At 41.0% G+C, this 548174-nt stretch overlaps 10 protein-coding genes and 3 long non-coding RNA genes across 20 annotated transcripts; 6 read left to right on the top strand and 7 right to left on the bottom strand.

Annotated features, from left to right (window-relative positions):
* Positions 1 to 20515: 20515 nt before the first annotated feature.
* On the bottom strand, positions 20516 to 29246 carry MYOD1 (myogenic differentiation 1). Its single transcript, XM_081923062.1, has 3 exons — positions 28372 to 29246; positions 25785 to 25863; positions 20516 to 24941 (listed from the first exon to the last, which is right to left on the bottom strand). Exons 1-3 carry the CDS (start codon positions 28912 to 28914, stop codon positions 24682 to 24684), a joined length of 882 nt encoding a protein of 293 aa, XP_081779188.1. The 5' UTR covers positions 28915 to 29246; the 3' UTR covers positions 20516 to 24681.
* Positions 29247 to 36349: 7103 nt separating this feature from the next.
* On the bottom strand, positions 36350 to 43034 carry LOC309366006 (ferritin light chain-like). Its single transcript, XM_081904592.1, has 3 exons — positions 42633 to 43034; positions 38573 to 38719; positions 36350 to 37502 (listed from the first exon to the last, which is right to left on the bottom strand). The coding sequence occupies exons 1-3, from the start codon at positions 42804 to 42806 to the stop codon at positions 37005 to 37007; spliced, it is 819 nt and encodes a 272-aa protein (XP_081760718.1). The 5' UTR covers positions 42807 to 43034; the 3' UTR covers positions 36350 to 37004.
* Positions 43035 to 163332: 120298 nt separating this feature from the next.
* On the bottom strand, positions 163333 to 257641 carry OTOG (otogelin). Its single transcript, XM_081903506.1, has 56 exons — positions 257556 to 257641; positions 257258 to 257321; positions 255733 to 255787; positions 251099 to 251186; positions 248752 to 248844; positions 247737 to 247891; positions 245695 to 245813; positions 244452 to 244657; positions 243662 to 243795; positions 242473 to 242579; positions 241731 to 241840; positions 240657 to 240782; positions 239503 to 239611; positions 238671 to 238717; positions 238256 to 238401; positions 234096 to 234228; positions 233025 to 233202; positions 232342 to 232466; positions 231224 to 231436; positions 229716 to 229881; positions 228777 to 228851; positions 227969 to 228012; positions 227063 to 227213; positions 222770 to 222877; positions 219399 to 219537; positions 218962 to 219096; positions 217794 to 217940; positions 217241 to 217360; positions 216361 to 216477; positions 212745 to 212901; positions 211837 to 211863; positions 208931 to 209098; positions 205170 to 205448; positions 199023 to 199140; positions 197451 to 197530; positions 193450 to 196634; positions 192312 to 192480; positions 190695 to 190840; positions 189789 to 189878; positions 188307 to 188490; positions 185069 to 185289; positions 183665 to 183803; positions 182221 to 182415; positions 180721 to 180933; positions 179667 to 179771; positions 178115 to 178225; positions 177123 to 177224; positions 176653 to 176751; positions 175779 to 175819; positions 173749 to 173824; positions 172781 to 172959; positions 171451 to 171555; positions 170207 to 170326; positions 168948 to 168993; positions 164066 to 164145; positions 163333 to 163934 (listed from the first exon to the last, which is right to left on the bottom strand). Exons 1-56 carry the CDS (start codon positions 257611 to 257613, stop codon positions 163734 to 163736), a joined length of 10104 nt encoding a protein of 3367 aa, XP_081759632.1. The 5' UTR covers positions 257614 to 257641; the 3' UTR covers positions 163333 to 163733.
* Positions 257642 to 261561: 3920 nt separating this feature from the next.
* Positions 261562 to 309432, top strand: USH1C (USH1 protein network component harmonin). Of its 7 annotated transcripts, none has more exons than XM_081926058.1 (21): positions 261562 to 261625; positions 268736 to 268803; positions 272714 to 272857; positions 273649 to 273787; positions 279866 to 279974; positions 280064 to 280088; positions 281450 to 281507; positions 281893 to 281996; positions 282615 to 282699; positions 283241 to 283300; positions 283638 to 283694; positions 285346 to 285488; positions 286720 to 286785; positions 289917 to 290041; positions 291352 to 291425; positions 302262 to 302303; positions 303091 to 303144; positions 303494 to 303593; positions 304029 to 304138; positions 305432 to 305487; positions 308750 to 309432. In XM_081926058.1, the coding sequence occupies exons 1-21, from the start codon at positions 261581 to 261583 to the stop codon at positions 308760 to 308762; spliced, it is 1677 nt and encodes a 558-aa protein (XP_081782184.1). In that variant the 5' UTR covers positions 261562 to 261580; the 3' UTR covers positions 308763 to 309432. The 7 variants fall into 7 exon arrangements, 4 of the variants coding, with proteins under 4 accessions (XP_081782184.1, XP_081782183.1, XP_081782186.1 ...); XM_081926057.1 differs by having other exon boundaries at positions 291349 to 291425; XM_081926059.1 differs by lacking the exon at positions 261562 to 261625 and adding an exon at positions 263507 to 263674 and having other exon boundaries at positions 291349 to 291425.
* Positions 309433 to 314585: 5153 nt separating this feature from the next.
* ABCC8 (ATP binding cassette subfamily C member 8) lies at positions 314586 to 373531 on the top strand. The gene is made up of 39 exons (XM_081926185.1): positions 314586 to 314893; positions 317217 to 317358; positions 319969 to 320090; positions 323490 to 323656; positions 324327 to 324569; positions 325066 to 325257; positions 329679 to 329843; positions 330429 to 330584; positions 332164 to 332298; positions 332726 to 332888; positions 337326 to 337366; positions 338652 to 338797; positions 339523 to 339628; positions 340222 to 340332; positions 342044 to 342119; positions 343070 to 343175; positions 345072 to 345104; positions 346416 to 346451; positions 348250 to 348348; positions 349513 to 349597; positions 350938 to 351018; positions 351452 to 351589; positions 352592 to 352717; positions 354679 to 354778; positions 355979 to 356226; positions 357598 to 357764; positions 360037 to 360106; positions 361534 to 361691; positions 362045 to 362137; positions 364556 to 364658; positions 365416 to 365529; positions 366186 to 366306; positions 366469 to 366599; positions 367882 to 367960; positions 369172 to 369280; positions 370264 to 370367; positions 371707 to 371840; positions 371983 to 372045; positions 373301 to 373531. The coding sequence occupies exons 1-39, from the start codon at positions 314746 to 314748 to the stop codon at positions 373436 to 373438; spliced, it is 4749 nt and encodes a 1582-aa protein (XP_081782311.1). The 5' UTR covers positions 314586 to 314745; the 3' UTR covers positions 373439 to 373531.
* Positions 373532 to 377764: 4233 nt separating this feature from the next.
* Positions 377765 to 382256, top strand: KCNJ11 (potassium inwardly rectifying channel subfamily J member 11). Its single transcript, XM_081924230.1, has one exon. It carries the CDS (start codon positions 378100 to 378102, stop codon positions 379303 to 379305), a length of 1206 nt encoding a protein of 401 aa, XP_081780356.1. The 5' UTR covers positions 377765 to 378099; the 3' UTR covers positions 379306 to 382256.
* A 9950-nt stretch (positions 382257 to 392206) lies between these two features.
* On the bottom strand, positions 392207 to 412153 carry NCR3LG1 (natural killer cell cytotoxicity receptor 3 ligand 1). Its single transcript, XM_081907105.1, has 10 exons — positions 411531 to 412153; positions 405972 to 406322; positions 404010 to 404336; positions 402517 to 402612; positions 399646 to 400083; positions 398577 to 398891; positions 397137 to 397448; positions 396014 to 396319; positions 394359 to 394406; positions 392207 to 393106 (listed from the first exon to the last, which is right to left on the bottom strand). Exons 1-10 carry the CDS (start codon positions 411619 to 411621, stop codon positions 392790 to 392792), a joined length of 2601 nt encoding a protein of 866 aa, XP_081763231.1. The 5' UTR covers positions 411622 to 412153; the 3' UTR covers positions 392207 to 392789.
* Positions 412154 to 413528: 1375 nt separating this feature from the next.
* Positions 413529 to 443676, bottom strand: NUCB2 (nucleobindin 2). Its single transcript, XM_081907118.1, has 13 exons — positions 443310 to 443676; positions 433208 to 433351; positions 432241 to 432348; positions 430510 to 430636; positions 426816 to 426919; positions 423048 to 423233; positions 422334 to 422424; positions 420810 to 420868; positions 420067 to 420159; positions 419301 to 419390; positions 417791 to 417961; positions 416929 to 417010; positions 413529 to 416144 (listed from the first exon to the last, which is right to left on the bottom strand). Exons 1-13 carry the CDS (start codon positions 443328 to 443330, stop codon positions 416020 to 416022), a joined length of 1401 nt encoding a protein of 466 aa, XP_081763244.1. The 5' UTR covers positions 443331 to 443676; the 3' UTR covers positions 413529 to 416019.
* A 13173-nt stretch (positions 443677 to 456849) lies between these two features.
* PIK3C2A (phosphatidylinositol-4-phosphate 3-kinase catalytic subunit type 2 alpha) lies at positions 456850 to 506226 on the top strand. Of its 2 annotated transcripts, none has more exons than XM_081889192.1 (33): positions 456850 to 456972; positions 462452 to 463631; positions 470253 to 470353; positions 470976 to 471133; positions 474020 to 474140; positions 475206 to 475317; positions 477528 to 477607; positions 477713 to 477776; positions 478695 to 478838; positions 479382 to 479424; positions 479505 to 479715; positions 479806 to 479928; positions 480785 to 480952; positions 483012 to 483120; positions 484653 to 484795; positions 486976 to 487164; positions 487800 to 487893; positions 488894 to 488988; positions 489804 to 489984; positions 490081 to 490185; positions 491452 to 491544; positions 491942 to 492071; positions 492691 to 492827; positions 494671 to 494840; positions 495246 to 495402; positions 495855 to 495964; positions 496153 to 496360; positions 497273 to 497397; positions 498542 to 498659; positions 498753 to 498834; positions 500406 to 500515; positions 500721 to 500846; positions 502902 to 506226. In XM_081889192.1, the coding sequence occupies exons 2-33, from the start codon at positions 462519 to 462521 to the stop codon at positions 503082 to 503084; spliced, it is 5103 nt and encodes a 1700-aa protein (XP_081745318.1). In that variant the 5' UTR covers positions 456850 to 456972; positions 462452 to 462518; the 3' UTR covers positions 503085 to 506226. The 2 variants fall into 2 exon arrangements, with proteins under 2 accessions (XP_081745318.1, XP_081745317.1); XM_081889191.1 differs by having other exon boundaries at positions 456903 to 457048.
* LOC309357183 lies at positions 492835 to 493948 on the top strand. The gene is made up of 2 exons (XR_014163048.1): positions 492835 to 493189; positions 493742 to 493948. It is a non-coding gene; the product is annotated as an uncharacterized lncRNA (long non-coding RNA).
* LOC309357179 lies at positions 505660 to 508608 on the bottom strand. The gene is made up of 2 exons (XR_014163047.1): positions 508071 to 508608; positions 505660 to 506858 (listed from the first exon to the last, which is right to left on the bottom strand). It is a non-coding gene; the product is annotated as an uncharacterized lncRNA (long non-coding RNA).
* A 55-nt stretch (positions 508609 to 508663) lies between these two features.
* On the top strand, positions 508664 to 512529 carry RPS13 (ribosomal protein S13). The gene is made up of 6 exons (XM_081889214.1): positions 508664 to 508774; positions 509420 to 509468; positions 510671 to 510749; positions 511252 to 511421; positions 511616 to 511716; positions 512343 to 512529. The coding sequence occupies exons 1-6, from the start codon at positions 508752 to 508754 to the stop codon at positions 512374 to 512376; spliced, it is 456 nt and encodes a 151-aa protein (XP_081745340.1). The 5' UTR covers positions 508664 to 508751; the 3' UTR covers positions 512377 to 512529.
* Positions 512530 to 520973: 8444 nt separating this feature from the next.
* LOC309378198 lies at positions 520974 to 547918 on the bottom strand. Its single transcript, XR_014171850.1, has 4 exons — positions 547858 to 547918; positions 523701 to 523789; positions 523359 to 523402; positions 520974 to 521190 (listed from the first exon to the last, which is right to left on the bottom strand). It is a non-coding gene; the product is annotated as an uncharacterized lncRNA (long non-coding RNA).
* Positions 547919 to 548174: the final 256 nt, after the last annotated feature.

The following is a 548174-nucleotide window of genomic DNA, read 5'->3' as shown; positions in this document are numbered from 1 at the left end:
TTTATTTAATATATAAAAGGACCAGGAATCATACACTATAAGGTTTATGGAAATAATGTCCCTTGTACTCTGTCATGTAATGTCAGGTACTACTGAGACACTAGCAACTTAAGTAAAGGTCTTAATATTTCAGGTAAGGTTGCATAAAATTCAATTTCACACCCCATAGCAGTGAAATGGACACAATGCATTATAAACTCTGCTATGTTTCTTTGCTGTGTTACTTTATTATTTCTATATAGAGCTTAACTAGGACAAATAAGTGTAATCACTGAGCTTCCTAGAAAGCACTAACATTTATGATGGACGGGAGTCACAGGATACATTTCCTCTGCATGAGACCATTTGTGATGGCCTGGGAATCCAATTCAGAGGCTGAACCGGAGGATTCCCAGCCTGCACAGGAGTCCCCACTTCCAGGGCCGGCTGAGCTGGGGCAGGGGCTTGAACCTGAAGGGCCCTTACCTGTGCCGGATCCTCAGGAGCAGACACCAGCTGAATCCGCTCTGGCTCCGGAGCTGATCGAGGACCCATTGCCTGCAGGTGCTCCACTCCCAGCCCTGTCAGGGGAAGGTGAAGCTGCCCCTGGGTCCAGTAACCCTCCAGCCTCTCTGGAGCTGCAGAGGCTCAGGGCAGAGAGGCGGAGGGAACTAAGTTCTCACAGGAGGAGTGCTTGCCTTAAGGCCAGGAGAGGCGAGTCACCTGTGGGCTGGGACCACCCTATGCCTCAGAGGAGATAAAGGCCAGTCAGCCCAGTCCCAGGTTGCAGGAGCAACATCATTGGTAACCTGTTCCTGCCAGCACCCTGTCCTGCTCTTCCAGAGTTCCTGACCATGCCCGGTTCCTTGCCTTGGACCCCGCTTCGTCCTTGATGGACAGCCTCCATACCCTCGACCTAGGACAGGACTCAGACCACACTGCATGGTACCCCCCCCCCATTTCTCAATCAGGAAAAAATGGCAGAAATAATATTAGGTTATGTTAAGCTGCACATACTTTGATTAAATACAGTTTTATAACAGCCTTCCCCAACGTGGTGCCCTACATATTTTTTTGACTACCGTTCCCATCAGCCCTATCCAATATTCCAACAACATTTGGAAGACATCGGGTTGGGGAAGACTGTTATCCGATTGGGGCTGGACTAACTGACCTTGGAGTCACTTCCAAGCCTTTGATTCTACAGTTGTAAGTCTGGAGGAGGTCTGCTAAACTGCTCCGGGCACCTTTAAAACCCCCAAACACTTTGATTTTCATGCAATAATTAACATGAATGTTTGACTCATTTCTGTGATTTTAACTGATTGCAGAAAAACTGTTCACAGAATATAGCTTGTGTGCAGACTGGTACCATACCAAATTAGCTGGGGTTCCCAGAGCTCTGAAGCATGTGATGTCCTTCAGTCATTCGCTGCTTGTTCTGCTGCTGTTGGCTGCATGAACTGGCTGAAAGGTCTATCAAGAAAGAGATGAAGCTTTTTTATACTAAGCCATGGACCAGCACATCCTGCCCTGACTGGCAAAGAGCCACCATGACCTCAGACCTGCTTCTTCAGATCCTGTTCTTTTTCTTTTTTCTTTTTAAAGGTCCCTATATTCTGTACACTAGGGGTAATATGTTGTCACTGAGGCCAAATAGGTTGAGATACTTCAGAAATGTGACAGCCAACATGATGATAGAGGACGTGCTTTTCTTTCCTCCTCCCTTGGCTGGAAGTGAGGTCATTGAGGTGTCTGCAAATGAGAAAGAGAAGTTTTAGATTGACACAGAGTCAGAGAGAAACTGAGTTTTAGATTCTGGAAGCTAACAGCATTTGTGGGGTAGCTATGTTGTCGTTTAGTCGTGTCCGACTCTTCGTGACCCCATGGATCAGAGCACGCCAGGCACTCCTGTCTTCCACTGCCTCCCGCAGTTTGGTCAAACTCATGCTGGTAGCTTCAAGAACACTATCCAACCATCTCGTCCTCTGTCGTCCCCTTCTCCTTGTGACCTCCATCTTTCCCAACATCAGGGTCTTTTCCAGGGTGTCTTCTCTTCTCATGAGGTGGCCAAAGTATTGGAGCCTCAGCTTCACGATCTGTCCTTCCAGTGAGCACTCAGGGCTGATTTCCTTAAGAATGGATACATTGGATCTTCTTGCAGTCCATGGGCCTCTCAAGAGTCTCCTCCAGCACCATAATTCAAAAGCATCAATTCTTCGGCGATCAGCCTTCTTTATGGTCCAGCTCTCACTTCCATACATCACTACTGGAAAATGGGGTAGCTATATCCCTCCCCAAAACGTTGATGGAAATCTCTGATATCTGGGACATCTGTTGAAGCTAAGCGGCAACTCCACCTACATGGACCTGTGTGTGTGTGTGTCCATACATCACAAAAATGCTACAAACCTCCAGTGGCCTCATTCCAAGGAAAAGAACCTGGAAAAAATGAAGTGCTCCTAGAGTTCTTATCCAGGACACATGTAACAATATTATTTCAGGAATCCAGTAAAATGGTAGTACTCAAGTGTCCTGCCAAAGACTCAAGTCTTTAAAGATAGTGCTGTTAAAACAGATAAGGCAAATCCAATGGATGAAGTACAGTTAAATTTACAAAATGCATTTGACAATTGTCCACATCAAAGATTAATGATGCTGGTGTAGAGTTGTGGAATCTTAGCAGAAACAGCTTGCTGGACAGAAAGCTGTCTTAAGAGCAATAGAAAAAGGCAAGTTATAAATGGAAAATCAATCTGTCTCTCTCCTTCCTCCCCTCCCTTCTGCCTGCCCTGCACACTCCGAGAAGTATTAAAAAAGGCATTCTCAAAATAAAAGAATGTGCTATACACTAGCATGGTTTTTGCTTAATACAACCACTTTGTCCATCCAGATTTCAGAAGTTATCTTCCTCATGTTAAGCATCATTTTAAATGATCTGCTGAAAACACTCTCATTCCGCCTTATACTGCTCATCCAGTCACTCACTCCTGGTATGCCCCACAGAGGACCTTAAGGTCCATGAATAATCATAGTTTAGAGGTCCCGGGGCCTAAGGAAGTCAGCTTGTCCTCCACCAGAGCCAGGGCCTTCTCAGTGATGGCTCCGCACTGGTGGAATGCTCTGTCCCATGAGACCAGGGCCCTGCAGGATTTAACTTCCTTCTGCAGGGCCTGTAAGACAGAGCTATTCCACCTGGCTTTCAATTTGAACTTAGCCTGATCTTTTTATTCCCCTTCCTTCCCTCCCCCTTTTATGAAGATTACCTGCTCTGGGATCCCACAGCTAATTCTCCCCTGGTCTCCTCACTGGCCCAGATAGGACTAATTTAGCCAGCTAGCCCTGGTGATCATCTAATGTTTATTGGATGGATTTCCCCCCGAAGTTGATTTTTAAATTCTGAATTTACTGTTATTCACGTTTCATACTGTATTTTATGCTGTTTTTTGTTGCATCAGTTAAGTGTTTTAAATTTGTTGTTAGCTACCCAGAGCCCGGTTTTCTGAACCAGGAAGGGCAGGGTATAAATAATAAAAATATTATTACTTTCCCCTAAGGCTCTGTTTGCTTGGTGAAAGCACAAACGGTTTAGTTTGCTGTGTTACAGCTGTTTGCTTGCTTGAACGAGGTAGCCAACCAACTCTTGGGGTGGCTGTTGTTCTGAGGAGAGGGAGAGAGATCCTTCAAGAGGAATTTCAAGGGGTACCTTTGTCATCAAGACAAATGACCAGGAGAGATATAATAATGAATACACGTTAATATTAGCCTCATCCTGAGTATTGGCAACATTGCCTGGCGCTGGCTGTCCAAAATTTCAAACTAACCTTATATTGACATGCTGAGGGTTGAACCTGGAACTTTTTGCATGTAGATCATGTGCTCTCCTGCTTGCACTTGGGCTGCAAACTATTTTGTTTCATCCAGCTTGCATCTGTATGCTAAAGTTCTCACGGAGAGAAATCTTTTTTTTTTTTTTAAGCTAACATTCTTCCATCCCAACTACAAAACAAGCTCAATTGGAATCACTGAATCGTCCCAGAGTCATTTTCAGTAGGAAACCCTAATCGTTCTCATCAGTATAGGTCACGGCTTGTGATTAATCTCCAGCTGATTGTGAGTGGGAAGTGCTACCATCGGAGCGGTGAATTATATTTTTAAAAAAGATGTTAGTTCAGATTTATTTTTATGGCATGTCCAGATGTCTCTTATTGGTGATACTGACTGAGCGAGCAAGTGTGGTTTAATGGATAAACTTGGATGGTGAAAGTCTGCATTCATATCCCAGTTCTGGGACAAATGGAACAATCTCATACACCATTCTTCCTTGGAGGAGGAATAGAAATGCAATACTATTGTTGCTAGTCTCAACAGCAGGGGTGCAAAGATTGTTCAGACTGATGGCCATATTCCTTCATGAGCAACCTTCCAGGAGTTACACAATCTGCCAGGATCGTAGTGACATCATGTGATCCTGTTGGTCCAGAGGCATGGGAGGGAGTTAGTTTGCAGGGGCAATCACATTTTTCTAGGCATGGGTGGCAACCCTAGTGAGGGGAGAGCTTCTAGGAACTTGCCTCCCTGTAGTTTTGCGGGCAACCATTTTGGCATAGAAATGGCTGACATCACAGAGGTGCCCTTAGGAAAGTCTCATGCAATGTTTCAGGATAGGTGCAGGGGCAAGGCAGTTATGAGGAAGCAGGGAGGAAACAGCTTGAGGCTCATGTTCTGCTCAAGCACCAGGAGTCACAGAAATGAAAGGCAAAGCTGATTTTATAGGAATGGATGTGGCAGAGGACAGGAAAGTTCAGCCTTTCCAAAGCGAGCACCATTAAGTGAACAAAGAGCACAGACGAGACAACATCATTGCCTGTCTTTCAGTGCTCAGTGAAGATCTTCCTCTTCTGTCAGGCTGATGGGTGATAAGATTCTTTGACTGTAGTATTGTGTTTGTTTTGATGAGAGTATTTAGATTATTTGGTATATTGTGATGTAATATTTTGACTTATTGTCTCGTAGATCCTGTATTTTAAATCATGTAATCTTGTTTTTGATGGAGGGAATATTTAGATCAAGCCCACACCATACATTTAAAAAACATTTCTTCTCTCAAAGAATCCCAAAAACTGTAGTTTGTTAAGAGTGTTGGGAATTCTAACTCTGAAAGGTAAAATACAGTTCCCAGGATTCTTTGGGGGAAACAATGTGCCTTAAATGTGCTTTAATTGTATGGAACAGATGTAACCTTAATTGCTTCAATAAAACACTAAAAATACAAATAAATAACTAGATAATGCATTACCTCACACCTTCCCCTAAAGCACTCTGATTAGAAGCTAGATTTGTCAGTCTCCTTGGTGTTTTTGTTATACAGCAAGCTTGGGATGAGATGTTTCAATATTTGCAATCCGCCTATCTGCAGTATTTTTTCCCCAATGGTTGAATCTCTGAAGTGTCTCAAATTGCTTCAGAGGCTCCTGCTTCATTCTGGAGTGCTTTGGAGAGATCCTGCTTCAGTTCACACAAGTCCCAAATCCTTATGAAGTGACCTGCTTCAGCCTCGGAACCGTCTGAATCTGATGAGATCCCAAGTGCTCACTCTGTCAGAAATAACTCCCATTGGTAAGTTAGCAATGCTTCCATTGGATTTCAGATTCTGACAGCAAACCTATAACCACTGGGAGTATAACTCAGTGGAGCTTACTTATGAATAGACATTGCACTGCTAATCTAGTCTAGTCTAAAAATAGGGAGCTGGCAACTCATTAGCTGATTTTGCCTCCATGGAAGTTAAATGTGTGTTGACAAACATTGTGTGGTTGCTTGATTCCCTGCCTTTTGCATTGCCCTGCTTGTTTTACTGTATAATAATTCTCATCAATTGGTTGGTAAAACTTAATGCCTTGCCTGGTTTCCTGGCCTATCTCCTTGTGTTTGGACCTGCTTCAAGCCATCCTTTCCAAGGATCTCATTGAAACATCTGAGGGAATCGTGCAAGTCCTGCTTTCCTGATTTAACTGCAAGAGCCTTCATTCTCCCCATATCTGTGGATCCAGCATCTTTCATTAGAGACAAAATTGCTTTTTAAGTGGCAAGGAGTAAACTCACGGAAATGATCAATAGTCTGATACAAAAGATTACAAGAGTCGAAATAAAACTAATCAGGCGTTTAGCAAATACCAGGGAATATGTGCTGAATGGAACTATGGACAATGTGCTAAGAGTTCCAATGTGCTTAACTGGGCAATTAGTTTGAATGAATGTGTGAAACCATTGTATCTTAAGTCAATATCTAATTATGACAAATCATCAAAAACAGACCTCCTTGCATTAGCAGAAGAGACTGCAAAAGTCTGAAAGGGCTGTTTCTCCCGCCTCCACGTACAATAGCTTTAGATTCTGATCAAGCATTTAGTCTAGGTATCACACAAGGGATATAATTACTCTCTGGGAACATTGATGCACAGGGGGATAAAGGTGACAGGTGTATCTTGTATCTTGGTCTACAAAATAAGTGCTTACACATCTCGCACCATTAGAGATTTCAAGGTGAATAAAGATATTTACATTTAGGGAAGGGATTGGTCCTGTGGCTAGCGAGAGAATGAGTTGAGCTCAGATAAGGAATTCACAACACCGAGAAGCCTTTAAAGGGAGAAGTGCCTGTAGCAGCTGCAGCATATTTGATTAGGAGATTGGATACTCACTTGCACAACAGGACTTCCTGTTCCTCTCCTCTCCCCTCAATCCCCCAGAATCTACTTCAGAGGGTCCACCTCTCTAGGGAAGATTTTGAGGATACACAGGTTGGGGGCTCCAGGGGAAAAGAGAGGAGGCAAAGTTCCCCTGAGCAAACAGAAATCCATTTCATTAGTGGAATTGGTGCAGTGGGTATCATTCCAATGACCGGTTGTCATGTCATTGCTGAGCATGGGACATGCATGTTCAGCACATGAGGGCAGCACATTTTTATTAAGTTTTCCATTTTAACAATCCAATCAAATCACATTGAATGTTCCAAATTATACAGATACATATCAAATAGTCCAAAATATTCTGCCTAAATTGCAATTTTTTGTTGGGACTTCTCATGCTTCACGTTCGGGGGGGGGGGGGGCTCTGATCATCTCATATGAGGGCAGCAGTATCAGCTCACTATCTGCATGTGTAATTGAACCATAACAGATTAATCACCACAGCCCAAAATTTCATATGAACCCACGTGATCTCAAACAACATTTTCCAGTGACAATTCTCACATCCCACTGACAAGTTATCAAGTGCTGAGCAATTATGAAAAGGCAAATCAAGTGATGCCCATGTGAAAACTGGTTCCAAGCATCTGCAATACCTGATCCTAATCAAGTAGTCTCTATACCTTAATTTTTAAGTTTACATTGAAAGTAATTTGCTGACACCTTGGCAAGGCAGCATGTAAGGGATTGGCAGGGTTCCAAGGAGTGGGTAGAAGAGGCAGTGTGGCCAGAGGGTGATCTAGGGGAAGGAGGTAGTGATTTTGTGCCTCTTGCGAGCCAGGAGCCAGAGCTGGAGGATGGGTCCAATTAGCTGGGGGAGGAAAGACAGGACCATTTCTGAGGGGTATGTCTTAAATTTGCACTAAGAATGAAAGTGACACAACCCCGTTATTCAGTAGTTGTGTTGGTCTTAATGGGATTCCATCTTAAGGTCAAACATCTCCGTAACTGTTCTGCTGGATCAGGGGTTCAATATACTCAGGAAACAAAGTAGCTTGGCAGCTCTTGGCTGCCCTGACATTTTCGTCAACTCAGCTAGTTTTTGAATTAAATAGGGAAGAACTAAACCTACAGTCACAACAGAATTTCCCTTGTGAAGCAAAATCTGCTTCCAGGGTTAATTTATTTGTTCTTGAAGCAGACCTGGTTCCAGATTTGGCGGGGGGACGGGACCCTGTGCAGCTGCTGCTCTGTGCCACTGCGGTCATTCTCACTTTGCCCCCTGGTGGTGTTGCTGCAGCCATGAAGAAAAAGAGTTTGGATTTGATATCCCGCTTTATCACTCCCCTTCAGGAGTCTCAAAGCGGCTAACAATCTCCTTTCCCTTCCTCCCCCACAACAAACACTCTGTGAGGTGAGTGGGGCTGAGAGACTTCAAAGAAGTGTGACCGGCCCAAGGTCACCCAGCAGCTGCATGTGGAGGAGCGGAGACGCGAACCCGGTTCACCTCATTATGAGTCTACCACTCTTAACCACTACACCACACTGGCTCTCCAAAGAAGAAAGGGACTGCTTTTTGTCATCAAGTAACGTGACAGGTGGCCCTGCTCCCTTTTCACCAGAAGACCCACACCACCAGAAGTTGGCTGTTACATGACCTGTGTAGGGGACCATTTCATTGCCCACAATCTGACAAAAAAGGTTTCAAGTCCCTCTGACCCATGGTGTGGGTGCTAATCCTGAATAACTAGGATTGAAACCCTCTGTATTTATCGTCCCTGCAGCATCTGTGCTAGTGTTTGAAATTTATCCAGTGTGTGTAATCTAGACAATCATATACACATATCACACAATGTGCTAAAACAAACTCTTTAAAAAAAACTTTAAATTTTAAATTCATATCCAGTTCCTATTAAATGTTAGGAAACCCAATCAAGTTTATATAAAGTGTTGGAGTGAGTAGTGAAAAGTGGGGAATCCATAGGTTACTCTTTTGATCACAAAAAGTAGTCCCTATATTCTTCTAAAGGGGAATTACCAAGGGTTGTAGTGGAGTTGTAATGAGGTATGGGCTGAGCACAGTGGCATGCAGTGGTTGTTGTTTTTTGTCGGGGAATAGGTGGGCCAGAGGTGTCAGCTTGCAAGAGTGATGTCATGCTTGTGAGCATTGTAGAAGCTCCCCAGCCTTTGAGAAGGAGACGTCGGGGCTCTGACAGGATGCTGGAGTCAGGTGGGCTTTGGGAAGGTGGAGGGAGGGCTCTTGGACCCGTCAGAGCATTGCCCCTCCCTAAGCTGGGCAGAAGCTTCCTGGGCTTTGGGAAGGAGGCGCCAGGAAAACATTTAGAGAAGTAGCCTTGTTCCCCTAGTCCCCTGACCACACACCACTGGCAGAACAGCTCCACTTGCACAAGGTGGAGCAGCTGCCAGCCTCTCCTCAGGACAGGCTAGCTCAGCAGTGACACCCAAATAGCCCCATTTGGTCCTGCTGAGTTGCAAAGTCCCCAGAAAATACTTCAGTATGCTGGATGCTGACATCCGAGCCTGGTTTGCTTCCTTGTTTAGAAATATATTTTTTAGCTTGCCCTTCATTGATACAGAGGCCAGGATGGAGTACAGAACATAAAAGAACAGCCAACCAAACCATCAGATAAACAACAGCGCACGCTGAATACACAATCAAGCAAACAGGACAGCGAAAAACAACAGAGCAGGCTAAACAAGCATCAGCTTTGTTCAACACTATGATGTGACCTGGTTCCGCATTTTAGTTCTTGCAAAGAGATCACGAACTACATTTATTTCAGGGGCAAATAAATGATCATTCTACTATGACAAGAGAGTCGAGGGAAGAGGACATCATTTATGTTGCTGCCCACATTGTTTGCCAAAGCATCCCAGAGCAAAATTACGTTTTATGAAGAAGATGGTTGAGAGGATCTCATCTCTTTGAAGTTTCTTTTTCAAATAGCAGCTGGGTGGGTGAAGAATCTGAATTGGTAATGTATGTATTTGTGAGGAAGGATTAACCCTTTCCCTTTCCACTATTATCTTGACGAAGATTGCCTCTCTGAATCTATTAGTCCCATTAGGAAACACATACAAGCAATAAGTTATGCCCATCTGTTTTTGATAATGGGGCAAGTAGCAACTTCAAGGGAGTGATTTTTCACTGGGAAAATGGCACAAGGGCAAAGGATTAAGCTTCCTCCCCCTACCCCACGGTCCCAGGATAGACCAGGCCTTCCCATAGCTACTAACTGCATTTTTTAAAACCAATTTATTTTTTGCAAAATAAAGTAATATTACAAACAAGAAACAGGAGTCTTATTTTCCACATCACACCAGATTTTATAACAACTGATGTATAGGATCAATACACGTATAATTTTTGATGTATCCTTTCCATAAGCAAGTGTGGGTAGTGGGAGGGCAAGAAGGCATTATCCCCCTCAATGATGTAAGAAAAGAATGGGAATGGAATCTTTCACAACTCTTCTATGCCTTGTAGGGGATTCAGAGACAACTACATCCCACACTTAATTTACCTGGGAGTGGAAGGGCAACTCAATTTTTGCTGGCCACTACTAGGCAGGTGACTGGCAAGAGATAATATATCAAATCTCTGTGTTGGAGAGGTGGGCCTGCTCTTGTATCAAGAGATAACAAAGTTTATGTTGGAGAAGCACCCACCCACCTTCAGTGTAATGTGTAGATCAGATCAGAAGATTCTTTCTTTGCCACTAGCCATAGCAATATAATAAAATAAAATGTACTGAAGATAGTGGTAAAAACTACATTTTGGAGGTTTACATCAATAATCAAATTGTAGTGTAATGTGTAGTTTGGACATAAAGTTTGCATCTTACATGCAGGAGTAAGGAAAGCAGAAAGTACAAGGGGTGAAACTTGCAGGTGCCTGGAGGTATATGTCAAATTATGGCTAAAGCGTGCAAAGGACCAACCAGTTATTTCTGGCAGGCACCCATAGGTAACTTAAGATATGTCTGAAAGTTGCTCATCCTTCAGATCAAATCTTTTCCAAGGGTTAAAACCTGCCCCAGTGTAGGCTACAGGTGACAGAAATGTACAAGCTCAGCAGAAGACAGCAGATCAAGGCCTTGCCTTTTCAGAAGACACCAGACAGCTACTTCTCTACAAGCCACATGTTTCTGAATTCTGATCACTGAAAGCTCATTAATAAGATGTTCATTCTTGGACTACTTATGTTCCACTGTTATATAACCCTGAATAAACTCTTTCCTGGCAGGGTGCATCCCATTCAGTAAGCTGTGTGTCAAGGCTTGCTCTCAAGCAACATACAGCTGGCAAAACCCCGTGGAATCATTTGCAACGGTTGCAAAGAACTGCATTATGAAGGGTAAAATAAAAGGCTTAAGAAAGGGAGAGAGGGTCTTTTCTCAGATGTCTTCAAATAGTCACATGTAGAGGTGATAGGGACTGAGGTTTCGACTCCTTAGGAGAAAGGAATGCCACTGAATGTCGACAGATTACTCGACAAGTTACTAACTTCTGCTTCGCTTGTAACTACCTTGATCCTCATTCCCAATCAGGCTGAACTTCATACAGTTGGTTTTGCTCCCATTTATCCTTCCTCACTATTGTCTCTCTCCACTTCTTTTTCTTGTATTAAATTGTAACCTGGATCAACGTGGTCTTGTCACTGAATGCTAGGTCAGTTCATAACAACACCAGACCATTAGGCACAGCCGGGGAACTATATCAAAGGGATACTGTAGGTGGGAGGGAGATCTGAATGGGCAACAGACCCCTTTGATCCACCCACTCATCCAGCCATGCCTACCTCTCCCCCCAGGCACTGAATTGATATCCATGGGACTTCCTCACAATGTCATCCTCCCAGGCACAACTTCCAAGCAAATATAGTTGTCCAGGGTGGTGGTAGCAGCAGAGGAAGCCACTCGGGTGCCTGGGGTGGGGTGGGGCGAGCCATCTATAGGGGTGGGGCACACTGTGGGGCCTCCGGAGTCTGCCTGCCTCCTCCCACTCAGCCGCCCTACAGCTGGGGAGGAGGCAGTGGGTGGAACTCTTGGGCAGTGTGGATCCTACGGGCATCCAAGCTACTGCATCTCTCCCAGGAGAGACATATGGCTTGGGCACGCTGCAAGTCTCGTGGTGAGTGCCGCCTGGCATTTTGTCACCCCTCTCAGAGGTGACACCTGGGGTGGCCCGCACTCCCCTTCCTCCACCCCTGGGTGGTGGTGGTGATGATGATGAATAAAGCTTATTTCCAGGCACAGTGGAAAAAACCAAATGAAATCTGCCAATATTGTATGTGCAGAGGCAGTCTAATGTCATAATCCCATACATGTTTACTTTGGCATTAGTCCCATTGTACTCACTGGGTTTTCTACATGAATATGTAGTCCCTCTAGATTTACATATTGATTTTATGCTAAACAAACTATTTGCATATACAGGTGCATTACTTGCACTGAGTAAGCAATATAGCATAATGTGAATGTTTGGAAAATAAACCTATGACTGATGGGGAATTAAGAAACAGTGCAATGTTGCTGGTAGAACAGCAAGTTCAACATTACAGGCCATGTTCATTTAATTAATTCACCTCTACAGAAGCAGCTCCAGAGAAAACTGGTGTATCTGCACAGTTGCCCATAATTTAAGAGGCAAAAGTGACTTAAGATAATTTATCAAGGAGGAAGTTAATTAACATTTCCCCTCTCTATAAGAAAAAGATGGCTCACTAACTTTGACTAATTGTTTTCTGCTGTGTACTTGCGTGTCTGAAAAGGTGCTGGTACAGATTTTCTTTTTTACCAAAATAAAAAATGCTGCTTTCAATTTTTGCACAAAGGGTGCCATCTAGTGTTCCTTTTCAAAACAACAATCACTTGCACTCTAGTCACACATTTTAAGCTATTCTCTACTTCTGTTTGGTTTGTCACGCAGAGCCCATTCTTCCTCCGCACAGCTTACAACAACTTACACATGTCTCCCAGGCAGCTCCTCTCCTAAAAGCTTAATGGATAGCCCTGCTAAACTTCCAGAGGTGGAACATTGTTGTGTGCCTTCAGATCGTTCAGGACAGCACTGCTGGAGAGGCACATTCCCTGTTTGCAAATATTGAAAGCTTTTGTTGCTGTACAATTTATTGTGTGTAATCCTATGCACAGGTGCTGCTGAGGTGCTTACTTGGTTGTAAAAGTTCATAAGGACTTCCATACTGAATCAGACACAAACAGTCCAGCTTCTGACAGTGAATCAGATGGGAAGCTGTCTTGCAATGAGTCATTGACCCATGTAGGTCAGTACTGTCAGCAATGGCTCTCAAGTTTCAGAAGAATCCCCCTTAGCCCTTTCTGAATATGTTGGGGATTAAACGTAGGGCTTTCTGAATTCAAAGCACATATTCTACCACAGATCTTTGGGCTTTGCCTGTAGCATAGTATCAAACAGTGTGATGAAGCCATCCACACACCAACTGCCTTGTTCATCCCCTACATTTAGTTAAAGGTGCCATTTTTAGCTGCTGCTAAAAGCTCTTGTCAGGCTTAACTTCTATTAATTTGCCTGATCCTTTTTTAAAAAGCAGCAGCAATCAGATATTCTCCTGTTTCTCCAGATTGCTAATTTAGTGAGGAAATCCTCGCCATTTTTGTAGCATCCTGTAGATCCCATGGGATGTGGGTGGTGCTGTGGGTTAAACCACAGAGCCTAGGACTTGCCGATCAGAAGATCGGTGGTTCGAATCCCCGTGACGGGGTGAGCTCCCATTGCTCGGTCCCTGCTCCTGCCAACCTAGCAGTTTGAAAGCACGTCAAAGTGCAAGTAGATAAATAGGTACCGCTCTGGCAGGAAGGTAAACAGCATTTCCGTGCACTGCTCTGCTATGCCAGAAGCAGCTTAGTCATGCTGGCCACATGACCCGGAAGCTGTATGCTGGCTCCCTCAGCCAATAAAGCGAGATGAGCGCCGCAACCCCAGAGTTGGCCATGACTGGACCTAATGGTCGGGGGTCCCTTTACCTTTACCTTTATAGATCCCTTGCTTATCAAGAGGTTATGTTCACCCTCTTGGTTTAGGAGTAAATGGTAAAACCAAATGGTGGTAATAATGTTTAGACTCTGCCCATCTGGCGTGGTTGCCTCAGCCACTCTGGGCAGCTTCCAACACACATAAAAACATAATAAAACATTAAAAACTTCATGATAAAATCTCTCCCCAGTTGTCTGCATTCATGCTGTGCTGTCAGCCAAACATCCTGGGATACTGAATTCCGCAAAATCATGATGTGCTGCAGAAACTAGTTCTTTATTTCCTCATTCACTTCCTTTTTCAGAACAAGAACCCTCTCAAGACAGTTCACCATGAATACCATGAAAGCAAAACACTGAAAAGATTTTAAACTGAAACAGCAGCATAAAATGCATCCCTGCCCAGCACAACAATCCAAATACAGTGGTACCTCTGGTTACGTACTTAATTCATTCTGGAGGTCCGTTCTTAACCTGAGACTGTTCTTAACCTGAAGCACCACTTTAGCTAATGGGGCCTACCGCTGCTGCGCCACTGGAGCACGTTTTCTGTTTTAATCCTGAAGCAAAGTTCTTAACCCGAGGTAATATTTCTGGGTTAACGGAGTCTGTAACCTGAAGTGTATGTAACCTGAGGTACCACTGTAAAACACATTATGACTGCAATTCTAAATACCCTTGCCCATTGCATTCAGTGGGGCTAATACTTCTAATTAGACCCATAAAGGATTAAGTGCTGTGGTCTTGTCCTGAGCCACAAATGAGCAGAGCTCAGTGGAATGGGAGGCCAACCGACCAGAAGAGTCTCAGAGGTGTACTTGCCTGGAGGCAGAGTCAGTATCCAGTCAGGTCCAGTCCTGGGGTCAGGCAAACAGCAATCCACATAATCAGATGGTCCAGAGGTCAGGGAATCTGACAGTCAAGGCGAGCAGGAAGCAGCAAGGTAGGATCAGGAACTACAAGCACTGCTTCCAGCACCTGCCTGTTGCTGGAAGTTCTGCTTAAGAAGGCTGAAGCCAGCTGGCTCTCATCATCGCCTTCTCCTCTGTGTCCTTGAAGGCTGATCAGCTGCAGGTGGAGTCACTCTGCCTTCTCCCCCTTCAGGCTGTTGTTTTGCCTTAAACAACAGAGAAAAGCAACTATTAAAGCCCAGTGCAGCTTCTTTAGCTAAAAGCAAACTGAAATAAAATGGTTTTAAAGGTCTACTTAAAAATGGATAGAGAAGGAACCAAGCAGACATCTGGGAAATTGGCCAGTTTCAGTTTCTCTCGGTTTCTCATTCTTCCTGTCTTAAGTTCTGGTCTCCACATTTCCACATCAGTTTGCGATTTTATTTCATTTTTTAAATGTCCTCATAAAAGTCATCAGCTTTTCAGTCCAAAATTCTCCTAATGTACGCTTTTTTTGGCAAAGTAATTTCCCACAATATAATGCATTGCCACACATTATTTTCACAGATGTGTGCATTCTTAATGCACATTTTGTTTTTTTAAAAAAATATAATTTTTATTAACAGGCCAATCAAATCACATTATTTCCAAATCACATTAGTTCCAAATTATACAGCCAGATTTTTATTTTTTTGTTGAGGGTACCCATACTTCAAGCTCCGAAAAGGGGTCCAAACATCACTTATATTGCTGCTTTAATTAGACAGTTCTATCCAGTTCTGTCCAGATAGTCTCTTTGTTACTTTCCTCATCTTCTTCTTGTTATCATATATTCCTTTCTTTGCGATCTCTGATAATCTTCACAAGCGGGTTGAAAACAAACATCCTCTGTGTGGCTTTTACACTCTCCAAAAATCATATCACATAAGGACAGCCGCCATTTCCACACCTCCGTAAAGAGACTTTCCCTCGGTCTTTCCGTTGATTTTCCCAGGCTTGTGAAACATATCTCAGAGGGCTCTGCCAGGTCTAGATCACATTCCGATAAGCATTCGCATTCCGATGACCCTGGTCCTCCTCCTCCCGTCCTTCTTAGGCAAGCCTGTCTTAGCGAGACGCCATTTGAAACTGCGTCATAAAACTTTACTCCGTTCTCCGATGTTTACCAATCCTCTCTTTGATCAATAATTCACTCCACACAGTTCTTGAATTCCTGCTTGTTCTTCTCTCTGGTGTGGAGGGTTATTAATACTCACATAAGGCCAAAATACTTGGCTGGAGAACTGCATTGCAAAAATTTGGAAAAGTGCAAATTTTAGGGGGTAGTTTATTTTTATTGATTTATTTATCTTTTAAAAAACTAATATATTGCTCTTTCCCCCAAATTGGTTTGCATATCACTTTGGAACCCAGTTTTTTTTTTTTAATTATTATTATTATTATTATTATTATTATTATTATTATTATTATGTGAAAAACAAGTAGGTTCACCTTTAAATGTGAGGCATTGGTTTTGCCTGTATCCATTCACCCTGTGTGAAAAGGTGAGCCCAGAACAGCAATATTTGCAGTTGTCTGCTAGTCTGACGATGGACTTGTCAGGAGCTCATCCTACACTCGAGTAGGACCTTGGCAGGAATACCATCATCTATCTGGCATTTTTACTGTCTGTCTCTCCTTAGACATAAAACTACATGAAGATGCTGGTAGGTTTGTTTTTAAAAGAAACGAAACAACAACAGGTGCTTTTCTTGGTTGCAATGAAAGGTATGACACATAATGCATCTGTAAAAACATAAGACAAGTAAAGGCAATGAGAAATACCCAACAAGCGCTATCCTTCTTTCCTCATGCCCATCATTAGATGCTACTAATAACTCAAGTTCCCATTTTTTAAACACTTTGGACTACCAGGGCTATAAACTGTAATTCCAAACTAGACCCGTTGCACTTTTATCCTGCAGATGGCAGAATTGTACAGTTTTTTGCAATTCTTATTGCTAAAATGTCCAGCATGACTGTGCTGCTCTTACAACTTTTTTAGGTTTTTAAGTATTTTTTTTAAGGTATAAATGTCCTGTGTGGTGCTGCCATAACTCCTATGTGTAGTTTATTATGTGCTTTCACTGCACACATACCTATTTCAGTGCATGGACACATTTTGAGAAGCCAGTGCCTGGGCTTTAGGTCCTGCGCAGTAGGCATCATGCCTAAAACTCATTGCAAAAATTCCACATTTTGCATTTGCCATTTAACATCCATATGCACTTATTGTGCAGTAGTACTTGCAGAAAATAGCTTCCAGAGAACACGTGATCTCAGACAAACCCACCACAGGAAAGACGCATACTATATATGCTATGAAAAAAGGAAGGACATGCTACTAGAATATAAAACAGAAGCAGGGGAAGTGCCTTAAATGGGAGGGCAGCAGCTCTTTAGGAATCCAGGGATTCCTATTACCTGGTGTCACTTATATTATTTCACTCTTGGACTTATTTTTATGTTGTGATCTTCAGAGGAAGGATGGTATGCAAAGAAGAAGAAGAAGAAGAAGAAGAAGAAGAAGAAGAAGAAGAAGAAGAAGAAGAAGAAGAAGAAGAAGAAGCAGCAGCTAAAAACACTGTTTTTAGGCAGGAACAGCCAGAAATACTTGCACATCTTGCTTCATAACACTCTAGTGACTTACTTAAAAAATACAAAAAATGAAAGTTCAGTGTCTGGGGCTCCTTTCCAGGACCACCAATGAAGGCCCTTGTGATTGTAGTCACCAAGTTGGCAGCCCCTGTTCATTTGTAGGTCTGAATACCTCTGTCTTCTGTGAGTCCATCTTGTATGAGCTCATTGAATTTTGTACCTTAAACCCATAATGCTGACCAAGTTCAGGACCTGCCACTCTCTTACTCCCTTCATTCCACCAGGCCACTCACCCATACCAATATTCCTACAATTGATCCTGACATAGAAAATGTGGCAGGATTTTATGGCAGGGAGATCACTTACACCTGTATGGTTCTTCAACTCCATCCATGGGGAATCTCTGGTCCTCCAGATGTTGTTGGACAACAGCATCCATCATACCTATCCATTGGCCTTGCTGGCTGTGGCTGATGGGAGTTGGAGTCCCAACAACAAATGGAAGGCCACAGGTCTCTGTCCCACCGCTGTATGTAAATTACAGGGCTAGCTGTACTATGAAGCAAGATGAAGTGGCCGCTTCAGGCATCAGAGTCTAATGAAATTTTCCTGTGCTCAGTCTATCTCTGTGTGCCATAAAAAAGAGGGGCATCGTGTTGACATTTTTGTAAACATTGTATAAGGCTGGGAAGTGATTATGGGATGTGTAACACTGGACTAGAAATCTTCAGACAATGTTGGCCAGCCTGTGGAGCAAAGAGTGTCAAAAAATGGCACAGAGCCGATGGGAGTATAATAATAATAATAATAATAGTTTTTTATTTATACCTTTCCCATCTGGCTGAGTTTTCCCAGCCACTCTGGGTGGCTCCCAACAGATAGTAATAATATAATAAAAAAGTGATAAAACATCAAACATTAAAAACTTCCCTAAACAGAGCTGCCTTCAGATGTCTTCTAAAAGTCAGATAGTTGTTTATTTCCTTGACATCTGATGGGAGGGCATTCCACTACCAAGAAGGCCCTCTGCCTAGTTCCCTGTAACCTCACTTCTTGCAGGGAGGGAACTGCCAGAAGGCCCTCAGCGCTGGACCTCAGTTTCTGGCCTGGACCATGGGGGCGGAGACTCTCCTTCAGGTATACTGGGCTGAGGCTGTTTAGGGATTTAAAGGTCTGGCTGTGTCACCAAGTCTGGTCAATACTCTTTCCCACCTCTCCAGCATATTAGCTGTCCTTTTATTCGTTTAAATACTTTTACCCTGCTCTTCAGCTGAAAAGGTTTGATCATAATCCACAAAAAGCAACATAGTCTCTGTTCACAAGCTTAGCGTCTAAAAGACACAACACCTAAAATGAAAAGGAGATGAAGTAGAAAGAGGCAAACAGACTCCAGTTCTTAAAGTTTTATTTTAGTACTTTTATAATGGCAGTGTGAACTGGAAACAGGAGCCAAATGGGGCTGCTGTCTCAGCGAAGCCAGTGGAGTAGCTCAGATTCCCTGCTCTCCCTCTGCTCAAGCCTGGTGTTCCCTAGTTCATAGACTGGGAGCAAAACCACACCAAGGCATGGAGGTGAAGTGAGCTGTCTATTGCACTGCCTCTGGAATTCATTTCTGGAGCACTTGCCAAAATAAATGAATAAATGGTCATCACTATTTGTGGGATTGGTAGGGGATGATCCTTCTGTACTTAAAGTTTTAGGGACTTTCAGATTTTCTGATACAGCACACTCTAAATAGCACTCCGCATTAACTATGCTCATCGTTTGCTTATCTACTGACACTACATTTCAGTGACACCGACATCATCTGCTTTAGCTTACATAAATGACTACCCTGGTTTGAGCTTCAATCATACTCATACAGAATATGACAGCATTCTTGACCTTTGGGGAAAAATGTGAGGATAAACCCCGCTGCTAAATCTGTTACCAGGAAGGTTCCGAGTGTTGCCGCAGCCTCTCAAGTTGACTAATCTGCCGTACTAAGCTTAAAACACTTTATTTAGGCGATTATTAAAATATCATGGACTGAACTCAACCTGCCTGCTCTCCTTTTTTGCCAGGTGAAACTGGGAGCTACTGGTAAAGGGCACAGCTGCTTGAAAACAATTCTCAATGTGAAAAATAATAATAACAACAACAGGTTGCCAACTCTCATGGTTTAGATGGGTTTTCTGTTGGTTCCTGAAGACTCGGCGTGTGTTCACATTACCTGAGAGAACAGTGAAGTTGTTTTCCCTCCCTCCACCGCAACCAGCTCTCAAAGCAGTGGATGGCATTTAAAGTACAATAGGAGAGGATTCTTGGTTGGGTTTTGGTTCTAGGCACCTTGGAATCATTCCTTACTCTGATGTCTCATCAATGTTAGTTGGTAGCTGGGAGGAAGGAAGAGCCTGGGATGGAGTTGGAACCTAGCTGCCTGATAGAGCCATGTGGTGGTTCGACTGACCATTTGACTATCCTTATAATAATTACCTGGCATTGTAATGTGACATTGTACATACTTCTCTCTCTCTCTCTCTCTCTCTCTCTCTCTCTCTCTCTCTCTCTCTCTCTCTCTCTGTGTGTGTGTGTGTGTGTGTGTGTCACAAATGAAGCAGCCCTTGTGTATGTGTTTTAATGGGCCTATTTTGGGATGTGTTAAATGCATGCGTGGTCTCTGTTGTAACATTAGAACCAGGCTGTGGAAACTTAGGTTGCTAAAATAAATCGTTGAAATTCAATATCCGGGAATACTTGTGGAACAGGGTGTTCATTGTCGAACACAAATATTCTGACTGAGAGTTTCAGGGCTTCAGCTTCACGTGCTGCAATTTTACTTGCTTTCAGTATGCATTAGTGTAAAATTTAAAAAGCGACCAAAGGTGGTGAATCAAAATTTTGCTGCAATTTCTGTCCAATTCCTCGTAAGAAAGTACAAATATATTATAATGTCATGGCAAGGAAGATACCAACCTGGCCCCAACCGTTGGCTAGAGAAGACGAATCTGCAGAGATGTTGCATACCCTCCCTCTTAACAATGATAAGAAAGAACTCTGAACTAAGAACTAGTGCCTGTGTTTCCTTATTTTCCTCCTCCCTCCCGATTCCTTTTGTGCCGTGTCTTTTAGATTTTAGGGCAGAGACCATCTTAACCCTGATCATGGTAAGCTACACTGGGAGCCTTTTTCAGTTGACGGAGGAGTTTAAAATACTTCATACATTTAAAGTGTTTAAAGTGATTAAAGTAACATGTAGCTATGATTAAAAAAAATAATAATCAAGAAAACAACAATAATATGTGGTGACCCTCAAACATTTATCTTACTTACAAAAAGACAGATATTTATTTACACAGAACACGCACAAACAACAATAGAAAAAGTCTCCAGAGCTTGATAATTACCCAAAACAAAACAAAAAAAGAAAGATTCTCATAGTATTGAAGAACTTTAAAAGAACCCCATCTCTATTGTATATGATCTGCTCATGAATAAGAAGCCCAATATGCTTCAAAAGATCCTCAGTGTTAACTTCTATGCCAACTCACACAAGAGAAGCACATGGGTGAAGGTGGCCCTGCAATTTGAAGTAGGGATGGGCGAGAAATTCCATTCGGTTTGCATTTAAATCAGAATTTATCAAACTTGCACTTTCCAAAACAATATGAGAACCGAAAACATAACCATCCTTTGAAATTCACATGTATCCAAATTTTGGGATGCAGTTTTCTAACTAACCTGTGTTTACAATAAAATGCATATATTTGGCAAAAGCATGCCATTGGCCAGGGATGAAGGGAACGGTAGTCCATCAATATCTGGAAGGCAACATCTGGAAGGCAACATCTGGTTAGCCCCTCCTTCTCTACAGCCATTAGCAAAACATTGTATGGATTGAAATGCAGCCTGGTTGTTACCTAGAATGTCATTAGAGAATAAGGTCTTAAATGAATTTATTAATAAATGACCACCTGTCATGGATGCTTTTGTTGAGATTCCTACATACCAGAGGGTTGGACTAGATGCTCCCAATGCTACAACTCTATGACATCATACCTTTTGACTAAATTATCTTGAAGATGGTGTACTATAGACTGTGGCCACACACAGCGAGAACTCGCAGCCTTGATTTCCTAGCCGATGGCCATCAATATCATCCACCAGAGAAGGATGGAATCAATCTACAATCTCCTACACCTTGGTGTAAGTCCCATTGAAGTCAACTGAATTTACTTCAAAGTAGACAGGTGTAAGTTTGCACTGTAATTCACGTTATTCTTATATAGGGAGAGTGAATATTCTTCACTGAATGAGAAGTGCATTTGCTAACACTGTACTGAAAGCAACGGGGAAATTCCCTAACCAAAGGCAGAATAACTCCTTTATAAATAAGGTTCTTTATTTAGATTACTGTTGAAAACATTCTCAGAATTTCAAGTTTTAAAAGGTACTAGACAAGGATGCCCCTTATCTCCGCTATTGTTTAATCTGATATTGGAAGTACTTGCAAGAAAGATAAGGGAGGAAGAGAGAATAAAGGACATATGGATAGGACAGAGAATATATACATTTAAAGCCTTTGTGGTTGATGCAGTTATAACAGTAGAGAATTATTCGGAAAGCCAACCAACAACCTTGGAAGTTATTACAACATTCAGCAACCTGGCGGGATTTTATACTAATAAAGACAGAAAGAAAATGCTAACTCAGAATATAAATAACCAAACAAAGAAAGAATTGGGAAATGGCTTAGGAATCAAAGTGGGAAAGAGAATTAAATATTTAGGAGTCTGGATTGCATCTGAAAATCTGAACTTATTTCAAGACAGCTATAACAGAGTGTGGACTGAAATGAAAAAAGGCTTTCAAAAAGGGGAGTGCCTGAACCTGTCTTTTCTGGACAGGATATCTGTAATTAAAATTAATGTCCTGCCCCAAATGATATTTTTATTTCAATCATTACCTGTAATATCCAACTCCAACTGCTTTACAAAATGGGGAAAAAAGATATATTAAACTTCCTATGGCAAAAGAAAAAACCAAGGATAAAAATAAAATATTAATAGATGAAAAGCAAAGGGGGTGGGTTTCTTTCCCGGATCCGAAACTTTACTATGAAGCAACCTGTCTAAGCTGGATGAAAGAATGGATAGAACTGAAGGATGTGAATATATTGGTTTTAGAAGGGACGAATCTGATTTATGGGTGGCACGTGTACCTATAGTATGAAAAAACTAAGGTTCACAAGGGTTTTTATGATCATGTGATTAGAAGAAGTTTATATATGGTCTGGATGAGACACAAAGATATCCTAGAAAGAAAGACTCCTGGTTGGATTTCACTGGTAGAAGCAGTTGCAGTAAAAAGGTTAAATATGGATAGGACTTGGGGAAAGTATAAAGACATCCTTGAATACAAAGACGGCAATATAAAACTAAGAGATCAGCAAGAGATATCTAACTGGATACCTGACTGGATTCAATATTTTCAAACAAAGGAGATGTTTAGAAAAGATAAAGAAAGAGGATTCGTTCAAGAGGCTTCAGAATTTGAAAAAAGTGATTTGGCCCCCCCCCCCAAAAAAAACTAATCTCAAAAATCTATAAATTATTGTTAGAATGGGATACCAAAGATGATCTCATAAAGGAGGCAAGGATAAAACTGGCCATTGATACTGGGCATAATATTGAAAATGTTGCAAGGGAAAAATTATGGAATTCAACAATGAACTTCTCTGCATGTATAGATGGTATTAGACACCGGTTAAATGGGCCAAAATGTACAAAAGAGGTTCAAAACTTTGTTGGAAATGCCTAGACGCAGAGGTTGCATTCATTTATTTATGGTAGAAATGCAACCGGGAAAAGGAATTTTGGGAAATGGTGTAAAAAGGTTAACTCACATTCCCCCCAAAACCGGAAGAATTCATTCTAGGCATACATGGGAATGAGTTATCACAAAAGCCCACAACAGCTGTGAGGATAGTATGCACAAGATATTGGAAACAAAGAGAGACTCCAGGAAAAGAACAATTGTTAAATAAATTAAGTGAATGTGCAGAGCTTGCAAGTACGACATCTAAAATAAGAAATCAAGAGACAAACAGATGATGAGTAAGTGGAGGCATCTAGGGGAGTATTTAGAAAAAATTGATCTCAAATACAGTGGTATTTTGGTTTGAAACCGCTTTGGATTACAACCACGTCAAACCCAGAAGTGTGTGTCCCCCTCCTTTTTTTTTTACAACCCTTTTTTTTATATTACAACCAATTTTGGAGGGGAGGCCCCATTGGCGAAAGCGTGCCTTGTGTTACAACCTGTTCTGGTTTACAACCAGACCTCCGGAACAGATTATGGTTGTACACCAAGGTACCACTGTATAAATTTCAGGTAAGGTGTACCTTGTGACCAACAGTTGACAATATTAAGGTTATGAAAATGTGGGAAATAAGGTGAAGGAATTAATGTATATGCAACTAAGCAAGATGTACAAAGAAATGTTATGGAATGCTGGGTGGGAAGTCTAAAAGAACTACTGTATAAGAATGGAAAATAATGTAATTGTAAAACTGAAAACCTAAAAAAATAAAAAAAGGAAATTCCCTAACCAAAGGCCGAATAACTCCAGCAGTTTTATAAATAAGGTTCTTTATTTAGAATACTGTTGAAAACATTCTCAGCATCCACATTGTATAAATATATAAAGTTAAAGTTTGGCACGACAAACCAAGCAACATTAAATACGTAAATTTTTTTGGGTTGTTTTGTTGGAATCTTTTCTCTTTTTTTTGCAAAGCAACTCTTATTTACAAGTATACAAAATAAGTATTTTAAAAAATGGTCCACAACCTTTTTTTAAAAAATATACGTGGATGTCTATGTTTCTGAGGAGAAAGGAAGGCTGCAATCCTATAGTGTGTCTACTCGGAATTAGGTCCCACTGATTCCAATGAGGCTTACTCCCAGGCAAGTGTGTATAAGAAGAGTGCAGCCTTAGGTTGCTTAACAGTGCAATCCTATGCATGCCTTCTCAGAAGTAAGTCCCACCGAGTTACTTACATGGGCCTAACCCCATGTCCGTGGGCATAGGATTGTAGGCCAAGTCAGACTGAAATCAGCGGTAGTTAAGCAACCTTTGTGCAGGATCGCCTCAAGAGTTTATTTCCTCATAGGATCTGAGAAGACCCTCAAACTTAAGGATACCCCTTTTTAAAAGCACAGATTCAACATTAGCCATTTCATGGTATGCAATTCTAAAGTTCTTCTATATACAAATAGCTTTCGTTTATAACCAATAAATAAGTGTATTTTGAAGTAATGCAAGCTTGGAATCATTAGATACAGATTAAAACTGGTAAGGAAAACCAAAAACCCACAAGTACTGTCTTTTTCGATCTTCAGAAGGCAGGCTTAAGTGTATCGGCTGAGATCCACTCCTGTTGGCAGTTTCTGTCCCCCAAGGCTTTATAGCACTTGGTAGATGGGGTTGCTGCTGCTGCTGCTGACCTTGTCCTGAGGGAGAGGGGTACAGGTAGCTGGAGAGGAGATTTGGGCTCCAGGCTCGCTCAGGCTAGCCCCCTCCTGGAGTGAGCAGGGGCTCCCCTCGGTTCCACTTTCGACTGTGGACAGGCTGGCACAGGCAGTGCTGTCTGTCGAAATCCTCTCCACGATGCTCGACAAGCAATCTAGGCTGGAAATGACCGAACTCTTCCCTTGCTTTGAATCTGAGGACAAGGAGAGCAGGGAGTCTCAGAAGCAGTACCAAGGAGAAGCTGTTTTGCCATAGGGTCCCCAATGACAACAACACACACCTATTCATATCTGAATCAACAGTTCAGTTCTGAGAGGTGTCAATGGAAATTAAAAGCCAAATGAGTTATTTCAAAGGTTTATTTATTAATAAGGGGGAGGGCTCACTTGCCACCCTGCCCACAGCTGCCACCTTGTCTGTGGCACACACACCTCCTTCCTCCACATAGATAGCATCTTCTTGTCAAAAGCTAAAAAACACTGGTTTTCCCCCAAGCCTTCTGAGAAGGGTGATTGGGGCTGCTGTTTTCAAAACTCTGAATGCTGGGACATGTATCATTGTTTTATTACAGTTTTTTAATATATGAGTGCTTTAGTGTTTTATTTTGTTATTATGTTGGATTGCCTGCATGACACTGTGGTCTCCATTTGGGAGGAAAGGTGAGGTGAAAAAGTAATAAGCAAACACAACAATAAATAAAGTATAATTTAAGATGTACAATGGCCTTTGAAGGCAAAAAAGCACCCAATAATTTTAAAGTTTCGGTCCAATTGCCATTTTTTTAAAAAAGAAGATTGTGGTCTATAATTAAAAAAAATGTAATGTACAAGTTACATTAAAAGGCATCCATCAAAATAATAATAGTAATAATGATTAGAGTAGTAAAAGTAATAATAATAATATTTGAAATTTGAAAAACGAGCTTCAGAATACCCACACATGGGTAAAAAGGAGAACAAAGTTTGTGAGTGTATCCTGTGTTTGGAGAGCATAATATAGAATACAGTAATGTATTTCTTACGAGGCAGATACTCACCATTTAGTGTTTCTGTATAGTAGCTACTGTCATAGCTATTCCTTCTGCGGGAGCTGCAAGGGGGTCCACTGTAATCCAGCTGGAAACAAAACCAAGACATTAGGTCAGAAATACGATCAGGGCTACCAGGTGTCCAAATGTGTATAGGAGTGCTTAAGGGTGCACACATGTCATTCACACTTTATGCGTTTGCTCCAGGAAACACACGTATAACAATCCAGCCCTTTAAATGAAAAGGGGAGGAAAGTCACCTTACGCAATCACGGCCAAACTTGGCCCTCCAGCTCTTTTGGGACCACAACTCCCACCATCCCTAATGAACAGGACCAGGGATGATGGGAATTGTAGTCCCAAAACAGCTGGAGGGCCAAGTTTGACCATGCCTGCCTTAAAGGGTTTTATGAGCCTTTAACCTCTATCTTTGTGGTTTTCTCATTATGTTTAAGACTCTTGACTTCTAACATACATTTGCTCTTTGCTACATTTGGCAAGAGACAAACTCAGCAACTGTATAAATTCCTATCATGACTTCTTATGGGCTGTGTGTATGTGTGACTACACTTATGTCCCCTTACGTACAACCCTTTGAATGCACTGGGACTGAAATGAACCAATAAACCTGAGGATGATTCTGTATCTATACCTGCCATGTCCAAACTCAATGCTCCAGTGACCTCAGCATGCTGGGATTTAAAGAAGAAGAAGCTTGTTCACTCAGTGTTGTAAGGAATACAATGGAACAAGAAGGCGACAGGCAATTTTTGAGTAGCAAATTCCAATTCACTTAAATCTCTCCTGCTTCCAGTACTAAGTACTGGACTATGTCTCTCTCCCTGCCTCTGTCCCTAATGCATGCTGTTGGTTACCACTCAATACCTCTCTCTCTCTCAAAGATAAACATTGCCTCTCTTTGGTGCATTCCTCCACCACCACCTAACACATGCACAGTTTGTCATGAGGCCACTAGCCACCATTAGCACAATGGTCCTCACTGCTTTGTACATCACCGCTAGCTATAGCCAGTCACTAAATATCTTGCCACAGTCCTATCCATCCCATTATAGCCCCAAACAAACTCCAACTTGCACATATCTGCTCAGAAATAAAATAACCCCTGGATTAGCAGGTGCAAGTTCCATTGAACTCATGTATAGGTTTGCATAGTAAATAACACTGGTTATGTACTAAAGCGTTTTAATGGCTGTACTCCATGGTTATAGAAGCACCTGCTTTCAACTGCCCCTTTCCTGCAGGGCCGCATGAGATCAGAGCTTGATATACGCTACCAGCCACTGTCTCAAAAACCCAACTTTATTACATAGAAGCGAGTAAGTATCTCTTTCCCAAGTGTCAAGAAATCACAGCAGAACTAAGCAAGAAGGCTATTGTTTCTTTCTCCAAGCATAAAGACATTACAGTACTCCTTGCAAGAGCACTATGCCCTGGGAGGACAAGGGGACATGAACTTCAGAAAAGTACTCATGCCATTCTGTAGCAGCAAAAAGACAGGGCAATATTTATGGTTCATTGGTTTACAGTTTGATCAGTAAACTGCATGGGTGCCGCAGTGTTTTATGTTGCCGATTGCTTTTTATTGTATTATTTTATTCATTGAACTGTATATCCCAGTGGGAGCCTATGTTCATAGAGTTCATGACTAAATGAATAAAAGTGGTGGTTTAGGTGTCCCAATCCAGTGCTTGTTTGCTGAGAATTGAATTACACAGAATTCATTTGGGTTTACTCCTAAGTATGCTTGCAGCCTAACTAGTTCATTATGACCTGAGAAATTGCTTTCACTCCTCTGCTCATCTGGTCTATCTATTCTAATAGTGCCAGAAGAGAGAGGTTTTCTCCTTGTATCCCAGATTCCCTGAGAGTATACTGGAGGAGCCATGTCACCACAATCCCCAAGAGAAAGAGAAGAAATCTCCTACACTGTGCAGAAGAGGAGCCCCTCTTTTGGAGGGCTCAGCCAGCCAAGGAAACCTCTCAGTGGGACCAGGGCACAGCAGAAAAGCAGGATGCTCAGTGTTTTAACCCACTGATCTCAATGGTGCTTCCTCCCAGAAGATGGTGTGCTTGGAGGTGAAGCCTTCATTTATTTGAAAAAGAGATGAAGGGAACTTAAGCCTTCTAGGAAGTGATGCCCCCAGTTCTCCTGGTCTATATTCCAGTGAGGGACTGTGATTACTGTACTCAGAGGTCGCAGAAAAGAACTCATTGCATGCTCAGGGTGTGTAGTGACTTGGCTTTGTCATGACACTGAAAATAAGATTCTTGGGCTTGGTTTGGCTCAAGACAAAAGAGAAAGGGGTAAGCGTCTCACCTCCGTTCCCTCCCTAGATCATGACACAGAAAGAAATCTAAGTGTTAGATCTGCCGTTCTATTTCGGGTTACAGCTCCTGCACCTTTAACACTTACATGCCCAACAGGCTTTTAAGCGATATCCGCTTTGCTATCATAAAGATAGAAATCGCCCCTGTGCGCTGCCTGCTTCTCATAGGCATGGGAGCCAAGTCAAGCACAAGGCGGCCCACCTACCCAAGGAGACGGCCTGCGTTTGCGCGGAAACCTGCAACTCACCATGCCGTCGGAGCAGTTGGATCGGGGGCTGGAGGCGTCCGAGTCGCCGCTGTAGTGCTCCAGCACCGGGTAGTAGGCGTCCTCTTGCTCGCGCAGCAGCGCCTGGAGGCTCTCGATGTAGCGGATGGCGTTGCGCAGGATCTCCACTTTGGGCAGGCGCTGGTTGGGGTTGGTGGACGTGCAGCGCTTGAGCGTCTCGAAGGCCTCGTTGACCTTGCTGAGCCGCCTCCTCTCGCGCATGGTGGCCGCCTTGCGGCGGTCGGCGTTGGTGGTCTTCCTCTTGCACGCCTTGCACGCCCACAGCAGGCAGCGGCCCGCCTGGTGGTGCCCGCTGGGCGCGCGGATGTGCTCGTCCTCGTGGCCGTGGTGGTGGCCGTGCTCGTCGGCCTTCAGCAGGCCCCCCACGTGCACCAGCCGGGGGTCCAGGTCCTCGAAGAAGTGCATGTCCGACGTGTTGAAGCAGGGGTCGTCGTAGAAGTCATCGGCGGCCGAGAAGGAGCAGAGCGAGCCGTCGGTGATCTCCATGTGGCCTAGCACGTCCATGGGCGCAGGCGGCGGAGGAATGACTCCACAGAGGCTGGACGGAGGGAGAGCGAGAGAAAGAGAGGGCGAGAAAGGGGGCCGGATTGTCCACCCCTGAGCTCAGCGCCTGGCTTTAAAGAACCCCGAGGGGGCGAGCGGGCTTCAATCCTGACGACTCCAGCAGAGCCAGACGTCGGTGCGCTTCTTTTCCCGGGTCAGACAGGAGAGGGAGGCGCTGGCTTGCTGTGAAAGGGGGCTTCATTCACTCTTGGTCCCCCTTTCCCCCTTGCTCTGCTCAGCCTGCCATGGGGAAAGCGAAATGCCCGTCGCGGATGCCATCCAAACCGCTCTATTTATCCCAGAAGCGGGGGTGGGCACTGCTCCGATGCCACCTCTGCTCCACCTGCCGGCCTATCCCTCGGCCTCGCCGAGCCAGTCGCTGGGGTCTCGCAGGGGGCGGGAGGGGAGGGAGGGGAGGGGGAGCCTCGCCCGGATTGGACGGCGGCGAAAGCCCCTGTCCGGCAAAAGGCTGGGGGAAAGTGGCTGCAAATGTCAAACAGCAGCCGTCCGAGAGAGAGCCTCGAGGGGGAGCGGGCGGGCGGGCGGGGGGATCACATGCGCTTCGCTTTAATGCAAAACTTTATTTTCTGCGTGAGATCTCCCGCTCCCACTTGCCCAGATGGCATTCTTGAAAAAAGGATCGCGCCATGGTTTTAATTCGTTTAAAAAATGCTGCACGGGCTCCTTGGGTCATTTGCGAAACGCATAAAGGCAGATATGTAATAAGGAGGGGATGTTTGCCAGTTTAATAGTTTGTGTTTTGGTTTTGTTCGAGGCTGTTCTTTTCTCTCTCCACAAGTAATCAACGATCTATATTAATCATCCGTTCAAGAAGTTACATACTGTACAATCCAAATATATAGCGAAAGGTGTGTGGGGGGGTGGAAACTTACTGTTACAAGAGTGTGTGAGAGAGGTCGTAATCTGGGGTTTTTCAGGGATCATAAAATAAATAACGCGGCAATTATGTTGATTGGTTTGTGAAGACGTTCTAGGAGAATGGTTTTCTCCTCTAAATGCTTAAATAACATTTTTCACCGTTTGGAAAGGACTTCCGCTGGACTTTCCCATCGAAGTAATCGTGTTATGGAACTATTTCGTTTTGTTTCACGTTCCTATGCTTTTTATTTTATTTTACTTTGTTGGGAGGTGGTGATCTGAATTTGTAATATCAGGTGTTAATGATATAGTGTGTGTGTGTGTTGCTTCACAAAAAATCGTTTATCTCAGAGTTCTCTGTTAATGTCCCCGATTCCGTTCATGAACCGACGTGCGCTAACGATTCCAGGGGCATGAGTGTGCCTTTCCTCCCGTAGGAGCACGACCCAGCCAAAGCGAAATAAATTTTAGAAACTCACTTGCAACAAATCAAGCCAGGGTTTTAAAACGCCTTGCATTGAAATCCGCGGGAGTACGGTTTGTGCCTTTTATTTCTTTCGATATCAGTTTCCTGTGATTTGAGAAGTGTTGTGGCTCCAACTAAACCAGGTTTACCCTCCCATCAGCTCTTTAAAAGAAAGAAAAAAAGATAAGAAAAGATGAAAGCGTTCTTGTCAACGTTCCCACTTAATGGCTTTACCTTCTGTGGGATTGTGAGGATACCTTTCGGACAAACGGCAGGCGGGAATTTGAAAAGGTGGGGATGAGAAAAGAAAAGGCATCTTCAGATAATTTCTGATTATATCTGACCGAAGCTATCTCCTTCTCCTCGCCACGCCAGTTTTCTGCGTCTCGCCCCCGCCAGCTCCCCGTCAGAATGGAGATCACCTCTCTCTTATTTGCTTCTATAGCTTCGACGCCAACACCAGCGACGGGCGTCTAATAAGAGCCGAGCAGGTCGCTAAGCCGGCGGGTCACTATTCATTCCAGTTAGAACTTTCGCACTGCAGTCGCTGTGACTGAGTCGCCTCTATTCCGAATATTCCGATGTGACCGATTCGCAGACTGGAGACATCTGGATCCTCGAGGGCAGCGATGATGTACATTTAAAATCCAATTTGCGCTAGCGCGGCATTTCTGTTTAAATTAGATATGGGCGGAGGGGGAGGGGACACACCGGTGTGCACGATCGCTAACCTGCAGCCAGCCAACCAATTCTAATCGCAGGAAGGAGTTCCACAACTGTAAAAATATCAACCACAGGTGGAGGGTGGGGGGCGCACGGGGAAACCAGGCCTCTAATGCCCCAAAGGGAGCCTAGGATCGCATTGCGCACTTTTGCCAGGGAATGGAGTCGTGTAGCAAGTCGTGTAGGAACTTTCGTTCAGGCTCCGAGTGGGAGAAAATGGACCTTTTCCAAAGCGCGTTCCTTTTTCTTCTCTAGCTACTAAGTATTACACCTACTGAGGCTGCTATTCAATGCACACTGAGCTGGCCTCAATAAAGTCAGTGGGATTTACTTGGGCACGTATCGGATCGCGCTATTGTGGGGGTAAATCTCCACCACCAAGCAGCCAGTGTGGCTCTTTCTGGCGTGGAGTGAGGAAGGTTCCTGGGAGATCCAAGAAGTAAGCCCAGTTGAACTTGACTTGACACGTGAATTAAACACGTTTTAAGTGGAGCTGGATGGCGCTGATAAAGGAACCCAGGAGCCGGCAAACTTCAGGCTTGTGGAATCGACTTTGTTTCCGGTAACCAGACCTGGGTGTGAGAGGCAGACGCTTAAACCACTCCGAGACCAGGGGTTCCTTTGAGTACCAGAACTGAACTGAGCTCACAGTCGCTCCACACACACAATCGCCCATGTGGAGCCCCGACAAATCCCAGTAGTATAAGTTGAGGAAGCGGAGAAGTTTTCTGTGATCATTGTTAAACAATTGGGAGGGGAAAAACCCCAACTGGCTTACTTCAGATTGCCCAGAAATCAAGTACTGTAACAGATTCTGATTTTTTGTTATAGCGAGAGTAGAGGAGCTTCAGGCCTGCCGTTGCACGTTGGTCACTGGCGTGGCATGTTTCATGCGCTTTCATAATGCGCAGGAAAATGCTTATTCACACTTGCCAAAGAAAGGGTCCGTTTTCCTAAATTATCTGCTTTCCCATCCAGGCTTCCCCGCAGCCTAAGCTGTCCCTTCCAGCTGCCTGCTTGAGCTTTTCAGTCACAGTTATGAAAACCCTGTCTTCAGTCAATGTCCACGGAAGACCTAACAATCTGAGATTGCAACAGTTTCTAGCAGCTGAGGATACAGGGCTGTTGTTGCTACCCAATAAAGTGGGGTTCCAATACCTCCATTGGGGAGGATCGGAAATTTAAAGGGGGTACAGAGTTCCTCTAAATAAGGATAGCAACTTTTCCAGACGTGTGGGAAGGACAGGCAATGGCAAAGTGATCAGCTGCAAAATGTTAAATGGGAGTTAAGTCTCACTGTGTTCCGTTGGATTTACCTCCATGTAAGCATGGAGGAACTGGTTGGCACTGTGGTCTAAACTGCAGAGCCTCTTGGGCTTGCCGATCAAAAGGTTGGCGGTTCGAATCCCCGTGATGGTGTGAGCTCCTGTTGCTCTGTCTCAGCTCCTGCCAACCTAGCAGTTTGAAAGCACATCAAAGTGCAAGTAGATAATAGGTACTGCTCCGGCCGGAAGGTAAACGGTGTTTCCGTGCGCTGTGCTGGCTTCGCCAGAAGTGGCTTAGTCATGCTGGCCACATGACCCGGAAAAACTGTGTGTGGAGAGGACAAATGCCGGCTCCCTCGGCCAGTAAAGCGAGATGAGCACCGCAACCCCAGAGTCATTCGCCAGTGGACTTAACTGTCAGGGGTCCATTTACCTTTACCTTTAAGCATGTGTAGAACTGCAGCCTGAGGCACTTGGTGTATTACATGCAGCAAGGTTGTTGTGATATGTAGTTGCTCTCCTAGGTCTTTGATTCTAGTGAGTCCATCTAGTTGTAAATAGGAACCAGATCTGTTGCGTTCGGCAAAGACAAGATGCTGGTTATTTATGCCCCTTAGATCAGGGATGGCTAACTTGTGGCCTGATGGATGCTGTTTGGCCTGCAACTCCCAGCAGCCCCTGCCAGCAATGGTCAGAGATGATGGGTGTTTGAGTGCTGTCCTCTCCAACATGGACAAGGTCACAGTTTAACCACCTCCCAGCTTACTGCACTATTTCAAGGTGTCTCCCAATATCAACACCAGGATAAGGAGATATAGTGGGAAGAAACCTGTTGCTGTAAAGGGCAGCAAATTTTAACCCACCTATGCTATGTCAGGGGTCCATTTACTGTGTGCAACACCCTGGTATGTATGTATTGGAAAAACAGGAGGTTATGTTGCAATATTTTATTTTTATTTTGGAAACCTTGTGCGCTGCTTAATCATAAAATTCTAAGCAGTGCACACAATAAAATTATTGATAAAACACAGCTAAAAATGCAAAACTGTTAAAAATAAAAGTTTACATAAGATAAACATCAATTAAAACACAAAAAATCTATGTTTAAAACAAACATAGATGGCTAAATTGTTATACATCTGGGTAGCCTTGCTAGTATTATTTTGATTTTATATATTATGATCTTTTCTGTGAACCGCCCTGAGACCTCCGTGTATAGGGTGGTATATAAATTCAATAAATAAACTGAAGAAAGAAAGAAGGTTTTAGCAGGCATCTAAAGCAATATAGAAAGGGTGCCTACCTAATGTCAATAGGCAGGGAGTTCCAAAGCACAATTGCCGCAGCACTAAAAGACTAATATTCATTAGTCTCCTTTACCACAGTGACCTCAAGAAAAATAGATGTATCCATTTCCTTCTCTTCATCAAATATAGCACATGTAAGGGTCAACACTTTTTATATGTAGAAGTAGCTAGTCAGTGGTATGTTGTTGCAAACTATTTTGCAGTCAGCTTTTAGATATATATGAACAAACCACATGTCCGTGATTCTTGAAATGTGTGTGCTAAACACAGGCTCAAACGGAAGCCCAAGATTAATTGCCGGACGTCTGTACAAAAGCCAACACTCAAAAGCTCAGTAACTGCTCAGGTTGGCTTCAAAATGAATGAGGTTTCGTATGGATTCCTTTTGAAAAGTGACAAAGATTGGTATCTTAGCAGACCAACACTCTTTCAATATTGCTTTATACTTATAGTCCCCACTAGGGGATGCTCCCTCTCTCTTTCTAAAATGATCCAGTAGCTAGCAGGTGAAATCTTCCTTGATTTTAAACTAATGTCTTCTTTTTGGTCTGTTACAATTGAGCTTCCGGTAGGCTATAATATGTTCTGATGGTATAAAGGATGCAGAGTCTTTTGAACTACAACCATGTGGGCTAATTCAGTATTCTCCAGTGAACTCGATGGCAGCCCTGCTGGACCACCAGAGGCCTATCTAAACCAGCATCCTTTTTTTTCTACTGAGGCCAATCAGGTGCTTCTAGGAAACCTACAAACAGAACATGAGGAGAGTCACCGTCTCCTGCTGTTGTTCACAATACTGTTAATCAGAGGCATGCTTACGTGATCCTGGAGGTAGTATATGGCCATCGTGACTAGTAGTCCTATCCTCCATGAAGGAGCTATGACTAAATGCAGCAAACTTAACAAATAAACCTGAGAGTGTAGTTTTATTTATTTCATATCCAATGATTTCTCTAAGGAGTTCAGGGCAGCATATACACAGTTTGCCTTTTCTCTCTCTCATACAACAACAAGCCTGTGTGGTAAGAGAGGTGGGTTGGGGGGGTGTAGTAATCTGCCTAAGGCTACCTAAGAAGCTTCATGGTTGTAGGGAGAGAAGATATGAACCTCAGCTTCCTCAGACTAAGACAGACATTCCGTCCACTTCATGACACTGATTTTCAGTGTGCTTAGAATGGAGAGGTTTAATCATAGACCATGCAAGGCTCACGATTTTGATGTTATTTCTCATCTATGTATGGAAACTGAGTAAAACAGAATGAATATGGGAGCTGCCTGAAATATCTTGTGGGCATGTGAGGAATAGTTTCTCCGTAGTTAATAGCATCTGGCTAATTTAAGATGCAAGAGACAAATTTAGGTCGGAAGGATAATCTGAGGAAAGCCATCAGAAATAAACTCTCAGCCTATACTTGGAAGAAAGTACAGTACCACTTAAATCAATAGGACCTGCTCCAAAACAAATAATTTGTGCCTGCCCATCTGACTGGGTTGCCACAGCCACTTGTATATTGTGAGCTAACAGGAGTTAAACTTATTACAAGATATTAAATTTTGGCCTACAATGTTGGAACAACTCATCTAAGAATTATTTGGATCAGTCTTTCTCTTAATGCTAGGTTAAGAGTTCCTTGCTCCATATGTATTGCCACTACCTATTTGTACACCAGTGCTGAAACATGAGACATCCCAGTGTGGTCTGCTATTGACCCCCTCCCTGCACTCATACATAACTGTATATTCCAGCTGCTCTGGACAGCAAAAGTAGTATATCTGCAACCATTCACATGCAGTCACTAAAATGTTTGACACCCTCAAACTTACTATTGGCAGGACTGGTCCAGTGAAGAGATAAGATTTTTTTTTGTCCTCATAAACAAGAAGGCAAAACATTGCAATTCTTTTTGAACAATTATTTACTACTTTTTGTTTTTATTTTGATTATGTATTTGGTGTTTTTATACTGAGATTTTATCCTGTGAACCACCCTGAGATCTACAGGTATACGGCGGTATACAAATTTTTAATACTACTACTACTAATAATAATACCAATTGTGTTAGAGACAAGGGAGCAATGCCAATAATTAAATCTTACAAAGGAGTTTTGATTATGATATTTTATCTTGGGCACAATCTAGACACCATCAAGCCCTTATTAAAGTGAAATGGATCTCTATGCAGAGACATACAGTGGTACCTCGGGTTACACATGCTTCAGGTTACATACGCTTCAGGTTACAGACTCCGCTAACCCAGAAATAGTACCTCAGGTTAAGAACTTTGCTTCAGGATGAGAACAGAATTCATGCTTTGGCGGCACGGCAGCAGCAGGAGGCCCCATTAGCTAAAGTGGTGCTTCAGGTTAAGAACAGTTTCAGGTTAAGAACGGACCTCTGGAACGAATTAAGTACTTAACCTGAGGTACCACTGTATTACATACGATGACAGAATTGCTACTAGTGGTAATTTGTCTGGGGTGGAGAACAGAATTTGCCCCTCTCTCCCATTAAAGCAGTATCCTAGTTCTGGATCTTCACCCATGAGAATGACAGAACTCCACATATGGGAATTAAGGTCTCTAAACCTGCTCCCTGAACACCACCCTGTGTTATGGAAATCAAGCATGGTTAAGCACTGTGACTGCAGAGGGTGTGCTCAATTCATTTATTTAAAAGCCTTATTCATATATATGGCTTCTTCCCAACAGGAGCATAACATGTGGCTGATCATGAAAAATCACAAAAGATAGATATATTTCATTTTTAAATTTTCAACATTTATTATCATTGCTATTGCAGGCGTATCAAATATGTAGTAAAATATTTCGTAGTAAAATACCACCTTAAAAATCTAAGTACAATGCACCAAGGTAAACAATTTTATTGTGCTTACATTAAGCTATGTAGCAATATATATATAGCATAAAAATGGATGTACACTAAAATAGAAGTCTCTGTAAGGTTAATAAACTTCTATCAAGGCAACCATTGAAATAGTAAAATCTAATTTATCTTGTTATTTTAAAGGAATGCATTATAAAAGACCCTTACTACATAGTAGAAAAATACAAGGTTATCATTTATGCACTTATTCAAGCTAACCTAATGCCTGACTATACTAGATACATGATTGTCTAGAGCTCAATATTGTGGGTAAGAGTTAGTATAGCTTTTATATGAAGGTAAGGAGTTCCTGCACTCATAGAAAGGACTGCAGTCCATGGTGGAATAATTGCTTTTTCAAACATAGTATCATGAACAAAATAATCAACAATGACCAAATCATGATGGTACAGTTACCCTGTTTGTGGAGACTGTTTTCACAAATCATGTCAACCTATAGACAACTATTCCGGGACAATTTAGAGATGTATGAATATCATAACACTGCTCAGCATATCCCAGCCAATCTAATGCCATTTGTGCTCCTGCCTTTGATCTCTTTCCCGCAAGCCCTTCCACCGAGGCTGAGAGAGGGAGCAACACTGGCCTTGGAATTTTGGCCTTATCCCATTCCTGGGCTGAGAGTACTCCTCTCGCAGAAACTGTAGCCCATTTGCAGCTCCTGTATGTTTCTGAAATGGTACATGGAGACTGCAGTGTGCTTCTGAATCGGTCCCAATCTTTAGTTCTTTTTGCAGACGGTCTATAAGATAGTTCTCAAGGTCACCTCTGCTATCCTGGGCATTCCTAAGCCTACGAGCATTGGTAATTAGATCTCCCATCAACTTGATCTTCTGTATCTTGGGTGCTAGAAATTGCTTCTTAATTGTGCTTGCAGTGTGAGGATCTGAGTTCTTGATACTCAGAGCATAAAGCTCTTCAAAATGGCCCGCCATCATCTTCCATTGTACTAGGGCTACTTCCAGAGCTGCAGCCACACCGTTTATTAACATACTGGGTGGTTTCTGGAATTACAAAGAGCAGAACAAAGATGGCAAATAGTAGAAGTTACAATTGTTTCCACCACATTTTCAACTGCTTGTGCTGTAATGCCCTTACCTCTGTCTTCTGAGCAACATCTTTGAGATTTGCGGAATACAGATATAGAAAATTAATATATGCACACAAGGCAGCTCACCAAGCTTATTACAGCTTTTATATGATGATATGTTAGCCAAGTGTTTGTATAATTGGTGTGGATAATATTGATCCCTAAAATATGTTCATTGCCAATAAAGTAATGAAAGCCTAGAATGGGTTGTAGCAACCCATACTGCTACGAAGCTGCATAAAATTGCATGAGTGTAACATTGATCCATGAAGATCTCCAATAAAAAGAAGAGAACCCGTGTCCTCTACCCTCAGATCCCTGGAGGAAGGATGGGATCTAAAAGCATGGAATGGTGCTGTTCATGTGGGTGCTGCTTGCTTGCATAGGGAAGGATGTCCACAAGAGGTAAGATTAAACGGATATCAAATGAAATTTGCTAGATTTTCAAAGGATATGGATTCAGGATATGGATTGTGCTGGGTCTCCCAGATTAGTTGCCTTGGAGCAGAAAAACAAAATAGTTTTCACACATATTTGCTTCGAATTGCAAGAGATGGCAGGGTGAAAGCACTTCTATACCTGCTAACATATGGACATATGTCATTCACATTCTGGAAGTGGGGGAGGAACTCAAATCATGGTTACAGTGGTGTAAAAAAAAAACCCTCTTTAATAAGTGCAATAAGACTGATGTCTAAAAAGAAAATTTGAATTTGTATGGGGGGAAAGCTAAGCTCCAAATCTGACCCTATCATTTTACTGTGAGAGGCATGAAACCCGCTAGGTGTCATGCAGAAATATGACCCCCCAAAAAAATGTCTTCTTGCTTTATGCTTCTAGGCTAACATGGAAAAAGGTGTAGCTAAATACATATGTAGCTCACACCATAAGGGATATGTGTGTGAGTTCTTTTTTGATCTGTTACATGAGACATATATCTTATGAAGTTAAACCTCTGGCATGAGGACAAACTCTGCCACATACCTGGATAACTCTGGTACAGTAGAGGCCTCCCCTGTCATGCTGGTATTGTATGAGAGCTTCTGCTGCTTCCCTCTCCTCTTTAGCCCGGTCCCAGAAGAATTTAGAAACATTTGGTAAAGCCATATCAGAATGATCAAAGATTTCACCCTATATTTTTCAAACAGACAACAAAGCAAAAGACCCACTGCAGTTCATATACAAAGTACAATAATATTGTATAATATTTTACAATACTTAGGTTTAAACTTCAAAAAGAGTAGAAGAAAAAAACATTTCTGGAAAACCGATATATTTTAGAAGTAAAATACAAACTTTTGCTTTTGCCATAGATAGAAACAATATTTCATATTAGGTACCCTGGGGTATGTGTATGTTAAGTTTAAAAAAATATTTGTACATCAGACAAAAGACCATATAACCTGTTTTAGTTGTAGTCATGGGCAATTAGTTTTCCAGAAAGTTTACTAATATTCAAAATTAGGGGTGGGACTATACTCCCCCCATGTCTTTGGGCAACAATTCCCAAAATCTCTGACCACTGCCCATTCTGGCTGGGGATAAAGGGAGCTGGAGCCCAATGACACAGGGTGAGCCGCGTACTCCTCACTCATGCCTTAATGTGAATGGGATCTGATTTAGCACAATTATATTCAAAAAAGGTAAACACTGTTAATTTTACAGAATGCAGAAATATCTGAAATATTTTTCGAAAAACTGAAAGTAGGTGAATTGGTGGTGGTGGGGAATGATACAGATGCATATTTTCATTCAAAGATGCATCTAGTCAGTATATGAGGACTCAAGTACACATGATGATGTGAATAAGGATGCTCATCCAAACGCAACATGCACACAAGACTGCTTATGCAGATATTTGTAAGGATGAGGAATGGCTGTACCATTTGTCACTTCTTTTGTTGCAGAAAGTTAGAAGCTGTTGCCTCTGGAGTAGTAGTTGGAGAGTGGAAACTATGCAGGGGGATATACAGGCAACATGATTGCCATTCTTCTCCCGTAGTTACATCCTGTGTCATGTTACTGCTTTCTTACACACCCCATCCTCCAGATCTGGCCCCTGGTGTTGTTGCTGTTCTTCCCACATGAGCTTGATTTTTCCACATGGTTTCCGAATTCTTACATTATTGAAAACAGTGTGTGGAATGGAATCATAGGGAAATCGAAACAATGTCACTTCCATAATGTAAGAATCAGGTCTTGGATCAGTGCTACTCTTCATTTTCAGTTTACTTCAGGTTACTGCCTCTTCAGTTTACTGCCTACCAAGTTTACCCTCCTTCAAACTTCAAAGGTACATAAGAAGAGCCCTGGGCAAATAAACCAATGTCCCATCCAGTCAACGATCCTGTTCTCACAGTGGCCAATCAGATAGATATATGAGATAAGAAAACACTCCCTAAGGTCTTCATCACATTAAAACATGAAGAAAATCATTAACAATATGAAAGAAACAGATCCAGATTCATACTAAGTTCCAGCAATTGCCCAAGTACATTCTGTGCCTGCAGAGAAGATGGGACTTTATGGCTATTATTCTCCCATTCCTCATTGTTTTTGCTGGAAAAATATGTTCTCATATTCTGAGAATATTGTCATCTTGAATTGTGATCCTTATATCTAATCAGGGCAGTGTTGTCAGCAGCTTCCCCTTTTCTCTTTTTAGAAGGAATGCAGTGACAGCTGAAGGATGTTGTCACAGCTTCCCACCACTAAGTTCTGAGTCAGTTTTTCTTCCCTTGCTTCATCACTTTCCCCATTCCTGCTTTTCATTCCTTGATTCTCTTACTCTACTGTATAATCAGTGTAGCTTCATTACCGTCAGTTGCCTACCAGACTCATTTAACACTCATATTTTTCGCAAGTAAAAAGGGCCTGACTTCTGCCCCCATACTTACAGGCACTGAGTCTCTTAAAGACTGATTCACTACTGTTCACATATCCAAAAGTGAGTCAGTCAGCATGTAAATTTCCTTCCTTGGTTCCGGGCCTCCTAAGATGCAGGACTTGTCCAAAATTAGGACTTCATATAAAAAGAAATCACGACAGATAGCAGCAGACAGAAGTGAGTTATACAAAGGGGAAAGATTGCACAGGAGCTTTGCATCAGTTTATGAGTGTCCGCTTGCAGTAAATGCTGAACCATTATTTTCCATGCATATTATTATTTATATGCCATGAACAACCTTAAAAGAAATATTAGACATTGTAAATACAGTGAATATAGCAATATAGTAATTTCATACAGCAGCAAAATGTACCATAATATATAAGATGTGTGGTACTGTCTGACCTGCTCATTCATGGCAGTATCAAAATTGCTAGGGTATATCCACATGTATTTGCTCACAAAAAGTACTTCTGGCATCAAAATGGGGCATACGTGAATATCTCTCCCTCAAAACAGTGGACTTGGCATACCCCCAAAATACTTACAATACTGCCTTATGAAATAGAAACCTGAAATTTGGGGGACATACATTAATAATTTAGTTTGGTGTTACAATGAATAATTCTGCATACATCCATTCAGTTGTGTGCAATCCATGTGTATACAGCCAGTTGTCACCCAGTGGACAAAACGATGTCATTTCTTTCCCATAGCCTCCCAACACATGAACATTTTAACATGACCCTACAAGAGGTTGGCTCTGCATATGAAGGATGGGTGGTTTACATAAGGAGTATCTGTGAAGGAGAGGGCATGTGAAAAGAGTGCGAGCCTGGCTCCATAGCACAATGGGGGCATGGCAGAGTGGCAAGAAGGAAGAGAATGGGCCTCCATCCTAAGTTTGAGGACAGGGCCATATGTGGCAAAGGAGTATACCAGATAGAATAGAATCATACAATCATAGAATTGTAGAGTTGGAAGGCACCCTGAGGATCATCTAGTCCAACCCCCTGCAATGCAGGAATATGCTGCTGTCCTATCTGGGGATTGAACCTGGGATCTTGGTATTATCAGCCCCATACTCTAACCAACTGAGCTATTATTCATGAACTAATGTTGTCAGGACAGATCGTGAAGCTGAGGCTCCAATACTTTGGCCACCTCATGAGAAGAGAAAACTCCCTGGAAAAGACCCTGATGCTGGGAAAGATTGAGGGCACAAGGAGAAGGGGACGACAGAGGGCGAGATGGTTGGATAGTGTTCTCGAAGCTATGAACATGAGTTTGACCAAACTGCGGGAGGCAGTGGAAGAAAGGAGTGCCTGGCGTTCTCTGGTCCATGGGGTCACGAAGTGTTGGACACAACTAAACAACAACAAATGTTGTCAGCCGAATGTATGAATGCAGGCACACACATTTGGAAAGAGTGGGGATTTAGTCACTTTATGTGCAGCAAAAGACCTCAGCAGATGTTGGTTTAATATAGAAGAAAAGCCATGCCTCAGCTGCATCCAGCAAAGGAAGAAGTATTTTAACCATGATGCAAACCAGAATCTGTTTTCACAACAGCAGTTCCAGAAGATGTACATAATAATGCTTTAAAGTGTGTCTTTGCCATGAACTAGCCACCACACACCATGATGTTACTAGAAGGCTTCCCAGGTGTGCACCTCTTCTACCCCTCTTTTTAACATGGGTATCTTATACCAGCATATCCATTGCTTGATGGCTGCCACTTAGGAAGAAGAACTCAAGCAACCGCTACCTCAGTGTTTTCTCCCCCTAGAAAAATAGGTGCCAGTAGTCATCATGAAGTTGTTGCAGTAAGTGTCACACTTTTTAACAACACAAAAAAGAAGTCCTGGTACTGTGCACCCTGAGGGGAGGGGGAGCACTAGCTATCGTGGACGTGCAAGTCAGGCCTAAACGCAGAGCAGAAATGAGAAAAGAAAGAACCCCAACTGAAGAGGCCCGAGGTGAGGAGGTGAGGCAGGATGGGAAAAGGCGAACCCAGAGCGAGCCCTCGTCGCGGCCCTGAAAAGAGGCACCTCGAACGCAGAGTAAGGAGACGCTGGCGGAGCGCCGAATGAGCCGCAGCGCCTTGCGCCAGGCCTGCCTTGGCGCGCCAAGCGGGTCTCTGCGCGGTGGCCTTACCAGCATCTGCAAGACGTAGGCGACCTCGAGCAGGGCGCCGGTGACTCCGCACAGGCCTTCCTCCACCACGGCCGGGAAGTTTTGCTTCACGAGTTTGCCCAGAGCTCTGCCATGCCGGTGGATGGCGCACAAGGGCAGGCCGCTCTTAAGCCTTTTCGGACTCGGCTCGGCCATGGCCCGTTACTACTGCTGGGCTTCCTCCTCACCGCCGGCCTAGCCTTCCGTCCAACCGCCGGCCCAAGGCGCGACGGGGAGGCCGCCGCGTCACTGAGGAGCTGCCTGAAGTTGGAACATCAAACAAGAGACGAGTGTGGGGTTTAAGAAAAAAAAAAAAGCAACCAGGAAGCAGCAGCTCGTGAAGGGAAGAAGGTGAAGAGGCACGCGCGCGCTCCCCGTCTCCTCGCGGCTTTATATACAGCTCCCGGGTCAAGGGGCAGAGGCAGGGCGGGACGCGGGCACCTGGCGCGCACCTGGCGCGGGCGGACCCGCTCCCACACGCCCTTTCCCGCCAAGACAGGGCTGCCTAACGATCCGTGACAGAACTCCTCTCAGGCTTGAAGAGGCACGTTGACCTGCATTCGCTGCGAGACTTCACACGCACACGCCCTTCCTAAGTTATATCTTTGCGTTTTGCACGCTCTTGCGCGTTTTCTAAGACTGAAGTCCCGCGCCCGTTTAACATGGGAACTAGCCTCGCCGAAAGGCTTCCCTTCCTATACACTGCATAGGATTGCGCAGTCCCGTGCTGGAAAGCAGTGCTCGTGAAGGTCGCTGTCCGAACATACAGCAGAATCGAAAATGGTGGGGAAAATGTGCACCCTAAAGTGAATGCACATTCCAGGAAATAGAGATCCAATAGCCCTAGCCGATGTCCTTTCTGTATTTAGATTACAGAAGTGAGAAATGGGAAAGGAGCAACAAACTCCGGATTCAAGCAGTGAATTTTACTACATTCAGTTGAGCACATTTTACTAAAAATCAGTCCCATTCTATCTTGCCATTGAGATGTCAAGCATTATGCTTTATGGGTTCACTTTGGAAACAGATAATCTGAATGCCTGGGTGGTCAACAATAGGGATTTTCTTGCCTTGTGTGAAGTGGACTAAATCTTGAGTTTTTAAATATATGGCAGCAAGACCTTTTTCACTAGTTCAGTCCCACTTTCTTCTTCCTCAGTCACTTGTGAGGTTAAAAGAACCCACCAATTTCTCTCCGGGCACAATCTGTGCAGATGTCTCTCCTAAGGTTGCTTCCAGTCAATGACTTAAAGTGGATGCTCTGCTACTGAGCTACAGTCCATCTTTGACCTTGGAGCACAAACAATTTCAGGCAGGGCTTGAGAGAGTGATCAATCACAAGGATACCTCCGAGCCATATAGAAACTATGTCAGTCACAGTGCTGACTGCTGCTATTTAAACATGCAGTCAGCATATGCAATCCAAGTCAGTGGCTGCTCGGCTAAACCGTCCTTATCTCTTTAGCTCCCTTCTGCTTTAGTGCTACAGTTACTGATTGAAGAGAGCACCAAGCACACAAGAGCTATCCACTCTTTCCCGTGTTCCCTTGGTGAGTCACTTGCAGATCTCTTGTCCTGTTCCAAACTATGGGAGTGCAGAAGGCGTTTTGTTTTGTTTTGTTCGTTTCTGTTGTTGCTTGTCATTTACAATTTTCCAGCTATCTTTCCCCCCTCTAATCATATACTGCAAGATTGGCTCATAGAGGATGGCTAAGGTGGATAAACCAGTTTCTTTTATTAAGTAAATAGCCCTGGAAAGATCCGTTAAGTACTGTATATCTTGGTGATGCAAACTTGCAATATATAGTATGTATATAATCATTAAAAACATCAATAAAACTTTTAAAATACCCTTAGCACCTAAACATGTATAGTCAGCTTATATAATTTGGTTCCCGCCCTTTTCTTCTTGTCTCTTTCCCCCATGCTGAGATAGAGGGTAAGCTAAAGCTTTTGGCTGCATGCTGAATATTTGCTGAGATTTGAGCAGCTTTTTAAAAGAGCAACACATGGGAGGTGCATTATGAAAAAGCTGAGCATCCATGTTTTGTGGTAGCCTATTTACTTTATCATGTGTAATAATCTGCAGTTTTGCAAACAACCATTAAGAGAGAAAAAATATTAAAGAAAAAGAACCCACAGGAATGTTCAGAATCCAGCGAACCAGAAGTGTGATTAGGTAGCTTTCAAATGTGATAAGTTTCTGTTCACTGAGTTTCTACCAGCTTATGCTTATTGAATTTCTTTTTGTTAAAAAAAGTACTACTCCCTATCAATTCATAATTACATTTGCATAAATCCCATTACATGCTCTAATTATTAGAGTAAATACCTTAAATTATCATATGAAATTTGAGAACATTCAAATGCACATGGATGGGCAATGGGATGTGTGTGTTTCTACATCAATGCCTTACATTTTAAACTAAAGTTATTCATCTTTTGAAGAATTTCATGCTAACATGTTTGCACAGGGTAGGCAGACTATTGTCTAAGACAATAGTCAAAAATTCACAGTTTAACTGGGGTGGTTGTTTTTTTGTATGTATTAAAATAAAAGACCCTTGATAAATACATTTGGAGGGAGTACCATGGTTTCCCACAAAACTTTTAAGGTTGCACACGTACGGTCACAGCCTGGCCAAGCTGCAATCCTCAAAGAGTTGTGCTGGCACAAAACACTTGAACTCCACCAAGCTTCTGCCTGCAGAGCATAGTACACATTGGGATGCTTGAGACTGAATATTTTAAATATCACTCTTAGGAAATGTTTGCACTGGCTCAGATCCCCAAGCTGCCTGCACCCTGGCCTCATGCCTGTGCACAGCCAACCTATGCAGGATCCAAGTGACACACACGAGCGATCCCTGTTGCTTTCATTCTGTCAGAGTCAGGATGAAGCCTGAAGCCCCGAAGACACCAGGTCATTCCCATGTCACACCATTCCTGTGATAATCACATTTAGGTATGGAAAAGCTCTCCATTAGAATAACATCAGGAATTTTGCTCTGCCAAATTGCGTGGGCAAAGAAAGCCATGATCGTGGTGTTAATAATATCCAAGGAGAGGAGAAATAGTTTCCATTTTTTACTCAAATACCCATGTGAACTTGTTGCCTGTTTTCAAGAAGTTCTTTATCCTGCAAGACGGTTGCTCTGTTCATTTTCTGGATTAGTTACCGCATCTCCACTTGGCAGAAAAGATATGCAGCTGCTCTCCAAAGCTCAGTTTTATGGTGCAGAGATTTCTTTTTCTTTTTAGTCAAATGCAGTGTGAAAGTCTTATGAATCACCAGATTTGTAACCACTTTAGGATGTTCAGATGTCTTTTCTGTAGTTTTTTAAAAAAAGTGAATGGGTTGATACTGGGCTCGTTGGGTGTACTACATGTGCTACAACAAGTGACTAAAAGTGACCCAGAACATAGCAATTAAAATTACTGCTGAAAACATTTCCCTCCCTTACTGCTTGCACACAGCCTCTGATTCTCCTTTTCATTATGTCACAGTTTAATAATGAATATGTCAATTATGCCAGCTCCCTAAAAATATCTGTTCCAGTATTCTCTGCTGAAGGGCAGTAGAGAGATCTGCCTGGGCAAATCTCTGCTTCCAGAGTCAATAGGCAGGCTTATGAACAAACTTCCAGAGGGACATAACCTGTTTTCAAGGGAAGAGCAGGCATGAAACCGATGTTTTGGCTGGAGAGTTAGGACTCTACTACCTAATGAAGAAAGACAGCCTGGTTGAGAATTTCCTTCACCCATTTCATTCTCTATTCAGACTGCACCCCCCAAAACCCATCAGCTTCCACCACAGGAATGTGCAAAATGGACTACACAGAAGCACCATAGCAGCATTTGCACTATTTTCAGGAGCAACTCTCTGCTGCCCCGTGGCTAGAACCTGGCATCTGCATTCATCACCATTAGAGGATTAGGATGCAGGAGAGGTCTGAGCCACAAGGCCAGATACTTACAAGGAAACCACCAGCAGCAGTAGGGACAATGAGTTCTGTCTGCCTCTCACATTCATTTTAAAGGCACTGTTCTGATTCTCACATTCATTTTTCAGGCAAAGTCATCCAACTAGCCCCATCCATTGGTTGTGGCCCTCCAGATATTGCTGAACTACAACACCCATCATTGCTTAGCCATGCACTCTGGGACTGATGGGAGTTATAGTTCAACAACTGCTGAAGGACCAAAGGTTCCCACGCCAGCTTAAAACCTCAGTGTGCGCTACATTTTCAGTCCAATCCTCTTCCCAATATAACTTTGGAAAGCCCATGGGGCTTAGGGAAATTTCCAGATTTCCTTTGTAGGCCAGGAGGTGTCATGCAGCAGGTCCCTACTTCACAGCTATGTTGCCTGTGCTTTCTTGCTATGAGAGAAGAAGTACCGGTAATTTGCTGCCTCCTGCTTCTCATGCAGTTCCTGCTTCCTCCATAGCTGGGACTTGTTCTCTGTTGCTCTGGAGGGTGAAACTAGAACTAATGGGAAGAAACTGTAGGGAAAGCAGTAAACATTAAGCTCTTAATGGCAAGAGCTATCTGACAATAGAACGAATTGCCTCAGGAGGTGGATGGACTTTGCTTTGCTGGTGGTATTTAAGCAGAGGCTAGATGGTCCTCTCTGTGTCAGGGATGCAGTAGTTGCATCTTGTATTGCAGATCCCCCAGAATCACCCCCAGATCTATGATTCTTATTAACTAAATATTCATTCAGTTTCTCTGAATGAGAGCCAGTGTGGTGTAGTGGTTAAGAGCGGTAGATTCGTAATCTGGGTAACCGGGTTCGCGTCTCTGCTCCTCCACATGCAGCTGCTGGGTGACCTTGGGCTAGTCACACGTCTCTGAAGTCTCTCAGCCCCACTCACCTCACAGAGTGTTTGTTGTGGGGGAGGAGGGGAAAGGAGAATGTTAGCCGCTTTGAGACTCCTTCGGGTAGTGATAAAGCGGGATATCAAATCCAAACTCCTCCTCCTCCTCCTCCTCCTCCTCCTCCTCCTCCTCCTCCTCCTCCTCCTCCTCCTCCTCCTCCTCCTCCTCCTCCTCCTCCTCCTCCTCCTCCTCCTCTTCTTCTTCTTCTTCTTCTTCTTCTTCTTCTTCTTCTTCTTCTTCTTCTTCTTCTCTACACATCACTTGCAGCATAGAGCAAAGGTGACTAGGATGCCACACCCCTGCCATAGGCGCAGATTACTGCATATTCTTCCTCTCCACAGTATGTTTAAGACAGTCAGAAATGCAGCATCTGACCCCAATAAGGTTTGATTACAATAAGATTATTATGAGATCTGTCCCTTTGTGGTGGCTGGAGAGTCCTTTAGATCCAAAACCAGGGAGATTTGGAACCGAATTTCCTGCCTTAAGACATGCTACTTTTTATCTCTTTCAATTGACTGTTTGCTGCCTTTAAGTGGAAAAAACACCATCCTGTCTGTCCTGTGTGTTTCTTTTCTAAAAGGTGACAGGACTGTTTTACCCATCAGCTCTGTTCTTTGCTTTGCTGGAGAATGTGGGCTGCCCCTTCTGTCTCCTTGCTCCTCCTGTGCCAGTATCTCCATTGGGACTTTTCCAGGAAGTGGTTGATTGGTTCATGTTTGAGGGCTTGTAAAATATATATTCGATGCTGATGTTTGTTGTAGCCTTTGCAATATTATCCCATTCATTCCAACATAACTTGCACAAGACGTGTTCTCAGTAGATTCTATCCAGAGTTCTCATCCAAGGCCCTTACTGCATAATCTGAAACCAGTAGTTTATATATAGAGAAACCTGTGAAACTTAAAACCATTTGATGTCCTTTCCTTCAAGCTTAGTCTGACACATTGTACAGTACACTGGCACATCCACACTGAGTGTAAACAAATGTACCTCCAAAACAGATCCATAACAGCTTGCAGAATATACAAGCTGAATTTATTTTACCAGTCTCTCTCTCTCTGTATGTGTGCATATAATTTATTTATATAAAATATCATTTATGCCAATGACATTTTACAAAAACAGGTTTGAGCCAGATTTACTGTGTCAGTGCTCTATAGTTTGGGGTTCAATCTTCAGTGTAAGGTATTTTGTCAGACTTCCCAGGCCCCACACAAAAAAGGAGATAAGGGTTTTTTTGGTGTGTGTGTGTTAAATAAAAAAAAGATGGCTATTTGTGGAGCTAAAGGCTGTGTTCTGGTTATGTAGCTAAACTTTATGCTTCTCCCATCATATTTTTTCTGTTAAAGGTTTGCTGCCACTCGATCTTACCTTACAACCCTGTCTACAGTATTCACAAAACACATGTAACAGAAGCCTAGCAAAGCCGTTTTGCAAGTATAGGGGAAAGCGGGTTTGGCGGGAGGATGTGAAGTGGAGAAGTGGGAGGAGAGGGCTGCTTAACTATTTCCATTCACACTGCTTCTCTGTTCCAAATTGCCTCCCCAAGCCACCACCAATGGTGGTGCATTTCCATTCAACGCATTGTTTTCCTTCTTTATATTCTTGCTTGGAGGTCCCCATGTGCTGGAAGGCACCCAAAGAAGCCGAAATGGAACCACCACCAGTACCTGGTGGTCCAGTATAGTAAAGAGAGTGACAAATTTTACCAAGTAGCAACTCAAAGGGACCTGACATCAAATTGTTTGCTAAGTCTTTCTCTAGAGACAAATATTCTCCAACAGCATTGTCTACATTTCAAATGTTCTCTTGATGTGCCTTTAAGATAAGTAGAAATTAGAAGCTGAAACTTTCCATAGCATGGTGATAAACATTCTCACCTGCCTAATAGTTGCAGGTTAAAATACAGTTAAGAACCAGTTGAGACATTGGCAGCCCTCCTCTCTGTGATCTATCCCCACCCTCTCTACTCCAGGAGCTTCAGTTGGTTCATCTACTAATCAGTTACCACAGAATTCTTTGTGGATGCTGTTCTTACATTTGCCAAGGTCACATTTTTCTTCTTCTAAGGGAACACTTGTTGTGCCGATATTTCATTCAGAGATTCTTTGCCACACTTATCTACTCAATGCATCATTGTGAAGCGCTGCATGGCATGGTCAGAGTATGACTTCATAGGGGAAAGGAGCCAATAATTAGAGCACACTGTGATAATGCTAACTAGAGGAGAATGGAGTCTTATTCTAGTTATATAGTGTTTTACAAAATAATGATAATTTCAAAAAAATCATTTCACAGTTAAGCTGGAGAGAAATAATATAGCAAAATGAAGAGCAATGAGCCAAGGCAGCAACTGGAGGGGAACTGGTCATATCCTCACTTATGGAAGTCACTATAATTCCCTTGAAGTAATTGGAGATCTGCTGATTAAGCCAGCTGGGGATTTGTTCTTCTTATAAAACTTGGGTTCCTCCCCAAATAGTTTTCCTTCTTCAAGGGGGCACCTGTCAGTGGTGGAGGTGGTGATGGTGCTGGATTAGTGCACATGCAGCCTGTCTGCTTGGCCCCAGCCCTTTGGACCCAAAATGAACTCCAGCTGCTGCTCTCCACAGCAGGTGCTTCATCCATCCTCTGGCAGCTGTTTTAATGTGTATTGTTATCACCAATACGAGGGGCTAGGTCCTTGTTGTAATATGTCTGTCCTCCTAACATCATGACTCGTGTCTTATTCCTCACTGAGATGGTAAGTATGTGTGTGGATGGTTCCACTTCAGATGGCAGAGACCCATCTTTATGAGAGGTGGGTACACATACAACGAAATCCAGGACCAATCCAAGTTAGAGAGTTAGAGCAAACCAGCAAGCAACCACTTATTCTAGGCAAAAGCAGACTTGTCAGATATGCCTACAGTGACGGCCATATTGCATTTTGACCACCTAGATAAAAGCACCATCAGACAACAGCTAAATACATCTGTAGTCTTGATATATTTCTTTATATGGTGCAGCCAGTTTCCTTCTACAGTTTTCAGAATGTCTCCATTTTGTTTCTAATTTGGTGTATCACCTACACTTTTGGGTTACCAAAGTTTCTTTATTCACCAGATCCTGTTCCAGTGGCTTTTACAACTTGATCTGCAGCCATTGCCAACAGGTGTCAAACTTCATAATTTCTATGCCATGAAAAACTTCCCTTGCTTACTTTTGAAGATTCTGCGCTAGGCAGGGCTGGAATCCCCCCCCCCCAAGTTGACTAGTAACTTTAATAACAAATTGGAAATGGAGAACACTGAAAATGGCAATGGATCTTGTATATTTACATTAAGGAAAACTCAACCTCATAAAACCAAATATTATGGTATTTTGGAAAAGACTGGAACAGCATAAGAAATGGCTGACAGATTGATCAGGTCCAAAACTCCAGTTATATGGGTATTTTAACAACTATATTGGGATAAATTGTGTAAGAGCAGGATTATTCCATCTCTACATGCAATTCTTGAATTCTAAAGGAGGAAAGGGCGAGAGTTTTAGTTATTCTGAGGATTAAAATATTTATTTGGAAAATCATCACCCAAGGATTACATGGCAGATAAATAAGAGTATTTTCTGTAGAAATCTGTCAGGAGCTGTTTCTGCACTGCTATGCACTGCAAGGGCAATGCTGAAAGCTTTGGTAGGCTTACCTTTGATAAAAGCCAGGATACAGCATTGGTATTACTTTGACAAAAATAACAGAATTTCCCTGAAAACCTTTGCATAAAAGAAAAATAGCTTTAAGAACAAATGGCTATGTGTGGTCATGCATTAGGAGGAGCTGACATTCAAACGAAATGCATATGTAACAATGGATGCTAGATGTGTATCAGCACTGTATTTATCCCAAATATTCAGTGCACTCTCTTGTCTATTACATATTACACAAAGAGTTGAGGGAGAGATTTTATTTGTAAATTGTAAAAGGTTGCTGTCATCCCCCTGTTTGCCAATTCCTTGCAGATACAGATTATTTTTTTACATACAGAAGAGCATTATTTGCCAATAGTGCTGATAATTTTGGAGACAAAATGTTTCAAAACCATTGTTCTTTCTGCTAGAGAACAATGGATGCAAAGCTATTCTAAGCATAAGACATTTCATTTCCTTCAGACCTCACTGTTTATAGTTCTCTAACCCCAACCATGAAAAGAAATATATATATATATACACATTTGCATTGACAACTCAGGACAGCACTTCTTGCATCTGATGAAGTAGACTATGGGCCATGAGAGCTTATGACAGAATATATTTGCTAGTCTTTAATGTGCCACAAGACTCTTTGTTGTTTAAGAACGTAAGAAAGGCACAGCTGGATCAGACCAAAGGCCTGTTAAGTCTATCATCCTGTTCCCCACAAGGGCCAGCCAGGTGCCTATGGGAATTCTGCAAGAAGAACATGCATGTAATAGCCCTTTCCCATTGTTATTCTTCTGACTGGCTTCAAGAGGCATGCCTCTTGAGTGATCATGACTAAGTAGCTACGGATAGCTTTATCCCCCATGATTTTGTCTAATATTTTAATTAGCAAGATGGTTGCTACTTAGAGAAACTTTCAGATTATTCACTTTACAATTGACTGTAAATAGTCATAGTTATCTCACAATGTATATACTGACACACTGTAAAGGTGATCAGGAAAACAGACTGTTCTAATGAAAATACCTCTTTGATCACTCTGCTTCCCAGAATTTGATCAAATCAAAGGTTTTGGAAATGTCCAAATCACAATATGAACTTCACTATCAATTCCAGAACTGTACACACACCAATTCTGTCACATGTTATGACTTATTGGTCCGAAGTCAGGAAATGAGGACTTGGAAGCAACTGGAAAGATTTTGGCAATGTCTATCAAAATTAGATTTTCTTTGTCCTCATTAATATGATGCAAGAATTCCCAGTGCAATGCCATAATATCTGAAAAGCCCTTTTTACAGTTAGCAGTTTACAATTAACTCAGCGTCTGCAGGAAAAACACTCATTAAGTGCTGAGTGAAGTAGCGTCAGCAATGGAACTCAACTAAGTGGTAACATACAATTATACCGAGTGACAGTCTTCACACCTGCTGCCGAGGATAACAGTAGCTGGCTGACTTAACCCGTGGCACTACAGGCTAAGCATTGTACTGTGACACAGCCTGGACACCGATTGAATTACACACTGATTAGCTCTTCAGCTTCTCCCTGACAGTGTGGACAATGAAGAATAAGAGAAGTGGACACAGAAGCTTTACCGGGCCTTGTGCTCTTTAACTAAGGAGGATTAGCTTATAAATGGTGGATTGTGTGAAGGCCAGTGGTTAGAAAACTTCCATGCATTCTTATGCTGTTTCAAAGCATGAGGGTTGCAGAGGAGAAAATAACAGATGGAGACCTTGTTTCTGGTAGAAGAGTGTAGAATGAAACTGTGGCTGCCCAGTCTGCTACTTGATTGCAAGCTGCCGTCCTGGAGACATTCCCTGTCCTTCCTGTATCTGAGAGGCAGCAAAACCATCACCAACCAGGGAGCCTCACACCTTATTGAGCCAAGGATTCCTTTGCCCACCTTTGCCTCTTTCCTGTCTGAAACCTGCATGCTTCACTAGCCAGGACAAAAATGTGCATGAACAGGGTATAAGTGCACCTGACTGCTATATACTAGGATTGTGCACCGACCACAAGATTCAGTTTGGATCCCAGTTTGCAGAATGACCCACCTCAGTCTGAAGTGCTTCAGAGACTGCTCAGTTTGGCTAGGGTCTGAATCCATTTTGGGGAAAAATAAGACTTTGTTTCTCTCTCATTCACTATTGGGAAATTAAATGACGAGTCTCTCTCTCTCTCTGTGTGTGTGTGTAAGCTAAACATGATAATTACAGCACGTCGTAATACAAGGTGTTGTTTTCTTTTGGACAAAATCCTGTCACTTACTCCGTTCAAAAGTTTAGCAACCCTTCAATGCAATCTAGCTCCCACAGGAAACCACATCAAGCATCTGAATCACACAAGACAATGTGGTTTGGTTTCAGTTTAACATACAGGAAGAGAGTGGCCAACTTACTTTCCACATGGGAAACCAAGCAAAGATGATGGCATTCAGTATCCACAAATGCTTTCTTTACTTGCAAATATATTCACAGAAATAACTGAATAATGGAATCAATGCATAGGGATGGGAAAACACGAAAAGCTGCAATGTCACACACACTGTTAGAGCTATATGCTGTTACAAATTTAGCAGCTGCTTGATATAAAGTCTGTCTACACCCCAAAACATTGTTGGTCAAGTGAAAAACACAAGAAAGTATTTAAAAAATATGTACCAAATTTAATTCCCAGTACTTCCAAGACATTTTCTGGTTTTAAAACCTTTAAAAACAGAAGCCCCTTATGATTTGCAGCTTCCTATGCATCACTTGACCAGAGCTAATATTATATTGCTGACATTATGTCAGAACTTAATGGGGTTGTCTTAATGATTATCAATGCCTGGTTTCTGGGAGATAGACAGTTCCAGCTGTCAGTCAGTACATAACATCTCTTCTGGCATGCCTGCATTTATGCAAGGGAGAAAGTCTCTTATTGATGCATCCAGATACTACTACGCCCAATTGCCACCTGGCTACACTGGAGAAAGGCACAGTCACATATGGCTGCCTTTGAAGAGCAGCATAACACCAGTGGCATTAAAAGCATTATGTGACTCTTTGGGAGGGGAGGCAGATTATCCCTGCTTCAGTCCTTGGCCACCTCCAGATATGGGGGGTGGGCAGGCGGGGCTTATCTGAAACCCTGGGAAGACAGCTTCCTATGTCCAAACTTAATGCTTAGGTCTGGCTAACATATAGTGTGTATAGTTTGGAAGATGAAAAGGCTAGGGAAAGTACAAGCAAATGGGTTCCATCAGGAGAACCGAAAAGCTGCCATTGGTTTCAATAAACTGGGCTCAGATAAAAGGAGATGCGACTGGGACTACTCAACAACAGCACTGCTTAGGCTTTGCCTCCAACATTGCATGTCACTGTACATAGAAGAAGTCAGAAAAGCCACACACCAAACTTTGAGACATGAAGCTGAAGGAAAGCACCTTTGCAATGGCAAGGTGATAATGACTAAGTAATTGGCTTTGACTCTATTGTATTCATTATTTATCCGGAGTTCTAGGCTGAGTGGTCCCACATGAGGATGTCTCTATTACTTTATATAATACCTTTGAATTTCCCTCACCATTTGGGGAGCAAAGCAGACACTCCAAGGTGCAATATGTCAGTGTAAAGTATCAAATGAAGAAAGACACTTCTTGGCAGGCAGTGTACAACTCAGGTTCAAGCTGTCATTAGAGTGTGTTGCTTTGAATAGAATGACAAATCTCAAAAGTGCTAAAAGCCTTTCGGTCAGTGAAAAAACAGAAACAAGTTCTCTCAGTTCTCTCCAGCAATGCCTTGATTAAATCACTACCTCTCTGAAAAAAACAAGGGTTGCTTTCCAGCCTAAACACTGGAGTGACTTCACTCAAGAGGGAGCAAATTTCTCCGTTCTTGTTTGGATGCTTGAAGCTCTGGACATGTGACTTAGGAGTTTTTTGAGGAGAAGCAATACAGTAATACTATAGATACAGAAAGTCACCCCCCCTTTTGCGTGTAGGCCTTTTAGATGGAAAAGCATCATGGGGCCCTTTAGAGAGTAAGCGTGCACAGATCTTTTTCTTTCCTTTAGGTCATTAACTTACCCTTTTGAGTTAATTCCTTCCTTTAAAACTTGTGTGATGAAAGAAAAGGAAAGGAAGAAACCAAATCCAATTTATACTATTTAATTTGCTTTTTAGAGCATGTCTGGCTCCATTTTCAACATTATAGAAACAATGAACTCCCCCAATTACTGCTTGAAGGATTCATGAAACATCGGGGTGGTCTCAGTTTTCAAGAGCAATGGGCATTTTCTCCCAAAGCCACATTACCCATTGTTAAATTCTCCGATTTGCCTAGAAAATTCTTTCAGTTGATTAAAATCACCCAAATTTGGATTTATTTAGCATCACATAGAACATAGAAGAGGTATGATTCCTGGGATCCAGAAACACCAAACAGTGTACCTGCTCCTTCAGGGGAGTGCAACTCCATCTATAGCAGGCAATTGACCAACGTCTTTGACATAATGAGTTGCTCGATTCAAGCTCAGCTTATTTTCCTTCATCCATCCCACCACTGCATTTTGGCACTGGTCCAGAGCCTGCATGACCTCTCCTGATGTAGATGCTCTACAGAAATAGAGCTGAGGTGTCATAAGAATGGTGATGGCAGCCTGCTGCAAAACTAATGATCATTCCCAGTGGCTTCATGTAGATATTAAATAGCATTGGGGATAATGTAACTGTCAGGAGCCCGAAAAGCCCTCTCCCTGTGCTACTGTCTGGACTTGGCCCCACAGATCCCATTTCTTCTAGCTCACTTTATACCTATTTGCAAATAGTCACCTGACTCAAACTTTGCTGCTAGCATTAATTTAAGCTGCTATGGTCTCAAACAGCAGCTTATTAGAGATGTTTGCTAAATAAATAAATGTATGAAGATCATAGCTGTATTTTCTCTGTTTCTCTGCCATTACATGAAGCGGCTGTCTCCATAAATCAGCCCACTCTTTTGTGTGTCCATAGGCACATCTACACAGAAGCAGATCTCTTTTTTGAATGGGCTTTGGAATCCTTCTTAGATAAACTATGTTTGACATGAAAATAACTGTTATACAGACAAGGGAAACTTGGCATTCCTGGCCACTTTTGAAAGCTGACATAAATATTTGTGCATGTGTGTTTAAAACAACATGTTGCAGGTTATTAGACTGTATTAGATGAATCATTAAAAAAAAAAAAAACCAAACCCACAAGCCAGACAGTACTTGATCCTGGCTTGTAAAAATGTAGAAGGCAATTGCTTGGATAATTTTAGCTCTATTATTTTAAGACCTTCCTATAGGAATGAAGCCCCCGTTAACCACCTTTTGACCATCAGTGTGACTCCAGACTGATCTGTTGAACTTAAAAACACATCTGATCTGCACAATGGAGATTACGACCAGGTCCTGCTGCTCCACCTGAATAACTATAATGTGCTCATAAATCAGAAGTGGGCATTCCTCTGTGACAGTATTCTGAATGGCCTACTGTGCTTAAGCCTGCGTTACCCATCAATGCTCTCTTGTACAAACACATATAGGTACTTTAAAGTACACTCTTATGAAAACACAAACAACAGGTTGGTACAGATAGGCCACACAAAGTCAAGATCTACAGAAGGCAGTACCTGGAGAGCTCTAAGAAATGAATGCAGAGGTAAAGAAATTAAAATTATTGAAACTGACTTTTGCTCAATGTGATCTGTCTCTCACATTAGATCTCTCTACATACTTCTGGCTGAGGGGTATAAATTCTTTCTTTCTTTCTTTCTTTCTTTCTTTCTTTCTTTCTTTCTTTCTTTCTTTCTTTCTTTCTTTCTTTCTTTCTCTCTCTCTCTCTCTCTCTCTCTCTCTCTCTCTTTCTTTCTTTCTTTCTTTCTTTCTTTCTTTCTTTCTTTCTTTCTTTCTTTCTTTCTTTCTTTCTTTCTAGTATACGGCATATTTAAGTCAGTCTTTCCCAACCTGGTGCCCTGCACATGTTGTTGCACTATAACTGCCCTCATTCCTGACCATTTACCATAATGGCTAAGACTTATGGGAGTTGGAAACCAACAACATCACGAGAGCACCAGGTTAGGAAAGGATGTTATAAGTAAATGAAAGAACTGTTACAGAATACATTGAACAAAGCTATTTGTGATGCATGTAACAGAGAGTTAAACACAATTTCATAATTTCATTGTACAATAACAAAAATGACACATCCTGTTTTATAAATTAAAAATTGAGTCAGGATTTCATCTCATAACTAATCAATTTTAAATGCTTTCAAAAGTTTCAGTAATGCCTGGCGGGGGGGGGGGGGCAAATAGCACCTTCCTTCTAATTACAGGCTCTTTTGCTTGTCTTAATGTGCTGAATATTATAACAATTCTTAGTGAGTCAATGTTGAAAATACCAATGTTGTACATGTATCTGATCTCCCAGCTGAGGCACTTGTAAAACTGCCCATAACTCCTTCTCCTTTGATCTGGACAAACATAGAAAACATCCAAAAGAATTTAAATACCCCACACCCACACAGAGAAAAATGACAGCAGGCCATAAACAATAGTGGTTCTTTCCTCCCTTTTCAGACATGGTACAAATCATGGAAGACTGACAACATTAACAGGTGCCTGGAGAATATAGTCCACCAGCCAAACATAGGGACACTGTGAAGGTGCCCACAGTTTGAAACAGCAGGTAGGAATAGAAACCAGCAACAACTTATGTACAGTGGGTGGTCTGCTTGTTATCTTTTTACAAATGACAGCAATTTTCCACTTGGGAGACCTAAGGCAGAACTGAGTGCAAGGTCATAAGGATTTGGACACACAAAGGTTAGGCCCACCATACGTTCTGCTACTTATAACTTTGCATTGCAATGCACCTGCAGAACAGATCATCTGTCTTATGTGCATCTACATTGTCTGGACCTCCCATCAGAGGCAGGCCATCAGGAAGTCACAGTACTTGTTGCCGTCAGTGTTCTTGAAAACATAACTTTTGCACATGACAGTTACAGAACCCTGTAACCTAGAAAATCTCAAAACCAGCCAGACACCTTTTTAAAAAGTAAGTTTTATTAAACAATTTTGGAATGTAATATCCGTGGCATGTGGTTTGTTCTAGAACAATATATATATACAATTGATAACAATACACAATTGCAAAATATATAAAATATTACAAGTTTGTTCTGCTTAACTTTACTCTCCCTTTAGTCTCCTTGCTTTATTATTGCTACCACTACAAATCAGTGCTCAGGAAAAGGGAAACAAAAGTGTTGCACCTTTCTGATGACACATAACTGTGGCTGCAAACGGAGATATGTAGCCCCTCATGATTAATGGTTTGCTCCCAGAAGAGTGGCAGGTTTAACGAATGTTGTGCGGTGGGAGTGTAAGAAGTCCCTCAGTTCAAATCTCTGCTTGTCACTCATGAAGTTACTTGGTGGTTTTAGGCTTGCCTTTGGATGAACACATGCAAAGGAGGCCATGGCTCCAGTGCATTTAACACTTAGTTGCCTAGAAGGATTTTCAGCTGACATAATTTTTTTCTCTCACACAAGCGGCACAGACTGAAATTACAGCGGTACCTCGGGTTAAGAACTTAATTCGTTCAGGAGGTCTGTTCTTAACCTGAAACTGTTCTTAACCTGAAGCACCACTTTAGCTAATGGGGCCTCCTGCTGCTGCTGCCACGCCGCTGGAGCACGATTTCTGTTCTCATCTTGAAGCAAAGTTCTTAACCTGAAGCACTATTTCTGGCTTAGCGGAGTCTGTAACCTGAAGCGTATGTAACCCGAGGTAGCTGCCTTCTGCTGCCAGAGTATTAAGTGGTACAGTCAGGAGGGATCATTTTTCACTGATTCAGTGCCTTATCTTTAAAGCCATAAACAGTTTGGGACCTGAATGCCTCTTCCATTGTCGGCCTGTCCAGGCTATAAGTTCACGTTCCACTGCCAGGGAAGTTCAGAGTGTTAAACATGATGGCACCCAGTGGTGGAGCAAGCCGACTGGGTGCCTGGGGCAGTGTGCATGCCCTGCACCCAGGGGAGGGGCCAGCTGCCCGTGGGGCAGGGCAAGCCAGGACAGGATGCTCCGCAAGGCCTCTAAGGAGTCTGCCTGCCTCCTCTCACTCAGCCGCCCTACAGCTGAGGGGGAGGAAGCGGGTGGACTATTTGGGGCAGCACGGAGCCTGCGGGCACTCAAGCCACCATGTCTCTCCCAGGAGAGGCGTGTGGCTCGGGCACACTGCAGGCCCCATGGTGAATGCCACCCGGCATTTTGTCACCCCTCTCAGTGGTGACACCCGGGGCCAGTCACACCCACCGCACTCCCCTTCCTCCACCATTGTTGGCAGCACCACATTTGTGGAATGTCCTCACCTTCCATTTCACCACCAACTAAAGATGTACCTTTATACTGGAAGTTGTATCTTTCTTGTTCTTGTCCTTTTTCATTGTTTAGCCTTTTTTGGCATGTTTAGCTATCTTCAGTTCGCTAAATACAGTTGGTATTTTTAGGAATTTGTTTAATCTTTTGATGATGGTTCTTATTATAATCTGTAGTAAGTGGGCTTAGCTTACCCACTTACTACACAATGCGATAATGAGCAGAGCTTTCTGCCATTCTTGACTTAGGGAATTTCAAAATGAAAATAGTGGGCAGATAGAGGCACAGGGGATCTGATGCATGTAAGGATGGCTAAATTTATCAATCTTGGTTTCTCTCTGCTTCTAATTTTTTTTTTCATTCTTAAGTTCAGTTTATTGCAAGTCCACATCAGCTTGCATGTTTTTGCTCATGAAAATTCATCAGCATTTTACTGTGAATTTCTGCTAATGCACACATTTTTGCCCAATATACATGTTTTTACAAGTAATTTTGCTAGATATTCTGCAGTTTTGCATGTTAATTACAGCAATGCATGCATTTTATATACACTTCACCCTACCGGGTATGTGTATTTTTGTGCACATTACTTGCCTGGAGAACTACATTGCAAAATTCAGAGAAGTGCAAATTTTGAAGAACTGGCTGCAGTTTGGTTCAAATATTATTTGGGAAAGTGCAAATTAGGTAGATATACTTTTAAATGCACATGGAGCTGAATTTCTCTCTCATCCCCAGATACATGACAGCAAACAGTCTTGCCTCATCCAGGTGTTACCCACCCAGCAAAAAAAAAAGACCACAGAAATGAGGTAGCACCACCAGCAGGCAAAAAACCAACCAACCAACCAACCAACCAACCAACCAACCAACCAACCAGGGGGAAGAAATGACTCCAGGTTCAGTGGAGCTAGCTTAGCCCAACAGTTGCATAGACCAGTGCATTGTTTGGATCCTGCAATTGCCTACAGCAGTTTGAGACTCACGGGCACTGTCTGGCTTTAAAAAAATGTGTTTGTGGGAGGGCAGCTATTGTTTTGTTGCTTTTGTTTTTATTCATTTTTTGTCTTTTTACCTTTTCTTTTATCTTGTGAACCAGCCTGAGAACTTTTGTGTAGGGTGGCATAATAGAATCATAGAATCATAGAGTTGGAAGAGACCACAAGGGCCACCGAGTCCAACCCCCTGCCAAGCAGGAAACACCATCAGAGCACTCCTGACATATGGTTGTCAAGCCTCTGCTTAAAGACCTCCAAAGAAGGAGACTCCACCACACTCCTTGGCAGCAAATTCCACTGTCGAACAGCTCTTACTGTCAGGAAGTTCTTCCTAATGTTTAGATGGAATCTTCTTTCTTGTAGTTTGGATCCATTGCTCCGTGTCCGCTTCTCTGGAGCAGCAGAAAACAACCTTTCTCCCTCCTCTATGTGACATCCTTTTATATATTTGAACATGGCTATCATATCACCCCTTAACCTCCTCTTCTCCAGGCTAAACAGGCCCAGCTCCCTTAGCCGTTCCTCATAAGGCATCGTTTCCAGGCCTTTGACCATTTTGGTTGCCCTCCTCTGGACACGTTCCAGTTTGTCAGTGTCCTTCTTGAACTGTGGTGCCCAGAACTGGACACAGTACTCCAGGTGAGGTCTGACCAGAGCAGAATACAGTGGCACTATTACTTCCCTTGATCTAGATGCTATACTCCTATTGATGCAGCCCAGAATTGCATTGGCTTTTTTAGCTGCCGCGTCACACTGTTAGCTAATGTCAAGTTTGTGGTCAACCAAGACTCCTAGATCCTTTTCACATGTACTGCTCTCAAGCCAGGTGTCACCCATCTTGTATTTGTGCCTCTCATTTTTTTTGCCCAAGTGCAATACTTTACATTTCTCCCTGTTAAAATTCATCTTGTTTGTTTTGGCCCAGTTCTCTAATCTGTCAAGGTCGTTTTGAAGTGTGATCCTGTCCTCTGGGAGCCACCCCTCCCAGTTTGGTGTTTTATTATTTTAAGAATAATAATAAGGTAAAGGTAAAGGTACCCCTGCCAGTCTTGACGGACTCTAGGGTTGTGCGCTCATCTCACTCTAGAGGCTGGGAGCCAGCGCTGTCCGCAGACACTCCCGGGTCACGTGGCCAGCGTGACAAAGCTGCTCTGGCGAACCAGCACCAGCGCAGCACACGGAAACGCCGTTTACCTTCCCGCTACAAAGCGGTACCTATTTATCTACTTGCACTTAAGGGTGCTTTTGAACTGCTAGGTGGGCAAGAGCTGGGACCGAAAGACGGGAGCTCACCCCGCCGCGGGGATTCGAACCGCCGACCATGCAATCGGCAAGTCCTAGGCGCTGAGGTTTTACCCACAGCGCCACCCGCGTTGTAATAATTAGCATTTATTGTGAACCCCAAACAATTTTGGTAAAAAAAATCATTTCTCAAGGGCATGTTTTTCCAGCAACACTTCTAACATACCACGGGCACAGCAGAAACTTTTTTTAAAAGTGCCTTTGATCAGGATGGGAAAATCTGGCCATTTTTGTTACAATTTCTCATTTTTCCTCAACTCACATTTCTGCATCGGTTTGCAAATTTTAAAGAAAAAGGTCCTTATAAAAATTCAGCATTTTAGTGTGTGTTTTTTGTAATACAGTGGTATCTCAGGTTACGAACTTAATTTGTTCCAGAGGTCCATTCTTAACCTGAAACCGTTCTTAACCTGAGGCGCGCTTTCGCTAATGGGGCTTGTCGCTGCCCCGCTGCCGATGCGCGATTTCCGTTCTCATCCTGGAACAAAGTTTTCAACCCGAGGTACTACTTCTGGGTTAGCGCAGTTTGTAACCTGAAGTGTTTGTAACCCGAAGCATTTGTAACCCGGGGTACCACTGTATACACATTTGCCTAATGTACTCATTTTTTTTTTTTTTGCAAAGATCACACATAAAAGCAAATTTAATCACATTTCTATCTCATCTCTACCCCTTGAGAAAGTCCCCCCCCAAGCACTGGATTCTCAATAAATGCTAATTTGTAGCACCTGGGGTCCCCACCTTTTGGCATACCTAGCTAGCCAGCCTTGCGGTTAAGAGCACTGCGACGCCTAAAGACACCAACCCCAATTCTACCAAGAAAGGTGGGAAACAAGGATACCAATAGCATCAGCCTATGCGGATGGCGCTGTGGTCTAAACCACTGAGCCTAGGGCTTGCCAATTGGAAGGTTGGCAGTTCAAATCCTCATGACGGGGTGAACCCCCGTTGTTCAGTCCCTGATCCTGCCAACCTAGCAGTTCGAAAGCACGTCAAAGTAGATAGATAGGTACCGCTCCAGCGGGAAGGTAAAAGGCGTTTCTGTGTGCTGCTCTGGTTTTGCCAGAAGCGGCTTAGTCATGCTGGCCATATGACCCAGAAGCCGTCTGTGGACAAACGTTGGCTCCCTCGGCCAGTAAAGCGAGATGAGCCCCGCAACCCCAGAGTCATTTGCGACTGGACTTAACTGTCAGGGGTCCTTTACCTTTACCTTTAGACACATCTATTCAAAGTAAGCCCCACTGAGCTCAGCGAGGTTTCCCCTCCGATAAGCATGTATAGGATTGTAACCTTGATATCAATAAATACATTTATTACTACTGAACTACAACTTGGTGGTAAATGTGAGAAAATGATGGTTCTAATCATAATTATTTTCCAAATGGTCATTGTAAACCAGATCATTTTCTTCTTTTGGAAAATATATTTTGGACGCTGTTTAGCTCAATTTCCCCCATAACTTCATTGTCTAAACTAAACTGACACCTGCTGTGGTTGTGACAGTAGTATGCACCTGTCTCAGTCAAGGAGCCACATGTTTTACTTTCCCCTGGAGATGGTGTCTGAACTAATCAGCAAGAAGAATGACACCCTCCCACTATGCTGGCCTGACAGATCTTGAAACTTACTACAGTTTCATGAGCCTAAATATACAGCTGGTTCTTAAATTATAACACCAAAGACCAGAGGTCAGTGCAGTAAAACAGATGCAATTATGCTTTCAGCCGTCAGGCTGGCATCAGAATGGTCACCTCTGTGACCACTTTGTTCATCCTATACATGTATCAGGTTTGATGGTAAGCATGTAAGTATTCATCTGCAATATCTCTTCATTTTTAATGCCAGTGACTGCAGTCATAGAATCATAGAATTGGAAGGACCCTGAGGGTCTTCTAGTCCAATCCCCTGCATTGCAGGAATCTCAACTAAAGCATCCATGACAGATGACCATCCAAGCTGAAAAACTTCCAACAAAGGGAAGTCCACCACCTTCCGAGAGAGTCCATTCCTCTGTCAAACAGCTCTTACCGTCAGAAAGTTATTCCTGATGTTTAGTCGGAATTTCCTTTCTTGTTACTTGAAGCCTTTGATTCAGGTCATACCCTCCAGAGCAGGAGAAAACAAGCTTGCACCATCTTTTGTGTGACAGCCCTTTAGTTATTTGAAGGTAGCTATCATATTTCCCTTCAGTTTCATCTTTTTCCATGCTAAACATACCCAACTCCCTCAACTGTTCCTCATAAGGCTTGGTTTCCAGACCCTTCTTCATCTTGGTTGCCCTCCTCTGCACACATTCCAGCTTGTCTATACCCTTCTTGAATTCCTTCTATAAATATTAAGGATTGCCATCTACTGATTTAACCAGACTTCTCCAGAGTATGTGCTGATTCATACAACGATATAGATATGTGGTGGCCTCTCAGAGTTGACCTGCAAATTGACTTTCCTCTGCACACACACCACCCCCACAAGTTCATGCTCTCAGTACATGAACATATACAGTACAGTGGTACCTCGGGTTAAGTACTTAATTTGTTCCGGAGGTCCGTTCTTAACCTGAAACGGTTCTTAACCTGAGGTATCACTTTAGCTAATGGGGCCTCCAGCTGCCACCGTGCCACCAGAGCATGATGTCTGTTCTCATCCTGAAGCAAAGTTCTTAACCCGAGGTACTATTTCTGGGTTAGCGGAGTCTGTAACCTGAAGCGTATGTAACCTGAAGTGTATGTAACCCAAGGTACCACTGTATAGTATAAGGTGATTTTGTCTGGTTTGAAGCAGTTTTTCACACCTACTCTATGTTCAACGGCCAAGAATATTGATCTAAGTTATTAAGCTCAGGGCACCACTATTAGGGCTATTAGGGCGAATGGGCACTGCCCCACCAATTTCAGACTGGCCTCTACCTGCTTGCCTTCTTATCTACAGCCTGTCAGGGGTTGGTGCTGCCTGTCAGCTTTCTCCTCTCAGCTTCCTCCTCCCTAGTCTCAGTGTTCACCTCATAAAACTTGGTAGGAAAGGAAGATAGGGAAAAAAGCAGAATTAGTTGGTTTGGCTCTGGTTGTCATTGGCTCTGGCTCCACCCACTGTTGGTTTCCCTGCCTTCGGCTGTACCAGCCCCAGGGGGCCAGCAACCACCCCTGCCTTACCCACCCTAGTTGTGGCCACTTCTTCACGCTCCCTTCGGTTTAAATCAATTCCCTTAAAATCAGAAACACAGCATTGTCAAAGTGTGTGGAGTGCAGCGGATTTGAAAAGAGCAGAAGGAACAATGGAATTTGCAGGTTGTGTGAGCACAGGAAGCTGCCCAGTCTATTTGTCCATGTTGCCCAGTTCTGTCTACACTGACTGGCAACTGCTTTCCAGGATCTGAGGCAGGAGTCTATCACATCACCTGCCCCCCCAATCTTTTTAACCAGAGATGTCAGAGATTACATGTGGGACATTTTGAAAGCAAAGCATGTCCTCTGTCTCCCAGTAATACTTTGTATTAGCAGGCAAGGGAGAAAATGTTAGGATGTGTGGTAGCCTGTGACCAGGGGGGAAGGAGACTTGAATGACAGAGAGGTTTCAGCTGGCTGGCTGGCTGGGTTGCAGTGAAGGAAAGAAGTTTTTCCCAAATGCTGCTTTCCAGATGTTTTGGACTACAACTTCCCAGTAAGCATGGCCAACAGTCAAGGATGATGAGAGTATTTCAAAGCATTTGGAGGGAACCAAGAAGGGAAAATAATATATGTGCTTGAAGTACAGGTGTTCTCACCCTTAAGAATGTGCAAGGCATGATGAACGGGAGCAGAATATGAGACCAAGAGAGAGTGGCTTGCTTAAGCACAGTGAGGTCATGGCAGAAACAAGATTTGAACTCAGAGCTTCCTGATCCATAGCAAAGGCTGTGTTCCCCAGCATCCTAGGAACTGTATTTTCTTTTTAGGGTGGGGTTATGCACTTTAAGAAGGGACGTGGGTGGTGCTGTGGGTTAAACCACAGAGCCTAGGACTTGCTGATCAGAAGGTTGGCGGTTTGAATCCCCACGATGGGGTGAGCTCCTGTTGCTCGGTCCCTGCTCCTGCCAACCTAGCAGTTTGAAAGCACGTCAAAGTGCAAGTAGATAAATAGGTACCGCTCCGGCGGGAAGGCAAACGGTGTTTCCGTGCACTGCTCTGGTTCGCCATAAGTGGCTTAGTCATGCTGGCCACATGACCCAGAAGCTGTACACCAGCTCTCTCAGCCAGTAAAGCGAGATGAGCTCCACTACCCCAGAGTCAACCACGACTGGCCCTTTACCTTTACGCGCTTTAAATATATGGTGTGTGCAGCCTCAAGCTCTTAGTTATGATGCCAGACCAGTTCTCTTTTGCCAGTTCTCTAATACCTTATTAGTATAACAAGCATGTCAATAAACCTCACATGGTAATTACCTAAGGTAGTTGCCAGGCACAATGCTTTGAAATATTACTTCCTTCTCTCTCTCTTTCATGCTCTAACTTTTAAACCACATCACGGTGAAAAAGGAGAATTATTGTTAGGTCAGGTCCTGAAGTCCTCCTTTTTGTTTATTTGCACGTGTATCCTGCCATACTCAGATTTTCATTTCTAGAAAAAGATACAGATACAGAAACTCTGGTCAGAAGCAACACTGTCTGATCTGAAAGATTTTCCTGCTAAAGATTAATGGCTAATCCCTGATGTCAGGTGCTGTCTATGGTTATTCAGTAGTAAAAGGAAATGCAGTCCAAACCTGCTTGCGAGCACTTATGTTAACCTATTTTTACTTCATGTGTTCCAGGATTGAGCACAGACATTGGATATAGGTGCCAGGGGTGAGTGCTTTTGGACAACATCACAAAGACTAAGCAGGTAGCAATCCAAGAAGCACTCAGTTAAGAGCAATTGGATGCAGGAAAATTTCCTTCTGAGTAAACATGCTTTGAATCTCACTATTACACCATTATCCCTTCAAATATTATTTGGGGCAGTTTGAAACACTTGAACCCTGTCTCAAAAATGATTTCATTTGATTAACTGAATCAGTCAGGTGACTTTGCTTGTGCCCTTCTCTCTGCTTTTACTGTAAACAAGATTTTTTTATCATTCCCATTTTTAGGTGGGCATGAAAGTCTAAAATTATCAGTGCCTTTGAAAGGTGATGAAGCAGTGTGCGATAACAGATTTAAGTGAAACTGAGTAGTAATGGGGATACACATTATATTCTCCAAGTTTCTGGTTTTGTGATTTTCTTGTTTTTGGCCATCTTTATTTTTGTCATATGTGAATTTTGCTAGCTATTTTCTTTGTTGAATTCTTTTGTTTAACCATAACTGTGACCAAACTGAGGAATGCACTTGACATGTTCAATAAAGCAACTGCTTAATGTTTATGGCAAGTGCTCTCCATTTACACTGTTAATTCAAATTGCCTGGATTGTTATAAAACTGTGAATGGGATAGAATTACCCACCTTACCAGTGTGCACTTGAAATGGATCGCACTACAAAGTGGCACAGGTTTTCCTATTAAAATGTTAAGGGGCATGTGCTTAAGGGTGGGAGCACCTGTAGCTGAATCGCACACATTCTGTTTAAGATTGTAATGCTATACTCTGATGAGAAATCGACCTACTCAGACAAGATAGAATTCCCAAATGATACAATTAACTGTACATTTCATTTTGCAGCAAGGAAAGAACAACTGCTTATACTAAAATTATTTTTTTCCAGCTATACCGTATTTTTCCGTGTATAAGATGATTTATTATTCTTATAAAATAATATTTTAAATTTGGGGTCGTCTTATACATGGATAGTGCGGAGGGAGGACAGGTGATTGGTGGCAGCCATGAGCAGGAGATTGTCAGTGGCGATTGCGCAGGCGATTGGTGGCTTTGGCGAGGCAATCCCCTCCCTCAGCTCAACAACTCTGTGCAAAGCTTAACAACTCTGGGCAATCTCCCCCAATATCCTTAATTTGGAGTCCCCTAAAATAGGGGTCGTCTTATACACGGAGAAGTATTTTAAATGAAAGCACACATTCTACTCATGTTAAAACACCAGGCAGGCCCCACAAATAACCCAGAGATGCATTTTAAATAAAAGGACACATTCTACTCACGTAAAAACACGCTGATTCCTGGACCATCCGCGGGCCGGATTGAGAAGGCAATTGGGCCAGATCTGGCCTCATAGTTTGCCTACCTATGATATAGATATATAGATATAGATATATTCACCTTACAGATGAGATTGCTCTTTCCATACAGTCTTTCTCAATCATCCTTGTGAATGTGGGGGGTAGATTTACATACCAAATTTAAAGACTCAGTTATACTTTCATTCATGTTTTTTTTGGGGGAAGAAAATCCTATCCCAAGTGTGTGTTTGTGTGTGTGTGTTTTTATAGCTTTCTTTAAACTGTTCCAAAATATGCCTTTGTCTTCTAGAGGGGTCCACATTGTCTCCACGTAAGAGCTGTGTCTAAGGCTCTGCCCAGATTCCCTTACCTCCGAATGTGCTTTTCTCCTCCCTAAGCCCATTGTAAGACCCTCTGCAGTGCACAGGAGAAGGAAGTTTATCGCAGGCTGAAAAATTATTCTGTAGCTAATGCTGGCTATAATTTCTTGCACTCCGCTCACTAATCTCTTCCCCTCATGCATTATTTCCTGATACGGCATTAGCAGGCCACATGCTGATCCGCTGTTACTTCATGGATTTGGAAATTAATCCGCGAGCCCGCAATGATGTAAAACATTAAATATTGTTTTAAGTATCGGAGGCGCCATCCTGCCTGCACGGTACTTAAGGTGGGCAGGACGCCAGCAAGTTTGCTGGCAAATGGCTGAGAAACAGAGCATGCCCACTCGTAGCGAACAAAGCAAAAAGCCCGGACAATAAGGCACGGATGATGACAGACAGGGAGGAGCTGGTGCCTTCAGTGGGCCATTTGACCGTTATATCAGCTTTGGAAATTACACCGTCTAGGAGGCTAAGAGTTTCTTTCTACACTCCTGCTGCCTCGCTGCTTGCACCTGCACATCTAAGGGGAGGCTAGAATGAAAAGAGCACTTTGTGGCCTTCCAGAATCTCTCCAGCAGTATTTATTATATACCCCCCCCTTTTTTTGGCAAAGAATTTCCCTTTTCAAAGTGCAAAAGGAAGATCGGTGGGGGAAAGGCATATGCACGCACAGTCCCAGCGCTATTCGACAAGATTAGGAAGCAACAACAGGCTAGATGGCATCGTTACTTTTCAAAATTATGCTCCACACCAGGCCAAGAGGTTAGCGTACAGAAAAAACCATCAGCTTGGTGGCTGAGAGGATCATCATAACAATAACCATTTCTGTAGCACTCTGCGAGGGTCAATGTTTCGCTCGTTTGGACTGTTATAAAGCAACAACACCTGGGAGATGTGGTCTCAGTTCTCAAGGCCACCCAGAAAGCTGTGTGCTTTAATTTGAAACTGGGTATCTAAACCTAATTCTCTTTCCACTGGGCCACACTGGCTTGTGTGCTATGCTTGGATCTCTGGTTAAATTTGTTTTGGCTCTTTCTGGAGCAAACAAATATAACCTGCTGACCTGCACTTGGGCTATTCTCTAGCCCCAATGTTATTCTGATCTGAATATGATGTCTTGACACTGGAGTTCCCTTTCCTTCCTTCTTTTGTGAATTTACTAGCTGGTGACCAATCAGGCTCCACTGAAGCCAATGTCTAACTCTTCACAATAGGAGCAGAATCTGACCTGCCATATTTAAGGGATTTGAAGAGCTGGTGTGTGGTTAAATTCAGACTCCGAGGATGAAAAGACAAGGCAGAGTAGTGTGTTGAACTTTGTGGCTCTGTAATATATTATCCCAGTTCTCCAAATAAAAATGGAAGCAGATGGAACCTCTGAAGGATGCCTCAGAGAAGGTACTGAGAAAGCCACACTTTAGGATCTCCCAGTAAGGAATGAACTGAGGTATTCAACAGTGGTCCTATGCATGCTTGATGTTGCAGGATAAAAAGGGGTTGCATGCATCCAACTAATTCATACTCAGAGTAGGTCCATTGATATCAATAGACATGATTAAGTTGTAAAAATTCAACATTTTAGTGTGAATTTCTCCAAATAAGCACATTTTTGTATGCAGTTTTGACTAATGCACACATTTTTGTAAGCCATTTCTCTTAATACAATGTGTTTTTGGTATGTTATTTTCATTAGTAGTTTCAATTTTAGGCACATTCTCCCCTTTGCAGCTAATACTGCATGATGATTCTTACACAACAAGACTAGTTTTAGTATATGCTAGGGATAAAGTTATGCTTAAATAATGACTTCCACCAATTCACCTGGACCAGCTTGCAATTTCCTGGAAAATATATATATATATATATATATATATATATATATATATATATATATATATGCATGCTACATTGGTCACATCACAGTTTATGAGTTTTTATCTATTTGAGGTGATTGACCACAGTTGGTTTGTGGGTCTTAGCCATAACATTGTGGGCACTGGAGCTAGTTTATGCTCCGCAAAACTTGCCGTAATCCAAATCTCCTGATTTAGAACTTTGGAACTGTATGAAACCTAAAGAGAAAAACACCAGATTTTAGCAGGTGGAAGGGGATTGTTTGAAATGATGCAGCTTGGAACAAGAAGAATTCAGCCAAAGGTTAATCGCTGCTCATTTAAGCTGTGGTGTCAGCCAGCTGTTTTCTTCCCAAGAGGTGGTTGAGTGTTATCAGTGGGTGGCAACGTGATGCAGCCTCATCACTTTTCCAAACTGAATTAAACAATTATTCGACACAGTGCAAGATGTTGTTTTTAACTATCTTTAGAAAAAGAGATTACAGGAGAGAAGAAAAAATGAACACCCTGAAGTAATCACTTTATGGATGACATGCAGCCATGTTGCCAAGATAGATCCTTTATTTCTGTTTGGTCACTCGTGCTTACATTGCTAGGAGCATAGGAAGCTCTCTTCTACCAAGTCCAACCATTGGTCCATCTAGCTCAGTATTGTCAACACTGATTGGCAGTGACTCTCCAGGATTTCAGATGGGGGTGTCTTCCAACCCAACCTGGAGATGCCAGCAATTGAACATAGGAACTTCTGCATGCGAGGCGGTTTCTGAGCTATAATAAGAATAAGATTAATTTATTATTTATACCCCACCCATCTGGCTGGGTTTACACTCTGGGTGGCTCCCAACAGAATATTAAAAACATGATAAAACATCAAAAATTAAAAACTTCCCTAAAGTGGGCTGCCTTCAGGTGTCTTCTAAAAGTCGGATAATTGTTTATTTCCTTGACATCTGATGGGAGGGCGTTCCACGGGGCGGGCACCACTACTGAGAAGGCCCTCTGCCTGGTTCCCTGTAACCTCACTTCTCACAGGGAGGGAACTGCCAGAAGGCCCTCGGAGCTGGACCTCAGTGTCCGGGCTGAACAATCGGGGTGGAGAAGCTCCTTCAGGTATACTGGGCCAAGGCCATTTAGGGCTTTAAAGGTCAGCACCAACATTTTGAATAGTGCTTGGAAACGTACTATGAGCCAATGTAGGTCTTTAAGGACCAGTGTTATATGGTCTTGGCGGCCACACCCAGCTACTGCCTTTCCTAATGGAAAAGGAATGGAAAAGGTTGTTCTCTGCATTTGGTGATCTGACAATCCACAACTTTTTTAACCACCACCACCACCACCATCTTGGGGTAGTTTTGTCTTCTGTACAAAGACACAGAAATAACCTACTCCCATAGAGTTCCCATTTGCTCCCATATATGACAATATCAAATGATGATAAAACTTTATGAAATTATGTAGGACTATATATGCGTTTGGGACACAGGTGGCGCTGTGGTTTAAACCACAGAGCCTAAGACTTGCTGATCAGAAGGTTGGTGGTTCGAATCCCTGTGATGGGGGGAGCTCCCGTTGCTTGGTCCCAGCTCCTGGCAACCTAGTAGTTCGAAAGCACGTCAAAGTGCAAGTAGATAAATAGGTATCGCTCCAGGGGAAGGTAAACGGCGTTTCCGTGCGCTGCTCTGGTTCGCCAGAAGCGGCTAAGTCATGCTGGCCACATGACCCAGAAGCTGTAAGCCGGCTCCCTTGGCCAATAAAGCGAGATGAGCGCTGCAACCTCAGAGTCGGCACGACTGGACCTAATGGGCCCTTTACTTTATATATGTGTTTGGCATATATAAAGCAGTTTAAAATTATATGTCTGTAAAACATAATACAGATATTACATGAGTCTATATACCCTCTTTGTTATAGCTAGGCAAAATAGAATAAGTGGCAAATTGATAGACGTGTCATCCATGATGTCATCTTGCAGCCAAATCTGATTAGCTATGTAGCATAGTGATACCATCACATTCACTTTGTAATCCCAGGTTATCTGGTATCACCAGTATGACTAGGAGATATTTCCCTCATTCTCAGCTGATTTCATTTTGTCTCCTTGATAGCTTCACAGACAGAGCCAAATCCAGGTATGTACAGGTATCTGTGAAGCATCATGATGCCACATTCTCTCTCTCTCTCTCTCTGTGTGTGTGTGTGTGTGTGTGTGTGTGAGAGAGAGAGAGAGAGAGAGAGAGAGAGAGAGAGAGAGAGAGAGAGAGAGATCTGAGGGGCTGGAATTGCCTATGTGACTATCTATACAGTGATACCTCGGGTTACATAAGCTTCAGGTTACAGACTCTGCTAACCCAGAAATATCACCTCGGGTTAAGAACTTTGCTTCAGGATGAGAACAGAAATTGAGCAGCAGCGGCGTGGCAGCAGCGGGAGGCCCCATTAGCTAAAGTGGTGCTTCAGGTTAAGAACAGTTTCAGGTTAAGAACAGACCTCCAGAACGAATTAAGTTCTTAACCCGAGGTACCACTATACAATTAAAAGAAGCAGTAACCAGGGAAATGGCTGGCAAGCTGCAGTAGCAAACAAAAATGAAAATACTAAACATGATGAAAAGGTGAATATATGCACAACTGAAGCATTTTTGGGAAATATTTCTAATACCTTAAATTGTTGTTTTTGGCACAAACATTTAAACTAGAGAAAACTTAGCAGAAAAATCACACTGTTGAAACTCTTATTGTGTGCCTGCCCTTCCTTTCCCTGGTCAATAACACTAGCTTTGTCTGAAAAGAGGCATAGGTTTCCAAAGCTGTCCTCCTCTCAGGAGAGCCATTAAGCTAGTATTTTATATTATAGACATATGTAGTATGAGTAACTCCTTGGACTTCAAGAGCATATTAGAATGACTGTGCTGCATTCTAGAGTTCTTCATGGTTCATAAGAGATGCTTTTTGTCTTTCCATTAGGCATGGTCAATGGACCCAAATCTAGGAAGAGAGTCAAATGGTCAATGTGATTATAATCTTACCTTTGACTCTCAGCCAGTACTCCTTGTGTGAACACTACTTCTATGGCTCAAATCCACTGCTCCCTAAGAGACTATTTTTTCATGCACAATCCCATCTGTCATGCAACTTTCACACTCCTCAATGCTTCCAACAATAAAATCATTTTCCACTGGATTAGGACTGTTGTGACAGCTTGGAAGTCCCCTGCTGGTTGGTGGGAAACCAAGCCACATATTATTATTATTATTTATTTAAAAAAACCCAGGAAGATAGACTTGTAGAGGACCTAGAGAAATATTATGGCTGAAACAGATGTATAGGTGAAGGCTTGTGTGTTTATGTGGTGCAAAATCTCTAGCAATTTAAAACTAAAATTGAACCTTGGAATGCTAAAATTACATGTAATAATTTGTGCTTTGTGGCTTATGAGGGTCATAGTCATTTATTAGCAACCAAGCCAATACAAGAGCAAATTGGCTTGTTCAGATCTACTGTTATGAAAAATGAGTATAAAACACTTACATAGTTAAAAAAGGAAACTGAAATTGCAAGATTTTGCTATGTATACTCAGAGGAATGCCCCAGTGTGTTCAATGGGGTTCACCCAGGTAAATAGGTATAAGATTGCAGCCTTAACCCTCTTGCACTGAATTCAGCGGGATTTAAAAGTAGTTAAGTTTGCCCAGATCGTGCCTATTACTTTCAGAAACATTGTTGGCCTAATATGGATTGTGGAATTGCAAGATTTTGCTTACTTCCAATGCTACTTAAACCTGCTGTGAAATACATGTTTCACATTTAGCATTTTTGGTATTGGGGTTGTATACGCACACGAACACTGAGAAGCTACCATTCTAGTACTTTGGGCATTTGTCTGTCTACCTCAGAAGACAATGGAGGAGTGCGCCTTCGGGGCAACCTGTTGGAAGGCTGCTGTGCCTGTAGAAACTAAAACAGGAGAGACATGTTTTGTTGCAGCTGGGGAAGATGATGGTGTCTGGTTGCGCTGCTGCCGATGTGCCATGGTATTTCTTCTCTCTGCACTCCTTCCAGCAATTATCCCTTCTCTGAAGGCTAAGGATACATGACCTGTCTGTCTGTATCCAGGCACTGTCATTGTCTGCAAGGCAGGGCTTCATGTCGCCAGCCTTCATGTCACGCTTGCAGACATCTTTGTAACACAGAGTTGGTCTGCCAACGGGCATGGTGCCTGAAGCCAGCTCCCCATAGAGCATTATTTACTACACTATACTATATTCTATTTTCTATATATAGCGGAACCTCGGCTCCCGAACGCCTTGGGAGCTGAACGTTCCGGCTCTTGAGCGATCGAAAACCGGAAGTGATTGTTCCAGTTTTCAAACGTTCTTTGGAAGCCGAACATCCGGCGTGGCTTCTATGGTTTCCGATTGGCTGCAGGAAGCTCCTGTAGCCAATTGGAAGCCGTGCCTTAGTTCCCAAACTGTTTTGGGAGTTGAACAGACTCCCGGAATGGATTAAGTTTGGGAACCAAGTTTCCACTGTATATACATACAGTGTCATTCAGCAGTCTCTCTCATTTGTCATCAGCATCTATCCCTGAAAAGTTTCTTCTGAGAGTCTTATGCCACTTGACAGGTAGGCCTCAGAAAGGCTAATTCCATTTTTTTTAAAAACAAACAAACCCAAAAACCTCACTCTGAACCTGTATTTAGAATTAGCACTAGTTTAGAGTGATCTTAGCACAGTATGGGAATATAAAGCTACTAGCAGTTACTCAGATTTTTGAAGTGGCCAAATAAGAGAAACTGAAACAATTAGCTTTTACACATTTGAAGGGTTTGAAGTTACTGTCAGTATTATAAATAATTAAGTGGATTTACAGTGCAATCCTATGCATGTCTATCAAGCATAGAAGTCAATAGGACTCCATCCTAGGTGAAAGTGCATAGGATTTCAGCCTTAATTAGGCTGTGCTTTCACTCTTTCCCCGTCCCTTGTCTACCCAACATCTTTGAAACAGAAACCTATTGACCTTTATATGTGTGTGTTCTAGACTCCCATCCAACATACAACTCTTGCTATATAAATTAACCAAAGGAACAAATATACATAAAGAAGTGTTTGTGAACTTGAGAACAGAAAAGGATGATACTCATTCTTATAATTCATTCTGAATTTTAAAAGCAGTGATCTGGAGGACATCCTAATGCTAATGAGAATCTGGGAGGATCATAGAAATCAACATTTTGATTTTTGTATCAAGTACATAGTTTTTAAAAAGCTGACTCCTAAAGATTACCCATAATTATTAGCATTGTGTACAAGTGAAACCTGCATATGTAGTCAACTGACAGCTAAATTTATACTGGAAATAATTGGACATACCTAATAAGGTGCAATGGAATCATAGCATGAATGACAAATGTCTGTGCACATCAGTGTTACATTTTCCAGGATCTAATCACATCAACCGTGCATGTGAGTCATGGTGACTCATTTTAAAAATTGCTTTACATTGTATGCCCTACTAAATGGATGTGAAATGTGCACAACAGAAACCTAGGGCATACTCTATCATACTCCAGAAAGTGATTGACTAGGTCCAAAGATTTGACTTTGGGTTAATTTTATTCAATAGGTATTTTTTCTAATAAATAAACACATAGGTACATGCTTCTCTGAGTACTGTAATGGCAGTTCCCTTGTGTTTATTGTGATTTAATAGAGCTGGGCAGTCCTTAATGGAAGAGAGAGATTTTGTTGGCATTATTGATATTCATGTTTTGTACCCCACAAATGGTCACAAGCACATGTTCTGGAAACCCAACAAAGTTTTTTTGGGGGAATTTTAGAAGTCCCACAGAACCCGATTACAAATAACAGATAGAGGTTTTGTATGGAGGAAGTCCCAGACTAAGTCTCTGTGATATTATCAGATATTATTAGTTGGTTGGGCTGGAAAACACCTCTGCCTGAAACCTTGAAGAGCCGCTAAGACAGAGTAGACAATACTGGGCTGGATGAACCAGTTGGATAAAAGTTAAGGCAGCTTCAGACATTCCTTTATTGCTGTACTAATAGGAGCAACACATAGAACTATCAATCTAACCTAGTGAGGCAATGCCTTTTACTCCTGGAAACTAAAACAGCCTAGTCCTGGATTGCTGCTAAGTAGTGCACATGGCGGAGGAGGGGAGGGGATGGGGGGGTGCTATTTAACTAATGCTTTCCGTGGAACTGTTGAAAAGATGCAGCAAAAAATATCCACAGCATCAGCAACAACACGGAAGGGCAAGGGACATGAAAAGTCCCATGAATGTCCTCCACTCAAGAGCCTGCGTAAGTTGCTCCCACCTTTTAAAAGAATTTCATTATTGGGTTAATACATTTAAGCTTTCATTTACTGCCAGCAGCCTTGGAGGTCTATTGTCACACAGGAAGGTAGGGTGTATGTATCATAAATTAATCAAAATAAACATGTGTGTGTCTGTGCACACGTGCATGTATCATTATTATTATTATTATTGGAATAGGGTGAGTCCTGAAAAGACATCTCAGGTGTCACAGGCCAGGGTAAAGAGGTGTGTTTTCAGCATTTGCTGAAAGCTGTATAGTGGAGAAGTCAGACACACTACTATGGGGAGGGAAGCTCACAACTTAGGCTTTTACTGTGTGTGTATGTGTGCACATGTGTGTGTGTGTATGTGTACGCCCCATTGCCACCCGCTGGACAGAACTGAAAATGTAGCTGAAGGATTTCTAAGTCACAACCTTCCAAATTAATCTGTTCTGTATATATTAATGTCATTGAATTGTAAATCCTAGAGAGGCCTAGCATTGTAATTGATAGACTTAGTTGAAATCCTGTCTTCCGTTTAAGTTTAGATTTCCCACGCTGTTAACCATTGTGAGAATATTTTTGAATGATTTCAGACACTCAGAAATGAACAAATATGCAGTACGTCATGCCTTATGTTTCCTATTCCCCATGATTCTCTGGGTAATCAAAATTTTTGCATCTTACTTCTACCTACGCTGGGGAGATGCAAGTGTTTTGCTCCACACAGATAATTGCTATCCTCCCCCTCCAATCCAGTTTCTCTGACCATCCAAAGATACTTTCCATTAACTGCTGTTACGCTGTCTGCATTGTTTGCATTTAATCTGCCTGTCAATAGACAATTATTTCCTCTCACCTCCACCATATTTCTCTTGGAAGAAATCCACATTACAAAGTTCAGGAATGCTATTGAAGCAGCTCAGCTAACAAATGATGCGCGTTAGTAAGTATTTGATTAGGCCCGACCAGCAGTCAGCAAATGCCATATTCCTGTGGTTGAGTAGGTGTTAATTTGAAAATTTCCCCCTGAATTTGGAGTGTCAAACATCCAAATAGCTATTTATGTATTTAAAACATTTCTATACCACTCTGGATTTCAGGTTGGCATACAACAGATGTAAATAACAATACAACAAAACAACAAGAAGTACCAAAGTAAAAGACAGCAGAGAAAACTCTGAGGCATCATACATATCTTAATATCCATGCCCAGAGCTGGTTGATCCGACTTCCTTCACAGCCCCAAGTTCTCCCTTTGCTGTTTTTTTCATGCCACGAAAGGGATGGGGAACCTGTGACCCTTCAGATCTTGTTGGACTCCATCTCCCATCAGTCCTAGCTAGCACGGCCAATAGCCAGAGACAATGGGATTTGTCATCCAGAAACATCTGGACTGGAGGGGCACAACTTCACCGTCCCTGCTCTAGCAGATTTAGATTTGGGAGGCAGCGGGAAAGAGAAACAGATCTATGACTTCCCTGTGTTCACCTTTGAGTTGTGTATCTCATCAGTTAAGAGGAGCTATTTACTAGTTTTTAAAAATGGACATATTGCTTGTTAACTGATCAGAAAACCAGAAAGGCAGCACTAGCAAGAAGAAGAAAAAAGGAGGAGGAAACACCAAGCTCCAAAGAAAAGCTCAATTCAGGCACAACACATTTTAGAATAGTTTTCTGTGGCTCATGCACACATGCCCCCAAAGACGGATTAGTCCAAAATGTGTCAGGCTTGCATTAAACACCTGGAGTTTCCATCTCCTCCCTGCCTTCCAGTTTTGCTATACTTAGAAATAAGTATATATAAGTATTTATATATTGTCCCTAATTGTATTTATTTTAATATTAGAAGTTATCAGAGTGGTCTCCCTTAGTTCTTTACTACAGGGCAGGCTCTGTTAGTATGTGAGTGTGATAATAATAATAATATATTATCTATACCCTACCCATCTGGCTGGGCTTCCCCAGCCACTCTGGGCAGCTTCCAACAAAATATTAAAATACAGTAATCCATCAAACATTAAAAGCTTCCCTAAACAGGGCTGCCTTCAGATGTCTTCTAAAAGTCTGGGAGTTGTTCTCTTTGACATCTGGTGGGAGGGGATTCCACAGGCCAGGCGCCACTACCGAGAAGGCCCTCTGCCTGGTTCCCTGTAACTTGGCTTCTCACAGTGAGGGAACCGCCAGAAGGCCCTCAGCACTGGACCTCAGTGTCCAGGCTGAACGATGGGGGTGGAGACGCTCCTTCACATATGCAAGTCTTATCAAATGGCAAAGCTCTGCAAATATTCTCCTCAGTCCTAATTCATGTACACCCAAAAGGTACATTGGGTGAAATCTCAACAGCCCGTGGCAGTGAAAGGCAGGAGAACTCTTATGCATGTATTGAAGTCCTCAGGCTCATGCACAAGGTGGATGTCTGACATATTTTGTAGACACTTACCTTCCTAATTTTTATTATCCAGACACCAATATTGATTGATTGATTGATTGATTGATTACATTTATATTCCACCAGGGACGCGGACTTATAAAAAATATTGGGGGGGGCCGGGAAAGCTCATGAATAATAAATAAGCTCATGAATATGCAAATAAAGTGGCGCCGCCTCCTCGTGATCAGCTCCAAAGGAAATTGGGTGGAGCTTTTGCTCGGGAGGGAGGGCAGGAGGCATGCAGCCCGCCCCTCCCTGTGCATTTTGGGCTGGGGGAGGGGCGGCGATGGCGCTCTGCTGGAGGGGCGCCGGAGATTATTGGGGGGGCGGAGCCCCCCCAAACGAATTTTTGAGGGGGCTCGGGCCCCCTCAAGCCCCATGGAGTCGGCGCCTATGTATTCCACTTTTTCCTCCAGGGAACTCAAGGTGGCATACATGATTCTCCCCCCCCCCATTTAATTCCCACAGGATCCCTGTGAGGTAGATTAAGTTGAGAGGCAGTGACTGAGGCAAGACTAGAAATTCAGCTTCACGGTCGAATGGGGTTTTGAACCCTGGTCTCCCACTGGCTTTTGTCAGAATAAGAATGTCCATTTCCTGCATTTCTGTGTTTACAAAGGCTTTTTAGCTCATTCCATAGCAATACAGACTTTCTGGTGAAAGCTTTTACAGTGAGGGTTGAGATCTGTAGTGCAGAAATCATAGTCAGGTTTGCCAATCTTTGACTTCACACCAACAGCTGTTTCAATGTTGCAGAAATAAACTTTGCAACATTAGCTGGATCTAATTAGTTCAGCCCACTATTAATATGCTGGCAGCTTTTTGTAGCTTTTTGTAGCTTCCCATGAAACATGGCTTTAAAGAAGTCAATTGATTGGACCATTTGCAACTCATTCTCCTTAAGATCTCCTTCCTTAGGGCATGATCCAGCCAAAGTTAAGCAAAGTTCCATTAATTTTTCTTAGGAGGAATAGGAAGCACAAACTTAACTGTCCCAGTGAAACTAATAGGACATTATTAGCCTGATCTAGATCATTCATTAACGGCACCATTAGGTATTTTCTTTACTGTCTGATGCTGAAAGCTTTCCCTCCATGGTCTATCTCCACCTGTGCAAGGTCTTTCACTGACACACTTTATTATTTATTATTTATTATTTGTTGCATTAATATCTTGCCTTGCCTCTAAAGAGCTCAAGGTGGTGTATATGGTTCTACCTTCTCATATTATCTTCGCAGCAACCCTGTGGAATAGCTAAGGTTGCGGGGCAGTGACTTGTTGAAGGCAGCCAAAGAGCTTCATGGTTAAGTGCAGATCATTTCTTTGATCCTAGCCCAACACTCTTAACCATAATACTCATAGATGTAGAACTATTAAAATCAAGGGACTGAAATTACTCATGAGAAACAGGTCCAGCGATTTTAATGGGTCTCCACTTCTGGGTATGACTTAGTTGGATGCCACCCTTTGCTGTTTAGGGTGTGAGGGACTGGTTTAAATTTAACATTCTTAGTCTAATAATGTTGTGGTTCTCTCTCCCTCCTCTGCTTCCTGCTTGTTGTGTACCCCAGCTGAAAACTTTTGGGATTTGTTAACCCACAGTTTCCTGTTACTTAATCTGAACCAGGAAACTGTGATCTAGATTAAAACTAATATATCAAAGCCTCTTCCTCCTAAAAGTGCTTTGTCCTAGCTGTTCTCAATTATGGGATTAGAATTTATGCACAGGGACAGCAGAGTGTGGTGATAAATTTAGGGAAAGAGGTTTTAGCTGCTTGTTTAGGCACTGGGAATAATCTAATTTAAAAAAATAAGCACAGTGGCACCTCAGGTTACAGATGCTTCAGGTTACAGACTCTGCTAACCCAGAAATAGTACCTCAGGTTAAGAACTTTGCTTCAGGATGAGAACAGAAATCACACGACGGTGGAACAGTGGCAGCGGGAGGCCCCATTACCTAAAGTGGCACCTCAGTTTAAGAACAGTTTTAGGTTAAGAACGGACCTCCAGAACAAATTAAGTTCTTAACCCAAGGTACCACTGTATAATGTTATAAATTGTGTGTCTTTGTTTCTCAAGTTGATATATTTGCATGGTTTTGTATGTATTGTGGTATTTTATGCATTGTAAGTTGCTGCTATTTTTATTGATTATAGATTTGTAATTATTTATTGTAATTGTTAAAGAGTGAATTTCTGTTCAATTATTATTTTCTGATAGTTTGAGAGTAATTTTTATTGTGTACTCTTATATTCTAATGGATTGTTGAATATTACTTTATTTGATATGTTGTTTATTCTAAAGCTATGATTTTATTATGACTTTTTGTATTGGGATGGATAAGGTGTGTGATCTTTGTTACATATGTAGTTGTAGTTGTAGTAGTTGTTGTTGTTGTAAACCACCTTGTGTATAGTAATATAGAAAGGCAGTATACAAATTTAAAGTGAAATGAAAATGATTATGTCCTTCAAGAAAAAAAAATGACAGAAAGTGAAGAAGACATGATATATATGTTGTGCTAATTCAAAATAGGGTGTAAAGGTAAAGATAAAAGGACCCCTGACCATTAGGTCCAGTTGTGGCCGACTCTGGGGTTGCGACGCTCATTTTGCTTTATTGGCCGTGGGAGCCGGTGTACAGCTTCCATGTTATGTGGCCAGCATGATTAAGCCGCTTCTGGCGAACCAGAGCAGCGCATGGAAACGCTGTTTACCTTCCCACCAGAGCGGTACCTATTTATCTACTTGCACTTTGATGTGCTTTCGAACTGCTAGGTTGGCAGGAGCTGGGACCGAACCATGGGAGCTCACCCCGTCGCGGGGATTTGAACCGCCGACCTTCTCATCGGCAAGTTCTAGGCTCTGTGGTTTAACCCACAGCGCCACCCGTGTCCCATAAAATAGGGTGTAGACCCATGTTATTGTTAGGATATTTCCGTTCCACCTTAAGAGAGAGCAGGCTTGTGAGTCACAGAGTCTGCGCATGTCCTGTTTCTCAGGATGTTTTATGTTTGCTATTGCTTTCGTTTTCTCTCTCTGCGCCAGAACACGATAGCAGTCGGTCATGTTTTCTTTGTTCTGAGCAACACTGAATAAACATTCTAAATGATACTCTCCTGAGTGCAACTTTTGTTGTGTGAATTCTGCTGATAGAGTGTGCATCTCAGCCCAGGAATGTGGCAATCTATTTCTGAGGCTTGGTGCCGCTAATTGCTGATACTGCGTGACTACGGGACATCAACAGATCGTCCGGAGACGACGTGGAGGCAGCGATGGCCTTTGTCTCCCTGGCAGTATCCCAACAGTTATTAATTGCCTTCTGTTTTATACAAACCCACATTGATTATCCAAACCTATGTTGATCTTATGAAGAAATAAGAGCTTGCATGTTGTGGGGGGGGCGTTAATAACTAAATATTCCTGTGCCCTCTGCTTATGGACAGTAGACCCATTTAAATTTGTGGACAAAAATTAGCCTTTGTCAGTTTCATTGGGTTTACTTTCAGTGTGACAAATGTTGGCTATAGCTCAAACTCTTACTGGTCAGGGACTAGAACCATTTGCAATTTCTACCTTTGAAAGCTAGAAAGCTTTCTCAGTGCCATGCTGTTATCTTGCAGTTGCCCTAGAAAAGCATGTGCCTTAAATCACAAACAACATGAGATGAGGTGGACAAATTCCAAAAGACTTTAAACAAATGTTTTGGTTCCCTTTTTCTGTTTTGGGAAGAAAATAATGAACCAGACACAGGATTAGCTGAATAAAAGACTTACAGCAAATCACACAAACATTAGATTGGTAATGGATTAATGTCTCAGATTGTCATGTACAACATCATTATTACTTGAGGAGACTTATCTCTCCAGACTCATCTATTAAATATCACTTGAGAAACTACCTTAACATTTGTTTCTTTGATACACATGAGAAGATTTTTGTTCTTCACCAGCTATAGTTCAAATCAATATAGTCAAGGATTTTTTTTAAAGAAAATCCAATCAATTAAAAATCCCCTCTTCTACACTCTATCATTTTTGTAATGAAACAAATCATGTGCTCATGACATACAGCACGATCGTATGTTTGCTTGTTTAAAAGTAAATCCCAATGATTCAGTGGGGCTTGCTCTCAGGCAGGTGTCCATAGGATTGCAGCCTAAACACATGTCAAAAGTTGAACTTCTGATTTTAGCCTTGGGATTTGGTTATTGGTAATCAAAGATCTGGGACTACCCAGTCCTGTTGCCAGAGCACACAGTTCTGCAAACGGCTTTTTGATTTGCATATGCTTCTGTTGGCGGACTGTTGTCAAAAAGAGATACACCTTAAATGGAAGGGGTTTGCCAAGTACACACACTTGTGCAGAGATGTTTCGCCCAATAGAATGCATTTCTGTATATTGTTTTAACTAATATATGCATTGTTATGGTGACTTTACATCAGCATATGCATTTTTGTACACATTACATGGCTGGGGAATTGCACTGCAAGAATTCAGAAAAGTGTGATTCTCAGAGTGTGCCTGTGTTTCGGTATTGTTTCAGAAACTGAGAATTGGGTATGTTAGCAGTTAAATGCAAAGTGAATCAAATTTCTTCCCCATCTCTACATGCCGGTACAGTGGTACCTCGGGTTAAGTACATAATTCGTTCTGGAGGTCCGTTCTTAACCTGAAACTGTTCTTAACCTGAAGCACCACTTTAGCTAATGGGGCCTCCAACTGCCACTGCGCTGCTGGAGCACGATTTCTGTTCTTATCCTGAAGCAAAGTTCTTAACCGAAAGTGATATTTCTGGGTTAGCAGAGTCTGTAAGCTGAAGCGTATGTAACCTGAAGTGTATGTAACCCAAGGTACCACTGTATTAGATTTTGAGTTCACATCCTAAAACAGTTTGCTCACTAAGGAGCCAGTGCTCTGCTTTGCTGCATAGGATAGCATTTACAGCTCCCCTGTTAACAACAACAACAACAACAACAACAACAACAACAACAATATTTATACCCCACCCATCTGGCTGAAATAGCGAGAGAGATGTGGAGCAAAGTGGCAAAGAGGTGATGGAGGGCTGCTTCCTGCCCTGTGGAAGCAGGTTTCAGCTGCTAGCCTGGAGAGCTTCCACATGTGGAATGGTTTTGCCCTTCTGTTTAGGCAGTGAAATGTTTTGTGCCTGTCCCATGCTACTTCATCATGAGGGGCAGGGATGCCCTTGCAATGTATAGGAGCATAATGGGCCCCTTAAAGGCAAGTGCTGAGGAGACTGTACATACCTACATTCCCAAGCTTCAGGGCTACAATGTGGAAATCATTGGCTCAAACTGCTATCTAAAAGGTGTCTCATGAGACTGGATCTTTTATAAATGCAGAATGCATGATTCATAAAGAACAATTCCCCCTAAAGCTGCGTTTTTCAACAGTGTCCCGAACTTTACCTGTATGCCTCAAAATCCCAGCCATACCTTGATTTATTACCCTATATTTGTTTTGCCGAACTGAGTTCTCTCAAAGACCAGACATATGTTTAGTTGCCTGAAGTTTGCAGGATTCTACTTTGTGGCCCAAGTTCCTCACAGTTTCTAAATTACCATTTTGCTTCCTGTGCCATGACCTCAAATCTTTGACCCACAACTGCAGCATATTTTCTGTGACTAACAGCTGTAATTCCCTAATTATCATGGTGTGTCCTCCTGCTGTGCTGTACATTTTGTTACCAAGGATGCAAATCATGTTTCCTCCCCACCATTTCCCCCTGGACACAGTTCCAGCTTCTTAAAATGCACCACTTTATTCATCTGAACACTTGCCTCCAAGATCCCAGACTTTCTAATCTTAAAACTGTTTACTCCTTAGTACATCCACTAGATTCCTTAGGGAGAATGCTCAGATTATCATTTAAAATGTCTAGAAAGTGTGTGTGTATTCTTTTACTTTCCACAAGTATTGTTCAGAATTATCCATGGGCCCTTATATAATCAGAGAGATTTCACACGCCAGATTTCGCACAGATTTTATGTACATGGACACAGTCAATAGTATGTAACACATTTGTATTCTAAAAGATTGCATATTTGAGCTGTGGGCATGACATGCTGAAGAGAAATAATGATTAGTTAATGCTTGAAAATGAATAGGCTCAAACTGATCTTGCTAAATGCAGTCAATTTTCTTTAAGTACAAGAAAGAAAAAAAGGCAAATTTGAGGGAGGAGACACACAATAAACTGTGTTCTCTCATACACCCAGCTTCATTAAAATAGCAGATGGTTCACTAGATCTGTGCTTATTCTTCATTCATTCATTTTATGTGCACACTGCTATTCGACACAAAACAAAATCAAGCTCAAAGTGGCTTACAACAAAGAAAACAGCAATACGTTACAAACAAACACTACAATTTTTTCGTAATAACTGAAAAATAGCAACAGCAAATGTAATAAAATACAAAAACCCACATTTCAATAATATTATTAACATGCAGCAACATGCAGCATCCAACAGCAGAAATAGCAAGGGAGCTTCAAGTTTCACTTTAGTCCTAGAAACATCCCTCCCATGATGCAGCTTACAGTCCCTCTGCTGTATTGAACATATATTGTCTATCCTGAAAGATCTGCACTAGCTCCTCCTCCTTTCTTGCTCAGCACAGTTTGAAGTGCCATTTTGATTTGTGCAATCTAACCAAAGTACCTGAAGGTCTCTCATCCCCCCCATTTGGCCTTTCAACAACTTTTCATCATCTGGAGTGTTAGTGTTTGTAGATTCTAGTCTAGATCTCCTGTGGATTGAGCTAAAATGGGCATTGAATGGGGACAAGACCTTAGAGGGTTAAAGGTTCTCCAGCCCTTATATACACAGTGAAACAGGCACATATTCAAATGTTTTGCCTGCACTATTTATATATATATATATATATATATATATATATATATATATATATATATATATATATGCTTTCGTAGATTTTCACGGGTACAGGAATGCAGGTTTTGGTGTCCTCGGGTGTCTTCCCGTGTAAAAGTTGGGGTGTCTAGGCGACGTTTCGACGAGGTCTCACTCGTCATCTTCAGGCTGGTGCTTTCGGCTTCTTGTTACTGGAACAGAGCAGGATCTCAGTGTTTGAGTTCCTATAAATACTGTTGAGGGGGTGTGGTGTATAGCCTCCAATGTTCTGGGCAGAGAGGAAGTTCCCAGGCTAGTGTGCCTTTTCTTCTTTTGTTCCTTAATTACTTGAGGGATATCTTGAGTGATTTCTTGAGTGATATCCTGAGTACCACTTAGGTGGGTCATTAGGTGTGGATTAGTTGCTAAAGTCTTTGTGTCTTGACCTCTTGAACTTTGTGAAGAGTTTTTCTGAGAAGATGGCTGTACTGCACTTAGTTGTGCTCTGGCTTGGCTTCGTGTATAGGGGCGAGCTGTGGTTTTGTGGCCTGTGTCAGCCAGATCTGTGTAGGGATTGCAGGGGGGTGCAGCATCCGGAGGTGCCACCATGGTTTGGCTATTGGATGGTGTCTTCACAAAGTTCAAGAGGTCAAGACACAAAGACTTTAGCAACTAATCCACACCTAATGACCCACCTAAGTGGTACTCAGGATATCACTCAAGAAATCACTCAAGATATCCCTCAAGTAATTAAGGAACAAAAGAAGAAAAGGCACACTAGCCTGGGAACTTCCTCTCTGCCCAGAACATTGGAGGCTATACACCACACCCCCTCAACAGTATTTATAGGAACTCAAACACTGAGATCCTGCTCTGTTCCAGTAACAAGAAGCCGAAAGCACCAGCCTGAAGATGACGAGTGAGACCTCGTCGAAACGTCGCCTAGACACCCCAACTTTTACACGGGAAGACACCCGAGGACACCAAAACCTGCATATATATATATATATATATATATATATATATATATATATATATATATATATATGCTTTCGTAGATTTTCACGGGTACAGGAATGCAGGTTTTGGTGTCCTCGGGTGTCTTCCCGTGTAAAAGTTGGGGTGTCTAGGCGACGTTTCGACGAGGTCTCACTCGTCATCTTCAGGCTGGTGCTTTCGGCTTCTTGTTACTGGAACAGAGCAGGATCTCAGTGTTTGAGTTCCTATAAATACTGTTGAGGGGGTGTGGTGTATAGCCTCCAATGTTCTGGGCAGAGAGGAAGTTCCCAGGCTAGTGTGCCTTTTCTTCTTTTGTTCCTTAATTACTTGAGGGATATCTTGAGTGATTTCTTGAGTGATATCCTGAGTACCACTTAGGTGGGTCATTAGGTGTGGATTAGTTGCTAAAGTCTTTGTGTCTTGACCTCTTGAACTTTGTGAAGAGTTTTTCTGAGAAGATGGCTGTACTGCACTTAGTTGTGCTCTGGCTTGGCTTCGTGTATAGGGGCGAGCTGTGGTTTTGTGGCCTGTGTCAGCCAGATCTGTGTAGGGATTGCAGGGGGGTGCAGCATCCGGAGGTGCCACCATGGTTTGGCTACTGGATGGTGTCTGTAATTTATCTGTGGAGAGGGTCTGGGTTTGGGTCTGGTGTGGTTGATTGGTGATGGCGTTCTGTGTGCCTCTGGATCTGGTGTCAGTTTTTGTGGGGAGGGCTAATTTCCAGATGTCTGGCAAGCGGGATGTGTCGTCACGCTTGTTCATGTTGTGAGGGTGTTTCTCTATCTCGATGGCTTCCATGATTATTCTCTTGTGGTGATGTTCCATGTTAAAGAGCAATTTGGAATCTGCAAAATTAATTTCGTGTCCTGTTTCTTTCATGTGTTGGAAAAGAGAGGAAGTTTTTTCTTCTTTTTTGACGGCATTCTTGTGTTCTGCGATACGTGCATTTATTCGTCTGTTTGTTTGTCCAATGTACGTGGCTGGGCAGACTTTGCAGGGTATTTCATAGACCCCTTGGTTTTCCAACTGGATTTTATCCTTGGGGTTTCTGAGGATATTGGCTATTTTTTGGTTGGTGCAAAAGGCTGTTTTGATATTGTGTTTATGGAGGATTTTGCTCCATCCCGCTTGCCAGACATCTGGAAATTAGCCCTCCCCACAAAAACTGACACCAGATCCAGAGGCACACAGAACGCCATCACCAATCAACCACACCAGACCCAAACCCAGACCCTCTCCACAGATAAATTACAGACACCATCCAGTAGCCAAACCATGGTGGCACCTCCGGATGCTGCACCCCCCTGCAATCCCTACACAGATCTGGCTGACACAGGCCACAAAACCACAGCTCGCCCCTATACACGAAGCCAAGCCAGAGCACAACTAAGTGCAGTACAGCCATCTTCTCAGAAAAACTCTTCACAAAGTTCAAGAGGTCAAGACACAAAGACTTTAGCAACTAATCCACACCTAATGACCCACCTAAGTGGTACTCAGGATATCACTCAAGAAATCACTCAAGATATCCCTCAAGTAATTAAGGAACAAAAGAAGAAAAGGCACACTAGCCTGGGAACTTCCTCTCTGCCCAGAACATTGGAGGCTATACACCACACCCCCTCAACAGTATTTATAGGAACTCAAACACTGAGATCCTGCTCTGTTCCAGTAACAAGAAGCCGAAAGCACCAGCCTGAAGATGACGAGTGAGACCTCGTCAAAACGTCGCCTAGACACCCCAACTTTTACACGGGAAGACACCCGAGGACACCAAAACCTGCATATATATATATATATATACAGTATGTATGTATGTCATGTTGGAAGATACTCTCTTCCTCATGCCCTGCAAAATTGTGAAGTCTTAATTTACAATTGTTCACTTAACTTTAAAAAATTACCACATTTTATTGTTTTATTTACCAGATTTAAATAAAGGGTTTTCTTCTGTTGTTGCTCCTTAATTTTGTCCCATGTTTCTTTGCGCACATTATAAAACCCACTGTCCTTTGGGCATTTTTCTTACCCCTAAAAAACAGTTGAACGTACATGGAATTTGTAAAAAAATTCAAACCACAGGGGGTCCCCTATTTTGGTCTCCATAAATTGGACTGGGCTAGAAGCAAATATGCTTGAAAGGGCTTGTCTGGATGGGATCCAACAAGATGTAAGCCATCAGTTCCATTCACCCCTGTTTGTTGGATCTGTCTGTCTAGATAAATCCAACAGGTGCCCAGGAAAATGTGAATCTCATACAAGAGACATTATTGCTAGGATGATGAATAGGACAATAAAAATCCTTCATCCTTGCTATTGTTATTGAGATGGAAACTTAATCATGTGGTCACACACCCCTCACCCTCCTAGATGAAGCTGAGGTGAGGGGACCAAAAAGCCGTTTAAAGTGTTATAAAAACAGCTGCATGGAGAGAAGGTAAGTCCATCACAATGTGCCATCTTAACCAGAAATGTAGGACTGAAATGAAAAACCCATCTTCTACTCATAACCAACTCCCACTGAGTTCAGTAGCAGTTACTCCCAGGTAAAGTTAGCAGCCTAATAGAGCAGAAATGTGCCAGATTTTGTGAGGGCTGCATAGCTTATTCTTGGGGTCATGATACTTTCTTTGGCAGTGAATTCCCTGCAGCTCTCTGGATTCTCTGAACCTCATTGAGGAGTCCCCGCTACAATCAAGCAGTATACAAATTTCAATAACTTTTTTTTTTAAAAAAAGACTAAAGTTGTCAGATAACAGTGTTGTCATTTTCTAGCTGCAGGTGGGATTAAGACACATTTCAACCCAGTGCTATGCTTCCAAGAATGAATGAAATAGGAATTTATCTCTGGTTATCTATTTCTATTACAGTAGCTACATTTTACAGTGACAACAGCACAATTCCAGTCTGTGTGTGTGTGTGTGTGTGTGTGTGTGTGTGTGGCAACAATAATTATAACAAACAAAGAAACGAAAAATAACTACTATGATAGATGCTGTCACACAGAAATCAGAAAAATACTAAGAATGAAAACAAACAAACAAACAAATAACCCACCTAGCCGAGCCTTGGAAATAATGTTTGTTTGGAACAATTCCTATGGAATATTCCTTAATATGAGTTGTTCCAAGTGTCTTGAAACAAAGCTTAGAATACATACATATTCCTATTAAATACAGGGCAAAAAAAACCCACTTTGCATTGTCTAGACTTTCCACACTGATACTCCTTACAGAAATAGGTTTGTGATATAAGATCTCCACCTATGTAAGTACTGAGACTACAGAGAAAGAAAATGAATTAATGGCACAACAATAATAATAAATCTGCCCATCTCAGAACTGCTTAAGAACAAGACAACTTTTGCTGCCCCTTCCCATTTGAAGATGCATAATTTGCATTATTTAACTGATGAATTTCTGTTTTGGTATTATATTGTGTATGACTAACATATTAAGCAGCTAAGGGTGCAATCCTAACCCGTGGCCAGCACCAGCAAGGCTTGATGGGAATAGTGTCACTCTGGTGCTCATGCCAGTCAGCTCAGAAAGTGTGGGGGGTATGTTTCATTGCTGACCCAGGCTGGCACAACAAATAGGCCCAGATTGGGCATATTGCCATCACATGATGGCAGCAGTGTCCACTCAGGATCCAGTGATGTTCCAGCCCCTCTCCTAAGACACCCCACACCAGGGGTTCCTGCTGGCTGCCACTGGCTGTTTTTGACAGGTGCACTGGGGCTCTTCGCACTGTTGGGGTTTCTCTCCAGCAGAGGCTGGCAGAGATGGGAAGGTGTGGGTGGAAATAGACCTCCACTCTATCCAAATCCCACCCGGCACGACAGATCAGGGTGGCTGGATTCCCCTACAAGATACACTGCAATTGGATGTTTTTATTTGCAGATTATAATTTTGAGGCATGCAAGGTCCAAGTCAAGGTAAGTCTGTACAAGCAATATGTACTCAGTGACAAACATTCTTCTGCATTCAGGCCCTCTTTGTAGGCTATCATTAGCAGGAATCTGGAGGATGGAACTCATGACTAGGAAAGCTACTTTGATAGCTGAGATATCAATGCTGTGTTGAGTGGAGTCAGGTTTCATGTGGATATTTTTACTCTTCTCAGTGGATGGGCATTTGTTGCTCTCTTAAAAGAGCACATAATTAATCAAAGGCTAGAGACAGATTACACTTAAAAGATATGTGAAAGGGGTTGGCTTCCTGGAATTATCAATCTCATAGCTGATCCACAATTTTTGGGGGTAGGAGAAGCTTACCGGTATATAGAATTCTCCAGCCTTCTATCTTGCTGTGATAAGGCATGGTGATGTTGTCCTGAAGTAGCCATATGTATACACACATACAAACATCACGTCCAAGGATTCCACCACACACTATAATAACCAGGAAATGGAACCCAGGGAGATATGATGTAAACGAAGGGGCCAGACTATGCAAATACTAGGCTCCATTCTCAGTGGCTTCCACTGAGTTCTATGGGTCAAAGTAAACAGGCTGCAATTTGGAGCAAAGTTCAAAGGGGATATGACCTGCTCCCCATCTAAAAAACAGTTAGATGTATCAACAGTGGCTTTGCCTTAGAGGAAAGTCAGGACACCTGGCTCTCACAACACTCCCCTACCTACTATAACCCTCTCTGCCATGTTCCATTCTGTTCTAGGGGGTCGCCCAACTGTCAGCAAAAGTGACAAAATGGATGGTTTGACTTCCACCAATAGGATCCCATGAACAATGTGAATGAAGTGACCACACTGTACCCCCAGAGAGCCTCACCTTTGAGAAAGGTGCTTTGGGCACCAGTCACAAAATGGCTGCGGAGAAGGCATGGCATGATGGCTGCCACATCTAAATGAGCAGAAAAAGAGACAAGGCCACAAAATGCCCCCCCCCCCCGCCATCTAGCAGCAAAAAGGCCAAGCAAACCTCCCTGGGAAGGGCCATTCTATAACCAGGGGGTCATCACCAAAAAGGCCCTTCCGCTAGTTATTACCTGCCTCACCTTCTGTGGTGGAGGCAGCTGGAGCAGAAGTATGGAAGAATGGAACATAGGGATAGTTCTGCTGGGTCAGGCCTGTGGCTCACAGCAGCCAACCAGATGCTCATGGGAAGCAGCACTCTCCCCCTCCTTTTGCTTCCAGCTCACGGAATTTGCTTTTTTAAAAATCTTATATATGGGATTTATATCATAGCCCTCATCACAAGTGATCCTGGGGCAGGTGACAGCAACATAATATATAACATAACAATAAAGCAGAGTTAAAAAGGGTGGGTTCTCCACTAGTCTGCTATAATGGCTGGAACAGGCTGTTCTCTGGATAATGGTTTTCAGCTTGCAGCCTGGTCACTTTTTCTTCCCTAGCCTGGTGAGTAATGCCCATCCTTCATGATGGGAGATGAGAATGGCAAGAATCCAGGGAGCGGATCAGTGTTGTTCCAGACCTTTTGCTGGCATCCCTTTGGGGACATTGTTTCTCAATGTCTCATAAGGATAAACAGAGATTAACCCACACGTACTGCCTGGCATACCATAGTGCAGATGAGCAAGCGGCACAATTTAGTGTTAATGCTGATGTGCACACAATCTGAGGAATGCCCACATCAAAGTGAGTCAGGCAACAGTGAAACTGTGTTGCGTTCTGTGCAGGACAGAACTCAACCTGGTAAGATTTTCAGGCCTCAGATGGAACTTCTCTCAGGAAGGGGGGAAATGGCTCCTCTGAACAGCACAAAGGAGTGATAAGGATTATGACACAATTCATATGCTACTCTAGGGATGTAGTCGCTGCTGGAACACAGGATAGCATAGGTGTTAATTGGAGTGGGAAAGCTCTCTGTGTGAAGTGGTTTCCCCACACAGTTGGCTGGTATCAACTGCAACAGCGCAAAACCCTCTTTTTCGTTTTGAGCCTGTGTTTTTGTGACTGCATGGCTGAAGTAGCCAGAAAGGCACAGGAAGTCTCTTCACACTAGACCGTACCATCTCTGACCATACCATCACACCTACAGTGTGAAGGATTAATCAGGCCTCTGTTCTACCTGCAGTAACTAAGGCCAATCACCATTGTGAGTCTGCATCCCAGGAAGAACATCACAGCAAGAGAGAGACTAGCTTGTCCCCTTCAGCCAGTAATGTTCCTGCAATTGGTGGGATAGGAGTGTAGGCTGACTTACTGAGGAAGAGGGATGGCAGCCTTAGCAGCACTGGAGAGTACCAGCAAAGAGGGCCCAGGGCAGAGGCATCAGCAGTGGGGGTCTCTCAGCAGTTTCTTGAGGATTCAGCCTTCTGACACCAGGCTTACATAAAATGCTAGTACTGGAAATAGATTTTCTTTCCTTAATCTATCTGGTGAGTTTAGGCTTAGATTAAGCAAATAAACAAACACAGATACCCTCTTTCACATTGACTTGCAACCTGAGCCTATCCCATTCAGGTAGAAGGAAGCCCTATGGATTTCAGTGGAAACTTATTTCCAAATAAATGTGTTTGAAATTTTGGACACTGAGAGACACATGTAAAATGTTCTTGGTTCTAGGAGCGTGGATAGATAATCCATCTTTGGGTTCACATCTGCAGGAACACTGTCCCCTTTGTCTTGGAGATGTCATGTTCAGTAAAATGTTACATGTAAAAAATTTAAAGGATAAGGGCACTGTTGTTCCCCATGCATTGCTGTCTTGATTTTTCTATCCACCCCGAGTCAATTCAAACATAATTAAAGAGAGACAGACAGACAGATGGACAGATCAATGGGTGGATGGGTGGAGAGATAGAGAAATATGGCATCTTGTGAAACCTCCTTCATAAAATCACTATCCCAAATGTTTCATGGAGGTCTAAAGAATATGGCCATCATAGGCTAAAGTACGGCATTCCTGAGTACATCAACCACTTTAGCCTATAACTATTCATTGAAGTGAAAAATAACACTTTATAGAGGGACCACACTAAACACAGGTGGTCAAATAACTGCTCTGGGCAGGCATCGCCTTCAGTTTCTCCAACTCCTTGTTCTAGCATAACTTCACTTAGCATGTCCACTTTGGACTTGTAGTGGGAAAGTATGGCAGGGTCATTAAGGATGAAATGATACCAGGGATGAAAATGACATAACCAGATGCAGAAGGCACAGCGTGGTGGTGTGTTTGATGGATTTATTTATAGGCACCAAAGAGCTGTTAAAGGGTAGGAAACGTATTTTGTAACCAACGTGTATCTTAAGAATGCTTCTTAATAATTCCATTCATTTTTCTCGTAAGTGAAATGGAGTGGAAACACAGCAAACTTCTATCAGGATTAGGTTGTGACGTATTTCACCATTCATTTAGCCTGCCTTTCAATGCAAGATTCTCAAGGCATGGAACAATAGGTAAAACACTGTACAATATCACAATGAGGGCATAGTGAAAACGTAATCCAGTGCCAATAAAACCAGCTGAACCACAAGGGAATGACACTGCACATCAATATTCCCTCACTCAGAATTCTGCATTAAGATCATTGACACAAAATGACAGCATATAACATGCCCTCCCTAAAAGCTCATGTACTAGAATCACTGTTACAACTTTCTATACCAAAGTGCCAGAAAGATAAATCCATAGAACAGGCTGTGCACAGTTGGTTTACCTCCAAATATACTGTTCCTTCCACATGCAGTCCTACATGATACCATTGAGCTATTGGATGGGGCACCTGCATCCCACCAGATGCAGAGAGCATGATCAGCCACTGGTGAGCCTTCAAAACTTGCTAATGATCCAAAGGTTTGCATAATAGAGCTGGCACTGGAGAAAAATCACACAAATTCCTCATAACTCATTACAATGATGGCATCATGAGCATGGAGTGAGGTCATGCTTCTTATTATTTCAGGCAGAGGGAGCTAAGGCCTCTTAGGTTCATGACCTTTGAAAGCAATTCTTGAATAGGGAAAATGGGAGTTTATGATACGTCGAATAAGAAGCTGCAGTGACCACAAGCCCTGCCCCCCCAAAAGATGACAAGGTAAGTTGTAAGAGGTAAGATAATCTACTGAACTGATTTATTACCAAAGCATTCTGTCTTTGTGTGTTCTTTTGCAACAGTGTTTGCCGCTCTCTAGAATGTTTTGCCATGATCATTTCAGTCACGCTTTTGTAAATTTGGTAGTGAGTCATGAAAATGCCTTTCCATCTCATTTCGAAGTATGAAATGTAGTAAAAAAATCTAATAAATAACGGTTTACATGGTTTTCTGCCACATGAAACTTTTCTCCAAAGGGAAGCAGGAGGAGTTTGAGCATGTGGGGTGGAGTGGGGAGAGGAAAGCTGCTTCATAAAACATGGGACCCTTCAAACAATCAAAATCCAAAAATCATGTTCAAATTGCTTTCTACTTCTTTTCCAAAGGAGTATACATTTCTTTGTTCTCTGTGTATGTGTTGTAGAAGAGAGACAGGGTTGTACCTGTCAAAAAAAAGCTCAAACAGAAGAACCTGGTGCATATATTTAAGCACAAGTTTGGTTAGTTTGGTGGAAGGTTTAAAGTCTATTAACCCAGTCTGGAGATACCCTTATGGAGCTAGTTACAATCCATTTTTGTTCTTACTACCCTGAACAATTGGGTGCCATCAACAAACATGGCCACCTCAGCCATATCAGTTTGAAAAACACAAGTCCCTATTCCAATACTTGGGACATACCCAGTTCTTACTCCTCTCCATTGTGAAAACTCTTCATCTATTTCCACTCTCTACTTCCTATTATTTAACCAATTACTGATTCATAAGAAAACCTATATTATTTTCCTATGACTATTGAGCTTACTCAGGGACCTTAGGTAATGAACTTTATTGAAAGTATTTTGAAAGTTGAGGTAAACAGTGCTTACTTGATCACCCCTATCCACATGTTTATTGCCTCTCACAAATAACTGTAAATGCTTAGTTAGACAGGACTTGCTTGTTTTTCTATATGCCTGATAATTCTATATTTGATCATACTTTCAACCCAGTTTTCCTGAAACAGACATTAAGATAGCCACCTGTAATTTCAAAGATCCCCTCTGGATCCCTTGGTGTTACATTGACAACTTTCCTGTCCTCAGGTATAGAGGCTGATCGGTAAAGGTAAAGGTACCCCTGCCTGTACGGGCCAGTCTTGACAGACTCTGGGGTTGTGCGCCCATCTCACTTAAGAGGCCAGGGGCCAGCGCTGTCCGAAGACACTTCCGGGTCACGTGGCCAGCGTGACAAAGCTGCATCTGGTGAGCCAGAGCTGCACACGGAAACGCCGTTTACCTTCCCGTTGGTAAAGGTAAAGGTAAAGGTACCCCTGCCCGTACGGGCCAGTCTTGACAGACTCTGGGGTTGTGCGCCCATCTCACTTAAGAGGCCAGGGGCCAGCGCTGTCCGGAGACACTTCCGGGTCACATGGCCAGCGTGACATCGCTGCTCTGGCGAGCCAGAGCTGCACACGGAAACGCCGTTTACCTTCCCGCTGGTAAGCGGTCCCTATTTAACTACTTGCACCCGGAGGTGCTTTCGAACTGCTAGGTTGGCAGGCTCCCGTTGGTAAGCGGTCCCTATTTATCTACTTGCACCCGGAGGTGCTTTCGAACTGCTAGGTTGGCAGGCGCTGGGACCGAGCAATGGGAGCGCACCCCGCCGCAGGGATTCGAACCACCGACCTTTCGATCGGCAAGCCCTAGGCGCTGAGGCTTTAACCCACAGCGCCACCCGCGTCCCTAATAGAGGCTGAACCCAAGAACAAATTGTATATTTTTGTTAGAACTTCAATTTCATGTTTGCGTTTACTAAGAATGGTTGGGCGGGTGCCATCTGGATCTGGTATTGAACTTCCACTTGAATATATGTTGAATCTGACAACACTGTGGTCTCTGATCCCAGTCAGTTCAACAACACATTTCACACCAGGTCCTCAACACCACTTAAAATTAAGTCCAGTGTCACCTCCTCTTAGGTTTGTTCCATGATCAACAGTTCTAATGCACAGTCATTTAGGTCATCTCAATGGAACTGATTCTCAGCAGACATGTATAGGACTGTACTGTGTAAATGCATTTCTGAGACAGATATAGGATAACTGAGCTGTGCTAGGACTGGGGGAATCTAATGAACCAGTAAACAGTTTCATAATTTGGAAGCAGGGCCAAGTGGAGGGAGGCAAATTTTTATCCAATCCAATCCAGGAGGAAATGTTTTCTGTGGGAGAATAATGGTACCTTGACTGAGCACCAGAAAGGGAATCAGACCTTGGACATTAAGGACTATTGTAGCTATTCCAAGATGATTTAGAATCTCTTCTCAAATTCTGTATGCAGTGTGGCAACACTGGAATCTGTTTTTATCAGGTTACAGATGACAGAGCTGCCTTCTTTCATAGAACTGATCACATGAATATGTATTTTTTAAATGTTGCTTCACATTTGTCCCATTAAGATGTTCATGCATAGTTAACATTCTGTATCACATTGATATTTTTCTTTCGCTTGTCCCCAACAACCCAAAGGACAAAGTTCCTTGGTGAACATATTTGCAGGCCTTATGTATTTTATTTCCAGATAGCGAATGGAAAGCCAAGAGCAAATCACTCTCATCTGGGTCCAGATCCCTATGCATTGCTGGTGCACTAGGAGGCCCTGTTATAATGCAATGCAGCCTAGGGCAAAATACCTGCTGCATCAGCCATATGTTAGGATCTTGGCATTTATGTCTCACACTTGCTTTCTCTAGTATGATGGTTATTAACTTGAACTAAAACATAACAGTTATTTTCTAGCTGTATGAGATCTGCATTATAGGGAATTAAAGACAAGTGTGTACATTGCCTACCCCTCTGGCCCAACAAAACAACCATTTTAGCTGGGAAGGTGTTGAGATAAGGCAGTCTCCATGCTAGAATTCACTATAGCTGTGGCCTTTCTCTTGGTTTCACAATGTATGATATTGCTTTTATCCATCCTGTCTCCTAGACATGGCCCAACATATTTTAGTGTCTGAAGCAGAAAATCCCAATGGACTGTTTTCTGTTCCTTAATAGCACCCCAAATCTGCTGTCTGAGGGGAATTGATACACTCTGACTAGTAGTAGGATCGGCCCTGCCAATCCCTCAAAGCAGTTGCTGAGACTGAAGGTCCCTGCCTTCCCACAGCGGCCTAAGTCCTCTCCTCTCCAGGGTTTTTTCCCCCAAGCAACCATAGACTGTGTCTGCATGTCAGCAATCTCTCCTTCTCCCCTTTCATGTCTCTTCTGGTTCTGGGAGACAAGTGAGATGGGGAGTTTGTCGCAGCAGGAGGGGGAGACACCTGTGACTCTTCACCAGCCTCCACTTCTGCCTCTGATTCTGGACTGCTCTCTGCCACAGACTCTCCCAGCTCACAAAGCCCCATTACAGCTTCAGCTTCCAACACCTCCTCTTCCCAGACTTCAACCTCTGACCACTCTTCATTGTCTCCCCACCACTACTCCTTGGAATTTAAGCCTTAGCAGTTCCCCAGCTGGTTCATCCCACCATTCCTCTATGTCCAACCAGTCCATGACAGCCCTGTGTCTTCCCAGCTGAATTAGCAGCCAGTGGGGTGATGTAGGCAGGGCTGCATTGCTGACCTAACTTCTCAACACTGTGTATTGTTGATGGTTACCAAGAGGAGGAGAGGGAAGTCAGCAAGGAGCTTGATGCATTTGCAGTGGCAGAGCCAGTCCCACCACTGCCCTGATAGCAATGATTTTGGGAACTATAGTAGAAAATACATTGAAGGGCCTGTAGGTCTGGAGGTCAGAGCCACAGAAAAAATGAGAAGATATATGAGCCCTAGCACTTGTACATATCTGAACAAATTTGATTTGCATCGCCAACATTATTTCAATTAGACATATAGTAATTGACTATGAAATAATGGATGGTGGGCTTTTGGATGAGTATTTTGTAACTTTATTTATTTTCCCCTATTAAAATTAGTATATTCTGTCATTCAATCACTTAACTGCATACCAATGAATAAACTGTTCCTGCATGTGAGTTATGGATTACCACAGTGATATCAGCAAGTAATGCTGAAATGAAGTAATATGTTTGGAAGTTCAGCATAAAGAGTTAATGAGCTTTCGGAAGACAGTGAGTGAAAGTTGCTAGACCGAAATAGATACACGGTCATGCGAACTCATGTATTTACTCATCTGCTAGAGTTAAACTTAATGCTGATAGATAGGCCCCCTGAATGAACCATGTAAATGTGGATTAATGGTGTTCAAACAAGGAATCTGGGGACTCGAGAGGGCAAGCAGAAGTATGTAACCTAGCCATGAAAAATATTTATTTTTCAATTGGGATCTGAGGGAAAAGAGGAGAGAGGGCAGTGTCTGCTTTTAAAGTTCATGTTCAAGTGCTCTCTCCTCTCTCTCTCTCTCTCTCTCACACAAAGAGAGAGGGAGGGAGAGGGGGAGGGAGGGAGGGCGGTAGAGATTCTCTTGGTTGTGCAGTGAAGGTACCATGTTTTTAATTATCAGTGCTAGCATTCAAAGGAGCACCTCTGCTCTCTTTTGTTCCCCTCCCCACACCAATTGCTCACAACCTCCTACTTGCATTTATATAACTATGAAGCCCTTTATATCCCCATCATCCTTTTGGGTTGGGAAGATGACAGAGAAAGGAACTTGAAAAGGGCAATAGGTGGCCAGAGCTGCAGCCAAACCTTGCACCAATAGCAGTCTTGTGAGAATGTGCGTTCATACATATGTTGTTCCAAAGGGCCCTTTGATCCTCTAGTGCTGATTTTGGATGTGGGGGGACAGGGGGCAGGGAAAATGGGCAACAAAAGGTGTCACTCATTCTGCAGGTGAAAGCCTTTGCTAAATCAAATAATGATGTCCAGTGAGGGACATCATTGGCAGTGGCGTAGCGTGGGTTGTCAGCACCCGGGGCAAGGCAAGTAATTTGTGCCCCCTAACCCGTGGATTTGTGCCCCCTAACCCGTGGATTTGCGCCCCCTAACCCTAACCCCCAGATGTTGCGCCCGGTGCGGCCGACCCCCCTGCACCCCCCACGCTATGCCACTGATCATTGGATAATATCTATTATATTGAAGCGCTTTGAATAGCCCTTCTGAGCATTCCTAAGGTGATGGTGGGAGGAGATCCCAAGGTGAAGAAAATGCCACTTCCTAATCTTTCCCAGCTCACTCTAGTGAACGGAGGATCCCCTATACCCTAAACCTTTCCTCCAGTGGACTCCAATAGGCAAGACTCTCCAGGGTTGAACAGTACTAGGTTTCAGAGGAATGAGGAGGCTTAGGGTCCTCCTAATTCACTGCCCCCCCCCAACACATCCCAAAGATTCCCTGTTCTCAAGACCACTGCAAACAGACTGCTGCCAGCAGCACAGCAGCAGTGGCAGATATTTCCTCCATCATGCTGTGGTGGCTTCTGACAGACAGCAACCTCCACCTCCAGTTGCAGACCTCCTTCTCTGCTGGAAAAGAGGGAGATCCACAGCATCTGATATGTCCCTCAGCTGCCCCCTCCCCATAAAGCATAGGCTTGCTCACTAATGTGCTAAATTCAAAAAGGCTTACATAAAACGCCTCTGTATGCCCACTACAGGAGAATATTGATCATTTCAAAATTCTCTTTGCAGAAGTTGACTTTGCAGGCTAAGATTACTAGCATGGAAATCTGCCTTCTGAAGGGCAAAATGTCACTAGAATGAGACTACAAATATATAAAATAACACCCCCCTCATTTTCAAGGGGTTCAGCTATATTAAAAATAAAAAATAAAAATGCAACCCTGCCAAATGGCATCGCCTACTGTGGAAAGAACAGCAGATAAGACCGGATAGATAAGGAGTTTATTCTATAGTGCAAAGCTTAAGCAGCTGTGTGGGGCAATTTGTACTCAGAGCCCAGTGTTTCAAGGCATTTTGTCCAGCTATCCTTTGTAGAGTTGTGAGTCATGGATTTCTAACCAGAGTCCTCTGGGAGATTAAGCAGCTTTGCAGCCAGCTGCTATTGGCTGATATTTGGCATAAAGGAATAAGATACAATTACAGTCTTAGAAGTTTATAGAAAGCCAATAAATGCCCTCCAATAACCATGACGCAATGCTAGCAACTGAGATGATTCGGACATGCCTTTAAGAAAAGCATCCAGGGGCAGGGGGAGGGGGGGGTTATAAAAATATGCCTTGTATAATACTATTCATTCAAATGATAGAGGAGGACACCCTGTTTTTTTTACTGGCATTACACTGGCATCTGTCGTCAATCTGGAATGCCCACCATTTGCACTGCAGATCAAAGGATCTGCTTCCAACAAAGAACTGGGGGGGGATTGTCTCCCCTGAATAATCTACAGTTTAACGGCATTTAAAAGATGAAGATAACAATATGACCAATAGCAATTGGGGCATAGATAGGCAGTCAAACACCAGAAAGATGAAAGGCTGTCTTGAGTCTGGGTAGTTTATATATCCATTCCCTGCATATGAGCATAAGTATTGTGTTACTGAGGCAGATCCATGTCTATCTAGGCAAGCGTTTTGCTTCCAGCAGTGGCCAATCAGGTGCCTCCACCACAGATTACAGGCAGGTAATAGTCATCCTCTGTTGTTTGATCCATAATCTGGAAGCACCACACTCCATAGACTTTACACGTGACTTTAGCCATATTAGCTCAGAGACCATCCAAGTTCTAAATAATTAAAACTACTTTCTTAGCCTCTTTGCAATACTGTGGTAGAGCTGTCAGGTGCTCAGATATGATGTCAACAGGTCATGTGAATGAATAGTTTATGTCAGGGGAACCATGAACTCCTTTAGAATGATGACACATTTATATGCATTGAGACTTGGTGGCCAAGTAGCTATGATATCTGACTACATTCCTGAATAATGTCCTTGCTCATTTGTGTTAGTAATCTAAAAATTAATTTACTTGATTTACAATATGCACATCAAGTAAAAAAAAGGGCTGTGAACCTGATCCTTCAGGGGAAATCCAAAACAGGACAAAACCACCTTCCAAGTCAGATGAACCACCACCAATAATACCTCTTGTCTTCTTCAAGATTGAGAATTATTGGATCACATAATGCAAATGTCATTAAGGCAAGCATCTCCCAGTATTACCTTCTCTGATTGACCTTCTGGGTAGGAGCAAACCATTGAATCACATTGCTCCCAGTCCCCTATGGATACCATATGGATACCATAGCTGATGTTCTTGAAAGGAGCTGAGAGGTCTAGCATGGCAACTCTCCACCCAACCACTTTTTATAACAATTATCTGACTCTAAGAACTGCCTCCATTCAATGGTGATGGAGAAGTAACAATTGCATTACTTCCACCACTGCCACCACTTTCATCGAATAGAGTGTAACCTGAGCTCTAGCCTATGTTTGATCAGACCCATCCTTGGAGTCTCATTGCCTTCAGCTTCCAGCTGAACAGAGGGGCAGTTCAGGCTTCAGTGAATGGGAGGGGTGTAGAAGTATCTTTATCAACCTACAAGAGCAAACCATTTCAACAACTCCCTCATAGCTATATGGGCAATGGGAAGCTGAGATACAGACCCGCACCAAGGAGTGGTCAAACACTAACACAGGAGCCATTGATCTCATCCACCATGCCCTAAACAGAACTGGGGGGGGGGGATCATGTGGCAGAAACAGACCAGTGCTGGAAGCAGTAGCAATCATATATCACAGAATCAATAGGTAAAAACCATATATCTATATCTGTATCCATATCTATATATATTCAGAAGTTTACACATATAGATACTTAGACTCTAGAGCCAACAAGTCAAATGTGTCATGCCTGAATTTGAAGAAGTGGAAGTTGTATCATTAGTTCATATGTCCTAAGTAAAAAAGCAACAAAAAGACTGTACTTGAATTGCTAGACAGAGGTGACGTGGATGGGCAATCCAGCTCTACAATGTCTTAGAGAAAATGGGTACGCTTGCTTTGGGAGTGCTCTAATTGGAGAACAGCCTTTACCAAAGGTGTCATGGACTTTGAAGAAGCACAAACTCAGGGTGAAAAGGAGAAACGAGCTAAGGGGAAGGCACACTTGGCAAACCCTCACTGTGATCAACTCCCATGTGGAAATCTATGTTCCCACTGTGGAAGGCTGTGTGGATCCAGAATTGGCCTCCTCAGTCACTTACGGACTCACTGTTAAGACCATTTTCATGGAAGACACTCTTACTTGGCTACGCGTGATCACCAAAGAAGAAGCCTGAATGTTCTCCTGGAGTGACAGTGGGCAGTAGTGCTTAGTATTAGATGCACTAGTTGCACAGGTCTTGCCCCAATTTAGAGCAAACGGGTCTCTCCACACTTATGCATGCTTCTGTAATCTCAAGGATTGATTATTGTAATGCAGGGACAGATATTAAAGTAGGTTTGAAAGCAGCAGCTGGTCCAGGAAGCCACTGTTCACATCCTGATAAATATGGTCAACTGGTTTGTGGCAAATGCTTTGGCTGCCTGAATTGTTCTGTGCCCAGTTCAAATTAGAGATGCTTACCTTTAAAAACTTTCATGACTTGGAACCAACACACCCAAGAATCCCTTTCCTTCCACACCTTATAAGATCTTGAGACAGGGCCCTGGTCCATTTGTCTTCACTATGGGAAGCGAAACCATTAAGAGATAGGAGATAAGCCTTTACTGATGTCTCTGCAGGGGTAAAGAATAACCTCCCTGTTGAGGTCAGAACTTGCTCTTCACTTCTAGCCCATTTATTTACAGTGGCCTTCAGAGTCTGATAAGATGGGAAGCTGTGCTGTTTTTCCCCACCCATTTGCAGAGTTTTATTGCTTTGTGTCTAATTTTTAAATATTATTTTATTTCATTTGTAAACTGCCTTAAGCCTAGAAAAAGTCATATGCAAATATTTAAGTAAAACATGCATGTCATATGTATACTTTAAAAAGGTGAGATTCTGATTGAATTATTTATTTACTGGACTCTTTTGTCCTCATAATTGGTCACACAGTTAAGAAAATAAGAGCTATTGTAATTACATTCAGAATTTTTTTATCTCTGGATTAAGTAAGGTTTCTACGCAAAGAGGACATGTGTTTGCATTTGGTGCCTGAAGGATAAAAGGATTTTTGTAAAATATTGGTTCTATTTATAGTCTTTGTAATATAAGAGCTCAACAAATCCTGAATTATACCCATCAACAAAGTATCAGAGAAGAACTGAGCTGAACTGAACCTTTCATTGTTCAAAATGCTATACTATTCTATGTTTGCTGAGATATTGGGCTCTAAGGCATCATGCATTTACATGTCTTCTTACATTTGCAAAAAGCTATAACTATATTTCTGTTTCTTATCCTTTATCATCACTAGATCTGCCTGATTTACTAAAAAATAAAAAATAAAAATCCCCAAACTCCCAAAAATGTTCAGTCATGCACAGGGCAATCCTATACACAAAAAACTGGTGTAAAGTTAAGTTAAAATGGGGTAAAGTACACCAGATCCAAACTCAATTTTGGAGCTAGCCTAAGCATGGAAGAGGGAAAACAAAACTTTAAACAGTGTTTGAGTTAAACCACCCTTTTTGCCAGCCTAATTTATGTGCTGTTCCCAGGTCACAGACCAAGCTAAACAGGCTTAGGATCCCACATAAGTCCTCCATTTCTAGTCCCATCCCTGCCACGCCCCCTAAACACATTTTTAGGGTTCATGCTGGTTTAAGATGCACCAGGAAAAGGGATAATAATGATTAACTTCTTCAGATCTTTTGCAGACAGTTTTAGAAAAGTGTGCTGCATGTAAAAGCTCCCTACAGCCACTCAATAGAGGTAAGCAGAGTAAGATTGTATTGCATTGGCAAGTTCAAGTGCTGCCGTAACACTCCACAATAATCATTCTCACACATAGCGTTCAGTTATGTGGCAGAACAAAAACAAAATCCATTGAGCCATTGGTCTGCAGTCATATGTTGCTTTCAGTTTATGGCTACATGCAGCATTATTTGTAGCTTCTCTGATCAACCTAAATCATTTGTTTTGTGTGTGCCACCACTAGCACAAACACCTCACATCAGTCCTGGGCAAAACACGTTTTGTACTCAACCTTCAACTTGATAGTTGTTTAATAGCCCTATCATGATGACACTCATAAGCTTATTTACAGACCAAATGTGTTGGGCAAACAATGGTGACATTTTTTAATTTATGTCAATCAGCTGAAACAGAACATCATAGCATTTTCAATAACACCATATTCAAACTTTTAGCACTAGGATTTTGGGGTGGGGGATAAATTTCAAATTTGATACACTTCAAAAAAAACAAAAACAATTTGTGGATATTGTTCATTATTTTGGACATTTTGACATTATTTTTGAAACTATTTCAGTTCTGCTTTCCATGTAACATATTGAATACTTGATTAGACTTTGTACCCTGCATAGAAAGCAGACTCTCTTTTATAAATAGAGAAGATATGTGAGGGTTCATTATACCATTTATCAGCACTCATAGAATAACTGTAATTCTGTGACACAGAACACAGTGATATAGCAGCCAGTTCGTTAAAGTAATTTGTATTTGCTCACTAAAAATTATGTGAAAGTCAGGCAATGCTTTTATCATGTTGTAGCCTTGGGATAATTCTGTAGAGGTTACAGTTCACTTTAATGAGCAAAATAGCACATGTGATAATGGAGTCCTCTGGACTGCATTTGTCTAAGTGATTCGACGGCTGCATCCATAACATGTTAGTAATCTACTTTGGGAAATGGTGAGCTGTGACTCAACCACTTTTGCTGTGTTTTAATGATATGAGCTTCTTCGGGATCATTCAGTTCCTTAAAGCACAACAGCAGCAGATGATGTCATCTAATCCAGGCATGGCCAAACTTGGCCCTCCAACTGTTTTGGGACTACAATTCCCATCATCCCTGACCACTGGTCCTAACAGCTAGGGATGATGGGAGTTGTAGTCCCAAAACAGCTGGAGGGCCAAGTTTGGCCATGCCTAATCTAATCTGTTCAATGAAATGACAGCATACAAATTGCCCTGTCATCTGACTTGGGTTTGATGACAGTTCTTTGACTAGTCCATGGCTTTAAGTCTTAGGGTTGTATCAAATGTTAGTCCTACCGAGTTATACCCATTGATATTAATGGACATGCCCTCACTTAGGACCAATAATGTAATGGGTCTGCTATGGGTATAACAGTTGGATACAAGCCATAGCATGTAGTGATCTTGCCTTCCTAATGAGGCACTTCCTCTAGTTGGTTCTCAGCGCAAACCTCCCCACAAAGCTGTATCTAATCTACCAAATGTGTTTATGGCTGAAATATTGAATGGAACCCCTGTACTGTTTTGTAACTTCTTGTTACAAAATATGAACACATTCAGAATAATATTGTTTTCTAGCAACGAGTAAGTGGAATTCCACACTCTTGCAGTCATTCAAACCATATATTGACTGGTGATGAATTTGCATGCAGTTTGCAACCACATATTCCACATTTCTGAGATCATCATACAACTAGTAAAACACGATGCAACCATATTCTGGCCAAATTATCTAGCGGTCGTATTAGTCAATTCCAAAGTCTGGTTCACCCTACTTAGTAATACATTTCTGATTATATCCTAAATTCCATGTGCCGTGATTCAGCCACAATTAGATTTCATGGTAGTTCTGCCCTCCAGATATGCTACTCCAGAGGTCTAATTGCATTTACGAGGGCCGCAGGGAGGAAGGGTTGCTGACCTAGCCTGTGAGATGATCACTGAGCTATAACTCATGGAGAGCATCTATTTTATATGCAGAAGGTCCCCAGGTTCAGTCCTCAGTATCTCCAGGCAGGGCTGAGAATGTCCTCTGCCCAAAGCAGGAGACTTCAGGATAGCAGCTGATGGCTAATGCAGTCAATACTGAGCTAGATGGACTAATGGTCTCATTTAGTATAGAACAGGCATGTCCAACAGGTAGATTGCAATCTACTTGTAGATCATGGGGAGTTGCTGGTTGATCTCTGGCCCCTCAGCGATCTCCTTACAAAAAAGCAAAACACACACACACAAAAAAAAAACCACACCCAACTACGGCTTCCTAAAAAATGCTCCACAACTTTGGGTAGATCACTGCCAGTTTTATAATACTGTGAGTAGAGTACGTCTTTGGTATAGAACAACCTTCTATGTACATCCTCCATAGCCTTCTTTGTGTGATTATAAGGTACTTTATGCTGGTTCCCCTCTCTCCATTCATATTAGCAACATGCTTGGAAAAGGCTAGTGTATTTGCATACTTATTGAGGAAAAACCTCAGGGCACCTTAGGTTGTCATTTTTCTCCCTTTTAATATAGGAGAGTAACATTTTATATACATCTTTATCCTCATCAGTAAGTCACTATCAAACTATGGCATCATAGATATAGATAGATAGATGATAGATAGATGATAGATAGATAGATAGATAGATGATAGATAGATAGATAGATAGATAGATGATAGATAGATAGATAGATGATAGATAGATAGATAGATGATAGATAGATGATTGATAGATGATTGATAGATGATAGATAGATAGATAGATAGATGATAGATAGATAGATAGATAGATAGATAGATAGATAGATAGATAGATGATAGATAGATAGATGATAGATAGATAGATAGATAGATAGATAGATAGATAGATAGAGATGATAGATAGATAGATAGATAGATAGATAGATAGATAGATAGATGATAGATAGATAGATAGATAGATAGATAGATATAGATAGATGATAGATAGATAGATGATAGATAGATAGATGATAGATAGATGATAGATAGATAGATGATAGATAGATGATAGGTAGATGATAGATAGATGATAGATAGATATAGATAGATAGATAGATAGATAGATAGATAGATAGATGATAGATAGATAGATGATAGATAGATAGATATAGATAGATAGATAGATAGATAGATAGATAGATAGATAGATAGATAGATAGATATAGATAGATGATAGATAGATAGATGATAGATAGATAGATGATAGATAGATGATAGATAGATGATAGATAGATAGATGATAGATAGATGATAGATAGATGATAGATAGATGATAGATAGATATAGATAGATAGATGATAGATAGATAGATAGATAGATGATAGATAGATAGATAGATAGATAGATAGATAGATAGATAGATGATAGATAGATAGATAGATGATAGATAGATGATAGATAGATAGATAGATAGATGATAGATAGATAGATGATAGATAGATAGATAGATAGATGATAGATAGATAGATAGATAGATAGATGATAGATAGATAGATAGATAGATGATAGATAGATAGATAGATAGAGAGAGATAGATAGATGATAGATAGATAGATAGATAGATAGATAGATAGATAGATAGATAGATAGATAGATAGATGCTAGATGCTAGATAGATGCTAGATAGATAAATGCTAGGTAGATGATAGATAGATAGATAGATAGATAGATAGATAGATAGATGATAGATATAGATAGATAGATGATAGAGATAGATAGATAGATAGATAGATAGATAGATAGATAGATAGATAGATAGATGATAGAGATAGATAGATAGATAGATAGATAGATAGATAGATGATAGATAGATAGATAGATAGATAGATAGATAGATAGATAGATAGATAGATGCTAGATAGATAGATAGATGATAGATAGATAGATAGATGATAGATAGATAGATAGATAGATAGATAGATCGATAGATAGATATGAACTACAAAAAATAAAACTAAGATTGGTAATTGACCCTCTCGGGGGAAATTCAGCCTTAAAAAAAACCTCTCCTCACGGATCAACCATAATAGAACTATCCAGTGTAAATCCTCTGTCCTACACAGGAAACTAGCAGGGATATGTATGCAGCCATATTTTTTATGTGCAGATAGTGACCAATTTGTGCAGGGATTGTGTCCCCCCCCCCCTGTGTTAGCGGGACCTGCCCCATTCTATCCTGTTCTGCCCCTGCCCCATTCTGCCCCTTTTTGGGTCACTTCCAGGTTCGGCATAATGAGCACATGTGTGGTCACACATATCAGTTGCACCTAAAACAGTCACTTCCTGTATTGGGTTTTTCCCACATTTCCCTCCGCTGATAATAATTATTATTTGATAGCTGTTGTCATCATTATTATATACAATGTTTGCTGCTTGAAGACTAGGTCTGTCTGTGTGATAAAATTCAAATTATTGCTAATCCTGCCCAAACCTCCTTCCTAAGCTCTGATTCCAAGCAGCCCTTGCCATGGAAAGTCAGCTATCAGAAGACCACTGGGAAACAGGAGACATTTTTACAAGCAGGAACAATTCTCTTCAGAAACTTGCATGTTCACAGATACCACTGCTACATCACTTTTCCTTTGGGGGCTCCCTGAAAACTCAATGAAGCTAATTCAGTTCCCCTCCAGGTGAATATGCCTGCTGCCACCTCGCCATGCACACACTTGCCATAAAATTATTCATAAGCCTTTTTGCATCATGCTGCCACCCATTCAGTATTGCAATGAAAACGCAAGCTCTTGCCACTGCTGAATCCTTTCGGAGGTGTAACTCTGTAATGTGTATCTGCTTTGTTCTGGAAGCTCCGGCATAAGCTCTGCATGAATGGAGGGTGTTTCTTCTTCCCTCTTGACCCCACGGCTTCTGGAATGGTGTTTACTGTCATCGGACAGCTGGCCTCCCTGACTCTGGCATTCAAGGGCTCTGGGTGTGCTCTGACAGCTTTCAGCCAGCTCTCCCCGGACTGGCAAAGCGCGTCGTCATGCCTGCGCTGCAGCTGTCTTTGGGATGAAGAAGCTACTTTTGGGGTGCCAGCCAGTCTGACTGCTTTGCAACAAGAGACTGCCAGGATCCACAGTAACTGTTTCGGAGAGCGGAACTTCTCCCCCCATTTTTCGTTGTTGGTGTTGCTGCTGTAAAGCAAAAAGTCACTCTGAAGTTTATTGGTGCAGTGCGCTTTCTCTCAACTGGATTTTGGCAAGTGATGAGTGCTGCTTAAAAACAGCTTATAGGAACCCAAATTAGCAGAGAAGAAGAGCCAGATATTGATCCTCTGATTAAAACTTGTTTTATTTGGACAGCGAAAAAGTAGAAAGTGTTGAGCATTCCAAATTCTCTGATAGACGCACAGGAAAGTGTCTTTGTGTCGAAGGTGTGAAATACCACCTCTGAAGAGTGCATTGACACAGCTGTGGAGTAGATCAAATTGGGCTACATTGTAACCTGACACCAAAGAACGCACAGTGAATTATTTCTCTCACTTCAATTAGCAGTGCTTATCCAATGTGAGTGTGATCACAGAGAGGCACAATACGCCTAACACTATCTTCTGGGTCTTCTATCATATTAGTTCAATCAGGACCAGTCTTAACATCAGTATGTATTGCTGATTGCTTTGTTTGCCACATTGGTATCAGGGATGGTCTTCAACCCATGTATCTGACCACATCCAGACTTGCTTAGTTTTAACACTGTATCCTTGCCCAACTGAAGTCAATCTTAAGCCACTCCAAATGTATATGGACAACTCCCATGATGGTTTGGTATATGGTCATAATCAGAGATAGCTGGTCCGTTCAGGCAAATGAGGACAATGCCCTACCAACCACAGTCAGCCCTTCAACTGCCTGACTTCTTACTTACATTCAGTCCAGCGGGTTGCCCCAGCTGCCAGCTTCCTCCTCAGTCTCAGCGTTGGCATTGCAGATCTTAGCAGGACTGGAGATAGGGGCAAAATTAGCATTAGTTGGCCCCACCTAACATTGCCTCTGTCTCCAACTAGTTTGGGCTCTCTGCTTTCTGTTCGACCAATCCCAATGGCACAGCATAGAGTTCCACAAGACAAAAGGGAGCTATATGGCTGGCTAATGGGTGGGTGGGGGTTCTGTGTTGTGAGTGCCCTAAGGACACTGCGGTAGTGGATGAGCTGGCCTGGAGGAATGAAAGGCTAGGGCTCACATGACTTGGAGAGCCACCATCCATGGGAGGAGGGAGAGAGCAACTGACTAGCACACTGGAACTGGGAAGGAATGCTCACTCTGCATGTGACCAAAGAACATGCTGTGCCTTCTCTGCAACAATAATACATTTAATAACTAACACTACACTTTCACAACACTCAAAATCTGCTGGTTGAGCAACTCCTTCACCTTGCCTAATGACAGGGCCCTGTATTTAGATCACCATTCATCTAGTATATGAATAGAATATTCATTTCCAGAAGGAGAAAAAAGAGGCAGCCACTTGCAGAATGATGTGCAGAAGCAGCAAATGCACAGGAAATGAAGGTGTGTGTTGTAGAGTGTCACTTCCTGCATCAGGGGTGGATAGAGACTGAACTGTTATCTGTAGAAGCTTACACTTACCAGGCCCTAAATTTGAGGGGCTTTGCATTGTTCAAGCATTCAGCCTAAGACAAAGACTCCCTTTTTGTACAGTAAGAGTGAAATCTTTGTATTGCCTCCAAGGGCGGAGTGTCTCTGCCTTCTTTCGCTAAGGATATTTACTTTTCCTAAAGCCCCTGGCATCCATGGGGCCTTAACAGCTGGCTCTGATAATGTGCTTTAATTGAACAGGTTTACTGTCTTTTTCTCCTCCCTGCTGAAGCAATTCTCCACATTGCATGAGTTTTGCATACCAGGAAGAAGAAGAAAAGAGAACATTTAAGAGCACGGCTAACAAGAGCAACACGTCCATTGTTTAAACAAGAAGCCAGTTGTTTTGGCATTTGTGCATGGCATTTACAGAACATTAGCCCAACATTAAGGGCACTGCTTTAATCCACAGCTTGCTGTCAGGTGGTTTGGAATTAATATTGCACTTCACCCACAGTATTAGTTGTGGTATTTTTAAGGGCTTGCGACCTGGGGAGGTAAGCTAGGAAAAATGTCTTCTTGTTCTTCCGCTTTGTGGCATTTGGGGGGGGGGGGATTTTGGAAGCTTGTGGGACATTTTTTCTATAAAAACAAAAAGAGCTAATGCTGTGTAGTGATAAAAACAAAATGGTTCCGTGATGTCGGTGGAATGGGCCACACATTCTTTGTAAAGCTCCACTGATTGTGGATTAGAATATGAAAGCAAAGATAGAAGAGTAATACTAACTTCTAAGAGACTACTGTCAGTTAATCCTTTGCCTCACTGAAACCGACCAGGTTTTCAGTATGAGCTGGAGCAGAAGTATGCAGCTAGCTGTATTCCAATAACATAATTGCAGGATGTTGGGACAAAGGACTAACACACAATGAATACCTCATAACTTATGGTTACCAGACATCCCCGTTTCCCGGGGACAGTCCCTGGATTTACAAATCTGTCCTCGGACAAAATCCATCCCTGGAATGTCCCCGGATTTCATTTAATGTCCCTGGATTTATATTTTAAGTGTTGTAGATTCATTAATAGGGAATGAGTGTTGTGTGATTGGTTCAATGGCACAAGACACATCATATGGGGACTTCCGGCGAGGCAAAATGGTGGGCGCCACAGCAGCGAACAACTCCTGAAGCCAGCCAGAGACAACTGTGCTACCAGGCTGAGACTGCCACCGCCACTGCCAAAGGGGAACCGGGGATGCCCCCCTGCAACCCAAATTGAGCCGGGAGTGAGAGCACCCGGCCGACTGCCCAGCGGTGCTCCAGGCCCAGGAAGACCCCGGAGCCAACACAGGGAGGAGGAGAAGAGGAGAAGGAGAAGGAAGAGGAAGAGGAAGGAGAAAAAAGAGGGGAGCCCCGACCTTGCTGCACCACTGCCGCCACCACCGCTGAGATGGAGAGGTAGGAGAGCACTGGGAGGGCAAGGACGCGTGGCCAAGCCCAGGCCCTATCTGAGCCTACTCCAAGGCGGCTAGCACTCCAAGGGAGCAGGCTGGGGCCCAGAGGAAGGCTGAGCAACAGAGGAGACCACAGAAGAGAAGATATTACTTCTTAATTTTTTTAAAAAAAACTTTTTAAAATAACTTTTTTTTCCTCTTTTCTTTGAAAAAAATCTGGTAACCTTATTATAACTCCCAGGTGAAGGTCAAGTTATATGTTCTATGAACCTACGTGTAACTTTTCCCCAATTTCATTTTCACTAAAAGCAACTGCTAGAGGCTGCTATTTGTCAGGGCTGGTTCAGCTATAGGTCAGCACAGAGACTTAGAAATGAGCAGTAAAGTTGATTCTTTATTCAAGGAAACAGAATACAATCAGATAAACTTATGGTGAAACTGGCCCTAGCAAAGCAGTTGCCAGAACTGAATATCTGGGTCTCCCACTTTCCCTTAAGTCTCCTTCCCATCCAACTGTTTTCCCTGCAATCTTCAACTCTGTCAGGGGTTGCAGGGCTGCACTCTCTGTGCTATGTGCAAAAGTCTCTGAGTCCTTGGAGAGGGGAGGGGAGCTGAATACAGTAGGACTGGCAGGCTCCTGTGAATCTGTTACAGACTCAGTCCCCACCTCCTCCTTAGCTCCCTGTCCTGCATCTGCAGTGTTTTCTGCCTCTTCTTCCTCTCTCTCACTCAAGCCTGTTGCTTGCTCAGCACCCAACCATTCTGCATGCTACTTCATCCTCTGACCTATCTTCAATGTCCCACTACCAGCCCCCTGACTCAAAACCTTCCTCTTCTGGGGAGGAAGGAAAAAGTCAGAAGGGATGGTGGCAAACGGAAGGAGGAAGGCAGGCAGGCAAACAGACCAATGGAGGAGGAGGAGGGGAGGCGGAGCAGAGCAGACCCAAAGCTGATGACCATGAAGGCAGTTTCTTGTCCATGGTCTCTCCCAGCTTCGAAGACACCAATGTAGCCAAGGGCACAAGGGACCCTAGGTATGCCTCTGTCCTCAGCTCCCAATCTTCATTTTGAAGCATCATGGGAGAGCTATACATTTGGCTCTGAATACATGAAGTAGCTTTACTTAAAATCTATCACCGCCATCCAGCTCTGGTTACACACAGTTCATGCCCTCAACTCCTGCTTGCAGGCTTCCTGTAGGATCTGGTTAGCCACAGTATGAAACAGGATGCTTTGTTGTCTGATCTAGTAAGGCTGTCCTTACGCTCTTAACTATAAGTGTCCAAAATATGTATGTACACATGCCAGAGAAGGAGATATATGGATTATGGTTAGCTTCCCTTACCACGTGGATCTCATTCTCTGCATCAGTATTTCATCCGAATACTCAAAATGGACCAGCATATTCACACATGCAAGTCATCAAGTAATCCACATGAATGTGTGAACCAACTCTATTGGGATATGCAGACTGTGTGCCTTCCTGCTCATCACGACCTCATACAATGACTGAAGACCAAGCCCATAGCATGTGCAACTTAACAGGAATACCATTTCAGCAAAGGAAGGGTAAGTGAGAAAAATGTAGAAGCCTTTAGGCACCTAACAATCCAGGTTAGATACAAATATTTGATAATTTTGGATTCTGTAGAGAGCCCTATGCAGGCCAATCAAGATTGCAAATTGCTTATAAATAAAGAAAGCATCTGACTTAATTTTATGTAGTGCCTGCCACAATTTCACCAGCAATAGTCAACTTTAAAGTATACCTTTTGAAAGAATCAACATGTGGAAATGAAAGGTGCAATTATGAAAAATGAAATGTGGAAATGAAAGGTGCAGAATCCCTGTACTCACGGGACTTGTGCAAGAAAGCGACAACTACTGCTTGTTCCTTTTTAAAGCTAAGCCTCACACTTAAACCTCAACAGGCTGGTTGGGGGAAAACCATTTGCCTGCTTTGTGGCTACAATCCCAGGATATGTAATGAGGCTGGAGCAATGTGCAAAGTCATCCGGGTTGGTACCACCTGCTTGTTTGTTTATTCAGATGATTCTCTGACCCGATGGCCAAATTACTTCTCCCCAAGGCATCCCTACTTTGCACAAGCCCAAACATATGGCCTGTAAGAATTAACAGACTTCCCTAAATAGCCACTTCATAATGGCCTTGTGACCTGCCCCCTTCCTGTCAGCATCTCAAACGGATGGATGATTAAATGTAGTATATTGTTTGTGTACATACCACTTGCATGCTCACAGCTAAGATCCCCCCCAGTAGTGTCACTTTCATTTAATTCCTTCAGGCACATCGGTTTTCACATTTCATGGCAGGAGGTGCTATTGCCACAGCAATCAGACCTTCTTCTCTAGCTGTCACCCTCCCAGGCTAGAGCTGGAACAGAGAGACAAGAGAAAGGCTGCTTGCCACTGTGCTCATCAAAATGCTGTGGGTGTTGAAGAGAAAGGAAACCCCAGCAGTGGCTGGTGCTAAACCATCTGCACCTATGTCTGCCTCTGCACTAGCACGCCAGTATGCTAGAAATCATGGTGAGTGGAGGCATTAAGGGATCATGTTATATTTGCTGCTGCATGTTTTGGGAACATCTCCAGACCTACCATTTTCATTTGGATCTGCAAAAGTTAAAACTATTCATTCCTATGTACAGCTTCCTACAACTGGGCTCCCAGTACATTTCCGAGCACAATTCAAAGTGTTGGTGCTGACCTTTAAAGCCCTAAACGGCCTTGGTCCAGTATATCTGAAGGAGTATCTCCACCCCCATCATTTTACCCGGACACTGAGGTCCAGCGCCGAGGGCCTTCTGGCGGTTCCCTCGCTGCGAGAAGCCAAGTTACAGGGAACCAGGCAGAGGGCCTTCTCGGTAGTGGCGCCCACCCTGTGGAACGCCTTCCCACCAGATGTCAAAGAGAACAACAACTACCAGACTTTTAGAAGACATCTGAAGGCAGCCCTGTTAGGGAAGTGTGATGGCCTGGGATTCCGATTCAGAGGCTGAACCAGAGGAATCCCAGCCTGCACAGGAGTCCCCGCCTCCAGGGCCGGCTGAACTGGGGCAAGGCCTAGAGTCTGAGGAGCCTGCACCTGTGTCAGATCCTCAGGAGCAGGCACCAGGTGAAACCATTCTGGCCCCAGAGGTGCTTGAGGACAGTGTCTACAGGTGAGCCTCCCCCGGGGCCCAGTAACCCTTCGGCCTCTCCTGAACTGCAGAGGCTTAGGGCAGAGAGGCGAAGGGAACTGGTTGCTCCCAGGAGGAGTGCTCGCCTTAAGGCCAGGAGAGGCAGGGCTCCTGGGGTCCGGGACCGCCCCTGGCCTTAGAGAAGATAAAGGTCAGTCAGCCCGGTCCCAGGTTGCGGGAGCAACGTCGTTGTGGAGTACCTGCTGTTACCCGGACCTAGACCTGAACTGCCAGCGTTCCTGTTCCCGCCCGGCTCCCAGCTTCGGACCTTCCAGTGTTCCTGTTCCCTGCTTGGCTCCCTGTTTTAGACCTCGCCTCACATCTTGTGAACTCTGACTACGGTAACAGTACCTTCCCCCCGGGACCAGCACAGGAAGCTTTTAATGTTTGATGTATTACAGTATTTTAATATTTATTTGGAAACCGCCCAGAGTGGCTGGGGAAGCCCAGCCAGACGGACGGGGTATAAATTATTATTATTATTATTATTATTATTATTATTATTATTTATTAATTATTATTAAATGAGTTTAATATTGTAGTCTTTCCCCTTGCAGTGTCATACCAGACCCTGGCCCAGTCTTTGATGATGAATCCTCCAGTGAGGACCTGGTTCTCTCAATGACCAAAGACCTGGGTCAGGGGTCTGCAACCTTTAAGACAAAAAGAGCCACTTGGACCCGTTTTCGAAGAAAAAACAACTGGGAGCCGCAAAACCATTCTGACATTTAAAACAAATATATCTCCGGAGCCGCGATCTGACAGCGGGCGGGAAGGTGACGTTGGGACCGTGCGTGACTAACGCACGCACTGCCCCCATGCGACGTCACAGCCAGTACAGCACCCGCCACAGTGGGGAGTGTTGGGGCGCACATTGCACCTCCTCCCCTCGCTAGTATCCGCCCCAGAGCCGCAGCAAAGGTGTAAAAGAGCCACATGCGGCTCCGGAGCCGCGGGTTGCAGACCCCTGACCTGGGTCAATCAGGAAGAAGACCCTGGTATACCAGGAGAACCTCCACAAGGCTGCCTCCAGGGAATGTCCAGGAAGGACCCTTGGGGTGTGGTCCAGATGAGCCCCCAGCTGAGTCAGGGTAGGATGTTGGGTCATCTCCTAGTCCTCAAGAAACTCAGTGCCAGAAAGTCCAAGCCAAGGTAGCTGGTTGATGACAGAGTACACAACTAACAGTCCAAGGTCACTATTTGACTCTAGGCTCACCGATAGTAATGACATTTATCAAGAGAAAGAGCTGGTCTTCAACTTGGTCTGGGAGGCCAGGATATATCAGCTTCCAGCCTTTGCTTGAACAATGTATGAGATTCAGTTCCCTACTCATGAAGGATGTCTTCCCTGCTTCCTACCAGACCTGCTTTCTTTTCCAGTCCCTAGATACCTTCTTATTTATGCTGCTTATGTTTTGACTCAAATGGGATCTCTTGTGCTTAACTTTGGTTTGACCTTGACCTTGTTTCCTGGATGCCTCTTGATACCACTTGGTGGGTAACCGTAAGCCTGCAATGAATTCCAACTGACTCGGCCAGAGCAGAACACGGAGACCCATTTAAAAACTTATCATGCTTTCAACACATCTGCTTCCGAGTCACATTAATAGAAATGAGCATCATTCTCAACATCTCTCAACTTCTTTAACATCAGTCTATCTGTATTCTTGTAATATGCTACACCTTTATGGCAAACCACCTTTATTTTCATATTAAACCCATTTATTCCAAAACAGCAGCTGCCTACTTATGAGGACTGCAGGTAAGCCCCTCATTTGGGGGACCGACTGAAAGGAGAACAAGCACACATTTGTGCCCGCCCTCTAAGAGCCTTCAGAAATACCAGCTGGTGCAATAGCATATCAATAAGACAGAAAAACAAATTCACCAAACATTTAATACACTTTAGTACAAACTCAACACGATCTTGCTGATGCCCTATAGATGGGCTAGGTGTGAAGCTATTCAGAAAAGGCATTTTCCCTGGTCTCTCTCCAGTTTTACAATTCTTTTTAGTTGGATACCAAGAAAACGCAACCTCTTAGGTAAGTAACACAAGATATTTGTTTTGAACATGGGACAGGGAAGCCTTTTACTGCAGTACACAACATTTCATCTGTTTTGGATGGGCTAGGGTAGGACAGAGCAAATAAAAAATATATAAATAAGGAAACAACACTCCCTTCAAGACTTTGAATTTCAAAAAGCCACCTGTCATGAACTCCTGCTTAGGGAGTACCCACCCAATTCTAGGACTTGTTCTAAGCAGCCTGGGAAAATGAAAGAAGCCTCATTCTTAGGTTGTCCCTGCTTCTCTCTACACTCTACATGTGCTGCGATTACTCAGCTAGGTATATCAGAACAGTACTGCCAAGAATAGTTTTATAAATATGTTTGTGTTTCTGTTATGAAAATCGTGCATCTCCACTGATCAAGGACGTCACTGGAAAAAACTTTGCAACAAATTTTAGAAATACTCTAATGGGAAACAAATTGTTTTGGAGCTGTGTTGTGCCTGGTAGAAGGGCTATTTTAGAATAGCTTTAAGATAAACAAGTGGATTTGTCCTTTTTAGAGCTCAGAAAGTAGGCACATTTTCCAACCACTCAAAAGTGTAGGCACAGTGTGTGGCCCTCCAGATGTTGTGACTCCAACTCCCATCAATCTCAGCCAGCAAGGCTACTGGATGATGGAAAGCCATGGATGATGGAAGTTGTGGTCCAACAACATATGAAGGGCACAGGTTCAACGTCTCACAAGTTCTCCTCTCCATCATGTTACTGGTTGTGCTCACAGGAGGGAGTGGAGGCAAGAGAAGGAGACAAGCAGATGGCGTCAAACAGGCCACACTGTTTGTGGATACAGCTTGCAGAAAGTAATGGCATAGATGCATGCCAATATGTCCTGACCCATATTCAGACAACCTGTTGTATGAAATGCATCAGCCAGTTCACCTGATGGGAGCGATTTCTGGAAGGAGGACAATGTAGGCCACCCCATGACTGAGCTGTTCACATGACCTACATCCTTGCCCTGACAACTTGCACACTATTCCCTGAGCTGCTGCATTACCCAAGGCCCTGATGGGGTGTCTGCCCCACTCTGTTCCTACCCAATAGCACTGGGATATATAGAGCAACATAGATTTTGGCATGAACTATTGTGGTAGCCCCCAAAGGAAAGGGAAGAATTGCTATGAGATAAGAGAAAAAGGTTGGCCCTCAGGTGGTCAGTTGGGCCCCTGGGTAAAATTATTTCTGACCTCTGTTGACTGAGAGCTAACACAAAGTCCATAGCAATGTATAATGATAGGAACAGATGTGCAATGTTGAGAGAATCAAATCTAGAGGGTGGGAAGGCAGGCAAGGAGACAACCAGCTGGCTCCCAGCCAGGTTTCCCATTAAATAAGCCATGTGCAGGCCATGAAGGAAACATTTCTCTTCTGGTTCACCCAGTTGGGTCTTATTCCCTAGCCCACCAGTGGACAGGGAGGGAGGAATAAGTCAGCATGGGCCTGGTGAAGGAGTCAGTCTTGTGTGCCACCCTGACCCAGCAACTCAGTGTTCTACTTGGTTGCCCTACTGTGAAGCACAAAAGAGGGATCTCCACAAACAAGGGTCCAGGGCTACTCAGGGTCATCCAGTGAAAGTAACTGACTGGAGACTGAGAACAGAGAAAAGGCAGAACTTCTTTATACTGCACTTCACATATTTCTGGAAACAAATTAAATAATTATATAATTACCGGTAGTTGCACAAACCATATGTTGAATATAATTTATGGAAATATCTGTGTACAGTGGTACTTTGGTTTACAAACTTAATCAGTTCCGGAAGTCCATTCTTAAACCAAGGTGTGCTTTCCCATAGCAGCAGGGGGACTCAATTTACAAATGGAACACACTCAACAGGAAGCGGAACATGGTCTGCTTCCAAGGCAAAGTTCACAAACCAAAACACCTACTTCTGGGTTTGCAGCATTCTTAATCTAAGTTGTTCGTAAATTAAGCTGATCTTAAACCAAGGTACCACGATATATGTAACTCATATATATGTTTTAATGGTTAGTTGACAGGAATAAATATTTGATATTATATTATATATATATTTGTGTTTGTGTGCATGTATGCATACATTTGTGTTTCTAGAAAACAAATGTTGCTCCCACTATTTTCTGCAATTCTTTTAAACGTTATAAAACTGTTATCTTATACACACATACTTCAGTCTTTCATAATATCATTTTGTTTTCCATATTACCAGTGATAAACATTGTAATATTTCATTCTGTATTCTCTATGCTCTTTTGGAGGATGAGACTGTTATATGCACTGGTACATTTTCAAGATGGTAAAATGAAATTGGAAGATTAACTGAGATAAACTGACATGTGGCCCATGTTTTTTCAGAAGTTCCACTGTGTCCAATGGGGCTTACTCCCAAGTAAGTGCTAAAAATTTCAGCCTAAAATGCAAATGCATTTTATTTACCTTAAGGATGTTTGCTTTAAAAAAACAACCTTAGAGCTTTATTTTATAAATGTATCCTTGAGTTTTATCCTTAAAAATGGCTTTTAAAAAAATCAGATTTGGCAAAGAAAGTGTTCTTATTTTTGTGGCAGGGATCACAATTGATCCATCATTGCAACATTCCCATGGAAAGGCATTACATCGGTTTTTGGGCAGAGTATCAAACATTTACTCCTAAATGGAAAGTAGAAGAGAGCTTATAAAATAATTCATCTTTTCCCCCAGTAGCTGTAGCAATTGTGTGTGTGTTTTCTTACATGATCCTAAAGAAGAAAAATGTACTAAGAACAAAAGTTTTAAAATTAAAACTGATTTTGATTACTTCTCCCTCTTTCTTTTCTGATTTTTTCACTACTGCTGCCTATACTTTTATTTCCTTCATCAATCTTGTACTTAGTTACAGATGGAAAATATTAGCTCTGGTTTACAAAACATGGCTGAGTTTCCTTTAACACAGCACAGGTTGGGCAAATCTGTCATTTGAGCTGGGCTTCTATTCTGCAGCCAATTTTGTAATCTACTAGCAATGTGATCCTGAGCAAGGAATCTCGGGTTAGCAGCCAAGCTTGGAAAATCCCTATTTAGCACAATTGCTGCCAAAATGATCTCACTTTATATTTGCAGTCTTCATTTCGGGTTTGATGAAACTCCTAAAGTATACATAGTGACAATACTTGTTTTTGTGTTCACCTGTAATGTTTGTAAGATAGAGTTAGAGTGTGGTTTAGAAGAGATTTTGTAATGTCCAGTTTGCTTACGATTTGAATTGATTTACAGTTTTTTCTACCACAAAAGATGCAGTTAAGACAGTGGTTCTCAAATTTTTTTCCTCTGGGCCATACTTTCAGAATAAAAATTTGCTCGCACCACACCAAAATTTTTATTGATCAAATACTTTGGCAAACAAAGAGAAACATCTCCTAGCAGTGTTTGATTTGTAACATAGAACACAACTACTTTATAATATGATCCTGGGACATCCAGAATGTATAAAACAGTACAATTACGTAAGAACACAAATCATTCCCAAAATATAATTATAAACGAGCCTCTTAAATATGCATGCAAACTCAGTGAGAGCTTTGCCAGGTGATCTCATTAAAATTAGGTCTAATTTGAAACAAACTCATCTCCTCATTAACACAAACTAGCCTTTCACTTTTCTGATCTTTCATATTTGTCAGAGTTGGAAATCCCTTGAATGCAGTGAATACTGTTACTGCATACCACACTGAATCTTTTTTTTAATTGTCATTGACTCTTCCCACATTTGCCATCCTCTCCTGCCACACCAGGATGGCACACCACACCCACTGAAAACCACTGAATTAAGATATATGAAGCTTTTTCAAACCAAATCAGACAAGTAGTCTATTACTACTATACTACTACTACTACTACTACTATTTTAAATGTTTAGTCCATTGCTATATAAAGGCACTAAGCAACTCACACTATATTTGAGAGCATAAAATAAAATCAGGAAAAAAATGCCATTCAATTAAAATTAAAAAAAAAATCCCTAGAACAGACCCAATAAAACAGAAGCAAAAATTTCATCAACAAAAATGTACCATCAATACAAAATTGTCATAATCTGTCAAATGCCTGTGAGAAAAAATTAGTTTTTACCAGACAATGCAAAGGTGTTAATGATGACACCAGGCAGACCTCTCCCTTGTTGTCATCCTGGGATTGGAAAAGTATAGGCAGCCAGTGCAGCTGTGCTAAAATCAGTGTTATATAAACAGTTTGCCTCAAGTGTGCCAGCAACCCAGTGGATGTATTCTGCACTAGTTGCTGTTCTGTACAATCTTCAAAGGCAGTCCCATGTAAAGCACTTTACAGTAATTCAGTATTGATGTTACCAGAGCATAGATTACTAGACCCAGATTATCATTGCTAGTTGGGCCTCTAGCAGTGGATCCAGGAGGAAACTATAGATGTGCTTTTTCAGAAGAAGCACAAACCCATATAGAGAAGGTTGCACACCACTCTGTCTATCTTAATATTATCTACCCAACTGGCAGAAACTCTCCAATATCTCAGACAGAGACCTTTATTAATCAAGCTATCCAGGGTCCTTTGAATGGTCCCTCCACTTGCAAACAGATATCACGAACTGGCAGGACCAGGGGTGTGGGATGTAATCCATTGGTGCAGTCAAATGCAACATTCCTTATTTCCCTAGAGTGGGCACAGGCAGGGGGACATCCTGTCAGTATAACTTCCTGTTCCACTGCTCTGGAGCTTCCTCCCCCTGCATGTGATCTGGGAGATGGGCTTGGCCCTAGCTGACTCCTTTAAAAAGCTGAGTCACACAGCTATTTTCTTCACTTGCAGTTTTGTCTTGTTCTCTCTTTTGTTGCCATGCTGCTCTCCTGCAGCCATTTTGTTCTATTGTAATTTTGCTGTCTGCTGGCTCTCAGCCAGCAGCACATGAGTTCAGTCTCCATGTAAGATTAACTCACATTCTTTATGTAACTACCAAGTAAAGTCTGCCTTTCAGGGATCAAATCGTGAACTGAAATGTGAGTAAACTTTTTGCTACTTTACTCAGAAAGACTCTCGTGTCTTTATTCTTTTAAGGGGGATCAAAGGGGACACCAGGAAATAATCTTAACTAAGAGATTCAAACGAATCTGCAAACTAGCTTCCAGGTATACTGAGGGGAATCTGCTCTGCTACATCACTCACTAGCGTGAGTGAGGGAAGGATAATACTTATTCACTATATCCTTCCCTACTATCCATAACGTTCCCACAAGGGGGAGGAGAAAGAGGATTCCTGCAAGAGGTGTAGCTGTGACTGGCGCACACCAGAGCAAGCTGGGGGTGGAGGAAGAGAGGTTAGGGGCATAGAATGTACCCACCAGACAGCAGAGGATGGTGAAAGGACGGAGGTCAGTGCCCAGGAACCAGAGGAGCAGGACCCATCTCCAGAGCCAGAGGGGCCCCCTCCACAAACACAGTGAGCTCTGAGGCATAGGGAGCAAAGAGAGGTACACTCTGGCCAGGTGGGGCTCATTAGCTTGGGGAGGAAGTGTGTGATTCCTCAGCTGGAGCAGGCTCAGAACAGGTGGGAGTCACATTCCTCATCATACCCAGATGCTGCAGTCAACATGCCAGGTATAAAAGGGAAGCAGAGCTGAGGTGCTGTGTCTTTTCCATTTCCCAAGTGGATGGACCTTGGCTTGGATTTTCCAGGAACTCTATGATACTGTGCTTTTTGAGGGACTGTATACACCAGTGGGGACTTGCCACCAGGTATGCCAGGGGTTCAGAACACCAGATGGTGATCCAACCACATGCTGACTACAAACTGTTATCTTTACATTTGAAGCTCCAGTGTGACTCTCTACTTGTTCGATACCTTTTTGCATTATTTTAAAACAAATCTTTAGAATTGTGTTGGCTATATTGTCCACCAATTCTTGGTACATTGTGGTGCAGTTTCCACTTTGGTGGGAAAGTATTTAAGAAGATCAGGTACAGCAGAACAGAAATCTGCTTGCATGCCCCGCATCTTCCAATACAGGGATCCCCACTGAGGATGCTGTGCCCAACTCCCCAAAGTCCTCAAATTCTAGAGTTAACACTGTTTTTAACACACACACACACACACACACACACACACACACACACACATATATACATATCTAAAGTTGCAGAGTTTTGGCTCAAATTTGAATTATCTAATATATACTTGTAGAGTGATATTATTCCCCCCAGCCAAATTAATTTAGGGATTGAGAATTCTGTCCAATGCGCAACTTTTGACTAAATATGCTTTGTACCAATTTGTTTCCATCCGTCTATGGTTTTTGCTAAACAAATGGACCACGGTTTTGTTTGCTTTTGGTTGCTTTGTTTGGAATTCCATATGCTCTGCAGGTGTGAAAGGGCCCCCGTGGCTTTATTTCTCTATGTGGTGTACATTTCAGTATTAAAGCTGTGCTAATTACACAGGCATAAATTACATTTTTGCCTGATTCATTTTTTTAACTGCTTTGGTTTTATGTAACATTGTTACTGCTGACATTTTAGACGTTCAGGTTTAGGGGTTGGTTGGGTGTGTGTGTTTTAAAAAAGGAAAATGTTACAAGTCCTTTCCCCTGCAATTGATTATGCAGACAATCCCACATTATATGCAATCTATTTCTCAAAGACTAGCAGGGGGTGAACTAATATGCTACAATTAGCAATCTGGGAAAACACCACAAACCAGACACCTTAAGGTTTGTTCAAAGCAGAACTTTAGCTCTAATGCATTTGTCTGACTCATGAACATAGGTACCAATTCAACTAAATATACAAAAATAAAAAATACCCTTGTCAGATTTTGTTGCTGCCCTGGCTCCTTGTACAGGTGTTAGGTTCATAATTCTGCAGCCTTTTATTTTGACCAGCAAGTGTGCTTTGATCTTTTAATTATTGTTAGTGATCGTATGCTACTTTGTATGGTTTTACACTTCTTTTTGTGCTGGTATATTTTTTAAATTAAATGTTTTAGTTTGTTACATTTGTATCCTATTGATTTTTAAATTTGTGAAAGACATAGAGGACATGGTTAATTGGGTAGTACAGATTATAAATGCAAGAACCATATTAGTTAGCTTTCCTGTCAGATTGAAGCTGCTTTGAGGGGGGAAAGCATTGAACAGCAGTATTCCTGGCAAATAGAAGGGGAAGAAATGGAGGCAGTGAGAGATTTTACTTTCTTGGGCTCCATGATCACTGCAGACGAAGAGTCGGACACGACTAAACGACTAAACAACAACAAATTTCTTAAGGAACCACAGGATCCTTGCATCCTGGGTAAATTTGTGTGTACACAGATTTAAAAGTCAGTGGCATAAATGTACTGGAGCCAGAGCAAATGGTAATGTGTACACAGTCCTAGTTCCAGCTGGTTCTGTAAAAACTCAACTTCAGTAGTACTATGCTGAATGCTTGAAACGGAGACCTGTTCACCAGTGAAGATCCCATGCTGTAGTTCCTGTTAACTGAAATAATTGATGAGTGTGCATTTCCTTCCTGGCTGAAATTACTACTAGGATGAAAGGTGTGTGAGCCACACTAGCAGATGGAGTCTTGCTTGAGCTTCCTATTGGCTGAAAGCTGCAGAGACCAAAAGGAGCTACAGGAGCCACTTTGCAGCCATCTGCTGGTTGGAATATAAATTTACTGCTTGCTACCAGTTGGCTGAAGTATTTGCAACACATCCAAACTCAAGGCTGCATCACCTCTTGAAAATGTATGTTGAAACACTCTCACGCATTGTGTAGAACCTATTTCTTCAGCCAGTGGGTCAGGACGCACAGGTGAATTGCGAGGTCATACTAGTGGGTCACAACAAAGCTGGCCAGACCAAAGGAGTACTGCATGCATGTCCTGACTAGGATGTATTCTTCTGAGAAGATGCTCATTTTATCAATGTCCACAAGTGCTGCAGGAGAAAGATGAGAGCCATATTTTAAAATACGATACATATTTTTGGCCAACCAGATGCTCTTGTCTTTCTCCTGTCACATTGCAGGACTAGTTTTCATTTAGTGGTAATGCTGAGGTAACACTGTGTATATTGCTCTGAGATCTACTATTTTGGATTAAAGTGCATAATTAGCACTATTAAGCATAAATCAAATGTAAAAATGGGTCCCACAACACGGTTTGCCAGTCAAAGGTGGGTCTCAGACCTCTACCAGTTGAAGGACTCTGGCGTAGAACATGCAAAGGACCCCTCCTCACTGATGGCATCAATGAAGTGAGGTCAGTTTTCTTTGTGCCAAGGAATCTAGACATTGTGAGGAGGTGGATACTTTTGAACTTAGAGATTTTATTTTTTAAACTTTGTATTGTCTCCTGAGAAATCTCTATGTGGGACAAGAAGCTACAGTTAGAACTGGATATGGAACAACTGATTGGTTCAAAATTGGGAAAGGAGTACCACAAGGCTGTTTATTGTCTCCCTGTTTATTTAACTTATGTGCAAAATTCATCATGCGAAAGGCTGGGCTGGATGAATCCCTAGCTGGAATCAAGATCGCCGGAAGAAATATCAACAACCTCAGGTATGCTGATGACACAAACTTGATGGTAGAAAGTGAGGAGGAATTAAAGAAACTTTTAATGAGGGTGAAAGAGGAGAGAGCAAAATATGGTATGAAGCTCAACATCAAAAAAACGAAGACCATGGCCTCTGGTCGCATCACCTCCTGGCAAATAGAAGGGGAAGAAATGGAGGCAGTGAGAGATTTTACTCTCTTGGATTCCATGATCACTGCAGATGGTGAGAGCAGTCATGAAATCAAAAGACGCCTGCTTCTTGAGAGAAAAGCAATGACAAACTTAGACAGCATCTTAAAAAGCAGAGACATCACCTTGCTGACAAAGGTCTGTATAGTTAAAGCTATGGTTTTCCCAGTAGTGATGTATGGAAGTGAGAGCTGGACCATAAAGAAGGCTGATCGCCGAAGCATTGATGCTTTTGAATTATGGTGCTGGAGGAAACTCTTGAGAGTCCCATGGACTGCAAGAAGATCAAACATATCCACTCTTAAGGAAATCAGCCCTGAGTGCTCACTGGAAGGACAGATCGTGAAGCTGAGGCTCCAATACTTTGGCCACCTCATGAGAAGAGAAGACTCCCTGGAAAAGACCCTGATGTTGGGAAAGATGGAGGGCACAAGGAGAAGGGGGGCAACAGAGGACGAGATGGTTGGACAGTGTTCTCAAAGCTACCAGCATGAGTTTGACCAAGGTGCGGGAGGCAGTGGAAGACGGGCATAGTTGCTGGCTACATGTGTGCAGCATGTCAGGGGAAGGAATATAAACGGGGGGGGGGAGGGTTGGGTGGTCCCCTGCTGTGGCAACTACTCCATAGAGCACAGACTTGGGAACCGCTGCCTAGATGCTAAATTGGTGTGCATAGGTATCCAGAGTTGTAGAAACGACTGTGTTATCTCTGACACCAAAAAGTTAATTGTGCCGTGTGCATTCCTTTGGCTGGGAAGTGCCCTTGACGGGGGAACATAGATGCTGAACCCAGCCCTGAGCGCTGATCCACTGATCAATCAGCACTTGATGATTTTCAGACAAATGGGTGAACTGATGGGTCCCCCAAAAAATTGTGTTCAAGTTGAGACTGAATCATATCAGATTGTAGAGAAAAAGTCATTAGAATTAAAATGTGAAGGGCATTACAGTATGGCTATAATGGCCCCCTCTCCTTGAGTTGCATCTGATTAATAATACTTTCAGGATTAACTAATTAACCCAATGTTTCAATCCCAAAGTTTATTTTATTTTTAGCTATGTACCAAGCACAACAGATATTATAGTATATGATTATAAACTTAGAGAGAGACTTAATTAAGTCCCTAACAGCACCATCTTCTGCATGCCTATTCAGAATTAAAGTGCACTGAGTTCAGTGGGACTTATTCTTTACCTAGTGCGCTTAGGATTGCACTCTTAGTGGCATATGTAATCCCCTGGATTGCTTAGTAGCACATTCATTAATACTTGGGCGTATGAGTTTCCAACGGAGTGTGCACCCAGCCTTCAGCATCCTATGAAGCTGTTTTAAAGGCCATGCAAATATATCTCATTTATTTCATAAAATACTACATATCCAGGAGGGAGCCTGAGTACTTAAACACCACTCTTATGCTCCCTTGCTGCAGCCGATAAAATGTCCCTTATCCTGCCAGTCAGCCCATGATTTACTGGATGTCAGCAACATACATCTAGTCCATTGGTAAACCTGAACTGATCACTTTATGGGTGAGGGGTAAATCCCAAGCTGCAAGCCATCAGCAACTGTCAACCATCTCAACAAATCATGCAGACATCTGTGGCTTATCAAACAAGAAGCATCCCCCCCCCACCCGCTACATTAATCTCTACTAGTCCAGCCCCAGCTTTCATTTCAAAAGGCTTGGCATTATATCTTCTGCAGAAAAAGTTGCCTGATTTCGTGAGCTGCAGCTGGTTCTGAGGACGGTCTTTGAAATCCGAGTATGTCACAAAAGATATTGCCATGCTTGCTGCAAGCAGCTTGCAAAGTGAGGGACGCTGCTAATTACTGGAACGGGGGGAGGGGGCGCTTCTCCCTGGGTCTTTTAGATGAGTCGGACCAGGAGGGTTTCCCACCCACCCCCATCATCATCTTCCTTTCTTTTCATTACCAACTCAAGGAAGTTGCTTTAAGTGGCCATTAAAGGGTTTGATATGGGAGCAGTGCACACGTGCCAACCACCCTTCACTCTTCCATTTGCTGTCAAGGTTGTGAATTGATGACATGATTGGGTGCTAAGGGATCCCTTGCTTTGTCTCCGAGGATGTCATATCAGCAGTGGGGCAGGCATGATGTCAAGTGGGAAGAATACCAACTGCCCAAACCTTTGCACGTTTACTTGGAAGCAGTTCTCACTGAGTTCAGTAGGACTTGCTCTCAAAGTTTGTACAGAAGTGTCTGACCCTCTTTATTTTGGAAGACTGAAGGGACACCATAGGGGTCAACTCCTAGGGGCTGAGGAGTCTTTGGCCCCCCGCCCCATAAAATATTGGAGGGCACCCCTGAGGGCACTGGAGTGCTGCAATGTATCCTCACTGTCCATGTGGAAATTCTTGACCTGCTACTACCATTGTCTATATTAAGTGAGACAAAGTTTGACTCATGAAGTTTAGGCCCTCCTTAGGAAATAAAAAGGGGGTGCAAGGCAGCAGCAATGCTAACTTAGAGACTAATTGTGAGTTGTCAGTCTTTATTTTGTCCGCAAGGATCTCGGGCCTGTTTTCTACACTGATTTCTGATGTGGCAAAGTTTCTGTGTACGTTCTACTACATCAGTTATATGTGGTGAACATTTAATTATCCAAACATATGGTATATCTCACTCTTCAGATTCCCAAAATCTAACAACAGGTTTAAGCAACAACAAAATCCAGCAGCAATTTTTCTCCCCGCTTAGAAAGACCCAGTGAAACTAACCTGGTGGGTCTCCCACGGTTGCCATTTCCCTTGCTCACACCCTTTTGAAAACAGGACTCAGAAGAATCCACTCAGTAGTAGAATCTGCTCTGTTGATGGTGAGGATTGTGATTCCAACTGCAGTGCTCAACACACCAGGGAGTTTCCCTCACTAAACACCAGATGCATAGGACTGTGCAGCATGTTGAAAGAGATGGTCAAGTTGCTGGTAGCAGGGCCAAGGAGCTGTTGCTTCCCACAAAGGCCGTCCATAAAGGCAACATGCACAGGAAGCCCACTATTGATTAATATAGATCAAGGAGCTTTTTTAAAAAAACAAAACCCAGAGGAGGTAAAGACTGAAACAAAGCATGACCCACTCCACTGTATGTGTCCCACACCTACATAGGACCTTGACACTCTTTTTCCTCTGCCTATGCCACTGCAACAGCATTCCCTATACCATCCCACCACCCAATTCTGGGATGTGGGTGGCACTGTGGTCTAAACCACTGAGCCTCTTGGACTTGCCAATCAGAAGGTCAGCAGTTCAAATCCCCGCAATCGGGTGAGCTCCCATTGCTCTGTTCCAGCTCCTGCCAACCTAGCAGTTCGAAAGCATGCCAGTGCAAGTAGATAAATAGGTACTGCTGTGGCGGGGAGGTAAACAGCATTTTCCATGTGCTCTGGTTTCTGTCACGGTGTTCTATTGTGCCAGAAGCAGTTTAGTCATGCTGGCCAGGTGACCCAGAAAGCTGTCTGTGGACAAATGCCGGCTCCCTCAGCCTGAAAGTGAGATGTGCACCACAACCCCATAGTCACCTTTGACTGGGCTTAACCATCCAGGGGTCCTTTACCTTTACCTTTACCCACCCACCACCCAAGCAACACTTTGCCATGATTTTATAAAAATGCAGATCATTGGACAAAGTATTCTAAAGCACCCTATTTTACAAAAGTTTTCTGTTTCCCTTGTTTGCTTGTTTTAATCTTCGTGCCACTACTTTGCACACAACCATCAGGATTTAATTTTAGCCATTTCCTTATGAATCAAGGTTTTTTTTTTAAAAAAATGGAGTATCAAATGGATATCATTAGAACAGGTGATGTGCTTTAATGTTAAAGGCTTCATTACAGTCATCTAGTATGGAGAAGTTTTTTTTCCTTTGAGAAGGGCATTTATGGCTATCTACTTTCAGTTAATGACATCTGCTGATTGGGTGGTGGGGGACACAAGCATGAAAAGACTCCTCTAGATTATTCAGGAACTACAGGCTATTGTCCTTTACAAAGAATAAAATTGGCAATAATCAGAAGAGATGAACAAAAAATCCTAATTGTGTTTATAGTTCAGTCCCCTCTTCCAAGCTTACTCCAGCTGTCTCAAGGCAGAATGATATAAAACACATAACTCCATTGTACTTGGTAAGAGAGTCTCCATATGCTTTCATATCACATTTTAAATGTCACAATATATTTATGTCTACTGCACACATGCCATGAATGGGTTAGAAGGTATGTTTAAGATCAGAATACATATGCAGTCCATCACAGAACTAATTCCTTTTTGTCACACTCGCAAGTTATGTCAGATACTAACTTATCAGTGTCAGCCATGGTCATTTTCCGTATGTAGTACAGTGAGACTGTAGACTAGAGAAGACTGATTCTGATATATAGTTAAGCCCCCCGCCCCCAGTGCTGGATGATGGCAGTTTTTAAAAATGGCAGTGCTGGATGATAGACAGTTTTTAAAAATTATTTTCTGGACTTCCGGCAAGGCAAGATGGTGAGCCTCTTATAAAACAACCTCAATAAAATAACCAGTAAACAGGCTATAATCTGACACACAGCATAATGGTGGCGCCAGACTGTGCCAATACCCATATCCTTATCCTAACACCCCAACAAAGCAACAATGTTGGTAACTATACTGACAACATTGTTTATAAACCTTGGACCCAACACAAGTGCCACAATGGTGCTTGACACCCTCTCACTGACCCTCCCCTATCGCAAGCAAAAGGGAGGAAGGCCTGTTTCTAAACAAGGCCCTCCATGTCAGCTGAGACCTAGGACCAACTGACTGGAAGCCAAATGGTCCAAAATATCCACAACAAACACCTATATCGCTACATATAGGCTACCTTCTGTAATCCACTCCCCAACCAAACTCCAACTCTAATCTCCCTCTTCCCCTGCCCATCATACTTTAGGTCAGCGCAACACACTAGGTTTGATAGACAATATAAGGCGAGAGAGATGGTACAACCCAGACAGGTTGACAGGAAATTGTCCTATAAAGTAGACATGCAGAATGGCTAGCTTAAAAGCAATCACACGAAACCCTATCAAAAGAAAATGCATCACATCGTACATAAACACCATAAAACCACACATAGCCTTCCTACAGGAAATACATAATCCATCCAAAGGAAGCAAACTCCTAAGAGTACCCTGCTTCAATCAACTAGGGGTTGCATCTAGCTCAGGAAAGGCTCACAGAGTTGCCATAATACTGAGCAGAGAGCTGAATTTTAAAGCTAAAGCACAAAAATTCATTTTTGCCAAAGGGATGCTAGAAGGCAAAACTAAACTAACAAGTGGCCCCAAATATGCCCCAAACTCAAAACAACTAGAGTTCATCCAGAAAATACTAAACAAATTCCTCTCCTTCTCTGAAGGGGAAGCAATCCTGGGAGGTGACCTCAACCTAAATATGAGACGCATCTCCCTGAAAGACATCCATCCCACAACCCCATGGGACACCTTCCTCCGAGGAAAACCCCAAACAATTAGAGACAAACTTACAAACTGCTAAAAATACTAAAAAACAGAGGCCTTTATGACATATGGGGTAAAAAAATGTGGGAGACACCAACCACACATTCCAATCCGAGCGCCATGGCACAATGTCCAACCCCATGGATAAGTCAACGAATACAGTGGTACCTCTGGTTACAAACTTAATTCGTTCTGGAGGGCCGTTCTTAACCTGAAACCGTTTTTAACCTGAGGTACCACTTTAGCTAATGGGGCCTCCTGCTGCCACCGCGCCACTGCGGTGCAATTTCTGTTCTCATCCTGAAGCAAAGTTCTTAACCTGAGGTACTACTTCCAGGTTAGCGGAGTCTGTAACCCGAGGTGTTTGTAACCTGAGTACCACTGTATTAGCAAGTTTCTAGGAGTGTTCTAGAGCCAGTCTATTTGTGTTAAGCCTTAAAATAGGAGAGGAAACATGAACCACCCCAACATGGTTTTTTAGTCCCATCCTAACCACAAATAAATTAATCAGGGAGAGTCTCACAAAACCTATCCAGAACTACTTCAAAGAATTTGACGTAGACAATATTACAACTCCACTCCTTGGGACACAATGAAAGCAGTTACCAGAGGAGACTGCACAAAAGAGAAACCATTCCTAAAAAACAAACCTCAAAAATTAGCAAAACAGAAAAGATATCACAGCCTTCTCATCACACTACAAACAAACAGGAGCTAAAAGACTCCCTATACTGATAGAACAAAAAAGAAAGGTAATTGACTGCATATAACCGTATACAGCATATAACACTAATGTCTCACAACAAATGTAACTGATCTGTAGAAAACACAACCTGAAGAAAGATACCACGCATGTGCTTTTGTAAAGAAGGAAAATCTTTAATATTATATATATATATATATATATATATATATATATATATATATATATATATATATATATATATTCTTACACTTATATTCTGCTTTTATTTATTTAATCCACATTTTCATGAAAATATATCAAGACAATATATAAGTATAAAATAATAAAAAAAATTCATAAAAACATCACTGAAACATCAACAAATATTGTTGGGATTAAAAGGGGAAAGTTCTTCTGAGTCTTCTCTTCCCCTCACAGAGTTAAAATGCTCAAAATAATTTAACACTCAACCCCTCTTCGTATTGTACTCTGAGAATTGTAGCCCTAAGTGGGGTAGGGAATAGGGATCTCCTAACAACCCTCAGCATGCTTAATAAACCACAGCTCTCAGAATACTCTAGGCCAGGAAGCAATGACTGATTAAAGTGGCATCATAGCACTTTTAATGTACGGCATGAATGTGGCCTAACTGTAGATAAAGTCACCCATTTTAAGAGGATTTGCATGACTGCTGTACCATATCCCCAGTCTATCTAGCTTGCCAGGGTCTCAGCAGGAAGGTCTTCCACAGAATATTCCACTTGGTTCAACTGGAGATGCCAGGGTCAGATTAGGATCTGCACATACAATACATGTGCTCTATCACTCATCTGTATTGTTTCCCTGATTACGGCTCCTAGACACAGAGCTGGTTAGTTTATTTATTGTATTAAGCAGAATGAAAGATGGTACATGTGCATTCTGACTTCATGTTTTCTGCAGAAAACTAAGATAGGAATAATTGTATTTATTGTAGAAGTAGAAAATATATATATATTGTTGGGAGCCGCCCAGAGTGGGGAAACCCAGCCAGATGAGTGGTGTATAAGTAATAAATTATTTCTATTCTATTCTATTCTATTCTATCCTTCTACAATAAATACAATAATAAATCTACTCATAAAATAAATACATAATTTATTTTATCATAAAAACACATGGATCCACAGTGGGGGGAAACAGTACTATGAAATTTAAAATGACCATTGATAGTCACTAAACCTCATAAATATCTATAACCTTCACTATTCAAAGCTTGCAACCAAATTAGTCCCACTTGTTTGTCCATATCTGGTCCACTTTTTTTTTTTATCAGTGCAACCCATTACTTTAACTGGAACTTCCTGCCTTCTTTCACTGATAATTAATGAGTTTAAGACAACTAAACACAGACAAAACATTGACTCTCCCACGACAATACAGCTGGAACTTCTGGATCTTTCCAGTGCTGGGCAATTCAAATTCTGGCTGCATAGGCAGGTAGATTATTTAACATTTGAAAGAGAGAAAGTGATTCAAACTATTTGACCAGCTAATGTTAACACTCTTAATCCTAAAGTGACAGTGGCCATGGGAGTTCCAATTCATGCCCATGCCACTACAATTGCAAGCAATTCCTGGTTCAGTGCAACGTCAGGGAATGAATTCCCATGTTTGATATGCATTTGCTGATACCATATTTCTCTTTAGGATCTCTGTTTAAAAAGCATCATGGCTGATGCTCTATTATAGAAAAGAATAGAAAGCAAGAAAGTGTTCTTCTAATATTATAACCCAACACAGTCAAGAACAGCATGGGTCAACTTCAAAGAGACCGACTATTGACATATGAATTCTATATCACCTCAGAAATTCTATGTGCCAATTTCTCACATAATTAGGCTCTGCAAGCAGAGATGTGAAATTATTGTTTTAATATTAGGCTTCCTTTTATCTTTGAACAAGGGCATTTGTTTTGGCAGAGGCAAGACAAACCTTAATAAACTGATTGGCAAACAGTATGTTTTAGCAATGAAAATGATACCCGAACAGGGATTAGAATATAAGGAATTGAGAGATTTAGGGAAGGATGTGATTTATAATGCCTTAAAGAAAGATAAGCTTCTACATCTGTGATTGCCTGATTGCCTAATATTTTTAATTGATTATCAGAGGTAATAGGTTTATTGTTTCTTGTGAAGAAAAGCTGTTTTATTTTGCTTTTTCATTTCTGTTAATTGACAGACTATATAGACGTGGCTATGTTTTGTAGATTTTGGCTTTATTATGGTGTATTAATTTTGTTAGACTCAGACTCTTAAATTAGCTTCAGAGAAGAAAATACCAGTTCACACACCTGTTACTTCAGCTAGTTCATCTATCTTGGTTCTTCTTGTCTATAATTTTTAAATTTTCTTTTGGATATTATGCTCCAAAAGAGGCCAGAGGCCACTAAGAACCAAGAGTGAATAGTTCAACAGAGTAGCTATGAAAACATGTCTTAGCAGTGGCAGGTCAACCTGAGTGCTGCTGACAAGGGAGAGGAACGCTACTGCCTTGGGAGTGCTAAGAGGCCAAGTGGCTGCCTGACCTATCTTTTGTGCAATGGAGAGTGAGGCAAAGCAAAGGTCAAAGGAGCCGGGGGGGGGGGGCAAAGTGAGGTTGGCTTGTACTCAGCAACAAATTTCCTAATTGATCTTGTGACCAAATGTGGCCTTGTATCTTTTACAGAGAATCACCTAAAAAGAGACGGGCAAATCTGACAGTTTTGGTTTTTCTCAGTTTCTCATTTTTCCAATCTTAAACTCAATTCTCCACATTTCCACATCAGCATATGAGTGCATATGAATTACTACTCTGAATGTACACATGTATGTGTTACTTTCACTGATATCTGCATTATAATGTAAACTTTACTCTTGATAACGTGCATTTTGGTACGCATGAGTTGGCTGGAGAACTGCATTTCAAAATTCAGAGAAGTGCAGATTTCAAAGGATAGCTATGTTTGCATGTTGTTGTGTTAAGTGCCAAATAGGTAGGATCCCCTTTAAAGGTGAACTGAATTGAATCTCTCCCATCCCTACATCTGACCCACTCTGGCCCGTTAATATAACGAAGTTTCCTGAAAATCTTCTCCTTGGCCAGAGCTTGGTGCCAGCACAGTTTTACTTAAACAACTTAGTTTGCATGTGTGTTTTATATTTGGAATTAAGCATCACATCTTTTCTTTTCTGCCAAAACAGTTTAAGTATTAAGGCATTAATTAGAGCTCTTTCTCAAGCTCTGTTTAATTACCTCTACAAGAGTGATAAATGGGACCCTATTATATAAGCTCATAGAACAGTTCAGCGCCAGACGGTAACTGGTCACAGATTTGCAGCTCAACTTCTAAGCTTCTGTCATAGAGACATAAAAGGGACTTTGGCATCTGTCCACTTTGAGTGAGTAGAAAGATTTTTTTTCTACTCAGGGTGAAAAAGCATATATGACATTTTTCTTCATTTCTGCTACCAAATCATATGCCCCACCACCACGCGTACAAGTGTACTTTCCATGTTAAAGTACTCTTGCAGCCCACTTGGTATGAAAAGTTGGTCCACCCTGTTCTAAGTCAAGCATTTCCCCCAGGCTCACCTGGTTTTGTTCCTGGATCTGCCACAAGTCACTAGACTACCTTTGACTTGCCAAAAAAGCTCTCTAAGCTTCTCCTCTACCCCTGCACTCTAAACCTGCTCCTTAGCTCCACCTAAGGCTTCACCCAGGCACCTGATTACTTCAGAAGTTAGCATCTTTATGAGAAGTTGCTGCAGTTATGAGGACTGCATTTTTTTACTGTGCCCCAGTTTGATTTTCTCCAAGCTCTGGGTTCAACCATAATTTATAAGAAATATAAGATAAGACATCAGATGGTGTCAAAAATGTGTCTCAGAGCAGTAACCTATCAATTCACCTATCTAGAAATCAGCTAGCCTATGCATACTTGAGACTGGATACTTTTCCTGAGTACCAGAGGTGAATGCCTGTAGGCAAATATCAACTGACTTAGTTGAACCTTTAATGATTATATTAATAGCATTTCAATGAATGAAATTAGTGAACATCTACAGAAATTATTCACCATTCTTGAATGTGTTTTCCTTTTAAATTGAAATGCTAGGAAGTATGTTGATAAACTCTGCAACTGAAACTGGAAATGTAGCACCAGATGGCGTGAGTTCAACATTAAAAATAGATTCCTTTTCTCTTGCTCTGATCCTGGCACATTTTGATTTCCCAGAAGCCAAACTGAATGTTACTGCAAGACTAAAACAAATAATGACTCATTAAGCACTCCTAGGAAGAAGAGAGACCTGGCTCCATGGAAAAGAATTTGCACTCAGAAACCTGATAATGTCAGCAACCCCAGCAACAAACATTACTAGAAGAATTTATGGAAGTACATTTTGTGATACAAACTGCTCACCCATGCCGAGAGGAGCATTTCCATGATGCGATTGTCCCGTAATCAAGCAAACTCTCTTTGAGAGGGAAAACTGCTAATCTGGAAGGATGAAAGATTGCTGCCTACAGACACTTCCTTTGACATTCACAATCCTAATTCACCTGTTTAAACTTGCTGTTAAATGCACATGATTGGATAAGAACATGGGGGTCTACTGATGGTTGTAATGAACCATTGGTTATGCCTGATGCTGCTATGTGAAACATAATTCTGCTATGAACTAAGCTAAATTACCAAATGTGATGAAGGTGGTGTTATCTTATCTTTGGGATAGCACATCGTTTGTGAATGATAAAAAACATATCTAGATGCCTGACACTCCAGGAATCCTATATCCTCCTTCTTTCAGTAAGATATCGTTAACTCAAAATGTAAGAGAAACCAGCTATACCCACAAGGGGATGGAACTATTTAAAGTAATAGTGGCTGCCACTAGAAGAACATGAAATCCAGCCTTGCCATAGCTGAAATGCCTCTCAAGCGTCAAAAACCTGCAGACTAGAGCTTGAACATGTTCTCTTTCCTTTAAATGTCTGCTATAAATATCAGTGGAGCAACTGCCCTTTTCTGAGTGAAAAGGAGAGAAAGTTAGTATCAGTTTTTCCTCATTTGTTACACCCAGCCTCACCCATGTTGTGTTCACCTGAGTCCCCTATTTCATGTTCTTTCAAGTGTAAGAGTTATCAAGTGCTAGCATGGTTATTCTTTCAAAATCATAAAACAAATCATTTGAACCTCAATAAATGTGTTGAATAACTAAATATGCAGTAGAAGACAGGAGTGCCTGGCGTGCTCTGGTCCATGGGGTCACGAAGAGTCGGACATGACTACACAACTAAACAACAACAACTAAATATGACTGAAGTGTAGGCTAACATTTGAGCCAATCTAGAATGTAAAAATAGCTCCTTGGAATGCAAAAACTAAAGTTAAAGGTTCAGCCATCTACCCCCTGCTATACTTCATTATTAGAATGTATGTAGAAAATAATCTAACCTTTTCTATAGGAGGCTCATTCCCTGTTTAACAAAATCTGATCTGTTGAATCAGGATCATTAAAACTAAACAGGGCCTGTGAATGTGGTAATCCTGAACCCATTTACCTGGGAGGTAAGTTACATTGAACTCAGTGTGTACTTACTTCTCAGTACACATGTATATGCTTACACTGTAAGACTCTGCCCAGTAGCAAAAAGTGAGATTTTGCTTTCTCATAATACCTGAGTAAATCCAAGAATAGTGGGACGTGGGTGGCGCTGTGGTCTAAACCACAAAGCCTAGGGCTTGCCAATCAGAAGGTCGGCGGTTCAAATTCCTGCGAAGGGGTGAGCTCCTGTTGTTCAGTCCCTGCTCCTGCCAACCTAGCAGTTCGAAAGCACGTCAAAGTGCAAGTAGATAAATAGGTACCACTCCGGCAGGAAGGTAAACAGTGTTTCTGTGCGCTGCTCTGGTTTCACCAGAAGTGGCTTAGTCATGCTGGCCACATGACCCGAAGCTGTCTGCTGACAAACGCCAGCTGCCTTGGCCTATAGCGCGAGATGAGTGCGCAACCCCAGAGTTGTCAGTGGCTGGACCCTAATGGTCAGGGGTACCTTTACCTTTTAAATCCAATAATTCTTGCTATTCTTCTATTGATCAAAGACTGATCCTCCATGCACCTTATTTCAATTAATGGTGCAGAAATCCAGCGGATTTCAATGGCCTGGTTACTATGGCATCCACACTCTTCTAATTATTCTGCCTCAATTTTTATGTGTCTTTCAAGGGCAAAATAAGTGTAATCAGCCCTAGTCAGCCGGGCTAGTTGTCAGAGATTATGGGAGTTGCAGACTGAGAACATGTGGGAGGCCACAATGTATTAGAGTCACTACCTCTGTATTAGAGTCACACCTGCTTGGTGACTTCTTGGCATCTAAAATATCACCACTTGAGCCACTGAAACACTACACTACGAATGGATATAAAGTCTTATAGCAATACAGAATGCATATACACAGAAAAATAAGGGGCACAAAGAGAGTTTGGTGAAGTGTACATGTACACACACACATATCAGATGACAAACAGGATTCGGATCTTGGAAACATTAAAAACCAGTGTGTGATAGAACCCAAAGATCTGCTCTCCTAGCACCCTCAAAAATATAGCAGTTGCATGTTTACAATGAAATTAAAATGAAGGTTCAGCATAGCAAGGTGCTTTGCCCAGAGTGAAATGCTGCTCCTGTAGTTTCATCAGCACAACTCCCTCTTTCAGGCTGGAATATGTTTGGTTGTGATCAAAAACAAACTTATTAAAAACCTTTCCTTTTTGTATCTTTTATGTATCCTTCCTGATACAGTCCTCCCCCACACCACTGCTTCATTATAACTTAAACAGAAATTTCAGGTGATTGGTTAAGTATAGGAGATTTCCTATGGCTGCCTTCTGCTGGTTGTTGCCTGACAAGAGTTCAAACTCATCTTCGCTCTTTAGAAAGTCAGCCATCATTGGCATAGCTACTTCCTTGGCTTCTTTCTGTCCTAGGCTGCTATGCAATTTGATAACTTTCTGCTTTTGACTTGAAAGAGAAGATCGATCTCCTCTTTTTCTCTAATCGAACAGTCAAGTAGAAAGAAAGATTGAAGCATCCACACTCCCTCCCTAAGGCTTAGACACTCCCATAAAGAGGTGAAAAAGATCTATAAAAGGTATACACGCCTTGGTCCAATATACCTGAAGGAGTGTCTCCACCCACATCGTTCAGCCTGGACACAGATCCAGCACTGGGGCTTTCTGGCAGTTCCCTTACTGTGAGAAGTGAAGCTACAGGGAACCAGACAAAAGGCCTTCTCAGTAGTGGCACCCACCCTGTGGAACACCTTTCCATTGGATGTAAAGGAGATTATAACCTTTAGAAGACATCTGAAGCCAGCCCTGTATAGGGAAGCTTTTTAATGTTTAATGTTTTATTATGTTTCTGTATATATTGGAAGCTGCCCAGAGTGGCTGGGGCAATGCAGTCGGATAGCAGGGGAACAAATAAATTATTGTTATTGTTGTTGTTGTTGTTGTTGTTATTTATTATGAACTATTGTTGCATGGAATTCCAAAGGATCTGCAAAAAGGCAGTGAGTGAGGAAAAATTTGTTATACAGGTCTGCTTTACAGTTTGGTATGGATTAATTAATTTATTTTAGTAGAAACAGATACCTGAATAGCATCACTATTGTTTTTTCAGTGTGTACAATATAATCCTGTATAATATAATAAAGCAGACGGAAGGATATTAAAATATTCAAATGAAAAATAGTGGCTGGGAGGGGGGCGTTAAAGTTATACCTCAACTCCATAATCTGTCTCATTTTTCAGCTTGCATCAGTTTGAAGAGGCCAAAATACTTGACAGTGCTCTTTTCAAAGGCAGAGACAGAAGAGTGAATTATGAGAGAGATTAAAAAGTGATCGGAATCCTCTTTACATAGAGTTAGGTTTCTTCATACCATTATTTTGCCCAAGGCCCGAGATGCAAGTGGTACAGAGACAAATTTGTTTCCTAATTTATACTGTACCACGAAACAAAGGAATGTCCAGTCAAAATAAAGAAAAGTACCTATAAGAAGTTTTTTTTTAGGCTGCAGTCTTACAATGTTTACCTGCCATTCCTATTGAATTCAACATGGTTCACTTCTGAATAGGAAGGACAGTATTGTTTATCATCTTTAACTGAGTTTGCAGCACTGTGTGGTATTCAATCAAAGCATTGCTTTCTAACCACACTTGAGGAGCCAAGCAGCCCAAAGCCAATGTTTCTTTGAATGCGGAACACACCACATTAACCAAAATTCACTTATCAGTGGATGTGCATAGGATTACAGACTAAGTCTAAGGCAGGCATTTATCACAATGCTCAGGTGGTTGTTTCATCAGGGCAAACATTTCAGCTTGCCAGAGAAAAAAGATCTCTCCACTCGGACTCGTGTTGAATCCCACCCCAAGGGTTGAAATCAATAGGTCTACTCTAACACCGGAAGCACCAACAATGTAAAAGATTCACAGTTGCTCTGGTGGAGTGTGCAAAGGTGTGACAGAAAAATCAAATGTTAAATTAAAATTGCACAACAGTCGGGACAAGCAACAAATCAGTGTTGTGAAATAAGAGAGTGACACCAGACCCTGAAGGTAGCACGATATTTTATCTTATGCTATGTAATACAATTGGTTGAACATATCAGTGGCACAGTGTCCTTGGTTGAGTGCACTTTTATGGATTCATGTATTTTTCTGTGAGATAAAGCAATTTATTTTGCCCTTTGAAGATAATCCAGAGGATATTGACTATAAAGCATCAAGTAAATATTAAAGAGGCATATTATTTATTAGCAAAGGAAAGTAGCTGAGGTATTAATTTTCTAACAATAAAATTTTGTATTAGGCCATAATTTAATTTACTAGAAGCAATAAAGTCCAGTGTACTTTATTTTTGGCAGCATGGCATGTTATGGAATAATTCAATTAAATCTGGGGGGGTTTTGGGGGGCGGGAATCAAAATCAAAGTACAGCTGTTGACCATAATGATTCTTTACTCTTTGGCATTGTATTGGACAGCTTATCTTCTAGGGATAGAAGGAGGACAGTATTTGGGAAGGCAGATCTTTAAAGTAAGTTATTTAAAAAGAACAGCCCTGTGTGCTCAGAAGGAAGCCCCACTGGGTTAATCCGAGCTATTCTTAATCCCAATTAAATCTTCATAGGATTCCATTTAAAATATGGTGCATCATTTTTGAACTGCCTTTTCAAGCCGAAAGTTATGCTTTTCATTTTCTCATTTTGATGCCTAAAAAGAAGCTGGGCCCGAGTTTGATCTTGAAGGACTATGCTCAAATTACACTGTCTGGACAGCATTACAGTTTGGTGTCAATTCCTTGTGCCAGCAGCTCCTGGAGATATGCCACTGCTAAAAAATAAAAGACAGCATAACTTCAGAATATGCCAGCATAATGTCAAGTGAACCCCACAGCTGTCATAAATCTACCACCAGAGAGACTAAAACTTCATGCAACCCAGACTCTGCCTTCATGGCAGGAGTGCCAACTTGGCCCTGCGACCATGGGTGCCTGGGGCTGTGAGTGCCGTACAGCATGCATGGCCCTGGCACTGAAATTTATGGCTGCCCAGCCCCTTCATGGGGAATTTTGTGGGTGCTCGGGCACCCAGGGAACTGGACCAATGCTCCATGCATCAGGTGAGGCCATTGACACGATTGCACCTGAGTGTTCTTTCTGAGACTATGGGGTTTGGAATATTCCCTGGGACACTGCATAGCAGGGGCAAGACTTGTCCGGAGGATGACCAAACACACGCTAGTGCACATAATCACACCTATTGCATGGCAGCACAAATTGCAACAACAGCCTATTTTGCTGCCTTCAGGTAGCCATCATGTTGTTGTTCATTGCAACTATGCCACTGTCTGGGGGCAAGGTGAATCTGACTTTACTTCTACCCTGGTAGGGCTTCAGTCTACTCCATTGCTTCCCATTCCATTACTCCATGAAGTGAGGTAAAATGAAGTATTGTAAAAGTGCAGTGGCTGTTTCGTGTGTTGTCCATCCAAGTGCCTTGCTTTCCCTGACTGATGAAAAGCAACTTCTCTGCTTTAAGTGGGTTTTGCATCACCAGAGGGCCTTTGACACTTATTTCAATGAAGTCAATATGTCATAAGCAGGTCTCTTCCAAAGTGAGCTACTAAGGTATTTTGCTCTGTTTTCTGTCCTCCCTTCTGCATGCAACTGAGCTTTTTCTATTGGCACCAAAATGGATCCTTCAGCAGTGGATATCATGATGTTTCTATATCTGATGGATGTGGCATGGCACAATGATGGATGTGGCATGAGCCCATCTGTGGTTGGCTGATGTGGGGACATTGTCACCATGCTGCTCCATAATTGGTGTGTGTCAGCAAAGTTGCCACAAAGGCTAGGAGAATGGCTGTTGAGCTTGCTATATTTTCTTGTGTTTGCCATTAAGTTGTTTACTTACTGGCTTTTCCAAGTGAGACACCATGATGTTACACCTGTGCAAACTCATAGTCAACATGGCTTTCCTCTGCCTCACCCCCGCCAAGAATTTCCTCAAATTTGACATATAAATATATATGTTCCCAGTACTCTCCACAATTAAACATGTGCACTCTGTATGCTTTTATTTCTTTCTGCACAATCCCACATGACTGCATGGAGAAATGCATTTCCTTTATAGCAGCTTTGAAACAGTCTTCACAGTTTATCTTTATACCTAATTCTTTGCAGCTGTTCCAAACTGCAGACTATCCTCTCGGAGCACAACCATACAAGGGGACCTGACTGTAGCAGTCAAACACTATAGAATCATTTTGCCATTTCTGCTTTTCTCCACTTAATCCCCTTTTGCTGGCCACGATCCGATGAGTGCCTCACAAAAAACAGATGGCAGTAACTGATATGTTTCGTAATTGTGGCCAGTTAATAGCTCAGGATAACAGTGAGATAAGGACTAGGCAAGCCAGACTCCTTGAGACCAGCTGCTGCTGTTTTAACCCTTTTAAAGAACTCAGAGACTTGTTAGATTTTTGCAGATTCTCAATTAGCAAAGTTAATTGCATTCTAATAAATTCTGCATATGTTTGTTTCTGCTTTTGTTTATGTATAACTTATAAGTCTTCTCAGACTGCTTTCCAGTCATATAATTCAAATCAACCAGCTTTCATCTCTTCCGTTTCCGTCAGTCTAGTTTTACCCTGGAGAACATTCCCCAACCCCAACGAAGATCTGTTTATTGAAAGGCCATGTATTTGAAATGAAATTGAACACTCCTCAGGAAACTATGGCTAAGCATATCTGCTCTTCTGGGTGGGGACCAAATAAAGTTTTCGAAGGAGTTGAATTATCTTTCTCCTCAAAGCAAGAACTCAAAAGCAGGCAATGTTGCCCTCCATAAGTTGTTGGACTGCAATTCCCATCATCCCTCACCATCCATCATGTTGACTGGGGTTGATGAGAGTTCGAGTCCAACAACATCTGGAGCACACCTCATTGGCTATTCCAGCTCTAAAGAATGTCTGTGTGATTCAGCACTAACTAGTTTAACAGCTACCTGGAGGAAGCCCTAGAAGTCTGTCACAGTGAGGAGAACTGTGGATTTTTAAAGCTGATGTTAATCTTTTTTAAAGTGAAAAGCTCGGTGGATCAGAGGTTCGTGTTAACATCATGTGAAAGCATATCTCCTTTTCTCATAGAATCTGTCTGTTTTCATAATAATACACTTACTTCCAAGTACATATGCCAAAAATTTGAGCAAAGACTAGCAAAAGTGATAAACACAATCCAAAACGTACATTCATTCAGTAATCATGTGTTGTGTCATATGGGAAAGATCATACTTCACCTTCCTGCTCCTTCAACAGATTGTTGGCATTATTGCAGATGATTTGAGCAGTGGCTAGATGGGCTTTGTTGAGGGTCCACAGGGGTACTTGTCCTTGCCACCCAATTCTAAATGTATTTATTTTTATGTACACAGATGTGTGCACATCCAGCCAACCAACAGGAGGTTTAGAGTGATTGCTAAAACTCCTGTTGAGAGTGGCTGCCAAGCTCAGACTTAGAACCTCTCTCCAGGAGAGCCTTCCATGACAGGCAGGCAGCTCAGATGTATGCTGCTTGTTCTAATCTAATGATGATTCTGCAAATGTTACAACAACTGGAAACGCTAGAAATACAGTGATAATATAAATGAGTGGGTTGTGCCTTTTTGTGATCTGGTGAGGAGCTTGGGGTGCTGCTGAACACAGACTACGGGCAGGTGGGGGTGGAACAAAAAACAGAAACCAAAAGTAACCCAGCAAGAATAGAAACCAAGAATGCTGACAAGGTTCAAAAGAAATGGGAAAAGACAATCCTTTTCATGGGAAACAAACTTAGTGCTACTGTTTTGAATGACTGAAGGCTGGGAGCAGGGTGGAAAGGCACAAATGTTTTCTATATAAGGTTGCTAAAGACAGAAAGCAAAGAAAAATAAGGATTTCAGTTTGTTTAGCTATGGATATGCAAAACTTACTCAAAGATCTGAAGACAGCTAGGATCATCTAGGACCCTGGCACCTGGAGGCAATTTAGAAATATGATTTCTGCAGCCTCATCCTATCGGGCGAAAGAGGCTGAGCCACTCTGTCCTCACCCATTACCCCATGAATCCAGGACAGAGGTGCCAATTTGAATAAAATATGGGAAGGGCAAGTAAGCCCTACCTGCATAATTGCAGACTCTTCAAGTGGCCCTATTTTTTTCCAAGGACAGTCCCGGTTTTACAGAAGCCATCCTGGTTTCTGATTTGATCCCTGGATGTCCCACATTTCCTTAGGACATCCCTCTTTTCATCAGAGAAATGTTGGAGGGCATGGACCCCCAAGACAAGGAGATAAGTAACTATACGACCTTCGGAAGACACATGAAGGCAGCCCTGTAAATGGAAGTTTTTGAATGTTTCATGTAATATTGTGTTTTTATATATGCTGGAAACTTCCCAGAGTGGCAGGGGCAACCCAGACAGGACATTCCAATTTTCATTGAAGAAATGTTGGAGGGTATGTAATTGATCAGCCCCGCTTAGGGAAGTTTTTAATGACTGGTGTTTAATGCATTTTTAATCTTGTTGGAAGCCACCCAGAGTGGCTGGGGAAACCCAGCCAGATGGGTGGGGTACAAATAATAAATCTGGTACATGCACACCATTTGAATGACTATGCTCATCAGCTTGGGCTTGGCCCCATCAAGTATTTAATTGGGAGGGGGGTCAAAGGGACCTCAGCCTCTTAGAATTGACTCCTATGCTCCAGGATAACCTCAGCTATGGCCCCAGACACATACTGACCCTCGGGTTCCCTTCCAGTTCTACAATTCTTTGATTCTACTGTATCATTATTCAATTCAATTTAAGCCAAAGTCTATAGTTCTCTTTCTAGCAGACAACATGCAGATGGAGCTGGTGGCGTTTAAATGAAGCAAATGCAAATATGACCTCCATATCTTACCATTAGACAGTATTGAGGGGGAATATTCATTACTTTGTTTTTGGTATATTACTATATTTGAAATTTGAAAATCTTTGATGTGAAAATTAAGACAGTATTAACTAGCAGCTATCGCCTTCAAATATTAAACTCAACCTGTATGTGAAATGTGCTAAACACACTTCCAATATAATAAAGAGGAGGCCATAAACAAGAATATAAGAATAGCCCAGTTTAAATTTGGGGTGGATGGTCTTCTGCTTCCATACCATAGAAAGTATACTAGTCCAGTCCAACATGTGTCTAGTAAGAGCATAGCCTGATGGGGTTGAGTAGTACCAACTCCCAGGTTTGTGAGTAAAGGACTACATCCTAAGGCTGTTTTCCAGTGGTTGTTTCCCTGATTTCTCTGAGCTAACCTTGTAGTGTGAGAAAAGCACTATGGCACCACCTGGTGACAGCCTAAACAACACAATTGTTACAGCACAGCTTTAAAACTCCATCTAACCAAGTGTGAGGCGAAGGGAGAGGAAGCAGTGACTAGGTTTTTAAACAGAACCATCTACACTGGCACAGGTAGATTAACACAGCTTATTGTGTATTAGTTCAGTGGAACAGCTGCTGAGAGGCTGGCGCTCAGTAGGAGAGCACGCCTTGTCTGCAGAAGGTCATTCCTTGGCATTGCCATGTAGGACTCCTACCTGAAACCCTGGAGAGCTGCTGCTAGTTGTGTTGTGAATCTCCCTGAGATCTATGGATGTAGGGCATTATACATATTTAAACACAATAACAACAACAACAATAATAGTTGGTGTTGACAATACTAAGCCAGATGGACCAAGTGAGTGCACAAAAGCTTTTAAAAAGAAATGCTTTTAAAAAAATAAAAAATAAAATGAAGCACATTAAATAAATATTGCTCTAAGGATCTTAGTGCTCCATAGCGTCTTTTTCTCAATCAAAACTGACTTTCTGGAACATACATGAGGCAAGATTGCAGCACTCAAGATCAACCACATACGTTCAGGGTAAATTTTGCCCTAGTATAGGCAGAAGGATTTGGACTGTGAGGAAAATGCTCGGCATTGACTGAGCCAACTGTCACTTTGGTGCTTTATAGTGCAGGGGCTGTAATGATTATACATTCTTTAATCCCATTTCCTTCTAGAGAAACAATAGATTTACTGTGACTTTATGGCCTCTGCATGTCAATCAATGGGGTTTCCGTCACCAGCATTCTTTCCTTACCACTGACCTGTTGCTTCTACTTGGCCATAAGCCGTACAGTAAACCCTTTCGTGCTGTATAGTTTGATTCAGACAATGCCAACAGCCCTACTCACGTGCCTTTCCTGCTGGAGCTGAAGGCTGCGGTTGAACATCTTGTTTTTTCATTTGCTATAGACATTTGTTCTTGCAGCTGACCACGGGCAAAAAATTTTGCTTGTGTTCCAGGAAAGGACAGCTGCACCACAAATTACCTTAAACCTCCTTGCTTCAGGGATTAGCCGGGTACAGTGAAGTGTGTGTATCTAAGAAAGTGGGGCTTTTCTTACCATAAACACGGTTATTAACCTTTTCTTTACCAGGGACATTTCAAAACGAAAAAAGGAGACAAGTTGTTCTGTTAATTCATTATTTAAATTAGGTGCTGCTTGCTCCTGACAGTGTTCTGCTCCTTCTTCACCTCTTTTGCAGAATCTTAGAGTTGGAAGAGACTTCAAAGGCCAGACACCAGCCAATGCAGCAAACCCTAATGGGTGGTCATTCAGCCTCTGCTTTAAAAAGTAAAAAAGGAGAGACCTCCATCTTCTGAGGTCAAATAACTCATACCATCAAGAGGTTCTTGTCATTGAACTTGTTGACGCAGTCCTACCTCTGAAGCAACAAAAAACAAATTTGCTCCATTAGCTACATGGCAACCCTCTCAATATTTGAATGCGGCTACTACATTATCCCTGAAACATCATCTCTCCAGGTTAAATATTCAAAACTCTTCCAGCCTTTCCTCATAGGTTCCATGTAGGTCTCTGGGACCTTCTTCTTTAAGATGAAAAAATGGCTGGCAAGCTGGGATATGTGCAGAGAAGGGTGACTAAGATGGTGAGGCCAACTAGGGACCAAGCCCTATGGGGAAAGGTTGAAAGTGAGTAATGCACTTCCATATGAATTAGCCTTATCTTTCTTGGGTGGCCCATGGACTGCATTTAGTTCTCAGAGGCCTTAGTTTTGGGCCACAGTGGGTTCGCCTGCCACATTCTCACACTGCCACTTTTTGCTGCCTTGGTGGAGAAATAAAGTAATGGATCTATAAAGCAGTACAGGGTCAGTGTATAGAAAAAGGAACTGACAGCTGAAACTTTAAAATGTACTGCTGTGATAATGATGATTTTATATCATGTGCTATAAAATAGCGGGGTCTGGACAGCTGAAGGCTGATGAAATCAGAAGGACTGTTGAAGGTCCCTTAACAGTCAGTGGCAAAGTTGCCAAGCTGGGTCCTATGCTGACATGAGAAAAATGGGACTGTTATAAAATAATTAGCCAATTAAAATATTTGATATCTCCTTCTTTGCCATTAACTTTTACATCTTCCTGCTCCAAACCTAACCAGAACAAAGGGGAATTACAGAAGGGCTATATCTTAGCAATATTAGTATAGTGTTTTGAATGTATGTTTATACCTGACTTAAGTCCGGGGGCCGCGGGTGGCACTGTGGGTTAAACCACAGAGCCTAGGGCTTGCCAATCAGAAGGTCGGCGGTTTGAATCCCCGCAACGGGGTGAGCTCCCTTTGCTCGGTCCCTGCTTCTGCCAACCTAGCATTTCAAAAGCACTTCAAAGTGCAAGTAGATAATGACCGCTCCCCGCTAAAAACCGGGGGCGCCCTTTGCATGGATGCGTGCAGTCCCTAGACCTGGAGCGGCTCCAACAGCATAGGCTAGGCTTTGCCTTCCCTCAGGTGGGATACCTGGAGGTCTCCGCCTACCTCAGTCAGTTGTCCAATCCCACCTGGGGGAAGAGTTGCCAAGGAGACCAGGCCAGGTAGGGGTGGGATTACCTGCCCACACAAAGGAGGGAGGATCTTACCTGGGAATTCTCACTCCGGCGGGAAGGTACACAGCGTTTCCATGCACTGCTCTGGTTTGCCAGAAGCGGCTTAGTCATGCTGGCCACATGACCTGGAAGCTGTACGCTGGCTCTCTCAGCCAATAAAGCAAGATGAGCGCCGCAACCCCGGAGTCAGTCACGACTGGACCTAATGGTCAGGGGTCCCTTTACCTTTATATCTTAGCAATATCAGTATGGTGTTTTGAATGTATGTTCATCCTTGACTTAAGCATCGGTCCAGTGACAAGTAACATGACAGGTAAAGAAGATAATACACTGGCAGGGTGCTTCTACCATTTCAGGAGGCCAGAAAGCAGTTATACAGAGGCTAGACATCATATGACCAGACCAAAAAGCTTTTATATTACACAAGCAGCTTGCAACGTCTGTGTAGAGACTGTGTAGGCAACTGTGCTTCGCAAGTAGGGTCTGTAACAAAATGCTGCAGTGTGTTCTTGTCCGTGTTCCAGTCAGTCAACCATGCATTCTTCAAGATACTTCATTTCATTCTCCTTTCCACCAGTTGATCACCACTCCATAGTCATTGAGCCTGCTCAGACTTCTCTGTTCTTCTTTAGGAGTTCCCCCCCTTTAGGGTTTCCACACACGTATCAATATTATTTGTAATTCTTCAAATGTTAGGGCTCCCCCAGTTCTGCTAATACCCCTAGATAGTGCTGATTTGGTCTCATTAGAAAATACACTCGTTTCCAAACTTCATAAACAGGGAGAATGTTCTTAAGCCTTTCTCTTATTGGAGAAGAAGAGGCTACAACATGGGCAGAATTTGCTCAGAGAGCTTGCTCCAGGGGAAAGGAGTGCATCCTTCTGGGTCAACATAAATATTATGTTTATTATACATTTTTAAAAAGCATGCTTATAACTTTGAGATCAAAACTGCCTCCAGCTACATGCCAGGGGGTGGGACCCAGAGGAGAGGACAAATGCTGATCTGCTTAAATGAGCTATGGTTGACTGAAGTAAATCCTAGCACAGATTTCATTTACAGAGCAGAAGCAGAAGAATAGAGGATTCATGAGTTTAACTGTGACCATGATGCAGGATGACCAGTCATCTATTGCCAGCTCTTAGCAAGGACAGAAGAGGTATATAGTGATATTGCCTTCTGTAACATTTGGAGAAAATAGAACTGGCTGCAGAACAACATATTCCCTTGGCATCTCTGGCTCCCAGGATAATTGTTGCAACATAAAAAGCAATGCCATTACATTTGTCATGAATCAAAATAACAATGGTACGCTGCACTCTGGCATGATGGCATTCATACAATATCAGAACTATGCAATAATGTATGGTTATTCTGTTCCCTGTCCACCTTACTCTTCTAGCTCTACAAGTCTTCAATGAGCTATCTAAAGTCCATAGGCCTTATAGATTAACTTCAAAACCATTAAAGTGTCTATTTTCAGACTTGACTAATTCATGTACATGCTCCACCTCCTGTTTACAGACACATTCATATTAGGCTTCTTGAGGAAGCTGAGCAGTAGTGAAAGAGTTAAGAGTTTATTGTGCTTTAACACACTTCAGCAGATCATCTTTCAACAATGGCAGTAAAATCAGCATGTAGCTTGAATTTTCTATGGTTGAACCTTGAACGTGAATCATTATATTACAATGTAGTTATTGATTTCAACAGGAAGAGGATTAAGCCCAGAAAATCAGGTTAGGAACCTGAAACTTGACTGAGGAAAATGGAATTTTTCTGGTGCTAAAAACCTCTTATGTTATGTAAAATACATTAAAATTGCAGACAAGAGATTTGCCCATTTGGAAAATATCATTGCTTGTCATCTGAGAAAATACAGATCTGTAGTAAGGTGAACACTTTTCTTGATAAGTGTTGCATTTTTTATTTCTATAATACACAAAAGTTTCAGGCACATCTTACATAAACATCAAACTTTCATATATCTCTAAAGGTGTGGGATATCAAAATTACCTCATCTGACTGAATGAAAAAGGCCTCCGAAAGTTCTCCACCCTAATGGGGAGAGGAACAGATATAATGCCAGAAGCCTGAAGGAAACCTGAAAAAAGAAATTCTCCAAAAATTCTCTTTTGGGAAATTTCAGCTCAGTTAATAATGAAACTTTATTGCTAGATCAGACTGTTGGGTGAAGAAAGCAAAGAACTAAAGGGACTAACTGGAAAGAAGAGAGGTTAATCCCATTCCTTCCTTTAACAATATTATAATATAAATAATAGTAAAAATGGATCAAAAGTTGCACCTGAAATTCTCTCCTATGTGAGGATAGTGAAAATAGTGAGAGGGTATTTTGCCAAACGTTGTCTGTGAGGACCCTGAAATTGTCGAACTTTTGTTTAATTTTTTGTTTGGCTCAGCTCTACTTACCACATTTTATTAAGTTCAAACCTATTAATTAAAAAGCAGTAATTTCTAAGCACAATTCTGAACACGGAATTCTGTTCAAGATCAGGGCCCAATAATGTAAGACTTCATTTTTTAAAAGTGTATATACTTTTCTAAATTGGTATTTTATTTTACATGAGAACATAAGAATGGCATTGCTAGTTCAGACCAAGTGTTCATCTAATCCAGCATTCTCTTCACAACACTGTCCATCCAGTTGCTTTCCCAACCTTGGACTTCATGTGTATTGCCATAGGGGCTCTGCCCTGACCATTTCTTTAAAGCCTACATCCGATAAGTGGCTTGTGTTTCTGGGACAAATGAAATCAACTTCAGAAGCAAAGTTCAGTTTCTCCATTGGAATCATTGTACACAGTTGTCAGTAAAGCTGCCAGTCATGAGACGTGAGGGAGTGGCGCTCCAACAGTGAGTATGTCAGAGAAGAGCGATAGTATGGGAGATGAATCTCATAATGACCTGGCGATCTTAGAAACAAATGAAGCCGAGTTGAACTAAATGAAGTCAGGAACTACCGTAAGTGAATCTTCGGAAGGAGTATTTTCTATTTCAGTTCAATGTGCAATATTTCAGATGTCCACCAGGCAGCAGATTTCTTGGCCTTTTTGAAACGTGTGTATGTGTGCAAGAATAACTACAAGAGGGTTTGTTTTAAATTTAAATCTCCGCTTGATACTTTATAAATTGGTTTGGCACTTGATGATAAAGGACAGGGTCCATGAACCTGTGTTTTAAAGCAAATATATTCTAAACAGGCTTTGGCACGGGACATGCACCTGGCATCACTTCCAGTCTGTTCTCAGGCACCTCTTGCCGCAATAATAATAATCCGGGCAGGATTTGCACTAATTCCTCATATTAAAAGTACATCTTAAATGTTTGGGAGGAGGATTTTCTTAAACAGCATCTTGCACCAAACATTATGCTGCAAACGTTTGCAAGACTTTAATTTGAACTTCAAATGACATATTAACCAAAATAGACTAGATGAGCAATAAGCAAGTCTCAGACTTTGTAACTCGGCTAGGCTTTCAGTTCATTCCAAGTATCTAGATCATAATTTAATAGTTTCAGAGAAGGGGAGTGTAACAGGAGATGAGTCCTCAATGACACATTGATTAAAATAGCTACTTGAAAAAAATGCCTTGGATTTATCTATGTATTGGTAGGAAGGTGACCTTGGGTTGATGCATAAGGTTAGTAGAACTGGACAAACTAGCAAGTGAAGGGTTCTCATTAGGCAAATACTTCTGCAAACAAAAAGTTTATAATCTCACTTTTCAAGAATATCTGTGGGTATACTTTATCAGTTTGCCTTTTTAAATACAACTCCCATTTTTTTCTGACTATCAACCATGCCAGCAGGGGTTGATGGGAATTGTAATTCAAACATCTGAAGGACACCAATTTGGGGAAGGTTAGAGGCTAGCCTTGGGTCAAGACCTGACCCAATGTTGTTGTTGCTGCTGCTGTTTTAATTAGCTTAATTTACTGTTGGATTATCAAAATTGGTGTTTATATCAGGTTACGCTAGTGTGGAAGTTGTATAATGAATGTAAACATTCATGTGTTATCAGATAATGACAGTTTTACTGTATTTGGGTTTAAGGACACAGAAATAAACGGATTATTGTAGTCTGAATACTCACTGAGGATCCAGGAAGAAGAAGAAGAAGAAGAAGAAGAGTTTGGATTTGATATCCCACCTTTCACTTCCCTTCAGGAGTCTCAAAGCGGCTAACATTCTCCTTTCCCTTCCTCCAACACAACAAACACTCTGTGAGGTGAGTGGGGCTGAGAGACTTCAAGAAGTGTGACTGGCCCAAGGTCACCCAGCAGCTGCATGTGGAGGAGCGGAGACGCGAACCCGGTTACCCAGATTACGAGACTACTGCTCTTAACCACTACACCACACTGGCTCTCAAGGTTTCATGGTTAGGCACTGTGCGTAGCACATAGTAACACAGCCCAGGAGAACTATTGTACTTCAGATTGTCTTATTTAGGAGAAAGCGTTTTGGATGAAACAGCAGCACCATATTTTCTTTGATCTGCTGCTCATACACAAAACAGCAAGGACAGGCTAAATAAAAGGCAAGGAATCTCAGTAGCACTCAGAAGTTAGGTGGTGGGGTCACTCAATGAGAAGAAGCCTATACTAGGATTTGAGAGCCAGGACATGAGCTGAGGTAGGAAATTCACTGCCAAGCAGCTAGTGAGCATTTTTATGGAAGCAGAGAAAGACATGAGGCCTTTGCTGGAAGTGAAGCTGTGCAGATCCAAGTGGGATGGGTGAGAATGAGCTACCAGGTTCAGAAAGTCCAAGGAGAGGAGAAATTGCATTGTGATATTTCACTAGGAACATGAACATGCTCAAAGCTGATCCTCAAACAGGAGAGGACTTTTATGGGAACTGAATATCTAAATCAGAAATTGAGGAATTAGGGAGCAAAATGTAGTTCTTCCTATACTGGTTTGGTTTGACCCCACAGTTTGAGGCCCACAGTATACTCTGACTTAACTGTACAATGGTACCTTGGGTTACAGATGCTTCAGGTTACAGACTCCGCTAACCCAGAAATAGTACCTCAGGTTAAGAACTTTGCTGCAGGATGAGAACAGAAATCGTGCGGCGGCAGCGGGAGGCCCCATTAGCTAAAGTGGTACCTCAGGTTAAGAACAGACCTCCAGAACGAATTAAGTTCTTAACCTGAGGTACAACTGTAATGTGTTTCCTTGACCTCCACTTTCTTGATTTTTTCTTCTTCTGGAGAAGTGATTGCTCAGACTTTCAGCTTATAAAGGAGAAAATGTGTCATCTATCAAAATATGTCTGTATGCAGTCTTAACTTCTAGCAATGTGATATGCATGTAAAGCCCTCGAAAAGTTGTTCCCTTGTTTTTTAGCCTGGGCTCAAGGGTGCATTACCCCAGTTACAAGAAAGATACATTTGTACGGGCATGCAATGTGACAGCTCCTGAAAGTATCATATTCATCTCTGGAAAAGTTTGTGCCTTGGAGGAAGAACCATTCTAAAGTACTGTTACTTGCATTACACTGTTACTTACATTACTTGTATCCATATTGCAAACATAAACCCTATACCCAATAGAATGTACATTTAATTCCAATTTTGTTCTTTTCCTATCTTGTTAACAGCGTTTATATGCACATACAAATAGTTCAAGGAGAGCTTAAATTGCCCAGACGTCATTTGAGGGCAGGGTTTGAGATCTTTGTCATCTCCATTAAGTATGGTTGGTGGGGGTGAGCATGAAGGCCTTCTCATTGTGGCTCCTGAACTATGGAATGGCTCCTCTCTGGCTAGAGCTTTCAGGCTATTGGTTTTTATCTGATGTTTTCTGGTGTGTTTAAAGCCATAATTTTACGGTTGTTGCTGTGTGAGATTTCATTTTCATTTTTTGCTATCATTTTTCTGTGTGCTATGTTGAGTCCACATTGACACAGAATATAAATATTGTACTAAATACATAAAATAAAATAAGACTGGTTTAAAGAAAAGCCTGTACAAGTGCATGGGAGAATTGCTGATTTCCCACCCCCCATAAATAAAATTATATTTATATATATATACCACCTTTTCTCTAAGGAGCCCAAGCTGGTGTACACCCTTCTCCCTCTCCATTTTAACCTCACACCAACACTGTGAGGAAGGTCAGACTAAGAGATAGTGGCTGACCCAATGATACCCAGTGAGGTTCAGGACTGAGTGAGGATTCGAACCCCAATCTCCTAGATCAGGGGTCAGGAACCTTTTTCAGCGGTGGGCCAGTCCACCATCCCTCAGACCATGTGGTGGGGCAGACTATATTTTGGGGGGGATTTAGAAGATGATTGGGCCGCATCCGGCCCCTGGGCCTTAGGTTGTCTTCCCCTTTCCTAGATCCTAGTTCAGCACTCTCAACTACTACATCACATGGGCAACCCTTAATAGGCCGTAGGTGCCACTCTTGAGAGTTCCCAGACTTCACATGTGGGCTTTCAGGGAGAAATAGGGAACTGCTGCCAGAAAGAGAGGTGCCAATGTAATTTAAAATTTCTTCCCCTATACACATAAATTTGTGTACTAGGCACCAATCTGTTTTACATCATTCCAGTACAGTGGTACCTTGGTTCTTGAACTTAAACCATTCTGGGAGTTCATTCGACTCTCAAAACCGTTCAAAAACCAAGGTGCGGCTTACGATTGGCTGCAGGAGCTTCCTGCACTCAATCGGAAGCCACTTTGGATGTTCAGCTTCTAAAAAACGTTCACAAACCAGAACACTTACTTCCGGGTTTGCGGCGTTCATGAGCCGATTTGTTTGGGAGCCAAGCCATTCAGGAACCAAGGTACCACTGTATACAAATGACCTATGCAGTAACAGATATCACAGGCTGATTTTCCATTGGTTGTGCAACAGTGTAGAATAAGAAAGTCAAGGGAAGCACACCCCACTTGCCACAAAAACCCCTTAGCAATAAAAAAAACCTCCTTAATCACAGCAGTGATTTGGCTTTTGCACTCCCATTAACCTGCTTGGCTCTGGGGGTCAGGTGCTATGTCCTCTGAGCTCATCAGAACCTCATGTCCTTTACTTCAGTCAACCCAGATCCAGTGTGCCTGTTCTTTCAGAATATTGATTCAGTCATTAAGCTGAAGATAGCAAGCATAAAGTAATGTGCAGAAGTGGAGCGTTTGAAAAAAAAAAGTTGCTGTATTGTAGAATTATAAATGCATTTATTTAATATCACTGTATAAGCTTTAAACTATGTTGCTTTAAAAGCCATGGCAAATTTATGAATGAAACTGTGCAAAGAGGATTTAAAAAGGGCTCGGCAGCAAGTGTTCAGGGGTCTGGATGCAGCCTGCCACCAGGGTAGCATGAAATCATTTGATAATTACACCATAGCCAAGGTGGATTAGTGTACCATAAAAATATAGGGCTGCATTATTTTTATTTATATAACAGATGGATCCTAGAAAGAGACTTTAAAAAAACATGAATGCAACACCATGCCACTGTTGACAGAGGATTTAGAAGTGTTACAATACAGCCGGGCCAAAAAAACTGGGAAATGTCACCATTCCCTTCACTCTTTTTTCCTGTCAAGGAGAAGAAAGCTGAGAAACAAATGTTTTAATGATATGCATTCCATGCTGGGATCACTTAGGAAGCATTGTCAGAAAGGAAAGGTTGCTGGAGATAGGTGGTTTACTTCTCAGCTCCTTGCTTGAAAGGATTTAAGCTTAGAGGGAAGCACTGTAATATTTTGCTGTATGAAAAATTTAGCAGCCTAAAAGATTCTGTTTACAGCAATTGCCAAGCCTCTGCTTTATCCTGCAGGGCTTGTCAGCATTTGAACATTATTTAGCTCTTAATTTGCTCCTCACTCTTTGAATTAGACTGAAGTAGTCCACTCCCACATGTATTTGAACTGGTAGCAGACATTTTCTTTTGTGTTTGTCCCAACTTTCCTATTTCCATTATATATTATATACCGCACTTCATCCAAAGATCACAGGGTGGTTCACAACATAAAAATACAAAATGAGAACACAAAATACATAATAAAACAAAAACTAACCAATAACCTCACCCTAAACACATTTTAAAGGCCACAGAATGTTCATCAACCAAAGGCCTGGTTGTAGAGAAAGCTTTTCACCTGGTGCCTTAAGATAAGTAATGAATGCACCAGGCAAGCCTCCCAAGGGAGATAATTCAAACTGGCAATTTTATATTGTGGTTGGAATACATGACGTTTCCAGCTTACACCAAATTCCATCATTATAGGGTAAGTCATCTTCCTCCAATTCTAGGATATTTTGAAATGGGTTCTCTTCAAAGGCAACAGAATTGGTCCTAATAAAGGTATAGTGCTGTTGTTGATGTCATTTTTTTCCTAATTGACCAGCATGGCTGCCTGTGTCTTATGCAGCCCTTATTTACTAATGCTGATAATCAGGCAACAACGACAATACAAGATACACTAGTTCCCTGACTAAGCCACTCTTGTTTAAAGAATGTTAGGCATTTTAACAGGATAATATTCCTCTAAAAGAATATACTGCAGAGGCCACATTCAATTACATCTCAGAACCCCTGGAAGCACAAGTCTCCAACGTCATCATACTGTGTGTGTGTGTGTTTTCTGTGTGTGGAGATCAGACCTATTATGGCCTGATCAAAATGCTCATTTCAAAATAGAACTTGTCTGTCTTCTGTCCTCTTTAGGAACTTAGGAAGCAAGAAGTCAACAATACAGCTGCCAGGAGGGAATAGGGCTTAGATAACACAGCTGTGGGATTAGGAAAGAGAGATCAAGAGCAAGAGTGCTCTTTAAGCTTCTACTGTAATTAAAACATGAAATGTGGAACAAATTGAATTTTGGAAGATCAGGTTTATAAAATAGTCAAATTTATTTTTATTTCAGTCCCGCAACAGGAAGATAATCATGGAAACACAAAGGGACAGTGGCCCTATATGTATGTTTAACCATTCACTATCAACATTGAACAGATTTCTATCAAACAAACTTGATGATAGTCAACTATCACTGCTAGCAGTGACTGAGTCCTGTACATTAGTCAACAACTGATTAAAATCGGGGTGTTTACTGTTGCAAAAGGAGTCTTGCTTATTTGGTAACTAGAATAGAAACTTCCATGTTTAACTCCACATTCATTTATTTGTTAATTTAAAACATTGTGCTATCTTTCCAAAGGCAAAACTGACTAAAGAAACTCTATGTTAGCCTTTAAACCATGGGCAGGCAAACTAAAGCGGGACGCAGGAGGCACTGTGGTCTAAACCAATCAGAAGGTCGGTGGTTCGAATCCCTGCAACGGGGTGAGCTCCTGTTGCTCGGTCCCAGCTCCTGCCAACCTAGCAGTTTGAAAGCATGTCAAAGTGCAAGTAGATAAATAGGTACCACTCCGGTGGGAAGGTAAATGGTGTTTCCGTGCACTGCTCTGGTTTCGCCAGAAGTGGCTTAGTCATGCTGGCCACATGACCCAGAAAAACTGTCTGAGGACAAACATCAGCTCCCTCAGCAGTAAAGCAAGATGAGCGCCGCAACCCGAGTTGTCCGTGGCTGGAGTTAACCATCAGGGGTCCCTTTACCTTTACATTTTAGGCAAACTAAGGCCCGAGGGCCAGATCCGGCCCAATCGCATTCTAAATTTGGCCTGCAGACGGTCTGGGAATCAGCGTGTTTTTACATGAGTAGAATGTGTGCTTTTATTTAAAATGCATCTTTGGGTTATTTGTGGGGCATAGGAATTTGTTCATTTTTTTCCAAAATATAGTCCGGCCCCCCACAAGGTCTGAGGGACAGTGGACCGGCCCCCTGCTGAAAACGTTTGATGACCCCTTAAACACCAAAACCAAATGGATGAATGCTTTTATGCCAGGGGGCACCAATGCAAAAATGTGCCCACCACGCAAAAAGTTTCAGTAAATATCCATTTAAAAATACACAATGCACAACAGGCTCTTTTCTCTTCCTACTCAGTTCTGGCTCAAGCTTTCCTGCATCAAACATATTTGCTTAAACATGCTCACATATCATTGGATATCAAGGCTGCTCTGAACAAAGGAAAGGTACAAAGAGCTTCTTTCTGTGAATGTGACAATGGCTGATGTAGTTGCCTTTTCCTGGTTTGATTGTGGGAGCATGTCACACAATTTTGTGGTCCCTTTCTTTTAATGTTTTTAGATCTGGCAGCCATTTTGTGTGTGGCCACATCCCCCAAGGCAGCCATTTTGTGACAGGCACTCACAGCACTTTTTCAAAATTCCAAACATGCCCACTGACCTGAAAAGGTTGGCAGCCCCTGCTGTGAATGTCAAAGAAGATATTTCTGATATTTTTCCCTGTTGAAGGTAAAATTCTGAAAAGTGTCACAGGCATACTTCTAATGTCAGAACAGACATTTGTAATAATCTGACACATGAGCTGCAGTAAAAGGTCAAAGGGCTCTACAAGAAGTACCTCGCATATTCATGTCAGAAGGATCCCATGCATCCTTTGACCACTTGCTGGAGAGTATGAGCAGAAAGAGCTATTATTGCACTTACGTCACAGGCATCTGGTTAGCCACTGTGAGAACAGAATGGTAGAAGAGATTAACTTTCTGTCTGATCCAACAGGTTATAAAATTGATAGAGGACCTCTGAAAGGAATATCGCCTTATTTAAACAGCCTCTATTTAAAGTTTGGGGATAGAAACACAGTATCTTTGAAAGGCAAGAATGTTTTTGATTTTTATTATCCAGTGTAAAATGTGACCATTTATGTTGCACATTCAGTGGGAACAATTCAGAAAGATGGTTTAGAATAAAAACAGAACTCTTTTACTTGATTTTTTAAAAAAACAACCCACCACCATCATTGGTCAGCTGTGTTGCAAAAACTCACTCAAGGATTTGTAACACAATATAAATGAAATACACCAATGCAGTCTTGTTGCATCGAACACTTTAAAGCACTAGTAGCAAAAACTAACCTATAAAAGAGTGCCTGTTTATTAGATAAGTGAATATAACATGCAGAGTATTCAGAAAGTGATAGCAAAGAAACCGATGTGACTTTTGCCTTAGTATTTTTTTATTATCATTGTAATTTAATTGCTTGCAAGAGGCAAATTCTAGTACCAGGGATTCTCAAAGGCAGGGTCAAAGTACATGAGTAGATTATTCTGTCCTGTCAACCAACCTGTCTACCTTTAACAGTTCACAAGCTGTTTTGTTATTTTGCTGCAACAGACTCAACACAAGTACTTCCCTGCTCCCCTGAGCATCTGGCATGGTGGGACAGTGCTACAGAGGTGCCCTCCTGATACTGGCATGGCTGTTTAGAGGATGGGGTGGTGTAGAACAGTAGCGCGGGTGGGGCTATGAGTACAAAAGCAAGTCTGGTTCCACCAGTGCGCCTGTGTGGTCCTGACCTTGCTGCCACTTTGTCTCACCCTTGCACCATCTGGGTGAGCAGCAGCAATGCTGGTGTCAAGAGATCAGCTCTGCCTCACAATACCAGCTGCTGGAAATAGTTCAGAAGCTGAATAATACAAAGTGATTGCATATAATATTGTTTTCTTGATTTCACAACACATATTTGATCGAACTGGTCAGAGAAAGTCAGGAAGGAATATATTTGATCAGAGAGAATCATGTGTCACTTGCTGTTACAAACATCATGTAACCCATCTCTTTAGTTGATTTTGTTCTGAGAAGCCAACTTCCATAATACATCATAAACTGCTTCTGAATTTATCCTGGCAGTGGAAGAGACTCCCTCAGAAAGTGGTGGAGTCCCCTTCATTGGTGGTTCTTAAGCAGAGGTTGGGTGGCCATCAGTTGTGTATGCTTTAGCTGAGATACCAGCATTGCAGAGGATTGGATTAAATGACTCTCAGGGTCCCTTCCAACTCTACAGTTCTATGATTCTGTGAAAAGTAGCTTGAAATGCAATGTAGGGAAATTATCATTTGAGAAAAATGATCAGTCACCCCCAAACTATATAGAGAGCTAGTTGTATATTTCTCTAGATGGTGGATATTCTCCTTAAGAGACACACAAATGTCACACATACAATATGATATGCTATAGAAGGCAAAAGATTTATTTTTCATATAAAATGTGTTTAAATGAAAGGGAAACACTTTTTAAATTTGATAAACTGGTGTAAATCAGTTTGTCATAATGTTTTCAAGATGCAGCTATTGCTAATATTTAACTTGGATGCTGTCAAATGGCAGATCTATATTTCCTAGCAAATATGCTTTTACATAACACCATAAAATATTTAAAATATTGTATTTCATACCAGGGAACATGTTTATATATACAGTTCTCAATATTGAAAATATTTCCCTGATAAACATAACTATATTTATATCATTTGCCTTCTTTTGCATTATCAGTGTGATGTATACTTTCTTACAATTTACTTGCTGTGTCATCCAATGTATATACATTCATAACACAATATTGTCTAGGTATTACGACTACAATCCTATACAAACTTGCTTGGGAAGAAGTCACACTGAACTCAACAGAACATGCATAGGATTTCATAGTACACTATTTGAAGATGTGTGGGGATCTTTGGGGGGGGGGACAAGGATAGCGAACATGTAGGGATGGGGTAGGAATCTGTCTACTCTGATTCAAAAAACAAGTTTGTCTAATCCAACTTGGGTGGATCATGACCAGAATTGCCTTAATGGTCTTCAGAACCCTCAGTCTGGTAGGTTCATTTACAATGCAGCCTGATGGCTGCCATCTTTTCCCCACCTCCAGCAATTTTCATTTTAAACTTCTAAAACAGGGCATCCAATTGCCCCCAGTCTGAGCACCTAGTGCCACCAGGACTTGATGACGTTCTGTCTCCGTCAGGGAGAATTGGACAGTAAAAGCATTGCAAGTCCTGTAACACTCAGGAGAACTTGCTGCACACTGAATCAATTTGCGTGGTGGCATAGAGTACCATGCACTAACCACTCAAGCTGAAGGCAGCTGGGTGCCCTGCTTCAGGATTTTTTGTGGGGAGGGAAAGATTGGAGGCAGTGCCCAACTCTTGGACCACCTGGTATATTATTTATTTATTAAAGTGTGTTTCTAGGCAGCTTTTTAAGGATTTTCCATTTTAAAAAATCTTCCCAGAAACAGGGAAGGATAAATTTAGCCCCATAGCTTCTGGAAACCAGGATAGACTGGTCTTTAATGGGTCCATCCATCCCTCCTAACCTGGCACCTTCCAGATGTTTCAGATTACAACTCCAATCAGTCCCGCTGAGCATGCCAACTGTCAAAGACAATGACAGCTGCAGTCCAAAATATCTGTTGGTCACCCTGTTTTAAAAAGTGGTGGTGTGGTTGACACAGAATAAATCAGACATCCACAAAAACAGTTCTGTCTGTTTCATGGCCTCTTTCAAAGGCAATCCCTTTTCTTTTGAAAGTTGGCACATACCACAATTTTTAAAAAATGAAATTAACAATAGGACCAAAATCCTGCAATTTCAGATATTTTTTGCTTTTGTTTTTATTATGGACTAGTAATAGAAATCTAGCTATAAAAAATTGACCAAAAGGATCCCCTTCCTCCCCAAATCGCTAAAGAAGTACTACAAGTATCACCTTTCCATAATGCATAGTTAACTGAATGGGTGCACAGGGGAACACAGATCCATCTTCTAGAACCATCATTAGTTGGACACAACTTCTTCCTTGCAACTAGAGCTGGATCAGGGCTCTTCTCTTTTAGTGGTTCTAAGGGATGGTTCATATATCACAATCAACCAATGATTTGTAGATTTAACAGCTTACATGAATTCTATGACTTCATAAGAACAATGTAACATGAACAAGCAACAACTTCCATGAATGGGAGAATTGGAAAATGCATATTTGCCTCTTCACAGCCATTGCTACCATGAAACTGTGTTTCTCTGTTTAAATGCTACACTGCTCCTGTAAGTAGACCAGTCACACAATCAGTTAAGTGGCCAATTTTGTTGTAAGAACTAACCCTTAGAATATTGTGCCTCACTGGAACGTTCAGATTTTTGTGGGGTTGTGTTCTGAAAATATAACATCAGTGCTGTAAGTTCATCTGTTCAGCAGAGATCCCAGAACACAATCCAGTTTATTTAAATGCTGGGGGTTTTTTTGTAACTGTAGGCATCTGTGTCATCAACATTCTTTGTCCTAACTCAGGGAGTAAAATTAATTTCACCCAAAGCTGTTGAACACATTGATTTCTTGTAGCATTGTTTCATGACCACTGGCAAGAACAGTCTGTGGGTTCTTGAATAGTATAGCTGACCCAGGTGGAGTTGCCACTGCAATATAGCTGCACATTTCGTCTGTGTAGCCCAAGTTCCCTGCAGCATTTGCAGAATCTTGCATATGTATTGATGTTATAATTATATATGCTTGCCGAAGGGCATTTTCCATCACAGGAAACAATATTTACCTGGAAATAAGCAGAAAAATAACTTACTGTGCTAAGAGAAATGGCTAAATGGCTTCCAACCAACAATAATGCTAAACTTTCAGGGTAACAGAGTGCAAATAGTAGTGGGACACTGCTAATCATTTACTTACTGGTGTGTTACTTCGACAATCATTCTTGCGTATTGTCATCCTAACAGTCACCTTTTTGCAGAATTTTCCATCTTCCTTGCCTGCAAAGAATGACATGATTAGAAACCAATTAATACACCAGGTAAGCATATAGAAAATAATAGACAAAGACCATGAGCAATGGTCTATGTCATTCAAATTTTGGGCTCTCAAAATTATTCTAAGCATTACATTTATTACCAGCACAAATATTCTGTGTATCAAAAAATCTAAATATAGATAGGACTGTGTCAGTATAGTTGCCATTGAAATGAGTGGAGCTTGTACCAATGAAGTTCCTGGGGTGGACAGCACCCTAAAATTCACTTTCCAAATTAACAGAAAACTTAATTCCAAATGTATTTATTTTAAAGTGCCAGTGTTTTTAATAATTGTTCTCAAGTAAGAGCTCAGGACTATAATCTAGGGCCCTAGTCTTAAATTACTTACTGCTAAGTAGCCTCATGAATGTGAATAGGTCTATCTCAAAATGTGGAAGTAAACTATCCAAGTATTTTCCAAAAGCACTTAACATAATTTAATTCAGCTGAATTCAATACTACTAAAGTGGTGTTACATAAAAATAAATATGGTGTGTACATGGCAACATTCATAGTGCCAAGTCTATGGTAATTACACCATCATATTTTGGGTAAGCAATTTGAAGATTGCACTCTAAGGGTTTCACACTGTGACAATTGCACAACATGATGTGACATCCCAAATCAAACACAAAGCCACAAAGGCAACAGCCACCAATGCCAAACTGTGTAATAGGGAACTAGATAGATGAGATGGTGAAACAGTGCAATTTGGAGGCAACTTTCCTATGCATGATACCCCACTCCAAATCTTCAACACCAGCCCAACTATTTTACATAGGAGTTACAAATGAATAACAGACAGGCTGCATTGCAAGCTAGGATTTGTTTGCAACATATGAGATACCACTGTTCTTACATTGGCACAAACTCCTGAATAACACCAGTATTCACAGAGGTGTTTTATTGCTATCATTCTCAGTTCAAGCTACAAGCCTTTTAGTTGAGAGTGGCCCATCAGTGAGACCACCTTCACATGCAGCTGCAGTCAAACTATTTCTTCGTGCTGCAATCCTTCATAGCTAGAAGCTACACATCACACTGCAGCCAACTGCCTTGAAAATATGGTTGGACAGGTGGCATACAAATATTTAAAATAAAACAAACAAGTCAACAGGAACAATTTGCTTATTTACTCCCAATCCAATAGGAACTCTGCCAGAAGACAGTGTGTCAATTGTATGGGGAAGACTTTTGTGAAGGATTATTGCACTGTTTCTGGTTTGCAGCATTTCTCATTGAGCAACTACCAGCACCACTTAATTATTTTTAGAAATGTTAAATAACAGATGATAATATTTAGCCATTCATTCAGCATATACCCAAGGAGACAGTGCTATACACATATGCCATACTTTTTGGTAAGTGTTATTTTAACAGCAAGCTTTAACAAGCAAAGCGATTAGTTTCTATTTTCTACAGAACTATGGAAATTACTGAAAATAGCAAGCAAAATAACCATGCAGCAAGCTAAAACACTACGCAAATGCTTACTACCAACAGTACATTGTTGGCTAACAACAATGCACTGCCCATACAGTGCAAAATGAAAAGATATGTGAGCAAATCTGAAAAAAATCAGCAGTTCATACTTCAATACAGCTTATTTCAACCAGATGTTGTGACCTGAGGGCATGATGCTCCTATGAGGGAGTACATTGTTGGAAATCAACAATGGTTCTGTCTGGTTTGTTCCTACTGATTTCCAAGAATATGTACCTGTGTTACAGCTAGCACTAGGTATAGGAGTGACTGGGCTAACGGGGAATGGGAGCAACAATGACATTCCAGAACCTAATAAGAATATTACAAATCGAACACATTATATATGATACATAGATGCACAAACATTAGGGAGGAATTCAGTGTTGTGCTAAGGCATTCATTCCTTCAAGGTACATATTTTGGCTCTACACTCCTGTTCCCCATCCCACTGCTCCAAGAGTTCTCCCCGTTCCCCCATGATAATTGGGGGGAGGGGAATGAGGGGGAGGAAATCATTCCATCAAGGAAGCATAATTGCCTGCACTGACAGAGCCTCTTAGTGCTACTTTGAATTCCTTCCTGAGTTTAAATAATATTTTCTTGTTTTATATTTAAAATAGGTTCTTGCACGTGTGCATGTAACTTTCTTTTATATGTAGTAGTTGCTAAACAATTTCCTTCTCCTTAAATTACACACAGTAATATCTTATTTATTTTTTCATGTTTGTGTCCCATTTTTCTTCCAGGGAGCTCAACATGGAATATTTAAAAAAAATGTATTGTACTGACATGTTCATATTACTGCAAGTATATTGCATTGCTATGTAGCTACGGTAATAATATAATACATGAGCATTACCAATTCTATCCACTCAACAAATCTACACGGGAAGTTTAAGCTGAAGTAAAGTTGTCCAAAGCTACCCAAAGTGCCAATTTTGAACCACTTATATGCAGAATTCATCATGCGAAAGGCTGGGCTGGATGAATCCCTAGCCGGAATTAAGATTGCCGGAAGAAATATCAACAACCTCAGATATGCAGATGACACAACCTTGATGGCAGAAAGTGAGGAGGAATTAAAGAATCTTTTAATGAGGGTGAAAGAGGAGAGCGCAAAATATGGTCTGAAGCTCAGCATCAAAAAAACGAAGATCATGGCCACTGGTCCCATCACCTCCTGGCAAATAGAAGGGGAAGAAATGGAGGTAGTGAGAGATTTTACTTTCTTGGGCTCAATGATCACTGCAGATGGTGACAGCAGCCACGAAATTAAAAGACGCCTGCTTCTTGGGAGAAGGGCAATGACAGGCCTAGACAGCATCTTGAGAAGTAGAGACATCACCTTGCCAACAAAGGTTCGTATAGTTAAAGCTATGGTTTTCCCAGTAGTGATGTATGGAAGTGAGAGCTGGACCATAAAGAAGGCTGATCGCCGAAGAATTGATGCTTTTGAACTATGGTGCTGGAGGAGACTCTTGAGAGTCCCATGGACTGCAAGAAGATCAAACCTCTCCATACTGAAGGAAATCAACCCTGAGTGCTCACTGGAAGGACAGATTGTGAAGCTGAGGCTCCAGTACTTTGGCCACCTCATGAGAAGAGAAGACTCCCTGGAGAAGACCCTGATGTTGGGAAAGATGGAGGGCACAAGGAGAAGGGGACGGCAGAGGATGAGATGGTTGGATAGTGTTTTTGAGGTTACCAGCATGAGTTTGACCAAACTGCGGGAGGCAGTGGAGGACAGAGGTGCCTGGCGTTCTCTGGTCCATGGGGTCACGAAGAGTCGGACACGACTAAACGACTAAACAACAACAACAACAACACCCAAAGTGCCTCATGACTGAACAAGGATTTGAGCCCAGATCTTCCAAGGTGAAGTCTGACACTCTAACCACTTCACAATAGCCACAAGCCAACATGAAGACATGCACTGTTAGTCTATGGATTTTGTGGAACTACATGATGTGCCACACAATCCTTTGAATGTTTACTTGGAAATAAGTCCCACTGAGTTCAATGAGATTTACTCTAAAGTAAGTTAGCATAGGATTGCAGCCTCTGATATAAACATATACCCAAGTGATTCTGGGCTTAGTAAAAATGTGAGTATCTATGAAATTATAAAATAAATTAAGCTGACAACTCCTTTGTACCATAAAATGAAGATACTGCCTCCATGATTCATTTGTCCGGTATATTTAAACAAAATATTAGTAATAGTTTCTGCTTTTCACAGAGCCTCTACTTCTGTAATGTGTTAACTTTATTTTGAGGAATACCAAAGAAAGCTGATGTCAGAAAACAAAGAGGCACATTTTCATGAACATCAATTCTACATGTCAAGTTATATTTTGAAAATGACACTGTTCCCTTTATATTCTTTTAAATGTAAATTAAACAGCTTAAAATATAAAATATACCACATATCATAGACAAATATGCCCCTACTTTATTATTAATAATTTCTTGGCAAACTGAAACCATGAAAAACTTTATTTCACACACCCCGCAATAGCTTTTGTAAATTGTAATGGGATTTCAGCTGCAGAATTTCCTGATGAATTATGTCCCTGTGTAACAACATTATGGCTTTCCTTTTCGTTTCTTATTTATCCTGTAAGTACTTATTTGTTTATGACTGTTTGGTTCTGTGTTGGTATTTTAAATAGTAATAGTTTTAAATAGTAAAATCTTCAGCTAAAGGAAATAAACAGCAAAGCTCATTTAAATCAACTAAATGACCATGCAACCAAACTAATATTTCAAATCATAGTGAATGAATCATTGATTAGCAATTTTCCAGCTCTTGCCCCACTCCCAGCTGGTTGGTCTGATTTGTGAATTATGATTAAAAGAATCACTACTGGTTGCAGAAAAGTAGCCTTAGATTCAGTCCCAACCAGCGAAAATAACACAGGTGTCATTCTAACCTTAGTAAATATTGTCTTAACTCAGACTGAATCTAGATTTAGTTTTACTGGCAATGGTAGACAATGCTATCACCTGTGTGATTTTTTTACAATCATTCACAATCTCATACTAGGTACACAATGATCTAAACAAAACATGGAGGTAAATTTCATTGATTTAAATGGCACATGATCTCTTAAGAACTAAAGTTAAGTTCAGAATGTTACTGCTATTGTAACCATTGGGTAAACCAATTTAATTTTTGTTATTGTTCGTGCTGCTTATTATTTAGATGTTTCAGAAGGCAACCAGTACCCCTCAAAACTCTCTCATATGTACATCATTATTGAAGTTTTGGTACTTACATGTTTTGCAGCATCCTTCTAAGAATGGTACAATATATCCTCCAACCTGAATTTGTATTAAAAAAAAAGTCACTACCAATATGAAATCATTTTTAGCACTAATTCACAGGTTGTAGTAATAGTAGAGATGAACTATTGGAAGAGCACTTAACTGCACTATTAAGAAAACTAAACAGTAAATAAACCAGAACCTAGAGAATAATACAATATTTATTTTAACTGAAACAAAATATGAGCCTGAATAGCTCAGTTGGTTACAGCGTGATGCTGTTAATGCCAATGTTGCAGGTTCGATCCCCATATGGGACAGATACATATTCCTGCATTTCCAACTCTACAGTTCTGTGATTCTATTATTACATTTTTTAAATAAAAATATTAGATTCAGCGTAACGTTCACTCTAAACAAAAGTCAAATCAAACAGATTAGGAGCAACATAGCAAGGCTTCTCTTCAAAGTCTACTTGAGAGGAAAATGTATGTATAATCCTCTAGGCACTTTGACTGCCCCTCTGAACTGCATTGGAGTGACACAACATTTGCTTTCTTCCCATCATCTGTAGAACACTTCTACACCTGGTAAATCAATGAGCAGTCACAGTGCTCACTGTAGAGGCTTTTTTATCTTTATGGCTCTGAAAAGTCTCTATCTCTCTCTTCTTTCTTTCTTTCTTTCTTTCTTTCTTTCTTTCTTTCTTTCTTATTTGCATCTATATCATGGTGGTGTACATGGCTCTCCCTCTCTCCATATTATCCTCACAACAATGCTGTCAGGTGGGTTAGGCTAAGAGGTGGAGACTGTCCCAAAGTCACCCAGTAATCTTCATGTCTGAATGGGGATTTTAATCCTGGTCTCCCAAGTCCTAGGACCTACAGGCTAACCACTTTACAGCACTGGATCCATGGTAGTTTACATTACATATAACTCTGTGGTAATTATATTACCATGATGTTGCAAGCATCCCTGTTTCCCTACCAATGCTGCCCAGGGGTGTGGTGGGCACACAGAGACTTACAGTGTGGCGGTTTTGTGATGTATATGTTAAGTAGATCTAAATGTTACAGCCAGGAGAAGGGTCACTCACCAGAGGGAAGACTGATTTCAACACCATCCCATTTCCAAATGCAAAGTCTAACCTGTGTTCCGGCTCTTTAGCCTTTACGACCTTTTGTTCCATCTTGTTGCAATAAATGGAAGTGTCCAGAGGAAGCAAAATAAAAGCTTTCAAAATCAAATGCAAAATGGATGAACCACTGACCTTCACACATTCCGTTTCATTAAACGGTGGACAGCTGATGGCTGATGTAATTAGAACAGGTCCAAATGGTGTGTTTGTGCAGTCGTATCTGACACAGTTCGAAATCCAACTGGTGCCAGGCTATTTTGAGTATTTAAAATAATCGTCAGAAATACAAACACTTCAAAAACCAATAGAATTTGCAGTTTTTTAAAAAACACACACAAACAAACCTGATTTAAGGTCAAAATAAGCCACTTGCTCGCACTGAGGGAGCTGTCACTGACATTCCTAATACCAAATACAATCAGTACTGTGCCTTTCTGAGAAACAAGACTTCCAGATGCATCCATGAAGTAATACAGTTCTGCACTGTAGCAACCTTGGTTTATTATATTTCTTATTCTCACATAGTCCTGTGACAGACCAGCATAATTCAATGTGACTTCTGAATGGTTACATAACTCTATGTAGGGTGCAAATTAGTAGTGAAAGTATCATTGTTTCTCCCCCGTCCCACCTCTTGTGAAGAGAAGCCAAAGCGTACATACTGTTAAAGAGCTGTACTATTCCTCTACTACAGGCATCGCCAACCTGCGGCCCTCCAGATGTTTTGGCCTACAACTCCCATGATCCCTAGCTAACATGACCAGTGGTCAGGGATGATGGGGATTGTAGTCCAAAACATATGGAGAGCCCAAGGTTGGGGATGCCTGCTCTACTATCTATAGTGCTCCTTATTGATCTTACAGTTGTTGATTTTCCCACCTTAAGATTTTTCAATAAAATGAAATGATGGGAAGAAGAGTGGTCAGCAACTGCATTTGGTCACTAGACTCAGCACTTACCCATGTCCTCAAGGCAGCTGGGAGGTTGATGCTGTGCAAGCACACTGGTGGAGCCAATCTTGAACTCCTGTTGCTGGTGTGTTTGCATGGCACCAACTGCCTCACTACCTTGCCCTCACAATAAAAACAGTGACTCCATTGTCAGGAGGCCAAGTGAGTACCATCATCCTACCACGTCATTCAGTACTATCCAGGTAGCTCCCATCATACATAGCTATGCCATCACCAGAGTAGGAATGTGCAACTTCATGATTCCTAAATTTGTTTCGCTAATGTAATTTGAGCACAGATTGCTTGCTCAAAAAATTCCACAACAGGTTTTTTGGGTCGGAAGCACAAACTTAATTCAGCACTTACACTTAGTATCCAATGAGAGCTACTCTCCCTCCATAAGAAAAACTGTAAGTACGAATTTACCTTAAAATGTGAAACTGTTCCATTGCTGAAAGAGTGAACACAAGACACATTCTTGCATTTTCCACAACAGGTTGTTAAATCCTCTGGAGGTTCATAGACTTCATTCTGATAAAGTAAAGGATATCATTTCAAATATACTTCAAATCAGGAATTAAGATTACAAACATGTATTTTTATTACAATATTCCATCGAACTCTGTCATAATCATAGTATCTAACGGTACTATTAAATGTATTACTGTACCTTAAATAAATGTACTGCTACTATTACTAGGAGACCAGTGTACTTCAATGACCCTTAGACTTGCATATGGGAAGCTGGGTTCATGCTGTGGCTCAGCCACTTTGAAATTGATTGTGGGCCGTTCAACGTGATCAGTTTTTAGCATGATAAATGTACAGTTCATACACATTTGTTGTGTCCAAGAAAAGATTATCTTCTGTTGCCAAGATGCCGTGATACAATAAAACCAGGATAACCTGGTTAATGTCCATCAGTTGAGGCAACAACTTCTTAAGTTCTGCAGAGAAGTCAAGCATGGCTATTAAGTTTTAATTCATGCTGTGGTTTGACTTCTGTTTGCTCATGGCAATTACTCAAACAGTGAACTATGCTTGCATTTTCTAACACATTTATGTGTATCACATGCACATTCATGTTTACGCCACTAAAGCATACATAAAATGACTTTCTGTCTTCCATATTAGCAAAAACATGAGAGTTTTCACAATTAAATTGTATTTATGCATAGTGCAATATTTCAACAAGCCTTTGTCCAACACTAATAGCATGATATCCTGTCCTCATAGAAAGGATTGTTGGCTGCATTTGCTGTAGCAGAATAGTTATAATGATGCTCAGTTTCTTGTTTGTTGTACAGAAGCTCTTCAAGCCTCAACAAACAGATACAATATCAATTGATTCAATATATGGGGAAATTTTCACCAGGAACAAAATGCATTGTATCAATTGATTAATTTATGTAATGTTCGGTAAATATACTCTACATTTCTGCAGCTTGCTTTGATCCTTGAAACTATTACCTATGCAGAGGAGTTAACTTCTAACAGCAAGTATTTACTTTTGTAGAACAAATCATAGCAGCATTAAAACATCTGTTCTTATAACTGAATGCTATCAATGGGTCAACCACTAATCCCAGTTTTCAAATAAGACCTCTTGTTATAAGACATCAGAGATTCTGGGTGGGGAAATTAGTGCAACTGCACTAGTTTCCTTTATTGTTAATAAAATGATTTACTTTAATTATTCCTATCTGCTGTTCTATTTTACCAGAGAAAACCCAAAGTTAAATTCTAAACTTCTTACAGATTTGCACCTTGCCGCACAATCTATAGTGGATATATTTATCCGATAGTACTTGGTAACAGGATCAACTATGCTTGTGCAGTACGAAGTGTGGCAAACACCATCAGGTGAGTGTTCAACAATGGACTGTCCTGGATGCAGAACACCTCTCTCGCTGCTTAGGCACACTTTGTCTCTTGCTGGAACAGATTTCCAAAAACAAAGTACATTGGAGAAAGTTAACTGAAATAATCAAAACCGATGACAATTGATACTTCAAAAGAATAAAGAATAGCGAGGACATAATACTTTTAGACCTTCACAAATATCATTTGGCTTATTCGTGAAAGTGAGTCAACTGAATCCATTTTTATCTATTTACGACTTTATGTTGGCTCATACTGGTTGCCTCTTAAAAAAACCAAAGGCCACATTCATTAAACATATCTGTTCAGCTTTTCTTGAAAGCATAAAAAATATGTAGTAATATTTTCTAAGAATGATTTCCTTAGAATAATGAGAAACTATAGATTTAGAACAATTTATAACTATTATACTAACACTGATACTTAATAATAATAATAATAATAATAATAATAATAATAATAATACTTCCAATCCTTCTACATAATGCTTCCTTGGAAACACAGCAGCAGCATATGAAACTGGTTTGTCTTCCACTTTTGCTTCATCATGGTTCATTGTTTCATACAGACAAATGTGTTGATAATAATTATGGCTCATTTGAAATAAGCTATCTTGAAACCAAGCTGGCTTGTTTCAAGCAGATGATACTTAATGTTAGCTACTTTGTGCAAGCTTGGATAAAGCAACAAACTGGTTAAGCAAAAGGGGAAGTACAAGCTTACAAACCTCTGGAAGGGGAGGAGAGTCTGTCCTAAACAGCATGATGTGTGAATGTGGCCATAGCCTTGAATTAAATAGGATAAATTAAATGCTTTTTTCAACTAAAAATCTTGTATACTTACAACACTTGTACTTAGTGCAGTGACAAACATTTTCTGTGCTGTTCTGGAATTGTTCATCTATAATCAGTTTCTCTCCCTGTCCATAAAAGAAGAAAAATACAATTACTATGCCATTAATGTTGCATTTCAATGTCAATGCTAAGAAGCACAGCTTTTATATATGTTGCTTAGTAATAAAGTACTTTCGAAAAGTGTAACTTAAGCTACACTGGGAGGTAAAAATCTGGTTTCATAGCAATGTTTAGAAATATGGACTGGAAAAGGTAGCCTCTGCCTAGTGGCTACTTTATAGTATACATGCCCAGGGAACACAGGCCTAAAAATAATACAATATTTCTTCCTTTCAGACAGTTTACTTTTACCGGTATATGTTCAAACATTAAGTATACCACCCAATCTTATAATGATCATTTAAAAGTCTGATTGGATACATTGCACTTATTCCCAATTATGAACAGGATGTCTTAGTCAAAGGGAAATTACATGCAATTCACTGCATACTAAAAGGCAATCTCTTTGTCAATGTTTGCTAAAAGCAATAGGTGTCATCCATTTCTGATGTTCCACTTGTGCACCAGACTTCTGCATCTACAAATGGAACTTCCCATTCCTCTCCTACCCCAGCACCCTCCTCCTAGGTGTGCTCTGGAGTTTTGGGGAAGTCCTGCTGTGTCTGCTGGTGTGATGTTGGATCTCACCCATCGTTCCTAATCCTGAGCTATGTGAGCATTTGGATGCTTTCCTGCTTTCACAAACAGAAGCAGATGCTGGATCAAAATACTGGCTACTTACTGCAAATGTTCATTCCAGGGAACTGTGCAGAAAGTATACAGGAAACAGAGCTAAGTCATCCTACTACCCAAGGCAGACAAGGTCACATGATGCAGAGGTGTAGAGAATATGTAGCTCTGTGTTTCCACCCACAACCCCCTTTCTGGCCATATCTGTGCAAGAGGCATAGCACTCTCCCAGAACTGACATGGCCCACAGAAGAGGTAGGAAGCTATACACAGTACTCCAAGCTCATCAAGCTGAAAAAAGGGTGCAGCTGGATGTCTCCTGCATACTCCTCTGAAAGAACATTTATGATAAGCAACCAATGGTTAATTCCCTGGTTGGTGAGCAGGAGCTACCCAGGAAACAGAGGGATATATTTCCAAGATCAGCCAATTAGGGAGGGACAAATTTATTGCCAGATGTCTTTATGTCCCCAAGGGAGGAGGCTACAGAGGCAGTTGCTGCCCTACTGGAGTGAGCTGAGATATTTAATAACGTTGAAAGACTTTGGCCTCATGCACCTTGGTGATGAAAACACACAGCCAATGGGCCAATGTGAACATGTTGATTTCCCCCCCCTCATCTGGGGTGGAAGGATACAAAAGTGAGTGAGAATTATGAAATCATTCAGTTTTATGAAATCAAACTTTCTGGGCCCTCCTAACATCTAATTTATGGCATGTCTATGTGGGGCTTCCCTTGTGCTTGATCCAGAGGCCGTGGTTAGTGCAGAGTGCTGCAGCATGATTACTGACAGGAGTGAGGCCTTGTCAGCATGTAACACTTGTGCTCAGAGATTTGGACTGGTTGCCAATCTGCTACTGGGCCGTGTTCAATGTGTTACCATTAGTATACAAAGTCCTTAACAACTTGGGGCCAGTTTACCTACGAGATCGCCTTGCTCCACATGTGCCCACTCAGTTGCTTCAATAGCTAGAACTGGCACTACTACAGGTGCTACATAATACCCATTCCAACATTTCTTTGAGTCCTACCCTCCAGAGCATGAGAAAACAAGCTTGCTCCACCTTCCATGTGACAGCCTTTAAGATATTTGAAGATGACTATCGTATCTCCTCTCAGACTCCTCTCATTCTTGTTCAACAATATAAATAATGGCAACAAATTCAGTCTATGTCAAATATGATTGGAGTCAAAGATGACTGGAGTCAAAGATGGACAGCACAATTTGCAGGCAGTTCATTGTATTAGAATAACATTTAAAATGTGTTTTAATAGGATTTCCTCCTTACCAGTTTACACTGAGGCTTAGGAACGGTTTCACATGCACATTCTAAAATGGGGAAGGGAAGTGACAGAATAAATGTTCATACACTTTCATGAATGCAAGCAATCAACAGACAAAATTATTTCCTAAAATGATGCAGTTCAACGTTTGCCAGGCATTCCATAAACAAGTCTTGTAGCACCTTAATTGCTAGCAGATTTATTGTGGCACACACTTTATGGACTAGAGCAGGCATAGGCAAACTGGGCCCTCCAGATGTTTTGGGAATACAGTCCCCATCATCCCTGACCATTGGTCCTGTTAGCTAGGGATGATGGGAGTTGTAGTCCCAAAACAGCTGGAGGGCCAAGTTAGCCTATGCCTGGACTAGAGTCACTTCATCCCACAAAAGCAGTATCCTCAACAGTCATCCAGTTTCTCTAAAGTTTTATTCCCCTGAGACAGAGCATTCCAATCTTCTCCTTCATTCTCAAAGAATGTTCCTCAGATGTAATGTAATGGATGTAGGGTTGAACTTACTTTATTGTTATGAAGGGGGAATGGGTGGTGCACACATCTTTCCTCCTTTCCATTAAACACTCTGCAATCTCCCCCGCTGCCCACTTTTCCTGCTCTGGAAAAGCCCCTGTCTCAGCTGGTGAGCAGTAACCTTCCTGATCCCCAGCTGAGCTGTGCAAACAAGCTGCGTTGTCCCAGCCTGCAAGCACCTGGGTGAAACCAGCTCTCTATAAGACATCTCAATTGGCCCACACCATAGTTAGACTACTGATGGCTCCAGACCTTGCTAGATTTTCAATATTAATTCAACATTGCCTTTTTATACTGCAAGATAAATTGATGTAACCCAATTAAAGGACATTGAAAAGAACTATACTTACCACATGTACGATATGGACAACACTTTTCTGGGCTCCATACTTCTACCAAGGACATCCCTAATAAACACTTAAATTCAGGACAACGGTAGGTTTCACAAACTGCAAGTTAAAAGTGCAAAGAAAGAAATGGTGTTGAATGTTCAAGCAGGGAGAACATTTCCAAAACTCACGACCAAAATTAAAATGTTCAGCAAAGCATAAAGCACATTCTTCATATATACTTCACACAAAATTTTGTTTATACATTGAATCATAGTTATTTGGTTTAATAAATTAATGACATTTTTAAGAGGCATGGATAGCATCTCTTGGTAATAATTCCATATGCTTATTCCATGACTGCCTTAAAATGATTAGGGTAGATTTAATGAGCTTGTCTCTTAATGAAAATTCTGTATTGTTCATCATTTACAGCACTGAAAAATCACTGCAAACAATTAAGAAAGCCTCTAGAGAAATCATCAACTCACTACACTGGTAAGCAGGACAACATCTGTCTGTCGTGTTGCCTTCCACAGTAAGCACTTCTCCTTCCTGGCATGCTGGAATTTGATCAGAGCAAATACCACATGCTGATAAAAAGAGAAATATTAAATTATTAGAAAGCACGCATACATGCCATTTGTTTTCAGTTTTCTGTAAGTGCAAAAAATCTACCTAAAAGGATTGATGAAACTATAATGAAAAGTTGAGCACCACCTAATTTCACTCCTGAATGCAGAACTGTCAACCTTACGTCTAGTTAGAGAGTCAGTACGAGAATGAGATTGGTGCCGGACTTTTGGCTACCTCAATCGTGTGACTTTGATTGTAAAAATAAAGAGGTCAAATTGGGTGGAGAAGCTTAATTTAGCTAAGTAGTTTTTTATTCATTGGGAGAAAGACTTTGCATAGCTTAAAAAGGGATCAAGTATAGGTGAAGTATTGCCACAGAAATTAAATAAGCACCCCTGTAACCTCAAACCACTCAGAGGGTGAAGTGCATGCAACAGAATGCTTATTAGTTTTGGATGGGCCTCCAGTTTGGACTGATAGCGTATAGGATGCTGAATGCACTGGGGGATTTGAGAAGCAGTCTTTCAGGATTGCAGTGGCCACCACAGAAGTGCAGTTGGGCTTTTAGAAACAACTGGAATTCAAAAGATTGGGTGGTGTGGGCCTGCAGGGGGTAGGGGAATTTGAATCAGTTCTGGTTACATTGTATACTTCATTGTAGCTTCTATAAAAGATGTGCCGGCAGGAAGATGGTGCCAGTACACCACTGCACACCGACACATCATTTCTCTCTGTGTAAGGTGTTTTGTTCTATCCCTCAAGTATTCATATTTTGGATATTGTGCAATACAGAATACTGGACTAGGCAGTAGAGCTTCTCTTATACCATTGTGGCATATATTCCTAGACAGTCTTCTTTGCTTACATATTAATCTACAGGCTGTCAATAAGAACTAAATTTGAATACCACAGATATAGGATAAACAGCAGGTGCCTTCCACATGGGCAGCAATCAGAGTTTGATCTGCTCGGCAGTTTGGAATCTGTTCCATAGACTCACATTTTGCTGGATCACATTCTGAAACAAACATAATATTCTCATAAAATATATGATATTCCATCCTGAAGTCTCCCTAAGGGGGCTTACACTAAATAATAAAATATAACTACATCTTATTTCCTTCTGCGGTGTAACTAGGAATACTGGAGCAAACTGTGAGATATAGGTCTAGCATGTCCTCTATATATGTTGGAGCAAGATCTTCCACATACCACATTGATACAGTTTCTTCAGTCTTGCCTTTCAAGTATCTAAACATGGATCTGGGACTAGTGCATAGAAAAATGCTTACAGGGCAAATGAGCACCACCAAGACCTTCCCAGGCTTGTTTACCTTTTTGTCTTTGTTTCCTTTTTCCTTTGCAACTGCACATGGCACAGGCTACTTTAGCTCTCAGTTTTAGGAACAAGGAATTTAACAGGGGCATGTGCAAAAGCAAACATTTCGGTTCCATCCCTCATGGGCAGTGGTGAGCCAAACAGGGCTCTGCTTGGAAGTTGCCATGTTTTGTAGTCCTAAGTCCCTTCCCAGAACAGGGAATGGATGTTCTGAATCAACTGGGGGCAGAGCTAACTAGGGTTTTTAAACATAGTCAGGGAGGGGCAGGGGAAGGAAGAGACACTGTGTCCCCTTCTCCCTCCCGGCCTCACAACCAAGAGCAGGAGGGTTCAGTCCTTACCCTGTGGGAAAGGAACTTGCAAAGGAGCACCCTGTGGCCCACAAGTGAAGGACACAATCCTACTGGGATCTGCTTCTCAAACACTTCCCTGCAGGGAAGGATCATGCGAAGGGGTACCTTTACTATGCACAGGATTCAGTTCTGCTTAGGTCTGTGTCACTAGTGATTTTCCTGTGGGGAAAATCACCCTGGAGAAATAGACTCCTGCAGACTTGCCTTCCCAATACCCTGCTCCTTGACAACTCAAGATCCAGCATGACCCAACTTGGGACCAGATCTAATGCTGTCTCTAATTTGGCTGAATCTGTTGCCCAGCCCTAATAATAACAGTAAAAAAGGTAAAGGTAAAGGGACCCCTGACCATTAAGTTCAGTCGTGGACGACTCTGGGGTTGTGGTGCTCATCTCACTTTACTGGCTGAGGGAGCCGGCATTTGTCTACAGACAGCTTCTAGGTCATGTGGCCAGCATGACTAAGCCGCTTCTGGCAAACCAGAGCAGCACACGGAAATGCTGTTTACCTTCCCACTGGGGCAGTACCTATTTATCTACTTGCACTTTGACGTGCTTTCAAACTGCTAGGTTGGCAGGAGCTGGGACCGAGCAACGGGAGCTCACCCTGTTGCGGGGATTTGAACCTCTGACTTCCAATCGGCAATCCCTAGGCTCTGTGGTTTAGACTACAGCGCCATCCGCGTCCCAATAATAACAGTGGTCAAGGTCAAATATTTCAATAGAGACTCCTTTGCCAGATATTTCAATTCTTCATTCAATACCTACCACAACTGTAGCTAGGACAGCAGGAATCGTCTTGGTAATAGGTTGCCAGTTTCTCTAGGCCCTTGCATTCAGGAATAAATGTTTCACAGAGGCTCTGATTACAAGCTTTTTAGATCACAGCAAAAACAAGAGAAGAATAGGGTTGAATGGCATTAATAAAACTGATTGCATTTGTTGCGTATTACAGAGAGAGAGAGAGAGAGAGAGAGAGAGAGAGAGAGAGAGAGAGAGAGAGAGCACCAGCCAACCCCTAGGGCTGATATTTGTAAATGTTTTGTAAAATCCAAGAAGGCTTCAACTTGCTTTGTTGACTGTGCCACAATAAACTTTTCTTCAGTGTGCTATGAGAAGCTGTCATACTGCTGTATTCTGTTTATACATAGCTGCACTATGAGCTATGAGCTATATATCACTTGATATATGGCTCTCAATCTCCATTCCTGTCTTTAATGTTGACTGATTTTTAAGGTTAAAAGGGGCACAAGGTATGCAGTATTCACATTGCAGTCTTATGTAAAGACAGGGTGGCAAAGTGGCTGGCAGCTGTCAATGAGTTTATCTTCCTAGGTGAGTGCTTTTCCTTTCCAAGAAAAAAGCTGGGCTTAAAAGACAGCAAACTGTGCTAGGAAAAGGAAGAAGCCTTGAAACCTTAATTTTTTAATTTAAAAAATCCAATTCTCATGTTTTAATTAAAACTTTTGAAACCAGTATTGTTCATGGAAACCTCAGAAATAGAGCAGAAAGCAGTGGCGTTGTGATAAACATCTTATTTGTCATAACTCCGCCACCCCCCAAATAATCTCAACCGCTTCCTAACACTACTCCTGCTCATCCACCTTCTAGATCAACATAGCACTTTCTTCCTTGCACAGTATAACCTCAGCACTTGTCAAAATGATGTACCTTATGAAAGCCCACATACTGCTTCCAAACACCTGCAGATTAAGTCATTTTGTGTTAGTTTGCATATATCTTAAATCAAAACTTGACTATAGTTTATAAGATATCTAAAGTCAGTGGTGCTGGTAAGAAAGTGTATATTAAGGATACTTACTACAAACTTTCTGGTGACAACAGGATTGATCATCTGGTACAATTAAAGCTACTTCCCCAAAACGCTGACATTCCAAGTCATTATTTGCTGAGCAGTTGTACTCCACAGGAGCAATGGTCTCATTGTCAACACATTTGTGCATGCAACATCCACTATGGGAGGTTTTCCAAGTCTCACCCAGTGCATGTGGCACTCCAGAAGTGTCTGTACAGGCTAAATTGTTGCCAAAAAGGGAGGTAATTTATTTATTTTTTTAAACGTCTAGATTCTATGACATGTTTATAACTACAGACATAAATAATATATGACCATGGCAGAGAAAAAAATTCCAAATCAATGCTACTTGTCAGGGGTTGGTAAAGCACTGTTACTCAGGAAACACACCTGAGACATACTCTCTTTCAGTCTACATTTTCCAGACACAGAATGGACTCCATGAATCTTTTTAAAAATCTGCATGCACACAAACCAGCCATCTATGAGTAATACAAAGAAATGGCTTTTAGACAGATCCCTGAACTGCAGCACTCTGAAAGCAACACTGCTGTTCTTGGGCCTGTTAGGAACTAGTTACATTCATTCTAAGGCCACTGCAGCTCCATGTTCAAAATTGAGTCATCTGAGTTCCATCCAGCTGTTCTAATGAGTTATCTGAGGGGAGTAGCTTCTGCAGCTTATAGTTATAGGATTGATTTGAAACTTGGTAGTAGGAGAGGTATAATATTTGGGTTAGAAAGGATAAGTGACGGCTTATTTTGAAAAAGTTATGTGTTTGATGGGAGACTTTGGCAAGTCGAGGGGTAGTGTGCAATCTTCTTCCACGGGCTTCTGCTGGGGTGCATTTTTGCTGGGGGAAATTTCTCCAGTTGTACTGTGCGCTTTAGAAAATGGGTTGTAATGTTAGGTTGGGGGACCGACTAGTACGTTGCATTGCCAGGGGCAGCCCTTTCCATTTCACCACCTGAGGCAAAATGGGAATGTGCTGCTCCCCCTTCCGCTGCAGCCTTGCTTACTGGGGTCATGTGGTGGCTTCTGGAGAGATCTTGTCAGAAGCTGCTGCTTCTCCAGCAGGGGCAGGTGGGACACCGTTCCATGGGATTCTGCTGTCTGAAGCAGCTGCCTCAGTCCACCTCATTGGCCTGACGATTACTCTTGAGTTGTGTAACATGTAGTGTTTATTTAAAAGGCATTTTTGTGGCCAATGTTATTTAATGAGATTTCATAAGGGTATTTTGGTGTGTAGATGGTGCGGGAGCCCTGCACATGGCAAGTCAGCTCCTGGATGTAGGGGTACCCTTCTGTATTCGCTAGACATTCATTTATTATTTTTCTCATTTTTGTGCCACCCATTAAAAATAAGTTACCTGGGTACTGTAAAACATCCTAAGGGTGATCTAGAAATAGAAATCTGTTTCCATTCATACCTATGCTGGGTAGGACCAGAATAATTCATCATTACTTGTCAAATGATACAAAATTCAATAGCATATTGATACTTACCACACTTCTCTTCAGGGATGCAAAGCGCAGAGTGTACACGGTGAAGGATGGTCCCTTCTGTGCAAACACACCCCTCAGTCAATATTGAACAAGAGTCTGGATCCTGAAGTTCTGGCTCCATATTTTGACAAGTACTTGGTGTCTCACAGGCAGATATGCAGGCCTTATAGTAGAAACCTTCTGGACAAGGAAAGGCTAGCAACATAATAAACACAGTGTTTAACACCGTGATGCTTCTTCATGTAATATTTTACATGAGCTAATGTTTCATGTGAACTTGTGCAGAAAAACAGTGACAACACTTTTATTCACTGCAAATTAGAAAGTAAAATTAGAGTGGAAAAATACAGTAGAGCTTACATTTTCACCTGCTCACATGAATCTCCCCTTTCAACCAATTACCCCAACCCAATTATTCCAGACATATCTTTTATCTTGCAAGCACGCAATTAGAACAGCCAGTGGTTGAGGAGCAGATGGCTGAAAAGTTAAGCACTTCCTCCCCTAAATTGCTTTTCTACTCAGAAGTATCCTTTCCAGTGCTGTATTTTTTGCCATGCGTAGTAGAGGTTTGAGATTTTGTACATATTTCTACTGATTTCTCAACATTGTTTCTATATAAATAAGCTTGGACTTGAACCTCAGCATTTTGGCTCAAATTCATTGCTTTGTCCTATAGACTGCACTGCCTTCTCATCTTGCAGTAATCAAAGGTGCACAGCCTGGGAGTCATTTTGGACTCACAGCTGTCCATGGAGGCACAGGTCCAGGGTAGCTGTCTACCAGCTCCACCTGGTATGCAACCTGAGACCCTACCTGCTCACAGACTGTCTTGCCGGAGTCCTGCATGCCCTGGTTATCTCCTGCTTGGACTATTGCAATGTGCTTTATGTGGGGCTACCTTTGAAGGTGACTTGGAAACTACAACTAATCCAGAATGCGGTGACTGAGAGTGGCTGCTGGGACCATGTAACACCAGTCCTAAAGGATCTTCACTGGCTCCCAGTATGTTTCCAAGCACAATTAAAAGTGTTGGCACTGACCTTTGAAGACCTAAACGGCCTCAGCCCAGTATACCTGCAGGAGTATCTCCACCCCCATCACTCAGCCTGGATACTGAGGTCCTCCTCCAAGAGCCTTCTCCTGGTTTCCTCACTGCGAGAAGCAAAGTTACAGGGAACCAGGCAGAGGGTCTTCTCGGTAGTGGCTCCCTCCCTGTGGAACGCCCTCCCTTCAGATGTCAAGGAGATAAAGAATTACACAACTATTAGAAGCCATTTGAAGGCAGCCCTGTATGAGGAAGTTTTTAATGCCTGATGTTTTTATTATTTTTTCTGATATGCTGTAAGCCACCCAGAGTGGCTAAGGAAAACTATTATCATCATCATCATTATAGCTATTGCCATCAACAGCAAACACAGTGTCTTTGATGTGAAGTACTTACAGCAATAATCAGAATTCCTCCATTCTATACAGATGTTAAATTTGTTACATGTTGCAACATAAGCAGCCAGTGCTACACATGGATTCTGAATGTATTCTTTATCTTGGACCCACATATCACAAAAGGAATCTGGAGAAACCTTAACACAAAAATAAAAGTCTTAACTTAATTACTGGTGGATAACTGGAGGGGAAAAAAGATCATCATTAGGTGTTTGATGCCAAATAGAAGCTGGTGCAGTTTAATGGGTAAAAGACAGAGTCACCACAATTCTAGGAAGCCCCTAATTATAAACTTGCATCTGTGATAAGCTCACTGTGTAGCCAGCCATAAACAAGTGCCTCTCTCTCTCTCTCTTCCTCAGCCCTCATCCGAAATATGAAGTATAATAGTGACATAATGTGCATGGTGGCTGTAAGAAGAGAGGAAACCTCTAGGTACACAAAAATACAATTTTATTGGGCCCAAAATGTCATCAGGACACAGTAAAACAAAAATGCTTTGTGTTCTCCAACTGGTCACTTCAAGAGATAAAGTTCACATGCAATTAGGTAGGGCAAATGTTGGACAATTTCTCTGGTAGTTGAAGAAGCACCTCCAAGATGATGACAAATTATATGTTCTATAAGTAGTCCTCTTAGAGGAGTATACAGTTGACACATCTTTGACATGTCGCTGCACCCTATAAAGGTGCTAATGTCAAACCCAGAAAATAATCACTAGTTGCTAGAGAATATTAGCAGCAGATGATGTGATGGGGGACTGCTCATCCCACCTCTGGACCATCACATCACTGCTGCTTACTGTGAAGTAGAGGTGGAGGGTCAAGGCCACAAGGAAGACTGGTTCTCCTGGCATGTTTGAGCCATGTAAGTATCACTGCCACCTTGCCCTTCCCCCTCTACCTCCTGGTAAGAGCAGTCTTACAATGCTGTCTGTTGCTGGTATTAGTGGAGTATTAAAAAATACAAAAAGCAACCATTTATTAACTGCTCTAAATTTATTATTTCTGTGTGCTGCTCTGGTTCACCAGAAGTGGCTTAGTCATGCTGGCCACATGACCCGGAAGCTGTACGCTGGCTCCCTTGGTCAATAAAGCAAGATGAGTGCCGCAACCCCAGAGTCAGCCATGACTGAACCTAATGGACCCTAACCCTTTACCCTTTACCTAATATATGTAGTACAGTACCTGTACTCTGATCAAAGCTCAACAGTTCTGAAGCTATATGCAGCCTATCATAATTTCCCTGGAATTATTATTGTTGAATAATCACTCGGTTGATATGTGAAATAGGCAAAGTTGTTTGTCAGGGGAACAACCCATAAAATAAATACTTTTGACTCCTTAAATATTAACAAAAACAGATGAATTTAATTCAAACAGAGGATCAAAAGATAACATACGTAAGGATGGCAGCTGCTGAAGGTTTGGTTCGATAACGTGTTTAAACAAAGGGAACAGTCTGTGACTGAACAGTTAGTTTCACGGATTCTCTGTTCTCCAATATACTTCAATGTGTTTGGCACCTGCCAGCTATCTGTGAAAACAACTGAAGCACCCACAGTGCTTACGACAGTCCTGTTGGGTAGCATGAGATCATTTGCTGAGATTCCATCACAGAAGCCTGCACAAGAGTACAATATACAGATTAGCATATCTCCATGTACATACTATGGTATTTTAGGACCGGCATCAGTATTATGCTAATCACAGAGTGGCTGCTTGAAACAGCCTCTGCATAATGACTTTAACCCCATGGCTGTTATATTATGCTGAGCTTGTATTTGCGATTTATGTGAAGAATCTCCACTGTATTAGCCTCTGTATGATAAACAATACGTGCAAACCAGCCCTAAAAGCTGGAACCATAGTGTCCTATAAAGTACCAATCCTGCAAGATCTCTCAAAAGACATATATGGTGCATTAAAACTTTGCACCAAGCTTTCCTCTTGCTGGTTTTATACTGTTTTTAACTTGATTTAGGTATTTTGCCTAAGCTGGTTTTACATAAAAAATGTTGCTACCGTGATTTTTTTATAATTAGCTCTGGTGGTTCATTGTGTCTGCTTTAAATTGCACACTTTAATGTCGTCATATACTGTCAACAGAACTTAGTTATATGGGTGGTATACAAATGTAATAAATATATTAAAAATTAATAAGAATACAGTAATGTATCTACGCAATGTAAAAATGGTTAATTAGTCTGATAATTCTTTATGAAATATCTCATGTTTCGGGGAGAATAATTGTCAATTTGAAAAGTACATTCTGTGTCAACCCCTAATACTATTTAAGGATGTGGGAAGCAGGATTATATTGGGTCCACTCAAGAGTTTTTTCCCTAGAAAAATAGGTGCCAGTACTCACCATGAAGTTGTTACAGTAAGTGTCACACTTTAAAACCAAAATAGAGAGGGGTACCGGTACTACGTCCCATTGAGTAGCCCTTGGGGGTACTGGGTTCAGTACTGGTTAGAGTCTAGACTGACTGGCGGTGCCTCCCCAGGGTTTCAGATATTATTTTTGTCTAAGCTCCGCGTGAGAATGGCAGGCACTGAACCAGGGACCTTTTGCATGTCAAACACATATTCTGTCACTGAACTACCACCCTTCTCTATAACATGCGCAGTCTAGCAGCAGCTGTTTTTACATAGCTGCTTTAGGCCAACTTTCCTTTATTTAAAATGTTCCCTCTTTTATGAAATAGGACTAAACTTCTGGGGTAGGGGGAAACTGCTTTGCAGAAATGCAAGGTGGGTACAGGAAAGAGATGAAGCACAGTGAAGTGGATAGCATTTTAATAAGCATCCTATTGTGGCCTTCTAGATTCTAGAATCTATCCTAAAATGTCAAGTTCAATCAAGTTCTGTCTAGCATTTCATTCCTAATCAAGCTTACTTTCAAGTCAGTCACATCAACTTCAATGGAATGTGTTACCAAATAGAATGTATTCCCAAGTAAGTATTTATTTATCTGGATTTTCTAAAGCAAGGCAGCTTTAAGTAAGAAACCATGGTTAAGACATTGGCATTTGTGAAGTCCATTAAAGCATTGCCTTTTCTCAATTTATACTTTAAAATTTAACGCTGACTAAGAAAAAATAAATTAGAAACTAGTCAAACTAACAACTCAGAATAAGAACAAATAGCACTAACATTTATTTCAAGCACCTCTTCTCTGTAGGAACATTACTGTTTGCAAGCATTGAAATCTGACTAAGTATCACTGATATTTCATACTGTTGCTACACATATTTGCCCTTTATGAAACTTGGCAAGCTAGCCACTGTAATGATGGACTTTGCATCCAAGCCTTCCAGCAACGATAATTCAAGTGTCAAAGCTAAGATTTATATCAATAGATATCATGCTTCCAAGAGCCTATACCAAACATATCATCCAAGGTTAGAACTTCCAGAAAGAATGAAGCCATGTGCACATACCAAACAGGCTTAAGAGCAATTCCAGCATAACCTTTATGAGCTGTGAGCTTTTTGGTAGCCATATATCTGAACTATTTCTGTAACTTGGACTGATTCTAAGTGAATAACTGGTGTTCCAATAAAATGTATGACTAAATATAATGAACCCTGAGGATATGTACAGTGTTTTGAGTTCTACAATGGAAGGGGTGACCCTCCAGACATTCTGCTCCATGAGTGGTTGCAAGGTAGGTCAGATGACTGTACCTTAGTCCCACCGGCTTTGCTTCTGCAAAACTCCAGGTTTGATCATATGCATCTCTATTCAAAAGGATTTTGAAGCATTGTTTTTACTTTTGTTTTTAAGTAACTAATGCATGTTTTATAGGATGGTGTGCATTTATTTTGGGGCTTCCCATAGGCATCTGGTTGGCCACTGTTAGTGCAGGATGCTGAACTAGCTGGGCTATTGGTCTAATCCAGCAGACTTGATTTATGTCACTGCTCTTTTAGTCTTACTGTACTATGAGCTCAACATGGAGGAAGGCTGGTATAACAATGCAATTAATAAGTAATTAATTCATTATTGACAATGTTCACACCTTTATTCTATTCTCAGTAGCAAAGAAGAATTCTGATCTCCATTATTCCCTTTCCCAGTTGTGTGTTTGTGTGTGTGTGTGTTTTGGGGGAAATCATGACATTTATTTGAAATTCCACCAATTATTAAAAATTGGACCCTTGTATTACATTCTACTTAGTAACTTCTATGTTAGCATAGAGTAGGCAACAAATCTCTAAGCATTATTTTTTTTCTTTGCTCTATGGAAAGCTCAGTAAGATACATTTTCTCTTTATTGCAGTCCTATTTATTTCCATGTTGCTTCAGCATTCATGCCTCGGCTTCAAATGCTCTAAATTAGGAAGCAAACTTGCCTTATCCACGACTACCTGAAATCTGATCCCCAAGGGATTAAAACCAGCCTGCAGTTTATTGATTGGCAAACCTGGCATTTTCTCTCTCTTCCTGAATCATTTTAATCATTTCAGCAATCAACAGAGTAGCAGCTTCCAAAATAATCATATTTTCATTTTCTGTCTTCTGAATATATTTAACCTTACTATACATGCTGTAACAAAAGTTGTGAAAAACCAAGTGTGGAGCACTTCCCACATTTACCAGATGTAACATCACAATCTTACTAAAGTCGCTTACCACACAGTCCCATTGCTTTTGGATCACTGGTTGCATTAAGTTCTATTACCATCACCCCAGTGGTATGAAACCACTGAATCTTAGTATTTGTCGGAGTTTCAATAATATACATGAAGCCATTGTCCTCAATCTTAAATCCATATTTTGTAACAGTGGGCCATGCATATCTTGAGTTGACAGCTATCTGGAGAATATACATACTTATTTTAGCAAACAGTAAGATTTAAGCTTTGCCATAAAACTATGTTTTCGCAATATTTCGCCCAACCCTCCACAAAACATAAAAATAATTTAAATGAAATTTACACGCACTGTGCTAGTCAAATATTGCCTAATGCAGACCTATACAGCTTGTGTATTTTGCTTATCAGGTGCTTAACAACTTCCCTATTTCTGCAGTCCAAACTAGGTGGCAAAATCAAGTCAACACATGTGCTGCATTTGAGTGGTGGGTCAGGCCTCCAATTTGTGCAAGGATAGAAACTTTTGCAGTGAAAGGGCCACATTCCCTGAGGAGAAACCTTCCAGGGATCACATAATGTCTTTTTAATCTACTGTCGGAAGCCGCCCAGAGTGGCTGAGGAAACCTAGCCAGATGGGCGGGGTAAAATAAATAAATAAATGAATAAATGAATAAATTATTATTATTATTATTATTATTATTATTATTATTATTATTATTATTATTATTATTCCAGTGGTGGGTGTGCCAAAAGGGGTTAGAGCTGGACACACACCACTCTCCATCTTCCATCCAGAATCTTCCTGCTTTCTATCATGGGAGCATGGTGGTCATTTTGGTTGCCATGATCTCGCCCAATTTCATGCCATGGGGCATGTGTTTTGGGGTGCCGCATTAAATCGTGGTCCCCCCAAAGCACTTATTGGGGGGAGAAATCACACAATATAATGGCAACCAAAATGGCTGTCGTTCTCTCACAATAAGAAACAGGATGTCTCAGTTTTTCTGAGACACTTGTGGAGTATGAAAATCACTAGAGGACAGGCCAGAGGATGACCTGGTGTGACCTGGCAGAAACTTACCAAGTGTGACTTGGTAATGACTCAAGGGCCATATCAAAAGGCACTGAGGGCCATATCTGGCTCCTAGGCCTGAGGTTTCCTACCCCTGGTCTAATGCCTTCAGGACATTGGATGAATAAGTGTGTGATTTCTTCAGAGCCAACATGAGATGAACTTCTCAGAAGCTGCTTCGCAAGATCATAAAGAATATCATCTCTAAAAATGTAGTAGAGGAAGCAGAAAATCAATATGAACAGCACAAAAATTCCTAGTCCTGTTCCAGTTTTACTGCATATGCAGAATGCAAATAATAAAAGGCTGTTACATGTGTCCTCCTCTTGAAAAGTATCAGTTCTATTACTAGAGTCACAATTCTCAACAAAGTTACATGCATGTAAATTCTAGGAATCTAAAATAGAATACTTGAATGAGAATTATAACAGAAGAAATAAACTTTACCTTTCTGTTTAAGCGGTCAATGGTAATCTGGTTAGACATATATGTTAAATTTAACATTGCCAGGCACAGCTTAGTAGAGGTTAAAATGCCCTGAATGAAGATAAGAATCAAATCAAAACAACATGTCAGCTTATTCCATGGTTAAATGCAACATACATATATTATACATATACTCAACAGAAAATCTTCCCCCAGATAATTCTACCCTCTGCTTTTTTAGAATAGGTTTAAACATTTAAATAGCTGGAAAATGCAAAACTGAGCAGCTCCCATCCTCAAAGCTCCTATACAGTGGTACCTCAGGTTACATACCCTTCAGGTTATATACGCTTCAGGTTACAGACTCCGCTAACGCAGAAATAGTGCTTCAGGTTAAGAACTTTGCTTCAGCATGAGAACAGAAATCATGCTCTGGTGGTGCGGCGGCAGCAGGAGGCCCCATTAGCTAAAGTGGTGCTTCAGGTTAAGAACAGTTTCAGGTTAAGTACAGACCTCCGGAACGAATTAAGTACTTAACCTGAGGTACCACTGTATTCTACAGCCTTGAGGATGATAAGAGGTCCATATAGCTAGTTACATAAACCATTCATTGAGTGTGACATTTAAGGTTTGTATAAGACTACAGAAAACAATGTTATCAGTCACATTCCATTAATGCAGGCATAGGCAAACTCGCCTCTCCAGATGTTTTGAGACTACAATTCCCCTCATCCCTGACCACTGGTCCTGTTAGCTAGGGATTATGGGAGTTGTAGTTCCAAAACAGCTGGAGGGCCGAGTTTGCCTATGACTGCATTAATGCGAAATAGCAGAAAATTGCATATTTTTATATGCAGCAGCATAACTGCACTTGTTTATGATCCTTAACATACTCAATAAACAACAAAATTCCACAAGGCCCATTACCATATGAATCTTGCTGCAGTCACTGATGTGGATGCTTATAGTTTGATCTTGAGTTTGGCTGATGATATAGGATGCTTCATTAAATAAAGCCAAATGGTGCCCATCAAAGGTGACAAAGCTCAGATCAGAGAAGAGTGTACATCGACCTGATCAAACAAAATAAGGACTTATTTAACTTATTTTATTAAACAAACAGCTAACTACTGATCAAGCATTATAAACTGAATCTAAGTCATTAAAATAGCTTGCTTAGTTCCTTTACGTTAGATACAGATCGTTAACATATAAAGGATTGACTACAATGAAGTCAAAGCAGACCCTTGAAATCAATGATTTAACTTATTCATTATGTATTTATTTCATAACATTTATACACTGCTTGATTGTAAAAACCTCAAAGTGGTTTGCAAAAAGACAAAACAATAAAATATAGAAAAAAATCACAACCATTCTTAAAACAGGCATGGTCAAACTTGGCCCTCCAGCTGTTTTGGGACTACAATTCCCATCATTCCTGACCACTGGTTTTGTTAGCTAGGGATGATGGGAGTTGTAGTCCCAAAACAGCTGGAGGGCCGAGTTTGGCTTGCCTGCTTTAAAGCATACAGAAGTTAAAATCCTAAAATATATTAAAATCACCTCAACTTGCTAAGCATCTAGATAGGGTTGCCTAAAGAAGAACCCCTTTTTTTCCCAGGTGCCAAAAAGAGTACAGTGAAGGTGCCTGCTGGATCTCAATAGGAAGTGAGTTCCAAAGTGCAGGTGATGCCACACTAAACAACTGAATACTTACACATGCGGAATGGGTATTATTTGGCAACTGTTGTAGTGCCAATTCTGCCAGTTGCTCAGGGAGGCACATGTGGGCTAAGGCAATCTTGTAGGTAAGTTGCTAAGGGCTTTATGTGCTAATAGTAACACTCTGGACTCAGGTAGCAAATTGGCCACCCATGCAAATCTCTGAGCCCAGGTGTTATATGCCGACAAGGCCTCTCATGCTGCAATATTCTGCACTAACTGCAGCTTCTGGCTCAAGTACAAGGGAAACCCCACATAGAGCATATTGTAGTAAACTTAGCCAAACACATTGCTCAAACAGGAGTGAGACTCCTGGACACTCTGGATCCAACCCATTACATAAATTGTGTGAAGTCTCTACATAACAGATGAATCTGAATCTGAATCATAACAGATGAATCTGAATCTGATCCTCTGAAAAAGCATCTTTCAACAATTTTTGTATTTACAGGCATTAAGGGTCGCATGTTTTGCTGCTGCTGTTCTGTCCTAAAAAATAAATAAATCTATTGCTTGTCCTTGGAAACAAAAATTTGCTGTAATGGGATCGTGACTATTCTCTCGTTCTTTGGATTTCCAACATCCCACATAAGTCATTCTGTTTTTCAGTCTACTTCTTTAGTGTACTGTTGTAGATGATGATGCTTATTTCTTTTTATGAAATTGATACTTAAAAATATTTTCTATCTGCATCATGTCAGCAATGAATAGGCCCATGCATAAATCTCACTATCTGTTCCATTTACACAAATGTTTTAGCATAATCAAACTATCAAAGTAATGCAATTTTAAAATAAATACAGTATGGATAAAACTTACATGCACATTCCCACTTGGGGCAGCATTTATCTCCATTAATCTGAACACCAAATCCAAGAAATCCACAGCTAGGTTGTGTTGCATTGTATGGACAGTTCTGTGATTTGTTAACTTGGATTAGTTGCCCATCTAAGCAAATGTGCTTTATGCACTCATTCTCTGTGATTGGCTAAGACATATTTAGAAAACATAGGTTACTATTCTTATCAAAATAAAGTGATATTCAATAAATAAATATTCACTGAAAGCAAATAGTTCAGTATACCAAACTACTGAATGCCCTTTTCAAGTCAATTCTTGTAGTACCATTAAAAAGCAGAAACATGAAATCTTTCAAATGGCACACAGATCAATGCAAGGAATCAATATAATAAAAAGAAAAAACTGGAAGCTGAGGATAGTCATGGAACATTATAAATTTGACAGTATGGACATATTTAAAGGATTATGTTGCCTTGCTATTTGGGACAAGCGTCTAAAGACCAAAGTTACTCAGGGGATCAGCTACTCAGAATACATAATTTGCATTCTTTCATCAATAATATTTTACACACAGAGAGCAATATTAAGAGGCTGGTCAAAGAGATGCAGATCATGCAGTAGAGAAGATATTCTGTAAAATACCTAGGATTAAAGCATTTGACAACTTTATAAGTGCAATGTGATGTAATAAACTTTGGTTGTGCTAATTGACACTTATGAGTGTTGGCAAATACAGATTAGTGGCAAGTATGGCCCTAATAGATTAGCTTATCAATGTATCAATTCTTAATGATAACTAGAATCTGGAATTATATCTTGTAAATTATTTTTGAAACATACAAAGCAATTTCTGGATTAGTGGGGGGATAGTGAGTTTTATAATCTACTTCTTAAATGTAACTTACATTCTACAAGCATATGTATGTCCCAGAATATTGTTGAAAGTTCTCCATCTCTATACCACAATGCAGGCCACTGTGATGAGATGAATTTCATGTCACAAAGTGAGATAAAGAGGCAAAAATATGTCACTCCGTGAGCAGTTAGGAACCAAGCCACCTTCATTTCATATCCATCAGTAAATGAGACCCAAGAGTTATATATATGATACAGAAATCACTCATATGGTTGGGGGGGAATTATCTATGGTACTCACTACACATGTTGGCGGTGTTGCTGTTTCTTTAGATGTCATGAAAGCTGCTGCTGTAACTCCTGAGACCATTTCAACAGTGGTTAATCCTGATAAATATGTGGGAACTGGTATGACTCCTGTAGCATTTGGAGGTAGTGGTGGTATCAACAAAGAACTTGATGAAGGTGTGGACATCTCTGTGACAGATGGTTCTTTGGCTATTGTAGTTAGGACAGTAGAACCAAGTGAAGCTGGAGAGGTAGATGAATGTTCAGGGAGCGGATGTGATATCGGAAGCTTTGTAACCACTAATTGCCCATCAGTCTCTGACAATGTGATGCTCTTGGTTTCTAAAGAAATGGAAGGCACTGAAAATAAGGATGTTGTCATGAATTCTTTTATCCCTGCTGTTTTTTCTGCTAATGATTTAGTGACACTCCGTGTTGTGAGACCGCTGATCCCAAGCGGTGCTGACTCAGTCGTAGTTGTTAAATGTGGGGTAGCTGGTGTCACTCTAGACGCAGGGAGTGTGGAACTGAAAGAAATGGTAGAAAGTGGCACTTGCTTAGACAAAACAGAAATCTTCTCTGTGGCACTTTTGCTCATAGATGTAAACGCTGTTGATTGCATTGGTGTTAAAAATGCCACCTCTTGTGAGTCTGTCGGACTCACAGCTGAGGTTTCTGGTACTTCCAGTATAAACAATGAGGGAGATGCTGGTTCTGATTCATGAAATAAAGTACTAGATGCTGTAAGTGTTTGAGGAGGAGTCAGTACTTTCTTTGTGGTAGGGAGCTCAAGTTTTGACTTTTCAGTAGGAAATAATTCCACTACTTCTTTTATTGTAGACAATGGCAAAAGACCTGTTTGGGTTACTTTTTTTTCACTTGTTAAAGGAACCTCTGGCGCAAACACTGAAGTGAGTGATACAGTAGAAAGAGGAATCCCTGGTAGTGGAGTACGTTGGAATGTGGAGGGCACTGCAAATTTGGTTGCTGACTCTGTTGTACTAAAAACAATTTGGGGGTGGATACTTGTTCTCAACAGTTCAACTGGAAAATGATAGGCTGCAGTACTTCCCTTGGTTGTTAAGTAATCTTTAGAAGGTGGTGAATAATCAAGTTTTCCTGCCGTTTGGGGGATAAAATGTGGAACAGTGGATTCTTCTTTCATACGGGAAGAAAACCTTTCCATTGGAGAAGTAGGAACAGATGAAGTAGCCTTGGAAGTTATAGATGGTTGTGTTATCTCAATTAGCTGCCCTGCAGTGGCTGCTGTTTCAGGTATTTTTTGTGTTAATGGGAGAACTGTTTTCTCTGCCAGGTAAAGTGTGGTTGAAAGTGTTGTTAGAGGAAGAGCAATAGAGGAAGAGAGGGTTGATACTACTTTGGTTGATGCTACTTCTTTAATGGTTGATGGCTGGCTGCTCAGTTCAGAGTATGGCCGTAAAGTAGCATCAGTGGCACCTAAAGCTTCTGTTATTGGAGCAACTGTGCTTAGCAGCTTTGTAGGAAGAGGAAACTCTGAAAAAAATGATGTAGACTTTGCTGTTTTTGGATGTTGAGTATCAGCACTGGTAACTTGCACTTCAGGTGATGATGCCATCAGACTCTTTGCTGTAGAAATGGACCCTGGAAGCAAAATAATGGAAGGTTTTTTTGTAGTGGTTTTTTCTGACTCTGCAGTGGCTTTTTCTGACTCTGCTGTGCCAGGGTACAATATCACTCTTTCTGTATCAGTCATAGGATGCAGAAATTCAGTTGTTTGAACTGGTTCAATTTTTTTAGTTACCAATGGAACTAGGACACCCATAGCTGCGGCTTCCTTTGTCAAATCAGATTTTGCTGTTTCCACTTTTGTCACACCAATAGAATAAGGTACAACACTCACTTTTGTAGTTTCCAGGGATGAAGGTGTTCTGTATTCTGTTGATGTTTTATCGGTGACTGATTCTGGCAGAATCGTCATTTTAGAACTTATTTTGGTAGAGAGGGGTGTAACTGTCATAGCGTGTGATGAAGTGGGATACTGGGTATACAGAACAGTCATTGCTTCTGTCACATTTGGTTGAATAAATGGTGAATATGCACTTGTCAATCCTGTCTCTAAAAATTCTTTTGAGTCTATTAAAGTTGGCGAAGTTGTACCAGGCACTCCAGGTAGTTTGGCAGAAGTACTACGTCTTAGAGTCGAAGCTGAATATAAATGAGAAAAAGTACTTGGGGGGTGCATAATGCTTGATGTTGTTTGCACTATTTCCTTTTTAACAGTAGAAACTGGAAAACCACTTGTATGTGTCGGGACTGTGGTGGTGGGTTGCGTTAGTGCTGGAGGTAAAGTAATAAATGTGGTTTTAACTCCTTCTTTGATTAAAGCAGCTGTTGTTTTTGTTGTTTCTGATGGAATTGGCTTTCCAACAGGCCTTACTGTTGCTAAAACAGTAGATAAAGTAGAAAACGGAGCTACAGTGATATTTGCATCTGTTACAGTCAGTTGACTTACACCCAGCATTGTTCTGTCTGTTGTTTGATTCACTGTGGGAGCATAGGAAGACATTTCCAAAGATGGCAATGGGGCTTTGGTAAAAAATTGACTTGTTCTTTCCGTCTTTGGTGTTGAAGAAATCTTGCCTTCTGTAATACCTTCAAGTTTTCTTTCTGTTTCCTCTGTTGGGGGAAGTTGAGCACCTGTTACTTTTTTATCCAGTGCTATTTTAGTTGTGGCTGGTGATTTAGCAACTGTAAGCATTGATGGCAGCACAGTAATAGGTGAAGTAGAAATTAATTTAATTTCTGATTCAGTTGCTATAGATAAAGAAGGGACTGTTCTACTACTTGTTTGTTTACCAGGCAGAGACTCTGTAACTGCCACAGTTGTAGGTGGAGGAACAGCAAAAGGGAGGCTAATATCAGATACTGGGTGTGAAACTACTGGCATTGAGCTGGTACCAAAAGTTGAATATGTTGAAGCATTTGATGTTGCAGATATGGCTAAAACTGTAATATTTGGCAACAAAAGAGAAGAAAATTTAGTTGGAGTAAATTGCCACTTCAATGCCTGTGTTGTTTCTCTGTCCTTTGATATTGGCCTAGGAGATAAAGTTAGTTCTTTACTCAGCATTGTTGCAGAAGTTTGATGAGCCCCAGACGTTGTATGTGTCTTTACAGTGGATGATAGAATTTGAACATCAGCTGTAGGTTCAATGCCTGAAATAAGACAAACATGGGTGCTATTTTCCAGACCTGTAATAATATAGGGTCATACATATGCACCAAAAGGAATAAATGTGAAGAACAGTATTAAAGAAACAATTTCCAACTTTAACATGTCTTCTTGGTCAGGAAATTATGTTTTAAAATGGGAAAAACTTGGTTCAATTTTAATGTTTCAAAACCTAATTTGACATCACAAAAATGTAAATGTAATGATTTCTATGTCTGCCTATGTATTTTGTGAAGGCTTTGGATAAAAACAACAACTTTTCGCGTATACCAAGTAAGGTAACCTTCAGAATATATGTTCTTATTCCCAGGCAGTTCCTTTTCCGGAGTAACACATATTTCCATATATGTCTACTCCAGTCAGAAGAAAACTAATGGAAGTCATATAGTGGATAGCATGTTGGACTTGGATACAGTTCCATCCCTGCTCAGCCATGAAGTTACTAGGTAACATTTTTCAGCCTATCCTACTTGACAGGATTGTTTATTGGGAAAATGGGATAACTCTTTGTATGCTATCCTGAGCTTCTTCAAGGAATAGAAGATTTTAAGTACGGTATATTATGGAGATTGACATGCATTTCCCCCCTAGATCCCTTAGAAAGCTAGCTATGGCTGATGGACTACAAAAGCAGAATGGAACTAAACTAGCAGGGGAGTTGCAATGGTTAGGAAGAAGTAGGAAGGGGGTGTTATTAGGCCCACAATCGAGATCCTGAATCCTGCACAAGATACTGAAAGGAATCGTAGCACTACATTTTGAATTTTATCTAAACGTAATATGAAATGTGTTCTACGTACAGTCTTCAAAATAGACACATCTCTGAGTGACTTCATCCAGAACCATATGTGAAGGACACATAGGAACACATCCTTCCACTCTAAAAGAGAAAATAATAATGATGATAATGATGATGTAACTATTCACATAACAGCATGTGGAGATGAATGAGAGGGATTGGATAATATCCTTAGGAGCCCAATTGACAAAACACCTGAACAGGAATACTTGTCTTAGTCTGCACTTCAGTCAAGCTATTTTAAATGCTTGTGAATTACATTATTAATTCCTTAATCATTTAAGATGCAGAAATGTCAGGTTGTTGTCACAGTTTCTGTGATAGGCTTACACTGTGGCTGACCTAATGTGCCATCCTGCTGATTCATGAACAATGTGATGTAACCTTTGGAACAAAAACATATGCTTCTCCAATGATGAATACTTCCATTTAGAACTGGCAGGAAGCCTCTACATGCTTGTACAAAATTGTGTTCCTTGTTTGTTTATACCAACACTGATGGCCCATCAGAGCCCTTCCAAAAATTTGCCTTGCATGGAAAATCTGAGGCAAGAACAGAAGCGATTGGAGAGGTAGTTTTGTCCAGGCCACTGGATATTAAAGGTGTGATTCTAAATCTCAGAAGTCAATGCCAGTTATTAATAACATCTTTAAGTGGGACTATGCATACAGTCAATGTCATGACCAGTATCCTTTACCTCTTTCATATGAAAAATATCTCTCTTACTCTTGCAGTGAATGCTTGGCCAGTCTAATTACTGCTCAGGACGGCACTCCTACTTTTCTAATACTAAAGCTGCTTCCTCCATTACAGCATAATTTTATTCCGTATAAGTGGGGGGAAGTTCTATTTAGGAGGAAAGATAGGGAGAATGCAACAAGGTATTTTTAGTTGCCATGAGCTGGTATGGCAATTTGGGACCCAGGGGTATGGGAGAGGGGATAACAAACATTAGCTGGGGTAGGCCTCTTGGCCAAGAAGCATTATGAAGTATTGAATGAAGGACAGATGTGCTGGAATGGAAAGAGGCAGCTCAGTCAGATGGACAAATGTTTTTGGCACAGGCGGGAGATAAGTTGCAAAATTACAAACATTAAATTAGAAAATGGGATCACTCCATATTACAATCCTAGTCTGAATTACCAGTATGCCATCAGCATCTTACCTTCCTTCATACAGGAAATTCAGACTGAGAGCCCTATTATGTTTTTATATTTGATAAGTTTTTACTTCTGTGCTTCACCTACTATTGTCCACACTGCTGTCTGCCCCCCACCCCTAACTTGGGCTGAAAAAGTTGTCCCCACTTCTGCTTTGTGCCCTTTCTCCCACCCCCACCCCGTCTCAACTGCTATAAGTATTCCGTACAATCTGGAAATTAAAGGTGGTTCCAAGCTGCTGAATATGTGTTGTTTTCCTTTTCATTTACAAAGTTGCATTCTCCCATGTATGTAGAAACTGCACAGTTCTCTATAGATGGACCTGTTACATTTCCAAATTGAGAGGCACTCAGCCACCTGCATTTACTATTAGAAAAAATGTTGTTAAAATAAAAAAAATGTAGATACTTACTTTGGAACAGTTTGACAGCGTTCTGCTAAAGGATCTCTGCATGTTTTGAAACAAGGGCTTGCACAAACATCATAGTGCCACTCACATGTTGAGTGAGCTAGAAATTTAAACTTGGTATCTAGAAATAGAATTTAAAAGTTTTAATGTAATGTGTATACACACACATATTCTAGTTTTACTTGGAACTCTATGCATTGAATGATCACTCCTTATTGAACTGATTTTATGTATTCCACAATGAGTGATGCCTAATGTAGACAGTGCTTTGATCCACAGGTATTGGATCATACAGGTTATACAACAGACAAATGTTGGGAAATCTAATGTTTTCAGCAAGAAGAAATCTTAATTTTTAATGACTACAGAAAACATGGATGGACTTTTCAGTATCTCGTAAGGTAGAGGCAGTTTCCCTAAATGTCCTCACATTGCATTTAACTGAAGAGGCTTACATCTCTGGGTGATCCAGTGCTGAGTTCCTTTATGTTTGTCTCAGTTGGAAGGAATGTTTTCATATTACAAACACAGCAACTTAGGTTGCTGATACTATTTATTTATAGTATACAGCAATCCAGGCTGAGTTTCAAGTGCCCGCAAAAGTGCTTTCTTTCTTCGCAAGCAGTAGAGCATTTTAATTCCTAGGAAGTTTTATCTCCAAATGGTTGCATGCTTTGGGGTGGCAGAGTGTGGGCTGTACACAATGCAACAGTAAATGGACCAAGTATGGTATTGATACCTCTAAAAAATTTAAAGTAATTCCCAGTGCAATGTTGTGAAAGGGCATTGCACGCACACATGCACACACACAGAGTGAGAGATAAATTTCTTTCCAAGTCATATTTAGAACAGTTTCTCACATTACAATTTTTATTCATGGGAGCTTTCCGACAAGTAAGAAATATCATGTAGCACAGCTCCTAGACTGTACCATTTCAGGGTGCCAGTGTACCGTTTTTCGAGTGTACCTTTGTGTAAAAACATATACACAAGGAAATGTCAAAAATAAAGGAATCCAGCTAGTAATGTGTGAAGTTGCCTATACTCCATTTGTACTAAGCATGACTCATTCATTCATACACGATAATTTAGGATGGGATCATTTAGGCCCATTATACTTGAAGTCCACCATTCCCTTTTCCAAACTTCCTCTTGAGACGAGGGGAGGAGGATGGAATTAGGTAGGCTTTGTGGCAGTGGAGGCTTCCATTTTAAGGTACATGTTGAGACTGGGAAGCATTGGAATCCAATGTGAAATACAAATTGCAGGAATGAATTTGGGGAATTTTGAAAGGGAGTATCTGGCATTTGTTGGAAAATGACAACGAAAATTTTATAAAGTCAGCTGAAATCAGACAAATCTTTCTCTGTCATAATCTTATTGATGACAGTGATTTGATTTCTTATATGTACATAATTTCAACTGATACAGTTCTGAGTTCCATTCCTGGATTCTCCTGTGAAAAAAGATCTTAGGGAGCAGGGCTCGGAAACATTTGTAAGATATTGGAGAGCTGCTATAAGTCAGGTTTTACAAAACCAACCTAGCTGAAGTGCTATACAGTGGTACCTCGCAAGACGAAATTAATTCATTCTGCGAGTTTTTTCGTCTTGCGAATTTTTCGTCTTGCAAAGCACGGATGCACCCTGGTATTAACGGTTTTAAGAAAAAGGAAACAAACTCGCAATATGTTTTTGTCTTGCAAAGCAAGCCCATAGGGAAATTCGTCTTGCGAAGCAACTCAAAAAACGAAAAACTCTTTCGTCTTGCGAGTTTTTCGTCTTATGAGGCATTCGTCTTGCGAGGTACCACTGTAGTTGATTTCTGCTGAGAAATGCTATTTGTATCACCATGCAACCCTAATTAGCAATTTCCATTCCATTCTTCTTAATTCTGTTTTGGGTGCATTCACTTAATTCATAGCTGGACATTACACTGCTGTACTGTTTCTGGATGCCTCTGCAGTTAACTCACAACAAAAGAATGATGTGCTATTATGAACATTCAAGTCATGGCTTTGCACCAGACCAGACACATTTCTCTGTAAAAAAAAACTAGCCATGAAATTGAAAAGAAACCTAATGCCATCTGTTAACGTTCAGTCATTTGTTTTCTACATAGTGAATAGCACAATCCTTACTTGATTAGGGAGCAATGCTCTGTACGATGATCATGGCACTTGATATGACAAACAACTCTGAAACTGCAGCTTTATCACTGCATAAATTTGCTTATTCTGGATAGAAATAACTATAGCAAAAAAAAAGTATATATACTATTGTTTGAGGTAAAAAATATGTTGTTGGCTAGATAATAAATTTAAAACAATTCACTTCAATACAATGAAGGTGAGTTGTACAAGGGAACATAGTTCTGTGCGTAGAAGGCTTCCATACAAGGGTCCTCAATATAAAAGAGAAATCAATAGATATTAAAATACACAGTACCTAGAATCTAATGCTTTCTGCTGTGTGCCCTTTATTGCAAAATAAATGGGTCATGTTGTCAATGGTTACAGTCCAGCCACATGCTTTGCAGAACACAACAACCAAATTTAAATGATGGAACTTTCACGTAGTTTGTAGACTCAGTTCAACGCTTTTTTTTAAAAAAAAAAAAAACAGTTTATGGCTAGACTTAAATCTATCTCATTTTGGCTCAAGATCCACAAAGCCAGGAAATTAGAAGCTAAGGTGGATGCAGTGACAGTGACTCTTTACTGTATGCTTAATTATAAGAGCTTTCCTCTGTGAATATCCTGTGTGTTCTTTTTTTAGTCAATTATGCACAAAACAAATGGATAGGATAATTTCAGTCATTCACAGATTTAAGGAGATGAAATAGTAATCCAAATAATTACAGTAAACATCTCCAGAGAACTACAACATTATTCTGTTATCAGCATCTGTTATATTGAAGGTGCTCTATCACTATGATATGCATGTTGGTATCTATGGTACACTTATTGCTATCAAGTTGAGAATCTTCACATGACCTTTATTAAACAATGGTTTTCTCTAGGGGTTCTTGGTCTTTAAAAATATTTTAGATATGCTTCAGAGAACATCAAGCCTATTCATGAAGACACTTTTGACCAAGGGGATTTAAAGGAGCAATTATACTATTCCCAATATTTATACTCAGGAATAGCAGTTCCCAGTTAGAAAAGTTCTGCTCTAATATGCAAAGCATTTATGACAGTCAGCAGGAAACCCAATCTGCCTTTGCCTCTGCACTCTAGAACTGGTGTAACTTTTCCATTAACTTAAACAAATGCTGCTATATTTTTAGACCATGTAATTATCCTGCATCAGCAAGTCGGGCCTTGTGAAAGAACACTGGAGAAAGATTCAAGCCCCATGTTTCTTTGCTTATAAAACTCTGAAACCCAAATCCTCGGATGTGGTGATTAATGAAATGCCTCATGATCATTTGATATGATCCCACTTGCTGAGGTAAATTGTTTTAGTTTTCCACTGGCATAGATAGGATTCTTTGGCATGACTGGAAGGCGAGGACTTCACACTTTAAAAAAGATATACAATTCTCAGCTAATGCAGCACTAGGGAAGTCTACTGCAAATCTTAACCTCTTCTTTCCCTCTTAAAGAAAAAAGGCCACAACATTTTTGTTTTGTTCAAACTAAGGTGCATGTTTGTAGCACTTTATATCCTGGTAACAGCAATAGCTTCATGTATCCTGCTCCTCCACTCTTCAGCACCATCATGATTAAAGGAATTTGTCAAGAGGCAACAAGCATTTGGCAGTGACAAATTCTGTCATTTTTTTGTGAAGTTGGAGTGTGCCAGCCAACAGCTGCATTAGGATCTCATCTTAGCATGCCCTCAAATGTAAGCAGATTCACAATGCCACTATTAACACTTTAATTCAATGGCTTGATAACAGGAAACTCTGCATGGCATGCAGTTGGCCCTTTCTGTCATGAAAATCAATGTGCTGGTAACTGTACAACTAGCCTAAGCAAAGCCTGCCCCTCCCTCTCTCTCTCTCTCTCTCTCTCTCTCTCTCTCTCTCTCTCTCTCTCTCTGCAACATTTCATGTTCTACCCTTTGCTTATAGGGAGAAGAATATTTTAATTATATTAGTATGAAAAGATACCCTATACAATTAGCTCAATAAATGCTTAACAGTTCAGCATTGGACTCTAGATTATTTGTAATAGCTGTAGATGTACTTGAAAGTATCTTCTGTCCTACTGTGAGGGATACCTTTCAACATGTGCAGTGTGAGGATGTGGACAAAATCCTTACAAGTTTAGGTCTAATTCTATGCATGCTTCAGTCTTGCCTTTCTGGGTTAAAAGCTTCCAGATGTTACTAGCTAAGTGGGAATAAGGTCCTTGCAGTTCTAAAATTATCAGTTGTAAGACCACTCCCTATTCTAAAAGTCCTTCTTGGATCCCTCTTGCTTGGACAATTACTAACTAATCTACCTTTTCGGGGCAATGTAACTAAATGGATGCTGGCAACCCAACTCCAAGTGGTCTTGGATGTTATAGATTCTTTGAACCACTTTCAGGCAGATTTGCTACCCAGATTTGGGACTGATAATGCCTTGGTAAGAGTCCTAGTCTAGCAATGTGACATCTTTCAGTGGCCCTTAATACTATCAACCACATTAATCTTCCAGATTGCCTATCACAGTTGGGACAAGGCAGCATTGTCATTTCCTGGTTCTGTTGCCACACTGAAGGTAAGTTTTAGAAAGAGATGCAGATGGGAAAGTTCGTCAACTCTTTGGTCACTGGCTTGTAGGGTGCCACAAGATTCCATATTGTTCTCAGTACTATGTGACATCTACAGGAAGTCTCTGGAAGAGGCTATCCAAATGTTTTGGAGTAGGCAGCAGGGATCATCAATATATTGATGGCACCCAATTCCACCTCCAGATTGGCAGCAAGGAGGAGGCTGCCTGAGCCAGAACTGGGCAGAACACCTCCACTTAATCCAGTGCACAAACACGGATATGGCATTGAGGGAGTGGGGGTAAGATTATTTTGCCAGTTAATCTACATAGGGGGAGCTCCTGGTGGTGGTGACAAAGTCTACCAAATATTGATCTTTAGGGATGATGCTTTAGGAATGGGTTAAGTGACTGAACTAGTAATGCCAGAGGGACCACAATGAGATTCCAAAATGGACCAGTGGAGACTCCCTAACAAAGAAACTCTTAATGATTCCTAAGTATCAAGTCTCCCAATGACCATAGAATCCCCCAATGAGTAATTCCTCAGAATGTTCACGAATTCAAAGCCCATGAATAACACCAGCATTAAATGCCACAAGCAATGCAGTGATAAGGACTGCAAGGTGCATTCTCTAAGGACTGATCAGAGTGTACATTAGCCTACAAAGTCAACCATCACCTACACATTTCTGTGGACAGGCTCAGTGTTTGAATGGGTAGCTTTCATATCTAAATTAAAATTATTTTGATTCTCGAAGACATCATGTTGCCATAACACCAATCTATTCCAATTAAAAGTATATATTTTGGACATTTGCCATTACAAGGGTTTCATGGTGCACAGGTAACAATTGGAAATTAAATTGCCAAAAGAATTCTTCCAAAAGAAGCACACTCAGGAAAAATAGTGGGTTTTAGGTTGAGACAGATGACAACGACCACATACTCAAGAGGTAATTAAGAGAACTAACCCAAATAGAGAATATATAGTCAGTAAACAAAAAGCAGCTTATCTGACCTGATTATGTAGTTCAGACCAACAAATAAGAGTTTCAGTGAGAGTAATGGGTTAACACTAAAGAATTTCAGTGCATGTGCCTACAAAACAGCTGGTTGTGAACTTCTGGTCTGCGTGTACATGATCTCATTTTACATTTCAAGCTAGAGAAGAAAAGAGGAAGGGAATGGCACTTGATTTGTAATAAAATTGAACATTATATTCCTAGCTGAATGAAGTTATATTCTGAACCTGGTAAAACTAAAGGAACAAGTTTAAACTACAGAAATATCACACTCACAAGCAATTCAGCACCAGGATGCTGTGTTTTAAATTGATCGGTCATTTATGAGAACTCCTATCATGATAAAAGATGATATCATACAAGGGATGCCAAAATCAAATTTGAAAATGTAGCCACCACAATTCATATTCAAGTACTTACCAACAAGTTTGAAAAGGGTAGCAAGTCTGAATGCCTCAGAGTGGCGATATTTAACAATATTCACAGAAGCAGCCGAAATGTGGATGAAGGCTCCTGGCACTGCAAATGACTCAAAGGAGCTATATCCTGAAAGCCATGTGTTTTTGTGGATGGCAAACGTCGATCTGTTTTGAAAATGTTCACTTCTTTCCCACTTGGCGAGAACCAAGGTATTGTTGGAAGCTAAATGAAGAAAATAATTTGGTCTGTCAGCTGATTCAAATGAGGCCAGGTTTGGATCTGGAAAACAAACAGCAATAACAAAAAATAATTACCTGAGCTGAGCAGAGTTTTTTTGAGTTTTGCCTCCAGCACACTACACTCTGTTGTGACTGTTTCTACACTTTTTAAAAACACAGGCAGGTTCTGCTAGGCTCAGCTTAGCCCAAAGCGACTATACTATCTCAAACTATCTTTAGGCATTGAAGAGAGAGCAAGCCTAGCAGAAGGGACTGTGGGGGTGCCTGTTTAGTATGATGTTCAAAATCACAGAGTTCTTCCCACTGCTATAAATAAAGTTTATAATTATTTATTATTACAATCACTGTGTTGAGGCATTTCTTATGAAGCAGGCAGCCTTTTCACCACGTCAAGTTTCCTTGCACCTCAGAATACTAAATTGTGCAGGGAGTCTTTACACACAGAACAGATACCTGCTTCGGGAGTTATTTGCCCATGTGATAACAGCAAAAGTGGTGGAAATCATGTGACTTGTGGGACAAGGCTAAATAGTGGGGTGGGGATGTGTCAGATCTGTCTGTACTGTGAATAACGAAACAGATTGGCTTGATTTAGGGCAGTCTTTCATGCTGTTAAGCTGGATAGCACCATTCACCATTAATAAGGAAGGGTATAGGTGGATCATGATAGCTCTTACACTTACTTTTCTGAACTTTTGCAGGTTTCTTACCTGGGGACACCTTCCTCGTGTCACCAATTTCTAAACTGATTACATATGCCCCCCCCCAAAAAAAGCTAGGGGAGGAATGTGATTTCTACTTTCCCAGTCCAAAATAACAGAGTCTGCCTTTGTGGGAGAACTGGTGCAACTATCTTTCTGAAAAACTGGTGGGCTTCATCCTCTCAGGAGGGGGTTGCTATATCTTCAGTTTGCATCAAAAAATATAGTAAAAAAATAAAAAGACATTAAATAAATAAAGGTTTTCTGCATGAAAACCCCAGGATGACTCAGCCTGAAATCTGGAGTGGCTTATTTGCCTTCAAATTCATCCTTTTATGTGAAAAGGAAAAAGCTATAGCCATTTTTAGATCTCCCATAATAGTCAAAAGAGAAAAAAAATAACACCTCTGGTTTAAGAGATCAGATTTGGACCAGAATAATGAGTCAAATCAGAATGACAAAGATCAGATCCAAAACAGATCAGGCTGCTTCTAAATGCTATGGATACAAGGCGGATCTTGTGGCTGCTGCACACTCCTGCTAAGTACATGACTGAATAGGGCTATTGTTGTAAACAGAGGAGTTTCTGAAACTATAGACTGAGGAATTTCGAAACACTACATTTTTCAGAGAACATTCTAATTCCATAAGACAAATGGTGTTTAACAAGTTATATTTTTCATTAAACTCGCTCTCCCCAATGCCCAGGAAATACCTCCCACCAAACCCTTATTCACAAAATAAGCCATATTTAGCCATATTTTTACTCTGGAATTTTCAACGGGTCTTCAAAATACAGAGACGCTGAGAGCAGATTTAATTGTAGGGTAAAGTAACGCTCACTAAAAGGGTGACAGAACTGAGACTCAGATGAGCATCTGTTGTTCCAAATATTATTTTGCTGTACATTGTGTTATTTTGCTTAAAATAACCATAAAACTACTGTAAAATCAACTGTCCGCCCTCAGGGCTGGATAATGTTTCTTTAAAAATCCTGCAGAGAGAACAAATAATCTCTGTTAAACAGATGTTGTGTGATGCACAGTTCATTACTCGGGAATACTGTCTAATTTTCCAAGATGACAACATTTATTGTGTGAATCATAATTGCACCAAAGGCACTGACATTTTCTTCCATACACACAGTAGCGAGAAAACTAGCAATACCAGTGTAAACTACCAATAGCTAATTCATTAGCTATTGAAGTTTCAATAAGCCTTGGTGAGTCACCTCAGACAATGCACATGGAAGGGAGTGAGAGTGTACCTGCCCTTCTCTGACCACCTAGCATAATTGCCCCACATGAAGATATTGTGGGACAGCCACATAAAGCCATAACATATGTTAACATCCATATGCTAATTTCATGAAGATGATTTCCCGATAAAATCCAGCAATACAGATGTCCACTGAAGGAAAGGGGATGTTTTGCAATCCACTTCACAACTTTGGACAGTGGGTCACTTCAGTTTGGCACTTTGAACTTTCACCTCAGCAGGAACTCAAATAAGTGTTTGGCTTCAGAAGATTCAATACTTTGTCAGATTGATAATAATGGGCAAATAAACAAATGGCTTTCATTTTCTTATGTTTTATCCAAATTGGATGGCATTTACACAATTTTTAACAATATGCTTCCTTAATCTTTCCTTTATTACACTACTATCTTCTATTAGTTATTTCAATAACAGTTTTAGACTTTGATTTTTTTTTTTAAGTTCCATTTACTCCACAGACCACATTGGCTTGTTTGCTTTCTCATTTCTAAATAAGGAAGCAAAAATTAATTTTTTTTAAAAAAAATTAAATTAAAAAAATGGTTGAAGAAAATATCTTTGTAAAGTACAAATAACCACACATTCAATTCTAAAGTGGAGTAGATATCTGGCTAAACAACCATCAAGAAACTCCAAAATCATCTCTCATATCATTCACACATCACTCACTTTTTTTCTGTTATCTGATTGCTTACTCACGCATGTTTTAAAAACTCAAATAATGAAAGGTGGTGTTGGAAGTAATCCTAAAAACCTCTTTACACTTGTGGTTTCCCACTTAACCACAGTCCCACCACCTGCCAACCAACCATAATGTGAACTCAGCTGACCTAACCATTTGTACTTACAGCTGGCTGCCTGTTTCCAGACCTCCTCCCATGCTTTTGCCTTTCTACCTCTGTTCCTGCCACAGGGAAGATAAGGACTGCTGGGTCTACAAATTTGTTGATCTGAAAAGCTGAAGTGTCGGACTATTAATAAATCAGCAATCACCTTGTAAAGATCCACTCATTAGATAGAGATTTTGGCAGACAGCCTTCTTGTTGAGAACCTACTGATAGATGTAGAGTGAGGTTTAACGCTCCTTCTACAAAACTTCCTACATTCTGATGCAGCCAGAATCCATGCTGCCTACTAAGGAAGGTCTGCCTTGCTGGGGGGGGGGGGGACACTGAAAAAGGATATGAAAATAATACCATTTCCCCATTGTTTGTGTCTGGTACAGTGGTACCTTGGGTTAAGCACTTAATTCGTTCCGGAGGTCCGTTCTTAACCTGAAACTGTTCTTAACCTGAAGCACCACTTTAGTTAATGGGGCCTCCTGCAGCCACTGCGCCACCGGAGCACGAGTTCTGTTCTCATCCTGAAGCAAAGTTCTTAACCTGAAGCACTATTTCTGGGTTAGCGGAGTCTGTTACCTGAAGCGTATGTAAACTGAAGAGTATGTAACCTGAGGTACCACTGTACTTGAAAGAAAGATGCATCTGAAATAAGCATTCCCTTTGCTAATTTTCTAGATATTTTGCAGCGACAGTGAGTTTACCATGTGCTTTTGGCTTATACAGTCCCGATGTCAGCATAAAGTGTACTGCATCTCCAGGAGCAATAGCATCTCCTCTTGCTGGAAAAACAGAACCATCCAGCAGCTTGGCTCCAATTGCAATTTCTCTGTCCAAGAAGCTGACCAGCTTGTAGGGGCCCTTTCCCAGAACTGTCAAGAGAAGGCAAGGTTACATTTCCTGTTGAATGCCGCAAATGCTTGTATCGCGCATGTTTATTGGTCAGCTTGTACAGTGGCAAAGAAAACAGCACCATCAAATGACATCAGAACTACGAGTCACGTAAAAGCTGTTAGAGATGTGCAATGTTTGCAAGCTCAGCTTCAAAAATGGTTTTAACCTTTTCTCTCTCTGTCAGGAGGAAAGTATCCGCGTTAGATTCCTTCCCTATGTTAAAGCCCAGTGCTCATATAGGTGGGGGGGGGGGGACCCTGAAAACAATCATTTCCATCCCAAACACAAACAACATTAAAGTGGGCTGCTAGCGTGTAAATGCATTGGGTACCAAAAAATGGAACCAATTTGAGAGCAAGAGTCGGACCTTGCAGGCAGGGAGGGTCACCAAAGGTTTTAAGAAAAGCTTGGGCTTGTGGAAAGATTGTTATCTATCTCCCAAAGCTAGTAGGGGCCAAGGGTTTGGCTTGTGCATATCTTAGAGCTACCTTTGAATTTTGGAAGTAACATTCTGTTGTTTCTCCTGAGCCTGAGACCTAAAGGAGAAGGATCTGGATCTTTATGATGAAGAGTTGAAAGGATGGGGCATGGATAATTTGCTTCAGACAGCATGAATCATCTGGGGCTAATTTGTCCCACCCATCCCGCTAACTGAAAAAAATTCACAGCACCCCAGATACATATCACAATAGCTAACTTAAGTCCAGCATGCAGACCTTTATCAAATTAAAATGCAGAGAGTGATATCCAATATTAAGTCATATTCTTAGTGGACCCATTGAAATCAATGGACCTAAGTAACTTTAGTCCATTATTTCACAGCACCTATATTTTATGCAGACAGGATTTGCACAGGTGCCCCAAAGATGTTTCATGAAAAAACAGGGAACAAATCTGATGTACTATTGCAGACCCAGGCTAGCACCATGATCAGGCCCAGTGCTGTCAACATAATGGCAGTGATACTGGTTTGGGATCCATCAGAGACCAGATCAACTCAGCCCCACCCCAGATTCAGCCCAGATTCGGGGAGAGGGGGTGTTCCACAGACTCCTGATGGTCTGAGCAGCAATCAATGGCCTTCCCACCTGCCTGCATGTTCAGTGAGGAGAAGGGGGGCCAACAGTGACTGTTTTAGCAGGGAAAGCTGAGCAGAGGGACACCTCCACTCATTCCAAGCTACTGCAGGCTGCTGTTAAGGGCATTTGGATTGCTAAGTAAGTACTATAAATCAAAATGTATAGTGAATTCTGTAAAAAGCATGCAGCTTATCAATAAACATGTGCTGCCAGACTATCACAAGGCAGGATGTAATTGAAAATCACTAAAATGTGCAAAATAATGAATTGGATCTGAATGTCCCTTTCTCTAATGGAAAGTGTCTTCCTCCAATGCGAAACCTGAAGGAAGGACTTTTTCCATTGACAGAAGGAAGTCTTTGGATCCAACCTAGTATATTCAAGCAATATTGAATCAAAATTCATGGCAACTAAGCATTTCCTATCCCCTTCAGAGGGAAGTGGAGCTGGTACTTAGCACCCATCCTGTCTGGTACACAACAAAAGAAGACCTTAGACCCTCACTGTAGTTTTACTGCACACATTCATATGTTTAGAACAATCTCAATATTATCTGAGGAAAACTCAAGTCTTAAAGGAATGGAAAACTAAAACAATTTCAACCTGACTTTTTTAGATTCCCCCCCCCCATTACCTCTGGCTGTAAAAATTGTTTTGGACTCTATAAAAATATATCTAAAATACATAAATATGCCAAACATGGACAGTTTCGTTCTGCACAAGCGAGTCATACGCTTTTAGCTATATAAGAAAATGTACAAGCTGAAAGTGTCAAGGATTCCTTGTTGATTTCTTACACCAATAATGAATCTGAATATAGTAATAACAGCTAGGGAGAGACTAACAATTATCAAAACTCGCAAATTAGCTCCCTCTTGAGGCCCTTCAGGGGGGAAAACACAGAACATATCTGGCAATTGCACATTACATCTGAACATTTTCTGCTGTGAGGTGGGAAATGCAACTATTTTATTTTATTTTGTTTATTTTCTTACATTTTTATTCCAAGGTGTAGTAGTAGTAACAAACAGTGGTACAAATAGTAGTAACTAGTAATTCTAAGATATGGAATCATGATGCAGCAGTATTAGACGGTACAGTATTAAACATGATACTTGATAAAACTTGATAGTAAATATTAGATAAATAGCAGGAGAGGCAGGAGGCAAAATTCTGGATTTGGCCATTCTTGACTGTTTTATGACCACTCCAGTAATGATGCACCTGTACCAAATCTTGAAGTCATATTCAAGTGGCAAGTGCAGGTCTCTATCTCACAGAAAGCTTTCAAGTGCTGAGGCACACACAGGAGGAACAAGGATGGTAATCTACTACATTTTTTTATTACCTTCATACTCTCCTTTGCCTTGAAATACTGTTCAGAATGTGAGATATTAGATGGAGAGTGCAGGGGTGCAACTCGCTCTCAAATGTATGGAATAATTATGTGGATCAGATATAAATTTGATCCACATTTGATCCTGGTATACATTTCAAGGTTAATCAGAACCATACCTGTATGTTTAAACAGGAATGAATGCTGCTTTGATAAAACTGGATATGAAGTTGTTATTTTATTAAAAGTGGACAGAAAAATACAGAACTGTTTTATCATCAGCTCCCCATGATTTGCTTACCTTTATTGATATATTCACAATCATAAGCTAAAAGGAAAGGAAAGGAAACAGTGAGCAATATAAATCTGGAACACAACTAGCAGTATGTTCTGTATACATATGGGCATATTTGCACAATCACATTCCATTTTTATTCAGACTGGGAAGAGAAATTAAGACTGGCAAATTAATTAAAAGCTCACATACTACTGACTAATAAATCTGATACAGAATGAAGTATAAGCTCCAATGAGCAGATGCTTATCCTCGTGTGACCTCTAGTGGATAAGAATAAGCTTGGTCATACATCTTTGTACATCTTTCCTGCAGAGAGATGAGAAATTGATGTGACTACAACAGCTTTTGCATCTTCTAGAGAAAATGCATAATGCCCAGCTTTGAACTTAACTTTAAAAGACCAGAAAGAAATCTGAATCATTTACACTTCTTGTACTTCTGCTTAAATGGAAAAAGGTAGAACTTTTTGCCTTCCGCTCACTACCAGTTGAGAGAATTCTTTAAGCACCAATACTCCTTCAACACAACAATGTCCCACTAAGCCTGGATCTCACTGCAGGGAGGATGGCTCACTTAACTAGGATGACCAGCAGAGATTAAGTGATTTGTAAATTCTAGAGAAAGACAGCACAAGAGATAAACTTCTAGACTGCCATGACTCAATAGGAAGCTATAAAAACAGATCCATCCCTGGCACTGGAATTGATTGAAAACCTGGCCTCGGAGTAAAAAGGCTACAGAACAGGGAATCGGTTCAATTTTCTTCTGCAAAAGGAATAGGGAATCCATATAATGCCTACATTTTCTCACTAGCAAATCAGTAATGCTCGCATTGCAGTAATTAAAGCTGGGTACAGACACAAATTCTTCCATTCTATTTCAGCATGCAAAGAGTATTTAAGCATACTTACGACACAATCTCGGAGATCTCCAGTCTACTGTAACTCCTTGTTGACAACATTGATGTGCATAGGCTGAAACACTTGTGCAGAAACACTCACAATCCCCTCCCTGGTTACAACCACATGTGTCTGTCAAACAGTTTGAATAAAACCAGGTGACATCAACCTGAAGAAGATAATTATTACTGTAACATATCATTACCTACACAAACATTGGCAACCCAATGTGTTTTCAGCACAGAGCCACAGAAATCTAAAAAGCAAGTTCCAAAGGATTCTGGCATGCAGCATTTACTGTTGATTTGTATTAAACAAGTTCATCACTAAGTCCTTTCATATATGCCCTGTTGTTTTGCAACATTTGACACTCCCAGCCTTCACAGGTAAGCAAGGCACTGGGCTTTCATAAGAACAGGGACCTAGAGTCCTTCTCCCTACTTCCCAAAGCCTAGTTAGCACTTTTCCAGCTTTGGGAAAGAAATAGGAGGACTCCAGGACACTGCCAGAGCCTCATGCATCCTTCCCAAAGTTTCTATATTGTAAACAAGAAAATAAATATGAACTAATATGTAGAAGAGACGACTCTACACATGGACATCACCAGATGGGCAGCATCGAAATCAGATTGATTATATTCTCTGCAGCCAAAGATGGAGAAGCTCTATACAGTCAGCAAAAACAAGACCTGGAGCTGACTGTGGCTCAGATCATCAGCCTCTTATAACAAAATTCAAGCTTAAACTGAAGAAAGTAGGAAAAACCACTGGGCCGGTAAGATACAATCTAAGTCAAATCCCTTATGAATACACAGTGGAAGTGAGGAACAGGTTTAAGGATTTAGATTTGGTGGACAGAGTGCCTGAAGAACTATGGATGGAGGCTCGTAACATTATACAGGAGGCAGCAACGAAAACCATCCCAATGAAAAGGAAATGCAAGAAAGCAAAGTGGCTGTCCAATGAGGCCTTACAAATAGCGGGGGAGAGAAGGCAAGCAAAATGCGAGGGAGATGGTGAAAGATACAGGAAATTGAATGCAGATTTCCAAAGAATAGCAAGGAGAGACAAGAAGACCTTCTTAAACGAGCAATGCAAAGAAATAGAGGAAAGCAATAGAATGGGAAGAACCAGAGATCTGTTCAAGAAAATTGGAGATATGAAAGGAACATTTCGTACAAAGATTTCCATAATAAAGGACAAAAGTGGAAAGGACCTAAAAGAAGCAGAAGACATCAAGAAGAGGTGGCAAGAATACACAGAGGAATTATACCAGAAAGAAATGGATGTCCCGTATACCCCAGGTAGTGTGGTTGCTGACCTTGAGCCAGACATCCTGGAGAGTGAAGTCAAATGGGCCTTAGAAAGCACTGCAAATAACAAGGCCAGTGGAAGTGACGGTATTCCAGCTGAACTATTTAAAATTTTAAAAGATGATGCTGTTAAGGTGCTACACTCAATATGCCAGCAAGTTTGGAAAACTCAGCAGTGGCCAGAAGATTGGAGAAGATCAGTCTACATCCCAATCCCAAAGAAGGGCAGTGCCAAAGAATGCTCCAACTACCGCACAATTGCACTCATTTCACACGCTGGCAAGGTTATGCTTAAAATTCTACAAGGAAGGCTCAAGCAGTATGTGGACCGAGAACTCCAAGAAGTGCAAGCTGGATTTAGAAGAGGCAGAGGAACCAGAGACCAAATTGCAAACATGCGCTGGATTATGGAGAAAGCTAGAGAGTTCCAGAAAGACATCTACTTCTGCTTCATTGACTATGCAAAAGCCTTTGACTGTGTCGACCACGGCAAACTATGGCAAGTTCTTAAAGAAATGGGAGTGCCAGATCACCTCATCTGTCTCCTGAGAAATCTCTATGTGGGACAAGAAGCTACAGTTAGAACTGGATATGGAACAACTGATTGGTTCAAAATTGGGAAAGGAGTACGACAAGGCTGTATTTTGTCTCCCTGCTTATTTAACTTATATGCAGAATTCATCATGCGAAAGGCTGGGCTGGATGAATCCCTAGCCGGAATTAAGATTGCCGGAAGAAATATCAACAACCTCAGATATGCAGATGACACAACCTTGATGGCAGAAAGTGAGGAGGAATTAAAGAACCTTTTAATGAGGGTGAAAGAGGAGAGCGCAAAATATGGTCTGAAGCTCAACATCAAAAAAATGAAGATCATGGCCACTGGTCCCATCACCTCCTGGCAAATAGAAGGGGAAGAAATGGAGGTAGTGAGAGATTTTACTTTCTTGGGCTCAATGATCACTGCAGATGGTGACAGCAGCCACGAAATTAAAAGACGCCTGCTTCTTGGGAGAAGGGCAATGACAGGCCTAGACAGCATCTTGAGAAGTAGAGACATCACCTTGCCAACAAAGGTTCGTATAGTTAAAGCTATGGTTTTCCCAGTAGTGATGTATGGAAGTGAGAGCTGGACCATAAAGAAGGCTGATCGCCGAAGAATTGATGCTTTTGAATTATGGTGCTGGAGGAGACTCTTGAGAGTCCCATGGACTGCAAGAAGATCAAACCTCTCCATACTGAAGGAAATCAACCCTGAGTGCTCACTGGAAGGACAGATTGTGAAGCTGAGGCTCCAGTACTTTGGCCACCTCATGAGAAGAGAAGACTCCCTGGAGAAGACCCTGATGTTGGGAAAGATGGAGGGCACAAGGAGAAGGGAGCGACAGAGGACGAGATGGTTGGATAGTGTTTTCGAGGCTACCAACATGAGTTTGACCAAACTGCGGGAGGCAGTAGAGGACAGAGGTGCCTGGCGTTCTCTGGTCCATGGGGTCACGAAGAGTCGGACACGACTAAACGACTAAACAACAACAACAATATGTAGAATTTATTGGCCTCCTAGCATTTATATACAACGTTTATGATAGTTAAAACTGGCACAGATTTAACAATTAAATAACCTTTTCTTCCCTGTGCCACAACTTGGTAATACCTTGTTCCTGGCACTATCAATTCGTCAGTCAATGATGCTGCACCATTGTACTGTGCTATATATTGGTGCTATATGCTGCTATATCTGATCGCTGCAAACATTTCACATTCCACAGTTAAAATTACTCTATGTTGGGAACATCTTCCTTGCAGTTCTAAAAATAGCAGTAACTGGTAGTAACTGCTCAGGATCATGGAATGGGAAGAGAGGAAAATAATTGCTTCACCTAATTGTTTCAGGTGAAGACTGCACACTCTGTCAGCACAATATGATCATTGCCAGCAAGCTTGGAACCTCACCATGATAATGTAGAAACACTTTTTATGTGAATTGATGTCTTTATATTGGTAGGTGAGCATGCAGTGCCACAATTTGTGTTCAGACACTGGTTGTATGAACTGTCACCTCCACAGGTCAACACAAATTCCGGGTGAGGACTGCAAACTCATTAGTGTTCCTGAAACATCAGTCTTACAGGTAGCCATATAGAACCCAGTTAGCGTAGTTACTGTGGTTGTTCTTCCTGTCCATCCTAAATGCAACAGACTTTATGATCAAACTGTAAATGCAGGATCAGAGTTCAACATTTTTCTAATATGGAATTCAGGAGCTATACATTAAAAAAACTTAAGAATTATTATTATGCATTAGCAACTACTTACCACTGGATGGCAAGACTCAAATATTTCACTTAAGAGTATTCCACATTCTTTCTTGGCAAATGGTTCTCTGAGTGGGTTTAAAATGCATGGATGCCGAATGTCAGAGCTGTCAACACACTGAATCCAAAAGCAAAATAATCAACCAGGAGAACATTTTCTTACAAGCAGTATGGTTTTCTAACTTTTAAAATAACCAAGAAGTGTAACATACACTAGGTTCTCTCTCCCTCTCTCTCTCTCTCTCTGTGTGTGTGTGTAGCACAGCTGTTCTGAACAGCACACTGACAGTCCCCCATGCATAAACACCTATAACTACAGAAGAATTCACCATGTCTAACTGTCTATAATATGTATAGAGGATTTTCTTACCAGTACCTAAAGTAAAATGACTATGAGTGGGCTGCCCGTTCTGATTTAAACAGTCACCAGGACTTGGGATATGGACTCATGCAAACACACACTCACTCACTCACTCTTTAAGAGGCATTGATATACTTCTCCTTTAAAAGCCTACTTTTTTGGTCATGTTGTTCCCCTTATTCCTCCCTGGCCCCATGTACTGAGAGTGGCATATTACTGCTATATGTTTGCCAAAGGGAGTGTGCTGATGGTTGGAAAATCCAACTTAGGTATCATAAAGCTTCTGAAAGTGCCCTCTATTGTCATTTTTTAAAAAGAGCTACATTGGGGTTTGAATAAAAACAAAGTTACACAATAGTACAAACAATGTAATACTTTTAAAATTATAGTTTTTTAACCATTGTTTAGCACTACTATTCAGAACATGAAAGCCAGTAACATACAGTGCAGTTGGTGCTTGATTTTAAATGATAAAGAACTATGTAGTGAAATAGAATGAGTGACCACTCCAATTATTTACCTCTACAGCTGCCCAGCTACTTCCAAATTCTTGTGCATTTGTTAACTCAAAATTTTCTGGAGTTCTCATTTCATTTATTGTTTTTGAATCAAAATTTCCACATAATCCTGTCAGCACACCCTAAAAAGAAGGCAAAGTTATTATGACCAGCTGGTGGCATTTTGTTTTCTAATCAAAAGTCCTGTAGAAAAATCTCTGTTCCCAAAGGCATATAATCAGGTGCCCAGTAGTGCCCTTCAAATATTCTTAGACTACAACTCTCAATATTTATGACTATTGGTTGTATATTGGACAATATATGACTGTATTTCACCCTAGATATGGCAATGCTCATTATTTACTACAATCTTTAATTTATACAATAAATCTAAGCTTCTTCATATGTTAAATATACGACTCATTCTAGCCAAAGCCAAACCCTTGGAAATCCCATTGACTTCAACTGGACTGTTAAGTATAATGCTAAATCTCTCCAAGAAAAATGAATGGGGTTTCAAAGTGCTTAACTGTAACTACATCATACTCATAATTAGATGAGGCAATGTGCTCTTACCTGCCATTGAGGTCCTATCTCTACATGAACAGTTGTTCTTTGATCCCACATTACTGTGATTTGTTCATTGGGAAAGTGAACAAGTGTGAAAAAACCAGCTTTCCATATATGCACTTGCTGCAGTTTGTCTAGGTAACTCAATGGACTCTGTTAGGAAAAGCCAGCCCACACATATTTACTTATTCATTTAAAGCATTTTTATACCATTTCATTAATATGTTTCACAGCAATAAGTGTACTGAGTACTAGGTTTAACAAACATAGAATGAAAGCATAGTGTTGTTCATGCATGCCGTAAAGCTATCACCGTAAAGGCCATCATCCAAGAAGTCACAAAGTGATCACAGATAGCTGTGGCATCATCAAAAGGGCCTCATCTGCTCATCTCAGTGCATGGGCAGATCTATATGGGAGAAGGCACTTTCTCAAAGTAGGATGCCCCAGCAGCTTGTTACAGGTTATTTATTAGGGGTTTATGTGCTCATGGTGGGTTGCTTCAGCGAACTGCCACACAGCTGCATTCTGTACCAGCTGCAGCTTTAAGGGCAACCCCACATAGAGTGTGTTGCATCAATCCAGTCTCATGGTTATTAATACATGGATCACTGTAAAAGGTAAGATAAAGGACTCCTGGGTGATTAAGTCCAGTCAAAGCGACTATGGGGTGCTGCGTTCATCTCACAGTAAAAGCTTGTGTAAACTACATTTAGAAGAACAAGCACTTCAGTGTCTTCTGCACATCTCTCTAGGTTAATACTATTTAATATATGGGTCTGGTTTTTCAAAAGACGTGACGTTTCTTGGCTTGAAACCATTGTTTAAATTATGCATGCTTAGAGGTTGCTATGTACCTATGTTTAATGTGCAGGGTCCACTTTGCATTTTCTCTGCATGCTGCTTATCACCTTGCTTGACACACACATCAGCACATCCATCATGCGATGTCAGGTGCAAGTATGTGCAGTACAAAACACAAAGGCACTGAAGGGGAAAATATGTATATGTGTACGGGGGCTGGCTCAAGCACAAGGCAAATTGAGGCAGTAATCTGGTGTGGGAGAAGAGGTTGGCAAACATTTGTAGGCTTGCAGGGTTGGTGAGCAGAGCAAGCAGGGGCAGCTATACAGTTATACCTATGTGTCTTTCCTTCTGCAGTGCTAGAGCTTACCGGATCTCCAGTGTCATCGTCAAATATTATGAATGATTTTCCAATGTTAATGAAAATATACTTTCTGCAAATGATCCCAGTGTTAAAGCAATTCACGTTTTCTATGATGATCGATATACTAGTAATTGAGGAACTCTGCAGAAGGGGGAGAAAGCAGCTGTTTGCAACTTGTTGACATTTGATGAAAACCTGTCTAATGTGTCCAATTCTCCAGCCACTCTGATCCCACCCCTTAATGATATCTCTCTCTGGCTCTGAAGATAGAACTCACACAGAGATGGCTGGCGAGGTAGTGCAGCAGGTAAAAAAATGCTACTAGTCTTACCTTTTAATGCAAGCTTTATTCAACTTAAAATTTAGAATAAGTAGTATGTTGGTTTTTTAGAAAAAAGCAAAACTTTTTAAAAAACAACAACAAAAAACCCTCAAAGTCTTACCTTAACCAGGTAAACCTTACAATTCCCAATGTAATCAAAGGAAAGTCCATCGAAAGTTCTGTAATGGCGGTCTCCATACGTAGTACACATTGATGGGCAAGGATGGAAAGTGCATTCAAATGACCCATGATAGCAGATGCTGGTGATGGTGGAAAGAAAATCAAGAGATATAATTTCAAAAGTAATTTTAATATGCACAAATAAGTCTGTTAATCTTCTGTGAAAGCAAAATGCATTGACACTCCTCCTGATCCAGAAATCCAGTTCGGACACAAAGTTGTTGCACATGCAACCAATCCATACATTTCAGTGAATGGATAAGATGCACATGCATAAAGCAATGTGTGTGAATTCTGCTTCTGGGCCCAGATTGCTGGACCTAACTGAATGCTGCAGTGCCAGACAACAAAAACCTCATAACATCCCACTTTGGGAAGAATAAAAATGTTTGCTGATTCCATGTGAAATTATATAATCATCTGAATTATAATATATTGTAACACTAAACTGAACACATGTAAAGTAATAACTCAAAATGAAAAGTAGGAAATAAGTGAAACTACCTGAAAATATTACAAAAAATCATAGAACTGTATCCAATTACATAACGGATCACATAACAGATCCATGGAAATAATGGTCATGGCTAACTTGGCTCCATTAATGTCACTGGATCTGCTCTGAGCATGACTTAGTCTGATACAAATAATACAAAATATCAAAAATAAATGCCACATTGAAAAATAGATATACAGTGGTATTGTGAAGGTGTTGTTTTTTAAAAAATCTACACATTTATAAAAAATGAAATACAATTAGTCCAGTTTCATTAACACATACAGTTATACATTCACTGGATATCCATTAAAAACAAATTCTATTCTTATTCAGTGTGATGTTAGTCTAATATCTGTTTCAGCATCAACCTGAGATATGAACAATATCAATAATACATATTTACTATAGGAAGATTCATTACTCGGAGAGACAATGCCCCCGTGATTCTGGACAAATAGAAACAATAGAGCATGTGCTTCTCCAGTACCTATATTATAGACACATCCGTATTAGCCTCATCTTCCCACTACTCCATAAGTACCCAGGGCGCACAGGACAATTCTATACCTGCCTGCTGCTTTCAGATGCCAACCTTGCTACAACATGCAATGTTGCTAGGTTCTGCAGAGCAGCATTCAAAATTCATTGGTTGATGACCTGCACCACAAACTAGATTTAATGAACACTCATATCAGAGTGCTTTGTAAATTGATAGTCATGGCCACTTATATGCCCTTTTATGGTCTTCCACATCAATTTAATGCTCCCTTCTTTTAGCTTCTTTTAGCTTCTTTTAGCTTCTTACAGTCTTTTATATATACCTTCTGTTTTAATAATTTTAGCTCCCCAAAACGTTTTACAGATTTTGCAAATGATTGTACCCCACCCTACTTATGCTGGTCTATGACCATAATAAAGGTTTGATTAATTGATAAATATTTACATTCTACCAAACTCACCTTGAGTATCTTGTAAAACATATTGGGGAAAACATATCACACTATTACAAGCATTCTATTCATACAAGCTTGCCAGACAAAATTATCCCCCATCCCCCTACACGCTTTTTGGGAGTTCTCCTGACCCCTTCAAGTCAAATTGGGAGGAGAGGGTAAGACCCTTTGACCCTTGTGCTGGGCTTTCACTGATAGAGCTTGTTACATGAATCCTGCCCACTGAGCTTTCTTCTATAAACAACGTGGATATTACTAGCGTATTGGTGGATAATTGGAAGTTTATACTGTGGTGAAGATTCACTTCTTGACAAGATCAGAAAATAAATACTAATGATCTAATTATCTTCTTGCCTGTTATATTATTAATGACTGGGTTTAGACTTCTCAACTAATATATTATGCTGTTTCAGAATTACAGCAAGCCCTTCATGACATCCTCTACAGGGAACGAATTTTTGTGTGTGCAAACAATTATTGAAAGTGAAAAGTGTACAGGCCTTGGGGACCAAGGGAGGTAACACGGGGTCACTTTACCTTCCTGCCAAGTAGAGATGGCTTGTAAGTCGCTTCACCAGTCGGCCAAAGGGCTACAAATGTCTTCTAGAGCAGATACTGAGAACCTGACAAGAGGCAGAGGCAGTCAGTCAGCACAAGGCTGGATTGGGCAAAGACATCCAGACAAGGCATTGACTAGTGCTGACTGGACCAGCCTAGATTACTTTAGGCCCTATAGAGTTGTGCAGGCCCAGTGGTAACCAGATGGAACAAATTAGCCAAACTGGTCAACAGGGGTTAAGATACTGTTAAGATACAGTGTTGTGGTTGCAACACTCTGTAATACTTCTGCTATCAGTCTAGATGATGGGAAGAAGAGGCATAATATGGGGTATTATTTCCAAGATTTTAGAAGTCACACATTTGTTTGTTGTATGGAAACACCAGCATATCACTGGTTCAGAAAAATGGGTGGATAGTGAAGGTTTATAGTTAAGAACTGCTGTATGAGTATAAACCACTGTTAAGCAAATGATGCTGTAACAGGATTTGTTTATTTGGGTTTTAGTCCAAATATGAAAAAGGCAAGGAGAAAATAAGGTGATTTATGAAAGGAGACTGAGATACATCTTTAAAATATGTATGTATATTTGGAAGTGGGAACTAATCTAGGAAAGTTAGTTAATATTGTGTTTGGATGTTAAGGGAAAACTATACATTACCGGCTAATTAATGCAATAGTCCCCTATGACTTCGTTTTTAGAAAAAAGTGAAGCAGCTTTGAAAGGAAGGTGTTTGGCAGAAGCAGATGCTTCACCATAATGGTGGAATAGTGTGGTGCGATAGTGTGATTACCTGACCTCCCAGCAGCTGAGTCTCTGCTGCTAACAGGGAGAGAGAAGTGTGTGAGCAAGGAGACAGGAATGTCAGTGCAGTGCAAATGAACCAGAAGGCGTGCTAGATTGGCTCTGTCAGTGCATTTGCAATGGGCTCCTTCCCGCCTCCTTGCCTTGTCCCCTCCCTCCAGGTAGGTAGGAGTGACTCTGCTGTCAGAAGGCCAGTTGTCACTGCATCATCTTTCACAGGTGCTTCACCTTTCCCAGACTCCAAATCAGTCCTCTGGAGTTATTACACTGGTTAATTTATAATTTTTTACCCATAGCTATCCATCATTTTCCCAATGCATAATTTAGTTATTAAAAACTATTTTAAGATGGATATATTTTTTTTAAAAAATCACTTAAATGCCAGTATATGCATTTAAATACTGAAATAGGGAAAAAAACAAAACAGCAATTCAGAACCAGAATAGTATAGTTGCATTTATAACATGAGATTTTCTTTTTTAAAGTTTCTACTCACCATGTATGGCAGGAAGAAATTACTTTATCCCCAGGAAAGTACTCTTTGCCTTTCCAAGAACACGGGCATTCATCTGGCTTGAAACATGCGTCACCATGTTTAACAAGGCTATAAAAAACATCAAATAGAATCTCATTGTCAATTATATTTTTAAATTTATGTAAATTTGAAGAAACAGTTTGCATGCATATATTCCTGGTTGCCGCTGAATAATTCATCTGAGCATCAGTGGGGGCATATACTTGTGAAACAGAGCACTGGTGCCACAGTCACGATCAGACAGGTACCCATGATGTAAGCATTGCTATTACTTTTGCCCTAGTTTTGACACTTGAGGTGTTTAAGAACATGTCTTATTTCTCTGACTGTAAGCCATTTTAACCTATTTTTAATACTGTGTTTTAATGTTGCTACTTGCCCTGAAACCTTAGGATGAAGGGTGGAAAATAATAGCTATTATGATTAGCAGCTAAAAGTGTTTTAAAATATGCTCTCCCTCACCAAGAGATATCATTTCAATTACACTTTTTCAAAACATTTATTAAACACTGCATTTTGTTGCTGGTTTAACCATCACAGCCACCTAAGCTTCACTGCGATAAAAAAAGAATTAAACAAATTTGCAGTAATATTTCCCCCCCCCCCCATCTAGCATCTTCTACAGTCGTCTAGAAAAGTCCTCTAGACTAGAAAAAAAGTTAGCCAGCAAACATTTCAAGTATTGGTACTGGATAATCAGTGCCAGGATAACAAATACATCTTTTTACAAAGTCTTTGGCATGATGACTGTTTTGGTCAATGTCTAGACATAAATGCAACCTAAGATTTCACAGGAGCACTTTTATAAAGAGATGAATCACTCTTTTGTAAACTGTGGAGCAATAATAGCCAACGCTTTCCTGAGTGTGTTTGCTTTCTCAAATTTTACAAGTTATCTAGAAAATGTTTGCTGAGAAAGCAGTACCTTTTCCAAAAAACAACTTTTATATTCAACTTTAAAACTATAATTTTATTTAAAGCCTGTTGGGAGTTGCTGTACCATTTCAAGTTCTGCGTCACTTTCTTGGATGGACAGTGAACTACAAAGCTGAAAATTCCCACTGGTTTAAGCTACCAACTAAGTAGGCCACATTTAGAGACAAAGAGCATCACTTTGACAAGGTGAGACCAAAGTGCAAGTTTCATGTCTGTAATATTACCCTGCATAAAACAAGTGTTAACAGCTTTCTCTCTTGGAAAGCCAGCAGCCAGATTGATTACAATGATCTAAGAACTCAAAAAAAACAAAACAAAATGCCATTTTGACATTTTGGCAGGTGGTCTCCACACCTCAAAATGAATATTGTATAGCTGGAAAAGGTTCAGAAAAGGGCAACCTAAATGATCACGGAGCTGGAACAATTCCCTTATGAGGGAAAATTACAACATATGGGACATTTTAGTTCAAAAAGTAAGCAAGAGGGGTGGGAGCAGGACATAGGAATATGCTTAATGTGTAGAAAGAACACAGATATAACTTTTTTCTTTCTCTTCATAATGCTAGAACCTTGGGCCAGCTACTGAAGCTGCATGCTGGAAAATTGTAGCTAGACAAGGAGATACCTCTTCACACAGTGCATAATTAGACTATTAAATTCACTACTGTAAGATGTAGTAATGGCCACCAGCTTCAATGACTTTAAAAGGATTTTAGAGAAATTCATGGAGGATATCAATGACTTCTGTGTGCTACCTCCAGTATCAGAGGTGGTATGTCTCTGAATACATACTGCTTGAAAGCACAAGTATGGAATGTGCTATTGCTTCCCATGGACATCTGGACAAGATGGGCCTTTGGTCCAATACAGCATGGCTTTTAGGCACTTACTACAAATGACTTTATTTCTATTATATGTCAAGGTTCAATACGCTGCCTACAAACCAACTGAAATGATAGACCTTTTCATAGACCCTATTACTGAGCTTAGGCATGATTTAATTTCACTGGCATCTCAATCATATGCCATTTATCAACCCCTGCTATTAGCAGCAGTTACCAACCACACACATGAATGCATGCACAGAACAGAAACTGAGAGGAACAGCGTTGAAGAAAAACATCTCACCTACACTCATCACCAAGGGCCACTTTAGATATTCTGAAGAAGCAATGGCAGAGGAAGAGTGTATGATTCTTCCACATATTTCCCTTTAGGAGATAGTCACATTGACCCTCATTAAAATCTTAAAGTAAAAACTTAATATTGCCAACTTGGTAAAATGAGCCTTACACAATGAAGCTTACTCCCATGCAAATAGGCATAGGCTTGCACTGCAAGTATCAAAGAAATTCTATGGAAAAGCTATTATAGAAAGAATGATTTAGCAACTGGGGGGATGCACACTTAAAATGAAGGTTATTGTCAATCTTTTGAACTAAATACGTAAAATACCCTTCCTTCAATCCTGCATCATTTTTAAAAGACAAGACAACAGTCCATTTGAATTTATAAAATACACTGCAGATATGCAGACTGTTCATTTTACCCCAAGGACAACAGAAGAGTACTGCTGTCACAAAAGGTGGTTAAAAGAAATTACATTCTGTCTACGTTATTACATTCTGTCTATGTTATTACATTCTGTCTATCTTAACTTCATTAACTGCACAATCCTAATCATGTCTATTTAGAAATAAGGTCTACTGAATTCAATAGGACTTATTCCCAATTAAGTGGGGTTAGGCTAGCATAATTCTCTCTGGCTATTGATAAGAAACATTCTTGGGCTCCATTAAAATCATTATTTTCTTGTATAAATTAGAAAGTGATGATTTTCCTTTTCTTTTTTAAAACAAACCTTTCAGGAATTCATTTAAGCTTCTTATAAGTTATTTGATCTGGTATGCCACCTGTTTTACAATGAGAAATATTTTTTCTTTTGAGACGAGAAAAAAGCAAGCAGAATATTCCGAGAACCTTATTTTCATTATTCTTGCAACATTATTCTTGCAAAAATACCATGGACAGTGCCAAAGTTCAGAACTGGAGGAGGGAGGTCCATAATTGTGAACCTAGGCGCACTCAGCTTCTTTTGAGCTGAACGCAAGCTCTACTGGAGATTTCGCCAGTACCATCACTTCCCATCACTGCAAATGCCTCTTTTCATTCCTTCTTTTAACTGACAATATCTTCATTACACTATGGCTGGCATCTGGAACGGCAGTCATACAAGTACCAAGGATCCTGGAAATGTAATTTCTCAGGACATCTGACAGACAATTTTAAGAACTTAGTAAGGCACCCTGGAAATTTTGATTGATCTGTTAGATTTGTTACCTGCTCTTCACCCAAAGACCCTGACAGGTTATATAAAAAGATGAAATGCATGCATTCATAGTAAAAGCAGCAGAGGTGGCGGCATCAGTAAATATCTCACCCTATCTCTCCCAATACCTGGATAAAAAGGCGCATCTTGACCTGCTGGCAAAAGCTGTATAGTGACACTGTAATACATAGCTCAGATGGAAGACACACACAAACACACACTTCCAGTTGCTCCATCTGCACAAGCATTTCAGCTTGCCAAATGGAACAACCCCCATTCTTGTCCCCCTGCATGCCAATTTGGGAGGTGGACACACATGAGGGAAGGGGAAACCCCACTGCACAAGTGGAAGTCCTTGAGCGGGGCTGCTGCTGACAAGGTTGCTTATGTGAATCCCACCCAAATTCTTCATACAGAGATACTGCTTTTAATAAAACGGACCCTCTGTGGAAAAGATACCCAGTCTGGATGTTTCTATACCAGCCTTAACCAAACTGGAGCCCTCCAAACCTAAACCATGCTGCCTTCTTAATAAAGATGTGCAATTGTTTCCATAGTTAAAACAATTCCTGTTTGGGAGTAACTGTTGTAGTCCCAAACATCAGAGGGCACCAGATTCATTCCTGAAGATATTGAATGAGTTCTACAACGGGTACAAACGCCCCATGGAAAAGATAACAAAGCTGCACACCTCCACAGGAATAAGAATGGACTGGAGGTTGTTTGCTCAACGGAGGCTTTTTAACACTGCTTCGTTGCATGATGCTTGCTTTTTTGATGTTCAGCATATGACAAGATGGGAGGAGGATGAAGCATCCTCTTGCCTCTGCTGCCAAAATAACTTGAGCTAGCCATAGTCATCAAATGTCTTTGACTTCTCAAAAGGCAGAAGGCCATACTACCAAATGTACACTAGGCACTGAAGTGGCCATAGGTTTTATACTAGTACTGTAGGATAAAATTGAACTTGTGTTTGTCTTTACTTACCCCTGAGGACACATGCATCCTGAAAAACAAGGAAGATGTGCCGATATAGTGAGGTTTAGCAGTTGGTTTTCACATGTTCTCTCCCTGCCAAGCTCCATAGTTTGTGGATTACTGCAGTTTACATAGATCTGGTCATCTGGACAGTCATGAACTACAACAAGAGAAGACACACATACATCATATTTAGTTTGCTCTTTACCATAAAACCCAAAGCACCCTCTTTAAAGCTAAAGCCTAGCCAGATTCCTCCATTTTGTATTTATACATTTTGTTTCTACACATCTAATTCTTTAGAGAGTTTTTGTCCCTCTCTCATCACACTAAGAACTCCAGGCCATCTGATGAAACTGACTGGAGGAGAGTCATGGACAACTGAAACTACTTCCTCACACATTTCATCATTAATTTATGGAATTTGCTGTTATGGGTTGTGGTAGTGGGCAGGCCAGTAGTTCATATGATTTTAAAAGAGGTTTAGACAAATACATGGAGGAGAAATCCATCAGGGACTACTAATCCTAACTGCTGTGTAGAACCTCAAGGTTTAGAGTCAGTATACCTCTGACTACAAGTTATTGGGGAACAAACCAAAATGGCACACTAAAAATGAGCAAGATAATCCAATCCACAGTCGAGAAGTGGCAAGTCATGACAGAGAGGCTGAGCCAATAGCCAGCATCCACAGTCCCATCACTCACAGGAAAGAAAACAAAGGTAGACAAAGTGCTGTGCCAGCCTGAATAGGATTGAGTTCCGCTTGAGATCCATGGGGTCCCAGTCTGGCTCAGCCCTCCCCTTAGAAAATTCCTGCCCATGTTTGATGGGTATAACAGGGAGCTCTAACTTTGGCATGGCTAGGACTCTACGAGGGAATTCTGGGTTAAATAACATCTTTATGTTACATACCAATGTTGTTTTCCTCACAGTTCATCATTCCATCTTTGCAGTGGCTGAAACAAAAATACAAGAAGTTAGGACCATCAGAATCTTTTTGTAGAAACTTAAGGAAGCTGGTCAGAGTTCTTCAAAGAAAAGAATGGTGCCAGTACTGTACATACATGCTATTTTCCCTCTGATTTCCCTTTTAAGAAACTCTTGCACCAGATTTCCCAGGATTCTTTGGGGGATATGTGCTTTAAATTGAGTATTAAAAGGTAAAGGGGCCCCTGACCATTAGGTCCAGTCGTGGCCGACTCTGGGGTGCGGCGCTCATCTCGCTTTACTGGCTGAGGGAGCCGGCGTACAGCTTCCGGGTCATGTGGCCATCATGACTAAGCCGCTTCTGGAGAACCAGAGCAGCACACAGAATTGATTATTAAAGGTGCTTTAAATCTATTGTGTGGATGTGACCCAAGTCACAAATCAAATTAATATTTCAGACCTCAATACATACAGTATTGAGCAGGTGAAAAAAGATGGAGCCACAAGGGAAGCCATCTTAAAAATTCATTCTTAGCCCTCCAGAAGCGTAGCTAGTGAAGGCCCATACAGACTGTGAGACAGGCCAGCTGCAGGAGCAGAAGGGAAGAATGCAGTGGAAAGGGACAGTGCAACACCAATGCTCTCTCCCTGTGGCTGATCTCTGTTCCAAAGTCAGAAGGGATGGGGCAAACCCAGTGTCTGCTAAACACAGCAGCATAAAATTCTGCCAGATGGTATGCTTGGCAAAACCCACAGAACATTAGAAACTGCCCTTACTGTGGGGATAGCTTACCATTTTCCCAAAGACGTGATTATGTTTTCTCCAGGTGAATAGTCAATACCCTGAAAATAGCAGGGACATTCATTTCTATAAAGGGGGGAAAATAGAAAATTTGTTCCCATGGAAACAACACAGACTCCCCCCGTTATAACGATGCATTCACTTTAAAAATAGTTATTAACATATTAACAAGTATTCTTGTCAAACACTGTATATTGGAATGCATTCCTATCACTGCACTATCCACAGCCAATAATAAATAACAAATTGCAGAGCCTATGGACAAACATTTATGTACTGTTTCCCCTTCAGCAGTAATCCATGCTGGTCACAAAATATATTTTCTAAGGAAAACAGAATGAATAGGGCTGTGACAATCAGAAACCTCAATAAATTACCTCACATATTCTCAAGATAATAGAACTGCAGGATGATGCAAATTTGGTAATCTCCAGTAAACTATGAGCACTAAAAATTCCACATGGAAACATGGCACAACAGGCTCTTCAGAGCATGAGACAAAAATGGACTTAATCTGCTCATCCATTCCCAGGTGAGGGTCCAGGAATGCTTAGCTATATCACAGAATTGTGTGTGGGTTCCTATATATACATATCTTGCTCAGTACTGTTGCCTATTTCTTCACTTGGTAAACTTGAAGCAAAAGCAGACAGTCTTGGAGGGGCCATTCCAATGCACTCTCTCATACTTTGAGGCAAAACTGACAGAAAGTTTGGCCATCCCGAGTTTACAACCATCTCATATAAGCATCAACGAACCCTGTATTCCCACTGCTGGCTAAATGCAGTATGTCCCCCCCCCCCCGGTCGCCTCTTTAGTTCTGCAGTTCATTTCATGTCTGAAAGTTAAACCAATTTCTCAGCTAGTCCCTTAAATCTGAAAATATACTTTTACAAAGTGGTTGGTGTCAGCACTACAAATTATACCTACTGTTGCACACATCTGTCAGTTTTGATGTTCAGATACATTCCAAGAGGACAGGTGCAGCCTTCAAGACAATCATCACTGCACGTCTCTGGCACAGAGAAAGCTTGGCAGGATCTGCCACAAGTAGATACACAGGTACTGTACTCCTTTGTATCTTCACATGAAAGAGCTAAGCAAATGAAACAGACTTCTCATATTACAAGCCAAACGCATAAAAGGCAATCCACTCTCAAAGGCCTGTAACACATTTCATCCCACACACTGGGATGGCTTCTTGCATGCTTACTTGGAAATAAGTCTCACTGTGTTCAGGGGACACACTCTCTGGAAAATGTGCCACAGAACTACAACCTAAGCCCAAGTTTAGTTAGCCCTAAATCATATCCCCGTGTATTGCTGGCTGTGAAGTGTTTACACTTTTACTACGCAGAGAAAATTATTTATTTATTTTTTATACAACATTTAGGCCTGAATCTTTTTTTCCACTAAGACCCCCTTAGGTTACTTTACACAGCCACCAAGTACTGTAAACTAGACTTGCAAATCACATTGGATCCCACTTAAATGGCTAACTATAACTGTGTCATTTAAACAAGAAAAATAAAAAATAAATGGGGCAAAGTGAGCTTAGTTCGGAGGAGGGAACCAAACAGAAATTTCCCTTAATATATTTAAATAGGAATGGCTTGGACCAAAGGTACCCTTCCACTATTAGTGGAACAAATCATCCAAAAATGGAACGGCTGTTTCCATCCTAGCAAAACATCACTGCATGCACTAGCGGAGGAAGAAGGGTGCGGGGGGAGTGCACCGCCCTCGGCAGCGTGATCCCAGTGGGGCGCCATCATGGCTGCCCCCCCTCCCGCACTGGGCGCCACACCCCCGCCTGCTCCCCCACCCCCCGGTGCCAGAGCATGAAGCTCCACCACTGACTGCATGACCAAATCACCCCAAATACAGAGAAGTTCTTCCATTTGTGCAAGACTTGTACAGGATCTTTTTTCAGATATTTTTATAGCCTACTATAATTTATATACTAGACCATACAACCATCTCCCTGGTTCTGCTTTGCACCATATCTATGTGCTTTTACCTAGCTTGAATGTGTCATTTAGCTGTGATTATGCCCCTTGCTTGCCTGGATGAACCAAGTTGTTGAGGAGGGTGTAAAAACAACTGGTTTTTGCATGGCTGGAATGTAGCATACTGTAAAACAGTAAGAGTCATATTCATTGCTCTGCCCATTTTTGCCTCTGGACCTGCATGTGTGACCCAGAATATTGTTCACAGTGGTTCCCAACCCAGCTTCACAGTTTGGGCTTTCTTCATTACCATCTTTCTCATCTAGTCATGTACTACTTTGATCTACTGTAGCACACGGTTATTTCAATCTAACCATGTCCATTCAATTTGGATATCCAGCAAATAATTTATCAAATTTAGATTAGTCTTGAAATGTAACAAGATGTCAGACAGCCATTAAATTAATTACATGCTGAACAATAACTTACCACATTCTGGGACATAATTCCGAAAATCTATCACCACTCCATATTTGTGGCACAGGTGGGCATAATGGGACAGAGCGGAGCACATGCAGATCTGCCCACATTTACAGGTATCTCTTCTGCACTGTTCAAAATAGGGGAGAGGACTCAGGTAGGAGAAGCATGGGGCAAAGAGTTCTTTTGTAATGATGCCGCAAGCTTCTGTTGCATAAGTGGCTGTTAAAGTAAATGATAATAAAATAACCGTGTTAGAGTCTCCAAATTTAATAGCAAAGGCTTTCTTCTGTGGAACAAACATTACTTTTTACAGCTTATCTGATTCAGCCATAGATAAGCCACAGCCAACTGCAGAACTCTACAACTGTCTACAGCCATTTTTATGGGAATTTCCCAAGGAAGTCTCAAATAGCAATCACTATTAATATTTCTCTTCAGTTCATCAGATATAAATTTTATTACTATATTTTCAGTAAATAAGGCTCAGTCAGGGTCATGATATTGATTACATATATTATTATCATTGTTTTATATTACTTCTTCTACACAATCCTTGACAATAATGAAGCATGAAATGCATTTTTTGTCAGCTGCACAACTGATTGATGAAAACTCAAACAAAATATAACCAGCTGGCTAAAATGACCTAAAACACAGATATGCTTAATTAGGAATACTAATAAGAATGCCTTTCCACACTCCTTTCGACACACACACAACATCATGCTCAAAGTGGCTTACAAACAAAGAGAACAGCAATACATCTCAAAGTCAACAATATCAAAATCAATTTCATAACCAGAATAATAAAACAACATCATTGTAGCAAATGTACCATTGTAGCAAATGTATACACACACAAAAAAAAATCAATACTATGGGTTATTCAGAGTCAGAAATTTCAATGGATCACCACTGAGTAAAAGTTAATTGAATATGACCCTATAAATGCAACAACATTTTGCTGCTGGCAATAGCAGAAACTACAAGGGAGCTTGAAAGTTTCGTTTTGGTACTAGAAACATTCCTCCCATGATGTTGCTCACAATTCCTCTCCTGCAACAGCTTCTTATAATGCTTCCAAACCCATCATCAATATCTGTCTATAATATCATCACACTTACCTGATTGTAAATGAATATCACATGGATCCACTGGTGAATAATCATGCTCAAGACCACAGGCAGATGAAGTTTTCCAGGAATTTCCAAAAAGCTGTGGCGTGCTTTCTGGCACTCCTACTGGAGATCTTTCCCCCATTTTAAAAAAAAATTAAAAAATTAACAAAAAGGATATACTTCAAATATCAAGTACAAACAACAGTAATTCAAAATCATGGTGTTGTCTCATTAATTTCAAGACACTATGTACTGGATTCATTGTGGTTTATTTTATTTTATTTATATCCTGCCGATCTGACTGGGTTACCCCAGCCACTCTGGGCTGCTTCCAACAAATTAGAACACATTAGGGAAAGTCTTCCTCTTATGCATTCTGTATTTTGTACTTCTCTATAAGAAAATACTTATTAAATTAAATATTTGTGGATTAAAATCATTTGAAAGGACATTTAAGTGGAGCATTCTTGCTCCCAAGAATCAGACCCTTGAAAGTAACAAGATATATTATTACAAGATCTCTCTTCGAGGTTGAATTTCTTCAACATTATTATTATTTAATTAATACTAGGTTTGATAATCCAAATTTATATTTTATTCTTCTAATAAATAGCTACTATGTTTTTCTATACTGTTTGCGGGGGAGAATCAATATTCGTGTATTTTAAAAAAATGTTAATGATACATACAAAAAATCATCTTGCATATTTCCGTTGAAGGTCCCACAAAGTCCTATGGTATCATCTTTCCATTGAGCATCAGCTTTGAGATAGAGCCTCAAACCCATCCAGTCATACAGTATTTGTAATCCAATATATGACTTTATTTGCAAAAATACAGAGGAAATTTTCCGTATTTCAAAAGCATCTAGTAGATAAACATTGCAGAAAAGTTGTATTAATAGTAACCTACAACATTCTCAAGAGATCAGGAGTTGCTTTTACTCTTCACAATGTGTTTAATGTTAGTTGCAAATTAACCTCCTAATCTCTACTTGAATTTAGCCCAAATAAAATTGTTTTGCTGAGATCAAAATATACTCTATTTTACTCATGCCATGAGCCCTCATCACCACCACCTTTTGCAAGCCTACCCAGGTGACAGGTGGTGACAGGAGGTTCTCAAGGAAGTCTAGATACTATGAGCACTTTTCAACACCACAATGTATCCTTGTGGGTAGCAGCAGTGGGGTTGCTGATGAAGGGTTGACTGTTAAACTCCCAATGATGGAACTGACAGCAAGATAAGATCTGGAAAGAATCAAGCTAAAATAATTGCTTTGGATGATTTGTTGTTCATTGAAGCCTCCTAAAACTAATTTGTTGCTCAAGCTGATTCAGGCTGAAGATAGCTTGTTCATCAGTAAAAAGGCTTCCTTTATGTATATCACTTAGTTCATCTATCTATATCAAGTGTGGGAAACCTTTGGCCTTCCAGATGTGGATGGACTGTAACCCCATCAGGCCAAGCAAGCATGGCCAATGGCCATGGATGACAGGAGTTTTAGTTCAGCAGCATCTGGAGGACCACATCTGATCTACATGGTGAGATGAAAGGGAGTGAATATACAACTAACATCTGGTTCCAGGGGTACCATGAGATGATGTAGATATTAGAGGAAGGAAACAGAGGGTTAAGTGAAGCTATAGGAGAAGAAATAAAACCAGAATGATTGACATGATGGAATTAGGGCATGATATGTTGACATAATTTAAATCATAGCATTTTCACTGTAGCTAAGTGTTATTTATTTTACTTACCATCAATATAAGGCAGATTTACTTTGTACTGATCATATACCAAAACATCTCCTGAATGGGTCAGAGTCACTTGCTTCTTGGAATCTTGATTGAGAATAAGACTGACTGACTGGATACATGCTCCATCTTGATTCTAGAAATAAATTGACGAGTAGCATTGTAAAATAAGCTTGGGATTAAGACCTATTTGCCTTTTGGTAGAATTTGACAGGTGTAGAGCAGGAAAGTATCTCCTGGGAAAGCCACGGGTACACAAAAAATAATTTGCTTGGAGATTTTACATACCACAAAATGCAGTGCTATGAAAATGAGAACACCCAGTAAGATGAAATTTATAATTTAAGAAGAAGAGCCTGCTGGATCAGGCCAATGGCCATCTAGTCCAGCATCCTGTTCTCACAGTGGCCAACCAGATCCCATGGGAGACCTGCAGGCAGCTCATGAGCACCAGAACACTCTCCCCTCCTGTAGTTTCCAGTAACTGGTATTCAGAAGCATACTGCTTCCAACTTTGATAGTGGCAAAGCAAGTTTCAAGACTTGGATAGACATGAGCTGAGATATATACCCTAGATAAGGTAGAAAAGCCCATACCTGAAAGGTAAAGCACATGCCTTGCACAGTGGAACCTCGGGTTGCAAATGTGATCCGTGAACCCGCAGCGTTCGCAACCCGCAGCGCCGCGTCTGCGCACACGCATGATACGATTCAGCACTTCTGTGCATCCGCAAAGCGCAATTTAGAGTGCATGCGCGAGTGCCAAAACCCAGAAGTAACCCGTTCCAGTACTTCTGGGTTTGGCACGTCCATAACCCGAAAACGTGCAACCCGCAGCAATTGCAACCCGAGGTATGACTGTACACATAAGATCCCATGGTTAATTCTTGGCAGCTACTGCTAAAAAATGGCCAAGTAGCAAGTGAGAGAAAGACTTCTGCCTGAGACCCTGTACTGGTCAGACAGTGCTGGAACTAGGTGGACCAATCGTCTGGCCACATACAGCAGCTTCCTATGCCATTTTCAAGATGTCCAATTAAATATAAAAGCAAGCCTTTAAATGTTAACAGCAGTAGATGAATGCGGGAGTATATATTGGCTACATATATCTGTGTGTGCATATGCATATTGTCTATAATAGGCTCTAAAATCCTGGCAATAATTCTCTGATCCAATGAATTGTTTCTTTCATAACATTGACTCCACTAACTATCAGCAGCTGCCTTCTCATGAACTGTACCTCACTCATCGCCAGACACTTAATAGAAATTCCTATATTAAAATATCCTTCTCATCATAACTAACCACAAAACCTAGTGATACTGTCATTTGAGACTCAGATAAGGCAAAGCTATGCTGATCACTTGACTGATCCTCTTTCAAAAAGTGTTTAAAGCTAAATTTTACATCATTCCAAACTCACTTGCTACATGATGATTGCTTTTGTCACCAAACCTGATGCTCTAAGTGACTGTACTCTTTGTGATTCAATGAGTCGAAAACCTGTTCAGGTGTTATCTGGCTGTTGCTGGAGGTGTTTTTCTTTTTCAATATAGTAATATGCTTTATTGCGATAGAGCTCTAGCATTTTAATGAAAATTTCTCAGTAACTCTACAGAAATTCAAGGCTCAGGGGAAAAATCAAGACTGAAATAGAGTAATGTTTAATAAAAAATGCAACATTTCCTTATCTCATAATTTGGTGTTTCTACATAAGACATTTTAAGCAACCATTTTCAAAGATGACAACTAGAAACCAAGCATTCAATATTATAGTTTATTATATTATTCACAAATCAATGCATCATGGTTGTTGTTAAAAGCACAGTTTAACTGAATCAATCCTTATGAGTCAACACGTTGTGCCTTGAGATTTTGTTGCTTCAAGTTTTTGTTAGACTGTGTTTGATTAACAACTTAGAAAAGAAAATGCTTGCAAAGTGGCTTTGTTGGAAGAAATAGTGCTTTATTGTATATCCTCACAGAGACACTAACAGGTTATTAAAATGGTATGTGTACAGCTATGGACTCTGTGCAGGCGCTTGGGAGATTATATGCCATTCTAAAACTGCCTTTCTAAGGCACTCTAGATCTTAACAATGAACAGTGTATCCTTTGTTGGACGTGCCATCTGCAAGACGAGTTGAACATAGAAAACATATTATATTACCATATTATTAAAACATTTTACTGAAGTCAGGGGTAGCTAATACAGTGCCCTCCAGGTGGAATACAACTCTCATCATCCTTGACCATGCTAGCTGTGACTGATGGGAATTGTAGTCCACCAACATGTGGACTTCCAAACTGCGGGAGGCAGTGGAAGATAGGAGTGCCTGGCGTGCTCTGGTCCATGGGGTCACGAAGAGTCGGACACGACTAAACAACTAAACAACAACAGCAACATGTGGAGAGCACTACAGCGGCTATCCATTACTTAAGTAGAAAACTATAAACTAGATAAAAAACAAGATAAAACTAGATAAAAAGCCAATATTTTCAGAACCTATAAATAGAGATAAAAAGAGTAAACATTTCTTTTTTACAAAAAAAAATAAAAAATATATCAATTGAAATAATTCTACACCTCCCTTGGCAAAAGGTTTCAGCATTGTACTGTTGACTATTTCTTTACATAACTTCCTGTTACAACACTACAGGCACCATTAGCCAACCAATCCCAGCATTTGACACATGATTTCTGGGGAACAGATAAAAATTGTGCTTACTGGCTTCAGCTTTATATATTTGTTCATTGTTTGAACTAACTAACCTCAATTTTCTGAATGACACAAACACTCGAAAAATTGGCACTACTCACATACTGGCAAAAAGGGTGAAAATTCCCTGCCAATGACAGCTCTGAAAGAAGGACTCCAGTCTAAGGACCCATATATTACGTCTGCTCTTTTCATAGAACCACTGAAGAATAATGAGAATTACCTTACTGGATCAGCCAAAACTTGACTGCTCCAGCATTTAATTTTCAGTAACATCCAGTCTTCCTGCTGTCTACCCTGTAGTGGAGGTTAAGGCCCACCCAGAAGCCCCCTTCACATCACAGGGCCATGAGTCAGTGCAGAGAAGGTGTTTTGTATGCAAAAGTTACAGATTCAATCTCCAGAAAGGCTGGGAGAGATCCCAGTCCAAAGCCTTGGAGAGATGCAGCCAGTAAGTAGAGAAAATACTAATCTAGATGTGGGCCGATGTTCTGTCTCAGTATAACACAGGAAAGGAAATCACTAGCTCTGCGTGGGGCTACCTTTGAAGGTGACCCAGAAACTACAACTAATCCAGAATGCGGCAGCTAGACTGGTGACTGGGAGCGGCCGCCAAGAACATACAACACCGGTCCTGAAAGACAAACATTGGCTCCCAGTACGTTTCTGAGCACAATTCAAAGTGTTGGTGCTGACCTTTAAAGCCCTAAGCGGCCTCAGCCCAGTATACCTGAAGGAGAGTCTCCACCCCCATCGTTCAGCCCAGACACTGAGGTCCAGTGCTGAGGGCCTTCTGATGATTCCCTCACTGCGAGAAGTGAGGTTACAGGGAACCAGGCAAAGGGCATTCTCGGTAGTGGCACCCGCCCTGTGGAACGCCCTCCCATCAGATGTTAAATAAACAAACAACTATCTGACTTTTAGAAGACATCTGAAGGCAGCCCTGTTTAGGGAAGTTTTTAATGTTTGATGTTTTACCGTGTTTTTAATATTCTGTTGGGAGCTGCCCAGAGTGGCTGGGGAAACCCAGCTGGATGGGCCGGGTATAAAGTAATTAATTAATTAATTATTAAAATAAAGTCATAAGAAAGCACATGTGCTATTTGCTATCCACCTTTTGCCACTGTATATTCAGAGACAGTTAGCTTTTTAAGTTCTTGAGAAATGTCTGCACAGTAATTTCTCATGACACAGATACACATAAACTGAAGGGACCAAACCTAGGACCTTCTACATCCACTGAGCGATGGTCCTTCCCCAAGGAAATTAGAAGTGGATCCAAAGGTAACCTTCCATGAATGGGAGGAATCTTTCAGTGAAGGAAAATTTCCTTCCATTCACTGAAGGGAAACTTATAAACTGAAAGTTTAGTTTAATCTTTTTGATAATGCCAGTTAAGTACCCACACTTGATGCAGCCCAAACATTTTTTCTTACAGTCTTACCTGTCCACAACGAGCATTTTGCAGAGTCACAGCAAATTTTCCGGAGGTGAGGCTTTTTGCCAGAATATACTGGCAAGTGGCTTGAAAAGTATACTTGCGCCCATCAAATGTCATGAAGTGAATATCTCCCGAGACTGAACATTCAGCTAAAAGAGGCGGGGGGATAAAGTGTTTCAATATGTTACAAAAATATTCTGTGCTGCTAGTAATGTATGATATTAAAGTCTGAAGGAATTAGTGATTACAGTTTGCATTATGGGAGGTGATAATCCTTTTAAGCATTTATGTGCTGCTTTCCAGGTGTAAATAACTAGGAAAGATTGGGAAAATAATCAGACATCAATATTAACACTTGGATCACATGCAATATACCCAGTATAACATATTTGAATGAAATATCTGAGAACAGACATACCTGGACAGGTAAGGTTTGTGCAAATCCATTTTCCTCCAGCACATGTACTGAAAACAGAAAGAATTATTTGATGTTTTAAGGCTGTTGGCATAGCCCTTATGTGGCAATTGGAAGTAACAGTTGTAGGACTGCAAAGGAAACCTTATAGTGAATGCTTCAATTGATACCAAGTCATGAAACCATGAAAAGGCAGAAGTAGGAGCAGAGCCCAGCACTCTGGTTGAAATTATGCCACAAGTCTCAGAATGCAAGATACATCTGGGGAACACTAAGGAAAATGAATGGGCATTTCAATGTTAATGGAGGTTTGACACAGGTCTTAAAGGTTGCATAATTGCAGACCCATAAAGTGTGTTTAGGTTAAAGTTTTGAATAGACTGTGTCACAGAATGCTCAGCCACAAACTAAAAAGCTAAGTAAATCTCTCAAAGAAATGATGCAAACATCCTCCCTATGTTGTGAGGTTCAGCAAGCATATCACAACCAGCTGACTGCAAGTACAGCATCTTCCTCACCGTCCTGTCAGCACTTATTTAAAAACTCAAGCATAGACTGTATGTTAAGGAGAAGAGTCTGGGAATTTGCAGCTTGAAACCTTCATGCACCAAAGGCATGCAGAAGAACTGGTCACCATATTTAGTACACAAAACCATTAAAATTAAGATTGTTCCACAAAATTACAAATGGCAAAAGGAAAGAGAAAGCACCTTTCTATGAAGGTGTATGCTTTATAAAAGTAAGGACTGGTATATATGCTAAGGCTTATATATTGGACATTGTTTAGGGAATTCGTGCTATATTAAAGGGAACAAATATATGGAATGTTACTAACCAGTTGTTGCATTCTTCATGAACCACAGCACCAGTTCTGTAGACAGATCCGTGATAATCACAGGGGCATTCTGATGGCCTTACACATAATTTGTTTTCATAAATAAGTCCTAAAATGAAAATTTGACAATAAGAAATTAAAGCGATATGCTTTGAAAAGGGTCATTAAAAAACTGCCTAGTACTTCTAGCTAGAAAATGAAGATGTGATAAATTATATTTAAAATCCTTGTGTATGTTTCCTCATTGCATCTTATACTAAAAAGTTTAATGGTATAATAAAAAAACAAAAGCAAAACAGAAGGTTAAGATGTATTATGAAACAGTTAAAAGCTGCTTGCTTTTGTCATAAAGAAAAAACAACTTGAGTTATAAATAGTTGCAGCCCAATACCAAAAATATTTTCACAGAAGTCCATTTGATTTCATAACATACTATCAAGTCAATATAGGGCATGCTGTCACTTAGCCTCTCAGCCTATGCCTGTTTTCTAAAATGTCACACCAAGTTTTGTAAGGCTTACTCCCAATAAGTCTATCCCCAGTGCTATTTAATATCTATACATAGCCATTGGGTGCTGTCATTAGGAGTTTTGGAGCAAGGCTGGATTATTATAATGAGCTCTATGTGGGGCTGCACTTGGGTCTGGTTTGGAAACTCCAGCTGGTGCAGAATGCTGCAGCCAGATTGCTGAGGGGAGCTTCTGGTCAAGAACATGTGACACCATTGTTCAAACAGCTGCACTGTCTGACCATCTGCTACTGAGCCAGGTTCAAAATTCTTGCATTGATTTACAAAGCCCTGAACAACTTGGGTCCAGGATACCTCAGGGATCGCCTGAACCCTTATAATCCAGCTCATTCATAGAATCTGCTCTGGAGGCTCCTCCAACTCTCTGTAGCAGACTTAGAAAAGGCAGAGAATGCGCATGGGAACAAGAGAAGAGAGGAAAGTTCTATTGCACAAGAGAAAATCCTTGTATTGACAGGAAATGTTAGTTGAATACCACCCATTGCCTCTAGAATGAACCCATCTGGTTTTGTTGACAAATATCTGGAGTGTGACTTAATTACTGTGTCTTGTAGATTGCAGAAAGGCCATGAGCGCCTGAAAGGCCACAACTTCTAACAAAATTCCACACCAAAAACTGCATTACCATCCGGACAATAGCATCCATCAACACAGGGCAGTTCACTGTCAACACAGTGAGTTTTTTGCTGACATGAAACTGGGCAGCAGTCAATGCATTCATTGTAGACAAGATGCTCCTCACATTTAATGACTGAAAAACAGAAGAAATGAAGAAATGTTAAATGATTTATGCTTCTCCATCCTGGGGTGGAAAATTGATGCTATTTTAATTTAAGCATCTAGTGAAGTGGTCTCCATGCAAAAGCATATACTGGTTAGTCTTAAAGTCTGAACTTACATACAATAACCAATTAAGGTACAGTATTTAAAAATGAGAAAACTTGCAGGAAGGGAAAAAACAATATGCAGAATGTTTTGTCAGAAGATAGCATTCTAAAACCTTGTCATTGCATACCACATTCCTTAAATTGTGCCTGCCAGTTGTGGAGAGCTTTTCCTGCTTGAGCACAAGTCCTTGCATACTCAGTTGTGATTCAAGACCACCCCCCAGCTCCCCCCAAAAATGAAACAGTGACACAAGATTTTAATTTAAGTAATTGGGTAAAATTTAGGCCACAACTTTATTGAATACAGAATGTGAGTGGTATTAGCTTAGGCATTGGCATCATCACGGGGAATCCCATAAATGATGAACACCACCAGAGGGCGTACCGCCAGAGTGTCCTGACTGGCGCTCACCCCTGGTGTCACTGTGGGGTCCTGGTATGGCCCTAGCCCCCTCCGCAGGGGTTTCGGACAAGACCCAGGCCAATCCCTAGATTTCTTTAACGGAATACCCTTGAACTTGGAGGGGCAGGTGATGGCCCCTCCTCCCCTCCCCATGGTTGCTGATCCAATGCCTAAACTTACAAAGTTGTGATGATTGCTACAGTGGTAGCTGAAAATCAAAAGGCCCTGCCAATTTGCCAGATGGAAAAATTCCTACCAGGCCCCCATTACAAAACAGGCAGCCAACAAAGTCCAAAGCAAGGCCAGATGAACCTATATTTAAAAATGAGAAAACCGGCAGAAAGGGGAATAAACAATATGCATAATATTTTGCCAGAAGACAACATTCTAAAACCTTGTCATTGCATACCACATTCCTTAAATTGGGCCCGCCAGTTGTGGAGAGGTTTTCCTGCTTGAGCACAAGTCCTTGCATACTCAGTTAATGCTCGACACAAAGTTGCATTATCAGCTCCTGACCTTAACACAAAAATAAAATAAAATTGACACAGCCTTATTTTCACTGTTCTAATTAACCACAGTTTAGGACTGGGACAACACATAAAACTGCTGTTAAGCTAAAACAGAAGTGGAAGCTGCCAATCCCTTCCTTGCAGCTAAACAAAGAGTAGAGGCAGTGATTGCATTTGAGTACAAGTCATGCCGAGGCTTGTTTCCATAGCGCTAAGCCATGGTTTACTGCTAAATTATACCAATGATGAACATTCAAAATACATATAATGTTTAAATCAATAAATATTTGGCTTTAACTCTACTGCCACTCATTCTATTGTAACTAGAAGTGGTACCACAAAGGACAGTCAAAAACAGTGAGAAGAGAAGCATTTGAGAAGAGATGTATTTAATTTTTGCAGAAACTTAATGGCCAGAATTCCAAGAACCCCATTCCCACAGCTACCATGGTACCTTATGCACATTAAAAAGATACTCCTAAAGATACTGCTTGGTATGGCATTCATCAGTATGAAGTGCTGCAACTAGAAGCTGAAAATCAGCACAGTCCCATCCATACCAAGAAGTGTTTTAAGTGGACCTATCTCAATCCCAGCCACTGGCTGCTAATTCGGGACTTCTCAAACCAAGACACTTACATGCATAGATCATTTGTGCAGCTGGCCATGAAAGGAAATGGGCTCACAAATTCATGGCACTCTTTGAAGGGGCTCCGGAGCAGAATGCTGCAGAATGCATACGTCCTCTGAAAACACACAAAGAATTAGTGTGAAGGAAGAAGCTTTCTTAAAAAATGCTTTTAAAAAAAACAAAAATAGTCTAGAAACTAGATCATCTGATAAGTATCCAGTCTTTAATTTTGAATCCAAAGTCTGACAGCAATGGTCCTAGAAAGATTGGCAAGGCAGGAAATCTAAAGCAGACTTGGTATGAGATAAGTTTTCTGATGAAACTGAAATATGGTAGCCAAAATTATGATGAACTTTTTCTTTGTCATTATGGACAGCTGTCTATGGAGACAAAAGCTCTTTCACAGATTTTAATACAAGTGAGGAAGAATTATCTGATTAAATTCTGGCACTAGATAACACGGGAATCCACTGGCTGGCTACAGACTTTGAATGCTAAAATAGGAAACTCTGAATAATAATATCAAAGAATGAAATAAAAGGAGGAATTAAAAATAACTCAAGCGTGATAAGAAATCTACTTAATCTATGAACCTTAAGCACTCCTCTAGGAAATAACATTTTCCACATATTTTGAGGTAGAGAGTAAAATCAGAAATGAACTTGAAAGCAGGAGGCAGATAGAATCTAAAATCATCTTCCATTTATACCCCAAGCTAGCTCAATTGCTGTCATGTCAATTTCAGCCAGTATAAAGCCATGTGAACCATCCAAAAACTATGTTTATTATGTAAGCAATGCATCACAGCTATTTAACTAGGAGTCTCAATCCCATAACGATGAGCAGCGGTTTCTTTTTGCAATTAGAAAGTCATTTATGTCATTTTTTTAAATAAGAAGTTTCAGAATTCAGTCTCAACAAGTTTATGTCTTACATCAGGGATGTCACTTAGAAGGGGCCGAGGGCCTCCGCAATTTTCAAGGAGGGGGCTGGGCCTCATCAATATTTTGCAGTGATGTGCTCATGCCATGCGCACATGCCACACTCACATCACTCATGTATGCCACATAATGTGCATGCGACACATCAGCACATTGCACAGCATGTGCACAGAGTGTGAGCATGTCGTGGAGCACCAGCCCCCTCAATCACAGGAACAAGCCAGTGTGCCTGCCTTACATTAATTATCGTGCCTACCTGTAAAAATGTTTGACTTTGAGTCATACAGGGTGGCTCATAGTTAAATGAGGTATCCCAGGAGAAGATGTTCTCCTGTGGAGGATTTTCTCTCCAGCTTTCTACAAACTCTTCAATGTCTTCAGTAAGTTTTCCTAGGGGAAAGTGCACAAATGCAGGAAATTAACATTTTTATTGATCGGGTTTAGATGGAAGCTATGAAAGAAATACAAAGCATCTCTGTCAGATAGATAGTTAGACAGAAGTGTGACTGCTCCTGTTGATGCTAAATTCTAATCAACAGCTCATCCAAGGCCACTTCTTATATTACATTTTGTCCTCGGGGGAAAATGATATAAAGACATTGGCACACAAAATGCACATGAAGCCCATCAATATTGAAGAGCAAAGTATATGTAGAAATCACAAAGAAATCATTTCAAAACAACACAAGAAAAAATTCTGGTCCTTTTCTGCTCATGGACAGAAGCTATTTAATAGGCAGTGCCACCACCATCCCACTGGCCATAATGTGCCAGATTCCCAGCTTTCATTTTAAAAAGCAAGCCATGTAGAATCTGAGATATGAAGCAAAATGTGCAGTCACTATTTTGCCCATTTGTCTTGTGAGAACTAACCTGCTCTCTCCTTTCAGTGTTTTTAGCCAATGGATGAAGTCATAGCAATTATGGCATTTACCGAAGCCAAACAAGACAAAAAGAGGGCTATAGCAGTCTTGCTCTTTCTAAGTAAGGCCTGTAACTGCTGAGGAACACAAATAACATCTTAATAAATTAGATGAAATACTCACCATAACTAGTGGCAAGTTCATCTTGCAGAATGGCATTGTTGTTACCACATAGTCCATGAGTTCTGCCCAAGTAGTCAGGAGCCATCTTAATATAAACAGCAGAGGTACCATCCCAAGCCAGAGAGAATGCATACTGGTGTCTAACAATGACATATCCAGCTAATGCTTGGATGTACAAGTTCCCTATGGCATATGGTAATTGTATCCTGGGAAGCCAAACAAATACCATGATAAGCAAACAAATTCATTGTCATCCTTTATACCCATTATATATCAAACAGGCAGGGACGCGGGTGGCACTGTGGTCTAAAGCACTGAGCCTCTTGGGCTTGCCTACTAGAAGGTCGGTGGTTCAAATCCCCGCAATGGGATGAGCTCCAGTTGCTCTGTCCCAGCTTCTGCCAACCTAGCAGTTCAAAAGCACACCAGTGCAAGTAGATAAATAGGTACTGCTGTGGCAGGAAGGTAAACAGCATTTCCATGCACTCTGGCTTCTGTCAGGGTGTTCAGTAGCACTGGAAGCGGTTTAGTCACGCTGACCACATGAAGTAAGATGAGCGCCGCACCCCATAGTCACATTTGACTGGGCTTATCCGTCCAGGGTCTTTTACCTTTACCTTCACCTTTACCTTTCCTATCAAACAGGCACCTTATCTATGGTCTTTTCAGTGCCTACTAAAGATGTTCCTCTTTCAACAGACCCAGTTGGCATCAATATTGGGTCAGAATTGTTTTTTTGCATATGCTGTTTCAAAATGTTTGTATGCTTGTTTGTTGTGTGTGTGTGTGTGTGTGCATAATTGTTTGCATATATGCAGTTTTTTAAACTGTTTAATATTTTAATTATAATGCAAATTGTTTTAGGATGCCTCATGGGGAAATAAATAAATAATCTCTTTCCAATTATAGTAATTACTGCATTCCACTATCAAGCAATGATGCTATTTTTGTTTCCAATCACTTATATCACTCTTAGATTGTGCCTCCATTTCTGAAGAAATGTACAAACATTATTTTTTATGACTTAGGGTTACAAATAACAAACTTAAAATGACTTGCCAGTTGAATTACTGTCTTATTAATAAGAACATTACTGAGTTCATTTCACCCACAAACATGACTAATTTGTAGGAATGAAGATAGCATATAGTTATGAATCAATTAAGGGGCCTACATCTCTGCATATCAAAATAACATGGCAAATAAAAACACCACAGATCATGAGAGTATACATTGAATTTACCCAATCCCTTTGTAGGTGACCTCACTACTTAATCTGATTTCCCCGTCTCCAGAAAAGTATAGGCTAATTGATCGTTTACAGGAATATGGAGAAGACTTGCAATCTGGATCATTATGGACCTGCCAGAAATGGGAGAAATAAGTATTTTAGGAACAACTATATTGTTGTCATTTCACATACTGCTTTAGGAATGTGGCCCCAAAATGACTTTGAAATTGCAGCCTCTGTGAGCATCTCTTATATATTCCTTTAAATACAGTAGCATTCCATATCTCATATTTACTCACTTCAAGATAAACTGGAGAACCATATTCAGCCTCCTGGTCACCACTGGAGGAAAGGTAGAATATAAATCCATTCAGTCAAAGGCTATATTACCTCCAGTGTCAGAGTCAGTACAAGAGGAGCCACGTTGCATCAAATCAAAGGCTCCAGTCCAGTATCCTTTTCTCACAGTGGACAACCAGATGCCGATGGGAAGCCAGCAACCAGAATAGGAGTACAACAATCCTCTTCTCACTTGTGCTCCCCAGCATCAGGTTCTCAGATACTGCCTCTGACACTGGAAGTAGTACATAGCCATCGTGCCTAGTAGCCATTGACAGTTTTATCCCATTTTCATTTGGCCAATCAACCCCCTTTTAAAGCTATCCTAGTTGGTGACCATCACTACATCTTGTGGGACTTGACTGCATGTGTGAAGGAGTACTCCTTTTGAATACCAGTATTTTCATGCCTCTGAATACCAATTACTGGGGAACACAAGCAGGATAGTGCTATTGTGCTCATATCCTGGCAGTCAGCATCCTAAAGGCATCTGCTTGGCCACTGCCAGAACAAAATGCTCATCTAGAAAGGACTGTGGTCCCATCCAACAGAGCTCCTCTCAAACAAATAAAACAGAAACTGACCCAGATTTTTGTGCATCATCAAACAGTATAATTTGATGGCACAAACAAAAGCAGAAAGCATTTGGAAAACTGGAAATTTGGAATATTTTGGCATAGTGAGATTATTCATCCACATTCTTTATAGCCTCAGACTAGGCATAACACATGGATCTTACAACAAGCAAAGAGTGCACATGTGCTTTTTAGTTATTCCCCTACTGCAGGCCCTCCCAAACCACTCCAATAGCTTTGGGAAACCCACCATGATATTTCATGAGACATTATGGACTGCTGCCGATAAGAAAAATCAGCATTCTTCACCCCTCATGTACACAGAAGCACTTTACTTGTGATCTTAGGGGAAAGCAGCATACACTATGCATGTCTACTCCGCAGCAAGTCCTGTTGAATTCAATGGGCCTTGCTCCCATTTGTGTATATGATTACAGCCATGGTAAGTTGTAGTTCCCTCCCTCCCTCCTTCCTATATTACTTGAGCCACATTCATTCATTTTTATTGCATTTATATCCACCTTTTTCTTCAAGGGGCACAAGGTGCCGTACATGGCTTTCCCCCTCCTCATTTAATCCCTTCAACAACCCTATGAGGTGGCTTAGGTTGAGAGGCAGTGACTGGCCCAAGATCACCCATTCAATTTCATGGCCAAATGGAGATTTGAACACTGGCCTCCAAGATCCTAGCCTGATACTTTGACCACTACACCATACTGGCTCTCCATTGGAGGAAGGCCTCCAGTATAGCCTGAGCCTTGGCACTGTCCATGACAACTTCTTCCAAGCAATCCAGGCTCTCCTCACTCAACTCCTTTCAGTTTCCAATGAGCTTGGCTTGGCAGCAGTAGGTATAGCTGCCACTCACAATCTTGATCAGCTCTGGGAAATGATACCCATATGCTCCATAGCACCATGCATGCTGAAGGATTGCTTGCAAGTCGAACCGTACAAGCAGCCCAACCCACTGGAACTATCAGTTCAAGAACTAGCAGGAAGCAACAGAGTCAAACAATTCTCACAGTGGGGTTTTTTAATACTACTAATAATAATGATAATAATGCATGAAATGCTCGTATTTATTGCAAATCAGACTTATTTTAAAAGATTTGGAATGAACTTTACACTATCATTTCTCACTTGTATTGAGAAGCTCTGTTCATCCAATTCATTCTGCCTTAAGAGAGTGTATGTAGATTTTCCAGAGAAAAAGTAGTAGAGCCCATCAAAGGTTTCATAATGGTATTGTCCCCATGTTCGGCAAATGTGGTCTCGTTCTGCACCTGTGTTGTATACTATGGCAGAAGATGAAAAGGGGGGGGAGCAACTTTAGAAACAGGATCTCTCACTGATGCCTACACCTCTTCTGGGGGTGAGCCCCCCAAAAGGAGGAATGTTTAAATATTTATTTATTTAGCAAAACATATAGATTCTTAATTTTAAAAACCCTCTAAGCAGTTTACATAAAACAATTATTGATAATACACAGGTGTGTTAATACACGTAATTACATACATAGGTAAAGGTAAAGGTACCCCTGCCCGTACGGGCCAGTCTTGACAGACTCTGGGGTTGTGCGCCCATCTCACTTAAGAGGCCAGGGGCCAGCGCTGTCCGAAGACACTTCCGGGTCACGTGGCCAGCGTGACATCGCTGCTCTGGCGAGCCAGAGCCGCACACGGAAACGCCGTTTACCTTCCCGCTAGTAAGCGGTCCCTATTTATCTACTTGCACCCGGAGGTGCTTTCGAACTGCTAGGTTGGCAGGCGCTGGGACCAAGCAGCGGGAGCGCACCCCGCCGCAGGGATTCGAACCGCCGACCTTTCAATCGGCAAGTCCTAGGCGCTGAGGCTTTAACCCACAGCGCCACCTGCGTCCCCATTACATACATAAGCAGTGTTATTTTATAATATCTTATTGCATTTGTATCATTGTGAATAACTGCCTTGAGCATCATTTGGAGGAAAGGTGGGACACAAATTTAACAATTAAAATCAATAAACAACAAATGTTGTAGTTCAGTTACTGTAGCCATCACCAAGAATACAAGTCAACTGAGCCTTGTTCTGAAAATAAGTTTGCCAATAAAGCTGTAAGTGTGAGTCTTACGTCATGCTAGACACAATATGTAACATGCAAACTACTTTCTACTCACTTTTCTGACATCTTGATCCAGTTGCATTATATCGACTACAGTCACACAGTTGCCAATGCACGCACTCACCTCCATTAAAGCATGTGAATGAATCTAATTAAGACAGAATACATAATCCTTTATTTGCAAGTCATATACATGTTAAGGGGTAATTAGATGGACATGTGAAAGTAGATAATAGCAACACATGTTTCAGATAATGAACTGCAAGGGTTTTCTCAAAAAACAATTGCTTGCCTCTCATTTGTGGACAGAAAATCACACATCTCTTAACTGAGAATGTACTTATAGGTACATCGTACATTACAGATGTTAGTGGGTACCCTCCTGCAATTAGTGGGCACCATGTAGACCTGCAATTTCCCCTAACATATTGAGCCAAACCATAGACTTCGTTTGGACTCATAGCTATTACTACTTGTTGCCGTTTTTTGCATGGGATGGGCTGCATCCAAAGTTTCCCTTCCAGAGAAAAGGCTCCTAATTCAAGAGGAATGACACCTCCAAAATAGATGGGTACCATTCTCAAGGGTTAAAGGAACACCATAGATACATATACCTGCTACTTCTGCAACATGTAATGGCTCTTATCCTCTAGGCAAGGAAACATTCTAATTCTACAAAATGCACAGCACAGTATTAAATGGCAGAAGTAACAGGATCCAAAGTTCCACTCGTGGAAAGAGTCTAATGCTCACAGAAGCACCCCTATCATTCACAGAAGGAACCTGTTGATCCAGCCCAGTATCTGTAATAGTTTGCACAAATCATCTTTCCCCCCATCCCAATATTTAGTTTATAAAATAAATTAACTATTTAAGCATACACATTGACATTTACAAGTGATCTAGTATCATTGGAAAACTTCTGAATCATATTTCTACATGCCACATAAATAATGTGTATAATAATAACAATCAATTACAAACTATTTTGTAACAAACCATATCCCCAAAATCACCAGTAATACTTTCAAGTGACCCAGTTTCATAAGGAATATGAAGATGTAGACTCAGTGTAACAAGAGTTAAATTTAATAAGCTCTAGGCTCATATTCTGTGTTGTTGAGAAGGATCAGCTCCCATTAATTTAGGATCCTGAAAAATACTGTAAGCCAATGCTTAAATACCAGGTAAATAGCTTTTGACATTGTCAGATAAGCCAGAAATAATAATATTCATTATATTCATCCTGTAATCCATCATTAACCAGCTGGCAAGAGAGCTGCAGACAGACTTTGAAAATGGCAATTCAAAAGCCAATTAAATTTCAAAGGCAATTTTCCATCTGATGTCCTGTTCTAGGTTCATTTTATTAATATTTTTATTACCAATTTTGCCTCAGTGCCTGCTTGTACATTTGCCCAGTTTGTGATGCCAGCACTGGAGAATTTTAATAGAAATGTTATTAATGGAGCTAGTCAACCATAGAATTCCTCCTGCTAGAAGACCTTATAAGTTTCCCTCTTATATCTGGGGCTTTCACACATGACATGTTCCACTCTCTGGCTCCATTTACTCTTCAGGATTCTTGTCTTTTACTTTGTCTTGCCCTTTGCCTCTGGCTATACAAAGTTTATTATTTCTATGGAACAGAAGTACTAAATTCTTCCCTTCCGCTATTTTAGAACTAACCATTATCCGACATCAGTAGGTTATTAAGTGTGTGAATATAAATTAAGGTGAGCCTCCCCATAAAGCAAATGTATTTTCATTCCTTTTCCTCCTTGGGGGAGCTTCCCCATGTCCCATACAAATCACTTGGCATAGTGAAAAATTCCAACCTAGTCAATTTCATGTCTAAGGGAAGTTTGCCATAAATTCTTCTTTTACAACATATGGGGTGGTATTCAACTAGGAATTACTCAGAGTAAAGCCAATGAAATTAATGAACGTGACTATGTGAGATCTATTGCTTTCAATGGGTCAACTTTGAGTGAAGCAGGTTTGAATAGCACTCACAGATTCTGTCATATTTCCTAATGTATTCTAGACACAGCTATCACCTCTCCCTTACTTCCCCTTTCATGCTACTTTATCAAACTTTGTTTAGATACTTAATCCAGACTATATACACTCTAAAACTGCAAACATTTTAAAACTTAACAAGCAGGCATCTTGTTTGCATGAACATAGTCAATTCTGAGAAGTGTGAAGTGGGGAGACATGTTACTGTGGTCAGTGATTTTTAAAAATACCCATAATCACATTATTTATTATTATTATTATCATCATCATCATCATTATCATTATTATTATTATTTTATACCCCGCCCATCCATCTGGGTTTGCCCAGCCACTCTGGACGGCTCCCAATAGATTAAAAACAGAACAAAGAGGGAGCTTACTGGATGATTCACAAATTGTGTTGTGAAATTTTCTTTGCCTGGAAGATACTGTAGTAGATGAATAGTTATAAACTGATGTTCCAAATCCCTGTACAGAAAGGATAAAAAAAATTAATCTAAAAAAGCATAGCATTGTGAAGGGCTTATAACTCTTTAGAAACATAGTTTTAAAAGGTGTTTGTTCTAGCACATGCTCATGTTTGCCATCAAGCTTAAATCAAATTTCAAAAAAGGATTCAAGTTTAAAGCATAAGATAACCCATAATGCATTTGAGGCTAAGGCCATGTAGTTACCAAAATGAATCTTTTTATCATGTGGATATTCCATTTGCAGACACAAGGCTGTGACTCTATAGTCTGTTATCTCTATGGTTTGCAGTTATCTCCCAAGTGTCAATCATAGCTGTAACTTCACTCATCGGCTAAGACCATCGAAAGAGAAACGAGATGCGTTTCTCACAAAATGTTTGGATAAAATCGTGCCTGCACATTTTCTCTCAAATGATGGCATCTGTAAGGTCTATGCTAAATAACTTTCTGGAGGAGGAACTAATCGTGCAAATAGCCATTGGGTGCAAAGCCATCTGGTTAAAACCCAGCCAACTGGGCAATATGGCAACTCTACCATCAGCCCAGCTGGGCAGCAGCAGCAACAGTACTCTTCTTCCTTCTTCCCCAGATGGCTGAGCAGGCCACTATAGATGAGTACCAAAACCTGTACCAAGCCTCCATCTGCCCACCATTTTGGTTTAAATCATTTCCACAACAGGAGAAGAGCAGCAGCAAGCTCAGCCAATTAGTTCTAGCTTTGGGGGCTCAGAGCCAATTAGGCCCTGAAGCAAGAGGTTGGACCAAGTCCTCCGGCCCACCTTCTCACTGCTGTAGTGCCCTCACCACCCCCGAGTGGTGGCTGATAGGGGGAGCTTGAACTCACTCTTTACCTAGGGTGGAAATTTTGGAGATTAAGCCAGACACCACATTGTTCTGCTTCCTAGCACACCACTACATGACTGCACAGGGCACTAGACTTGGGGTCCATAATGTGGCTCTAATGACACCAGCAATATTCAACAGTACACACTTTTTCAGTATCATCAGCTCACAACCTTCAAGTGACGAGGCTAACAGCCTCAAATAACATGGACTTTTTAAAATATTAACCCATCTACACCCTTTTAGAACGTTTTTATCTACTAAACCCATTCTGATTTTATGCTGCTATTTGTTTTATGTAAATGTTTATTTTGCAATGGTTTTAAACTAAACTGCACAAGACAAGTAGTAAATGCATTGGAAGACCAGGGTATAAGTTTTACAAATAAATGTATAAATAAATATTCCATGCAGTTGTTTGCACAAAGACTAATAACCAAATGCCTTGCCTCAATTTTACCGTCAATCCCCTCTCCCTACTTCTAAGGAGATGGATCTGACACAAAGCAAATGAACTACAATCTAGGACCCAGTTGGCAAAACGTGACTTAAAATGCTAGAGCCACCAGGGGAAGGGAGCAAATAGTATTGCAACAAGTGCTGTGAATATTACTTGTTTATTTAAAATATTTATATCCATCTCTCCTCAGTGAATCCCAATAAACTAAGCCAAAACATCAACATAACAATTTAACCAAAAGCAAAAATAAATGCAATAAACCAGTCATAAAACATTAAAACAGCAGTGGGGGGACAAAGTAACAACCATCAATGTAATTTAACCACATGGGGATGGGGAAAGACCCAATGCCCCATGTTGTATCCAATTCCTATCCGTTGTTTTGGTCAAATTGGTTAAGAACTGCTCAATGATGTTTGTACTATGGGTTGAATGCAATAAATTCCCTTTATTTTCCCCCTTCCTTGATTGTATATGTGCTCATAAACAAAAGCTGAATGGGGTCATTCATCATCACTTTTCCCTGATGAGTCTCGAACTCCTGTTTCTTGCTTTCCATTGCCATGCTCTATGCAGTGAATCACGGGAGGTTGCTGCTGTCGGTGTGCCTCTACGGCAGGCACCCCCAACCTGCAGCCCTCCAGATGTTTTGGTCTACAACTCCCATGATCCCCAGCTAACAGGACCAGTGGTCAGGGATGGTGGGAATTGTAGTCCGAAACATCTGGAGGGCTGAAGGTTGGGGATGGCTGCTCTATGTCTTGTGTGTCCTGGCCTCTCCCCATGGCTGCTTGGCAAGAATCTTTCTGTCCTGGGATATGTCTTGAATTCTTGTCCCAAAAAGGCTGCATGTGCTTTCTGTGGCTACTATGTTTTGTGCCCTTCCTTTTTCAGTTTAGTGTGTTGTACTCCAAAACAATAGCACCTGCCTGAAGGGATATCTGGAGACATGCAATGGAGGATCATTGCTGGCTGACGCACTAGAGCTGGTGGAGTGAGGGCACTTTAGCACTGCGGAGTGTGATTGATGCAGAGAAGTAGACTGGGGTGTGTCCCCAATGACCTGAGTTCACTGATGCATTCCAGGTCTGAGTTACATGTGGGTGTTGTCACTGGCTCAACTCAACTGGTGAGCATCAGCAGTGTTTCAATGGGTGCTGATGAAATGTCTGCCATTTCCCCATAGTTTTGAGATTATCCACTCTTGGGCTACCCTCCTCTCCTGAGTTTAACTACTTCAGTTCCATTAATATGGTCTTAAATTACCCAAACTGATGATGTTACCATTTCAGTTACATCTGCCAAATATTTATTTTCAAGTTAGAATTGTTTGGAGTGAGAGATTAAGGATCAAAAGCTTGAAAAGCAGCAACTGAATGGTTATCATTCCCTGGATGCTTTTCATAAAAGCAAAACTTTGGCCTTATCAGCAGTTGATTTAATTATTGTGATTGTGATTGTGCAGAATATTTTTCTCTCTGCAAAACTTCTCCAGAAACAACAAGTGGAGAAAAACAAGATCAAGAAACGGACTCATTTTGAGGAGCCTAATTAAGCTGTACAAAGTGAAAATCTGAAGTGACTAACTTCTTTCCCCATTCAGAAAATAAGAACCACAAAAAAGAATGAAGGGGAAATATACTTTAAAAGCCATGGCAGTAGATATAGTTCTGGTGTATAATTTAATTATAAATTAAATTACAAATTAAATAATTACAAATGGTTTGACAGCCCAAAGCAAAATCATTACAAAAAAGAAGATAAAATACTGTGCAAAATAAAACCTAATTATAGATATGCATCCTTTTCCACTAGGTGTGTTTTATTATTGATTCTATAAATCGTAGAACTGCAACCTATGCATTAGCAATTGTAACAACTTTATTGCTTTTAAAAATATTTTTCTTTCATTTATTCTTTCTATAACATTTGTCATTAATAAAATTCAGAATCTTTTTTGAAAAAATAAAAACAAAAGTATTAATTTTATAGCACTCAAACACAAGACTGAACATTACAAAATGTAAGCAGTTCATAAGCACTTGACTTTGACAGAACTAAGAACAACTTGCATTTAACAGTATCAGATCCTTAAGAATTATTAATAGGAATCAGGCTTAAATATTGAATAAGCTAGTTTTAGTCAACAAAAATAAACATTAATTTAAATGAAAGTATTTAATTTAAATTACAATAGATCTTATCAGCAACATAATATGTTAATGTAATAATTGTTTCTAATTTAGCCTTGTGATTTATTTTGGGTTTGTTTCAGCTTATTTTACCTACAGAAATAAAGTGCTATTATCCCTGTCTATTATAATACTTTCATAATCCAGGTACAACAGTTAGAATTACTTAAAACTTATTGAAAGGTATCCAGAGCAAAATGCTTATAAACAGAATTATATACCTATTTTGATTTATTGTTACCAGTATTATAAAACAATCATAAAAAGCCTGGCAAAACTGATGTTATAAAGGTAATGTTATAAAATAAGCATTTTTCTTTACAAATCCAAGCATATCATTTATTCATTTCAATGTTTTCATGGATTTCTGCCCAGATAGAATTCAAAGAAAAACTACTATTCGAATGCATTTGGAAATTTGAGTGGGGTTTCCCCTCTACTTCTAGCATTAGATAGCTGAAGTTCCTCTACTAAATAAAAATGGGCAAGTTTCTATATACATTTTTACGTACTAACAGGTCGCTTTCAGTGACCAAAGTAGAAAATCTCAGCTTTACCCACTCATATTACAACCACAGTCAAGAATCCATCAGCCTGAGTAATTAATATCAAAAGCTCATCAAACCGTTTCAATACCCTTCTTCAATTATAATATGTATAGCGAGGGAACATTCTACTTAAAGCCAAGAGTATAATCGTCTAACTATTCTTGCATGTTATTTCAGTGAAAGAACCAAGGCAAAACATTCTCCGAGCAAAGACGGCTATTGCTGAAAGCAAACCCTTTCATTAAAGCTGTTTGCAAACCAAGTCATTTTCTCAATACTAGTAGAAAATGGAAGGACATAAGGAAATGTCTGGACAACACAGTGCCAAATGGCTGAAAGAAAACATTCACAGTAACTGGAACACCCATCCCCTACCCCACACACTATAATTTGTTGGATGCATGGTTGAGCCATCCTGTGAACTTCTCCTCCCAGCACTCCAACCTTTCGAACACAGAAAAAAAGCAGCTCCCATCAGGTGAGTGGGTGCCCTTGCCTTACCAGCTCTTCCAGGGCACTAGGATCTCCTTTCCGAAGTACTGCACTGCTGCCGTTCCTAGGCGGAAAAAGAACAAGGCTGGGTTTGTTTAGCAGAGGTAATCTGCACCTTTCTTACTCATGCAGAACTCAGGGAAGCTGCACCTCTTCTCAGACTGAGGGCCCCAGGTTGAACTGCGAGTTTCCTTTGGAGCGAATATCAGGCAAAGTGGGCTTAAGGGGTTACCTCTGACTCTTGGTTTTTCCGAAAGGGTGTGTTTCTACTCTGTCTCTGGTTGCTTTGATTAGCTCCTGAACAACAAAAACACACCAGCTCCTCTCTTATGTGCGAGTCTCCTTTCCCTAATTATTCCCCTCCACCTTAAAATGAAAGCTGCAAATCCTTAATTTCTCCTCAGATAAATTAATCCATCCCTCGTGAGTCTGTAAAACATTAAGAATCGACAGGTTGCAGATTGTGAGCACTTAGTACATTTAAAATTGTATCAATAAAGATGGTGGTGTGAATATAGCCATGAAGAATTATTCCCCATTCTCTGTGGCCTCATATGTACTTCCAGCAACTAAGCTCATTTCTTACTAAATAAGGTAAATAAACAGTGCGATCCAGAAGCCTTTCATGCAGAAAGGCTTCCATATTTATGTTTGTGCCCATTTAATTATATCTCCATAATTCTTCTGCAAGCAAGGGAAAATAGAGGAAAGAATTCCATAACCTGCCTTAGATATTTGACACAGGAATATAAGAATCTGCTCCCCAAGTGATTAACTGAAGAGGAAACCAAGCTTGGTTCCAGAAGCACAATAAAATTTCATATATTACCAGATTCTGATTACGAGTCTTGTGTCACCTTAAAGACATGTTTATTTTATTTTAGGTAGCATAGCATATTCTGTTAACTAGGGACCGCTTCATTAAATGATTGAGCGGCTTTAGCCCATGAAATCTTAGACCGCAATAAATCTGTTAGTTTCTAAAGGTAACAACATCACTCTTTGTTGCTTTTGCTGCAGGGAACTAACAAAGATCTGCCTCTGGAGGCAGATTTTGATTCTCCCACAGCTCACTCTCACACCTTGTCAGAACGCACAGCACATTCCAGCAAAGCTTTTGGATTCCATTCCCAGTTTAAACCACCATCCCTTTCTCAGCCCAAACTCCTCTAGGTCTGGTAATGGTCTCCCACAGTCAGCTCCGAAAGAGCCCCTGTCCCTTTAAGAGTCAAATCAAAGCACAGGAGGGGCAGATTCCCCCCCCCCCCCGGTGCAGTTTTCCCCACCACACTGAGGTGAGCGAAGCACTGGTGGAATTTTCCTCTCGTTCTATTAAAGAGACAGGAACCGTCCCGTGTCTGAAGTTGAGATGCCAGTTAAGGTAAGCTTCCCTGACGAGCGCCCCGCTTTTCTGCCTGCTTTGGAGCTGGGAAGGTACGGAATGGCGAGCCCGCTTTCCCAAGCTCGCTCCGGGCCACGCGCAGGGAGAAGGGCAAGTGGCCCACGCCGCGCGCCCCTCACGCCCCTTACTTACCTCGCCTGGCCGGGGGCCGCGCTCCTCGGAGACAGCTGCGCAGCCACGCTCCACGCCAACAGCGCTGCAAAAGAGGAGGCGAGCTGAAAGGAGGCTGGGAAGGCGCGAGGCTGCCCAGAGTGCCCTTGGCGCCCACAAACCAACGCGGCGCCTGGAGCCCCTTCACGGTGCCTAGGTAGTAGTAATAATAATAATAATACTGATAATAATCCCCTCCCCCACCCACCCGTTTGAAAGTAACCGACGGCGACGACGACACCTCCCGCCTCACAGAAACCGCGCGCTTTCTGACACTCACCCTGAGGCACCCAGACGTACACCAGCATCCCTTTCGCGCGCCTGAAGCGCGGCTCCATCGGGACGCCGCGAGCGACGAGCTCTCTGAGGTGGCCGCGGGAGCCGAGGCTGAGGGAAGGCGAGCGCTCCCCTTACCCGCCGCGCCTGGTGGCCAGCATCTCCGCGCCCCGCCGCTGGGCGAGTGTGGACGGCAAGGGGTGGACCCACACCGGCCGGCTCGCTTCGCCTTGTTCTCGTTCCAAACGCCAGCTCTTCGCCGCCGCTCGGCGCTGGGGGGACGCCTCCCCTCACTGATTAGCATAATGTCGGCCCCTCAGGAGGAGGCGCCGTTCCCCTGCCCCTTCCATAGGGAGCGCAGCTCAGGCCTCCAGGAAGAAACGGGAGCGAGGCGACGACCCGCAGTGGGAGTCGGAAATGCCCTCGCTCGGGTTGATTCGCCCGTGGCGCGCTCAGAAAGAGGAGGCCACACAACACCCCGGTGGGCGCGTGTGAATCTAGGGAGGGGGACACAGGCACGCACTTTTTAGGCTGATCCTGCAGACTCTTTATTCTGAGACCTACTCAAAGGAAATATGCATTGGATGACAGCCTATAAAGATGCTTTGTTGATGGATCTTGCGTCATATATATATATATAGTTTTACAATTTAGGATATTCATTTAAACAACCTTAAATACCAACAACTTTCCTTCTCTTTCCATGATTCATTTTGCATAACATAAATCCCTGCATATTTTACATGAACTAAAGCATTCAGTAGTCCATTATCACATCCTCAAAACTTATTTACACTGTTGAGTTTATCTTAATGCTGCCAACGTTTTCAAGTGTACACAGTTGCCCCCGCCCCAATATATTCAATAAACATTTTCAAATCTTTTAACATATGCTCTTCTAAAAATTATTTAGGGGGGGGATAAACAAATGTTCTTTTTGTTCTCTTATTCTATGTGTTAGGTCCACAAGCTGCACATATTCCATCCGTTTAAGTTGCCATTCTTCTTCAGTTGGGACCTTGCTTGTTTTCCATTTTGGGCTAGCAAAACACAGGCCACAGTTGTGCATACAAAAATTACCTTTATGTATAAAAAAAACCATTTAAAAGTTTATTCATGTTGATTGATCTTACATCTGAGTAGCATAAAGCTGCTGAGTGCACCTAGGAGCCTCTTTTTGTTATTTATTTTATTTTATATTTTTTATTGAATTTATATACCACTCTATACCCGGAGGTCTCAGGGTGATTCACATGTGCCACATGTAAATGCAGAGGGCATTGGTATTGTAGAATGGGAACAAAGGAGTCATGGCAGCCTGTAAATGTGATGCAAATCTATTCCATACATAAAATAGGCAACTTAACATGGTTATAATCTAAAATATATATATAGCTACAAAGGCCAATGACCGTTTCTCCATATGTAACACACATTGGCAAACTGGATACATGTAAATTTGTTGGTTTAATTAGGTTGTAATGACATGCACAGTGTGCATGAAAGATATCTCCCATAGCTAGATGCATTTTAACTAAAAAGTGTTTGGTGGCAAATTGAGAATTCCAAGCACTAGTCTGAGCATGAGCCAAGAAGGCATAGTCCTCTTTAAGGTGTGCCACGATAACAGATTTCCTTCCCATATTTTTTAAATGAAATATGCAAGCCTCTTAATCTCCAGACTTTGTAAATGTCAGTTTGGATAGCCCCGAAACAGCTCATTTTTATTACAAAGTATAATCATTAAATATTTCTGTGTTTTTTACTTCCTCACATTATTTAAATGAAGGCACTCCTTTTATTTCTAGCTTTTTGCCATTCTGTGTGTGCACTTTCTCCTCTTTCATTCCTTTGTAGTATTATCTTCTTCCCTTCCTCCCTGCCTCCTCCCTCTGCCATCTGCCATACTTTCTCTCACCCCTGTCTCCCTTCCTTCATCCTTCAGCTATCTCATAACAGAAGCTTTAAAAGCTTCCATTGCCAGGTGAGAAATTGTCTCAGATGAAAAGAGTCCCTTTTCTGACTGCTTTAGGAAGTCTGTTAACAGCAAGTAATTAAAAAGATCTCATTCCCGTCTTTGTAATTAGTCCCCAAGTATTGTATTTCCAGCTGTAACAAGTGATTCATTTCAGTAGGAATGATGAAACCGCAATGACGTCTTCACCAAAACTTGGTCCTTCTGTAAGCACAAAATGAAAAAAGGGTGCCTTCTAATTTCCCCCCTCTGTTTATTTCAGCACCCTGAAACATTTAGCTTCTTGTGCAGCATTTGCGCCATAACAGAAACATAGCAGATACACAGCAGAACTCCTGATTTTCAAACCTGGGTGACCAAATTCTCACCAACAGTTGGCATTTACATGTCTATTGAATTAGCATCTAACCTCTCAGAGTGAATGCAGAGGGAGGACATATGCCAATAGATCTAGAGCAGCTAGCAGGTACTGTGTGGATTGTACTTTCCCAGCAACAATATGTCATGGGTTGACGGCTAGGAAAAATCTATTTTCCTGCAACCGGGTTTCTGTCTGGAGAGTAGAGACTTGCATTTTCCTTCAACTGATCTGTTAGAGGAATTACATATGGAGATGCTGCTTGTCTCAGACAAGAACAGAGATTATTTCACTTCCTTGCACAATAATGAAAACATCAGGGGAGGGGGAGAATAGGCAAGATCTAAACAAATAAATCAAATCTGCACACTGAGATCTGCTTTTGTGCACAAATTGCCTCTTGCTGGGCAAGGTTATTTGTGTTCCTGAAGTACAGGGAAATATATTACCATGGCAGACTATGACAATTACTCCAAGTCTGTCTTCAATATTATGTACGCTGAGATTTAAATGCCAGTACCATTCTTCTGCTATTACAGTGGTACCTCGGGTTACATACGCTTCAGGTTACATACGCTTCAGGTTACAGACTCTGCTAACCCAGAAATATTACCTCGGGTTAAGACCTTTGCTTCAGGATGAGAACACAAATTGTGCTCCAGCGGCGCGGCAGCAGCAGGAGGCCCCATTAGCTAAAGTGGTGCTTTAGGTTAAGAACAGACCTCTGGAACGAATTAAGTACTTAACCCACAGTACCACTGTATATTGTGCTTTAATAGCACCCCATACAGGACTACTTCGTACAATTAATAAGCTGCTAATTTACACACACACACACACACACACACACATCAAAATACAATATATGACTTAAAGGGAATATTTCCAAACTTAATATTTTGCAGGAATCACTCATGCAAGTAATGAATAAGACTAAAATATAAAGCTTGCTTCTCCTAACTTAGACTGGGGGAAACATAGACTAGAAAACACCCACAAATATAAGCTTCGCTTGCTTTGATGGCCTCTGTTTTCAAATGTACCCAATTTTCTGGCTTCTCTAGTTATCAGTGTGTCTCAGAGATTATATATAGCAAAGTTAACTTTCTGAATGGCCTGGAAATATTTTATCTATTTGGGTTTACACTGATTGCACCACATTTCTAAGTACTGTATAAATTCAGAGAACTGTCCATTTATTCCTTCTATCTGATTCCTCCTTCTTAACCAATTCCGGGTACACAAACAGACCACTTTTCTTATTCCATTACTGTTAAGCTTACTCAGGAGTCTTGAGTGAGGTACTTTGTCAAAAGCGTTTTTTAAAGTTCAAGTACACTGTGGCAACCAGATCACCTTTATCTATTTGCTTGTTCATAGGACTTGCCCTTGCCAAAGCCATGCTGGATCTGCAGTAGCAAGGCTTACTCTTCCATATGCTTGTTTATTTTATCTTTTAACACTTTCTACCAGTTTTTTCAGGATAGATATTAAGCTAACAGGCTTGAAATTTCCAGGGTTTTCCCTAAGTCCTTAAAAAACAAATTTTGTTACACTGGCTATTTTCCAGTCCTCCGGTATGGAAGCTGATCTGAGAGAGAAGTTACATATTTTTGTTAAAAAATAAGCAATTGCACTTTTGAGTCACTGTGGTGGATGCCACCCAAAACCAGCACTGGGATCTGCCCTACATCCTATGCCTGCTTCCTCTTCCTGCAAACCTACCAGCCTTCAACACAAGGTGAGTTGCATCCCATTCCCAACACTTCCAACAAGTAACTGGTCTCTTTCTTCTTCTTCATTTTCTCCGCTTCCAACCTTGGCATTATACTTAGAGGAGGAAAGTCAACATTGTGATGCTGCAATCTGCTTTCCAGATGGTATTATTTCCTCTGCCCTCCCTCCATGTACTGTTCTGGGGGTTCTCCTAATTCCCACAATATGATTTGGAGGGCACAGGGGCACCAGGTGAGAGAGGGAAAAGTCCATTGCACTAGTGGGACTGACTATGCTGGCTTCTGCTCACACAGGTGTTTAGCTGAATTGTCCAGAAACATTACTTTTGCGTTTATTAGGTACCTCTCTGCAGGATTTTTAAAAATGTTTGGAGTTCCAAGACATCACAAAGTACTTTTTGTTTTTGCTTTGGCTCCTATCACCTTCTACAGATGACAAGTCTAAAAAAACCTTGCAAGGTTATTTTAATTTAGATTGTACTTAAAAATAAAAACAAATCAAGGATAATTGGACTGAATATTTTGAGTTCTTTGCAGGTTTTTGTCTTATTTGTATTTGCTATTCTCATAGCTTTCACCATGAGGTGGTTTCATTTCAGTTGACAAGGCTCCAAGGGCATCACCTCAGTCTGAATAAGGAAATAGAATTGGCTAAAGCACATGCAATTTGGCATCGCAACCTGGAAGGATTTACAATAATTTCTAATGGCAGCATGTTATTCACTCTCTTGGTCTGAAAGTACAGCAGTACCATTGTCACAGTTTCTGTGCATGGAATGAAGCTAGTGAATGCTACAGACCTAGACGGAAAGAATGAAGAATGGAAAGTGTAGGAGAAGGTGGAGTTGCGTAGCGTGGGTTGTCAGCACCCGGGGCAAGGCAAGTAATTTGGGCCCCCTAACCCGTGAATTTGCGTCCTGTAAGCCTAACCCCCTAACCGTAACCCCCAGATGTTGCGCCCGGTGCGGCCGGCACCCCCTGCACCCCCACGCTACGCCACTGAGAAGGTGGAGTTATGGAAGGCACCTGCTACATAGACCTTCCCTGGATGGAGGAGAAGGAAAAGGAAGGTTCTGTAGCTTGATGGGATCCTTTGGGAGTGAGGGGGGGTGTTCAAAACTGTGGCTGATTTATTTTCAGGTGAAATAACTTGAAAAACTGTTTCTATGCAAGATCATTCTGCTACTGACAAAGTTGCAAAGTTGAGAATGGCAAGATTGTGTTCAAACCATAATCCTCTACAAAATGTATTACATCTGCCTGCATTCAGAGGGTCTATAACGAAGTGAAATTTTGACCATCTTGGACCCAAAGAGTCCACGTGTGCTCTGGGGTGAGAATTTCCCCTTCCAATTGCAGTTCCTGATGTGGATCTTTGGGATCCTGCCCTAAGTTGCAGCACAGAACGCTTATAAGGGAGACTTCCAAGTGCCCAAAGTCATGCGACACTGTGTGTGAAAGTTAAGCAATAGTGCAAACCTATCCAAAAGAAAGTCCTATTGATATCATTGGAACTTACTGCCAGATAAATAGGCTTACGGCCTTGACGTCTCATTTCACTGGAAGAATTAATAAGCAGTTGTGCAAGTCTCTTCCATCGAAATCAATGGGACTGTAAAAAGTGTTTCATTGTGCGTAATTTTACCTGGATGAACCCTAGTGTAGTATATAGCAGAAAGATAAGATTTGCGAGAAATAAAATGCAATGGAAGCTGATCTGAGTTGTCCCCCTTTCACTGAAATTCATGGGAGGCTGCAGGAGATCATCAAGAAAATGTCGAGGCAGCGCGAGGCGACCTGGTAAGCGCCTTCCTTGCCAATAACATTATTCCTCGGACAACCCGTCTGCCGCGCAGGCCGGCCCTTCCCGCAGGGCTGCGCTGCGCCCTCTAGCGCTTGGCTGGAGTCCTGCGTCTTAACCTGCGCCCAGGACCAGGAGGCAACGGCATCGGCTGGGTGCGCGCACCGACGAAGGTTCCCCCGGGGAAAGCCAAGCGAAAGTCGCTCTCCCCATTGCCATGGAGCGGAAGGTGGCCAGGGAATTCAGGCACAAGGTAAGAGAGGGGCGCTCGGCCCACCGCCTGCCCTACGCTCCCTGCGGCGTCCTCGGGCTTCCTCGCTAACCTCACTTTCCGCCTCGTAAGCGAGAGAAGCTGCTGGCGCTGCCAGCGAAGAGAGCGTGGGCATTTCGCTGGGACTATGGACTCTCGGTGTCAATTAACTCGGACCTGGCGGGTGGGGGAGCAGGGGGGAGGGGAAGAAGGGAGGCTGGCATGCTTCTTTCAGCAGAAGAAAGTTTTTCCCCCCAGGGGACCCGACCCGAGGTGTGTGGCGGATTAGGGTAAGATTCCTCTGGGCAGGAAGGAACAGAGCCCACCCTCTCCATGGGCTGCTCGCAATGTGCGCGCCCAGCAAACCTGCTTCTCTCGCCATCCATCTTTCTTCTACCGACCCAGACCTGCCTTTCCCTGCGCCTCTCAAAGCAGGCGAGCGGAAGGCAATGGAAAGTTCAAGGAGCTGACCTTGCCGCTTCTTAACTTTCTGGGCAGCCTTTACAACAATAATCAACATCACTACATACATAGAGATATACAGATATATGGGTGCGTCATCATTTTAGAAAACCTCACAGAGCAATTTCTCAGGAAAGGAATACCCTCCAAAAACAGTTTTTGCCGCCGCCTCCTCCTCCTCTCTCTTTGGTGTTTCTTTGTCAATGACCAAGAGACTTGGCAAGGCTAGGTGTATTGCATAATAGCTCTTTTGTTCTTACCCTTTAAAAAAAAAGTGAAAGCGAGGAGCTGCCAGACAGCAATGAAAAAATTCTTGACCTAAAAGTAGGTGAACACTTGTTCTTTAAACAAAATTTGACCACATTGAGAAAACAAAGAAACAAAAAAAGATTCATGTGTGATTTGGCAGGCAAAATGATATGAAAATGGTCTTTGGCAGTTTCGGTGAAGTGGGAGGCTGTAATTCAGTCACGCTGTAAGAGCGTTTTTAGGCATCATACTGGAAATATATTGGGCTGTGTCTAACTAACTTAGTTGGACCTGTTGAAATGAATGAACCAAAATTAGTCATGGCCATTAATTTTAATGGGTCTAAAATTGCATTTGTACAGCTTAACTTCGAGTTATGTGTCTTATTGGGCTCTGCCTTTGCCCTTTTTTTGCAATCTGCTCATAAACACATTTCTCTAGAAATAAGCCTGTAATAATTACCTGGGAACAAATCAATGGGAATTACTTATGAGACACATATGAGATTTCACTGCCAGTTACCATTTACTTCAGTGGCGTTATTTCTAGATAAGCATATTCAAGACTGCTCTTTACATTAGCAGAAAGAAAACCTCTCTCCTCTTTTCTCTTTCGTGGCTAAGAACTAAGTTATCTAACAAAATGTTAGGCTTAATTTCCTTCCCACCCTGATAAATAGGGAAGCACTATTGTGAAATTGAATGGTGAGGTGAGGTTAGAATATTTTTGGCAGCTTTTAATAAAGGATCTCTGCTTCTGTAACTATGTTTGTTATTCATATCTGTTAACTATAAGGGTTGGACTGGGTTGCAGCAGACATATTGCTCTCCTGTGTACCTAACATAATATTTATGGTCTTGTACCTTGTACTTGTGGCCTTTTATGATGATGATATTCATAAATCATCCTGAGACCAATCAGAGACTCTCACCACAGTTCCAATACCTCTGTACTATAAGCCATACGAGCCTCCAAGACATACAAAGTGGAGCATGTTAATTTCAGTCAGATAACTACATAATGGCCCATTTAATGCAACTGAACAACAGTGCGATCCTAACTCATGTTCTGTGCCACTGGAGGGAGTTAGGGTAAAGCAGATGGGACTCTTCCCTGGCAGAGGAGCTCCACTGCTGTGGAGGCTCCTTCTGCACCCAGCAAGGAAGGAAATTGTTTCCAGTGGTTCTTCTGTCAGTAATAGCCTGAAGAAAAGCCCAAATGGGTGGTCATTCCCCGCAGTAGACCATGGCCAAAACCAATGGCCAGGGCTCTTCCCACCCTACCCCAGGGAGCTCTGCTGGACAGCAACTGTAACCCACCCCTGATTCTGAGTAAGCACTTTTATTGTGTCTGGACACATACGCTTGGATCCTAACTTTCATTTTATGAACAGAACAGAGTTCACATTCTATGAAAGAATAATTTCTTACTTCCTCCTTCCCTCTGCAACCCGGGAGATACTTGGGAATGATGTGGGATATAGTATGGGATGTTAAAGATTGGGGTGGGGTAGAAATGCCCACACCCACATGAATAGAGGAGAAGCTTACAATCCAAGCCATGGACTTCAAAATCTAGTCATCATTATTTATGTTCTTATTTTATGTGCTCTGCTGCTGGAAAGGCCAAGTGATGTCATATTGAACATTATTGCACAATTTATGTCCCTTCTACAAGTAATGCTCAATTTACTGTTGCATATTAAAAGTCACTAAATAACTTATACACATTCTGCTCATATATTTATGGGTGTTTTGGCTTTCCCATTTGTACATCATTCTATTTAGAATACATAGTTCAGTGATCACATGAATCGTAACAGCTTGTTCGCTAGAGATTGGGGGGGCAGGAGAAACAAACAATGACGAAGAAAATGGCTTGACAGTGTTCATGGAGGGTGTGTCTGCACTGTAGATTATTTTCCTCTTGTATTGTCAGAAGTTCATTTGCATTGTTGCAGCAGTTTTGTATGGGGCTTACATGGTTCTTCGTTAGACCTTATTAGGAGCATCTAGGGCACAGGGCAGCTGCAAGTATTTGATTTTATTCAATCAATGCAGGTGTTAGGAGGGTGGCTGCACCCACAGGACCCCCTTCCTTGTGCCAGAGCCCCATCAAAAAATCATTGTCATAGGCAGCGACTTTAAGAAAAACACAGTTACTGTACACAGGGAGTTCCAGCCATGGAGCTTCACCATTATATTTTGTGTTTTCAGTCTAAAAGACAGCTGTGGTCACTATAAACAGCTGTAAACAGTAAGTCCTATCCCATGTTTCAATGCCCCTGCACAGCAGAGCTTGGGGTCAGGATCCAGCTAGAGGCTGAAACCCATTGACTCCATGACTACAACTAAATACAGTTCAAAGGATGCAAGGGATATAATTTCCATGAACACCTGTTTCAGCCCAGCACCTGTGTTTCAGTGCTGCACCTATTCCTTCAGTTGAAGTGCAACCCCACCCGGGTAGCACACCTAATTCCCAGATGTACACTGTACAACTCTGTACACTGCCTCCATCTTGTCAGGATTCAGCTTCAGTGTATTGGTCCTCATCCAGCTCTTTACTGTATCCAGGCATCAATCCAACACACACATGGCCTCATCTGACTCAGATGACAGAGAAAAATAGAACTGGCATTAACATACTGATGACACTTCATTCAAAATCCTCTGATGACCTCACTCTACAGCTTCGTATAGATGTTAAAAAACATCAGGGACAATATAGAACTTTGTGGGACTCTAGAGCACAAGTGCCATAGAGCCCACCAGAAATCTCTCAATGCAACTTTCTGAAATTGACTCTGAAGGTAAAAGAGGAGCCACCATGTCACTGTGCTGCCACTTCCCATCTGACAGAGTTGCTCCAGCAGGATCCCATGGTCAGTATCACCAGAAGTCACAGAGAGATCAAGGAGAACCAACAGTATCACATTCCACTTGTCTCTCTCCTGGCAAATGTCATCTATTACGGCAACCAAGGCTTCCTCTATGCTAAACCCAGAACTAAACCTGGATTGAAATTCCTTCTGTAAATATTCTGGGGATTGCCATACATGGCTGAATCATGCCCCATTATTTTTTACAAATGTTACTTTGCATGTTTCTTAAGTAGGCTAAGCAATCTTCATTCTCTTTAGCTCTAAGGAATGAACCAATAGTACAGGATATGGACTGTATGCCATAGTTTCCAGCTTCATTCCCCAACATCTCCAATTAGAAGAGTTATAAAGAGCAGGGTTGGGAGAGCCTGACAGTTTGGATACAAATCCTCAAAGTTAAAGAACATATTAGAAAATACAGTTGACATCTGTCTGTCTCAGGAGACAAGGGAGGCATGTGCCTTTGGAGTTGAAAGTATGCTCAAGGTATCTAATTTGAGACAATATGCTTTGAATAAATTAACCCAATAAATGTAATTATTGGTCTTCTGAAGAGCATTGGATGTATTGTAACTTCTAATATGTTTTTCCATTTCAAGCAGGCTTTGTCCCTTGTTTTGTTTTGTTTGTTGGCTTCTAGTCCCCTTGGGGTGTTGCCCTTTCCATTTCCTACTTGAGACCTGGGAGGTCCTCTGCACCATCAGAATAGATGACACTCGCAAAAATGGACTGATATACTGAGTCAGACCATATGCTCCTATGTTCTTCTGAGAACTGCCTTTGTAGCAACTCTATAGCTCTTACAGACGTGATTGACTTTCACCGATGTGAAAGCCACAGGCAGTGGTGGTCCTTTCTGATTACCAAAAGTAACTTCTTCTCCCATGATATACGTGGGCGCTGTGCTTTTATTTATTTTTGAACAGTTAGCAAAATTAAAGTCAGTCTTGAAACCTGACACCAGTTTAAGTGAACATGTTGTGACAGACAGTGAAGAAGAATAACTCTAGCAGCGAGCTCTCCTCTGTCAAGATATCAGAGCTGCAAGGGGCAATCTAGTTTGCTGCACAGCGTCATGAGAAGGATGCCGACATTTCTAGTTTAAAACCATTGAACTCGGTATCTAGATGGTTTTGGTAGAATTGTTTCTGGTTGCTCAGTCATGTGCTACATTAGTGAATGGCCTAAAAGGTTTCTGAAGATATTTATTCAGCAATTTAGTCATTATCAGGTAAGAGAATCAATATGCTGCTCTGTGGTATGAAATGACTAGATTTTGGCACGATAATAAACTCCACCGGTGAAGTTTTTATTTCACATTCTTAAAAAATATTGCTGCCTTTGCAAGAAGCCTCCTGTAAGCAGAAAGAAATATATTTAATTATTATATTTTGGTTAATGAGTTGGGGTTTATTCAGCTGTCACAGTTTGTGGTCAGAGTATTACAATAAAATTATCATCTTTTCCAGGTTGACCTGCTGATTGATAGTGAAGCAGAGAAAGATTATCTCTATGATGTGTTGCGGATGTACCATGAGTAAGTTATTCCTTCATATTGATTTCACACTTCTGGCAGTTTGGCATTTGGTAGGAAGAAAGTTATAACAATAGAAATGTTTGCTCATCTTTAACCTGTAAAAAAAAAAATAGGCAGAGGAACTATTTAAGACTTCCTTTTAACTTCTGCATTTAACACACAACTAAGGAATAAGCAAGACTTTTTATAATGTTCCTGAATTATTCCCAAAGTCTTATTCCAAACTGTTGAAATAAAGGAACGTTTGATAAAATGTCTTTCTGAAACAATTGTCATTAGGAAACTAAAGGCCATCTGCACATTTGAAAATGCTAATAATATGATCCAGTTCTTAACTTTGTTTGATTCTGGTATTTTAGCCTTTGGTATTCTAGTCACATTTGAACAACTACAGTGCAACCCTATTTGTGTCTACTCAGAAGTAATCCCCATTATATTCAATGGGGTAAAATTGTATAGGATTGCATCCTTTATTATTTTAACACAGAGATCATCAGCAATTTCTAACATTTTGGTCCTATATGCTTGTGTTTTTCTTAATACAATACTGTAAAACAATACTGTACAAACAAGATACAAATATAGTTTCTGATATAATTCCATTTCCACTGTATACTATTTTCACCCAGCGTCTCATCTGTACACTGTACTTTCACCTGGTCCATTTTGTTGTTGTTGGAGGAGATGAGAGTATTTTTCCATTCTTCATAGGTGAATGATTCTAGCCATGATCGTTTCTGGGCATAACTTAATTAATAGCATCATAGTGGAATGAAATGTAGACTTTTCAAGTTTCCATGTGCTCTTTGTGTTAAAGCAGAGTTTTGTGTAGCCTTGGCTACAAACCTGGTTTGGTTTCAGTTCGGGCTGTCTAATTGCTTCACCATTCATAAAGCATTGCCTGCAGCTCATGACATCAGGAAGAATTCAGCGTAGTTAATTATTTAAAACTTCACTGGAGTTGTAAACCTAACAGATACCTCAAGCATTTATATTTCCCGCCCCATCACCCCCAAAGCTGGGAAATGTTGCTTACACTTAAATAAAATGTACAATATTGTTACAAAGGTATATGACCTTTGTACATTATTTATTCAGCAAATACAAAGGTATATGGTCCTTAGATTTCAAAGAAATACCCTAAATCCATTTTGCTAGATGAATATTTCATTTCCACATGTGCCCCTCCAGAAACTAACACTAAGCACCTGTAAGTGTGTTTGCGTGGACAGGCGGAGTCCCCAGATCCTCCGCGGTCCCCCCGTCATGTGGAATAACGACTCAAGACAACGTGCTATGGGATTAAATTGGCCACAACTTTATTAAATTTCAAATGTGGGTAGACCTTGGCTCAGGCATTGGGCGTTCTCCCTCCCCAGTCCCCAGCCGGGGACCTAGGGAGCATCAGGGTTATCCAGTGTGTGTGGGGGGGATGGGCCGGCTCTGGAGAACATATGTTCAAGCAGAGATAGCCGCCCCCGTAACGCCGCCGCCGCAGGGGAGAGCAATGACGACCTTCCGGCGTACGGTCAAAGCCTCCCTTCAGAAACCCCGTTAACGGGGAACCCTGGTATCGCCGCCGCAAAGAGGAAGATGGACAAAAGGATTCCGCCCAATCCTCCCTCCTTTGTGTGGGCAGGTAATCCCTCCCCTACCTGGCCTGGTCTCCTTGGCAACTCTTTCCCCCAGGTGGGATTGGACAACTGACTGAGGTAGGCGGAGACCTCCAGGTATCCCACCTGAGGGATGGCATAGCCTAGCCTATGCTGTTGGAGCCGCTCCAGGTCTAGGGGCTGCACGCGTCCACGCAAAGTGCGCCCCCCGTTTTAAGCGGGGAGCGGTCATTGTGTATATTATTCCCCTGTTACCCTTGCCTCTGTCGTCTTTCCGCTTCTGTAAAAATTTACAGTATAAACTCATTGGGGCTTTTGTTTATGTTATTCTGTAAAGATATATAGTTTTATTATTTGTGTCAGGAATGGATCACATCCATGCTAAATGATTTCTGCATTACCGTAATATGTATTCTGTGTAGAAACTTGTATGACACAGTACTATTGACAGTTTTCCCCTCTGTCTTTCTGTTCTTATGAGAGAGACGTGTGTGTGTGTGACCACTTCATTTATCTGTTGTTCTGCACTCTAATCCAGAAAACCTTATGCCATAAAGCAGACAAATGCTTTTATTTAAACATACATGCCATGGATATCTATAAAAAAAATTGGTGGTTTAAATATGCATTTAACATTTGGGGGGGCATAATATAAAAATCATATAATCCAAGGCCAACACTGAGAACACAATATTTGTCAAACTTAGAAAAATAAAAAGACATTTGTTTAAGTTTTTAAAGATCACAACACATTCAGTTGGGCATTTCCTTTAATATTTGGTAATATATTTCCTACCCTGGTGTGTATTTAATTGCCATTAATAATGTGTTACTTGTACATCAAGTGACATACTAGGGTGTCCAGTATCCTGTGATGACTGATGTAAAGAACACAAACAGATAGTATGGAGTTCTGCCGTTCTTCAGGCTAGAGTAACTCTGCTGAAGTCAACAGACTGGCTACAGATTAATTCTGTTGTTTTCATAAAGTTGTTATCCTGGAGTCCCGTTAAAATGTCAGTATGCGTGTAATCTTAAACACTTGAAGATTAGCCGTGTCAAATACAATAGGGCTTACTCTTGAATAAGCATGCTTATGATAGAACTTAAGAACTTGTACACAGCACCATAGGAATGGGGCAGTTATAACAAAAAATGTGTATGCCATATGTTCAGATGCCTTTCAGGCGTTCTGTGGATGCATTTGCTTTGTGGGGATAGGGGAAGGGGAATCACACTAGGGACCCCCATGCTGTGCCTTGACAACAGCCAGAGGTCTGAAAGATTCCTAAGGCTACTGTACGTTCCTGTGTGTACAGTGGTACCTCGGGTTAAGAACTCAATTCGTTCTGGAGGTCCATTCTTAACCTGAAACTGTTCTTAACCTGAGGTACCACTTTAGCTAATGGGGCCTCCCACTGCCGCCACCCGATTTCTGTTCTCATCCTGAAGCAAAGTTCTTAACCCGAGGTAATATTTCTGGGTTAGCGGAGTCTGTAACCTGAAGCGTCTGTAACCCAAGGTACCACTGTATACAACAGGCTTCTCCAGAACACTAGGTAATCATGCAGAGGTTGGCACCACAGATAGTGAGCACCATCTTCAGCACCACTAGCCATTGGAAGCATAGGAATGTAGGAAGCGAGACCATTGGCCCATCTAGCTCAGTATAGCCTGCACTGACTGGCAGTGGCTCTCTAGGATTTCATGCAGAGTTCTCTCCCAGATCATTCTGAAGATGTCAGGGGTTGAACGTAGGACCTTCTGTATGCAAAGCAAATAACTGTCAATGAGCCCTTCCCCCATCTCTTCAGATTAAACTCTGTTGTATAGCCTTTTCGTAATGGTCAAGGAATGGCATTTTTTTCCAGAATGCTGGCCATTTCATTTCCAAGCGTTTTCTTAGAGGTGGTGAACATTAGTCCTCTGCACAGACAACTACTGTGTGCAGTTTTGTATTGTGCATGTTGGACAAATGCAGAATCACATAGCATTGGGGTTGTGTAATCCACAAAAATTTGGACTAACAGCCTATACTGATCTTTTATCCACTCTCATTGTAGCTTTCAAATATAGACCCTGCAGCATATTTTACTTTAACTCCATGAACTCCATTTAAATGGAGGTGTCTTATGTATCAAATCAGGTGATTTAACTTTAGAAGCAGAAGAAGAATGACTCTTTGGGGCAGGGGTTTTAAGGTAGCGTCATTAAAGCCAGAGAGCACGATATGTCAAGTACATTGTCAGTAGTTAATATTGCATCTCCTTATAACCCTCTTCAATTTCATTTTGTAGATCCATGAATCTTCCAGTGTTGGTGGGAGACCTGAAGTATGTAATCAATGAACCAAGCCGGCTGCCCATATTTGAGGCCATACGCCCTCTGATCCCATTAAAACATCAAGTGGAGTATGATCAGTTAACACCTAAGCGATCTAGGTAGGTTTGATCAATGTACTTCTCTGTATATGAGCACACTTTTTTCTTTTTTGCTAATTGATGAATTCTTACTCAAGAACTCAGCAGTTATTTGCCCCAGTCCTCACCTAAGCTTTGGTGGCCCCCCTCCCCAAAAATCATTTTCAGGATGCCTCTGTTTCTGCAGCAGAAAGTTAATATCAGTTAATCAATCATAGCAGGTCTCCTCCTGAAGTTCTTGACCTTTTCTTCCTCTCTCATCCTGATAATAAACAGGAGGGAGAGGTGCTCCCTCATTTCTTACCCTTTGAGCCTAGGAGCCCTGCAGATTAAAGAGCTGTCAGTCTTTTGTTTGTGGAGACTGAGACTAGAATTGTTATTTTTTATATTTTAAGTGGGGCTCTTGTGTCTTTAACAGCTGCGCAGCAGACAGAAGTTGAACAGATGCCTTTTCTAACATGGAAATGCAAATCATTTTTAAAAGCAATACCAGTTTCTATCTGTTGAGACCTGTTATAAGAGTAAGAGTAAAAAAAAGAGTGGCATCCTTGTAAGAGTCTGGAGTACCCAGCCAAGGTAAGGGAGGAGAGCTAATGAAAGTTGGAAGTTGCTCTATATAAGAGGCCTTCCCCTCCCTAAGACTTAGTTGCATGCAATGCAAATACAAGTAATTTGACAAAGTAAAGTATAGGACAACACACTCCACATTCTTCAGAAGCCTTGAAAATCAACACCAGGGAATGGCAGATGGGTACATGGGACTGTTTAAGTAGCAACTGTAAATTCTGTTTATCCTATTCCAACTTTTGCAGAAAACTGAAGGAGGTGAGGTTAGATCGTTTGCATCCTGAAGGACTAGGGATAAGTGTGAGAGGAGGTGTCGAATTTGCCTGTGGCCTTTTTATTTCTCAGCTAATGAAAGGTGGACAAGCAGACAATGTTGGACTTCAGGTGAGAAGGACATTCTGTCTCGTATAGATAGAAAATATCTTATGTATATATTCTATTATTCAAGTTGGTAGAGTTGCTGCTGCTTCCTGAGAAGGGGAGGGGAGAGGTGGCAGCAAGACTGGTGCAGTGCAACACACTACCATGACCACTTTGGTTCTACTGGCGTGTTTGCACTGTCCCAGCCTCATTGCTGCCTCTACCTCCCAGTAAGCAGCATTGACATGAGCGCCCCACCATACTGTCCACTAGTAATAAAATGTAAGAATACTGTTTATCACTATAAGCCCTTTTTGCCAGGATGTGAGATTTGACCCCTTCAGGGCTCTTATATCCATTAACCATTACTCTAGAAGCAATGATATTGTTGCTGTATACCAGGACCAGAATGCCTGAGTCACTGCTCTGCACTTCATATTCCAAACTTACTTCACATTAAGTTCTGGATTGGAGTGGTCCATTTATGACAATAAAGACTGTAGGAGGAACCTATGTTATGAGCACTAATACACTGATGAACAAGAAAACATGCATAGGACCCATTACAAACCTACACACACAATAAAAATGTGACTTTAATATACAAAAGGATTAGTCCTCCTCTTGCATATATTTTAAAGGTTAAAACTCGCATTTATACACCCATGTGCCCTCTGTAACTAACATGACACATTTTGAAACCAGTGAATTAAGTTTGTTGCTTCATAATGGATATTCACATGCATTCCAGTTTCATGAATGGTTTGAAAAAAGCTTAGATCATGAGCCAACCCATACTCAGAAATCTTCCAGCAGATGAATAAGAAGGGAACCTCATGAGAGGGGGAAATGTGAATCCATTCCTAGACAAAGGGCATATATGAACAAATAAATCCCACACTTTCCTATTTTGACTTCATTAAAGTAAATCTATTTATACCAAACCAGGAATCTCATTTGCAGCAAATGTAGCTCTGCCTTCCTTGGTTTGTTGATATGTGATGTTAAGAATCAGCTTAAGGTGCCTTCATAATAGTCTGTGCAAGACACTTTCTAAAACTTTCTAAGACCAAGTGAACAAGGGGAGTTGACAGGCTGCTCATTGTTCTAAATTGCTGTCTCATGATAAAGCCAAATGCTTCTGAAATTTCACCCATCTGAATTATTTCACTAAATCTCCACACATTTTCCAAGCTAGAAAAAAAATGTAGTCTGGGAAAAGGCATAATGAACTTCTATCATAATATCAGTTTCTGACTCCTTTTTTTCCTATACCATTTTGATCCATCCTCCTGACTATGAGAAAATGAGGTAGTTTTTCCACCACTTAAAGTGTGTATGTGTTTCTGTATAATCAAGATACGTAACTGAAACGTTTGTGGCATTGACCTATTTTCTTCTGATTTCTCCTTCTTCTTTTTCCTAAATGGATACAGTTTAGCCTTTTCATGCATTTCATCTGTCTATTTTGTTGCTCTCACAGATACTGTACTCATATCTTTGGGGATTATGTTAACTAAAAAGGCCTGGAGATTATTATGAATAATAGAAGTAAAGGAAACACTAAAAAAGTAAATCTGAAACCATCATGATTCTGCTCTGTATACTTTAGTAAAAAAAAAGGCCCCCTTTTCAGACTGTAAAAACAAAGGAATGCATGAAACAATTTTCTATTTTAGTTCCCCACCCCCTTGTTTTCAGTCCCTTAGTCAATTCTTCTGTAATAACATACTGGTGCTTAATACACTGACAAGAGGATACAGAAAGGTTTTTGCCAAGTCTACATTATAGAAAAGCTAGCAAACATTTATTTCATGAAGAGTGTAGCTTGCCAATAATGTCTTTAATGGCTATTATTGGAGCATTACACACACACACACACACAGAGAGAGAGAGAGAGAGAGAGAGAGAGAGAGAGAGAGAGAGAGCAATTCATCCAACTTCTTTTGGTGGGGTGGAAATTTGTCCAATTTTGTCTTCCTGTAGTGTGACCAAAAGCCATTAACTCATGTATGTTTTAGACAATATAAGAAGATAGGATTTGTTCTTACACACTGACTGATATTTATACTGGTAGTTGTATAAGTGCCAAAGACTGTTGGTCCACACTCACAAGGAGTCAACCGCTTACTGTGACAGCCTAATTTATGGAACTCCTTGCAGATACAAAGCCTTGGCAATACTGTCTTCGATACCTGCTAAATACTTTTCATTTTTGATTAGGTTTTGTTAAGTCTAGATAATTTCAAAGTGTTAATTTTATCTGGATTGGGTCAATTTTAGTACTTGTTGTAAAGTTTGGTTTTACCAGTATTTTCCAATGAATATTTTATATTCTTTTCTGTAAACTGCTTCAACTATTTTCCCGATTAAACAGTAGATAAGTCTTGTTAAAGAAAGGAGTAAAAATAAATATATGTGCAGAACCAGCCCCAAAGCCCAGCCACACGAACATCAATCTCCCGCTGCGAGTCAGTAGAGGGAGCAATAGGGGCCGCAGGAGACCATGGAGACTGCTGAGGGTGGAGCAAAAGAAAGCATTCTGCATGGATACAGTTTGCATTTGGAAAAGGAAAGAAAGAAGTCTGGCTACTTGCTGGATGGCAAGAAGCAGTCTTTGGGAGAAAGTGAAAACAGGAATCTCTCTGATTTACCTTTGTTACATAATGGTGTATTCAATAGTGTATTCAAATCTGATACACTACGTGACATTTGTACGCAGACAGTGAACAATAAGCAGGAAAGATAAGCAAGAGAAGCATTATGGACATATTTGCCTCCTGAAGCTAACCTCTTCATGCAGAAAATTTTCATTTGTGCTGGGGGTGAAAGGTCCAAAGAGAGAACACCCCCTCCTCTCTATCAATAAGGGATTTTACAGTTTAAAAAATTCCCCAGTAGGTGGAGCAAACACACCATTCCTAATATCAGTGAAGACAATTATTTTATTCCACTCTGCATGCCGTGCAAGTAGTACTTTGAATCTTAACTAAAACCTTTTCCTCCCTGTAGAATTGTTGGCTAATCTTCTAGGAAGGGCTTTTGTGCATTTAGCAAGTGCATGGTATGAACGAAATAATAAGCAACAACAAGGGGAAAGATCTGCTAAATTTGTATCAGTTATGTAGCTATTAATGGCACAGGATTCTTATCTAGAAACAAAACAAGCAGACATTAACTCTCAACTATGTTGCAATGCCCCTGTGATGTTTGCTCTTTCTCACTTTTGTCTTGTTGCACCTTTGTACATATTTCATCTACATCCAGGGTAGCTATCCTGCCTCACATTGTGGGGGGCTGATACAGGCCTCCAAGCAAATTTTTCTAGCCTGCTCTTCCCTCAACCCCACTGATTCAGGATTGGGGAAAAGTAAAAGTTAAAGCAGACGAAGTGTTGGGATGGAACCTTGGTAGCTCCCTCTTTATGCAATGTGTTAAACTGAAAGAGTTTTTTAAAAATGAATTAGTCCTTTGCAATACGGATGACATTTTAAATAGATATTCAAGCACAAAGAGGCAGACATCAAAGTTGCAAAAGCAGCTTCAGGCAAGGCGTGCAATAGGCCGAATTAGATCCCTTATGCAGTGGCAGAAGGGAACTCCGTTGATGGGATCTGGATCCAACTTGTGAAAATTCACTCAGTCCTAGCAAGTGTGAACACAGTAAAGGGAAAAAGCAACCACATGTGCTTTGCTACACCATTCCAATAGATGAGCGGCACATAACACTGCTGTAAATAGCAAGGTCTGAGGAAGGGTTTGTGGGCCCCAGAGCAATCCTGGGTCAGGGCTTTCATGCCAGATTGTTGGGGCAAGGTGGTGGTACCTGATTAAATAAGCCGTGGCAAATGAAATTTTAAAAAGACTTATACACACCACAGATCAGGTTCTCTGTGTTTGCCGCAGTGATTAAGTGTATCAACTAACATCTGTTTAGCATGTGATTTCCTTGGCTGGAAAATATGGCCTGAAATCAGTTATTTCAGTATTGAATTAAATTAAACTTGACTCATTATGTGAGTAAAACAAGTACCATGCAATGATAACTGATAAGCAAGTGCCGTAAACCAAAGCTGAGCAGCAGCCCACTGAAAGAATACATTGTTCTTGCAGTTCACCTTAGCGTGCCCAAACTAGCTTTCCTAGCCCATCTGATGGAAGCAATATCGTTAAAACGAGCTTTTAGTAGACTACAAAGGGAATTAATTGAATTTAGGATTTGATTGAATAAAATGGCATGTAGTCAGTGGTTGGCGCTTATGCAACAAAACTAAAAACAAACCCTTTGCATAATTTAGGCAGTAGCGGACAGTGAGGCAGGGCTGCCCTACTCACCTGAGCTACTTCCAGCTGACTTGCTACTGCATATAAGGAGGGAGAGGGGCAAGGCAGAATCAAAGGCAGCGTAGTGCAAACAAGCCAGCAAGAGCACTGAATTACCTCTGCTGCAGCATTTGCTCCTTGCTGCCACCTTGCCCCTCTCCTTCCCCATCCCAATACACAGCAGAGACTCAGATTTAGGGAGGTCAGGTGAGTGGCACAGGTCCACCACGCCATCCACTGTTGGATCTAGAGGGGCTGCTGTGTGGATTTGTTACAGCAAAAATAGCATGAAGTCTTAAAGACTGACTTAATACGTTGGTCTCAATAAATTCTGGAAACAGCTAGCTCACTACAGAAAATAATTCTCTCTGTGCCTATTTATTTTGGTATTGCTATGCCTATTCATCACCAGCAGACACTTATCAAGAGTGGATCTTGAACTCACTGGATTGGAGTCTCTGTATTCATCAGCACTGAGCACAGCATTATGGCACACTTACTTTATTGCTATTGACATTTCGGCTTCACTTTGCACCAAAATTAAAAATATTCTCTACGGACTCTGGATATATATTTACCCTACTTATTTAAGTGAACACTACATACATCTAATGAACTTACATAGTTTATGTATTTGAAGGTGTCATGCAACATTGTGGTCTTCACTAGAATTTTACTATGTAATTTAGTCTTTGCATCATTTGCTATGCTCAGTCTTTAGTTGTTGCTGTTAAGAGACTGCAAAATTTTACTGCCTCCATGTGGAGACGGTCTAAAAGCACTTACTCATGTTAGTGGCTAGGTTGTTGGTATGCAATATATATCTATTGTCCTGAAACATTGAATTAAATGAAGTAATGTACTCTAGACTTTAGCTGGATGTCTAAAGTAAGTAACTATTAATTTAGGTCCATCACCTGGTTATTTATGGCAGAATGCAATGCAATGAAATTGCATAGATTCTGATTATACTGAACTGTTCCCTAGGGCTTAACAGCAGGAAATGCAAGTCAATGACCAAATAATATACTCCATCAAAGTATACAAAGGATAAAGTCCATCCCAGAATCAGCTTTGATGTATGATCCCAAAACTGTACCTTCAATGGCTTGGATCCTAAGTTGCTCTTCTATTCATAGGACAGTTCTCATAACGAAATTCACTCTGATCCTGCTGGCAGATAGTGGAAAGGAGACTATTTTCACTAATTCCTCCTTTCCCCTGCACCCTCAGGGTCACCTCTCATGGGCTTCAGATGGTCCTCCAACCCTGTAGAGAAGATTTTTGGAGGTCACAGGTGGAAAGGGGAATTGGTGAGCATCCTATTCCATTCACTCAGAGTTAGGATCTGAGCTGATGCACATAAAATAGCTGAAAGAAATAAAGGATTGCTGGACAAAACAATAATGTACTTCTCAGCAAGGGAGCATGTATAGGCTGCTCAGATGTGATCAAGCAACTGCATAAAACTTGAAAGTTGTCATTTGCCCATTCCCAAAGATGTGTTCCGTTAATTTCACAGCAGGATATGTCTCATTTCTACATAAAAAGCCTTCTTTCAAATGGATTGTCAATTTGAAATTGTTTGTTCCTTCTGAAACACACTATATAAAATACTATTTTCACAGAATCTTAGAACTGCAGAGTTGAGGGTGATCACAAGGGTCATCTAGTTCAACTCTCTGCAGTGCAGCAATCTTTTGTCCAACATGGGGCTTGAACCCACGACCCCAACTCAGCTTCCATCTCTCTCTCTCTCTCTTTCTTTTTTAAACTAAGGTTGGAGATGAGATTGTTCGAATAAATGGATACTCCATTTCTTCATGTACTCATGAAGAAGTGATTAATCTTATTCGCACAAAGAAAATTGTGTCTATAAAAGTGAGACGTGAGTAGAACATTGTTTTGATATTTTGCTTAAATTCCCATACTTTCGTGCTTTTGTGGCAACTGACAGTAAACTTTATTTCATTGCAGACGTTGGCATGATACCTGTGAAAAGGTAATTGTCTTTTGGCTAAATGCATATTTTACATACAATATGGAATGTATCTAATAATTTACAGTGGTACCTCGAGTTACAAACGCCTCAGGTTACAAACATTTCAGGTTACAAACTCCGCTAACCTGGAAGAGTTACCTCAAGATGAGAACTTTGTCCCAGGATGAGAACGGAAATCGTGTGCCGGTGGCACAGCAGCAGCAAGAGGCTCCATTAGTGAAAGCACACCTCTAGTTAAGAACAGTTTCAGGTTAAGAACGGACCTCCGGAACGAATTAAGTTCGTAACTAGAGGTACCACTGTACACTGCTTCTGTCAATTTCCTCTGCTTAGTAACACCACATTTTGAAAACTACAGTTTTATGTTGTTGCCTTCCATCTTTCTTGGGATACAATGTAGTACACCTACAGGGGGGAGGAGTCAAACAGCTGCGTTAGCAGCACTGAAGTGACCTTCCTAGGGCACAAGCCTGGGCAGTGTATATGGAGGTCTTGGGCTGCCAAGATAACAAGGCCTCTGGGCCTCACTGATGTGGTCCAAAGGAAAGCAGAGCAATACATTTGGCACTAGCTTGGCTGCAGGAATTGTCAAAAGGAGGTGTACAAGTTGCCATCCAACCATATTGGGGACTCCACTCTGGACTTGTATAGGGTTTACCGCTTAGCCTTTTCTTCTCCCTCTACAACACATACAAAAACTACCTTCTTGACTGTTGGACCCACTATTGGTCTCATCTGCTCAATCTGCCAAAGCCTGTCTTTGCATGCAGTGGAAGTCCCTAACTCACTGTGGGTTTGAGACCCTTTTGCTACCTTCACCTGGCTTAGCTGTCAGTCAAAGCTGTTTCCTGGGGTGTGGCCGCTGTCGCATGCTGACAGCTTCTAGGAGCCACAGGTGAAAGCTGAGTGCAGGGTGGGGACCAAAGGTGAGCAAACTACCCCAGAGATAGCACACTGTGTCCTGCACAGAGGTACTACACAGTTTTATATCAATGGGATTTAGCACATAAAGTCTATGTTGAATTGGAGCCATTCACTTTACCTGAGGTTTTTCCTTTTAAAAAGCCATTATGCTCCTAAAGTGCTTTTATTAAAATTATTTGTGACCAAAGTTCAACCAACACAATCTTACTTGACCTGTATATTGGGGATCATATGGCTTACAGCCAAACAAGTAAAGTCTTTTAAAATCACCAACAGCCAGCTGACAGAAAACTGTTTAAACATCCCAACTGGTCCACAACAAGGGGAATTTAGGTTGCAACCCAACATCAGAAGGTGTGGTATGAAAGCATCCACAGTACATTACTTATTTAAGCATCTTTTCTTTGTTCATATCTAACCACTTATATATTTTCTAGTTCTACTGATGAGCCTCTCAAGTGGCAGTTTGTAGACCAATTTGTATCAGATCCTGGGGTAAGCATTAAGAAAATAACTTTTGCTGCAAATTTTAAACCCTGTGCTCATAATAAAATTTTGCATTGGACCTATTTTTATAATATAGTGTTTTGGGCACTGTACAAAATTGTTTGGTTTACACTGAGTACATTTGGAATGGGATGACTGTATGAATTATTTCCAAAACACTTTTGAATATAGCCATGTGGGGAATTGAGTTCATTATATGATAATGCTGAGTATGTGTAAACCTATCAACAATAACCTATGTATTTCCTTCCGTATCCCCCGATGCTTTGCAAAACTTTATCTAGACTTTGATGGTGGGTAAAAAATCAGCATGCCTTTTTAGCTAGTGGACTTCTATGTCAGAAACTCTGTTGCCCTAATTTTTGCGTTTTAGGAAGGTAAAAGCAGTGTTGCAGGTCTTGCATCATCTGGAGGAAAAAACCACAGAGAAAAGAAAGTTTTCATTAGCTTGATTGGTACAAAGGGCATGGGATGCAGGTGAGCTGCCATTTATTTCTCATCACTCATTTCATCTGGAAAATATAACGGATGTGATCTAGCCAAAATTAAGAAGGGTTTAACTGTGACTGGATCTTAAGTTAAATACATTTATGCAAATGATAGTGTTCAGAACCAGATATAAGCTGCTGCACACATCACTTGTCCATTATTGGTCAAAGCTGCAACTCTTTTCATCTTTGGGTAATGTGTACTGATGGTAGGCATCTCTTTACTGAATTACTGTGCAAAGAATTGTTCATTACCAATAATTAATGAGGTAGCAAAATCAATTGATTCTATCCTCTTCTCATATGGACTAAGGCATGACTCGATTTCTTTTATACAGTACTTCTTTGGCATGCTGAGAAAAGTTGTGTCGTGTCTAATTGTGCAACAGTGTTGACTGTGATAGAATATTAGTGTTAGTGGGTTGTTACACCAATTGTTGGCACCAATAGAGCTTAAATGAGGTACATTTGCTGTACATCTGATCCAATGTATTCTCATCAATCTGAAAGTAACCAAGTTATTTACAGTACTTGGTTATTTGACCATGATTGTTTTCTCACATTATTCCATTGTGTAATGTCATTTTGTTTTCATTGTTTATTCCAGCATTTCCAGTGGTCCCACACAAAAACCAGGCATTTTCATAAGTAATGTTAAACCAAATTCTCTGTCTGCAGAAGTAGGGTTAGAGGTAAGTGTAATGTTGATGAAACCATCTGATTCCATGATAGCCCCATGCTGTCCCCTCTGCCGACAGAAGGCATCTATTAGAGGAAAGGGGAGGGAAGAAATTTTGAGAGTTCTCTATTTGTCCTCACATCTTCAATCTACTCCAGAGTGTGCTTCAGTCCTCCAGAGCAGAATTTGGGTCATACAGAGGCCTGCAACAAAACTAGAACAACCAAGAATTGCCATCTTCCCTGTACTATGGATGGATGCCTCCCATCAACAGAGGGGACAGCACTGGTTATTGTCCGTGACAGGTCTTATGTTGAAATGGCCATGTTAAAGGAAACAAAATCAGTGGTGTTTTCCAGACACCAATGCAAAGTGAATAAATTCAATAAGATTGAAAGGTTAAAAATATCCCAATGTTTACCTTAATCTTCAAATTAGTTGTTCTGAAGTGGTCTCATCTTATTCACTTTTCTGAAACAACTGGTTTGAGAACTGAAGTCTGTGTGAGAACTCTGCTGAAGCTTCAAGTATTTTGTTTGTTTCCTTGCTTTCAGGTTGGTGATCAGATTGTTGAAGTAAATGGAATGGACTTTTCTAATGTGGATCACAAAGAGGTAATGAAAAGGGCCAAGTTGTCCTCTTCTCATAAACTGAAAATGGACATCTTACACTAACTTTTAAATCAATCTGTTTCACAACTCTCAGATTTTTAGGATTCAGCCAACAAATATTGGAGTATAGTTTAAAATGTTTGAATCCAGGCACTGCTGTCACTACAAAGTCATCTGCTTTGTTTTAACTGTCCTGCTCTTAGAATGAGATTCAGTCAGCATCATTACCAGGTGGAGAGGGTGCCACTGTAGTTGTGCTGTGTACACCTTTGCAGCTGGACAAAGACATGCATGTAAATATGTTATCCTTTCCCCTCCCCCACCCCCACCATTTTTTCAGGCTGTGAAGGTGTTGAAAAGCAGTCAAACCCTGACTATCACGGTTGTAACTGGAGCCGTAAGTATGAATGTCATCGTAATCAACAAAGACCCTGTGAAAATCTAGAAAGGCACTGTATTCACACTGGTTTTCAAAGTACATATGCTATCCAGAAACTGGGGATGGGAGACATACTCAATTCCAGTATAATCTAGATTCAAATTGATTGTTTGGGGTTTAAGTAGTTTAAGTAATTTATGAACATCTGAATGTCATCTTTTAGAGACAGTTCACTGATCAGTTTCTCTGAACTGGTTGTATTTTATTGTGCATATTATTTTGTTCATTTTACGGCATGTGAAAATATTTTAGAACCTCAAATAAGCCTTGAAGGTTCAAGGGAGAGTTAGAAATCCTTCCAGAGGGCAACATATTTACCTCATAGTTCTCATTTACTCCTGCACATGGAACCACAGGGAAAGCAGCCATGAAAAATTGTCTTCTGCAGCTGGCCAAATAAGACATTGCCTGTTTGTTACAACGATCATGTATGAATGCAGTGCATCTGCACCACAGCCCACAAGGGTACACAGCTCTGCAAGTGACTTAAATCAATTTCACTAACATTAATCATGTTTCAAGGTAGTATAGCTCTCCCATCAAACATGACACTGTGCTTAGATTGATTTTCAGCTACATTTTTTGACCCATTCTTTCAAATGAATAAAGGGAAAAAATAAGATAGCAGTGTGACTAACCTAGTTCCTAAAATATATTTCCATTCCCCTCACAACACAGTCAGAATGCTTGTATAACCAGCTAGGCATAACACCTCTTGATGCTGTAGACACACCATTCAGTGTGAAAATATGCAGTTACAAGAAGATAGAGGTGAGGCTACCACTTCTGAAATACTGTATACACATTGAAGGTAATGGCAGTGTCAAGCACAAAGCTAAAGTGAAAAAGCATGACATTTCATGTATCTAAAATAGACTTATAATCAGACATATATAAATCTGAGTTTCACACTAATAATCTGGATTTCATATTTCTCGTAATGAAACCCCCTCCAAAAAAAAAAGAACTCAGAAAATTGAAAATTTTGCAACCTTTTGTATTCACTTAAAAAAATTAAAAGAGGTTTTACATTCCTACTGATGACTAGATAGATAGATGATAGATAGATGATAGATATGGTAGATGATAGATAGATAGATAGATGGATGGATAGATAGATGGATAGATAGATAGATAGATAGATAGATAGATAGATAGATAGATGATGATAGATAGATAGATAGATAGATAGATAGATGATAGATAGATAGATAGATAGATAGATAGATAGATAGATAGATAGATGATAGATGATAGATGATACATAGATGATAGATGATAGATAGATAGATAGATATGGTAGATTATAGATAGATGATAGATAGATAGATAGATAGATAGATAGATAGATAGATAGATAGATAGATGGATAGATGGATGATAGATATCTTATTTATAAGATTTACAAATCTAATTTGTAAAATTTCTTACCAATCAATAACTACAATAGCTCTTTTTTATACATCTGCTAGATAAAAGCAACCATTTTCATTGCCTAGGGAAAAAAGTATTGTCAATGTGTATTACCTGGCAGATCTTCAAAGGGAGAAGAAGTCTATACAAATTTGCTAACAAAACTTAATTAACAGGGATTTGAAATAATATTTAGGGGAAGGAGCTGTTTATGACTGAAGAGGAGAAGCAGAGGGAAGAGACTAGCCGTGAGTTGGAGCGGCAAGAACTGATGCGGCAGAAGAGGCTTGCACTGGAGACCAATAAGATCCTGAAAGAACAGCAAGAAAAGGAGAAATTGTAAGATCTTGGGGATGCATCAGGTTTGCTAAATTAACTGTGGCGTAAATGTGCTAGTGCTGAAGCTTATCATGTGTAGGAAGCTTCTCAACTAACTTTGCCTTCTTCTGGAGGCCTCAGGGCACTGCTGTGACTATCATTCTCAATTGAGATTGTTGTGGCTTCTGGGTAGTACATTAGATTTCTTGGCAGCTGGTAGATAGGAAATTTGATGTTGAACAAAAGCATAACATAGCCTTTGAGGGGGGGAACCCAACAACTTCAATTACCAGTATGTGTCCTGATTTACAAAGCAATACACAGGGCCAGCCAACGCATGAGGCAAGGTGAGGCTGCCGTCTCAGGTGGCAGGATCCACAGGGACAGCAGATCCAGCTTCCAAGGAAGGCATTGCCCACTGCTGGCACCATGATGGCAACAACAGGTGCAGTGTACACCTTGGATGAAGGATCTGCCACCTCCGCAGCAGCCACTACCCCTCTTGGCAAATAGGAGGCGCTGCAGGTGTCCTCCCACCCTTGTTCCTTATTCCTCCCTCCCCACCTTGTTTCCGATGTATCTTCGACAACTTTCACATGATTTTTTCATGTGAAATTCAACATTTTGATGAATAAAGCACAGACTGCAGTCTTGATCGGTCATACTACAGACAACCCTAACTACTTTTGCAAGACAGGGTATGAGCCTAACATTAGGGTAGCAACATTGTTGAGAGATGCCGGGGGGGGAGGGGATCAGGATATCTCGTAGTTCCCATGTACACATCTCATATTTGAGTACGTGCTTGGAGCTTCCCATGCTTATTAAATATTTGTGGTGGAAATCAGTGTCAGAGGGTACCAAACAAGGCTGCTGAATTTGTGACTCATCAGACTGTACACAGTCTGGTCTATGCATGTTAGTTCCCCTGTTCTTGCAGTTTCAGGCAGGCAACCAAAGCAAGAAGCTTAGCAAAATGCTCGTGGGCCACCAGTTATGTCTGATGGCTATATAGGTTTAGCTCAGGCATAGGCAAACTTGCCTCCAGATGTTTTGGGACTACAACTCCCATCATCCCTAGTTAACAAGACCAGTGGTCAGGGATGATGGGAATTGTAGTCCCAAAACATCTGGAGAGCCGAGTTTGCCTGTGCCTGGTTTAGCTGGTCAAAAGCATTTTCTTCATCAAAGTTATTTTTCCATATAATGTAGTTCGGTTAAAAATTCCAAATTGTTCCCCCTTTTTTTGTAGGCGAAAAATGGAGATTGCACAAAAAGCTGCAGAGGAGGAGGAAAGATACCGTAAAGAAATTGAACAGTTAAGTTATCTCTTAGTTCATTTCTCTCCCGCACGCACACACCTGCATTTGGTTATTTTCCCTCTATGATTCCTTTTAAAAGGATTTTATGGTTTGGGGAAAGGGTGAAGCAGGATAGATGCATTGTCATTCCACCCCTCTGTCAAAGTCCCCTACCCTGCACCACTTCAAATTGCAGAAGGATAAATCATGTGTCCTCCCCTGTATAAAAGCTCTCTGCACACAGAAAACCAGTATGTGAGGGAGAAGTCTTCCCTAGAATGCTTCCCCTTGATACTGACAAGGGCTGTATTGCCATGCACTCCTTCTGCCTGCAATCCAAAGTGGTACAGCACAAGAAAGCCAGTACCAGGTGCTATTTCTGAATTTGAAGCTTGACTCTCAGTTTTAAATTTATTGCAGTCTCAAATTATTGAGGCATGCAGATGTCCATAACTGTTTGTTTGTTTGTTTGTTTGTTTGTTTGAATGCCTAGCCTTCCCACACCTAAGGCTCAAAGTAATTAGCAATGGCATTAGGAAAGAAATATGAAAGTCCAGTAAAATAACTTAAATCCAAAATAAATCCCATTTGCCACTGGAACCTCAAAATCAGTCTGAGGGAAACACATATACAGTGGTACCTAAGGTTACATATGCTTCAGGTTACATACGCTTCAGGTTACAGACTCCACTAACCCAGAAATAGTGCTTCAGGTTAAGAACTTTGCTTCAGGATGAGAATAGAAATCGTGCTCCGGTGGCGTGGCAGCAGCAGCAGGCCCCATTAGCTAAAGTGGTGCTTCAGGTTAAGAACAGTTTCAGGTTAAGTAGGGACATCCAGAATGAATTAAGTACTTAACCTGAGGTACCACTGTATACCAGTGGCATAGCGTGGGGGGTGCAGGGGGGGGCCGGCCGCACCGGGCACAACATCTGGGGGGAAATCCACGGGTTAGGGGGCGCAAATTACTTGCCTTGCCCCGGGTGCTGATAACCCACGCTACGCCACTGCTGTATACAGTTGTAGTGATAAAACGTATTGTGCTTGCTACATGTTCACTTTACACATTGCTTTCCATGAAGCATGTACAGCAGTCATGATATTGTGCCGCTTGACTACAGATCCTTCCAACTGATCTACGCTGTTGCCTTTCTGTGTGGCAAATGCCTGCATCAGCTCGCCTGAAAACGGGATCCTGCATGAAATCCTAACTAATCTCAGGGAGCTGTGAAGAAAACTGGCTGAATAATGGGCTCTATCAGAATGCATTTCCGTATGGTGGCATTGCAAGTTAGGGTACCATGGGAATGATCGTGTCCCAAATGTTGAGGTTCAGCAGTGGGGAGGTGGAGGTGGTGGGGAGGTTGGTACAATGCAAATACCCCAGCAGGATTGCTGGGGTCTTCCTGTTGCCTCTCTTCTCCCCCTCCCAGTATGCAACATTGACTCCCTGTTGGGAAGATAGTGTAGAGGCTTAGTACCACCTGACGAGCCAATTCCATTCAGATCACGGATTTAATCCATGTTTAACTTACCTGCCAGCTTTATTGTTCACTTGTTTACATATATAGAGGGCAGGGCTCCATGGTAATTAACCTGCCACATGGTGTTTACAGTCTGAAATTTAGCACAGAGGAAAACAACAGAGGAGGTGGAAGATAGTAGAGATGGGGTAAACTGGGAAGGAATATGCAGCTGTTTCAGCTGCATGTGACTTGGGTCTTACAGACTAAGTTGCAGTAGGGCATGGGAACTAGGGGTAGTGCCAAAAGATTAACTGGAAGCTTTACTGGAAGCAAATGTGCTGGTGCAGTTGACTCACACTGCTCATTCTAAACTGAGATACTTACCGTAAGTATAAGCCAGACTATTGGAAATATTTGGATCCTGTTTTAACTCCAGTTCCTAAAGTAAACAAACAAACAAAAACATGGAGCATGAGGCTCTATGGCTCTTTCTTGTGCATTTTACCCATAAATTATGAGCAGGTTGCGATATTAACCATCTCAAAATCATGATGAAACTCATGGTCAGGTTTGCTAAAGTTTAGTAATTATTGCCTTACCTACACCATTTTGTAGTGTTAAGAGTGTATTAGTTTGCACCGTGTCATTCTTTTCCTCCTGTTGCTTTTGCATTTTAAGAGATCTGAAAAACTGGTTTTTATTTGTGCATGTAACACTTGTGCAGCAGTTGGGGCTTTGTTTTTAAGTGGTTCTGGGGCTTGGACTCATGTCACTGGAGTTGGTCCAGGAGATTCTAAAATGTACAGCAGGAATGGGGAATTGGTGATCCTCCAGAAGTTTTGTGAATTACATTTCATTTCATCCCTTACCTTTGGCCATGCTGGCAGATGCTGATGGGAACTAAAGCCCAACAACATATACAGGACTACAGGTCTCTCATATCTGATATACAACGTAAAAATATGAGGTAACTGGGTTCCAGAAGCTGGCCCAAAAGTAAAAGGCTAGGGTGTTTATTTTTTGTTCAGTAGCAACACTAGATCTAGCCAAAGTTAGAAATTTTTTAGCTCCATTTATTTCAATGGAAAAAACCTCATCTCTTCAGCTGAAATAAATAGGATTTCAGAATACTTAACTTTGGCTGACTCACACACTTCATTTTAATATGCAGTTGAAAGGTCTGGATATTTTTAAAGTGTAAGTGATGAAAGATAAAATAAGCAAACTCAAGTGTTCCCATGTAAAACTAAGCCAAACTATGGCTTAGTGTGAGCAAGCAAGCATGCTGGTACCCAGAGCAAAAATCATGGTTGCTTCACTCCTCCTGTGGTCCTACTGTGCACTGCTTGTAACTAAGCCATGGTTTGGGCTACTATTGCATGGAAACCTAGGCTCATGGTTTGTCTTGCTTCAAACAAACCATGAACTGAAAGTGGGTTTTTTTGCTTACCACTGGAGGTTTGTTTAGAGGAGATGAAACACTAAGCTGGGTTCACACATAATGATAAATAAAACTATGGTTTCGCTTCAGGTAGTGTAGTAGGACTAAGTGAAGAAGGCCATGTTTTTTGCCATGTGTGCCACACTCTTGCTCAGCTATGCTTAGTCGTACATGTGAACTGGGCCAGTCAGCCTCCATTTAAAAAAAGAAATCCAACTGAATACTTTATACTCCTTTTCAGGATAAAGGCAGAAGAGGAGAAATTTAAAAAGCAATGGGAAGAAGACTGGGGTCATAAAGAGCAATCAAAGTCTCCCAAAACTGTAGTTGCAGAAGTACATAGGCCTCCTCAACATAAACATCGAAGTAAGTAAAAAAGTATTCATCCAAGACAGTGTTAGAACATCATTAACTACAACTTACAACTCTGTATTTCTCACAAAACATCTGCTTGGTGAGACGCTAATGCCTTTGGGCTGTAGAATGAGTGCCAGGTGTAGTCATCGATTCTTTTCCTCTTTCTATTAACTTGATTAAGTGTTACAGATTCAGGGGAGCTTTTAATAAGAAGGAAGATAAAAATGAACTGAGGAAGAAAAAGTAGAACTCAGTTCCACACAACACAACACATCAAAACAAGGATTAGTTCCAGGAGATCAGTACAGTTGTACCTTGGTTTTTGAACAGCTTAGTTCTCGAACGTTTTTGCTCCCGAACGCCGCAAACCCAGAAGTAACTGTTCAAGTTTGCGAACTATTTTTGGAAGTTGAATGTCTAACAGGGCTTCCGCGGCTTCCGACTAGCTGCAGGAAACTCCTGCAACCAATCAGAAGCCGTGCTTTGGTTTCTGAACGTTTTGGAAGTCGAACGGACTTCTGGAACGGATTCTGTTCGACTTCCAAGGTATGACTGTACTGGTTGCCTGACTGTTTGGACAGTCAGAATCGTTATAGAATCATTGTGACTTCTGGCTGTAATGGATGGATGGCTGGCATTTCAATTCATTCTAGAATAGCATTGCAGAATCCTTTCTGCCCAATCCTTCAGAGCCCAGAAGTAGAGGGTTCATTTGCAGAACAGCACTATAATGCCCAGTCCCTTTTGAATAGTATATGTGTTTAAAAATAAGTGTTCTTGCTTGAACCATAGAGTTCATCTGATTGTCAAATATATAGCCGATTAATCAATCAATCAGCTTGCTCCATTATATGAATCCCCCACAACTCTCCTTCCATATTACACCAGTGTAGCTGTCTCTATTCAGCTCTATTTAGGTATATGTGTTCTAAAATAGCACTTGTAAAGAGACCACTGTTCTCTCACAGTTTCATAATACTGATTACAGTTTCCAATACTAGCATAGTATCTCTAAGGCTAGGGATGGAGAGAACAAGGAAGTGACTTGCACTGAATTTAATCCTCCGCTGCCTTGATGAATTAAAACATGAAATGGCATGATACAGAGATGTCAGTTGTCAGTAAGTCCCTTCTCTTCTTTAGCTATTGAAAGCTTCTTCAGCTTCCTCAAAAATTAAATCAGAACAAAACATGCTTAACTTCTTCAGGGACTCTCCCTTTTGTGTCAATTCTTTCCAATCCATTGGCGGTGTGGAACACCCAAAGTATTATCATTTCTTTTTCCCCTCTGTTTCTTTCTTCCTCTGTTTCTCTAGTAGATGTAGATGAAACTGCACTTGACCATTCTGCGGCAGGTGATATGGATGGAATGAAGTCGAAAGAGAGTCAACAGGTTTGCTGTAACACCTTGGCTTCCTATCTTGACTTTGATGCTTCCTGCACTCCTCTTCCTCCTGACAGTCAGTCTTAATGATGGACTGGCCTACACTTGTCTTTCTTATCCCACAGTTATCTTCTTAGGGACACTACTTATATTAACTTGCTATGCTAGACACATATATAAATATCGAGCAAGTAAGGAATGTCGTGGATGATATTTGAGCAATACAGGAAATAATACTGGATTCGCCCAGCAAGGGATTTTTATGGGTCCTGTTTTCTAATACTGGAAACTACAACAGTGTTCTGGGGGTGGCTCAACTTATGCTGTGAGAACCCAGGAGTAAGCTAAGAAACTAGCCTGTTACATTTTTGCTAAATGTTCATTGACCACAGTACATCAGGATGTAAAGCCTATAGAATCGGGCAAAACAGAATTCATAAAAATGTAATAGTTTGTTACATTAATTCTGATTCAGTAAATTTGTCTAATAGCTTTTGAACGTTATAAGCTTTTCTGGGCAAAGAAGAAAAATAAAAGGGAAATTGCATTCTTAACTAACATCCTTGGCTGTTGGTTATCTGGATGTCTAAAGGAAAGGGGAACAGATGCCACTGTGATCGTGTGTGTGCGTACAATATTTAAACACAACAAAAATTAGTGTAGCTGGTGTTGAGCTGATCTAGAACCAGTGAAAGTAAAACTGGCTAGCTGCTAAAATTCATTACATAAACTGCAGTTAATTGCTAGAGAAATCTGCAATATATATAGTGACTATATTAACAGAATTGTGTTGTTTCAGTAGGCATATAACTATTTCAATTTGCACACTTTGCGTTAAATAAAGTAATTTGATTATTGCACACTATTTTTATTGAAAAAAATGTAGCTTAATTATTCCTATTTACAGAAAGTTGCATGTCGTGAAACAACCATCAAATCATTGTGGGCTTTTATTTATACTTGGGTTCAGAGCTTTGGTTTATATTGAACTAAATTCTACTCAGAGTACACCAATTGAAATTAATGGGCCCAAATTAGCTATAGCCATTAATTTTAATGTATCTACTCTGAGTGTGAATAATGTTTAATAGAACTCTCAATGGGCACAGAGCTCCTGTGTGTTTGTGTTTCCTTGTTCACAAAAGCTCTAAACTATTGTGTTCTCTATTGATATGAGCAGTGAAATTTTGAAAGTGGGGTAGCGTCATGTGCACTTCTGAACTCTTGCATTGTGTTCACTAGATTGAGGCACTTGAGCCAAAATGATTGTATAAATAAGTAGAACGGTGAAAAATAATGGAGCGCTATTATTTGTTATCAATAGCTAGTTCAAAGTTAAAATAAAAGTGTGGCTAAGATACTGCATTCTCTACAATGTGTGATCCCATTGGAGTTCCTCCCCCCCCCCTTTTAAACAGCTGCCTACCTCTACCTTTTCGTACTGTATATCTGTAATATATTGCTCTCTGTTATATATTTCTCCTTTACCTATTTATAGCTTTTGGGTGGTTTTATCGGTATGAAGGAAAATTTCCCACAATTCGCAAGGTACAAAGAATGTTGAGTGTGAATGTTGAGAAGGTTTGCTGTGGAAAGTGCATTCTAATCCATTCTGTATTTTCCCCAATAAATTGTACGCTCATGTAAATTTATTGATGAGCATGAAATTAAGGGAAAGTTCGCTTACGTCACAGTGACTTAGATGCAAAGAAAGATGCCTTGCATGAGTTCAGGATCTGAGCCACTCCCCAAACCTGCAGTTCCACTCCATGCTATTTAAACATGGAGTATGCTGGAGTAATAGCTTTAAGAGCACATGGTAAAAGATGTAATCTCACCCTACCCTATATTACGAGTCTGTAAGTTTTATTTTCTCCCATGGGACATGCATCAGTAACTATGCACAGAATTGCAATCTATATGCATATGCTTGGGAAGCTCAGCAGCATATTCCAGAATTGGACTGATGTACGTTGGACTCTGGAGGAAGTGATTTAAAGCCTTGATGGAGCAGTCATCATGACAATTGTGGATATATGGGTGTTTTTAACTTAAGCAACTCCACTTTGCAAAATACGTTTCTGACAGCAGGTAAATTCTTTGTCGGCCCATTTCTAAATCACATATTATATTTATCTTAAGAACATCATCCTTAACTATAAATGATCAATGGTAGCCAGTTAGATGGTGCAGTCAGGTACTACTTACCTACTACTGTTGAAAAGGGATGAGGTTGACGGGTACCTCATGCCCCTACTCATGGGCATTGCAAGCTGATGAAGGAAACTGGGTGACTGAGGTGGCCTTGTGCTGACTGCCCAGTAGTGCCCTGTGCCGACCCTACTGATGCCATTGGTCCATGTCTGTTGTTGTCATAGCTTCTCCTTGTCTTTGCTGCCACCTGACACTGCTCCACCAATATGGGTATGGGCTTAATTTCCCCTTGGTTGCTACTCAGCAGTAGCAGCCAAACAGTTCCATTCCAGTGTGATCTGCAATGTTTGTTTCAAAAGCCTGGTTAAATGAACTGGCTAGATTTGACAGTTTTCCTTTAAGTTCATATCAGAAATAAAATTCATATTTAATATAACCAGAGCACCAGTGCAAATTATTTTTAGATGTCTGTGTTGATAGTATTGCAGTCCTGTGCATGCCTACTCAGAAGTAAGTCTTATTGAGTTCAATAGACCTGACTTCCAGATAAGTGTGTGGCCTGCCTTGCACCTCCTAAACTAGCAGGCTGCCCTCAGCTACAGCAGAGACACTCTCCCAATGTTGAAGTAAGATTCAGATCCACTCTCAACCAGCTTCAGGTGACTGAAGCTGAATCATTTCTTTACAATTGCTAAAGATACAAGACCTGATTTTTGTGGCTTTTCTTTAGGAAACACAAAACCCTGGATTATTAACATTAATCCAATAGCTGAAAGGCAGTTTTTGCTTTAACAATTCCAAAGAAGCAGTTTGGTTCTCCACAGTTTTCTGCATTTCCCCCCTTTGCAGTTGTTTGCTGTGTTGTTTTGGCAATATGTTGTACAATGTTTTGAGTGTGAAGTACTGAAATATTTTCTTGCACAGTAGAATAATTACTGCTATTATGTAAAAGCCATAATCTAAGCATGTACTTGCTTCGTTTGTAGAGAGACCACAGTTTATGTAATATTTTAAAAGCGATGTAGTCTTCAGTTAATCTGTATCACAGGCATCCGCACACATTGTGAAAGCGTTGACATTTTGCCTCCAGCTTTTCAATATCTCGCCCTTCCAACAAGGTTTAGTTAAAATTAAATTCATTATGTGGCTGCTGTTTCTTCATGCCCAGCCTCAGCAATCACTGTGAATAGTTGCATGTCTATATTCACAGAGCCTCTTTTTCTAGGACATCTGCTTTTGTATATATAATCTCAGATTATTGAAGTAGTACATTTTCAGCCCCTGCAATATATATATTTTCTAAATGTATGTAAATACAATAAAAACCACCTAGAAAGGCAAAGAAAGAAAGAAATCCAAAAGTGACAGTCTCGGTGAGCAGAAAAAGAGCAAAATGCAACTGGAGTTTGAGCTAAAGCTTCTCAAGGAAAAGGAAGAGAAGCTAGAAAGAGAAAAGCAGCTGAAAATCAACCGGCTTGTACAAGAGGTATGTTCTTTTAACATGTTCTGATGCCTTTAGTTTTCCCATTTATTCCTGGGGGGGGGGGAATATGGGTGGTATTTGAGTATTTACATAGGCAAATAACTTCAGATATTTGAAAAATTTAAAAATCACATCAACAGTGTAGTTCAAGAACTCAAGCTAGACAGCAAAAAGTGGTTATCACAATTTAAAAGCTTAGCTTTGGTCCTCTTTGATTGGCTAATGGCACTATGCCAGGCATAGGCAAACTCTGCCCTCCAGATGTAGTGAACAGACACAACTGGTCATGTGTTTGTGCTTTCTAGGACTGCATGCCTGTAACTTTTAATACATGATGCCTTTTGCACAGAGACTATAGAGATTGGGAAAGGAGATGAATTACAATAATGTTTTTATCTGTGCACAACATTTTTAACAGTGAAATTCACTTTGTGCAATTGAATATGAATTCTATATCTGTAACAATAGCTTTACACTTTCTTCTGCAACTGTGATATGACTCAGGTATCTGAGACCGAACGAGAAGATTTAACGGAATCAGAAAAAACTCAGCACTGGGTGGAAAGGCTTTGTCAAACACGTTTAGAACAAATCTCCTCTGTGGAGAATGATTCTCCTGAGGTAAAATCGTGCTCTGATCCCCACCCACTGAGATATCTAAAATGCCTGTCTTTGTTTTCTTTTTTTGATCTATGAACTATTTTACAGATGTAGTTAGCAGTATTGTCTCTAGTAGTCTCACTCATTCAGTTTACATGGTAGGGAGAGTTTCAAATTCATTCAGAGAAATAGATGCCCTTTCTCTAAGGAAATACATTTTAAGAAGGTAAAGGCACTCAAGAGAAGCAGAATTAGAACAAACGCCTAGCTTCCCAACAGTAACTTCTACTGATACTTAGTCCTTTAAAACAGGGATTGAAATCGTGTTAGTGTAGAGTCTTAAATTATACCCCTTCAATAGAAATATCTGTTGGGAAGCTAGGTTTTTTCTTTTAATTTTGCTTCCACGGATTGCTCTTACCTTCTTGAAATGTCTCTTTCAGCTATAGGATTTTGTTAAGTTGTGGGTGAACATATCAGACGACACAGCGATTCTTCAAACAGCTCTTGTTTATTCACAGGCCAGGACAGAACTGAACTGAAGGGTTCAGTCAGCCTGCTTATATAGAGCTCCAGTACAATATAACTGTAACAATTTTCTAAAACTATCCAATCACTGAACGTCACTTTCGATCCCTTATTTGCATAACTATCTACAGTATACCCCTGCTGGCCCAGGGTGAGAACTTCAGTACATAACAGATTTGTTGTTGCAAATACTGGTTTCCTTTGACCTGAATTGCGACATATTGGTATGTGGGCCAATCGGACAATTGGCATTGCATGGAAATTAAATGTTATTATAGAAGCTCCATTGCTTGCTCTTAGTGAGGATGTATTCAGGTAGTTTTAAGCAAGTGCTACGTTAAAACAGATTTATTTGTTATTATATTAGACAACAGGTGTACGTCCCGCTGTTTCTCCTTCTGCTACATCTGTGCGGAGGTTTGCTGGTGGTTTGCAGCTCCACACCACTGACCTTGACGATATCAGCTTAGATGATGTTGGCAAGCCTCCAAAACGCCCAGCACCTCCGCCTCCATTGCCCCATGCAACTCCTGTATTCCCAGGGGCTTACCCGCCTCCCCCACCAAGTGTCCCAGCTCCTAGGGGACCGCCCTCTCCAATGCCCTCTCCTGCAGCATCATGGATTACATTGCCTTCTCCTTCCTGGGTGCATGCTGCCCCTCCTCCCTTGTCACCCCCATCTTCTCCCCCATCCCCTCCTGCTCCGACTCTCCATCCTGTGCCCACTCACTTGGAAGAAAGGATGGGCAGCCACAGCTATCAGCCTAATGGGCCAGCAGACTCAATGAATGACTGGGAAATGAAAAGCTACAAGGGAAGGAGCTTTAGTCCAATTAGTTCTCAGACCAGTGAGCAGACCTATTTATCCAATCCAAAGGTATGACATAGTATGGAATATGTTTTGCATCTGTGGCAAACCCAACCACCTCCTGCTTCTGTTTGAGTTTGTCAACAGAAAATATACATATTCCACTGTGAGTTTTGCTCTGCATGATATTGTACTGCAGCATCCCCACTCCCCCACAAAAGAAAAGATAAGCCCATTTTAGAACATGGTCTTATCATGCTTGTCCTCTCCCACCCCAGTGTGGTCTTTTGCACATTTCTGGAAATCTTATTGTGCTTCATGGAGACATTTGTACAGCTTATATTAGTCAACTGAGTGTGTGTTTTTCTACTACATATTTGTGTAAGAAAAAGGGGGGCTGCTTGAGCAAATGCATAACAGCTGAGAATCAAACATGAATGTGCTTCTGAGTAGCACATTAATGATCAAGTACTAAATTTGCTAGGTTGGCAGGAGCTGGGACCAAGCAACGGGAGCTCACCCCGTCGCGGAGATTCAAACCACCAACCTTCTGATTGGCAAGCCCTAGGCTCAGTGGTTAAGACCACAGCGCCACCCGTCAAAGTGCAAGTAGATAAATAGGGACCGCTCCAGCAAGAAGGTCAATGGTGTTTCCGTGTGCTGCTCTGGTTCGCCAGAAGTGGCTTAGTCATGCTGGCCACATGACCTGGAAGCTGTACGTCGGCTCCCTCAGCCAATAAAGCGAGATGAGCGGTGCAATCCCAGAGTCGTCCACGACTGGACTTAACAGTCAGGGGTCCCTTTACCTTTACATTTTTATTAAATTTGCTGTTGAGCTACTGATAGTTCACTATGCACTCCACTATCTGTTAACCACAATGGAGATCTCTAATGGTGCACCTTCTTTGCAGATTTCTACTAAAGACCATCCTTGGTCCTCCCAAATTGCATGTTCTTTCTGTCTGCTTGTGATGCTTTGTTGTTTCAAAAGGCTTTCTCTGGTTTCTGGTTTTCGTACATGAAGATTTTAATACCAGTTCTCCATCCAGGTGGAAATGCTACTGTTCATGTTTTTAATAGTTTAGCTTGTTTCCTCTTTCATAAGTTGATTTCAGTGTTTATAAATAAGATAAGAGTGCTTTAAATCGTATTGTAGGGATTAGTCTGTGTTTCCATGCTTTGTTTCAATGAAGGAAGGAATGTATTAGTCATTGACCACTTTAATATATGGCACAATCCTATACACATATATGTAGTTGAACCACATTGAGTTCAGCAGGGTTTAATCTCAGGTAACTGTACAGTATTGCTGTTTTAATTAATACAAATGGGTTGAGGAAACCCATAAAGGGCTAAGAATATTTAAAATGAAAGTTATCTAACAATTCTCATTATAATTTTTTGATCCTGTTTTAAAGTAAGACAGCTCTTTGAAGGGTTATCTGAAGGTTGTCATGCTTGCTTCAAAAGAAGTACATATTTTGTCACCTGCATGTTATTCTTCTTTCTGTCTTAAACCAATTTGTTTTTCAAATGATTATTGGTTGTGTGGTATGTCAAAACCATAAGTCATCATACCCCATATGAAACCTGTTGTCATTTAGGTTGCACGAAATACAAGTCACCTCAGCAAAATGTCGTCTGCATCAGGCAGCCCATTGGTATGTCATATATATATATTTAGTAAATAAAGAAAACGTGATAGCCTTCCAACATAATACCATAAGACTTTCAGATCTCAGAAGAAACGAATTGTTTTATTTATGAAATGCCTAGTTTTATGGTCCTAGCTATCAGTGGAAAAGCAAGCATTCTAAATGAAATATCCAAATGGCCCTGAGTCTAGTATTGCTTGGTGCTTAAATTGTTGTTCAAACTATAAAGTTCCCCACCCACGCCCATCGCCACCCCACCCCTATAGTGCATTGGTTGGTATAGTGGGTGGTGTGGGTTACCTTCGTATGAGTTTCGTGGGACTTGATAGAAGTTGATGTAGTGTCTGAATTACATTTAGAATGTGTGAAACACACAGGTGTTTTCTGTAATATTCTTAAATTGCACCTCCATAGCAATTTTCTCCAGGCCCTCCTGCCCTGCGTCGCCCAGCTGTACCTATAGTCTCCAAACCTGTCATGCTGCATCCTGACCACAATATCATGGTCAGACCAGCAATCAAATCAGAAGCCCTGGTAAGATTAATCCTATATAATTTGCATGCTGCAAGTGTGTTGGGTATTGCATGTCAAGTGATCTGCTCACGACTGGTGTCCACCTTTCCTTCTGAGTTCTAACTCAGAATGCAAACTGAACATGTCAGATATATTGTGACGTGTGACAGATCTTAAGCTCTTAACATGGATGGCATTCCTGGGGTTTCCTACAAGACCCTGGCTCCTGGAGGTCAAATAGATCAGCCACTCAGCTACTGCCCTGAATCTAGCCTTCCATCAATAGTCTTCACAATACCTACCTGCTGTCAGTCCCTAGTGAGTTAAGAAACCGTAGGACTCTTCTCCTGTACACTTAACTGAGTATATCCACACAGGATATGTGGGATGAGAGATACTGATCTTTATAATCCAGCCAGGACAGAACACAGTTAAAACAGTAAACATATTTATCTATAAAAAGCAATACCCAGAAGTAGTTGTATTTTTTTACATGATACTAAAATAAGTTCTAGTATTTTAACCTAACACAGCTGAGTCGTCTCCTTAAGTTATCCTAACTATTTAACTATCCCTTCATTGCCTCTCATTTCCTCATCTTATTTCCTCTCCTTCTGTGAGAGGGAGTCCAGATAGTCCAGCTAGGCAGTGTCTATTTGAAGTGCAACTGATCCACGATGCAACATATAGTTCAACTGTGCCTTCAATGCAGAAGAAGTTTGTGCGTGTACAGAAGTAGCCTTGCTCTTGCTGATGTATTTGTAGGATAACTAATTGCACACTTGGCAATTTGTTTCTATCTTTTTTTCAGCCTCAAGAGATGTTTAAAAGGATGGTGGTTTACAATTCATCATTTAAAAATAACAAAAAACAAGTAAAATAACATTTTCTTTGTTTGTGTGGCATTTTGGTGTTTCAGTTGTGCTTTGATACTAGCATTCTCCCTCTCTTTATTCCCCCCTCTCTTATAATAATGGATTAAGATTATTATCTTAATCAAGCTTTATACTCCCTTGATGAATGCATCCAACTCCTTCTAGCATATTAAGAAACTAAGGGTCATACATAATGTTTATCATGTAGTTTGTTCCCAAGTGAAAGCTACTTCTATCACAAATCACCATTCTGGGGCGGACTATGCGTTAAGACCATGATGTGGCATCCAACCCTTTGTCCCCTTCTGTAGTTCTGATCAGAGCCCCTGCACCTGCAATTTGAGTTGGGAGAAAAAGCTCCAATTTAAACAAATGGGAGCTCCGTGCCCTGATGCAGATTGCGGGTGAAGAGAGGCCCAGTCCAGGTTGGGATTAGAGCTGCAGGATAAAGCTTAACGGCCCCCAAACCCCACACCAAAGTACCAGTCTGGACTGGGGATCCCTACAGTGGTAATTAGTGAAAGAAAAAAGTTTGCACTAAAGGCCAAAGTACATGAAAAACACCTTGTGTAGTTTGGTTCTAATTACAAGCACTAAAAATCCTGATATTTTAAGACATCAATGGGAGCTTTATTTGCCCTGATTAAAGCACCTCTTCCCCCACTCCACAGTCCCGACCTTGCTTTTCCCTACCCCACCCATGCTGATTATTTGTTTTGGTTTATTAAAACAAACAAACTCACAGGGCCAAATGATGTGGTTTTAAAATATGAGAATACAGTAAAGTTGTTGCCTTCCTACTTGGAACCAGTCTGCTAATATTCTCTCCTTTCACCATGAAGCAGAAGGACAATACTAGATCTGCAATTTAAATTTTAATGTAGCAATGCCCAGTGATTGTGCACCTGTTAATAGTACACAATGAAAACAGTTTGGTGACACTTTTCCCAGAAACACTAAATGCATTTCACAGTGTTTATCCTGGAGTGGTAATGATTTGTTTATTGGATACAGCCTGTGTTTGTTTAAAGGTATTGTATTTACTCTTTCTTAAAACATATTTTCCCAGGAAAGTATTCTTCAGGGACAACATCTGTTTGTTATGAAACTGACATTGAGGTTAAGAAAGATGAAGTGATTTGCTTTAAATCACACCATGAATCAGTGGTTCCACTCAAATTACAACTCCCCAGTTCTAAGACATTTGTTCAGAATATTTCTTTCTAATATATAAAGACTGCCCAGATCACTTTCATTTTTATCTTCTTTACAGAATTCATTATTATAAACCATATTATGTCAGAGTTGTACTATTTGCAAGTAAAGTGCTTTGTGAACACAGCTATTCCCCAAACAACAAATCTAGAATCTGTGAAACCAGAAACCAGAAATCTAAAAACTGGCCCAAATGAGTTAATAAAGGGAGCGGGGTCAACAATGAGAAAGTTCGATATGGCTAAAACTACACTGAAATTAATAAAACAGGACTATCCCAATGTGTTTACCATCCTATTTATCATGCTTATCATCCCACTAGGATGATCACTGGTATATGTGCTTGATTTTAATACATGTAAGCATGTCCATTGTGGATCAGTGTTAGATGTGTGTGAAACGGGCACATGGATTCTAGTCAGGGTTAGACCAGAAGACAACGAAAGCCATACAGTCTCACCACCACCCCTGTTGTTTAAAATGAGCAGTCTTGATGTGCAGTAAAATGAGCTGGATTTGCTTTAGACAGGCAGTTAAAAAGTTATGCATGCACTGAAGAGATGAATGTGGATGCATGTTCAATTAAATAAAAACTTTTAAGAAATGTTTTCTTCTTTATTTTGTTTTTCTGCTTTGTAGCAGCCAACTTGCCAGTTCCATCTTAGCTTTACTCCTTCCTTATATTGCTGAACCTCTACCGAGAGCCTGCAACTCTCCCTTAATTATGTTAGTGGAGTTCAGCTAAATACATCATCTGCATGTAGCCTTCACTATCCAAAGACAAAAGTAACTTGTCAATAGCTAAGTCTAAGGAAACTTCTCTAGAACAATTTTAGTTGACTATTACATCCTAAACAGTTGGAATCTCTCTATGTCTTCTGACTGTCAGGAGGAATGTTAACAAACTGTCTAAAAGTCATCATCTCATTTCTTTTCTGGCTTTGCTCATCTAGGAGACCCCCTTCCCATTTACTGTTTGCTATGCATGTATTTGATTACCAGTTTTATTTGCAGGGCTTCCAGAAGTACGTGGAAAACTTTGATCCCTACACAATGGTAAGGAGACGTTTACAAGTATAGGCCATTTGTTATCTCTTATGCTTTGCGCTGCCTTTTGACACAGCTGGCATTTTTAGCTTTCTGAACTAAGGCAGAAACTAATTCAGAGACCTGCAAAGGGCATGTTCTGCATAGATTATATCTAGAAGTGCCTACATTCTGTTTTAAGATGCATGCTTCGCATTATGTAATTTGTCTTTCGTATTTGAAAAAGTTGTTGTTGTTGTTTAGTCATTTAGTCATGTCCGACTCTTCATGACCCCCTGGACCAGAGCACGCCAGGCACTCCTGTATTCCACTGCCTCCCGCAGTTTGGTCAAACTCATGCTGGTAGCTTTGAGAACACTGTCCAACCATCTCGTCCTCTGTCGTTCCCTTCTCCTTGTGTCCTCCATCTTTCCCAACATCAGGGTCTTTTCCAGGGAGTCTTCTCTTCTCACAAGGTGGCCAAAGTATTGGAGCCTCAGCTTCAGGATCTGTCCTTCCAGTGAGCACTCAGGGCTGATTTCCTTAAGAGTGGATATGTTTGATCTTCTTGCAGTCCATGGGACTCTCAAGGGTCTCCTCCAGCACCATAATTCAAAAGCATCAATTCTTTATGGTCCAGCCCTCACTTCCATACATCACTACTGGGAAAACCATAGCTTTAACTATACAGACCTTTGTCAGCAAGGTGATGTCTCTGCTTTTTAAGATGCTGTCTAGGTTTGTCATTGCTTTTCTCTCAAGAAGCAGGTGTCTTTTAATTTTGATGACTAACTCATGTTTCTTGATTTTCTGCTAGTTTTCACCTGATCAAATTATGGGGAAAGATGTGCGACTTCTGCGCATAAAAAAGGTAATGTTTGTGATGGAAGAATTATAACTGGTTAAGCTTTAGGAGGCAGTTTCTTTGTTGGGATATGCAATGTGGCACCAGTGCTCATTTTAAAATGAAACTTGCTGGTGACGAAGTTCAACAGTCACTCTCTCACACTGAATGACCCAAAATCTCTTCTCCCAACACCAGATGTTATTGAAGGATTTGGCCCATGCCCAAAAACCACTTCCATCAGTGTTATTGATTTGTTTATTTATTTTAGTAGATACTGGCTTTACTTCTGAAAACTCTTAAAGGCTGAACAATATGTTCCTTTTCACAAAGGTGCTTTTCTTTCATCTTTTCTGAATTACGTTTTTCTTAACAGGAAGGATCATTAGATCTTGCAGTAGAAGGGGGCATCAATTCACCAATTGGAAAAATAGTGGTTTCTGCTATTTATGAAGGTGGTGCTGCAGACAAGCATGGTGGGTAGCTTTGATCGAGAACAATAGAAAAGATGAAATCATGTCACTCATTTGATAAAACAGTTACGTTTATGACATTTTTTGCAATCTTTCAAACCTTACAAAGCTCATTTTTAAGCAATGGAATTCTTGAGGCAGATATCTATTATTTACTTGTTAAATAACTTAGCAAACTGGTTTAAACAGTTTAGCAGTTCCTTCTAGTGTACACTAGAATCTTATAGATACTTAATCACAGACTTGGTTGGGATCCACAGGCATCAGCCCCCCAATCCTGTAACATTATTTTGGTATGGTGTGGCATAGTTTCCCCTACCCAGAATTGCTCCCTTCATTAAATATTCTAGTTTGATCTTCCACATTGCTGAGTAGTAAATGCCTCTGTAATTAAGCCAGAAATGTTCTTGTTCCTTTGCTTTGTATTTTCTTTTTCAGGAGGCATTGTGAAAGGGGATGAAATCATGGCTGTGAATGGCAAGATATTGTTGGATGTTAAACTGGATGAAGCTCAGGCGACTCTTGCAAAAGCCTGGAACATGGGTGGGGTAAGTTAGTCTGCATTTCCTAATCTACATTTTACATATCAGATATTCATGTTTCCTGCTCTCCTTATGAAAAGCAGTAGATAATTTTCAAAAGTATTGGTAAACATAAAGTTAAAAACAACATATGTGCCCTATCATGAAATAGAAGTGAAGAAGGTCTAGGAATCCCACATTGGAAAATGTATTATAAACTTTAAAAATTGTGTGATACAATACATAGAAATACACAACTTCATTACTGAACATGGATGCTATTAGCACATTGAGAGTTAGGGAAGGAGCTGTGTCTTGTGGGTCTTCAACCATCCTGACACACACACCTCAAATTTCTACACATGCATGTTGCCAGCAGAATACCACCAATGGGTGGCTGTTGGGTACTTAAGAATACTTACTGTGTTTTAATTTGTTGGAAGGCACCAAGAGTGGCTGGGGCAACCTAGTCACATGGAAGGCATATAAATAATAAACTAGCAGCGGCAGTAGTAGGAGGAGGAGGAGGAGGAGTATTGGTTATCTTTGGCCATGGAGCTTTCTACAGGTGTACAGGGGGCCCTGGTGGCATAAGTGCTGCCCACCAATTAGGCCCCCCTCTCTGCTGGCAAAGCAGCACTTATTCTGCATCCAGTGGTCTTTTGACCAGCTGTCTCTACACCATCCAGTGTGCAAAAACAAGCAGTAAGAAAATACTGGACAAAGAGTAATATCATTTCATTTTAAAATGTCTGAAGAGTTGCATGCAAAGTATTCAGATTCTTACATAATATACATAGACCAAATAGACATTGGTTAAAGTACACGTTGATTATGATGTGTATATATCGCATACATATGCATATATAATATACCGTGTATGTGTGTGAATATATATATATATATATATATATATGAGCAAAAATCTTCCTAAAATGTTCTTAGAAGAAAATCCTACTGTTGGACCTGCATAAACATTTGGTACAGACCTAATACAATAAACACAGAATAATAACTATACACAAATACTGACATTAGGTCAATACTTGGATTAGATAGGTTTCTGAGAGCAATAAAAAAAATAGGCACATAAAGTTTATGTTCATCTGGCAAGATTTTCCATTGATATTGGGTGGGTTAGAGATCTGGCTTTTGGCTCTACTTTACTTGCATCCTTTATTTTAACAGGCATGAAGCTTAGGTGCGTTGCCTGCCATATCGAAAAATGCACATAATGAAAGAGTATTAACTGCATTTGACTTTATCTTGATTAGCTACTGGTGATTTAGATTTAATATTTATGAAACTTTTCTTTTGCAGGATTGGATTGATTTGGTCATTGCTGTGTCTCCTCCCAAGGAATATGATGATGAAATGTAAGGTTTCACTTCTATAGTCATATATTAGTTCACAGAAATAAACTAGGCGTCTCTCTTATTTGACTTCAGCTGGAGTCCTTAGATGTAGGCTCAAACGTTAGTGACCACATGAGAGCCAGTGTGGTGTAGTGGTTAAGAGCAGTGGACTCGTAATCTGGTGAACCAGGTTCGTGTCTCCGCTCCTCCACCTGCAGCTGCTGGGTGACCTTGGACCAGTCACACTTCTCTGAAGTCTCTCAGCCCCACTCACCTCACAGAGTGTTTGTTGTGGGGGAGGAAGGGAAAGGAGAATGTAAGCTGCTTTGAGACTCCTTCGGGTAGTGATAAAGCGGGATATCAAATCCAAGCTCTTCTCTTCTTCTTCACATTTTAAGAAGAATGTTAACGAAATGAAGGGATATCAACAAAAACAGATTAAATGCTAAGCAAGTTAGAACCTAGGGAAATGTTTTTAAAATAAGTCCTAGGGTAAAGAATTGTCAGGAAGATGTGGAAGCTGTTGCTGCCTTCATTGCTGCTTACCTTCTCTTTCCTGGCCTGACCAGATGAAGGAACAATTATGCTGGAAGTGATGCAACAGGACAGCAGCAACACTGAAAGACACACCTCCCGCTCCCAGCATCTGCATAAAAGACAGGATGCAGCAGCAGTGGAGAAAGTGGGAGGGGAGGGGGGGAGGAAGGGAAAATTGGGCTGGATTCTAGACACATCAAGAAGTGTTTCAGTTAAATGCGTTGCAAACTTTATATGAGAAATTGGGTTAGCAAAAATGGAGCTCCACAGCGCCATCTGGTGTCACAGTGTTAGAATGCATAAACAACACATATAAAGCATATTTTCTTTGCCAATGTAGCCGAGTCCTGGGTTGATTGATTTTCACCAGGGGTGGCAGAAGAGATGTGCAAGGGTTGGGGATCATTATTACACCAAGTATCTTAGGTAGCAAGTGCTTCACTTCAGAAAATAAGCTATTTTATAGGTTGAGTAATGAGAAGGAGACCTAAGCCTACGTGGTAAAGATCCCATTAGGCAGTTTCTGACAGGAAAACACAAGCTGGGGCTCTGAGGATCCTTGGGACCTTATAGAACACAATTGTGACCAAATATTTAGCAGGACCTAGCAGAGAGCTTGATTGCTTATCAGGGCTACTAAGGGAATGGCAAGAAGTTAAAGCTTTAAGTGGCCTAAAACCCATGAAATCATCCTAATTTTTTCGTCATTCAACAAATCATCTACCATGTATTATTGAACATTCCTAATGAAACCTGGATATTTTATAATACTTAACTGCTCTGATGGCAGCCTGAAATTATCAGCCTAATTCCAATGCATATGGAAATTTGTTTCTGCCTCCAATGCATATCTCTAGCTTAATGAGAAACCATCTGCACAAATGGGGGAATCAATAAAACAGCAGAAGTAGAAGAATAACAGCAGCAGCAAAGACTATTCAAACAGCCGGAAGTTAAGCAATAAAAAGTCTTTCTAAATAATAAAAAAGTGTTAACCACCTGCCCAAACTTAGAAGGAAATGATTTTTTGGATTTCAGTAGAAAGGGCATTCCACAACTGTGGTACCACCACTGACCAAGCCCTGTCCATAGTATTCACAAACCAAAAAATACAGCCTACAAAACAAGCTGTAAAGCTGGGGTAGTTTCAAAATATCTGATGTTAGTAGTTATTAGTAGAGACATAGAGGAGTGCAAGCAAGCAGAGGAGTAACTTCCATACTTATTGTGTGTTTTCATATCCTATATATTTAGCCCTATTCCTTCGTCATCTGTCATCCCCAACATAAACAGAAAGGTTTTTGAAGGCAGTGCTGCAGTGTACAGACAAGGGTTTCTTCTGCAGCTGTAACCACTGCAGTGTTCCCTCATGGTGAATAGCAAAGCTGGGTGCACATATTATGTTTTTGTGCAAATGTGTACATTGCAATGCATGCGCCTGCCTATACTTTGCATGCCGCTTAAAAGCTTTGCAGAATGTTCTTTGGAATTGGTATTTCTCATTTTCTTCAATTAGTGCTAAAACTGTGGACCCTGTAGCAAGAATATTCATGTATCATGTAGTATTATTTTGTATTATATAATGCCCTTTTCTCTAACTGCTTCCAATGTGATGTGTTTAAGTAAAAATTGGTAGAGACTAAAAAAAAAATCATTTTTCTTCAGTTCTTTTTCACTCTGTATTAGCTAAATAACTAATAGCTCCCTCAAAAAAATGCAGTCAGAACTTTACAAGGCTGGATCCAACCAACTCTGTCAGACAAAAACATCAACTTGCTTGTACAATTAGCAAAATCTTAATAACACTTCTGTTTTCAGAATTTACAGGGATGTGTGCACTACACAGCTGCTTGTTCTTTAAATCCTATTAACATCAAATTGAATATTTAAACTTATAATCAGGCTTGCCAAAGGAACACATGTTTTTGTTCATTCTTGGTGTTGACATTTTGCTTTTTTTATTACAGAGTGACTTAAAATATTCTGATGTCATTAAAATCCAATGGAGCTTGTATCCGTGTGAATGTGCACATAGGCTTGAACTCATGGTTTCTAAAAAGGCATATAGGAAAGCTGTGGCTCTTCAGATATTGTTGAACTACAACTCCCATAATCTCCCACTATTGGCCATGGTGTTTGGGGCTGATGAGAGTCCAGCAATATCTGGAGGACCCAGTTTCCCCAGACCTGGTCTAGGTAAAGTTTCTCAATTCCAATCCTAAAGTTGCTTATAAATGAAGGAGATTTTTACCCTTTACAAGTCATGGAGAGAAATTGCAAGTGAGTCATGCTTCCTCTTTTTGAGCTTCTGGGGCAATGTTCTGTGGGGACCTCACACTACAACACTCCACTAACAACTCCACTACAACCTGATGTATGAACTGCAGATGCAGAAAAAGTACATGCATCACTTCACAGGGAAGCACAAAAAGAAAAAGTGTGACTCGTTCCACATTCCTGTCCACCATCACACACACACACACACACACACACACACACACGTTTCCTAACCTTTCCTAAGCCTCCTGGAAAAATAGAGACATCCAGCTCACCATCAGTAAGTGTTTTGGGCTTCTTCATTTGTCATGTTGATGTGCATGAGTCTTTTGTGATCATGCTCTGAAGGGTTAAGCATTGTAAACGCTAATTTTATCTCATTTTCTCGTATGATTCGGTTTTGCTTACTCAAGTTGTATCCCACCTTGGTAGAGATGGACATTAACCACTTTTTCCTCCCCTATTACAGGACATTTTTTTAAGATGGGAGAAACAAAACATAAGCATTCTGAAGAAACCTACCAATGTATAGGTATCAAGTTACTTTTATCAAATCAGACTTCTATCAGTCAAGAAGTGTGAATAAGATGAACATGAGATTCTGCAAATCATTCACGGCCTTGTGTTTGAACTCTCAGAGCAGCATGTCATTTTATTTCCTCTCATAAGCCATGGTTTGTGGTTGCTTATAACTGCCAACAGCTGAATAATTCATTGGAGATGATAAAAAGAGCCAGGGGCCAATTCTGAAACTGTCCTAACTACACTACAGGTGAAATTGTTTAGGAGAGTTCGATCCTTTCTCAAAGGAAGAAATAGCACAATCCTACACATGAGTAATTTTCTAACATACTAATACTTAAAGCACAGAAGATAGGGGGGAAATCAGCGAGGATACTGATAATATAAATAACTCGATGCTTAATGCGTTTCTGAATTGCTATTTTGAATCTTTACAGATAAAGCATTTACATTTTCTTAATTACTCTATATTCAAAAATGATTTTTGTTTTTATGTTTCACATCTGCTGTTGTTCCAGTGTGCCAAGATATCCAAATATACAGCATAATTTCTAAACTGCCTTTTAATGCAATAATGTATTTTGAAAATAAAATGGTAATTCCCAGACACTGAGTTACTGTGTCTTTTAACAGGATTCTGATAACTTGTGGTTGTTGGTAAATCTGCCAAATTCTTGGTTTGTTTCAAAATAATAAAAACACACTTTGAGGAGGTACTGTACAAGCATTTACTCCCACTCCAGGTGTGTTGGGAGATAGGGATCCATAACTTGGTAATGTAGCATATGCCCTGAATGTAGAAGCCCCAGCTTCAGTTCCAAGCATAGAATCCAACTCGTAGGGGCCTTGGGAGCTTCGGCCCCCACAATGTTGATGGGCATTTCCATTCAAATGGGGTGTATGCACTGCATCATGTGATTATGTGGGTCCCCACAATATTTTATTCAGGTTGATATCCCTGGTTCCAAGCATCCCTACTAGGAAGGATCTCAGATAACATTTTTTACTTATCTATCTATCTATCATGTATATGGCAAGATAGCTTCTAAGTGGTTTACAAGTATAAAATCAATACATAATTAAAATTCACAATAAGTTCTGTTGGGGCATGGCTAGGAAAGATGACTGCCAGAGCCTCTACATGTGGACAGGCCTGTGTTAGAGATGATCTAGTTTAGAAGCACCAATTGTCTGACTCACTAAAATACTTGTTGTACTTTTAACTCCTAGATTGTGGGGTCCTTTTAGCATCAAAAGCAAGTTCCCTATGACAGCAAATACAAGATGAAAGGGCTATTTTTGTCTGGAGAAAACGTCTCTCCCTTACTTGCCATTTGTCCTTTGTTAAGAGTATCCAGTTTTAAGGGGAGCCGAAAGTGAAAGAGAGCGTTTCCAGATCAATCTTAGTCCCATCATTGGTAAATATTTAATGTATCAAACCATTCATGTGCTGTGAAATTCAATTATTCCCACAGTGCAGCACTACAGTATGAGAAGTAATGGCGAGTAAGGAAGATACAGGCTGCAATGTATAAATTCTAGTGGGAAATAATATCTTATGAAAGAATTTATCTAGCTTTGGGGGGTTATGCAGCAGTCTTCCATTAGCCTGTGAGTAGAAGAGGTTTTCCAGTAGCAAAAGGGGACTTCTGGCTTCCAAGTGCTGCTTTTATCCCCAAAATACAATGAGAAGCCATAGGGCATCTTCCTAATATGCTCACAGTCATCTTCCCCACAAAGTGTGCAAACATGTCCTGAAAAGAAAGATGTTAACATTTGCTTGGCTTCAATCTTCTTTTCCCCACTTCTACTCTTTCCTCTTTTCCGCTACTGTTTCCCATTCTGGGGATCACTGACCTCTTCATCCTCCCCTAACTTTAATAGGTTCTTGTTTACTTACTGCTTAACAGAAAATTTAAATGGGAAAGAAGAGCTTTTTCCCATGTAAACATACTGTACAATGGACAATCTGGCAATTATATTGACATGACATTTAATAAGACAAGAAGAAAACAAAGTTTAGTTTTTTTAAAAAAGACATCCTGCCACCAATTTGAAGGTCCCTTTAAAAACTTTCTATCTGATTCCCTCACTTTTTTAAAAAAGCAAAAATAGTATGTTCTACTACCACAAGTTGAAAATTTTAAGTAGAGGAACTGTACAGAACAACTTGTTTAAAAAAAAATCCATCACAATACGAAGATTTTCATATTTAAAGTAAGTAGGATTCTTCAACTGTCAATTAGTAGAGAGACATTTCCCCAGGAATAAAGCACATGATCAACTAAGGCTAAACAGAGAATCAATTGTTTAACTGGAATGTGAGATTAGCAGACACTCATTGCTTAAGAAAACTTCATTTCAGTGCAATGACTTTTAAGATAATTATGCCACCAATTTTACACAGATCTATGTGCTGGCTAAAATGACTTTTGAAAGAGCAGAAAAGGCAAAGAGGATCTCTAGGACCCATCTTTCCAAAAGGTCCAACTATTTGCTATTTTCCCTTCCCTTAGAGGGTGATAAGGGAACAAATTATACCTTTCAGATTATCCTCTGAAGACCTGCAACAGGCAAAAGTCACTTCAGGCTAAACACCAGCTCTTCAGAGACCAAAGCAAAGAGACACCAGCTTTAAAGTCCCATGTTTTTTGTTTAGGGACCAAGTGAGAGTAAAACTTCCATATTTTTATAAAGTTAGTCACTACCAGTGCACAACCTTATGGAACTGGATCACAGTCAGAGCTGCATTTGAGGAAATAAGTGGTATTCTGTCTCATATTTGTTTGGATCTGAAAGCAACAGGGATTAATATTGGCAGCCATACATATTTAGGGGACTGTACAAGACTTACATGAGTTCTGTACTTCTCCCTTCCATAACCTGGCTCAGAAGCAGAGATACAAATGTTCTAAGCAACAACAAAATGCTTAGTTCTACTAAGAATGCTTCTGGCTCACATGTCAGAGAGTAATCATTCCATGTGTTGCTTTCCATCTGGACATAGTGTGATTGAGTTTGTTCACACCTCCTAATAATGACAGCATAGATGAGAAGCAGAACAGAGACAGTATGAAAGCATAACTTGTTCAGCAATAGATATGGCTTCTTTTCATATATATGCTTCTAAACATGGTTCTGCAGTAAATTTCCACTAACCCTTGTGTCATCACATTGTTATCAGAAATCCAACTCTTTAATAAGTGCAGTGCCTTGTTAATTTTATAAACAAAACAGCTCCGTTCTATCCTTGGAGTTAAACCCAAGCTCTGGAACTGATTAAGAACATTACGCAGATGGGCTTTTTTGTTTCAGGCACAGCTAAACAAGCAACCATGGGTGTCACCATCTGAATCCAGATCAAGGCAATTACTCTGTCCTGATGGAAGTTACAAAGAAGACTACTTTTGGGAGGGTTTTGGTACAAATGGTTCTTGAACTGAATGGAGCTCACAATCCTTCCACATTTTTTAAAAAAATCTTCTCCTTGTTATCCCCGCCCCCTTCAAAAACCCTTTCTTCATTTCTAACCTAGAATATGGGGGTAGAGAGAGTTACTTTGTTGCAACCATTGGAATCTTTGCCAGTTTGCTTCAAACCACCACTCGGAGATCTATGAGTTCTTCCTGTTCTGCCTTCTATCCACAACTGAATTAGGTTACTGACTGTACTAGGTATGGTATGAGTGATGTGAAGGGAATGAAATTGCTTATAAGGAGCTGACCTTTGTGCTGAATTTTTACAAGATATGCGACCAGATGAATTTGCAGCACCCACAGCATTTGATCTGAACCCTCTAAAGTTGTTGATAGCTTTATTTGACTTTAATAGAACAGAATCAGATCCTCATATTTCATGCTCTTTGAAAGGTTCTTAAAAGTACAAAACCAATAAAGTCTGTGAAGTTTCTTATGTCTTCGTATTATTGAAAGTATAACTTATTTGGCAACTAGCTCCTACAAACTCCAGTCTTGATAGTTGTCACAGCAGCTTGTTAACACTGTAGGAACAGAGTTGCAGAAAGAAGAGAAGACTATTCTCATAAATACTCCAGGACTATAAATAGCATGACATACTTAAGGTCTGTGGTTACTTCACGCCAAAACCTTTAAATTCTGCACCTGGGTAATAAGATTCTGCAGCAGGAAAAAGTAAATCCTGCTCAGAATTTCTCAGAATTCTGTGCCAAGGCAGCAGCTACTCCACTGAGCAAATGCAGCAGCTTTGGCAGCAGGGCAGAGTGAAACAGGACACACTGCCCCTGGCTGGTGCAGAACTGAGTAACTAGGTGGACCCAGCTCATCCACCCCAAATTTCAGTGACGCAAGCCAGATAAGATTATTCCAAACAATGGATTGTTGTGATCTTAATATGGCCTGATCAGGCATTTAGCAATAACAGCAACAGAGCAGAGGGCAGGCTAGCAGAGCAAGGGACAAGGGAGCGAGCCCTGTTCGTTTCCAGGGCTGGATTGACAGGATGTAGATCTTTATTTCCCTCTTGCTCCTGATGTAGATCTTCACTCACTCCTTCCCTAGCTGGGAGGGAAAGAGCAATTTTGTGATCGGCCTCAGGTACCCAAATGTCTTGGGTCGACCCTGTGTATGTCATAATACTCCAGCTCCAATACTCTGGGCCAGAACTTTCCAAATTTTTCATGTTGGTGACAAGCTTTTTAGACATGCATCATTTCGCAACACAATAATTCAGTTTTACTAGCAAACCGGATGTTAAACTAACAGCTTTCCAGCCCCAGGAGGAGCACAGGGAGCATTCGCGCGACACACCTACACACTGCAGCAGACACAATAACATGTCACAACACACAGTTTGGAAAGCTGTGCTCTGGGCCCAATTCAAAGTGCTGGCTAAGGACTTCAATACCTCAAGGACTGCCTCTTTCCATATGAACTTACCCTGAGATCATCTTCTGAAGCCCTTCTTTGTGGGCCTTCTTCACAAGAGGTCTGGAGCGAGGCATCATGAGAACAGGCCTTTTCTGCAGTGGCCCCCCATTCCCCCATTTGTGGAATGCTCTCCCCAAGGGGATTTGCCTGGTGCCTTCATTAGACACCTTTAGGCGCCAGGCTAAATAGGGGGAGGGGATTGTTGGGCGGTTGTTTTTACTTTATGTATTTCGTGATTTTATATTGTGCTTTTTATCCTGTGAACAGCCCTGAGACCTGCGGGTATAGGGCGGTATACAACTTTAATAAATGGTAAAAATAAATAATTCAGCTGCTAGTTTTCATTCTAGTTTTCTAGCGCAAAGGTGGCTTTTAGGCGTCCTCTGGCCAAGGGAATGATGGAAATCCTTAGACAGTGGAAAGGGGGCAGAATTTGAAATGTTTACAAACAGAAAGACGACTGGTTTTCCGTGTTCCCGCGCACCAGATGGCCTCAGGCTTGACATCCCCTCCGAAAAGAAGCAGAGAGAGCGACTATTTGCCTCTCTGGCAGATGAGCGGAGGCGGCTCCTTTAAGTACCGAACTGCGGCTTCCTTTTTCTCTCAGCTGCTGCCGCTGCCGGGGAGCCAGAAGAAGCGCCTTCTCCGTCGCCGGAGCGCGCTCGGCATTTGCTTTCCCACCGCTCCCGTCACCTCCTCCCGCCTCAGCCTTTCGTCCCAGCGGCACCATCTCTCCTCAGCCGCTCGACCTCGGCTAAACCTATAGAGGGGGGTTCCCGGGCGCCTCGCTCCACCCGGCGCGCGCGCGCTCCAAAGCTGAGGGGGCGCATCTGGCCGCCTTCTCACGGCTCCTCCCGCGCGCGCTTTGTTGCCGCCGCGCTGAGGGGGCCGGCCCCGCCGCGGCATAGCTCAGGTAGAGAGGCGGGAAAAGGACCCTGGGCCCGGCTCGCGTCTTCGCGCCTGTTCCGTTGCTGTGCATGTCCGCCTCCCCCTCGACGCTGCTCCCCGGCGACCCTCGGACACCACCACCACCACCATGTCCTTGGCTTTCTGTGGCAGCGAGAACAACTCGGCTGCCTACCAGGTGAACAATGGGGTGCTCAACAACGGCTGCTTCGTGGACGCGCTCAACGTGGTGCCTCACGTTTTCCTCCTGTTCATCACCTTCCCCATCCTCTTCATAGGTAAGTAAGGCGCGCCTGGGGAAGCGGGGCCGCCGGGCGGACATTTCCTTCCCCCGTTCCCGGTCTGCGGCGCCCGAGCCTCTTCATTCGCAGGCATCCATCCGAGCAGACAGGCGAAGGAAGCAACGGCGTGTTTGCTGAGCGATGCTGACCTGCTTTCCCCAGCAGCAGCAGGGGCAGCATCCTTCCCTAGCTCGGACGCAAAGGCTTTAGAGAGCATCTTCCTAGGAAAAGCACCGGCGGCAGCAGGAAATATATGTCAGGCTTCTCTTGCCTTCGTCCCGCTCACTTATTTGGGGGCAGGTGTGAAGTGCAGCCCATCTTTTTGCAGACCTAGCTCAACTGCCTGGCGTCCTGAATAAGTCAGAGCATGGATCGTGTGTGCCTTGAAAAAGGGCTGAATGAAGTCAAGGAAGGTTATGGAGAGGAGAGGATTTAAACATATTAGGGTTTAGTCAAACAGAGGAAAGAAGAAAGCATTGCTGCAATGGACCTCCTTTTGGGTTGTTGGTTTTTTTAAAAAAAATGGGTTCCCTAGTTTAAAACTAGGTGTGCACTTCTTTTACTGGTCCAGCAGTAGTTTGTAGTCTAACTTTAACTGGCATGCTACCAGTCATGCCCGTGAACCATTATTTGTTTATTCATTTATGTATTTGTATTTTATTTATTTATTCAATTTCTATACCAGCCTTCTTCCGAAGATCAATAGAATCAGAGTTCTAGGTCATGAACACATAATGGCACAAATGCTGTTTTAAAAAACAAATAAATTTTCTAGACTTCTTTTTCAAGAGGAATACTGAAAGAGCTGTGTAAGAGAAATGCACAAATTCAGCACCATTGTTGATGTCCTTTGGCAATGTCTATTCACCTTAAAGCTAAAGGACTGGCTTGTTGATAATTCCCAGTGTTTCCATATAATCAGTCTTTTACTTCAAGAAGTATATTGTCTGACCATGCAAAGCACTTCAGACAATATGGATTTTTTTCCATTCAGTGATGGTGTGAGGACTCTGATTCTGCAAGTATTACATCCACCTGCTAGAAAGAGTGCTATAGCTCTTTCCTCTCACCACTATTTTCTAAACAAAAAAAATTCCTTCCAGTAGCACCTTAAAGACCAACTAAAACAAAACACTATTTTCTAAACCTTTGTTTTTAAAAGAAGTTTTAATATGTAAAGATTGATTACTCATTTTGAGCATATGAACTTATTTGATGTATAACCCCAGGCAACCTTCCACTTTTTGCTGTGGGTGTTATATTTGTAAGTAGTGTACCAGTGAGGTTCCCCCACACTTCCTTCCCATTCTGACAATACCCTTCCTGCCTAGACAGAAGCACAAACTGATAACCTAGGCAGGTAAACTAATATACTAGGCAGTATGACTGGCTTTCCATGAAAAAATACACAATACACTCTATATAATATTGAACACAAGAAAGTCATTTGTACTGCACAAATGCTGTAATCCCAAACCCACTGACTAGAAAGTAAGTCTCACTGAAGTTAATGAGACATTTTTGATGGGGGGAAAGAGGAATATTTGGTAATATCTCACCATTCTTCTTAGGAGTTTAAGGGGACATACATATTCCTCGCACAATTTTATCATCGCACCCAGCATGTGAGGTGGGTTAGGCTGAGAGATAGTAACTGGCCTAGGGTTAGGCAGTGAATTTCATAACATAATGGTGATTTGAACATGGGTCTCCCAGGTCCTAGTCCACTGCATTAAACACCAACATGCTAATCAATGCTGGAATGAATCTGGGGTGTGTTTACACTAATAGTGTGGAAAGCCCCTTCTTATTGACTTACGTGGAACTAGCACCTAGTGTTCAGTTTCTCAATTCAGTTTCTCAATACATTGATGTTCCAACTATAGAGCAAATTCAGAGTTCTTGCTTTGATTTAGTTTTAACTAGATTACAAGAGTCTAAATATAAAGGATATTCGATCCCATCTGTATCTTATTTTAGACCCTTAATGCAGTTATGATGTTTTAATCAAATGTTTTGTTTGTAACTTTCAGTTACAGATAGGTAGCCGTGTTGGTCTGCCATATATCTGAAGCCAGATATCTGAAGAAGTGTGCATGCACACGAAAGCTCATACCAAGAACTAACTTAGTTGGTCTTTAAGGTGCTACTGGAAGGAATTTTTTTTTGTTTCTAACTTTGTTTCCCTTTCATGTTTAAAAGCAAAAGATCTATATTCCTGTTTCCAGTTCAGAATGGACAGGGCCATGCATTTTTTTATTCACTTTTTTCTGTACAAAACTCTCAGGATAATTGTGATTATTTGCTTTCTTACATTTAGGATGGGGAAGTCAAAGCTCCAAAGTTCATATCCACCACAGTACTTGGCTTCATTTTCCTGGTCACAATTTACGCTGGATTTTGACTTTCATTCTTTTGTTTGTGCTGGTATGTGAAATAGCTGAGGGTATAGTGTCTGATGGGTAAGTACATAACTGGATTTTTTTCCATTTTCACAATACTTTCCCATTTTTAACACATTGGTACGCAACTTGCTATACACAAGTTTGTTTACTGCCAACTCTGCTTGTTAGAAATGTAATCTGTGTTCGAGGTGATTAACCTACTGACTTGTGTCAGATATTCCAAAGACCTCGCCAAGAATGTGTGTGTACAAATACACATACACTCTAAATTATCTTTAGCTAGCCAGTTCATTCTGTCTGTTTGCCAATTCTCTTGTGAAAATTTGCTGCATCCTCTATGGATGAAAAATATCATAGGAATCCTGAGTGAGAGACAAGCTGAGACCCTTCATTACACTGTTCTGTCAAGCAGAGCAGCTGAAAGGGAGCCCCAAACTTATAAAAATTACATCAAATCCCCTTAAAAAAACAAAAGCTCAACATGATACATTGTGCATTGGGAGATTCAGATAATTTTAGCCAATAGCACTATCATGGCATACTTTAAATTATGTAAAATGTTGCTAAAATTACTAGAAATGCCAGTTGATTTTGTTTTGCTTAAACAAACCTGGAGTAGCAGCTATTTCAAACATTTATTTGGATCCTAAGTTGCTCCTCCATTCACATTTGTGGGAATGCCATTTTGAAGGGTCTCCCTGGAGCAAGAGGCTGCAGACTGCTGTAGAGGTCTGCAAGGGGAAGGGGGGAGAAGCTCCATTAGATGACTGTTAAGTTGGATCCATTCACAGAAATAAAGTTCGTATCAGAGCCAATGTCTGTTGTTATCCGAAGTTCTTGTCCTGTACTTAAGAAATGCTAGCACATACTGAAGAGCATCTGAAGAGCAATCAGCAGTACAAAAAGTAACTCAGTGAATTTAAAAGGGGATTACAACAGCTTCTTGAAGCCCAAACAGTTTATCTTTTTAACAGTCTGCTTGGCAGCAGAAGGTTATGTTAGGCTTTGGCACCCAGCCAGTCCTTGAGATAACATCACATAATAAAAAAAACTCTGTTGCTCATATCTTCCTGACAAATTTCTGCATAGTATACTCACAGCTTTAGCAGTCAAACTGTTAAATTTTCAATATTCCTCTGGGCTCTTTTGGGCCTCTGGTAGTGTTTACAATCAATATAAGGGAGTTTAAATGGTGGCAGGTTTAGAACAGAGGTTGAAGAAATCCATGCAAATCCTTGGGAAAACCTTTCTCACCTACATATATCTGCTTAAATGAAAGATAGTGCTTCTGCCTTTAAAACTTGTCTATTCTTTTATGCACTATGAACCCACTGCATAGAATTTTATAGCCTTTCTATTCAGTTCTAGTGAAAAGCTGGCTTCCTCACTGTACCTGGACTCATACCATTGTCAGATACACACACACCCTTTCACATTGTGGAAAGCTGGGGAGTACTGTCATCAGAAAAGCTCGTGGTATTTATGAGAATCACCAAATGCATTTGGTCCACCATTTTAAATTTTTATTAATTAATACTGGACTACACAGACCCTTGATCTGATCTAGCAAGGCAGTTGCTACATAATCAAAGGTCTACACAATCTGACTTTATGGCAATTGTATCTTGTTTAATTATGACAATTGTATCTTGTTGTACCCAGCTTGTTTCTGCCCAGCTGGGTAATCAGACTGAAATTGGAGCTTTCTGCACAGAGTGGTTATGACACATTTGAATTATTTTATGATTGTGTTTGTTTATGTTTGCTTATGTATGTCAAAGGGAGGGAGAGAAAGAGGTGGGAAGCCCCTTAAGCCAGTGTTGTTGTATAACATATTTCAAATAAAGCTATAAACCTATTTCTGTTCTAAGTGCAATCATATTCTCATTTAAACAAATTTACTATGAACAGGAATAAAATCTTCATGTGCACTGATTTACTTTTTGGTCAGTAATTAGTTCATTAAGGTTGCAATGATATACCCATTCCCTCGATGGGACTTACTTCTGAGGAGACATGCATAGGATTATGCTGCCATTCAGTTTGGTGCTCATCCAGCATGGGTCCAAGTGTTTTTTTGCTATCCCATGCTTTCTAGACACATGTCAGAGGGGTTTTGCCCTTCCCGCTAATGTTTTCCGCAAAAGAACCCACTCTTTAGCAAAAAAAAGAAAAAGAAAAAAGGAGCGAACATCAATCCAGAGAAAACCGGATTGATGTTTGCTCTGATGAAGCAGTAAAGATCAGGTTTCCCAGGGGAAAGTGGCAGGACAAGGGCAAGTGTGGCTGAACCCTAACTGAAAATTAAAGTGATGCGTGGAAATTTTCCTTTCTTCTCTGTCCTCATATGAATCATGAACATAATAAATTCCATGTTGATTGAAAAAGAAAGATGGGAAAGCTAACATTGTTGCATCTATTTTTTGGGGGGGAGGGAACCACTCACTGGGCTTCAGCCTTGTATCTTAGGAGTGGGAACTCTTTATGTGTGTATTTGCACATGCACACACACACACACACCACCTGGAGTGACTGAACCGTACATGCATTCCTTTGTGTGTTATCATAATCTCTGTTCAAATAACTTTGGGTCTTCATGTAGGCTTCAGAGCAAACATGGTACTCTCCATCAGGGTACTTCTGATTAATGTGTTTTGTTATACTTAGGGATTCAAAATCTCGTCATTTGCACCTGTACATGCCACCTGGAATGGCGTTCTTAGCAGCCATCACATCAATTGTTTACTATCACAACATTGAAACATCAAATTTTCCAAAGTTATTAATAGGTATGTACCCACAATACAGAAAAATATGAAATTGTGAATATGTTATGAGGAAAAGATCTGTTAGGTCTTGCTGGAGGTTCACTTCAGTGCCCCCGCAACTGAAATTTTATTGTCTAACTAAAGCTTACTAGTACTGTTCTCCTCTGTTTCCCACTAACAAAGCTGATTTCAAGTATTAGTATTTTTGATGAAATGAACCCCCCCCCCCCATTTATTATTTAATAAGAACATGGACATAGCCAGGATTTATGTTAGGGGGCAGAACCTCAGTTAGTATTTTCATTGATTTACTTGATTTGGGAGGGGGCAACTGTCCCTCCCTGCCCCCTCCCCTTTGGCTGTGCCCATGATTAAGAATTATGTCCCACCTCATATTCTAGAATATCTATTTGTCGTAAACACCAATGCTTTAAGGCCACATGGCTGTTATCACCATACACATACTGCTTTGATATTTTTCTTGACAATCATAAATTTAATTTTAAAAAAATAGCTCCACAGAATTGATGTTCCTGGAATTGTTGGCAAATAGTGTCTTTGTTTGTACTGTTGATGCAAGTAGCTTCCTTGGGAATAGTTATTGGAGTCATCTCATCCCTTGACAGGAAATTTGTGTCATATGTGAATAGTTCCACAGTTGTTTGGTGCATATGTTTCTCTGAGAAAATGGAAAATGACCATTTTTTTCCTGTCTAATCTCATGAGACTGAATGTCAGAAAACCAGCACTTCCTATGTGTATTTATTTAACTATTTGAACAACTCAATACTTAGTCTTATCTGCTGAACAAGAAGCTGTGCTTTGTTTGGAAAGTTGAAGTTAAAATACCTACGGTAAATAAAAGATGGATCACTTTGTTCTTCTATAGCATTGATATCTAAGAATATGGTGAAGAACTTCAGCCCTGCAGCAAAATAAAGCCCTCCAGGTCTTTCTCTCTGGCTCCTATAACTCTCCCCAGACCGCAATTTCTCTCCACAGTCCACTCTTCCCCACTAGCACTGCTTCATGTAGGGTTTTTTGCCTGGCTGTGTCCTGGCCCACACTCAAATGAAGAACCTGAACTCACAATTCTAATTCTGCCAAAGGCTTGGGTTTTTATATCTGATTGGCACATACATCAAGCTACTAGCTGCCTGTAGTTCCTGTGAACAGCACAACAGCCTGTGCTTGGGCGTGTGTAGCAGTCACAAGGATGTTAAATAAGACTGCTGATTAATTATTTTACAATCAATATACTGAAGACTGATACATCAAACTCACTTGTCATTCCTCCCCAAGGTGATTGCCTCCATGTGGCAAGCCTTTCAATACACCCACTAAAAATTTTCTTTTCAGGTTCTGGTGCCATTGCAAAAATTCCCTGCTCTACAGGGCAAATTACAGTACAGCACATGAAGGCTTGGCTGTGTGAGGCAGAAGTCACCGGGAGCTATTTAAAAACATGCTCTTGTTAATGGGGCTTGGAAAAAGAATGAGAATATTTACAAGGGAATATTTACAGGGAAGCTTGTGTAGGAGTTAGTCAGAATTTCTTTCTCTCAAACACACACACACACACACACACACACACATATATATATATATATATATATATATATATATATATGCAGGTTTTGGTGTCCTCGGGTGTCTTCCCGTGTAAAAGTTGGGGTGTCTAGGCGACGTTTCGACGAGGTCTCACTCGTCATCTTCAGGCTGGTGCTTTCGGCTTCTTGTTACTGGAACAGAGCAGGATCTCAGTGTTTGAGTTCCTATAAATACTGTTGAGGGGGTGTGGTGTATAGCCTCCAATGTTCTGGGCAGAGAGGAAGTTCCCAGGCTAGTGTGCCTTTTCTTCTTTTGTTCCTTAATTACTTGAGGGATATCTTGAGTGATTTCTTGAGTGATATCCTGAGTACCACTTAGGTGGGTCATTAGGTGTGGATTAGTTGCTAAAGTCTTTGTGTCTTGACAAAACCACAGCTCGCCCCTATACACGAAGCCAAGCCAGAGCACAACTAAGTGCAGTACAGCCATCTTCTCAGAAAAACTCTTCACAAAGTTCAAGAGGTCAAGACACAAAGACTTTAGCAACTAATCCACACCTAATGACCCACCTAAGTGGTACTCAGGATATCACTCAAGAAATCACTCAAGATATCCCTCAAGTAATTAAGGAACAAAAGAAGAAAAGGCACACTAGCCTGGGAACTTCCTCTCTGCCCAGAACATTGGAGGCTATACACCACACCCCCTCAACAGTATTTATAGGAACTCAAACACTGAGATCCTGCTCTGTTCCAGTAACAAGAAGCCGAAAGCACCAGCCTGAAGATGACGAGTGAGACCTCGTCGAAACGTCGCCTAGACACCCCAACTTTTACACGGGAAGACACCCGAGGACACCAAAACCTGCATTCCTGTACCCGTGAAAATCTACGAAAGCAAATATATATATATATATATATATATATATATATATATATATATATATATATATGCAGGTTTTGGTGTCCTCGGGAGTCTTCCCGTGTAAAAGTTGGGGTGTCTAGGCGACGTTTCGACGAGGTCTCACTCGTCATCTTCAGGCTGGTGCTTTCGGCTTCTTGTTACTGGAACAGAGCAGGATCTCAGTGTTTGAGTTCCTATAAATACTGTTGAGGGGGTGTGGTGTATAGCCTCCAATGTTCTGGGCAGAGAGGAAGTTCCCAGGCTAGTGTGCCTTTTCTTCTTTTGTTCCTTAATTACTTGAGGGATATCTTGAGTGATTTCTTGAGTGATATCCTGAGTACCACTTAGGTGGGTCATTAGGTGTGGATTAGTTGCTAAAGTCTTTGTGTCTTGACCTCTTGAACTTTGTGAAGAGTTTTTCTGAGAAGATGGCTGTACTGCACTTAGTTGTGCTCTGGCTTGGCTTCGTGTATAGGGGCGAGCTGTGGTTTTGTGGCCTGTGTCAGCCAGATCTGTGTAGGGATTGCAGGGGGGTGCAGCATCCGGAGGTGCCACCATGGTTTGGCTACTGGATGGGAAGACACCCGAGGACACCAAAACCTGCATTCCTGTACCCGTGAAAATCTACGAAAGCATATATATATATATATATATATATATATATATATATATATATATGAAAGTTTCACCAAACACATTCGGCATACTCAACTGGAACTGTACAAAGCAGGTACAAATCAATGCCAGAGACAGTTACTGTAGCCATGCCTGAGAATGCTTATATTGATTACTTATCTTTGTGGTTGTAAGCTTAGTCAAAACTTCAGAATTTCCAACATTATAGAAATCTAATTTGCTAAACACTTACATATTCAGGACAGATCCCTTGAACAATCTTGTAATTTTATTTGCTTTCTTTAACTCTGAAGTGCTGTTCTGATCAGTGCTTTATTCTTCTTTCGACAGCCTTGCTAGTCTATTGGACTTTAGCTTTTATAACCAAAACCATCAAATTTGTAAAGTTTTGTGATAATAATATTGGACCTCTCCAGCTTCGATTCTGCCTCACAGGATTCTTAGTAGTTCTTTATGGAATGTTGCTTCTTGTAGAAATTAATGTCATCAGGGTAAGGGTAAGTTGCATTTCCTGATAATTTAGATGGTTAAAAGCAAAGTTGTTAATGTTGTCCATTAGTAACTGCATCTTGAACGTACTAGTATTTCTGAAGTCCCATAAATATAGGTTTCCATATACATTTTCTTAGGAGGAGGTGGAATATTAGAATGACATCCGGTCAGTTCCAATTCAGTCATGTTCTTTTTCATGCCTCCTGGTGAAAATAAATTTGGCCATATACAGCTTTGTAAGCCAACATGCTAGTTATAATTAAGCTCAAGTAATTTGACATTGTTCCTTTCCCCTTCCTCTGCCATCTTCTTGAGCATCAGGAGCACCAAGTTATAGTATGCAGCACTACTAAGATGTAATTGCTATTTGAATGTGTTTAATGTTGCTGGATCCTGTCCATGATGGCCTTTAATTCTGACTCCCTGGATAAAATATTGATTAAGAAATATGTTCTGTCCAGAAACACAGCAGTGTCCTGCCAAATCTATACTGTACTCTTGTCAAGCATTGAGATACTGAGAGGTGAGAAATCAATTGAAAATACATGCCTTAAAATCCATGGCAGCCTGGTCCTCCTGAAGAGAGGACAATACATACTACATTACTGTATCCTATTATTCCTGCCCCCCCCCCTCTCCATTAACTTGCCTAAGATTCTTTTTGCCTTTGTTTAGAGATACGTTTTCTTCAAAACGCCCAAGGAAGTTAAGCCTCCTGAGGACCTTCAGGATCTTGGAGTCAGATTCTTGCAACCTTTTGTGAATTTGTTGTCCAAAGGAACATACTGGTGGATGAATGCATTCATTAAAACAGCTCACAAGAAACCAATAGACTTGAAAGCCATAGGAAAGCTGCCTATTGCCATGAGAGCTTTGACAAATTACATGCGCCTGAATGAAGCCTTTGAATCTCCAAAGGTATGAATAGAAAAGGATTACCCACAACTGTGTTTTTGGCTTTAAACATGACGAATGCAGGCAGAAGAGCTCCATGCATGCCATGGAATGCTCATGCCTACAATCTGGTAGAAAACTGTCTCACTTCTCTTCAGCACCTATCAAAATGAATAAGGATTGGAAATTTGGCCCACAATGTTCTCAAACTGTTTGGTGTCTAAAATCCTTTTATGTAAGAAATTTTTTACTAGTATTTGTTTCTTTGGCTCAGAAGAATTCCATCGGTGCATATTTGCTTGTGTTTCTTATTCCCCCCACTTTTCCTTTTGTGCCATGCCTTTTAGATGGTAGAGCTGTGTGAGGTGCTAAGTAAATTTTAGGTACTTTAAAAATTAACGATAAATTGATAAGTCAAGTGAGAGACTTATGAAAATGATTTGAGAATGTCATTTATCACTTTGGAATATTACATTCTTCCCATTCAAAGCAATTTTTCTTTAAATTATATATATGACAGAATAAAAACACTCCAAATCCACAAGGATCCAAGTCTATATGGCGTGCCCTTTGTAATGCCTTTGGAAGACCACTGGTCCTAAGCAGCACTTTCCGTATTCTGGCAGATCTGCTTGGATTTGCTGGTCCACTGTGTATCTCTGGAATTGTTCACCATGTTGGAAAAGACAGCAACAGCACCTTCCACCCCAAGGTACTATTTTTGCATTGTTATTATTTAACTTCTATGTTAGCCTTCTCTTAACATAGTATTGTCAAGCTCACTTTCTTACACAGTTGGCCAAAGGTGAATGTGGCACTTCAGCCAATAAAAGGGTAGCCATAAACAAAACAGTACCGTGTTAACCCCATGCTTTTGTGGGCCCAAGTGTTAAAGTTAAACACATGACTAACTTGAGCAGGGATGTATTTAAGCAAGGAAGGTTTCTATAGATTAGCACCTCAAATTCTATACTGAAGAAGCTAAAGAATGGAAAGGATGTTGCTCTAAACAGTATCTTTTTAAGTAGAAGTAACAAAAAAGCAGATTTCACTGTGACAAAGAATTTCCATCAGAATCTTTAGAAAGATAAAATACAAGCACACATGGGGATGCTATTATCTCAGGACATTATATTCAATAAAAAAAATGAAGACTCTGATTTTCTGGGGTACCCTGCAGGGATTGGGGGAGGAAGCAGTTCTTCTGCAGAATACAGATCCAAAGCAAGCATGTGGTTATGAATTAGTAATAACAACATGGTGTGTTTTTATTGCTAGTTAATGCATCACAGTCTCTTTTAAAAGACTCATAAACAAGCCAGTTTGATTGAAAGACTTCTACTGTTGTTAATGGGTTTGCATCTGCTGCCATAATGGAATGGAAATGGATATCCTATGCTGAGGATGAAGAACTAATTTTATGTTTCTAAATCAATCAATATGCTGCTGTTTTCATCCTTTCTTCAGTATGTTAGTGTACTTACTGGAGACATTTCAAGGGGTTACCTTTTCTATGCTGTAGCTGGGAAGCACCAAGAACTGAAGTTCAGCATATTGACCCAGAAATTATTCATTACTGAATAATGAAAAATAAATGTATTACCTGAAGGATTGTGTGTTGCAGCAAAAACAACAGTGAGCCTTGTGGCACCTTAAAGACTAAGTTCTATCTGTTACCACAAAAGCTTTCATCTCCATCAGATGCATGAAGTATTTTCCTAAGTTGCCGATATATACGGTATGCACATACAGTGGTACCTTGGGCTGCATATGCTTCAGGTTACATACGCTTCAGGTTACAGACTCCACTAACTCAGAAATAGTACCTCGGGTTAAGATCTTTGCTTCAGGATGAGAACAGAAATTGTGCTCCGGTGGCGCGGCAGCAGTGGGAGGCCCCATTAGCTAAAGTGTTGCTTCAGGTTAAGAACAGTTTCAGGTTAAGTACGGTCCTCCGGAATGAATTAAGTACTTAACCTGAGGTACCACTGTAGTTGCAGAGGTTGGGATTCTAAACACTGAGGTCAGAGGAAAATGAAATGAAAAAGGTGCAGACAATGAAAATTACATTATTAACAAAAGTTATTCACAAAGCTATTGTAGAGATAACACAAACATTATGGGATTGATAAGTTAGTTAATGCTTACAGTGTGTGTGGGACTAAAACCCTTGATCTCAATATCCAGCCACAGGTGATAGAACTGTCCCTTCTTCCATGCAATTGATTAGAGGATACAGTTGGGTCACCTACCTGGGAAGAGTTCTTTTTGGTGCATGTAAATACCATTGCAGGTGGGACTTGCACTCTACTTGCTTCAGGTTACAGATTCTGCTAACCCAGAAATAGTACCTCGGTTTATGAACTTTGCTTCAGGATGAGAACAAAAATCGTGCAGTGGTGGCACAACAGCAGCAGCAGGAGGCCCCATTAGCTAAAGTGGTACCTCAGGTTAAGAACAGTTTCAGGTTAAGAATGGACAAATTAAGTCCAGAACAAATTAAGTTCTTAATCCGAGGTACCACTGTATTACAAAGAACTCCATGCTAGTATGTTCAGTTCAACAACAAAACATGCTACTTTAGAAGGTGGCGGACTCATTAGAAGTTTTCAAGCAAAATCTTGGATGACTTCCTGTCAGAAGTGTTCACAGGGAATTGGACTAAATGAAATTTTATTATAGCTGATATTATATGCACTTTTCACATTATTATAAATGTCCACCTAGAAAAATATTCTCTGATATCAGCATTCAGTGTAATTTGTCTAACCTTCTGCATATTGATGGTATGTCACATTCCTCTCATATGCCTTTTAAACATGTATTCATCTCAATCACATCATTTGTGGTGGATCTTACCTCTCCCCTGGCGTAGGTAAATATTTAAGTAAAATACATTTTAAAATAAAAGCATATACCATTCATATATCTATAGATTACTTTTAATTTGTCAGTAGTTCAGGAATAGATTTTGAGACACAAAGAAGCTGATTGCTAGCCAAATCAAAACAACATATATTTGAAAGGATACAAACTTTCAAACTTTTACCTTAGGGAGGAAAAGTGATATAGTAAATAACATTACCATTTAAACCAGGTTTAACAGCTTCTCAGATGGTTAATCAAATTCATTTGTTGGTTAAATTTAAATTGTAAAGGAATTATGATCTGATCTAACAGAATTGTCTATTTCACCATCTTGAATAATTTCCCACCAATCATAAAGGATTATGTGTCCTTTATTCCCCAACATGAAAGACGTTGGTTTTGAACATATCTTTCCCCAATTTGATGAGATTATGTGAAATTTGGATCATCGGTTTATCTGGTCAGATTCTATTAGCAAGGTGCAGCCCCCCTATGGGCACAAGAATTACACATGACAAGATTTCCATGGGGCTCAAAAGAGCTGTGTACCCCTTTGTTCTCTTGGTGCAAGTACACGGCTTCATGAAGGATGTTGGGTCATTGTGGGGATTGTTTGGTTCCCTTATTGCTATCTAGCTCTTGCTTGCTTTCTCTCTGGAGTAAGATATTGAAGGTTCCCAAGGTGGATGCTGAGGGAGGAGGAAGGGAAACAGAGCACTGCTGAGCACTGTGGAAACCTCTTTCTAATGCAGGCACAGGACTGAGTATATACATTCCAAAGAATTCTCTCATTTTCCAATAGCCAGTGAAACAAAGTCATCTTGGAGAACTTGGTCTTCTTGAATATCTACTTCCCAAGGTTATTCTTGATAAGAGTATTGTAACACAAAACTAATACCACATCACATGCAGTCTCCTTAGCATCTCTCAAGGGCAGCTTGACAAGTAAATCTCAAATGCTAAGCTTCTGTCACTGCTGTTCTCTCATTGTGTTTAACACTGCTTTTCTACTGCTGAGGAACCAGCAAGTGATCATGTTATATATACAGATAGGTAGCCGTGTTGGTCTGCCATAGTCAAAACAAAAAAAAATTCCTTCCAGTAGCACCTTAAAGACCAACTAAGTTAGTTCTTGGTATGAGCTTTCATGTGCATGCACACTTCTTCAGATAAACTGGTGACTTCTGTTTCAGTGTATCTGAAGAAGTGTGCATGCACACGAAAGCTCATACCAAGAACTAACTTAGTGGGTCTTTAAGGTGCTACTGGATGTTATATATAATCATCTATGAAGATCAAATGTTCAAAAGAGCTGCTACATTTTTAACTGCCATGACAGGCTTAATTTTGAGACTATCTAAATTTCTTGCCTCCAGATTTAAAGCTTATGTTTTATGCTTCTGAAAGATACCACATATCTTGTTAAGAAAAGCAAGTAGATACATATCTTTGATAGGTTGTCTGGCTAAGCCTGTGTTCAGGTTGCAAAGTTGCATAGTTCTGGATAGGCCAAGGGAGACTTTAGAGCTCCACTGAGTATTTACAGTACTGTGTTCTATAATGACTATCACATGATGCCTTGCTGGATACATGTAGGGAGGGAGATATACTTTAAATTTTATTCTCTGTACTGCCCTGGAGACAGATGGTTCAAGGACTGGGAATGCCAAGAAGATCTCATTGCTATGATCAGGTAGTCATCTTCTCAACACTCATATGTTGACTTTATTGAGGTGGCAACCCAGTATGGACAGTCCTTGGCTGGGGACTCATGTCAGCAGCTTCCAGAGGTTCTGATCTGGTGTGGGTCCCATATATGGTGAGCTACCAGACTGGAGGTTGCAACTCCTATAGCTATAGCTCCTATCCACACCAGCAACCATGGCCAGTGGTCAAGGATGGTGGGGGTTGTAGTCCAAGAGTATCTGGGGAACCACCTAGGTCCTGGACTCCACCCACCCGGGCTGACCATTGAATCCTCCTGGACAGGAAAGAATACAAGGGCTTCTGGACATCATTATCTTTCTGAGCTTTGGCGTTCTCCAACACTGACCTGCCATTTGGTCTTCACTCTTGACTTTCTCTTTGGTTCTTCCTAGCATTGTCTCTCATTTCAATAAAAGGATTGTCTGAATCGCTGAAATATTTTATTCAAGTCATTGTTGCAGTTTCAAATGTTTGAGAACACTATTTCTATAAAGAATTATACAAAAGCAAAATTAATTCTGAATTGCCTTCTTCTCTTCCCCCCTCCCCCCGCAACAGAACAAAATACTTGGTGTTTACTTCATTTCATCCCAAGAATTCCTGGCCAATGCTTATGTATTGGCAGTCCTCCTTTTCTTTGCCCTTCTGTTGCAGAGAACTTTTCTCCAAGCATCGTACTATGTTGCCATTGAAACAGGAATTAACCTAAGAGGAGCAATACAGGTATTTCAGATAATCCAGAAACTTTTACCTAATGGGCTATACAATCATTTCTTAACTTTTTGAGTAAAGGAGCATGTTTCTAACAAACTCCACCAATCAAAAGAAAAAGAAAGAAAAAAAAAGCTTAAACAAACTTGGGTCAAAAAAATACATTTTCTTTGAAAAATAATAAACCATATGGACAGTATCTGATTTGTGCATAAAATAGAATCATGCTTCAATTTAAACGTCATATAATCTATATCCCATAAAATCACCTTATCTCCAGGTATGCCAGGATTCTCCTGACATGCCAGGATGTTAAGTTTATTTTGCTTTGTTCTATAGTCTCCTGGTTATGTGACAATATTTCTTATGGGTCCTCTGTGATTGATAGATGACATCTGACTTATTAAACATAGCTTGTGTTCCTGTACTGTAAAAATAAAAAACCATTAACACCCTATATTTCAGATAAGCAATAAATATTTATTTGTAAGCTTAAAAGCCACTTATTCTATCACATGAAACATGTGTACACCAGCTCAAAAACATTTAAGTGGGAAATGGTTTATAAATTCTTAAATAAAAAATTTCTCATTCTAGACTAAAATTTACAATAAGATTATGCGGCTGTCAACTTCCAACATGTCCATGGGGGAAATGACTTCAGGTCAGATCTGTAACCTGGTTGCTATAGATACAAACCAGCTGATGTGGTTTTTCTTCCTGTGCCCTAACCTTTGGGCTATGCCAGTGCAGGTAAGGAAATTAAAGTCCATATAACTTTAGTCCGTGTAAATGGAGATAAATTTGGTGTGTGAGAGTTATTACAGGGAATCAGTATGTGGCACAACAGAGTACTTGTGTGGGATATAGAGACTGGGATATAGAGACACATGATATTCAAAATATTGTTGCTGGGGAAATGCACGTCTATTTAAAAAAATAGTTGTTAGGAAAATAACCTGAGGAAAAAACAAAGCTGTGGCTCCTTGTCATCAAGTTGCAGAGTAATAATAATAGTAACAGTAATAGTAATAAGCCCTTGTACTGAGCTGAAGCAGAATTGCCTCTGCCTGGCTAAGGTGGCCTTCCACCAAAAGGGTGGGTGAAAGTGCCACCAGCAGGATCACCTCCAGCAGCAGCCAGCAGAAAGCCACCAAATGGGGCCTTCTAAAGGAAGAATGGGGAAGGAGTTGAGCCCGACTTGGAGCCATTGGCTCCTGAACCAGTTTGGCTGCCATCACATGAGAGCATTGGGTCCAGTCATGGCTCACGGATTGTCCTACCTCTGCTCTTCTTGCCCAACCACCATTGATGGCAGGACTGCAGATATGGCAGTGGCCACAGAGTTCTGAAAAGCATCACCACTCAGTAGTTGGGGTCTGGATTGCCCTTTTAGTCTGAAAGAGGTAAAATATATCCAGTGACTCAATTAAGTGTAAGCACTGTCAGACAAGACACATGCCCATTTCCAATTTGCTCCCTCAAATTCTAACTACTGCTAGCATGAGCAATTTACTCTCCTGTCCTGGGGCAGAGTAGAAACTTTCCTACTACAGCCTACCATTTCCAAGTGACCAGTATAATAAGTGCAGCTAACTGTATAATAGAAACCATGACAGCAGAATCATTCAGGACTATCTTTTCTGCCTTCCCTGATGTTGCAGTGCTTATATGTTCAGTTAGCTTTCAGGGTTCCCTGAAGACACATGTTTATAGACCCAGGAGACAATTTCCAGTGCACTTTTGATTGGCTTAGAGGTGTCAGGTTTCTCCCGTTCTTTGTTTGACATTTATTGTGACGAAAACAATACTGTGTAGAATTCTTAGAATTCTTTGCAAAACATGCATTTAGTAAAACAGAGTAATGTCTTTTTTTTAATTAAATAGCTTACTTTTCATTTAAAAGCACAAGATGGTTACTCACTTCCTTCAGTTATCACCTGTTCTCATTAAATGCTCAAGATAATAAAACTTGCTTCATTGCTTCATTCACAGGATAATACAACTGTGGTAAAAAGGTTTCTTTGTGAATATTAGTTATGATAAAATCCTTATTAAAACCAGTTAAATGATTTCAGACTTTATTGAGTGAATCATTTTGATTTTTTACAGTAGTTCACCCCCCCCCCAAACTTCTGTTTGTAGTAATGTCTCGATGAAGATTTGGAGTTTATGAGACTTTTGAGTCAGATTTGGGACTAATGGATTGCTAAAATTTTGCTAAAATTCTATCCCTTAATACAGATTACCTAATAGCATCCAACTCCTGGTCATTCTTTACTTTGTATTGGTTGGGAAATATAGTGTCCCTTCTTTCTTTTTGTTATCCCAGATTATTGTAGGAGTCATTCTACTCTACTACCTGCTTGGAATCAGTGCCCTAATTGGAGCTGCAGTGATCATAGTGCTTGCACCTGTTCAGTACTTTGTAGCCACAAAACTTTCACAAGCTCAAAGAAGCACATTGGTAAGTCTTTTCAGGCGTGTCCTTTTAGGTTATGGGTATATATATCCATGCAGATACACTATTTTAGGAACAATATGCTTTGCGTAATATCAACACAGAAAATTCTGCTTCAAGGTAAGTTCTGTCAACATTATTCCAGTCATCCTGTAAGCTTATGCTGAAAGGCAGGATAAAAATCTTTGAAATTAAATACACATAAATACTTCCATGTGGAAGGATAACCTCCCATCCAGAGATATCAAAGTGAAACTGAAGAGCAAGTAATGGGTTTTACTGGAAAGCAGAACACGCAAGTTCTATATTGTGTATAGCATGCAAGAACATCTGTAGTCAATTTGTATTAGCATAGCGTGTATCCTTAGATAACACAGTATGCTGCAGTGTTGCAATAATCCTCCTTAAATTAATGTTTGTGTCAATGGTTCAGGAATATTCCAATGAGAGGCTTAAGAAAACAAATGAAATGCTTCGAGGCATAAAACTCCTTAAGCTCTACGCCTGGGAACACATATTTCACAGCAGTGTGGAGGAAACCCGGCAAAAAGAAATGACTAGCCTCAGAGCTTTTGCTCTCTATACCTCCATATCAAGTAAGTGTATTGCTTGACTTTGTCCCAGGATCAGTTTTTGTCTCAGCATAACTATGAGTGCACTTGCCATTTAAAGGTGCTGCAGGTTTTAGAGTCTATTTCCAGTTCTAATATACCAGCAGAACTGCCAGTAGCACAAATACATTTTATTGTGTTTGGGAAAGGTTTATGCAATCCATTTAAGTATTGAACCTCCTGGCAACTGAATGCAGGAACTAGAGTTTGAACTAGAGTTTGGGTTTATCTATACTTACCTTTCCTCCACTCTCTCCAGGTACAGTCCCTGAATTAAAGGTCCATGTCCAAGCACCATATATATACCCTAGCCTCTGACTTTCCTATGCCCTTTGCAGTATAGTTAATACTTTCTGAGCAGTTGAGGTCAAAGAAGGGGGGGGGAATCCATGTAGCTGACTCCCATGTGAAAAGGATAGTTGGTAAAGGTTCCTGGAATGTACTGCCCTTACATGTCTCTGCTTTTTGAAAAGCATTGCTTTAAAGTTTCAAGATATTGAAGTAGTACAAGTGTCATAAATTTATGACACTAAATCTTGATTCAAAATACTAATGGGGTTATTATTTTATGGGATTGTTTTTAATGAAGGCAGAATAGAAATGTTTGTAAGATATAACATGGGACCATCATGAAAAATTAAAGAGTTCACATATTATATTATTTCTACCTCATTCTCTAAATGTCACAATTATGTGTCTGGACTCAGCTACATTAGTTAAGGGGGGGCATTTTCAATGTGTTATAACACTGTGACACCAGATGGCGCTGTAGACTTCCGTCTTTCGCCAACGTGATTTCCCATTATGAGGTTTTCAACGCATTTTCCTGAAACCTTTTTTTGGATGTGTCTAGATCCAGCCTCTGTGCCTTATAAGATGTTTGTATCTGAGACAGAAATGATTGCCACAAATAGTATAGAGTTGCTGACTATGACAATTAAAGTCCTTTTCAGTTGATCCACTCTGTGCTGGGACTCATCCAGACTTCATTTTGTGCTGCATTTCTAGGCACATGCCCAGGCTTTAAAGCTCCAGGGTTTGGTTTGGTTTTGTTGTCCTAGTCCTTTCCCCAGGAAAACCCATGTTTTAATGCTGAATCAGAGCAAAGGGCAATCTGGTTTTCTATGGATTGCCATTGGCCCCGATTCAGTGATAAAATGCCAGTTGTCCGGGGAAACTGCCAGGACAAAACAAAAAACTGCTTGGACACAGAATTTTAAAGCTCAGACATGTGCCTAGAAGGTCTGATGCAAAAGGAGGTCTGGATGAGCCCCCAGTGAATATGTTTGGCTGTGAACAGAAGCACAGCAGTAGGCCATGCCCTTTGACATATGCATCTTCCTTTTAAGGTAGGAACAGAGGCCACCCTCATGCAAACTGTATGCGCATATGGTTCTCGCCGTGTTTGGGGCCTGATCACAGCCTTAAGTTATGAACAAAATTTATACAGTGGTACCTTGGTTTCCGAACGGTTTGGTTGATGAACAAATCGGCTTCCAAACACCGCAAACCCAGAAGTAAATGTTCTGCTTCGCAAGTGTTTTTCGGAAGTTGAACATCTGATGCGGTTTCCGCAGTTTCTGCTTGAGTGCAGGAAGCTCCTGCAGCCAATTGGAAGACACGCCTTGGTATTCAAATGGTTTCGGGAGTCAAACGGATTAAGTTCAAGAACCAAGGTACCGCTGTACCCATATGGCAGGTTTAAGCATGAAGTCACTGGCCTCATTATTTTTGAGCTATAAGCACATTTCCTCCAGCCTTAGTCCAGCAGCAGGTAGAATCTACACAGATATAAAAACCATTATGAGAGTGCTTTTTTTAAAAGTGTTTTTAAAAACACATTGAATTTTCCATAAGGCTCACCATTGCTATCCAGTGTCACGTTGTATATTGCACTTAGAACACACACAAAATGTTTTAGTTGCAGCTTAGTTGCAGCTTTAGTTTAGTCGGTATCTGAAGAAGTGTGCATGCACACGGAAGCTCATACCAAGAACAAACAAACCTCTCTAAGGTGCTACTGGACAATTTTTTTTAATTTTTTTAAAATATATTTTTAGTTGCAGGTGTATAGCTGATTCACTAGTCAGTGTCACTTGCTTATTTAAATCAGGACTGTCACTGAAGGAAAAACTGGTTTTATATCAGTTCAGAATTTGATACTGTGAGGGAGACAGAAATAGTTGTTTTCCCCCACTTAAAAAGGTATAAATAGAATGATAGACATAAATTGTATTTCATTTACAATCCATAATTTATAGTGGTTTTGCATTTGTGTTTTGCATTTGCCAGTGAAACCAAGTCTGAAAGAGTCTCAAGTTCTTAAAGAAATAATGTGAAAACGAGGAGACAAACATTTAATAGTACAGTAATTGATTTGCATTTCCTGGCAAGCCTCTGAGGGCCAATTTAAATGCCTGCGGCTGGTGGCTGAAACTCTCTTCCCTGATGCAATATTTAAATGTCTGCCCACATATGCCTGTCCTGAAAAGTATGTGCATGCCAGGAAGAGCTTCCTTTGGAACCATGCTGCCATGTAAATACACACCCAACAAGAATTTGGACCAGTGCACACAAGGGCATATAAAGTTTACTCTTACCATGTAGATTGCCCCAAACCATACACAATAAATAATGTTTAAATGACAGTGCAAATTAAGCAACTATTTAGAAACCCAACCCTTACCATCCACATGGGCATGTGGTGCCAGCTTTCAGTATGAGTGCTTGGCAGCTCTGAACTGATGGCAAGCTGATCTGAGAGGCTGACACCATGCTCTGGTTTATGTGCAGTTAGTCCTATATGCATGTCTATTCAGATGTTCAATGGGCTTATTTCCAAGTAAGTGTGAACAGTGATGTGGAAACTCCAATTTTATGGATGGTGATCATGTAAAATAATACATAATCAAATAAAGGACATTGAGATTCATGTTTATATTATTATTGAAGACTGAAGGATTGTATTGCTGGTGATGATCTCTCATTCTGCACAATCTGCAGCTAATTTCACTCAATTTTGAAACATTTCCTGTTTATATTTAGCTGCTGCAACAAGATTACAGGATGAACCAAGAAGTCAAACAAAATGCCAGAAATGCATTCTGTTGTTGAGATACATTGAGTAATTAGACGTGGTTACTGCTTGCTCAAATTAGTAAGAAGTTTGGGCAATGCTTATGAAGGAGTAATTAGTTACACTACAGGAGATAATTTTTGTTAATGACAAATTTAAAAGTGAACCCAAGGCAAAAAAGCATTTGTTCCATTCCCCAGCCATCTGGGGATAATAACCTCTAAACGCTACAGTGATTTGACTAGGCACAGTGGGAAAGCCATTGTGTTCTGGGTACACAGAAGGTCAATGTTTCCAGGAAATGACTACTTTTTATTTTATTGTCATTATTCATTTGTATTATTACATGCCACCCCCAATCTCTGCTGAGTGGTAGCAAAATTCCAGGAGTGTACCAGGCACTCACCTTGTGTTGAGTTTCCATTGTGGAATCAAGGCACTGTGGAGCTAATGTCTGGTTTAGTTTACATATATTTGCAGTCACTTCAGTGCTGTTAACAGGGTGGTTTGACTTCACCTCCAGAGGTGCACTCCATTGTCTCTTGAGGCAGATGGATGCCAGCAAAAACACCTGGAGCCTTCAGTGGAGGAGGTGCAGAGCACTACATCCCAGGAGTGTCCCTCATTGCTTCTCTCATAGCTTCAGTGAGCTTGGATCCAAAGTTATGGCCCCCAGCCTCCTCCCTATTTCCTCCTTCTTGCTCTCATAACACCTTGCCAAAAAAAACCCATCTGTGTAAAGAAGGCCAGATTTGATGGTGAAGTGAACATACGTGAGGACCAACCAAAGTTGTTGAGCCTTTTTTAGGATTGAAGTTGCTGAGCTTTTTAAAAACAATTTACCCCGGATTAAGTTGACCAGTGGACCGGATTAGGCCCCCGAAACGGACTTTGGAGATGCCTGGCGTAAAGGGACAACTTTTTCTGTGTGGCATCACACCCACATTGCCCTGGCAACCTCCCCCTTGTTTACCTGCAGGGTCTTTTGTCTTGTAGATGGCTTAATGACAGGGCCATCATCTCCCTTTGTCCCTCTGTCTGACAGAAAAACAAGCTCAGCTTTTCAGCTCTGATTAAACCCCAGCATCCAAGAATCTAGGAGGAGGGAACCTGGCACCCAGGGATCTGGGAGATCCCCCACTAACACAAAATACTATACTATAATGACAGTTCCAGTATATCCTAACTAAAAGGGCATCATCCAAACAAGACAGAATGAAACCTAGGCAGATAAAAAGAAAAAGAAAACCAGAAAGAACTGTTATAGAACTGTGAGGTGCATGTAGAGTTGTATGAAGCCTACGTACATTGAAAGAATCAGTAAAATGTATTTGTTTTACTTGCAGTTTTCATGAATGCAGCAATACCTATCGCAGCTGTTCTTATAGTAAGTATTTTACTGTTAAAAATGTAGATATATTTTAACATTTAGAGAAGAGTGTAGCTACAAAGCCCTCTGTTGGTTACAAATGCGTTATTCCTTCTCTAGTTCATTTTAAATTACACTCTACTAATAAAATATTAACTTTATGTACTGCTATCTTGTCCTTCAACAGATGCATTTGAAAACTGAAATAGATGTGACACAAAATGATGTTCAATCATGTGTATGCAGAATTACAGAAAGCATGGAGAGTTAAATCACAATGGAGACCAATTTGTTATTTGGGAACTCTGTGTGTGTGTACTTTATCTTATTTTACGTATGAATAGATTTTTCTTGAATGTCTGTAATATCACTTTACTGATATTTAGATCTTACTGCTGTTTAGATCTTCAGTGGCCTGTTTGGATCTTGAATATGTACATCACTCCAATGATACATTTTGCAGCATGTATCACTGTTCTCTCAGCATCCTCCTGTGCTTCTATATTTAAGTTCTGTCCTCTTATCATGTAAGCTGACAGAGTGATGATGGCTAAGTACACACAGACCAGTTACCACATTATTTCAAAAGCTCTAGAACAGGCATCCCCAACCTTCGGCCCTCCAGATGTTTTGGACTACAATTCCCATCATCCCTGACCACTGGCCCTGTGAGCTGGGGATCATGGGAGCTGTAGGCCAAAACATCTGGAGGGCTGCAGGTTGGGGGTGCCTGCTCTAGAAAGTAATCTCCATACAAGATGTGTTGTCTCCCCTGTAACTGATTCTATTCTACAACACACAGGCCATACAGAACCTAAGAAATGGATTCAGGCCACTCCCACTGACACTTTCGTTTAGATGGCACCATTTTGGTCCATGCAGGAGCCAATCCAGTAAGGGAATCCAACTGGAGACTTTTGTTACCATGCATAGATTGTACTAGGGCAACCACAAACATCCTTCGATATTACTCTTGCCTTAGTTCTGCTCCAAGATGCATCTTTGAGAGTAACTTTATGCTGCTCTGGACTTTCAGATGGACATAATTCTATTTCTTCAATATGCATTCTTTTCTTCTTTATTTGCTTTTATAATGGGGAAAGCTCGTATATAATTGTTGTATTTATAGCTGATAGTTAAATGTATATTAAGTCTGCCTGACAGATTTTGCAGTGCTTAGTTGCATAATGTCTCCTCCTGATCATTAGGGCTTTTGAAGTGCAGCTAAATATTTTCACTGCATTTGTACCTTTAATATAAGAGGTGGCTGAAATAATTTATTTTGCTGTCTTTTCTTTTAAAGACATTTGTGGTCCATGCCCACCTGTTTGAAAATGCTGACTTTTCTCCTTCGGTGGCCTTTGCTTCACTCTCCCTCTTTCACATCCTTGTCACACCACTGTTCCTGCTCTCCAGTGTGGTTAGATCCACAGTCAAAGCTCTTGTAAGGTAGGGTTTCTGGAGTGCCTTTGTCTTACATATGAAGCTTCTTACTGCAGTGTTTAAGAGCTTGTGGTATCCGTCCAATGCTTTTGTACTCTAATTAGACTCACTGATTTTCAAGGCTATCCCATAGTAAGTTTCCCCACCCCATATGCAGCCACTATAGCCACTATGTTCTTGCATTCCCAGCTCATGCAATAAGTTATATGAAATTATATGCTTTCAGGTGCAGGGAGGGGAATGAATGTGAGGACACCTTTGACAAAAATAGTATCACCACATGATGATAATGATGATGATGATGATTAAGGCATTAGACCTTGAGCCCACCAATTGTACTGGAGCCACTGGAGTAAAACATTACAGTTTTATGACAGCTTTGTGCACAGTTATAGGATTTCTTCTGAGAATAATATCTATACAGTAGAACCTTGGTTCTTGAACTTAATCCATTCCAGAAGTCCGTTCGACTCTTGAAACATTCAAAAAACCAAGGTGAGGCTTCCAATTGGCGCAGGCGCCCCGGAAACAACAGCCGCATTGGACATTCGGCTTTTGAAAACACTTACTTCTGGGTTTTCACCGTTCGGGAGCTGATTTGTTCATCAACTAAGCCGTTGGAGAACCAAGGTTCCGCTGTACCATGGGAATTCTGAAATGCACACTGCTACTGTAACTGGCACAGTGTATATGTATTCCTCAATTTAACTACCTTTTCCCTCTTTTCGTAGTGTTCAAAAGTTAAGTGAATTTCTCTCAAGTGAAGAAATAGGGGAGGAACATGACAAATGTGCAGAGCCAAGATGCAAGGACAACCACAGCAAATACCAGGCAGTTGTAAGTGCTAATATTGGATTGCGTGCCAAATATTTGCCTCCCGTTCTTTAATCCTTGTGAACCACCCCAATAACTTTGTCAGTTCCCTTGTAATTAATTAATAGCTACGTTGGCAAAATCTTAAAGCTAGCTAAGGACTATACCATGACTATTTTTGTTTAAGGCCAGCAGTGGATAGAGTGGTGAGGGGAAACTGGCTGTCATAATCAAGAGGGGAGGAGAAAGCCCATCCATACCAGAAATGGTTAAGAGGTAGCAGTAGAGGCTGAAGGTGACCCAACCAGTCCAATGAAAAGGTACAATTTGTTATTGGCTTCCAGGGCCTAGTGTAGGCAATGGTTGCTGTCTGTAGGGTCAGCTAGCCAGGCAGTCACTGCACAGTTGCACAATGCTGATTGACACACAAACCTGTCTCCTCTGCTTCTTACCAACCATTTCTAGGAGGGGTTCGGTGTATCTTTTCCCCTCAGTCCCTCCCCAGTTATTATTAATGATTGCACCAGAAAACCAAGTCATTGTCCATTCTTGCTTAAGGTCCTTACACAGTCCTGTCACCACTCACCATGTATTTCTGTCTTCCTGATCTTGCACAGCCCCTCAAAGTTGTTAACCGTAAGAGACCTGCCAGAGAGGACTGGAACAATTACAGCTCTCCTTTAAGAAGACCTGTTAGCACCACAGAAGCAGATGATTATTGTGTAAAGGTGGTAATAAGGTCACTCTTTCTAATAATGTTGTTACTAATAAGCTCAGAGTTCTAGAGCCTGGAAAACCCACATTTGCATTTAGAAAGCAAAACAAAACATAACTGCTGAGGAGTAAGTTCTCATTGAAAGATTGTGGTATTTATCTGCCTCTTAAAGATAGAAATAAAAATAGTTTGGTAGCATGGTCATCAGTTTGTGAAATGGATCTTCTTGAAACGTTCTAATTTAGCCCAGCTTTCAAGATGTTTTTGAGTATAATTTGTGTCAGGTCTCAAACTAGAATCTGCTTTTGATGCTAGAGCTTGACACTGGAAAATATTGTGTGAGAGTGGATAATAGTGTCTCTGAGCTAGTACGCAGTCTGCATTTCTATTGACATTGTCTTCACACATCAAAAGCTAGTGAAAGGCTTCTAGTCCAGAGGGTAGTGTTTTCATGCAGACCCTTTTTTTAGAAGCATCTCCTCCTCCAACTGTATGATTCCTCACTTACTAACCGTCACTCCTATGTCCTATTGTGCTCCCTTAACAATGCCTTCTTTGCATTATATATGAATGACAAGGGCACAAGTGGTTTTTCTGTAGCTCAGGAATTCCTTCTCCTAGCAACTTGTGAGAGCAGTTCTCCTCAGAAAGCTTTACCCAAATTGAAACTGAGTTATTGTGTATAAGTTTATGACTATTTTAGTTGTGTGGTTTATATTTAATTAAGCTATATGTTCTGATTAAGTTGAGCATTTTTTTAAACCTGTGCATGTTTACTCAGAAGAATGGGAAATATCTTCATGTGCACATTAGAGTTTTTATCCTCAACAGTGGCGAGTGCCACTGAAACTTACTGTACTTCTGAGTAAACAGGCTCTGTGACCAGCTCTGAAGGACATTATAAAACTCAAAAGGAAGAATTGTGGAGTTTTGTGTTTGCTTTGTATAAGCCACAAGAGGTAAATTAAGATTTTTCATTTAAAAAAAAAAAAAGGTAAGGCAGTTTGCATTTGATGCCCAAACAATACTGTGCTGATGCAACATACAAGTATATCTATCTCCATGTAGTTGTCAGTATCTGGTTATTGAGACCAGAGAGACTCCTGGCTGGGAACTGTTGCAGTTACTATGCCCAACTGAAGTAATCTCAGTTTTCTGTCTCCTATGAAAGTTTGGAGTTTAATTAGGGTCTGATGAACAAGGACACCATGTTTCTCTGGCACAGGGGAAGGAGTTGTACCAGAATAGTTGGTTTGTGGTTTGCACAGTAAAGAACAAAAAGATATCATTAGCTTGGAGATGATCTGGTTGAATGTATATGGGGTGTTACCAAGTTGTAGTTTTAAGGTTTAAAATTTCCAATTATTGTTTCTTTACATCTATTTTGGACTGCAAGCCATCTTTGATGCACATTTGCCCAGAAAAGTGGTCAAAAATATATATTTTGAATATAATAAAAATACATAACTTAACAATTCTCAAACTAGCCAAACAAGAATGCCCATTTTAATATATCCCACATACCACAGAATCTCTTAAAATAATACTCAGATGAAAGCATAGAAATTCAAATTGGTCAAAAAAGGGTAAGCAAGATATTAGATCAAAGTGGGGTGGGGCTAAACTGTCTTATTGGAAAACCAGAAATAATTTTTAAAGAAAATGTCTGAGTAAGATTTTGCAACGGCATGGATTATTTATCTTTTTTGCTATTGTTGCCATAGGTCACAAATGGATTTTTCACTTGGACACCTGAAGGCTCTCCAACATTGTCCAGCATTGATATTCGAATCCCTCAAGGTACTACTTACTATATTTTTCCCCCAACAATTTTTATTGGTTTTTACATATATTTTCTTTGCATAACATTATCACAACCTTTCCCCAAAAATAAAACATTTGGCTCCATGAGCCTGTGACTTCCTTCCTCCCTGATTAATGGTTTTCAAACTTAATCTCTATGCATTGCATTTTCCTGTATTTCTTATTCCTGTTAAATCTTATCCTTATATATTTCCTTACTTAACTACAATAAGTAATAAATTTATCCTTACAAAGCTTCCTATAATCCTACTAGCGATGTTAATTGTTTACAGTTGTCTTTCAAATACAGTGGTACCTCGGGTTAAGCACTTAATTCCTCTCAGTGGTCCATTTTTAACCTGAAACTGTTCTTAACCTGAAGCACCACTTTAGCTAATGGGGCCTCCTGCTGCTGCCGTGCCGCCGGAGCACAATTTCTGTTCTCATCCTGAAGCAAAGTTCTTAACCTGAAGCAATATTTCTGGGTTAGCGGAGTCTGTAACCTGAAGCGTATGTAACCCGAGGTACCAATGTATACCATAAATTTACTCCAGTCTTTCTGGAAAACCTGGTCCTGCTGGTTCCAGGTTTTTCCTGTCAGTTTCGCCAATTCTGCATAGTCCATTAATTTCATCTGCCACTCTTCTTTTTATTATACCAAACTTTTTTCTTTTTTTCAATAACTCTGATCCAGCAAGGGAGATCTGCAGGCAGAAATATGCTCCTGTGCAGGAATCGCATACCAATGTGCATTCATATTTGTATCAGTACTCCACAGTGGGGGGGGGGGGTTATGCCTTTCCACACCCACCTTTGCAATATCACCTAGTGCACCTGTGTGAATGTACTACTGAATGTTTGCTTGTTGAGTGCAACTGTTTCTGGATCAGGGCTCACTATCTGTAGTAAATTTAAACTTCAAATAAAATTCTTTTTTGTTACTGCAGGTCAATTAACAATGATTGTGGGACAGGTGGGCTGTGGTAAGTCATCCCTCTTGCTAGGGATACTTGGGGAGATGCAGAAGGTATCTGGGAATGTAATCTGGAACAGGTAATTTTATTCATACTTTAAGTTACTGTGTAGTTTATGCAAGGGATACAGACTTAACTTCAAAGCTATGTTATTGGTGCATGTGAATGTAAACTATGTTTATACTGTATATTTTATATTGTGGTTAAGAACAGGCATAGGCAAACGCAGCCCTCCAAAAGTTTTGGGACCAGAACTCCCATCATTCCTGACCATTGGTCCTGTTAGCTAGGGATGATGGGAGTTGTAGTCCCAAAACATCTGGAGGGCCGAGTTTGCCTATGCCTGGTTAAGAACATCGGTTTTCCTTACTTACCTCTTCCATGTATATGCAACTGCAAACAGCCCCTAATTCTAAACATATATATTTGTAAGTAAACCCTACTGATTTCAGCCAAAACACAAGAATACCGCTTTAAGTGCCTGGGGAATTGCCATATACAGAAACTACATATAAAGAAAGCAGAACTGTTGGTTTGAAATTATATTTACTATGCCTGTGCTGGTATGTTCTATGCAGAATCAACACTATCTTACATCAAGAAATCAGTGTGGGTCTATTAATAATTGCCTCACAATTAATATTCTCTTTGTCAGTACTTTTGTTAAAACATTCAGTTAATTTGAAAGAAAACACACTATGGAATCCAGCAGTTCATGTTGCAGTTTGTTTTCTCAGCTATATCTCCATTCCAGTGACCAAATCATATATCCTTATGATGTTCCTTTTGATGACAGTTTGCAATAAATATAAATTTTATTATATAGATTTTGACAGTGTATGTATGCATGAAACATACTGCTGTTATAATTTGTTCCTATCCACTGTGTAGATATGGCTATTACTAAGGCATACAATGGTAGCATCTTTCTAATACCTGTGTATGTCCTTCCCAAATCAGCAAGTGTAATTTATATAATTTATACATCCCAATGGCTTTTTGTTAGCTTTTCCCCCATTTTCAGTAAAAATCAGCAGAGTGGGTTGGTTGTTCCACCTAGTGGTCAAAAGGCAAGCTGCAAATTTCAGAGAGGCAGGCATCCAGTTCTGCCTTTGGTTGAAGTGCAGCCAGTCGCCATTGCTCTCACTAATGGAGTAAAACTACATTATTGATCATATTTATATGCAAATCCTATTTATTAAATGCTATTAAGCAATTACTCTCTGAGGAGGAGGAGTTACAAAATGGAAAAGCATGCTTCTCAACATTGGTTGAAATAAATTTACAAAAGAGAAATCCTGTAACAGTGGGCATTAGGGGGATGACTTACCTGTATGGGTTCTTTGTGGTCCTATTAAAAAAAATGGTACCTACATCATTCTTCACCATGGAATCATAATTTCAATATGCAGTATGCTGTTCTGGCATACTTAAATGTAGGTATTAGCAACCTAATTTCTCCATATGATTTCCATTGGTTGGATCCCGCACTAATAACTTTTAGACAAATCCTACTCTCAGCATAGCATTTGCATTCTCAGTTTGCTGCATCACACTATATATCAAGCCCACCAAGAATTGGCATAACTCAACAACGTAAACTTTTGGGATTCATGAGGGTTCCTTCATGTACACCTTTAAGTCTTTAATGCAAGTATTATTCCACTGCAGCTCACATGAACATTTTGAAAGTACTAAATATAAGCTTCCCATAACCACCAAACATTCAAGATGGTGGCAAATCAAGCCATGTGACTGGAGTCTAGCACTGGTTGATCATATTGCATCAGGTTGACTGCTAAAATATTGTAAAGTGCCTGAAGTAAGATGCTGTTGACCTCAATTTGAAGCAACTCTATGAAAAATACTTTGCAGTGTACATGCAAAGTAGAATGTCATTGTTAATCCTCCTGTGAGCAAATGGTTCAAAAGTACCTGTATGAACAATATTCTTTTTCTTTTACTGATGATGCAGCATTGCTGACAGCGAGACAGCGGAAGATGTCAGGTATAGTAATACACATGATTCTTGCTCATCATGCTATCCAAAATCTATTGTGTTGCAAAGAAACAAAGTACTGTACAATTTGGCTTTACAGTATTAACTTTCTGAAATGATTCTTTATTAAACATTTCAGCTTTTACTTAATTTTTCTTGCTCTCTTGACATTTCTTTTTTTTTTTTTATTTACACATCCCATTTTATATAACCAAATGGAATGAAAGAATCAGCTAGGCAGGTGAACATGTGTTGGCATAGTTTTTTCTTATTTATTTATTTTAATTATAACACTCCTTAGTCTTCTAGCCTAAAAGGCAAGATACCAAAAGGTACACACTTTGCTTTGATGTAGCTCATCTGCTTCATGCTGCTTTTCTGAAGAGTGTTCGTGTACCACCTCCTGCAGAGATGGAAATAGATAATTACTTATTTCCCAGTTCCTGGGATTTTCGTCATGTCTATTAGTTTTCTTCCCTAGCTTTTCCTAGTTATGAGATGATATCTAGATACTTTTGCTCAGCAAAATAGACAGTTTCAGTATCTTCATACATAGTATTGTACACTGATGTGGATCAGATTTCCCCCAAACCTATAAACTAAAATACAAAAAAGTCACATGTGAAACATGCTTAACATGGAGATTAATTCCAAAGCAGTGTGCATAACATGGAAGCTTCAGAATGTAACATATACTAAAATTTATTGCGAGTTTTCAACAAAAGATACAATTAAAAAAAACAAGGCAGGAAGAAAGAAGAGGAGAAAAAGAAAAAGAAAGAAAACCATCTATGTATATATAGTACCAAGCCCTCTATCACAATTACTTCTTGATTCTATGAGCTGCTTTCTGAAGAGAGGTTTTAAAAGTGTGAATTAGATTCAGATCCTCCCCCCCCCCTTATCAACCAACATAAAAGTAGCTGTACAACAAAGTGAACTATTATCCAAATGATTGCCAGAAGACTGAGTAGAGTGGGAGGAGTCAAATCACAGTCATAACAGAATAGGATATGAAAATGTATATATATATGCATGACACGGTGTAATAAGTTGTGTGGTGTTGTTCACCTGAGGTTGTATTTACCTAAATTTAAGACCTGCTAAGGAACAGATTATTGTTACTATGTCTTGATATGTAAAACTACAGAATTCAAAGAGAGTGTACTTTCTTTTTCCTATGACTGCATCTATATATAATTTGTCAATGTATATGTCACTTATTTACTTCTCTTGATTTTAGAACTCAGGCATATATAAAGTATTTGCAAAAGTGCATTAATACTTCCATTTTACGATATACTGTACCTTTTCCTGCAGCCCAGAAAGAGAAACAGCTGTTGACACTGAAACCAGGTACTGTACTAGTTAATTATTCCTTCAGGGTCAATCCTAGGTTATGCATCACCCTATGATCCACATTCAGTTGTGGTGATCCTTCCAGGGTGCCATTTGGGGAGTTCTACAGCCTTTTGCCCCCCCCCCGGGCATTTAGATAGAATACTTCCTCCTGGACCCTTTTACAGGGGTATGCTGTTTCTTTGAGCTAGGAAGGGGGTAGGGCTCCATCCCATGCCCTTTGTCTAGACTAACAATCTAGTCCAATGCCTTTTGCACCACCTGAGTCAGCCCCACCTTGCTTGTTCACCACCACACCTCTCACATCTGCAACCAATCACATAGGCCCCCGGAAGATGTCCAGCAGCCAACCCTCATTGCCCATCAGTGATAAGTGCGTGCCATCAGGCCTGTAGAGATCCACATTACTGAACGTAATGCTAAGGGGCTGAATTACCTGGCCCCCAGGTGAGACACTGTGTGTGAACATTGTTTCTTCTGGGTACGGTAGGCACCTATGAGCTCCAAGCCCAACTTGCCAGTGCGTTTTAGGATGTCCCCCATGCAGGGCCTCAGGTTCAGTGGTTGCTGTGAAAATGAGATCTATGCCCTTCTGCTAACCAGGCCGTCCTTGTCTAGAAGAATCACCAGGGCATCTGGCAACCCATGTAGTACAACATGTGGTATAAGCCATGACATCAGGCTATCTAACTGTATGTCCCCCTGGACTTATCAAGTAATACGGGCTCTGGCATCTAGGCAAAGCTACTGGCCCCAGAAAGTTGTTGTAGCATGTGCAGGATCCCTTAAAAGTGCTGTTCAGATTTCAGCTCTTTTTTCCATGCACCAGGGGTGCAAATCTTGAATAAATTATTTGTGGTGGAGCAGGAAAGCCCCACCCCTTATAATCTGTCACAAGACACAGTGTGCACACACCATTTAAATGGCAATGCCAATCAACGGGGGGGGGGGGCTCAAATATTTTATTGGGGGGAAGGATCTCAGCCCCTAGGGGTTGGCTCCTATGCAAGGCACTAGTAAGAGCCATTTTCCCACCACAGTGAGGCTCCCCAGGGGGAGTAAAACCCCAACCCCTAACCCAGCTCAAAAAACATTGGCCTCTTTTCTAGGCCCAGCTGCCACCACAGGAGTCTTCTGCTGCTTTGGTGGCCAAAATATTATCTGGCCACTTGTTAGACCTCTTCAGGAGCATCCTCACTCCCCGACATCTGTTGCCCACTGCACTGCCGAATGCATGTGCACTCGGCTTACATAGTATGGTGATGGATACAAGTTTCCTCTCTGAAAACAACTCAGAGCTCTTTCTGTAACAGAAAAAAATTGCTGAAAAACCATGATCCAATAAAGTCCTTTCAGTTGGGTCAGCCTTTCTCTGACCACTGGTCCTGCTAGTTAGGGATGATGGGAGTTGTAGTCCAACAACAGCTGGGGACTCAAGGATGAGTTAGGTAAAACCTTTTTGACTAGGGTATCCTTCATAATTATAGGGCAATGTAATATTAATCTAGAGCCACTTACAACAGCTTTTGCTACCCCCAAAAAAGATGCCTTTTGTAATACAAAAATCAGAAATTAAAGCTATTACAGACTAATCTGACTGTAACCTTAAGCACAATAACATTTTACCAGGGACACATCTCTTGTGAAAATATACCTTTTTTTAGGATAGAGATGGAATATTAATTGATATTTAAAATAAGACATTGAAGGCTACATTAATGAAGAATAATTTCCATGGCTGTTTCAGTAAAATAAAACAAAGTCCTTCTGTGGTTTTTTGTTTGTTTGTTTCCAGGAAAAGAGAATCGGTGGCATATGCTTCCCAGAAACCATGGTTGCTAAATGCTACTGTAGAAGAAAATATCACTTTTGAAAGCCCTTTTAATACACAAAGGTTAGTGTACTTAAATGCCTTGTAAATGCAAATAATAGTAAGTCTATCTTACCACCCTTATAGTGAATGTTTTTTATTGCTGTTGACAGTACTCCTTTCCTGGTTACATAGTACAAATGTGGAATTGTTATGACAGAGGTGACGGTCTTTGAACTGTAATGATTTAAAACATTCAATCATATTGAGCAGTGATCCTTCCTTAAAAGTTCAGTATTGACTGCACCTTCTTGTCTGAGCACCAGTCTAAGCATTACATCATCCACAAGGAAGCAAGTGAAAAACATTTCCACATGGCAGATGTGTCACAAAAGTGATTCAATATGTGAAGCTGCTTTCCAAATGGCATGGTCCAATTGTGTGGGGAGACAGTTTGCCAGCAGTATGTGAGGTGCAATCCATCTCTTGCCAGAAGTCTTTCCTCAAGAAAGCAGAGACCATTGTCCAAGAAACAAACTTTTCCTGACTACATCACCTGTGCAGCCAGTGGTTTATTTTCAGTATTTTCCTTCTGGGCCACAGTGTTCAACAGGAAGGAGAAACACCTGTGCTCCAAGGCCCTTCAGCTTCCTACTCAAAGTCTCATAGTCCCTTGCTGTATGTTGAAGGTTGTGTCTGGCAGCATGATTTGTACCCACATGAATCAGAAGGAAAGGGTTGCATTGTAGATGTATGTTGTAGATGTATCCACACTTCCACTTGCCTAGAAAGCACAAGTCCACATAGTTTCCCCCTTACCCCACTTCTTTCCCAGGAAAAGCCCACTCTTTAGCTCTTCATCAGAAGAAACAATAATCCACAGAAAACCCGATTGCCATTTGCTCCTATTGAGTGCTGAAGAGCCATTTTCCCTGAGGAAAAGCAGTGGGGCAAGAGGATGTGTGGATAAGCCCTCCATCTCCCCAGAAGATTGATCCCAGCAACAGAACCAGGGGATGCTTCATTTATTTCTAACCTTTGGACTACATGTAGTATAGTGCATTATTAGCTAAAATGGCATTTATTTGCCTGGAACAGAGTTCCCATTAGAACAATTAGTGCTTAGCAAACATCCATTTTCCAGCGTGTGACTTCTCCAGCTGATTAATATTGCTCTTAAAAGCAGGTAAAATGTGCTTGTGAGGCAGTCTCTAGGTGAATTGACAATTACCAGTTCTGTTTCCACAGGTACAAAGCAGTAATTGATGCTTGCTCTCTTCAGCCTGATATTGACATACTTCCTCATGGAGACCAAACACAAGTTGGAGAAAGGGTGAGTGACCATATGCAATATGTTTGTTTGTTTTTGAATTAAGCACCCAAACTTGTCATGTGTTCTTGAAATTCTAACTGTTACTTGACAAAACCAATTTATAAAGCAAATTGATATTATTGGTTTGAAAGCTTTACATGTCTGAAACAATGTTAAAGTTTCATCTAACAAAGTGGGAGGTTTTCCAATCTGCAGTCACCACTCCTGATCTCACTGAAATATTGTATTTGAGGTGTATATTTGCTGAATAAAATAAGAATTTTAGTAATCTAGCATGTATTAGTGAATGATATTTTTCAACATTGCAATTTAAGTAGGAATTAGCAAGATGTTCCTTAATATGACAGGCTATGTATAGAAATAAATGGTAGCTGCTGCTTTTATATGAGAAAGTAACAGGATTTCAGTTGGGGACAAAGTTGAATTGGGGTAAAACTTTTTGGGTGTTCTGATAATCAAAGACAAAGCAGATGTTATTGGTTTGCTGGATCTCCTACATGAGATCCAGGCATCTAGTTGAAGGATGAGATAGAAGCATAGTCAGTAAGGGAAGCTGACACAGAACACAAGAAAACTAAGAGTAGCTAAGGTGCAGCATACAATATTTGGGGGGGAAAGTCTTAGAAACACCAAGGATAAGACAGGAAGAATATAAAGCATTGCAAATGAGCTGCACAAACAAGGTTTCATCTTGTAGCAGTGTATGTTTTCAGAGATAACATTGTCAAAATCCAATGGGATAAAGTGTTGGATTTTCACACATGAGACAGATCCATATTTCATGGGATGGGAAACCTGTGAACCTCCATCTAGCATGACCAATTGTCAGGGATAATGGGAGCTGTGCCCATGCAATATATGGAGTGCAATAGAATTCCCACCCCTTCTATGAGTGTCTTAGTCAAGTCTTTATATCACAGACTAGGGGTGGGGCACTTGTGACCAATATATTGTTTGACTCCAGCTCCCATCAACCCCAGCCAGCATGGTCAAGAATTATGGGAGTTCAGCAACATCTGGACAGCCACAAGTTCCCTAAACTGTTGCAGACATAGTTCCTCATATTGACTTCAGGAGCCTTAGTGAAAGTCATTGATGAAACACTTGTATTTTAAAAGTGATTTGTAAATTGTTAACAATAGGGTAAATATTTTGAAGAATGCAAATAAAGATACAGTACTGCCTGCCTTGTTTAACAGCATTTGGTATTTCTGACTATCTTTTTCAATGTCACTTGATAAACTCCCATATGAAGATTTATTAAAGCAAAATTTGAGCAATGATGCTTCAGAACTGATTATATAGCTTTTCAAACTGAATTGTTTTGTCTTTTATTCCAGGGCATTAATCTTTCTGGAGGTCAACGCCAGCGGATCAGTGTGGCAAGAGCTCTCTACCAACACACAAATGTTGTATTCCTGGTAAGTTGACCATAACTAAATCCACTCTCTAAACTGAGGCTTGCAAAATTCTGTTGTACTGCCCACAAATAGCCATCCACCTGCCCAATGATAATATTATATTAATTAATATTCAAGATACAGTGATATGACACCATGGAAATGAGACCATTAGAAGTATTCCATAATGGATGAGGGGCTAGGTTTTAGCATCGTTTTGCTCAGAAGCTATGAACAATTTTGAAAAAAAGGAATTCCTGTGAATTTATTTTACATTATTTTATTGCACATCTAGAAAGTTCTGTTTTCATTCATATAGTAGGAGTCATATGGAAGGTTCCACCTTTCCTGGAAGGTCATAAAAAATATGACAAAACAAAAGCTACTTCTCCTGCAAAAGTAACAGTGCACCATTACTGAGGAAATATCTAAGTATATATTTTGTCTTGGTTAGGATGATCCTTTTTCTGCACTGGATATTCACTTGAGTGACCACCTCATGCAAGAAGGAATCCTGAATATGCTAAGAAATGACAAGAGGACTGTTGTTCTGGTTACCCACAAACTACAATATCTGCCCCATGCTGATTGGGTGATGAAGCTTTCTTTGAATATAGAAGAAAAAAGTGATTTGCTAATATTCACAACCTGCTTGTATATGTTTGCATGCCTGGTTCAACAAAATATAAGCACTCTTAAACAAAACTGACTTCAATGAAATGGGTATTTAATTATCCATCTGCTTGTGTGTTGTCCTAACATCTTTACAGCCCTGGTTAAATATTTATATTTTGTGACTTTGCACTGCCATAGCCCTTGGCAACCCCATCATAGGTAATATAACAGCAAGTCCTGGAACCAATCCACACTTTACTTCAGGAGTGGGGAACCTGTGGCCCTCCAGAGGTTGCTGAATCATTCACTGAATCATTGCAATCATTCCTCTCCATTAGTCATGCTTGCTGGAACTGGTGGGGAGTTGAAGTCCAGTGACCATTAAATATGGGAGCAGAACTTGGGAAGGGACTCTATCTCCCTATATTGCTTGTGATTAAGACATTTCATTTACTTCCAGGGTGTCCAAGCAAGCAGCTTCTTGGTGTGCTTGCAGCTGTCATAGATAAATTTTAGGTAATATTGTATATACCATGTGACAAAGATAAAATGGACGATTGTCAGTGGCATTTAGGTTCAGTCCATAAAAATGCCAAAAGATTAAGTAAGTAAGTAGACCCAAAAGAAAGGAACTAAGCACAATTTGAAAGACAGCTCCTTTTAAAGCACCACAATAGACTTTCTAAAAAGAGTGGCATTGCACACTCAAAACAAGTTCACCTATTAGAATAATAAATTTTAACACAGCTTAATTCTGCTTGACATTCACAAGTTATGTGAAGTTTAAAACTATCTTTGGCTGAGAGAGAACAAGCCTTCCTTTAAGGAAGTAAAATAAATATATAATAAAAAAGAAAGAAACTTAGAGGGAATTAAATACAAGTTAAAAACATGTATACCAATTAAAGCAGCTTTTAATGTGTGTGTGTTTTTTAAAGAACAGACTTTATTGACAAGCTACATCTTAAAACTGTTTCAGATTATTGCAATGAAAGATGGTACCATTCAAAGAGAAGGCACTCTCAAAGACATTCAGAAATCAGAATCCGAGCTCTTTGAACACTGGAAAACACTCATGAATCGACAGGATCAAGATCTGGAGAAGGCCAGTTTTGTTTTTCTTTAGGTTTACATTACCTGAAGCATTTGTATTTCAAAAATACGGAATGATAAATGAGATTCAAATGAATAGCAGGACAGTCCAGAATCCAGCAGGGAAGAACAAAGTGGGGGATCCATTACCAAACTCATCCCATTTGTGCCAACCAGGGTGGCAGTTAGAGATGGGGCAGTTGTTTTGTCTTCCTTCCTGTGCCAGCTCCAGGCTGGGGGTGCAGAAGGGTCCAGATTGGAACCTTCTCCGACAAATGGACTAGCTTTTAATCAAATATATCCATCACTAGCCTTGCCTGTTTTGAAGCCATACACCAGCTACCACCAGCAGGAACACTGCCAGACAGAAGCTATGTTCACATTAGTAATTTTCCCCTGGTGCGTTTCAAGCCACAGTTGCACAGTGTTGTTCACATCAAAGAAAGGTTGGGAAAGCATTCCCCTGGTGTGTATGATCTTTTTGGTGTGCGTGTCCAGAACACCCCCCAAAAAAAACCTCCTATTCATTAAGCTGTCATCTGCACATAATGTGCTGACCTGCATATGTGAGATGACTTACTCTACATCTACAGTAGTTTTCTAGTCAGATTGAAGCTAGTTTGAGAAAAAACACATCAAACAGCAGTTTTTGTCAAGAAACTACAGAATTGATATGGATTGTGGCAGCATCACATGCATGCAGTCTCAGAAACTAGTAATGGGAGGACACTTGATATCAAGTAAGCGGTAATCCGAACATACCCAGAGATAGCTTCTCATTCACCTGTGGGTGCAACAGGGGGCCTCTGCAGAGATGAAGTCCCCCTGCTTGCCAGTCTGCAGCAGCGGAGACCACCAGAATGTGAAAGAGGGGTCCCCTCTAGTGGCACATATCAGGAGTTATGCAATAATCCTTCATCACACAATTTGTCAAGGGGGCGTGTTATTCTTCTGTATGGTCTGTACCTGAAACCACATTTGAATCAACCTTCCCAAAGAGATGTTCTTGCATAAGAAAACTGGAATTTGACCATAGTAAATAGAAGTAAGGTCATAACATACGAAGAAGAAGAAGCAGAAATTGGTTGACTTAGGATGCAATCCAAACCATGGCCTCGGACTAGAGCTTAACAGAGTGGTAGGACCTCAGCCGTGCAGCTGACAGCAGGCAAGGTGGAAGGCAGCAGGAGGAAAATTGCTGCAACAACCTGGGAGTGGCACAAGAATCAAGCCCCAATTGAGCCTGATGCCATCATGGGATGCAGTGGAACCAGCTTGGGAATCAGTGGGTCCTGGGCAGCCCCTCCCCTCCCCTGCAATACCCCATTTCAAAGTATTATGTGGACTACTGCCAGGACACCACCCTTTTGAGATAACACCCTTTCAGGACACCTCTGTCCCATCCATAAAAGCACACTAGCACAAGGGAGGTTTGCTCTGCAGTGTCCCATATTATGTTTACATATTGGGAAAGATGTTTAAAATGTGAATACTGAATAGAAGCAGGACGATCAGAGGTGTGGTGCCAACAGACCTTTGTAATTGATTATTTTTTTAATTAATCAGTTGCCTGAAGTAACTATCCCTATTAGCTAGAACTCTCTCTCTCTTACTCAGTACATTATCTCTCATTTGTGAATTACGCTCACCCTCTAGGCCATTGCTAGTTATAATCTGATTGTTGTTGAACTTAGCAGTGATGCTCCAAACCCTGGTGTTGAAACGCATATCCTGATCTCTTAATCTTAGTTAATGGCTGAGCTGCCATTATGTCTGCTTCACCCTCCAGTGATAGATGGCATTGGCTATCTTGAGAGCCTGGTGTGTATGCGTATGCCTAGGGGATTATTAATTCATGACAGTTAAATGCATTGCACTCGCTTCATTTCTAACACCAGATTAATTTGAAAATATAATTGTTTGGAAAAATGAAAAACCTGTACACTCAGTGTCACTTGTTTCTCCTGCTTTTAGGAGACCTTAATCGAACGAAAAGCTGTGTTAGACAGGACAAACCTCCAAAGGACAAAGAATTCTCGAGAAACTCTTCTCCAAGATGAAGAAGAGGATGAAGGTGAAGTTGTATTCCAAACAGGACTTTTCTGAATAATTTTTTGTCATTCTGTCCTTGACAATAGTTCACAATGCCAATACTTTAAATGATTTTTTAACTGCTTATGTAGAAGTCAAAGGTATTCTTTGTTTGCTAGCACAAGTTTAATAGGAGATTCTTGTTTCAGCAGAACTAATTTTAACTGCACGTTAGAGCCATAATTGAACATTCATGCACATGTCGGTATTTATTTCATTGTGAAAGACTTCAGAAGTAATACAAGGGTCACTTTTCTTGTGGACTGCTAAGATTGGATTACTCCATGCATCTATAAATCATGGGTTCCTGAGAAAATTCTGAAGATCTGTTAAATAATTTAAACACTCTTTAAATGTGAGAGTAATGTGAGAATAATGAATGGCTAGTCAACAGACCTTCTACTATTTTACTTATTTTTTTGGAGAGATTTTATTTTCTATCCTAGAATTCTTAAGCCGCCACATTATGTAAAAGTGGTTTATTCTTGAAAGAAGGAGCCACTGGGATCAGTGTAGATGTGTTAAAATATCCTCTCTTTAGATTTGTATCAGTGCTTTAGTCTGTCCACATTTACATACTCCTTTGTATACATTTGAATATACGCACAAAACACCTGAAAATATCTACATAATATTTTGAGGTTTTCAGTTCATGTGTCTACTCACCCCACCTACCATGCAAGGAGCAAAAGGGACAAACTGGAAGAAAACTGCAATCAGTTACATACTTGCTTGTTAGTAAGTCCCCTTGAACTTGGGCCTTGTTGTGAATAAAAATGGAAAGATTAAACTTGCTAGATCACCTCTGGAAGTAGTTTAGCCCTCTGTATGTTGTTTGACTACATTATCCTTGAGCATCAGGGCTAGGTCAGCCATTAGCCAGTACAGTACTGCTTTTCTGGCGGCAGCAGGGCAGACAATGATGGCAAGGCAGCACTTCCCATTTTGCCTCAAGCAGAGAAATGGGACATGCTGCCCCTATGGAGCATTTTGGTTGTGGCTGATGGGAATTTTTCCAGCAACTTCCTGAAGGCTGCAAGTTAGCTATTTGTGGACTATGGGCAATAAATGCTAGGCCTGTTTTTCCAGGACTTAACGTATTATTAGCACGACATAAAGATGAGGGGGAGAAAGGTAAGATTTTCCTAGAAGGATTATTTTACAGTACAATATTCCTTTACAGATGAAATTCCAGAAAGTGATGATGACGACAATCTATCTTCTGTCCTTCACCAAAGAGCAAAGATGCCTTGGCGAGCATGTGGGAAATACCTTAGCTCAGCAGGATTCCTCCTCTTGCCTTTGCTGGTTCTTTCACAGCTCCTAAAGCATTCTGTTATGGTGTCCATTGACTTCTGGCTGGCGCAGTGGACATATGATGCTATTGCTTTCAAGGGGGGGCCCACAGAGAAGAACTGCTCTTTTTGTGAGGTATGTTGCCTTCTAAGATCCCAACACTAATCTCTTAATGCAAAGTAATATCTTCCTAGTTTTCTGCTCAGATATATACTATACAGAAGTCATATGCTCTCTGAAGTTGTTTACATTTCAAGTGGTCCTTGAAAATAGCATGAATAGAGAGTATTACTATGTTTTGTTTTGCTTTCTGGGATGTAGCATTCTAGCTACTGCAAATGGTTTAAAAAGAAGTATTTTATGCATTTGCAGTACTGTTGCAATGCAGTCTTCAACCATTTTACTAGGGAGTAAATCCCATTGAACTCAATGGGATTTCCTTCTGAGTGACATTTTAGGATTGCATTATGAATCTATAAAAGCACATATTTCGTCATGTGAACAAGATAGCACAAGTATTTTGAACATGGAATGTGGATATATAGGGCTGCCACCAAACATGGTATCTCAGTGTTTGTATTCACAATTTTCTGTAAGCATCTATTGAAATTCTTTCATGGCATGACCTCATAATGTGAGTTCCGCTTCTGCAGCCCTACATCACTATTAATCATAATTAACTCATCAGAAGAGTTAAGAATTGAAGCAACCATTACAATTATATTTTCTAAAACTCTTTCATTTTCCTGTACAACCATTATTCTCAACTAAAGAATGATATCTTATGTAAATTGCAATGGCATGGAAATTCTGTCTGTGTTAATAAAAAAGACAGATCAGCATAATTAAGTTACTTGTTTCAAGGAGGGATTAATTGTTCATGTGAGTCAGATATGATGCTGGCATTATTTAATACAAAAATGAGATTGAATCATTTCTGGCAATTTGTGTTTTCTAAATAAGCAATCTATTTTATTTAAACTCTTAGGGTGATAGCCAAACTCCGCACAAGCAAACTTCTACTTGTGCAATTGAACCTCTTCATCCTCCTTCTCCCCACTGTGCCCCCAATCTGCTCTAAAAGATCCCGAGTGCTCCAGAGGAGACTTGTGGGGTCATAGCAGACAGCAGTGGGGAGGAGAAGAAAAGGTTGTCTCTTTGCAGAAGCAGAAGTCCATTCCATTGATGGACTGACATAGTCTGCTCTTCTGCGCAGTGGTTGAGGATAAGTAACAACTAGATGTGCATACTAGCCCATTTCTGCTATAGTCATTGTATTTTAAATGTTTAATTTCAAGCATTGCCAAATTATATATCTGTATCTTGGCAAACCTAAAGTCTAAGTGCTGAATGCTTAATTTTCATAAATATCAAGAGAGACTGAAGTAAGTACCATAGCTATGTAGACAGGTAAATGGGAAAATACCCTACAGTTATTAATCCTGCAATTCTGGCAAGTTTTGTGTTTTTTGTTTCACCATTTTTCTTCTCTGTCCTCTCTTTTAGGAATCCAAGTTTAATCATTCTCCTTATACAAGAATATTCAGCATTCTCTGTTGCCTTGGAATTATATTATGTCTTGTAACATCAATAGCAGTAGAATGGACTGGTTTAAAAGTTGCCAAGAAACTACATTGTTTTCTGCTGAATAAAATTATTTTGGCCCCAATGAGGTATTCTACTATCATGAAATTTAAAGATAATGTTGTGATAACAGTGTTGCATGAAATTTTAAGATAGCGTTTCATATGCAGTTCTACCTAAATGATTAATAATTGTTGTTTGTTTTGTTTTTGGTGCACCCAAAGGTCCCAAGGGCGAACTGCAGTAGCATAAGAGTTTCTTGTCCCAAAAGGCTTTTACTAAGCAAACAAAAACATTGATAGACCATATGAATGTCCTTCTCAGCATCCCGAGTTCCCATCCATTATTTCCAATTTAATCCAATATACCATAATCCTATCCTAATCCATAGTTCATGACCCTAAAGTTCATAACCCTAAAGATCAGCATGCCTTTGCTCATCTTCATCCAGTCCCACAACAATCACTTAATAATAATAATAATAATAATAATAATAATATATCCCCATCTCAATCCAACTACATATTACACTGCACAAATGTATTACTGTCCTATCATAGAATCATAAAATTATGGCACTGGAAGGAAGCAAAAGGCTAAAAAGATCAGTCACTCCAATCCCCTACGCATGCAATTCATATAATTGTTAGAAGGTGAGAGCTCTAGGTGTATTATAAGAGATGTTCCTCTAACAACTATAATTTGCCATAGTTGTCTTGTCCAATCTATGTCCAGTCAGTGGTGCATGCTCTCAGGGTTGGGCTTTGACATACAAGTGCACTCAACAGAGTGAGCTCCAAAACTCAGTAGGGCTGGGCTGATGCATTTTGAAATAAATGAAGTGATAGATTTTTCCACAGGGATAGCCAATGTGATGCACTCCAGATGTTGTTGGACTACTAGCCAACATGGCCAATTGTCAGGGATGGTGAGAATTGTAGTCCAGCAACAACTAGAGGCCACCACACTATCTACCCCATCTTACCATCTATGGGGGGGGCGCCATAGCAACATTTGAAGTAGTAGTACACATTAGCATCTAAAGGGGGAGTAAGATCATTAACTCTGAAATCTAAAATTAGATCCAAGGGTTAATGATCTTACTGTCTCTTTAGATACTAATGTGTACAGTATTAGTAAAGTCCCACTGAGCCCATTACTTATTCCTGCTGCAACCATCTTCCCTTGACCCTCTCAACAGTCTCCCAATGGACACTGTGGTATTCCGTTCCTTTAAATCTATCCTACTTTGAAGAGTAGTCTAATGTTTTACTCTTCAGTTCAGAAAAATAGAAAAATTGCTGTTTGATTACTGTGAGTTTATTTGGAATTGGTTTTAAACTCCTGAGACCTTTTATATCTCAAACAACATATTAAAAGGGATTTTTACTGAACAGATACGCAGATATACTGTTAATATCAGAATATATTATTGTTTAGATAATGAGTAAATAACATTTCCTTTCTTTCCAAACCCAATAAATGTTTGGCCATCATTTATGTTATGTTAACCAGTAAATGACCAATTTCCCGTCAAATTCATATTTACCATCCTCATGGAACACGGTGCCTTTTTACAGGCCTCAAAGAGGGAATTGCATCACAGAGTTGCACAGAAATCACTAGAGGCCTGATTAGGGTTTTGATTTCTAATTGTAAGGGAACATAGCATGAATAATGAGGAAGAGGCAATTTTTTCTTTGTTTAGTATATTTAATATTAAGTTCCTGTTTACAGTATACTTAATGAAGAGATAACTGACTTGATGGGCTGTAGCATAAAATGTGGAAAGTAAATGAAATGCTCCCATTCTAGACTATTATGCCTTCTCCACAACATGCTGTATTTTTAGATGAAGGGAGAATTCAGACGTGCAATTTCCCACCTGCAATCTAAAGTCATATAATCCTCCCATGTGCTTTCCTCTGAATTTGTGGATGGAGTCTTAGAACCATCATACCTTATCATTTAATAAAACACTAATATCATGCTAAGCTTACACTTTTTCACTTTTTGTTATTCATTTGACCTCCAAATAATTTGTTCCTTGTATGCAATTCTTTGTATCTTTGAATAGAAAACACTTTCTCAGTTTAATTGTAACATTCAATTTGTGCAATGAACTGAATCTGATGAGTGATTCATACTTCTATAATATGTGTATATATTTGATAGTAGTTTAATTATCAGGAATTATATAAAGTTTATTTGATAACACAAAAGTCTCTCATTCCCCAGTGTTAAACAGAGTTATGTGGAGTTTGGTATTGTTCGTAATCCAGAAATAACTGAAATAGACATTACATCAGTTTTTAAATTTCTTTCAATGTCAAACTTGGTGGTCTCAATTGCCTATTACAGGTTTTTTGAAACAACACCCCTGGGAAGTATCTTGAACAGATTTTCAGCTGATTGTAACACTATTGACCAGGTAGGCACACTAAAAAAAATAGTCACTAAAAGTAAATTCTGATTTCTTCTAGTCACATTCAGTACAAAATATAATCTAAATGCAAACTATATTTGGACTATAGTTGAACAATATGAATAATGTTGCTATGGAATGATATTGAAGTATTTTATACATTGTAGCAAAGCTGTCAGAACATTTTATATAACTAATATAAATTTCCATGAGGCAATAAAAAAGGAGAACATCTCATTACAAGATAATGTAATTTGATACTAAAAATAAATAAAGAGCCTATCATACCTTCAGGGTCTGAAGAGATACATCAAAGTACCTTGGCTAAAACTGTGGCTGTCTTTCTTTTTTTCTTTTTTTTTTGCATCAGCCCATTTCCGTTAGCTTGACAATGACTGGCTTCAGAGGGAACACAAAACCATGGTTTGTGCTAAACTAAGAACCCACACTGTAGCATGAGCTTCCAGGTGTCCAGCAGATAAGCCCTGCTTTTGTTTCCCATCTGCTCAGGACTCCGCTTCAAAAATCACTCCTGCATTCATGGTGAAGCAGCCACAATGGCCCTAACTGTGGCCTGTCAGTTGTCTGTTATTTCAGATATAATAATATGCGAATTCCAGTTTCTTCTAATTTCAAACCGCATTTCCAGACCCTGGTTTGTTCCCCCACAAAAAAACCCAAACCATGGTTATCTGGCAGGTTTGAGCTGGAGAAATCATGGTTTCTCATTACATCTGAATCCAGGCAATATGTTGCTTACTTGCTTTATACTGAACTGTGCCTCGATCTTCTGCAGGACTTGCTTTCCCATGTGCATGACTCTATTCACCACACTAAGTACCATTGCCCTCATGCAAATTTGACTCAGAAACTGCAACATGTATGTGATCATATTTCACTGTAGGAATAACTTCCCAATATTTCTCTTAAGCAGTTTATCACAAATTCAGAAGTAACAGGCTTCAGTGGCAGCCCTAACTTTGTTCCACCCAGGAATACTGAATGTAGACACAGCAATAGTTAATGGTTTATTCATATTAAAATAAGAATGACATTTAATTTTTGAATTTCCTAATAGGCTTTCAGGAGATTCCCAATTGGCAGCCCAGTCCTGTGCTATTAATTGTGCTATTAGTTGTTTAAAAATTCATGCAGACTAGTTTCTGCCTGAGCAATGAAGCTATACAAATTCTCACCAAAATCCTACAGTCTTTTTACTGAATATTATAATTATTATAATTATTAAATATTTATTGAATTTTTAAAAATCAAATATGAAACACAAATCTAAAATTAATTATTCAGCACCATACATGGCCTTGTTTTGAAAGAGGGAAGAAAGAGCAAAAGGAACTGTTGATTTCATGGTAGCATTGATTTATTTTCATTGCACTTAATATTTATTGATTTATTCTCTGTGTTTATTTGCTTAGCACATTCCCGCCACCCTGGAGTGCTTGAGCCGTTCTACCCTGCTCTGTTTATCTGCTCTTGCTGTGATTTCGTATGTTACACCTGTGTTTCTCATAGCTCTAGTTCCTCTTGCTGTCATATGCTATTTCATCCAGAAATACTTTAGAGTAGCATCAAGGTAAGCATTTCACAAGTATGTCACAGTGTATGAAAAATGGCTTGTTTATATGTAGGTATATGAGTTTGTTTGTATTTATGTATGTATGAGTCTATGTAGAAGTACAAATGGAAAAGATGGCACATCTAGCCCATGTCTGAATTAATGATTATCATCTTGCTTTTCCTGGTAGCTCCTGCCTTATTTTTACTCTTTAGAACAGGTACCGTTTTAGGCTTAGACTGCCAGTTTGTTTCCTGGTTAGACTTCTGCATTTTCACAGTTGCATTAACAATAAAATATCCAGTAAATAAAGCTTAATTTCTTATCGGGGGGAAACTGACTGCTTTTTAAAAATAAAACATTGTTTTCAGGGATCTGCAGCAATTGGATGACAGTACCCAGCTCCCATTACTTTCTCATTTTTCAGAGACTGTGGAAGGTCTAACAACTATACGAGCATTCAGGTATTTGTTTTGTTTTTAAGTTGTAAGGGTTTTCCAAAACTGCAAGGAATTTTGTAGTTATGTACTGAATAAACCACCTCAATCTATTTATGTATGAAGAATTTGGTAACTATAGATAACCACAACAAGCCCCATAAGACTCTAAATAATAGTGTTACTATTTATATTATTATAGTGCTTAAAAGGTACATTATAGAAATGGGTAATATATTTACATGCCCGAGTGTAGTCTTCCTCTAGTACCTTTAAGGGCACCTTCAACATGGGTGGGCATATATTCATCCATCACACATCTAAACCCGAACTTCACATATGCCCATGACGTCATTCCACACTATTCTCCTGGTGCAGCGACTATGGTGCAATGGTGGAGCACCTGCTTTGTACGTAATAGGTCACAGCTGCAGCACTGGTATCAGTGCTTTGCCCTGTCGTACGTTCAGCAGTCTTGTTCCCATATCGTGGCACAAAAAGAATTGATGGAGAATATGAGCAGGGGGAGCTGTGTGACACATGGCTCTAGTTTGGAATAAGGGTTGGGGAAGTTGTGTGTACTCTTCCCTAAGCAACTCCTGCTACCTCTGTCCTTTTCAGTGCCAAAACTAAACGGCACAAACTGTGTCAGTGAATTGCACAAACACCGTTCATTACAGCATTTTTTTGGAAATTATAAAGTTTAGGTCTGGGGTAGAAACCCTCAGACAAGCCTCTCTGTTTAGCCCTTGGGACACTTCCCAGGCAACACTCCTCACCACCCTGCTCTATTTTTGCTTGAATGTGTCCTTGAAGTATGACAGTGCCTCTTGCATGCCTGGATAGAGACTGGAGAGAGGTTTCTGTGGGCAGGCAGAAACCACTGACTTTCGCATGGCTCCAATGCAGCCTACTCTCCTATGGGTCACATCCAATGCTCTGCGTACAGATGGTTCCACTGTAGATTGTTCTGCCCATTGTCTGCCCATGGCTGGCATGTGACCTCCATAGGTTGACCATGATAGCATGTCACCTTCAGGCTGAGAAAGGTTCCCCATCCTGACTTAGGAAAAGCAGTCCCAATTAGCACGTCAAGATCACTGGTTGTGGGATGTGTTTCCTCTTCTCCCATCTACAAGCCTTGGTGCCCCAATGCCCCAAGTAGGCATAAAATGGGAAAGAGCCAAATTAGACATGCAGCAGTACGTTTCCATTTGTTTCCATTTGCACAAGGACACCATCTTACAGCATTTGTGTTGACTTGCACCGTGCCATCAAAGCCTGCTAGCTATTTTAAGTTGTATAGAGAGGCTGGGTAGACCATAAGCAGCAAAATTAGTTCTATTTATATTTTAATTACTATGATTATCATATATTAGTTAGGCTTCTAGAATCAGCTCCTGCTAATTGGCATTCTATACCACTGGGAAAATTAAGTCAACCATGTTCCATTGTGTATTTAACTCATGACTATATATATATATATATATTCCAACCTTCTCCAGTTGAGAAGATAAAAATGTCCTTGTAACCATTAGCACAGGACTCCACAGAGCTTTGCATGAACAAAAACTTCCTTTAATATTGTCTATAGAAGGCAAGCTGACACCTTGAAATTGCTGCCTGGCAGCACAAGCTCAGAATTTAGGCAGCCAAATTGAATTCAAAATAATTGATATACCTCTGACCCAGACAGAAGCGAGCATTTACCAGCTCCTGTGTTTTATTTATTGTCAAGCTATTTCATGTGCTATATTTAGGCACTTCGTTTCAGCTGCCTTACATGCAGCAGAAGTGACATTTGGATTCTAATCTCTCAGCAAAGTATTCAGATCTTGAGTTTCTAAAATTAGCTCTGAAAGAGAACTAAATTAAAGAGCTAGATAGCAAATCCTTGTTCTTCTTGACCCTCATGGCAGGTATTTTCAATTTGATCAAAATAGGCAAGGGGAAAAATGATTATATAATGGCAAATAAATCTTCATAAACTATATATTTATAATACACTATGTATATATACTATTGCTCCTCAGTGAATGACCCTTCTACTTTATTTTATCTAAATTATTCACCATATGTAAATATAGCACCTATTTGCTTATATCTGTGTAATAGTTCAGTAGCAGAGAATTGGAATTTAAATTAATGAACTCACTGTCACAAATGTAATTTTTTGAACTACTGACAATATTTTGAAAACTTTCAACACACAGTCTTAAAACTTAGTTGTTCTTTGAATTCTAATCCTCCTCCTAATTGCTGACATGACTATAAATGAAAAGGCTGTTGTTACTTATATTTATTCATATAAAATCCACTGCTAGTTCCACAATTCCTTTCAAAAGAATCCCTAATTTTGCATAAGCAAGCCATAAAATATACCTTGCTATTATGAATGGATGTTCGCACTAACATCTGGGTTTCTCTCATTTCTCTTTTATAAAGGTATGAATCCCGATTTAAACAGAAGCTTCTTGAATATACGGATTCCAACAACATCGCTTCCCTTTTCCTTACAGCTGCCAATCGTTGGCTGGAAGTTCGGATGGCAAGTACATCGTCTGTCATTAAGTTTATATCAATGGCAGTAGATGGTTTGCTTTATCATGGGAATTGCTTAGGATTGCCAGTTTTTTCCTGGTAAAGGCTCCTGTGTCTTTAACAGTTGCATAACAACCAAATTCTCAGTTGCTAAAGCTCAATAGGTAAAGCTTTATTATTATCCTGCTTGCCAAAGAAGTCTTAACTTCTGCTTGTTGCACATCAGTTAAATGGATCAAGACCATTATAAGAAGAAAAACTGACAATCCAAATTTGGCTTTAGTTAATACCATTGCAAATGGTCTCTGTAATGCAGAGCTGGGAGTCTTTTTCAACCCAATGGCCACCATCTCTCATGGGTATCTTTCCAGGTACTGCATGCCAGCAGTGGGAAGCACCATATCCAAAAGGGGATGAGGCCACAGTCAAAAGTGGGTGGGATCAAAGTGCAAACCCCCCCCCACACACTCATCCGCATACCATTCACACAAATCCATCCTCACCCCATCAGTATGGACACTCCATTCGTGCAAACGTGTCCAATTACTCTACAGGGTCGAAGTATTATACAGTACTCACCTCAAGATTATCCTCTATAATTGTCTCAATACTTGGCCTGGTCAAAAGATCCTTTGCTGACTGCCAAATTTTAGAACCTGACCAGCCTCAGTAAATCCAAAATTACTGATTCTGAAGTTTCAGAAATAGTTAAAATATTGCTATCCCCTTGTGTGCTATGATGATTTTTATTACTTTTTTTTAAGGAGTATATTGGGGCATGTGTAGTGCTCATTGCAGCTGTTGCTTCAATTACGAAATCTCTCTACGATAACCTCTCTTCGGGTCTTGTAGGCTTGGGATTAACCTATGCTCTGATGGTAAGTAAGTTAAAGAGGAGAGGCTCCAGTCAGGTGTTAAAGTTGACATTTAGTCTGCATTGGTTTCTGAAAATATGCAGCATAATACAGGCCTAAGCATTTAGGTGTCTCAGGCTTAGCAAACTGGCAGCTGGTGGCCAAACACTGCAATCATAAAAATTAGCTGGGGTAAATTTAAAGTGTATAATATCCCAATAGTTTTATTCCCACTAATAGTTTTATTCATAATAACTGACAGACGTTTGAGTGGCCTAGAAGGGGGGTTTTCAAATGGTCGTCCACTAATAGCCTGTGAGCTTCATTCAGGTAGTGTGTGGCATGGCTGTAAAAATTAAAATATAAAATTAAAATTAAAAACCATACAGAATCTTTCACAGCACATTACAATTGCTACAACAGGCAGGAAAAAAATATAAAGTGGTCTGTCAAGACCTTCTGCAATTTTGAAGTGGATCGTGGAAGGGTGGAATTTGGGAACTACTGATCTACAAGACTGGCATAGTAGTCAAATATTTAGACTTCTGGACAAATGGAAGCTGTCATTTTCTTTCACGGGAGCAGACAGTGACAACTTTGAATAATTTGAAATGTTGGTTATGAGATCCTTCCTACATTCTATACCAGTTCCAGACACATATCGTAAATATTTATTCTAGGTCTCTAACTATCTAAACTGGATGGTTCGCAACCTGGCTGATATGGAACTCCAGCTTGGAGCTGTGAAAAGATTCAACGGCCTCATAAAAACTGAGGCTGAAAGTGATGAAGGGCTGTTGTGTGAGTATGGTGCTGTATAAGTTGTAGAAAGGGCTTGGTAATTGTTTAATTATTCCCACTTAAGTCTCATTAATAGCCATGAACCTTTAGAGAACTATTTTTAAAGAAGCATGAGCTTTTAGCTAACCAGTTTTCCACATATTATTTTTGTTTTGATTGCAGCCCCAGCACAAATTCCTCAGAACTGGCCTGACCATGGTGAGATTCAGATACAGAATCTATGTGTACGCTATGACAGTACTCTGAAGCCTGTGCTAAAGCATGTCAGTGCCCACATCTCTCCTGGGCAAAAGGTAATACAAATGATCACTCAGAGTAATGACTTTAGCTGTCAAAAACCCATGAAAACTATATTGTTGAGAGCAGAACCATTTCTTATTTATTCCAGAATACCGTCCCTATTTTAAACAAGTTGAAACAATGTACAGTGGTACCTCGGGTTACATATGCTTCAGGTTACATATGCTTCAGGTTACAGACTCCGCTAACCCAGAAATAGTACCTCAGGTTAAGAACTTTGCTTCAGGATAACAGAAATTGTGCTCCAGCAACGTGGCAGCAGCAGGAGGCTCCATTAGCTAAAGTGGTGCTTCAGGTTAAGAACAGTTTCAGGTTAAAAATGGACCACTGAGACGAATTATGTGCTTAACCCGAGGTACCACTGTAATCTCTCCCCCCCCCCCAAAAAACCCATTGTTTTGATGTTCATATAAATGTTTCCTATATTTACACTTTGGCAGCTGGATCCTAAGTGTGTTTAACTGAAGTAAATCTCACTAAGATGAGTAAAGTATGCTCTCAGGTAACCTTGCATAGGATTGCAGTTGTAAAGTCATGCGTACATCTTCCAAGCCAACAGTATTATACAAGGAGATCTGATACCCAACAGAAATACACACAGTTTTATAAAAAGGGTTTATAAATCAAATCTCTGAGTCAAATTTGTAACCTTCCCACCCCTGCACCCTGCCGTCATCGTGGGCATAAGAAATTGAAACTTTAAAAATGGGAGGCTTGAAATAGCTTCAGTAGCCCTGTTTTCAAAGTTTTTAGATCTATCCTTTTTTCTAAAGTCATTAGGTGGATGCATACTGCAAAGCAAGATCCCTCTCACACACAGACACACTGAATTGGATGCAAACTGGAGGTGTAAGGTGATGATTTTGGCCAATTCCTCTTGCAGCCTCTACTGCTGCCTCCCACTGTTCTGGAGTCTACCCCAACCCTATGGAACAGTTTTCAGGGGGCTGGAGGGAAAAGGAAGAATCAGTGAAAATTGCTACTCTGCCCATTTATGTCAAGCATGAGCAGAATTCCACTGAACACAACTCTGGATCCAACTCAGCTTATGGAGCAGTAAGCACTGCTAGTAATGTAACTGTACCCCAAGCTGATCATAAATTATCTGTCTTCTCAAAAAACAAAAACAAAAAAACCCTTCTAGTCTGCCATTCGCACGTTAGCATTACTTACTAGTGCTTGGGGCAATCACTCTGTAGCTGTGTTTCCCTTTCTACTGAATTAATATTTTCTTTGCTATTCCCATTATAAAACTGGTTTATTTATGATTTGCAGATTGGCATATGTGGCCGAACAGGCAGTGGGAAATCATCCTTTTCTCTTGCCTTTTTCAGGATGGTTGACACCTTTGAAGGTAAAGCTACATTTGTACACATCAGGATGAGTTACTGTTAGTTTCATTTGTATCTGTGATCCTCCTGGCTCCATTTCAAAAGAGGAGAGCACATCTCCTTTTCCAGTTCCTGCCACACCCATTTCCCAAGCTGACATAAAATACTATTTGACTTGGCTCTTTGCTATCTCCGACACAATACAGCAGAGCAAGGTGGTGATTCCCCCCCCTTTTTTTTTACACAGACTTACTGGTAAAAAGTTTGCTTTCTGCATGGTAACTTACATTTCAGCATGCTTGTACTGTTAAATATAGCTGTTTTTACTGATGTCAGTGGTAAAAAAAAATCAATTTTCTGCAGGTGATTGTAATATTTGAAAATATTGCAGATTATTATCTGTGTATGTAAAATGACCTCCGTGTGAGTTGAGCTCCATCTAGTGGTTGAAAGCAAAAGCCCTGCTCCAGCTAGAACTTTCAAAGTCTCTTCTTGTTTGGAACTTGAGGGTTCCAAAGAAGGGAGCAATGATTTTGCCTTCAGCCACTAGGTAGAGCTCAACTCCCATACTCTGAGGTCAAATTTTTACATGTACGGAAAGCCCTTTTGCAGGTAACAAACCAAATGGCCTTATTCATTATGAGAATCCAAGGTTTTTCTGGCTAAGTGACATACTTAAGAATATAAGAACATGAGAATAGCCTGCTGGATTAGGCCAATGGCCCATCAAGTCCAGCATTCTGTTCTCATAGTGGCCAACTGGATGACAGTGGAAAACACAATAGCACTTTCCTAGCCTGTGGTTTCCATACTGCCTCCGACCATAGAGACAGAGCACTGACATCATGACTGGTAGCCACTGGTAGACCTCTCCTCTATGGTTTTTTTGTCCATCAACTTATATGGCTTTAGAAGAGGAGTAAAGCCATCTAATTTGGTGGCCTCCCGTAAGAGCAATTCCATAGGTTAACTGCAGCTTGCATCCAGATACATAACAGCCACTTATTTCATTTAGATGTAGGCATTATAACCTGGGTGCCTAAATTTCAAATCCTATATATCCATTAACCTACAGTGAAGTAAAGAGGGTTTAAGATGCTATACCTATAGTGGCATCCTGAGTGAGATGAATGAGGTATATTGCTTTCTGGCCGACTGCTTGAGATACAGCTAGAAAAATTAGCCATGTGATGAAGCATATGAACACCATTCATTTTTTACAAACAACCCACAGGAAGGATCATTATAGATGGCATAGACATTGCCAAGCTTCCCTTACAAACACTGAGATCCAGGTTGTCAATCATTCTCCAAGACCCCATTTTGTTCAGCGGAACAATACGGTAAGTGTTATAATCATCATGTAAGTAATTAGGCACGTTCACGACTATGGCCTGCACTATCTGTCACTGTTTGCAATTTGCATGAATTGCTGTTGCAAAAATCACTGCTGGCTGCTGCTGGGACTTGCTGTTCCATCTCTCAAAAGGCAAAGCGGAATGTCTTCTATAAGAAAAGGAGCCAGAATAATAATGGTTCAATGCATTATTGTTTTGGGTCCTCCCTGGGTCCAGAAATCACAATTCACTGGAAAGGAATTACAGAAAAGACAATTGCGATATTTCTAGATGGATCCCTCCATCCCATTCTTTCAGTATGTTATGGTATACTGCTGGATTTTAACATGAAAATATGTGGCTAATTACTTGCTGTGTTTACCTGAACACAGCACAAATGATTTATAACACATGATGGTCTATTTAACCTTTCCCAATGATTTTTGTTACTTGGGTTACTGCAAGGCATGTACAATATGTATGTTGTTTAGGCGTGTCCGACACTTTGTGACCCCATAAACCAGAGCACGCCAGGCACTCCTGTCTACCACTGCCTCCTGCAGCTTGGTCAAACTCATGATGGTAGCTTCGAGAACCCTGTCCAACCATCTCGTCCTCTGTCATCTCCTTCTCCTTGTGCCCTCAATCTTTCCCAACATCGGGGTCTTTTCCAGGGAGTCTTCTCTTCTCGTGAGGTGGCCAAAGTACTGGAGCCTTAGCTTCAGGATCTGTCCTTCCAGTGAGCACGCAGGACTGATTTCCTTAAGAATGGATAGGTTTGATCTTCTTGCAGTCCATGGGACATAGTCATAGTAAAAAACAAAACAAAAAAACCCACCCATGGTTCTCTTGCCAGACTGGCAATAATTTGTGCCCTGTTCTTTAAAGTGCATAAGATACCAAGGCAATCATTACATGTGGCTGCTTACCTCAGGTGTCAAAAAAGCTAAATGGCTTGATGCTATTTAGTTGCTTTTCTTTTTTCACAGATTTAACCTGGATCCAGAAAAGAAATGCACAGACAGCATGCTGTGGGAAGCTTTGGAAATAGCACAACTGAAGCATGTGGTGAAAGCTTTACCTGGTGGGCTAGGTAATAACTCCTTTACCTCTGAGGAAATCCAGCATTAAAAATATTGCTCATTGAAGTTAAGCTGCATAAAGGTAAAGGTAAAGGGGACCCCTCACCATTAGGCCCAGTCGTGACTGAGTCTGGGGTTGCAGCGCTCATCTCGCTTTATTGGCCGAGGGAGCCAGTGTACAGCTTCCGGGTCATGTGGCCAGCATGACTAAGACACTTCTGGTGAACCAGAACAGCACACAGAAACGGCGTTTACCTTCCCGCTGGAGCGGTACCTATTTATCTACTTGCACTTTGACGTGCTTTCGAACTGCTAGGTTGGCAGGAGCAGGGAACGAGCAACGGGAGCTCACCCCGTCGTGGGGATTCGAACCGCCAACCTTCTGATTGGCAAGTCCTAGGCTCTGTGGTTTAACCCACAGTGCCACCCGAGTCCCAGGCGTCCCAGCTGCATAGTATACCTTTATTGGAAGTGAAAATGTAGAAAATACATTATACGTGATGCATTTATTTTTTCTGTCCTGCTTTGATCTTGGTCAAACTGGTTTTCAACATTTCTTCTGCACTTCAAGAAGATTCCAGGAAAGACTTAAAATGAACTGATTCACATGTAACATTAAATCCATGGTCTAGTGCAGGGTTTGGAACTGGAACCACCCAGTGGGCCATATTGTTATCTCTCTCACTCCCCATGGGCCAGATTTAGCATGTGGATGGGGCTGCCCTGACAGTCACTTGGCATCACAATGATGTCAGGCGACCCTGTTTTGTATTAAACTGTGTGAACAAATGCACAGGCCACAAAGCACTCTGCAAGACCCAAGTGCTGGCAATCAGCCGGGTGAGGGCAGGTGGGCATGGCTTGACCATAGTGGCCTCACAGACTAAATGGGGAGACCTGGTCAGAAGTAACACACAAGCCTGAATGAAGGAGGCACTCAGAGATGGCTTGTCTCCACCCACCGCCACAACAGGTAGGCTCACATGATGCGGCTGTAAAGACTTAGATAGGCAGAGGAGACTCCACCCTAGTTCCTTCTCTCTCGGCATTTGGCTTCTTTCCCACTCTTCACTGTTTTTGAAGCACTACTTTGTTTTTCCTCTTACCATTTCTTCCTCTCAAGTTCTTCCCTGCCATTTCCTCTGCCTGAGCATGGGGCTCATAGAGAAAGGCCATCTGTCTAAAGAGAAAACAGTACACAAAGAGAAGTCATAAGACTGGTGGGGTGCAGGTCCAAAGGTGCTGCTCCCCCGCTACCTCAACAATTACTGTTGGGTCTTAAGGCATGTTGTCACAGGGACCCATATATTTTCACAGATTTCCTCTAAATATTAATTTTATTCCAATCAGATGCCATTGTCACAGAAGGTGGAGAAAACTTCAGCCTGGGGCAAAGGCAACTGTTCTGCTTGGCTAGGGCCTTTGTACGGAAGACAAGTATCTTCATTATGGATGAAGCCACAGCATCAATTGACATGGCAACTGTAAGTTTACAAATGACATGTCCCTGAAAAGGAAGCAAAATTGTTAATTTCTTTGTTTTTTTAATTAGGTAGTTTGCAAACAATGTTTCTCTTTATGCATGTGTCTAAATTAACAAAAATATTTGTTAATCTGCTTATGTAGGAAAATATTCTTCAGAAGGTTGTAATGACTGCATTTGCTGATCGAACTGTGGTGACAATTGCAGTAAGTATTGTATTTTGCTGCTGAGATGCTTTTTTTGAAAGTGTTATACAATTTTTAATACACCTGTAACATTATCATCAGCTTGGTCTGTTTGCTCTTGCTTCTAAAATGAGAAAATTCCTTTAATTTTCAATCAATTATATTTCACACATCTGAATCAAGATAATTCTTCCTCCCATAACAAAATAAAATGTTGCCAATAAAATATTATTATTTTTAACATTTCAGGGTGTTTATAGCCATAAGATGTTTTTGTTTTAATTCAGGGAAACTCTTTGCAACAAACCAAAATGAAAATAGTCAGCTGTTGTCCTGGGGACTGCCCAGAAGAGATTCTTGCCTTGGGATTTCTACAAAGCTCTTTCCCAGCAGCAGTTCCCAGATGTCTTGCTTGTGGTTTTTGTGTTTCTCAGCTAGCATGAACTGGGAGCACCATCTGGGAAAACTACATAGAACCCACATGTAGCCTTTTTTATACTGATCATGACCTGCTATTACCTATTAACTATTTCAGCAGGTGGCATTCTGAAATTGTAGGCTTGAAGACCAGTATTTCTGTGGATAAGAGCTAAAAAAAATTTTTTTTTAACAAAATCACTTTCTGCCACGGCTCGGGGGAGGGGGGGTCACCATGCCAAGGTGTTTACAGTATGCTCAACAACTTTTAACATACAGAATGGGGACAGAGGATGTTGAGCATAAAGAGGGCTAAAAATGAAGGATTCTTTTAATTTATTCCCTCACGTTGTGACTATGAAACAGTTAAAATACAATAAAGAAGGGAGAGATGCTTCAAACCGAGTTAAGAAGTAGATTTTAAAAGAGAGAGATCAAGTCACATTTCACCTAAAGCTTAAAAGAGAGGGAGCCAACTGAATCTAGCAAGAGAGTTCCACAACAGAACTTTGTTGCTTCTAGAGTAACTGTGCCTTTGTGGGTGGCAAGATTGGTTCATATGACAGGAAGCAGTCCTATAGACATTCTGGCTCCCTATTAGGGCTTTTCAGGTAAAAACCAGCACAAATTATGCCTGAAAACAAATGGAGAGCCAGTCCAAAAAGAAGCTTTGTGGCTGCCTTGATCAATGAAGTGCTATTTACATTCCAATGAGCGAAGAAGTTTTTGGCAGAACTGAATCATTTTTTTCCTCATACTGTACTTGTATTTTCTAATAATCTAAAAGTATATCTATCACAGATGGTTACATATATAATTATAATTCTCATCCTATCTATTTCATTATTATTTTTTGTAGCACCGGGTGCACACCATTCTTAATGCAGATATGGTTATTGTAATGAAGAGAGGAGTTATTCTGGAATATGACAAACCAGAGGTTCTTCTGGAACAAGAAGACAGTGTGTTTGCTTCTTTTGTCCAAGCGGACAAGTAAATATAAATAAATTAAATATTTGCAAGTGCAATTTTATTATCCATTTTATAATTCAGTAAATTACCTGTAAATAAAAAACAATTTAATAATATAGGGCTGTCTCTTCATTGGGGGGGGGGGGACCAAAAATGGTTTACCTCTTATGTATGAATACATTGTCCTGCTCTATGAATTTCTTCAAGCAGTCGATTTTTAATAATTATTGCTTGTTTTTGTTTATTTAACCTGATTTATACCAAAGCTGTGTCACAGTGGATCAAACTATTACAAGAACCACTAAGGTATAAAATTAAGTTTAAACAATGAGGCTTTTAAATAAAGGAACACACCCACCCCTTATCTGAACGTTATCATTTTCGATAATACCATATCCAACCATCATTTTCTTATCCCTAAACTGTATCAACAACATGTCCTTATGTGACCCTGTCATACAGATATGCAACACAGGTTAAGTGGACAATGGAAAACAGTATAAAAATTAAAACAGCCTCACAATCAAAGGAGACAGCTCCTAGGAACCTTGTCTTGTACACTCGTATGATTTATGCACCTGTTTCATTGACCACATGCAGACCAGGAGTCGGGATGGCATGGGTGAGCATGTTTTCCAACTACATGTTCAATGTCACACTGAAAAGTGTTTCAATTAATCCATCAATCAATGGGTGTAGTACTGTTCAGGGGTGGAGGGGAAGTATTAACAATTTCCCAGGTACAAAATATATTATAACCAGTGCTGGGGAACTGAACTATCTCTGTAACATAAATAGAACCTTGAGGAAAATCATGTGGGACACTACACAACAAATTAGTATTTCATACACAGGCACTGAAAATCAACTGTGTAGAGAGGCTGAAAGAAGCAATAAAAGTAACATAAATGGCACCCTCTCTGAGCAAGAACCACAGGACACTGGGATGATAGCTTCCCTTGCAGTGTGTGCCCATCTGCTCCAATATCTGAATCAACCATGCTGATCCTCCGCAAAGCTAAGATTTATGCTCTTGTGCTGATCAAAGCAAAAAAACAAAACCCTGTTTGAAACTGACACAATGAAGCATTACAAAGCAAATTCTAAGGAAGAGTTACCTTCATCCTAACCTCACCCTCCAATTAGTTCATACTGAACAACCTATGTAATATTTTGAAAATACTGCCCCAGAAGATTATGACCACAATTAATTTCATCAAGATCTAAGCACTTATATAATCTAAAATAAGTTAATGATGTGTTAATGACTAAAAAAACACAATTGAGTAGCATTCAACATTTATGGCTCACAGTAAACCCAATGAAATTACTGGACCTGATTAACACTTAGCTGAAGGCAAAACCCAATATGTATATCCTGCTAGATTATATATATTGCAGACTATTAATATTGTGCAAGAACCAACAAACTTCTAAAAGGCCAAACAACCTCCAATAATATAAATTCTTCTAGGAGATACAGCAATGAAAGTCTGTTGCTTCAGTGCTAAATCACAGTTTACTATATTCTAATATTTAAAAAAAATGTAAGCTGTTGAAAGTAGGTCTGATGCACTCTCAAAAATAAATATTCTATAGTAAAATAAGGCCGAGTTACTTATGTACCTGTACAGGTGGTGATGTTAAGTCTAATAAATTCTAAATTACCACAGGTAACAGAGCACTGCACAAATTTATAACAGAAGATTTATGCATAAAGACAGCCCCATATGCAATTAAATACTATTTTCTATCTCCCTTTGGGGGGGGTGCTTCTTAATGCCCTGCAAAGTACTTCAATGGATATGTCCATAGGCGCCGACTCCATGGGGCCTGAGGGGGCCCGAGCCCCCTCAAAAATTCGTTTGGGGGGGCTCTGCCCCCCAATAATTTAAGAACATTATTAGTTATATTATGCTTTGTAAAATCACAAAATTATGTTGGTATTTTTTATTTTCCTTGTTTGACGATAGTTACCTTTTAAAATACATTCAGTAATGAGTTAAAACAAAGCCACTCCCGATCTAGAGAGGGGGTGGGGTTGCGGGCTCTCGACCCATCAACAATCTCACGGGGCTGGTGTCAGCCCCGCGAGAAGCGGGGATTCCCCCTAGCTCATTAATATTCACCGTCCACGGCGGCAGCCAATCGGCTGCCGCAAAGGGCGGGCCCTCACAGGTTCACTTAAGGTCAGGGCAGCCCGGGGCTCGCCCCTTTCGTTCCCCCAGCTGCAGCGGTTTGGAGGTCTTGGGCCCCCCCCCTATATTTTTTATAAGTCGGTATGGGCCCCCGCCCCCTCAATATTTTTTATAAGTCGGCGCCCCTGGATATGTCTAATGTTAACTGTTTTTACCTTACTTGGAGTATATCTGTGTGCTTGGTATATAATCTTAAAATATCCCTTCAGTGAAAGATGAAAAGAAGTGCCTGAACACTTAAACATCTCAGCAGTCCCAAGGACACTAAAAATAATCAAGTAGCCAGAGAAAGCTCTTGAACTTTACCCAGATCTTCTGTTCAGGAAACGGTTGTGGAGAGCTTGGGCAAACCAATTACCAGTTATAATGGGAACTGTAACATTTGTTAAACAAGGAAACTAGCATTTGCACATCAAGTGACTGGTGCATAAAGGCAGGCATGTGCACGCACACGCACGCGCGCGCGCACACACACACACCCTCCTCTAATGTTCATTTTAATGAAGTTCATTCCCTCTGCTTCTGAGACCAAATGGAATAAGAGAGCACCAACAAATGAGCAAATATGCCACAACCTCCCTTTCCACGTTAATCTGTGTGCATTCTTCCTCTGGGTGAAATACTAGAAAGGGGTAGGCACTCCTCCACTCTGTCTAGGTCATGGGTGAGGAGCCTCCAGCCCACAGCCCAAATTTGCCCCAACACCACATGCACCTGCCCCACACACCTGAAGTTATATGTGACATCAGTTGTGGGACAGGTGACATAGCTGAATTTGCTAGATGACTGAGTTCCCTATGAAGAACTCAACTGTGTGGTTGATCCCTGAAGAAAGCAGGGCTGAGGTGATCTCTGAAGTGATCAGCTGCACAGCTGAGTTGATGGCCTCACTCTTGCTGACCTTGTCTAATCCTCTTTTAAGACATCCAAGTTGGTGGCCGTCACTACACCTAGTGGAAGTGAAGCCTGTAATTTAACTATGTGCTGTGTGAAGAAAAACTTTTTATCTTGTCTCCTGGCTCTTCCAACATTCAGCTTCATTGGACTGCCCTGAGTACAGTGATACCTCAGGTTACAAACACTTCAGGTTACAGACTCCACTAACCCGGAAATAGTACCTCGGGTTGAGAACTTTGTCCCAGGATGAGAACAGAAATTGTGCAGCAGCAGCGTGACAGGAGGCCCCATTAGCGAAAGTGCACCTCAGGTTAAGAACAGTTTCAGGTTGAGAACAGACCTCCAGAACACATTAAGTTTATAACCAGAGGTACCACTGTATTAGGGAACAACTCTATCCACACCATATCTAATCTCATATACCACTTACTCACCATTTCTCAAAATAAAAAGCCCTAAATATTGTTACATTAGAGAAAAATTGCTCCAGACTTCCTCTCTATTCTGCACTGCAGTGAGTGGCTGGTATTGATAAATAAGAGGCAGCTTATCTGAGCAGGTGCACTCAGCAAGAGTTCTAGGGCTCTTTGCATATGAACACTTGATCCCTCCTCCCCGTCCATCCATCATGGCAGCTAGGAGGATGGGGATGTTTCACCTGGGAAGGACAAGGTTAAGGGGAGGAAGGCAGTGGTCTTCAAAGATTCACTGCTTCTGCACCAAGCAAGGGCCTGGTTTAGGGAAGCGTAGGGAAGCTTTTAATGTTTAATAGATTATCGTATTTTAATATTCTTTTGGAAGCCACCCAGAGTGGCTGGAGAAACCCAGCCAGATGGGCGGGGTATAAATAACTTATATGATGATGATGATGATGATGATGATTATTATTATTATTATTAAACATAAGACGCTGCCTTGTACCACGTCAAAGCCACGGCCTAACTATCTCAGTAATGTCTACACTGGTTGGCAGCAGCTCTTAAGGCTTACAGCCAAGACACTCCCCAGCCGCACCTGGAGACGCCAGGGACCGGACGTGGGACCTTTCTCTTGCAAAGCAGTTAGCTGCTGTGCCAGGGCCTTGCCTAGGTGAGCGCCCAGGTTCTGTGCAACCCCGTGACCCTATGATCCCTTTTGTGCGCCCTGCTCCTTCGGGCCTTCTTGTGACTGCGCCGCCCTCCCACCATAATGGGTCTCCCTTGCGCCACAGCGCCCCCTGGCGAGCGTTCCGGAGAGTCAGGTTCCCAAGCGCCTCTGAACGCGCCTCCTCCGCTGCCGCCGGCTTCTCCAAAGCCGGCAGCTCAAGGCAGGCAGGCGATCCCGGCTTGCGGCGGGCTGGTTGGCTGCGAGAGCGAGCGGCGGAAAGCCGCCGCCTTTGCAAAAGCCGGCGAGGGCTGTGATTGGCGTGCGCAGCTGGGGGAGCGCGTCGGGCTTGCAGAGGCGGGCGGGGAAGGGGAGTCGGCCAGGGCAGGCGGAGGGGCGGCGAAGGAGGCACAGCGGCAGCAGGAGCAGGAGCGATGACTCCCTCCGACAGCGTCCCTGCCGCCACAGCCCCGGGCCGGGGGCTGTAGGAGGAGAGCGCAGGCCAGCCATGCTGTCCAGGAAGGGCATCATCCCGGAGGAGTATGTGCTGACCCGGCTGGCCGAGGATGTCCCGGATCCGTCCCGCTACCGCGCCCGGGAGAGGAGGGCCCGCTTCGTGGGCAAGAACGGCGCGTGCAATGTGGCCCACAAGAACATCCGCGAGCAGGGCCGCTTCCTGCAGGACGTCTTCACCACGCTGGTGGACCTCAAGTGGCGCCACACGCTCCTCATCTTCACCATGTCCTTCCTGTGCAGCTGGCTGCTCTTCGCCATGGTCTGGTGGCTCATCGCCTTCGCGCACGGGGACCTCGACCAGAGCACCCGCCAGCTCCACCTGCAGCCGGGCGCCGCCGCCGACGGGGGGGCGGAGGACTTCGTGCCCTGCGTGACCGACATCCGCTCCTTCACGTCGGCGTTCCTCTTCTCCATCGAGGTGCAGGTGACCATCGGCTTCGGCGGGCGCATGATGACCGAGGAGTGCCCCGCCGCCATCCTCATCCTCATCGTGCAGAACATCGTGGGCCTGGTGATCAACGCCATCATGCTGGGCTGCATCTTCATGAAGACGGCCCAGGCGCACCGGCGCGCCGAGACGCTCATCTTCAGCAAGCACGCCGTGATCGCGCTCCGCCAGGGCAAGCTCTGCTTCATGCTGCGCGTGGGCGATCTGCGCAAGAGCATGATCATCAGCGCCACCATCCGCATGCAGGTGGTGCGGAAGACGGCCAGCCCCGAGGGGGAGGTGGTGCCCCTCCACCAGATCGACATCCAGATGGAGAACCCGGTAGGGGGCAACAGCATCTTCCTGGTCTCCCCGCTCATCATCTGCCACGTGATCGACAGGAACAGCCCTCTGTACGACGTGGCCCCCGACAACCTCCACCACCACGAGGACCTGGAAGTCATCGTCATCCTAGAAGGGGTGGTGGAAACCACGGGCATCACCACTCAAGCCAGGACGTCCTACTTGGCCGACGAGATCCTCTGGGGACAAAGGTTTGTGCCCATCGTGACCGAAGAGGATGGGCAGTACTCGGTAGACTACTCCAAGTTTGGCAACACTGTGAAGGTGCCCACCCCAAGCTGCACTGCCAGGCAACTGGAGGAAAACCAGAGCATCCTGGACAGCATCTCCTTGTCACCTAGGGGCACTATTAGGAAAAGGTCTGTCAGGTTAAAGCCCATGTTTTGCATATCCGATGAACCTTCCTGACACATCGATTCAGCTCCTGTATCAGACACAGCAAGCAAACAGGGGACCCCAATGTGTTATTCAGATTGTGGTTCCACAAGGTAGGTAAGATATCGTTTGGTGCAAGACAAATGTGTGATTCAGGACATCTAAGGAAAACTGAGCTTGAATCATCTCCCTTTGACTTTCTTATTTATTTGCACAAACACTTGGAGAGGATAAACAATCTGAACAGAAAGTCTCATTTTTTGAGAAATCATTTTCTATGTATTAAGTTGTATTATTTATCCATAGATTTGATATGTTTTTAACTCTTATTATATACAAGCATCTCAGTTCCAGTACAGTAGTAAGTTAAGTAGGCTTAATAATAAAGAAATAACTTATTAGTATTTATGATAAAGAGAGAGGCTGCATACACAAGGGTGCCTGTTTACACTGCAGTGCTTTATGTCTTAAATAATTATTTAATTTAATCCATAAATAATATTGCATGGTTTATTTTAATTGCACTGAACTAGGTGATGTATAATCTTCACTGGCACTCGTTAACTTTGTAATTAAATTCAACTGGAATTAAGTTAATGCCAAAAATATTAGACAATAATAAGATATAGTAGTTGCAGGTGGGGGTTGCAAACAGGAAAATGAAATGTCTTAAGTGTGTTTATTACTCTGTCACATCCAGCCTCCAAATCCTACATAACCTTATAAGCTTTTTATTAGTGCTGCCTGCTACTGAAATTGTAGGCGCATTCAGTTTTGACTCAGTTTAATTTGGACTAAGGAATTAGATCAAACTCAGCACCCAATATTGATCCTTCTGACGTGAATAAGTAGAATGTCATTTTAAAATAGTGGACATTTTGTACAAAAATACTTTCTAAGATGATTTCTAATGTAACAGACAAATAAATAACAATATGCAAGCAGTATATTTACACACTCTGTACCCTTTAAATTCAAACCATATTTGTCGATAAATGGCAACAGCAAGATAAAGCCATTTGCTGGCAACACAATTTGCTTGCCTGCCTGTGATAACAAATCCAAACCTTCATGTGACAGCATCATCTATAAACTTGCAGTAATGTTCTTTGTTTTAATAGAGTTAGACAATACAAAAGACAGCCTAGTAGAGAGAGTGTCATTCTACGGCTTTGGATACCCAGGAACAAATCTCCACTTACCCATAGGGTTCGCTGGATGACCTTGGGCCAGTCAATACTTTCAGCCTCACCTACCTCACAATGTTGCTGCAAGGAGAAAAGAAAAGAGAGAACCATTTGTACAGCGTTGAATTCATTGGAGGAGAGGCAGGATATAAAGAAAGTACATAAATTCTTATTGCCACTTATTTGGTACTGATTAATGGGGACAGCTCAGTGACTGCTAATAGAAAAATCACACTGAACCTAATTGTGGCATTTACCACACCAAAAATGATAATGGATCTCAACTGACAATCAGAGACTAAATCAGTAAATGCACTTAGATTTTAACTAATTTAATCCAAATAGATGCAATCAAATTAAATCAAAATTCTTCAAACTGATCTTATTTAAGTTACTCGACTGAGTGACTATATCGAGTTATGGATAATATATGTATTAATCAAAAAGGGGATATTACCTTATTTTACCAAATAAAACAGTGTGGGAAAAGGAACTGTAATTCCAAATGTAAAGTCTTAAATGCATGTTACATGAGCATGTATGTACCTTTTAATACATTTGCATGCTTTTAAGATATTTGCTACACAAGCAAGTGTGACATAGCTGTTCAGCCTCTGCACAATATCTAAACAGAAACAGTATGTGGCATGGAATAAAGCAGCAAAACAAAGTTAATGGTTTTATATTCTGGTAACAGAAAAATTAAAACTACACATATTTTTTTTAAAAAAACCAGTAGTTCTCAAATGCCTGTTATTATGATCACATTGTTTAATACAGTTGAGGATTGTTTTGATATCTCACCTTTATGGTTTGCTACATCTGTGTAATTTCTTCCAGCAATGTAAGTGCTCTTAATCTCCCATATGATCTTTACAGCCTGCCTCTACTTCTCCTTGTTTAATTGTAAAAATGCCATACAGATTTTGTTGATTTCAAATGAAATAAAATTGCTATCACTCCCTAAAGTGCCCTTATTCAGCATCAAAATGATGTTTGTAAGGTATACTGAAATGTAGCTTTAACATCTAGGCTGCAATTCATTAACCCAGAACACTTGGGTTTAAATTTATTTTAAACTGCTGATTGGGACAAAACAGGTTGTAATCTAACTGCACCTGTTTTGCCAATTTGTGGAATTGGTTTGCATGCTGAGACACTAGGGAGGTTGCCTTTAGTGGTACTCTAAAATGTAAGAGGTTGCTGTATTGTTGCTGAGTTAAACAGTGAGATTCTAAAACAGATGCTAAATCAAGCATGTGATATAATTCTCTCATAGGTCTGGATGAGGATGTGCATGAGCCTATTCATGCAACTTTTTGTATCTCCACTTGCTTGAGGAAATCTATATATTCATAGATTCCCTTTGTTCTGTGTATCATTAGCTGGGGAACACAGAAGCAGAAATTTAGAATAATTGCTCTCGGGGCCCAGTGCTACTGAGGCTGTCATTGCAAGAGACCTGGCTTTGTATATTTGCAGAATGACAGATGGCCAAAGAAATGGATAGTCAAAAATATTATGACAGACAGGAATGACATTTGGGTCATTGCTGAATTTAAAATTTCCATTCTCTTCCTGTCATATTTTAAAGAAAAATGCAAAACTATAATGACAAAATATGTTAATACACATCTTGCTTCCCTTTGTTAACAAATAAGTTGATAACTTTAGGCTGCTATCAGATATACACTTACCTCGGAGTAAGTCCCACTGAAATCAATGGGGCCTACCTCTGAGGAGATATGTGTAGGACTGCCCTGTTAATTAAACAGCAATAAATTTATTCCTTATGAATTCTGGTTATGTGTATTCCTTGGGTTCTTTATTTGAAGTCTTAATAACAATATATTAATCCTATTCCTCCCTATGCACACTTATTCAAGGTTGTTTCCTTTTCCCCCATAATATCAGAGGTATCATTGAGGAAAGCAAGTAGATAGTCAAACCATCTCTCCCCAAATGTTTCAGGTCATATGTTGTGATTTCTCAGGGGTGCCTTCTCTGCCTTGCCAACTCCCTAGTTCTGTACCAGGTGTGAGGAGCATTCAGTCTTCCAGATGTTGATGAACTACAACTCCTGCAATCCCTGCTTATTGGCCATGCTTGCTGAAGCTGATGGGAGTTGTAGTTCAGCAGTTCTGAAGGGCCCAAGGTTCCCCGGACCTGTTTTACATGCTCACAATATAGGTTGGGGCTATCATTCCTTCACCTCTACCACCTATACAAATCACTGAACATTCTTTCAGGGTTAGGAAGCAATTCCTAACTGATCTACAAGTGGATATTGCTACATGCCAAAATGTAAGCCCCACTCACTATGCCTAAGTAAGTAGCACAATTGTATTCAATGTGCAAATGCAAATTAAAGCCAAGGGAGAAGGCTGTGGTATTGGTATGCTGACTTTGGTCAGTGGAAAAGAAAACTTGGATAACAGGGTTGTTTCAGCTAGGTCATTCCATTAGGTGGAGTAGGATTAGTTGCCTTAGATTTGGGATGTCATAAATGGGAAGCAAACAAAGTTATTTATTACTGTTGCCTCGGATACTGTGCACCTTGATGGGAGGAGAGTGCCATTCGCTGCTCTCCTTCAGGCAGCAAAATGATTCTAGCCAGACCTAGAATGAGAGCAGTTGTTTTGGCGTGCGAGATGATTGTGGACACTGAGCACCTGTGAAGGATACTTATAGAGAGAGGCATTAGTGCTGGTGAATAGATTTTGTCACACTATATAAGGACTGGTGATGAAGGATATTTTCAAAAGCTGCTCACAGGGACTTCTCCCTTCAAAACTAATGATTTTGAGAGAAGAATAAATACAGCCCATGGGTATCTTCTGGGTGAAGGGTTTGGCCTTCATAGCCATTTACACAGAAAAATATTAAAAGGAAGGAGCCAAGTTTTTCCCCATATCCCTTGTCCCAACATTTCCCAAGCCTGACTCCTCCCTTCTCCTTCAGATAATTCTGGGCACCAGCTCTTGTCCTCCTTAGTTCAGGTATTAAAAATCCACTAGCACCCCATTCCTGATTTCTGGGGCTGCTGCAGTCAAAGCTCAAATGGCAGCAACAACAGATGGGTTCCTTTTCCACTTAATTCAGCTCATAACCTGCATCAATCCAATCCATAAGACATATTCACAAAACCCCACAGTGTCCTTTCACATGTCCAGTGGGGAAACTGGTCATGTGAATCCACCCTTACACTGTTTAATGTGTTGTGTTTCTACAGTTAGCATCTCTTTCTCCCCACCCCACCCTGGTCATTCAAAGTATTACTTTGCTGTAGCTCTTGTAACCTTATCAATTAGCTCAGTCCACAACCCAGTTTAAGGCATACTCACCATCTTAGTTCCGTGTAAAGATGTACCTTTTTCTTCTGTTATGATGGCTTCTGTATTCTTAACCAGCTTAGTGATAGAAATTGAACAGAGGGCGTATTTGTCCTGAAACATCAAAGTGCTGTCAGCACAAAAGGTGGCAAATCTACGAAGACTACCCCTGGCCCATTAAAAAAAAAAGTCAACATGCTTTTCAACTCCAATTCTGTACACAGTTACACAGGAGTGAGTCCCACAGAACCTGGCACTAAGTACTTCTGAGTAGACAGGCACAAAGTTGCACAGTTAGTTGATTATTATTATTATTATTATTATTATTATTATTATTATTATTATTATCAGAATTGATTCAGCCACATTTAGACCAAAATTATTTTAAATCCAGACCTTCTGTGGGTTGTTGATCAGCTTGGTTTATTCCTGAACTTACTGGGCATGCAAAGCCCCTGTAGAAAGCCCCTGAACTAGGGCATTCAAAGCCCCTGTAGAAAGTTTGGATAAATGCAATTATAAATAGGTTTTATTGACTCAAATGCCCAAGTATCACATCTCTGATAAATATATCCTCTAAATGTAATGGGAACATGTCAAAGAAGGAAAGAAATATCAAAAAAATGTGCTTCAAATAAGATTGATTTAAACATCATTCTGCCCTAAGGTTCTAAGAAATGGCATGCAATTTGAATAAGAAAAATGGTTTGGAATATACCATCTCATGCTAAAATGAGAATTGGATCACATAACTTTTCATTCATTTCAAATTAATGGTCTTTTAAATGCAAGCCACAAATATGCTTTGAGGGATGTTCAGTGATTCATATTAACCTAATCTGAAAAAGCAATACAAATGCCATTGCAAGAAAGCACTAGACAGTGGTTTTATGAAATGTGGTTCTGATGCCAAAAAAGCGCACACAAATATAAATGTAAAATTAATTTCACACAGAAATAGGGTTGCCACTTCCTTTTTTCCTGTGCGAAACGTTGCAACTGAGCATGAGACGCTTAATCTCAGGGTCATGGGTTTGAGCCCCCCATTGGGGAAAAGATTCCTGCATTGCAGGGAGTTGGACTAGGTGAGCTTCGTAGTCCCAACTCTACAATTCTATGCTCTTTGAAGCTTCTCTCATCACAGCATTTGCATGCCTGTTGATTTTGCATTTCTGTCTATGATGCACCTGCTAAATGCAAGAGTCCTGGCAGCAGGAGGGATAGGAGCAGTCCCACCAAAACCTCACCCCCCCACCCAATGGGTTAGTAATTAAGGGACTAAAAAGAATTCCAATGAGGAGAGGCAAACACAATATAGGCAAAGTTATATCAGTTTTTCATCAGCTTCTCTCAGTAAAGAAAAAAATGAGCTTTTAAAATCCCAATATAATGAAAGAAAAACCCAAGCTTTGCTACACTATAACTCTGTATCCAGGAAGGGTGATATATATCCAAGGAAGGGGGCTTGTGGAAACAGATCTCATTTCTAGATTGTGTATTTGAAAGCAAAAAGTGCTGTGTGAAATGTGGGGTGATCAACAATACCCACATCCAGCACCTAAGGCTGAAGACGTGGGCAGTGCCAAGGAGAAGATCAGCTATGCCAACTCTGACAGCACTAATCTATTTGGAGTGTAGGGAACTGAATCCAGGCCTATCTGTTCTCCCTGTTGACAGCAGCAACTGTCCATTTAGTTCTGCTGCTGCAAAGATCCTCATGTACATTAGATACATACTTCAAACTAGAAGCGTAACTTGCCTTGATCCGTTAGATCAAGAGTGGGGCAAAAGATGGACAGTTAAACTATGCTTGGCAAAACAAGGCAGAATCTGTTGCTCTATCCTGCATACCTTATAACAACACCATGCAGAGGACCAGAGAACATCCCTCCTCTGAAAGATCTACAGTGGTACCTCAGGTTACAGACGCTTCAGGTTACAAACTCCGCTAGCCCAGAAATAGTGCTTCAGGTTAAGAACTTTGCTTCAGGATGAGAACAGAAATTGAGCAGCAGCGGTGCAGCAGCAGTGGGAGGCCCCATTAGCTAAAGTGGTACCTCAGGTTAAGAACAGTTTCAGGTTAAGAACGGACCTCCGGAACGAATTAAGTACTTAACCCGAGGTACCACTGTATATGGTTGACTTTGCATTGCACAACTGTGTGAGGATAGGCATGAGTCACCTGTGAACAATGAAGAGTTTCTCTTCCTCCAAGCAGAGGGGATAGAATGGAATCTAGGGCGCAACAGCACAGGGACTCCCATTGCATCAGAGCTGGCAACCTTGCTATCAGTCTGTTGAGCTCCGGCCTCAACTCAGAGGCTTAGAGCAATAGGTAAAGGTAAAGGGACCCCTGACCATTAGATCCAGTCGTGACCAACTCTGGGGTTGTGGTGCTCATCTCGCTTTATTGGCTGAGGGAGCCGGTGTACAGCTTCCGGGTCATGTGGCCAGCATGACTAAGCCGCTTCTGGCGAACCAGAGCAGTGCACGGAAATGCCGTTTACCTTCCCACTGGAGTGGTACCTATTTATCTACTTGCACTTTGACGTGCTTTCAAACTGCTAGGTTGGCAGGAACAGGGACCGAACAATGGGAGCTCACCCTGTCGCGGGGATTCGAACCGCCGACCTTCTGACCGGCAAGCCCTAGGCTCTGTGGTTTAACCCACAGAGCCACCTGCGTCCCTTATAGAGTAATAGTTGGCATTTAATTGTTGGATCCTTAAAGCTGCAGAAGTTTGGAACCAGTGCCATAAAGGCAAATCTGGCACCTCAGGAGCCCTTGAATGAGTAGCCAAGACAGATTAAATAATGAGAAGTCAGATTTGGTATGGCCTTCACAAGGCAGAACATTTAGGAGAAAACTGAACACATTAAAAGTCTGTGTCCTTCGCTGTGCAGCTCCTTCACAGCAATATTTCAGCTCTGCTGGAACAAGCTGAAAATCTGCCAATGGAGGAGGAGCTGATTGAGGTGTCAGCACACACACACAAAATAAGCAGGAGAATTTTGGCTTCACAGAATTCAGCAAGACTTCCATTATTGCTTGCTTCACTAAAGACAGCACTTCTGTGAAGGGCAGGAGGGAAATTCACAACTACTTGCCTCCTCATGAGTTACCAATGCGAAGAATCCAGGTTCAGTGAAATAAGATCATGGTTGTTCAAGCCTTTGGTATGTCCTCAAGAAGATCTCCATGTCAGAGAAGTGCCTGCCTTCAGTGAGCTGTCTCTTGGTAGCCTACTGGGTAGTACTAATAATATATAATAAACACAAGGCTTGTTTATTACATAGCATCACTCAGTTTTTATAACCGTCTTTTATTGTATCTTTTATTGAACTGTTGCCTGCATGCTGCTTGTTTTAGTACTGAAAATATCCCCACAAAGGTATTTGCTCATAGTAAAATCATGCATTTGGACATTTTATATAAATTTTATTCCTGGACTGCAAGGTTCCAGTGCAGGTTCCTTCCACTTCCTGCATATGAAATATTTTCATAGTATTTTAGTGAAAGAAAATCATGAGGTTCAGAATAAAGGGACTCAAGAGTTTGAGGCTGCTGTTTTTATCTTGATTATTTCATCATTTATAGAGCATTGGCTGCTAGTTGCAAGTCTTAAAAGCAATACAAGAAAACAAAACTATTTTCTTGATCTATATCTTCTTGAACAGATTTAATGCAACCATCAGCCTGTGAACCAGATACAGCCCTTGGGTATTATTATTATTATTATTATTATTATTATTATTATTATTATTATTATTTGCCTTAGAGGCTCCACAGAAATCTTTTCAGGCTGTAAGAGATTTCCTACTAATGTTTAAAATTCTGAAAGAGAGTGCCATCTAGCGGATTTCCCCTCCATTACTAACATACTACCATAGAAGAAGTGGAATCAGTGAAAGTTCTACCTCCCTTGGAGTTCGAAATGGCGCAGAGACTATCCTAAATGGAAAACAACTACCCTGAAGCATGCCTTACTGAGGCAAGCATCATTCTGGGGGACTAAAAATTAGGCAGGGCAGACAATGGAGAGAATTTTCAAGCAATCCTTGCACTCTGAGCTATGGCAGCTTTGCTTCAGGGGAAAACTATTTGGGAGAGCCAGTTGGCAAATTCAAAGCAGTAAACGTTTAATGGACTCCCTCTATGATTCTGTGTACTATTTTTGATTCAGTAGCAAGATGGGATACATGTTACTAAATGGCATGTCCTGTCCCAGACACAGGCTATTAAAAGACAAGAAGAGATCGAGAAGGAATTTATGGAGATTGCAAGCTTCATGAATCTTCAGATGAGGGGAAACTGCAAACACCTATTCAAAGAGTGAAGCATGGTCAACTTTTAAGGATGCTAAATCAGGTGTAGTGCCAGATTGAGGTATTTTAAATCAGCTACTTTCTACTTGCCTTTCAAAAAACAAGGATGGGCATGTTAAGAACAGGGTATGTGTTTGGAACAGGGTTCTGACCTGATATGGGTAAATGGCTGCACTTGTACGGAGATGAATCATGCCATCCGCAAACCATTTTAAAGTAATAACAGAATATCCCATTCAAATATTTAAAATCAGTTGGAATTATGCTTGTTCTTAATTCTAACAGCACCAAGTCTCTTTTAAATAATGCTCCGAGTAGCCTATGCACAATAGCGTGAAAAAAACCTAACCAATTAACATGATATGGAGTTGTGCATTTACAGGTACTTACAATTTATCAAGCTACACATACCCATTTATATGTGTAGATCAAATGCCTAACTTGCTTGAAACATCTGGAGCTAAGATAGAACATCCATTTCTATTGCAACAGTATCTTCTGATGTTATTTACTTTTACTGTATTCTGGTCCTTATTTGAAGATTAATGAAACTATTATCAGTAACCATTCTTAGCGATTCCAGAAGAACCATTGGCCTGATCCAATGGGCACTTCTTATTTTTTTACTGTAATATCTGTCACAGCACTAATGGAAACTGCCCACAGCAGGAAAAGATGTTAGCTTTTCATCACCTTTCAAAACAAAGTATTGAAATGAAAATTCCAAGAAACTGGAGAATGTTTTCAGTAGAGATTTAGATTCATTTTACCTGTTCTCACCATGAGTAACATTCAGAACTTACCAACTCCAGAATAGGTTTGCTGATAATTTTATTTATTTATAAAAGCATTTGCAAACAGACATTGCATGAAAAATATAAAGGCAGTGTACAAAAATATTGTTGAGAGTTTTGGTGGGTGGGGGGTAGGCTGTATGCCCAAGTCCGTCCTACTTCCTGGATCCCGCAATGATTCAATTGTTGGAATAACCAGGCCTGGTACTTGGCAACCTAAGTATGTGCTGCTATGGTAACAAAGGAAGTGGCTCTGTGTCAGAGGCCAAATGGGTGGGGGGCCCTACCTCAATGGTCTGTTAGTTAGAAAGCTTCTTAGCAGTGCCTCTCTTTTTTTAAGGTAAAAGGGTGCCAGTACTCACCATGAAGTTGTTACAGCATGTGCCACACTTTTAACATCTGAAGACGAAAAAGGCACCAGTACTGTATACCTTTGAGTACCCCCAGGGGGGAAAAGCACTGCTTCTCAGTCTCCTGATGTAGTAAACAACTTTTTCAGAATATCAGTCCGCCATGCTGTGAGCCTCTCCATCGTAGGCTCAGGTTGTATATATTTCTAAATAAACCATATATACTGAAGTCACTACAGTCTCTCCTGTCCCTCATTCCAAAGAAAACCTGCGCCCCAGGTAAGCACCTGGAATCTCACACTGCTAGGAGATTGGGATGGTGTGCAACAATAAGCCCTACTAAACACAATGGCACTTACTTCTGAGTAAACCTGAATAGCATGACACTGTTGCGGTCTTCAATACTTTCAGCAAATGCTCACTACCTGTCCTCAAGGAGAAAACACTCACCTTGGGAATCAAGAAGGAAGGAAGGGAATTACAGTCCATGGCATCTCCCAGTAGACCCTAAGAAAGGGCCCTGTCTGAAACTCTACTGCCAGTCATTATCAATAATACTAAGTGACCTGGGCCAATAGTCTGACTCAGTATAAGAAAACTTCCTACAGTCCTGTGGCAGGACAGCAGCTCTCCTGAACATGACACTCAAGGGTGTGATAGAAGGCACAGAGCTCAGGGCTCGAGGGAGCAGAATTGAGGGAGGAAGCTTCCAAGAGTGACCATGCTGCCTTTAAACTGCTTTTTAATTTGAGCAGGGGTGCTCCTTGCTGCAAGTGCTCACATCCCTATTTGGCACCAGTTGTACATCTCTGAAGAGACACTTCTACAAGATGCTCCCCCACCCCCTTTCTGCCAGCTGTCTAACTTCTGATCAAGGCCCCTGAAGATGAGCTCGTTACTTGGGCAGGTAAGCTGAAAACTGAATTTCAAGCCATTATGCAGTGTGGAGGGAAGGGATCCCCCCCTACTTTCTCTAAAATAATAGCATTCAACTTCTACTCCAAAAGTTCTCCTAAATCTGTGCCATGGCCACCATCCCATACTCCCTCTAGACACTTAACTTACCAATAACCTGGTGACAACAGAGTACAGGTGCAGTATAAAGGCAATTAGCTATTATATTAAGCAAATATACCAACATTTGTTTGTTTCAATATTATCGACAAGGTTACCTAGTTACTTCAACATAGTAATACGGGTTGCCCCTTTTCTTTCCATCCCAGTTAAGCCTTAACTAATGAGGTCACTGCTAGAAGCCTTTTCTATCAGACATACAAACACAAAAGCTGCCTTACGCTAAGATAGACAACTGGTCTACCCAGCTCAATATTGTCTACACTGACTGGCAGCAGCTCTTCAGGGTTTCAGGCAGGAGTGCCTTCCAACCCTACTTGAGAGATGTTGGGAACTGAATCTGGGGCCTTCTGCAAGCAAGGTCTGCACTTGAGCTATGGCCCTTCTTTTACCATTGTTTTTTTTATAAGATATTTATTAAAAAATTTAGGAATACAAAAAGGAAAATCAAGAAAAACATCCTTTTAAACAAGAAAGGATAAAATGCAAAAAATAAAAAAGAACAATCAAAAGGAAAAAACAAAGAATTGAAATCCGTTAAAATAATAATAATAAAAAAGATACAGCAAATCTTTCCATTACTTTCCTTTCATTGGCTTATTTTCCTGACCTCCTCACACCTCCCTTTTTTGTATTCTAAGTCAATTATCCATTTCAGCAAATCCTTTCCCTCTTTATGTAGCATACATAAAGAAAGTTCTGTCTTTCTTTGGCACCAATTGGCCAACCATGCCCAGGAGAAAGGCCTCTGGTTTCTTCAGGAAGGTATATTTAAATACCTTTTTCATTTCATTATAGATCATCTCCCAGAAAGCCTTAATCCTTGGGCATGTCCACCAAAGGTGAAAGAATGTACCTTCAGTCTCTTTACATTTCCAACATTTATTATTGGGCAAGTGATATATTTTCGCAAGCTTGACTGGTGTCATGTACCACCTGTATATCATTTTCATTATATTCTCTCTTAAGGCATTACATGCCGTGAACTTCATACCTGTGGTCCATAACTGTTCCCAGTCAGCCATCATAATGTTGTGTCCAACATCTTGTGCCCATTTAATCATAACAGATTTCACCGTTTCATCCTGAGTATTCCATTTCAACAGCAAGTTATACATTCTTGACAAATTCTTGGTTTTGGAGTCTAACAGTTCTGTTTCTAATTTTGATTTTTCCACCTGGAAGCCAATTTTTTTTATCCAAATTATATGCCTCCATTATTTGATAATAGTGAAGCCAATCTCGCACTCTATTTTTTAATTTTTCAAAACTCTGCAGTTTTACTCTGTCTCCCTCTTGTTCCAAAATTTCCCAATATTTCGGCCATTTAGCCTCCATATTGAGCTTTTTCTGCGCCTTCGCTTCCATTGGTGACAACCACCTTGGGGTTTTATTCTCAAGCAAATCCTTATATCTTATCCAAACATTAAACAGTGCTTTTCTGACAATATAGTTTTTAAACGCTTTATGTGCTTTGACCTTATCATACCACAGATATGCATGCCACCCAAAAACATTATTAAAACCTTCTAAATCCAACACATCAGTGTTCTCAAGAAGCATCCATTCTCTCAGCCAGCAAAAAGCAGCTAATTCATAATAAAGTTTTAAGTCTGGCAGGGCAAATCCACCTCTATCTGTAGCATCAGTTAGTATCTTAAATTTTATTCGAGGTTCCTTGCCCTGCCAGACAAATCTAGAGATATCTCTCTGCCACTTCTTGAAACACTCCATTTTATCTAATATTTGCAGTGTTTGAAACAAAAACAACATCCTTGGCAATACATTCATCTTTATCACAGCAATTCGGCCTAGCAATGATAACTTCAGATTTGACCATATTTCTAAATCCTTTTTCACTTCCATGCCCTTCTTTTACCATTGGCCTAGGTCCTTTACTGATTTATTTAAGTGCAACTCTATTTTGACTCCTTCCTGTGCTGCTCAACGGCAACTCCTGAACTTGCTTTGCTGGCCAGTGCTCAGCTAGATATATCCACCAATTAAAATATGCTTACTCTCAGTCCCTCTTTTGTGTACTGAAAATTCTACCACCATCCTGTTACAGCTTATCATTGAACCAGAGTGGAGATTTTCAACAACATCATCACCCATACATTATATTATGCTATACAGTATTTCATTATATTAAATAATATACATTACAACCTCATTAAGCAGGCTTTCTTCACATAGGGCTTCAAAGCAGGGGTGCCAACTTGAATAAAATCTTGTGAGAGCCCAGGTACGCCCCGCCCTACATAATCAATCACATGACGCAGTGCACATACACCATTTGAATGGGAATGCCCATCAATTTTGTGGGGGTCCACAAAACAGGATCGACAGGACCCACACACCTCAGGGAAGCAAGCAGGGGGTGTATGAAAGCAGCCTGCAGTAGATTTTTCCTGTGGTTCTTTTTGTATATTCACTGTCTTTATACAATGATTTCTCAAAGTTCTAAATCAAAGGTTTCAACCAAGGTTTCATCATTTGCATCTACATAAACTTCACATTTGATTTCATATTTTTTCTTATCTTTTTCGGTTGTAATGATCACATCCGAAATAAAACCAGATCCATCGCCACAGTTTTCATTCTGTATTTTATCATCAACTGAATATACTCCGTTAACCCAGGAAACCATGGCATCCTCTGCTCTTTTTCCAGGTACAAAACAGCGAAGAGTCACCTTGCCTGCCTTTGGGTTGCTGGTGACACATTCTATCTTCATAGGCTGAGCTGGTTCTTCAATGGGGGGCTTAGGATCTAGAGAGAGGGAATAGGAAATTGAATAGGAAACTGCTCTTGAAGTACATACCTGGAAGAGGCATCTCGCTAACATTAAGCATCCCTGATTGTGATGTTCAGTTTCCAATCCTTTGCATATTTTCATCAAGTCAGATAATTTGAACTTTCTGTTCACATTGCATTATGTCTGTTCCCTACCCAGCCGCTGCTTAGTGCTGTGAATGGAAGCTACAGTCAAGACATTGGCAATTAAGGATTAAAAAGGAATAGCAAGGCACTGGGGAACTAGAGTGGTTGTAAGAATGACTGACAGCAGTGGAGTGTAATGGATTGCTGGCTGGAGTCAAAGTAAGTGACAGCTGTTGAGAATCTGTTGAGGATGGAAGATGAAGAACTGAACCAGGACAGGAGAGCGAGGGCAACTGAGATGGAGAGAATAAACACCTAGGTAAAAGGATAGCTGGAAAGAGGGCAGTTATGCCAAGTCAGGATATTAAAACTCTTACTATTTGGGATGTCAGGTCCCTAAATAAATACAAGGTTACAGTTTTATCTTCAAGCCCTAATCTGTAGTTTTGTCTGGATGGACTTTCATCTGTTCAGTTAAGCATATATGAATGTCTTTCATATGTCTTCAGTATGTTTTATCGGTTGTTAGAGACTCAGTTATTAAGATATTAATGTTGGCATATAATTCATAAACTACTTGTTTTAAAACTAATGTTTCACATAGTTGTTTGGTCAAACCTGTTTTGTTTTATTCTTTTTATGATTTTTAAAAACTATCCAGTGGTATATAAATATATTGTCATACATGAAGCAGAATAGGAATGGAGTAAATAGAAGCATGACATGAGGAACTCCTCTGCACCCTTTCCTGTTTCCTTGTGCATTTCAGAGGGCTGAGAGGAGTGGTCACTGTGGCCACAAATAGTGGCAGGCTTTTATGCCAGAAGAAAGTTTGCAGATCCCTGCGTACAAGTTTTACAGAATGGACTAAGTTGATCTTTCAGATCATCCCTTATGAAAATAATGTGCACGTTTAGTGTAACTTAATGGTCTGGTTGAGATGTAATAATCTCACTTTAATAAATAATGGTTTATAAGGCAGAGTAAAGATTGTCCAAGTGCTCTCTTCTCCCACTGCCTCCTCCAAGAAACATCTAAACAGTTTTCTGATTTTAACTGGGACTACAAACCAGGATATGAAACCACTGAGTCAATGTGTCATGTGCTTGCATTTTACCTACACGTGAGGTGCAATACTCACCGTGGTTTTCACTCACTGTAGACATGCTGTCAAGGCTATCAGAGTCATCTTCTTTAAAAGAAAAAATAACATATTAGGCCTTGGGCAAGCATCATGTCACGTAACAGAAATACTTACAGCAAAAATGCTACTCAACTGAATCAACACGCTTTCAACTGCAATTAGCCAACTTTCTTCCAAGCGTAGTATTTGGGGGGGGTTGCGGTGGGGGGAGATACAGTCAGAGCAATATTCATGGAAAATTTCAAAATCTAGTTCTCTGATGAATTCAAGACAAAATTTCTAAAACCAGGTGTGTTGGTTAGAGCATTATGTTGATTTTTGTATTCATAACAACCAGATACACTTTTCTTCTGAAGCATATTATTAAATATGAGAAAATCATAAGCCATCCCTGAAGAGCGCTGCTGAATTTCTAGATGACCTGCTACAATGAAAACAAACTGAAAGCATGTATCACTGTCTTCATTTTTTCCAGTTTATTATATTATTTAAAAGCATCTACCACAAATAACATTACAGCTGACATTCATTACAACACTACTACTTACACTGGACGGAAACAGGCATGGTTCAGGATGTTTTCATGCTGATTCATTCTACAATCTTGCCCTCTAACAGCACAATTTACAACGGCTTTTCTCCATGCATATCAATGTAGACAGCTAGGCCCCAGCAAAAGCCAAACATATGTGGGAACCAGACGCCCATGGGCCTCAGAATCACCAAAACTACTGACCTGACTAGTTACAAAACATCCTGGCCAGCAACAAAGCAGAATCTACATTGTTGTACAGACCATGGGCTGGGTTGATTCAGCTCCCAAGTACATCTGAGCTTTGTTACAATCCAATGGTCCATATTGGCAAGCAAAGTTAGGTTTGCACTAACTCAGTAAGGCTCTTATGTAGATTACATATTTTATTACTGGCCACTATGTTAGCAGCACCTTTTTTTAAAAATAGAACTAACCCTGCTTACATCAAGCCCTCTTCCTGTGCATAAAGCAAGAGTGTCAGTGATTATCACTGAGAGCTGGAGAAAAAAATCTCAAACTACTATCTCAGGTGGTGTGTAATTTGGGTGGGAAAAGAGCCAATTCATTGCAACACAATGCGCTAGAGTGAGGAGAAATTGGAGAACACTTTTTAAAAGCAGCTGTAAGTGTTCTTGCCCTTTGAGTCATAAGTGCTTCTGCTCTTTGAGTCACTCCAGTGTTCAAAGACTTAACATAAAATCTAAGTTAAATACCCCTCTTCCCAATGATTGGGGAATTCCATCACATGTCACCAGTAATATCATAGGTACCCAAAAGACTACAAAGTCACCTTTCAGCCATGACCAAGGGTATATCTACACACCGGGGGGGGGGGGGGGCGCTATAATTAAATTATAAATTAAATTGTTGTAACAAAAGAAAAAACTCTACATAAAACACATAGAAAAGTTTTGTGCTCTACAGTGCCACCTGGTGTTGCATGTTTATAATGCATTTAAAACACTGGGTTTTTTTTACTAATGTAGCTGAGTCCTAAGTAACGGAAGTGCTTAATTGGGAAGAGGAATCACCTTTTCCCCCATTAGCAGTGTTTATTTGAATCCCTTACATAAATTCTGTACATTCTGCGCTGAAAACATTTTTAAAAAGTTCTTACCTTTCTTTTCCCACACAAAGCTTGTTTCTTTAAAATCCTGTGTCGCTTGGTGAAAAACTTCACATCTGATTGTCTTTTTGGAGTCTTTTCCTTTTGGACTAAACTGTAATTTGCTTACAAAGTAACCTAACTTGTTTTCTCCAATCTGAATGTTCCTGGGGTTGTCTTCAGATATTTTTTCCCATTCTTCATACCATGTCACTTTTATGTTGCAAGGTGCAAAATTTGATATGACAGTTTCCAAAGAGATGCTCTCGCTGTTTTGCATTGGTGTTGCCTTTATTTCAGACATCTCAGGGCGGTGAACTAAATGGGGAGGAAAGGATGTACTTGAAGTGACAATACAAGACAACAGGAACATAAAAATATGCCTTATACCAAGTCAGTCCATTAATCCATCTAGTTCAGTGTTATTTACAGTGTCTGCCAGCAGCTCTGCACAGTTTCAAGCAGGGGATATTTCCAGCCCTGCCTGGAAATGCTAGGGGCTAAACCTAGGATATTCTACTGCCCTTCCCCAATGTGAATCTATCCTATAACATTCCTCTAAAAAATACAGGAATTTTATGAAGGATTTAAATGTGTCATTGTTTAAATCACACTTCAGATCAGCAGGGTTGCAAGGATATTCATCTTCAATGAATATAGATCCAAGAATATGGTTTTTGATTTTCAAAAAACTTGGGGTGAACTAGTAACATCAGTGCCTATGTGTGAACATATGTTGGGGGTTTTTTAAGTTTTTATTTACCTGATTTTTCTAACAGGGAATCTTCAGAACTACTAAATGCAAGTCTGCAAGGAAGTTTGGACTTTCAAAAAACAAACAAAACTGGCAGATATTAGGGACACATGACTGCTAGTAGAGACATAGCTATACGGTACACCTATCAGAGTACACAAACATGTCAAACCTCCTTTGTTGCAAAGGGAACTGTTTCATATTATAATACTACATTGATCATCAATTTAATATACATTTTATTTTATGTAAACCACTTAGACATTTTTACAATCACTTAACATTTTAAAAATTAAGTGGTATACAAATTTTGTTAAATAAACAAGCTCAAATTGCCATTTGCCAAAAGTTGAAAGATCCCAAAGGATTTTCAGTACATACCTGGGAGCTTTAGATACACATCTCTAATAATTGGCTTTTTCAGGTCGCCATATGTCACACTGAAAATAATGAACTTATTATGATCCAAAGCAGTTGGTATCAGCTGGAGCTTAGAAGACAACTTCAAGCAGCCATTTGAGTCTTTGACTGGCCCCTCTGTGACCACACCTTTACTTATTTCAATACCCCCATCAAGCCATTGAATATTTATGTCGCTAAGAAAGAAATCTGTGACTTTACAGGTTAGAGACAATGTAGTTCCATATTTAGGATAATTTGGTTCACACGTAATATCTGTAACTCTGGGGTAACCTAAAAAATGCAGATGCAGAGAAAACAAACAATTGAAAATATTAGTTTAAATTCAAAGAATGCTAGTACATCTGGTATTGTAAAACAGTAAATCAGAAGTGACTAATGGCAGATGGGGTGTCACATTAGTATGTTACAGCAAAAGCGAGCCTAGTGTCACTTTATAACATGTGTATCATGGCATAAACTTTCATGGACTACAGGCTACTTCATATGATGCATGAACTCCTATCCTTAGTGGATACACACATGGATATATACACACAGTCTCTCTCAAAAAGAGTTAGGTTTGGAAAAATTACAGTTGCTTATCCTTTCACTCTCACTACAACCCTGGTTGAAATTATAGGATAGAATGAGCAATTAACACCACAGTCTTGTCAAAACTACCAAGTTTGCCTGGTTTAGATGTTATGGCTTCTCCCAATGAACTCTGGGAGTCAGATCTTTTGTAAAATCACAGCAATCTCACAAAACTACAAATTAAAAGCTTTTCAGATTTAATTAGTTCAAATCCGCACAATACGGTATATGGAGAAATGATAAGAGTATGCATATAATGGCAGGAGAGCATTGGCAGTCTGTAACATATTCTAACGTATATGACACCCACATATATATTATTTGTTATTAAATGCATATGATTATACATGGCTGTGTTTTATTCTGGTTGGAATACAAAGTGTGCCATCTTTGACCTTCTGGACTGAAACAGATGAGAGCTTCAATTTCTCATTTGATTCATGTTTTAAATTGGCTGCACTATAATGCTTGTCATGTTTACAATTTGCCACTAGCAAACACTATAATTTTCCTACAAAGATGCACATATCAGCTATGAACTTGCTTTGCTTTTTCACCCAGAAAAACTTCTAAACTAATTTTATGAAGGACTTGACACTTCTGTGCAAGGACTCTCTGAGTCATATTTTCCATGGGACAAACCCACGATAGCATCACCTAATGACAAAGAGATACAAGTGATCTCTTTCAATATAAGTTATCAAAGACCCACAACAAATACAGATACAGGAAACAACTCCATTATGTATTTCCAGTTTTAGATAAACTATTTAGAGAGAAAGCACAAGTAGTTGTTCATTGCACAAGAACTTGCCGAGTACTCACCTTTTAACATGAGTAGGTAACTATGTCTTATAACTTTTTTACAATGGTTGATTTGGACAATAAAGTCTACTGCATGGTCTTCTGGTTGAGGTATAAAGGATACTCTGCTTTTCTTGCAATACAGATTTGATCCTGGGTCCAGTTGTGGCTCCTCTGTGTTACTTATAGCATCCAAAGGCTCGTTATTGGCTCTTAGCCAACAAATGTCACACTCCCGTGGGCAGAAATCTTTTACTAAACAAGATAATGTGATGAGTTTCCCACACTCTGGTACAGGGGGCTCACATTCAATTTTGGAGACTTTGGGAGTACATTCTGTAAATAAATAAATAAATAAATACCAAAAAAGTGATATTACTATGAAGTAGATTGCAATTGGAGAAGATAATAAGTATGGACTTTCTTTTGTCCACATATGAATTTCTGATCTGAAGAAGGCAGGGAGTACACAATCCCATGCAGGCCTTATACCATGAAATGCTTTAAAGGTCATCACTTCGCCCTTCGTACGGGCTCACAAATTATAAAAACTAGTCAAACTGAACGAGATTAAGAGAAATAATCTCCACACAAGCCACCTGTGCTGCTTTCCCATTTTATCATTCACTTTTTGTAGACTGATCAAAGAGTTTAGCTACAATCCTGCATTGTTTCCCTTTTCTGTATCATCATTGGCAGCAGAAAGTATCCCATTGCATTCATGCAGCTCTCTCACCTTTCATCTGTTGACAGAATTCTTATACAGTGGTAACTCGGGTTACAGACGCTTCAAATTACATACGCTTCAGGTTACATACGCTTCAGGTTACAGACTCCGCTAACCCAGAAATAGTGCTTCAGGTTAAGAACTTTGCTTCAGGATGAGAACAGAAATTGTGCTCTGGCGGTGCAGCGGCAGCAGGAGGCCCCATTAGCTAAAGTGGTGCTTCAGGTTAAGAACAGGTTCAGGTTAAGAATGAACCTCCAGAACAAATTACGGTAAGTACTTAACTTGAGGTACCACTGTAATAGCCAGTGAAATACGTAGTATTATTCTAAGTGATCATTTCAGCCCATCTTTCCTACTTACCTATGACTTTAAATGATATTGTTTTAGTAGACAAACAATCTGAAAAGGCCTCATGTCTAACTTCAAGTATAAGTTCAAACTCCTCCAGATGCTTTACATCTGGAACTATGTTGACTTTGCAGGAAACGTCAAAAGTGCGCCTTTGTTTTACTTGCAAAGCTGGCTCAAAAGTAAACATGGTCTTCAACGTCTTGTCAAGATCAGAACATTCTTCTTCTTTTCCAGTGATAAGAGGCATATCTTCTCCGTGTTCAATATTGCTGCCTGTCATAGTATTCCAAGAGCATAGTTTCAGTTTTTTATTCCTGCTTTGGAGTTTTAAGAAAAAAACGATTTCTAAAGGCTTTGGACGAAAGCCTTGCAGCAGGAACACCACCAGTGCTTCTTCCAAATGTTTCAATTCCTTATTTGCAGTTGCTGAAAATATCCCTGGTTGAACTATAAAGAACAAAACAAAGAATTTCAGGTGTAGAAACTTGTAGCAGTGTTTCAACTGATATTATTAGAACAAGTCATCTGTAAGAGGAACATTCTCGCTGCAGTTTACAACTAAGCATTATTTTTCCTTTTTGTAATTATCACATTCAGTCTATTGCAAATGCTAGTGACTGCTACATGGTGAATAGTGATGTATGCAAGATGCTGTATCATAGATCAAGTGGCACAGTCCCTATCCAGAGTGCTTGAAGTACAGATCAGGTAAAGCATAACTGGAAGAAAAAGACAGTCCTGGATGAAGCGTTGGCTCAGTGAGATTAGGAAGAGTTTATTTTTGAGGTTAGATTCAGTTGAGTATAGCAACAGCCTTACTAAAGAAGCCAGTTCAACAAAGACTGTTTAAAGCTTTAAAGAGTTGGGGGTGATATAGAAAGCCAGAAGGGAGGAGCAGGGATTTTAATAAGATGTTTGCAGCAAATGAATTTGCACAAAGAATCATTCTGATTTGGAGGATAATTCCTTCCATAATTCCTCTGTAGCAACAAGACACTGAATAGTGACAGTTCAGTGAACAAAAAACCTAGCAGCTTAATGTATTGTATTAAGTTCCATGTTCTCTTAAGCTCCAAAATGCTGGGTTTTGCAGCTGTTAAAGGTCACACCCTCAACAGAGGTGTTATTTAGACAATATGGATGGATACGCAGTAGATGTCCTATGTTGTGATTAGTTCCACCTTAAGCAGAAGCCACCATGATATGTTATGAGTACCCATTAACACAGAATGGATGGAAGTGTACTGGCTATGTGCACCTTTCCCACAGAATAATAAGAGTTTAAAAGAACCTTATGGTGATGTGGGGTGCTATCTTCAATCTATAAATCTTGCTCTCTCTGTGTGTGCCCTGGAAGCTTCAGTAAAGTTGCTTAGCTCACCAATCCGAAACAGTTCTTGTTTTAAGCAGTTGTTTTACCTGACACACACAAAATACACGCTCTATATTTACAAACTATATACAGGTTGCACAAAGGCTTTTCTCTCTTTGGTCCCAGAGGGGTTTGTGTAATTCAAAATCCTTGCTGAGCAAAATCCACATTCAAGCCTTCTTTTCAGATGAGCTCTCCTCAAAGTGTTTCACAATGATCCATCCCTTCCTGATAACAGCCACTGACCCACAACCAATGCTCTAATCCGAGCCCTTTTATACATGGCTTTTATACTTATACATACTTTTATACAGTAAGTTGCATGCTTACTAAGGTAGCCATATTTTGAAGAGCAACAAAGAGAACGCTATGACGACTTTTGTTTTAAATATCTCTACTATATGTAGGATATAGAAGCTGTGATATATTGCTGAGGGGGACAGGTGAAGAGAAGAGGAAAGCAAGTCTATGTCTCATCCAGAAAGTATAGCCAGAGACATTTGGGCATATTTAAAAAATCCACCCGGACAGAAATTTTACCCTGAAAAAGAGGACATGTCCTGGAATAAGAGGACACATGGCAACCAAATCTGCCCAGTAAATTGATAAAGAAGCCAAATTGAGCCAGGTGCATTTTGGAAATGAATCAGAGTGAGACAGCTTTTCCCTCACTAATGAAATTAACACACTAGCTATATTCCTTAACACCTTAAAGGTCATTCAGTCCAACTCCCTGTTCAGTGCAGGGTAGTCGCAGATTAAGCATTCCTTCTTACTCCTTTTGTACATATCCCACCCGAGTATTTTGGTTAGCTTTGTAGCCCTGAATTAAGAATCTTGCAGAGTGTGCTATTTCTGTATCATGTAGAATGAAGCAAAAGAGCTGAGAAAGAGTGCTTTATCTGTGACAGGGGCTTGGACTAAATGACCTTCGGGGTTTATTCCAGGACTTACTTTATGTGGATGTTATTGGTTGCTAGTTGAGCACTTGCAATGTCAAATAGTAGCTTCAGTTGTATAGACTCCACGAGTCTTTTCTAGTGAGCAGATAAATCTGGGGCATAGGGCCACCACTCTGTCACTGACAGCCATCCATCTCCAAGATAGTGCTGAAGCTAGAACTAACCAGTTAGGACCTCTTGCATGCAAAACAGATGTTCTATCACTGAGTTATGGCCTTTCCCCAATTGATTCAGCAAAGAAATCTTAGCCACTTAAAAAAAAACTTAGTCAAACTTCTTAACCACAGGCAAGGAGATTTTTTGGTGCCTGGCGTACTGGTGCCTAGGATTTTTTGAATACTGTCATTTCAGACCTAAGTTTACCAAAGATTAAGATTTCACAAAAGTACTAATTTTACTTTAATAATAATGAATACGTGCATGTATTATGTTTCATATTAATCTATTTTTGTAAACCACCCTTAACCACCTTTGATGAATAGTATAGAATTCTCTTAATTGAAAAAAATCAAATAATCAATTAATTAAATGTTTCCCATTACTTACTTTTCTTAAAGTACATTATGTACAGAATTACAGGAATCACACCAAGTAATAATAAAACAAGTACCACAGCCAACCAGGTAAAATTTGGTGGTGGTTCTGTAAAGAGAGAGAAATTGTTCTTCTTACTTATCACACAAAATAGCAAAATGTTTCAGCCTTGTTGCAACTTTTTGATGAGAAGTAATATTTCATATTCAGCTACTTAATCGTGGCAAAGTTATTTTAGCCCCATTTATTCCAACTGCACTTAAGAAAAGTCCTGCTGGAGCAGCCCAAAGACTAATCTGGTCTAGCATGACTATAAGGTTTCCAAACTGGACATAAAGACCTCTCATATTGTTGTTTGCCAGAAAGTCATATTCAGAGGCATGCTACCTCTGATTTTGGAGGTAGCCATTGGTGGGCTTACAGTCCACAATTGTGTCCAATCACACTGTAAACCCATCTAAGCTAATGGTCATCAACAGACCACCACATGGCAGTGAATTCTGTAAGTTAAGCATATGTTGCATGAAAAAGTACTTCTTTTTGTCTGCCCTGAACCTCCCACCGGTCAACTTGACTGGATGATCCCGGATTGTGTTAACGGAGAACTAATTTCCATCTATATCACACATAAAGGTAAAGGGACCCCTGACCATTAGGTCCAGTCATGGCCAACTCTGGGGTTGCGGCACTCATCTCGCTTTATTGGCCGAGGGAGCCGGAGTACAGCTGGTCATGTGACCAGCATGACTAAGCCGCTTCTGGCGAACCAGAGCAGAGCTCGGAAACGCCATTTACCTTCCCGCCGGAGCGGTATCTATGTATCTACTTGCACGTTTGACGTGTTTTCGAACTGCTAGGTTGGCAGGAGCAGGGACCAAGAAACGGGAGCTCACTCCGTCACGGGGATTCAAACCGCCAACCTTCTGATCAGCAAGTCTTAGGCTCTGTGGTTTAACCCACAGCACCATCCGCATCCCAGATAATTATATCACACATACTTTTATACAATTCTAACATGTCCCTTCCTCATATTTGCCTTTTTTAAAAAAAAAACTAAAAAGCCCCAAGTGCCATAACCTTTTCTCACTAAGGAGTTGTTCCATCCCTAATATCATTTTTGGTTGCCCTTTTTGTGCACCTTTCCCAGTTCCACAATAATCTTTTTGAGATGCAGCAACTAGAACTGTGCACAGTATTCCCATAGATTTGTATAAAGGCATTACAATATTTTTTATCCCTTTCCTTGTGATGCCCTAGCATGGAAGTCCCACAGACTAATGCATTTGTAAGTACAATATGAATCTTTGGAGAAAGAAGAAGGCTACATTTCAGAACATAGAGCAGAATTAGTGCAAGGTGCTGAAGGCTCCAGGGTGTGTGGGCAAATATCCCCTCCCCTTCTGGATCAAAAGCCCCTACACTCATGGAAGTACACCAGTTGGATGTGACCCACTATTATACACAAACACACACACACAGGCAGAAAAGGTCAACAGAAGGAATACCTGTTACTATCAAAGTGGCATTGAAGGTCTGCCGTATGGAAAATGATTTGTGTCCCACAACACAACTATAGACATTTCCATTATCTTGTAAAGATGGTTGTAGCCCCAGTTTACTGGTTACATTGAAAGTGCCATCTCCATTTTTCACAGGTACCCCTGTGCAAATATCATCTGCAGGTACAACTTCGTTATTGCCGCGTTCAGATTTCTTCTCCCAATGAACCTCAATCAAAAGAGGATAGAATTTATTCACTGTGCATGACAGGGTCTTCTCCTTGCCGTCTTCTACTTCAACTGTCCTGGGAGACAGCTTTACTGAAGGTTGAGCTGCATGGAGATAATCAAAAGTGTCATTGTTTCTGTTTTTACTACATTTTTATACAGTTTTTCAGACAAAAGCTGGTTGAAAGTGATGTGAAAGTCATAGTTCATACTCCTGATTTCTCAGAAGGACATGGTCTAAATTAAAAACCTGGGTTGAGGGTTGTTTAATTAGAAGGAGATGGCTGGGGCAAGAGGCACTGATGAGAAGTCCTGAAGAAGGTGTTTTGTGGGTCAAGAGGAGCTGTGTGCTATGAGTGGGAAGGGGGGAAGCCTACTAAGAAGGCTGGTCAAGAGCCTTGGTGGTAATAGAAGTAAACAAGAAGGAACTTGGGGGAAAATAATGGTGGAGGCAGAGAGCTAAAGAAATGAGTCCAGGAGAATACCAAAATTGGGCAAAACTAGAGTTACAAGAGACTCTGCACAACTGGATGGAAAAAGCAGAAAGGTAAATGACGGACCTGAAGGGGCCTGGTTTATTTTTCCCCACCATTGATATGAAGGTATTTTTTTATTCCTCTGCTTTGTTATTTTTGTTGCTACTTATTTATCATTGTATTGTTTAAGTAGTTAAGCTGCCTTCATAGCATTTTGACACTGAAGGATACAGAACAAATTTTACACGTATACATATATACATACATATATATAGGATTATTACAATTTAGAACCTAGACCCCAAGGAGATAATTATGTCAGTGGCAGCTTCTATTGTTAGTGTAGCTTTTGTGATCTGGCAATTCTAAAAGCGCAGTGAGGGCAAAGAAGCAATGGGAGTGGACTTAACTTTCAAAGATTCGTTTGAACTAACCAGCCAATTCTTTGGCTTCAAGTGTTTCAAATATATATGATAATATCAGTCTGTCGAATAGAGCTCAGGTGTTGAGTGACAACACCAAAAGAAGGCTACTAAGACACAAGGAGGAGATAGTAGCATGCAGAAGTAAAACAACAGCTACAGGGGGAAATCTAAGGAGGCACACCCCCCAAAGAAAGAGCATGCTTAGTAGCCACAAAATACTGACAACCTGTTGGGGACGGGGAGCATGAAAAATTGGGGTGATGAAGAGAGAATGCAATGGGTTATCTTGGATACTACCTGAGTGGCTGGAGGACTCCACAATACAACATTTTATGGCAGGTCCCACTTGGTATATAAGAAATTGCTTAGCAAAACTTTTAATGAGTCAGCTATACCTCTCCATAACACAAAGTGACTTTTTTTTGAAGAGATACACTTCTTAAGAGCTGTCTGACATTAGAACAGACTCCCTCAGAAGGTAGCAGATACTCCTTCATTGGAAGTTTTAAAGCAAAGATTGGATAGCCACCTGCCATGTATGATCTAGTAGAGATTCCCTTGGGATCCCTTCCAACTCTACAATTCTAGAGTTCTATGATTCCCAAGCAGGTGATTTATAGTTAAGAAATTTTGGTAGAAGTTTAACACTTTCCTTTCCTCTCACTGTACCAAACCACCCCTACAAGGTTCCAAACCTGCATCTCGGGGGGGGGGGGGTAGGCTGAAGCAGCTTGGAATGTATAGTGCTTAGTTAGACCTTAAAGCTACTGGGAAATTCTGAAAGGTACAAGTTCGTTCTCTGTAAGTTTTCTACAAACTTGTGCAACATAAATACTTACCAATTAGCTCTACAACAGTGGTTCCTTCATTTGAATCTGGGGTAACAGTCACAGAACATATGTATATTCCTTCTTCACTAATCTGTATTTGGGGGAGGGAAAGTGCAGCATTTCCTTTTATCAGTTCACTTTCATCCATTCTTGCACCGTTCCTATAAGATTTAGGCACTCCAGAAACAATGGTGTACACTATATTTTCTGCTCCCTTGGAAGAAGGCTTCCAATACCACTCAACAGCTATTTTTGCGATCTTTAGCTCTGGAGTACCGTATTCAGAGATCTCACATGGTATCATCACATCTGTATCCAAGACTGCCACCATCCGACTTTCCATTGTCACTTTCAGAGACTCTTTGTAAAGAAAAAAAATAGCATTATTGCAAATAGTCTTTTGACCTTTCTAACAGTAGAAAGCTATGATTCATCGCTGCCCATATTAAATGTATGGGAAACAAAATAGCTTTTTGTTTCCTATTGGATGGTCGGTGATCCTTTTCTGTGGCACTTAATACCATTTTGACACCTTATTTTATACCTTATTTTGAAAGAGACCACAATTACCTTTATTTTGATACCAAAATAGGCCCAATCGGTTAAAAAATAAGTGAAACAGGAGGTTTTTTTCTGACACAGAAATTGCATTAGCCTAAAAAGGTAAAGGACCCCTGACAGTTAAGTCCATTTGCGAACGACTCTGGGGTTGTGGCGCTCATCTCGCTTTACTGGCCAAGGGAGATGGCGTTTGTCCACAGGCACTTTTCCCAGGTCATGTAGCCAGCATGACTAAGCCGCTTCTGGCGAAACCAGAGCAGCGCACGGAAACACTGTTTATTTTCTCGCCGGAGCGGTACCTATTTATCTTCTTGCAATGGGAGCTCACCCTGTCGCGGGGATTCGAACCACCAACCTTCTGATTGGCAAGCCCTGGCTCTGTGGTTTAGACCACAGCACCACCCGCCTAAATTGCGTGAAAATTTAAATTTAAAAAAAATTATCCTGCCCCCAATTTTAAACCAAAAAGTATTTTAAAAATAATTTGAGGTTATCTCATAGGTATCTACACATAACAAAAAGAAACCTGAAGAAAATATAAGTTGTGAGAGCACATGGCACCAGGTGATTTGGTGTGGAATGACTCTTTTAGAAATATAGGGTTGGATTCAACTAACCTGATCCTCCAGTAGAAGTCAGCACCAGGGTTCCTGGTAGTAAAATGGGACCAAAAAAACAAAAACAAAAACCATAGTCTCCTATATTTCACCTGTGAACTTTGCTCTAATCTTTAACACTGGGGAATGGGCAGTCAATAATACTTTAGGATAGACAATGGCAAAATAATAATAATAATAATAATAATAATAATAATAATAATAATAATAATTTATTTATACCCCGCCCATCTGGCTGGGCCTCCCCAGCCACTCTGGGCGGCTTCCATAAAAACCAAAAATACAGTAAAATATCACACGTTAAAAACTTCCCTGAACAGGGCTGCCTTAAGATGTCTTCTGAATGTCAGGTAGTTGTTTATCGCTTTGACATCTGCTGGAAGGGCGTTCCACAGGGCGGGCGCCACTACCGAGAAGGCCCTCTGCCTGGTTCCCTGTAGCTTTGCTTCTCGCAATGAGGGAACCGCCAGAAGGCCCTCGGTGCTGGACCTCAGTGTCCGAGCAGAATGATGGGGGTGGAGACGCTCCTTCAGGTATACTGGACCGAGGCCGTTTAGGGCTTTAAAAGTCAGCACCAACACTTTGAATTGTGCTCGGAAACGTACTGGGAGCCAATGTAGGTCTTTCAAGACCGGTGTTATATGGTCTCGGCGGCCGCTCCCAGTCACCAGTCTAGCTGCCGCATTCTGGATTAGTTGTAGTTTCCGAGTCACCTTCAAAGGTAGCCCCACGTAGAGTGCATTGCAGTAGTCCAAGCGGGAGATAACCAGAGCATGCACCACTCTGGCGAGACAGTCTGCAGGCAGATAGGGTCTCAGCCTACGTACCAGATGGAGCTGGTAAACAGCTGCCCTGGACACAGATTTGACCTGTGCCTCCATGGACAGCTGTGAGTCCAAAATGACTCCCAGGCTGCGCACCTGGTCCTTCAGGGGCACAGTTACCCCATTCAGGACCAGGGAATCCTCCACACCTGCCCGCCTCCTGTCCCCCAGAAACAGTACTTCTGTCTTCTCAGGATTCAACCTCAATCTGTTAGCCACCATCCATCCTCCAACCGCCTCCAGACACTCACACAGGACCTTCACTGCCCTCACTGGTTCTGATTTAAAAGAGAGGTAGAGCTGGGTATCATCCGCATACTGATGAACACCCAGCCCAAACCTCCTGATGATCTCTCCCAGCGGCTGCATGTAAATGTTGAAAAGCATGGGGGAGAGGACAGAACCCTGAGGCACCCCACTAGTGAGAGCCCAGGGGTATGAACACTCATCCCCCCACCACCACTTTCTGAACACGGCCCAGGAGGAAGGAGCGGAACCACTGTATGACAGTGCCCCCAGCTCCCAGCCCCTCTAGACGGTCCAGAAGGATGTTATGGTCGATGGTATCAAACGCCGCTGAGAGATCCAGCAGAACTAGGAAACAGCTCTCACCTTTGTCCCTAGCCCGCCGGAGATCATCAACCAGTGCGACCAAGGCAGTTTCAGTCCCATGATGAGGCCTGAATCCCGACTGGAAGGGATCCAAATGGTCCGCTTCTTCCAGGCGTGCCTGGAGTTGTTCGGCAACCGCTCGCTCAATCACCTTGCCCAAGAATGGAAGATTTGAGACTGGGCGATAGTTGGCCATTGTGGCCGCATCTAAAGATGGTTTTTTAAGAAGCGGTTTAATAACCGCCTCTTTCAGCGGGTCTGGGAAGGCTCCCTCACGGAGGGAAGCATTCACCACCCCATGAAGCCCATCGCCCAGTCCTTCCCGGCTAGCTTTTATAAGCCAGGATGGGCAAGGATCCAGGAGACAGGTGGTTGGTTTCACTCGTCCAAGCAGCCTGTCCACATCCTCGGAGGTAACAGATTGGAATTGATCCCACTCAACTTGACTAGACAGAACTCTAGCACTCTCCCGCCCCGGCCCTGCTCCCACGGTGGAGTCTACTTCTTCCTGAATCTGAGCGATTTTATCTGCAAAAAAACTTTGCAAAATCATTGCAGGAGAACATGTGGCCCGTACTGGGCCCCGATGTTGCAGGTGGTTCCGCTAAATTGTGAACCACCTGAAAAAGTCTCCTGCTGCTGTTTTCTGCAGATGCAATCGAGGCGGTGAAGAAATTATTCTTCGCCGTCACTATCGCCACTTGGTAGGCTCGACGTTGAGCTCTAACCTGTGTCTGGTCAGATTCGGAATGAGTTATCCGCCACCGGCGCTCTAGCCATCTCAACGATTGTTTCATTGCCCTCAGATCCGTGGAAAACCATGGGGCTCTCCGGGCTCCATGCAATCGGAGAGGGCGATTCGGAGCCAAACAGTCAATAGCCTTGGTTAACTCCACATTCCAGTGGGCCACCAGGGAATCAGCTGAAAGGCCATCAACATGGGATAAAGCATCCCATACCACTCTCTGGAAACCATTTGGATCCATTAAGTGGCGGGGGCGGACCATCCGAATTGGTCCCACCTCCCTGCAGAGGGGATGGGTCGCAGAGAAGTCCAGTTGAGGATCCCTTTCTTTTTCTATATTTCATTTATGTTTGTGTAGCCTATATGGTTTTTAGCAATGAAAAGATCAAGCTGATGTCCTGTCACTAACTGTTATTAGGCTGTTGCTCTGGCTTGAGGGTTATTTTAATTTAGTGACTGGTTTTTTTCTTTCTCTTTCTCAACTTGATCTGTTTTTCTGGGATTCACAGTGCCATCTAGAGGCCAGAGAATTTCCTGTTGCTGAGTTAGGGCTTCTGGAAAGTCAACAGCATGCCAAAGAGCCAAGTTTTAGCCAGGAATGAAGGCTTGTTCATTTTCACACAAATTGCCAAAACTCCTGATGGGGTTACACTCCCTCTGAAGGGAGGTGCTTCTGGATTCACTGCTGTCACCTGAGGCTCAGGTGGCACAGAGTGCCTTCCATCAGCTCCTGCTGCTGGCCCACCTGCGCCCCCTGCCTGGACAGGTAAAGCCTAACTTCTGTTGCCTATGCTCTAGTAACCTCTAGGTTAGCTGACTGCAACATGTTATAAGTGGGAGTGCCTCTGAGGATGGTTCAGAAACTCCAGGTGGTGCTCACCAGAGCAAGACAGTTTGAGCATATTATACTGATCCTGGCCCAACTGCACTGACTGCCAATTAGTTTCTGGGCCCAATTCGAAGTGCTGGTTTTGACCTACAAAGCCTTAAATGGCTCAGGACTGAAATACCTCAAGGACTGCCTATGCCCATATGAACCAACCCAAACCCTATGATTGTCATTTGTGGCCTTCTTCGTGTGCCCCTCTGTGAGAAGTCTGGAGGTTGGCAACAGGCCGTTTCTGTGGTGGTTCCCCACTTGTGGAATGCTCTCCCCAGGAAGGCTTGCCTGGTGCCTTTGTGACATATCTTTAGGTGCCAGGCTATGGGCATAGCAAGGATTTGTGGGGGGGGGGGGGCCAGGACTTTTGTTAGGGGGCAGAACCAACGCGATTGCTCAGTTAAGTATTTCTATTGTTTTACCCCCTCCTTGGCCACGTCCAAGCGCCAGGCAAAAACATTCCTCTTCTCCCACGCCTTTGGCTATTTGAACCATCTATACGACCTGTGAGGGGGTTATTGCTTTAGTTTGTTACTATGTTATGTATTTTTGTGTTTTTATATTGTAAGCCGCTCTGTGATCCGCGGATGAAGGGCAGTACAATATAAAAAATTAGTTAAGAAATAATAATAATTATTATTATAAAAAACCGTGCCCCCTGTGGATCCAGACGGTAACGCAGCTGGTTGGCGGATTTAACACTCCGCTCTCAAGGATTTCTCCTCAAGCGCTAGAAATTAGCACACAGAGGGGGAAACTTCGGTTGAAACCAGCTAGTGGTTTCTCCAGCTTCCCCAATGCAAGCTGAAGAGGCCGGGTGTCCAGTCTGGATTCCGTTAAGGGTTTCTCTCTCCTTCCACACGCGTTATGGCTCCAATCCGTGCCCCAGAGATACCTAGAGAAAACTCCCTAGTCTCAAAAGCACAAGTGCATGTCGAGCCTAGTGGGCACCATTTCCGCGAGGAAGAGGCGCAAGGAGGAGCTGGGCTTTCCACGGAGGAGCAATTACAAAGCGCCGCCTTCCTCCTCCTCTGCTCCAAACAAGTGTCCCCCTTAGTCCGCCTTGCTCTCGTTAGTTAGGGTCCGCCTCGCCCCTTGTCACAAAACTCGCTTCTCCAAGAGAGGGCGAGCGGGTGGCCTGCGCTGCCCCACTCAGCTCCCCTACTAGCTCTCCCCTACATCCAGGAGTTTCCGCTTGTTTCCCCCGGGGCGAGAGCGACCTCCGCGCGCTCCCGCCAAGCAGGAGCCGAACTCACGGCGCGAGTCGCCGAGCGGCCTTCGCAGGAAGCAGCAGCTGCAGCAGCGACGCCCCTCGCCCGCTCTGTTTACCTGCCGACTGGAGGACGCCGCCGCCCCAGAGGAACACCGAGAAGCCGAGCAGGAGACACCTGCGGGCCGCCAACCCACCTCCCCAGTCCATGGGTCTCGCTGGTGAGGCGCGGTTTTCCTTCCACGGGAAGAACTCGCCAGGTTCCCACAATCGTCTTTCTCCTGTGAAAGGTTTCACTTTCCCTTATGAGATTGCGAGCTTTGGTTGGATTTGGACTTGACGTAGATAGTGGACATGCAGGGGGCAGCCGCGAAACTTAAAATCGCACGGAAGCTTCGCATGGTCAAAAAGTCAACTTCAACAGCTTGAGTAGTTAAACCGGGATAAATAAATTAAAAAACTCCGACCAAGAAACAGCTCCTGTACGTAGCTGAGTACTAGGCAATAAACTTTCGAAGCTCGTATCCGTGGCGTCAAAAGAAATCCTCATTTCTCAGGCAGCTGAGGAGTGCTCACGAGTAAGCCGGGTTAAAATAGAGGAGGTAAACAGAAAACCAAACAGGCACAGCACCTCAGCAAATCTCACAAATGGTTGACAGCTCAACTTAAGCCTAATCTTGAGTTTAAGTGAAATCTCAACCCATAGCCCCCTACAGTCCTGAGTATTCAATTCATGCTCCAAGTCTCTGGTTTATTGTCTCACATTGACAACAAATAAACTCTGTGTTTTTCTCCAACTGTTGGTTGCTTCAATACATTTTCTGTAGTAACCAACCAATAAATGTAATAAATATAATAATAAATGTTAAACATCCTTGTTTATGATCTACAGTGTTATTGTTTTTAATTCTGCCAAACATAACAATGCTGCCACAACAATCACTGGAAGAAGATGGTCATAGAGGACCCAAAGCAACTGACTATGAATTCAATTTAATTTCTACCTCGTGTATACAAAGTAAGGGTGAAACAACATTCTGCATACAAATACTGCACTGGAAATAACACAGATATGTACAACTTTGTTATACTATGCATCTGTTGGGATGCCCAGAGCATCTTCTTTGCAAGTGGAAGGTCCCAGGCTCATCCCCAGCATCTCCAGGTAGGACTGAGAGAGACTGCCTGCCAGTGTAGACAGTACAGAGCTACATGGGCAGTGGCTATGTGCCAAAGAACTCTTGCTGAAAAGTTTCAATGTGAGGCAGGGTGAAGGACAAGGAAACATAGTCTCCATGTCATAAACCAAAAAGGAATTTAAAAACAACCTTCATGAGACTTGGGCCACCATCCTAAATATTCCTTTTTAGAGAAATAAGTGGCACTAAAAACAAATGAACAATACTTTGAAGAAAATGCATTTAGGAATGAAGCACCAAACCATGGAAATTATGTCTTATACCAAGTTTAGGACTAATTTCTTTTAGCTGGGGAGACAAGAATGATTAAACCTAGGAATTTCACCATGCAAACCATGCCCGGCATCACTGAGTTCTGATCTGAAAACTTTGCGGGATACGAATTTTGCCACTTACCAAGGGAAGTGCACAATCTTTGCCAAGCTCTCTGTCCCCATACAAAAGCAGTAATCATGTCTACTCAGAAGTCAGTACTCAATTTAATGGGGCTTACCCCCAGGCAAGTGGTTAGCATTGCAACTTGGTAATACTTTTTGTGTCATAGTTTTTTATACTTGGGGGTGGGGGAAAGTCCCAAGCATTAGATTTGTTTATAAAACAAACAATTGAACAGAAGCTGCAGATTCATTTTTAATGTTAGATTAATAATACTATAGGAACCTTATTTTAATTCTTCCAGATACATTGGTTGTGTCTGATATCATCTGCATTCAGCATGGTCATAGCCTCTTATAAGCATTATAAATTATGAAATAGCCTGGCCCATACACAGCCATGACTGTGCCATATTTCCTTGTAGAACGTGGTTTGGCTCACGGTAGTGATAAACGAAACACCATAAATTCTGTATCCTGAACATTTTTAAAGCTTCTTGATTATAAAATGCAATAAGCTTTTGGAATCATACTGCAACCCAACTTTTTATTTTTGTCATGTGATTTTATTTATAATCTTAAAAGAGGGATGTATGCCACATAAAATTTAATGACAGAATGCTTTTTTGGTCTGTATATACTTGTGAGGCCGCAGACAAAATACAGAAGATAACTTTCCAACAATTGTATTAGGTGAGCCTCAAGCAAGGATCACAACCTGTATTTAAGCAGCTGTCTAATGTACTGTTTCAAGTAAAACTGTAGAGAAATAGCCTTCCTCCGAGAACTTCTTTTGATTCTCATGTAGGGTCTCCTGTATGGGTAATATGAATTAGGTCATGGGTATCAGTCCAATAATCCTGTTCCATCGCACCTTGTATATAATCCAACTAGGAAGGCACTATGCATGGTTGCAGTTGCCTGTGCTGGCTCTTCTACTGGCCATCGTGGGCTGTGGGAAAAGAAGTCTAGGGCTACAGAAAGACAATTCAGCCTATAGATCAGAACTACATTGCCATATTCATTTCAGGACCATAAAAAGGAAAGAGTGGCTGACACCGAGCAGGAGTAGGAGATGACAAGAAGCAAGAAGGCAAAATTCAGTTAAGATAATGGAACTTGAAAAAAGGAAGCACAGGACTGGTTCATAGGCCACTCTGACCATGGGCTGGTTCCATGGAAAGGCTGCCCACCTGGCCTCTTTGACTCCAAGAAACCACCTGTGTGTATTTGCTATCTGTTTTGAGATGTGTTCATATTATGACATTTGTGGTTTTATTAAAGGAGAATTCGGTGCATGGCAGGAGTCACACACTACTGGTTCATCAAGAGCAGGGAGAAAACCTGCACAGGTTTTTTCAAGTATCCACTACATGCTTAACAGTCTTAAGCAAACTGTGCGCCAAATTCTCCTTCCCTAACTTTTGTATAGGGAAGGCCTGCCTTTCATTTTATCTCTGCAAATATAAATAATTATGTTATAGCAAAACGGCCAATTTCCTGGAAACAGAAATCATTATAGTTGTTCAATATTTTAATAGCCACCTCCTATTTCAGCCCCATCAGCACAACCATCAGAAAAAAAATACTGTCCTAAACAAATGTAGTTTTCAGACCTCATTTTTAAATACTTTGTATCCAGTCTTAATGCCACTGCCATTCCATTTGCTTCAGTAGTCTTTGAATCAAAATTCAAGTAGGAATAACACAGGAATAAAGAATGTCTTTAGGAGTCATGTTCAAAGGATAAACTGGGTTTCAGCTGTAATGAACGGGATGCTTGTTTTTGAGCTAAAATGGTAAAGAACTCTTAAAGCCATGTTGCTCTTAGCCAGGTTCACAGAAAAACAAAGGGTTATGTGGAGAAACTTGAATTATTATTGAAGATGCTGGCTTCAGGCTTCCATGAAAATATCCACATCTAAACTGCATGCCTTTTAACGTTCAGGTAATCATACCCAGTGTTAATTAATTTTAGCTTAAACTCAGAATGCAGCTTCTGAGAACTAATGTTTGTAACATACTGATGATTTTCAAAGGAGTCGTTTACAGCAGGAGCCAAGCTGTTTTGTCCAGGAAAAGACAATGAGAGGTCTTTGCTCATTCTGCAAATATACTTTATCATCAAAAGAGCTCATTTTCATAGCTCATAAAGGGATAACTGCAACTGGCATATTATGAAAGGAAGTAGGACAAAAGTATCTTCTTCATAGCTGACTTGCAGGGGATGTAGCCAGCTGACACACTGTATTCGGTTAGCAACAATAAGGATGGCTAAATCAATACACTTCAAATTCACTATTTCTGTTGAAGGCTTCTTATACTGGAATTCCTAGGCATATTCACTATTGCCTATTACTCCCTGCTGCAATTAGACTTCCTTTTTTATGTGCAGAATTTATTAAAATCAGATCACAGGTGGTTTCTATTCATTTAGTCTCAAAGACCAAAGAGATTGGGGCGGGGAATCCCACCCTCATTCACTACACCATCCTAAATTCCTGCTTTCCATTGTTGGCACTTTTAGGGAAATATTGTCATAGACTTGTGTCTTGATCAAGCAAACTTCCACTTTACACCCACCGACAATCAAGACTGTCGGCATCATGAACATTTACAAAAAAAAGTAAAAGATTTGTGCCTCTTAGCTTTTCCCTCATCAGTGAGTCTTCTGGCAGATTATAAAACATATTTAATTTAACCATGAAGTAGGTGGAGATTTTCCAAGGCACAAATGATGAACAGCCAGCCAAATTATATTGAAGTCAAACAATAATGTTTTCCTGAGGATAAAATCTGGATGATATCCTTAAATCTAGTTACAAAATTAGAATATTTTAATATACCCTTCTCACCTGAAAGATCGGCAGCTTTATAAACCTGCCTTGTATCATTTGTGCCTTTGAAAGTCTTCATGAATCCAATGATTTGAAATGGGGATTTTAAGCTCAATTCCCAATTTGTTTTTTCTTCTCTGACCACATCCCCTCCCACTTCTTTCCCAAATCTATGGTACAAATTTGAGGCACGTGTGGTTAAGGGTGAGACTGAACGTGATCTGATCCTGCAGCTGTTTCTTGTACTGGTATGCTTCCTGGTGGTAAAGGCTGACTGCCTCCCGCAGGATGATTTTGAACATTTCCAACTGGTTGTGTTGCAGCTGTAACACAAAATACAAAAAACAAAGGTTAGTTGTGTTGAACAATTACCTGGTAATCCAAATCTCAGAAAGTGTGGTTTTACATATTATAGTAGACTCAAATTTTACATGGAGGTTACATTACAGGGGGTTATGCATAAAGCTGAAATCACATATAGTCTAAACGTCCCCAAAGGTTATTAGAGACGAACTCCACATATTTATGGTACTAGATATTTTTTTCCTTGCATAAAATCACCTTTCAGAGAACAAAGAAGGTCTGCAGTATTTGCTTGTTCATTTATGTGCAGTAAGATTTTATAGCTCCATTTTCAATGGTATTTTCAATTTCAATGGTATTTTCCATTTTCAATGGCTCTCTTTTATGAAAATGCATCTTTCCCCCCCTCTCACATACAAAGACACACTTGCCCAAATTATAACTCTCTCTTTCATGTACAGCTGCTAAGAGATATATTTGGAGTTTGTATGAAAGGTGCCCCTATTTCATAGTAAAACATGATAGATTCTTTCATTTGAATTATCTGGCAAGGAAAGTATTTGGGTAGGGGTTCAGTTTCAGGCATCCAAGTGTTCAAACATGTTACATTCCAATCTAATGGGTTGGAAGGCTCCTTCTCTTATTTGCAGTAGAATATTAAGTGCCAAGCTATAAATTTGGTTCTGAATCGCACTGTGGACATAAATAGTTTTTCTCACAAGCAATGAACACCATCATCAATAATGTGTGTGTGTGTGTGTGTGTGTGTGTGTGTGTGTGAAAGAGAATAATTAATTTACATACGTGGCTGGAATTTCAGTTCTCCACCTGGTCCCGAAGGAGGGTGTCCTTGCTGTAACTTCTTCTGTTCCATTTGTTGGACAGCCTGTTGGGCAGTTACAAACGAACATGGAATGAAATGGAAAATAGGTAATCCAAGGTGTATCAGGGTGTTAATTTCATGCAATAAAGCTATATATATATATATATATATATATATATATATATATATATGAATATGAACATCCATATAGTTCTTGTGTATCACAGTAAAGTCTGCAACAAAATGCCTTCTTAAATAAACTCAGCTTTGTGTGGATTCTTCTTTTCTCTGGAACAAGTCCTGCCGAATCCAATTCAGTACTGTGCAACATGCAGTAACTTTACAGTTCTTTAACACAGAATATCACCAGCACTTTATACTGCTGCTAAAAAAAATTGCACTGGCTGCCAATTAGCAACCAAGCTATTTTTAAGGTGCTGCTATTGGTACAGGTACTGGTATATAAAGCCCTATGCAGCTTAGGACCACAATACCTAAAAGATCACTCCAACCTTTCGATAGCCATGTTCAAATATATAAAAGGATGTCACATAGAGGAGGGAGAAAGGTTGTTTTCTGCTGCTCCAGAAAAGCGGACACGGAGCAATGGATCCAAACTACAAGAAAGAAGATTCCACCTAAACATTAGGAAGAACTTCCTGATTCTATGATTCTATGATTCTAGGTCTGGTATGTCTGAGCAGCAGACCCAGCTAACATGCATTCCAAAGACAGTATACTTTCAGAACAAGAAAGGATAATTTGTTCTGTTCTTACTCAACAATAAATACAATGAATTCCGTATCTATAACCAGAGGAAATTTGCAGCTATTCAGATGGTACCTGCTGGAGTTCTTGTCTCTGAGCTTGAAGGTGGTCGTGTTGCCTCTGTAGTTCTTCTTTCCTTTTCTGAAGTTCCAGTGCTTGCTTGTTCAGTTCATCTTCTTGCTGGGAAATGTGACTTTCAAATTCCTTCAGATCGTCTTCAGTGAAGACCTGTTGTTGGTCCAGGGTCTTAAAAACAACAAGAATAAAACACAAACCCCTCAAAGAAAGTTCAATGTTGAAAAAATTAAGAAGCAATTCACAAATTATTTTATAGACCCACCTTTTGAAATATGTGTGCAAGATACAATATTTTTTATGATGATCTGAAGTTTTGATAAAGAGAAGCATTTTACACTAGCTAAATTCTTACCAGAAAAGGGGGGGGGGGGTAGAATAGCAAGGTTCCTCAAGCGCCTCTCATTTTTCTAACAAGTTCCTGATCTTTGTTCATGCACAATTCACACACCTTGACAGGAACTTGACTTTGAAAAGACTAAGGGCGGTCACCCTGCCCATTGGAGTGATGAGGAAAATAATCAGCCTGCAGCATTACCTAGCTTTTCCCCACAAGAGGGTCCACACAGGACCTCCTGCCAGCAGAAACATTCTCCCCAGGAATCTTCTGTATAGGAAGAAATGTGCTTCTTAAATTACGGTTGACATCAGACTTTCAAGAAGTGATCATTTGCTGAACAGTGCACACACAATACAGGAGCAGTATGCTCACACCTTTTGGGGGCTGTATGTTTTCCTCTGCTCCTCCACACCCCCACCTTCCTACATACATAAGCCGTGGTCCAGAAAGTGCCACCCCCACTTTGTTTTAATGTATTTATGTGAGGAATTGGGGGGGGGGGGGTTGGTTGGTTTTGTGTTGCTTTGTGTTGCCTTGAGCAAGATAAAGCGACTAGTAAGTTTAATAAATAATAAGAATGGAAATCTGCTTATGCATATGGATTGTATTTGTGGTAACAGTGCAATTATCTGCTCTATGCTGCTGGGCTTGAATTTCCCCACACTCTTTCTCACTTAATGTGAAGTGCAACAGAATCTTGTTTGCCAAAGAGAACTCCTTCTGTGCTTATAGAGATATTACTGTAAGGAAGACAGCTTCCAAGCATACAGGACAGCATTACAGCACTTAACAGTTCTCTGTTTCTTTCAGGATCTGGGAAGAAATGGCATAAACCTGACTTTATAAAAAAGATAACACAATTCTCTCTCTGTATTTCCAATATAAATCGCTGACTGCTCTGTTCAAAAAATACTGCAGTCAAAATGCCTGTGCTTATTGTATTCCAAATGCATGCACAAACATTAAGATTGTCCCATAAAGTAGTGTATGCACAGTGTCCTTGGACTCACTGTTCAGATTTTATTTTGATAAAGTCGCTAATAATTAAGCACAGATAAATACAACAAAGAAAGAGGGAAGAGAATCAAAGGCTTGAGACAAACCGACTACTTGTGGTTTGGGTCAGGATGGTGGTTGCAGCATGTTCTACTTTAAAAATGGCAGGATTACCTCCCAGCTTTCTGGCTCCAAAAACTCTTTTTTCTCTGTAGCTCTCAAGAATTCTTCCAAAGTCACTAACCGGTCCTTGTTGATGTCAACCTTTTATAAGAGGTACAAGTGAATAAGTACACTTTAGGTACTTGCATTTGTATTCAGCTTTTCAAAAAATACAGCATTTTAATGTTACAGCACAGGCACCACATTATTCTGAGGGGGAAATGATGACTGAAAACGAAGTCTTCAGTGTGGCCAAATGAATTCCCCTCCTACACACTCACTCACAGCATAATCCAATGCATGTTTACGGTACTCAGAGGTAAGTCCTAATGTGTTCAAAGGGCTTCTCCACAGTTAATTCTTCTCACAGTTAATTCTTGAGAGTTCTTCAAAAGCTGGGAGTCCTCACTGAAAATACTATACAATGTTACCAAGCAACTATGTGTATTTCCTCCAGTCCTAATTTTTTAATGTCTAAGGGTCAGAATGCATTAGTGCCCACCACAAGGGACACTGCCATCCTAGTGATAAGATTTTAGAATTGCTTGTCACTGTGACTATCACCATCCTTATGTGAGAATTTCATATTCCCACCAGCAGCTGCCTGGAACAGACCAGGGATATAGAGACATTAGGGTGTGAAGTGTGTGTGTGTGTGTGTGTGTGAGTGAGTGAGAGAGAGAGAGAGAGAGAGAGAGAGAGAGAGAGATATGAATGTGGTAACAGCAGGGTTTTGCCTACTACAATTATTTATAAAAGAGTGATGTTTTGGCCTCACCTCATTCATGACATGTTCTCTCATTCGTAGCCTCTCTTCTTCCATTTCTACCATGTCATCTTCTTCATTTTTGGGATCATAGACTTTCTCTAGCTAAAACAGAAGCAAATACATCACTGAACTTAAGGAATATGCTTGAAACAGATTATCCATCCCTGTTATTGTTTAACTATATAAATACGTCTGTTTTCAAATCAAGAAATTACTGCTTTTTATGCCAATATACAATACATATTGGTACAAAATCAATTTGAATTGAATTGAAGTCTTTTGGCTTATCCTCTTCAGACTGGACCAGTATATCAACTTTCCAAATTTTGAACTTACCAAGACATTTGGGCATTGGCCCACTCTGTATGTACAGATATGTAAAAGCCCCTTGCATTTCTATGCCTAGACACTGGAAATATGCATGCCAGGTAGGTAGTCCCAGCCTGAATATGAAATCAATAGCTAATTTCGTAAATGGCATCAGTTCCTGGTATGAAGTTTTTATGTTTTGCCCTTGCATCTATAGGTTTTAGCAATGGACTTTCAAAGTGATGAAAGTAACTATCTCCCTGCTCCAGAATATATTGTTTTTCCTTGAATAATTGACCTGGGTGGTTTTTTTTTAAATTAGCCTTTAACACATCTTTGGTGAATACATAAATATTACCAGTGCTGCCATTTTTATATAGAAAGAAGTCCTTAAATATCAACTAATTGTAAGGAAGAGTTTCCATGTAATGTGCATCACTTACCTCTTTAGTAAACAGGGCTTCTAACTCCTGCTCATCCAGAAAATGATCATTATTGACATCTATAAAAAGTATAATGCATATAAATATAGAACACCAAAGCATTAGCACACTCATGCACACCAGGTCTAATTCACTTGTAGCAGGCTACAATCCCAACTTGATTAACATCTATATCTAACAAAATATTTTAGCACAGCACGCTTATTTTTCTATTTAGCTAGTGACCAGACTCTTGCTGTTGATTATTTGGTTTTGTGTTCTATTAGCAAAGAAAATCTAGAAGTGCTCTTCAGGCTTCCATTCTCTTATAATGAAATCGGAAACCAAAACATAGCTCAAAATAAAATCTTAGTACATAAATAGCCTTGAATATATTCAAAATTCATTCATTATTTCTCCTTACCCTTCTCCCCTTGATATGATCCCACTTAGCCACACCCATATTGAATCATGTTTATCTGCATTAAATCATGGCAGCTTGACTTTCAATAATTAACTTTTGAAGCAAGGGCCTGTTAAACAAGGGTGTGAACATCCATGACCTTTGTCTTTGCCTTTGCCTTTGTCTTTCAGTGTCTAACTGCTGTTTAGAAATTGTTGGTGCTATTTAACTTAGAAAGGAATTAACTATCTGTCTCAGATACTATTCTTTATATGTATCTGCTTCAGATCTGTCCAGCCCTGCACATTTGTCACAACACCATAATGTTGATAAAGTCACTTTGCCACACACAGCCATTGTGCAACTCTAGGGTGTAATAGCAGGGATAAATAGAGAACAGAAATGAGGAGGGGTTAACTCTCAGTCCCATTTCCTGATATTTTACAGGTTCTTTAGTCCCAGTGGCTGGAGGGCAGCTGGGACAACCTTGCCCAGACTTACTTGCTAACAATAACAGCAAAAGAGGGTTTTACTTTGCAGAGCATAGCCTTATAAGTTCTGGCCCCTTTGCCCAGATATGAATATCAATTCTTTAGCAGTTTTGGAAATTCTGCTTATTGCAGCTTTAAAGAACCTTCAAAAGACTGAGTAATCTGTCCAGAAGGTCATGTATAATTACCAGACTAGTTTTCAAGTCCTTGAAAGGGTAATTGCCATGAGTTTTAAAAATACATGGCAAGCTGAAAATGAATCTAAGTTGTAGTCCTTCTTCAAAATATTATTATTTTCTTCCTCAGTATGGACTCCAGACTGTTGAGGTAAATAGTGCCAAAATGAAAATAAGCACAACAAGCCCACCAGTTATAGAAATTGTTGTGTTACAAGGACCTATACACATGTAAATAAACTCCAGTACAAAAGGGACACTCCAATGTGAAAATGCTGAATTAGAACTCAACTGTCTGATAAATTGTATCACCTCAGCCCTGATCTGCATAATGGGATTTTATCCTACTACCGATATTAATTTACTTAAGATTCTTTGTTGTCACATGATGAAGGTATTGCTCCAGAGAAGGCAATCCCAAGAGTATCACTCAAGTTGCTTAATTTTTTACCGGAAAAAAAATTATGCTCCTTACCATGCAACTTGAAAAAAGTCTTTGGATCGAAATCATTGGGGTCCAGTCCATCTGCCTCCTCCCACACCTCTTTCAACTGGTCTTTACTTCCCTGTAAGTTGATCAGAAAAAGCAATAATGCAAATGATTAGATAGACATTTCTTGCCAGCACATTGTGCCAAATAAATCCATATTACCTTTCTAAGAAAAGCTTCAAAATCTAGTTATTCCCCCCCCCACACACACATACACTGAAAGCACACATATATCATCCATTAATGTCAACATCTTCAGTAGGAATCCCTAAATTGTCAGCAGAGGTGATAACAAAAATGAAACAATATGTTACACATGGTCAAGAACCATTTGGATCATTCTACAATGCCACTCTTATTAACAGATGGGCATAACTTAAGGGGAGGTAGAATTTGGTCAGGTTCTATTCCCCATAGAAGAAGTTGTCATGAAAGCTACAGCTCAAACATGTATTAGAAAAGTTTTCAAAGGAAGCACAGATCTCAGTCCCTTCTCATAAATGCTGATCAAATAAGAAATGGCTGGAAAGGAAGCATATAAAATGATATTTCAGTTCAGTAAAGTCCTGCCAGTTCAATAACCAAACCAAATTTAAGTGCATCTATAAAGCATATCCCACTACTTTTATTTATTCTCCTTTTAATGCATAACGCCTGAATACACCTTCACTATATGGTAGACACAAACCATGTGCTTACAGGATGGTTAACTTTGGGGTGATTACTGTGCTTTTTCTTCAGTTCTTCATACTTAGCTTCCTCTTGTCGTCTCTTTTCTTCATCCAGTGTTTTTAAATATTCTCTTCTTTCATGTTCTTTCATCATCTCATATTTCTTAAACTCCTCATGACGAGTCTTGTCATAGTTTTCTAAGTCACTTGTGGCCTACAAATTAAAAATCAATTAAGAATACTGTTTTTTGACCACTACAATATGAAGCACAAGCTTATCCAAGCTTTGTGTGTGTCCCAGCAGTGGGTCTGAGGTCATGCTGAACAGCTGATATACCATATTTTTTGCTCTATAAGACTCACTTTTCCCTCCTAAAAAGTAAGGGGAAATGTGTGTGCATCTTATGGAGCGAATGCAGGCTGCGCAGCTATCCCAGAAGCCAGAACAGCAAGAGGGATTGCTGCTTTCACTGCGCAACGATCCCTCTTGCTGTTCTGGCTTCTAAGATTCAGAATATTTTTTTTTTGTTTTCCTGCTCCAAAAACTAGGTGCGTCTTGTGGTCTGGTGCGTCTTATAGAGCGGAAAATACGGCACTTCACACTCTTTCCTTCCAATTTACTTATGAAAGGAAAGCGTATATGAAGTGGTTTAGTATCTGTCACTAACAACTGAAAAACCACATCAACTCAAACAATTAGATATTCAACACAGAAAATCCAGGGAGTTAAGGAAAGGTAAAATTATAAAAGAGGCAGAGTCGCAAAGCTGATTCCACAATTTGGTGGGCCCCTTGTACAACAGTCAACTAGTGTGCCCCCAACCTGAAATGTAAAGATATAGCCAAAGAGAAATAAAACTTCAAAGTTATCACACCCTGACCACCAGTGCCATCAATCAGGCACTGCCTTTAAATGAGGACAGGGAGCTAAGCTGCCCAACACGTTCTTTTTTGAAATGAACTGCCACCACTACATCAATGAGGAAACTATTAGTTTTGTCTTCTTCCCTTGACATTTGAGTGTGCCCCTGCAAAGCTGGGAGTCTCTGGTGACTTCCTGGCCATCTAGTGCTCAGGGTTAGACAAGCTGATCCTGACTGGGTGAGTACTATAGCACACCGGAGCCAGTGCAGCCGCGAGCGGAGGATCCTGCCACTGTCTGTACAGCGCCTGAGCGGCACCGGCAGCAAACCGCTACATACAATGCATGCACGGTGTTGCACGCATGCACTATATGTAGCGATGCCGCACATGCGCTGTACGTAGTGGTTTGCTGCCGGGGCCGCTCGAGCACCATACGGACGGTGGTGGGATCCCTCCGTCGCCACTACAGCTGCAAGCGGAAGATCCCTTCGCCGCCGCTGCAGCTACAATCAGAGGACCCCGCCAACACCCGTACGGCGCTTGGGCGCCGCCGGTGGCAAACCGCTACGTACAGCACATGCGTGGTGTTGCCGCACATAGCGGTGTACGTAGCGGTGCCGCACATGCGCCCTACGTAGCAATGGCACACATGCGTCATACATAGCAACGCCACACATGTGTCATTCGTAGCGGCGCTATGCATGCGCAGCCAGCGGTTTGCCCCGCCCTGGGTGTCAGTTAGCCTTCGTTCGCCCCTGACCGGAGGTTAAAACCCTTTATTTGAATGAATTTTTGCACTGCTTGAAAAACAACAGACACTCTCAGGTAAACTACTTAGAACTGTGAAATGTGTCACTTAATGAGAAGCATACCTTTACTGAATGCCTCTGCTGTATCAGAATTACCTTAAGTGTTCAGTACAAAGCAATTCAATATACAATTGCCATCAGTCCCAGCCAGCATGGCCAAGTGTCAGGTGTGTTGGGAGTTGTAGTTCAGAACATCTGCTGGGGACCAAGTTGGAAGAAGGCTGGGCAAGGTGCAAGGTATTTATATATATGCATTTAATTTCACCAAACCAGCTCCAGACTGATAAAGCTGAGGAATCAAAAAGTTGAACCTCTCAAGGATTCCATCCTAGAATGCTCTCAGATCTTACTGTGGCTTATTGTCCATCTGGGCATAGCTGGGGCCTCCACCACAGCCGAACCATCCCCACCAGTGGCTCCTGTAACTGTCCATCATCTTAACCCACGCATCCTGCAAGTCATTAACATTGGAGGGATTGCTACTGGTCCATTATTTCTCCTCCCAACCAATCAACGACAGGAGGAGGGAGCTGGTAAGCCCAAGGCTTGCTTAGGCTCATTCCTACTTGTTAATGTTGTACAACTAAACTATGGTTTAGCATAACCTGAAAGTGCAGCTGACTATGCCAGTAGTGCCATTCTGATTATGCTTCTGTCTATTTTTCTACAGTGGTTTTCACAGTCATTCTTCAAGAGCAAACTCAGTCCCATTTCCTCAATTCTCTATTTGCTTAAGGAAAGTGTGCTAACAATGAGTCACAAAGTCTCCCGGTGGAAATCTCACTCAGCTATGAACTCACTAGGGGGAGCTAAGAATTCACTATACTCAAGTCTCAGCCTTGCCATCTGCAACTTCATAATAATAATAATGTTGTACTAGTTATTTTTAAAGGGTTATTGCTAGCAATTATCACGATGACTTATTTGCCACGCTTTGAACACTCTAAAGTACTATAACTTTAATAAGTATTTACAGTGGTACCTCGGGTTACAAATGCTTTGGGTTACAAACACTTCGGATGAGAATGCCCCAGGATGAGAATGGAAATCGCGCGCCAGCGGCACAGCAGCAGCAGAAGACCCCATTAGTGAAAGTAATAACGGGTTCGGGTTAAGAAGGGATCTCCGGAATGAATTAAGTTCGTAACCCGAGGTACCACTGTATCTGTAAGGCTTTCCCTCCTCTGACAGTTGTCCTTCCCAATTATTTAGTAAAGCAAAAGGGCCTATTTGGTGTTTTTGTATCTGCAATAGTGTTAACCTCCCCAAGCCTTCAGGAGACTATGGATTGCAAATCTAAACATACTTTTCAATTTCAAAAACAAAGCAAGCAGCTTTAACTGGCTGATTCATTAGCTCAGGGATGGGGACCCGGTGGTCTCTCCAACTGTTACCCATTGGAGCTGCAGTCCAATAACATCTGGAGCGTCGCAGGTTCTCCATCCCTGCTTTTGATCTATGGGGACCAATTCTGATCACGTTGGGAAACACCTGCTTATATTTTGAGACTATTTTGATTCCATCAAGTTGAATGTAGAAAAAAGAGAGAATGAAAAATGCCCCTTTTGAAGATGGTGTTGCAGCTTTTGTTTATTTATTTGTAAGTTTCATTTATTTTTTGCTACTTCAAAAGAACCTATCTTTAGGTTTTGGCAAAATGCAAATCAGTCTAAACCTAAAGCAGTTAACTAGTTAAAAGACAGGTGATTAATCAACGCAAAACTAGTTAAAATCTTTTGTACATATCCAAATACACTTACATAAAATTGCTAAAGGAATCAGAGAAGAAAATTTGCCAGTATTAGCTGGCAAAGGTCAAAAGAGCGCTCAATTTAAAGGCTCTGTAAAAACCTTCAAAGATTGCTTATGTTGGCTTGGGGATGCAAGTCGCATGAGGCACTGTGAGGAAAATGAGCAGACTGTTTTCAAATGCACATAAATGTCTCCTGTGGCACAATATTACATTACGGAGCCGAATGGGATTCTCAGACTATGACTCTTGAGGTAACTATGAAAGTTATTCAAAATGGAGGCAGGGGGAGGGAGAAAAAGTGGATTCCACTAAAGAAAAATACAGCAGTAGCAGCAAGCAAGCATCTGGAAAATATTTGCTCAACACTTACAGCTTTGATTAGCATGTCTAAATCTTTAGCTTCAAAAGTGTGAGGGTTGTCGTGGTTCAGATGCTCAAATTGTTTGAGAAGGAACTGATGGTCTATGCCAGAATCTAAAAACAACCCGTACAAAGACAGAAATGATTTAACTACATATATCAATATATATTGGACAACAGGTTAAGTTTCCTGGCTCTGCATGAGGGAAGAAACATATTTTAAAAACACATTTATATGCTGCAGCCCTCAAGAGCAACTCAAGGATGAGCTTTAGCCAAAGTAAAATAAATATTGACACTCAAAAGGACACAACTGTCAAACTGTTGAGAGATTACACTATAATTTTAATAGGCAGAAGCTAAAATGCATACTATAGCAGACATACACTACAACTATTCTGCACTTAAACCAGTTCCAATATCCATCATTTCCTCTAATAGCAAATGTTAGTTACTTAGGTGTTAGTTTGGCAGCTAAGCAGATTGTCACTCAACTAACCTACAAATAAGGTGGCAATTTCCACATACTCCAGGGACACAAAAGTATAGAATTTCTGAAGTAAAATTAAGAGGTATTTAACTTAAAATAAAAAGTAAAGGGGGGGGAATCCGGGGGGGGGAATAAGTGAGGACTGGGCATGCTCAGCAGTTTACAAAAGCCATGGAATGGGGAGTGTCATTTGGAAAAGAAAAAAGTGTTAGCCTCCTTGAGCCGCCTAACAATGGCTAGTATTCTGAAGAAGTGAAGGCCAGTATAATGCAACTATGGGTCAGATGCAGATATACTGTTCCCCAATAAACAGAGTTAGGAAATCCAAAAGCAGGCTGTGATAATCTGTACTGCCTTCACTAGCATCTTCCTTTCTCCCTTAACTATATTATGTTCTGGCTATTTCCTGCTAAATGGACTAAGCTTTTTTGTTAAACTGTCTTCAAACACTAGTTAAGATGAGGCCCTGCTCTGCAGTGTAAGAGAGAGGAGAGGGGGAATTCACACAAATGAGCAAGGCTGCAGGAGAAGAATGTGGGTAAAAGACAGAGTAATATTATGTCTGCACCAGCCTTGAAGTCTTTAGATTCTAAATTAATTCACTTTGAATTTGGCAAGGTTGGAGGGAGTACAGCGTGGGTGTGAAATGATGGGGGGTGGGGTGGCTTTCTGAAATGTGGCACAATTCTTACAAATAAAGATTTCTATCTTTCTTTGCATAGAACCCTCATGTTGATCATCGTATGCACATACGTATAAAGGTGGGATAATGTCCCAGGTAGTGGATTTCCAGTTGCCCAGGAAGACGTTCCCTTCCTTGTCTATCCCTGCTGTTCCCATGCAGATTTTGGGTTATGCAGGGGACAGGGGAAGCGGAGTGGTGGTGGAGAGGAATGGGAAGTCCCACCATGTGTGCAGAGGTCTATTCTACTCAAGAATGGACACAACTGGATGCCCCCCACTGGGTATACATCTACAGAGGTGTTTGCATGTTTCCCCCTCTATATTGGCATGTTGGGTAGCTCAGTCAGCAGAGCAACAGACTCTTAATCTCAGGGTTGTGGGTTCAAGCCCCATGTTTGGCAAAAGATTCTTGTATTGAAGGAGTTGTACTAGATGACCCTCGTGGTCCCTTCCAGCTCTACAATTCTACGAAATGGCTCTCAGCAAGGAATGTTTTAAATATCACTAACTGCAGCAACTGCTAACCAGGAAAAATATTAATATTCCTCTCACTATCCAAATAATTTTGCTGTTTGAAAGTCTGCTTAAACAATGAACTTTTCTTTTTTTAAAGAAACAACAATATTTCATTAAACAAGACCCAGCAAGGTAAGTCCAGCTGTGTGTGGAGTTTAAGAGCAGAAGCACTTCTTTTAAACTCCCCCCACCATCCCAAACCTTCCTAATGCTTGCTGAGCAGAATTGTGATTTGCTCTGGTGTGCAACAATTCAGATTATCTTTCTGCCATGAACACAGTGAAAGCAGGTCAAAGGGGTGGGGGTGGGAATCTGTAATGGATAATCATGTGAACTGGCCCTAACTGCTTTAGAGAAGAATGAAAACTGTTTCATAAACTAGATAATCTATCTTCATAAAGCCTGGCCTTACACTCTATTCCCCTGAAGCACCATTTACTGCTGATTGAAATGTAAGCACTTCAAATGCTGTAGAGAACAGGCCAGTCATCCAATACAATATATCCATATTTCACATTGCAAAACATTTTCTTCTCCCTATTTCTACATACTACACCTGAAAACAAGGACAGCGGCAACAGAAAAAAGATTTTGCACAAATTGTGTGTGTGTTTATTAAGTGTCACTGTTTTGATAAGTATTGCAGCTGCATTATGATAACTATACAGTACATGGTACTTTGAAGAATATGTATCTTATCATACTGGACATAATATCAACTGGTTTTCTGAAATCTATCTTTTCTCTCCTTTAGACATTTTTTCAAGATATTGCCAATAAAAGGTGTGGTTTTTCTAATCAAGTTTTACTGCGACACATGCTACGGCCAGTGGGCCGGATGCTGAGCTCTCCTCCCTTTGTGGGTCACTTTGACAGGTAGGCAGCGCCATCTACCAGTCCAATCAAATGTTGTCAGGCGACTTAATTTCAAAAGAAAGAGTCCCGATTCTTTCCCTGCATCCAAAAGAAAGTGCAGGGTAGCAAGAAAAGGTGCCAATTCAAAAAGGGTTGACTCTTTGAGGCTAAGGAAGAATCAGAAGTGCACTTAAGAAGGCAATTCCGATTCTTCTTCCTTTTAGCCACAGCTTGAAGTTTAAAGCTGCAGTAGGAACTTCCCTGTGCCCTACATCCAGTACTATTTTTCTAGAAAAAGAGGTGCTGGAACTCACCATAAATGCCTCCCTCGTTCTCTAGACCTGAGTTCAGGCCACTTCCGGCTGGAAAAAAGCCCTGCCTACATCATATATGAAGTCAGGACCAGCAAAGGATGGCATGGTTTGCCCAAAACATCCAATATCCTGGGCCCAGTTGAGCTTGATTAGGCCCATAAACCATAAAACAACATTCAGCTTAAAAGATATTTCTCACATTTCTGCTATGCATATTAGGAATACCTGCTAGTCCATGGATTAATTAACATTGTTTCAATGAATTCATTGCAATGCAATCTGCAATTTAAGCATTTTGGGGAAATGATGATAAGTGTTTAACTTCCACACACAAATTAGGAACAAGATGCTACTGCATTTTCATAATATCAGTATTACAAGGGGTAGTATTAACTCATTTTATTTTTGCTCTGTATTCTCATAACCTTGCAAACCTTGTTTTCAAAAAAACCTTTCTAAACAGGTGGCCTGATCAGATAGTACTTTGCAGCTCATCAATAGTTTAGTTTAGTGTTTATATTCCAGTGAAGTATGTTGTTAGTCCTCAGTGAGAAATGTAAAACTTGCAAAGCTCAAGAGAAATTAATGAAGAAGCTACAAAAGTATTTGACAATATCAAAATGGAACTCGTATAGTTGTCTTTTCTTAAACCATTTTCCCAAATGTGTGTCTGTTGTTTCCTCAGAACTGGTCTGTCTTGTTCTCCTAGATTTCCAAGCAGGAAAGGACTGTGTAATGAGATGAAAGGAAACACCAAAGCTCTTACGCCATTCTATTTTATATTAATCTCTGCTACTGTTGTAAACAAGAGAGGCAAATGAAACATTTTTGCTTTGTGTTCTTACCTTGAAATGAATCAATCTTGGCTTTAATTAACATCCTTAATCTTGCAACCTCTTGTCTTTTCAGTTCATCCAGCCTTGTTCTCACATGATGGCTAACTAAATCTAGTTCTTTGCTTAACTTTCCACTCTGTCAATAAAGAAAGCAATTGATAAAGGTAGTCAGTTAATTTTTTTTAGAAGGTAACTATGTTCTACTAGGTTCTCAACAGAGAGAAGACGATGAAGCATTTCACAACTGACATGTTGCAACTGGAAGGACATATTACCTCCTTTGATCATGGAAACAGAACCCAAAGTCTAACATCCACAGGTTCCATATATAATAAGTAAATGAGTACAGTAAGCCAGTTAAGGATCCAATCCAATTTTTAGTCCAAATTTAGTCCAACTATGTTGCTGACAGAGAGGTCTTATGCTTAGAAGGCCTTCCTTTTTCACTTAGGGGTGGCAGAACACAATGCATGAAGCTGAGATAGATAAGCAGTACTTCCCTTATCTAAAGAAAGGAGGAAGTCTTGCACGGAAACCTCCACACACTGGTGCTCCCACACATTCTAGGAGCAGCTAGATAACACAACCCTGTTTAATATCTGATCCCACTGTGAATGGTTCACTTTGAGAACCATTGCTATCTGCAATTGTTGCTGTCATATTATCATGAAGGAGCTGAAGGATGTTCACAAATTTATCTGGGCAGCCAATTTTCAGGACAGTCGACAGAGCATTACGATTTACAGTGTCAAAGGCCTTAGTCAGGTCAATAAACACCATATAAAGGGGTTAGTTTTGCCCTCTGTATTTTTCTTGAAGCTGTCAAGCAGTGAAAATCATGTCCACCATACCCCTAGAAGGTCGAAAACCATTTTGGGATTCAGGAAGGGTAGCCTCAGATATTGTTAGGAGACGGTTTGCTAAGATCCTTGCAAGAATTTTGATGTCCACAACTAATAAAAAGATGCCTCAATCATTTCCACAATCCGCTTTATCGCCTTTTTTAAAAGAGGCTGATAATTTAGGCATCCCAAAGTCTGCTGGAATCTCTTCTCTCCCCCAGACTTTTTGATGAGCTTGTGAAGTTGTTGTCTAAGTTCAATTCCACCCACTTTGAAGACCAGCAGGTATCCCATCAGGTCTGCTGGCATTGAGAACAAACTCCATGTTACCTGTATGGCGTACTGGCTCTTATCAGAATATAAGAGGAGCGCAGCTGGAGCAGACCAAAGGCCCATCTAGCCCAACATCCTGTTCTCACAGTGGCCAGGGAGATGCCTATGAGAAGCCCACAAGCAGGGCTTGAGCACAACAGCACTCTCCTTGCTTGTGATTCCCAGCAGCTAATTCTCAGAAGCATACTCCCTAACACTGGATCCAGTAGCTATTCTCCATGAATTTGTCTAGCCTCCTTACAAACGACAAACCAGAGTACAGTGGTACCTTGGTTTTCAAACATAATCCGTTTCGGAAGTCCATTCGAGTTCCAAAACGTTCAAAAACCGAAAGCAGACGCCTCAAAAAGCAAGCCTCAATATAGAAAACTCAAAACAGAAGGTGTGTTTCCTGTTCAACTTCCGAGGCACGTTCGAAAACCGAGGCACTTACTTCCAGGTTTTCTGCATTCAAGTTCCGAAACATTCAACTACAGAGGCATTTGAAAACTGAGGTACCACTGTGCTCTACGTCTCTCTTATTTTTCTAAACAAGCTGCATGGTTACACAGTTAAAACTACATACCTTTATTGCCTCTATGTCGGCTGTCTGGAGCTTCTCTCTGAAATGTTTGTCTGTCTCCAGGACATCTATCACTTGCCTGAGGTACACATCGTAATAAAGCCCAGTATCCTTCAGGGAAATGAATATCAGTTTGGTAAAAGAGGGCCAAGGAAGAAAAGCATTTCTCTTTCTATAGAGATGTTTCAGACTAAATTAGGTGAGATCTTTAGCCCAGTTGTGATTCTAAGACCTAACTATCAGTGTCCATAATGTTTTATCTAGCGGTGAAGATAAAAAAAAATCACATGAAGCAGCTATAAATACACATTCTTTGGGGAACTGCAACTTCTGTGGATTTAACTGAGCTCTTTAGAGATGTCGTTTATAAAGAAAACTCAGTAGTACAGAAGAGAATGAGGTTATAAGGGAATAAATAAGATATATGTTATATTTTCTCTATAGCTTTCCTTCCTCTAGCTTTAAGAACCCAGTTAATTTTAGGTCTCAAACTAAATGAGATACGGGGAGGTCAGTGACTGGATCCCCATGGTTTCTTTAAGTTAAAATCAGCCAGGTTGAGCCCAAATAATATTTGGGGTCTGGTGTTCCAGTTCAGAAAACTTAAGTCCTTTTCCAATATCATATGGTTTATCGCTTTTTTAAAATGGAGGATTTCTTTTCTCTGCTGAAAAATTTCCTATTCAAAACACTGGATAAAGTGGTTTGAAGTCAAACTGCTTTCTCTGAGAGTCAAAATGGTCCGGTTAGTTCATTTCCTCACTCTAATTTTCTTCTTTTCTCTCTCTCTCCACAATATTTTCACAAAGCTAACAAAAAGAAGAAGACCTAAATCCAGACCCTGAGTGCCACAGATGGCCCTGAACAGTATTAATACTTTAAATTCAGAAATAATATTCCATCAGTTCAGCGGTAATAGTAATATACACTTATGATATTGATGCCATTACAAAGTATTTATTTCACTTACCGGATTATCTATTTTTGCATTCTCTACTTGTTCTTCCGCTTTTACCTTTGTCTTGTCTATGTCTATAGGCACAGCTTCCAGCACAATAGCAAGATAGGTCAGGAGCAAAAGACACTGTTGTAAGAAAACAGCTTTCCATCTTATCTGAAATAAAACAGCAAAGTATTTTTTCTAAGCATGTAACACTTTTTATCCAGGATTGCTCCTATGACAAAAACAATCACGTCAAAATTATGAGGAATCCCAGATGCATGCCTTGTCAACTTAAAAGAGGCTAAAGTAGAACACCTTTTGGTATGACAGGAGTGACTTATAATCGCACTCTCGTGAATTCAAGCTGCAATATCGGAAGTGGGCTAAAACTGAGGTGTTAGCATTAGTGAGCAGTTTGAACACAGTTCAGGACTGGTACTAACTATGAACACAAGTTTACACATTTCTGGTTAATAATGCAAGAGATGAACATAAAAAACCATATGCAAAGTGTCTGGTAGTGGCATCTTGACATCTGCCATCATATATTCATACCATTTTTATAGTACCGTCCTCCTATTCATTTTCACAACAACATTGCATACTCCCTTTTTACAAATGGAGAACTGATACCATTTTCCCAAAAGGCTGTGCTGGCATAACAAATTTGGGGGGTTGAGATGCAAAAGCAACCCGAGTAACCTACATGAGCCAGACTGCACTTCAGTTGAAATAAATCTATGAAATCCAAGCATGTTAGCTTAACCAAACTGTGGGTCCAATTATCACTGATCCTGCTACTACAACAATTTAGTCCCTGAGCAGTTCCACGGGAAAAACAAATCAGGTGTTGGAACCTTCAAACCTTGCAAGAGCACACATGAGAAACAGCAACAGCAGAAGATAAAAGTTTATCTGTTGTTGTTTTGTTTCATATTGACAAAAAAGCAGCCTCTCGAGCTAATATACCAGGACAGCTTTGTACCAAATATGAACTACTGGTTTGCAGACACTAATAAAAATATTATTGCTTATTTTAAATATTTCATTCCATATTTCACAGCTTCATTTGTTATTATAATAATGCCTTGAAACATTTCCAATAAAATACGCCTTTGCAACACCAGTACAGCAGCATGTTTTGTGATAACGTCTTGGCAGTACACTCACTCCTAAGCAAATGCTGAGTGGCCGAAGATGTACTCGGGTCAAGCTGTACCACAACATCATCTCACTAGAACCAACTGTGCTATCACAACTGCATGTTGTTTTCAGTATTATCTGTCTTGGGAAGCTTGGTCAGGTTCACTATGGCTGCATTAGAGTTTTAACCAAACCAACCCACTGGGGTATATTAATTTCTAGCTCTCACTTGCATGGCAACTTTTGTTAAGCTGTGGCCTCTACTAAAGGTATGTGGCAGATGAGTGTATGAACTGACCCAGTATATGTAAATCTTAATGATTCTAATCAGAAGTATTAATAAGATAAAAGAAACTGCTTAGATGGAGGCAGTGCTTTTTTTCTGGGGGGATGCAGGGGTACACATACCCCTAAACATTTTGTGAATCTAAGTTTGGCCTCAATGAGGGACAATATTTCAATATGATTAGGAAAATGAGAGTACCCCTAAACATTTGGGGGGGGGGGACTGCATGGCGGAACTTCATCCTCCAGTAACCAGAGACCAGCATTGAGTGTTACAAACTCAGATATATAAGCTAATTGCCAAATGGCACCTTAAACCTAGGTTATGGTCACCACAACCAACAGTCTAGTTACCATTTTGCAGTGAAGTTTATAACTAAAATTATTCTTATAACTAATTTCATTTCAACACTACTTTATATTTTAAAAAATGAATCTCAAAGCGGTTCATCGCCCCAGCCACTGTCTAGCACCATCACAGAATTGTAGAGTTGGGATCCTGAGGACCATCCAGTCCAACCCCCAGGATACTGGAAGAGGCAGCTGCCCCATACAGGGGTCGAACCTGCAACCTTGGCATTATCAACCTCTAACCAACTGAGCTATCCTGCTTTTGCTGCTACCACTGGTGAATGAGCAATTACAATGCCAGTATTCAGCATCCATAGTAGCAGAGAAGGTAGAACTAAGAAAACACCAGAGAACAATGGACTCAAAGGTTCTTATCTGAGAAATCAAAACTCTTACACCATTCTTTGGGGCTGCAGGAGATAAAAATCTCAGTAGCCTGCGATTCAGCTACACTTGAATTCATGTCTCTTTGCAAGCTAGGAGCAAAGTGAGACAGTCAATGAGCTACTAACAGCGGCAAAACATTTATCAGGACTGGGGATTAAATAGGACCCCTCGCTGGGGCTTTTGCTCTGACATCAACAGGTATCCCACTGTTTCATTTATGATATGATACAATAAGCAGCCACAGCCCGTTGTGTGACCATGCATAAATTATCATGGGTTCACTTTCTGTAGTAGCAAGCTATAGTAGCATGGCAAGCATGTTATCAAATGCAAAGTGGCATGTCCTTATCAGCACCCCACATTCAAGAACTATGGAACGAGTCAGATTTTGAACGCAGACAAGTATAGCTGTGAGTCACAGCTCTGACGTGGAATGCATAACAAGGGTAGTGACTCCAGTCGATGCAAAATTCATAGATTCAATGACGACGGTGAGCAAAAAGAAAGCATGCCCTTTTAAATTAATAGATACACACATCAGCATAACAAATATTAACTATGGACTCGGAACCATGTATGCTTGCATTGCCCCGCCTGGAGGAATTCTACAGCTTCCAAAAGCCTCTCAGATTTCCCAGAAAACACAAGCATATCCTAAAATCCTAAATGGGAATTTAGGCCAGTCAGTCAATTTTATTGTATATAGCCAAAGGCCTTTACAATGGATGACAGAGAATATAAGGAAAAACATTCATCTAAAACCATACAATGTAACCTGTAACAGTTTACAACATAAAAGAAACATTAACAGTTAAGACTGAAGTGTGTTCACATAGTTGGAACAGAGCTTCCTGGCTGCCAGCGCAAATTTGGCTACCTGGTGTGTAATGTATAGATGTTTATCTGCTAGGAGTTCAACTGTCACTTCCTGTGTGGATCAACCTGGAAGCCAATTAAGAATTGGCAATATAAATTTTCCTCTGGGCACTGTATACAGGGGGCAAATCAGCAGATAGTGTGTAATGTCCTCTACCTGATTGCATCCACATATACATTTGCGATCCATATGGGGAATTCCCCTATATCTCCTCTCTAAATATGCTGAGGGCATCTGTTGGAATCTTATTTCTACAAAGGCCCTGTGTAGTTGTGGGAAGGTCAGAGTCTCAAGGTAACGGGGCCTTGAGTGATTGGTCTTAATTTGGGGGTACCAAGTAGAGTAATGGGGGGGCAATGATGGATGCTCTGTTTTGGTTGGCAATCCTGAGCAAAAATCCAATTTCTAAGGTCACGTGGACTAAGGGCTAAGTAGTTCTCCATTTGAAGATTATAAGCCCTAAGCTTATCTTGGCACTTTTGTGCCCAGCCCCTTGCCCTAACCAAAATGGGAATTTAGGAGGAAGTCAAGACATATAAGATTGCACTGTGAATTTAACCTGTCTCATCTTCCAGCATTTAAACACAGCAACCAACATAGTAAGTGTAAGACTGTACAGGCCAATTTGCTGAGTGGCCAGCCCACTGCAATGAAGACAGGAGGTTATGAAAGCTTATTCTCAGCGATATCAACCACAGGCCTCTACAGTTAAAGCATAGTACATTTTGGGGAAGAAACCCTAGCGAGAACCTGCTTGCCAGTGCCAGGATAGATAGATCGAAGGTCAGGCCACATATGTTCATGCTTCAGAGTTAATCACCCTGAAGAAATTAAACAGTTATAGGAGCCAATTCACATTTCACTTCTTGGTTAACATTTTTTATTATATGTATTTTAAAATAGTATTTTATGTCACCCATCAATATAAACATTTACTAGGTGTTTCAAAAGAAAGGAAGAAATCTACACAATTGAAAGGAACATAACAATAATACTAAAATTCAAAACAAAAGCAATTAACATCTCGGGAACATTTATAAAAGTTTGTCTGGAACTAAAAAGATAGTTACCAGGTTAAGCCTTGCTAGGAGGAGAATTCTACAATTGTGGCACCCCAACTAAAAAATGCCCTTTCCCCAGAAACCACCTGTCCTACTTCTGACAAGCAGGGACATTTGGAGAAAGGCTTCAGATTAGAAGGACTAGCTGCAAAGGAAAACAGGGCTGCTGTCCCTTTAATGGCTGCACAGAAGAGGGAATTTTTGGCAGGTGCTCCTTGGCATGTAGAGGTGAGAAAAGCTGCACCTGCAAGCTTCTGTGTCTTTAATACTTGCAAGTGTGGCTTTTCTCACCTCTCCTGCTAGACTAGAACCCCTCCTCCTGCCTTTTCCATACTCAATCCCTCATGTTTGGCGCTCCTCATGTTAACAGAGGGAGAAATGATAACAGAGGGAGTAGCACTACATGAACCCTAGTGAAGGTTGTTGCCCCTGCTGCCTCACATCTGGAACAATCGTAGAGCAACTGTTATTTGATGGAATTTGTACTGATGACTGTTTTTTAAATGCACCGAGCTGAGGGGGTATAAAATTGAGAAGATCCATTGGGGGGTGCCAAATTTTGGCCTCACTCAAGTACCAAAGATTACCAAAGTCCACTCTGCAGCAGGAGAGCGCCGTGGTCTTCAAACCCTGCTTAAGGACTTCAAAGAGGCATCTGACGGGCCACTGTGTGAGACAGATTCTGGATTAAATGGACCTTCTTAGGTTCACAGGTGTCTTAAGTATCAAGTGGCTGCCTCTGCCTGGAGGGAGAAATACTTTGGCAAGCTGGACATAAACATACAAGTTTATGATGACTTCTTATCGTCCAAACAGAAATTTATCTTATACACTGGTACCTTGGTTGTTGAACAGCTTGGCTCCCAAACAAATTGGCTCCTGAATGCCACAAACTCAGAAATGGTCCGGTTTGCGAACATTTTTAGGAAGCAGAACTTCCAACATGGCTTCTGCGGCTTCCGATTGAGTGCAGGAAGCTTTTGCAGCCAATCGGAAGCCACACCTTGGTTTTCAAACAGTTCCAGGAGTCAAACGGACTCCCGGGACAGATTAAGTTTGACAACCAAGGTACCACTAGAATACTAATTACCTTAAAATACTGAGGGAGATATTTTACACAAAAAATACTGGTGAATATGTGCATGAACCACCACTTGATTCCTCTACTGTTGATGGCTGGCAGCTGCATGTGCAGGCTGACTCCATGTTTATTACGGCCTCAGCCCAGTATACCTGAAGAAGCATCTCCACCCCCATGGTCCAGGCCAGACACTGAGGTCCAGCACTGATGGCCTTCTGGCACTTCCCTCCCTGCGAGAAGTGAGGTTACAAGGAACCCGGCAGAGGGCCTTCTCGGTAGTGGCGCCTGCCCCGTGGAATGCCCTCCCATCAAATGTCAAGGAAATAAACAACTATCTGACTTTTAAAAGAAATCTGAAGGCAGCCCTGTTTAGGGAAGTTTTTGATGTTTGATGTTTTTAATATGTTGGGAGCCGCCAAGAGTGGCTGGGGAAACCCAGCCAAGGGGGTAGGGTATAAATAATTAAAATATTATCATACATTACTATTATTATTTATTGAAATTATAAACCGTCTGATACCCGGAAGTCTCAGGGCGGTTTACAGTCCATTCATATGTGCCGTCAGCACCAAGGAAGAATTTTCACATTGCTTTACACCTATGATGCTGAAAAGCCAATTCATGATTTGGAAAATTTGGGAAAGTTATACTTAAGAGCTTTTGATCACACTAGCTGGCTCTATAGCTCATCTGAACACAAATTAACTGACTGGCCAAACAGGAATTCCCTCATAGAACATATGACCTTTCTCCTTAAATCCCTTTACTGGCTTCCTAGCTAATTTAGCATCTGGAACAGCCATATTTTCCTGAGCCTTAACTCCGTCTGGCCTCGCCCTCTTTTTTTTCTATACTGGTTGAACTGGGATGGCTGGAGTAATGTAGTTTTCCTGAGATCTGTCAGCAGAAGACAAGATCTTTTCAACTCTTCTGCTGACAGATCTCAGGAGATTTGGGGGGATGGGAGGCACATAGCCAGCCTGCTTTAAGATGACACGACATTACAATCTATGTGCCTCCCATCCCCCCAAATCTCCTAATTTTGGTTTCCAGAGGGATAGCCATATTAGTCTTATGCCTTATTTATTGTTGTAATAAATTCGTTAGTCTTTAAGAAGCCTCCCCACTCCTCTTTTTTTCTTCTGTACAAGTTGGAACTTGTAGAAAAGCTATCCTGGATATATTCTTTCAAGGTTATGTAAGTCATAACTTACCAAAGAAGCAGAGTATGTATTTAGAATACATAACATTTCTTTATGACTTATGTTTTCTGTATTGTTTTTAAACCTATTTTGTTGCTTTTATTGTATGGCTGTAAATCACCTTGGGACTTATTGTGGAAGGTGATTCACAAAATAATAAATAAATGTAAACATGCACCAAACAACTTTGTTGAATACCACCCTTTTATATCCACAATGAAAATATACAATAAAATATTTCCAATTAAACAACATAGTAATGGAAGTCGGAGGCTCAGATAAAGAGAATGCCTGGGTAACCAAGTGTGTCTTCAAAAGCTGGCAAACACCAATACTGATAAGGCATCTCTTATTTCAACAGGGAGCATGTTTTTAACATCAGTGAAAAAGCTTCCTCCATATCACCATAAGCTGATAATTATTAGACTCCGGCAAGACTAACTTGATTCCATTTGATCACCTCAATGCCCTTACCAGGAAATGGAGGGAAAGTTGGTGTTTTGGGTAACCTGGTTCAAAGTTGGATCTTTTAATCCTATATCCTGTCCCATGATATAATATCCTATTCCTAAAAAATCCTTGATAAACAACTGCCCAATTTTCTTTTAAAAGTACAAAAAAGGAAAAATTCTAGTTTACATGGATATGTTTCAATGGATTTCAAATATTTGGATACTTTGAAAATATTTCACCTCATACCTCTTTCCTTCAGGTTAATTATACCCTGCTAAGAAAGTGATGCAAGCCTCAAAAACGAAGTAAGATCTTGCTAAAGCCATTCTCCACAGTTGCACCATTAAACAGTCAAAATGTGGTCTGTGGTTGTACCTCAAATTTAACTGAACATGGTATTAGGTTTGATGTTCTTCCAACAACAATGAAACACTTTGATGTTGCATTTTCTCCAGTGAGCTCAATACAACTTACGTGGTTCTTCTCCCATCCTCATTTTATCCTCAGCCTAACCTACATTGGAAGTTTTTAAACAGCAAATGAAGCAAAAACACTTTAAAATAATAGTGACTGGCCCAAGTCTGTCAGTAAGCTTCATGGCTAAGTGTATTGGGGGGGGGGGTATCTACTGCATCATACTTGCTCAGACATTTAATAATTATTTTATACAGCACCATCAATATTCCTGAGCCCACAGAGGATGCAATGGAAAATGCAACAGAGAGACAAGAGCAAGAAGGGATGAATGTAACCAAATGCAGTTACACCTTCTTAAAACTGGTCACAGTTGGAAATGAGGATTAATGGCATGAGGATTAAGGGGGTAAACCAAGGCCACCCAAGAAAGGGTGTAAGGAGGGATCTGAAGGAAGAGACACATTGCATATATATTCAGGGAGGAACATTTTTTCCTTTCTCAACTTTTGGATATTTCCAATAATACATGCCAATATATTAAAAAAAAATTTTCTATAGCCTTTTTAAAAGGAAAACAAAACAAAAAGGAAGGCACCAATCACAGGAATGGGGGGAAACCTCCAGGTGCAAATTCCTTCTCAGGGGCACTCTTAAACCACTTTCAGCTGCACCAACCAACTTGTTTCAGGCAAGACGGGTAAGTTAACAAAATGCGGTTCTATTTAGCATCTAATAAATTTCTGGCACCAAAGCAAAGGTATTCCTAATAATTTGTTTAACACCACCACCAATCCATTACATCAGGAATGGGGAACCTGTGGCCTTCCAGATATTGTTCAACTCGAAATCCTAACAGCTCCAGCCAGCATAGCAAATGGTTAGGGATTAGTTGTACTGTGTGCTGGGAATTCTGTTCATCTGGATGGAGGTGTGCAACTGGCTTTAAATGGAGTTTGCACATCCTGAAGGGCCAGGCCCAGAGCTTGTAAGTTTGTCTTCTGAGCCAGGAGAGTCCTTATCAGAGGAGGACCAGGAGCAGCCAGCCTTACTACACTTCTTTATGGTTATTTGTCGCTTTACAAGTTTCCTGCAAGGCAGAAGGGGAAGAATGCAACAGAAAAATCTTCAAATGGATGAATTTGCCCTTGCTCTATGTGGAGCAGCTGGCCAATCAAAAATGGAAATAAGACTCCCACCCATGTGAAATGAATTACTTTGCTAAATTCAGTGATGGCCCAATTCCCAAATAAGGCTGTTGACAATACTGTACTTAATATAAAAACCGTTCTTCATTTTCAAATAAATCTCTTATTAAATTGAACAATGCAGATAAAATCAGACAGTGTGATTATGCTGAAATAATTGTCACAGTATAAATGCCACAATCACTGAAGTCCTCTTTCAATCTTCTGAGAAGCCAGGGGGGACCACAGGTACTGGCAGTGACATGAGAAACTAGTGTCAGAGGTAGGTATTATTTGTCATCTGCCGAGGCCCACACCCTTCCAGCAGGCCACGATCAATTCCCAGCATCTCCTGGCTCTGGTGCTGCTGCTCCTTCCTGCTGTCACTACCTGCCCACCTGTCTTATCTGAGTATTCAAGCAGTAGCAAAAGTAACAAGAAAGAACAACTCTCTCCCTTTGGGCAGATATGCAGACTGAGACCAGAAGGAGAAAGCAAGTTAATGGTTAGTTGGGACACCAGTGAGGAGGTAGGCACACTCAGGAATGGCACCCATTGAGGACATCTTGCACAAGGGACCTAGTCAGGACTAATGATATCCATCTTATCTGAAAACATGAAGCCCTGAACTCCATTAAAACCAGTTCAGCCAAGGTTTTCTTGTGAATGTAAAAGAAAGCTTGCTTCCCTGCACACTTCCCCACCTCTTTTTACACATAACAAGGGCTATGATGAATCAGCAACAGGTCACTGCTTTCATTCATTGCTAGAACCATTTTATTTCACAGAGCTGACTCTGCTTACCCACAGATTAACTTAGTGTGTGTGTGGGAAATTAACTTGGATGTAGCTGACATATTAAGGACACCTTGCATAAAAAATAAAATACAAGGAACTGAAACATACAAACATACAGCATAAGACAGGCTTAAATATGCAATAATTGGGGAGCTTACTCATAGATTGTGGTCCTACCATGCCCATCTCAAGAAGTAACACAGAAAGCACTTGATTATACTTCAAATACTTTTGTACCCCAACAAGAAAGCAGTTATTGTGTGTGTGTGTGTGTGTGTGTGTGTGTGTGTGTATTACTTTTTGCTGCATTGTATATTTGAGGACAAGAGTTGCTCACATAATGCCTTTATCACTCCATCCCATTGATGAGTCAAGAAGAGTAAAACTGGGCATACTTCTGGCTTTTTAAAAGCCCACTTCTTTTTCCCCAGGTGAACTGATGTCATCACAAGGTCACAGGCGTTAATTCTGCCATTCAAAAGGGAACTTTGACTACATGCGCTAGCTAGCATGAGTATCCCAGGTGCAGCTAACCCCTTGGACCAGCTCCTCTCCATCAATTTAACCGATGCTACACTTCTCCTACCTTGGGCAAGCACACTTTCTCAGAAGGTGGCAAGCTCTGCAGTGCCAACAATAGCCATGGCTCACCACCAGCCAATTTGACAGCCCCTTAGTTGAAAAGCAAATAAACCCATCAGACACCCACTTCCCACCCTGCCCACGGCTTAAAATGTGCTGCCAGAATAACCTGTTGGGCAAAGAAGAAACTTAAGAGTGACACCTGTCCACTCGGCTCATTACCCAGGGACGGGTCCAAGCAAGTGCACCATCCCAGCGGGCAGCCAGCTCGCCTCTTCTGGTCCAGCTTTGGAGGATACCTGACTTACCTTTATCTCGCTGTGATTCATAGCTATGGAGACGGAGAGATCCTGAGCGTCTTCCAGCTGATGTGGCTTCTCCCTATTGTGTACTCGCGTGCTAGGAGAGAGAGGCAGCCTACAGAGCCCCCAGCAACAGCAGCCCAGTTGCCAGGCACCTGGTGGCTTCTTTTCCGCCCGCCTTCCTTCCTTCCTCCCTTCCCCTTCCCTGCCTGCCTTCCTTCCTTCCTCTCAGCCTCTCTCTTCGCCGATACACCCCCTTGAAGCAGATCTGTAGCGAAACCTAGTTCCCCCGTTCCCATAGTAATAGGCACCACCTCTCGGAGCACGCGGATTGGCGGAGCCTGTCCCCCTTCTGGGCATCGCGTAGGGCCACGATTGGGCGACGGCGAAGCAGCCGGGTTCGGTTGCGCAGGCGGCGAAAGAGGCCTGGGGAGGTGCGTTGCGCTGGGGGAAGGTACGTGGCGGTAGCGGCGGTGGGCGGTGCTAGTTTGATTTCCCCGCCCTCCCGCTCAGTGACGCGCCGCGTTGAGGAAGAATAAAGCCGGGAGGGGGCGGTGAGTTGATACAGAGGAAGCTGCCAGTGGCCAAGAAGCCTTGGAAGAAGAGGAAGGGGGAGCTCGAGAGTTATTCATTTTGAATCAGTCATTGTCCCTTGGTCCCAGTATCTGGAATTTCCCGGAGAAGGAGGATCCCCAGGCGCCAGTAAATTCAAATCCCTCCAGCAAGGCAGAGTCATCCAGAACAGGCGACCCTTTGCAGATATATGGCACCCCATAATCAGAGCTGTCATAGGAAAGTTTTATTTTATTTATTTAATTTGGCAGCCGCTTTATTTTTCCCAGAGCAACCTAAAGCTACTAACAAGCAAACAAATAAGAAAATAAAGCCCACATAGCTACATTAAAACATAAAATTTTATGTTGTGAACCGCCCTGTGATGTGATCTTTGGATGAAAGGTGGTACAAAAGGGCGGCATGGGGTGTGTTGGGTTTATGTGTGCTCTGCCGATGCACGAGGGGAACAGAACCCCCGTGCAAAATGGTCTCCACCTGTATGCAAGCACATCTCTGTGTCTTTAAAACAAGTAAAGCAAAGAGGTCAATGGAATAGCATTCTGTTGCTTTGGGTAAAGGTAAAGGGACCCCTGACCATTAGTTCCAGTCATGGCCGACTCTGGGGTTGTGGTGCTCATCTCGATTGGCCGAGGGAGCCGGCGTACAGCTTCCGGGTCATGTGGCCAGCATGACTAAGCCGCTTCTGGCGAAGCAGAGCAGCACACAGAAACGCCGTTTACCTTCCCATCGGAGTGGTACCTATTTCTCTACTTGCACTTTGATGTGCTTTCGAACTGCTAGGTTGGCAGGAGCAGGGACCGAGCAACGGGAGCTCACCCCGCCGCAGGGATTCCAACCACCGACCTTCTGATCAGCAAGTCCTAGGCTCTGTGGTTTAACCCACAGCGCCACCTGTGTCCGAAAGGTGGTATACAAACTGAATAAATAACAATAACAGAACCAAGAGGAAAGTGAAATAAGAGAAGTTATAGTAAAAGAGTAAATAAACTTAGGGTGGCTTTGCAAATTTGTGTGTGTCCGCTTCTGCACTTCTGATACTGAAACGGAATGGCAGAAACATTGGTTCAACCACTTTAATAGTCCTTACAACCTTCAGCTACTTGATCTTTGGGCCTTTTGGAGGGCTGGAGGAGGAAATCAGAACCCTTTGGGTTACACTTAACACTGATGCAGAGCCAATGCAGTGGTGCGGTAGATCTTGTGGTACTTGGGATGATGTGGCTATAATGCTAAAATCTGTGGATTACACTTTTGAATTGTTTTTTAGCTGCCTCTGATGAAACGTATGGCATATTCCAAACACCCAAAACTTGATTTTGGGATAAAAAGATTTGAAACTCCTCACTACCAAGGAAATGTAATAAATGAATGCTGCATAACACTTATGTCTCATCTCAAATGTAACTGATCTGTAGAGATGACTTTACAACCCGAAAAAGAGACAATGCATGTACTTTTATAAACCAATAAAATCTTTCATAAAAATTATTTTTTAAAAAAATAATTTGAGACATCTAGAGAGAATTTGTAAAAGCTCAGATCATATCAACTCAAAACAACCTTAAACCCTATGTAATTGATCAAGTGCTGGAAGGGGACTTTCATTTTCTGACTTTTAGTTAAACTATAGGAAGTGTTTATGTTTTACTTTGGAATCAAGGTTATTTATATATGTATCTTCACATGTTCTTGTCATATTTGGTTTTTTTTTTATAAATCAACATTATAGAATATGAATTATCAAGCTTAGTGTCTTTGTAATTTTGGTTTTTTTTCTTCTTCTTTTCATTCATTAAGGGAATGTTTATAATATTTTTAAAGCTTTCTAACATGTCCTAACATCTACTCATACCAGAGTGGTTCTCCAAGATCTTATGCACAGGAATTCCAGTTTGGCTTCCTGAAAGTCATAGAACTATAGAATCATAGAGCTGTAGAGTGGGAAGAGACCACCAGAGTCATCTAGTCCTGCCCCCAGCAATGCAGGAGTCTTTTTGCCCAATGTGGGGCTCGAACCCACAACCCTGAGATTAAGAGTCTCATGCTGTACTGATGGAGCCATCAACCCCAATGCAGGATTTACTTTTGGGTAGACATGCACTTGAGTCAGGTCAGAAGTCTATCTAGCTGTGGACAAATCAAGCAAGGCAAGATAGCAGTAGTATAGGTTAGATGGAGGGGGGAATTATTAATTGTACAGAATCCTTACCCCTACTGGATATAGTAGCTCATGAAACACAGAAGCTTGTGATTCTGGTAAAATAAGACCATTAAGTGGGGGTTTTAAAGTGCACCACCTTGCAAGTCAAAATAGTTTTAAATTAAAGGTTGTAAACAAATGTGCTGTATATAAACATTTTTTCTGTATGGTCAGACCTAAACACAAGTCTTCCAATTGATATGAATGCAGGGAAAAGGGGCTTCAGGAGGGGATCACTGGTGTATTAGGGGAGTTATGCTGGCGTATCCATAGACACATAGAATTGTAGAGTTGGAAGGGACCATCTGTTGTGTTGTGGGGCTTATGCCAAATCCTATAGTCTCTCAGCTGGCAGATCTTCAATAGGCCTGAATATAAAACCATGTAGTGCTGCTGCATCATCTTAAACTTTGAAGAAATGTGTTTATTGCTGTCGGCCACATTGTTCCACAGTAAATGCTACCCACACACAAAATAAGCAAAGTGCTTTCACTACAGTTGGGATGATTATTTATACTGAAAAGAGGGAAACACACATTGCCGGTAATCCTCACAAAACAACTGTTCCATTTCTTAGCAGACAGCTGCAGCAAAACATGATCTATTTCCCAGCGAGAGCAAAAAAATCTGCAGACTGCCAAGTGTTTTCCTTTCCTTGAAAAAGGAGGAAATAGCACTTGGCAAAAACATACCACATACCTGTTGCTAAGAAATCTAGTTTCTTCCTGAAAATGATGCTTAATTTAGAATGCTTTCAGTGCCATGCATCAACTGTCATTTCCATGTCTATCAATTCTTGGGGTATACTGTATATCCTGGAAAATATATGTGGTTCTTCAAACCAATGTTCAAAGATTTAGTTCAAATTAACAAACCTTCATTGCATTTAAATTCCTCTGCTAGTCTCATTAAGGCTTGTTTCCATATGTTTTGGCAACAGAGTAGTTGCTGTCCAAAATCTCTTCCTCGTAACTCAAGAGAAGTGTAATACTGGTGTATAATCCTCCTCCCTGCCTGTGTGCATAGCTTCACTTCTAAAAAACAAGATGCTACGGCCCATGTCTGTCAATAAATACCACTTGTGGTGACGGTTCAGAATTAAAAAACCTTCCCTTATTTGGGACATGTGTCAACCCTTACTTAAAAACTCATAATTCTGCGCATGACCAAATGCAACATGGGGCTGTTGAAGCAGCAGAAGGCGGCCTGAGACTACTGTGCAAACTCTTGACTGATTGCAGACCAGTCTGCAATGTACAAAAGCACACTAAAAAAAGACCCATGTGTGTTTCAATGGCTATGTGTATGCACAATCTGTATAACAAGGCATGAACAGGACTCTTGTTAGTTGCAATAACAAAAAGTGAATCTGTGGCAGGAAACAATAGGAAGCTCAGTCCCCTTACTGCTCACACAGAGGAAATCTGGCCTTCAAGTTTTTATAAGGGTGAGGTATTGGCACATTACTTTGGCTATAATCCTATACATCCATCTTGTAGTTCTCCTATCAGAGTAGGGCTCGTTGATGAAAGACAAGTTGAAACACTTCCTGGCATCCACAAGGCTCTCAGATCCTGCCACAGGGTCAATCCTCCTAATACTGGGTCTTTTTTCAACAGATCTCATCTATTCCCCTGATCCTGGTGTGTTACCATTAACACCCAGCGCTGGATTTATGCACAAGCTATGTAAAATACAGTTTCAAGTCTTGGGTTGTGAGGGGCATCTAAACAAGCAAGCAAACAAAAAATACTGTTACAGTATATTGTTTCTGAGAGTAACACCAGACTGGTATGGGTGCAGGATAGTTCACTCAGCTGCCTGTTTTACTGGAAGAAAGCTGTTTGAGAGCACTTTGTTTCCTGTTCCAATGAAATAATTCACAGAACTAGACTTGGAAGGGTTTGGCAATTGCTCCAATCTCCTTAGCAACTTCCTGTATCTCATTCTCACACTTTGAGAGCCGTGACAGTAGGCCACATAGAGAACAAAGCTTTTATAGTCCTGATAAAACATCAAAGGAAATAAATGTGATTTTAATTCCTGAAATTCCTTCTTAATTTCCACTGAGCACCAGTAGATACAGAAGTGTCTTTATCACAAGAAGAACTTTAAATATTGAATAAATGAGCACAGTTAAGGTCTTGACAGAGTTATTCAAGCGCCAAGCTGTAATCTTAAATGTCAGAAAGATGTACCCTCAGTTTTAAATTGTTGCTTCACTTGCCATTATTGAGGACATATCTGAAAAGAACATTTAGTATCTGTAGCAATTAGCATGCTTAAAAATTCACAGAGAAATGCCAGTTAGATACTTAATTTTAAGAATTACATGCAGCTTTCACGTAGTTTATTACACCAGTCTCTGCTGACAAAAAAAAGCAATGTGGAATAAGCTTTGGATAATTCTCAACACATTAACTTCAATTATTTTTCTGATTAACCACAGAAATTGTAGAGCTATGAGAAGATGCACAATGAAATACTTGTTTTGCTACAATCCCGTTTGAGAATTGGAACTTCAAAACAACAGCCTTGCTGTGTGTGACAAGGTTTTCAGGTCTGGGAACACAGCCGAGGAGTTTTATTTGAAAGGCAATGCAAGGATATAGGGATAAACAACCAGACAACAATGGAAGTTTAAAAGCTTTATTTCTTAACCAAATGCTACACATCTAGGGTGTCCTCTCCCTTATGGAGAATTACCCTGGAAATTAGATAGGAGGAGTTATCCTGCCTAAACAGGCTAATCCTAATCCCTGCCCTGGCACTGAGAGAGAACTGCTTTTCTGTAGACATGGGATGGAGAACAAAATCCAATCCCCTGGGGATCCAGAATGCCATGAGCATTTTGTATATAATGCGGATCAGTGGAGGGTTGATGGAGCAATTACAACCAGTCTAGACTCAAGAGAATGGCACTGGGTGGCAGCTTCTGGCAGCGTTGCCACTGAAGAATTCTGCAGGAAGGAGGATGGAGATGAAACTATAATTAGTTGACTCTGCCTGTCATTGGCTCTGGCTCCACCTACTGTTGGGCTCCCTTCCTTTTGCCCTAGCAGTCTCAATGGGCACCAGCCTCTGAGTGCAGAGACAACCTAAGTGGAAAACAAATCACCTTTCCATTCTGCCTGATGAAGCATTCCATGTACAGTAATTAAAAATAAATATCTATCTGTTTTAGTAAAATTTGTTTGTAGTTTTTTATTTGCAGTTAACCCCTTCCCCCATTATACAGACACACACTGGCTGCCATTTTAGAGAAACTGCAGAGAAATCTCATTGTCACTGCTCTCCACAATCAATAGTCACAACTGCAGCCTTGGTTAGGACTTTGTTTGAAGCTGCACAGCAATGTGTCAATTATGTCAAGGAACAACATGATCTCACCAGCAAAATATGAAGAAGCACAGGGAGGTGGATTCTTCAGGGTTTAGATAATTGGAATGGCCAAAAGTCAGTACTTTTGGACGCACTAATGAAATAGAAAGCTGAACAACAAAATTAGTAATTGATTTCAGCGGCTAACATGGGTCAATTAGGTCTAGTACCCACGGAAAACATTTTATGCACTTACTGCCTGTGGCATAAAGTCCATACCCTGCATAGATTAAAATGTGTGAACAAATTTTAAATTACGCCTGGCAATGCATAAGAACCATGCAATGAGTTTTGTACATTAAAGAAGATTGAGACTTGTGTACCTTAAACAGCTGTCCCTCCTTTTACTCACACTGCCTGAGAAACCACTTTTGAAAATGGGAGAAGTTAAAAAGCAGTTTGTAATATGGCAAGAGGGTCTTCAATCCAAAAGGAAATAAGAATTATCCCAGGCATGCAGAAGCTCTTGGGCTTATATAAAAACTTATTAGGGGTTCAAGTCGTTTAGGGTTTTTGATATTAATTGAATAGCTTTATCTCGTCCATCGTGTTCTACTTTTTGGCATTCCTCTTATTACTGCTGCTTCCCCCTCCTCACTTAATAATAATAATTTTTATTATTTTCCCCTGCCCATCTGGCTGGGTTTCCCCAGCCACTCTGGGCAGCTCCCAACAGAATTAAAAGCACAGTAAAACATTAAAAACTTCCCTAAATTTCTTTTACTATACTCTTTTACTGAGTCTTTTTCTCTCTTTTTGTAGGATAATTAGTATTCTTTAGCCTGCAGATAAGTTGCAGTAAAAAAACAAGCCAAGACTAACATACTGTATATTATTCTGCTGGTTCTTTCAGAGATAACTAGGCCAGATGAATCAGTTCCAACACTTAATGTGACCAAGTAATAAAACCCAGGATGGAGCTATGCAGATAGGAATAAGCTACTGCAGTGGCGTAGCGTGGGTTGTCAGCACCCGGGGCAAGGCAAGTAATTTGCACCCCTTAACCCGTGGATTTGCGCCCCCTAACCCTAACCCCCAGATGTTGCGCCCGGTGCGGCCGCCCCCCCCCCCCGCACCCCTCACGCTACGCCACTGAGCTACTGTAAATTCTTACAGTCCATCCAGGGACAAGGAACCACTCACCTGAGTGTACCCCTTTACTTTCACTAGTCTTAAGTGAACAGCTGCAATTCCTTCTTGCTGTATCACATTCCAGTGGGTGTCTCAGGGCCCTCACAGGATTTATAAGCAACTTGGCAAAATATTCACCAAGGAGAGCAAAGCTGAAGGTGCAACACAGTCCAAACAAACCAGGGTCAAGCAGAGGGGATAATTTCAGGTCCAAAACAAGATCCAGAGGCAAAGTCAAGCAACGGTCAAAGGTCAGTATCACAGAGAGTTCAGGCAAGATACAACACAGCAAAGCATGCAAATTACATCAAGGAGCCCAAAACCTATGTTGTTTCCAGAAAACAGAAGGCCCAAGAGGGAGACCTTGTAAACTCCCTTCTTGTAGACCACACCCTAACCACAGCTGCTGGTAGTGAAGATGTTTCAGGAATTGCTTGCTCACAAGCCACGCAATGACTCTTGAGTCTGTGAATACATACTGTGCTGTTGTTCTTTAGCCCAGACCCGGACCTTTTGGTGCCAGTATGCCTGAGGACTGGAAGGCGGGCCCACCTTCTCCCATGACAGCAAAAATGTTCCTCAGCAGGTGTCTCCTCCTGATGGCCTCTCAAGGAGATCCTCAGTGCTAGTTCTAGCTCCTCAAGGTACTTGACATGTTAGGTGCCTGTGAGGGAAAGTAAGGGAGGGGAGAAAGGGAGGGGAACAGAAGCAACCGTCAGACTGAAGGAAAGGAAAAAAGGAGAAGACTCAGTCTAGGGCTACTTCAACGCCTTTGGGTCCCCAACGCCTTTGGGTCCACACACACTCTGTCCTCCTTCCTCCAATTAAGCCTCCTGCTGAGCCAGGAAGCCCCAACCCCACTTTCTCTGAATGGAAAGAGACTGAGGGAGCATTGAAGGAAATTAGGAAGGGAGATTGAATACTGTATTATTATTAAACAGGAACAGAAAGGAAGGCAGGCAGGCAGGCTGCAGCACCTTTCTGTATGTTCGCTTAAAGAAGGTATATTTCCAGGGGGCTGCAGAGCAATTTTTTAAAACATAGTCCACAACAACTCATACATACAAACAAACCCACCACCATTGACAATTTAATTATCAAAATTAAACTCCTATCCCCTTACACAAAGAAAACATAACATAAAAATAAAAGACTTCCTTTATCCTGTAAACGGCCTCCTTATTTACTTCTTGTGAGAGCATTTTTTTTTTTTAAGGAAGTGGTAGGCCAAATAGGTTTGGGAACCTCTGACTTAAGAGTCTATAGTTCAGCAAATCCTGCCTCAAATTAGAAGGTTAATTACAACACCTCCAGAGCTAATGTCTGTACTTAGCTGGAAGAAAGCTAAGTACAGTACAGACATTACTGTACTTCCACAGTACTGTGGAAGTCCCTACCACAAGGAAATAACAGGGGCAAACAATGTGGCAATTTCCAAAGAGAGATTACATATCAATAGAAAATGTTAGTTATTCCTAGCTCATTATGCCAATCTTTGCCTCAGCCCATCACCATTTTGTTCTGGCTCTGTATTACTGTTTTGTAACTGATGGGCCACAATCATTTTTACCCCACTTGTGGACTCTAGTGTGAGTATGAACCCACAGTGATTAGTTAATGTGCTGACTGCTTTAAAACATTACCACCACAACACAGTAATCCTTAATCAAGGTTTTGACCTACTTTCACAATCCATCACACTGATAAAATGGCAATCTCTGCAAAAAACATAAACACCGTTTCACAGTATAGTCCCACAATATACTTTTGTATGCAATGGTTGATTTTAAAACTGTAGGGCCCTATTTAACTATTATGGATCTTTTGGATTGTGATATTTTTCCAGAACAACAATTTAGATATGTTTTGACTCGATCCAACACACCAGAGCCTCATTTGTAAGTTAATATTGTCTCATCCATAGTGAAGGTCTTCAACAACAATAAAAGTCAGCATACATAAGATATTCCAAAATTATGTGTGACTGCTTCTTGTGTGAACCAGACAGAGGACAGGAGGTGGACATTAATCCTATCAAGCTTTTCCATTTCCTCTCCCCGCCCTCCCCTCCCAGTCCCAGCAGCTAACCAATGATGAAGAAGAGAGAAAAAAGATATTGAATATGTCTTTCTTCCTGACCTACAGAGTTCCATGGCAAGAGGCACTGAGACATAGGTGGTACGTTGCAGTTATCACAACATACAGAATATGGGAAGGAAGGAAACTATATGGATAAGTGTAGAGTCAAAGGTGGAGTTATATAGTAACCCTGGCTAATATTCCTATTAATTGCTCATTTTGCCTTTATTTATAAATGGAGCAATTATTGAGTGTTCTAAATAATTTCTTTAGGATATGTTGTTACCTTTGAGATCAGCTTTTTAATATTTTAAAATGGAAAAGTAGCATAAAATGTTTTAAATAGATAAGGGAGGAAAAAGAACTACTCAGTACTAATGTTTCCATATGCTGTTTATGAAAAGGATTAAAGAGGGTCCCTTATTTCCAACATTGTCAGCGTCTGCATACTGCTTAGTTAAGCTTAATTGTGGTTTAAAGGTGAATACAGTGTGCTGGTGCACAGGCTGAAAAATCACAGCTGCTTTGCTCTTCCCATCCTCCTGCTGCTCTTGTGGTGGCAGGGAGCTAAGCCACGGTTTGGCTTAGCATTGTGTCCAAATGCAGGCTCATGGTTTGTTTTCCCCCAGCAAACAAAGAATGTGCCCAGCTTCAACATAACACTGACTAAACCAAGCCACATTTTAAGTCCCAGCAGCACACCAGTAGCAGGGGTCGGGTAGGAACGGAGTGGTTGCAAATTTCAGTAGTATATGCTGCATGTTGACCTTTAAACCATAGTTAACAATACCGTAGTTTAAAGTGATTTGTGAACCAGGTTATAGGGTTGTACAGTATGTCAAATATTATTTCCTCAAATGCAACATTTGTCTAATAATTCAGTAGTTTTATGGAAAATAGAAAATATTCTGAGTCAATTCCATACAAATGTTGTAAGATATTATCTCAGGGTATGGTGGCACTGTGGGTTAAAGTACAGAGCCTAGGACTTGCCGATCAGAAGGTCAGCGGTTCGAATCCCCGCGATGGGGTGAGCTCTCGTTGCTTGGTCCCAGCTCCTGCCCACCTAGCAGTTCGAAAGCACGTCGAAGTGCAAGTAGATAAATAGGTACTGCTCCGGCGGGAAGGTAAACGGCATTTCCACACACTGCTCTGGTTCGTGAAAAGTGGCTGGCCACATGACCGGGAAGCTGTACGCTGGCTCCCTCGGCCAATAAAGTGAGATGAGCGCCGCAAACCCAGAGTCGGTCACGACTGGACCTAATGGTCAGGGGTTCCCTTTACCTTTACCTTTATGGTCTGATTGCATGAGGCCACCACTTTGCTGAAGCTAAGCAGATGAGTGCCTGGATGGATGACTGCCTGGGAACCACATGTACCGTATTTTTCGTCCCATAGGGCGCACCGGCCCATAGGACGCACCTAGGTCCAGGTGTGGGGCTGGGGCGGGGGAAGCCCAAGCTTCCCCCGACCCCAGTCCCCAGAACAGGCTGCTATCCGCAAGCCGTGGGAGAGCTGCGCGACTTTGCACAGCTCTCCCACGGCTAGCGGAGAGCTTCCTGAAGCCTGGAGAGCGAGAGGGGTCGGTGCGCACCGACCCCCCTCGCTCTCCAGGCTTCAGCGAAAGCCTGCATTCGCCCCATAGGACGCACACACATTTCCCCTTCATTTTGGGAGGGAAGAAAGGAGGGGGGCATACACATGTAAAAGTATGAAATTACCTTTCCCTCTGTCCTCCTGTATCCTTGGACTAATCAGAGGTAAATTTAGCCCAGTTTTTAATATCAGGATTCCACGCTGAAAAACTCCCTAAATAAAACTCTGGGCTTATTTCAAGTGTTATTACTCTGCGGAGAATTGTGCATATCTCAGACACAGCAACTGATTTCTAAGAAGTGATGCAATTACAAGGTATTCAAGAGATTTTAAATAGCCTTATGGTCTTACTGGCATTTTAAATATTCAAGCAGCACAATCCTATGCATGTTTATTTGGATGTGTGTTTCACTGTGTTCAGTGGAACAAAAGTCTAAGTCTGATTTAATGCAACCTAACAAAAAAAAGTAAAGAAAGAGATGATTATGAGGGAAGCAGGACTGAGTGGCATACAAACTACTGTGTACTTTGTCCATTTCTCATATCGCTGGGCAACTCCTGGCTTATATAGGTGTAATTTTAACAATATTAGTTTAAATTTAGCAAAAGCAGTTAAAGTATTTTTTTCATTAAATTGCACCTTCACTAGGAATTAAATGTTTTTGGTTTTGAGTTTTGTCATAATACATTACAGGGGGGAAAGACTGAACCTCAGCCTTTAACATCTTTATATACTGTCAAAATTGTATAACCAAATTCAATGACAGTACATTTATTTCTCCTTCTTTATTTCTAATATTTTTTTCACCAGTAATTTTTGAACGATTGTTTCCATTGATATTAAACATGCATTATGTAATAGCTGTTTGCCTAGTCTAACCTGAAAATATACTGCCTAATTCTATTTTTCAGACCTAGTCTGCTCTTTCAATTGATATTACTTCATATGTCTTGTTTTAGTTTATTTTCCCTTGGGTACGTTCAGTCATTTCCCTGTAGCACATGATAAAGTTCAATGTTCCTGTATTTGCATACCAGCTCACATTTTTTATGCAAGTTTCCAGTAATTCAAAACATTCTTACTTAGATCTAATGGCAGGAACAGGAAATGATTGTTTACTCTCCCTCTCTTCTTTGAATCTATTTACTATCACTATACAAACCTGCGCTCAGTAGAAGCTAACTTGTGAATGAATCATTTAACCAGTGCCAACTAAACAATTACTTTTGGGTCGTTTTTAGAAATATGTGTATTGGTTTAGAAGCAGAATTATTGTTCCAAGTCCAACAATCACATTTGTACAGGCAGTGTCCTAATATTCACTCTAGTGATATACTGTGTTTAAAATAGATCATTCCTCCCCCTGGAATATAAGCTTATCGTCAAGGAGTAAAGTAAATGACCATCATGTTGTCCTTACTGCTGTAAAATGCAGACACTGGTGACATCTCCAACCTAGTCCTGACGTGCTGATCATAGATGCTGCCATAAACAGCACGTCCTCAGGAACAAAAGTCACGTTGTCTGGGACGAAGCATGAAATCCAACCCCTTTCGGTCACCCCACTGTTGTTTGCCTCCACCCATTATAGGAGACAGCCAGTGAGATGAGAAGTGGGAGGGTTTTGATTTTCGTAGAAAACAACTAGTGTTGAGACTGTGCCTTCCAAGTTCTCATGCCAGTTGCCACTCCAGGCCAAATTTTGAAGCTCTAGTTCGAAGAGTTAGTTATACCAATAATAGTTCTACTATTTTGGGGGTGAGGAATTTTGCTATCTGGCAAGAGATTAGTGGAAAGCTTAAGTTTCCACCCCACCCTTCTGCTTTCCTGGCAGGGATCCTGTTCCTTGAAGCTGCTTTGTGGCAAGCAGAAATACGAAATGAGGCTTTCTGAAGCACGAAGTTGAACATTACCTGCTGAATTTCTGTCATGCAGCTGTGAAAAGTGCACTGTGAGAAACAGATGACACCCCCTAAAAAGTATTTCTAGTACGAAACACTAGCTGGCAAAGAGTGCCTCGTACATTGCTCACTGGTCCACGTGGCAGGACGATGTGGGAAAAGGGCAGCCTTCAGGTGACGATGTATCGCACCTTGGTCAGTATCCAGGCACTTCCGAAAGCAATTAAAAGTGCATGCGCCGAGAATGACGTAACAAGTTAAGGTACAGCGTGTAGGAATGGTTGTAAACTCCACCCCCCCCCCGTCCTGTGCAACAGCCACGTGAAGAAAATTCAACTGGTGAAGTTATTCCCTTCACTGCAACCCGAAGGCTGGGAAAGGCTTTACCCGCAGAATGTTTTGTCCTGCAGCTGTTACCCAAGGAAGGCGGGCTGGGATGTGTGTGGTGGAGGGGCGGGGAACTCTACGGGGCAGCAACCCGAGAAGGGTGTTTCTGTGGCCCTTCTTGCACGTCTAAGCTCGACGAAGCGTCCTGTAGCATCCGAAAGCCTGCTCCCAACATTTGAAAAAGCCCGTATCCTATCAGCGTGCTTCGAAGCAGCCAGCTCCTCACGAGCCCAGCGCTCGACCCGGCCTCCCTGCTGCGGCTCCGCCTTCGCCGCCCCTTCCCTCAGCCGGCCTCCCCTCGCTAAGAGCCGGAAGTGGACGCGCGGCAGCAACAGCCATCCCAGCGCGGGGAGCGAAAGAGGCGGGGAAGCAGCAGCAGCAGGAGGAGGAGAAGCGGGCTTGGAGTCGAGCTCGCCAGTAAGTTTCTCCGCGGCGGGGACGACGGGAAATGGCTGCGGCGACGGCTGGTGCTTCGGGATGGAGGCTCGCTGAGGTGAGGGCGAGTCTGGAAGGCTGCGAGGGGAAGGAGAAGGGAACGGGAGAGACCCCTCGGGGGGCGTTTGCTGCAGGCGAAACGCGGTTCCGAGGAGGCGCATCCCCGCGCTCAAGCTTTGCTCAGCCTCTCTGGGCCGCCTGCTTCCTCGCCGCTGAGGCCGCGCTTCCTCGCTCGGTCCCCGAAAACCCCAAGGCATAGTGAACCCCAAGGCGCCCGCCGAGGGGCTTCTTCGCTAACTCTCCTGGAGGAGGAGGAGGAATGAATGAGGGGGGCTGGTCTGCTTGGGTCGTCTGGCGCCCGAGGCCAGCCAATTAAGGTGGCGCCGAGGAGGAGCTGCCTGCGTGTGGCTCCACTTCGGAGTAAGGAGACGCTGGAGCAGATAAGGAGGCCTCCTCCATGCTGCCTTGCGAGAAATAGGGCAGGCGAGGAATAGTCTCTCGCTTTCCCACTCCTCCCACCCACCCCCTCGCCTTCGAGGCCTTGCAGAGCAGTTGTTTTGTTTTGGGGTTTTTTTGGCACACGCAAATGACTGCGTCTTCCCGCTAATCGTGTTGCGTCGAGAGACGGAGAACAAGCGCTAGTTTTGACTCACCAAAACAAATTCCCACGGGTTTGGTTTGGGGGGGGGGCTAATAAATTGCGGCTTGAGCATCCTTGGGCAGGTTGGCACGCAACCTAGAGACATATGATTGCTCGCACCCCAGCGTGTGTTGACAGTAGTTGCAAATGCTGCTGGTGTTTCACCGGTGTCCATGTGATCAAGCCTCAAAGTAGTAATTAACAGTGGTAATATATATGCTGTGGTGCATAGGAGCAGGTTTTTATGGCCAAAGGCCCTTGGGTACCACAAGTTGTAAAGCAGCAGTTGGACTGGGAAACGTTTAATACATGCAGCCAGATTTGATTATCACCAGTGTTATTTCTGGGGTGTGCTAATAGATGCTAGAACAGCTAAACAAAACACTGTAATGTTGCCATGGGTGCTTATAGGAACTATAGTAGAACTCTCTGATTCTAGGTTCAGACACTAGTGGTATTTGATTGTATTTGTGGACACCAGATATAAGGAGCAATATTTGTTACTGGCTGTTTTATATTTTGTATCATATAAATATCTTTGTTTACTGGGATACTGAAGAGCTTAATTGATTTTACTTGTTGGCCTATTATTATTTAGAATTGTGTTTACTTTTAAAGATCTGATGCTCAAATGCTGAGTTTTTATCCCTTTAGACTTCTTGGATGTGTAGTCTCTTTGCTGTGAGAAGGCTTAGAAGTGTTCTGAGTGTTTATACTTCTTACTAGTTTTTTGTTACAGAAGCTGGTTCGGAGGACATATACAATGCATTCTGTATTATTTTGCAACTGCAGTTTTCTAAAGAGGAATCATGTCACAGGGTGGGATTCAGCTCTGTTTTACTCAGAGTAGACTCACTGAAATATATGTACCTAACTTATTCATGCTTGTCAATTTCAATGTGCCCTGAGTAAAACGTAGTTGAATACCACCCATAGTTTCACAGAATTGAGACATGATTCTGTGGTAAACAGAAAAGAGTAAAATTGCTACATTCAAGTTAAACTTCACTTGTATATGATGCTGGTTTTTGATCTTAACTATTTGCTGTTCAAGTGACTCATCGGGCAGTTTTATATTTCACAAAAGAGTAAAGTTCTTGTTATTCAAGGAAGAGGCATAAGAAATGTAAAAGTTTAATGTGTACAGTTTTATTTGAGGCAGCAGCCGATAAGAACTGAAGCATACAGTATATGGTAGGAGCATAAGTGTAGGTTGTACTTATTTATAGCCATTCAGTGGAAGTTAATATATTTATGGAATCTCTATATTTAGTATGCACTGACGTACAGAGGAGAAAAATAAACTATAAATGATTAGAAAATCTGTTGCTTCTGGCACCAGTACAAAACAGTCCATAGTTAAAGTTCTGATTCTGCAAGTATTGAAACTTATCCACAAGTTCACTGTTAGTTGTATTTTTGCTTTAGCATGTCAAGTTGGGAACAGGATAGCGAGAAGTAAGGTGTGACAACCCTGAAAGCAGAAATAAAACTGGGAAAACTGAGGGAAATTCACATTTCCCAGGGATTCCCCCTATGGTTTCATACTTAATATCCCCACATATCTTCATACTGGATCTTTTCCTCTGAGGAATGTTTGTCCTCCACCCACCACATTCCATTGTCCTTTGTGGCAGGCTTTTTTGTCATTCTGCGTATGTTGCTCTTGCCACTTTGTGCTGCAGAAGTAAAGATCCCATTAACATAACTATTTTTACAGTGACATATTCAGTGTTGGCATGCTGAACTCATTTGAATGTTTTGATATGTGAAGCTGCTTTGTACAGAGTCAGACCATTAGTTCATCTAGAAATTCCCCAGTTTTGAATAGATTTTTTCCAACTTTGCCAGGGCATGCCAGGGATATCTGCTACTGATGTTATATGCCTCCTCTATCTCCTTAAATGCCAGTGGCTTCAAGATTTAATCCTATGTTTTTTGTTTGCAAAAATGCCAGTATTGTATCATCTTATTAACTTTACTGCATATGCCTCTGGCAGCTGTTTTAATGTCTTCCATGTCTTTCATCACATAAGATTTAATATTCTGCAACCAGAAAATTATATGGATAGTGCATTAAATAAGGATAGTGGGTTAAATTTGAGGGTGTAAATTCCAAGATCCAGCATAGGTTTCCCTTTGGAGAAAAGCAGAGAATATTGTTGCCTATTTTTCATGCAGATACCTACACTGCATCTCATAATCATCATACTCATATTGCTGGAGCATCCCCTAATAATAATAATAATAATAATAATAATAATAATAATAATAATAATTTATTTCTACCCCACCCATGTGGCTGGGTTTCCCCAGTTACTCTGGGCGGCTTTCAACAGAACATTAAAAACAGAATAAAACTTCAAACAAACACTAGAAACTTCCCTAAACAGGGAAGTTCAGATTGCAACCATTCCTTCAGATGTCTTCTAAAAGACGGATAGTTGTTTATTTCCTTGACATCTGCTGGGAGGGCGTTCCACAGGGTGGGCGCCACAACTAAGAAGGCCCTCTGCCTGGTTCCCTGTAACCTCACTTCTCACAATGAGGGAACCACCAGAAGGCCCTCGGCACTGAACCTCAGTGTCTGGGCTAAATGATGTGGGTGGAGACGCTCCTTCAGGTATACTGGGCCGAGGCCATTTAGGGCTTTAAAGGTCAGCACCAACACTTTGAATTGTGCTTGGAAACATACTGGGAGCCAGTGTTGGTCTTTCAGGACCAGTGCTATAAGGTCTCAGTAGCCAGTCTCAGTCACCAGTCTAGCTGCCACATTCTGGATTAGTTGCAGTTTCCAGGTCGCCTTCAAAGGTAGCCCCATGTACAGAGTGTTGCAGTAGTCTAAGCAGGAGATAACTAGAGCATGCACCACTCTGGTGAGACAGTCTGCGGGCAGGTAGGGTCTCAGTCTGTGTACCAGATGGAGCTGGTAGACAGCTCCCCTGGACACCCCTGCTCCCCTGGAAGCAGGTGTGTCTGTGTGCAGTTATCTAAGAGCAATTATTGGCTTTTAAAGTCCTTCATGTGCTGGACCCCAGTTACTTTTCAAAGGGCCTTCTCCCAAGGGAAGCTTTGTCTCTCATGTTGATGGACTTGGTCCACTGTGTGGCGACATAAAAGAGCACTTTCTCTTTTTTGTGCAAAACCCACACACACCCCGTGCCCAGTAGAACTCTCTTCCTGTGGCAGTGCAGATGGTGGACTACGGTGGATTTACCTGTTGTCCCAGGCATTTGGGGTAAACCTGTGAAGGACACAATTTCTTTAGGTCTTTTCATGCTGTTGTGCTTATTAATTGGATTTACTAATGACACTTTTTAATTAATGTAAATTTGGGGTTGTATATTTTATGATAAGGGACGCAGGTGGCGCTGTGGGTTAAAGCCTCAGCGCCTAGGACTTGCCGATCGAAAGGTCGGCGGTTCGAATCCCTGTGGCGGGGTGCGCTCCCGCTGCTCGGTCCCAGCGCCTGCCAACCTAGCAGTTCAAAAGCACCTCCAGGTGCAAGTAGATAAATAGGGACCGCTTACCAGCGGGAAGGTAAACGGCGTTTCCGTGTGCGGCTCTGGCTCGCCACGTGACCCGGAAGTGTCTTCGGACAGCGCTGGCCCCTGGCCTCTTAAATGAGATGGGCGCACAACCCCAGAGTCTGTCAAGACTGGCCCGTACGGGCAGGGGTACCTTTACCTTTACCTTTATATTTTATGATATGTTGTAAACCACCCTGGGATCACCATGTGATGAAGGGTGATCTACAAATTTTAAAATAAATAAAGTCTGGATTGAACCCATTGCATGTAATTCATTGTATATGAGCAATGCCAGATGAAATGTATGGTTTCCAATGCAGAACATTCTTCTAAGTAAGAAATCTCATCTGGTTTAAAATGGATTCTACAGTTGGACTGAGTTGTGTTGGCAAGACAGTACAGCACAATTTTGCACAGTTACTGATGTGGAAATAAACCGCTTTTAAGTTTAGATATGCTCTTCCAAGCATTGCATTTGTAGCAATATATAGAATTAATATACATAAACAATGCACTTGTTCTAATAATTGTGAGAAATATGTAGCTGTGAGTAGCTGCTGTTAATTACAGCTGAAGTATTTTATATACATTTCTTGCTTAGTCTTAGTGTTATGTGTGAATGCAGCCAATAAGTAACACTCTTATTTGTTTATTCCCATCACCTATGTTCTTTTGCTGAATTCTAATGCCTGTGCTTATCTACCCTATCCAGCTCTGTTGGAAATACTGGAAGAAGGGTAGCCAGAGCTAACCCTGACACCAATGGAAGTCTGAACAGCGTGCTTGCTGAAACTTGAGTGGCTGCACTTTTTCAGCCCCTGTTCTCGGACTACCTACAAAATTTGATCACACTCACACGTCATTCTTAGGGTTTGCATGTTCCCCTCTAGTTGGGTTATGTGTGTGTGTCTCACAGATGAAGAACCTAGGCTTTATTAGAAACCAACAGTCCTTGGGACTGTGTACCTGAATGACACAAAAGGAAGCAGGAGCAGGAATTATTTAAGCATAGGTTAATTTTATTACTTCATTCATTGCATTTATGTGCTGCCTCATAACACAAAATTCTATAGGCTACTTAGCCCAAACCAAATTCGTATGCAGCTGGTTTGAGAAATGAGACAAGTGGTTGCTGATTGATACTGCATTGTTTTTCATTTTACAAGCATAAAATCTTGGACCTAGTTCTTGAAGCGGTTTTAGAAATCTACCATTTTGAAATACTTTTTCATTTGATTTTGCAACTATAGTTCATTTTGTTTCTAACGAGTGTTTATCTCTCTCCTTCCAGTGCTTCTGAATCTGGCTTTGAACCTTTTGGGGCCAAGGATTTGCAGAAGAGGTGACTGGAGTTGTTAATGGACATCTGTTTTCACGGCATGGCCCAAATATCTAGCAGCAATGAAGTCAAGCAGCGTTCATCACCATCTTTGGGCACAGCAAAGGCAAAAGAAGTGGACAAAGAGGAGGCGCTGCAGATGGAAGCTGAGGCTCTAGCTAAGATGCAAAAGGAAAGAGTGGTAGCTGGTAACAGACAAAGTGTTGACATTTTAAGCAACTCTTGGCCAACTGTACAATCCCACAGGAAACAGGACCATGATCTTATGGTGTTTCCAGAGTCCGATGCCAAGAGAAAGATGGATGATAAGTTAAATACAATTGAGATAGAAAAACTAAGCCATGCTGAGCTAGAGAAACTACTACTTGAGGACAGTTCTGAGTCAAGCAAACACACCACGTTGCCAGCAACTCCTATTCTGAGTTCATCATTTTCTTCACAGTTTTATGCCAACCCTACTATTCAGAGAGGACAGTGGACACCTGGGTTTCCTGGGCCTTCTACTTGCACTGTACCTTCTATTTACCCAGCAAATTCTTACAGCAAACAAGTTGGTATCTTTCAGAATGGCTTCCATCCAGGTATGTCCACTTACCAGTCTTCAAAGCCTATTTATCTAAGTCTTCCAGAGAGGTCCCAGTACATTACATATGCACTGCCTGCTACTTCAGCCTTCCATCCACAGAGAAGTTTGCCTATATATCAGCCAACACTTACCCCTGAAATGGCAAAAGTATTTGATAAGATAGCAAGCACTTCAGAATTTCTGAAAAATGGGAGATCAAGCACAGACTTAGAAGTGACTGCTACTAAATCTACAGTTAACTCACCAACCTCTGAAAACTCCAGTGATATTAGTAAATTTGATTGGTTGGATTTGGATCCTTTAAGTAAACCGAAAGTCGACAGTATGGATATATTGTATACGGCAGAAGATGATGCAAAGGTGACTTGTAGTACAGTTGTAGAAGATCCTTGGGATGCTGTGCTACTGGAGGAGAAATCCCCAGGGAAATGTCGTCTTGAAAGAAAAGTTAGTGGGAAGTCTTCTTCTGGGGCAACAGTTACAAGAAGTCAGTCTTTAAACATTCGAACCGCTCAGCTTACTAAGTTACAGGGCCAAACATCACAGGTAAAACATATCCTGAAAGCTTATTTTCATTGAAAAGTTGATACTATTTAATGGAATGAAGAATTTGTTCCCTGCCCAACCATAATTCTACAAATAATTGATTATTAGAACTTTTAAGAAAATTGTGAATTCGGTAACTTGTGTGTTTATTTTGCATTAATTTTTAAATTGGAAATTTTAAATTAAAAAATATTGTTCCTGTTAAGTACTACGGTCACATTTTCTAAAGAATGCAGTATAGCTTCAGACAATTAATTGCCTTCTAGATGTGCAGAAGTCAGAAGAAAGAACGGTGAGTAGGGAGAGTTTTATTTGCCTTCATTACTGCCCCCACCATCAGAAAGCAGGTTTGTGTAGCTGCTTCATTACTGAACAATACACAGCTGTGGGTAGACCTTATGCAGCTCCATCAGAGTGAGACACCTTAGAGTGAGACACTTAAGTCCGCAGATTAAGGGAACCCTCTGGTTACGGTAATTTTTTGGCATGATATTTTTCCTCATACTTGTAAAGTCCTTCAACCTCATGAAAATACACATACTTGGGGCAATCCTGACTGTGGGTGGCCCTGGTTTGCAACCCTGCTGATAAAGTATAGGATCACAGAATTGGGAATTAGAAGGAAAAAATTTAGGACCCACAAAATGTTGCCGAGTAGCCTCCTGTTGAGGCTCCACCCAGTCTGGCCTGGTCTCGTTTCTGTAAAACTTTTCGTACTGTGCTATTTAGTTCCAAAGAGATTCAGAACTGGCTTCCAGAATGGGGGTTTGTTTATGGTTTTTTTGGTATCTAATAGCAGTGGGGGGGATACTTTTTTTGAGGAATGTGGAAGGAGTGAATAAGCCACATAATGCTGTGATAGGAGTCCTAATCTCATGGTTTGCATACCCCACACTTTAATTCCCCTGAAATACTGTAGCAGTTAGCAGCTCAAATATGCCAAACCAATGCCCTCTGCATCCCTTTTCCCTATTATTAATTATTATTATTCTCCAACTAACACTTTCAACACTCTGGGCTTCTCCAAAGCCGGTGACTGTGCTCAGTTCCCATTAGGATGTTTTTGGAGTTCTTTTCCTTTTTTAAAAATGCAGAAACTACTATATTTTCTGTGGGCAGCTCCATTTCACCGCTAAACTAATTGGTCCAGAATCACCAAGTGTGGTATTAGAAGGGATGATTATTATTCAGTTTAATCATTATCGAAAAGTCACAAACAGTTCAGGTAGGTTAAGAGTAGTCAGTGTATGTGCAAGTAAACTTAATTGTGATGAGTTCTTAAAGTCTGGTTATTCCTATACTAAAGACTTACTGACATCACATGGGCTACTTGTGAGGAAGTGGTTTCAGGATTTCTGCCATTGTGTAGTTGGTTACTTTGCAGAACTACTGTAATAAGATACTTCTGCTGAAAAAAATAATTTTTAAAGATTATTTTTCCATGTAAACAGGCTCTTTTAAAAAAATGGCATTAGAAACTCTTATATCCCATATTTCATACTGATGTTGCACACACAATGCTCTATGTAGTATATTAAATATATAAACTGCTTCTAAATTAATAGTATACACATATCATGGCCAAAACTGTTAACTTGGTCCCCAAATCTCCGCGGTTTATCCTTTACAAAGAGGTTCCATCTGTGTGATCTGTCATGAGTATTAGGAGGAAGTAGACATTTAGGCCCCGTGCATGATCAAAACTATCTGGCATGGGAACAAAGCTTTGCAACTCTGCAGGATAACGCTTCAGCAGAACAAAACAAAGGTCTGAGATTTAATATGCTCACAACGGTTCTCAAATTTCGAAGTGTTTTTTTCCTAGTGTAGGAAGTGGCAGTCATATTAACCCCTACTGTTCATTTATTACTCTTTAGAATGTCCATGTAGGACCTCTGAGTCTGTTGGGATGTGTGTTATTTGTTTGCCATGACATGACAGCCAGATAATAATAAAATGGATTAGTCAGCTCATTTGTATGCCTAGGGTGTGGGTCTTTTCTGGGGTTTCTCTAGTTGTAGTTTTTGTATTACATTTTTCTGCAGGGATAGTCAATAGGAGTGATGGGAGTTCTAGTCCACAGCACCTGGAGAGTACCATATTGGCTACCCCTATCGTAGATTATGGGTTCCGTATATGTGGTGGTGTTAGAGAAGATAATTTATTACGGTCAAAGACCAGCTCGTATGTGCGGTGGTGTTTTTATTATATTCAGTAATTTTGGTTTCTAACATTTTTATTGTAACCATCTAGTTAGGATTTGCACTGAAATACAGGATAGAATTAATGTGTCAGATAAATTTGACTGCTGTTACAATTAGGCATTTTTTATTCACAAAACTAAAATTATATTAAAATATCAGGTATTAGCTTGATCTAAGACTTTGGCATTTAATTTTGTTTCCAGCTACAGAATATAAATGTTATGCTGAATCAGACCATTTAATTCAGCATTCTACCTTGGAGGTAAAACTAATGAATCAGTTGTCTATTAAATGTAGCAAAATCCCTGGCACAGGAGCTATTGCCATTTAATTCAATGTCATGTTCACTTCTGTTAAAACACTATGTGATATCTTCATAAATTAAATCCTTACTGTATTCACAATTCGGTTATGCTAGGTAAAGCTCAGTCTTTAAATTGGAGACATGTGTTATGCTTTCTTCAACAAAGTTTCTCAGAAACCTTGATGCTGTGGAAAGTTTAAAATGACATACATATTATCAAAACTAAATATATTGCAAGTCACATTAGCACATTGGAAATTTATTTTCATTTTTATCACATTTGCAGCACAATGAGAATCGTGTTTACATGGAAATAAAATCAGTGAGGCTTAATATATAAATGGTTGGTTTATACCTCGGAAAGTAGGAAGCGATATGTGAGGTTAAAACATCTGGTATATTACTGCATTGTAAGCCACAGTCTTTTTCTTTGAGGAAAAAATGACAAGCCAAATAGGCAACTGGAAGTAAACACAGCTAAAATTCTCCTCCCATCCACACAGGAGGGGAATGTGCATGTTCAAGGTTCACTGCAGTACACTCACAATGTGCTAAGTTATGGTTTAGCATTACATTCCAACATGGCTAGTTTGCTATGTCTAGGATAAACTGTGGTTAGTTTCAACTATGGTTTGTACAAACAAGTATACTTCAAACTGTGATTTAGAATCTTGACTTGTTAAGATAAGCTATAGTTGAAAATAATTGCAGTTCGCAGCTGAGACAGAATGATGCACTGTGCTTAACTGAAAACAGAAGCAAATGCTTCTAATCTTCTCTTGGCCACACTGTAGGAACAGGGGAGGAGAGGCAAGCTTGTGCATATAATGCTAAATTTGTTTTAGTGTTCCATCCAAACCAGGTTAGGTTTTTTTGTCTGTCATCATCATCATTTACCCACTCCAACAGGCTACAACATTAAAACACAATATTAAAAAGGGTTTAAAACAATTTACAACAACAATCACAGAACGTTGAAGAATGTACTTCATGGGAGTTGGTTGTTAAAAAAAAAAGCCACTTTCTGTGCGTTAGAGCCAAAGATCTCTAGGTATTAGCAGAAGACACTCGATGGCTCCCCCAGAGTAGTTTGTAGTGTGGTGGAGGGGCTGCAGCCTTAATCCAAGCCAAGGTAATTTTTTTGGTACCAGCTGGTTTAATTGATGCTACCCAGCAACATGACAAATGGCAGACCAGGACCAACATACTTGTGTTATTTTATTTTACTGTTGGCTATTGAATGGAGGACTAATCATATGCTGCCTTTCAGAGTGTATTTTGGCACTGATAAATGGGACATTTCCTCTTGTGGCATGTCATATGGTACATGTGCTTTAAATCACAAGTGAATGTGTGATTTAAGCAGTTGGCACAAAAATGGCACAGGTGGCAGGAGCTATGGCATTAAAGCAACTCTTATTTTGAAGTTGTTCATATAAGACATTGTATGAGTTACTTTTATACATTTCCCCCTGGAGATTACCTTTAAAATTTTGGATTTTGACTTGACTAATAGCAGCTGCATAAATATTTGTTCAGGTCTTTTAATAACATGAATAAAATGTTCCACAGACTTTTGAAGTAAACCTACTCACATCTTATTTCAGGACTTAATTCCACAAGAATGCCATCAAATTCTGCATAATGGAAATTAGAGGTAGAAGCCATAAAACTGTGATTATTTTAAGACTAAATAATTAGAACTAAGAATTCCTTTAGTAGGAGTTCCAGATCATAATCCATTTCACTTGCTTTTATTTGGAAAGTGGAATCAGAGAACAGAAAATATCCTGTTTATGTCTGTTGCAATATCATCATGCTAAAGTTGAGACTGTATGCCTCAGTCTAAACAGATGCAGGCTGCAATCCTGTACCCACTTACTTGGGAGTAAACCCCATTGAACCTCTTTTTGAGTGAGTGCATATAGGATTATGCTGTTGGTGGTGGGGTTGGGGTGAAGATGTGTTATAATTATGTCATAATGGTGTGTTTAAATCTGGTTCTTCCATCTTCTGTCTATATGTGTTATGCGATATATACTGTTGATTATATTGTGTGTGTGCATGTGTGTCTGTGTTTAAAAAACAGAAAATGAATCCATCATCAGATAATGAGAGTACCAGGTTGAACTGGAAATTTTTTAGAGACACAGTTGTTGCGTATTAAGGTGGAGAATTTTTCAAAAAAATGTTTTAGTTTCTATACTGGTTTTTGGTAGAAGGCCCCCACAACAGTCAAAAGCATATTAATACAACAGAAGATACAGTACAGTATATAATAATCTACCAGAACAATATATGACAACAAAATCTCAAGATAGAGACAAGGCTAAAATAGAATTTTCCCAAGCTAAAGAATTAGAGTGTTCTTAACAACCCTACATTCCATACATTTAAGTGTTAGAAGCCTGAACAGACAATGAGCCAACTAAGAAAAAATTACATCTGACTAAAGGAATTAAGCAGTACTCTCACTTCTACCCATTTTAACTATTCAGGGGTTTAGGGCAAACAAGCAATCCATGTAAAATGTCCACACAAAAGCAAAAACCAATGGGGAGCATGCCCAGTATCTATAGCTGCCACACTTTAACACACATTCATTCATTTATTTATTTATTTATTTATTATTTTTTGCTAAGCAGAAGCAAATACATTTCTATGATCTTGAGACTTGAGGCATTTATAGCACAAAGTGATAGCAATAACCTGGAACTGCAGTGTTTGAAGCTACTTGAAACATTGCTCTAAGTCAGAGGTGAGCAACCCACGGTCTAGACTAGAGGACCCATGGTGCCGTGCACTACTTCCCTTGGTGCACTTCACCCGCCCCCAGAAGCTTGAAGGAAAAAAGATAGAGAAAGAATGAGTAAATGGTGACCAAATGATGTGAGGAAAGGACAAATGTTTGTGTGAATAAACGGGTGTGTGGTAAGAGAGAATGAAGTGTTCAGTGAACAGCACAGCTAGACAAGGTGTCTGACCCTTTATGTGCTTTGATCCCATTTGCAACCATCAATAAGTGGCCCTGACCATTTCCCCATCCCCCAGGAATGTGGAACTCAACCCTGGGAAGGTTGCCCACCCCTACCTACTCTTAGCAGTGGTAGACTGCTTTCTATAAAACAAATATATTTGGAATCAAATACACTTATTTTGCCAGCTCTGTCCCACCTTTAGCCACTGCAGGTGAGACTAGAGCTATGCTTTCACTGGCTTCTTTCTTCAAAACTTTCTTAGGCGTTACAGATATAGACCATCTTAAAATATATGCAAAAATTTAAAATATATACAAAGAAGCAGCCATTCAAGATATATAGTAACAGAATATTTCATTGGAATGTCTTCCCGCCAAACCGTGCCATTTACCACTATAAGAGATACTATTGAAATTCAGCCACCCTTGCAGCAACCCTTACCTCCGGGTTAATATCAGACAGGTAGAATCTGATATTTTCATTGGGGCATGATGTTAAACTACCAAAAAAAAGGGATAGCACACATTTATGTAGCTGGTTGTACAGTGGACAGTAGAAAATAATATGTTCTACGGTGTCTAGCACATTCAAGTAACATCTGCAATGTCTATCATTTCTAGGGATGTTTAAATATCTGCCCTTATCAAAAGCTGAGGGGAAAACGTTCTGTTGGGCTAACATAAATGCCCTGTGTTGGGCTGGAATTATTAACTGTGAGATATAAGTGATTCTGTTATTGGTTGAATTTAAACCATAGAACTTGGGGGAGCAGATTTTATTTACAGCTGATTAAATGTTTTGTTTTTCAATATCCCTTAATCAAATTTGAATATTGCAATAAATATATTGCTTACTAGAATAGATCTAATTTTGCTGTGTATGAGTTGGAGCCACCTGGATTTATAGGAGTCCTTAAGTAAATCAGAAAGCAGACTCAAAGGTTGGGAACAAAAATGACAATGCAGCCAGTATTTTCTAGTGCTGGTCCGTGCCCAGTATTCCATCATGTGTATACTTAATTCTGCACATATTGTCTCATACTTGGTTGAATTTGGGAGCCCAAGGAATACGTCTCAAGAAAGGCTTATAGGAGTCATTTCTATCACTGCTTTACTTCTTTATTCTTAAATTTCAGACAGACAATGGGACCAGTAACCTGCCAACAGGAAATAAATTTCTCAAAAATGGTGATGGCCAAGATCAAGAACAAGCAGCATTTTGTGATGCCATTGCAAAGTAAGCAGTAGTGTGGTGCAAACATCTTTAAGGAAGTAAATCACAGCACTAGTTTCATTTATAGGCTTGACACTTGAGTATTTTGTTTCATGTGTCATGTGTTATATGCATGCTTTTTTACTCGTTTGGAGGAGAAATGCATTTTTTTTAATAGATTAAAGCAACAAAACACTAAGATTGATTTCTGAATTTCTACTGCATATTCATATGGCTGTAGGATGTTTTACTATTCCTGATCTATTACAATACTATCTAATGGAGCATTGGGGGAAAGAGGGGAACCTGAGATTTGTGCACTAGGAAATATTGAATTCTGTGATTACATAATTTATTACATGGTGGGTAGATTTGCATAAACTTGTTCACTTTTAAAATCTGATTCAGATAACATTTGTATAGATGGTTTGAGATTTGTAGGATAATGGAACATTAGGTTCCATGAGTACACGGCCAATGACTGGTCTCATAGGGTGGAGGGGAAACAAATAAAACAGTTTTAAAGCAAATGAATTAATTGTGTGAATCTAACTCTGTTTACTAAGAAATAAGTAACATTGTGAACTCCATGTAAGTGTGATTTATCTTCATCAGAGCATGGAACTTACATACATATTGCTTACAGGTTGAGGACCAAGTTTCCCCATGACAATCTTGATACAAACTCAGGCTTTGTGCTGAGCCCAGTAATGTTGCAAAGAAACATCAGTGGAGAGAACTCAAGCATCAAGATTTCAATAGATATTGAAGGTTTCCAACAGCCAGTGATATTTACATGTGATGGTATGGGTGTTTTCATTTTTTTATAAATGATGTTTCCATAGATCAAAAGATTACATCAAGATGAAAATTCCAAGAATTATTTGCATCCTAAATTATTAGCACACATGAGAATAGTCATTATTCTACAGTTTATGTTTCAGTTGGTTGTAAATATCAGTAGATAAGATTCCTCTTACCAAATGCGTCTGGTGTAATTACAGTGGTGCCCCGCTAGACGAATGCCTCGCAAGACGAAAAACCCGCAAGACGAAAGGGTTTTTCGGTTTTTGCGACGCTTCGCTAGACGATTTTCCCTATGGGCTTGCATCGCAAGACGAAAGCCCATAGGGAAATCTCGGGGACCTTTTTTTAAATGCTGGCGGTGGGGAGCAAAGCCTTCCCCCCCCTCCGGACTTCAGAAGAGGTCCAGGAAGGCCGGCGGGGGCGAAAGGCTTTGCTCCCCACCGCCAGCATTTTAAAAGCGGTCCGGGATAGCAGGGAAGCGCTTCCCGCTATCCCGGACGGCTTTTGAAGGCAGGCAGGGGGGGGCAAAGACTTTTGCCCCCCCTGCCTGCCTAACCGGGGGCTTTTAAATCGCCCCGGGACTGTCCGGGGCGATTTAAAAGCCCCCGGACGGCTTTTGAAGCCTCCCCCCCCGCCCGGCTTCGGGGCATCATCCCGATGCCGGGCGGTGGGGCAGGAACGCCTCCCCCAGCCGCCCGGCTTCGGGGCATCGTCCCGATGCCGGGCGGTGGGGCAGGAACGCCTCCCCCAGCCGCCCGGCATCGGAACGATGTCCCGAAGCCGGGCGGCCGGGCGGGAAAGCCTCCCCCCCCGCCCGGCTTCGGGGCATCGTCCCGATGCCGGGCGGTGGGGCAGGAAAGCCTCCCCCAGCCGCCCGGCATCGGGGCATCGTCCCGATGCCGGGCGGTGGGGCAGGAAAGCCTCCCCCAGCCGCCCGGCATCGGGGCATCGTCCCGATGCCGGGCGGTGGGGCAGGAACGCCTCCCCCAGCCGCCCGGCATCGGGGCATCGTCCCGATGCCGGGCGGTGGGGCAGGAAAGCCTCCCCCAGCCGCCCGGCATCGGAACGATGTCCCGAAGCCGGGCGGCCGGGCGGGAAAGCCTCCCCCCCCCGCCCGGCTTCGGGGCATCGTCCCGATGCCGGGCGGTGGGGCAGGAACGCCTCCCCCAGCCGCCCGGCATCGGGGCATCGTCCCGATGCCGGGCGGTGGGGCAGGAAAGCCTCCCCCAGCCGCCCGGCATCGGAACGATGTCCCGAAGCCGGGCGGCCGGGCGGGAAAGCCTCCCCCCCCGCCCGGCTTCGGGGCATCGTCCCGATGCCGGGCGGTGGGGCAGGAACGCCTCCCCCAGCCGCCCGGCATCGGGGCATCGTCCCGATGCCGGGCGGTGGGGCAGGAAAGCCTCCCCCAGCCGCCCGGCATCGGAACGATGTCCCGAAGCCGGGCGGCCGGGCGGGAAAGCCTCCCCCCCCCCGCCCGGCTTCGGGGCATCGTCCCGATGCCGGGCGGTGGGGCAGGAACGCCTCCCCCAGCCGCCCGGCATCGGGGCATCGTCCCGATGCCGGGCGGTGGGGCAGGAACGCCTCCCCCAGCCGCCCGGCTTCGGGGCATCGTCCCGATGCCGGGCGGTGGGGCAGGAAAGCCTCCCCCAGCCGCCCGGCATCGGAACGATGTCCCGAAGCCGGGCGGCCGGGCGGGAAAGCCTCCCCCCCCCGCCCGGCTTCGGGGCATCGTCCCGATGCCGGGCGGTGGGGCAGGAAAGCCTCCCCCAGCCGCCCGGCATCGGGGCATCGTCCCGATGCCGGGCGGTGGGGCAGGAACGCCTCCCCCAGCCGCCCGGCATCGGGGCATCGTCCCGATGCCGGGCGGTGGGGCAGGAACGCCTCCCCCAGCCGCCCGGCATCGGGGCATCGTCCCGATGCCGGGCGGTGGGGCAGGAACGCCTCCCCCAGCCGCCCGGCATCGGGGCATCGTCCCGATGCCGGGCGGTGGGGCAGGAAAGCCTCCCCCAGCCGCCCGGCATCGGAACGATGTCCCGAAGCCGGGCGGCCGGGCGGGAAAGCCTTTGTCCCCCCTGCCTGCCTTCCCAGGGGCTTTTAAATCGCCCCGGACAGCGGAGAAGTCCTCCGCTGTCCCGGGCGATTTTAAAATGCCGCCCGCCAGAAGAGGTCGGGGGAAGGCTTTTTCCATAGGAACGCATTAATTGATTTTCAATGCATTCCTATGGAAAACCGTGCATCGCAAGACGAAAAACTCGCAAGACGAAGAGACTTGCGGAACGAATTAATTTCGTCTTGCGAGGCACCACTGTATTAGGGAACTGTTAAATGGGCTGGGTTTGGGTTTTTGTTTTTGTTTTTACTAGAACTAGTTTAAGTGTTTCACATCTATTAATTGGGCAGCCTGGCCAAATTTGCATGTCAGGTCAGCCTTTTAAATAAGTCTGGGAATAAGCCATCTCCCGTGTGATAAAGTTGGCTATCTTGGGTTCTAAAGTAACATTTTATTATTTAGATTATCACCGCCACTCTCTTAAATCAAGCAGTTTAAATTAAAGTATAGTGAAAACTTGTCGTTGAAAACTTGCAGACATGTCATTGATCTTTTTATGGAGAACCCTCATAGAACTCACTGCATATTCTGGTATGGTCACCAGGTCACTCTGATAGTGACCACTCCCCTAATAAGTTACCCTGTACTGGATTTTATGTCTTTAAAGGACTTCTGCACTTAAATCAGCTGGAAATACAAATTATATTTCATATAAATATCTATTAACTCATTTAAATTGGAAAAACCTCAAGAGTTAGTGCAGAATAAAATAGTACTTTCTTAACTATTGTCTTCTTTGTTTTGTTTTTTTGTTTTGTTTTGTCTTTAAATAGCAAGTTCTCCAGTTGAGCTTATAATAATGCAAGCACTTTGCTGGGTGCATGATGACTTGAATGATGTCGACATTGACAGTTATATCTTGAAGGTTTGTGGACAAGAAGAAGTTTTGCAGAAGTAAGCAGATACTTTCCCTCTCAATGTTTAAGTGGGCTTAGGGTGCTTTCAGAAAGAGAATATTGCAAATACAGTGGTGCCTCGCAAGACGAAATTAATCCGTTCCGTGAGGCTCTTCGTATAGCGGTTTTTTCGTCTTGAGAAGCAAGCCCACTGAAAGCTTAGCGGATTAGTGCTATTAGCGGTTTAGCGGCTTTTAGCGGCTTATCAGCTTAGCGGTTTAGCAGCTTTTAGCGGCTTATCAGCTTAGCGGATCAGCTGCTAAGCGGCTTAGCTGCTTAGAAAAAGGGGGGAAAGGGGGGGGGACCGCAGGAACTCGCAAGACATTTTCGTCTTGCGATGCAAGCCCATAGGGAAATTCGTTTTGCGAAGCGCCTCCAAAACGGAAAACCCTTTCGTCTAGCGGGTTTTCCGTCTTGCGAGGCGTTCGTCTTGCGGGGCACCACTGTATTGCAAATAATGCAAATGTTTGTTAACTTACTGGATTTTCTGCAAAAAGAGTAAATCTGGATTAAATTCAGGCTCTCATTTTGATGATGATGTCATGTAGAAACTGGGGGGTGGGGTGGACTTGTGTATAGCCAAGAAGATGATTTTTGCTGATCCCTCTTCTACTCTGCACCTAAAGTTTGTTTGGGAGAGATGGTCCTCCACCTCTCAAACAGTTTTTTTGGGTGGTTTTGAAGCCTGCTGTATCTCCCAGACTCATCACACAACCATGGGTAGTATTAACCTCTGTATGAATATAATGTTAAGCCATAGCTGTCAACGTTTCCCTTTTTTTAAGAGAAATCCCCTTATTCCGAATAGGATTCCTCGCAAGAAAAGGGGAAAGTTGACAGCTATGTGCTAAGCCATAGTTAACAAAGAAAAGGAGAAGAAGCAAGGGCAGTAGTGAGAGGGAGAAGCGGAAGGGAGCACATGTTGCCTGCAAAGGCATGTTACGTCTGCATTGACCACAGTGTTGCTTTCTAGATTCCAGTCACTATTCCTTTCCAGGAAAATCTTTTAGAAAACATTTTGCAAATTTGAAATGGTAGGCAAACACATGCATTTCTTTTACAGTAAGCACAGTGTAGGAAGCCATGAATACATTCAGAACTGCCGAAAGTGGGACATGGATATTAAACTGCAGCTCTTGACCCGTAATGTTATATGCAGAGATTTGGCACGAACAGTAAGTACAAACTGAACACACATTCTCAAAACAACCTGACTTTATTGATTTCATGTGTATTATTGAGGTTGTGCACATTTCTTGCTCTCTTCTTGTAGCTTGGAACTGAAGAAAAATATAACTTGTTTTCATTATAAGTGAGGATTAAAAAAACATTGCAGCCTCTTAACTGTTCAGGAGCGGGGAGAAATACATACTTGTTGCTAGTGATTTCATTTTATATATTCTGTAATATTTTGTCAGGACTTCCTTAAAATGTTAAAAGAACTTGATAAAGCACTATAATTCCTCCCTCCCCTTTCATCTACACTGCATCAAGTATCTAATTTTCTTTTATAAGGTAAGCCAGTCCAGATACATAGAATGTTGGTTTATGGCTGTTTTTAATTTTTTAAAAATGTCTTAAATGCCCATTTTAAACTGTTTTTACTTTACATTATATTGTTTTATGCTCTCGTTGTAAACCGCTTTAAAGTTGTTTGTTTTTGTTTAGAAATAAGCGGTATTTAAAGTTTATGAAATAAAGGAATGAACAAAACAATTTTTAGCTTATTTCTTGAGTTAGGAAGGTTCTTTCCCCTTGTTACAGTTAATAAAAATTAGTCCTACTGAAATATGCTGTAACATATCAATAGATATTAACAGTGCTTTTTTTAAAAAAACAAGTTTAGGGGTTCTCTCATTTTGACTCAAAAAAAAATCACCATTTTATAGTTCAAATCGGGGAAAATAAATACAGTAAATGGACAAAAGTACAAAGATTCACAAAATGTTTTGGGGTATGCATACCCCTGCATACCCCCTCAGAAAAAAACGCACTGGATATTAATCCAGTTAAACAGCAGACATTTCCTCCGTCGGGATACTTCTTTTGCAGATGATGGGTTCCAAATTTATCCAACATGTTAAAAATCAGAGCACAATTCTTACTCTAGAGCTATTTTTTGTCACCCCGTTGTTAACCAAATGGTATATTGAATGTGTCATAGTATACTATTAGTGTAGGTCTTAGGAAAGTTTCTGTAAAATGATCTTCAGGTGTGACTTAACATTAAAACATCTTAGCCATATATATAAAACAGCAAGTAGTCTTTGTTGGAGAAGTAGGATGCCCAGTGCTAGATGTTTTACACATCTTTTGGAACTGTCATAAAATAACAAAACTTTGGACTAACATTAAAGAAATTGAAATTATCACAGGGCATACCATGCCAAGGGAACCATTGAAGCTTCTTTTTGGTTGCCTGTGGGCAATAGGAAGATAATCCTTTATTAAGTGCAGCCCATATCACTGTTTTTATAACTGAAGCAAAATCTGGCCTCCAAGTTTGGAGGACTAGCTGATTAGTTTGAGATATAGCTTGCATGGTTAAATTGACCGATATGATTCAGTTCAAAAAGGGTAGTCACAACTATGATTGTTTTGTTGAAAAATGGACTCTTCATCATCTGTGACAAGGCACAAATAAACTTAAATCCATATGCTTTTTTGGATTCTCTAAGATCTTTATTTACTGCGTTAAACATAACCAACTTTTCCTCTCCGTTTTTGCTGTTTTGTTCTGTTAGTACATTGTTTAAAAAAAACAAAGAAAATAAAGCAACCTTAGAACAGCAGTCATCACAATGAATAGGGCTGAAAGCAAAAAATGCAGGAAATTCCTATGCACAAATAAACATTTTGTACATATTATGGAGCTCTTTAGAACCTGGCCTGGGGCTTTTTAAAGTATTTGTAGAGGTGAAATAGGTTCATTGGAGAGCTTAAGAGCTAACAGTGCAATCCTTTTCATGTCTGCCCCAAAGCAAGCCCCACTGAGTTCAATTAAACTTACGTATTCCTAGGTCAGTTTTGGCTTAACGCCTAAAACATTAGTTAACCTGAAATGGATTTTACAGTTTTAAAAAAAGTGAGTTGGCTTTCAAAATTCCTGTTTGGTTCACTGATTCATGGTGAATAGTTAATAGAATTTGGAGAGTGAAAAATATTGGTACAAGTTTATAGACTTTGTGACAAACCCTTAACTAGAGTATTTGAAGGTAGATATTTGTGCACTTTATTCTTTAAAGGAAGAGTGGGGGGAAGCCAAAATTCTCATTTTCTAAACTCCGGACAAATTGCTGTCCATGTTTATATTACTTTTTAGAGTTCCTTTAGAAGAAACATGTGGTTATAGCCTTCAAATAACTTGTATATCTCTCATTTTTAGGAACATGATGACAGTACATCTGTTGATTTGACAAAGCATCTTTATCATGTAGAAAAGCTTTTCAGAGAAAGCATTCAAAGGTAACCACTGTCATAACATCCTTTGTAATGAAATGAATTACCTCCAAGTTGTCAGTATATTTCTTTTACAAATGCATATAGTAATATAATCATTGTTCGTTTCAGTCAGTCTCTTGAAGAGCTGTTGGAAGCTTATCATAATCAAGTCGATAAGCTACTTAAGAATGAGGTAAGCATTATCTCTTGCACTAAACTTACTTCTATGGCAATAAAAAAATTCCTTCCAGTAGCACCTTAGAGACCAACTAAGTTTGTTATTGGTATGAGCTTTTGTGTGCATACACACTTCTTCAGATACACTGAAACAGAAGTCACCAGACCCTTATATATAGTGAGAGGGTGGGGAGGGGTATTACTCAGAAGGGTGGTGGGAATGGGTGATTGGCTGATACATGTGGTAAACCTGTTGACGACTGTTAACGACTGCAATTGGTTTTACAGGAAAAAGCAAGGGGTGAGATTTTTTAGCGGATGGCTCTGTGGTCTAAACCACAGAGCCTAGGGCTTGCCAATCAGAAGGTCGGCAGTTCGAATCCCCGCAACGGGGTGAGCTCCCGTTGCTCGATCCCAGCTCCTGCCAACCTAGCAGTTCGAAAGCACATCAAAGTTCAAGTAGATAACTAGGTACCGTTCCGGCAGGAAGTAAACGGCGTTTCCGTATGCTGCTCTGGTTTTCCAGAAGTGGCTTAGTCATGCTGGCCACATGACCCAGAAGCTGAACGCCAGCTCCCTTGGCCAGTAAAGTTAGATGAGCACCACAACCCCAGAGTCATCCACGACTGGACCTAATGGTCAGGGGTCCCTTTACCTTTAATAGTAGTAGAACTGGACTATTGCAGCTTTCTCCAAATCTGCTAAGTCTCACCACCCTGGTCCATACTTCCCCATGTTCACATTCCTCCACATTAAAAACAAATAATGGTGCTTGTGTATTTTTCAGAGTACAAATGAGAATCCATATAGATCTTTATAAGGGGCTATACACCCATTGCTGGACAGGGATAGCTTGGCTGCTGTGAGTCTTGTGTTCGTACCCACACAATTGGACTCCTAATTCAGGCCTCTTGTCATGTGCTTTTCTCATCAGAACCAGACTAAAACTGTAGATCATATCATTAAATCTGTTCGAAAAATTTGCTATACATTGGATGGGGTAGAGACTCCTGCAATTACAACATCTGTAAAGAAGCTAAGAAGAGCAGTTAACCTTCCAAGGAGTGCGAGTCCTGAGGTAATTGGTTTGCCATGTTTTGTGTTGTGTACGTGCTTTGTGAGATATAAGGAACATTTAGTCCCATCCCCCGCATTACCTGCAGACAAGTTGATAGGGCAAATTTGGGAAGGACAGGTTTTTGTTTCGTTAGCCAAGAAGCATGGCGTGAGGTAAATGGAAAATGTTTCTTCTTATTCTTTTGAGGAGGGGGGAGGAAAACTATTTGTTTTGGAGCATGGTGAATTTAATTTTGTCCTTCTGCACTTACAGCCTTTGAAGGGACTTGGGGCAGTGATAGTGATGACGTTCCTCCTCCCACATCCAATTCTGTACTTTTACAGTGGAGGGTGAGAGGGCAGAGAGAACTGTGGCATTTACAGTAGGTGACAAGAAACCCATATTTTGCCTCTACAGAAGTAAAGAAAGAAAGAACTATTATGAAGTTTTCATAGGATAGTTTTAACAATCGGTTGGATACCTGAATAACTTTCGTTTATAGTATAGCATAACCAAGGGTTTTCACATATGTGAGGATTTTGTTTTCCATATGTTATTGCACAGGTGTCTTTAACATCTTCTGATGAGACTAGCAAGAATGCAGTTGGTAAGTACAAAACTTACATCTAATTTTGTCTTTAATGTTTGTTAATGGTTACCTTCCTAAAGCAAAATGTTTTATTTTAGGTGCCTTGCAACTTGAAAACCCTCTGCAAACGAGCATAGATCAGCTGACTTCAGCAGTATATGCTCTTCTTCAACTCCACTTGAACTCATGCAGCAGTCCCTTAAACACTCCAAAGATTCAGAAAAGCACTAAAGAAGCATGGACTGCCACAGAGCACCTCCAGTTCACAATATTTGCAGCTCACGGAATCCTTAGTAGCTGGGTTTCTGTGTGAGTAACTAAACCAAAATGCACCTTTTACCCCAGTGCGCATGCATCACAATGTTTTGATTCATCATAATGTTTGTCTCCCTTTTACAGTTATGAAAAATACTATTTGGTTTGTTCTCTTACCCACAATGGAAGAGATCTTTTCAAACCTGTGCAGTCCAAGAAGGTTGGCACTTATAAGAATTTCTTCTATTTGATTAAATGGGATGAATTGTAAGTGGTGATTTTTTAATTTATCTGACTCATAAAAATATTATGGTTTCTCTGAGCAGTAGCTATCACATCCCCTGAGATTGTTAATTAATGTTACTGATTCCATCAGACCACAAGTTAACGTCTTTCATTTTTTATGCTCTGTCAGTGCATGAAATTCTGAATAGTTTACCAGGTCCTTTAGCATAATTTGCATAGAACCTCCCAACTTTTCAAGATAGAAATAACTAAAAATAAAATTGGTGTTGTTCTACTGATCAGTTATTAATGTATTCAGCTGGTGAAGAAAACAAGGAAGGTTGGTTGCAAGCCCAGGTCCCATCCCCATATTGCCTTGGGGATCAAGCTGCTTCCCACACAATGGAAATTCCTATACAAAACTGGGAATTTCCTCATGTGGGAAACTATGAGGAATCCTGTGTGAAGCTGATGGCAAATGAGACATTTGCATACAACCAAGTAGGCATGTGCTTTTTCCCAGATGGCAAACAATTTCTTACACAAAAGTGATGGATGTTGGAAATAGCCATCACCATATTAAAAGCATGGCTTTACAAAAGTCAGTTGATTATTCCTGTTCCATTTCTCATCATGCTTCTAATGACTCCGTTTCTTTGTCACTAATGTTTATAAATATTGCATGAAATATTTTGTCCATGTAAGAGGGGTTTCTGTTGAAGTATGGTGAGGGTTAGTGAGATTGCAATAGTGCAATTGTCTACATTTAGTTGGCAATGGAGAATAAAGCACTGTTTTAGCAATGGGGAAACTATGTATTGATCTTCTTGAACATATGATATATTTTTAAAGCATAGTAGTCAGTAATTCCTAACGATTCTATTTCCTTATTTTACAGAATAATTTTTCCTATACAGATCTCTCAGTTGCCATTAGAATCCATCTTATGCCTTACCCTCTTTGGAATATTAAATCAAAATGGTGGTAGTTCACCAGATTCCAATAAACAGAGAAAAGGCCCTGAAATGTTGGGTCAAGTTTCCTTACCTCTTTTTGATTTTAGGCGGTGAGTATTCAAAATGTCTTCTGTGGCAAATAGTTTAGTTTTGTTAGAGGGAGGTTACCAATTTTAATCCAAAGAAAATAGAGTTGAACCAAAGAAAATGGAAAGAGAAATGCATTACTGTGGTACCTTGGGTTAAGTACTTAATTCGTTCTGGAGGTCCGTACTTAACCTGAAACTGTTCTTAACCTGAAGCACCACTTTAGCTAATGGGGCCTCCTGCTGCTGCTGTACCGCCGGAGCACAATTTCTGTTCTGATCCTGAAGCAAAGTTTTTAACCTGAAGCACTATTTCTGGGTTAGCGGAGTCTGTAACCTGAAGTGTATGTAACCTGAAGCGTATGTAACCTGAGGTACCACTGTATATAGGTGGGATGGGCTCTAGATAACGGCCACCTCCTATTTTGAATAATATATTTTAAATATGTTTATTCTTTCGAGGGGTGGAGTGATAGGCTGGCTCCATGTAAAGGATTGTGATACTTTTGAATACTGAGTGGTATTGACTGCAGTCCTGCATATGGACTTCTTAAAACCCTAATTCATACGATTTCAGCTATTAAGATTTTTATCACCCTAGAAATTCCACTACTTGTACGAAATTCTCTAGGTTCTCAGTACATTGTCCAGCCAAATGTAGTTGGAAAGCAGTTCCCATCATCCTTGACCATTGGCCATGGTGGCTAAGGTTAATAGGTGTTGGGGCCCTCCAGATGTTGTTGGTACTACATGTTAGCAACCCCAGAGTGAACTTAAGGAATACTGCAGGTACAGCTTTTTTTCAAGTGGGCACTAGAACACAGTCAAGTGGGTTGTCATCCTCCACTTGCTAGAAGGCAGGAAAAAACATTACCACTTCAAAATAACCTGTAGATTACTCCTGTCTTGGAGTGGCAGTTTGTTTTTCTAGCCTTGCTTAAAGCAGACCTGATTTTGCTGGTACTCTTCTGGCCCAGTCTTTTCTGGCTCATTGTGTGTGCGATCTGTGACATTCTGAGTGTAGTGAGTGATTCTCTGTTGCTGTCCCCCACCCCACCCCACTCCATCCCCTGAGGCCTTTTCCTCAGCATTTGTGTCTTTCATTCTGAGCCATTTCCCCCTCAGTGTCTGTCTTTCTTTGTTTTTCCATTAATTATACAGTTGATTCTTCTCTCCCTTCCAATTAATTCTTTCCTTTGTCACCAAATTGTACAGTTGACTATCTGTTGCCTTAACCCCAGGTTGGGGGCTTCCTTACTTATTAATTGTATTTTTCTTACCTGGGTTCAGCCTTCAATTCCTTCCTTTAATTATCCCTCCTGAATTAAATCAGTTTTACTCTTGAATGCGTTCATGATGCGGCAGCATTGTCACTGTGAGCATCCTGTGGTCTTCCCAAGGGTAGCTGTCCTGACAGATGGGTGACATCCTCAACAATTCCACTTTAAGATGTAGATTGCCTTCACAAAACATCTCTCAACTTCTTTAAGGTTGCTGTGTTTATGGCAAATGCATCTGTGGACACAGCCCATTTGTTTCTCATGCTATGGCAGCAGAAATAGTATCAAGACACATTGTGTGAGGAAACTGATCTTAGCAACAGATTCTTTAGATGGCAGGGAGCTTGTGGGAGATGGCAATTCATTAGGTGACATTCTCATGGAGATGGATAAAAAGAAGGCAGTGCCATAAGAGGGCGGATAAGTCTCTGTTTTGGTGCTTTCATCTTTGTCAGACTTTTCATGCCTCCTGTTTTGCTTGCAGAGGTCATGAATTTTGATCTAATAGGCTACTAAAGATTTCAATCCAGAGGTTCACAGTGCTCAAGACTTCTGAAAATTATCTTTATAAGCATATGGAAAATTATCTTTGTAAGTTTGCTGATGCTGAAGTATATGAATCAGGTCTGAGATGATTCTATGAACAAAACTTGTTTTTTTTTCCTAGTAATAACTGCTTAAGTTGGCTCTTTATTTGATTTAACAAGCAAATTCTGTCATCACATTCCAACTGCTATCATTTTGTAACTGATAGTTCTTTCTCTGCACAGAGCACTAAATTCTTCTTGGTTTTGTGTCCGTAGAATGCTGACTTGTGGAACAAAACTTTTACACCTTTGGACACCTCCCACAAACCTTGTCCCTGGAGCGGTCCATAAAAAAGGAAATTTAATGGAAAGAATAGTATTGCAGGTAATGCTAGTTCCCTCTTAATTGCTTTTAAAAGCTTTTATACCATATGCAGAATTATTTGAGTAGTAATAAATGATCCCTTCACAATCTCATCTTCTTTAATACACAATGAAAATTTGAGTGCTGTATCTCGTCATTACTTGGACTCTTTTTGCAAAACCGTGAGAGGATATATCTGCCCTTTTTCTCCTTTAGCCTTTTTGTATATGGCTGTGCAGTCCATGCACATACAAAGGAGTAAAATAACTGCAGAGTGATGAAGAAATATGAAAACTTCTGTGACATAGCTTGCCTGTGAGGGTTTAGACTTAAAGGTTTCTGTCTGAGGGATTTGCACATTACAAGTTCTTATACACACAACCCTTTTTTGTGTGCAAGGGTGGGTGTTTAATGCAGTTTAACAGACCATTTTATCATCCTGATAAGCATGCTGGGAAATGGTGCACGGATCATATTCTCAGTATGCTGTAACTGCAAAAATATACATAGATCCTTGTACTTGAGTATGGCCCTTTGCATCCAAAAATGTGAGGCATGATGTCTAGCCTATACAAACAATGTAATGAGATGGTATAGTAGAGGCAGACTGTAGTACTTCAAACTGTTGGCAGCCATAATACTTTTGAATGTGCACCTATGTAAAAACAAAAACAAAAAACAACAGAAAGTTAGAACCTCTCTTCCTAGTACTTCAGTTACTTGTAATAACTTCTAGGGAACATTTTAAAATGGGCTTCTCCACTTGTAGCTTCATTTGGTCGATTTTGCATTCTAAGGTCCACTTTGCACATCACAGTAAAGCTATTTTTAATTGTCTGGGCATATAACACCAATCCTGGCCTGACTGCACTGGCTGCCAATTAGTTTCTAGGCCTAATTCAAAGTGCTGGTTTTGGCCTACAGAGCCTTAATGCAGCTCAGGACCAAAATACCTCAAGGATTGCCTCTTCCCATATAAACTGAACCAGACCCTGCTGTCATCATCTGAGGCTTTTTTTGATGGTCTCCCTCCTTGGGAGGTTTGGAGGGTGGCAATATGAGAACAGGATTATTCAGTGGTGGCTCTCACTTGTGGAATGCTCTCCCCAGGGTTGGCCTGCCTGGTGCCATCACTACATAGATTTAGGCACTAGGCATTTCTTTTTACCAGGACTTTGGCTCTTAATTATCTGTGGTGTCCTTGAATGGGTGGGGCATTTTAATCCAGTGTTTTAAAAATAGTTTGTCTTTGAGATCCCCCCCCCCCCGATGCCTATTTTAATGTATATATTTGTTTATATATTGTAAATCACATTTTGCAATGACAAACGTCATATGGAAACTTTATTATTATATACTATATGTTTTATTTGTGAGAACACTTCACACTAAATGTTCTTTTTGATATTTATGGTCTGTGGTTTGACATTTCGTTATTTTATTGTGAGGGGAAAGAGGACAAAAAGTGGGTGCTGGAAATGAGGTCGTAGTTGGGATGTAGAAGTAGCCATGTCATAGTTTGCGTCAATAATTTTACTTTTTAAATTTTTCAGATTGATTTCCCTTCCTTATCATTTGATATTGTATACAAAATTCCTCAAGCTGCAAACAGTACCACATGTCATTCCATAGAAACATTGGAAAAAGATTCAAGAGAGCGTCTTCTTTCCATTCTTTCCAAGGAGGGTACACTTGGGTATGTTGCATTGCGTTAAGCGTGGTTAGTCATCATGGTGCCCTCCAAATGTTTTGGACTTCATGTCTCATCAGCTTCAGTTAGGACGGCCAATGTTCAGAGATTATGGGAGTTTTAATCCACAATATCTGGAGGACTTCACTTTGGTTATCCTTAATATTAAGAGTAGTGGTTTGCCTTTCTACATAGTTATCCTACAGTCACCTTTTTATTTAATATACATGTTCAAAATGTTGCACTTTATTAGGTGTTGAGTCCTGACAAAATTATCTTCATGTAGATGTAGATGCAGAACAATACTGTATTTCCACACATTTGAATCTCACGTCTAAATCTTTCCTCTTTTGTGTGCGAGACAACTTGAAACCTGACATTCTTTACAGAAAATACTCATCAGAACACCATATAGCATGCTGCCCATCTGTATATTGCCAAATATGGCAATCATCCCTGCATTTATTTTTGTTTTTTATACAGCTTGTATTTTGACTGGATTTTTGGTGATCTGGGGAAATCTTGTCTTTTTATCGTCCTGTTTGCAGGAAATAAGTGGCAAAAAGCTGGGAGATAGATTTACCTTTTTATGTCAATATGTGTAGATTGTGTTGATCCTGATTAGACACATCACAATCATTCTCTTTTTAGGGAAGCTGACTGAAGATGTGATACAGTATATTTCCAGGCGTTGCAGATTCAAATGTCTTTTCAGTATTTCAGTAATCTCTGTCCAGAGGTCAACATGTTAAATTTCCCGCTTGATTATCCTGGAGCTCAAAGCTCCTCCTTTTAATCTTTTTGAGTCTGCAGAACCTGTTGACTTTTAGTACCACAGAACAATAGAAGGGTCATTCCATGTCAAATGATCCAGGGACTTTTACCTTACAATTTCATATTGCTTTCATTTTCAGTTTCCTAAAAGTAATACAAGAAAAGCTACCTGATCTCAGTTTTTAATTTTTTTATCTCATCCTGTTTTTGAGTTATAAGCGTTTGAAATTTCAAAAAATTGACAATTTTGGCCTTGCTGGACTACATAAAAACCTTAAAATCTCAGCCCAGGACTGAAACCCACCCTACCCATGATGTCAAGGCCAGGGCTTGGGCAAAGCCCACTTAAGCAGCTTCCAAAGTTCTGTTGGGAGCCTTTGAAATGCTTCACAGAGTAGGGTGCAAAGGATGGCAATCCTGTTGAGTTGTGTGTGTGTTCCTGGTCTGGGTGTCCCAACCCCCCCATTCATTTCAAGACTTTTCTCTCTTGAGTTTTGGACTTCAAAGCAGCAAATCCCCTGACTTCATTTGTGACATCAGGTGAATGTCAAATTTGACCCGTGAGGCAGATCCTTTTTACTTTGGAGTAAAAAGTGTTGCCAGGGACTGGAAAAAAAATGGAACCTCTGCTGCAATGGATCTTATCTCTGACTAAACATAGGGATATAATAAGGTTTACTTGCTGAGTTTTTATGGGGAATAAAGTACTTTTTAGCAGTATATGGAACAACCATTTTAATTTCATTTGTGGCAGAGTGTGGAAAGCAATGCTGCGTCAGCTCTAAAGTCTCCTAGCATGAATGCAGCTCAAAAGCCTTGCTTTACCATTCTGACTGTAGCAGCCTTTTTCCTGCTTGGGCCTTTTGCAACAGTAGAGTATAATACAGTGGTACCTCTGGTTGCAAACGGGATCCATTCCAGAGGCCCGTTCACAACATGAAAAAAGCGCAACCCGCAGCGGTGTGTTTGTGCACGGGCGGGTCGCGATTTGCTGCTTCTGCGCATGTGCTTGACATCATTTTGCGCGTCTGCGCATGCGTGAGCGGCAAAACCCGGAAGTAACCCTTTCCGGTATTTCTGGGTTACTGCGGGACGTAATCTGAAAGAACATAACATGAAGCGGACATAACCACAGGTACCACTGTATTGTGTTCTGCAGTTCCTAAGCTTTGCGGCTGTTTTCTTCCCAAGGGGCATGCATTAATGACCACTGTGATAACCATAAATATAATGTCATGAACTAATAAAAACTTTCTTTCTTTCTTTCTTTCTTTCTTTCTTTCTTTCTTTCTTTCTTTCTTTCTTTCTTTCTTTCTTTCCTTCCTTCCTTCCTTCCTTCCTTCCTTCCTTCCTTCCTTCCTTCCTTCCTTCCTTCCTTCTTTCTTTCTTTCTTTCTTTCTTTCTTTCTGTAGATTGTCTAGAAAGGATAAAGCATTTTTGTGGGAGAAGAGACATTATTGCCATACAGAGGCAAGCAGCCTTCCAAAGATATTGGCCAGTGCACCAAACTGGGATATGACAAATCTGTCTGAAATATATTTGCTGCTTCAGCGGTGGCCTCCCTTACCTCCTCTGACTGCATTAGAATTGCTGGACTCCAAGTAAGTAACAAGTTCTGAACTATGTTGTGCTATTCTCTTCTTCAAGTGAGAAGTGCAAGTCACATTCATAATTCATTAACTTACTGTTTGCTGCTGTTTGCAGCCACACAATTGTGTCCTTGGAGATTGCAGATAATTAAATGTGCATCTTGCAAGGCTTAGGGTTATAAATTGCTATTTTTTTTAGTAGGCTTGTAGCTTGATTACAGTGGTGCTGTGCCAGTACATAAGTGGGATGGAACATGGTAGTCACCTCACCAGAACATTACAGTGTTAATGTTGACATTGGAAGAATGTTGCATAGTTTTGCAGGCGGATTCACAATTAGGAATATCCCTTATTGGTACAATCAAGTGTCTTTCCTGTGTTATACTGCATGTACTGATTTAGAGAGTCACAGAATGACAGTGCATTCTGAGAAACATTTCAACAGTCCCCATAAGGAGGCGAGGCTGCAAATTCTCAAGACAATTTTCTTTGTTCCCCTGCAGATTATAGCACATTTTACATAGACCAAGAACTGATTTAGATTCTTCATTAATAAAAATAATTATTTGTTCCAAAAACCACCAGGGAAGTATGCTCTTGTCAAAGTTAAACGAAACGGTGTTTGTTACAGATGTTATGCTTTGTAGCTTTGCAGATCAGGAAGTAAGAACAAGAGCTGTGCAGTGGATTGAGGCAATTAGTGATGATGAACTTGCTGACTTTCTTCCCCAGTTTGTGCAGGTGAGATGAATGACACATTTAAATATCTTGAAAGCGAGGGGGCAGGGAGCTTGGCATTTACTAATTGCATACAAAAAATATGGATCATTTTGACGCTTTGAAAGTGTAGCATTTAGATACAGTGTTATTTAGTCCAATAAATTCAAACTATGGTTTGTAATTTGCAGTTGCTTTTAAAAGACAAACGACCTCCCTCCTTTTTTCCTAACCATTTCCATGCATTCCTGGTTGCTTTTGCTACCCCTTTAATATAGACACCCTCCTTCCTTCTTGGCAAGGGCCAGGGAGAAGGGAATACTGAAGGATTAATGCCAGGCAAGGCTGGAGAATATTTCCAAGGCTCCAATGGAACTCAGTTCTTTGGTTCCTATCTAAAATGATGAGAGTGAGCCTGCCCAAATGCTAAGATCATTTGAGACCATTTTCAGTGCCTCCTCCCCACAGCTTCTGAAATTAGGCAGGCAGTGACTGAAGAGAAGCCTTTTCCATCTGTGACACCCGACATGTGAAATGTCCAGGGAAGCTTTCCTGGTGCCAGATGAAAACTTTTTAATTTGCTTAGGCCCATCATATAATTAAAAGTGGTTAATTGTTGCTGATCACAGATTTTATTGCGTATGCTAGTTGTTGATTGCCCATTTGCTTATAAGCCAGTATAAATTTTGATTTATACTTAAAATTCATGTTTTGTAAGTAGTTCTATTTTTCATTGTTATGGGAGGTGTCAAACAAAAGGGCAGATATTCTAAATCAGTACATATTTTCTGAATGAATAGTAATCTGTGCTGAATAGCTTAACATACCCAGGAATATGGTTATGGGAATAGTTTCCCCCTTAAAATATCTGTAAAACTACATGTGTCTGGTTGTAGTAAGCCACCTACAGTTGTGTTCACTGAGTATTACAACTATATTTTATACTGGTTCACTGTAGCCCCTCAAATAGACAGCTGCTTTAATAACTACGTTGGTTAAAATTTGATCTCTCTTATATATTTAGGCATTAAAATTTGAGACCTATCTGGACAACGCTCTAGTCAGATTCCTTTTGGCCCGAGCATTAGGAAATATTCGAATAGCACACTATTTATATTGGTAAGAAGATCTACATTCTTTTTGTTATCAGATTTTTGTTCTAAGATTTTATATTCCCAGACTTTAGTTAGTCTGAGAATATAAAGTATATTATTATTATTATAGATCACAGTTCCTTATAGCGTAGAAAAATATCTGCTGCCACCACTGGAAATATTTTTAATTACGTGTTCTGAAAAACCAGGAGTGTACTTACTTTATGATGCCCTGGGCTGCTGCTTTCTTTTCCAGCAGGCTAACTTATATTGTAAAGTACCACATTTTACGTCAGCCTTTTTCATACTAGTGCAGTTAGTTAATCATTCTGTATCCTAAGCAAGATGATGCTTCATAATGAAAACCCACGTACAAATGGTAACAAAACGATAACACCAATTTAATGTCAAATGTAATGTTTCACTGCAAATGTAGTGGAAGTAGCATGGCCCTAACCCTGAGATGAAAAGTAGTTTATCTATAGCACTTTCTCTAAAGTTCCTTGATAGGAGTCTTCTGTGGAAGCTGAAAACCCTTTTCTGCAGTACTAGAGAGAGCATCTTATCTCTTAATTCACATTTCCTTGCCCAATCCATGGCATGTTTACTCTGGTGTAATTCCCACTGCCTACACTGGGGCTTACTTCCTGGTATTTAGGATTGTAGCCTCTCTCCCTTCACACCTTTTCTTGCATTGCTTGTGTTGTATGTGTCAACTAATACTGTGTTCTGTGGCACTTTATAATCTAGTTACTGCAGCAGGAAATTTAGTAGCCTACGGAGGGTGTGCGTGTGTGCAGTGTGTGAAGAAAACTAATCTAATATTATGTAACATTTCAGGTTACTGAAGGATGCCTTGCATGATATCAAACATAGTGTAAGGTATGAGCATATCCTTGGTGCCTTCCTTTCAGTCTGTGGCAAAGGATTGAGAGAAGAGCTGGAAAAGCAGACAAAATTGGTACAGATTCTGGGAACCGTGGCAGAAAATGTAAAACAAGCAAGTGGATCTTCCAGACAGGTTTGTTACGTTAGGAATATATATTTGTATGTGTATTGCTAATTAAAATCACTTCTCATTCCAGGTAAATTTTAACCTTGTACTGTTCATTAACAGATTGTCTTACAAAGCGGAATGGAGCGTGTTCAGTCCATTTTCTTAAAAAACAAGTGCCGTTTGCCTCTCAGTCCCAGCCTTGTAGCTAAAGAACTGAATGTCAAGGTATGGTGTGTGTCTAGATTTCTAATCCAGTATAATATGTATGTACTCACATCTAGTAATACATGCAAGAATAACCAGCAGGAAAGAGCAAAACTGTTTGGCGGGCATAGGGCAAATGACTTGAAACTGTAAATGATTAAAACCATTGTTGGATGAGACGAAAGGTCAATCAGTCCAGTTTCTAATATTAGCCAGACAAGTCCCTCTGGGAAGTTCACAGGATGGCATGGAGTCAAGCACTCCTCCCTTTATCTCCCTAGGCTATGACACTTGGAATCATGTTGCCTGTGTATATGGAAGTTCCAGTAATAACCAGAAGACAGAACCTAAAATTCTCTGTATGGGAATTTTCGGCACAGATTTTGAAAGTGCTAAAGAAAATAAGACCACCTTAATTAGAAATACACATACAGTTTTTGCATAATCTCATCTTGACTTCAGTGCTTTGTGAAATTTGAAGACAAATACAGTCATACCTTAGAAGTCAAACCAAATCCATTCTGGAAGTTTCTTTGACTTCCAAAACGTTCGGGAACCAAGGCGTAGCTTGGCTTCCAAGGCAGGAAGTTCTTGCAGCCAACCAGAAGCCGTGATGGATTTTCAGGTTCCAAAGAACGTTTGCAAACCGGAACAATACCTTCCAGGTTTGTGGCATGGCGGAACCAAAACGTTTGTCTTGCAAGGCATTCAACTTCCAAGGTACGACTGTACCAAGGTACCATTGTACTAAGCTGTCAAATAAATTTGCGTAGGTGCACAGCTGTAGGAAGAAACAGGAAGTTGTTGAAGCCATATTCCTTTGCAAGCCCCCCCCCCCATGCATTCATGAGCGCGGAATAAATCTCTTTTTTTTTAAAAAAAAAGATACATTGCCAATAAGATACAAAATAAGTAACAATAAAAGGAGGGAGAATGAACAATATAGATAAATACGTATAGTAAATGCAAGCAGATTTTTTATTTAAAAAAGCTTTATAATACTGTTGGAACATACTTTGCTATTTTTATAATGAGGCACTAGGGTTAGATGATAAAATGCAAATCTCTGTAAATCTGTCATTCTCACTTCAGCAATATGGCCATGAGAAATAACAAAAACATATTGCTTTTAAGTTAGGCTTCTGTATCCTTTGTGGTTCGCTTATTTGCTAGTTTAGCAAAATTAATTATAATATTTTTTTGTAAGGATAGTTGGAGCTCTTTGGTTGCCTTTGTATTGCTAGTTAGTCTACCGTTGTGCTAATTAATGTAAATTGTATTTTGCAGGCATGTTCCTACTTTAGTTCTAATGCAGTACCTCTTAAACTTGCTCTGGTGAATGCAGATCCCTTGGGAGAAGAAATTAATGTCATGTTTAAGGTACATTTTTTCAGCATGTGTTTGAGAGACATATTTTTGTGGTAACATAAATTTGATAAATCTTTTAAAACTAGTTAGCTTTATGATACATACCTATGGCATGTATAGCTATTGCAGTAAAGTAATTGGGTGGGGGCACCAATACAGCTACTTGCCAAGGGACCCTAGATATGCCTCTGAAGGAGCTATAGATTGCAACGAAGAATGCTGTTCTCAGAGTTTCTGAGGTTTTTCCAGGCCTTTCCCATTCATCTTCAAATAAGAAGTACTGAATTTTCTAGCCAAACATCCATTTCTGGTCATGTGCAGAAATGTAGTTGACTATACACACCCCAGCTTATGACACATGTCCTGTTGAAAGTCACTCTCTCTATTTGCATCCTTACTTTTGTTCTAGGTTGGAGAGGATCTGCGTCAAGACATGTTGGCGCTGCAAATGATAAAAATTATGGACAAGATCTGGTTACAGGAAGGACTGGACCTGCGGATGGTTATCTTCAAGTGCCTTTCAACTGGCAAAGATAGAGGTGCAAACCGTTTGTAGTTCCCAGAGAATAATGCCTTCCATGCCATCTAGATTTTGGTCTGCTTTTCATGTCTGTTCCCAGTGGGAACACAGCTTTAGCATGATTGCTCTAAACCCTCTGAAAAGTATGTCTGCATTTGCAGAGCAAGCTAGAGAAGCACCTTGCAAGTGTAGTTAGTAGCATCTTTGGGGGATGACATAGACAGAGCTATCTGATATAAAGCACCCTCCTGCAGTTTCAGCTGTGTCTGAAATCAGTTGGATAAAGTGTTAACATGGATGTAAAGGAAATTCTATCCCATATGAAGAAATCTCAAATATATGATTGGAGAGGAGAGCTAAAAATTGTAAGGGTTCTGCTGCTAGCAGCTTCTAAGTCTAAAACTGTTAACGTCTTTTTGGTTATCTACAAAGTATTGCTTTGATTTAAAGATCAATTTGAATGACCACGGGTACAAATATTTCATGTCATGCAACATTATTTGTCAGCAAGCACTTTGGATTCACAGAAGTATTTCTTTAAAATGTTTGAAGTTAAGACTTAATTAAACCCATTATAGAAATAGAGTACAAATCCTGTATGCCTGACAGTAAATATTTTTTTGCTTATTGGATTTAAGGTTTGGTGGAGCTTGTTCCAGCTTCAGATACACTTAGGAAAATTCAAGTAGAGTATGGAGTGACAGGGTCCTTTAAAGATAAGCCCCTTGCAGAATGGCTAAGAAAATACAACCCTACAGAAGAAGAATATGAAAAGGTAACTTTAATATGAAACTGATGCCGGGGAAACGCACATGGAGCCAGGCCACCTCTCCTCCTCCCTGCCCCCTGACTTTTCCTTTACATACCAAGGATTACTGTCTGAGTCCTGCTTCCCTCTTTCCTTAAAAGAGCCCTACTGTGTCAGTTAATCTAGTTCAGCAACCTGCTTCTTGCAGTGGATAGTCAGATGGCTTTATGTTTTTTATAAACTTTACATTGTTTTAAAGTATATTTTATGTAACCCATTCTGAAGACCATTCAGTGAGCGGGAGGCTATAAGTAAATATGGCTTCAGAACATGAACTGATTATGATATGTAAACTGCCCTGTGATGTTTGGATGAAGGTACACACACACGTTGTGGTTCGAGGACCCGACCCCCGCGAAGTAAAATGAAGACACAGGGACACGTGATATAAGGTTAATGGGCTAGAAAAGGCCACAACTTTATTGATTACAGCAATGAAAAGGTATTGGCTTAGGCATTGGATCGCGAAACAAGTGGGTTTATTCACCAGGGGTTCATCACCTGTTGATGCTAATCCAACTACAGGCTCACCCCTGATGTCACCGAGGGTCATGCCATGGCCTCCCGCCAAGCAGGCTTCGGACGGAATACACGACCGCCAGATTCCTTTAATGGAATACCCCTAGACATTGAAGGCATAGGCGATGGCCACACCTAGCACTTCGCACAGGGCGCCAAAGAGAAATGAGGCCGGGGAAAAGGCTGGCACTGCAGCATAAAGGCTGCTGGACACGCCCCCCCATGGCACCTGGTTGGACGGCCACCGGGGGGGGGGCGTGAGTGCCAGCCAGGTGAGCTGGAGGCAGGGGGCAACGCCCCCTGCTAGGAGCGGTGTTCGGGCTCCCATCCACAACCACTCCCCTCTCTTTCAGGTAGGAGAGTCTTTATGAGATGTAGAGTAATCATTGCTATTGAGAAAAGGGCATAGCTCAGTGGGAGGGCACATATATTGCATATATAAAGTCCAGCTTCACCCTCTGACATCAGAAGCAGAGATAATGACGTCGATGTTTAGATCCTAGAAAATAGCTTCTGTCTGAACTAGGTGGACAAGGATGTTACTTAAGGCAAGCTTTATTTTCTTGGGGGGGGGGGAATGGTTAGTAGGCTTAGCTTAATTTTTAAAAATAAGATGCTAAATATTTATTCTAGCATTTGTTTATTTTAAAAGTAAACTATTCTATTGTGCCTTGGGGTGGTCACTTTGGTGCTGCTAATGCAGCAGTTTGACTTCACCCCCCGAGGCACATTCCATTCTCTCTCGAGACAGATGGATGCCAACCAACTAACCAGCCAGATTCTGTTGTGATGCTTAGAAACTCCTGTTGAAGTACATAACAGGTTTTTTAAAGCAAATATTACATATTAGAAAGAAAAGGAAGATCTACAGTAACTTTATTACTATATTACTTTTATACTTTTTATTCTAATTTTAGTGCAGTTTTTTCCTTACACTTCCTAATTGCACATGTTTCCTATTAATTTGTAGAAGCCATTTTACTCTGTGCCTTAATACGTTTTTAACTCTTCAGGTTTTCTCTTCCCTAACCCTTATTAACACCGCTAAAACCTACTTGCAACACCTGGCACAAGATGGTGCTTACTCTTTTCCAATTGATCATATTACCCTATTAACTTCTCCAAAATTAAGCAAAACTTAAAAGTCCCTAATTATGTTCTATTTGAGTGATTGGCAGTTTTGCTACCACACTTGACTTATGTATGATAAACCACAGTAGTATTCTCCAAGTAGTAAATTAGTAGTAAATTAGATTGAATCTAACTTAACATTTATTTTTCCTTATACTAGGCTTCTGAAAACTTCATATATTCTTGTGCTGGGTGTTGCGTGGCCACCTATGTCCTAGGTATCTGTGACCGTCACAATGACAACATCATGCTTCGAAGTACAGGACATACATTCCATATTGATTTTGGAAAGTTTTTGGGCCATGCACAGATGTTTGGGAGCTTTAAGAGGTATGATTTCAAAGTAAAATTTGAGGCTTCACTATACAGCTAACTTTACAGCTATGGTAATGAATGGTCTTGAAAAGATTGATAGCTTTCTGTGGCAGTATGCTCTGCTAGCTGTAACTTTTCTTCCAAAATAATGTTAAATATGACAGTGTATGATTGCCATACAGACTCTGCATCTGATAAATAGGGCTACATTGATCTTATTTCGACCTATGAAAATATACAAAGAAGGGAAGGGGGCTGTGGGCCACTGATACACTCTGAACCATTTGCTTACAGCAGTTGCTTCCTTCTCCATTTTGCACAATTTGCAGAGTTCCTATGAAATTCCCTCATGTTAGAAGTTTAGAAAATGAAATTTCAGTACTTAAAAATCTGTATTTAATTTATCTCTTCTTTCTAAAGGGATCGGGCTCCTTTTGTGCTGACATCAGATATGGCCTACGTTATCAACGGTGGTGAAAAACCTACCATCCGTTTCCAGTTGTTCGTAGATCTCTGCTGCCAGGCTTATAACTTGATAAGGAAACGAGCCAACCTTTTCCTTAACCTCCTATCACTGGTAATAGTTTTTGTATTGTAGGAGGTTTCACCAAATAAGGCAAGAGACTTCCTCTCCTCCTGCAACCTCTGTTCCAGACTGTCCCTCAACCTTCAGAGCATATTTTGGAAAAGGGGGTGCAGGATGCTGAAGCAGAGAGGAGAGGATGGGGAAGTTCTGTTTCTGGGAGGGGAAGTCAGTTGTGCAAGTGGGCTTGTAACCCTTGGGTGTTTTCAAGTGAATGGTTCTTGTGCTTAAAGACAACTACGTAGTGTTAAGTGCAGGAAACTGCAGATTAAATTTATGTCATAATGACTGCAGTAATAAAATCTGGAAATGCTATTTTAAAATATAGTACTGGTTTGGTTTGGTTTGGTTTGGTTTGGTTTGGTTTGGTTTGGTTTGGTTTGGTTTGGCTGTACCAGTGAATATTTGATCTTTTCCTTTTTAAAACATACCTGTTCATTCTATAGATGCTCTCTTCTGGATTACCAGAACTTACTGGAGTTCAAGACTTGAAATATGTCCAGGATGCTCTTCAACCCCAAACTACAGATGCTGAAGCTACAATTTTCTTTACAAGGTACCACTTTTTCTTTTCTTTATATAAAAACCTTATTTATGCATGTTCATCAGTTTTAATAAAGTAGGTGTAATCAATTCTGTGATCTATGAAAATAGTTTTCCTTTTTACTCCAATTAAGCAAATGTACTGTACATCTCAAAGGAAATGAACATGATCTGATTCCTCCCCACTTTTCTGTTTTTTAGGTTGATTGAATCAAGTTTGGGAAGTGTTGCCACAAAGTTCAATTTTTTCATTCACAACCTTGCTCAGCTGCGTTTTTCAGGCCTGCCTTCCAATGATGAGCCCATCCTCTCTTTTTCTCCTAAAACATACTCGCTTAAACAAGATGGTCGTATCAAAGAAGTGTCTGTCTTTACATACCATAAGCGATACAACCCAGATAAATATTATGTAAGTATGTGGATCCATACTGTGTCTTAAGATTTCCAGGTTTTGTCATTTTTCATTTTATTATTGGTGCAACGTGCAAAGTCCTGAAGCTATTGCTTCTCCACAAATATTGCCTATGTATTATCTTGGAACTTGACATCAGGTTCATCAAGACATTTAACTGTGGGGTGAAAGAAGTAGTTTGTTACTTTATTAAGAAGGGTTCCAGCCAGAGAGGCAGTTGGCCATGGAGAAGCTCCCTTCATTCCATAACGGGATAGACTCTGAAATCCTGAATGTTTGTGTGTTCTTTTGCCTTGCATGCTTCTGCAGATCAGGAAGCCATGGCCAGTTCCTGTCTGCCATCATTCAGTGTTTATATAACAGCTTAGAAATACTATTTCAACAGCTCAGGATCCCAGGTTATGATCAGTCTGAATTGCGTTGTCCACAAATCTAAGTGCCAAGCTTTAATTCCACAATATAACATTACAAGGGAAACATATTTCCAGGGTAGTGTCATACAGTAGAAAATGAATTCTGTAAATGTTGGGTGGGCCTGCTCAGCTTTTTTGGCTTCCTGTTCATATACATAGTGTGCACACGCACCCTGTCACAGCAAACATAAAACCAATGTAACCTTGAAAATAGCTTGCAGCCTGTCACTGCTGCTTTTCTCATTAATGAAACTCCGTTTTCCTGCCCTCTTATGTAAGAGCTTTGAGGAGCTATAATTCTGAGGAAGAAACCTGTATACACACTTGCAACACCTGGTACTGAAATTATTATTGTTCTTTTTGTGTGTTTACATGCTTGACACAATGACACTGTCTTTGCTTTCTTTTGTTGGATGATGGGAAATAGATAAAATAAAGAATTTATGTGTGTGTGTTTTTAAAAGTTATTAAAGTGTGTTCCTTTCTGATTTGGCAGATCTATGTTGTCAGGGTTTTAAGAGAGGGGCAAAATGAACCCACGTTCATTTTTCGGACATTTGATGAATTCCAGGAATTCCACAACAAGCTTGGCATCCTATTTCCTCTTTGGAAGTTACCAGGGTAGGTTCCTAAAAACTCAATTAAATATAAACAAAGTAATTTGAAATCCACTGAGCTTTCATGTTTTGCAACAATTAAATTTTCTCAGTAACATTAAAAAGTGGACATAGCAATAGTTCAACGTGTAAAATCTATGTATGCCATGCTATGCCCATCAGCCATAGCCTTTCCTGTGAACTGAGGCTCACTTCCTGGGATTATACACAAGTGAAGTGTGAAAGTTAACCTTTTATGAAATACATTTCCCCATGTATGCAGTACTCTTAAATTCCAGGAGCTAGGCTGTGAGTATACAACACTTTGTTGTAACTGGCTCTGAAGAAAAGTATCAAAGAAGGATACAGAACAGTCACTGTAGTTCCATAGCCCTAAAGCCTTCATTTATTTCAGTATCTCCTTAAGTGCTGTTGAGCTTTTTACTTTTTGTAAAAAGTAGTAGTAGCTTCTCCCTGAAACAAACTGTATTTCATGACTCATTTTTTAATTGAGAAAAGAATATCATTTTAAATTAGTCTAAAATTCTGCCTGGGTCACAGACTGGTATACAGTTTTCTGCCATTCTTAAGGATATGGTGTGTCAGAATGACTCAAAGGATGTTATAGAAACATATTAAGGGTAACATGCAGTGCTGGTCATTCACCATTTATTTCAGCAGGTCTGCTCTGAATATGACATAGATGTCACACACAGAACTTTGCCTAGTAATAGCTATTAATTATTGCTCAGTTCTCTTGAGTAATGCAGACACATGAGAATTTATTTTCTGTATTTGTCATTTCATTTCTGAAAGGGACTATAACAGTTGATGATGCTTGAGTATTTGCTTTCAGTGATTTTAGAAAAGGGAGAGGGGACAGAAGGGTGGAAAATATTTCCTTGGAGCATGTGTGTTGCCATGTTACCTTATACTTGGAGTACTCGATATAGTAACAAATACTGGACAGCTGACAACAGTATAATTTGCAGTGTTCCTTCTGTTCTATTGTAAGATTGCCCAAGCTTTTGGACCAACTCATAGATTATACCAGTATCTTGTCTTACAGTCTTGGAAGTATTTGATTGTTTACTTCAGCAAAAGTTAAATACTGATTGTTGCTACTTACTCTTGTTATTAATGTTGTGTTCATTGTATCTATATTGCAGCTTTCCTAGTAAGATGGTTTTAGGAAGAACACACATAAAGGATGTAGCAGCCAAAAGGAAGGTGGAACTGAACAGCTACATACAAAGTTTAATGAATGCATCTGCAGATGTTTCGGAGGTAGTTCTACAAAGTAATATAAACATCATTGTTTTAATTCCTTTATGTTGGGTATAGTCACAATATAATAACATTTTGTCTTTCCACATCTAGTGTGATCTTGTTTATACATTCTTCCATCCCATACTTCGTGATGAAAAAGCTGAAGGAATAGATGGAATAGCCAAGTGTACAGGTAAGAATATCACTTTTAAATCGTGTCCTGAAAAGTGAAAATATTTCTTGTAGTTACATTCTATCAAGCACAAAAAGGGAAATCATAAAGGCAGGAGGACAACTGTATTGAACTAGTTATTGAACATTTCAGTCATTCCCGCCCCTGGTTTTTCCTAGCATACAAACCAATAATTCAAAATAACTTGAGTGTGAATAAAAATATTTACCTGTTTAAGGTGTTCTTGAAAGAGAATGTATCTCAAAAGATTTACATTTGAGGGTTTCTTTTTCTATTTTAAAATACAAGTTCAATGAATTTGTGTGCTGGTTTTCTTCTCCCTTCCCCTTTTTTTTTGCTTCATTTCTTATTTTATATTGAATAGAAGAACCAGCAAATAGAATATATTTCAACAAATGTCACATTTCTCATTTTGCCAAAGAAGTCCACCCATGAATAAATGTCTCCCTTCTACACTCATCTGTAATTTAAGCTCTGTGGGAAATTGTCAAACCACAAACATATTGGTATTAAGTAGTGAAAGTTTTTGATGGAGAGGAGGTGAATTTGTTATCTAATAAAGTGTGTGTGATTTGTCCAGTGGGCTTTGTGCAGTTCACTCTATTTTGTCACTATCTCCTCAATAACAGTTTGTTGGGTTCATCTCTGATAGTGTAGCCTTATTAGACTTTACCGATTGGTGGGCTCTGCATTCCTCCCAAGAGGGAGGGAGGAAGTCAGATGACACCAAGGGTTGGTTCAGAGAAAGAGTTCTTTATTTCTGCTCTCCAGAACAGCAGAAAGGCACTCGCGTGGTCAGTCCACAGCAAGTCCAAATAAATGAGAAATTTCATGCAGTATATATATCCTCCAGGCACCCTCTCCCCCTTCCCCAGGAATCCAACCACGTCAGCCTATACACGCAGGTTGACATCACATGTGTTCCTGCTCTGGTATTCTTAACAATAAAAGGGTTTTCCTTCCTGTACTTCTGACCATAAAAGGGTATTCCTGTTCCTACTCTTATCTTGGAGCAAGAGGTCACCAACTCCAAGAACACACTCTGGGCTGTTCCCAGACTAGGTCTGTGCGTCAGTGTGGTCAGGACGTAAGATAAGACCTAGACGTGTCATCCCTGTTCTACTGGAACAGCCAAGGTCATCCTTGCCGTCATGAACTGATAAAGGAGAGGGCTCTGAGCACTTGTTTATACAACCGGGTTTTTGTTTATACATTGACTCGGAGCTCGTTAATGGATTTTAGCTAAGGAAAAATAGGGATTTTGGTGCCTATTTTAAACTGCCTGCACAGTCAGTTTTTGGTTTGGGAAACCCATTCCTTCAATAGTAATGTGATATTACATGTTGTCATTTCAAGTAGTCAGAACTCCATAAACTGGCCTTTTCAGGATGACCAGTACTGATCACAGAGAGTGCTTTTCTCTCACATCCCAGTTACCCATGGTGCCACTCTCTGATAGCAGGGAATGATTTTCCCTCTGTGGGAAAAGGGAATGACAAGTGCACAGGTTAGATAACGTTCTGACTATGGAATGTAGAGGGAAATATCATTCTGCCTTTTCTTTTTTTAAGATGTGAGCCCTTCAAGTCCTACCTCGGGCAAAGTAGGAGGAGAAGTTAAACTATCTATCTCCTATAGAAACAGCACTCTGTTTATCATGGTGATGCACATTAAGGATCTGGTATGTACAAAACTGGAAAATGCATATGATAGTTCATAGTAGATTTTGGTGACAAGTAGTTTGCTCTTACCAACAGTTATTTCTAAGGGTATGATCCCTATGATAAAAAATCCCTGTGTTATTTAAACAGCAACGCCAGTGTCTTACTTTATTTCAGTATGGTTGATGGTTGTTTCTTACACCAGAGATGTGCTCTCATTCTCAGGTGACTGATGATGGCACAGACCCAAATCCATATGTGAAAACGTACCTGCTTCCGGACATACATAAAACCTCTAAACGGAAAACCAAGATATCACGGAAAACAAGAAATCCAACATTCAATGAAATGGTAAGCTGAAATAAGCTATGTATAATATTCGGTGGCTTTTCAAAGCAAATCCATGTTACATAGCTATAACTGATGGAACACAACAGTGGGCCCCCATTGAATTGCCTCAATGGAAGTAAGAAACATACTCTAAATCACATCTATCCTGCAGCTGCCATAACCCATGCTGTATGAACAGCTTGGGGTCAGAATATATATATATATATGCCTGGCTGTACAATTTTCCAATTGCTTTAACATCCCAAGATGCCTTAAGCTGTTAAGAGAAGTCTACCACCTTTTCAGGATGCTCAGTGTGGATCACAGAGAATGATCTTCTCTCATATCCCAGTTAACCATGGTGCCCCTCTCCAATAACAGGGAATGATTTCAAAAATTGGGAGGTTAGCTTTATCCTTGAAAGCACTGTATCCCTATTTATTAATTTGGAGTGGGAGAGGAGAGCCTCTTCTAAAATATTTTCTTCAAGCAAGAATCCAGTGCCAGGATTTTTCCTGAAAATCTGCCTCTTTAAAAAAAAAATATTCTCAGGCTTCTGAATGTTACAGTTAAAACAATGGAATATGAAATTGGGGGAGAAGGTAGGAAGGGAAATTTGCAAGTCCATTTTTAAAGCTTATTTTTACAAGCCTGTTTTCAGTAGATCAAATCACTGAGGTCTTAAACTGTACACACTTGGGGGAGTGGGTAAGCTCAATTTGGTTCACTGGTATTTACTTCTGAGTAGATACCCAAAAGGTTACAAAGGGCTTGTGCAGGCAATCTGGTGATCCTTGTACGTCCCTCTTCCTCTCTCCTTCCTGTCCCTGTACCCCAACAAATCTCTTCTGCCTAGGGGGTGGCAGACACTAGAAATACACCACTGCAACTGCATTTAAGCTAAGATGTTAGAATATTTGTGAACAATCCTTGACAGCAGAGTAAATAGGTCAATGACTAATTGAAGAATTTTTTGCTGTTGTAATCCCAGGGGATGCAGATGGGAAGTGTGTGCATGGAAATCAGGGACATTTAACTATGTTGACATTGTCCCTTTCCAACTTTCATCACTAATTAAACTTGCCCTTCAAAGGGTAGGTGCTAGTTCAGGGAGTGGAATGTTTTGAAACATAAATTAGTGAGCATATCCCAGTATTTAATAAAAGGATTTAAAACAACAACCCAACACCATTCCCACTCTAAATGAATGAATGAATGAATGAATGGTCAAAAGAAATACAGCGGGATCCGTTCCAGAGCCCTGTTCGCATCCTGAAGCAAACGTAACACGCGTGCACAGGTCGCATTTCGCTGCTTTTGCACATGCGCGCAATGTCATTTTGAGCGTCTGTGCATGCACGAGTGGCGAAACCTGGAAGTAACGTGCTCCATTACTTCCGGGTGGCTGCGGAGCGCAACCCGAAAATGCTTAACCTGAAGCGTATTCATCCCGAGGTATGACTGTACCTTAAAAACATACATTTGAGTTCAGGTACCAGCGGGTGGCGCTGTGGTCTAAACCAAAGAGCCTAGGGCTTGCCAATCAGAAGGTCGGTGGTTTGATTCCCCGTGATGGGGTGAGCTCCCATTGCTCGGTCCCAGCTCCTACCCACCTAGCAGTTCGAAAGCACATCAAAGTGCAAGTAGATAAATAGGTACCACTCCGGTGGTAAGGTAAACGGTGTTTCCATGTGCTGCTCTGGTTCACCATATGCTGCTCTGGTTCACCATGCTGGCCACATGACCCAGAAGCTGTCTGCAGACAAACGCCTGCTCCATCAGCCTATATAGCAAGATGAGCGTGCAACCCCAGAGTCTTCCGCAACTGGACCTAACGGTCAGGGGTACCTTTACCATTATCATATACCTATCTTCCATATGGCTGATTGAGGCAGAAGGTTACCTCAGTCACCCAGCAAATGGTAATAAGCCTAAGAGTAGAAAATAAAGACGTATTCTATACAGGGATCTGTCTTAGTCAGCATCAGTTTTTGTAAGTTAATCCTGGATGTTTTGTAAATAAACTGTCTTGGCTTTCATTGTTTATGAATTACTGTGTGTGTGTTTTTTATATAGCTTGTATACAGTGGATATAGCAAAGAGACCCTAAAGCAAAGGGAACTTCAGCTAAGTGTACTCAGCGCTGAATCGCTGCGTGAGAACTTTTTCCTGGGCGGTGTCACACTCTCCTTAAAGGAATTTAACTTGAACAAGGAGACTGTCAACTGGTATCGACTTGCTGCTGTACCATATTTGTGAACCTGGCAGCTGAGAGAGGTGAAAATAAGAACAGAATTGAATAAACTCAACTTCACCCATATTTGGTCACTTTTTCCTACTTGAAGATAACTCACACACTTTAACATAAAACATGGCAACTTGGCAGATTGCTGTTGGACCAGCCTTCACAAAGTTTAAACAGGGCTTCTGGAAAACCAGCTCTGCTTCATGCTTTTACTGTAATAATATCCAAGCATTGCTGTAAATGAATTGTATAAATTTAATATCTGTGGATAATGAAGTTATAAACCTTGACTAGATGTTCCAAATTAAATCTAAGGGGTGATTTTTTTAAATTAAAAAAATAGATTAGATTCAGTCACATTTGAATTGCTTGCCTGTTGATATATTGGAAGCTTGCTTTATGCTGCTGATATCGGACACAGTACCATGTCAAAAAAATATCAAAGTAAAAAAAAAAGATTGCTCCTTGTCAGAAAAGAGTTAGTGGCTGTAGAAACTGTCAAAAGGGAGATTTAAACAGACAGCTAGTGAGCATTTGGACTCATTAAATCGCTTTGAGGCTATTATCAGAATGAGTGCCGGTAATGGAAGTAATAAACAATGGTGCCTTATTTTGTCATTCAGCTGCTTCTTATACCTCATTTCTGATAATTGTTTCTAAAACACTTTTTTATCCAGCTTTTTTTTAAAAAAAAGAATGAATGTTTGCTCACATGGTTTGCTATATAAATACTTCATTTAACATTCCTCCCCCCTTTTAAGTTTATTCAGCTTCCTTAAGTCAAACTCAGATGGCACCAAAATGTTAAACGCTTATCCAGTTGACTTTGATCATTTTTGTGCGCCCTTAAGTTATACCTTGATAAACGGCCACATTAAGATATACATTGAAGCTATTTTATGCCATGGTTTGCTGCATAGCACATATATTTCCAGAAAGTACATGTTATGGGTTATGCATTATTTGGTAGGGATTTGGGATTCCGTTTCCAGGTCACTTTAAAGTGCAGAAGAGCATAGTATCAGCTGCCGGTTGAGAATAAGTTGCACTAGAAACTTTGGGTGATGTGATTGGACACAATAACAGTTTTTCAGTCTATGAGCACTAAAAGAGTAATCTAAGCACCTTATTCACTCCAGTAGAAATTGACTTGCTAAAATGCGTGGAAGATGCTCTGCACCACCTTTTAGTGGATTGCACTCTGAAATCCACTGATTTTAATTGTATTCTAGTTTTCTACATTTGTGTGATTCTTAGGGATAGGTTGCTATAAATAAAATTTACTAACTGGTAAAACGAAGATTTTAAAAAGCTGATGTAGGAAGTGTTTAAATTGCACCGTGGCCAATATCCAACATTCGCCATACTTTGAGTATGCCCAGTGAAATCAATGGACTCATAATTTAAGTCCATTAATTTTATTGGGTCTACTTTGAGCAAGACCTAGTTGGATATCACCTGATACATTTAAAGCTAAAGCCCAAATACTTTGAATAAAGCTGATCTCTCAACTGTCCGTAATAATGAGCTTAAAGCAAAATTATGCAATGATAAAGGAGGATAAAGTAGACAATGACAATCTTTATTTGCCGGGCAACTGAACTAAAATTTGATCTAATTTATTTACCCTAAAGCATAGTGAGGTCTCCATTTTCGGACCTAATATTAAAAAGTGCAAGGGAGAAATGGGAATAACATTTTGCTGCCTGAAATATTTGTGGTCCAATTGTACAATAAAACCTTGGAATATTTCTCAGTATCAAAATTACATTGTGGCTAACAAAAGCTACTTGAGGTTTAAAAAGTCCTGGTTTTATTAGCTTTGAGTTCAGTATGTAAATAGTAACCTATATATAAACTAACTAGATTGTATTTCCTGCTCACTTGATGCTTTTTGAGATGCATTCCATTTCATCAATAGAACCACAACCAGACAGGAAAGTAGACTACTGTTTTTGTGAAACGTTCCATTAAATTACTGGAAGCAATATGTACTGCTTTTTTGCAGTCTGCTACTAGAGCACAGTATGTTACAGCACAAAATGCAACATTAAAAAGACTCTTGGCTGGATGCTGGTTAGAATATGTATGCTATCTAATGGTAGCATTTGCCAGTGTTTGTCCAGGCCTGTGCCTTTGCCCACCTTCACCACTTTTAAAAATAAAGTACACGTTGGTAGATTCTTAAACTGTTCTTCATTTACCATTAAAAACTGTAGAGGAACAACATTAATTTTGCATCTCTTGAATTATTTATAGTGGTGTGATACACAACAGATGATTATCTTAGTTTGGTATACACAAAAGGGGAGGAGGGAATAATTGGGTTAACATTTAACACTTTCGTGTTTTTAAAATGTGGTCTTACTGGCATTTTATACATTGTTAATCAAAGAAAATCTTATGCAACATGTATGGACTGCAGCTAGAAAGAAAATTGTGTCTATGTACTTTTGAGGAAAACATCTTGCTGTAAGAAAAATGATCTCCACATTTTCTGTACTAAATAACCTGGCTATGACTTTGCACTGAATTTTTTAAATATTACTGCTTTTTTATGATCTACACATATGTATGAAAGCTCAAGAGATCTTTGATATTTCTCTATTTTTAAAATTAAAATGGTGCAGAAATCTTAGTATGTTGCCTTAAAAACCTGATTGCTCTTTCTAGGATACTATACAGTGCAGCTTTCAAATTGAAGAAATTTTATTTCTGGTATTTGCTGAGTTAGGGGCACAGTATAATGCAGAGTTATGTATGCTTAAGCTCATTTACACCAATGGACTTAAGTCTGTTTGTTTTAGATTGTAGCCTATGCATGTTACATGGAGGAAAACCATTCAGGCAATATAGCACCATTCTCACAATCCATAGGAATTAATTCCCTTCTGTGCTTTGTACTCTCATACTGTGACTAAAAAAAAGTATGGCAAAGGTTCATAGATAATGAAATGCATTGGGAGCAAATGTAGAAGTTTGCCTTGAATTGTCTATTTATCTGTAAGAACCAAATACTTCAGTTATATTACACTGATAGCTAATAAGGATGTACAGTACAGTATTTCTATCGGTATCCTAACCCATAATATGTGGGTTAAATGTGACTCCATAACTGTCCTACAATTACATTAAACACTATTCTGGAATAAATAACGTATTGCCTCTTTTTCTACAAACACTGGTATGTGTGTGTAGGGAAGTAGAAAAACAAACACAAGCTACAAAAATAATGTAGGTGCCTTGTAATATATTTTACTATTACCCATTCAATTAGCAAAGCCTAAATTCTCTGTTGTTTGCTATTAGCAAATTTCTATCTTTGGCTACTACTTGTGACTGGTTTGAAGTACAAAACTCAAAGCCACTGCATTTTCTGGAGTTGGTGGTTGTACAGCTCAGATAAATGAGGGCACCTTTAAAATTTCATCAGCTTCAGAGTGCACAGCTGCTATATTTTCCTTTTCTGCAGAAAATGTAGAACAGCATTTAGTCACATTTTAAAAATTACTACTGTATTGTCTTTATTTCACTATCTGGCTGACTTTTGTGGCAACAGCACACAAAGCAAATACTCTCAGCGGTTTACACACTATGTTGGCTGGGTTTGCAAAACTGATGGCAGTTCTTTGAGTGCTTGGGATTTTATTTAAAACCATGCTGCCATTGGGCTGAAATTGGATGTCGAAGGGGCTTCCTATCCTTTTTTATTTGTGCTGTTTTCTGCTGAATAGCATCTCCACTCACTGCTTTTACTTCCTCAGTGGTTGTAAAAGTATAGCTGTTTCCTGCAGGAAAGGAAAATAGTCAAGAAAAACAGTTTCATGTCAAAAGTACATCACCTGAACATGCTCACATCTACCAAACATAACAGCTGCCATTCACTAGAGTTTGCTTCTTTGTAACTGAATATGTTAAAAAATTAAAAAAATTGATATCTCTATTAATATCTCTATTAACACCTGGTCTTAATAGAGATATTGGATTCCTGTCTCATTACACATGCTAATCATCTGCATACTATCCCTTGCTTTTTCCTGTAGGAATAATTGCAGTCATTAACAGTCAACAGGTTTACCATACCCATTGAGTCAGTCACCCATCTCCTCCTACCCTCCTGAGAAAAACCCCTCCCCACCCTCTCACTATATATAAGGGTCTGGTGACTTCTGTTTCAGTGTATCTGAAGAAGTGTGCATGCACACGAAAGCTTATACCAAGAACAAACTTAGTTGGTCTCTAAGGTGCTACTGGACAATTTTTTTAATTTTTAAATATATATTTTGACTGCATCAGACCAACACGGCTACCTACCTGCCTCTTTGTAATGTCAAATATAGTGCTTGATTGGACAAGCAGATGGTTTGCATGTTAAATATTATGGATTAGTAATTGCAGAACACCTTTAGGATCATAGCTGTCAACTTTTCCCTTTTCTTGCGAGGAATCCTATTCGGAATAAGGGAATTTCCCTTTAAAAAAGGGAAACGTTGACAGCTATGATTTAGATGCAAGTTTATTTTAAAAGAAAAAATACACACAGTAGAACATGACATTCTTAATTTCTGGTTATTGGCTCAAGCCCTGTGTTGGGCAAATAGAGCTAGGGGTTCCAATTTTACAATTCAATGAAAACATACAGTACTGTGCATGGTAGTCCCTTCTGGAAACTATACTGTAGGTGTCATGGTAGTTGCATTACAACACTACACATCAGCGCTCTAGCATAGGTCAAGCCAAGGAACTCAGTTACTCTGTTTTACTGTCTCAATATTTCAGGTGGAGGTGGAGGTTCTTATTAAAACATGGTTTCATAATATACAGAGAATACACACACACACACAGGGTGGGAAAATGTCACCTGAGGAAACAAGTTCTGCTCCTGCCTTATTTGACTGTCACCTCTGTAATCAACATTTGGGAGAAAACAATGTTCAATCTGAAATATAGATAGGTTATGCTCACAGTATCTATATGGAGAAATAGTCCTCTCAAGACACTCTGAGTCTTCTATGGAATTTGTTGCTCCATCCCTGCAAAAACAGCATGGAAGCGATCGATCCTCTCTGAGGGTTAAAAAGAAGCGCCCTTGGTGAACTCTATGAAGAAACCCCTGATCAGGGAGACTGTCATTTGTCACAGCAGCTGTTTCTCATATTTCGCATCACTATGAAGTGCGTAATGAACCGTATCGATTGCTTTTGAGGAATTCTTAGTTTTGCTTATGTGCTACTGCGCTTTCGATATATAGCGATTGTAACGCTTTATGTCACTTAATTTGAATGGCATTGTTTGAATGCTATTTGAATGGCATCTAGAGGATCGCCTGCTGTTCTCTACCGGACCCTTTCATCACTGAGGTGTAGTCAACCCCTGTTGGGATCCACTAAGGCTCTTATGGCCACTGGCGCTGAAAAAGCCCCTTCCCGCCAGCCGCGCCCGCCACTGAGCGACCCGCGCCTCCGGCTCCCTTCCCGCGAGTGAAAATAGACTGGCTGCGCTGCCCCTCTAGCTTGCCGCGAACTCTATGGCTCTAGCGAAGCAAAATGGATGTCTCCAAACAAAACAGGAAACCCGAGAGCGGCGGCCGAGCGCGCTGACGTCACTTCCGACTGCAGGAAAGGGTAGATCTGCGCGGCCACCTCGCTTTCCTCTTCCTTTTCGCCGCCGCCGCCGCCATCATGGGTCGCATGCACGCTCCTGGGTGAGTCGTCCGCGGAGGGGGGAAAGGAGGCGAGGGCCGGGGCTGGAGAGGAGGGCGCGCTCTCTAGCGCTCCTGGGGCCGGGGGGAGCTGGTGGGGCCGGGCTGTGGGCTGGCGGCGCGTTGCTTCGTGGCCCTTTCTCGGAGGCCTCGAGGAGAGAAGCCGCCTTGTCTCCCGGGTGTCCATGGACGGCCTCGGCCTCGCTGTTTCTGGCTGACCATTAGCCTGGGCCTGGATCCTGAGGCTCATTGTGAATGGAGACGCAGGGTGGTTTTCACCCTGGGCTTCCCGACTTTCTCCCGGGGAGGCCTTTGGAGTCGGGCCGCGGGAAACCGCCACGCTTGGAGACTTGGGCTCAGACTTGATTTAGTAAAAATGAAATCGTCGGGGAGAGTAGCTTTCCTCCCTCCCTTTTTATAAAACCAGAAAATAGTGGGGCTGTTGTAGTTCAAGAGTTTTTATTTTTCCATTGGTTTGACTGCACACGGTCTTGGAAGCATCACGGGTGGTCATAACATTTATGGGTTGCTGCTGCAGCAAGTTGATGACTCTGTTGGGTATCAGATAATGAGCTGCTTGTCTGCCATGTTTCCAGAAATGCATGTTTAAAACTTTATACTCATTTCCTTCGGTTTCTTTTCCCACAGGAAGGGCCTGTCCCAGTCTGCCTTGCCCTATAGGCGAAGTGTGCCCACAGTAAGTAATATCTTCAGTTGTTTGTGATCCTGCTTTGGCTTAACAAATATGGGGAATGTATTATGGTGTACAGTCAAATAATATTCAAGTGGGTTGCCATTGTAGAAAACTATTTTGGCCTACAGTGTATAAACAGTGATGCTATCATGCCTTTGTCAAAGTGTCCTGTTTTCTATAAGGTCTTAGTACAGCGAAGTACTCTCTAAAGTGCCGTTCAACAGGTAGTTAAATAATAGGCAAGCCTTTCTCAAATGTTTATATTAATGAAGCACACTGAAATTTGTCTGTGGCTGCAACTGTATACATTCAGTTTAGTGTGGCACTGGAAATGGTTTGAAAGGTAAGAACATAAGAAGAGCCTGCTGGATCAGGTCAGTATCTTGTTCTCACAGTGGCCACCTAGAAGCCTGTGGGAAACCTGCAAGCAGAATCTGAGCACAAAAGAGCATTCTCTCCTCCTGTAGTTTTTAGCAAGCGGTATTCGGAAGCATGTTGCCTCTGACCATGATGGAGGAGCAAAATCATCATGGTTAGTAATCATTGATGGTCTTAGACAAATTTGTATAATGACAGTTTTATTTTCAATTCCTTTCCTAATGATCCCTAACATGGTATTTGCCTTTTTTGCAGCTGCCACACACTCAGTTACTGTCTTTTTATCAACCTGTCTGCTATGACCACAATATTTCCTTCCTGGGAAGTCTCTGCTGGTTCTGACCCCATGAGCATATATATTGATATTCTCCCCCCCCCCCATACACACATGTGCCTATTTACAGTTGTTCACACTGAATTGCATTTGTCACTTTACTAGTTTGGAGTAGTCCTTTTGGACCTCTTTATAATTTCTTATAGTGATCCTGAACAAAAGTGGTATACATTTGTACATAGGTACAATTTAAAAGCTATCAATTAAAACAAAAATTCAACATAAAACGAATAAAACAGCATAGCAGCTACTGTGCGGTTACAATGCATCCCACCACTGTTTTCTGAAAATAAATGCTACAAGGATATGCATTAAGATTTAGCAGAGAGGATTGTTTGAAAGACTCCTAGATAGTTGCATTTTCTAAAACTGTATCAATGCTATATAATGTATTGCATGGTTAGTGTAGTCCCAATTTGATTCTGGGTGTTAGTCTATACTACCAACATAAGCTATGTGTGAACTAATCTGGCTCACAATTGAATTATTACAGTGGCTCAAACTTACTTCTGATGACGTCAAAGAGCAGATCTACAAGTTGGCGAAGAAGGGCCTAACTCCCTCACAAATTGGTATGTTGAGCTCATATATCACATTTGGCAGGTAGTACTCCTGTTGGCTACATAGAGTTTTTACAGTTCTAGTTGTGTTGCTTGACTATTGCTAGTGGAGTGCTCAGATGGTATAGCTGCATTTCTGTCTTGGGTTAAGCATATAAGTCTTAAATCATGTGTAATACATTGGATTGGAGCACTGTGTGTTTGGGCGTGTTGCTAAATAAATATTTCAGCCCATTAAATTTCAAAGATTTCTTTGGTTTCAGCCCTCAAATTCCATTGCTTCTAAAATTTCAAGGTGCTGTGTAGTCGCTATTAGGTTGAGTATCTGTATTTCTAAGTGTGCATAGCACTGTTTCGCTCAGGTTGCTCTCTGTGATAACTGTAGGAAACCATTTTTTATTTCCATCAGAATAGTTCTCCCTTGTATTGACTAATAATTCCTTGGTTGAGTGAACATTTCCAATCATAGCTGAGTTGTCTTGCATTTCTAAAAGTGTAATTATTTCTGTTTCAGGTGTGATCCTCAGGGACTCCCATGGTGTTGCCCAAGTTCGTTTTGTGACAGGCAACAAAATTCTAAGGATTCTTAAATCCAAAGGACTTGCCCCTGACCTTCCAGAAGACCTTTACCACTTGATCAAGAAGGCTGTGGCTGTCCGTAAGCATCTTGAGAGGAACCGGAAGGTAAGCTGGCTATACTCCATCCTCAAGGTTATAAAATGGGACCTGCAGTTGTTCTAAGAACAATTGCAGAAGATCGTGCCTCTAGGTTGGGGAAATCCATTATGTAAGATTTCACTGAACATCCCCTTCCCTGTCTAGTTAGTTTCTTTTGTTAAAAAGCAGTATTTATAAGAAAATTGGTTTTCCCCCCTTAGGATAAAGATGCCAAATTCCGTCTCATTTTGATTGAGAGCAGAATTCATAGGCTTGCTCGTTATTACAAGACCAAGAGAGTACTCCCACCTAATTGGAAGTAGTAAGTATAATTTGCTCTTGATCCTGGTGTAGAAATTTTCCTTGAAGAAAAAAAAAAGTAGGCAGCAGGTTTCAGTTTCCCAACCTTATGACATTGGAGTTGGGGGGGGGGTGATAGCACTTATGTAAGGAAAGCTGCTGTCATAATGTTCTAAACCTAAAATTTCAGTTACATCTGATTTGACAATAGGCTGGCGACCTATAGGCTCAGTTTTATTTTAAAGGGTAATGTAGCAATTAAATGCAATTGGGATATGCTTCTTTAAAAGAAGTCAGCTCTTTCCGGCCCATGTGAGTACTGTTGGCCTACAGGTGCTATATATGTAGTGCATCTGTAATAGAAAACTTGTTAGAAATATGTGCTAATCCTGCTAACGGGTATACTAGGCTAGAGTTTCTCCACAGTTCTTTAAGCATTCAGTTGCCTCATTTGCAGGTTGCTCACTGTGATGATTGTGTTCCAAACATTCGTAGTTTCCACCAGAAAGGTTTTTCTTTTGTGTTGGCTCAGCCCTTCCTTGGATGTCTGAGTGAGCCGTTGGAATTGTCATAAGATTCCTAAATGCAGTCTTGTGGGTGTTGCACTTGCCACATCTTGACATCTCTCTTTTGCCTCCTTCTGTCTAGTGAATCATCCACAGCTTCTGCTCTCGTGGCGTAAGACCTGTTCTATTCACCGAGGGATCACATTGGTCATTTTTTGTGTCCCATGCAATGCCTCTTCAGAGAAGGATGCCGTAGAGCTGTCTTATTTAAAATTGGCAGAATAAGATGTTATCTTGACCATGTGAATAAAAATCTGTTTTTTCCACCAGATTTGTAAAGATTTCTTAATGTAAAACTGCTTTTGTGCTGCAAATTAATTTACATGAGTTGTAAGCCGGTAGCAGATTGTGGGATGGGGGGGAGGTGCTTACCTTACCTCCTGGCAGGTGAATCGCTGCAGCTTTCTGAGAGAAGCAAGATGGTGATGATGCAAATGCACCAGCACAGCTAATGTGGTGGTGGTGTATTTGTACCATGCTGTTCTTCCTGCCATGCCCTTGTTTTTTGGTAAATAGCAGTGACGTCCACTTCACTATCTGCTACTGTATACGATTATAATTGAAGGATGCAAATGTTGACAATATATTATATTTCATTCTAGGTTGGAGAGTGTTCCATTTGCAAATTGAGTATTAATGTAATTTTGAGACTTGAATGTAAAAACAACCAGTAATGGCTTCCTTCTTGCAGTTGCCTATTTCCAAGGGTTGTGCAGTTTTCCTTAAACTGATGAGAATATAAATTACTTCTTGTTCACTGATGTATAACCAGTCTTAACAGTGAGTGTTATCCCCCTTGTGCAACAGGCTTCCATTTGAGCATTGGAACTTTCATTTTCTCTCCATACACCCTAGAAATCTACCTGCAGAGGGGTTGGGGGGACCCTCTGGAGCAGACACTGCAGGCTAAAGGGGAAACAAGAAGAAGTCACTGCTGCTGGTGCATTGTTTGAAATCACGCCAGGACTACACCTCGGGTGGCACAGTGCATCTGTCTGTTAACCAGAAAGTTGGTGGTTCAAGCCCACCCCGGGGCAGCTGTGGGCAGGATTCCTGCATTGCAGGGGCTTGGACTCGGTCCACTCTTCAAGTCTATGACTCAGTATGTTCAAAGAAGCACCCTTTATAAGAGGCCATTTTAACAAATATTTCAGTTGTTGGGGGGAAAATGGCTACTTCAGGCTGAAAGGTGTTCTCCAGATAGATTCTGTATGACTTGATTTTGTAGGGCAACGCAAATCTTTTTCAACTTTGAATGAGGGGTTTCCTATTCAGATGTATGGCTTGTTGCCACATCAAGGATATGCCCAAGTCTTCCCTCTCTTCCACCCCTCCACCTTTTCCCCATTGCTAAAGGCAGAATGAGCCACTTGCAAGTTTTTTGTTCACTAATGAACATTTCCCCATCACTCATGCATTGCCAGAAGTATTACCATTTCAAACCAAGTCTTCATTCACGTTAGCATCACTGTTCCCTGAGCTATTTTCATTACATTCTAGTTATGTTTTGCTTTAGGCAGCAAATGATACAAGCTTTATTTAAGACACCTAGTTAAGCAACACAAAAGATACGTATGCGCATCTGCAGTTGGCTGGTTCGGGAATGTTTTTGCATGGTACTGCAAAAGCATGCAACATTACACAAACAACTTTCAAGAACACTGGATCCAAACAGACAGGCAGGTTCTGAGAGCTTCCAGAGTGTCAAACATTTTGAGTTCTCCAAGAGGGGCCCGGGGAAATAAAAGCACTATTGGCGTTAAAGCTGTATACGGTAGTTTGCATTGGTTTTCTATTTTTGTAGTGTTTCCTTCAGAGAAACAGAATGCTTGAATTTTCATTCACAAGCAGAATCTGACATGCATTGCATAGCATAAGAGCCTACTGCACTAATCCAGCCCTCCGGCAGGGATTTGGTTTTTCCACTGAAGCTTAATGGCATAATGATGGCGTCTGAGCAGCAGAAGCACAGTGGGGTAGGCAGGGATTATTCTGTGTAGACTCTAGAAGAAAGAAGATTCCACCTAAACATTAGGAAGAACTTCCTGACAGTAAGCTGTTCGACAGTGGAATTTGCTGCCAAGGAGTGTGGTGGAGTCTCCTTTGAAGGTCTTTAAGCAGAGGCTTGACAACCATATGTCAGGAGTGCTCTGATGGTGTTTCTTGCTTGGCAGGGGGTTGGACTCGATGGCCCTTGTGGTCTCTTCCTTCTATGATTCTAGAACTTCAGTGTTAAATACAAAAGTATTATAAAAGAATGGAAAATTTTGATCTACAATACAAACACAGTGGTTAAGCGTTTGAATAGGACTGGAGAGACCAGCCATGAAGCTCACTGGCTAAGCTGACCGTAGGCCACTGACTCAGCCTAACTTACCAATAGGGTAGTTGGGAGGATAAAATGGAAGGACCAATAACACCTTGAAATTCCTGAAAGAAAGTGTATAAACAGAGGATGGTTTAATAAGCTATCCCTGAAGTGAATCGATTCGCCATGCCATTTTTTTAACTTCAACAACTACCAACAAATAGTATGTGAATAAGCAGATGCACAAAAGGCTTTGTTAACTTGCAAATTAGCTATTTTAAGGAACACAGGAAAGCTGCATTATACTACTGTATATTCTACATTGGCTGGCACCAGAAGGAATCCATTCTCAGGCCTTTTGTGTTTAAAAAGCATATGATTTATCTTGCTCCTAAAATATCCTGCACTGAAGAAAATTATTCATTATGCATTTCCAATAGTAAATCAGGTTTTAGGCTTCATTCCCCCAGAAGAATGAACTACTTGTAAATGTTATCCTGTAAAAGAGGTTGCCTTTTTTACTTATTTCAAGGAGATGTAATTTCAGTAATAACAATCCCTTAGGGAACTCTTCAACTTTCTTGCGCCTTGAAAATGACATATAACAGACATACCACCACAGATTTCCGTAGAAATATTGAGTATGTGCTTAAATTTTTCACAATGAATTTGTTGGCGCTTAGTTTTGAGTGGATTCTAATATTCATATTTTACAAACTAGGACAAGATGCCTGAGATACTGTACATTTAAATCAAGCCCAATGTTTCATGTTAACACTGCTTTCTAGATGAGGTGGGAGGGGCGGGAATTAGGTCTTGGCTGGAGTCCTCAAAATGCTGCACTTTGGAGAAGAGCTTTTGGGGTTAATACGAATGGCAATAACACAGTCAAGCTTTGGTTCCATGTTTGTGCACGCAATAATCAAAAATACTGCAGAACATCTCTTGTGATCCAGGCGGAGGGGGAAAGCAAGATGACTGCCCTTTTATGCAGAGCCCATAAGCAGCTGTTGCTGTGAAGTATCAGCAGAGGTCCCTATGCTCCCAGCAGTGTTGTATGTTGACACTGGCCTGGCAACATTTTAGAATGCAGGTCATGTGATCAGCTTTTCTTCTGCAGCCAATGCTACCGCCTTAAGCTGCCAAGAAAAGTATTCAGAAAGCACTGCATTTTGTGTGTGTGTTTTTGCCAGATCAAAGTCCTTGTGCTAACTCAAAATGGCAAAACACAACTTCAGTGGCAAACCTACGGCTGGTTTTTCTTTTACCACTAATCTGAACTGCTGGTTTTATTTGTGCTCTGTTGCTGAACAGATCTTTAGAATTGCTCTGATTGCATTAATATAATACACTACTAAAAGCTTGCTGCAGCAGGTGTACCTTCTGGTGAACTGGGGACAGGTGTTCACAAGGGATGCTGGTTTCAGGATTTTTATTTCAGGTTTTTAAAAACACAATCTGGCTAAGGCATTTTAATTCTTTGTAGTAAAACACACATTGCATTCCACAAATGTGCAATGTGTGTACCTGTGTCTACAAATAGCTGAGCTGCAGTTATTCACCTGTAATGTTCAGTTCATGTACAGTCTGTGTACAACCATAGTTGAGATGCATAATAAATGAGCAAGTGTACAGCACACAAAATGTGTAGTGACAGATTTACTTCTGTTCAGTGTAATATGTGAAATGTAAGGCTTATGGTGGTGGTGGTGTTTTACAACCCTCAAGGCTTGAAAACAACTTCTAATCAATAGCAGGCTTAAGTTATTTCGGGTTTTTTACTCCATTGGAATTTTTGAAAAGTAGCTTACATGTCACTATCTAGTTGGTGGGTGCCCACTGGGAACATCTTGCACAAGGGCGCCATATAACGTAGTACTGGTGCTGTTTTCAGGGGGCCTAATCAAACACACACACAATTTCCTGTTTTGTGAACAAAGAGCTACCAACATGGTTCAAGTGGCAAGGCTGACCTGCCAGTGGCTAGGGAATTTAGTCCAGGGTGAAATCCCTCCCACAAACCTTGCTCTGGAGGCCTTATGGGCTTGTAGTGAGAATAAAAGTGAGCTGTTGTGAGGTGCTTTGAGGAAAAGTGAGATAGAAATTAAGTGACCACATCACTACATCTTTAGATACAAGGGGGAGGGAAGAGCTATAAGTAGCCCCAGTGGCACTACATATAGCCCAGGTGGCACTACTTATAGCCCTGGGCTCCACTTAGAAAAATGAACAGGAATACAGTAGGGCTGACTTACTACCTTTTGAAGTTAAGTGTGGGGCCCCACATAACTCCATTAAGTCCAAAGTCTAAAAATGTTAGCAAAGCCACTTAAATAACACAGATGGAGTCCAAAGAGAAACATGTTAATGAGAGAAATGGTTTGCAGCTTGAGGAGAAAGAAGCAAAAGAGGTTTTGTCCTTCTTAGGTCAGGTCTTGCTGAGAACAGAGTTAATGTACAGTGCAACTTAACATCCACCTCTCAGACCTATGCAGCCAATCAGAGCAGGCACCACCTCACCAGAGATATGCCACTCTGACCAGTTGCTAAGCAACACCTCCCCATGGGCAGTTGACTAACACGGAAAACAGAATTAACCGCATAAGTTACAAACAGAATGATCCCAGATATTGCACTTTCAACAAATATCACCTTCCCCAATCCTGTGCCCTCCAGATGTTTTGGACTACAACTCCCATCAGCCCTAGCCAGTGCCACTGCTTGTAGTCCAAAACATTCGGAGGGCACCAGTCTGGAGAACATAATATTTCTCACAAGTCCTGTTTTTAAATATGAACATAGAAAGCCAGGCTAACTACCATATTATAAATACTGTATAGGATCCTTGGCAACTGCACTTCAAGCTGCTTTGCCTATTAACAAGTGTTGTAGATCATTATATGTCTCTCATTCATGCCCTGCTAAACAGCACAAAAATATAAAGCCACCTTGTTCCCCCATCTGCAAGACACTTTTATCTCATGCTTACTCTACTCCAAAGAGATCACAACAGCATAGATGATTCTTCTCTCCTGCCCACCACAACAACCCTGTGAGGTAAACTAGGCTGAGAGAGATAGGGACTAGGCCAAGGTCACTTTGTGAAGTTCACACAGCTGAGTGGTAATTTGAACCTGTTTCTCCCAATTCATGTTGTCATCACAGCTCTAATCACTGAATCGCACTAGCCCTCCATATTTTAACTCGCACCTCTAGAAATCATCAATCCTGCACTGGCTGTAACTATGTGTTAGTCATCTCAAGACTCCCAAGCTTACTGAAAGATTCTTTAATAGATAAAAAGAGGTGAGGTTGCACTTTACTTCCACTCAGATCAGGCAGGAAGCCTAACAGATCGATCACACATGATAGATGCTTCTGTCTCCTGCAATAAGCTCCAAAGACCTTAATGAAAAACTACCCTTTTCAAGCAACTCAGTTGCATCTGGCTGCAGCCACTGTGTGCTTTGGGCATAAAGAAAGAGCAGTTTGACTTTTGCTCCCCCCACTCCCAATAAGAGCTGAGGTATTTCATGATGGTTAGTGGCTGTAATCAGTAATACCTTTAGTAATAAGCTGAGAGCTAATCTTTACCTCAGCCACCACGCACATTTGTTCTTGAACATGTGACTATTGAGTAGTTCTCTCAGACACACAGGAAAAAACAGATGTCAGATAAAATTTCTTCAGTTTAATGTTGTTTCATTTATTTTACGACCACGAGCTAGGTTTAGTATTTGCTCTTTAATGATCCTATCCTGCACTTAGCTGGCTCATACGCAATTCCCACCTGATGTCCAGATGAGGCTTCACCCTCCTACATAAACCTCCCAGAGGGTTTCCCTCCAAAACACAACAAGCCTCTTAAAGAGATATCACCACAAGGTAGCATCTAGTTTTCACTGACAGAGGAACTCAGTACTGGTAAAGGGATAACATGGATTTTCAGCTGCTGAAGATAGCCTTTCTGGGGCTTGAAATTTGAGGGGCCCAGCTTTACTTCTGGCATCCTCTGAAACTACAGAATCGCTTCTTCACCATTATTAAGAAAATACACTTAATGGTACCAGCAGGCATTATAAAGGCATGTGTCCAGGCAGATAACCACCAATTCCTCACTCTGCTCTAAAGTAAGGATAACATCTTAAACTGAGAATGGGGAGGTGAAGCCAATCTGCTTTGAGTCTTGATCCTTCCAGGCCATAATTTCATCTCTGCATTGCCCTTGAAGTTTGGCTGTGGAGAGTCCATCGTCTTAAGTCAGCAGGTATATGTTATCCTATTTCCTTTTATGAATGTTAATTTCCCATAATATATAATTGTATTATATACTATTTGACCTGAGACAGCAGATACAACTAGTTTGGTTCCTAAAAAGAATCAAAGATGGAGCCTGGATTTCAATTCACATGTGCATTGCGAGTTGCTTGAGTTGCATGCCATGCTTCCGGTGAAGCAATTGAATGGTTAACCCTCCTCCCTTTCTCATGTCAGTTTGTTTGTGGGAATTTAGCCCTACGAGTGCAGTCATAGGAAAGAACATAGGAAGCTGCCTTATGCTCAGTCGCACACTGAGTTCAGCATCATCTCTCTATGGTTTTAGACAGGGATCTTCTCCAGGCCTACCCAGAAATCCTGGGAACTGGACCTGGGGTCTTTTGCATGCAAAGCACATATATTTCCACTGAGCCATAACCCTGCTGCATATTACCTCAGCTATCGCTCAAATTGGCACCCAGGCCAAAATTCCAGCATATGGAAGGACTATGCCTCTCAGCTGAAGGTGTCTAAAGCAGCTTATCAGCAGGAGCAATACATCTCTGCCATCCTTTCCCTCAACAGAGAGCGCCATCTTTTGTGAGAGGCTCCTTAATGAGCTGCTTAGTCATTGGAGATGGCTTTTATACTGTTTGACCCACTGCAGAGGCCAAAAATCCAAGTGGAAGTAGGTCTAGACATATAAATGCTTGGCAAAGGGTAGGTGTTAGGAAAAAAGCAGCCCAATAAAAGACATGCATGGTAAGAGACCTCTGGTGCGCTGGCCCGTAAGTGCAGCTCTTGACAGGCAGCGAGCGGGTAATAAATGTGTTAGAGGTAGCCAAAGCTGCACATGGGTAATCAAGGATGACACACTCCCCGGTGAGCCAAACTCCTACAGACAAACTTAAGGCTCTTGCCACTTTGTCAGGAAAACAGGAGGTGCCTGCAGCTCCTATTGGTTTCGGTGAGATTTGTGGTTGCTCTAAAAGTCAGGCAAACCGGGTATGCAGTAGTATATGGTGGCTGAAAAGCTTTCTAGGCGGCTAGATTAATGAGTCCTGAAAAGAGCTTTTCAAAGAGTGCAAATTAAAGTTGAACTAAAAGAAACCATGGAAGCAGCACAAAGGCCAGGCATTTACAAACACAGTAATATCCTCCCACAGATTTCCTGAAGCAGCGTGTTCTTACAGCACTGAATGCTCTAGAGTTCTTGGGGCCACTTTCCTCCAGCCTCGTGGCAAATCACAGGCTTGTTGATCACATAGAGTTGCGCTTACAGCTTCCATTTTATTACTGCGGTACAAAACGCTTTCACTACGATTTCCCCCCCTTTTTAATCTTACTACTTCTTGGGGGTGGAATTATTATTAACAATGGAAATAAGTGAGCTTAGAAAAGCTGCAAAGTGCTTATAGAAGCAGGGCATTTATTACCAACTAGTAATTTTATTCTGGTCTGATTCTCCAGCTCTCACTAGCTCCTAGTACAGCCATCTATGAAGGACAGATTTTTTTACTTTGGAAATATATTTACATTTAATCATATGTATAAATGGGAGGAAGGCTTTTTAAAAACATTATTCTTTTATCTCAGGATGTTTATTTATACTAAACAATACTAAGAGGTGTTATCTCAGGGTAACTAAATGATTTTTAATCCATTAGAAAGGAGGTAAATTGCATTTCATCTAGTGAAAACCTGTTGCACACTCTTCCTGTCAGCCTGCTTATTTGATGGGTGAGTTTTGTTGCTTCAGGAACTGAAGAAACAAGCTTTCAGTTTTGAACCTAACATGCTGTTCCCAGCAGGTTAATAATGTCTGCATGGGCTCTGGCCAATCTTCTTCACTTGTTCAAATTGTCTCCCAATTTTACCGCACATGGTGATTTACTACAGTGGTTATAGTGACACAGTCACTAGATTGATTCTAGATCCTGCAATCTACCGGGGTAGGTATGCTAACTTGCTGCCTATTTAAAACCTTCCCCTTGATTAGGCTATCCATACCTTTACCTCCTTGCCCAATCCAGGTGAATGAAGAAGCAAGTGGTGATTGCCTACCCAATGTCATTGGGCAGGTGTGGCTACATCCTCCTCACTGCCTTCAACTGCTTTCAAATGGACAAACTGTGGGGTAATGCAGACTCAGTCTGAAAGGAGCTTTTATTTTTGGAACAAAACCAATTTCTCAAGAAATGCTTTTCAAGGGCAAACAATATGCAGTAGATCTAGGTTGTGTGTGGACTATGTAGAAAAAATCTCCATTGAGTCTAGAATAAAATGTCGTGTGCATGCAGCCTCAGTTCTGCAAATAGAATGACTCCTTCTCTTCAGAGAAACGACTTCAATCCAGCACAGCTTGCTGCTTGAGGGAAGGGAGGGAAATGTTTTTGTTAGCAACTGTGAACTGCCCTGATTTCTTTTTTAAATGAAGGGAGCTCTATAAATGGTTTAAATGAATAGAATTAAGTCAGATACACCCGGCTCACAATAAATGCATAGAAAAGGAATGTGAGCTCCTTGGAGAAAAAGGTGGGATATAAATGCAAAAAATAAAATAAATAGGGAAACTATTCAGAAGCAGCCTCTGGGATCTTAAAGACTGGTGTTCTCTCCCCACTCCTGCTGCCGCCCCCAGTTTGACTTCATATGCTATGTGGCTCAAACACGGAGCCATGGAACAATAAAGCTATTCAATTCAAACCTAGGTCCAAATATTCTATTGCCATAGAGCAGCCTGTTTATTTATTTAGCACCATCTATGTACATAGCACTTTATGAGGAACAGGTATGACAGGTCCTTATTCCAAAGGCTTACTATATAAAATAAGACACTAGGAAACAACATAAGAAAGGACACGGTTAGGCAGGGTAAGGATATGTGATTCAGTTTTACATACTTTGGATTAGTTACAATAAGGCACAGGGACTAGAGGTGATCCAAAGTTTCTTGAAAAGGAAATAAGGGAGGTGATTCTGGGAGACAGTTCTAGGCAGCAAGAGGAAATGGATGGAATCCTTTCAGCAAGCAGGAGATGTTTGAATGGCTGAGGGTGGTAGAGCAGGATGAGCAAAAGTCACAGGAAGGGATGTGTTGGAAAACAAGCACAGAGCTCTTAAGGAAGGGCAACGCCATGGAGGGTTTTAAAGGTGGAGATACAGAAACTTGTGTATGATCCAGGAATGGACTGGGAGCCAGTGAAAGCATTTAAAGAGACAGGTCTGTTAAGAACCTAGATGCAGCACTGAGCAGGTGGGGCTTCCATCTTCACAACCTAGCCCAGACTATAAAGCTATGCCAGTTGCTCCAAGATGCTGTTGAGGCTACGTGCTTCTTCTGCCTCAGAAGTTGTGTATGGTCCACAACTAGGATCCTCTCTGAACATCTGACTGTGCTTTGCAGTTTCTTTCACAGCCCCAGTCTTATTGATTGCATCTGACTTGGATCCTCACCTCCTTTTGGTGATGGATATCTCAGGCGGACATTTTCGGTTTGAGCACACCCTAGGACATGTGAGTGTACTATATTAGAAACTTCAACTATGCAGAAATTAGCAGCTTGAAACACAGCAAGGTTGTTTCCGCCCACGGCATTTCAAGTCACTTTTTTATGTTGCTATTCACCCCAGAGATGTCTTCACCCAAGGCCTATTATACCTGATTTGTTTCCCCATGCCAAACTTCAGTTCACAGAAGTAGTCATCTGCACTTGCACAACAGCTGCCTCATATGTACATACCTCAGCCCAACAGCAGCTTCTATTTTTTAATCAGATGAAAGCTAGTTTGGGTGAAAGGGCGTTAAACAGGAACATTTCTCAAGAAGCTACAGAATACCTGTGGATTGTGGCTTAATGTCATGTGTACTTGGCTTCAAACTCCAGGGGTGGGAGTGTGCTAGAGCCAGAGTAAGCTGCAATGGGTACACAGTCTTAGTATAACCAAGAGCCATGCCACTGAACTGATTTTTTAAAAAATATATGGACTCTAAATTACAGACTGAACTGTTTGAAGTGGTTTACTCATGCTGTCAGCAGCCACCAAACTATCCAGGAATCCTTTCTAGGGATATATTACAAAGGTCAAAAATAAGACTCATTCAAGCATTATTTCTGTCGTTAAAGAAGATGCTATGGAACACTGAGTATGGAATAGAATAGCGGAGATCACTCACATAGGTCCAGGCCAGCTTTTAACCCAGATACTGAGATGAAGGTTATTTTGAGTTCAAATGCTGCTGTAGTAATGACAGTACAGCATGTATCTAACTATGTGGAAGGATCTAGACATGACTGCAGCAGACCTCTGAAATAGGACACACTCATGGATCGGGGCGGTGGGGGAGGTGATGTTAGACTTTTCCTTCCCCCTGTAGAACTTATGCCTTCCAAAAATCAGCTTTGGGCAAGCAAATCAGGACAATTGCTGAATAAACACATCTGGAGTAGCCTTGGTGCAGTGGTGATTAGGACCTGGGCGACCAGAATTCAAATCCTCACACTGTCATGAAGTGACCTTTGGCCTAACCTACCTCACAGGGTTGTTGCAGAGATCTGTGTATGCCACCTTGTGCTCCTTGCGGGGGAAAGGCCGGATATAAATGCAATAAATAAAACAAAACAGTGTATTATACTTATTAAAAAGATTGTGAAAATGCAAACAATTTTGGCTGAAGCAATTGTACTGACCTTCTGACTGAATTTGGAACACTTTCATGGGGAGTGGTGGAGAAGAGTCATGGGGTGACAACATGAAACAATCAAGGGGTGCTGCATTTGGGAACATCTGGTATTGCCATTTATTAGCAACCCCCAGTGGCTTGGCAGGAATTCCAAGCCAGCACCCAAATTCTTGAACTATCACTTGGACTCACACATAGGCAGGAAATTTGAAGCAGTGCCTTTTGTCCTTGCTGGTCCACTCCTCACTTCTGCTGCATTACTGCTGCCATTGTTCTTGAATCTTGAGTAATGGGATAATCTACTTAGACTCATTTAGGTTTCGCAGGCCATTGGGTACAGCACACTTAATAAGGAATTTGTGAGCTTTTCATGTCAACTCAGCTGTTTGCAGCCCTCCTTCCGTTGACTACTGTAGAGAATAAAGGAGACCTTCCAATGCATTTTACAGCACAGTTGTTGCTCAAAAGCACTTGATACTTGTCAGTAAGCATTGTTTAAAGCAGCAGATTTTCCCCCTCCCCAGAGTTAATTAAAGTAATAAACTGGTTATGCATCTTGGCTGGTAAAATGCGATAACCTCATAACAGTTCCCAGAAGTAGGAAAAACTTGCCATTTGTCAGAAAAGGTCACCTTGTCCTCGTGAGGCACAGGATAAGAAGTCATCAGTTTCAATAAAAAAATAATGCAGTGCTCTTCTAGACAACAGGAGGTTGGCAATTCACATAAACACTAGAAAATTCAGGCTAACCAGCGGGTGTGGCTCCATTTTGAGTGTGGCAGTGATGGCCATTCACATTGGTGCAGCGCACATTTCTGAGACTAGAACCAACTTGCTGAACATTTCAGTACCAATGTCTTAACCTCTCTTGTTCTGTCATGTATCATTTGAATCCCTTGTTAGGTTTTTCCAAGTATCTGTGGTGTTTCTCCTTAAGCCTGTCAAACCATATTCAGTCCAAGCTTCAAGAGCTTTCCAGATATACTTACCCCACAGAAAAAGCTGCAGGGAATCAGAATGAGAACAACTATTTTAGGCTGATAAACACAACTGTTCAACTACTGACAATCCTTTCTTAGCTGGTTGTAGTCACTAGTACAGTCATACCTTGGAAGTCGAGCACCTTGCTAGTTGAACGTTTTGGCTCCCGAATGTCACAAAAATGAAGTGAGTGTTCCAGTTTCTGAATGTTCTTTGGAACCCGAACGTCCATCGCAGCTTCCACGGCTTCTGATTGGCTGCAGGAGCTTCCTGCAGGCAATAGGAAGCCGCGCCTTGGTTCCAGAATGTTTTAGAAGTCGAACAGACTTCCAGAACAGATTCCGTTCGACTTCCATTCCGTACCATTGTATATTTATTTATGTACAATATTCTTGTACTGCCCACTGACTAACGTTGTCTGGGCACTGAGCAACACAATTTAAAAGCCTTATTTGTTTATTTTAAAAGCAACAACCAGAAACAACATACGGATACAGAGGATATTAAGCCAATAGTAGCAAAGCATATAAAGCAGAAGTTACATTCAAAATCCATCCAAAGCCAAGCAATTCTGCACCCCATTGAACTCAGTAGGAAATTTAATTATATGCTTAGCTCTCACTGAAATCACTGGAATTTACAATGCTAACTTTAGTTGAAAACGTTCATGCCTAAAATGGCACATATATGATTAATATTTGTCACCTTCACCAACATCTGCCAGCACAAACAAACATAATAGTGGATCAAGTTTAGAAAGCACCGAAACAACACTACTTTAGTAGATATGGACTGAACATTCCAATACATACCTTATGTTGGACTTCAGGTATGCTGCCACTACACTGGTAAAACAGCCACCAAATATACAACATAGAAAATACAAAAATGGCAGGAAAAAAATGCATATCAGCTGTGTCCACAGAACAGTAAGCCCACTAACCAGGGATGGTGCTGGTGACAACACCCACGTGTTGCCCACATACAGAGGCATTAAACGAATTCATGATGGTCAGGACACACAACCTGCCTGCACTGCCAGATGTACAAGATAATACCACATGGCTCCAACTCCATCAGTGCCAGTGCCCCAGGAGTTCCCAGGCATCCCTGAAGGTAGGGATTTGAATCACTGTTTTGAGAACACAACTCATAAATGTCAGGAAAGCCCCACTCACCTTAAGCACACTTGATTTTTTTTTTAAAAAAAACACCTATGCCATGAGGCAGGGGGTGGGAGCTACCAGGACTTCTCAAATTACAACATCTAAAGAGCAGCTCCCAATCACACCTGCAGAAGGAGACACCTGCTTTGTTTCCTGGGGGTGGGACCATAAAAATGCTTGCCTGCAAATCTCCAGGCAGAGGCTGCACAGACATCTGTTGTAGAGTTGCCATGTTGAGCTTTTTTTTTTTTTTTAACAAAGCACTGCCTTTGGAAATTCCACCTGGACGTCAATTCCGTCTTTGAAATCCTGGTAATGTCCAGGAAAATTTGGACGTATGGCAGCCCTATCTGTTGGGGATGCTATACCTTTCTTCACTGAGTAGGCAATTGAACAAATTGGTGCATACTAGGTCCCTTCCATCCTTCTGAATTCTCCTTGCTCTGCCAATAATGTAACTGCATTTTATTTTATTTTTAGCTTTGGTCTTTATATCCACAGTTATTGGCACTTGTTTCTGTTCTTCAGGCTTGCTTTTCTTAATCTATGCAAAATGTAATAGAACAACCTGGATCAGCATTTCCTCCTTTTAGAACAAGTGACCTTTTATAGAAATACTGTCCTAATGATAAGTTAGGTATTTTTGGAACAACTGAGATTTATTTATTGGCCCTGTGCATATTTTTAGAGTTCCATATCCATCAGGAAGTCCCATCATTATTCATGTGACTGACTCAGCAAATTGCATCTGCACTGCTATACTGCCATAGCAATAGCATTATCAAAGTGATTAAAAGCAATTTATTCCGTGTGTGTTGTTTTGATGCTGGCAAATTTATCCTGTTAAAACATTAACGTCCCTGGTAAAGAAAAATGGGACAATCTTTAAACAGGTCAATTGATCCAGTGTAATATTATTTCCTGCAGCAAATGCAAGCCTTCCCATGTATAAGTTGGGGTTAAAATATTAAACATTAAAAACTTCCCTATACAGAATTGCCTTCAGACGGCTCAGGGGTCAGATAATTCCATACCTTCCAACATTTTGCCAATGAAAATAGGGACGTCCTAAGGAAAAGTGGGACATTCTGGGATCAAATCAGAAACTGGAATGGCTTCTCTAAATCAGGGATATCCCTGGAAAATAGGAACACTTCTCAGCTATACAGCTGCAAAGAAAACATTTTAAGTGTGTTTTAAGTGCAATATACAATGTAACACTAGATGGTGATGGTGAGCCTTATGGAAAATTCAATGTATTTTTAAAAATGCTTTTTTAAAAAAAGCATTTTCAGAACTGTTTTTATATTTGTGTAGATTCCATCTTGGAGGGTCTGGTAAATAGATTTGTTAATTGCATAAGGGACAGATTAAAAAAAACCAAAACAAAGTTGCTGAAATATTGTTTTCGTTTATCAGCCTCTCTGCATATCAGATGAAAAACAACTTAGGAAGACCCACTGCCTAGATAAGGGATGGGGACTCTGTTGTCCTCCAGATACCTTTGGGTTCTAAGTCTCATCAGTCCCTGTCAGCATGGCCAGTGGTTAAACCTCTCTGGGTAGTTCTAACTTTTTTCTAGTCTTAGACTATCACTTTAATTTGTTTGGAGAGATGGAAAGGAGAAAAGCTCAAAAGGAACCTGAATCTTTGAAGGGAAGGGCTTGGCAAATAAAAAGAAGAAAAGGAGTGGAGTTGAATTCTTGCCCTACTTTCTTCTGGCAGGTTCTAAATAGGACTAACTGGAGCATGCGCAGTTAATCACAGACAGTCTGCTGCAGCTTGGAATCAGGCCAGTCCTAGCCTCCTAGTAAAAACTTTCACTTAAGAGCTTAGTTCACCTCCCTTCCTGCTACTTTCTAAAATGTATCATGTGCTATTTTTCACTTGTTATAAGCCACCTTGGATGCTGGTTGTCAGGGGGGGAAGTGGGATAGAAATATTTTAAACAAACAATATAATATTGCTGTCAACTGCCCTGAGACGTAGAGATGAAGTGTGGTAGACAAATTTAATAAATAAAATAAAAATAAAGTAACAAGCAAACAAATAATGGCTTTGCATAGGCCCTAAAGCAGGACTACCATAAGCAACAGTAGGCTGGGCAGGAATTGGAGTGGGCCTGGGCAGTGGCGTAGCGTGGGTTGTCAGCACCCGGGGCAAGGCAAGTAATTTGCGCCCCCTAACCCGTGGATTTTAGCAGGGGGCAGAGAGCTGAAAGTGCGAGCGCGCCCCCCCCCAGATGTTGCGACCGGCCCCCCTGCACCCCCCACGCTACGCCACTGGGCCTGGGTATGGCAGATTCAGGCTAAGACCTTTGTCTGCCTTTGCAGTGTGGTGCTGCAGTATACAGTCTTGCTCAGAGGACGAGAACAAGTGTAGATTGGGACCCACAGTTCTTAGGTTCCCAGATCTTGTTGCACTCCAACTCCCAGTATCCCTAGACAATTTAGCCGATTTTCAAAGAATTATGGGTGTTGTAGTGCAATGACATGTGGGAACCCAAAGTTGAAGATAGCTTCACTAGTAGATATCTGAGTAAAGCGAAGTAGATTGAGAAGCATTTCTGACCCCCCCCAACAGTTTAACAGTGACAACGACAAAATTGCTACCTCATTTTATAACATCGAAATGAAGTGGCGAACTGCATTTGATACCTAGGAATGGGGATTTATGTAGAGGGACTGTGACCTCCATTAAGTTCTGGTATGAAAAACAAATCCATGGGTTTCTAATTAGGAAGATAAGAAGCTGCTTTCTACCATCTCAGACCATTGGCCAATTTAGCTCAGTATTGTGCACAGTGGTTGAAAGTTGACTCTCCAGGGTTTCAGACCAGGGATATTATTCCCAGCCTTACCTGGAGATAAGGGACCAAAGGTAGGCACTTCTGCACTTGAAGCAGATGCTCTACAACTGAGCTACAGCCCGTCCCTTTCTTTAAATGTAAGTGTATATCTTTTGCCCTTGGCTCCAGCTGTTAGATCTTTTGAGTTTTAGTGAAAAACAAATGAGATCACACTGGCCTGAAGTCTGCCCCCACCCCCCAAATTAGAACAAGTGTATGCTTCACTTGTGCATACAAACCAAAAAGCTTGCTCCTGATGCCCTAAGCTACTATATCAATTTCCACTGAAATATTGCACAAACACATTTATAATTAACTATCACTAGGGACATTTTTTTATTTATTTTTTGCAGAGCCTTGTTAAGTGGATAAAGGCTTGGGAATAAAACTGTCTGAAGCCCTTAACTACATTAGTATGCTTGATATTGTCACTAAAATAGACTTGGGTGTCCAAGCAAAAATATTTTTTCTTATCTATAACATGGAAAAAGGTTGTATAAAGCATTCAGTTTCCTTCTTAGTGCTGTGCAATGTAATGTCACACATCCTAAATATAGAACTTTTCATAATGGCTGAAAATACCCCAGTGTTTTTTTTTAAAGTTCTAAATCTTTATTAAATGTCTAGTATCTACAGCTATTTTAATGTCTGGTTTCTGTGTTAAACACACATTCATTGCATGATTCAATTAAGTAGCAATTGCTGTACCTGTATTGCCTGGTTTGACAGCCAATCAGCACCCTCTCAATCTCATAATCACTGGCAAAATTCACCTCAACATTCTTCTACCAGCAGGAGCCTATGCTGGATCAAAAGCCCTTCCAAAAAAAAAAAAGGAAACCTTCCACCCATGGAAGTGAAAGTTGTGATCCATGCCATGCTTTCTCATTTTCACATGGATTTCCCAGACTGATTCAGAAAGATAGTGTTTTCTGTTTGGAATGTTTTTAATACTTCCCTTTGCTTTAAGTTAATACGATAGTAGTGTTCTGTCATTTCCCTTCATCTGCTGTCTTCTGAAAAAGCAGCAAAATATATTTGTCTCTTCTCTCAATACAGTATTATCAATTTCATATGCCATGGCATGATACACTCTACAGATAAGGAGATTTAATGGGTCAGTATTGCTATTATTTGTTCATTCTGATGGAGCTGTGTTGAGATCTTGAACATAGTTTGGACCACTGTGCTGAAAACTGACATTATTCCAAAGAGTGTATATGTAGGACCTGTGCAGGAATCCACATATTTCTCATAATCTCTTCTTAGCATCTGTTCCGCTCCCCCTGCAAAAAAGGCTCCCCATCTCAACAAATGCCTGAACAGGGACTTTAGCAGAAAAGCTCTTTAAATTATGCAGGGAAATACAGTGTGCACATGCACTGATGGTTCTTTCACTTTAAAATATTATCATGACAAATCCCCAAACTGCTTTTTAAACTTAAGATGCATGCGCAAGTGTACATCAAACAATTCCTGTGACTGGACTGTTGCAAAAACCACTCCCTGTTTGGCTCTTTGTGTGAATGCTCAGTGAAGTATAAAGGTAGTGGATGGGAAGAATGGAAAACGCATCTATGCATGAGCAAAATAGGCACTCAGCTTTTGTAGATAGGGCAGCGTGGATGTTAAAACGTAACATTCAAAAAAGTGTGGACAATGCTGTGCTATCCCATATTCTGATAAAAGCGGAATAAGAAGGGGGGGGGGGAGTCAGAAGTCCTCCATGCAGAAGTGCCCAGTTTGTAGCTCCAGTTTGTATATTGCAGAACCGGAGATTCTGGACATGGAGTAAATTAGTTTTGCACTCGCAAGAAAAATGCTATTATAATTCCAAGATAACATGCATACCATATACTGCATGATCTTTAATCTAGAATAACCTCAATTGAGCAACTCCATATATACTCACCATGACTGCCATGGCTTAGAATCTTACTTTCATCCTTGTGCATACACTAAAACAGTAGGAAGGAAAATCCATTAATCTGTCATTGTTTAATAAACCTAACCATGACTATGAGATAGTGCTTAAAGGGTATAGAAAGGCAGCTCTCCATATTAATAATAATTTACAATAATAATAGTTATTATTTATACCCCACCCATCTGGCTGGGTTTCAGCAGCTGCTCTGGGCAGCTCCCAACCGAATGTTAGAAATACAATACAGTATTAAACATTAAAAACTTCCCTAAAGAGGGCTGCCTTTAGGTGTCTTTTAAAAGTAAGATAGTTGCTTATTTCCTTGACATCTGGTGGGAGGGCATTCCACAGGGTGGGCGCCACTACCGAGAAGGCCCTCTGCCTGGTTCCCTGTAACTTGGCTTCTCGCAGGGAGGGAACCACCAGAAGGCCCTTGGCACTGGACCTCAGTGTCTGGGCTGAATGATGGGGTTGGAGACGCTCCTTCGGGTATACAGGACCGAGGCTGTTTAGGGCTTTAAAGGTCAGCACCAACACTTTGAATTGTGCTTGGAAACGTACTGGGAGCCAATGCAGGTCTTTCAGGACCGGTGTTATATGGTCTCAGCAGCCACTCCCAGTCACCAGTCTAGCTGCTGCATTAACATTGCAATCCTAAGCATGTTTATTTAGAGGTAACTACAGCTGCTGTGCCTTCACTGAGTTTCACCTATTGTAAGTTCCTCACTTAATATGAAGGTATGTCGAGCCAACAAGAAGGTTGCATAGCAGTGGAAGTCTCCAGTGTTTCCATCTCCTTTCCAGATTTCTAACTGAAATCTTTTCCAAGGTTTCTCATTGATTTCTGGGTATTTGGCAAGAAGTTTACACATTTTCAAACCATTTGGGTCGCAGCAATGAGCTCACAGCAGTCTTTGTTTTAAATCAAAGCTAAAATTCTCAATAATTAACACCTTTTTTTACTGTTTCAGTTTCCACAGAATGCTTCTGTCCAAAATTTTAGTTTGATCTCAATCAGTATTTTTTTAATTACCAGAATATTTTTCTGAATAGATTAAGATAGTCACAGAAACTTCCAATGTTCCCTGTCTCATCAGATTTAATATTCCAGTAGCTTGCAAGGTTCATTTTTTTGTATGAGGCAATTAAGGCTGGTGACACAAACTGCAAAGAGTGATTACAATTAGATTATTTGTTTGGCTGCCTATTCACAAATAATTCAAGTGCTTCATTTCTTCTAAGGTGCTGTCAGAGAAGAAATGAACATTATGGCAATATCATATGCCAGCCTATGAACAAAGCTAGGTTTAATTTAACATTCTACTGGTGCTTCTTCTAGTTGGGTCTTTGCCTGATAATGTCTGAGCAACGCAGAGGACTGCAGGGAATGGTCCCTGTTTTGCACACAAACTTGGAGCCAAATACATTCACAGAGTGCTTTGATTTTTGACAGAATTCCCAAACAGAACACAGTTGTAAGGGGAGATATAGGCACATTGCTATTATATTTTATTATATTTATTTATTATTAAACTTTATATCCTGCCTTTCCATACTGTGTATCCAAGGCTGGTCAGCTGCTGTCTCAGCAACTAGAACAACTTGCTGTGTCAGTTTCCTGACAGATGGGGCATTTATCCATGTATGTATGTGAAAGCAACAGTCCCACCCCTCCACCTTAAAGCAGAAGCGTTTTGGAAGGGAGATGCGGAAGCAGAGAGGGACTTGGCTGAAGACATGCTGAGGGAACAGGGAGTTTCCCTCTGGGGACCTGAGGACAAGGGTGGTCCAAGGTTTCCTCAGTCCCCATCCTCTTGGCCATCACTTGGCGGTGGTGGTGGCCATTACTACCCACTGTGCTACTCACACTGCCAATATTCCCCTCAATTCCATTTCCCAGTTATGTGTGTCCCAACACAAGTTAGGGCACTTCCAGACAGGCTGTTTATTCACACAAAAACTGGTCGTTATCCCACACTTTCCAGTGCAATTATCCTGTCGCTTTGCCAACTGCAAAAAAAAAAAAAAGGTCTGATAAGAAAAGTGATGGAAAATTGCTAACTATGCTTTCCAGGGTCAAGATAAGAGAAAAGTGGTTCTGCTGGTCTGTAGCAGCAACTTGCTGTGCCCAGCATTGATTGGTTGGTAGCTGTGCATAACAATCCCTCCCCTATTCCCTGAGCAGTTTTGCAACTTGTTTAACACTGATTTTCTTTTCAAAAAATTAAGGGATAAAGTAAAGTTTGTCTGATTAAAAACAACAGGCTAAAGCAATATAATTTGCAAGGTAACATTTTTCTGCTCTGTCATCACAATTGTAGTCTGTCTAGGGAGACTTGCATTTCACCCCCCAAAAAACCCAAGAGGGGCTACTTATTTAGCATACAACACACCATGAAAGCCGGGTTCATATGCCGCTGTCTTACAGATTAATGGCACAGGTTCAGAATTTCCCAGTGGATTGTGTCACGCCAAGCCAGTCAGTCATGGCATATACTTGGCATTCTATAAAAACCTCCACACTTCTTTGGCACTACATGACCCCACTATCAACTTTTTAATCAGGCTGCTGGTGTTTCTGTATCAGACATCTTAAGATTATGAATTAGGCCATGAGGGGATGAGAAAAAGAATTGGGATCAAAGATTAATTGCTTCTCCTGTTATTTTATCCCTTTTAGAGAGGAAATCTATGAGACAGAGGGAAGGGGCTATTTTTGGAAGCCACTCATGTTCAGATTAGTGGGGAAACTGCATTTATTCCCAAAAAAGTATATATTTCTGAGGTATTACATTCTATGCATGTATGTGCAGCAAGTCTCAGATCTGTATACTTTCTTTGTCCCACATGCAGTATGTTCTGTGCAACCTGGCACATTTATTGATTATTGTTTCATTCTTCCATGTCTCTTTTCCATTGGACAGATCAGATGTGCAGAGCACACTCATGTACACCTGTGGGCACAGCCTCTCCAAGCAAAGAGAGCACAAGAGGCTGTGCCCCAGCCTACAGACTACTTGGCCAGGTTGCTTGCTCATGTGCAGTGAAATCTTACGCATGTCTCCTCAGAAATAAGTCCAACTGAGTTCATTGAGAGACACTTATTAGCAAGTTTATATAGCCTTAGGTTATAATCTCAAACAGACTTTCTAGGGAATGAATCACATTGAATTTAGTAGAAGTTACTTCTGACTTCTTTTAGCACAATCAACTCTGCATGTGTAATAGACTCTGCATACATATTTTATAATTGGGAGCAGAAATTAAACTAACTAATAAATAGCATGAGTTTACTAGGAGATCATAATTTATTGCTACCATTGGGCTGTGTCTGAGGCTCAGAATATGCAATCTATGGCATGTAGGGATGTATCTCACAGTGCTCTCATGTATCTGGAACCAAGAGGGGAGGTTTACAAGGTTCATTCAATCCATGAAATAATAACTGAGGTGGTATATGAAAGTAGTACTATGCAGGAAATGCTAGCTCCATTTGATAAATGACCCAGCTCAGTTATTTATGTGTGATGCCAGAGCACAGCCAGCCTTAGAATATGTAAGAATATAAACGTTGCAGTTGATTGAGTTAGTTAAGGAATAGCAAATGTTCAAAAGACCTACCCATCTAAGTGGATGTAGTGTTGCAGTCATCATCCGTAAATCAGGCTAACCTGTCAAAATCAACTATTAGGAGTCTTGCTTCCAGGCTTAAAACCAGAGGCAATATGTATGGGAATGCTTAGAGTTCTCTGACTACTGTAATCTAGTGATGTCTGATGAGCTTCTGCTAATGCTGCGGGTGGGTGAGTTTCCACTATTTTTGGCTACTCTGTGTTCCATCTGATCACAAACATCCTGGGGAAAGACACTGGAGGCTGCAATTGAAATAAGAGCATAAGAAGAGCCCTACTGATCAGGCTTAAGACCAGTGAATCTAGTCCAGGATTCTGTTCTCACAGTGACCAAATAGATGCTTATGAAAATTCTGCAGGCAGGACCTGAGTGCAACAGCTTGTGATTTCCAGCAGTTGGTATACAGAGAAATATTGCCTCCAACAGAGGCATCAACATGCTCAGGCAAATCCAAAGTACAGTTTGTAGAAATGCAACTTTATTTTTCCCACTGAGAACAAAAAATCCCCAGCGAGGATTAAGTATGCTCTTAGTAGTCAAGTAATGTTTGAGCTCTTGATTGCTCATAGAACTCTTCAGTAGGGCATGGCTGCCGGGCTGAAACCCTGAAGACAAGCACTTCTGCTAGGAGGTGAGGGTGCACTGCAGTGCTTTGTTGCAATAAATTCCACTTCTAAGTCATACAAAAAATTCTGTGAGCCAAGCCTTGACATTGAATACTATATGATATACTGGCCTGGCAAAATACATCAAGGTTATTATGGACACTGCCCTGATAAAAAGAGAAGTCATTTAGTGTCTCAGTCTGTGTCATAGTCCTGGTTCTACCCATTCCACCCAGGGGATCAGATTTATCTGCAGAAACATGCTTGGTCTGCATTCACAACACTGCAGCTGCAAAATGACACGCCACTAGCGTCTGATTCTTCTTTTGCACGGATTCACTTCTGTTTCTTCCGCTGTAGATTTTTTTTTAGGGGGGGTACCTGCTTCTTGGGAGTAAAGCAATGACAAACCTAGACAGCATTTTAAAAAGTAGAGACATCACCTTGCCGACAAAGGTCCGTATAGTTAAATCTATGGTTTTCCCAGTAGTGATGTATGGAAGTGAGAGCTGGACCATAAAGAATAGCTGAAGAATTGATGTTTTTGCATTAAGGTGCTGGAGGAGACTCTTGAGAGTCCCATGGACTGCAAGAAGATCAAACCTCTCCATTCTGAAGGAAATCAGTCCTGAGTGCTCACTGGAAGGACAGATCGTGAAGCTGAGGCTCCAATACTTTGGCCACCTCATGAGAAGAGAAGACTCCTTGGAAAAGACCCTGATGTTGGGAAAGATTGAGGCCACAAGAGGAAGGGGATGACAGAGGATGAGATGGTTGGACGGTGTTCTCGAAGCTACCAACATGAGTTTGACCAAACTGCAGGAGGCAGTGGAAGACAGGAGTGCCTGGCATGCTCTGGTTCATGGGGTCACGAAGAGTCGGACATGACTAAATGACTAAACAACAACAACAAACCTAAACTGGGCTACACTTACAGAATCTAACCTCAAATATGTATTATCCTATTATCAAGGTATTCAATAGAAAGTCTGTAATGTATATGGACACTGTCAAAAGCAGCACTAAATGTACATAGAAGAGAACTGTAAAGAGGCACGTTATTTTTTCATGCAGCTACAGGTGAAAGTGTTCCCAGAGGCTATTAGCATAGATTTTAGCAAATCACCATGAATTCATGTTGTGTATTCTTGCAGGTAAACTGACTTTAATTTCAATAAATTGGCTTGACTAAGTAAAAATAGCAGGTGGTATCCTTTGCTAACCTTGAGGCTGATTAGCATGGAAACTGTGTAGCTATCTGCAAAGTAGGCTGATACCCAAAATCAATTTGCATAAATACAGTTTCAACAGGAATCTCAAGACTACCTTGCTGAAATGTTCAGTTCCAACATTATACTAACTTACAGTATGTTGTACATTAAATTCTTTATCATATTTACAGCTAGAATTGGTGTTATGTTGCCCCTCCAATTCAGATTCACACTGTAAAAGTGACACAAATGCATCGATTTTTATCATATTTGTGTGCCATCCTTTCTCAGGCAGTGTTTCACACCCACCCACACCAAGTAATCATCATACCCACATGGTGCAGTAGATAAAGGTGGCAGCCCTCTTCAGACATTCTGATGCTCTGATGTTCAGTAAACATGTGCCGGAAGCGGTGACTGACTGCACAGGTTAGCTTTGTCCATATCATTGTTCCTATTGCCCTATACAAGTTGGAGGGCAAACTTGTCTGTGAGGGCCTGCTGTGCTTGTGAACACCCTCTACATTTTACAACCCTGATTTTCCAGCCCTTTCTCATATGCCTATTGAACATGATGTCAGAATTCCTGAAGAGGGCTAAAGTGAGTAGCCCAAGGTTACCCATTCTGCTTCATAGCCAAATGGAGACATGAACCTAGGACTCTCTGGTCTAAAAACAACACTCTGCCCACTATCCTTTACTGCATACTGTAGCATAGCAGCAGCAGCAGCAACAACAACAATGGTATGCTTCTCAGGCAGTTCGTTACATTGCTCCCTGGAGGCATGTCCACACACATCAGCATTCTGTGACACTGATTTAACGTATTTCTAGATGGCTGCTTGTAAATTACACTGTGTACACAGTTACTCAGATATCCAGGCGTTGGATCTTCTACCAGCAAGTTGCATTAATGGCCTGCTATGCCATAAAACTTAAATGTGTATTTATATTGTACATATGTGTATAATCTGGAACATCTGCAGGAATTGTAATATTGTAAGCTTTGTATTTTGGACAGAAGGTTAATGGGACTGCTTAAAGTTCCTTAGCTCAAGCATGCCAGGTATATACTGTGTTAGGGAAATTCCAGGTAAATGTTCCACAGTGGCAAGGAAATGCAAGGACCTTCCAGAGATGAGAACCCTTTTAGCAAATAAACACTCCAGATCCCCACACCCTGCTGTCATCCAGCTAAAGATGATGCAGTCTATGTCTGTGCCTGTAAAAAAACAACAACCAAGAGACTGTGGTTTTGAGATGCTGTGGGCCAAATCAAACCTTTGCTTAAATTACCGATACAGAGACAGGTGATCCTTACAGGCAACACTGTTATTGGGGACTTTTTCACTGGCTCCTGTTAGCACTTATATCTTTCATTTATGGCATTAATAGATACGTGCTGTTATGCTAATTCTAGTACAGTATAAGAGATTATACACATTATTGGAATAAAAATTATACTAGAATAGATTAAATTATGATTTCTGATACTTTAAAAGGGAATCTAACAAAAGTTGATATTGGACTTCTAACAGTATCAGATCATTAATAAACATGAGCAACACCACAACTAAACTGTAATAATCTCAAAATACCAATCTGCACTTAAACTCAGAACTTCTCTAGAACTCAATAACAACAGAAAGATAGAAAAAGATATAAAATAACTCTTTGAAAGTCATAACCATTAACAGTACACTCCTGCCTTATTATGGGATACGTCAAAAGCAGTTATTGGAAATACTTTCATATCAGAACAAAGCAGGAAAAATAAAAATAAAATACAAAAATAAAATACAACCACAACTTTTAAAAGAAATTGCAGAAGTTGAAGCAAGGCATAAAAGAACTAATAGCAACAGAGTAAAAACTATTCTAACAAGGAAAAGAGTTGAATTGGACTATTTTTAAACCTATAAAATTGCAGGATCTTTGCAGTTCTTAAACCAAAAATACTATGAACATAGCAATAAAAATTCCAAAATGTTGGCACATCACCTTCAAAAAATTACATTGAAGTAATTACATTGTATCCTTAAAATACCAAATAAAACTAAAACTTATTTCACACTTCTTTGTGTGCCCAGGGCAAATGTAAAATTCCCAGCATGCTACGACTCTCTCTCTCTCTCTCTCTCTCTCTCTCTCTCTCTCTCTCTCTCTCTCACACACACACACACACACACACACACACAAGCACATAGACATGTTGTGCCCCTTGCAGTGACCCACAAGTGTCCTAGTTTTTCCAAGCATTAGCCACTTATATCTGAAGACAAGTGATCTGTCCTAATTTCAATAACACATTGCATTTTTATACGGTGGTGTTTTTTTATCTGTGACTTTTAATGCATGATATGAGCAGCCAAAGTAAACAAGATAAGTAAGCGAGGGAGGTAGCATTCATTTCAACAGCCATGGGGTGAGGAGCAACAGGACCTAAACTGCACAGACCAAAGGTGAAAATGGTATTGGGCAGATGAAGCTGAGTGGAATGAAATGATCTGTCATTTGGCTCTGCACCACTGAAGCTGTAATCAGAAGTCACGACTAGGATTTCTTTTGAGATATGTGGAGACTTCAGTAAAGCAAAACCCAAGCAAGACAACTAGCTGAAGCAGGTTCCTAGGGTGTTGCACTCCTTGCAACATGAACAATGCAGCTTCCAGAACTGACATAAATATTTTTTACCTATTTCCATGTACACATAAATTCACATGAGATGGCACGATTGTCAGATGAGGGTAAAAGTTATTCCAAAACTGCTGAGCCACAGAAAGAGATGAAATACGGCTTGAAGAATGAAGACACTATATTGGGTACATGCACCACTCTGCAGTGAGCGGAATGGGGAGGACTCATGTAACAGTGATACACTTCTCTGTGTCTGTATATGGGTAGTGACATCATCATAAGAGAGGAATTAAGGACACAATAGGATTTCTTGATTCAAACTATGCTACAGCTGACAAGCAGGCGGTGGGCAGGGACCTCTCAGAAGTATCAGTATTACTCAGGAAACCTCCCAACTCTAAACCCTTACTGTCTCAACAAAAGGAAAGGCAGGATGTCAGAAGGCATAATGAGACTAACCCACAGTCTGGGAGCTAGCTGAGAAAGTGTGTGTGTGTGTGTGTGTGTGTGTGTGTGTGTACACTGTGTGTATGTGTATGTATCGGGAAACTCTGAGCTAAAAGTACACATGTGACACAAGAGGAGGGTTGGTGGAGGCTTCTCATAGAATGCCAGCAGTTTGGCAACACTTCAAACAATTCAATTTCTTGCACCATCAAAAGCAAATTTCCAAATACAGGCATAGGAAAATGTCTGTTAGCCAACAATTTAAAAGACTTAAGCTTTTTGCCATTACATTATTTTGCACGGAGGCCTCTTGTCCCATGTAGCGTCAAACTGAACAGTGCTGACAGCCCAAGCTGGGGCATACCAGGAGATCAGCTATTTACTGGAATAATGGAACTCTGCCTGATCCCTTGACTGCACCTCCTTTATATTGATGCAAACGCCTCATGCGTTGCAGAAAGCACCTGGTACATACAGTGAGAAAACTGGTACTGTAGCTATGCAGTGGGCACCAGGTAAAGTTAATAGGATGTATACAATAGTGCCCTCCTATAAAAGGAAGGTGTTTTTCCATTCACAGGAGATTATTTGATTTTGCTGAGATTTCTTCTAACCTAAGGAGCTAATTTCCCCTCTTCTGCATTCTGCACCAACTTCCACACTGTTCTAGAGGGTCCTCAACCCTCCTGAGCAGAATTCAGGGAGTGGAGAAGGCTGAAAATGGCTTTGTTGCTTCTGCTATTAAATAAAGTTCCTTTGCAGAAGGAACTATTAGTGCCAGATTCAATGAAGTTGCTGCGCTAGCAGAAGCCAGTGCCATGAGTCCCACTAGCTAGCCCAAGGGAATTTCCGCTCCCCTTGTGCCCCAGTGCCCTGCCCAGATCTGCTCAGGATGGTCAAGAGAACCCCCTGGAATAGCACACGCAGGGAGGAGAGGGGAGAGTTTTCCATCTGGCAAGCAGAAATGCTTGTGCTGATAGAATGATCACCTTAGCAACTGGCCAGTAGTTATGTATGCTGTATGCTTGAGCCATCTTCTCATTCCTGGCTCCAGCATGGATTCAATTTCTGGAATAGCTTCCTGGTGAGGTAATGGCCCTCTAAGTGTGGGCCATTAAGGTAGCAAAGAAAGTGATTCTGTGCCAGACAGCAATTGGGTGGGCCCCACTCCTTCAACTTGCTGGTAGTAAGAAAGAGAAGAGTTGAGTTATTTGAGCTAGAAGCTGGCTAGGCTGCAGGCACTCACCCATTTTATTCTCACAACAGCTCTGTGAGATGGTGACTGGCCCAAAGTTGCCCAGTGAGCATCATGACTTTGTGGGTAAGCATAAGGCATTACTGTATTTGTGGGGGTCCACAGCAATAAGAATATCTGACAACTAATCCTATGGCACAGGACCCATTCTGCCAAACAGTTTTGGTTATCAAGGGTATATACATAAACTAGAAGCCTACAGCCCAATCACTGACTTGTTATGTCCATTAAATACATGAAATCAGCCCCACCTACATTGCTTTTTAGTCCTAAGGGTTGCCAAGTCACAATGACATAGCAGTGGTAAAAGTCATAATGATCATAATTCAACAGCTGGTATCTAGGTTCTAGACCAGGCTTCCTCAACCTCAGCTCTCCAGATGTTTTGAGACTACAATTTCCATCATCCCTGACCACTGGTCCTGCTAGCTAGGGATCATGGGATTTGTAGGCCAAAAACATCTGGAGGGCCGAGGTTGAGGAAGCCTGCTCTAGACCTAACAGTTACTTCCATTAACCACCCTGGTTTTTTGACCTGGATATCAAAAGGGAGGTTTCTGTCTCTCTCCTTGGCCTTACTCCCATGGCTTTTGCTTTCATATGAAATTTTGGGGATTCACATTTTTTTTGGACTTTTCCTCAATCTCTCAGCAATCACCTATCCTTCAGGTATCCACTATCAAATCAATTTCCTGTTCTTTATATTCCCGCAGCCTCCTTATCTCTGGATTTCCTGACATTCCCAACATTTCAGGTTCTCTTCCAATTCTCAGCCTGCCCCTGTGGGAGGTGTTAATTCCAGACACAGTGACATTTGCCATTTCCTCACAGATGCTGGACTGCAAATATCAGCCACCATGCTATTCCGTTCCACCATATCAGCTTAGTAAATCAGTGTCATAGGCTTCACCACCACAAACATAAACTTATTTATACAACCTTACCACAGTCTACTCTCTTGGCAAGGTCATTCTTAGCTGATGTATGACAAGAGTGCAATGAAGAGAAAGTCTTTGCCAAAAGAATGCAATGATTTAATCCATGGGATGTTTCTATGTTTCTATCTCCATCTCTGATCAAGCATGTTGGTTTGGGACCTGAATTCAACTAGTTATAGGGCTCTAAATGCAAATGCACTACAATATATTAATGGTTTTTGCTATTTAAAGTGAATTTTGAATAGTACCTGAGAAAACCTCACCTGCACATCTATACTAGTAAATAGTAAATACTGTTGCCATTTTTATTTGGTAAAGTATCTGAGCTAAATCCAAACTCTTTGTATATTAATTGACAATTATATTGTTTTGCTTGGTCCATCATCATTTCTAACACTACCAGTTTAATTATAATCTGTGCCTTCTGTTTCCCCTACAACTGTAGTCAACATGCCAAAAGGATTGTTGTGAATATGGCAATGCATTCCATTAGAGTTCTGTTTCTTATATGCCTTTTCAGTCACAAAATAGGATTATGTATAATCTTCTCAACAGTTTTATATTTTCATGATGTGCTTGTATCTTTTCTTTGTCCTGTGTTTTGTGTATAATTATGCAGAGATCTGTCTAAGGCATTTCAAATTGTCAAGCTGGCAAACGTTTGCTCTAAGTGGCTTTGGATTCCTCCTGGAATTCCAAAGAGATTTATTTGAATTGGACCTTTGCAGTATGCCTTGCATGTTAATTCCATGCAGCAATCATTTGGCAGCAGTGCACTAGATATTTATGTCAATTAGAGGGTTTTTATTAGATTAAAAATGTCACCAGATGCAAGTCAAAATGTTTTGCAGAGCTATTTTAATAATGCACTAGCTAACTTGGTAAATATCCCACAGATTGTCTATTCTTTTATTGCTGAATTTCCCTTGCTCCCAACACAAGAATGCCATTATCCTGCTCAGATTTGCCAGCTAGCCATAGGTGGTCTGCCTACAGCTATTGAAAGTTGCATTTGAGGTTTTGAAAAAAATTATCCTGTGCGTGGAGTATTATTTGTTTTGTTTCCTATTTTCAATTTTCTTTTCATAGACCAAAATGAGAACAGGGTGATAACAACTGAGATACTACAGGCCTGCTACCTCATGGGTACTCTGTGCCTCCTGAAAACTCTTGTGTGAACCCCCCACCCCAGCTACTCATCCTAGAAGTGCCCCAGAAGGGACTATATAAATTTTGGCACATTATTCTTTATATATAAAGCACCTAATGTTGTCTAGGGGCTGTATAAAACCAGATCACAAAAGCAGGTGCCATGTGCAGGCATATAACAGAAAACAGTGTGCTACTTGGACAGAGCCCCCAAGTGTCCCTTTTTTCCATGGACATTCTTGATTTGATCCCAGAATGTTCTGCTTTTCCTTAAAAGGTAAAGGTAAAGGATGCCTGACAGTTAAGTCCAGTCGCGAACGACTCTGGGGTTGCGGCGCTCATCTCGCTTTACTGGCCGAGGGAGCCGACATTTGTCTGCAGACAGTTTTTCAGGTCATGCATGACTAAGCCACTTCTGACGAACCAGAGCAGTGCACGGAAATGCCATTTACCTTCCCGCCAGAGCAGTACCTATTTATCTACTTGCACTTTGACATGCTTTTGAATTGCTAGGTTGGCAGGAGCTGGGACCGAGCAACAGGAGCTCACTCCATCACGGGGATTCGAACCACCAACCTTCTGATTGGCAAGCCCCCTAGGCCCTTAGGACGTCCCTATTTTCATTGTAGAAATGTTGAAGGGTATGCTTGGAAGGAAAGTGTAAAGAAAGCTCAAAGGGGATGGTGGGGAGGATCAGGCAGGACAAGAGAGCAAAATGAGATACAGTAAGTGTAGCAGACTAATATAGGCTGTAGTAGACTGATTAGTTATAGAGGGCCTAATTAATGCAAGTAGCCACAGGGGCATAGCAAGGGGGGTGCGGTAGGTGTGACAAAATGGCGGCGGCACTCACCGCAGGGCCTGCAGTATACAGCATGCCTGCAGCATGCCAGAGCCACGCGTCTCAGGCGCCTGCAGGCTCCACGCTGGCTGCCCACTCCCTCCCACCCCAGCTGTAAGGCGGGTGAGGCCCCCCATGGGCACTGTGTGCCCCGTCCGATCCCTTCCTAAGGCTGCCCCGCCCCTATGGCGGTTTGCCCCACTCCTGGGCACTCCACCCCAGGTGCCCGAAAGGCTTCCTCCACCGCTGGTCACACACACTCTCACACACTAGATCAGGGGTCAGAAACTCTTTCAGCAGGGGGGCCAGTCCACTGTCCCTCAGACCTTGTGCGGGGCCGGACTATATTTTTTGGGGGGGAATGAACGAATTCCTATGCCCCACAAATAACCCAGAGATGCATTTTAAATAAAAGGACACATTCTACTCATGTAAAAACATGATGATTCCCGGACTGTCCGCGGGCTGGATTTAGAAGGCGATTGGGCCGGATTTGGCCCCCGGGCATTAGTTTGCGGACCCATAGACTAGATACAAGGATTTTGTAATCACTTCTCACTTGGGATGATACTGCACACCATGATGATACTAAATACACCATGAGCACTTCCCAGGACTTAATGGGATAGCAACTGTTTTATGGCAGCCAGAATCTCTCCCCTCCCTCCTTCCATAAGCAGCTTTCTTTGGAAGGCTCCTGGAACTGAGAGGGAGGGCAAGGCAGATGCAAGTAGCATATTTTCTCATGAAATTCCTTCTGGATCACACTCTTTCTGCATTGCTGAGATCCCTTGGCTACTGCCTGAGAGGCAGTCCCATATGGCAAATGGTCCCAGCCAGACTGATGGTTCATGAGTGTTAGCAAGAGTGGTATGCCCTTGAGCTGTCCTTTGCCTTTCTCCCTGCTGCCTGCATCTGTGCCAAGCATATTTATGTGTTGCTTCTGCAAATGTGTGCATCTGCAACATGGCTTTGGAAAAAGTGATAGAAAAATTAGCCACCCTGAAATACATCAAACAGCACTGCTGAAATGGAAAAAGCCTGACTACCCTTTTTCATTGATTAGTATATGGAATAGAAAGAAGTGAAGCAGAACATTACTGCTTGTGTTACTTGTCAATCATACCAGAGTCCTTATACATTGACCATAACACTGGCAGAGGTTTACTTCCTACTGAGCAATTGGGCAGAATATTTCAGGCAGGCCCTGCTCACAGCTACAGACCTAATTAATGTTCTCCTAGCAAAAAGAGCAGCTTGAAAGAACACTGTAAAAAGCAGGCTTTGTGCATGCCTGTAGTATAAAACCACACATGATTTTATTTGAGTAATAGAATACTATTAATAAATCTATAGGTCTAATTTTTGAACTAATTCAGTGAACATCATTAAATAAAATTAGTCCATTCTAAGCACTGGATCCAACTCATAGTCATTGGTTTTTATGACATTTGAGTTCCCACTATCCACTATCTTTCTTATACAGCTCACTCCTTTCAATCTGTTTCTGCTTTGTATACAATATCACAAGCTTTCTGTATATCAAGGCTTCCTAATAAGGAAAAATAAATTTATTGTCAACAGTAAATAAAATTGTGATGTAAACAAATTCCTCCCTCTTCATCTATAATAGTTACCAATCCTTCTTCGCACCCAAATGTATCATTCAATCAACATATAAATATATGTAAATCACATTCACAGTGGAGTATTTCAACACTTTTAAAAGAGTACTGTTACATTTATATGTGTATAATAACAGTCACGTCTTTCTTCAAAACCCCTTTGCCCCATTTATCATTTGTTATGCTCTGAAAATACATATATGCAGTACAAAAGTAAGTAAAGGTAAAGGTAAAGGTACCCCTGCCCGTACAGGCCAGTCTTGCCAGACTCTGGGGTTGTGCGCCCATCTCACTCAAGAGGCCAGGGGCCAGCGCTGTCCGAAGACACTTCCGGGTCACGTGGCCAGCGTGACATCGCTGCTCTGGCGAGCCAGAGCTGCACACGGAAACGCCGTTTACCTTCCCGCTAGAAAGCGGTCCCTATTTATCTACTTGCACCCGAGGGTGCTTTCGAACTGCTAGGTTGGCAGGCGCTGGGACCGAGCAGCGGGAGCGCACCCCGCCGCGGGGATTCGAACCGCTGACCTTTCGATCGGCAAGCCCTAGGCACTGAGGCTTTAACCCACAGCGCCACCCGCGTACAAAAGTACTATGGCACAATTAGTTAATATGATTGAATTCAGCAGCTGCTCATTACTGTATATAATACATTCATATTAAAATGTATCTGTAAAGCCGTAATAGCTCTTTGATGGAAGTACATCATCTACTGCATAAGCCTAATGTTCAGTGGTGTCTCTAAGCAGATAAAACTATAAATGCTGAAATGGAGATAATCCTGAGAAGAGCTGGGAATTTCAGGCTAAACAAAATAAAGTATTACGATGCTCATTTTTAGAAATGACAATGTAAAATGATTAAAATTCCAAAGAATATTTCAGCTAACACGCTCTCATGTAATGTAATAGTCACAAAGGGATGTGCCACACCATACGCTTTCAAGTCGTCCACTGCCCTGCTGCAGTGTCTAGGATCAGATAATCACAGTGTGTATTTTCCTGCTCTTGTTTCACATCATTCACTGTGTCTAGTGGAGTGGGGGAAATATGAGGATTGGTTTCACCCCCAGGCCCACCAATAGTTGTCCTGCACCCCTGGATTCACATGGGGGCCCATCCCTAAGCCCCATGCAGGTACCATAATTTTGCAGTGATGTGTAATCCATTGTTCTTCCCTTGTGTGGCTTACATTTACTTCTGTGCCGCACATGACTCTCATAACATGCCTAAGGTGGTATATCCTGTCCTGCCACAGGTTTGGATTGCCCTTCCTCTGGAATCAGAAAAATAGGGGGAAGTTTTTAGTAGGCCAGCCCACATAACTTGGAATCTAATCCTCATTTATTAACTTATTTGTTTTGTGCATTTGTATCCTGCCTATTATAAAATCAAATTCACAATTACAAGGAAAAATATATGTGTCAACAAGCAATCAAGTAAAACAAACAAACACATAGCAGTAAAAAAACATGTCATAAACTTAATAAACTTCTTTGCCAACTCTTAAAGCCCAACCTACGTGCTTTAATGTGATATTCCCACTCTTTGCCCTATAAAAAGTAAATGAAACTTGACATAAGGGAAGATAGGGGGATTTACCTGGTGAGATGTGGACATTTATGGAGCTTCTAGTGGGGCAGTGCTAAAAACCCTCAGTCTGGAAATAATTTTAGAAACAAATGAAAGGGCATATCTGATACACAGCAAATTACACCTATTTCCTTTCCCAGGTTGCTTAGTGACAAATAGACCCACTATAGCCAGAGTGGGTATTAATATAATGCATTTCCTGCCCACCTTTACTATGCACCTATCCACAATATACTTGATATGTAGCTGTAATGGCTTCTTCTAACTCATAGCATCAGAGGATGTATTTGGATGGTAGCTTCCTATCACTTTCCCTCTCTCTCTCCCTCTGTGTGTGTGTGTTTTGGGGATAAGCTTTAGTCTATGCATTTACTGCAGCCTAAAGTGTAAATGTGCAGATAAAGTAAGGAGACCAGCATGGGATGGAGTGTGAGTGTGGGGACTGCCTGAAAAAGATGTAAGCTAAGTAATTTGTCCCAAACAGGATATTCTCAGACTGTGACATGACCTTCCCTACAGACTGTGATCAAGACAGGTGTGGATGCCTCTCAGTCACTACCTTCTGATCATCTTCAGAATGTGTTTAGATTGGTATAAAAGGTAAAGGTAAAGGGACCCCTGACCATTAGGTCCAGTCGCGGACAACTCTGGGGTTGCAGCGCTCATCTCGCTTTACTGGCCGAGGGAGCCGACAATTATCTGCAGTTTTTCCGGGTCATGTGGCCAGCATACTGAGCCACTTCTGGTGAACCAGAGCAGTGCATGGAAATGCCATTTACCTTCCTGCTGGAGCGGTACCTATTTATCTACTTGCACTTCGTGCTTTCGAACTGCTAGGTTGGCAGGGGCAGGGACCGAGCAACAGGAGCTCACTCCGCTGCGGGGATTTGAACCACCGACCTTCTGATCGGCAATCCCTAGGCTCTGTGGTTTAACCCACAGTGCCACCTGCATCCCTTATTAGATTGGTGTAGTGCACCTTTAAACTTTTAGCAGAGCAATGCAGGCAGATGCAACTATGTTTGTTATATCTGCAGTAGGCCTGCATATGAACATCATTCAACTATACCTACATAGCTATTTCACCAGTTATAGTATGAATTCAAGCCTTACTTATATTATCTAGTAGAAGTCTACTTTGCTATTCTTTATTGAGCTGTTATTTCTTCAATAGTTAGTTTGAACAGAATAATGTATAGTGTTACGTATTTGATTGCCTGGATGTTTTCCTAATGGCCTGGAATCTCACCAGCCTTTCAAAAGTGACACTGCCCAGTTAGAAGGATGGGGCAGAGCACATTTTAGAGCCATTTTTAGCAGTTTGAATTCGGTCAGAATCTGGTAGTTTTTGAGTTAGGAATTTTGTTCTACAAGAATAGCTGTAAATGTGTGAGTCAGAAGATTAGCTATAGGATGAGGGGAAAACACTTTGTAGGCTATTTTACACTACGTGCACCTGCATAATAGAAAGGTAAAGAGGAAATCTTATCCTGTTACTACCTTGGCAAGAGGGATCAATGTCATGAGTCCTGCAGTGTTGTCAGGATTGGGCTTTGGTTGGAAGCTCTGATGGGGGAAGAAGAACAAGGAGAGGAATGAATTGTGGGCACTGAGGGGGTGCCCTCCCATTTCCACTTTGACTTTAGCCATCTTGGAATGGGGAATAAGCATGCCAGTTCTCTCTCCTGACCTTCCTGCAGAGTGGACAGCTGAGGGGAAAGGCTGAACAGAAGATGGCAGTGACTGAACAGGAAGCTGAACAAGGGGGTGCAGTCATGTCGCATGGAAGTTGCCACCTTTGCAGATGGGAACAGACT

This window comes from Podarcis melisellensis, assembly GCF_964234715.1.
Source record: "Podarcis melisellensis genome assembly, chromosome: 1".
Lineage (NCBI taxonomy): Eukaryota > Metazoa > Chordata > Lepidosauria > Squamata > Lacertidae > Podarcis > Podarcis melisellensis.
Note: the sequence above shows the minus strand (reverse complement) of the source record. Positions and strands in the feature narration are given on the sequence as shown.

Coding starts and splice junctions, on each gene's coding strand:
- MYOD1 (XM_081923062.1), bottom strand. CDS start 28,914: ATGGACGTGCTAGGCCACATGGAGATCACCGACGGCTCGCTCTGCTCC. Junction 25,864..28,371: donor CCAACTGCTCCGACGGCATG/GTGAGTTGCAGG, acceptor TTTTGTTTCCAG/CTGGATTACAGTGGACCCCC. Junction 24,942..25,784: donor CTATACAGAAACACTAAATG/GTGAGTATCTGC, acceptor CCTTGTCCTCAG/ATTCAAAGCAAGGGAAGAGT.
- LOC309366006 (XM_081904592.1), bottom strand. CDS start 42,806: ATGGCCGAGCCGAGTCCGAAAAGGCTTAAGAGCGGCCTGCCCTTGTGC. Junction 38,720..42,632: donor CCTACGTCTTGCAGATGCTG/GTAAGGCCACCG, acceptor TGAAAAATATAG/GGTGAAATCTTTGATCATTC. Junction 37,503..38,572: donor ACTGTACCAGAGTTATCCAG/GTATGTGGCAGA, acceptor TTGTAATTCCAG/AAACCACCCAGTATGTTAAT.
- OTOG (XM_081903506.1), bottom strand. CDS start 257,613: ATGGAGCCGCGCTTCAGGCGCGCGAAAGGGATGCTGGTGTACGTCTGG. Junction 180,934..182,220: donor CATCCCTGAAGAGAAGTGTG/GTAAGTATCAAT, acceptor GCAACAATTTAG/CCTGTACAGACACTTCTGGA. Junction 172,960..173,748: donor CTGCACTAAGTACAAGTGTT/GTAAGTATACAA, acceptor AATCTGTTCCAG/CAAGAGACAAAGTGTGCCTA.
- USH1C (XM_081926057.1), top strand. CDS start 261,581: ATGCCTGCTTCCTCTTCCTGCAAACCTACCAGCCTTCAACACAAG. Junction 283,301..283,637: donor CTAATGTGGATCACAAAGAG/GTAATGAAAAGG, acceptor CCATTTTTTCAG/GCTGTGAAGGTGTTGAAAAG. Junction 303,594..304,028: donor TGGTGCTGCAGACAAGCATG/GTGGGTAGCTTT, acceptor TTTCTTTTTCAG/GAGGCATTGTGAAAGGGGAT.
- ABCC8 (XM_081926185.1), top strand. CDS start 314,746: ATGTCCTTGGCTTTCTGTGGCAGCGAGAACAACTCGGCTGCCTACCAG. Junction 360,107..361,533: donor ATTGTAACACTATTGACCAG/GTAGGCACACTA, acceptor TTATTTGCTTAG/CACATTCCCGCCACCCTGGA. Junction 364,659..365,415: donor GTTGGCTGGAAGTTCGGATG/GCAAGTACATCG, acceptor CTTTTTTTTAAG/GAGTATATTGGGGCATGTGT.
- KCNJ11 (XM_081924230.1), top strand. CDS start 378,100: ATGCTGTCCAGGAAGGGCATCATCCCGGAGGAGTATGTGCTGACCCGG.
- NCR3LG1 (XM_081907105.1), bottom strand. CDS start 411,621: ATGGACTGGGGAGGTGGGTTGGCGGCCCGCAGGTGTCTCCTGCTCGGC. Junction 404,337..405,971: donor CACTGTTGTAGAGCTAATTG/GTAAGTATTTAT, acceptor ATCTCCATGCAG/CTCAACCTTCAGTAAAGCTG. Junction 397,449..398,576: donor TTACCTACTCATGTTAAAAG/GTGAGTACTCGG, acceptor TGCATTTTTTAG/GTTACCCCAGAGTTACAGAT.
- NUCB2 (XM_081907118.1), bottom strand. CDS start 443,330: ATGAATCACAGCGAGATAAAG. Junction 417,962..419,300: donor TGGAGCCAGAAAGCTGGGAG/GTAATCCTGCCA, acceptor GTTGTTTTTAAG/ACCCTGGACCAACAACAGGT. Junction 417,011..417,790: donor AGAGACAAGAACTCCAGCAG/GTACCATCTGAA, acceptor ACTGCCCAACAG/GCTGTCCAACAAATGGAACA.
- PIK3C2A (XM_081889192.1), top strand. CDS start 462,519: ATGGACATCTGTTTTCACGGCATGGCCCAAATATCTAGCAGCAATGAA. Junction 496,361..497,272: donor ACAACCCAGATAAATATTAT/GTAAGTATGTGG, acceptor CTGATTTGGCAG/ATCTATGTTGTCAGGGTTTT. Junction 498,660..498,752: donor CATCTGCAGATGTTTCGGAG/GTAGTTCTACAA, acceptor TTCCACATCTAG/TGTGATCTTGTTTATACATT.
- RPS13 (XM_081889214.1), top strand. CDS start 508,752: ATGGGTCGCATGCACGCTCCTGG. Junction 509,469..510,670: donor ATAGGCGAAGTGTGCCCACA/GTAAGTAATATC, acceptor GAATTATTACAG/TGGCTCAAACTTACTTCTGA. Junction 510,750..511,251: donor CCTAACTCCCTCACAAATTG/GTATGTTGAGCT, acceptor TTTCTGTTTCAG/GTGTGATCCTCAGGGACTCC.